Source organism: Emydura macquarii, unplaced genomic scaffold, assembly GCF_026122565.2.
Source record: "Emydura macquarii macquarii isolate MOO-44397 ecotype Brisbane River unplaced genomic scaffold, CSIRO-AGI_Emac_v2 contig_3671, whole genome shotgun sequence".
NCBI lineage: Eukaryota > Metazoa > Chordata > Testudines > Chelidae > Emydura > Emydura macquarii.
This window is the reverse complement of record NW_027133808.1, coordinates 6,915,946-7,355,876: the sequence shown is the minus strand read 5'-3', so window position 1 is coordinate 7,355,876 and position 439,931 is coordinate 6,915,946. Positions and strand designations below refer to the sequence as shown.

At 41.2% G+C, this 439,931-nt stretch overlaps 1 protein-coding gene across 7 annotated transcripts; it reads right to left on the bottom strand.

The window, feature by feature from the left end:
• Nucleotides 1-52,864: 52,864 nt before the first annotated feature.
• Nucleotides 52,865-392,485, bottom strand: DOCK9 (dedicator of cytokinesis 9). Of its 7 annotated transcripts, none has more exons than XM_067536846.1 (54): nucleotides 392,051-392,485; nucleotides 285,473-285,589; nucleotides 278,126-278,215; nucleotides 276,482-276,564; nucleotides 272,599-272,668; nucleotides 265,059-265,154; nucleotides 264,059-264,193; nucleotides 252,775-252,949; nucleotides 251,521-251,585; nucleotides 233,568-233,642; nucleotides 233,335-233,475; nucleotides 232,712-232,915; nucleotides 232,404-232,526; nucleotides 226,413-226,495; nucleotides 225,801-225,923; nucleotides 209,321-209,400; nucleotides 209,053-209,240; nucleotides 208,857-208,922; nucleotides 206,480-206,572; nucleotides 205,792-205,915; nucleotides 205,236-205,357; nucleotides 202,957-203,043; nucleotides 201,608-201,697; nucleotides 197,051-197,166; nucleotides 196,808-196,877; nucleotides 196,560-196,685; nucleotides 196,266-196,337; nucleotides 184,745-184,891; nucleotides 180,970-181,053; nucleotides 180,057-180,168; nucleotides 176,311-176,489; nucleotides 168,818-168,934; nucleotides 167,314-167,434; nucleotides 159,105-159,238; nucleotides 153,302-153,416; nucleotides 151,888-151,954; nucleotides 143,403-143,450; nucleotides 140,925-141,061; nucleotides 112,572-112,687; nucleotides 111,468-111,605; nucleotides 110,742-110,924; nucleotides 104,439-104,552; nucleotides 104,075-104,290; nucleotides 102,303-102,360; nucleotides 100,326-100,432; nucleotides 84,446-84,568; nucleotides 82,874-82,987; nucleotides 82,121-82,156; nucleotides 81,143-81,289; nucleotides 78,337-78,547; nucleotides 68,193-68,383; nucleotides 57,898-57,998; nucleotides 57,549-57,687; nucleotides 52,865-54,245 (listed from the first exon to the last, which is right to left on the bottom strand). In XM_067536846.1, exons 1-54 carry the CDS (start codon nucleotides 392,225-392,227, stop codon nucleotides 54,123-54,125), a joined length of 6,369 nt encoding a protein of 2,122 aa, XP_067392947.1. In that variant the 5' UTR covers nucleotides 392,228-392,485; the 3' UTR covers nucleotides 52,865-54,122. The 7 variants fall into 7 exon arrangements, with proteins under 7 accessions (XP_067392947.1, XP_067392949.1, XP_067392948.1 ...); XM_067536848.1 differs by lacking the exon at nucleotides 140,925-141,061 and adding an exon at nucleotides 140,299-140,342; XM_067536847.1 differs by lacking the exon at nucleotides 82,121-82,156.
• Nucleotides 392,486-439,931: the final 47,446 nt, after the last annotated feature.

The window sequence follows — 439,931 nt, the reverse complement described above, 5'->3', positions numbered from 1 at the left end:
AGGAGGAGGTGTGTGGAAAGGGAACTGGATAGAGACGGAGAGACAGACAAGGGAAGAGGGATTAATAGCAAAGTCAGGGATTCAAATGTGAAAAAATAATCATGGGAGAGAGCGAGAGAGAGAGACCACAAGAAGGAGGGAGAAGCAGAATTACAAAACAAAATCTGACAGACATCGTTTATTGGACCGTCGTCTCTTGGTGGAAAAGACAAACTTTTGAGCTACACAGCGCTTCTCTTCAGGCCTGGAAAAAGTCAGACCTATTTCCATGCGTAAAGAAGAGCTCCATGTATCTTGAAAGCCTGTCTCTTCCACCAACAGAAAGCTATTACTTCACCCATCTAGTCTCTCACATATCCTGGGACTAACACAGCTACAACCACACTGCAAGCAAAATAAAATCTGTCTTGAAGAAACATGAGAGAGAAACAATTTTAGGAGTGGGGGATACAAAATGTAACGATCATGAAGCAAAAATCTGTCTGAATGAAAACATAGATACTGGAAAAATTCAGCAAGAAAATAAGAAAGGACAAAAGGACAAAAGGAAGAACAAATATTGGAGCCTACAAGTAGTCATGGTTTCTTAACTTATTGAAAGTTTGCTGTCAAATGAATGTACATAACACACACACACACACACACACACACACAAAATCTAAATGGCATACTTTAGGCTTCTTTTGTACTATGCTTGTGGCTGGGCACTGGGACTAACTATGATGGGACTAAATTCTGCTTAGAAAATGAAAACATAGTTCCTGTGCCATCAACCTGGCCAGTTTTGAAATTGGAACTAGAAAATATTAAATGTTTATTTGAGTAGAGTATGCTTTAGTTTGACAACAAAAAGTTAACTTTTGATATTCCTTTTGCTAGTCTTATCTTTTAAAAAGTTATTGCTCTGCCTGCCCTTGATTTTATACTTTTGACTCAGCTAATGTGGTCACTGGCATTGCTCAGTCTGAAAGTGCTTAGAGAGTTGGTAACAATCTTTCTAATCTTTCTCTTCTAGCATCTATGTTCACTTTTTAAATCTTAAAGCATAAAGTTTGAATAGTGAAACTAAAGGCCCAATCTGCAATAATCTTAATTCCATGGAATAGTTCCATACTTCACGTGTAGCACTTTTTACTTCAATTAAGTTACTTGTGATGTAAGGTACTATTAAAAATAGTAAGGGTATCACAATCTGGCCATAGGGAGAGACCAATTTCTTATCTTACTACCTAACCTCAGGCTAGAAAGGTAGAGAGATGTTCTTTTTGTCCTAGTATTAATTTATCCTGGATAAACTGGCATCAGGTATTGATGATGATATTTTTTGTTTTGTTTTCCCTAACCTTCTCTTTCCCAAGTGTTAACTACTTTGCTTCTGTACTCTGTTTCCTTTGCTATTAGGCATATATGTATTATGACCAAGATTGTGGGTGCCTCAATTTAGGGGTATCAAATGAGCCACTTAAAAAGGGCTTGATTTTGAGAAAGTGCTGATCTCACAACCTCTGTTTCTTTAAGATGTCTCAGTTTGGCCACTCAAAAACTGAGGTACCCAAAGTCAGTAGTCACTTTTGAAAAGCATGGCCATTAACATTTTTTAACCCTTTTCTCAATTGAAAAATTAAGACTGTTAATTAAGAACATATGAACATAAGTACTTCTTCACACAATGCACAGTCAACCTCTGGAACTCGTTGCCAGGGGATGTTTTGAAAGCCAAAACTATAACAGGATTTAAAAAAAAATTAGATAAGTTCATGGAGGATAGGTCTATCAATGGCTATTAGCCAAGATGGTCAGGGATGCAACCCCATGCTCTGAGTGTCCCTAGCTTCTGACTGCCAGATGTTGGGGATGGATCACTCAATGATTACCTGCTTTATTCATTCACTCTGAAGTACCTGGCATTGGCCACTGTCAGAAGACAAGATACAGGGCTAGATGGACTATTGGTCTGACCCAGTAAGGTAATTCTATGTTCTTATGTTATTCTTATGAAAGATATGCAAAAACATTAAATTAACTCACTTGAAACTACTTCAATTTCCTGGCACTCAAAAATAGTATGGAGTTTGCAGTGGGCTAATGTCTTTGAGTGTTGAGCTGAAGAATAATGAAAATACAGGTTTGTGGCTTCTGATACTTGTGATCTCTAATGACGACAGATCTATAGATACAATTTGCGATTGTGGGTTGCTGCTGCTTCTATAGCCCAGTCTATAAACTGCTAGTTAGTTTTAAGGCAAGGACTCAAGTACTCTGCAGCTCATGGATCTACATTCTGCAATAAGACATTTGTGCAGCAAATCAACATGGAATTCTGTGGGAATGTTGATTAGTAAAGAAATATATGATATCCTGATGTGCGCTGCAAAGTCAAGTACAACTAATGCACAGACATCACCCTACAAGGTAAGAAGGATTTAAAAAAAACAATCATGTTCTTGAGTAGCTAGCAAGAGTGGAACCATTGAACAGTAGTGCTAGCTTGGGAAGCAGGTTGAGGAAACAGCATATGACTACCCTGCCCCTTAAACTCTAAAGGTACTTAGGAGGTTCACAGAAACAGAGCTATTGGAAGATTATGTCCTGCTAGGGTTTCATGAAGGAGGAGACATCTGCCATCTGAAGCTAGTAAGGCCTGCAGGAGTGGGGTTGCTCCCTGGTAGGGTTTATGAACTCTGCATGACAGACACCTTTCCCTCATGCAGAATGGATTTAGTAATTCTTACCTGGCTTTTGAATAAGTTATTCGTTTCTTCCCAGCTACTCAACCAAAGGCAACTTGCCAGGAGCCTAAGGGCTGCTCCCAACTAGCATAAAATAGAGCAGACTGCCATCATTTTTAATATGGTGATTCAGCCTGTGATGAGTACACATCCCAAGCCACTTGGATCAACAGAGTATTGTATGTTGCAAGCTGCAGTAACTACAGAACATACCTCTGTATTAAAGAGGAGTGCAGCTGTGAGCTACAGTAGAAAGCTACCATGTACAGGCCCACCCTTGATTTAATTCAACTGGTTTTGGTGGATTGCTCCATGTGTTTGTGTGGAGGTAACCTACTTGAAAGGCAGCTCTGAACTTTGTCATAGTGTTAATTATCCACCCTATCGTTTGAATGACCTAAACAATCAATCTAGGGCTCTTACAAGCTATTTTATAAAGTTTTGCAGATTAAGAGCTAAAGAATGAATGTATAGTGATGGGGGCGTTTATACTGTGCGCTCCTGGAAAAAGCATTAAAAATAAAAATCCAAATTAATTGAATATAGTCCTGAGGATGTGATCAGTCACTGGCTGCTTCTAATCTAATACAGCAACCAAAACCCATGAGCACTTCAGGTGACCCAGTGTCATGCAACATGCTGAATGAAAAGAAAACATACAGGACTTCTTTCTAATGTGGGTTTGTTGGCTAAGCCAACAGAACAAGTAACCAAGTAAGTGTGATGCCCAAGCCTCTGAAGGCTCACCCACACACAGAAATAATTTACATATTTACCATTTCTGAGCACCTAAACAAAAATAGCATGCAATCAGTAATGCAATTTCTTCTCCAGCCATTAGATATGGCCACTTATTCTTCCATGTGAACAAGGGCGAGGAACAGGAAATACAGAATCCCAGATTATCTGCCTAGATCTAATGTATGGAAAAACAACAACAACAACAAAAAACCCAATAGTTCCTCCGATGATTCTTTCTAATAGTGCAAGGCAACTATGAAAAATGAAAGTGGGAGTTGGTGGAAATCAATTTTCTGTTAATAATTTAAGAGCATTGGGCTAGCTCAGTAGGCCTGGCTGCTGATTGTGTTATCTTTGAACACTGACGACTCATTTTTTCATGTGATCCTTACAGTTGTGGGAATTTATACAATGAATCAAATTCTGCTCTCAGTTACCCAAGTGTAGCTGTGGAGTAATTCTATTGACATCTGTGGAGCTAAGCTAATTTGCCAATTTCAGTGAGAGCAGAATATGGTCTAAAAGTATGGTCCCAACTTGGACCTTTTAACACAGTCTAAGAGGTGTACTGTCTACCAATACTGCTAAAAGTGGTTTTCAATGAAAAAAATTGTGGCAGCAACTCTACTTTGTCCTGCCTTGACCCTGACACCAAGAAAAGCAGTTCACTTTCAAGGTTGTGAGCAGAGTGTCATTTGATATGAGGTAGGATGCAGGGGGAAGAGAATTTCCCTTCTTGCTCCCTGTTGGAGGTTTAGTATAATTTGAGTTGCTTGATTATTATTTTCTAGTTTTAATATATTTTTAGTTGTTTGTTTGGTTATTTTGATTTTTATAGTATGATGTTTTTAGTTGGTAGAAATAAATAGGATTATTGAATAATTTTGTAGATGTTTTAGTTTTTGTATATTATGGTATATAAGAAGATAAAATATAAAATATGTATGGTTGTAGCTGCACATAAATAACCGTGATGGGAACAATAGGTTATTTTTGAATGTTTGGGGGTATATTGTTTTATCGTTAAGGGGTATTTTAAAAATATTTTTATTATTATTAAATGTTTTAATTGTAATTTATAATAAAATAAAATATAATTAAAAATAAAAACAATATAAATAATTAGCATATATAATAATAAATACAAATAATTAAATAAAAGATGTTTATAAAAAAGTATAAAAAAGCACTACTTAAACCAGCAACACCTGACTCCGCGGAAGGAGCTGCCAGTAAGACCAGAAGCCACTGACTCCCTGGTGGGGCCCCTGAAGAAAGCCATTCCTGTATGCAGCCTTCTGAGTAACCGCTTAGCTCTCTAGGCTTAGTGAGTATAATATATTGTAGTTAATTTTAGGTTTTGTATTCAACTAGTATATCTATAAAAAAGACCTTGCAAGTTAAACCTTATTGATCTGCAAATCGGGTGAACCGTGTCTCACTAATATTTACACTAATCACTAGGTGTCCATTAGCAACACTCCCAACTTTTCATAGCTGCTTTCCTGCTGGCACTGCAGTGTCTTCCCTGGGCCTGAGGGGAGGCCTGGGCTGAGCCAGGGTTCCTACTCATTGTGTGGTCAGCGCCGCTCTCTTTGCCCCACCAGCCAGCCATGAAGCAGCAGTGGTGGCCTAGGCCAGAGTCAGTCGAGCCGAACTCCAATCCCTACTATGGGCTGACCATTGGTGAGACACCCCACCTCCCCAGCCCATTACTTTCCCCTACCTCTTGGGATAGGACTGATATGCCAACTCCTTGCCCCCCTCCAGAATGGGACTAGCCTCTAACCCCCTCACAAGCAGCCATAGCCTCAGTGGGGAGACGGTAGCAGTGATGCTGTCACAACTTTGCCCATCCCCCACATTTTTCTGAAATGACTACATATTTTGTTCTTTTGCATGCTAGCACTAAAGAGCAAGAGAACCCAGTGGAACGCAGAGTCAATATGAGATTGGGAAGAGACTTGATGTAACTGTTTTGGACAACATTAGATTTCAAGACTAAAGTATGAATTACTCTTTGTGATTACAAACTGTTAGAAGGTACAGTCTGTGATTTTTGTAAAAGGCTGTGTAGGTTTTAGTTACAAGTTAGTCCTCTCTAAAATGATATCCTGGCACAAACAGCACGTTCAAATGCAGGGGTGGGAATTTTCATTGATGGGTTACTTTAGTTTGTCATTAAATTAGGTGCCATAAAATATCATTCAGTTTTAACATTTATTAAGGTAGTAAGATTGTTCTGTTTTCATGTCTCATCACTGAAAAGAACTTTAGCCTTTCAGAGGGGAGGGGGTTAAGCTGTAAAGCGTTGGCTTTAAAAAAAAAATTGATCAAGGACCGACTCATCTTACGGTGGACCAAGTCAGTCCCCGTATAAATCCATGAGTATTAAAGGAAATGAAGATAGAAGTTAGTAAATTTTTCACTTACAATTTTAGAATATGTGCCATATGCTTTTTAAAGATTCTATAGTTGTTTTATGACTGTTTAACACCCCTCCTTGCCCCAAGCATTTATGGATTTATCCTCACAAAGTGTCATTGTCCCCATTTTATAGATGGGAAACTGAGGAAGAAAGAAATTAAGTGATATGTCCAAGGAAGCCTTACACATAGTAGACACGCTTTCTAGTACAACTGATGCATTTAGCAACGCGTGGGAACATTATTCTGCTGCAGCTCAAAAAGAAGATATAATTGACTCTTCTGTGGTCCTCCATTACTATAAAATGAGTTTGCATTTTGTTCTTTGCAAGACATGCACAAGGTTACCAGTGGTAATTAGCTTGCATAGTTATTAAAAAAGGTTACTATTGCAGCAAATAAGGACCTGAAATAGCAAAATGGAATCTGCTTTGAGGTTTATTTAATGCAATATAGACTAGCTGTAGTAGCCAAGTTTTGTGCAACCCCCTGTGTTACACTTTATGTAAATTGTTTAACAAGTTAATTTGCATAGCTTCAACTAAGTTACATATAACCATATGGTAATGGGGTGTACTTCTTTTTAAGCGTAAGGCTGCATGGTTGACAGGAGCATAGGAATTTGGTATGAACTGTGGAGTTGTGATGATGGATGTTGTGTTTTGGACACTGAAGACTTCTTTGAATTACTCTGGGCAACTGACCCAATTTCAGGGGAAGACTGATGAGTATCCTGAGAAAAACTATATGCCACTTCTGTGGGTCCCTGATGAGAAGGCTCTATGGAAACACCTCTGGCTACAAGAGAGAACCAAGCGAATGTGGCCCTCCTACATATACACTCTGGTTTTAAAAAAATTTGTGTGAATATAGTATTTGTGCAGTCTGGTGAATGAAGCCATGGCTTTATCCACAGGGCAGCAGCAGGGCAAGCTTCCTATACATAATTTCTTGCCAGTGTGCCTCAATCTTGATGTGGAGGGAATTTCTTCTAGAAGTAATGGGCATTTGTTCTCTATGGCCCATGAAGTTCTTGGCCTCTCCAGTAAGTCTGCCAATTCGCAACAAGTGTGGCAATACATATGTGGGAACTAGAACTGAGACCCACTCATCTCATATAGAGGCCACCTAACATCCATTAGATGGGATTTTTAATTCCTGTTGAGTTGGGCTGGATTCATTAACAGGCTCTGTAGAACGTAAGCAGTGTTATCCTAAAGCAACCAGACCCCTAATAAGTGCTAACTTTACACCCCGGGGAATGAGATTCACTTTCTGGAAAGTCACTTTTATTAATCAAATTCTGACCTTTTTTGAACTTGTCCTTTTCAGACAGGTAGAGTCCTCTGGGCTCTGGCCTACTGAGCAAAATCTTCCTCACACTTCTCAGTCTCCTTTAGACAAACCCTATAATAAATATCCTAGCCTGTTCTTAAAAGGGACAGCTATTAGTAACCAACATGAAAAATACTAAAAACACTGCAAATTTATTTTAAATACAATGTTTTGCAATATAAAAGTCATTTCAATAGTTATAATTAGCCGAGGGACCTCATATTAACATATATGGGTTTGGATCCACAACCTTCATATTCACAGCACAAACCTCTTCCACTGCAGCTATAAGAATGAAGGTGGGGGAAGGTACACTGTTAGCCTCTATGAGGATGCTCCCATAAACAGAGAAAACACACACGCTACCATTGAATTACAGAGCTATTCGCGAATTAGCACTAGAATGTTGGGTACCAGGATTCCCGTGTTCTCTCCATAGCCCTGGGAAGAAGAGTATGGTCTAGTAGCTAGAGACAACATTGCCAAGTGTAATGACACTCATGTCTGGGTCATCTGCAGGGGCTGAATCTGGGATCTCTGGATCTGAAATGGGTGAATCATAATTATACCTCCCCTAAGGCGTTAATATTACTTATGAAGTACACAGAAACATTAAGAGCTGTCAGGAGAAGAGCTTGAATTAGAAGTCCTGGGCTCTTGTCTCATAGCTCAGAGCCCTGGGCTACAGGGTATTGTGTGAACAAATCAGTCTGTTTCCCTCCCTACTTGCAGACCCCTCTGCTTGTGCAGGAAAGTGTGAATATCACATGAGATGTGTGACAACCGACAAATCTGACTAGCAAGCTGATAATGGAAATTGATGGGTTATATGCTCCAATAAACAAATGAATTGTTAAAGAATGAAAGGCACTGGCAAATAAATTAGGGAAATAGTTGTAGTGTGCCTGTAAAATGCCACCAAGGGCTGGAACTTTAACTTGTGTGAGGCTTTTGGCTACAGTGCTACATTATTTTGCAGCAGCTGTGAATCTGGCCGCAAGCATCTTCTTGGAGCTTCTCTTTCAGAGCAGCCACAGGGCACAAATCAGAACATTTCTATTTCGATAGCACCGAATCTGAAAAAAGAAATGGAAGCAAATATATTTGCAAATGAGCCATAAAGCTTTCTCTCAGAATTTTCATCATGATGTTATTGCAATCAACTTTAGACTGCTGTGGTACCAGCCCTGAACCTTGGGATGGAGATTAGGGAGACCATATCCCAACCGCCTCTGGTATGTAGGCACGTCAGTTCACTGGAGGTACACTGGAGATTCCTGACAAAGGTATTGCATAAATGAGTGTCACATATTTGATTTTTCATGTGGTTCACACTGTACTTCTGTCACTGCCTCAAAAATTGTCATCCTTTATAAAGGATCCTACTAGGGTACTTCCTCCTGACAAAAATGCGAAATTGTAAGGCCACTTACTATGTAGATTCTTGATTTAGTGAGTGTAGTGGCTGTTTGTGTGGATTAAGATTATTGAAAACATTGTCAAAAGTGCAGTATAAAATGAAAAATCTAAAATCTCCTACAATTATTCACTTCTTTATTTATGTATATAGAATGCGTTCTTCACAATTCTTTACACACCCACAACGGTAAGCAACGAAAACTGCACCTGTAATATTACTTAAAAATATGAAGTGGCATTTGTTTCTCAGGGATCCCAAAAAAAGTACAACATAAAGCAAGTTACGTCACTGTTTATAAACAAGCAGCAATAGGCTTAACTTAATGGGATACAATCAACTTAAAAAAATCACACTTCTATCCAAAAATGTTTCATCTCCTTTTTTTTTTTAAAACAAGTTTCACCCAAGATTATCAAAATTGAAAGATGTTAGAGACTCCTTCCCTCCCCCTCATTTGTTTACTTGATTTGATGGTGTTTTATGTATGGTCATTTTTACTCTTTCCCCTGTACAGTCAATTTAATGCAATGGTACTTTATTAGCACGATAAGATATAAGGCTTGCCAGTGGGGAAAGAGACAGAGACCCCTGCAGGTATCTGTCCGAGGTAGGTAGAAATCTGATAGAAATGAGACTCCACACACTGTGGTTTTATCCTATGTCTGCTTTTCATTAATATCCATTCCTGATATAGAGGCAGGTTGGTGTGTAGCTTGTTGCCATCTTTGCTGTCTGTCCTTTTTCTCCCATGGGTAGGCAGTGTTTCCTCATCAGTTTTTCATAAAAAACCTTTTATAATTCCTGATAATGTGAGAAAATTCTCACATTCTCTTATATTTTGGACATTGGAATAGGAACTGTTTCTCCTTTCTCAGCCTCTCCTCTATCATGCTGATTTACAGTCATTTGTCACTGATTTTGGACTGTCGTTTGTGCATCTCTGTTTTGACCTCTTGGCTTCAGTCACAGGTTTTGTATTTGGTTTAGTTTTCACATTTCCCTTCAGGGAGATGGCTGCTAGTATGCAAGTTTTGTTGCAGGGATCTGTAACAATCTAACTTGTTGCTGTTTTTGATTTGTTCCCCCAATGGCTCATAGGGGCGTTAGGTGCCGGTCTACAATCTTGAGCATGTTTTGCTCAAGTTATCTGCCGTTTTAGCTCATGTTATCTGCCATTTACCGTTATTGAATCCAGAGAAGGGATTTAATTTTTGATCCTCAAGGTCAGTCTAACCTCGAGGCCAACCACCGACTAGGTGGTGGGATGCTGTATGAAGGGACATGGCCAGGCTGGGCTACTTGGAGGAACAAGCAAGGGGCAGGAATGAAAGGCAACTCTGCATTGCTCCCCATGTCTTCAAAGATGCTTTGGGATGCAGAGAGAAAGTATTCTGCAATGGAGGAAGTGTTTGCTGTTTTGGTCGCAATGGCATCAGAAATTGAATGGTCTTTTCTATCTGTTGGTAGTAGGAATCAATCCACTTCTTCTCTGGAGCCATTGTTATCTATTGGGTATTTTCCCTTCAATCACTTTACTTCCAGATGGCAGAATGGGTTGGATTGTACTGTCAAATAGTGTTACTAGAGGACTGTATTTATCTAGTAGTTTGTTTATGGTGTAGGTGCCCTATAATGCATTATCTTGTGATATTTTTATAGCCAGATTGAGGTTCCCTGATGTATTTATTATATATTTATTATGAGATTCAGGTATGCATTATCAGGGGGTGTTCAGTTTTCATATCAGTGTAATAACAGTTTAAAAGGCAAAATATAATAATTTCCCCGTTTGGGTGTGCCTGTCACATAACAATAGAGAAAGAACTGGGGCAGGTATAGTGTCAGAAGCATCTCACTTTAACTCATCTTGTGAAACTGACTAGATTTTAAGTTCGTGTCAGTTTAGTAAAGGAAAAAAATCAGTTAGGAGTTTCAGAAGAGCATTCTCAGGGCAAGAACAGTGGAACTGTCATAATTCAGACTGAACCCAGGGAGTAGCTATGAGCTAATCTATGCCTGATGGAATTCATCCTGTTTTCTGGGCACTTAAACTGCCCCTGCCTCAAAAGTACTCTAATTCTGAATAGTAATTTATTCTGCCATTGAAACGGCACTTTTATTCATTCAGTGCAGCAATAGAATTGTCAATTTAACAATTACATTGTTAGTGAAACCCAAATCCCCTCTTTCTTCAGCCAATCAGTGTTGTTATGCACAGAAACCCTGGTACCGTTCCCTGAAAGGAACAGAGGTACTGGGGAGCCATAGAGCACAGGAGCAGCTGTTGGGAGACCAGGGGAAGAGTTCAGATCTGCAGTCTGGAGCCCTGGATTGGGATTTGCTTTTGGGTTAAACTCTCTTCCCCTCTGCAGCAGTCAGAGGCGGAACAGAAGCCCCAGCAGCTCCCTGTTTCTGTTGAGGGTCAGCAGTAGATTAAGAAGAAGGAAGAGGGGGCTATCTGATGTCTTAGAGCCAGTGAACTTTGGGTAGATTATTAGTATTTCTATTACTGTAGTGCCTAGGAGCGCTAGGCATGGACCAGGAGTAGGACCCCAAGCTGCTAGGTGGTGTACAAACAGAAATGTCAGCATCAACATGGGGAGGGAGTTTAATGTATGCTAAAGATACTAGGTTAACAGCTGACCAAAGATATTAAGAAAAGAGTCCTTGTGATTCAGCCACTCACCTTTCCTGTCTCATCAGTCTCTGTCCCCTACACTCTGGAAATAACACCAGACTTGAACTTTCATTTGTCTGCTTTGCCCCACAAACGTTTCCATGCTGCCACTTACATATCTGGATGCTTTCTCTGAACTAAGCTGTAAGGCTAGTGCCGTGGCACTCTTGGGCTATATCTATACTACAAACTTTGGTTGACATAAAGTGGGTATATCATGCGGCCATGTGTGTACTTGGCTGATTGCGTCAGTACTGTATGCACTCACCTGGAGTACTTGTGTCAATGCAAAGTGCGGTGCACCATGGGTAGGTATGCCATCCAGCACAATGCCTTCAGAGAAGTTTTTGCAATGTGTCGTAGGGTATAAATGAATCATGTAGGGATCTCTGGGAGCTAGGGGTCAAGTTCCCTCCATGCAATTTCCTCCATCCCATCACACTAGCTATATCTGATAATTTTTGCCTTTAAAAAAAAAATCCCACTAACCTGCATGGCACTTTTCACTGTCCACTAGCTCTGACAGAAGCGTGGAGCCTGCACAGCTCTGCACTATTCTCATGAACATTGCAAATACAGGACACATGAACCTCTGGCTTTTGCAGACCCGCAGGAAGTACCACAACAGGAAACATGATGATTTCTTCAAGGACAGATTGTACAGGCAACAGAGAAAAACAATTCAAGGTTGTTGGTGGTGTCCACAGAGCAGCTGCAGATAGTGGAACACTGCTTCTGGACCTGACAAACAAGCATTGATTGGTGGACTCACATTGTACTGCAGGTTTGGGACAACGAGCAGTGGCTGCAAAACTTTTGGATTGAAAAGGCCACATTCCTGGAGCTGCGTGCTGAGCTGGCCCCAGCCCTCCTGTGCAGGAATGCCAGAATGAGAGCTGCTCTGACAGTTGAGAAGCAAGTGGCGGTTGCACTCTGGAAGCTTGCAGCACCAGCCTGCTAAAGGTCAATGGGAAATAATTTTTGAGTTAGAAAATCCACATTGAGGGGCCGTTGTCATGCAAATGTGCAGGGCCATTAATTGTGTCCTGCTATGCAGGCCTCTGACTCTCAGCAACGTGCAGGACATAGTGGCTGAATTTGCAGCAGTGGTGTTCCTGTACTGTGGTAGGGCAACAGATGACATGCATATCCGTATTTTGGCACCAGCCTGCCATGCCACAGAGTACATGGAAGAAAGGGCTACTTTTCTATGGTAATCAAGCACTACGGCTCAATGAGGATGCTTCACCGATATCAGTGTGGACTGGTCAAGGAAGGTGCATGACGCTCACATCTTTGACAACACAGAACTGCTCAGAAACCTGCAAGCAGGGATATTTTTTTTCTGACCAGTGGATTGGTGATATTGAAATATCAGTAGTGATCCTGGGGGACCCAGCCTGCTCCTTGCTCACTGGCTCATGAGGCTGTTCACTGGCCCCCTTTGACAGCACCAAGGAAAGAGTCAGCTACCGGTTCAGCAGGCGGCAGGGGCAGAACAACAGTTGAGTGTGCTTTTGGTAGACTGAAGAGATGCTAGTAATGTTTACTTACCAGATTGATCTCATGAGAAAAATATCCCAGTGGTTATGGTTACCTGTTGTGTCCTGTGAAATATTTGTAAGGAAAAGGAAGAAAAGTTGTTGCTGGGTGGCCCAGACATTAGGGCCATTACAAGAGCTCAATGTGGAGCTATGTGGTTGCCTGAAGCAGTCTGGGCCTGTATGCTGCTAACCTGCTCACTGTAATGGTGCCATCCAAACTCATTGCTGAGTGGTGTGAGAAGGAGCCCTGCAGAGGAAGAAATAAGCCATCCGTCCCTAGACACCTTGGGGAAAGGATTGCAGAACATCTCCAAGGAAGTTTCATTGATATGTCGCAGGAGGCTACAAGGGACATCCCAATGTTCATGAACAAGCTGCTCTGCATGTCCTCCCATAATCCCCTGCCTACCCCTGCAGGGGAATGAGAAGCAGGTGATGACTCTACCTTTGTTTGTTGTTCTGCTACTTCTTCTTTCATGAGAAAAACAATGAAAAGTCGATACCTGTGTTTTGTTAACTTGAGGACGGTCTGGGCGCCATCTTTACATTTAAACGTTGTAAGGAAAAATGCATACACGCACTTACCCAAGGTTCCTTTCCATCCATCAGGCTCAGCTGTGCTTAGCTGACAGGACGGGCTAGAGTGCAGCAGAGTCTCAGATAGCATAGCTGGACCTCCTCTGCTGAATCTTTCCCTTTCACCACTTCCTTGCTGTTTACAGAAGGGGATATCTGTCTCAGGCTTCCCTGAGGTATCTGTGGGGTGGGGACATGGTCTCCAACAAGTAGGGCATGCAGCTCATTGTAAAAGCAGCAGGACTCGGTTTCAGCTCAGATCAGCTGATGCCCTCTCTGGACTTCTGATATGCCTGCTGCAGTTCCTTCACTTTCCAGCAGCACTGCTGTTGAGTCCTGTCATACCGCTTTGCTTGCATTCCCTATGCAATCTCTTTATAGATGTTCACGTTTCTGTGACTGGTCTATAGCGGTGCCTGCACAGCCTCTTCTCCCCGCAGGCCCAGGAGATCCAATGCTCCAGTCTACTCCAGGCAAGACCCCTTTTAATGCATGGAGCCAGCATGTAGGCTGAGCAGTTGTATAACAAAGGAGAGCTGCTAGGTGTGCTTGCCAAGGAGTAGTTTAGAAAAGGCATTTAAAAAAATATGCAGGGATTTTTTTTAGGGGGAAGGTGTTGAGCATTGTGGGACAGTTGCTGGAGGATTGTTAGGGTTGACATAGGTTATGCAGTGTCTACTCACCCAAGGTGTCAACCTCAGTAGGTCAACCAGGGCTCAACACTGTTTGGGGAGGTAGTCTTACTGCATCACCTTAACAGGGCACTTACATCAGCCAGAGGCAAATTTGAATGTAGATACATGCACAGATAAGCTGATGTGAGGCAACCTAATGTTGACCTAATTTTGTAGTGTAGACCAGTCCTTGGCATCTAGCTGGGAATGCTGATTTGTTTAAAGTGACATTCTAAATGGCTGAGTGGGCATCTCTGCTGATGTCATAGCTGTGTCCCTAATGCTGCATTGCTGTGAGCTCATCAGTGAAACACTAAAATAATCCCTTCATCTGTTATGTTAAATGAAGGTCCGTGGAGAAAAATGTTGATCAAGGGAGGGCAAAGTTAAAAAGGCACTATGGGTATTGGATTAAGAATGGCACTTTGATGAGGAGACAGAGAAAGGAGAAAGTGACAATTTTACATTGTCTCCTCCTCTCAAAGTACAAGTGACAGGCTAGTGAGTGCTGTTTCAATGTTCCAAATATAGATTTAATAAAATACAGTCAATCAGACTGGCTAGTGACTGGTGTTGAAAAAGACAGGTGGGTTTCTGGGACTAGTGAGGAAAGAAGGGATGCAAATAGTCCAAGGAACATAAAGAAGAGGATATTAGAAACAGTAAAATACTAATATATATGACATAGTAAAGGTAAAAGAATACTTATAATACTTTGCCCTATGATTTTATCGTTTTACTAGAAATACTTTTCATAATGGAAGGCAGCATTACAAAACCTCCCAAATGTTTTTTTAAATGAAATGTAAAATTAATTAGTTATGTTCTAATACCAATAAGCTATAGTAGGTTGTATTAAATAGGTTATTGGTGCACTTCTTGGTGGTTGCAGGCACTCAGTCTTTGGCCTCAAGGCTCACATTGTATTCAAGAAATGCACTGATACCCAACTAATGTGCAGTCTTTTGTCTTATTATTGTAATAGACTAAGTATGGACTGGGACTCCAGCCACCTGTGTAGTAATCCTGCTTCTGACATTGGTTTGCTATCTAACCTTGTGTAAATCAACCTGTTATGTTAGGCTATGAGTTTCCCAAGATGCAAAATACGCACACATATGTCTACTTCATAGGGATGTTATGAGTCTTAACTCAAGTATTAAGGCCAGTCACTGACAGAGGTAGGACAGAACTAAGGAATGCCTGACTCATAGCCTTGTACTTGTCATTTTAGAACATGGGGGCTCCAATAATGTTACTCTAAAGCATAATCTTCAGTCTGTGGTCTTTTTTGTACTCCAGTGACATTAGTGATCATTGGTGACCTCTTTTCTCTTCTTTTTTTAGTGGGGATATAAAAAAACCAGCTCAGATTAAACCAAAAAAAGTGAGACACCCCCCACCTGCCAGAAGCTAGTATTTTTGCTTCTCTCTCAATACAAATCTTTTTTTGAGTTTTGAACATATTTTTTTAGCTTCTGTGGCTTTGTTTTCTTCCTGTTCACGTGTCTCTTTCTCATTCTGGACCTGAATCTGCATAGTGCTGAGCATCCTCAGCTGTCATTGAAGTCAATGTGAGTTGGAGGTACTCACTACCTTGCAGAATTTGGCCATCTGGTTAGTACAAGACGCACCAAATCACCATCCCAATGGCTATCTTCATCTATATTTCCAACCCAACTTTGTCCTCATGAGACTCCTAGTTGACAGACCTGATGATGTCAGGTAAACATCTGAACTTTTGGGTGTGCCCTACCTTTTGAGGTTCACGTTGAGTTCTTTTTATACAAGGTGCTATTATATTAGTCCAACTATTACCTCAATGCAATACATTGAAACTGGTTTACTGGGCACTGCACCAAGCTCCCTGAGGTTAGCTGAAATATTTTTTAAACTTATGTGAGCAGTGTTGCAAGATGAATTGTTGTTGTTACCTGGACACCACACACTCTCGGGTAACTTTTGGACCTGCTTTTTTGTATTTTGACCAATGTAACACTCTAAACTTGATCACCTTAAAGAATTATTTCAAATTAAGTAATTTTAAGCAGAAATATTGAGATATTTTGATTTGTATTCACATAATTATTTTGTGCCATAGCAAGTAGTGCGGTGTTGGTTGACTGAACTATATATTTCCCATTTAAAATAATTAATGCACACACTGCAAAAAATAATGTTGTTATAAGATATGTGAGCACATTTATAGAAGAGAAAATATGAGTTTGGATGTTATGGATGCTTTGATGGAGTAAGAGATGGAGAAACTGCTATGCAAAACACTATTCACAATACGACATAACATCAAGAAGCTGAAACAGAAATAATAATGGGAATCTTGTAGCTTAAATGCTGGTCATCTGATGCATCTGCTGAGACTATTTCAGTGTCCAGAGATGTATTCCTTAGTTTGGAAAACCTACCATTAGATATCCAAGCACCTGTGATGTCTAGAAGTCAATATTGGCCAACTTGGAAGTTTGGGGACAGGGGTCCCTTCTGAAATTGATTATACCATTCACATACAGATTGTTGTGTTCTTACCATAAAATAAAAAACTTACTTTTTTCCATTTCCTAGAATCTGTACTGTACACCTTCCTTAGAGGGTGTAAATGAAGATTTTAGCAGCAGTAACTTATAGACATTACTTGTTGGTAAATGAAATCACCATACAATGTAAAAGAATGATCTCTAGGCCCCTCTAATGAAATTTCTGGAAAGAAAACTTTGATTTATTTAGATAGGTCTTTTTGGTTGCTTAACAAAACTCTCAGCTGGAGCTGCATTCCCATATCAGTCCCTTTTCAGGACATTTAAGAGATAGGTTCTGCAATTCTCTTGCTTTTAATTAAAGAATGTTATGTGCATGCCTGATTCAACCCCCTTAACCATCTTCTCCTCAAGTTCAGGTTATCTTAAATGAAAACAAAGATTATAGAAATATCAGTGCTAATAATATAATAAAACATGGCTAAATAATACCAGTGCCTTATCTAGTTAAAAAAATAAAATTTGTTGTGGCTCACAGTTGTCTCATTGTCCCAGTACCTGTTTTAAAGCCATAAGTTAGGGACTCAGAGGAATGGCATAAATGGGGAAGTGAAAGGGAAAACATTAGCTATTTGTAATATTAGAATTAGTTACTACATCCTGGAAGAAGACAGAAAAATACAAAGGCACTGTCAATAGCTCTAGCTGCTAAGTCTTCTGGAATGGATATACCATATTTGAGGTGGCTGTTATTACTACATCTATCCAGTGCAAAGTAACTTTTGTTAAGAAAATGGAGAAAAAAGTTGGTACTAATGATTAATGACTGGTACAGAGATATGGTGGAAGTCACAAAAACAAGCACAATGTTCACACTTCATATAAAAATGAGCTGTTGATACCCTTACATTGACTGGGGTGGCAAAATATGCGGAGGAAGCTCAATCTGTGTATGATCCTGCACTAATATTATGAAATGATGATAATGGCATTAGTAAAGACCTTTGGCCAGTGGCAAGAAGACGAGGAAGTTATACCTGTGGAAAATACTTTCCAGAAAGACACCAAAAAGGAAAAAAAATATTTCCCTGTAATTCAGCATTCAAATATATAACTACAGGGATGCTGGAAAATTTTACAATGTTAAAGTGCTTAACAGCCTAATTATTCTATTCTGGATAAGTCTTTATACCGCCTTCATTACAGACGTATCTGAGCACCTGGCAGTAGTGTACTAAGCAACATGCCTAACATCTGTGATTTATTCTCTTTTTTCATACGAATGGACATACCTGGTCAGATCATTGGTCCATCTAGCCCAGTATCCTGTCTTCTGACAGTGATCAGAGATAAAAGCTTCAGAGGGAAAGAACAGAGCAGAGCAATTATCACGTACTCCATCCCTTGTCATCCAGTCCCAGCTTCTGGCAGGCAGAGGCTTAGGGACACCCAAAGCATGGGTTTTCATCTAGATTAATAGCTACTGATGGACCTATCTTCCATGAACTTACCTAATTCTTTTTTGAAACCAGTTATACTTTTGGCCTTCACAGGTGTAATGGGTCCTGGGGGAGTTTGCTCAGACCAGCCTCCAAGAAAACTCTGTTTCCTGCACACATAAGCTTTACCCATCTGGGGAGTGCATTTGTTGATTGATAACAGTCCTCATCCTGGATCTATAACTGTTTTTTTAAATGTACTTGACCCAGGCAATTTAGTGCCTTGATAATAAGGACTGAGACCTTGACCTTGACTTGATATTTTATGGGAAGTGTAGAGAGTGGCTTGATGTGTTCCTGGTGGCGTGTGTTATGAGGGGCACTGCAGCATTTTGTTATAGTTGGAATTTCCTAAGGTGTGAAGGCTTCGTGCACAGGTGTATCACATTGCTGTGGTTCAGAGAGAAGGGGATGAAGTCATGATAACTGAGGCAAGATCATCATCTGCTGAGATGGGACGGAGTCTCCTAGTCAACCAGAGATGGTAAAAGTGTTACTCATAGATGCTGCTATTATGAAAGGGAACTATAGAATTTAATGGGGATGAAACTAGTGAAGGGCTATTAAAATGTATTCTAATAATAAAGGAAGGATGGTGTTAGGATGGCTATGTCTTAAGTTTCTTATATGATCATGGGCACACAATCTCTCTATGCTTCTATTCACCATCTATAAAGCAGGGGTAATAATACTATCTACCTCAATGGGATGTTGCGAGGATAAATTCATTAATGTTTGGAAAGAGCTCAGATATTATGGATAGAGGGGCATTTAAGTAAATAGACCAATTTAAATTCCCTATTTTCATTGATTTGTTGGGACCCAGCTTAGCGTCTCATACACAGAATATGTATTGAAGCATGGCAGATTTTTAAAGACAAGTACTCATTGCCTTTATTATAACATTCATAATTACAGCCAGATTCATTTTTTTCTTAATGGAAGAGTTGATGGAGGCACTGAAGTATGAATCTGAAGAAAAACCACGTAAGATAAAATGTAATGATTCTAAAGTACATGCTGTAAATCTTATCTCCTCTAAGTTGTTATCTGTAGGTCAGGCTTGGAGTGATTTATCAAAGCAAATTAAGTTAAGCAAAACAAGACTGTAAACTAAAAACAATGTTCTCCAATTAATAACTGGAAAAATTATTTCTTCATGACTGAGGCCTTTCAACATATCTCCTCTCAGAAGTTACAGTTTAAATGGGTATTTTCCATACATTTTAAAATACATTCTGTTTGTAAGCCAAGCTCCTGCAGACCTAAAATTGAATGAAAAAATGACAGGTTATTTACAGGGAAAATAGAACATGTTAGACTACCTCCAAAATAATTCTTAAGTCATTTGTACAATGGGCTTCCTTATCCTTCAGAGGTCTTTTAATTGGATGTTGTGATGGGAGTTACAATAAGGTGCTTCCCTCCTTCCATAAATTACTGTTCCTTTCTCTATATATGGTGGTCACAGAGTGAGGGAGAACAGTTCCTTTAGTCTTTAACTAGCTGCTCCTCTGACACAGGCCCTTTGAGAATTGTTACTGTTAGCTAGATAATCTTCATTAGTTCTCAGAGAAAGAAAAGTTACTTACCAATAAACTGGATCTTTGAGCAATTAGAGGGCATGCTCCACCCTGTGCCTTTTTCTTCAGAGTCTTTACTAGAGAACCTGAGTAAGCGGAAGATACTGAAGGATGGCTGAGACATGGTTCCTTATCAATCCTCAGTTTTGAATCTTTCTCTCCAGAACAAGGCATATGTGCAGCTCCAAAGTCAATGCTTTCTAGAGTGTAGTGATTTGATCAATGCTGATGGCACAGGGGCATCCCAAAAATGTGGCTATGTATTGCCATTCCAGTCAAAGAACTAGAGTTAGTGGTACACACTCTTTATTTCTGCCCTTTAATGGAAGAGGGACGGCTGCCTTGTGTTTTTGTTTTGAAAACCTTCCCTTGCTTCTGTGGAGGACTGACAGTAAGCTGAAGGCTTGTTCTACACCTAAAACTTGGGTAGACCTAGCTACATTGCTAGGGGGGTGAAAAAACGAGAGATGTTGTTAAACTGACCCTAATCCCCCCAGTGTAGACACTGCTAGTTCGATGGACAAATTCTTCTGTTGACTGGCTACTGCCTCTTGAAGGGCATGGATTAACTACAGTGGACAAAAAAACTGTGCTGCAGGAAAGAATCTATCTCTGCTTAATGATCCACAAACAGGAACCAGCCACCTGGAACTAGGCGGCTTAGACACCTAAGCTGCTTCTTGTGGGAATGAGTTAGGCATCTGCCTTGCTTAATACAAAGTGGGAGGAAGTGCAAGTGACTCCCACCTTATAGCTTTTTGCCCAGTGGTTCGGGCACTCACCTGGAGGAGGAGCTAAACCTGGGTCTCCCTCATCCCATGCACTTGCTCTAACCACTGGGCTAAAAGTTAGAAGGTGGGTGTCACCACCACTATGACTGGAACCCAGTGTGGTAAGCATGCTCAGAGACCTCCTATCAGATGGGGCCTTCCATATGCTAGGTGGCCTAATGTCCGTCTTCCCCAGGGTTCCCGAATCTTTCTGGGGCTTAGGTTGGAGATAGGCATCTGGAAGCCTAGAGTGGGGTAGCTGTGCACACGCCCCAAGGCCTAAAACTTAGGCACCCAGGGAACTTCTACAGCAGAACGTTAGGTGCTGAGTGAGGTTAGGTGCCTACAGAGTTGTGCAGCAGCCAGGCATGACTGTCGTGGATTGCAGTGGTATGGCGGATAGGGATATATGTGCCTAACGCTGGAGTTTAGGCACCAACATGGTTTTGTGGATGATACCCATAGCCCCTAGGAAAGAATGTGTTTATTCCCTCTCTTCAGAAGGGATGCCTTCTGATTTGCCTGGTCTTTCAGAACTTTGGCCAGGGTTCATTTTCCAAATTCAGTAAGACCCTGGGTTGTTCTGGGTGTCAAATTGGCATAATCTCAAGCAATTAAAGCCCTTCTGCCCACTATATTGTTGATAAGGGAAGAAGAGAGAGCTTGACTGGGTCGAGGGAAGCCTCATTAAGGAATATGATAAAAGCCTGAAGAGCTCCTGCTTTTTTCATGGTTCTTCTGGCGTACCTAATAAACAGCTTTTTCCAGATTTGCTGGTCATGAACCTAAGGCCTCTGTGTAAAAGACAATAGTTTGCAAAAAAAATATGTAAATAGGGATACTGGAAAACTAATAACCAAGCAGCCTGATTACATAGGATTACATTCTGCCACCCACATTTACCTGGAGTAGTAACTTACTCCTTCTATAGGATGGCAAAATGCAGCCCATAGAAAAGCGAAGACTTGTAGCAAATGAAAATGAGTTTAGACACCAAATAAGTCCAGAGCACCGATGGAGTATTTTGGACTTAATTCTTGTTCTGAAGGTTGTTAAAGGCTTCCAGTTTATTTCAGAATACATTGTATTTACCATTGAATTATAAACTTATGTCAACAATCTCTTGTGTGCTTGAAGGTGGCCACATGCATTTTCCATAAAATATGGACATGGAAACATTTTACTCATTGTATGCAGCATATATGCATAACTCAGTGCTGCATGCAGCCTTAAGCATGTTATTACATATGTTGTGCATCACTGGCAGGTCCAAAACTGAGTGAGTGGCGTTGCAACCTGGTGCATGGGGGTTCCTGTGTCAGTCTGGTTTGGCCCAGGTGCCCCCTCATCATGACCAACCCCTCCGTTCCCGTCAAGCCAACACTCCCAATGCCTCAGTTTTCCCATTTGTAAAATATGATTAATATCAACCTTACAGAGATGTTTTTATACTTTATTAAATTATGTTTGTAAAGTGTCTTGAGATTATAAGGCTCTATGCAAGTGTAAAGAATTTAATATATTTCTTTATGCTATTTGCCAGAGACTGTACAATGTCCCTACCTTGGATTATACAGCACCTAGATATTTGATTTAGCACTTCCTGTTTAATTTTTTTGTCACAAGGCTTTAATGGCCTTACACTGATCAGCTTATGTTTATATACAGCTTTTCATCCCAAGAGATCTCAAACTGCTCCACAAGTGCAAGTGAACGAACAATGCACAGGGATAATTTTATCCACAACTGAAATGTAGTCACTGTGGTTAAAACTGTTCACCAGTACACAGCATTATTACCCATCTGTTTAGGTCAGGAAGTGAATAACAACAGGGGGAATTTATGTAGGCACAGCATAATTGCCCAAGTTATTTCTTCCTAACACATGCTTAATTTGGTTTCTAACACAATGATATATGTGTCACAGAGTACCCTATCGTGTGTTGATGTTTTACATGGGTGAGAGAATATAACCAGCAAGGGCAAAATTCTGAACAGTTCAAAGGATGGGTTTTATGCAAATCCACTGTATGCTAAATTATTTTCCAATGATTAAAAAAAAATCCTATGTTGCTTTTAGTAGATTGGAATGGAATTAAACATGTTTGAACAATAACTCCTTTCAAAGCATTTCAAGAGCCAAACAGCATAATGTATTCCAGATTTTTAGTAACGGATGTTTATAAATGCATCTCCAAGAGGAAAAAAGTTCTCACTATGCTACTCAACTCATTCAAGAAACTGGAAAGAAGGGCAATTTGCACAACTAGAAGTTAGGTCAGGTCTGTCCCTCCAAGCTACATGAGTTCCAAGTGAAATCACTCTTCTGCATTATGATGATGCAAGGCTTAAATTCAGAATTGTCTGTTTTAGTAACAGCGTTAAACTGAGATATGCTTTGACTGCCAAACAGTTCAGCATTTCTACCATTTTGGTAAGTGTTCACCCTCCCTTTGAACATTTGGTATTTGTCAGGATTTCATTTGTACCAAAGTCTTGTTTTTACAGCAATGCCAGTTTTCTTCTTCTGCCAGTGTGTGACGACTAACTCTATCCAGGCAGCAAACTCCTATCTGTATTCTTACTTTGTGCAATGCTGGAATGCTGGTTTCATCATCATAGTTTTATAGCAGGGCTGTACTTTCTGATCTCTCTCTTGATAATTTAGGTTATATATTAATTGCTTTTTTCCCCAAGTACAGCAGGTCAATTTTATGACCACAGATCTTATGAATGGTTATATAAATTATTTTTATCCCTTGCACAACAAGGTATTTGAGAAGTTATGCACACTCAGAGCAAGATTATAATAGGCACATTGTATATACATTTGTTACCATTCGTTATTTACACTATCACTGAACAAATACTAAATTAACTTGTGCACCATACTTACTGTACATTTTGAGATGTTCAATTCTATGAACTCCTTAATCCCCAATTAGTTCATAAAATAGGGGATCTACTGCAGAAGCTGTTCATCTTATTTGGCATCTATGAAACCACATCCTAATTCACACTTAGCTACTTTAGTCTCTCTCCTCCTCACTCTCTCTGTAAGAGGAATCCATCCATATTTATTAAAAAAAACCCAAACAACAAGGGTCCTATAGCACCTTAAAGACTAACACATTTCTGTGGGCATAAGCTTTCATGGGCTGCAACCCACTTCTGCAGCCCACAAAAGCTTATGCCCGCAGAAATGTGTTAGTCTTTAAGGTTCTACAGGACCTTCGTTGTTTTTGCTATATACAGACTAACACGGCTACCTCTTTGGAACTTTTCATTCATATTTATGTTGTTAATTATTCCTGCTCATGTTCATGTTTAACCTTATTTCCTTTTTTATAATAAAATCTATATGAGACTCTATACAAGTGTTAGAAAATGTTGCCAAACTGCCCGGTTCCAACCGCCCTTCTTCTGCTTCCTTGGGCATTCCTCTCTGGCTGGAGGCTTTAACCCACTAATGACTCCTGGGTGTGGTTGGCAGCTCCAGTTCAACTGGTAGGTTTTGGTCCTGCTATGGCTGCTGCTTCCTTTCTTCCCTGACTACATAATGAAGACAGTTAGGGTGGCTCCTTCTTGTTTCTAGCTGCTTTTACAGTTCTAGGTGATCAGCCAGCTCTTCACAGGACACAAGCAAGTAGTATACAGACCACAATTTGAGAATCAGTGATCAAGTGGGTCTTTCTCATCTCTCACTGCTATGACTGCTAAGGAGTGCTGAAGTCAGAGTGGTTGATGAATCTAGATATACATTTTTAGGAATTTTTCCGAACATGGAAATAGAATAAAATATAAAGCCATCTACTGAACTTCAGTTTTGACCTGCAGTTAATTCCACTTTAGGCTCTGATCTTGCCTAATCTTGTCAGCTAAACCAGATTTGAGCTAAGTCAATACTTTCATGAGAAACCACCATGAAAATCTAGGAGATGTTGCGGGAAGTGATTCAGTATGCTGCACTCTTATTTCAGTATCAGTTCAGAACCAATGCCCTATTACAGTGTCAGGGGCATTTGTACCATTGGAGATGCTCTATTTTAGATGAGATGTAGGTATTGTGGCTGTGCTGTAGATGTGTCAGAAAGTGGGCAGCAACATTCTGCACACTGGAGTCCGGAAAGCTGAGGAAGCCACAGAGAAGAATGTTGGAAATAGTCCAGGGGAGAGGAGATGAATGTATGGTTAAATATTTCAGTATTGAACACAGAGGCTTAAACAGAGTTGTAGAACTGGTGATAGATTTTCAGAAATAGGAGATACAAAAGAGAGTGATGGTCTGGAGTCAAAGATGACACTAAAATGATAGAGAATAAAGGCAAATAGGATTTCTGTGGTGATGTGTACTATGTGACTAGTGCACTATACATACACTACAGATAAAAGTGGAAGATGCGGAGTTGTGCTTGAGGATGCTCCTTGTCTTACCCAAGCAAAGCCCTTGTGAGGTTATCTGAAGGAAGTTGTGGCAAAGCCATATGTTTACCTGGGTAAGAAAGGCAGAGAGGGTGGACATGGAGGAATCAATTAAAATGTTGTTGAAAGATACACCACATTTGAATATTTTCAGCATAAAAGTAAGGTAAGGTGAAAGGTACAGATAAAAGTTGTTAGCCCTAGTGACCTGGCTAAATTCCAATTTAAGTAATTACAGTACAATCTCCACTGCCATAGTCCAACAGCAGTTTCAATTATCCTTCTCTTTACTCCCTCCCTTAACTGTTGTGTATTGTCGCTGTACATTGTTGCCACATTTTACTTGAAGGCATTGCTCCATTTTGTATCAGGTGAAGTGAGTTTTGTGTGTGTTATACACTGTTTTCAAAGAGATTTGAAATGAAAGGTGCTATTGTAACTGAAACGTATATATCACATCTCTATTCTCTTAATTTTTTGGGTAGTGATTGGAACATCCTTCGCAGCAATTAGATAAATTACTGTAGAAAACTTCTCAGCTATAACAGAGGGAGGAGGGAATACTAAATTAATTATAAAATACGTTTTCAGTCATGTTTACATCAGTGTCTTATGTAATGACTAACTCCCCCCAAAATTATGATTTATTGTGAATTATAAGGATCAGTGGACTTGAAGCCAGGCCTACAGGGCTACCAGCCTCCTTACACTGCCATCCAGCTGCAGCTGTAACCTAGCTGCTTCCTGCAACCCAACAATTTGCAGAGGTTGCACATCATGAGAAGTTCCACCTTCAGTGATCTGACAGTGGTCTTAGTGATCCCTGATTGTTTCCTTGATCCTATATAAGCCCATGGGCAGTACAAGCGTCAAGACAACCATGTGGATTCCTAGCTAGCTGCCATGATCACCCCACTTCTGTGCCTACAAAATCCTGGTATTGACCTTAGCTCCACCTTGGATCTTGATTCCTGATCAACCCCTGGAGCCCCAACACTGACCCTGATTCCTCGTACTGACCTTTGGCCCAATTCCTGACTCCATCTCTGACTCTGACCCCTGGCTTTGATTCCTGGTTCCCAAACTACTGCTGCTAGTCCTGCCTACCTTCACCCAGGATCCTGACAGCTAATTAAGAATTACCCAGGAATCGTGACTTCAGAAGAGAAAAGACAAAAGACCTGAGAGAATAGAAACTCAAAGCCCAATGGCAGAGTTTCTTCAGCCTTTCACAAGAGCGCGTAATGCAACTTGGTGCAGGCAAGTCAGGAAGCCTGTTAACCATACTGTTATAGCTGAAGGTGTAGCTGAAGAGAAACTAGCTTTTTTCCTTTTCTCTAATCTACTTTGAAAGAATGAATTGAAATATAACTACTAAATGTTAAGATACTATATGATTTTGCCAGGTATAGTAGTGTCATGGGGTGCACCACTCACCACTTGTCTGGCACCTCCTCCTGATCACTCTGGGGATTGGCTCTCCAGGTTGATGCCCGTCTGTGGTTGCACAGCATCACTCCATCTCTCTCTACCATAGCAAATATGGTAGGCGTCCAGCTTGGCTTAACAAAGAAGTCTTTGGCGAATTTAAACGCAAAAAAGAAGCTTACAAGAAGTGGAAGCTTGGTCAGATGACTAGGGAGGATTATATAAACACTGCTCGAACGTGCAGGAATGAAATGAGGAAGGCCAAAGCACAATTGGAGTTGCAGCTAGCAAGGGACATGAAGGGGAACAAAAAGGGTTTCTACAGGCATGTTGCCAACAAGAGGAAGATTCGGGAAAGTGTAGGCCCCTTAAAGAAAGAGGGAGGCGACCTAGTGACGGAGGATGTGGAGAAAGCTGAGGTACTCAATGCCTTTTTTGCCTCTGTCTTCACAGACAAGATCAGCTCCCAGACTGCTGTACTGGGTGGCACAGAATGGGAAGGAGGCGAACATCCCGCAGTGCTGAAGGAACAGGTTCGAGACTATTTAGAAGGATTGGACATTCACAAGTCCATGGGGCCGGATGCAATGCACCCGAGGGTGCTGAGGGAGTTGGCTGAGGTGATTTCAGAGCCATTGGCTATTATCTTTGAAAGCTCGTGGCAACAGGGGGAGGTCCCTGAGGACTGGAAAAAAGCAAATATAGTGCCCATCTTCAAAAAAGGGAGGAAAGAGGATCCGGGGAACTACAGACCGTCAGCCTCACCTCAATCCCTGGAAAGATCATGGAGCAGGTCCTTAAGGAATCCATTTTAAGGCACTTGGAAAGAGGAAGGTGATCAGGAACAGTCAACACGGATTCACCAAGGGAAAGTCATGCCTGACCAACCTGATTGCTTTCTATGATGAGGTGACTGGCTCTGTGGATGTAGGGAAGGCGGTGGATGTGATATACCTTGACTTTAGCAAAGCTTTTGATACGGTTTCTCACAGTATTCTTATCAGCAAGTTAAAGAAGTATGGGTTGGATGAAAGGACTATAAAATGGATAGTGAACTGGCTAGAGCATAGGGCTCAACGAGTAGTGATCAATGGCTCCATGTCTAGCTGGCAACCGGTCACAAGCGGAGTTCCCCAGGGGTCGGTCCTGGGGCCGGTTTTGTTCAACATCTTTATTAATGATCTGGAGGATGGGGTAGATTGCACCCTCAGCAAGTTTGCGGACGACACTAAGCTGGGGGGAGTGGTAGATACCCTGCAAGGTAGGGATAGGATACAGAGTGACCTAAACAAACTGGAGGATTGGGCCAAAAGAAATCTAATGAGGTTCAACAAAGAAAAGTGCAGAGTCCTCCACTTAGGAAGAAAGAATCCCATGCACAGCTATAGACTGGGGACCGACGAGCTGGGCAGCAGCTCTGCAGAAAAGGACCTGGGGGTAACGGTGGATAAAAAGCTGGATATGAGTCAGCAGTGTGCCCTGGTTGGCAAGAAGGCCAATGGCATATTGGGCTGCATTAGGAGGGGCATTGCTAGCAGGTCACGGGAAGTGATTATTCCCCTCTATTCGGCATTGGTGAGGCCGCATTTAGAATATTGTGTCCAGTTTTGGGCCCCCCAATACAAAAAGGATGTGGACAAGTTGGAGAGAGTCCAGTGGAGGGCAACAAAAATGATTAGGGGGCTGGAGCACAGGACTTATGAGGAGAGGCTGAGGGAACTGGGCTTGTTTAGTCTGCAAAAGAGAAGAGTGAGGGGGGATTTGATAGCGGCCTTTAACTACCTGAAAGGGGGTTCTAGGGAGGATGGGGCTAGGCTGTTCTCGGTGGTGGCAGATGACAGAACAAGGAGCAACGGTCTCAAGTTGCAGGGAGGGAGGTCTAGGTTGGACATTAGGAAAAAGTTTTTTATTAGGAGGGTGGTGAAGCACTGGAATGGGTTACCTAGGGAGGTGGTGGAAACTCCATCCTTAGAGGTTTTTAAGCTGCGGCTTGACAAAGCCCTGGTTGGGATGATATAGCAGAGGTTAGTCCTGCTTTGAGCAGGGGGTTGGACTAGATGACCTCCTGAGGTCCCTTCCAACTCTAATATTCTATGATTCTATGATTCTCTCTGGTTGGCAGCCCCTCTCTCACACCAGGAACTGCAGCATCCTCTTTGTGACTCAGCCCTTCGGCTCTGTCACTCAGTGATCCTCCCTTCCAGAGTACAGTCTTCCAAAGTCTCTGTCACTCCCACAGTGACCCAGGAAGTCTTCTTGTTAACTGCACTGCCAGTCTATGCCACACCCTTGGTGGCTGGTAGGGGAACCCGGGCCCACCTACTATTCTGGGTTCCAGCCTAGAGACCCTCAACCCAGCATTTCTGGGCTTTCCTATCCCAGCCTTCACTGCTCCTTCCTTGGACTCCTTCCTACCACTCCTGGTTCACCTTCTTGCTCTGGCTCTTCCAGCTCCAAATTCTCCTCCTTCCTCAGGAGTGACTCCCTTTCCCAGCAGCAGCCCCGTCTATTGCCAGCTTCCTGGCTTTATAGACCCTGCCTATTCCTGCCCAGCTGAACAGACTTGCAATCAGTTCCCTGCTCCCTGGCTCTCCCTCCAGGTGCAGCTTGTGAAATTAATTGGACTACCTGGCCACCGTAACCCCTTCCAGTCTTGTGTGGGGTAGACACCCCATCACAAGTAGTTAGTATTAAATACCAGGAACTGAACCAAATACACTATTTCTACAGAAAAGTTTTAAGGGAAGGTTAAATGTTGATACAGCTTTATGTGAGACATTGTAAAAATTAATGACAATGTTTACATTTGGAAAAATTCTGTTGGGAGGGAGGGAGGGAGTTGTGTTCAAATTGATTTCTTTAAAATTAGGATGAAGTTAAGAAGTAAGGATATTGTTTGCAATCAAGCATGTTTGTTACCACAAGTTAGTGAAATACACCTATACTGGAAGATGCAATAATGAAAGGGGTTTAAACCAAATCTGTTATAAGGCACTTGATCACCCAGTTAAATAATCAAAAATGTAATGATTTGATCAATAATGCACTGACACACCTCAGCCATACACATAAATAAGGAGAACAGAAATGAAAGATTTATAGAGCTGTCCTGGTCTGCTGGAGAACAGTGACTATTTTACCGCACAGTGAACTGTTAAAACAAGTATAAAGAGCATCACAGAATCTGGATAGACTTTGCATAAACTATGTAAACTTAAAGAGGATATTTCAGCAGTCAGCAAAGTGCTAATGGAAAAACTGGAACTTGGGCAAGCATAGCTATGTGAAGTTTGCTGGGGAAAGAAACTTGTGGCAGTAGGTTGCTGACTAGAACTAAGTCAGCAGGTATTCAATATATGCCCTAAGATGGCTGTACAAATGGTTATGACCTAACTTGTGTTACATAAACTGGTAAGGCTCAAGATGTTTTGTACAATGAGACTGGAATTCTCCACACCCAGCTGCAAGAATCTAGAAGTGACGTTTCATTTTCTGAGAGGATGATGAGAAGTAACAACTGTTATTTTGGTTGGACATTTCAAATCTGTGTCAGAGGTTTGGATCACCATTTGATTGGTGCACATCAGCTTCTGTGAGAAGAGGAACCATCTTGTAACACCTAGAAGAAATGGAATAAAATGGCTTGACTCCTTCAAAACATCATATTCCAAAAGCTGATGACATCTGGAAGGGAAATGATTGAGACCCTTGGCCAGCTATCTGAGAATCTTTCTGGGTGATATCAAGTACCTATCTTGACTAGACACCTTTAACTAAACCTCTCTCTTTTCCAGCTGTTGAGGTTGCTCGCTAGTACACACCTATACAGTCATGATTGTCATCTGCTTCATCTGTGTTTGCAGTGTCAGCTACTGATGTGAACAGCAACTGTGCTGAAAGCTGAGGCTGAGCAAAGATATGGTGAGATAAGTAATAGATTTTTGTCTTGGGTGATGACCCAAATCAGTCAGTTGACTACTTCTTGAAATGAGGTATCTAATAATTAGTAAGGAAGAGTAAGTGCGTATGTATGTGTATTGAAGATTATCACAGAGTAACAGTATATGCCCTTGTTTTTGTAACAGGTTCCTATCAAGATTGTTGTAATAGGCCTATGTCAAGGCTAGGATTTTTTTTTGTCCCTAAAAATCTCCTTATTGTCTTTAGCCATGCTGGCTATGGATTCTTCCCTTATGTCTATAATTCCTAATTTCTACTTTATACTGATTGCTATTTATTTCCTCCATTTTCCATTTGCTTTTTTATTTCTAAGGTCTTGTCTAATGAGGAGATTCAGGAAAGTTAATCCAAATTAACAAAAACTATTAATTTAAAGTGGACTAGTGATAGAGTGACCAAACAGCTAGTGTGAAAAATTGGGACGAGGGTAGGGGGTAATTGATGCCTTATACAAGACAAAGCCCTGAATATTGGGACTGTCCCTATAAAATTGGGACATCTGGTCACTCTAAATAGTTAATCCACATTAAACCCCTATGTGGACACTCTTATTCAGAAGTGGCCTTAATTTGGATAAGATTAATTCTTAAATGAATTAATTTAAAGCAAATTAAGGCCACTAATTCTAAATAACAGTGTCCTCAAAGGGGTTTAATGTGGTTTAACTAGTCCACTTGAAATTCACAGCTTTAGTTACTTTGGATTAATTTTCCTGAGCATCCAAATGTAGACAACCCCTAACTGCTGCCTTCATTTCAGGATGGGCTTTTAGCCAAAATTGTCCTCTTTCCTGATTGTAGAATCATGTGGAATCAGATAGCTTTTGGCTACCTACTAAACTTTTCTCAAAGAACTTCCAACTTTCATTCTGATTGTGCTCATACTTTTCATCATCTTTGGGAAATTAGCCCCTTTGAAGCACCAAGTTCATTATATATTACTAGTTGGGATTTCTGTGTTCCCACATTGAATGTAATCAAGTCATGATCCCTGGTCCCAACTTCCAGTTCAGTGATTAATTCGTCTTTATCCATCATGACATCCAAAACAAAATTAGCTCATGCTGAGTTCAATATCATTTGTATTAGAAAATTACCATCTATAACTTTTAGAAACTCTAATGATGTTTTACTGCTGGCTGTGTGAGACCTCCAGCATGTATCTCCCAAACTGAAGTCCCACATAACAACAACACTTTTTTTCCCCACATGTTACGGACTGATGCTTAAGGAGCAACTCATCCTGTTCTCTAGTTTGGTTCTCAGTAGTCTATTCCATATCACCTCCTGAGCTTTGTTAGTTAGGATGTTGATCCATATGCATTCATGATAATGTGGTTCTAAGTTATCAATAACTCTAAAACAGGGATAATGGTGTCTTTAACATAGAGTGCCACTCCCACTCCACTTCTTTTACCCATTCTATCTTCCTAAATGGGTTATAACCAGTGACTTTAACATTCCAATCAAATGAATCATTCCAGGTATATACAAATATAACGGTTAAGTGGGAAAGACTCTTAGGTAGGATTCAGTCTATCAAAGTATACGAGTTCAGGTTAGACAGTCAGGAGTGTTACTTAGATCTTGGGGCTAATATAATTTATGTGATGTAGGGTAAAAGGATTGACTACTAAAGATCTATCTTTGAGAACGATTTCTTGGCATGTGAGTACTTGACTAAACTGTTTTAATATCTCAGTTTTGGATTGTTTTCCTCCTGTGTCAAGTAATACCAGAGTTTCTAACTGATTGGCATAAATAAGGTCCTGTTCTGGGGGATTCAATCAAAAATCCATACAAGGTCATCTTCCTAGAATAACTATGGACTAGGAATATTGTTTTCTATTATGGTTGTTTTATGTAATTTTAAAAAGCCTGGATGGTTATACATATTGACCAACTTTTTAAGTTCACATTAGTCCAATCATAGTTCAGTGTCGTTTGCCTTCTTCTACCCTAGACTATTGATTTCTGTTAATGGTGGCTAATAAAACTCTATAAAATTAAATAAATATAACTCCTGAGTCCTTTTCTTAGTTAAGCAATCAATAGCCAAAGAACTCTAAGAAAGATGGCATGGGTAATCAGCTGAGCACTTTTCTTAACTAAGGTTTATTTTATGCGCTACCTTTCTTACTCTTATTTGTGTTTTCTTTAGAATTTCTTATCCATGTTTCCTTTATAATTCAAGTAATTGACAATTTGGTAACTATGATGCTGTTAAAATTGAGCTGAGCCAGATATTGCAGGCAGATTCTGGGCAATTCTTTCCTCTGTTTCAACCTCTAAGTTTGCCAATGAGTCTAAATCCTGATTTATAAAGTCACCTACTATTCAACTGCTGTACTAGCCACTCCTCTTGTTTAAAGACAGAGTTGTTTCAGAGTGTGTGGAAAGAACAGCTGTCCACCAAGGGCTAGAGTGAGATTACAAAAATAGTTTTCAACTTTCATTTGAAATCAGCTCTCTAGATGTGAAAAATTAGTTTATTAACCCACACTACCATTTAATACTGTGAAATGAGATGTTTCAGTAACTGGAAGGGATAGCAAATTCAGGACTTAAGTGGGTATTAAAGAGGTCATAAATAAATCTCTCTTTAAAGTCCCAACAAGCCTTCCAATAAGGTAAATCATCTTATTCATAATTCTAATTTGTTCAGTCTTTAGATTTGTGATTGCAAATACATACATTTTTAGGAACTCAGATACCACAGTGATGAGTGTGGAGAAATGCCTAGATAACTTTATAGCAGACACAAGGAGAATATTTTAGAATACATCCTTTCCACCTTTATTTAGGTGCTTAAATATAGATTTAGGTGTCTAACTTCAGTGGAAGTGGAATATCAAATAAAACATGAGTGTGTGAGAGAGAGATAAATAAAAGCCTCACAGGAACCAAATAATGTTTAAAAAAAATTCACACACTAGTACTTATTCAGCTGCAGTGATGCACAGAGTCAGCTCTACCACATGAGAACTTTCTGTTGTTCTGGAAGATGAAGTGATGTGGGGAGTATATCAGACTCAGTGCAGCATGTAGGGAGAAGACAGGTTGGACAGAAAGGCCTTTTAAATGTAAGAAATGCTGGTTAAATGCATAATGACTTTTCAGTGAACCAAAGGAGGAAAGACCGGTGACAGAAATGCCCCCATCTGCACTGTTCATGTAGGCCTAAACTTAGGAGGGCTGCAGAGGACCTATGAGGTCTTTACCCTCCCCATAATCATGTGACCTTTGGGAAAGAAACTGCAAGGAGGAGCCACCGAGACACTGAAGCTGGCACAACAGCTGCAGAAGCAGTTCAAGAATACTGAAGGACACTGATGATGTGAGATTGTTTTCTGGTTTTCACTCTCAACATTCTCCCCCCATGGTGTTTACTTCAACTCTTCTGCCTCCTCCTTTCCTTTGTCTTTCCATCTAGCTAATGCCCTCCTACCCATAATCCCACAGAAAAGATTTAAATGACAAAACAAAGTCACATAACTAACACGACATTTGCCACCACCACATTGTTCACTCTGCTTGTATGTCTATCCCTTTCCCTGACCGTTTGTCTGTCTTGTCTGTTTAGATTGTAAGGGCAGAGATTGCTTCTTATTTGATGTTTGCACAGTGTCTACCCCATTTGGGGCCCCATTTTCGGTTGGCCACTACATAGGTACTACCATAATAAATATGACAAATAAGAGAGAAAGCAAGAAATATCATTAGGGATGGTGATTCAAAAAAAGCAGCCCAATGTTTTTATGTTTTTGAAAAGTTGAGAAAAGTGACCAAAATACAGTAGTTTCATATTAAAAGGAGGATGCAAAAATGGATAAGAGGTTAATATTTCTTAAGTTTCTTATATGTTCCCATCAAGAAAAAAAGAAAATGCAATCCCTCAAGACCACAATTGCACACTTAAGGATGACACAAAAGACTCAGTCAGGCGAAGAGCTAAAAATCTTTAGAAAAGACAGTTACTTACCTTGTAACTTGTTCTTCAAGATGTATTGCTCATGTCCATTCCATTGCTCGAGCCCCCGTGCACGGTTACCGGAATTTTTTTCCCCTTAGCAGTACCTGTAAGTCTGGCTTCAGCGCCACCTGGAGTCCCTACACCCCCTTCTTGCCATCAACTCCGACAGCGGAGATGAGGGGTGGTTCATGGAATGGACATGAGCAACACATCTTGAAGAACAACAGTTACAAGGTAAGTAACCGTCTTTTCTTCTTCGAGTGCTTGCTCATGTTGATTCCATTGTAGGTGACCCACAAGCAGTATCTTGGAGGTGGGTTTGGAGTTCACAGATGCGCTGACTGTAGCACTGCCCTGCCGAAGCTGGCATTGTCCCTCGCCTGCTGAACTATTGCATAGTGGGATGTAAAGGTGTGCACCGATAACTGTGTAGTGGCTTTGCATATGTCCTGGATGGGCACTTGCGCCAGGAACGCTGCAGAAGAGGCCTGTGCTCTAATAGAGTGAGCTGTGACACTTCTCGGAAGGGGAACCTTCACTTCTCATAGCAGAATCTAATGCAGGAGGTTATCCAAGAGGAGATTCGCTGTAAGGACACAAGTAAGCCCTTCATCCTGTCAGCCACTGCCACGAACAGCTGCGTGGACCTACGGAATGGTTTCATCCTCTCGATGTAGAAGGCCAATGCTCTGCACATCCGCTCATCCTCTGAAGCATGCGGCTTTGGGAAGAACACTGGCAGGAAAACGTCCTGACTAACATGTAATTGTGATACCTATCACTTTGGGCAAAAAGGCCGGGTGGGGCCTCAGCTGGACCTTGTCTTTATAAAAGACCGTGCAAGGTGGCCCTGAGGTAAGTGCCCTAATCTCAGACACCCTCTTAGCTGAGGTAATGGTCAAAAGGAAGGCTACCTTGCACAACAGCAGCAAAAGGGTGCAGGTAGCCAGGGGCTTGAACAGTGCCCCCATAAGCCTGAAAAAAACTAAGTTCAGGTCCCAGGGGGGTAATGGATCCCTAACCTGGGGGTAAAACTTCTCTATCCCCTTGAGAAACCTAATTGAATCAGAGGATGGAAGGCTGAAATGGCAGCCAGATGCACCTTCAATGAGGCCGTGGCTAGACCCTGGAGTGCAGGTGCAGCAGGTAGTCCAACACTGAGTGGATTGAGGCTTGGTAGAGATAGACTGCCTGGGCTGCAGCCCAGCATGTGAATCTCTTCCACTTGGCTAGATATGACAGTCGCTGGAAGGTTTCCTGCTACCCATTAGTATAGCCTGCTTCTGAGATGAGCAAGCATATTCCTCTAGGCTCATCCACTCAACCTCCACGCCGCCAGGTGCAAGGACTCCAGATCCGGGTGCAGGAGCCACCCCTGATCCTGGGAAAGCAGTTTGCACCACCATGGCAGTTCCAGAGGGGGAGCAATAGACAGCTCCAGGAGCATCATGAACCAGTGCTGCCTAGGCCACATGGGTGCTATAAGAATAACATTTGCCTTGTCCCTTTTGATTTTCAACAGGACCCTGTGGATCAACAGAATGGGAGGAAAGGCATACAGCAGCCTCCCCGACCATGTAAGTAGGAAGGCATCTGACAGTGTTCCCTCATCGAGCTCGTGAATGGAGCAGAACTGACTGCACTTCTTGTTGACCTTGGAAGCAAATAGGTCCTCTTGGGGAAACCCCCACTTCCGGAAAATCATATTGGCTACCGACAGGTGGAGAGACCACTCGTGGCAAGGTAAGACTGTCCCACTGAGTTGGTCCGCTGTGGTGTTCTTGATACCTGGGAGGTGAGAAGCCAATAGGTGAATATTGTGCCCTATCACCAGGTTCCACAGACTCACCAACTCCTGACACAGGTCTGGGGAGCGGGCCCTGTCCTGCCTGTTGATAGAATACATTGTGGCAGTGTTGTCCATTAGAACCTGGACCACCTTGCCTTTCAGGAAGGGGAGGGACACTCTGCACACCAAGCGGATCACCCTGAGCTCTCTGATATTTATTTGCAGTTCCTGGTCTTCTCTTGACCAGATCTCCTGAGTGCTGTGGCCCGAGCAGATGTGTGCTCCCCACCCCAAGTCCAATGCGTCCGAGACAGGGTTATTGAGGGGGGCAGATCTGCAAAGGGGATCCCTTTCATCACCGACAGGGGGTCTAGCCACCAGCCCAGGGAGGCTAGGACTTGTGCGGGCACCATGACCACCCTATCCAGGTGGTGCCTTCTCGGGGCATATGCAAGGCCAGCCACAGCTGGAGCGGCCTGAGTCTCAGACATGCGTGACGCAGCACGTAAGTACATGCCGCCATATGCCCCAGTAACTGCAGGCAAGTTCGTGCCATCATAAGAGGAGAGGCTTGTAGGCCCATAATCAGGCTTGACATTGTCTTGAATCGAGACCATAGCAGGAATGCCCTCGCCCATGTAGAATCGAGAATGACCCCAATTAATTCTATCCTCTGCACTGGCATCAGCGTGGATTTTTGCTTGTTCACCAGCAGGCCCACGTAGTGACACATGGCTTGAACTACATCTATACTGGTTTGGACCTGGACCTGCAACCTGTCTCTGATCAGCCAGTCATCCAGGTACAGGTAAATCTGAACCCCTCGACGCCTGAGATACACAGCCACCACCGCCATGCATTTTGTAAATACCCTTGGGGCAGATGACAAGCCAAAAGGGAGGGCTGGTAAACTGGTAGTGGGAAACTCCCACCACAAACCGGAGGAAATGCCTGTGTCTGGGGAATATTGAGATATGAAAATATGCATCCTTCAGGTCTAGGGTGGCATACCAGTCTCCAGGACCAGTCACAAGGAGGGGATGATAGAGGCTAGGGAAACCATGCAGAATTTCAACTTTTTGATGCACCTGTTTTAGCACCCGCAGGTCCAAGGTAGGCCTTAGGCCCCACTTTGCCTTGGCAATGAAGAAGTAGTGGGAATAAAAGCCTCTTCCTCTCATACCCACCGGAACTTTCTCTATAGCTCTGAGCACGAGAAGGTTCTCCACTTCTTGCATAAGGAGTTGCTTGTTAAAGGGGTCCCTGAAGAGGGATGGGGGGTATGTTGAGGGGGGGAAGAAAACTGCAGGGTATAGCCCACTGCAATGGTCCCCAGAACCCAGTGGTCTGAAGTTATATGGGTTCTTGCTGGTAGGAAAGGGGCAAGCCAATTTCGAAATGGCAGGGAAGCAGGATCCTGGTGAGGGACTGGAAGGCTGTCCTCATGTGCACCATCAAAATGGTTGGCGCTGGCCACCAGTGCCAGGATTGGGCCAGCTGGTTGGTTGAGGAGGAAGACGGGCCTGACCTACGCCATCTAAAATTTCTCTCTCTTATCTCCCCTCCGGTAGCTCTCAAAATGCTGGGCATGGTATCTCAGCTGTTGCTGTTGCTGCTGTGGGCGGAACTGCCTCCTTGCAGCCTGTGGCATGTAAAGGCCCAATGAGCGCAGGGTGGCCCTAGAGTCCTTGAACCCGTGGAGTTTGGTGACAGTCTGTTTGGAGAAGAGTTCATTCCCGTTCAGTGGCAGATCCTGTATGGACCCGTTGCATCTTCTGGGACAGACCAGATGGCTGTAACCATGAACAGCGTCGCATGGAGATCATGGAGGCCATCGACCTTGCAGCTGAGTCAGCTTCATCCGATGCTGCTTGCGGGGCAGCCCTGGCCATTGTCTTGCCCTCCTCGAGAAGGGTGGTAAAGTCTGGTGCTTGCTCCTGGGGCAGAGCCACACCAAAATGCTTAAGAAAGTCCCAGAGGTTATAAATTATACCTCCTTAGCAGCACCTGCTGATTCATGATTCTAAATTGCAGGTTTGCCATAGGATAAATTTTCCTCCCAAACAAATCCAATTTTTGGTTGTCTTTGTTTTTGGGGGTTGTGTCAGTTTGGCCTTGCCTATCCCGTTCGTTGGCAGCCGCCACTACCAAGGAACCCGGGGAAGGGTGCATAAACAAGTACAAGAACCCCTTAGTGGGGACGTAGTACTACTTCTCTGCCCTTTTAGAGGTTGGTAGCAAGGAGGATGGCGTCTGCCACAGGGATATGACGACCTTGAGAACACCTTCGTGGATTGGTAGGGTGACCTGGACTGGCGCCGCAGCTGCCAGCACATTGAAGAGGTTGTCCAATGTTTCTAGAAGTTCCTTAACTTCTAGTCCCAAATTTGATGCGACCCTCTTGAGGAGCTCCTGATGGGTGTGGAAGTTGTCCAGAGGAGCTGAAGGCTCTGCCTCGACCACCTTGCCTGGAGAGGAGGAAGATGACTGACCTGGTGCAGGGGATGGTGGCACCCCCCTTGGCTGTTGGGGGACCGCAGCAGATGTCCCCTCCAGTGGGTCCGACTCCACTTCAGAGACCGAGCTGTGAATCTCAGCCGGGAGTGCCAGGGTCACAGACTGTTTCTCCGAGGATTGGAGGGACTAAGGGCCTGTAGTCACAGGGAACCTGAGGGATTCCAAAAAGGCCATTGAGTCAGCCACTGTTCCTGAGGCCATCCTGGAGCAGCCAGGAAGGGGCCTTGGTCCTGATCCCAGGTCGATAGGGCTGGCTAGGGTGGGGTGCTGGTGTTTTACCCGCCCCTGCGGAATCGGACTCGCTCCCTGATGACCAACGATGGCCTGATCCTGACCCCTTTCCTGCTGAGTGGTGCGGAGGAGAGCGGGATCAGTGTCTGGTCTCCTGAGACCTCCAGTGCTCCAGCGACCGCCACCCTGGCGATGGGGAGCAGGACAACGGTGACCAGAGATGGCGTTCCCCAGACTGGTGCTGAGCCAGAGAAGCCCTCTGTCGGGAGAAGGAGCGGGAGTGTCGGTGCAGAGGATCAGTGATGATGCCAAATCTTCTCTGGAGGAGTGTCTCGGTGCCGATGACAGGGTTCTGTGCCGTGAGCACATGGACGAACTCGACGGTGCCGGAGAACATGACTGGTGCCGACTCCTTGGTGGTGATCATCTACTGGACCGCGATTGAGACGGGCGCCGCCCAGCCAAGTCTGTGGTTCTAGGTACCAGTGATTGGGAATGGTGCTGAGACGACGATGCTGAATGCCCTCCGCTGATGGCATTCCCTCTCTGGCGATCTGTTTGGTGACGGGGATTGGAGATTGGTGCCTGGACAGAGGGAACCATCTCCTTGGTGATCTGGCTCATAGGGAGGCACACCGAGGCTCTGGAGAGCTGTGGAGCCATCGAGGGGGTCCCATGGGGGCTTCCCTTTTGACGCCAGTACTGTCTTCTCCTGCTCATCCGGGGCAAAGGAGCCAGAGGCAAAGGCAGTGCCATTACGTCTCTCCCTGCTTGAAATGCCTTCGGCGTCGATGATATCATGAGCTGTGAAGGGCCTCTTCCACTCCCCAGAGTCAGAGAAGGCTTCCTTGAGGGACTGAGGGCTCTAGGCAGTGAGATCTGCTCTTGCAGAATTTGCTTGGCCTAACGGCCCTGCACTCAATCCCACTTCCTTAGCCTTCTTCGGTGTGGGGGAGCGATCTCTCTCTGTGCGCTGTTTCTTCTGCTTCCTCTTTGACAGCGAAGCAGAAGATTGGTTCCAGAGGGGCACTCTGCACTGACAGGGTGCTCGGCACTGAGAGGGAGCAGGACGGTTCTGAAGCTAGTCTTAAGGGCAGCCTCCATCAGTAGGGCCTTTAGATTAATTTCCCGCTCCTTCTGCGTCCTTGGCCTGAACGCCTTGCAGATATGGCACTTGTCCTTCCTATGTGATTCCCCCAAACACTTCAAACAACTATCGTGGGGGTTGCTAGGCAGGAAGGGCTTGCTGCAGGTCTTACAGGGCTTGAAGCCAGGAGATTGGGGCATGCCCCACTGCCAGGCAGAGATCCCTAATGGGACTAAACATTAACTACTAAACTATTTACAACTACTTATCTAGAATACACTAAACTATTTCTTTTTAACAGCTACTTAAGAACACTTAAAATTAAAACGCTAAGAGGCACTTGAACACAGCAATGAACTGTAACTGTCAGTGGCGGAAAAAAAGAACTGAGGGGGCGTAGGGCCAGCGGTGCCTTAGCTACCGCATCATGTGCGCGGCTCCAGGGGATACCGAAGCCAGACCCATGGGTACTGCTAAGGGGAAAAAAATTCCGGTAACCATGCACAGGGGCGTGCACGCACCTACAATGGAATTGACATGAGCAAGCACTCGAAGAACTGAAAAGTATTTAATAACAAACTAAATGAAAAATTAGATTGACAATAGAACAGATATCCAAAAACTATTCTGAACATTGGAATAAAGCAAGCAGACTGCTAAGTACTGAGGCTGAGGAAGACATTGTCCTTCAGAAACCCCCCCCCAGTTTTTTCTACCCAAAATAGAATAAAATAATCAGCGAAGCAGAATAAATAACTCTCTCTTCACTATTATCAAAACGTTTTCAGTGAGCAGAGGGAACTGTGAAATTTCCTGGAACAGCCGCCAAATTGACTGATCTTACTGAATATCAGGCAATAGCTTTTATAAAATACTGAAAACAGAGAGATCATTAAATCTGTTAGAACACACAAAACTCTTAGACTTGATGAGTATGGGGCAGATTTATACAATAGAAATACAGCACTAATTTTAGAACAACTCTGGAACAGGAGAGTAGTGGGGACAAAAAAAACTAACTTGTTTCATGACTGAACTGAATAAGTTTATGGGAGGGGATGGTATGATGAGATTGTCTATAATATAGATTGTCTATAATGGCATATGTCCCAGCTGTGACTACTATTAGCAAATGTTTCCAATGGCCGGAGATAGACTCATAGACTTTAAGATCAGAAGGGACCATTATGATCATAGAATCATAGAGTTGGAAGGGACCTCAGGAGGTCATTTAAGTCCAACCCCCTGCTCAGAGCAGGACTAACCTCAGCTAAATTCATCTAGTCTGAGCTCATGCACAACGCAGGCCAAAGAACCTCACCCACCCACTTCTTTAATAGACCCCTAACCTATGACTGAGTTACTGAAGTCCTCAAATAATGGTTTAAAGACTTCAGGGTACAGAGAATCCACCAGCAATTGACCCGTGCCCCATGCTGCAGAGGAAGGCGAAAAAAACCCAGGGCGTCTGCCAATCTGCCCTGGGGGATAATTCCTTATGACCCCAAATATGTCAATCAGCTAAACCCTGAGCGTGTGGGCAAGACTCACCAGCCAGACAACTGGGAAAGAATTCTCTGTAGTAACTAAGAACCCACCCCATCTAACATCCCTTCACAGGCCATTGGGCAATTATGGGTCGGGGAGGTTCTCTGGCATGTGATGTGCAGGAGGCCAGACTAGGAGACCAGGAGGCAGCAGTTCTCAAACTTTATTGAACTGTGACCCCCTTTTGACAACAAAAATTACTACATGACCCCAGTGCCCTGTGTTACTCTAGAATCAGGGCTGCCATTAGGGCATGGCAAACAGGGTAATTGGTTTTAATTACTTAACTTTTCAGGTCCACAAGGGAACTTGACAAAGGCTGTCCCTTATCCCTAATACACTGTACAGAAACAAAGCTCTAGTTCTTATGATAAAAAGTAATTAATATTTACATATCAGAAATAGAGAGGAGAATAATAAATAAAACTCTTCATAAAGGGGACATTCTACTATACATCACAAAACTAAAAAACTGCTTACTTTTACCCTAAAAGAGCAATTCAGTGTGATGTCTGGCTACAAAGTAAAAAGAATTCAAGACAGAAACCAATGATAAGATGACACATCCTCAGGAATCTAGATCATGAGTATGGAGGACTTCTGATTGCTAAATAATAGTGTACACAATATAATGACCCTGAATGAAAAAAACAACCTCAACTATTTTAACAATTATTAAATTGTCAATTCTATAATTAACCCTAGCAGGTAGAGTAAGAACTATTAAAATCAACACCATAGCAAGATCTCTCTTCCTTTTCTATTTAATATCCAAGATAAACCCAGCAGTCTTATTAACTTATTTGATTTATTTGAAGAAAAAAATAGCAGAATATGAAAGACCCAGAAGGATTAGCACTCCCAAACTTCACCAGATATCCTACAGCCCTATTTAGTAGTTTAAATATGAATACTATGCACAAAACACATTAAAACTGCCCTTCAACAACACAACTGAAATAAATGCTCTATAGATACCACACAGACTAATATACAGGACAAATCTCACCTATTTGGAAAACAAAAAAAGAAACTGGACACGAAAACTATTGTTCCATCATGTAAACATTTCTGATTTCCTAGCTTTTGCTATGGCTTTTCCAACAAAATAATAACTAACCTAGAAGAGTCAGAAAGACAGACTCATCTAGATTAACTATTTCAGATTTTCCAGTTGAAATTATCAGGCAATTTACTCAACAAATTCTACCTTCAAAAATAGGTTTCTCTCTCCTGTAACATTATATTACTACCAGGACAGACTGGGCAGACCTACAACAGCCCATGACATCCAGTCTGAAAATCAATTGCTCGAAACCAGAAAAGACAAATTACTATTCTCTATGCAATTCAGTAGCAGTGAAATACACAAGATAGAGCACCTGTGGGGAGGCAAAACAAAAATCAAACAAACCCCTTTCCCCTCCAAAAAAACCAGAAGCAAAATTTTAGGGTACAAGAAAAGAGAACTCCCGGGCAGATAGCCTTAAAAAATGTATGCCACCAACTCACAATCATGGAGAAAACACCAATGGAAGCCAATCACATGCCTCTTCTATACGTGATAATCATGCTAGAGAAGTATGTAGAAAAGTAAGTTGCCTCACGCACTTTCTGGAACTACCCACATATCAAACATTTTGGTCATAGAAAAACCCCAACAGCCAGCATTTTCTGATCCTTCAAACCTACAAAACATTCAAATGGTATTTTTAAGGAATAGTAATAGCAGAGAAAATCATCACAACACTGATGCAGAAGGAGAAAATCAAGGAATTGCTATTCAATATGGACAAATAAAATGCAAGGAACTTAGAACACATCACAACCGAGGTGAGGTAGACAGGCAGATGTTTGGAGCAAGGCTTGAGCTAATGTATACCAATATTCTTACTTGTATAGAATACTACACAAATGTGTAATTTTCCTCTTACTTGTGTACTTACTTATAACTATTCCTGTAAAACAAGTAATTAAAAAAAGATTATTATATTTGATGAGCAATCTGTATACGTTAAAGAACTGCTTTGCACCTCTTTCTGTGCCACTGCCATCCTAATCTATGCAACCTATCTGAAGAACTGTTCAATTACCTGGAAAAATACATACTGTAATCATGATAATTTATTTGTACTGAGAGAGCACCCACAGATGTGCTAGCCACACAAAACACAGTCTCCACCCTGTAGACCTTACAGCATAGGAGTATTAATGTATAGTTCCTTTGGGACTTCTGGGACAAGAGGTGCTGCAATAAATATACTTTTTGCAAGTTGTTCTTTTGTAACGGAAATAGAACTGGGTCAGCCTAGAAATATTTATGCTACCTCTGGTTCAGACGAGCGTGAGCAGGTTAGAAAAACTGTTTGCTTTATGATAATTGATGGCCTATGAAGATGTTGTGATTAACTGATAATAAATCATAACAAAATGGTATCAAGTCTGGTACCCATTTAAGTAAACATGATGAACAATAGACAGAAATTAAAAAACTGTGACTTGTTTGAGAAAAAATTAAGCAGACAGCTATTTTCAGTACAGTAGGAATGTCTGTTATTAGTACATGCAATCATATTTCATTTCTAAGTTATAAATGAAGTGGATATATCGGACTCCAGCACATCATAGAAAAACTTGTATTACTTGGAGTTATTTTTTAAGGTTTCTGGAAATAAGCATTTTTTTTAGACATTGATGAAGACTTCAAAACATGAAATAAATATAATAAACTTAAATTTTACACAGTCACACCTGTGTTGTATGAGAGAATGCAACACATAACCCTTTGAAAACTGGCTAATTCCTAGATGGATAACACCTGGGAAACAGCTGTTTTGCAAGGGCTGGCAGTATTAGTGCAGGATACTTGTTATCATTATCATTTCCTGAAATAGAAATATAGAGCAGAGGTTCGGACTCTTGGCTGCTTGAAAAATTGTCCTGATGCGAGTTTATGCAAACTCCACTGTTTGGCAACCTACAGGCCGCTGAAAATTGGGGCAGGTCTAAGTATGGAGAACCAGCAGCACTAAATGGACGGGGCTTGGGAGAGAAGGAACTGGCCTGAAGAAAGGAAGGATGTTGCGGATCTATATTAAGGAGGGGGAGGAACCCATTTTTGTTGGGAGAGAGCTTCAGTGAGGATAGAGGAGACTGAGGAGCTGGAAACTAGTATATTCTTTTTCAGTGGCTTATTGTATTGAATGAGAAAACCTACACACTAAGATGTATAAAAAAAGCATTCAACCAAGGGCAAAGAAACTGAAGATGTCCAGATGATATTCAAGAAGTAACACCCTACAACAGTATAATCTTAGCATGTTTAAATATGAAACAAACACAAAAGGGTGTGTTCCTTTACTTAATTGTGTCAGTGAAACTCAACAAAATGAGATCTGGAGAAATAGTTAAGAGATTAACACATGTTTCAATCATGACTGCTGCTAAAGAAGCCTGCTTAAACTGTATACTTTGCTATTTCTCACACACCAGAGGGTAAGCAAAACTTGGTAGACATGATAAAAATGAAATAACATACTTACTCATAGTTCTTTTTCTTTGACATTACATTTTCTTAATGTCTTAGTTGTTACATGGAACAAAATATGTTAATGCAGCATTAGGATTGGGAAATCAAACAAAACTCAGGAAATTCCGAGAGAGAGAGAGAGAGAGAGAGTCACTTCTACAGTTTTGGTTCCAGGTCATAAGCAAAACTAGAAAGGGTGTGCTATCCAGTTATTATTATTATGATTATAGGCAGTGCTGGTAGCACCGCCTATTATTAAGATTGGCAACACTTCCCATTATAAGATTATGTTTTCAGGTGTTTATAAACTTTGCCAAACTTTAACCACTGAAGCTGAAATTTTCCATGGTGGGTGTCTGCCTCAGGCTGATTTTTTTTTTTTTTTTAAATTTCAGCACAACAGTGCAGCCATTTCTGAAACTGAGGCTAGGGAAAATAACATTTCTCAATGTTAAAAAAAAATCTGGTGACCTTGTCATTATAGAAAGCTCAAGTGCCCCCAGACTGTGGAGTAGGGACTTGAAATTTGGCAGGATGTGGCCTTCTGGGTCAAGGATGTATCTTTTGCTGTCCCCATGATAATGTGCCCAAATCTAACCAAGTTATAAACCATTGAAAAATCAATTTGCACATGCTCAGTAGAGTAACTGCTAAAATCTTTGAAGATTGTGTCCTCACCATGCTCAACCCTCTAACAGCTCCTATGTGTGACCAGACTGTGTATGTGCCATCCCCTCACAGCGTCTATATGAAACTAGACAGCATAAGCGCCATCTCCACAGAATGACTAGGCATACTCCAGGGCTAGAGAGGACTTCCTCTGTAATGGCTGCATCTGGATGCTCCAGGCCATGGTGGGTCCCAGAACCGGAACTAAGAAGCTTTGTCCCTCCTGTGTTGTCAATAACCCCTTTGTTGGCCCCCAGGTAGCCTGGAGGAGGAAGCCATCAGATTCAAATGCAAAGGGGAATCGAGCTGGACCTAAGGCACTGCAGAAGAGGGCCAGTGGAGTAGATTGGGACAAGCAGCCTGGGTCAGGGAGCTGTGGAGGGAAATGTAGGGGGAGACAGAGAGACAGCAGGTGTGTGTGTGAGGGAAACTGTGACTGAGGAGTCAGGCAGGGGAGACTGGGATTGGGAATGAGTGGGGTGGATGGAGAAGGGGTTGAGCGAGGAGAGACAATTCTGACAAGGAGTGGACGTGTGGGGGTTGAACTCAGAATGGCTAGGCAAGGAGACTGTGACAAGGAAATGGTGAAGGCAAGGACACTGAGAATGGATGAGAAGCTTGGGGAGGGAGACTGGGACTGGGAGCCAGTGGGCTGGGGAACATGGGGGTGGTGGTGACAGATTGAGAAGTAAAGACGGGAACGGGGACTGTCTGGGCAAGGAGAATGGGGACAAAGAATCAGTCGGTTCGGGTTGGGGGAAGAGAGACTGTCTGGGAATGGAGAAGAGTGGGAGTGAGGAGCAGTCAGAGTAGGATGTACTGGGTAAGGAGAATGAGACTAGCGCCAGAAGCCTGAGGAGAGGGGACTGGGACTAACTGGATGAGAATAGGATTGGGATGAGCAGCCAGTGGTGGGGTAGGGAAAAGATTGGACAAGCACACGTTGGAGGGAACGGGGCAGAAGGGGTCAGGTTTGGGGAGAATGGGATGAAGAGTCTGTGGCCACTAAAGAACTCTCCCACCATTCTTCTGATGTCAGAAAATATCTGTGAAACACTGGCAAGCAGTGCTAAACTTGTGCCAGGGCTGAGCTCTGGTACCTCTAGGCTTGGCAGCTCATAGCCCAGCGTCAGTTATGAAAGTAAAAAAATTGCTTGAGCCTTGGCATCTTTTTTATTACAAATTAAGTATTGCTGGCAAGTGTCTCATTCCCCTCTTCAAAGAGGATAATCACCTAATACTGCTATCAGTTACTTTATTAACTTGAGTGACAGAGGGTGGTGTGGTGGATCTAAAAGTTCCAACACTGCTGGTGAACAAGGTAGGTATCAATATGATGCCACATGATAGAATTTCTGTTTTTTCAGTTTTCTTTTTTAAAAACTTAGGAAATTACACACAAAAACCTATGTTAAAAGAACATTAAGGTTACAACATTGAGCACTCAAAAGTTAGGAATTCAATGGGAGCTGTGTTTGACTACATTAAATATCACATAACGCTAAGCACTCTGAAAAATTCAGTCCTCGGTGTCTCAGATTGGGCACTCAAAATTAGACAATACATTTTAACCTTACTCTATGTGCCTCAGTTCTCCATCTGTGAAATAGAGATAATGAGCCTCTCTTTCCACTGGAGAGTTGTGAAAATAACTTCATTAATGTTTGTAAAACACTCATATACACACTGAACTGTAAGGAGAAAAATATCAAACAGTTGCTCATTAAATGAGCACGGTCAGTTCTGTGCACTGAATGAGGCAGGGATCTTGTGAAAACAACAGCATGTGGTCATGTAATTAGACTATCATAATGCATATGTAAATGGAGGCTGAATTAAGGTTGCACAGGCAAGCTTATTTCTGGCATTTTCTAACCTCTGAGTGCTTGACTTTGCAACCTTAATGTTCTTTTAATGTAATGTCTAATGTGTAATTAAACCAATCAGGGGTCCTGTTGTGCTAGGCACTGCACAAACATATAGGAAAATGACAGTCCTTACCCCAAAGAATTTACAGTATAAAAAAGATAAGATATATTAGGTAGATGAAACAAATAAGCAAGCTGGGGGAAAATGGGCATAAATTGAAAACCAGAATATGCACAATTTAATGTGGGGTAGTAATCACATCTCACTATCTGTCTAATTGTTACCAGACTGAAGTTTACTGTATATTTTATACAAGAAACATTGGGAGCTTTTCCCACTTATAAGAGGCAGCATGGGAGAAAGTGTGAACAGGGTTGTTGGTGAAGGTGAGAAATGAGCATTCAAGGCTGGCATCATCAGCAGAATGAAAGCATGAGATGACCTTTCATTAGGCCTTAGAGTTGAAAAGTAAGATGGGGTTAAAATGGGAAGGGCTTTGAAAATAAAAGCTAGAAATTTGTGTACAATGCAGTGGAACAACTTAACTCGGTGTAGGAATTTAAAGAGGGGGTGACAGACTAACAAGCCAAGAAGATTATTTTAACAGTAGCTATTTTACTTGATGGGATCAGAGATTGCAGGTGTTGAAGCCGCAGAGAAGAAGCTCATGTAGAGGTAGACATGTAGTAAGATGATCGGGGCTTGGATAAGAGTTTTGGCAGTGTGGATAGACAGGAAAGGTTAGGTTCTGAAGACGTTGTTCAGGAAGAAGCAACAAAACCGAGACATGGCCTGGATGTGGATCAAAACAAGATCCAATAGCTGGCAGTTGAGGCTAGACAAATTCAGACTAAAACTAAGGTGCAAAAAACCTATTTTTTTGTTAAAATAGTGAGGGTGATTAAGCACTGGAACAATTTACCAAGGGATTGTGGTAAATTCTCCATCACTGGACATTTTTAAATCAAGATTGGATGTTTTTCTAAAATATATGCTCTAGTTCCAACAGAAATATTTCAGGGAAGTCCTACAGTCTGTGTTACAAAAGAGGTCACACTAGATGATCACAGTGTTCCCTTCTGGCTTTATAATCTACGAATCTATGAAAAGAGAGGGCAGCATCAACGATGCCTGAGCAACAGGGAGGATGGTGGTGATGTCCATTGTGACAGAGGGCGGGAAAGAGAAGCTGACTTGCGAGAAAAGATCAGGAAGCTCAATTTTGGTTAAGTAAAGTTTTAGTTTGTGACTGGACATCCACTAAGAGATTTTAGACAGAGCCTGGTTTGGGTGCAGAGAGCTAGGTTCTGGTAAATCTGTGAGACATCTGGCTGAATATGATAATCAAAGCCATGTTTATGGGTAAGATTCTCAAAGATGAGATGGGGGCCAAGGATGGAGCCTTGTGATACCCAAACTGCAAGAGTGAGAAGACTGAATGAGACACTGAAGGAGCAGAAAGAACCTGAGAGGCAAGAAGAGTACCCAGACAAGGCAGGGTCATGAAAGCCATGGGAGGAGAGGCTTTCAAGAAGAGCATGGTCAACAATGTCAAGGAAGCTGAGGCCCTGATGTTTTGCAAAGAGGAGGTTATTAGAGGCTTTGGTGAGAGCGGTTTTGCTGAAGTGTGGACTCAACAATAAAAAAAAAATTTAAATCCTTATAACTTAAGAAAACTGGACTGGTTTTTCATAAGACAAGCCAAATGTTAAGTTTTTAGCTTCAAGATTTTCTTTGATGAGTTATGCAAAAGCAAACTTTCAATTACAACATCAGAAAACTAAAAGCTAAGACCAAGCATGGAAAGATTCAGCCATGAAGTTCTTCTTTTTTAGAACATTTATTTTTTCTAAATTATTCCAATTTAATTTTTAAAGACACTTATCCAGTTCCCCAAGCATTTGTTGCAATACTTAAAATACATAACCAGAGGACAAACTTAAGTGTATGCTTAGCAAGCAGTCCTTTTTCATTTGCTATGTAAATTTGAAATGATAGAACTGCATAATGACCTAAAAACAAGACCACGGCCAAGATATTCCAAAGTGACTAGCAATGTTGGGTGCCTTATTGGATGTCTGACTTAAAACATCTTAAAGAAGCCTGATTTCTGGAAAGTGGATGCTCAGCACGTTCTGAAAAAGCCAACTATTTTCAACTGCCAAGCACCCCAAAAATGAGGCACCCAAAATCATGTTACTATAATCCAAATAAACATATTCTCCAGTCAAGCTCCTTCAACCTTACACCACCTGACTCATCATTTTTTATGTAGAGTGAAAGAAGGGGATCAGCACAGAAACCGTATCTCAGCCCTAACTAGTGTTTTCCTCCCATGAAAGCCATAACAACAGAGCACTATCTAAATTACAAAATTCAGCATAAGCTCTGGAAACTGATTGGTAAATTCTTGGAATGAGAAAAGGGGCATGATATAGTTTCCATTCAAATTCTAAACCTAATCTTCAAGCGTCCTATTCAGTGTGGATGACTTGCTGATATTTTGGAACTAGATATGTGATGCCAGCTTTGTAAACTGCAGAAATCACTGGGGCATTACTCCAGCAAGGATAAATTTAAATTTCTCTCAGTCTGGTATAAATTTTAGGACCACTCTTTTAAGAACTTTGGGTTAGTTGCCTATGTATATCTGAAACTCTCTGAACTACTCACCTTAATATACGTTATACATAATGAGCTATTAGATTAAAAAAAATGGCCTTACCTGTAAACTTTTCTTTCAAGTAGCACATCTGACCACTATATAACATGTGAGCAGGTCTTCTTCTCCATCAGGAGAGTTGGAGGCAGTTAGAGCCAACTCCCATCTAGTGACACCAGATCCATGACCATGTGCTTCTTAAAACAGCTTGTGTGAATAGCTGTAAAAATAGACTCTAGAACATCCACTTAGCAATCTAGACATTAATTGCTCTGATAATGACAAGCTCTTGATACTTTCAGCTTAACTATACACATTTTATTCTCAAAACCTAGGTTTTACATGCTGCTTTCAGGTTTGTTCTGGTAATACTGACCTTTTCTCAGGCTCCACCTAAAAGGCTGAGACCTGAGGCATGGGGATGTGTCAACATTTGACACAACTCAGCTTTGCTTGTGATGATGGATGGAAATTTGGGGGGTTGCCCTAAATGGCCTTACTAGGAGGAATCCAGATCTGTGCTGATGTGGGCAGCGCTGGCACTAAGCCGTCTTGGCTTACTGCGATTTTAGTCATGAGAGTTTACGGAACCTTGATTACTTCCATAACTGAAAACCCAAAGAAAAGGAAAGCCCTGATGAAATACCACAACTCAGCCATAGTTGTTGGCTTTTGCAGCTCATGGACTGTTGAAAAGTCTGCTCCCTGAGAGTAAAGTACCACTGCCCATTTTCAGTAACATTCCATAAGGGACACTGCACTACTCAATGATTTGGAGATTTTTGGTATATGATTTTTTCCTGATACAGGATTCGAATATTAGGTTGTATATGTGAGTTGCCTGTGGATAGGCACCACGTAAATGAAGCACATTATTTTTATTATTATATATGAAAAAAGTTAGTGCAGTGTGTGTAAAACATACTGGAAAAGGAATTTTATGATGGTTTCTGAGCTGCATTTCAAAGGATGTTTCCCAAAGCTTTATCATCAATAAAGTTAACATACTGTAACAGAAAATTTTAAAAGGTGGTTGAGAGCAACTAATTTTCAGAACATTTCTGTAGGCACATAAGAAAAATCAAATTGTCTTTTAAAGACAGACAAAAAACATTTGGATACTTTGGCTGCTCTTAGAACTGATACTTTAGCCTTTAACAATATATCTTGTGAAAATATTGTTATGCTTGACTAAGGCTGCACCTCTCCTGTCAACCACATGAAAAGTTAAATCACTTTGGTAGCCTGTAGATTCTAATAAAGTTACTTATATCTAGTACAGGTTTAATAAAAAAAATCAAAGAGCAAGTAGAGGTAACATCAGAAAATGTCTATTTCATATATGAATCTCTATCACCTTTCAGGATTTTATAGTTGCCAAGCAAGGAATTTGCCTGTTTTGTTTCTCCTTCTGACTTTAGAGTACATTGTAAATTTAGTTCCTTCTTAACTTTTGGAAATCTTTAACAGTTGCTTGTTCAGGCTCTAGTTTTACAATACTTGTTATAATGTAAATGTATGTTGTTAATTCTTAAGAATGCCCTCAATTGAGTATTAGAAAAGAATGAGCGAGAAAGCTGAAAATTAAATTATTTGTAAAGCTCATCTACACTAAAAGAACACACAGAGGTTCTTTCATACTGAGAGGCTTGAAAAAAAGACCCAAGTTAAAGGATTTTAATGCATCTTTGCCCTATTGTTCAGTATTCAATCCTCCCTTAAAAAAAAAAAAAAGATACACCAAAAATTTAAAAGTCATATAATTAAAAAATGATTACTTTCCCTGTGCAACGTACATCGTAAAAACTAAATTAAAAGGTTTAGTTTACTTCTCACCATTTATGCTCTTTCCTTCCTTTTTTACAGTATAGCCATCTTTGATATTGAGACTAATTAATGTCATTTTTGCTTATAATCAAATTCTAATTAACTTTTTAGTTTTCATACATTGGAGGTTGTGGCATTGTTTGAACTATGAATCCTGCAGGTAATATTATTCTCTTTTTTTCAGTGAAATACATTGAAACATTTTCATTGACAGACTTCCTAAAAATTCTTTTTGAAGGGACATTTTCCCAACATGTAAAATGAGTTTTGAGAGTAGCTACACTTTTATCTATAATAAGGGGTTCCCATGTCCAGAGATGACTGATAGGAAGGTGAAGGACTCAGAAGAGAAAAGACTGTTTTGCTACAGCCTCAGGTATTCACTTGCTACTAACTCTTCCCTTTTTAAAAGTAAAACAAAACCCACTTTTTTTTTTTTTTTTTTGAAGCAAATCCATATCTTTCAGCAATGTAGTTGAAGCAGTGCTATTCAGAGTTTCAACCTAAATATTGCGAGAAACAAAATTCACTATGTATTAGTGATACAAAGCAAAAACATCTCTTAAAATATCATTGGCAAACAATAGCGACCTAGATGTTCACCGCCTAGTAATGAAAATGTCAGCACATCAATGCTGTAAGGAAGAGAAGATTCTTTAAAGTATTGCTTGATGAAAAGTTCTTTTTTTTTGGAGGGGGGTGAAGGGGGGACAATGGCACTGATTTACTGATTATTAAGGGCGGTGTTAGTTATTACTACAAGAAAATGTTGGGTGGGTTCACGAAAGGACAATGCTTCAGTGAGAAGAATTTCTATGGGGATAATAAACTAACAATAATGAACATGTAGGACTATACCACAGGTAATAACTTCACTGTAGAGAAATAATTCTTCTATATTGTATTTATTTGTTATACTTTAATTACAATAATCTGATTCTGTCTGAGTGAATTTTTTTGCGTTCTTGCCCTTAATAGATGAACTGTAAAACAGTAAGACCCAAAACACATTGTAGAGAAATTAGCTACTTTTTTTTTTTTTTTTTAATACAGATGTAGTACAGAATGTTTAATTACAGCAGGACAGTGCTTCCAGTTAAATAAAATTTAAACCTTTATTTCCCCAAATATAAAATTACTAAATTAATGTCTTAAAAGAACAATAATATAGTAAAGGCTTTAAATTACACCACCATTTAACAGAATATGATCACCTATTACGTATTCCATTGCTTTGGCAAAAAGTATGATTTTTTTAAAACAGTGTATAAACCTAACATAGCAAAGACTGTATACATCTTCATATTGCACTTATTTATATACAAGAATAAAACAAACTGTATATAGCGTATACTTGGAATGAGCACAAATATGTAACAATTAAACTTAAAGCAGAAGGCTTCAGAGCTGGTATGACTATTAAAAATTGTTTAGAAATGTAATACATTTATGTACAGAACATATGGACTGTATTAACAAACAATATGTACAAATCAGTTTACTACTACTTACATTTTAGTGTAACTTGGTGCTTGATGTTCATTAATACAGACCTTTGGTTGTACTTAATTGCTTGATCAGCTTTAAGCTCACATACTTTCAATATGACAACAAGGTATAAAATGGAGCACAACAATTTGTCAATGGTACAAAAACTACTATTGTCAGTTCCATTAGATAAAAAAAATTAGTGTCTCTATCTAGCCCAAAATAGTTCTTGAATTTGGAATCAATCTGCATGTGCCATACTTAAAAAGAATACCTGAATATTATATATCCGCAAACTTACATTCCTCAACACCTTTTTGTAATGTGCAATTCATTTTAATAATACTTTCTAAGGAAAAAGAGAAATTAACTATCATAAAAGTTCCCAACACCGACTTCTGCAAAGACATTATGAAAACTTTTAATATTGCCAGCAAAATTTAAAAATATATGTGCACCTTTCTATGTATTTTAGAAGTCTACCACCACTATTGTTTATTCCTGCCTGTCCCGAGATTTAGTGTGCTCAGTGTTTTAGAGTGCTAATTTACATGGCTTGCATATGCCCAATATTTAGCTTTAAAATCATCCTGAGTTTGCAAATGATAAAGCAAATCCATGCATATATTAAGAAAAATTACTTTCTTTTACAAAACAATCACACAACTGAAGAAGAACTGGGAATCCCATGAACTGCTGTGCTTGTCGGAGTTCCACTTATGGCATTGAAAATGTGTAGTGAATTAGGCATAACACTGGTCTTTTCTTCAACAGGAACAATCTTAAACGGAAAATAAACAGAGATATAACTTCATCCAAAGATTGATTGCAGGTACACAAAAATCACTTATAAAATAATTAAATAAGCTCAATAAAACAGTGAGCTATTTTCAAAAGGTACTATTTATCTAGTCGGTTATTTTTCATATTGTCTTCAATTGCACAGAATTTTCTCTTTTGCGGTAGTGAGTATTATTTTAGTGTTGCACTGGGTGCTAATCTTTGCTTCAACATCAGATGATACACCTTTGTAATTAAATGATTACACTTTTCGTGCTGGCTGAGACTCAAATAACAACTCTTTCACAAGTTAACAATGGAAATAACTTCTCATGGAAAAAGGAAGCAATCATCAAATCTCAGCTAGCTAGGAAAAATTTAGAGGGAGACAGGGCAGTTGGCATGATTAAAATGAAAGTTCATTTGCAGACCATTCACTTCTCAGCCAAACATCAAAAAGTTTACTCTTGACTGCTGCCAGAGAAAGAATTATGGACAATTTAATGATAAATAGAAAAAATGATAATACGAAAATTATGTTAATCATTCAAAACCCTTGGTGTGCTTTGCCACTAGGACTGCTCTTCCACCATTCTCCCTCTGAAACTAGATTCCCTTCTTCCTAAAAGGCCAGGAATGTATACCAGGAGTGTGGAACAGCATATTCCTCAGGATGATGCCTATGGATTGACAAAAAAAGCAATCTTACACAGTGAGGAATGGCCACACAGACTCCACAAAATACTTAGGATGTGGGAAAAATATGAAAGAGACCCAAAGTCTGTTCCTAACTTGGGTCAGTTTTGTGCCATGGAACAAAGTGCTCATCCTGTGTTATAGTGGTAAAAGAAATTATACAAAACTAGTCAGAATCTGATATCAGAAACAAAAAACATTACCATCCCGTCTGATCGTGTTTGCAGCAGCACAGGGAAGAAAGAGATACATCTGTTAAGATTAATTTGTATTAAAAAAATACCCCCAAGACCCTTGATATACCATTTAAAGATTCTTGCAATCAATTGTTTAATCACTACACTAATTATTTAAAGCAGTTGATATTAACTTTTTCATTGCCTGTAGAACAAACATTAAATTGCTGAAATGTCCATTGAATTTCTGAACTACAGAAATAAGTTATAGTCATATAAAATTTACATTTTAAAAGAATTCAAAATGAATTCCAGACAAAAGGTTGCCAGTGAATTATAATTTTTAATGACAATTTAAATTTTCTTCCACTATAATTTTATTTCTCAGTGCAGACCTTCAAATGTTGGAATTTAATTTTAAACTTGCAAAGAATTACTCACTTCACTTTTATCTAACCTTTAACTGAATTGACACATTTTCTAATGTATCATATTTGTATAGTAAGAAGATATTGGCATATTATGACAGTCATGTACATTACTGCAGCTTTATTGTAGGTCATGTGTCAGGTTTTAAAATTACAGGAAGGGTACTGTGTAAAGAAATCAATTGTATGCTCATACCCCATCCCTGGTCCTCAAACATCTACATCTGATTACACTCATCTCAACTCAATTTTTTCATATTTCCGCTTAATGCCTCTATAATCCCTCCTCTCTCATGTTGCTGAAATTCTGTTATCTTTAGACTTTTAACTGTAGTGTTTATTTTAGATTCCTCAATCTCCTCCATCCACTTGACCACATTCAAGTTCTCATGTCTTATTATTTCTTCCTATGTAATATCAACATACAGCCTTTTCTCACTATTGCCATTGCTAAAGCGTTTATCCACATCTTTGTCATTTTTCCTATTACTGCAAAGCTCTTCTCTATGGCCTCCCACTTCTCACATATATCTCTTTTATCTTATCCAAAAAATGCTGCTACTCAGTTCACACCTGTCATTCCAGCCATATTAACCCCTTTTTGAACCCCATCCACTGGATTTCCTGCCTTTTATTACATCAGGTTCAAATATTATTAGTCAAACTATCCCATTTTTTATCCACCAAGCACAATCTCATTTCTTCTAAACCTGCTTCTTACAAAGATCTTTCTCATCTAGTCTCTCTCATCTGCACTGTTGTCTCAAGTCTTTTCTGCCTTTGCAGCAGGGAAAAATTTTTTACTCTAGGTTTGGTGTAAGGTCATGTACATTTATTCCAATATGTAAATAATATTTTTATATCTAATTAAGAGAGAATGCACATATACAATTTTTTGTAGAAAAATGCATTCTCTATGCCTACATTATGCTGTGAGACACCATAAAAGTCAGATGTAGTAAATTTTCTTCTTTGAAAGGGCAATATAGAGATGTATGTGAGAGATAGGGTCTTATATTGCACTTGCTATATTCCAAAGCTTCACCATAACATTTTGAACATGTCATAACATGAAGTTAACTAAAGACAATTAAGAAATAAAAAATTTAAAGATGGTACACTGATGTAACAGTTCTACGCATTTAAAATCACATTCCTCTGCAAGAACAAGAACTCAATGAATGTTATTAAATGGAATTCACGCTACAGAGCAGAAAACCCTTTGCAGGGAGGGATGACATTGTGAACAAGACTGCAAGATGCCAATCATAAAACAAAATGAGTACACAATGATTTATGGACAGAGAGATATATTAATTATAGAATTTAACTAAGAAAATCATAGTTCACACATACACAAAATCTTTAGTGCATATAACATTGTCAGAATGAATATTATTTCTGAAGAAAATTTTTAGTTAGATATTATACATAATTACATTATGTATAGTTAGGTTTCTTAAAAGAGAAAAATCTTAGTATTTAAGTATTTTTCATTTATAAGAAATTTTGGCTATAGTCAACAAAAATGTACTCTCTCAGCATGAAAAAGTCAAATCTTAAGCCACCTCCTCTCTACTAAATTATTACTTTGTGGCATTTAACATGTTATCATTTCAGTAAAACTTATGTAGGGTGATGGCCACTTACAGTAACTGCTGTACTTGGTTCCATATAGGCTAGTTACTGCCAGCCAATTAAAAAAAATAATGTATGAGTTTTTGTTGTATCTTTGTTGATTATTAATGATTACTTTTTAAAAAGAACTAAATTATTTCATTTGCATGTGTAAATCTGGGTGAGTATTTACAAATATGATAAATTAGTGACAAAATTAGAGAAAGCCATGCTGTGACCACACTTCAGACAGTTATGATGCAAGAGCAAAACACTGAAAAATATTACTGAATATTTTCCCTGCTGGTAATTAATGGGTGCACATTATAGCACTGTCAACCATATCATGGATGGTGTTACATATAATAATTAGGATTCAATACATACTTGTTCATGCATTATTTCTGAAAGTTCTTTTGCCATTTCTCTGTAGTTAGCCTTCATTTCTTCTTGATATTCTAACTGATCTTCCTTTATAAGTCGTTCATTTATACCCAAAGCATGACCACAAGCCTCAACAAATTGTCTGCAATTGTATAAAAATAGAAAAGAAAAAGAAAAAAAGACAATGTGTATGCAAAATCCAGAGGAGTAATTTCAAATGTTACTTGTTAGTTTTAGAATACTTTGTTAGTCTGGGAAGGTCATTGGTAATGTTAAAGATAATGACTAAAACAAAACTTGCTTAAAACATCAGTCTTTTAAAAGTTATTCTGTGTACTTTCAGACAGTTTACCTGAAAACTTCCTTTAGTAACTTCACTTTATTGTCTGGATATTTTTTGGTGTTTGTGTCATCTAAGAAAGCTCTTGCATATGCTAATGGACCAGCATTAACCTAAAATAAGAAAAAAGAATTTTAAATATAGTCAATTTGTCATATTACCATATTGTTCCAGCTAAATGTTTGGTTAGGTTACTTTGTTCTTTTTAAGTGAATTTATCGTTTGTTGAAAGTACTGAAAAGATAAAATAGGAAACAAAATTCCTCTGTTTATTCAACAAGTAGAACACAGCAATATATTTCCCCATGCTTCCCCCTCAATGTGCTGAATCCTGACCTACAGGGATCATTTGAAGCGTGGCAGGAAAATACAATCTCTGTTAAGACTGACAACAAATAGAAAATTAGTCTTCCTTACCTAAAAAATTGGCTAGGCAGATGGTGAGCTCAGACTACTGCCACTGATCTGGTTATTTATCTCCATTATTAAAAAACAACACTCTGTATCTAAAATTTTGCACACAGTTCGTCTATGCAAAAACATGCTCATATTACTGTTATCCCCTTCTCTCTCCCCATTTTACCCACCTGCTGAGGCTCATCTTAAAGCTTAAGACCGTAAACTCTTTGGGGAAAGCCTGTACAGTTCAAGATCTGGTTAGCGCTTCCAGACAATAATGTAATATGAATAAATATACAGTAATAATAAACCTAAAAACTGCAGGTGAAAATACATCAATGGCACCTTGAAGATTAGTATCCAGATTTTGCTGAACCTTTCTTGTGTCAGGAAAATTGACTCATTTTTAACTCAACCTGTAGGTGTTAAAAAAAGAACTCCCTGATCCTCTTTTAAGTTTATCAGAATCCAATATACATAAAGCATGGAGAGGATCCTCAGGGTCACAGCCATGTATATTGTCTAAGAATAGATATAAATGAGTTCCTAAACTTCTCAGGCTGATTATCATTACTAACTGCTTTTGTGAACACCCAGGAGATGAAGGACAATGTTTTGTATTTGATTTGTAGTATGGATTCCCATAGGTGAAACAGAGGAACTACTACTGGTGGCAGATCATGTATGTAGAAAATCTTGTACCAGTCATGGATGTCAAAAAGTCTCCTAGAGAGATTAGCTTCCATTATTACTGTAAACTCCCAATCCTGAATTTAGTCTTCTTTACTGACCTACTCTGCCTCCAAGATTTAGGACAGCCCAGATTCCTCCATATCAATTGAAGATGTGAAGAAAATGGAGAAGAGCTCCTTTAGACATGAGACGAGCTTTGTTGCTCCTAGGAGATGCTGCAAGATCTTTTTGCATTGCTTGGCATTTCTCGTCATCCTTTGAGGCTGGATGAGAGATCCAATACCCTTGGTCTAAGGTTGACCGAAATTAAAGAAATCTAAGAAGTTCGATATCCAGAACCCCAGACTTATTTCTGGGCAAGGCATGCTCAGTTGCAGCCTCACTTACGTCTTAGACTGGAAGGAGGGACTGGATAGACTTTTTGACCCAGGGTTCCTCATGATGCTCTTTGCCAGAGATCATTCTCTTTAATCTTTGTTGTGAGTAGGAACGAAAGGAAGTTCTGCTCTCTCAGGGGAAACAAACTCATTGGCTTGTCTGTATTATTGTTCATTACCATTTCAAGCTTTTCCCTCAAATGAGAGTCTGCCAGAGAATTCTGAGGCACAGAGAATTTGCTTAGAGTAATTATCCTCTACCGAGAGTTGAAGCCAAAGTTGGTATTCAGCTACAGAATTTGTGGCTATGAAACTATAGCCAGAAATTATTTTCTTTAGCAATGAAACTGATTGTGGGTTTTGCAGATGAGGCTTTTCAGGTTATTGCATTGTGAAATCATGTGCCTTTTGAAAAGTGGTTGCCAGAGTAGTTCGGATGATTAAAAACAAAGCCTTTAAAGTCACTTCCGAGGGTGGCTCAGGTGTGAGGCTTTGGGAAAGAATTCAACTTCTGCAAGAATTCTCACATTCTTAACCACAGATGCATTAATCTTAGGAAGTACATATTCTTGCGTAAAGAATTCTTCAAAGAAGGGCATAGAGTGATGGAAAATTCTGTCTTGTTTATGGATGGAAGATATCTACTTTTGGACTCTGCTTGCTCATTCTCTCTTTTTGAACTAATATTGATGGGGTCCACCATCTTCTTCTCCAAGGACTCAAACACATCTGGAGGAAAAGATTATCTCCTGCTTCTAGGGCTTGAGGTTATCATGGTCTAATAAGCTGAGAGTTATTTAGAGGAGGAGCTAAAACTCAGAAAGAGAAGGATTCTTAGCTTTTTTTCTTCTTTTTTCGGCCTTTTATACATTTTTAGGTTTCTTTTTTTTTTCTTTTTTTTTTTGGGAGGGAGTGCTTTTGTCCCGGTCTTGGGATCAAACCCTTTTTCTAGATGGTGTGCCCTTCTGGATTTTAAACTGTTGCCAGGCTGGTATTTGGGAAGTTCTTGAGAATTGCCCCTTATGTACTAATTATCTCTAAATTCCTGCAGGGGGAGGACCCAACGGTTTCTTGCAATGTGGGCAATTCATTTCATACAAGCCAAATAACAGCTGTCACCTGACAATTTTGCTCATTGTTGTTAGTTTGATTAGAGTTGTGGCTCATATTGAAAGCTATGAAATATTTCAATATTTCAAAAGTTCAATATTTCAAAAGTTCTCCAGTTATTCCTTCTATTTATTTATATACTGATTTGATTTTGTAAAGCACGAGTGCATCATAAAATGTGCTGTATCACATGAATAACATCAAATATAAGTATTGTCTCTGTACAATATAATTGTTGTAGGACTCATCTTTGTGAAGCTTAAATATTTTAACCTGTGAGGACATAGCTACTTTTTCTATGCTAGTGTTTGAAAGCTACATAATTATCATTGCTTGCCATCTAGAAAAAAGAGATGGTCACAGTGAGCAGATCACCAATCTTAGTTTTTTAAATAAAATTTCACAATTTAGTTTAGGTTGAGGCCTCTGATAATTTCTTCTCTTAGTTTTTTGCATACAGAATCTCTCATTCCAAGCTCAAGTAGTTTCCTACGTCAACAATAGAGAAGAAGGCTAGCAATGAGTGCACTGCGATCAACAGAGGCTGCCTGAAAGCATCAGGCTACTGCTGCTTCCAATGGCATCTTGTGTATGTATGTATTTATTGCACATTGGTTGGAGTCATCTTTTTTTTTAACATTGTTTTACAACCTATCAGAATTTTGAAATTTTCACATAATTATAAATAAAACAAAGAAAACAGGGTTACCTACCAATAACTGTTCTTCTTCGAGATGTGTTGCTCATATCCATTCCAATATAGGTGAGTGCACGCCACTGTGCACTGGTTCCCGGAACTTTTTTCCCCTTAGCAGACCCCATAGGGTCAGCCTAGGCGCCCCCTGGAGTACCGTGCTCATGCCGCAATATATGAGGCACCGCCGACCCTGCAGGCCCTCAGTCCCTTCTTTCTGCCGACTCCGACAGTGGGGTAGGAGGGTGGGTGTGGAATGGATATGAGCAACACATCTCAAAGAACAACAGTTACTGGTAAGTAACCCTGTTTTCTACTTTGAGTGATTGCTCATATCCATTCCATTATAGGTGATTAAATAGCCATAGGAGTCAACGGTGAGCTGCTCTCATCAGCACGGCCCTGCCAAACCCCGCGTCCTCTCTCGCCTGCTGCACAATGGCGTAGTGGGACGTAAAGGTGCGGACTGTCGACCAGGTAGCTGCTTTGCAGATGTCCTGCAGGGACACTCATTCCAGGAAGGCTGCCGACGAAGCCTGGGCTCTGGTTGAGTGCGCTGAAACTGCTCCTGGAAGTGGCACCTTGGCCTGCTCGTAGCAGCACCTGATGCAGGTGGTGATCCAGGCGGAGAAGTGCTGGGTGGAGACAGGTGAGCCTTTCATCCAGTCTGCCACTGCCACGAACAGCTGTGTCGACTTCCAGAACAACCGTGTTCACTCGATGTAGTAGGCCAGGGCTTGTCTCACGTCCAGCGAGTGCCATCTCCACTCCTCCTCCGACCTGTGTGGTTTTGGAAAAAACACGGTGAGTAAGATATCCTGGTTATAATGGAACTGGGAGACCACCTTAGGCAGGAAGGCCAGGTGGGGTCTCAATCGCACCTTGTCTTTATAAAAGACGGTGTAGGGGGGCTCTGAGGTTAAAGCTCTTATCTCGGAGACCCTCCTAGCCGATGTAATGGCCACCAGAAAGGCTACCTTCCACGAGAGGACGAGCAGCTGGAATGTAGCCAGGGGCTCGAAAGGGGGTCCCGTTAGTCTGGTGAGGACCAGGTTCAAATCCCAGGGAGGCACTGGGTCACGGACCTGTGAGTACAGCCTCTTCACCCCTTTGAGGAACCTGACTGACATAGGGTGGGAAAATAATGACCTCCCTTCCATCGGCTGGTGGAAGGCTGAGATCGCCGCCAGGTGCACCTTCAGGGAGGCCAGCGCTAAACCCTGGAGCTTCAGGTGGAGCAGATACTCCAGGATCGCCTGTATGGGCGGGCAGCTCAGCGGGATACCCTGGGACTCCGCCCAACAGGTAAACCGTTTCCACTTGGCGCGGTACAATACATGAGTGGAAGATTTTCTGCTGCCCAGCAGAATCTGTTGGACCGCCCTCAGTCAGCCACAAAGTCTCCAGGCCGTCAGGTGGAGGGAGTCCAGGTCCGGGTGCTGCAGGTGACCCTGGTCCTGGGAGAGCAGGTTGTAACGTCTCAGGAGCAGCACTGGCAGGGCGATGGACAGGTCCAGCAACATGCTGAACCAGTGCTGTCTTGGCCAGGCTGGGGTGATCAGTATGACATCCGTTTTGTCCCTCTTGATTTTCAAGAGGACCTTGGGCAGTAGCAGAATGGGGGGAAACGCATACATGAGGGTCCCCGTCCAGTCTATGAGGAATGTGTCGGAGATGGAGCCCGGCTCGCGACCCCGGATCGAGCAGAACCTTGGGCACTTCCTGTTCCAGGACGACATGAACAGGTCCAGTTGGGGAACACCCCACTTGTGGAAGATAAAAGTTATCACCTGCAGGTGTAGCGACCAGTCGTGTTGGGGTAGAAACAACCTGCTGAGGTAGTCTGCCTCGTCGTTCCTGACCACAGGAAGGTGAGAGGCAGATATATGGAAGTTGTGCCTCACCGCAAAGTCCCAAAGTCAAATGGCCTCCTGGCAAAAGGGCTGAGGAGCGTCCTCCCCCTTGCCTGTTCATATAGAACATGGCCGCCGTATTGTCCATGAGGACCTGCACCATTCTGCCCCTCAGGAATCTGAGGAACACTTTGCAGGCCAGCCGGACTGCCCTGAGATCCCTGACGTTGATATGGAGGCTCTTCTCCTCATTCGACCAGAGCCCCTGGGAGCTCAGGTCGGTGCTGATATGGGTCCCCCACCCCACATCTGAAGTGTCCGTAATAAGGGTGACCGATGGTGCCAGATCCCGGAACGGAACCCCTCTCAGTACTTCCCCAGGAATCCTCCACCAGTTCAGGGAGATCAGGACCTGTGGGAGAACCGTGATCACCCTGTTCAAGGAGTGCCTGGGTGGTGCATACACCAAGGCTAACCACGCCTGGAGAGGCCTGAGTTTGAGGCGAGCCAGCCTCACCACATACGTGCAGGCTGCCATATGCCCCAACAGCTGCAGGCAGTGCCTGGCTTTCGTCATGGGGGACCTATATAGTTGTTCGATTATGGCGACCATCGCCTCGAACAGAGGCTGTGTGAGGAAGGCTCTGGCCTGGGTGGCGTCCAGGGTGACCCCAATGAAATCTATGCACTGCACCGGGGTGAGAGTGGACTTCTGCTCGTTTATGAGCAGCCCGAGTCTGGTGCATGTTGCGCAGGTGAGGGTTAGGCTGTTCCGAACATGGGCCGTGGATCTGCCCCGGATCAGCTAGTCGTCCAGGTAGGGGGAGATCTGCACCCCTCTGCGGCGCAGGTGGGCTGCCACCACCGCCATTCACTTCATAAAGACCCTGAGGGCAGACGAGAGGCAAAGGTCAGGGCCGAGAATTGGTAATGGCAGTCAGCCACCATAAACCGGAGGAAGCGCCTGTGTCTGGGAAGGATGAAAATGTGGAAGTACGCGTCCTTTAGATCAAGGGCGGCATACCAATCTCCTGGATCCAGAGCAGGAATAATGGAGGCTAGGGAAACCATGCGAAACCTGAGACACCTGATAAACTTATTCAGTCGTTGAAGATCTAAGATGGGTCTCAGGCCCCCTTTTGCCTTGGGGATGAGGAAATATCTGGAGTAGAATCCGCTCCCTATTTCCTGTGGGGGGACTGCTTCCACAGCCCCAAGGAGGAGGAGGGAATTCACCTCCTGCAAAAGGAGTTGTTCGTGAGAGGGGTCCCTGAAGAGGGACCAGGTGGGGGGGGAATCCGGGGTGAAGGCCATAAACTGAAGGGCATATCCCCTGAGAACTACGCCGAGGACCCAGTGGTCTGATGTAATATTCTGCCACTTGGTGTAGTAGGGTCTGAGCCTTTCCGCAAACGGAAGTAGTGGATCCGAGAGAAGGTATTGGTGCCACCCTCGGGCGCACCATCAAAACTGCCTCGTTGGGCCCTTTAGCGGCTGGGAGGCCGCGGATGACCCTAAGCGGTCGCGGCGCCCAAAGCCCCTATTTCTGTCATGGCCCCTCCAGGGCTGAGATGACCTGGGCAATGGCCTAGGGGGCGGTTGGGCCATTGGGGCTGTGGCCGAGACTGACGCCTCGAGGCCTGGGGTGTGTACAGACCCAGAAAACGGAGCGTAGCCCTGGAGTCCTTTAGGACAGGCAGCTTCTCATCTGTTTTATCGGAGAAAAGGCCTGCCCCATCAAAGGGCAGGTCCTGGATGGATTACTGCACCTCCTGGGACAGCCCAGACAACTGCAGCTACGAACACCGCCGCATGGCAATCGCAGAGGCCATGGCTCTGCTGGCAGTGTCCACCGCGTCACTGGCGGTCTGCAAGGCTGCCCCTGCGACTGTGGTGCCCTCCTCCAGGACCGTTGCAAAGTCCGCCGCCTGGTCCTGGGGCAACCCCTCTATGAACCTGCACATTGAGTTTCAAAGGTTTAGGTTTTACTGACCTAGGAGCGCTTGGTGGTTCGTGATCTGCAACTGTAGGGCCCCGGTGGAATATACCTTGCAGCCAAACAGGTCGAGTTTCTTATTATCTTTGTTTTTAGGCATGGTGCCCTGGCCACCTTGCCTATCTCGTTGGTTGGCCGCGTCAACCACCAGGGTCCCAGGGGTTGGCTGAATGTATAGGAATTCAAACCCCTCGGATGGTACATAGTATTTCTTCTCGGTGTCCTTCGAGGTGGGGACAACCGAGGCAGGGGTTTGCCAGAGAGCCTTGGCCAATTTGAGGACTCTCTCGTGTAGCAGCAGGGCCACATTAGATGGTCTCGCTGACCCAGCTACCCCAAAGAGGGGGTCCTCCTCCTCAGAGAGCTCCTTCATCTCAATATTCAGGTTGCTGGCCACCCTCTTAAGGAGCTCTTGATGGGCCCTGAAGTCAGGGAGGGGTGCCTTATGGTCCCTGGCGGCCGCCTCATCAGGGGAAGAGGAGGAGGATTGCGGAAGGGGCCCCGTGGAGGGTCCTTCCTCAGGGTCCGCATGCCTCCTCCGAGGAATGGCCCTTAGCCGGTTGGCTAGGCAGGGGGTACTGGGTATGCTACTGAAGATGGGACAGATACCGTGCCCTGTCCTGTCTGCACCCCCCATGGGCCCCAGTAAGGCCACTGCCACGGTCCTTGTGGCCAGCCTGGTGCCGGTATCGGTGCTGGCTGTGGTATGTCGGAGTGGGACTTGCCCTTGCGGGACCCTGAGCAGCTAGAGCAGTGCCGACAGTGCCTGCAGCTTCTGCTCGTCTTTGCCGGGGACCTGCCCTGCGACGACCCCAATGAGGTGGAGGAGCGTCGGTGCCGTCGCGAACAGTGCCAATGGGTAGGCATGCAGCTCGACGAGCTGGAGGAAGATGACCTCCGTCTCGGTGCAGAGGACTTCCGGCGTCGCTTCCCTTTTGTGGATTGGGAGCAGTGCCGCCCATGCTGCCTCGGTGCCAAGCCCGACTCTGAAGATCGCAAGTGGTGTCGAGTCACGGTGGTCTGCGCTGTCCGTGCAGGATCCTTCGGCACCGGGATCCGTGCCCGACTCTGCTCCGGGGATCGGGACCAGTGCTGTGGAGGCGAAAGGCTCGGTGCCGGGGGGCGGGAGTGCAAGCTGCGCACACCGCGTGAGGCAGATCTGAATCTGCGCTGCTTCGAACGCGAAGCCTCCGGTGCCGTGAACCTTCCTTGGTGCCGCGGTGAGGAGGAGCTCGATGACTCATAGTCGGAGCTATGAGGGGAGCCAGCACGCTCTACCCTCTCTGGCCATCTGGGGGGAGACTTCGTTCTTGACAGGGATCTCAACCACCCACCTGAGGCACCCAGCACGGGTTTACCTCGGGACACTGGTCCCTGCACCCTCGGCCGAGGGGGGGACGGAGGCGTGGGCATGGCCATCAGGGCGCATGCCGTGTGGAATGCCTCTGGCATCGAAGGTCCTTGTAGGGGTGTTCCCCCACCCCCAGGAGTCGGGGGAGGCTCCCCACGCAGAGATGCAGGCGCTGGAGTGGACTCAACAGGCCATGGCTAGTGCATCTCCCGACTTGATCCTGGCCGCACAGGCGGTGCGGAGGGGGGGGGGGGGGTGTCTTGTCGCTCGGTGCCCTGGAGCTTCCTTTTCTTCGGCACCGGCGACTGGCGGCAACGGGTCGACTCCGGTGCCGGTGGAGCGCTCCGCACCAAGGAGACACTCGGTGCCACGGTGGAATGCGCCGGTTCAGAATCTGGACGGAGCGCTGCTTCCATTAAGACAGCCTTCAGCGGGATCTCTCTCTCTCCTTCTGGGTCCACGGCTTGAAGGCCTTACATATTTTGCACTTGTCCCAACAATGCTGCTCACCCAGGCATTTAAGGCAGCAGCCGTGGGGATCGCTCACAGGCAAGGGTTTGCCGCAAGCGGCACAGGCTTTAAAACCCGACTCTAAGCCCCTAAGGGCGCTTATGTATTCTAATTCTAAACTAACTACACTTAACAACTATTAACTCTAAGTACTTAACTAGTAACAACAACAACAGTTCAAAGGGGAATGCTGCTTGCTAGAAGACAAGAGGCAAGATGTTCCAGTAACTGTCACGGGCGGAAAGAAGGAACTTCGGGCCTGCAGGGTCGGCGGTGCCTCATATACCGCGGCATGAGCGCGGTACTCCAGGGGGCGTCTAGGCCGACCCCACGGGGTCTGCTAGGGGGAAAAAAGTTCCAGGAACCAGTGCACGATGGCGTACACTCACCTATATTGGAATGGATATGAGCAATCACTCAAAGTAGAACTAAAAGATTTAATAGCTAAAGGAATATCTGTTTTACAGATGGACTGTCATCCTCAAAAGCTATAATGATACAAATGAGTGGCTTTGATACAGAATGTGTGTGTGTATATCTAATACACACAAAAGCTATTTTAAAAGGACATCATTTAGGTTTTAAAAACAAGCACTCAAAAGTTAGAAAATGCCAGATTTATGATTGTCAGAGTAAACTTACTTCTGCCCCTCTGAGCATGCATTGTGTCCATTAAATGAGGCTGAGGTCCTGTGTCATAAAACAGTATGCCTGGAAAGTATTAACCAAACCTACACTGCTTGCTACCAACTCCCCCGATAATTCTCTCACAAACTATTTTTTCTCATATAAATGTTCTCTCCACCCATGTTCTATATTTTTAAAAACTTTATACTCATTATCTACTCCAATTTTTATTCTTTTCCTCTCCCTTTTCTGACACTTTTTGGGCTTCTTTTTCCAAAAAGTATCTGACTGGAATTCAAACCCAATAATGATTAAGTTTGAACAGAACATTTGAACCCAACATGAAAGTCATTTTGGAATTAAGCAAAATGAATTAATTTATCCTTGTTATTTGAGAAGCCAGTGTTTTATACCTGTTCAAGCCTCTCACTGTTACCAAAAAGAGCTAAGATTGTCATACAAGTCAGTTATATAGCTTTGGGTGCTTTGTTTAATTCTCAAAAGCTGTTACTGTTTGATATGCAAAATAGTTTAGAACAATGAATGATACATCTCATTTCTTATATGAAATATTCAATAATTTCACATAAAAATAGAAACACTTCGTAAAGATAAAAATGCTGAATGTTCATTTATCATCATTTGTTAGGAAAAGGAATAAATGAGATCTAGTGCACAGATAGGTATACAATCTTACCTGAACACTGACACTTCCCTGTAGCTTTAGCTGCAGTTTGATCATATCTACTTCAGCTGAAGAACAAAGCTGCCTGAGCTCTGCAACCTTCTTACTCATTTCATCAATGGCTACTTCAATTGGATTTAGATCTGTATGGTGCTGATACATTACAGGAATGCGCTTTTTCACATAGGGGAAACAATGTATAGCTAGGAAAAGAAAACAGTTTAAGTAATCAATTTCAGATTATTTTAAACACTTTATATATTGATGGAGTTTTACAAAATTATTCAAAAAAGTTTACTATGCTAGTAATGCTTTTTATCAGTACAACCATACAGCAAACAATCTTTTGTTACATGATACACAAAAAGTGCTGTCAAATGCATAAAGTGAATAAACAGACTGAAAAACACCACAAATATTTATTCTCCAATATCTTTCTGTTATACTAGCCTTCAGTATTGTTTGTTAAAAGTATAAAAAAGTCCAGAGCGTCCTTTTAAAGCATTTTAGTTAATAAAATAAACATATTCCAAATTAAAACTATTAAAATGTTTTGGGTTGGCTTTTCAGAAGTGCTCAGATTGGTATGATTCTGTTACTACTGAAATCAAGAGGGAGAGTGTCAGCCAACTCTGAATTTCTCTGCTTTTGTGGATTATCAAATTCTTAACATTCTTAAATCAGCCTTTTCCAAACTTTTCAAAGGTGCCCCCTTTTCAGGAAAAGGAAGCCAATCACTCCCCATTCAACTCCACCATGTGGTGTTAAAGTTTTACACATTCCAGGGGGATGTGCCCCATACTTCAGGAAATACTGTCTTAAATGATCAAACTCTGCAGCACAGTAACCTATGAATGGCATTTGTAAATACTTTTAAAGTATTTACAGTTTGTTATTTTATATTTGTATTTAACTTTATGTGTTAAGTATTTATTAAGTACTTAAGTTTGTTATAATCCTAATGGAAACAGAGTGCATGAATCAGCATGTAAAATAATCAGGCCCTGACCTTGACATATAAATGAACTAATTAATTGCAAATCAGAAGCAATAAAGAAACCATGTGTTAAATTAAACTTCTTTTGCAAAGGAAGATCATAATTTTAATTTAAAATTAGATATTTTAATTGCTTTAGAGAAATATAAAAATGTAATAATTTGGTAACTATACAATAAAATACCACTTTCCACCAAAGAATATGTTATAAAACAGGATTATAAATTAAACTTGTTAAACTTCTTAGCTAAATTTAAATATATTTTCCTTTAAATGATAAACTGTCCTAGTGGAAAATTACTACTACTATACCATAATCTATTTCTAGCACTGCACTGGAGAATGAAATCCACCAGGATAAAGGTATACCAATATGGCTATTATTTTTTAAAAGCGTGTCTTCATTAGATGTACACATTGTAGCTATGATAAAAGGTTATAATATTTGCTAGCTAATAACCGTCAAGAACTTGATTCATAGTAGTGCTGTGTAACATTTCCTTGTAATCTGCTTCTTAATTCTAAGGGGGCAGAGAGAATGTGAACTAAATTGTGTTTACCACCATGTTAGTTAATGGGATATAATATTTTCCAGTACAGACAAGTTCCAAAGTAGTCCTCCAGTTAAAACAAGGAAGACCAGATTTGTGATTCCTGACTTTACTAAGATAATAACTGAGTAGGAAAAAAGGCACAAATTCAACTTAAAAAAATACTTTGGAGATCACCTTCAAAGAGTCTTCTCAATAGTATAAGTTTTCCAAGGTAAAGTCTTTGACACCAATGTTTTTGCTCTACCAAATGTCAGAGCTGTCTAGGAGACCCTTGACTTTGACCATTGTTGACCCAATGAACTCAGCGCCGGCCTTAGCCATGAGAGTGATGTTGAGGAGCCCTATGATGTCGTCTTTCCATGCTTTTCAGTGTTGACAAATGGTATTAACAACCTCTTCTAACAGATGGAGTTTGAGACAGCCTTCTTACTCCCTTTGAAGTCAAGGTGATAGAGATGGCCTGTGTATTAATCTGCACCGTGACCCTCATCTTGGCACCATACAAAATCATCAGTAACAGCTATTATAACATCTCTTGATCTGCAAAGCTTAAAGATGGTGTTTTTATTGGGATCAGCCAGGGTACAAACTGGAGATGGAGACTGGGAAAAATGGAGTGAGCCAAATCCTGTGTACAATCAACATGAAAAATGAAGAATGAAGGGTTATATAAATGGGGTCAAATGCCAGTACAGCCACAATGCTGCAGAAAAATCTAACTAAAAAGTTAAGAGCTAAAACTACTGGAAAGAGTAAAGGTACTAATAGATGAAAGTGTCAAGGACACTGCTGGATCCTCACTTGCTGCTCTTACGGGAGTTAACTAGAACAAAACAGCAATTGGGAAAGAGTTTCCCCTTTATATCTTCCAATTTAGGATGTGGCATCAAGAGGGTGTGAGCAGACCCACTAGATGCTAATAGCTGAGGTTGGGCAAGCACACAGGCAACTCTAGAAAGAGAATCACTTCTACTTGCTACACTTGTGTAGCTTGAAAACAACTTCAAAAAATTGAAGCTTTTGGATTTTTTCTTTAATCCCGAATCAGGACAAAAATCCAAAAATTTGATTGTTTTTTCATGGAACTGCAAGCCCACAATAATTTGTTAATCTAAAATGAAATATTCTCCCTGGGATCCCAAGGAGCTTGCAAGTCCTGGAACCCTGGGCTGCTGAGGAGCTGGGAAACCAAGCTTCCCAGCAGCTTAAGAATCAGGCTGCCAAGGAGGCAGGAAGGTAAGCAGGAGACCAGGGAAGTTTCTGTCAGAAACCCGCCTGATTTCTATCAAACGTTTCATAGAAATTGATATGTTCCTGAGGAATGTTTTGATTTCAAAGAATTGGAATTTTCTGATGGAAAATTGGTCCACTGGAAAATATCCAGACTGCTCAAGTAGCAAGTTTAACCCCATGCAATAATTTTGGACATGAAGTGAAAAATACTTTAACAACGACATAGGATTTTTAGCAAGTAAACTGAAAATACCCAAACTGTAATACAGCAAAGACATTTGGGATAATGCTCCTACTTTTGATCAAAGCCTGGCAAGATGTTTAATTACCATAAACTGTCAGGACCCAAGGTTTATATTTTATCCAAAAGATAATACTTAAAATTCCACATTTCTATAGTGCCTTCCATATAAAAACCACAAAGCCTTTTGTAAACATTAGTGAATTAAGCCTCCTTACCTCTATACCTGTAAGAGGTAGAGAAGTTTATTATCCTCATTTTAAAAATAATAATGGGAAAGTTAAACAAATGAATGACTTGCCTGAGATCATATTGGAAATTTATGACAGAACAAACCAATTGAACCAAGACTCAGTCCTGCTCTTCCAGTAACATAGATGTCTTTTACAATATCTCGAGGCACTAATTAAGAACCAACCAAGAAGGAAGATTGACATCTGCTGAATCACAATAATTGATTCTTATAGCACATGGGTTTTCCACAGAGGTGTCTTTTATCCAAGATCACAGCCCTAACTGATATGAAAACTAGGCCTAAGAGTTATCCTCATATTCTTATTATTTATGGAATTATCACAAAGGGAGATAAGCACAAAAAAAAAAAAAAAAAAAAAAAAGACTGAGGCATTCTTTATTAAAAACAAAAACATTAATGTGAATGTAAAGGCTATGTGGGATCCTATCCTCCTCCACATTCGTAAACAGCAGTTATTGGAGTGCAAAGGGATTACGTGACAAAATGTACTGCCGGAGGATTAATAAACTCTTACAGAAACATCAGAGGACTTCTTTATTACATTTTAAAATACTATCATGAAATGTATGAATAGTTTGAAAGAAAAGAAGTGTGCTTGATCTACACCTAATCTTTGAGTTTATTTTGCTTTAGTTGCTAACATCAACATTCTTGCAGGAAATCCTTGAAGTGAATTGGGATTCTCCTGACAAAACACAAGAAACAAGGTTACTTACCAGTAACTGTTGTTCTTCGAGATGTGTTGCTCATATCCATTCCAATGTAGGTGTGTGCGCACCCCGTGCACAGATTCCCGGAACTTTTTTCCCTAGCAAGCCCCGCATGGCCAGCCTAGGCGCCCCCTGGAGTGCCGCGCTCATATCGCGGTATAAAGGGCGCTGCTGGCTCCGCGGGTCCCCAGTCCCTTCTTTCTGCCAACTCCGACAGTGGGGACGGGGGGTGGGTTTGGAATGGATATGAGCAACACATCTCGAAGAACAACAGTTACTGGTAAGTAACCTTGTTTTCTATCTTCGAGTGATTGCTCATATGCATTCCAATGTAGGTGATTGAGTAGCCATACCTTGGAGGAGGGTAGGAGTTATTGGTGACCTGCTCTTGACAGCACGGCTCTGCCGAACCCTGCATCTTCCCTCGCCTGTTCCACGATGGTGTAATGCGACGTGAACGTATGGACTGACGACCAGGTCGCTGCCCTGCAGATGTCCTGCAGGGGAACCCGCTCCAGAAAGGCTGCAGAAGAGGCCTGGGCCCTAGTGGAGTGTGCTCTCACCGCACCTGGGAGGGGTACCCCTGCCTGCTCATAGCATGCTTTAATGCAGGCAGTAATCCAATTGGAGATGCGCTGGGTGGAGACAGGTGAGCCCTTCATCCTATCCGCCACAGCTACGAAGAGCTGTGTCGACTTCCGGAAAGATTTGGTCCTCTCGATGTAGAAGGCCAAGGCTCGCCTGACATCCAGCGAATGTCCTCTCCTTTCCTCCTCCGACCCATGGGGTTTTGGAAAGAACACAGGGAGGAAAATGTCCTGGTTACAGTGGAACTGAGACATCACCTTAGGCATAAAAGCCGGGTGAGGTCTCAGCCGAACCTTATCCTTATAAAACACTGTGTAGGGGGGCTCTGAGGTCAACGCCCTTAGTTCGGAGACCCTTCTGGCCGAGGTGATAGCCACCAGGAAGGCTACCTTCCATGATAAAAGGAGAAGGGAGCACGTGGCCAGGGGCTCAAAGGGGTGACCCATTAGCCCGTTGAGGACCAAGTTGAGGTCCCAGGGTGGCACCGGGTCCCGCACCTGAGGGAAAGTCCTCTCCACCCCTTTAAGGAACCTCACCGACATGGGGTGAGAGAATAGGGAGCGGCCCTCCATGGGTTGGTGGAAGGCCGAGATGGCCGCTAGGTGTACCTTGAGGGAGGCCAAAGCCAGGCCCTGCAGTTTAAGCTGCAGTAAGTACTCCAGGATAGCCTGTATAGGTGAGATGTTTGGGTGCAACCCTCTCGCTTCTGCCCACCCCGAAAACCTCCGCCACTTAGCTCTATACGTTACTTGCGTGGACGACTTCCTGCTGCCGAGGAGGACCTGCTGAACCTGAATGGAACAGGCTCTCTCTCCCTCCGTCAGCCACAGAGTCTCCAGGCGGTGAGGTGGAGGGAGTCCAGGTCGGGGTGCAACAATCTCCCATGGTCCTGGGAGATCAGGTCGCATCGTCTGGGTAGCGGAATCGGTTCGGTGATGGAGAGGTCGAGCAGCATGCTGTACCATTGCTGTCTCGGCCACGCTGGGGCGATCAGGATGATGTTCGCCCTGTCCCTCTTGATTTTGAGGAGGACTTGGGGCAGGAGCGGGATGGGGGGAATGCATACATTAAATCCCCTGTCCAGGGAACTAAGAAGGCATCGGACAGAGAGCCCGGCTCGCGACCCCTGAGCGAGCAAAACCTCAGGCATTTCCTGTTCCCCGCTGTAGCGAACAGGTCCAGACGGGGAGTACCCCACCGTTGGAAGATGAAAGCCACTATGTACTGGTGTAAGGACCATTCGTGGTGGGGAGAAAAGGATCTGCTGAGGCGGTCCGCCTCGCTGTTTCGTACCCCCGGGAGGTGAGAGGCAGATAAATGAAACCCGTGCCTCACCGCGAAGTCCCATAGGCGAATAGCTTCCTGGCAGAGTGCCGAGGAGCGTGCCCCTCCCTGCCTGTTCACATAGAACATGGCTGCCGTATTGTCTGTGAGGACTTGGACTACCCTGCCCCTCAGGAATTGGAGGAAGGCCTTGCAGGCCAATCGGACCGCTCTGAGCTCGCGTACGTTGATGTGCAGAGCTCTCTCCTCCGGTGACCACAGCCCTTGGGTGCCCTGGTCGTGAGAAATGTGGGCTCCCCATCCCCGATCGGATGCGTCTGTGATGAGCGTCACAGATGGGGTAAACTCTCTGAAGGGGACGCCCATCATCACTTCCCTCGGGTCCCTCCACCAATCGAGGGACGACAGCACCTGTGGGGGAACCAGGACCATTCTAGTTAGAGAATGCCTGTGCGGTACGTACACCGAAGTCAACCACCTCTGGAGAGGTCTAAGCCTCAATCGTGCCAGTCTTACTACATATGTAGAAGCTGCCATATGTCCCAACAGCTGCAGGCAGTGCCTGGCTGTCATCATGGGGGACAGGTGGAGATCAGATATGATGGCTGCCATCGCCGCAAACCTCGTTTGAGGGAGGAAGGCTCTGGCTTGTACCGCATCCAACCTGGCTCCAATAAACTCTATACATTGCACCAGAATGAGTGTGGACTTTTGCTCATTAACAAGCAACCCCAGTCTAGTGCACAATTTGCGTGTGAGGAGCAGACTATGTCTCACATGAGAACTCGACTTCCCCCTGATCAACCAATCATCCAAGTAGGGGAAGATTTGAACGCCGCTACGGCGCAGGTGGGCTACCACCACGGCCATACATTTAGTAAAAACCCTAGGTGCTGAGGAGAGCCCAAAGGGTAGGGACCGAAATTGATAATGGCGTCCCGCTACCACAAACCTCAAAAACCGCCTATGGCCAGGCAATATTGAGATGTGGAAGTATGCATCCTTCAAGTCAAGGGCGGCATACCAATCCCCTGGGTCAAGGACCGGAATGATTGTGGCGAGTGAGACCATACGAAACTTAATACGCCTAATATACTTATTTAGGCGACGTAGGTCCAGAATGGGTCTAAGGCCTCCCTTCACCTTGGGGATTAAGAAATATTTAGAATAAAATCCCTGGCCCTCTTCGGCCACTGGGACTTCCTCCACCGCCCCCAGCATGAGGAGTGACTTGATCTCCTGTACTAGGAGTTGAACCGAGGCCGGATCCCCAATGGGGGACAGCCTCGGAGGGGTGTTGGGGGGGAAGGCTGTGAGCTGGAGGGTGTACCCCTTGGCAATCACCTCCAGGACCCACCGGTCCATAGTAATGGCTTCCCATTCTATAAGGAAAGGGCGAAGCCTATCTGCAAACTGCCGGTCAAGATCCCAGATAGAAGGAAGAGTACCACCCTCCTGCTCTGGGTCAAAAACGTTTATTAGAATTACCCCCTTTAGCAGGCTCCTGCTGGCCCCCCGCAGAGGACCCCTGGTGGCCTCCTCTGCTGGGACCGCGGTAGCGCTCACGACCCCTCCTCTGCTGGGCGGGTCGAGGAGCCAGCCTGGGCGGGGGTGGTGGTTGCCTCTGGGCCTGAGGTCTGGACTGCTGTCTGGAGGCCTGGGGGTATACAACCCGAGGGACTTCAGGGTGGCCCGAGAGTCCTTGAGTGCGTGGAGTTTGTCGTCTGTCTTCTCAGAAAACAAACCCAGGCCATCAAACGGCAAGTCCTGAATGGCCTGCTGAACCTCTTGGGTGAGGCCAGAAGCCTGAAGCCACGAACAGCGGCGCATCACGACCGCCGAGGCCATCGCTCTACTGGCAGTGATCGCCGCGTCGCTAGCTGACTGTAGCGCAGCGGTAGCCACCGCGGCCCCCTCCTGGAGGATAGTGGAGAAATCCGCCTCCTGGTCGGGGGGCAGCTGGGAGGCAAACCTCTGCATTGAGGCCCACAGGTTCTTATTGTACTTCCCAAACAGGGCCTGGTGGTTGACTACTCTAAACTGCAGCGCCGCAGTAGAGTAGATTTTCCTCCCAAATAAATCCAGCTTACGACCCTCCTTATCCTTGGGAGTGCTACCTTGGTTCCCCTGACAGTCCCTCTGGTTGGCCGCATCGACCACGAGGGAGCTCGGCGCGGGGTGGTTATAGAGGAACTCAAATGGTTCCTTGGGAACATAATACTTCCGTTCCACCCCCTTGGAAGTGGAGGGCAGAGAGGAGGGGGTCTGCCAGAGCTTCTTTGCAATCTTCATGACATTGTCATGTACTGGCAAGGTCGCCCGTGAGGGCCCCACAGAGCTCGAGGGCCCAAAGAGGGGTCCTCCTCCTCAGACATGAGCTTAAACTCCATGCCCAAGTTCTCAGCAGCCCTCTTTAGGAGGTCTTGATGGGCCCTGAAATCAAACAGGGGGCCCTTACGATCCCTGGCTGCTGCCTCATCTGGCGATGAGGAGGAAGAGAAAGGTAAGGGTGCAGTGGAGGGTCCCTCCCCTGGGTCCGAATCCTCCGAACCCTGTTCTTGAGCTTTAGGGGGCGGGGGTACTGGGGGGGCCACCACCGATTGTAGTGACACCGAGCCCTGGGGCATAGGGGCATTCCAGGGCCCCCAATACGGCCACTGCCAAGGCCCCTGGGTCCACCTGGGGGCTTGCACAGAAGGCTGATGCAGCCGCACGGCCTTCTTGTCGCCGGAGCCCCCCGTACGTCGCTTATGTCGCCGACGCGTGGAGCGGTCCGACGAGGACGACGTGGACCGGTGCCGACATCTGCGGTGCCGGCGATACGAGGAGGTCGGGGACGACGATGACGATATAGCAGACCTGCCCCTGCGGCGAGAGGACTTGCGATGCCGCTTACCCCCTCGGGACCGAGAGCGGGGCCGACGATGGCGATGCTGAGGGGAGTCCAGTCGCCCCAATGTCGGTGCCGGGCCCATCGGAGTCTCTGGACCTTTCGAGACGACCGACGGTGACCTGGAGCGGTGCCGGGACGGGCTCCGCACCGAAGAGTGTGAGCCCGAATTCCGGTCCCTGCTGACGTTAGAGCTGGACCCACGGCTCCGGCGACGGACTCGGGACCGCCCACGGTGCCGTGGTGCCGAGTCGCTTGACGACCGAGAGTCGGAGCTCGGAGGGGAGCCGACGCTCTCCACCCTCCGTGACCGTCTGGAAGGAGACTTGGATTGGGAACGTCTCCAACCACCGAGACCACCCAGCGCGGGTTTGCCTCGAGACGCGGGTCCCTTCTCCCTCGGCCGGGGGGGACGGAGGCATAGGCATGGCCATGAGGGCTCATGCCGCAGTAAACGCCTCCGGCGTCGACGGTCCTTGCGGGTGCACTCCCCCACCCCCAGGAGTCTGGGGAGGCAACCCACGCGGAGACCCCGGTGCCGGAGTAGACTCTACGGCCCTTGGCTGGGGCGTCTCCGTACTCCCGCCACCCTGCAAGGGCCGGGGGGAGACCTCCAGTGCGGCCAGGGGCCGTGCCAACTTCTTCGGCCCCTTCGAGACCCGCTGCGGTGCCGAAAGCGGTGCCGGTGGGGGGGCGCTCCGCACCGACGACACACTCGGTGCCGACGGAGACCGGGACGGCTCAGAGGCTGGATGGAGCGTCGACTCCATAAGAATCGCCTTTAGCCTCGCGTCCCGCTCCTTTTGAGTGCGAGGCTTAAAGGACTTGCAGATTCTGCATTTGTCTCGACGGTGTTCTTCTCCAAGGCACCGGAGACAGCGATCATGCGGGTCACTGATAGGAAAGGCTTTAGTGCACAAGACACAGTTCTTAAAGCCTGTGGAGCCCGGCACGACTCCCTTAGAAGGAACCCCGTCCGGGGTTCTAACTTAACACTATAACTACACTAAACTAACTCTATAACAACTATATAACAACAAACTTGAAACCAGTAAATAACTAGGGAATGAGCTACTTGCACGCAGCAAGAGGCGATAGTTCCAGCAACCGTCACAGGCGGAAAGAAGGAACTGGGGACCCGCGGAGCCAGCAGCGCCCTTTATACCGCGACATGAGCGCGGCACTCCAGGGGGCGCCTAGGCTGGCCATGCGGGGCTTGCTAGGGAAAAAGTTCCGGGAATCTGTGCACGGGGCGCGCACACACCTACATTGGAATGCATATGAGCAATCACTCGAATATAGAATGTTATTTACTTACAGAATTCCAAGCACCAAGAGTTAAATACGAACACATAATACAAAAAAGCAGTCCTCTTTAAAAAGAGAAATCAATCATACAATACCTGTCAAAATAGTTCGTCTTTTACACTGTTCTTCCACTCCTCCTTGTCTTTTACCAGATTGAGTAAAAGGCATTTCAAACATAAAACGACGAATATTGTGAGTTCTTTCAAACTCTGTTTTTCTCTCTTGCAATTCTTTTTCTTCAAAATATGGGACTACATGTGTAACTTGTATATATGCATATTTTGAGTCCAAATCCCTGGGATTCACCTTTAGAAAAAAAAAATTAAATTGCAACTATTTAAAATTGAATTTTTAATTTGAAATTGTATAGTTTTTAGGAATTAAATTTGGCGCTGGTCCTGCAAGTAACTACATATGTAAAACTCCTGAGCTCCACTGATTTCAAAACTGAAATACCCTCCTTTATTAACTGAAAAGTTACATGCAGCTACAGCATAACATTAGTACATTTGTCTAGTAACACAATTTTGTGCATTTTTAGAGTACATGGCTGCGGGAAAAAGACATATCCAGAGCAGTCTTAACATAGCAAACGCTTATATTAAATTCCATTAAGAAGCTACATTAACAAAAGATTAAGTTTGCACAATTGAGCACTCAAAAATGAGGAAACACATACTGGTGCACTGTCTCTCTATGGCTGGTACAAGGATAGTCTGGAAGTAAAAAATTATTGTTGTTATATTCTTACTAGTTAAAAATGTTCTTTATAGCATACCATCTTAGAGAGAAATATTATCAAAAGCAAAAAAAAAAAAAGAGGAAAAAATCATGTAGAAAAATTAAAACGAAAACAAAACATCCCAGAAATGTCACTAGAACATGACAAATCAAGTCTGTAAACACTAAAGGTAAAAACAACACTACAAACATTCACTATGTGAAACCTGATATTGAAAAAAATGGGAGTTTTGTTCTGCGGTCAGGATTTCACTTTGTGATTAAGGCACTGGGTTGGGACTCACAAGACCTGGGTTTAAATTACCACCTCTGCCACAAACTGCCTGTGTGACCCTCCATATGTAATTTTATCTATTTATCTATATATCTATTTTACTTGTCATCTGTAAAGTGGTAATAATTATACTTCTGTACTCCAATACAATGGTGATAGGGATCATAAACCCCAGTTACTTCTGACAGCCATTTTTTTGTATAGTATTGTGTCTGTTTTTCCTGAAAGGAAGAGGCCTGCACAGGAAGATAATATGAAAGAAAATGTAATATCTAACTCTTATACAGTGCTTTTTATCTAAACAACTCGATACTTCCCCCTCCTTTGTAAAGTGCTTGATTTCAATATTAGATATGGAAAATGAGGCACAGAAAAGTGAAGAGATATGTCTAAGGTCACCCAATAGCAGAATTGGGACTAGAACTCAAGTTTCCTACGGTCCCAGTCTGGTGACCTACCGCAGTCAGACATACTGTTGGATTCTTTTTTGGAGAAAAGTCTGCAATATTTTCAGACCCCTTCACTGGGGCTTATGGGTAACTGCTTGCTGAGTATGAGACAAAGACAGGAAGACAGACACTTCCCTGAAAACTCTGATTAGATTGCATGATGGAGGCAAAACCTGAGAATAGTCCATAGCTATGAAAAGGATAGGGTATAGACTATTTTTCTCAAACACACATTTTAACTAGTTGTAAGATAAATCCTCATTAGGTTTAAAGCATTTATTTAAGCATATTGGAAAGGTTATGAAGAGTTGGGGATACAGTGTGGATTTATTGCCTTCCATGACCTGTGAAGTTTGGTCCAAGCCTGAGTTTTTATTCCCATTAAACTTCCAGTATGAGTTGGGGCAGCTTCTCCCTCACTTCCACTCTGTTAAGCTGAAAAGTGTTGAATGAACCTTGTGACCTTCCTGTCAGACAGATGCACACAAACAAGCAGGAGAGGTAGGAAGTGGTGACTTAGGAGGGAATTACTGCTGGCTCTGGAGTTTGGTGGTGGGTGAAGCTTAGCTGCTGGTCAAGAGTTCTGAACTAGACGTTGAAGAGACTGAGTTGGGACCTAGAATGGCCTCTTATGTGTGAGATGTCCTTTTCAACATGAGTGGCGTTGTTGCTCTGTTCTGCTTGATCTTCTGCGCTGTGTGCACCATCTTGGGAACTCTCAGCCATTAGGGAAACTATCTCCAGTTGAGTGACAAAGCAGTCAAAGAGCCAATTTGAGAGGCCAATCATATAAAAGAGATTTTGTAGGCAAATTATCAATTTTTACCCCCAGAAAATACTTAGCGAGGCTTGCCAAATGGTGCTCTAGTTCTACTGTACACTAGACTCTGGAAACAGACTTCTATCGAAGTACTAATATTGCCCCATCACTATAGTGTCTGAGAACCTGAGAAAGGGTTTCACAAAAGAGTGGTCTGTATCTCTCACTGCAACAGAATCCATTTGGACTCTACTCCCAAGCTGCAGAAGTGGGGAAAACCCTCTATGAGGCTAATTGAGCATGCACAGGAAGGAGAAGGATCTATGGGAACCTCTGTGGGCAACAAGTACCCAAATGACCTAAAGATAATATGGCAGATTTAAAAATTACTCAATTTTGTCTTAACAGAAAAACCTTATATTGCGATGCGTGACAAAATCTAGGAAATTCAAAATTAAGGAATACTTTTATGAGAGCCATCATGCCCCTTTACCCACTACAGCCAACACTTTATTCAGACATGCATGTTTAAACATATAATGAGGATAGGATAGTGACATTTCAAACTCAGCCTCTTGATTTTCTAGAGATTCACAAAATGAAATGATTAGATTTTGGAACAAACTTGTTTTAGTTTTAAATAACATATCTTGCTTTATACATAAACACAGTCCTACTTTGCCAGAATCCTGGATCATTCTGACGTTTTCTGATCCAAATTTGTCAGAGTAGAGCTTATGTAGTCTCTGGGAAATCTCTGAAAGAGGTGTGAGTTTAGGTTCTTTATAAATATATTCCTTTCCATCTTCATCCTCGAAGAATCCCTGTAAGAAACAAACAACAATTAGAATCCTTAAAGAACAACAAGCAATTGTTAAAACATACAGAGTGGTTTATGTTTTTCAAGGCAAACAAATGTTCAATGTCAGGGTTCAAGCAAAAGTAAAAGTATCTATAAAAAACTAACAAAATAAAATCCAAGTTAAAAAGTTATCCTATGAGGAAAAAAATGAATTATCTACTATAGAATGAGTGCACAGGTAATGGAAGCACACAAAATTACAAACTTATTAAAGGATTGTTGTAATTACGTGATGTGCTAACATTAAGTTTTGGATTCAAAACTGATTTTTCATATTCTTCTAAGGTGTTTTCATCCCTGTTTCACTTGCCAAAAGATCCATTTCCTTGCCAAAAGGGATTATTTGACTCCCCATTGAATGCTGCAGTAACAACTTACAAAGAAGAGTGAAGAACAGTTTTATAAGGGCGTTACATACTGGATTGTACAGAACAATAAAATAAAACCACACCTACTCTCTCATTTAGAACCCCTTTCATTATGTTGAACATAAATATTTGTGTGTTTGCACTAGTTAAACCATCTGTTTTGAAACCGTGGTTGAATCAAATATAGAAGTGAATGGAAGGTGAAACAGGTGACTGCTTTAAAGCAAAAAGCCAAGTCTGAGTTAATGTTTTAAATCAGAAAATAAATATTTCTGTCATAAGATGGAACGGACAAAATAGTGAAAGAAACACAACATACCATGTATAAACACAGGCTACACTGACAAAAATACCCACATCAAACTAAGCTGAAATGCAGTAATTTTTACTGCATTGCTTGCTTTGTAAGCAGGTACTGTAATTACCTCCACATCTCTTTCACTTTCTGTAAACTGGTATTGCTATAAAGTTATAAAAGACAACAAAATAAATTGAAGGTTATATTGCTCAAGGTATTTACAATCTCCCCCATTCCCTAAACAGTCTGTCAGCTATCCAAATGAAATCAGTTAACTAAAAACTGGGTTACACACACACACAAATGTACACAGTATTTGGCTACTGTGCCATATTTTACTGATACAAATACAAATATTACAGGATGTGACATTGTCAAACGTACAGTCAGCCAGAACTTCTGATTTATTTTTTTTTGATAGCATGCAGTGTTGATGTATAGAAAATAGGTGATTTGTTTCTGTAGATGGAACTGACTGTTATTTTTGGAATTGTAATACTAGAATGCATACAGATCTGAAAAGCAAACTTGCAAACCACACTGCAGTACCAAAGATATTGCTCAACAAATTGCTAAGAATTGTTATTATGGAGAACTTACCGCTGCCTTAAGATAGGAACAAAAAGGAAGAAAAAGAAAAGCAGAAATTTTACTGAGGAATATAAGGAAGAATTATACTGGATATGACAAATGTATTAAACCAGACAACATTATTTAAGATGTTTAATCATTTCTACCAGAACAAATCTATCATGCTTTTTATTTTGCAGTATCAATATAGAAATCAAAGGAAGACTGTGAATCAGGATATGTTGCAAAATTTTTAATAGTCTTTTTACTGTATTTTATAGCTGAAAAGGTGATATTAAATCATGCTTACCTGTCCAAAGAATGCTACTCTGAAATAAGTGCCAAGTAGTCTCTTGCCTGTATGCATAACTTCTGTTACTTTGCTGTATGCACGATGAAGTGTGTCATATAGATGAGCTAGTCTCTAAAAAAAATAAATACCCACAGAATTTTGGAAAGGCAGCACTAAAAGCAACTCTTTCTATTTATTTTAAACATAAGAAAGCACTGTATTAAGAAGAAAAGCTCTTTTAGTCACTAACATCAACCTTTTAAGAGAAAATGTATTAACAACAACAAACAACACTACCAACATTTAGGATTTATAGCAGTGGAGTTAAGACACTAAGAGCTAGATTATGTTCCTTCTAGTCCTCACTAAAGGACAGAGCAGAGAAAGAATCATGCCTTATTTCTTCTCTGTTCCCCACTTGTTCAGAGGTGTGTGGATATGTGTGTGGGGGAAGAATAGGGAGAATAAACTGCTACCAACTCATAACAGTAGCAGATTACTAATCTCCATATGGTGGCTCAGTTGTTTTGGCTGGGGCTTGACACTGCCAATGTTAACATAAGAACGGCCATATTGGGTCAGACCAATGATCCATCTAGTCCAGTATTCTGTTCTCCAACAGAGGCCAGTGCCAGACAGAGAATGAACAGAACAGGACAATTATTGAATGATTCATCCCGTCATTCAGTCCCAGCTTCTGGCAGTCAGAATTTAGGGACACCCAGGGTATGTCTACACTGCAATTAAAAACCCATGACTGGCCCCTGCTAGCGGACTTGGGGTGAGTGGTTGTTTAATTGTGGTTTAGATGTTTGGGCTTGGGCTGCACCCGAACTCTGGGACCCTCCCACTAGGCAGTGTCCTAGAACCGGGGCTCCAGCCCACGCCCAAATGTCTACAGTGCAATTAAACAACCACTAATCCCGAGTCTGCTAGCATGGGCCAGTCAGGCATCAAATGAGTACAGTACTTCCCTCAATATTATCGATATTGCATTTTCAATACTATTACAGTAATATAATATCAAATGACTGCTGAATAAAGTTTATGAAAAACAATCCTGAAAGTAAGAATACTAAATTCTAAGATGTGTTAAACATCTGCAACCCCAATTGACTTAAATGGTAGTTAAAGATGCTCAGAATCTTTTTGAAGTTGGACTTATATTTGACACTAGTTTCCAGTTGGATAAAAAATGCTGAGAATAACTTCATTACATTACCTTTTTATCATTATATGTACACACATTCAGGATCATGTATCACCTGCATCTGAGATAGAGTTTCATAAAAAAATCTGTTTTTGAGTATTGATTTTTAATTGGATGCACAGTATAAATGCTAATGATGAAAGGCAAATACAAAAGTATTTAGTTCTTCAAGGTGTACATGAAATAGGACCCGTGCAAGTGAAAGGTCAAACTTTTTTGGTTTTAAATTAAATATGCCAGTTTAAATTTGAACAAATACTTCAATTAAAATTGTTCTGATACTGTATTATTCAGAGATATTTGATACATCATACTGTTATAGATTCAAAAGGCTAGATTGTTGTCAAAGATATATTTAAAAACAGAAGCATATCAAATACCTCAAAATCCCTCCGCTTTTCATAAATGGGAATGATAAGTTTATAGATGTCAGCAATCAGTTCATATCGTTCCGCCTTCCAGAGTCCATCTGCACATTGCTCTAACAATTCCATGAGCACATCCTAGAGTTACATAAAATTAAAATTTAGTTGTTTTGCACTGTTCAGTTGTGTACTATACTAAGGAACTTCTCAAGAAAACACGAGGAAAATGGCAGTTTGTTGAAAAAGATAGACTTCCCCAAACAAAAATATTGGTTTAAAAAAATCCCACACAGTAACAAACACACAAATACGGTTTTGGGTGTGACTATACACACTTTGTATTTTACTATGTATAGCAGTTTGTTTTAGAGAACTTCATGAACTTCAAAGACAACTCAGTGGGAGTACACTGAACAAAAGAACACGCTTGCCTTATATAGCTTTTGTTCTGTGTATGTTTATATGCAGTGATTTGTAATTACTTTTCAGAAGCCATATTATAAAGCAAACGTTCTGTTTCTTAGGTGCTTTTTTATGTTCTGTTTGTGAAAAACATTATTTAATAAAAAGCCAACTGGATACAACACTTACATTTTATTATTTATTTAGTTTCTGCAAAGTACTATACAACTAAGTACATTTTCAGTACAATTACCTGCATTACACTAATAGGTACTCAGAAATATGTACTTATTAATGCATGTTAAGTGAACTTCAATTTGATATACCATGCCTGAAATGAAAAGGTAAATAACAAGAGCAGGAAAAATTTAAGAAACTGAGAAATATGAGGAAGCAGAAAAGGCTACTTTGGCAGATCATTCCCTGCTTTCTTTGTTTTGTTTTGTTTTTTCCAATCCTTTCTTTCTTGCTGCAAGAAGATTAGTTAGAGCAAATAGTATATGCACTTAATTATGGTACCATTTTATACAACATATGTTTTCCTGTTCTATATACCACTATACCTCTTAAGAATTCAGCACAACAAAGAATAAATATTTCATTCCAAAAACCCACTACGGGTTTTTCTGGTCATTAAAATGTTCATTTTCCATACATTTTCTAATGGAATGTTATTACATTAAAAATCATAAGCAAACTTGAACTACCAGACCAATTCTATCAACTTGAGTACTACATGCACATTTGCAATAATACAGTAAAGAGAAATTGGACAGAGTGAAGAGAAAAGCTACTACCGTAGAATGATGAAGGTTTTGTAGGAAATGGACTATGAGGAAAGATTAAGGAAATGTATTGTGTGAAAAATGCAGGCTGTAGTGATTTATGACTGGTAAAGAAGTAAATAAAGAACTTCTACAAAGACAAAAGAGAAACTGTTCCCATAAATTTGCAATGACTGTATTAGAATTAGTGACTTCAAAGGGAAGAAAAAAAAATCAGTTAAAATTAGTATAATGAACAAAGTTTCTTTCAGGATTGGGAGAAAAAGTAAAATATTTTATGTGGCCAAATTAGAAATGGCATTTGTTTTATATGGATTAATAGGGTTACAGACACCAGCAGATTTAAACAAGTATACAAAATTATTACATAAGTAAAATCTTAGCATACTATTAGCTTTGTATACTAGCTTTATTCTTTAGCACAAAATTATGGCCAATGTATTTTATTTCAGTAAGTAGTATTTACATGGAACTATTTTTCATTCTAAGCCGTTTCAATAGGTGTGGTACAATTTGGCAAGTATTTAAAAAATTTTTTTTCATTTGCTTTGTTTGGGCCACCATTTAATGGTTAGAAGTGCTGTGTTAATATTTTGCATGCACTTCAATATAGCAAGTAGATATATTATGAAACTGGTAACTTTTTTTTTTTTTACCATAATTCCCTCTTTCATCCTGTTTTGCTTTTCCATTCCCTTGCTCATCTGTAGACTATTGGAACAGTAGATTATAAAATTTAAAAAGGGAGAGACTAAATTTTCAAATAGTGAGTATATTCTCCTCACCTGGGTCTGATTTATTTTTTATTCCACATTAGGCTCAATTTTGTTTTTTTAAAGTAATTATATAGACTGCATTGTTGGGCCTGATACAGGTCACCATAAGGCATAAAATCATCTTTGCTCCCTTGTTCTCTTTAGCTGTGCCTTTTGGGCTTCGCTTTATTAGAGGAAGAGCACAGAATTGCATAAGAAATTTAACAGGAGTAGGATCAAGACCATAATCTTTTAATTTTCTATATGTAGACATCAGGATACATGATTGTGCAAAAGCTGATTAACAACTCCAGCACTTTAACTGTGTTGCCTTGATGTAGCATATTCTTTCTTCCACCATGTACCAAGGTATGTAATGCCATATTCATGAAGTTCAAGTGCTGCATTTTTTGGGGACAGCATGATGGTGCTGCAGTGTTTATTCCTCTTATAATGTGGCTTAAGGTACCACTGTGTAATGGGAACCTCACTTTTTTTTTTTTTATCTTCTACCTATTTTTATATGATTTGACACTGAACTTGTATATTACTATTTAACTACTTTAATTTGAGGAAATCTGAAGTACTTATTCTTTTTGTGCTTATTAAAACATATACATTTGGGTTATTTTTGTAAGTGTTTTCACATGGTTAAAGTTCTGAGAGATTCCAAATGCACATTTGCAGCTATAACGTAATATCAATTACAGCTAATTTCTATGTATGCATATACTATGCTCACAAACACCTTTGTCCATTTTAATCAATAATAAATATATTTTGTTAAAGCGCATTAATAGATTCCAAAATTACAGTATATGCAGCTCAATTACAGTACGTTACCGTATCACCAGCTCATTATTCTGCAGAGTATGATACTAAAACAGTTGAACTATTATTATTGGTATTATCGTAGCACTTAAGAGCCCCAGTCATGGACCAGGACCTTGTAGTGCCAAGTGCTGCATTGTGACATACATGCTGCTGCTCAAGTAGACAGCTATAGACTGGGGACTGACGAGCTGGGCAGCAGCTCTGCAGAAAAGGACCTGGGGGTAACGGTGGATAAAAAGCTGGATATGAGTCAGCAGTGTGCCCTGGTTGGCAAGAAGGCCAATGGCATATTGGGCTGCATTAGGAGGGGCATTGCTAGCAGGTCACGGGAAGTGATTATTCCCCTCTATTCGGCATTGGTGAGGCCGCATTTAGAATATTGTGTCCAGTTTTGGGCCCCCCAATACAAAAAGGATGTGGACAAGTTGGAGAGAGTCCAGCGGAGGGCAACAAAAATGATTAGGGGGCTGGAGCACAGGACTTATGAGGAGAGGCTGAGGGAACTGGGCTTGTTTAGTCTGCAAAAGAGAAGAGTGAGGGGGGATTTGATAGCGGCCTTTAACTACCTGAAAGGGGGTTCTAGGGAGGATGGGGCTAGGCTGTTCTCGGTGGTGGCAGATGACAGAACAAGGAGCAACGGTCTCAAGTTGCAGGGAGGGAGGTCTAGGTTGGACATTAGGAAAAAGTTTTTACTAGGAGGGTGGTGAAGCACTGGAATGGGTTACCTAGGGAGGTGGTGGAATCTCCATCCTTAGAGGTTTTTAAGCTGCGGCTTGACAAAGCCCTGGTTGGGATGATATAGCAGAGGTTAGTCCTGCTTTGAGCAGGGGGTTGGACTAGATGACCTCCTGAGGTCCCTTCCAACTCTAATATTCTATGATTCTATGATTCTATGATTCTAACTTTCCTTAGAACATCCCTGAACTGACTGTCCATAAGAAAAGGTTACTCACCCCATGCAGTAACTGAGGTTCGTTGAGATGGGTGTCCCTGTGGGTGCTCCACTTCAGGTGAATGTGCATCCCTGAGCCTTTGATTGGAGAATTTCAGCAGCAGTGCTTGTCTGAGTCACACACACACTCTCTCTGTCTCGTGCCGTCATCAGCACTTATCTAACAAGTGCGACCAGACCCCGTTCAATTCCTTCTCTACCATAGAGTCCAAAATTGAACTCTGAAGTAGGAGGCGAGCGGATAGTGGAGCACCCACAGAGACACCCATCTCAAAGAACCTCAGTTACTGCACAGGGTGAGTAATCTTCTCTTCTTCCTTGAGGAGTATCCCTGTAGGTGCTCTACTTCAGGTGACTGTCGAGCAGTACCCCTTGTTGGACAGAAGGGGCTTCAGAGTTGCATGAGTAATTGATGATAACACTTAATTGATGGTAAGACCTAACAGCATGCCTGATCTTAAACCCTGCTTGACTGCATGTTTTGTGAATGTGTGCGTGGATGCTAAGTGGTTATTCTGCCTATGTCCATGATCAGTACACTGCTTAGGAAGTCTACTGAAATTGATAGGGATCTGGTGGCGTGTGTTTGGATCCCACACTGGGGGTTGAAGATCATTCTATTGGCAGCAGAGATGGATACACTCGAAAATCTATTTAGATAGTCTCTATTTATGGTACCTTTACGTTGTTCCACAGTGGAAATAAAAAGCCTTGGTGATTTTCTAAAGGGCTTAGTTCTGTCAAGGTAGAACACTAAGACGTGCCTGTCGTTTAGTATATGTAGTACTGAGTCCTGTGTACTCCCGTGAGGTTTAGAGAAGAATGAGGGAAGATGGATTGGTTGATTTAAATGGAAGGAAGAAGATAATTTAGGTAAAAATTTTGGGTGAGATCTCTGAGTGACCTTGTGCTTGAAAAAGATGGTGTAAGGTGGGTATGCCATGACAGCCTCTAGCTCTCCCATTTAGCAGGCTGACATGATAGTCACTAAGAACACCACCTTCATCGATAGTTGTGTCAGAGAGCATGTTGCTAAAGATTCGAATGGGGGCCCACTGAGACAGTACTAAGTTCAAGTCCTAAGGGGGTAGGTACATGTACTTCAGAGTAGATGTTTCTGATACCCATACGGAAATGTTCGGTGATAGGATGAGTAAATATTGATATCCCGTTCATCTTGTGGTCGAAAGCAGTCAAAGCCAAGAGATGTACTCTGAGTTATGGGATAGTCCAGATGTCTTTAGCCCCAATATGTATTCCAATACCATGGGTAAGGGGGTGGAAACAGACCTGGCTAGTTTATTTTGACACAATGTGTTGAATCTCTTCCATTTAAGCAGGTAAGTATTATGCATGGTTGTCCTTCTGCTGTTTAATAATATGTCCTTCATCTGTTCTGAGCAGGTTAGTTCATCATGATGGACCCACGTAGGAGTCATGCTCTCAGATGAAGCCTTGCCAGGTTCAGGTGGTATCCTGTCTGGCATCCTGTGATAAAAGGTTAGGCATAAGTGGAAAAGTGCAAGGTATGCATACTGCGATCCGCAACAAGTCGGAGTACCAGGTTTGTCTTTGTGCTGAAGAGGGCTATGTGCTGAAGAGGGATGGGGAAAGAGGACAGATGCGGGGAATAGAGATAAATGGTATTGAGTAGCCTGTATGGATTATTTCTAGAACTCATTTCTCTCTATGGTGATGGATTTCCATGCTGAATAGAAAGGGGTCAAACAGTGTCCAAAATGGGGAACGGTCAGTGATGGTGTCAGCATTGAGGAATGAGAGAGGTTGCTCTGGCCCTTGACGAAACCCTCAAAATTGTTGTTTTGCAGAGGGTTGTTGGGATGCCAATAATTGAGGTGGAGCTGGTTGATGCCTTGGAGGTCTCTGTCTGGCGTTGTGTACTGTATTGCCGCTGTTGTTGTCCATATGGGGAAGATCTGCTGTGCTGCAAGGGATAGTATTTAACCTGTTTTTTTCTGGTTGCATGTATATCCCCAGGCTATGAAGGGTTGCCTGAGAGTCCTTCAGGTTGTGGAGGGCCACATCCGTCTTTGGAGCAAAAAACAGCTTCTGGCCATCAAAAGGGAGGTCCTCCACGGTGGATTGTACCTCCCTTGCAACTACACAGGTGGAGCCATGAAGCTTGGCACAGAACTATAGTGGTGTCCGTGAAGCGTGTTGCTTCTGCATCTGCCACATCTAGAGATGACTGTAAGGCAGTTTTGGGTAGGAGATGGCTCTTGGAGATGTTGGCTTTAAATTGGTCCTTTTTGTCTTTTGGTATGTAATAAAATCTGAGAGTTTAGAATAGTTTGTGTGGTCATATTTCACCATCAATGTGGCATAACTGGCAATCTGAAATTGAAGAGTGGCTGATGAAAAGGCTCTGTGGCCAAAAAGATCTAATTGTTTCCACTCTTTGCTGTATGGGGTAGATCTGGATTGTTGTTGTCTACTGTGTTGATTGATGGTGCCAACTAAAGAGTTTGGTGTGAAAATAAAAAGTCCATCCCTTTTGAGAACATGTAATACTTTTTATCCACTCTCTTGCAAGTGGGCTGTATTGTTGCCAGGGGCTGCCATATGCTTTTGGCTGGCTCCATAAGTGGTTTGTTTACTGGTAATGCTATTTTTGACAAAGATGAAGTTTGTAGAATATGCAGTAATTTATGTTACTACTCTGGGACCTCCTCCAGAGGGATCTCTAGGGAATCGGTAATTCTTTTGAATAGCTCCTTGAAATGTTTGAAATCATCAGCAGCTGTAGGTGATCAAGGCATTATAGCCTCGTCTGGGAAAGAGGAGGAAATATTGGCTGGTGGTGTTGTTTCCTGTTACAGGGTCTCCTCCTGCTCCTCAAAGCTTTCCTAAGGGGACTCTGATGGTGCAGCCTCTGAGGGTGGTGGGGGGAGATCTAATTCTCTCCCTACAGGAGCTTGGGGGCATCAAGTACTGTCTCCTGTATGCTGACCAGGGGTCCTAATAGGGCAACTACATAGGGAATGGCATAGGTGGTGGCATCTAGGGGTGTCTATACCATGTCTGGGTGTCAATCCTGTGATGAGATTTAGGCTTTACAGGTGTGCCCAATGCTGCAGTAGTTTGGAAGGGAGAGGAATGATGTGATGAAAAAATACCCTCCTCGTTATCTTCCTCCTCGCTAGAAAATGGAGGGGCCAGAGGTGAAGTGGGTTGACATGGTACCATGCATACTGTGCCGTAGATGAGGAGATGGGCTTCTGTTTGCCTCTCGACTCCGAGCCTGCCCATTTGGGGTCACTGGCTTTCATGGCATGTACAGTACTCAAAGATCCTGGTGCCTTGTATGTACTCAGTCAGAGTGCAGTCAGTACCGAGGATATAGAAAGACTGGAGACCATTTCTTTTTAGTGGCTTTTTAAAGGGGCAAGTTTATGCTCTTTTCCTCACTACCTCTTTGGAGGAGTGAGCCTTCCTCTGTGAAGAGAGTGACATCTCTGGAGATCATTGTCCAGAGGGAGTCTGCTGGCCGGGATTAGATGCCGGGTGCAGAGATTTCTCCATCAGTATAAGTTTGAGAGGTAGGTCTCTGTCCTTCCTGGATGGAGCTTTAAGTTGCTGCAATAAGAACACTTTTGTGAGACATGTGTCTCACCTAAGCACCGGATGCACTGAGAGTGTCCATCCAAGACTGGGATCGCCTCCAGGAAAAGCAATGCTTGAAGCATGGTGAACTAGGCATGGCTTGAACTATGGCGGTCAGCCCTTAGCGTGAACACAAACTATTCTAAGAGGTAGGAAAAATGTATATATTTTTTACAGAAAAAATAAATGGGGAGAAAGGGATATGTAGATCTAACTAGTATACTGAGACTACTCCAAAAGACTATTCTAAGCACTAAACATAACTATCAATTTTCACACTGCTGGGATCTCTCTCTTAGGCCAAGGACAGTTGAGAAGAAATGGAGATTGCGCGTGCTAGATAGGGACTGACAATGGTACAAGACGTGGAGACCCAAACTAGCACTGCTGAAATTATCCAATCAAAATTGCAGGGACACACATTCCTATGAAGTGGAACACCCACAGGGACACTCTTTGAAGAAGAAAGAAGGCAACTGCCTTATTGGACTGAATTCAATAGTGCCAGTATTAAGTATAACCAAGACATTTCTATTCTCTTAATAGGAAAGAGAGTGACTTGAACAGAGGAAAAAATTGGTTTCTAAAGACCACACTAACTTGTTTAGAAGATGTCTTCAATAGCTAGTCATCCAAGCACAAGGAAAACAACTTGATGATCACCAGACTAGTAGTATTAAAGAGTATTAATATTATTTGCAACTGACACTATGCGCTCAGCACTGTACAAGAGATACATACAGTTCCTGGCCCTGAAGATCTTAGAATCTTAAAAGAAGATATGATACACTAGAAAATTCAAACAATGGAACAACAGACACTGCGACTTCATTATTATTTATGAATTCATTACCTGTAATCCAACTGTGCTTTTGGTAAGGTGGAAGAGGATAGTGTTTTTTTGGAAGTTGCAGTGGTGGAACAGAAACATTTGATTATTTTCCCCCCTTATAATCAAATTGTAGATTACACCTTCCAAGACATTCATAAAAGCTTATCACTTGACTACTGCTACATTTATGCTAGACTGGTCTAATTTTTCTCATTTAAATATGTTAAGATTCTCCTCCCCATCTCGCTCTTACATATACACCTAGGTACTTTATAACCCCCTCAGTTCTATCATTTTGTGATAATCTTGTGAACCATAGACTTTGTTAAAGGTTTATTTATTTATGTCCTGGAGATGAAAAGGGTGAAACCACATTCAAAAATGATTGATTAAAAAATAGCGTCACGCCCTAAGTTCAGTTATCACTCAATGTTGCTTGTTTGTGCTTCCAAGATAAAGGAAAGTATTAGAGTTCATACTAATATGTACATTAAAACCACTAGACCACAGAATTTACTGTTATCAAATTCTAACTTCATTTTTACAATCCCATTTCTATTGCTTGTCAGATGCTCAAACTAAACTGGTATCACCACTATACAGTTTATTATATTTACCTGTGAAAAATATAATTATCAGAAACTGCTTACAGTATAAGGGCACTGATTTTTTTAAAACATACCACTATGAAGTCACACTAGGGAAAGAAACTCTGGTCCTTACCTGTAATTTTTCTTCTCTGAAACAGTATGTTTGTTAACCTTGAACAAGTGGGTGGATCTGCTGTCCACCAGGGGACTTGAAGGCATTATGTATGACTTCCAGCAGGAGGCACTAGAACTCATCCACCAACTGTTTCTCAAAACAGTTTACTTGACTAATTACAAGTAAGACCATAGGAGCTGGTTAAAAACAACCAATTCCTTTTGATAATACAAACCCCTCAGTGCTTAACTGCATTATTTTCTTCTCAGAACCTTCCTGTTTCAGAGATTAAAAATTTTTGCTACATGCTCATTTCCTTTTTGTGAAGATCTCCACTAGTTTTTCACATCTGTGTTGTCTCCCTCTGCAGTGGTTCCAGAGGCAGCTGAAGATATTGTTTAGAAAGCAGTCTACTGTGCCACACTTATTCCTGCTGCCATCTGGATGTGTGCTTCCAAAATGATATAAGAAACTTCTTTAAAACAAGATTAATTTCAGCATAAACCTTCTTCTTTAAACTTCAGCTGTGACTTCAATTCCTCTTTGTCTACATAAGGTCTCCAATATGCACTAAGATAAAAACAAACTTACTTTTATTTTTTCCATTTTGGGAAGGACTAGTGAAGATGTTAATCACAGAAAGGAAATTCTCAATAGGTATCAAATTTTTCCATTCTGTTTTTATAACACTTTCACTTGTCCATTGAGATTGGGAAGCAGGTGTTCACCGAGATTCTTAAAGAGGGGAGAAAAAGCAAATGAAAGAAAGACAATCCCACTCTTCTGATGCTACATTCTGTGTAGTGTAGATGCTTGTGCAAAAGAATGAAAAATCTAATGTACAATGTTTTACAAAAGTAAACAGTAATATGTACCTTGCTGCTTTGTAGTTTTGGTCCCCAAAAGAACCAAAGTATCTCTCTGCCCAAGATGCAGTTAAAGATCAGCAGTGTGCTCTGGAATGGAATTGTTGGCTATGGGATTAAACATTTGTTTCCCCTGATTCAGCACTGCACCTATATCCATCCAGAGACTATTTAGATTGACCTGGTATCTCCCCATGAAATGAGAACATTTTGAATTTCTTTTAGATTCTTTTTGTATTAAATGGATATAAATCACTCTCCACATTCCAGGTTGTGCTAAAGTGTTTTCACCTCATGCTTAGAATGCAGACAGAGGGAAGGCAGGATAATTTCCTGAGATGACACACATACATTTACCTTTGTAAAAAATGACAGAGGGGCTTATATAATACAATCTCATTATTGTAAATTGTGCAGTAAAGTTCTTGCATTTAGAGATATGCATGCTCTGAAACCTTCCCTGGTGAAGGATAATGGCCCATAAGAAGTATGTTCTAAGAAAACACATACACACACACACGTTGAAGGCTGTCTTGAAGGGAGTATTAGAGCTTGCAGGAGTATAGTGGAGTCCTATTTTGGAAAAACATATCTGAATGCACTTGTTGCCAAGTTTGCTTCCTTGAAGAATCTGGACCTGATATGGGTGTACTAAAGACTACTGAGATCTTACATATATCACTCTGATCATAGCAGAGCCTGGCTTGCCCAGGATTCTTAGTTGCAGGCTTCTGACCATGTGATCTTGTAGGAAGTCCAGAAAATCTGGGATTTCCAGGTTTTCTTGGATTTAAGCACCAAAAGGGGAATTTGGCTCAAGTTGTTGAGTACACTTTCTAGATGGATAGCCATCTGAATGAAATGCACTTGATTTCTCTGTTAAAAGAAATGTTTTGTCAACATTTCTTTTAATTTTTAGATTGGCAAATTTAGGGATCTGGTATCTGGATATATAGCCTTGGCTGAGGAGCCTGCATCTGACTAGGAATTGACAGAATAACTAAGACTGAAATCAGAGATGACCAAGCCAGTGTGACGAGACTGCCTCCTTAGAGTCTTTTATCTTCTGTAGTGTCTTCCTTATCAGAAGCATGAAAGCAAGCATATGTAAGTGTTTCAAGCAATCACTAATCTGGTAGGAGTGTTTTGGGGAACTGATCAGAGTCCTGGGAGAAATTCCAAATTTTAAGAAAGAATTTCTGCAGGGTCCTCATTTGAAGGTGTGCCCATGGGATAATTCATATGCAAGATTATCATTGTGCTCAGTAACTGAAAACACAGCTGGATGGATATGTTCCTGATTTATATATTTCTGTGTAACAATGATCTATATTTTGAGACTCTTGTATTAGATACCACATTACACAAACTATTTCTATAGAAGGTCCCAGATGTTTTATCATCTAGACAGACGTAGGGAAAATATTTGGATATTAATAACAATTCATGATCAAGACTGTGGATTGTTTATGAGTTTGAAAAGTATGTGCTGCTTTTGTAGTCGCTTGGAGTCCTGTGACAACAAATGGATACCATGAAATCCCAACAGGGATTTTTGTAAATCTTTTTAGTGTTGAGAATAGACTGAATGAAAGTGTCTTGTAATAGAAATTTTGACTCAAAACTGACAGAGAAATCCACCAGGAACTGCAGGATGGGAATACGAAGATATGTTTCTACCACATCTTCTAATGTTATCTCTTGGAGATATTCACACACAACTGAAGGAAGAGTTCAAGATACAGTGTCAATCCTGAAATGGCCCTTATTTTGTTTCTTGAGTTCTAGGACCACTCATTCTTCAAAACGTTACTCTTGAGTTGACTGGCTCCATAGCAGTTTCAGGCGATGTAAGATTGAGAAACAGAGAACAAATTTTGAGAGGAAGTGATTTGCGTTCTTACCTTAACCGTAATGCAATATCTCCACTGCCCATTTGTCTGATATCAAGTATATCGATATGCGAGATGTTAGGTAGGTGTTAAACTAGCTCAAGGTATGGGTGGACATCTAGACTCTGTTTGTGAGTACTGGTGTTTTTTGTTAAAAAGAAAAGTTGTAAGTTTGTCTTGGGTTTCCATTCCAGTAATTTCCCTATTGTATTGAGCAGTCTCTGAGAGAGAATCTGTGTATGTAGGAATGAAATGCCTGATTTTTCTTTTCTTGTACTCCTTTAAAATCTTTGTATGGTCTCTTGTCAAAATACCACAGTTGCATCAATCTGTGGTACCTTCCCATAGATGTTTTAGGATCCTGAAATATAAAAATCTTCATTATTATAATCCTTCTGCTTTATTTGAGTTTTCCTGTTCAGAATGAACCACCACATCAAATGAGGAATTTAACGGGGCATGGCAGTTTTTCCTTTGGTTTTTAGGGTATTTACGCCCTTGTCCTTGGTTTCCTTGGCTGTACATGTAATGTGATGATCAAGATCGTAACAACCTTTCTGCAAAGTACTTTGGTGAAAGAATGACTAGCTCAGTATTAGTCAGAGAAGACTGATGAAAAGGTTTAGCAATGTCTGCAAGCAGCAGAAAAATTTATTACAGCTACCTGGATCTGCCATTGGAAATAGAATATTTGTGTAGCAGAAGGAAGAGGCATGGCTGAGCAGACATGTTGCTTAGCAACAAGTACAGTCAGTTGCTTAATGGAAATGTTATGAGGAATTATAGGTAAAGACCAAGTTCTCTCGCTTTCAAAGGTACATCTGGAAATCCTGTACATGAGGGTCACAAGCACTGTAGCAGTATGTCAGAATAAGGATAGAAGTAGTCAAGCACTATTTTTTAGTTACTAACTTTTTATTAAAAATATCTTTTACTGCCAACAATTCTGTTAATTTTCTTAGGTATTAAAAGAGACATACATGAAAGAGATGGGGATATAGATGACTTGAGGCAGTACAGGTTCTGAGTTACAGCATATATATATATATATTGTATATGTATTTTTTTTCTAAATGTGTTCATTTCACTTGACCCATCTTTCCTCAGATAGTGCAATCAATAGTGGTAATCAATAGAGGCTGCCAGTTGTTCCATTTCTTAATACTTTTACTACTGTTAACCACATATCTGTAGTTGGTATTTGTTTTACCAATCATAGTGATGAAATACAATTACTGGCTGCAGTGAGAAAAATTCTAAAAAGGTAACTCTACTTAGTATCAACAATTCAGGACATTTCCCTAACCATAACAGGAATTTGGAGATATATCCCAGAAATAACTCTTGCATCAGTGCTCTAATCACCATATGAGTTAGAGACAATTCCAGAAGATATAGAGAACATTTCCCCCAGCATTTTGCTGTGAATTTCGTCTTGCAGCACATGTGTAAAAATGTATATAATCATAATTCTCCACTAGTATGCGTTGAGAAAACCAATCTTATACTGTATTTTGAATACATGGGAAATCTACTAATTTCCTGTAATCTTTCTGATTTAGTTAATTTATAAAAGGTAGCTCTTTTAGGGGTATTAACTAATTCCCTTTTTTAGTACGTAACCAGTTAATCTAATTGTCTTTGATCCAATCTAATATAAACCTTAATTGGATTGCACACTAATATAATTAAATTTGGCAAGGCTAGACCTCCTCACGTTGTAATGATATATACTGTACTCTTGGTTTATTCCTGTTCCATGGGAATATTGAGATATGAAGCTGAATTCTGTTAGGATTTGGTGACTCTTAGGACAGAAGAATCCCATGCACAGCTACAGACTGGGGACAGATGAGCTAGGCAGCAGTTCTGCAGAAAAGGACCTGGGGGTAACAGTGGACAAGAAGCTGGATATGAGTCACCAGTGTGCCCTGGTTGCCAAGAAGGCTAATAGCATATTGGGCTGCATAGTAGGAGCATTGCCAGCAAATCGCGGGAAGTGATTATTCCCCTCTATTCGGCATTGGTGAGGCCGCATTTGGAGTATTGTGTCCAGTTTTGAGCCCTCCACTACAAAAAGGATGTGGACAAGTTAGAGAGAGTCCAGAGGAGGGCAACAAAAATGATTAGGGGGCTGGAGCACAAGACTTATGAGGAGAGGATGAGGGAAACTAGGCTTGTTTAGTCTGCAAAAGAGAAGAATGAGGGGGGATTTGATAGCGGCCTTTAACTACCTGAAAGGGGGTTCCAGGGAGGATGGAGCTAGGTTGTTCTCAGTGGTGGCAGATGACAGAACAAGGAGCAACGGTCTCAAGTTGCAGTGGGGGAGGTCTAGGTTGGACATTAGGAAAAAGTTTTTTACTAGGAGGGTGGTGAAGCACTGGAATGGGTTACCTAGGAAGGTGATGGAATCTCCATCTTTAGAGGTTTTTAAGCTGCAGTTTGACAAAACCCTCGCTGGGATGATATAGCTGAGGTTAGTCCTGCTTTGAGCAGGGGGTTGGACTAGATGACCTCCTGACATCCCTTCCAACTCTATGATTCTATGACTCAATGGAAGCAGAAGATTTTTTTGTGGGTGAGTGGATAGGAGTGTTGGAGTGGTGCTAAATAGGGAAGTGTTATAGAAGGGACATTAGTAAAGGATACTAGAGAATTTAGCTATGAGATGAATTAGATTTGGAATGTAGCACAGTTAACTGTTGGTAAGAAATTCTCAAAGAAATCTTCTCATGAACTATAATCAGAAAGAAAATGACTGCTGGATCACTCAGAAGATGCTATGTTTGCCATAAGAGATATCATGAGACACTTTATGGTATAATCAAAGACCCAGAACTTTTGAGCTGAGTGAGTTCTTGTGTGGCATATACATCTGCTGAGTTGCCTATCTTTGGAGAAGGGAAATTTACCTGTACTTATCACTGTATTCTTGGGTGATGTACTTTCCAGTGTGAGAGAGAAATCCTAGGTTTACAATTTTTGGCCTTGTGAGGCATTAGTAGATAAGCCCTGAGTGGACTCTAATTGCTAATTCTTCAGCTCTTTCTCAGTCAACTCCTGAATGTGTGTGACCAAAAGATCTCCCAAATGAGCTAATCCTAAGAATTTTTCAAGGAACAATTCTTTAGTGAAACTGAAGGCTGGGGAATCATTAGGACCCCAGTCACTGATGGATTTTATGCACATACTGGTGAGTGTATAGAAGTATTTTTGTCACTGTCCCCTTGTGAAATAATCACTAAGTATTACTGTCCTAATATTATAGATGGGGGAACTGAGGCAGACAGATTAAATGTGACTCTACTATAACCACATTATAAAATAGCATCTGAGCTAGGATTAGAATACAGGAGTCCCCTGCTCAGTTCACTAAAACTTGCTACCTCATACATTACTGAGGTACTCTGCTTTGAGGCCAGAGACCATAATGGCTGTTCAGTACCTGAGACAGCTTAGTTGGGTCTCATCTGGAAGTGAGCTTGCAGCAACTCTTAGAGCAGGGGTAGTTGTTTATTTTTGTCAAGGTCCAAATTTCTTGATCAATGTATAATCAAATATAGACTCCATGGAAAATAATTTAAACCCCCTCCCCCTCCCCAATAATAATGATAACTACATACAAATATTTTTGCGTCCGTTCTAAAGTGCCTGGAAGTACAGATTTGGACTGTGGTCCACCTATTGACTACCCCTGTCTTTGGGGCAGCTCAGATGGCACTGCCCCCACATCTAAGAACTGGTCAGAGGTTTATCAATCTTTTCTCAGTTGGCAGAAGTGAAAGTACAGATATAGCAAATCAATCTATACCTTCACACCCAATTCAAACATATGATATAAATTAAATAATGTAATCAGACTACTGGTAGACATTACTTAAATATAAGTCTGCCTCTTTGTTGGTGAGGTGGTCAAAATCTTTACTATGATTAGTCATCTGTGTAGTCTGTCAGTTAGCATAGATTTTTACCCCCTGCAACACTCCTTTTTACTTGTTTTATGTTCTTAGTTAATCTCTTTAGGTTATCTTTTTGTTTCCTTTGGGGATTTTGAACTACTAATATTCTGTTACTATTTTTCCAGAAATGTACACCCAGTTATTTAAAGGCTTGTCAGTTCAATTAACCCATTTTATAATTAATTCCAAGAGTGAAATAGACAAACTTGAAAAATCATAAAATTAACACTCTAAAGCAATACTCATTTATATGAGTTGATTTTAATATATATGAATTTTGCTTACTCACTTCATTGAAGTGAACATCTTGCATCCCAACATCCTCCATCATTGAAGCCTCTTCATCTATATTTGGCGTGATTATTCTGAAAGTGGTACAGCCTTGCTTAAACATTCCTATTGTTGAAAAAGAAAAAATATGCACATTACATTCAGTACAATCCAAATATTTTTGTCTGCTCATTAGAGTTATGTTAGGTCACTGTGCACCAGTTTTGATTGGACAGAGAATACAGGCTAATATATCTGAATGCACCTATCATAAAAATGATAAAGAATAATTTGCAAAATGCTCAATGAATTATTTAAACCAACACATATCTTTAATATTTACTTTGGACATGTAAAGAAGTAAAAAACTTCAATATTTCTAGTCTCTTTCCTCCAAAAAATGAAAATGGTCATGGCCAATGTATTAATGGATAAACTTGTATACCCATATTATCTGAATACCCATATTATCTGAATCTGGCTATGAATACCTCCATCATCTTTGTAAAGACACTGAGGACCAAAGACAGGTCAAATGGGAGCATTGGGTACTGATAATGCTTCCTGCATTAAGCAAACCTTAGAAATCTGTGGTAGTATGATCTGATAGGAATATGGAGGAATGCATCCCCCAATCCACTGAAATCAGAAAATCCCCATGGGACAAGAATGACATTGTAGAGGCCAGGGACTATCCATCCAACACTTCATTTTTTTCATCCACTTGTTGAGCCTTTTGAGGCTGAGAATGGCTTAAATTCCCTCCATGCACTTCTGAACAATGAAGAAGATGGAAAAGAAACCTGAGGACCTTTCTTTTGAGGGAATGCCCTCTAATACTCTCATACCTAAAAGATAAAATATCTTGTTCCTGATCAGATTACAGGGTTATCAGAGATGGAGAAGTAGATGAAGAACAGATGGGGTGGAGCCTGTCACTTGAGGGAGTATCTTTGACTCACTTGTCCCTGACCCACTGTCTGTGGTTGATGCAACCCATTCCACCAGGAAATGGGAAATTCTGTCCCTTACACCTTTTCTCTTTTCATAGGAATCTTACAAATTTAACAGGACACCACTGGCTGGGATCTCTGGAGTCTTTCCAGTTATAAGTGATCTTTCCCTTTAGATTGAAAGCAGGAAAAAAACTTGAGAGTGATCAAAAACCCTTTTCCTTTAGACAGCTACTGGTACACAATCTCTAGACAAGTCTTCAAGCATTTCTAAAATTAAGGGGCTCACATAATAAGTCTTCAAGGAAGAGTCCTCAAAAAACCAATACTTGCATTTATTTTGGCCTCTTTTGCCAGTGGTATACAAGTCAGCCTTCCTAACCTGTGTGTGTAACACTTTGTTTGGTGAATAAGAATGCTTACTGCTCTCTGCATGTTAGAATAGAACTTCAGCAATTAGGCTGAATGGGAATGGGGGTTGAGGTAATAGCTGTGGAGACATTTTGTTTTCTGAAAACTTTACTTAGATAGTTTACTAGCTTAAAATCCAAATTCTGCGTTTAGAGTATGTCTATACTGACGGTGGCAAAGTCACCGCCATCAGATCGACCTATCTGGATCGATTGAGCGGTGAGTGAAGACCTGCTCAATTGATCCAGAAGTTGATGCTGATAAACCACCCCCTCAAGTGGCGTAGCGCTGCGTCGACGGGAACACGGTTCCCGTTGGTGCAGTGCATTGAAGACGCTGCGCAGAAGGGAAGCACAGCAGTCGAAGTTACGCAAGCTATTCTGCGTAGCTTGCGTAACTCCCATCAACTGCCGCCGAATCACCAGTTAAATGTAGACCGGGGCTTAGATACACAGATGAAACTTTGACATTCTTGGGAAATGTATGCATGTTTCTAATAACAGATTTTTGCCCTTAATGAGCAATAACTTTCCCAACCCTTCTCTCAGACAAATCAATGTTTTTTGTTAGTCTCAAAGTATAATGAAAATTAAAAAATATTGATGTAATCATGGAGGAGTTTAAATTCATACCTTTGCGTTTGAGATATTCTGCCACCAGTGCTGCTACATGGACATAGCACATTGCCGCCTAAAGCATAATAGAAATAGTAACAATGTCACAAATGGTAATTATAATGAAACTTCTAACACAAATAATTTACATATACAAAAACACATAAATTTTAAAAGCTAGAGGCAGCACAAGTTTTAAAAGCAAGGCAGAAGATACAAGTCCTAATTCTGCAACTATTAACACACAACTCCTATCTAGGTGAACAGAAAATCTGAATGTGCCGTAATTAAGATTGGACCTTTAGATTTTTTATTTAAATACATTTAATAGAAGAAGCAAGCCTCATGTCAACAAGAACTTAATTTAACAGTCAAGAAGCAGAAAATGAATGAGAAATTTCTTAATCTGATAATTTCTTTTCTGGTAATATAATCTCCCAGAATTCTGAGAGGTATGGGTTGTTCCCCTTTGATCTACAGTTCCGCAGGTGGTTTAATGTTATAATGTGCTGGTCACATCCCCTTCACTGGCTTGCCCCCAGATGATTCATTGCAAAGTTGTGTCAAAAACTTAGAAAATATTAAGAACTTAAATGCTAACTGTAAACTATGGACATTAGGCTATCTGGCCTACAAACTGAAAATATAATTACTTGACCAATAGGCCATCCAGAGAGTTTAGAATGGTAAGAGATGCTTCTAGGAGAAAGGAAGTTATTGGGTAAGAAATTTCCCATTCTGCAGTCCAGTATCTCCCATATTTCTGAGATGGATGAGAAGAGTAATGAGCAATGAACATAAACAGGGAATGATAAGAAAGAAAGACTGAGATAGGAAAAGACTCCCCCTGAAATTAAAAGTCAAAATGGCAAGATATTTCTTTCTGGATCACTGCATGAAGCACTTTCCAGCCAAAGGAGGACTCTGCAAGGGATAGAAAGTCTATAGTGTCTTACAGTGTCTACTAAAGATATGAGAGGGCCAGATTGCTGCCCTACAGATTCTTCAGCTCTCTTCTGTCCACAATCTTGACATAGACCTGTGAAGTGTGTTTTGATTCCATCAGGAGTAGGTTCACCTGACGCCTTATATTGGCACATGAGCGTGCAGCACCAGAGGGCACTAGAGCCAGCCCAACGGACACTACAGAGGGAAAAATCTCCAGCAACTGTGCATGCAGGGCACGTACACCTAGCATGGAATGGACATGAGCAAGCACTTGAACATTATTTTGTGTCATTGAAATGAAACATCCAGACACAGCTGGGACACAGTCTATGTGCTGATTAAATATAGTCATTTATATTGATCAAAGAATATCCAATTGTTTTTTCCCAACATGCTAGAAATACATATTTTAGCAATGGAATGTGATATCAGATAACATTTTGTTGTGAAAAAAATCAGTGACATTTTAAATAAATACATTTTCTGCAAACACTCCGAACTAGCAGTGTACAACTAATTTAGAAATTAATTTAAATAGAAACTATTGGGGGGTTTCAGTTACATTAAGGCTATAAAATACTGATAAGTGAGGGGCATTTCTAACTAGAGGTCATGCCTCCTGTAGCTCACGCAGAACACTTCTGCCTTAATACAACATCATACTATGATACTTTAACATATGTATTACACAGAGTCAGTGACCATGGTAACTTACTAACTTTTATGGGCAGCATGGAAAGCTATGACAGCTATTAACACAATGATTATCTAGCATGGGAAATGCTGAAGAAAAACAAGTATTTTCATTAAGCAGCTAAAATATTTTGTTTTTCATTTGCTACCTCTGAAAGATCCCCATTTTTAACATGAATTCTCGCCATGCTGTCCAACCACGTCTTCCTTAGTTCAGGTGTGCTGGCATAAGATTTTGCCAAACTGTACTGAAGATCCACAAGCATTTCTGGATCATTCTCATGCTCCTTCATTTGAGCTGTAGCCATTAAAACCGTACGAATCCGCTTTGTCAAATCTTTTACATCAGAAGAGAATGTAGTATGCTAAAATATATTAAAAATAAGTTTAACCATTTGTATTTTTTAAATTCCTTTTATAATTCAAGTGATAGTTTCCTAAAGTCTTCTAATATTCTATTTTAAAACAAACTCTCTGGAAGCCTTTATGTAATATTAAAAAGTCAGTACTAACCTTAATAAGTCTGTCACTGTTGGCACAGTTGTTTATGATGGAAAGAGATTGCTGAAATCTAGTTCCTCCAATTCCAACAACATCAGCGATCAACTGACTTACTGAAATAATAACCTTGACAAGAAAAAACATCTAGTAAATATATATTTCACTATTCACTCTGCAATTATCCCGAAAAGAGTTTTAGTTCAGAAGGTATGTCTGTATTCTGTTTAACTGACAATTTTTTCTACGATATAACTTAACAGTAAAATGTCAAAAGCTTACAATTAATGACAAATACACAATCTGAACTTACTGCAAATATCTTCTCATAAAGGAAAGTTACTTACTGTGTCGTAACTGGAGTTCTTAGAGGTATGTGGTCCCTATCTGTATTCCACTGTGGGTATGCATACACTCCATAAGCCTGGAGTTGGAGAATTCTTGCAAGCAGTTTTCGCTGGTTGGCACCTAAATCCCTGCTCTCCTTGTACTCTGAACCGAAGGTATTAGGGGCATGGTGGACCAACTGCCTCTCCAGTTCCTTCTCTATTGTGAATCCAGATTTGATCCAAAGCAGAGGGGAAGGAGGGTGGGTAGTGGGATACAGATAGGGACCACACATTTCAAAGAACTTGAGTTATAATAAGGTAAGCAACTCTTCTTTCTTCTTTGAGTATTGATCCCTGTGTGTATTCTACAGTTGCTGACTGAAAAGCAGTACTCAGAGGAAGAAGGTACAAGGATGCAGGTGGTACAGTGCTTGTAGAACCACTGTTCAAAGAAAGTGTCAGCCAAGAAGTCCTGGATCAAGGCATAATATCTTGTCAATGTGTGGATGGAACTCCATGAAGCTGCCCTGCATATATCAAGCAGGGGCACTTCTTGAAGTGATGCTACCGAGTCTGCTTGTGCCCTCATAGAGTGAATCCTTAGCCCATGTGGGGAATGAAGCTCTGTTAACTTATTATAGAGTAGGATACAGCCAGAGATCTACTTAGAGATTCTCTGAGAGGATACAGCTTGTTGTCATACTCATTCTGCTATAGCAGTGAACAGTTTACGTGACTTTCTGATCAGTTTCATTCTCTCCAGGTAAAATGTCAATGCTTGTCACATGTCGAGGGAATGAAGTCTCCTCTCCTTGCTATAGGCATAGGGCTTCAGGAGAACACAGGTTAGTAAATTTACTGGTTTACGTGAAATTTCTAAACAATCTTAGGAATGAATTTTGGGTGTAGTTATAATGAGACTTTGTCCTTATGGAATACTGTGTTTGGTGTATTGGCCATTAGAGATCCAAGTTCACCTATGTTTCTGGCCATGCTGATGGCAGTAAGAAAGGTGACTTTCACTGACAGGTGAGGCATGCAATATATACCTAGCGGTTCAAAGGGTGACTTAGTGAATGCCAAAAAGCATTAAGTTAAGATATCACAAGGGATTGGTTTCTTTACCAGTGGAAAGGTTTTGATCAGACATTTTAAGAACATAAGAACAGCCATATTAGGTCAGACCAATGGTCCACCTAGTCCAATATCCTGTCTTCCAACAGTGGCCAATGCTAGGTCCTTCAGAGGGAACGAACAGAACAGGTAATCATCAAGTGAGTCATCCCGTCACCCATTCCCAGCTTCTAGCAAACAGAAGGTCACTTCAGAGCATGGCTTTGTATCCCTGTCCATCATGGCTAATAGCCATGGATGGACCTATTATCCTCCATGAACTTATCCAGTTCTATTTTGAACCATGTTATAGTCTTGGCCTTCACAACATCCTCTGGCAAAGTGTTCCACAGGTTGACTGTGTGTTGTGTGAAGAAATACTTCTTCTGTTTGTTTTAAGCCTGCTACCTATTAATTTCATTTGGTGACCCCTAGTTCTTGTGTTATGAGGAGTAAATAACACTTCCTTATTTACTTTCTCAAACCAGTCATGATTTTATAGACCTCTTTTATAGACCAATTACTGGGTGAGTAAAGACGTCTGTTGGTAGGTAATGCATTAATTGCCACTAGGTGTGTCTGTAGTAAGCTAAGGGAAAGGCCCATTGTCTTGAGAGTAAGAAGATAGCGGATATTCCTGATATTTTGTACTATATCTCTGGAACTATATGGCTTGGCTGGGCCCAGATAAAAGAACACTTGGCTAGGTAGCAATTCCTGCTGAAGCCTTTTCTACTATTATGAAGAATGGTTTGCATAGCTTCAGAGCACGAACATTCCAGGCTTGAGGATCCAATTCCTAGCAGTGAGATGAAGAGCATCCGGGCTGCGATGCCTTACCCTGCCATTCTCCTTGGTTAAGAGATCTGGCAAGGCTTGAATGCTGATAGAAGACATGGAAACCAGAATTGTATGAACCACTGGGGTTAATGAGGGTAACTTGTGCCCTGCCTAGTCAAATCTCCCATAGAACCAGTTGTAGTAACATGATGGGAGGGAAGGCACAGCTCAAGTATCTGTCAAAGGCTGTATGAGAGCATTGCTTTTGGAATACTGTCCTTGAGCTCTCTTGCAGCAGTGTATGTTGCAATTCCTATTTTCCTGAGAGGCAAACAGGTCCCAAGTGGGAGTTCCCCACTGAGTGAAGATGCTGTTTACCATGGAATCATGGAGTCCTCACTGTCAAGGGAAAAGAAGATGGGGTCTCTGTTTCTTATGCAAACTGATCAATAGAAATGGCTGCAAAAGCCTGAGATTGAAAGTGCCTTTCTAGCAGATGTTTAAATCTTAGAATGTTAAGGGTTAACAAGATAGTTATGGAACCTGGGCGCTAGCAGGGATGGAATGCAGAGAAAGACCTTGTAACTTAGATAAGGAAAGTTGAATATACTGAGCTAGAAAATTCCTAGATAAATAGTTTTTTTTAGTATGTCTGATCATGGAAACTGTGACGTATAAAGACTTGTTTGTGTGAAGCTATAAAAGCCTTTAGATATTTCTGTTAAGGGTCACCCCTTACATTGAAGGGACCACCTTCTTTACGTAAAGAATAAACTTTGACTTTGCTAATCTGTTGTTTGGCTTATTCTGGACTATCCGCTGGGCAATGGACTTGTAAGTAAGGACCCCTGAGTTTGGGTTCTTCCACATCACTCATGATCAGTAGTGCAATGCGTATTGAGGCTGTCTGCTAGTGAATTCTGGGTGCACAGGCAGTACACTGCTAACTGGGTGATATGGTACCAGATACACCATTTCCATAAGTTGACCATTTTTATACTACAAGGCAATGGATCTCATCCCTTCCTGCTTGTTTATATAGAAAATGGTTATGTTGATTGATATTATCAGGACATGTTACAGTTGTATGCGTGGTATGTTTTGCAAACTTCATGTACTGCTCTCAATTCCAGAAGATTTATGTACATTCTGGCTTCCCGAAGTATCCAATGCACTATATGATCATCTATGTGGACTCCCTAGACTATCAGGGAGGCATCTTTAAATTACTGTCTTGGGTGTGGGGGCTAGAAAAGGAACTCTCATGTATACATGTCTAAGTTCCCTCCACCACGTCAGTGAGGCCTTCACCTTGCAGGGGATCATCATGATAGTGTTCATGCTGTGCTTGGTCCATTTATATGCTGTTTGGAGCCAAGCCTAAAGGCAACATAGGTTGAGTCTGGTGAATGATAAATACATGATGCCATATATCCCAAGAGAATGAAGCATATCTGAACGAATGTTTGAGGGCTGTACATAATTCGGTCTATGAGAGCACCAATAGCATTAAATCTGTTTTTGGAGTGGTAGGCTTCCCTGATAAAAAACAAGGTTGCTCCTATAAATTCTATGGTCTGCATTGGAATCAGAGTAAATATCTCCATGTTTACACAGATTCCCAGGAATGCGGGAAGATGGAGCAGTTATGAAGTTGATATTAAGATGGCCAGGAAAGACCTGCCGGTTGAAAGCTAGTAATCCAAGTACAGGAAGATGATGGAGTTGCTTCGTTTGAGCTGAGCTGTTATTATTCAGAACACTTTTGTGAAGACTCTGGGAACTCCTAGCTAACACAAAAGAGAGCACCCTTTATTGACAGTAAGTGAAGGCCCACCATAAAGCTGAGGAATTGTCTGTGGGAGGAGTGAATATCCACATCAAAGTATGCACCTTTCATATTGAGAGCCATGAACCATGTGTCCTTTTCAAGGGATGATATCAATGTCAATGTAATCATGCAAAATTTCAGTTTGTGAATAAAACCATTGAGTTGATGCAAATCAAGAATGGGTGGGTCTCCAGCCTCCTTTCTTCTTGAGAACTAAGAAATAATTTGAATGGAACCCATTTTCCCCACAATGCACAGTCGTGGTGAAAAAGGCTAACAGTATGTTAGGAACTATTAGGAAAAAGATAGAAAATAAGACAAAAGACATCAGAATGCCATTACATAAATCCATAGTACACACACACTTCAATACTGTGGCCAGTTCTGATTGCTCCATCTCAAAAAGGATATAGTGGAACTGGAAAAGGTTCATAGAAGGGCAACAAAGATGATCAAAGGTGTGAAACAGCTTCTATCTGAAGATAGACTAAATAATTAGGGCTGTTCATCTTACAAAAGACGACTACGAAAGGGGGGTATGAAAGAGGTCTATAAAATCATTAATAATGTAGAAAAAGTGAATAGAGAAGTATTATTTACCCTTTCAAACAAAACAAAAACCAAGGGTCACCAGATTAATAAGCAATACATAAAAGAGGAAAGTACTTTTTCATACAATGCACAAATAACCTGTGGAACTCTTTGCCATGGGTTATGATGGCCAAAAGTGTATCTGGGTTCAAAAAGAACTGAATAAATTCATAGAGGATAGGTCCATCAATGGTTATTAGCCAAGAGGGTTGGGGCATAACCCCATGTTCAGGGGTTGATGGTAGATGACCCTAAAACTCTGATTACTAGGATCCAGGAGTAGAAGACAAGGGTGATCTCTCCATAATTGCCCTATTCTGTACAGTCATCCTGAAGCTCTGGGCCACTGTTGGAGACAGGATACTTGGCAAAGTAGACCATGGTCTGACTCAGTATAGCAGTATGGCAGCACTTATGTCCTTCTACGTTGAGAGGGGTAACTTGTTTTATTTGCTCCACACTGGAGATGAGATTCTACCTCTTGAAGGATGATGCCCTCATGAAAGTGTCCATGTAACGGAGATGGGGAAGGGAATTTTGGAAAAGACGGGGAAAGAAACTCAGATCGTATCACAAGAATGGAAGATATCTAGCACCCAACTGCCTGTTATCACACTCCACTGTGGGAAATTTTGCTATTTGTCCCCTGAAGTGGATCTTGGAATGGGGGTGAAGAAGGCATCGATATTGATTTGCACCTCTAGAGTGACTTCTCAAAAATCTCTCTTACTTGTGAGGTGAGGCTGAACAGCTGCAATTGAAGTGGGAGGTACAGAATACCTTGGCCTTTGCATTTTCTCATTTGTGCGTTGGCTCATAAGAGCACTGGTGATGGAAGCGTTGCAGTTTGTAGGCCTAGTTATGGTATTTGCCCTTTGGCACTCGTGGACAGTTTGGTGTTTGGTTTGGAGGAATGATGGAGAAGAGAAGAGAAAAAGAAGGGGAGATCTAGAAAGATGACAGGTGGATTTCGTTTGGGCCTGTCAGTCTTCAGATATAAATTAATCAGACTAAGTTATTTTAACATGATCTTTTAAAGCTGTTTTAGCAATCTAAAAACAAAGGGGGTCACAGTGACACATGATATTGCTAAGGTCATCCACGCTTGTGAGTACAGTGTCACCCCAGCATGTGAGAGCTAAATAAGGTGAAGACACCACCTTAGCCACACTGCAGAGCCACGTTTTTACCCCATTAGTTTTTGTTTGGGCATGGTAGGAAAATCAAGCAGACAGAATCCACACTACTTTGAAAACAATATCTTTGTTTAGCCCATTTAAACACTATGCATTAAAGCAAGGGAGTAGAAAACAGGATGAGATTTAAGAAAAAACATACAGAGCTGCTTCACAACAAATATCTTCTTGCTTGACCTACATAACTCCTGTCCCCTCCACTCAATAATGGTATAGACAACTCAATATTAATTCAAAAATATTTCACCATATTAATTAGTAATGCATATAATTTGTATTTCATAGTTTTTCGACAGCCCCACCCCCCAGGTTCGAGATAGTTAATCAACTGGGTGTCAATTTTAAAAATATACGACATAACCTAAAGATCTGACACATGAAAACAGAACACAGCTTATTATACAACAATTCTTGAACTTAGAAGGGCTATAAATATTAAAGCTGTGAAAGCCAGTGATAAGTAAATAATTATACTAACTTGCAGATGAGTCCTTACAAAAGACTTCTTCCCTGTGTAATCAAAATTATTTCTCATTAAGAAATACAGCAGTTGTGAAGCTTCAGTACGAATTGAGCTGAGTTTGGAATTACAGCATTTCAAAATTTCATAACACAATGCAGCACACATGTCAGCTCTACCTTCATAAAATGCAGAGGGAAACTGAGGAAAGAATGAACCAGAGAAAAATAATCTGTTAAGGCTAACTTCAGTAAAATAAACAAATGTCAAGAGAAAACAGTGCATACATTCTGAGGATGGTGAAGCTATTAAACAATAAATTATAGATTTATAAAGAAAAAAATAGTGCTAGTCACACTTCATGACTTTTTGATAGAAGTCAGTGGATGAAAGGAATTAAAAAAAAATATGTGGATTTTAGTAAAGTATGATATTGTGTCATAAAATGGTACTTGAAAAAGTAATTCAGACTGATTGGATATTAACAGTTACAGAGAATAAAAGTAGCAAAACAGACATAACAAAAGATAAACAATAAAACAAACGTATTGCATTCATTATAGGGGGAAAAGGTGTGTAAAATGGGTCATGGAATCACGAGTTGCAATGCTAAAGTTCTATTTTTCCTTTTAAATCCAATTTCAATTTGAGACAAGATATTATATTACTTGTATAAATAGATAAAATACAGTGGTAACTATAAAAATAATTGAAGATTAACATTTTTATTTTAGAACGACTTACCTTAAAAATTAGTGCCCTTAAAGCAATGAAGACACTTTTTAAAGCTGTTTCAGACTGGTTTTTTTGAAGGAAGCAGAGGTACACATCAAAAACCTTTTTCATCAGTGGATTATGTCCGTGATCAGTCAGTAGCTGGTTCTTAAAATTGATATAGAAAATTCAGGGTTTTCTTTAAATATTTATACTCTACCAAGGAAGTATATAAATTGTGTAAAAAAAAAAATCTTAGCTTCAGCTAAGTCTCAAGGATGTTATTCACAAAACTTTCACATATAGCAGTACTGAAGCATATTAAAAACTATAAGCAAATCTAAACAGTTAATATTCCAATATATTTAGTAATCTGTAGCCAAAGTGATGGATCTATAATAGAATTATAATATGACAGTATGCATATGTTACTGTGGTCTCAAATATTTAATTAGTGACTCAGACATGAAGAGGGTGGACACAAAAACATGACAGAAACCAATCAATCAAAACTAATAAGGCTTTGACTGCAGTGTTTCTTTATCAGTCCCATATGACCCATAAAGGACAGCTATGTCAAAAGGCTAACTACACAGTGAGATTTCTGCAGATGGGTTTGGAGAGGGAAGGTGGGAGGAGGGGGAGGAAAAAAAGCACCCAATGGAATGGTGCTGACCAGTAAGAGGTTTTACTCTCACTCTACCCTGCTTACTGTTGCACTGTTTAGTAAAAATAAACTAAGAACATACATCATTTAAACAGATCTATTTACTAGCAATTTTCTATTTTTGAGTTTAAAACATTTAAGGTCCAGTTCTATAATCCTTAATCAGGCAAAAATCTTGCTGATTTCAGTGGAAGTTACTAGAGACAAATTGCAGGATTACATGACAACTGGCTGAGTTCAAAGCATATTGTTACTACTAGCAAATGAGACTTTATTATACTAACAACAGTAAAGGTTATTAGCTATTGTATGGCATGATTATGAATGACCTGCTTTGACTGTTTTAATACAGATGTTGTTAGTAATATAGCTCAACATGAGAACTCCTTTTTTAGTAATTTTCTAGGGAATAAATATTTAAAATGCCAAAACTCAAATCATCTATCAAAACTATGTTAAGGACAAACCTTAAACGCCATTGTGAATAAAGATAAAGTATCCAGAGTGGTAAGGCAAACTTCAGTGGCAATGTTTGCTTCGAGCAAGGACTGATGAAGAACATCTGCATCTGAATGGCCATAGCCTGTAGAAATTTCAAACAAAATGCTATTTTATAATTATGAATTTTATATTTTAAAATTATGAATTTTAAAACTAATGCTGCTAATTCATGTAGACAAACATTACAAAAGACTTTCTGCAGTAGGGGAAGGTTAAGAAAAATAAGGACTTTGAAAGATGTTTACATTCAATAATTGAGTAATATTTTATAGTTTGTTTTTTTTACACATTTTTCTAGTCAAGATACAATTATATATGTGTACAATATACTGATATGGTATTCATATAATTTAAGACTATAACAAACTGAACTGCAAAGATAAAGTGTTAAAATAGTAGCATTAAATGTATTTAAAATAATGGATTTAAGTAACTGGCAAGATGAAGTTACTCACCTTGTGCAGTAATGATGGTTCTTCGAGATATGTCTCTCTATGGGTGTTCCATTGTAGGTGTGTTTGCATCCCTGCACTGTTGATTGGAGAACTTTAGTTGCGTTGTCTGTTCAGCCACTGCATGCGCTGCTCCTCTCCTGCCACGAAGCTAGCCAGCAGGCATGGGCAAACCCTCCCCAGTTCCTTCTCTACCGCATAGTCAATGACGAGACCTCTGAATTAGAAGGGAGGAAGGTATTTTGTGGAGCACCCATAGGGAAACATCTCGAAGAACCATCGTTACCACACAAGTTGAGTAACTTAGTCTTCTTCGAGTAGTGTCCCTATGGGCGCTCCACTGTAGGTGACTCCTGAGCAGTGCCCACCACTGGAGGTTGGGACTTTGGAGTTGAGTCTGTTATAGATGGTAGTACGGTGGCACTGAATCTGGCATCTGCAGCTGAGTCCCTGAGGATGGCATAATGGTCTATAAAGGTATGTGCAGATGCCCAGATAGCTGCTCTGCAGATTTCCAATATAGGGTTACCCTTGGAGAAGGTGACGAAAGAAGAGATTGATATTGTCAAGCGCGTGTGTGCATATTGAAGACGAGGGTGGTACATTATGCATCTGGTAACAGAGCTTGACACAGTTTGAGACACATTTGGAGAGTCTTTGAGCAGAAATCACTGTACCCTTTGATCTATCTGCAATGGAGAAGAGGAGCCTCAGATTTTCGGAAAGCTCTTGTTCTGTCTAACTAGAAGGCCAAGGCTCTCTTCATGTCAAGCGTATGGAGGCTGGCTTCCCTATTATCCTGATGAGATTTAGATAAAAGATTGGAAGTTGAATAAGCTGGTTTATATGAAAAGTGGAAGTCACCTTGGGAATAAACTGTAGATGTGGTCTAAGGGTGACTTTTCTCAGGGAAGAACACAATGAAGGGGGAATGCACCAACAGGGCTGCTATCTCCCCTATCCTTCTTGCTGAGGTAATGGTGATCAGGAACACCTTCTTCACTGAGAGGTGAGTTAAGGAGCAGGTTGCCATGGGTTCAAATGGTAGTCTAATCAGTCATTTTAACACCAAGTTGAGATCCCATTGAGGAGTGGGAAGTCCAGGTTGGGGAAAGAGGTTCATTATGCCTTTGAGGAACCTCTTCATAATGGGATGGAAGAAGATTGAATATCCTTTCACTGTCGCAATTGCTGCTAGGTGAACCTTTAGCCAGCTGATAGAGAGACCCGATATCTTGAGAGTCAAGACATAGTCCAGGACTGCTGGTAGGGTGGCTGTATTTGGAGCGACACCTTTGTATTGGCACCAGATTTGAGATTGTTTCCATTTTTGTAGATGGGTATAATGAGTAGCTCTTTTCCTACTGTGTAATAACACCTCCTGCACCTCCTCAGTGCATGATGTCTCTACATGTTGGAACCACGAAGGAGCCAGGCTTTGAGCCACAGAATCCATAGGTTGGGATGGAGCATCCATCCCTCGTTCTGCAATAGCAGGCATGGAGTGACTGGAAGAGTCCTCGGTGGACATAGTGCCAGCTGTGACAAGTAAGGGTAACACTTCTGCCTGGGCCAAGTGGGAGCAATCAACATGATGTTTGCTTTCTTTTTTTTTCCCTTTCAACAGGACTTTCGGAATGAGAGGAAATGGGAGAAAAGCATAAAGAAGACCTCTGTCCCATGGGAGGAGAACATCCCCCACGGAGTGTTGCCCAATTTCCGCTCTGGAGCAGTACTGAGGACATTTCTTGTTCTGGTACATAGTGAACAGGTCTATAGTCAGTGTCCCCCAATGATGGACTGTATCTTCTAGGACAACTGAATTTATTTCCCATTTGTGGTCGAACAGGAATTTGCGATTGAGGATGTCCGCAGTCATGTTTTGCACTCCCGGCAAGTATGCCGCTGAAATTATGACATTGCAGTAAATACACCAATCCCATAATTTTAGTGCTTCCATGCACAGGGAGTGTGATATGGCTCTTCCCTGACAGTTTATGTAATACATGCAGGCCACATTGTCCGTCATGACCTTTGTATGTATGTCCTTGATTAGTGGGAGGAAGTAAGCACACGTTTCTGATAGTGCTGAATTCGAGCAGGTTGATATGAAAGCACTTCTTGGATGGTGACCATTTGCCCTGCACAGTGAGACCATTGAGATGCGCACCACATCCTCCACACCACATACATGAGATTCCCATACATACATTCACTGGGTCTTTCCACCAATCCAAGGATTACTTGACCTTGGTGGGCATCGACAGCAGTTTGTTTATGCTGTCTCTGTTCAGCCTGTAAACTGAACTGAAACAGGCCTGGAAGCATCTTATGTATAGTGTGGCATGAACTATGACTGGTATGCCCATGACCATATGCCCCAGGAGCTGCAGGCAGTGTCTGGCTGAAATCTGGGGGCTGGATTGTACTGTCTCTGTCAGCGTGGAAAGGCAGAGGAACCTGTGATGTGGGAGGAGCACCTTCACCTGAATGGAGTCGAGGTCGGCTCCTATGAATTCTAGTCTTTGTACCGGAGTTAATGTTGATTTTTGTGCATTGATTTCAGACCCAGATTCTAGAACAGGTTCAGTGTAGTCTAGTGAATTCCAGAGGGGTAGCTGTGTTAGCTTGTTTTTAGCAAAACAGTGAGAGTCCTGTGGCCCCTTAAAGACTAACAAATTTATTTGGGCATAAGCTTTCGTGGACAGAAACCCACTTCATCAGATGCATGAAGTGGAAACTTCAGTTTCGTAGGTATATATATACACACATGCAAGGATGGGTGAGTTACATCACAGTGGGGAGGGCAAGTGTTAATGAGGTAAATTCAATCACAGGCTGGATGAGGCCATTCAACAACAGTTGATGAGAAGGTATGAATGTCAAAAGAGGGAACACTATTCTTTGTAGACGGCTAGCCACTCCCAGTCTCTATTCAGACCTAGTCTGATAGTGTCAAGTTTGCATATGAGTTCCAGCTCTGCAGTTTTGCACTGGAGTTTGTTTTTGATGGCTTTTTGTTGAAGTACGACAATTTTCTAGTCTGTTACTGAATGTCCAGGGAGATTGAAGTGCTCTCCTACTGGTTTTTGAATGTTACCATTCCTGATGTCTGATTTGTGTCCATTTATTCTTTTGCGTAGAGACAGTCCGGGTTTGGCCAATGTACATGGCAGAGGGACATTGTTGGTACATGATGGTGTATATCACATTAGTAGATGTGCAGGTGAATGAGCTCCTGATGGTGTGGTTGATGTGGTTAGGACCTCTGATGGTGTCACTTGAGTAGATATGTGGGCAGAGTTGGCAATGGGGTTTGTTGCAAGGATACGTTCCTAGTTTAGTGTTTCTACTGTATGGTGTGCAGTTGCTGGTGAGGCTGGGGGGCTATCTGTAAGCAAGGACTGGTCTGCCTCCCAGGGTTTGTGACAGTGAGGGATCGTCTTCCAGGATAGGCTGTAGATCCTTGATGATGTGTTGGAGAGGTTTTAGCTGGGGGCTGTAGGTGATGGCCAATGGCGTTCTGTTGTTTTCCTTGTTAGGTCTGTCCTGTAGTAGGTGACTTCTGGGTACCCGTCTGGCTCTGTCAATCTGTTTCTTCACTTCCCTAGGTGGGTACTGTAGTTTTAAGAATGCTTGATAGAGATCCTGTAAGTGTTTGTTTCTGTCTAAGGGATTGGAGCAAATGCGGTTGTATCTTAGGGCTTGGCTGTAGACAATGGATTGTGTAGTGTGTCCTGGGTGGAAGCTGGAGGCATGTAGGTACGTGTAGTGGTCGGTGGGTTTTCGGTACAAGGTGGTGTTTATGTGGCCATCATTTATTTGCACTGTAGTGTCCACGAAGTGGATTTCTTGTGTGAACTGGTCCAGGCTCAGGTTGATGGTGGGGTGAAAATTGTTGAAATCCCAGTGGAATTCTTCAAGAGACTCTTTTCCGTGGGTTCAAATGATGAAAATGTCATCAATAGAGATGTAGGTAGAGGAAAGGCACTTTGGGATGAGAGTTGAGGAAGCGTTGTTCTAAGTCAGCTATGAAAATGTTGGCATACTGTGGGGCCATGCGGGTACCCATAGCCGTGCTGCTGACTTGAAGGTATAAATCGTCTCCAAATCTGAAATGGTTGGGTGTAAGGACAAAGTCACAAAGTTCAGCTATCAGTTGTGCCATGGCATTATCGGGGATACTGTTCCTGATGGCTAGTAGTCCATCTTTGTGTGGAATGTTGGTGTAGAGAGCTTCTACATCCATAGTGGCCAGGATGGTGTTTTCTGGAACATCACCAATGGATTGTAGTATTCTCAAAAAGTCAGTGGTATCCTGAAGTCAGTTAGGAGTGCTAGTAGCGTAGGGCCTGAGGAGAGAGTCCACATAGCCTGATAACCCTGCTGTAAGAATGCCAATGCCCGAGATGATAGGGCGTCCAGGATTCCCGGGTTTGTGGATTTTGGGTTGCAGATAGAATATCCCTGGTTTGGGTTCTAGGGGTGTAATCTGTGTAAATTTGTTCCTGTGCTTCTTCAGGGAGTTTCATGAGCAGTTGGTGTAGTTTTTTTTTGGTATTCCTGAGTGGGATCAGAGGACAGTGGCCTGTAGAATGTGGTGTTGGAGAGTTGTCTAGCGGCTTCCTGTTCGTAATCCGACCTATTCATGACGACTGTTGCATCTCCTTTGTCAGCCTCTGATTATAATGTCAGAGTTGTTTTTGAGGCTGCGGATGGCGTTGTGTTCTGTATGGCTGAGGCTATGGGGCAAGTGATGCTGCTAGACAATTTCAGCTTGTGCATGTCAGCGGAAGCATTCTATGTAAAAGTCTAGTCTGTGGTTTCGACCATCAGGAGGAGTCCATGCAGAGTTCTTCTTCTTGTAGCATTGGTGGGAAGGTATCTGAGGGTTAGTGTGCTGTTTAGTAGTGTGGTGGAAATACTCCTTAAGTCGGAGATAGCAAAAGTAGGCTTCCAGATCACTGCAGAACTATAACATGTGCGTAGCGGTAGTAAGGCAAAAAGAGAGTCCCTGAGATAGAACAGACTCGTCTGTTGGGTTAAGTGTGCAGTTGGATAGATTTGCAATATTGTTGGGTGAGTTAAAGGTATCACTGTTGTGGTCCATTGTAGCATGTAGGAGTTTAGATAGTTTAGTGTCCTTTTTCTGCTGTAGAGGAGCAGTGTGTGCGTTGTAAATGGTCTGTCTAGTCTTAGTAAAGATAAGCCACGTGCAAGTTTGTGTGGAGGTTTGTTTTTTTATGAGAGTCTCCAGTATTGAGAGCTCTTTCTTGGTCATCTTCTGTTTGCTGTACAGGATGCTGATCAGGTGGTTCCGTAGTTTTTTTTTTTTTTTTTTTTGAGTGTGACACACTCACTCACTATAATCTGTGTAGTATGTCAATCATAATGGATTTTTCACATTCAGTCCATTTGGTATGATGTCTATTTGTTTGCACCTGGAAAGGAAGATGATGTCTGTCTGTATCTGTGCAAGTTTTTGCATGAAGCTGGTAGATTTCCATTTCATTCAGCTAAATTCAGTGCCTTGCATGCTGATGAGTTCTAGAGGAGTAGCCTCTGTAGTAGCCTAGGTAACTCTCTGGGCTTCGGTGAATGAAAGGGCCCTGAGAAGGCAGTTGTCTAGGTAGGATAAATCATAATACCCTGAGAGCATAAGTGGGCCACCACTACTGAAAGGACCTTGGAGAATATCCTGGGGACTGATGTGGGGCTGAAAGGGAGTACTCTGTGGTCTTGGCATGAACCTGAGGTATCATCTGTGACTCGGTATGATGGAAATGCGGAAGTATGCACCTTGTAGATCAAGGGCTGAGAACCAATCTGCTTTCTCTAATGCTGGAGTAATTGTTGATAGAGCAACCATCTTGAACTTCTGCACCTTGATATATCTACTGAGCACACTGAGGTCCGGTATGGGTCTCCAACCTCCGTTTTTCTTTGGTATTAGGAAGTGGCGAGGGTAGAAGCCTCTGCCTCTTAGATGTTTGGGCACAGGTTCTATGGCTCCTACACTGAGGAAATGGCCTAGACTCTCGTGAGAAGGGCCCCTGAAGAGGGACAGGGAAGGGTGTTTGGGAGTGGGAAGGGAAGAAAAATGGATGGCGTATCCATCTTGGATGATCTCTGGCACCCATTTGCCAGAGGTTATCCACTCCCAGGTGCTGCAGAATGCAATAAGATTGTCTCTGAAGGGATGCACTTTCCAGCATAAAATGACGAGAAGAATGTTCTAAGGGCACCTCAACCAACCCGTTAAACTGCCTCTTTGAAGTTGAGTGCTGGGAGAAAGTTGGTTGAGATCCTAAACTAACTATTCGTCTGGGGAACGTAGGCTTCTTTCTCTGTGGCTTGTAAGATCTCTGAGATGAATATTGGGCTGAATATTGAAGGTATTGTGATGAGCAGGGCTTGAATGGTGGCTGAGGGCAGTACTTCCTCTTGTAGGCCAGAGTATAGATCCCGAGGGCTGAAGATTTGCGCTAGAATCCTTCAGTGTGTGAAGGGATGTGTTGGTCATCTAGGCATACAACTTCGTCCCTTCAAATGGAAGATTCTCCATCATAGTTTGGACCTCTTTAGGGAAGCTGGATAAATGAAGCCATGAAGCCTGTCTCATCACAATGGCCATAGAAATCAAGCATGGCGCCATGTCAGCTACATCTATGGGATGCAGCTGGAGGGATGTTTAGGCCATCAGTTGGCCCTTACTGGCTACGGTCTTGAAGCCCTCAAAGCCATGGCTGAAGGAAGGTGTTTCCTTGTTTTGATATGCCACACTAGAGGCGTGGAAGACTTGCTGTCTCTGAGCTTGCCAAGAGTCCCACTATGGCCACTGTGGTGGGTAAGCTGCTCTGTGGTTGGTACCATGGTTGACCAAGCCAGAGGGGCTGTGAATCAGGTGGACAATACTCCTGATGTCCATTGTGAAACTGAGTCCCATATGGCGGGTGAGAAGAGCAGAAGGAAACCACATCCTCTCACTCACTTTCTGACTTTTATGATGAGAAAAGCAGTACTCAGTAGGAAGACATCGGTGACTTCTGGGCTCTGGGTGAACTCGGTCCCAGGGCCCCAGTACTGAGTAGGAGCAAGTCCGGTGCGTTGGACACTGAAAGATCCACTGTGCAACAGAAATCTGGAGATGCGGATGGCATTGACACTGGAAGTGGTTGTCGGTGCTTAGTGTCTTGCACTGAGATGGGGTTGGAGATGCGGAGGGCTTCAATCGGGGCTCACTATTGGGACTCACAGACCTTTTCTTAGAGGCCTTGTGTGAGTGGCTCATCTCTCTGGACTCACCTCCCTTTGAAGTAGAGAGTTGCGATGATAGTTCCTGCTGGGACTCCTGGTGTTGAAGGGCTGATATCATGAGTAGGAGTTTGAGTCTTAGCTCTCGGTCTTTCCTGGATCTGGACTTCAGTTGCTAACACAAGCCACGCCTGTGGAATGTGCTTCTCTCTCAGTGAGCAAACACACTGTAAGTGTCCGTCTGTCACTGGGAAGATTCTTTGCAACTGAGACACTATTTGAAGCCCGGGGAGCTGGGCATACCCCTGTCAATGGGGGGATCCCCTTCACCAGTGTAGGCGGGAGACAAACTCTTTCTTCTTTCTTTTTTTTGGCACAATAAAATACAAACAGTATAATAAAGAAAAATGCTTCAAGGAAAGGTAAAATTAAGAATTCTAAAAGAGTTAACGATCTGTGAACGGACAGCTATAGCTCCGTCTCCAGCTAGGGGCAGTTGAGAAGGAACTCAAGGCAGTTGAGAAGGCAATTGAGGAAGATGGTTCGCCTGTGCATACTTGCTAGCCTTGTGGCAGGAGAGGAGCAGCGCATGCACGGGCCGAATGGACACTGCTACAGAAATTCTCTGATCAGTAGCTCAGGGACACAGACACACCTACAATGGAGCACCCATAGGGATATTACTTGAAGAAGAATACTATGTTAATATATTAAAAAACTAAAAGTACATGGATAGTTGGAGTTAAATTGAGAACAAATATCAGTAATTTAGGGTAAAATTTAGGATATTGCAATTATCTCAAACCCAAGCATTATAAACGCTGAAAATTCAGAGTTAAGGTTAAATGTAAAGACATTTAAACATGTTGAAGCATCAAAATACACAACAGGACACCCACTAATTCTTACTCTGCCCTGTAGTGACGCCAGGCAGTAACCACATTCTTACAGAATAGTTCCAGAGGGGTAGCTGTGTTAGTCTGTATACAGCAAAAACAACGAGAGTTCTGTGGCACTTTAAAGTCTAACAAATTTAATATTTGTAGACATAAGCTTTCAAGAAGAGAGCTGAAATCTCTCGAAAGCTTATGTCTACAAATATTAAATTTGTTAGTCTTTAAAGTGCCACAGAACTCTCGTTGTTTTCACATTCTTACAATTATGTGTATGATTTTGTCAAAGTAAAATTATGAATAACTGTGGGAAAAAAATAATTTCACATTATGGTCAGGGCAACCTTATAGACCTTGCTGACACACATTGACAATTTGGTAGTTTACTTCGTTCAAGTCCTCTTTGAAATGGGACTAGATTAACATGAACTAATGAACTGTTAATTCATGACAGCTGATCAAAACGGCAACAGGATCCATGTAAATGGCAAAATTTCACTGTTACGTGATAATGGTGACCACTGTGACAGAATCTTATCCTTACTTATGATAAACACAATTTACTATTTGTTGGTCTCAGATTAACTGATTTTTAAAAGGTGCATTAAATTCCAAACTTCTCACCCACTGGTGTCACTGTAGGGCAAATATATGGTTGTTTGGGTCTCCTATCTGGTTCTAACTTTCAGGGTCAGATTTACATGCATGTTCTGGCTGCTTTACGCCAATATGGAGAAGCACAAAGCAGGCAGAGCATACTGACCTGTTAACCTAGGTTTACAGCTACTTTGAATCATGAAAGCAGTGGAAAACAAAATATATACTTGTTTATCCTTCCACCTGCCCTCAAAATTTATTTTGGATTCAGAGAAAGTGCTGTAATTTTAAGAAAGATATATTACATTCTTCTTATATAACAAAGAGATTGAATCTCAATTTTAAGTGGCAAAACTCAACTCAACCTCAACTATGGAACTACACAGTAACCAGATTTTAAAATTTGTCAAAGATAAACTGGCTGTTGAAAATTACACTGGTTTTTCCATATTCCATTACACTTACGTAAAATTTGATTAAATCCAAAGAAGTTAATTCTGATTAATACTGCTGTGACAGGTCAGCATCTGGTTTCAATCTGCACGGGTTTCAATCTACACGTTGTTAGATTGTGAATCACAGAGGTGCTTCACTACTCTGTGTCAGCAACTCCTATCAGGACAGACAAACTTACTACATCTATCACATTGCTATCACTCTGTTTACTTATAAAAGATGTTGTGGGAGGTATCAAGTGAAAACTGGTGACACGCTGGTCATTGATATCATTGTGAAATGTACGCATTACACTATATGAGGAATTATGGATAATTATTGATATTATGCTTTGAAGTCTGTAAACAAATACAGGGAGAAACAGATTTTCTTCCAGACAGAAGGGAAGGTAATTATGTCCTCACCTCTAATGTAAATCAAGCATTGTAAAAGCCAAATACAATGGGAGCTGCATTTGCATGTTAGTGAACAGGAAAAGCCAGGTTAACAGAGGGATGTGAAATCAGTATGTGAAGACACAAAAGACTAAAACCACTGGGAGCTATCTTGTTTCCAGAGTCAAAATCATGAATTTTAGGAAAATATAAAGAGAAGCAAAAAGACAACAGAAGATAACAAGATAAAAAAAATTGTTATCATTTCACTGAAGAACACTCTTGGTGAAGGGGAGGGGTTTATGACCATTATGGATCCTGGTTTTGACTGAAGAGCATCAAGCTCTTGAGACAGACTTTGAGGGTGTGAAAACTGCTTTATCCAAAGTATTGTAACTCGCTAAAGTTATGTCTAGTCTCTTAGAAGCATGTTATATTTTTGTTTTATTTGTAATCAATGTTGTTTCAACTATCTTTATTCAGTATCACTAAATCTGTGTTCTTTATAAATAAGCTTTTTCTTGGCTTTATTATAAATTCATCTCAGCGCTGCTACAGTAAGTAAAGTGAGAGTCCTCAGCTGAACCAAACAAGCTTGTGTGTACGCTGTCTCTCTAGAGACAGAGAACATGGTAATTTCTGTTGTGTGTCCAGTGACCGGAGCTGGATGCTACATGGCAATTATCTTCCAGAGAGTTTGGGGTGCACCTAAAGTTAACCTGCAAGGCAAAGTAAAGGCTGGCAGAGCTTCTGAGGAGATTGTTTGGGTGACTAACAGACTGCAGTGATAGCAAGCTGACATCCAGTTTAGCAGAAGCAAGTCTCTCTCTTGCTGAGGCAGGGTGGGTTACAAGATGACTCATAATCCTGAGTAACTGAGAAAGTGCCATAGATATTCTGTGGAAATTTTCTTCAAGTCAAAATAGGTAGAGGAAGGTAGAATTAAAGCGAATACCCAAATGCTTTAGAAATTTAATATATTCACTAAAAAGCATCTAATTTATTTCCAAACTTAATAATAACAAAGGACATACTGAAGGTTCCAAAGAGCCTTGGGGCATAACTTCATCTATGAAAATTATTTTGTTTAGTAAATGACTGGGAAGAAAGAAAATAAATTATAAATGCAGTGTCTTCCTAAGTTCATAGGTGTTCATCTTGACAAAAGGACATCATTACAAATGAACTTGAGCAACTAATTCCCTAAACATAGATGTTACACTCAGCACACCCAGAAATTTAAGAAATGTAATGTATTATCCCTCTGCCTTAGCAAGTGAGCTTTGCTGGAGATTAGACTGTGTGTCAAGCTCCTTGTTACACCAGTATATTCACTTCACCAGCAAACTCCTCGAGATTCTTCCAGTCTTAACCTTGGCTTACAGGTAACAATCAGTGAACCCCAGTTCCCCAGAGATGTCTCTCTGTAATATCCAGTCTCTCTCATTGGACACTCATGGAAATTATTATTAAGTTCACTGAGACAGTGTATACACCAGTCTGTTATGTTAGCAGAAGACTCATTTTATATTTCAATGTAACAGCATCAAGATGTTTTATAGCAAAACTAAGAATAAGTTTATTAACAAAGAACAGAGATTTAGGTCATACTAAATAAGAGAAAACAGACAGGGATGGTTACAAATAAAACAAAACACAACACATTTTTGGTGACTAAAACTTCTTTCTAGCAAGTTACGCATTTGCCAAAATCAGTTTTTCACTTATAGGAAGGTATCAGCAGCTCCTGCCCTTCAGGCCAAGAGGATCAACTTTTATAAGCTCAGAGGATGCTGTTTCCTATGTCCCTTAAGTGATGAATAACTAGAACGTGTTTCTAATCCCCCTTATATTTTCCAAAGTATACTTCCTGGAGGTGCAGACTTGGACCCCCAAGCGAGCTCACTAAGCTCTTTCCTCCATTGCTTGTTAGCTTGATTGCTTTGTTTACCTTATATGTAAATGTGCTTTCATTGTTCTCTATCTGTAACCAAGCCCAGTCAGACAGGTGAATCCACAATCCTTTGTCTAGAGCAGGCTTGGTTTACACACTGGTTTCCAAACACACTTTAAGAACATATTTCTAGCACACATATATAACTCTTTGTGCACAACCCATGCATACATCACACAATGATTTTCAGGATCAGCATGTCACCAGTTCACATGACACCTCACATGTCACCTTTGAGATACATATTATGACAAACAGTATTTTGGGACCTTAGTGTGTTAGGCTTAACATGAGTTACAGTCTGTTGGGCGGGCCCTCTGTCAGTTGGCCTTGAGGAGCTCTAATAGAGTAGATAACATCTTTGATCTATGTATCTATGTGAGACAGAATACACCAAATTTTTTTTTATTAAGACTTCAGAATAATGATGTCAAGATATAGGCTGGGCCAGCTATAGAAAACTGAAAATTATGGAAGAATTATTGAATATCTTCTCAGATTATTTTACTGATTTAAAATTAATTTTAAATTTGATTTGATTGATTTTAAGTATCATACTTCTGGCTCCCAAATGTGTAAAATATTTGGGTTCTATGGTCTCTTATACCCATTAAAGTCCCCTTGAATGCTAGAGAGTGTTAAAATAAGACTATTAAAAGAGCCTATCTTAAATAATTGTATTAACTAGTTTACCCAAAATTCTTTGATCCAGATGCTACACTGTCCCATTCTACCTAGTACACATGAGGAAATTAACCAGATGCTTCTCTCTTTTTCCATTAAATATGGTTAAAACAAAGTTATTAAGCCTATAAACATTATAAATAAAAAAGATTTTTGCTAAGATCAGCGACTGAGAGAGCTCTTTGTATACACACTTATCCAGAAACAGCCATAATCTCTCTTTTTTTGCTGACTTTTAAAAACATTCTCTCTGCCCAAGAATAACATTTCAATACAGTAGATGAGTAGCTCTCCACTTTAAATTCCCATGTGATGGAATAAAGTTCTTGCTCTTTGTTATGCACAAAAAAGAAGACCCAGAAAAACCATAAATCACCCGGATGTAATCTTCATTATTCACTGATCAATGTGATACTTATGTAACATTTGACTGTTCATCCAATAAAGATTCCATTTCTATAATCATACTGCATATGGTTAAGAAACATTTTCAATGCATATATTTGCACTTGTTTACATTTGGCACATTAAATATAAAAGGAGAATAATCAACATTTTTTTAATAGAAGATGTGCTGTTGCCCTCTTTTGTTTTGATTCGCATTCATATAATAGAGAGATGAGTGAACTATAGGACAAAACTGCAGGATGATACAAAATAATTACATCAAAAGGTTCTACTAGTAGAGCACATTTGTAATTTTTAGAAAAAGGTCATATACACAACCACCTCCCTGTTTCTAAAAACCAGTGTATAGAAATATAATACTGTATAAAACATTGTTTATTAATTTATATAATCAAAATCATTGTATAGTAATGATTTTCATAGCAACTCTGCTACATTACATATTCTTTATATTTATGGGATAAATTGTTATATTCCATATAAAAACTACATTAAGAATATTAAGCTTGCACACTAACCAGTCAAAAATCACAACTGCATGATTTCACTTTGCAGAAGCAAATTTAACTATCCTATGATAATTTTGTATTATATGATTACCTACTATTTTACAGAGACTACATGTCTGAGGTAATATCTTTTATTGGACCAACTTCTGTTGGAGAGACAGACAAGGACAGACCTGAAGAAGAGCTCTGTATAGGCTCGAAAACTCGACTCACTCACCAGCAGAAGGTATTACTTCACACACCTTGTCTCTCTAATATCCTCTAACAACACTGCATACTATTTTTACATGAAAACAACTTAATATACTATTTTTATTCAATCATAGGAGAGATGCATCATAATCAAGCTCTCTCCAGTGGGTCTCCTAAGGTTTAAAGTAGAGCTCTTCTTTTGTTCCTCCTCCTGAGGAATATGGGAGGGAAATGCCACTAGGTTCTGATCTAGCATAGCACTTAAGCACATGCTTAAAGTTAAACTGTGTATACATAGCTGAATAGGGGCATTGCTATTAACAATCCTGGGTACTAATCCTATGACAAAATATAGCAGGGGTTCATTGTATGCGCACATCCTAAATTTATAGAGTATTTCCATAACATCCTTTTAAAGTTAGGTTTTTCCATGGACTGTCCTAGGCGTGGGTTTTTTTACTTTTTGTTTTAAAGGAAAAATTGATAAAAAATTCTATAATTTAGAATTATTGGCTACATACATTGGAGCACCTTTCCCACACACCCTCACACACAACTAATGATTTAACCCATGTACTTCTCATTCATGCAAACCTAACAAAACTATACATTCATTATGCAGCTGAGCTAGCCACATGTGCACAGACTCAATGTTCCAATATTTCTTGAGTGTAAGATATTCCAAAAGGATTGGTTTCAAATACTTTAGTTTCAAAAGGAAATAGCTTCCCTTTGGAGAGAAGAGATTCCGCTTTAAGCTATCATTTTGTCTGAAACACAAATATATAAAAACTGGCTACTTACTTTACAGTAACTGGTGTTCTTCATGATGTGTTTGGAATCTTTTGACTAGTAGTGCCCACTGGCTTATGCCTGTGCCCTACCTACCCATGTGTCTCCAATCCTGAGGGCATAAAAGAGACGGAGCGGGGCCAACTGCCTATAATTCCTTTGTAACTAGTATCAGTTTGATTATGGACTCTTAACACAGTTGTAAAGGAGGGCGGGTTGTGGAATACATTTAGACAACACATCTTGAACCGCACCCCACTTACTATACGATAAGTAACCATTTTTATTTCTTCTAGCTTCCACTCTTGGTGACTCCCAAACAGTTACCTCATGCCAAGAGATGGGATATTGGAGTCTCAGTGAAATAATGATTGAAAAAACGCATTACCAAAGCAAGTGCCAGCTCTAGAAGCCTCCATTGTAGCACAGCATTTTGTGAAAATATGACTTGAACTCCAGATGGCAGTTCTACAAATTTCAGAGATGGGTATATTTCTAGAGGAAGTCACAGATGTAGCCTGAGCTCTGGTAGAATAAGCGTTTATCTGAATAGGGGATCCAGTTTAGCTATATGAAAACTGCTTGATACATGCTGTAATCCACTTGGATAGTCTTTGGGAAGAAAATGCTCTCTCTACTTTTTTGACATAGGCAATAAACAACCTCAAGGAGATTCTAAATTATTTTAGTTCTGTCTAAATAAAAAGACAATGGCTCTTCAAACATCTAAAGTGGGTAATTTTCTTTCAGAATTATTGGTATGGGGTCTGGGAAAGAAAACAGGTAAATGAATGGTTAATATTAAATGATTAATAAAATCAGAAACTACTTTAGGGAGAAATCTTAGATGAAGTCAGCTAAGGGATCTCTATGATATATGGTGGATCAGCCATTAAGACTTGAACTTCTCCAATCCTAGGAACAGAAGTAATGGCAATAAACATGAACACGTGGCTAATGATTCACATGGAGGGCCCATCAGAGCTCCTAATACCACATTAAGGTCCCATGACAGAGAAATCCCTTTCCTAACTGGAAGGAAAATCATGTACTAAACCCTTTAAAAATCTAAAAACTTTAGGGTGTGAAAATACTGTGTGATTTTGGATTTCTGGAAACAGACATTTACAGCTGCTTGATGAGCTTTTATAAAACTAATAGAAAGTTCAGTTGATTATGGTGAAAGCATGTAATCCAAAAATGAAAGGGTGTTAAAAAGGTCAGACATGGTGTTGCTGAGTCCAAATGGCAAATCTTTTTCATTTGGCATTATGTGTAGATCTTGTAGAGTCCTTTCTATTATTAAAATATTTTGGACTTCTCTAAGTAAGATCTCTCCACATCAGTTAGGCAGCAAGCATCCAAGCAGTAAGGTGCAGAAATTCTAGTTCTAGGTGAAGTGTGTTGTCTTCGTCTTGAGTGATAAGACCAGAGAAAGGAGACAATGATATTGAAATCCAAACCAATAGTTTTAACTAGTCTTGGAACAGAAAGTCTGAGCCAAGCTGGTGCAGTTACAATCAACAACACTGCATCCTGCTTGAGTTTTCTCAATCTGTGGGTAGGCATCCATAAGGCAATGGGACTATGATATTAAGGAGGAATCTGATAGAGACCTGAGATTCTGTTCTCCTCCCTAGCACAAAATGCCACATTTTGTGTTTACTTCTGTGACAAAGAGGTCTCTGACCAGGTGACCCTGTTCTTGAAAAAATTGTTAATAACTGTATTCTTTATGCACCATTTGTGGTTGGAGGAAAAATTTCTGCTCAACTGATCAGCCCAAATGTTCATTAGGCCTTGAAGATTAGCAGCAGTTACAAACATTTGATGTACTATGGAGCACTCCTATAGTTAGATCACTTAACACAGAGGAGAGAATCTGGTCCCTCATGGCTTGTTTATATAAAACATTGGAATGGTGCTGTCCATCATCATCTGTATGTTCTTGCATCATATTAATGGTAAGAATGCTATATATGCCATACAAATTGCTCTGAACCTAGTTATGTGCAGAAGTGATTCATCCTTGGACCACAGACCCTAAGTCTGATGTTCAAGGTTCAATCTTGAGTGGACACATCCTTCATCAGGGTTAACATGAGTAGAAGACATGAAAATAGGAGAACAGCCTTGCATACATGATTCAGTTCCTTCCACCAGTGAAGAAAAGAATGGGAAATTTCTTATCTTATAATTTCCTTTCTGCTTCAGCATCTCCCACTATTCTGATACATTTGAGCTATCCCCCTCCTGCCCATGGTTTCTGGAGGTGGTTCAAAGCTACAGCATAGCTTGTGCCACCCATGCCACATTCTCCTGCTTGTTGCAGATGATTCATTCCAAAATTGTGAAAAAAACTCTTAGAAAATTATTAGTAACAATAATTTCAGAGAAAACTAATTAACTATGTACAATAGGCCATGCCTACATGGTAACTACCCAAAGAAAATGCTGACCTTTGGCTCTGAAGCCATCCAGGGTGGGTAGAATTGTGGAAGACACTGCTAGCAGAAAGAAAAATTATTGGATAAGAAATTTTCCATTCTGTAGCCCAGCATCTCCCACAATTCTGATATGTATGGGAACTAGAAAGCCATGAACAGGAGTAGGAAAGGATAAAAAAGTGACCAAAAAAACCCAGGAAACGACCCCATGACTACCCATTTTGAATTGCTCAAATGCCCAGGTTATGTCTGGACCACTGCCTGCAGCACCTTCCTGCCAAAGGAGGCCTCTGCAGAGATAGAAATTCCACCTTATAGTGTCTGATAGAGGCGTCAGTTAATGAAAATGTGGCTACTCTGTTGAACTCTGCAGTGGAAGCACAGACTCTTTTGGTCCATGAGGTTGCCATGGATTTTGTAGCATGCCCCTTGATTCCTTCTGGAACAAGTGTGCTAGAACGTGTGTACACCACAGCATTGCATAGCTTGATTTATCTACTAAGGGACACCTTGTATACTCTAAGCCCTTGGTACATCAGGATGAAAAGAAACGAGCAGGGAGCCAGTTCTTCTTGTACATTCTGTATACTTGATGTAAATCTTGAGTGCTCTTCTGACATCTACTATGTCACTGCTTCTTGGTCAGGTAGAATGTAGGAAGTCATAGGCTCAAAGAGATGGGTGGTTATTGCTTTCAAATACCAGTGGTAGGTTCCACTTAAGGAAAATTGGTCTGACTGCTGGTCTGGCCAGTCTGATTGCTCTGAGAAATCTGGACACCTGAGGGTTCTGCCAAAGAGCCTGAGGATCCTATGAGTACCACACTACTTAGGGTTGATATCTGGCTTGCTACAGCTGGGCTGAAGGCCTTATTCACACCTTCCTGAACGAAGCCCAGAGGGGTCAGAATCCCAGGAACCCTTGGATCTGCATTGTGCTCTTGGCACCATGAATTGAACTTAGTCCATATGGAGTAGACTTTCTAGTGTGGAAATTCTCCTGGATGAGAGCAAAGTCCTGATCACTTTGGAAGATAGGCTAAGTGAGGCTAACATTAACAATAGCCAGGCTGTCAGTTGAAGATGATCTATGTCTGGGAGAAGGAACAGGTCTTGGAAAAAAGATGTCTGTTCTCTTCAGAAACTGCAATAATTCTATCAGCTTCAATTCTATCAGATCAGAAAAATCGAGGTCTTTGTGGCTGTTATGGAGCTAGCACTGTCACCCTTGCTTCTTCCTTGCTTTTTTCCTAGGAGAGGGAAGGGTAGGAATGTGTATAGCAGGACTTGTGGCCATCTGTATAACTGAGCATCTGTTTCCTGGGCTTGAGGTCTGCTTTTGGATGAAGAATTTTGGCCATTTTGCATTCTTGCATTTGGCAAACAGGTCAACAGAGGAAAGAGTAAACATCTGAGAGATCAAAGTGAAGACTTTCTGGTTTAGGCATCACTCTGAGTAGTCAACTTTGCACCTGCTGAGCAAGTCTTCAGCTCTCCTTTAGTGCGTATCACCATTAGGGAAGGGAAAGTCTTGCCTGCCCATTGCATTGTCTCCATCGCTTCTGCACATAGAATATACTCCTTTTTCCTCCTTGGTTGTTTATGTATACAACCATGGCTGTCTGGTTAGACCAAGACATGATTGCCCTCTAGGAAGATGTGGAATCTCAGTACAGCTTCATGCTGTGGTTCCTTTCCCCAGAGCTCCAGATACCCTATGTTGTTCTGGATCCCAGAAGTGCTCCCCGTCCTTTCAAATTGGTATCTGTTGTGAAAACCTGTTGGCCCAGAAGGCATGGGGAAGACCCCTGTAGACATTCTCTAGGACTGTCCTTGATCTTAGGGGATCCAGTACCTGGTTGGGAACAAGTACCTGGTCTTGCATTCACTCCAGGGAATGGTCCCATACTTTCAGAAGAAAGGCTTGGAGATACTGGATAGAAGACCTTGCCCAGGTAGCCATGTATGCCCAATGGCTAGAGACACTGAGCTATGGCTGGCCTCATGCATTTGTCGAGTATGGATATCAAATCCTGATTCTTCTGGAATCTGCCTAGTGATGGGTAGATCTCAATCACCAAAGTGTCTATGTCCAGTCCCAGGTGAATTATATTTGTTGAAAGTACCAGAGAGCTTTTCCTAGTGTTATTGCAAAGCCATGCACTCGGAGGTGATCCAGGGCCTGGTTGTGGCACTGCATGATGCAGCCTGTGAACTGTGCCTTGCTGTGACTACAGCCAACTACTTGCGGCTCTGGTAAAGAAGGTGGATAAGAAGGAAGAGTCTTTGACATACTAAAGATTTTGTTGATTTGGAGTAAAATTCATCTAGGTTTCCTTGGAAGCTTTGGCTCCTGATAACCTGGCAGGGGGGAGGGTGGTAACAGTCCCTTCTTGGACACCATTGGTGTTGGTAGCACCCAATGGATTCCTTTGCTGGCTTTGACAGAGAGCTGAGTACTCTCTGCAGTCTCAGCTACTAATTTCTCTAACATTTCCCCCAATAACTCCCACTTGTAAATTTGGATGCACAAGATATCTGTTTAGGATGACTGATGACTATTCATGGATGTAACAGGACATCCTTGTAGCCATCAAGTTGGAATCCACTGCTCATCACAAATCACATTAAGGGTTTGACCAATACAGGTCCCAAGATGTCTCACTCCAAGCAAGAATCACACCCCTAGAAGATGAACTGCTTATTTACAACAAAGTAAATTTTTACTAAATGCATTAAAAACCTTTGGTCTGAACAGCTACCGCTGAGGATTTGAAATTGCTGTGCAATGTGTAATCACTCGTATATTCTATGGGGTCTTGGAAGGAAGTCCCTTTCTGAAGATGTGACTCTGTCTTTAACTGATGGAGCTACTGCTGCACCAACCTTAGAAGTCCCAAAATTTATGAAATTTCATTACATAAACATTTTACTTTAACTAAGTGTCCTCATTTAGATCCTATGATGCCCTCAAAGGAGGCATCAACAGGAAAACATGTATCATAATAATGCTTGAAAGGAAAAATATTTTATTAACGTTAAAAAGTTCCTTGTAGGCCACTGACTGATATCCCATTGTGGAAAAGTTCTATAGGGTTGTTGGTTTCATTTTTGTTTTTTTAATGTGTAGTTTTTCCCCTTCCTGTTGACAGTGGGGAGATTGTACACTATTCATCCTGGTCTGGGAGCAACACATCAGAGGAATGGTACCAGTACACATACCTTGATTGTGAAAACAGCTTGTTAGCTGTTCCTTGGAGCCTGAAAGACAATCCAGTCAAGCCACACCACAGCATTCTTATCAACCATGTTCAAGACATGAAGACCTCCAGGAAGTTGAGTCATTTCGCAGTCCTCAACAATGTGTGTCATAGTTTGTAGCTGCCCATTGACATAGTGGACTGTCTGTAAAACACTACTGAAATTCCACTGCAGCACAAATCCATGTCCAGTATGAAACTGGTTCAGAAGGCTCCACTGTCTTCACGGTAAATCAAACCCGGGTGGATGCTGACTGGGGTCTTAGACAAGGTAATTATCCATCACTTTCTCTGTGAACCATGAAGCTTGCCATGTGTCCTCTCTCGTAAATCCCTCACCCGGTAAACTTATCCACAACGGGCGATGTGAGGGCAGATGACCATGCAGTGGATTAAACAATTCTTTAATTAACAGTAGATGTGGCATATCATGCAATTTTGTCAGGAGCTTTGCTATGCTTCCCTCTCTGTGAACAATGGATGGAGAAATATTGCAGAGAACTGGTAACTATACTAGAGGAATAGATTTATGGGTATGGCTGATGATCAGAAGGCACAATTCTCATTCTGCTGCTTCTTGAAGTCTAAACCCCTTCCCCTGGCAGAGCTAGGGGTCCTTGGGCTGATAACCCTACAGGCACAATTTCCATTGGGCTGCAGTCTGAGGCAGGGCTGCAGGGCAGGGAGGAACAGGCTTCTCTGCATGCCCACACCTGTTGCAGGATGGGGAAGGAGCCATGAGCATCGTATAGAACATTGTGAAGGAGCCTCTCCGTATGAGATAAACCGCAGCAAACACTCACTCAAGAGGAGAAGACAAAGGAGAAGGGGTTTAACCCGATTTTCACCACACTCATTAATAAGAGTAATCACTGCCTTCGGAAGGATACACTTGCTTTTGCCTTTTTAGGAACCGGAGACTCTGGGGTTTGCAGGACTTACCCTGGACCGTCATGAGAATCCTCTGATTCATGGTGCAAGGAAGGGGAGCTATGTAGGAGCCCTGCTTCTCTCCCCAGATTCTAGAACCTTCTATGGGCAGACCAGAAGCCCAGAAAGGGTCTTGTCCTTATGATCCTTTGTTGCCCCAGGACTTACCTCCCTGGGTTGGCTGGATGAAGTCCTCCTCTTCCTCAGAGCCTCTCCCTATTATACTCTGTCTCCTGGTCAGGTTTCCTGTGGTGAAGTCATGGCTACTTGGGAGAGGTTGGGGCCCCAACATGCTAAATCAGAGTCCCGTGCTCTGGCAGACATGGGATTGGCTAGCTGGGTACAGGCTAGACATTTTTATATTCTACCAAGACTGAGGAAACTACCTCATATACAGAGCACCTTTTGGATTTTGCCTGGTGTTTGTGCGGCTCTTCTGCCATGTCTGAAAGGAGGAATGGGAACCTGGTGGGGAGACACTGTAACAGAGGCTCCAGGTGGCTGCAACCACTGTGCAACTCAGATCCCAGACCAGGAGGCGGCGAGACAACTTGATAACAAATAAAAACCCTTTAATTGCCTGAAAAACGGCGAAAAATAAGAAATCTAAAAAAAAAAAAAAAAAAAAACCAAGGGGGGGGTCGGAGGAAAGCAAACCACAACTTGACTGCTGCTGTGGAAGCAGAAGATCTGGCCACAAGCAGAAGAAGGGGGTGTCGCTAGCGCAAGTTGTGATACAGTTTGCAGAACTTCAGAAACTGCAGACAGGAGGGGAATAGCCCACATGTATAAGAATTGTGGGACACGCTGGACTGCAGAAAGGACATATTGAGTAATCATCACCCATGTGCCAACATGATGTCTTTTTAGCATGAAAATGGATTTCAGCCAGCCTTGCATACAGTGAAGATGAAGTCTGACTTGAGGACAGATAATATACATGATGCCATGTGTCCCAGAACTCTGAAGCATCATCTTCCTGATGTATGAGGACTGTTCAATAATTGATTATGATGTGTCATTGTCTCCAATTTGGACTAAGATAAATAAACTGATGCTACATAGGGTCCAGCAGAGCACCTATGCAGTCCATCTTTTGTAATGGGATCAGCTGAAATTTTTCCTGGTTTACTCTAAGCCCTAAATTGGTGAGCAGCAGGAGAATGAATGTTTTCACAGACTTGCTGGTGAGAGGAATGCTGAATCAGCCAATCATGGTGGTAAGAATAAACTAAAATATTTTGCTTTCTTAGAAATGCTGTGACAATGGCCAGACATTTTGTAAATGTTCGTGGGGCTGTTGACACTCCAAATGAATTCTATATTGGAAATGTTGAGATCCAACTATAAAACTCAAGTATTTCCTGTCTGGGGGGGGGGTGGATGAGAAGGGGTGAATGGAAATAAATATCCTGGAGGTTGAGAGCTGTGAACCAAATTTTGTGGATCTAGGAAAGGAATTATTGAGACCACAGTTACTGTGCTGAATTTTAGTCTTCAAATGCATATATTAAATCTATTGAGATTCAGAATAACCCTCCAATCTCTTGTTTTTTGGAATAAGAAAGAAATGAGACTAAAAGCCCTTTCCTCTGAACTGAGGAGGACCTCTTCTATGACTCTGAAAGACAACAAAGAATGAATTTCTTGTTGTAGAATATTCTTATGAAAGGGTTCCCTGAAAAGGGACCAGGATTGTAGGTTGCAGGTAGGGAACTAAATAAAGTAATCAGTCTAGATAATCTCAACGACAGATTGGGTCTGCTGAAATATTGTTCCAGGTTTCCCAATAATAAATGAAACGTGCCCCAAAGGAGTAAGGGAAGAAAAAAGATCCATAACTGTTGGTTTGAAGTTCTCAACATGACCATCAAACTAGCTGCCTATTGGCTGGCAAGGGTCATGAAAAAGTAGGCCTGAAGGCAACACTGTTTCTTCTTAGCAGGTTCAGAAGACTTTAGATAGGCATAGTGAAAGGACAGATGGCTGCCTTCAGTGAGATTGTCTGTTGTTGTTGTTTCTTTCATCTGAGAAGGCAGAGCCCCAACAACTTTAAAATTGCATTAGAGTCTTCTAGGGTGGGTAAGGTGTTATTGTTTTAAAGCTCAATAACACTAATCGCTCAATAGTGTTTTGAATCTCATGCAGGACACCTGAAGATTGTAGCCAAGACACTCACCTCATTGTTACAGCAGTTGCCACTAAACATACTGCAATGTCTGCTGTGTCTATTGCAGCTTGTAGAGGGGTTCTGGAGACTAGTTGTCCATCATTAATCAGAGATTGCAATTATTTTCTGGACTTCTGTGGTACTACATCAAGGACCCTGTTCGAGCAGAGGTTGACATATTTTGCAAGAGCTTGATAATCTGAGATTCTCATTTGAAGACTGGTTGAGGAATAAGCTCTTCCTTCCTAGTAAGTCCAGTCACTTGAACTCCTTTTACTTTGTTGTAAACATGAGGCTTAGTTGTTCAGTATGCTTGTGATTACAAGAGAAGTGGATGCACAGAGAAATAGTCAAATTCTATGAGACCTGGGATAATGGGACCTGGTATCTCTTTCTTTATGATATAGCAGGTATAGTGGCCAGTAAAGTATGTAATATGTACAGAAGCTTGTGAGACTTTCCACTCACCACTTCCACCTGGATCTTTAGTGTCTCTACTAACCTCTTCAGATGCTCCTGAGATGTCTTGTAATCATCTGGGGGTGATGATGAAGACAGTCAGACAAAGAAGAAGACAGAGTACAACAGGAGTGATGAGACTGTCCTTTCTCAGATGTGTGGATTTGCTGCTAAGAGGAAAAACTTAAGGGATGTGTTCTGCATGAGATGTGGAAGACTCAACTGGAGAAAGTGACTGTGGTCTAGAATGTGTATATGTAAACGAAGGACAGCATGAAGCCCAATATGGCCATGAATATAGATGAGATGCAAATTGCACAGGAGACCAAGGAAGTGACATCAGGATGAGTGTGTATTTCTGTGTTCCCTTTCCCAATGATAATGAGCTTGAGCCCTAGTGTCTATCAAAGTGGTTCTTAATTTTCTTTGGCTCAAGAGCCACAGATATAATTTTTACAACCCAGAAGGGCCACCAGTAGCTCTTCCCCCATCCTCCCCGTCCCAGCTGCAGCAGGGAAGCCCTGTGCGCTCCACCTGGGTCCTTAGGCAGTGGCTCCCTTCTGCTGCCAGGGGAATGGGAGATCAATGCTCCCCTCTTTCTGGCTCCAGCAGGGACCCCAGTGCCTAGGGACACAGGCAGAGCGCTTTGCTGTTACAACCAGGGGGAGGGGAGTGCTGATCTCCCGTCCCTTTGGCTGCAACAAAGAGCCTGCACCGGTCTTGTAGCCCCGAGGCAATGTGCTCCACCTGGGTCCTTAGGCAGTGGCTCCCTTCTGCAGCCAGCAGGAGGGGAGCAGCAGGCCACTTTGAAAGACCCCGTGGGCCGTGGAATGGGAACCACTGCTCTATCAGATGAAAAGCAGGCTGGAGAATATGATGGGGAACCCTTTCTAATCTCATTTGAGGAAGATAAGGAAAAAGTAGTCCTCTCCCATATGGGGAGCTGAATTAATAGGAATCCCTGTGTTGGGATACCATTAAAAGAAACTAAACAGAGGCTCTAAAATTAAGATGCTCCTCAAAATGCAACACAAGAAAATTTCTAATGACTATTTTGGTAATGATTCACAAACAAAATTGGACTTTGAATGAAAAAGGCCTTTAAAAATCCGTGTTTAAAGAACATTAGAAATGTTGACAGAAACAGATCATCATGTTTTCCATAACTTCCTCCCAACCCCACAAAACAGATTAAAGGGGTATGTAGATATACACATACAGAATATAATATTAAGATATAAAAATGAAGGATTGCTAATGGTAAGATTGAGAGCTTTGATAGCTATATTTTAATGATTTGTAACTAAGGATAGAGAATGAGTTTAGATGAAGTAGCATGTAGGCCAAGGCCTTGCTGGCATAAGTGTGATTTTGCCAATTCTTCTTTTACATAGAATTGATGATCTGCTTAAAGTGATGTTATTGCTGAGAGAACAAAGGTAAAATGTTATGCTGGAAGTTTTGAAGTCAAAACACACAAACACAAAAACAAGAAGCAGCCTTCCACTGGGAAAACCCAGGAGAGGGTGACAAAACAACATGGCACAAAATCTGAAAAATAGCACAAAACACACAACTTGGATAAACTGAAGCTTGTGCAGGAATAATGTATGGGTTACATAAAAAAAGCAAATGTGTGATGTGCTAAAAGCTGATTGGAGGAAAGTTAAGTAATCTAGAATTTGGAAATGTGTAGAAGACCTAAGAGAACAATGCCCAAATTGGAGAAACACCCAACCAGAAATAGAAGGGTGGAACTGAAGGACCACATCATGAAATCAGAGGAGGCAACAAACATCATCGAAGGTGGAATTACTTCCTGGTGCCCTCGAATGAGGTAAGTTGGGTCCATTTACTTATTTCGTCTTGTCTGCTATTACTGTCTAGCATAAATATACATTCAGATACTATAAGTGTCAATAATTCTGTCTGAAATTGTATAATAAAGGGGAAAATTGATTAAGGATAGATTGGGTGGACTTGTGACACAGCTCCCCAGTACACCCCCCAACACCAGAATCCCTTAACACACCTGAAGAAATTCCCAATATTGATCCTTTAGCAAATCCAAGTACTGATAAAAGGATTCTAACAGACTGTGCTAGCAATGGAGATTCAGAGAAATCCATGCTGTAAATGTTGGTGCCTATGTGGTCAGTACTGAATGCTCCAATTCACAAGTCTTCAGTGCTAAATGATGAGGTACAGAAAATGTTGGTACCAACAAGGTTGGTGCTGAGCTTGCCTGCAGTATGGTCAGTGCTGAGATTTTTAAGGCTCGCCTAGTTTGCAGCGAGCTGAGGTGTGAAGAGGACTAGATCAAAGAGCACTAACTGTTAATGCACATTCACAAGGTCCACACAGAGAGTTAGTCTGTGACAGTCTAGTATGGGGTAGATACACACCCCAGCTTGCCGCAAACTAATTATTCATGTAGACAAGACCCTAGTGATACTACTATAGCGTTTGTATGGCTGCTTGCAGGAAGCTACTCTTTCAACAGTACCAACGCATGTGTACCGAACTGTTTTAGGGCAACAGAGGGATCATGTTTATGCTTAAGCTATCCTTAGTGGTAATTTTCTGAGGAACACCTCTCAATGCCAACTGGTAAGGGGGTTACAAAAATATCCTAAAGTCTGTCTTAAGGCAGAGTTGACAAAAAGGTTTATGTCAGACAAAGCATGTTTATTCATCTGTCTCTTGGTCCGAGTCATTTACATACAAAGCCGGGAGGAGATGTGAAGTCAGCAGGAAGGCAGCATACCAGACAATAAACTACAGGAGGTTGTCCTGACTCTGAGGTACAAAACAATAAACTTTGGGGAATATAAAAGACATCCCTTTATCCTGCACCTAGGAAGTAATCCAGCAGTGCAATTACATTAATGAAAATGGGATCACAACCAGGCTTGGTTGAAATGCTCCAAAGGACAGTTGAGTGAGAAAATTAATTAAATTGGATGTTAGCCTGTTAAATTTAGTCTCTAGGAATTGTTATTATTTTGTTTTATATGTAACCTACAAAATTCATCCTAAACTAAATCCTACTACAAATACTAACTACAGACAAAATTTACAATGGAAAAAACTAGCTAAAATAAGGATGCTGCTAATTATTCTCTCTCTCAGACTATGCTGTAGTTAGAAGGAACAGAGATGGTTGGTCCTGCTTCACCCCTTCTACGTCCTCAGGTGGGCAAATAGGGTGCAGGCATGAGTCAATGGGCACTGCTGTTCAAAAGACTCCACTCTCTGGTGCTGGGGTCACATGTGCACTAAGAGTGGAATATATATATACACAATTACTTGTTGAGCTTTTAAATTTTTCTTATCTTTTGTTAATAAATCTCTTCTATTGCAAAAGAAATGACAAAGATGGAAAGACACCAGTTAAAGAAGGCACAAGGCTAATGCATTTATATTATTGTCTACAGTATGGAACCAGCTTTCTCAAGTTCTCACAGGGATTACATGAGTAAATATTGAAGGATGGATCAATTGTGTCCTTACATTAATGGCAATTAGCTAGGAGGGTTTGTGCACGTCTAAGGGGCAGTTAGGGGAAGTAGATGAGCAAGAACAGTTAATGTATAGTTAACTTGCACAGTACATATAGTTCTACTGTACGCAATTCTGTAAAGTCAACGCATTGCATGAATAAGTACTGTATTTTGTTAGGTTAGCTGACCAGTTTCTTTGATGCTTGAACTGTGGGAAATTGAAAAATGACATGTCAAAAATATTCTGCATCTTGTATAATTCAAAATTTAAAAGCAGCATATTTAAAAAGGCAAATATACAAAACTGTTTTCAATTAAAGCAGTCTTACATGAACTGACTTCAACCTGATTAAGTCTTACCATTGTCTACAGAAATTCCAAGCACACTTGATATCTTTCTTACACTGAAAACACAGAAAAAGTCACTTCATTATTGGAAGATTTTTCACATCCACACAAACTAAATCATGGACTTTAAATTCCTCATAGAAATTTTAAAATTATATTTTTCATCAAGAGATGTCAGAACATGGAGACATGATCAACTAAGTGCATATTATATAAAAAGTATAATCTACATGTTTAATGGGTCGTAAGTGGGTAAAAATAAAACTTTCAATAAAATCAAACCATATAGCTCAAAAGCAAGAAATAAATTCTTTCAGGATGAGCACCACACAATTTAAGTGTTTGTAATTTAAATCAATCCCAGATTAAAATAATTGAGAATTTATTAGTTATGTAATATTTTATGTACCACTTTAAAACATGTAATGCTATAGTTAGCCACGGTCCACATTATGTCATCACTCAGTACTGATTGCTCTGCCACAAAGTGGGAACAAACCAGTGAATTAATTCCACCTAATTGTTTGATCTGAAACAATAATAAAGTCCATGAAGAGCTCTGGTGTGGGTCTGGGACCTGCCTCTGGTGTTGTGGTAATGGATGAGGATGACAACTGTTATGGTGTAATGAAACTTACTGTGGTTAAAAGTGAGAGAGTTATCCAGGCTGCTCAGTTGTTGCAATCTGGCATGCATCATTCCTGTTCTGTTACGGGAAACAGGCAATGTCTGAGATTTTCGATCATGAACTATGGGTCCCAACCCCTCCTGGTTCCTGCAAGATGGGTGAAATGGGATAGAAGCAAAAGTTAGACATGTCAAACTGCAGCAAGACAGGGAGAGTTAGTTAAGCAACTACAGCATAAAAAGTACTAAAGTATGAACTATAATTCAGCCTATTTGTTGTTTTATGTTAGCTAAAACAAAAATAGGCATTTAAAAAAATATAGTGTCAAATTCTTAATTAGAAAACCTCAATGAGTGAAAATAAAAGCACCCAAACTGTAGCTCTTGAAATATTTAATTTACTTCAAAGCTTTTAGCAATGTTAATCTTAGATTATAACTCATTTAGGTGATATTCTGACAAAAATCAGAACTGAAAAATGCACTAATTTATTTTTATTATATAAGTTTTGGGGAAAAGCTAGGAAGAGGTGCAGTGGTAAAACTGGAAAGCACACATGCAATAAGAGCAGATATTAACTTCGACACTAACACCTGTATCTTACCCAAGCAGGAAGGGAGAAGAGCCATACACTTTGTTAAAACTTGTCAGCAATCAAGTGAAGAAAACAGAAAAGCGATTTGTGTTAGCAATCAGTACAGAGAAACTTCCTATTGTGTACCACCACCAGAGCTGATGAGAAATGAAAACTAGTGCTGGAATTACATATCTCCTTGTTCCCTTAACTAAGAGGTCTCACTCACTTAGTGTTATTCTGTGCAGTTTAAGAGAATATGCATTTACTGTGATACAATATGCTTTGGTGTGACATCAATGTTACATATTTAAAAGCTACATTGTTTGTGAAACAGCAATAAACCCACAGACCACCAGAGACTTCTATGGTTTTAACAGTTCGGTGCTTGTTAACATGTGATTATCAAGTGATAATCAAGATCAAGTGATAATTCAATATAATGGAAATGTGGCATGGTATTCTCTATTCAGTCAAAATGTTACAATCCTCTAATTTCATCACAAGTCAATTTAATGCATTTTATAATTAAAAATTTTACTTTTATAGTTATTTTTAAGACTGGAGATTCTTAAGTATGTTAAAGCACAAAGCAGTATAATCATAGCTAAAGCTACAATCTAAATTGAGAAACAGCTATAGATCCATTTTGTCACTGATTTTTTCTGACGTGTTAAAAAAAATATTTTTGGGAGGGGGAGAAGAGAAAGAGACATTGACAAGCTTCTTGTAAGTCCCCAAAATAGCATTCATGTAATAGGTTGGATGAGTATTTCACATTTAAATTAGGATGAAAGTTTATTATTTTCTTTTTATAAGAAACAAATTCCCATATCATTAAGTTTGAAAAAGTTTAGTTTAAAATCTTTCTGATTTGTAGTATGTGCTGTAACTCTTTGGTCCTTCAATTTCCAGTGTTAACTGCTAGTATAGTAGCCTGCATTTAGCCACTGACATTGGGGAAATATAAACGCCAGCACTGTTGGTGAAATCCTGACTCCATTAACATCAATGGCAAAATTCCCATTGACTTCAGTACGGTCAGGATTTCAACCCACAAGTTTAATGATATCACAGTGGCGCCAAAATCATGGTGGTGGATGCAGTATGAAAGACTAAACAGAACAGGTTAACTAACTTACTTCTTTGTTATAACAACTGTTACTCTACACTTTATTTGAGATTTATGCAAATGTGGAAGAAATACTCAAGTATACTGTACAGTTTATGGGCCAGATTCTGACCTCAGATACATGCATTAAACTCCCATTGACTTCCCACTTTTTAACAGACTTCAATGTGAGTGTCACACATGCCTCTGATGGTCGAACTTAGCTCTATGAACTGAAAACTATAAACCTAGAAAACAGAAAAAAATTGTAAAATGGCAACTTACGAAACATATTGCAATAATCAATGTGACTATAGATCTATGCCATACCTCATTTAGATCTATCCTGTCTTTGAAATGTACAATATTATAATTTAAATTTAGTAAAAATACTAGGTAGTAGTGCTTCGAAGAGGATTCAATCAAGACAGTTTCAATGCTTGTCATTATTCAAAATGTGTAATCACAAACTAATATTTGCTACCTCATGAGCATCATTTTTAGAAATAACCCTATTTTTCAAAATATATATATGTCTCTCAAAAGTAAATACCAATTAAATTAATTTCATATAAGCATATTTTGGTATATATATTTCTAATATTCTTAAGCAGCAATAATATTTTCAGATAGCATTCAAAAAAGTGTTGTGCATTCAATTACTCACCTTCAAATTGGTAGGCATCACTGAGTAATAATTTATTTTATAAGAAGTTTTTAATAAACAAGAACTCAATGGATAGTGTACATACTATTTTAATTCTCTCATAGCATAACACCGTAAATTTCAATTCTACACAGTACCTGGCTATGTATCGTTTTCCCATGTACTGGAACTGATGCAAGCACACTCTGCAGAGAACAAATTAGGAATCATTATAACAACATTTAAAAATGGTTTAAATAAAAGTTTATTACAATTATTTAACTATTATTTCTGCATGTCAGTCCTTCTAAGCTCTTTCCCCACAGACCCTTCGGGAAAAAACTCCATTTTAATTGCTCCTGTCCTTAAAGCAGAGCCCTGAAACCTGACCTGAACCTGATGGCTCGGGTTCAGGTCAGGTCAGCAAACAAACTGACTCTCCTGGGCTCAGGTCAGGTTGCCTTTGTTAACCTTCTCCTGACCATGGGGTCGACATGGTGGCAGATGTGTGCCCCTCTGCTGCCATGAAGAGAGTGTGCTGAGGAGTTGCAGTTCCTCTTACTCTGCAGTATACACAGAGCAGCAGGGGGTGGCAGAGGCAGGAGTGGGGCACAGAGCATGCCGAGCTCCCATCACCTGGAATCAAAGCAAAGAGCGCAATATCTTCGCTGGCCCAAGTTAGAATTTCTAATAATGACAAATGGGGAACATCAAGGATGAAAAACAAAAACCAAAGGAAATTATATTCATTGCTGCTTTTTAAACATTGTACCCTAAATAGACTTTATTATTTAGTATTTATATGGTAGTAGTGTTTAGCTGTACCTATCACAAGCAGGGCCCCATTGTATGAGATGATGTCTATACACATGCAAAGTTACAGTCTCTTCCCCAGTGAGCTTACAGTCTAAGAAAAGTGACTTGCAGATGACACGGGGAGAGTAACATAACTAAATGTATACAATTTTATATATAATTTTATTTTTAAATTGTTATTAAAAACTAATATGTCAACAATTCCTATCTGCTTCTTCACTTAGCCATCGTTAATTGGTTCATTTTTTAAAGATTCTGGGGCAGTGGTGAGTCTTGAAAGAGGAAGCTGTTTTTCAGGTTTGATTATAGCTAATGATAACTATCCATCTTAAAAGGCTTGGATTTTTGGTTCAAACCAGCATCTTGGTTTTAAGATGTTTATTGTATGCACGCAGACTTTCTTGAAATTTTGCAATACTACCTTGTTTTAGGTCAAGCAAGAAATACTGTGAGAACAGCCTGTACATGTGGATGTTCCTGCTTTTGGATGAAACAAGGATATATACGGATAAATCAGAAAAAAATTGCAAATGAGAATTTAAGTAAAAACATTTTCAAACTTCAAGAAAATAGTTCAGGTGAATGCTTATATTTGCTCTTATTTTACTTGACCCAGTTGGCACATATCTTGTTATAAGTTATGTCATTTCCATTAATATACAGGACACTTTAAAAGCAACTGTCCATCTTGCTCTCTTAAAACTACTTTGATTTGCTCATTAGAAAACTGCAAATCTGCACCGAAAGCTGGTGTGCAGGTTTATTTGTCATGGCAACAGACATCAGGAAGATGTTACCAGCAATATGTAAGGAGCCAGCCAGGCCCCAGTTAGTAGGAGCAGTTACAGAGGCAGCCAAATCAGGGACTGCTACGTTTGGTAGGAGGTGATAAAAAAAGGGCCCAACCAGGGTCACCCTTTGGACCCAGAAGCATTCAGGTGAGACCCCTCACTCTGGGGAAACTAGGACCCAGGTTGTGCCACTATTCCACCCATATGACCTTGCAGGGAAAAACTGCAGGGAGGAACCAGCTAGAGACGCTAGCTGGTAAGAGCAGAAGCACGGACCTTCGGACATTCACAGAATTTTTTAAAGTTCAGACTGGGCTTTCTGATTGGCTGCTTGCTCCAATCCTTTCCCTCAGAGTCTCTTCACCTCAGCTTCATTCCATACCTGCTCTTTTTCTTTCCTGTTCCTCTCACTCCTTGAACCTTCCATGTCCCCTATCCCTTCACTTTTCTTGGCATTTAACGTATCCTCTCCTAACTAACTCCTCCTCTGAAAAAAAATCCTAGACTATGACATTTGCCATCACCCCATTGTTCACTCTGCTTGTGTGTTATACCTCTTTCCACAGTCCTGTGCCTGTCTTGTTTATTTGGACTGTACCATCTTTGGGGCAGGGACTATCTACTAATCTGTGTTTGTAAAGTGCCTAGTATAATGAAGCCTCATTCTTGGGGGGGGGGGTGTGGTGTGTGTGTGTGTGTGTGTGTGTGTGTGTGTGTGTGTGTGTCCGTGTCCTTAGGCACCACCATAATAAACAAGATTAATATCATAAGGGAAGTGCAATTAGCAATGTGGGAGGTGGGCACAGGGTGTGTGCCATGTTCTCCCCCAGTTCAAGGGGAGTATGGAATCATCCCCAACACTAAGTAAATTAATACCCTGTATAATGGCTAGGGAACTATGTCCCTTCTCCTAATTGCTCCTCTTATACTACAGTTGGGATGGAGGGTTCAGGGAACCTCCTTTGATAATGAGATCAGCATGATCTTTGAGATCCTTTGAGATCAGCATGAGCATTTACTCATAATATAATCCTTAGCTTTATATTAAGTGGCTGTTGGCACAGCACTTCATTGAGAGGCCTTCAACTGCAGAACTCATTTTCTCTGCTAGTTCAACAGTCAACATCTGTTAACTTCCAGAAACTGCTTGACAAGCTCACCTATTTGATCAGGTTTGTGTCTGAGGGTATGTCCTAAAATTTGAGATAACTTTTTTTTGTGGAAGGAAGGGTGGGTTGTTTGACTCCCAATATTAACATTGTGCCAAATATAGGGAAGTTACTTACCTTGTTGTAACTGGAATTCTTCAAGATGTGTGGCTCTTATCGGTATTCCACTGTGGAGAATTCTTGGCGTGCACATCATTGGTCCATGCCTGCGTACCTGCTCTCTTAGTGCTTTGAACCGAAATTATAAGGGCTGGGGTGGAGCAGCTGCTTCTCCAGCCCCTTTTCTACTGCAAATTCAGACATGATCCAAAGCAGAGGGGAAAGAGAGCCCATAGTGGAATGCAGATAGGGATCACACATCTTGAAGAACTCCAGTTTCAATGAGGTAAGTAACCTCTCTTTCTTATTCAAGTGCTAGTCCCTATGTATATTTTATTATTGGTGCATGACAAGCATTACTCATAAAGAAGGGTGTGAAGAGGATGCAGGACATATTGCTTCCCCAAAGCATGCACCTGGATCAGAGCATAATGTCTCGTGAACATGTGGCTAAAACTCCACTTGGCTGCTCTGCAAATGTCAAGCAGGTGAACCTGTTGAAGTGATGCTAATGTGGCCGTTTGCACTCCTGTACAGTGAACCCTTCTTCCATGTGATGGAGAAAGCTATATCAACTGATAACCAAAGAGGATATAGCTAGAGAACCAACAGAGATACTCTGAGAGGATACAGCTTGACCTCAAGACTTGTTCTGCTATGGCAATGAATAATATAGCTGACTTTCTGATTGTTTTTTCTCTGTGGGTTAAATGGCAATGCTTGTCGCACATTGAGGGAATTGTTTCCCTCCTCACTAGAGGCATGGGGCTTCGGAAAGAACACAGATGAGTGAACTGACTGGTTTATGTGAAATTCCTGAAATACCTTAAGAATGAATCTGGGTGTAGTTGTAGCAAGGGCTTTGTCCTTATGGAATATGTGTATGGTGGATCAGCCAAGCTAACCTACACTTCTGGATGAGGTGACAGTGACAAGGAATGAAACCCACATAGACAGGTGAGATATGAGCATATAGTTAGTGGTTGAAAGGGAGGCTAGGTGAGTACTGAAAGTATTAACTTAAGGTCCCAGTGGGAGCTCGGACTCTTTACGGGCAAAAAGGTTGTGATCAGACCCTTCAAGTATCTGGTTGTTAGTGATGGAATAAAAATTGAGTAGCCATCCTATGGTGGGTGACACACACTGACTGCCATCAAGTGGATCTGCAGCATATTAAGGGAGATATCTGTCATCTTGAGAGTAAGAAAATCTAAAATAGTGGGAATTTCTGGAGATAAGCCATTTCTGGGCCCAGAGAGAGAAATGTTTCCACTTGGCTAGATAGCATTTCATGGTGGAATTCTTTTGGCTATTAAAAATGGTTTGCATGGCTTCAGAGCAAGGGCATTGTAGACCTAATGCCCATCCAAATATCATGCCATAAGACGAAGTGCCTCAGAGTTGGGTTGCTTGACCCTAAATCAAGAGATTTGGAAAGGACTTAATGTTAATAGGTGGATGGGATTACATTTGTAGACGACTCGGGAACCAGAACTGCCTGGGCCACTTGGTGGCAATGAGGATGACTCATGACTTGTTGAATTCTTTATAGTACCCGAGGCAGTAGCGGGATGGGAGGGAAGGCATAGTTCAGGTGATCTGACCAAGGCAACAGGACAGCATCACCTATGGAGTGCTTTTCTTGAGCTCCCCAGACTAGCAAATGTTGCATTTCCTGTTTGTCTGGGAGACAAACAGGTACTAAGTGGGGGTTCCCCATTGAATAAATATGTTGTGCACTACTGAATCATATAACTCCCACTTGTGATCAAAATGCCTGCTAAGGCAGTCTGCCAAGGAGCTCTGGATTCCTGGAAAGTACAGAGCTAAAAGGATGATGTCTGACATTATGAGTACATGGTGGAATTGGATGAATGGTAGAAAAGCTTTGCAAGCTTCTCAGACTGCTTGGCATTTCAGAAAATTGATGTGTATTCTGGCTTTTTGGGGTGTCCCAGTGCCCTGAGCTGTGTGACTTCACATGGCTCCCCAGACTATCAGAGAGGCATTCATAATGATTGTCTTATTTGGTGTGGGGGAGAGAAAGTTAACACCAACACAGACTGTTTGGGATCTTTCCAACACGTTAGTGAGGACCAAACACTGGCAGGAATTGTTACTATGGTATTCATACTGTATTTACTTTGTGTATATGCCATTCAGAGCCAAGCCCATATAAGCACATGAAACCATGTGTTCCAGGACAGAGAGGCAAATTCACACTGATGATGACTGCATGGTCATGTCTCACCTGGCGGAGCACTTGTGGGAGGAGAGGCATGGATGGGAAGGCATAATGTAGTTCCAGTGTCCAAGGATGGAGAAGAGTACTCCTCTAACAGCCTTGACTGAAAGCACCTTTAGAGCACAAGAGGAGAAGTTTGTGGTTGGTAGCTATTGTGAAAAGGTCCCAGCATGGTGTGCCCCATCGGCAGAAGTTGGAACAAAGAGTGAAGTTCCCACTTGTGGTTGCAATGAAAGGAGTGGTTAAGAGTGTCCACAAGGTTATCATCTATATCCAGTAGATGGGTTGCATGAAGTGTGACATTGTATCGTAGACACCAATTCCACAGATGAATTGCCTTCAGACAGAGGGTTGGAGATCTGACTCTGCCTTGTTTGTTTATGTATACGACCTATGTCATGCTGTTCGAGAGAAGTTGCACGTCTGTGGCGGACGAGAGGATGAAAAGCATGACAGGCACGGTGGACCGTTCATAATTCTAGGATGTTGATGTGCATCCTTGCTTCTCTGGGGAACCAGAGGCCCTGGGTCATGTGGCCCTCTATGTGAGCGCCCCAGCCCACAAGTGGCATATCTGTGGTGAGGGTGGTGTGGGGCATAGGAAAGTTGAAGGGGGTGCCTGCCATGACCTTGGACAGGTCACACCACCATGAAAGGGAAGTTACCACTGATGGCAGGAGAAGGATTCATTTGTTGAGGTGGTTCTTCTGTGGATCATACACTGAACGAAGCCACAGCTGATGGCATCTCATGTGAAGGTGGGCATGCAGAGTAATGGAGGTGCACACTGCCATATGTCCCAGAAGTGAAAGGCATTGATGGAGGTGTGTGCGGGGATGAAGTTGTAGTTTCATAATGAGGGAGGTGAGTACAATGAAGCGGTCTGTCGGGAGGGAGACCTGTCTCGCAATCAAATCCAAGTGTGCTCTTATAAAGATGAATTCTCTGGTAGGCATTAGGGTAGACTTATCCTCGTTGATACAGATGCCTAGACTGATGAAGAGTTCCCACAGTGTATGGATGGTAATGATGATGTGTTTGTGAGATGATGGCACGAGGAGCCAGTCATCTAGGCATGCCTCCTTCTGGAGAAGGTCATATGAGAACCGGGAGTTGCCCAGATGTCACATATAGGTTGCAACTACTGTGAAGACCTTTGTGAACATGTGAGGGGCGGTGGCAATCCAGAAAGGTAGGACACGGAATTGATAATGGGAATGTCCTACTGTAAAGTGAAGGAATTTGCAGTGGTCAGAATGGATGCCACATGGAAGTACGCATCCTTCATATCGAGAGCCGCGAACCAGGCCCCAATGGAGAGGGAAGGGATGATTTGGGGAAGATGGACCATTTGGAAACAGAACCTGTGGATAAACCGGTTTAATGCTCACAGATCCAGAATGGGGTTGAAGGCCCCTCTCCCACCTCCGTTTTTCAGTATAAGGAAATAGGAGGAATAGAAGCCTGAGCCACAATAGTGGTGCAGAACTCATTGTATGGTGCCTATTTGGAGGAGGGTGCATGCCTCCTTATGGAGAAGGTCATGTTGGGATGGGTCTGCATGGTTCCCATGTGGAGGGTGACGAGGAAGGAAGGTGAAAAACCTCTATGAGGTACCACCGGTGGATGATGTCTAATACCCAATAATCGATAATAATCTTGCTCCAATTTTGTGCAAAGAGAGCAAGATGGCTCTTGAAAACAACTGGAGAGACTGGAGGATCGGGTGGGATATTGAGGTCGGAAAGGCCCAGTTTTGGCAGCAAGTATGGAGTATGGAGCATAGAGGCCCAAAGACTGAAGCATGGCACGAGAGTCTTTGAGTGTAGACTCTCGTCAGTCTTATCACTAAAGTTTCTGATTGTTGAAAGGGAGGTCCTTAAGAGTGGTTTGGACCTCCTTAGGAAAACCAGATGCCTGGAGCCAGGAGTCCCTATGAAGAACCACCATCCCAGAGGCCAAGGACCATGATGATGTACCTGCTGCAGACTGCTGGTTGAAGGAAGACCTTAGCCACTAATTTATCCTTGATGAGGGACTTAAATTCTGCTTGTTTATCCTCCAGGAGTGAGGCTTAAAATTCTGAGTTTAGAGTATGACCTGAAGTCATACTCTGCCAGTATAGCTTGGTAGCTAGCACTGCAGAATTGCAGGCGTGCTGATGAATAAACTTTGCACCTGATCAGGTCAAGTTTTTTGGCCACTCGATCTGGAGGAGTGGTCCTAAAATGTTGTTGTCAGGCACATTCCATTGCCGCTTGTACTAGGAGAGAGTTGGGTGGCAGGTCTGAGAAAAGGAAGTCAGTGCCTTTGGCTGGAACAAAATAGCTCCTGGCAGCTTGTTTAGGTGTTCGGGTGCATGATGCCGGGGCATGCCAGGCCACCTGGGCTGGTTGAAGGAGTGCACTGTGAATAGGGAGCTCAGTGTGTGAGGGACCCATTGTTTGTAGGATGTCAGGAACTTGTCCTGGGGATTTTTACATCCTTAGCTAGAAGATTGAGGGCCATTGCAATCTGATGCAGGAGGTCTTGGTACTGGCCATTATCATGGGGATGAGGAGGAGTAATGAACGCTTCATCCAGGGTCGATGATGCTCCAATTGGAATCGGTGGGTCCGATGCCGATGGGGGCATGATGGTGCATCATGGTTTCTTGTAGACTGAGGAAGGGGCTGTGTAACTGGACAAAGATTGGTGATGAGGGGGTGGTGCTCCGTGACCACGATAGGGGTCCCAGTAGGACTAGGCTTACGGGTCTATTTGTGTTGGTGGTCTGTGCGGGTATCAGAACTACGGCTCTGTGGATGATGTGTATGCTGGTGTGTAACTGAGATTTTGTGGTTGTGGACTATGTGAGCAAGCTGGTGAAAAGGCTGGGCCCAGTTCCGAGGACCATTCAGAGTCTGATGACTGGTCCAGGAAGGATGGTGCTATCGAGGTGAAGCCAATAGGGCCTGTGATGAAGTTCCAGGCTATAGAGTTGGTGTTTGATATAGGAGCAGTGGTTTGTCCACTGGAGATGGAGACTGCACGATCCCGGGCGATCCATGCTGCAGCGGGGAGCTTGCAAGGGGCAGAAGCTGTTCTGCTGTAGGCATGAGAGGAGATAGTTGGCTAGGCATGCGTGGTACCGGGGGCACATTTAATATGATGCCTCCTATATGTTACCCATTTGCTGTATCATTTCTACCTACTGCATCTGAGGAAGTGAGCTGAGGCTCACGAAAGCTTATGCCTGCTGAAATTAAATTTGTTAGTCTTTAAAGTGCCACAGAACTCTCATTGTTCTAGCCTATTTAAGAACTTCAAGTGCCAGAGGTGACAAGTCTCTACCTTAACTCCCCAAAATTAGTGTGGAACTAGCGACACTCTATAATGTTGCATGTAAAATTAACTATGTGGCTTCTAAATTTAGATTGATGATGTAATTCTTTGAATTAATATGAAAAATCTAAATCTACACTGAGAAGTTCAACAAGCAAATTCAAATATAAAATTTTTATGAAAAGCTTAGCAAACTCACTCTGTGATCGTGAAAAAATCCATAAGTTCAGATGTTGAAGCTTTGTTCCAATACGTAAACAAAGCATCTAGAAAATAAAAGATTTAAAAAATAAACAAATCAAGGGAGTTAACAACAACAACATTTATGTCACTGGTTCTCAACTTTGAGGAGATGATGATTCATGCAGGCCAGTAAAGTGTTTTCTGGGAGCAGACAATTGCTACAATTTTCTATAGAATTTTAAATTTTCTTTGAACCTAATCTTGTAATTTCCAAAATAGTCTTTTGAATAACTATTGTTGCAGTACGCTATTGAATTAACTTTTACAGTAGTATTTATTAAATACAGTGTGTAAAATAAAGTATGCAGACAATGGTTTATTGTGTAATTATAAGAAAAATAGAAGACCTTTGAATAATTGAAAAAATACATGCATTTGCATGTTTCATATAAAGTATTTTACACAATGAATTTTATTTGTATATTTAAAAATGTATATATATATTTCAGTCAGTCATAGAGTTTAAGGCCAGAACAACTCACTAAGAGGATATTTTTGTTTTGTTTTACTCTTTCAAATCGCTACATGTAAAATCATATTCAAATAACTATATGAGGTATGGCATGCAAAGAATGTAATAAATATTAAACATATAATTAATATTTCTATTTTCCTTCCTAACACTGTAATAAGTGAGACTATGCAGTATCTGAAACTTTCGAATCACACAGTGTACACATTTTTACCGTTACATAAATCAAATTTGAAATGATCAAAATATGTGCTGAAAGTATCTACTTTTGCCATATTTGGCAGAGTGAACTGATAAAAATTAAACTTGCATACTAGTTCTCATTCCTTTTGACTTAATCAAACCATAGAAATCTGAGAGGTATGGTCATGGAGGAAACCATGTGGGAGGTTTGGGTTGCAGGCAGAAAAATTTTCTGCATCCTTGTTTTATGCCTCACAGAACTATTATTCCCATTTTACAGATGGCAACTGAGGCATAAAACGGCTAAGTGACTTGCCCCAGGTGTCACAGGAAATCTGTGGCACAACAGGGAATTAAATTCAGGTCTCCCACATCCTATGTTAGAGCTTCAAATACTGAACCATTCTTCTCCTCCAATCCCCAGGCAAGTCATATAGTGACATATGCCATGACAAATATTTGTTTACTGAGACCTTCAATTAACCAAACGCTATTGAATGGAATAAGTGATATTTACTAGCTACATGTTTTCAAGTGGGGCTTAATTTTATACTCAAATACAACAAAAAGAAATGTAAAACCATCAACTCATATATATAAGGCTTAACAATACATCACTGCCATTATTGAAAATAGTTTGAGAGGTTGTAGATTTATAAATCAAATTCTCCATCTCATAAACTTAAAAAATTAAACAGAATTGTTGTTTACTTACCATCAGACATGATTTTTAAAATATGAAGGAAACACATGAGCAGACTTTTGATTTCTGTTTGGTCAAATTTGTCACTTCGAACTACAGAACTTCCTAAAGTGCCACTGTGCCGGTTCTGAGAATAAATAGGAGTAAATTTGGGTGAAACATTTTCTTGAACCATTAAAAATTAGCAATTTTGAACTGCCTTTTTAACTCCTATGAAAAGAAGGGGACCTCAGACTGGAGACAAGACTAAAATTTATATAGAGATAAGTTTTAGTAACCCATATAACTATGCACACAAACTATGGAAAATCTTCACCTTCAATGTTGCATTTTCTCTTTTGCATGCTTTCCCCCTCCAGGAGGAAAACTACTTATCAGTAACTGCAATTTATGATTATACATTATACTTGTGGGAAGTGCATGTGCCCTTGGTGTCAAGTTAGAATCCTCTAGAAAAGAGCTGTGATTGTTAAGAGGCATATGCATGCTACCTTGCAGATCCTACGTTCAGAAAAGAGGTCACAAGGAGCTGTGGCCCTGACGCCAGTGATTTCCCCTCTCCCCCCAGATAAAGTCATACATAAGAACTGCAAAGAAAGGGTCATGTGTACCAATACAAGTGTTCTTGGAGAACCAGTTACTGGTAAGTAACCTTCCTTTTTCCATCAACTGCTTGTATAGTCCCCTTATTTGTGGGAAATTAGCTAAAAATAACAACTCTTGAAGGAAGTGTGTCTAAAAAGAACTAAACCAGCACTGATCTTCCAAACTGTGCATCAAGTTTAGTTACCAAATTAAGAAAATAGTATTGTGTATGCATATGAACTACGTTCATGGTAGCAGCTTCACATATCTGCGGGAGAAGCATTTCTTAGACATTCTCCAGAACCAGGTGGAAAGCATTATAACACCTTAAATTATAACACTTTTGCAATTTTACTTTCTAAGGCAATCTGACTAGAGATGATCTTCCCTCCTAGATTAATGCCTATATGCCATAAAAAGATAATCTGAGGGTTTATCTACACTCACAGTGCTACTGTAGTGCTGAGTGAAGATGGTCCTACGCTGACAGCAGAGCTTCTCCTGTCAACGTAAATTCTCCACGTCCCCAAGAGTTAGTAGCTATGTTGATGGGAGAAGACCTTTCATTGACATGGTGCTATCAAGATCAGGGGTTAAAATGGTATAAATACATTGCTCAGGGGTGTGGATTTTCCAGATCCCTGAGTGGCATACTTATACCTACATACATTTGTAGTGTAGACCAAGGCTATGAAACTTAAAGTAAACTCAGTCTTTTCTAAATCAGGTGGTCCCCAAAAAAGGAACAGGGAAGGGAAAAGCATAGCCACCAGGGTTCCTAGTGACCCATAAAACTTACTATTTAGAAGATACAGAAGAGAATGTATTAAATCACTGCTGAATGATCAGCACTGCTTGGCTTTGGGTATCGGTTTAAGATGCTGGTTTTGATCTTTATATTCCTAAATAGATTTGGACCTACCTACCTAAGAGACATCCCTCTCTCCCCGTGTCATACTGCTACAACCAAGATCCACAAAGACACTTGAGCAGCAGCTTCACTGGTACAGACGAATGGATGCGGCTGGCAGGGCATTCTCTGTAATAGCCCCACAGCTTTGGAATTCACTCTCTTTTTTAGTCTGAAATAGACCAAATCCAGTGGTCTTCAGGATATATTATACAATTTATCTTGTTTCCCAAGGATCTGAAGGTGGGGAGGGACTGCACAGGCAGGGAATTTTATTAAAGGAGGAGTGTGATGTTTGTTAAATTGTCTGAATCACTGGTGGTGATACATATTAAATGGTACTGCTGCACTTACGATGTATTTTTAAGTTATTGTATTTCAAAAGGTGCCTGGAATATATGAATAAGATAGTTTTTGCACTTCTATAAATCTAAATAAATAAAAGCATTCAAAGTCATGTTGAGGCACTTGATACAGTTTATTCATTCTTTTAGAAACAGGAAGTCTATATAAAGTGCAAGCACAAGTTTCTTAAAAAGCTCCAGAAGACCTCCATTGAGAGGCAAGAGAGGTTTTGGAAGCTCAAAAAAAAAAAAATTAGATGGAAAAGATCATATTTTCACATGGAACAATGAAGATGGAGCAAATGATTAAGCAGGACTATCTTTATTTTCCTCCTTAGTATTCAAACAGCTTCTCTACCTCCTCAGAGGAAACTAACGTGGCCTCAGGTGTATGATGAGAGATGGTAGACGCTCATTGGATTGTCAAGAAGCAGATGCTACTGAGATCTCAAGTGAAGTAAAGGATTTATTCTTTAGCTGCTTATCTAAGGTGGTTAACTTACATTGGTCAACAAAGCCAAGGGTATTAAGGTCTAATAATAATAAAATGGAGCTTATCCTGCAGAAGAGTGACCCCCAAGGTATAGGGTAAGTCCATGAAGGAAAGATATATGGCTCAGTAGGAAGATCCTGTACAAGGGTTTTTGCTGTGACAGTTTGGGGAAATATATCTGTGTCAAATTATGAATTCCATTGTATTTGCTAACACCATTTATGACTGTAACCTTCATTGTGAATTACAGAATCCTTTTTTGTATCAAAGGTTTGACACCTACTGGACACATTCTATCTCAGAAGCTGTGACAGAGCAATCGAGGGCCATTGACATTGAACAACTCTTCCCTAATGGAGCAATGGGTCATTGACTGTGAACCTATCATCTCTAAGCAGAAGCCAACAAGGGGGCTTGCAGCACATGGGAACACAGGGGATAGAGTTGATTTCAAAAGGAGTTATTTTTTAAGCAAGGGAGGCCATTCCATTGCCAGAAGCAAAATAAGTGACCAGACCAAGCAGGCAGGAAGGACTGCCTAGCGTTAGGATTCAGAACAAAGGATTTACGGGGTAGTGAGGTCAAACCTGGGAACCACATTCAGGAGTTTGTTTCCCACAGATCTGTAACTCTTATGTTTTTGTTTTAAGAGGAAAACATTTGTAGATAAGAAATTCTTTTGCTGAGCCTGTGTGCTTTGTTTACTGCCATATATTCCCTGAAAGGTATAACTAAAACAAGAGCTTCTACAATGAGATAGATTCAGGGAGCAGGAATGTCTCTAAGCAACTGGGAGAGCTGAGGCACTGGGTTTAGGTGGTTGGACTGCATGATACCACTGCCCAAAATAAGTGACAAGACACAAGATCTGCACCTAGAAGTGTGCTTGAGAAACTCACAGCTAGGACCAGTGATCAGTCACTAGCCAGACCCAGGGGACTTAGAAGCTCACAGGTTTCAACAGTTGGATTCAATCACAACTGACTGGTATCTGAACAGAAAATGGGACTAGGGCAGGCTGTGATATTTGCCCACCAGATGACTCAAAAGCAGGAGTTCCCTGGATATGAGAGCCCTCCAAGATGTCAAGCTGTATCCCAGATGACAGTGAAGACAACACTTAGGGTTTTCAGATCTGGGCCTTCTGATGCAAAGAGGACTCCTGATCCAGTGAACTTAGAAGGGCAATGAATCACAGTTCAAATAGTAAAAGAAAGAGAGGAAGAGCCTTCTTAGATGCAAGTAATGGAATAAGGTCAGAACCTAACAATGGAGCCCAAGTCACAGATTTGAAAGGGAAGGTAATTCCAAGAAGGCAGGATGCATACTAGGCAAAATGTTCAGCATCAAGGCATCATTGCCCTGTAGTATCTTCTATAGTTCCAAGCCCTCCCTCACTAGGGAATGCTAACTAGGGAAAAATAAGGGAAAATAGGGAAAAAACTAGGGAAAAAATAAGGATACAGGGACATCACTGCTGAAGTAATAAAAAAGGAACTGGGATGATGCTGAGGCCATGGCTCCTTGTAACCTTAATCTGAATCCAGAAAGCATGCATATCACATTAGCAGTCACTGGTCTATTAGCAAAATCTGATTTGATGCCACAGGAACATACACTTCCCACAAGAAGGGATCTTTGCAGGAAATTTTCAATGGAGAATAAAAAATTGCTCTAACTTTTTGTTAATGAAATCCTTATACAAATGGTGAAAAATTTCAAAGATATATACGGTGCATAAGTGATCTACTAAAAAGTGGATAATTGACCGGACTAAATATTATTTTGGGAAAACATTAACAGCAGCCACAACAAACAAAACATCTAAATAACCTGAACAGGTATACTAGAATGGGATTTTCAAAGGAGCTTAAAAGTCAGGCACCCAAATCCCATTGAATTTCAGTTTGACACTTAACTCCTCTAAATTCCTTTGAAAATTCCAGCCTAAAGATCAACTAATTAGCAGAACACTGCAAATTAAGACATTATCAAAACATTAACTAAATGTTGGGTGACAGTTTTGCCATTTAGCAGCAGAATACACCTATAGAACATGTTTTCAGTTAAAGAATTTTCTTACTTAGTCCATATTTTATATACATATATATTTCCCCAGTCCTATAACTTCAAAAAAAGGAAAACAAAATAATGTTTCGTCTACTTAAAATATGCGCACAGTAAGCTAAAGCCCCAATCCTGCCCATTTAAATTTAAACTTAAATTTAAATTTAAGTATGTGAGTAGCCCCATTGACTTCAGTGGGTCTACTAATGTGTTTAAAGTGAAGCTTGTGCATTTGCATTTGCAGGATTGGGACCTATGTGACATTTTGAAGAACCTTTTTGTGTTGTTTCGGTATTTGATCCATCATATTTACAGCAGGAATACACTGCTGCAAACGTGTGGCAAAACTCTCCTGATCACACTCTTCACCCAGAATCTTAACTATATCAAGCACAAAACCCAAAATACTTCTTGTAACTGAAGAGAGAGATCAACATGCAACATTTTCTCTGGTAAAGCTGGAATTGTCAGAATTGAAAAGTCCACTGTAACACGGCTGTTCTTAGCTGAGCGGGAATTTTCTTCTTCCTCTTCACTAGAGCGCATAGCATGAGCAGAATGCCTTCTGAGAAGTTTCTTCCTCTGCCACACGAAGGCATGTTAGAGTCAAGCGGAAAAAAATTAACATGTTGTGACATGCACAACAGGGTCTAAAAAAATTAAGTGTTAATGTCAGCTACAAACAGACATGCCTGAATACCTCACAGTTACTGCAGTTTCTTGGTTTGTAATTGGCTTAAACTAAAATGATTTAAAACACTCAGACCAATCCAACGGTGTCCCCCACTGGAATGTGGAGAGGAATCATGACAATTTAATTATATCTGTTTCTAAACAGATTTAGTTAAATGATGCACAAATGGTGTGTAGACTAGTCCTTATGCACTTCTGAAAATCCCACTCAAAGTGATTTAGGATCAAATCAATAGGACTTCTACTCCTACGTCACTTAAAGGCTTTTGAAAATTCTACCCTTGATTTTCAGTTCTGCTTTACTGAATGCAAAACTTAACATGTTTCATTTAGTAGATCAGAGTGCCCTTATCCAGCACAGGAAACAGTAACAGCTATTTTCTAAACATCTTTCTTAAATAAAGACCTCTGTTCATGTATTCTACAAAATATTTTGATGATGTATGCAGTGCAAAATAGCAAGTCCACATAATTACTTTTAATTTTGCAATAAAGAAGTTTATGTATATTATCACCATCAAATGAAGTTATTTCATACATACCATGTTTTAATCAATGCTGATATTCAGAATGCAATTCAACTCCCAATGGAGTTAGTGCAAAAAGACTCCCATTGACTCCAATTTGAGTTGGATTGATTTCTTAATATATAGTGGACAGTTTCCTAATGAAATTGAACTACATTTGTTAACATGAAGACATATCCAAAAGCTTATTTTTTACCTTGTCAAGAGAATTGCTCTTGTCACTATGTCTTTCTGGGAGGCTGTTTCCCGAATCTGTACTTATAAGAGAGCCTCTTGAATCAGCATGTTTTACATAATTAACATTTGGAGTTGATGAGGTATATGGGGAAGCTAAATAAAAAAATAAAAGAGACAAATATATATATATATATATAGAGAGAGAGAGAGAGAGAGAAAATACTCTAAAGATTACTAATGGAAGACTAGTTTCACAAAATTAAGTGCAGATTTTTAATAAGTAAAGTCTGTCTTCTTTCAGTAAAATTGATAAAATTTTAATTGCAATGCATTTAAAAGTGAGATTTACTTACCTTATAGTAACGCGTTTTTTGAGATGCCTTTGTCCAAAGAGATCCCACTGTAGGTATGAACAAGCATGGTCTGACCTGGAGTCATTTAGCCAGCAGCATCTGTTGGAGGCTGCACATTCAGCCTGCATGTCCTTACGCCCGCACCCCAAAGGCACAAAGAGGGGGTAGCCCCAAACGTCACTCAGTTCCTTCACCAATACTGAAATCCAGTAGGAGGAAGGTGATCCGTATGGACAAAGGCTTCTCACAGAACTTCATTTACTTTAAAGTAAGTAATCTCTTTCTTCTTTGAGCATTTGTCCACATAGGCTGACTAGCAGTTACCGCTCAGGTAGGTAGGTGACAAGAGTCCTATCTAAATAATGACGGCAAGATAGCCCTGACAAACTGAGCATCTGATTTAGAATCTGTACATATGAAGTAGTGTTTAGTAAAATACATAAGTAGAATGCCAGTAGAACTATAAGACAGGAGCTCCTCTAACATGCTGAGTGAGATTGCTTGAGCCATATGGAGTACACCCTAATTAAAGACGGAAAGGGAAACTTTTTCATGGCACAAGAAACCTTAATACAGAAATTTTTGATGTGGTCTCAGCATAACTCTGTCCTTATAGAAAAAGCACATCAAAGCTTGTCTTCATGTACAGTATAACAGCAGCGCAGCTGGAGTTGCACTGCTGTAGCACTTAAGTGAAAATGCTCCTATGCCAATGGGAAAGCTTCTCCTGTTGGCATAGTGAATCCATCTCTCTGAGAGGCAGCAGCTATGTTGACAGTAGAAGCTCTCCCATCGACGTAGTGCAGTCTATATGGGGGGTTAGGCTGGTATAACTATGTCACTCAGGAGTGTGGATTTTTCATACCCCTCAACGACATAGTTATTCCAATATAGATGTGTAGCATAGACCTTGTCTGTAACTCAGTCAGTCTATGAGCGGAAGTGAAAGCCACTAAAAATTTTGTCTTTATAGAAAAATGTTACAAAGAACATGTTAAAGATTCGAAAGGAGGGTCCATTGAAGACGTTAACACAATATTCAAGCTCCAGGAAAGAAAGGACTCCAACTGGTATAAACAAATGAGTCAGCCCCTTTAAAAACTTGGAAACAGTAGAGTTAACATTTGAAAAAAAATCTGAGTAACTGAGCAATAACCGCCCCCTTCCCCGCACTTTAACAGAACTGATAAATCAGAATGTTTCAAGGATAATAGTCTAAAATAGTTGAGACAGAAGAGTCCTTTAGCTGGATAGTTCTCTGACTAGATCATATTGAAAAATGCCTCCACTTATATATAGACTTATACATACACCTGGCTTGTAGCGGTTTTCCTAGCATGAATCAAGACTTCTTGAATAGCCAATGAGCAGTTCTCCTCAAGCAAAGTCAACCAGCTAGCCTCCATGCTGTCAAGTGCAGAATTTTTGGGTCTGGGTCCAGTACTAGGCTGTGGTTTTAAGAAAGGATATTTGGAGGGACGGGGAACCAAAGACGGACAAACTGAAAGGTGAATTAGATCATGAAACCAAAATTGTTGGGCCCAAATAGGAGCTATTAGTTTCACCTGAGCCTTGTCCTAATGAATTTTCCTGAATACTCTGAGAATTATCAGGTTGAGGAGAAATGAGAAAGGCATACAGCATGTTTTGATCGCACTGAATCAAATGTGCGTGTGCAAGAGACTTTGGACTTATTCCTGCTGGTGAGCAATATATGGGATATTTCTTAACATATGTGGCAAATAGGTCCATTGAGGGAAACCCTTTCCCCCCCTTCCCCCCCAATACTGAAACACTCAATTCAAAATGGAGTATTTTAGCTTCCATTCATTGGAGATGGAGCCTTTCCTGCTCAGATAATCGCTAAATTGTCCTGGATACCAGGTATATGAAATGCTGACAGGTTGATATGATGATGACTACACCATTCCATAACAGAATTGCTTCCCAATAGAGGGGAAGATCTTGCAACCTCCACCTGTTTATATAAAACTTTGCTGTCGTATTGTCTGTTAGGATCTGGACAGTGGTGTTCTGGAGCATGGACAGACACACTTTGCAAGCTAGAAGCTCTTAACTCCAATATGTTTAAGTACAGTTCCTCCTGGGCCTATAGGCTGTGGATCTGAAATTTGCCTAGGGTTGAACATTGCTTAGATGCGTCCTTTAGAGTAGTCTGATGGGGAAGGTGGATGAAAGAACTCACTGGCACACATGAAGGTGAGTCTATCCACCAATGAAAAGATGCCAGCATCTTTGGAAGAATCACTATAGGATGGCAGAGCATGTATGTGACTTGGTGATAAACTGTTCTTAAACACCCCTGAAGGGGGCAAAGGTGCAGCCTTGCATACAGAGTCACAACTTCAACATTTCTGGAAGAAGGAATCAGAGTAGATCAGTGTTAGATTTCTTTGTTAACCTCTCAGTTGCTCTAAAAAAGCTAACATTCATAATAATGTTGCATAATAAATTGCAATCTGCCAGGAGGTAGATTAATACAAATATTTTCAGGACCAGCAAACTTCGATAGTCTGGGACCAGTGAATAGAGAGATTTTTCAATCCATGCGTTAAGTTAGAAAAAGTACTGTTGAACCCATATAAAGGATATCTGTAAGAAGAGCCACCTCAGGAAGGCCAAGTTTACACTAGATTGTGGGGAATCTTGAGGAATGATGTTAGTGAGGTAAGACTTAAGAACAGTTCTAGTTTTCTAATTTAGATTTTTTTTTCCCAAGCAGACTGAAAGAAATAAAACCTTAAAAAGCTATTAAAACTAATACTAACTAAAAATCTAATATTGACTATTTATGATACAACAAGGAAGCAGATTGACACTGTGTAGCTCCATCTCACTGCAACAGGCAGTAAGAAGGAACTGAATGGTGGTCGGGATCTGTCCTTTATTACCCTCCTCCCCAGGAAGAGGGACAGGGTGCATATGCAGCCTCCAACAGACATTTCTAGCTGAAAGATTCTGGTCTTGTATGCATGGGGCACATGCACCTGCAATGGGTTGCATGTGGAAAAATGCTCAAAAAAGTACTTAAGAGATGAATAGTTCTAATGATAATAATATCAATTTAGCATTTTAGGCATTTCACCCATCACTTCAGTGTATAGTTACCAATAAATAAAATAGTGTTTTTTACATAGCATTTCTTATCCTGAAGGATCCCAGCTCACATAACAGATATTCCTTTTATTCATTCCACACCGCGGAATCTCTTAATTCACCACTGAAATGCTAGAGCTGTTTAACAGCAATACAACAAGTCAATTTAGTGAAGGAGCTGATGAAGAGCAAATCCAGTTGCAGGAGGAATTCAGGTAAGTAAAACATGATTTTTCCAAGTCAGAATTTTGACATGACACTGTGATTAATGCTTTTTTCCTTACTTTTCTTTTACAGAGAGAAGAGGCAGTGCTGTTTGTTAAGGACAGGGGTGGTCTACTAAACAGAGGCTATTTTTAAGCAGCAAAAGCCTCAGAAGATATGTCCCCAGCATTGGGGCAAGCACCTGTGATCTGAGAACAGCAAAGCAAGGATACTGGACTTCAGAAAGGTGGATTTCAACCAACTCAGAGAAACAGTAGACAAGGTCCCATAGAAAGACCAATTAGGAAGAAAAGGAGTCGAAGGGGGCTGGCAGTTCCTAAAAGATGTAATACTAAAGGCTCAGCATCAAGCTATTCTGATATAAAGGAAAGATAAGAAGAGCCACGGGAGGCCAATGTGGCTGCACAAGGAACTTTTTAGCTATCTAAAAACCAAAAGGGATATATACAGAATATGGAAGGAGGAGCATATCACCAAGGAAGTATACATGGGAATAGTGTGAGCGTTTTAGGGACAAAATCAGGAAAGCCAAGGCAAAGAATGAATTACAGATTGCAAGAAATGTTAGAGACAACAGGAAGGGGTTCTTCAAATGTGTCAGATAAAAAAGGAAGATCAATGATGGTGTGGGACTTTTGCTCAATGGAGAAGGTAAGCTGGTAATAGAACATGATAGTAAGGCAGAGCTGCTCAATGTCTACTTTGCCTCACTCTTCAAAAAAACAACAACATGTGACTGGACAACTAGAGAAGTTACCATAGACAATAAAGGGGAAGTAATGCAGATCGGAATAAGTAATGAACATATCAGAGATCTTCTGACCAATTGTCTAATTTTGGTCACCAAAGTATAGAAAGGATGTAGAGAAACTGGAAAGGATCCAGATATGAGCAACAAAGATGATCAAAGGGATGGAATGCAAGCTATATGAGCAAAGGCTGAAGGAACTGGGTATGTTTAGTTTGGAAAAGAGGAGGTTAAGGGGAGGATATGATAGCAGTCTTCAGATACTTGAAAGGCTGCCATAAAAAAGATGGAGAAAAGTTGTTGTCTTTTGCCACAGAGGGCAGGACAAGAGGCAATGGGTTAAAACTACAGCAAAGCAGATTTAAGCTCAGGAAAATCTTCCTAATTGTAAGAAGTCGTAGTTATGTTTTTGTACTGCTGATTGGAGAACTTTGTTAGCAGTGTCTGTTGGGCCCACACAGGCACTGTCTCTCCTCGTGCTGTGCCACAAAGCTAGCCAGCACACGTGGGCTAACTGTCCCTAGTTTCTTCTCTAGTACAAAGTCATAAACAAGAACTCTAAAGTAGAGGGTAGGAGGGTGGATTTTGGAGTACTTATAGGGGGACACATCTTGAAGAACCATCGTTACAGCACAAGGTGGGTAATTAATATTTCTTCGAGAAGTGTCCCATTGGGTGCTTCATTGTAAGTGACTATTGAGCAGTACTCCTTCTGAATGGCTGGGACTTTGGAGTTGGGTCAGTTATAGATGACAGTACTACAGTGCCGAAGATGGCATCAGAGGTAGAGTCCCCAGTGATTGCATAGTGTTCAGTGAAGGTATGGACTGACGCTCATGTCGCTGCCCTACAAATCTGAGATAGGGATAGCCTTAAAGAAGGCTACAGATGATGAACTTGATCTCGTGGAATGTGTATAGATCGAGTCTGGAAGGGTCACATTATGAATTTGGTGGCATTGTCTGATGCAATTTGAGACTCACTTAGAGAGTCTTTGGGCTGATATTGCTGAGCGCTTCCAGTCTCTGTGATAGAGCGCTGCCCTAGAATGATGTTAGCCACAAGAGTTTAGAGCATACACCATGATGGAATTGAGTAGCAGGTAGGTGAAAAGGAACTTTGATTCCTTTGCAGGTACATAATATTTCTTGTCTGCCTGCTTGCATGTTGGGGCTGCTGATGCTGGGGTTTGCCACACCATTTTAGCCGTGTCTAAGATGGCCTCGTTGATTGGGAGGGCATTTTTTGAGGATGACAGAGAATGGACGATATTGATGAGCTGGTGGTGCATGCCTTTGACCTCCTCCAGTGGTATGTGGAGGGTATTTGCTACTCTTTTCGCCAGCTCCTGGAACAGACGGAAGTCGTCTGCCATGAATGGCAGAGAAGGCATGACCACTTAATCTGGGGAAGATATGGCTTTGGGTGTTATCTCCTCCTCTGTGTCCCTTTCTTCCTCCTCTATTTCTTGAGGCTCTGAGACCCTTGATGCTGTGGCCAAGGAAGCATATCTGGAGGGTTGTTGGGCGATGCTTGACACTAGGGAGGCAGGCTATCAGTGTGCTGCCCAGGGATCCCAGTATGGCCCCTGTGGTGGCATAGGGCCTGGTGAAGGTGCCCAGGAGTAGCTGTACCAAGAGGGTGGTGGTACCATCCGCTGATACGTTCCTGGATCCTCTTGATAGTGGGTCCCATATGGAGCTTGGGAAGAATACTGTGAGGAATACCTCTAGCTCACTATCTGACACTTGACAGCGGAGGGCATGGCATGATTGAGGGGATATGCCCCGTGGCCAGCAACGGCTTGGTGCCGAGATCTCTGTACCGAGGGGTAACGGCCTAGGCCATCGACCTGATGGAATTCCCCTGGTACCGAACATCCCGGTGTCAGTAGCAATGCTGTGGAGATGGAGACCTCATCAGTACCGACCTCTCCAGGGCTGGGTGAGCTATTATCACTGGCGGTACCAATCAACTCGTGTATTAGGAGCATCTTAGGGTGCTTGCCCTTATCTGTTGATAGCAAAGATTCGATGCCCATGCACAAAATGTCCATGGACCTCTCAGCAGTACTGGATGATCGCCGTGAGTGCCAGATCATGACATTGGTGCCAGCAGTGACAAGAATATTGAGCAAGATGGTGATTGCTTTTGGCTATCCCTGGCCTCGCTGAGGAGACTTCCCGCTCTCTTTTTGAGAGAATCCCCAGCCCTTTTTTTTGACCCACTACCCTTTGAAGTCAAAAGTTGAGGGGAAGACTCATGCTGTCCAGAGGGCTGGGGTTGGACAGCGGTCCCCATAAAGATGATTTTTGGCGAAGCTCTCTGTCCTTGTGGGATCTTGGCTGGAGTTGCTGGCAGAGGGAACCCTTCTGCTGGATGTGGCCCTCGCTGAGGCAGTGGATGCACTGGAAGAGCTTGTCCATGACCAGGATCACCTCACTGCAAGTGTGGCACTTCACGAAGCCCAGAGAATCGGAAGCTCTTGTCTGGGGGGGATTCCCCCACAACCACTGGGGGCTGACAAAAGAAGAAAGTCCAGCCAAATGAACAGTTAGAATGAGGAAAAGAAACAAAAAAAGGGCTTCAAAGGAAGCTAAAATTTAGCAAATGCAAGAGACTTAATGATCCACGAAGGGACAGCTAAGGCCCTGTCTCTAGCCAGGGGTGGTTGAGAAAGAACTGACTATGGTTAGCCTGTGTGCACTGGCTATCCTCATGGTGCAGCATGAGGAGAGACAGTGCATGTTCGGGCCCAACAGACACTGCTACCAATATTCTACAATCAGCAGGGCAGGGATGCAGACACACTTAGATTGGAGCACCATAGGGACACTACTTAAAGAAGAACAGCAAGACAATGGAACAGATTCTGTCAAGATGTTGTGGTAGCTTCTTCACTGGAGGTTTTCAAAAGGAGGCTGGATAGCCATCTGTCTTGGATAGTTTAGATCCAACAACTCCTGCATCTCGGTAGGGAGTTAGACTAGATGACTCTTGTGGTCCCTTCAAATCCTATGATTCTATGAGCCCCAAAATAATCTGAAAATAGCTATGGGGAACCAGATAATTCACCTAAAGCACATAAAATGGGAAAACAATTGTGGGAGCAAACAAGGAGCAATTCATCTACATGATTGTTTTCTAACATTATCTCCTAAAAGGGGATTTGGCACCCAATCCCCAAGAAAAGGCAGGACTCAGCCCTGCTTTCTCTTTTCTCCTCAGCAGCATAAAAAAGAGACAGGCAAGAACTGATTATTTAGATGCCAAAAATTCTGAGTCCATTTAGGCAGAATTCATACTTCCGACAGCTATCTGGCAGTCTCTTGTGAGTTGCTGGGTCTTTGCTTCACTGGTTTGCTGATGGCTTCCTTAAGTTGCTGCTTCCTGAATTAGCAGCAGCAATCTAAATTTAAAGTCTTCAAACTAAACAAGAGGTGGATAAAATCAAAGATGTATCTGAAGATACTTCTACAAATATAAATAAGTTACACTGATTTGACCGAAATATGGCTGTACCAGAATGGATCTATATTCATACACCTTTTTGCCCAGGTTCAGAAACATCCAAATAGAACAACCAGCTGAAGTGATGTCCTTTGCATTCTCACTTTCATGACAAGCAGTTCATTTCAGTTTCATCCAAGAAAGGAGTTCTCATTTACTGGAATGAATAAACCTTTTCATTGTGTATGTTTTCAAAATGTGATGAAAATTAGACAAAGTTTTTAATAAAGAAACAAGAGGAAACTAGTCAGAATTTAAAAAAAAAAATGTATTACCAATGCCAGAGATTACACCAAACAGATCTTTGTGGAGGTTGTTATCCATAGTGTTTCCTGACTTTTGTGGTGTCACTAAAGGATTTGCAGCTGGCATACTAAATGATTCATCTTTTGCACTCTGTTTAGAAAAGAAAAAACCCAAATGATTATAATGTACATTTTGTGACATTGTGAAATTAGTGTGCACATATTACATCTCTCTCTCTTTCAGCAGGAACGCAATATCTGATGTTTTTAAAAGTCAAGGGTGACATCAAATTATATGCCACAGCACATTTAAACAAACATGGGCTATCTAAAGATATCTTTAACATATTAAAATGTTTACTTCAATATTGCCCACAGCTGGATATATTCCTTCTAACATGATTTTATTTAGATTTGCCTTACTTTTGTTAACAACATCCAGAAATTTCTGCTACTGAAAACTAATATAAACTTATCTTTTCTGTTTCACTTGGTAACTTTTTATATGTCATTTGACTGAATTAGATAATAATGAATAAAAGTTTAAAAAATTTCAACATAGGCTGTCTGCTGCGTACCAACAGAGGCACCTGTCTTTGTCTTCATTTTAACAATGACAGCCCCAGTCCTGCTAATATTTATGTATGTGCTTAACTTTATGTAATTGAGTAGCCGCACTGACTTCAAGCATGTTAGGCACATGTGTTAATGTTGGTAGGATCCGGGTGTGTAATATCAAAGATGCAAGCTGTTGTAGTTGGCAGGACAGCTCAAACACTAAAGCACAATTTCTGAATGAAATAGTAGGGAAGTTAATTTTTTTTGTGTATTAAAAATTTAATTGTAAATACTTTTTTTGAAAAGGAAAATTTCTAAAAGATCATGAATTGGGGGCATTTTCATGATTTCCATGCCTTTTCTGAAATCATGATTTACATATGCATATGTAAAAGAGGGCCAAATTAGGATAGCACAGACAAACATAATTCTGGCATTACCTAATTGCAATGTTTGACTTTGTAACCTTAATGTTCTTTTAACACCTTTTGGTATGCAACTGTAAATAGACTGTTGATTTTTTTTTAAACAAGTGAAAACATAAATGTTTCTAAATTCTAACGAACTTTTATGGAAATCTGGAGTGAGCAAAATACAGGAACATGATCACAGTGATTTATAAAAAGCAAATATTAACATAGATAGACACATAGATAAACACAAACCTACACCACTACTTTGTCCTTCTGATATAAATGGTATGTTGAGGTCTTTTCTGCTGTGGTGATCCTTGATGGCATAACAGCCCCTTTGGGTCCATTACAAGTTTATTTTAGTTTGAGCTGCTCTAATTTATGCAGCAGACAGAGCTAGCCTACTGCTGGCCCAGGATTTATGAAGTGCAATGGTGATTTAAGTGCACTCTGGCTGGATCCAACCATCTGGTCCATAGCATTCAGCATGTCATATATACATTATTGAATATATTCTGATAAAAATAACTCAATATCAAATAATAATAAACAGGGTCACTCACGCTGCTGGAAAGATTAACGGGAAAAGGTGACACATCCTTGACATTGATTCGTTGAACATTTTCTACCAGAAGTCCGAACATTGGTAGATACAAAGTGGCTATTCTTGCTTGATGGCTCTGAACAAAGATTCACAGTTCTTGTTAACAAACTAATAATGAAACCAATGATTTAAGAAATAAGGAAACAAACCAATCCATCAATGAGAATGTTTCTTCCAGCATTCATCCCCAAATTACAGAAACCCAATATTGAGTAATAGGAACCATTTGCTAAATCACAGTCTAGAACATGTATTTATTAATATGCAGATATACAATGCTGATCACTAAATATTCATTATTCAAGAATGATATTTAAATGCAATTAAAATTTACAGGTCAAGGAATTTGTTTCTTTACTATTTCAACATGCCATTGAAGAACAAAATGATGTGTTTGAAACTAAATACACAGGAAGACTCAAACTAAAACTATACAAGTTTAAGAAGTCCATCAGAACTGCCATTACAAAATCATGGAGGCTTCCCCATAACACAATACCCTCAACGTTTAGAAAACACCCAGAAACTTCAAAATCATCCAATGTTTACTACAACTGGCAATTCCACTTATATTAGCTAGTGTCCTTCTAATAGATCATGGAAGGACTAACCAAAATTAGTTGACTATTTTAATAAGAGAAGATTACTAACCCTGTGCAATAACTGAGATTCTTCAAGATGTGTCCCCCATGGGTGCTCCACTTCAGATGTTGGCGCATACTCACGTCCTCAGTTGGAGATTTCTATCAGCAGTGCTCATCTGGGTCACACATGCATTGTCCCCATCTCATGACACAGTTGGAGCCTTGCTTGGTGTGCACACGCACCCAGACCCCCTCTGTTCCATCTCTATTGTAAAGTTCTTACTTTGAACTCCAAAGGAGTTTAGGTAATGCAGCACAGGGACACATCTCAAAGAACCTCAATTTCTGCACAAGATGAGTAACCTTCTCATCTTCTTCAAGTAGTGTCCCTGTGGGTGCTCCACTTCAGGTAACTCTAGACCAGTGCCCCTCATTGGACAGAAGGGACTTCAGAGTTACCTGGGTGAACAGATGACAGTACTGTTAGGCCTATCGATGCATCCAATCTGGAAACCTGATCAACGGCATAAAGTTTTGTGAAAGTATGTGCGGAGGCCCAAGTAGCTGTTCTATATATGTCTACAATTGGCACTTTATTAAGGAATGCTATAGATGTAGACAGTACTCTGGTGGAATGTTTTGACCCCTTTGAGGGGCTTGGATGTTCTTTTGTTGGTAACAGAAATCAATGCACCCGGAGATCTATTTCAATAATCTCTGTTTGGAAATGGCTGTGCCTTGAATTGTTTTGCAATGGATACAAAGAGTTTAGAGGATTTTCTGAAGGGTTTTGTTCTGTCTAGATAGAAAGCTAGTGCATGTCTGACATCTAATATATGTAATAATGCATCTTGTGCATTATTGTGAGGTTTTGGGAAGAACGTAGGTAAGTGGATCAGCCAATGTCTATGAAAAGTGAAGTGATTTTTGGTATAAGTTTTGGATGAGGTCTCAGAGTGACTTTGTCCTTGTGAAAAACAGTGTAAGGTGGGTACACCATGAATGCCCTAATTTCTTCCATACAATGGGCTGATGTAATGGCCACTAAAATGCCACCTTTATGGACATGTGCATAAGCAACCATGTTGCTAAGCGCTCGAATGGAGGCGAGGTAATACCTCGCAGGACTAGGTTCAGATCCTATGGAACTGTGGGTGCATGCACTTTAGGGTATATGTTCTGAATACCCATGATGAAGCGTTTAACTGTTGTGTGTGCAACAGTGTGGTGTCATCGATTTTATGGTGGAAGGCATTGATGGCCACCAAGTGAACTTGGATCGAGCTCATTGACAAGCCTGATTTCTTTAAGATGCAGGGGTAATTTGTTTGTCTTGATACCATACGCTGAATCTATGCCATTTTTGAAGGGAAGTCTTTTGCATTATGGATTTTCTGCTATTTAGTAATATGTGCTTAACTTGTTCCGAACAGTTTAGTTCTTCAGGAAGGAACCATGTAGGAGCCAGGCTTTCAGGTGAAGTTTATTTAAATTTGGATGGAGAATCCGACCATTGTCTTGGGACAAAAGGTCATTGCACAGTGGAAAACTGATTAGGGTGCATACTGACATGTGGAGTGGATAAGAATATCACGTTTGTCTAGGCCATGTGGGCTCTATCAATATTACCCTTGCCCTGTCGATGTGTATTTTGTGGGTGACTCTGGATATCATTGGAATGGGTGGGAATGCATAATGGAGGTCTCTGTTCTAACTGAGGAGAAATATATCCCCCATCGATCTGATTCACAGACCTGCATTCGAGTAGAAGTGGGGACACATTTGTGACTCTGTGGATTCGCAAAAAGGTCAATGGTTGGATGACCACATTGTTGAAAAATGTGTTGCAGGATCATATTGTTTAGTTTTCATTCATGATTTTGACAAAACTGTCTGCTGTCGTGTTTTGGCATCCTGGTAGCTGATATACTGCTGTTGTGTTGGATGCACCAATTCAATAGTTTCATCACTTCAGTGCATAGGGATTGGGATTGTGCTCTCGCCTGTTAATTTATATAAAACTTGCATGCAATGTTGTCTGTCATTCCTCTTATCATCCCTGTTTTTTATGAGTGGAAGGAAATGAGTGCATGTGTTGCATACTGCGTGGAGTTCTAACATGTTTATGTGGAGGTGACCATCAGCCCTGGATCATATGATTCCGTAGATGCACCCCCCCTTCCTATTAAGGATGCATCCATGGCAATCATAAGAAAGGATGTTTCCTGTGAGAATGGGATCCCTGCCCACATGTTGGTGGGTTTTGCCCACCACTGTAGATAGTCTTTGACTCTGTTCGGCATGATCAGTTTTTTGTTTAGGTTGTGTTTGCGTGACTTGTAGATGGTAATGAGCCCTCCTGTAGACAGCGCATTTGTAGGTGCGCGTGTTGCACTACAAATGTAGTAGCTGCCATGTGTCCTAAGAGTTGGAGACGTGTGTGCAGTTATGTTCCGGCTGTTCATCACCAATTATATTAAATTGATTATGGTAAGAAACGTGTTCTCCAGTAGCAATGCCCTGGCAGCTAGTGAGTCTAGGTGTGCTCCTATGAATTCCAGTTGTTTTACGGGATTCAAAGTGGACTTTTGTTTGTTTGTTTATTTTTAGTCCTAGTTCTTGAAAGAGCAACATTGTTTGTTGAGTAACTTGAATAGCTTGTGCTTGATTGTGTGCTTTTATCAGACAGTTGTCTAGATAAGGGAATATTATTACCCCCTGCCTGCGTAGATGTGCTGCCACTACAGCAAGCATCTTCGAAAAAACCCTTGATGCTGTGGAAAGGCCGAAGGGTACCATCTTGTATTGATAGTGGTTTTCCCCCCTCGTGACTCTGAGGAATCTTGTGTGTGCTGGGTGGATTGTTACATGGAAATAGGCATCTTGTAGGTCAAGGGCTGAAAATCAGTTCCCCCATTCCAGTGCTGGTTTTATAGTAGATATACCATCCTGAATTATTGTACTTTTACGAACTTGTTGGGTCTTCTGAGATCCATGATGGCTCTCCATCCCCCATTTTTATTTTGGGTCAAAAAGTAATGGGAGTAAAAATCCTTCCCTCTGTGTTGTACATGTTCTACAACACCTAGAATAGATTATGGTTCTCTTATTGTTGTAATAGGTGCTTGTAAGATGGGTCCCTGAAGAGGGCTGGGGAAGAAGGTAGGATGGAGGGGGGATAGAGGTAAATGGGATGGAATACTATACCATTAGAGGGGATGTAATTTTTTTTTATCCATCCTCTTGCAAGCTGGTGGAATGGTTGCTGGTGTTTGCCAGATGATGTTGGCCGGCTCCAATAGTGCTTCATCATTCAGTAAGGCAATTTTTGATGAGAAAGTGGTGTGAAGAATTTGTAACAGCTTGTGGTGAGTGTTTCAGTGATCTCCCTCAAGCGACATTTCCAGATTTTCTGCCACTCTTTTAAAAAGTTCCTGAAACTGCTTGAAGTCATCTGTAGTTGTAGGAGGTATAATTGCCTCATCAGGTGAGGAAGATGAGTTTTGAATTGGAGGTGATGTTTCCTGCTCAATACTTTCCTCCCTTTCTCTAGTAGCCTCTGGAAGTGGCTCAGAAATGGGTGGGATAGATGGTGGTAGATATATGGTTCTGTCTCTATAGGGTTAGGGGGTCTGCTAGGGTTTAAGCAGACGATGTATCCCAGCTGGGCCACTGCATTGGGAAAGATGTGTGTGGCCCAAACCAGGGTGATCCATACCATAATTGTCTATGATGTCTGGTACATGATCTATATTTTGGAGATTTGGGAGTTGGTCTGGCAGGTGAGGAATGTTGGGAGGAGAAGACTCCTTCCTCTCCCTCATCCTTGACTCCACTGGAAAATGGTATGGGAGATAGAGCCTTGTCAGGTGCTATGTGTACTGGGGAGGTACCTATGCCAAACAGCAGCAATTGTGGTGTGGATGTTACATGTATATCTCTTTGATGGCAGTAATGTCATTTTGAGGTGTGCTTTTGTCCCAGTGGCGACATCAATACTCTGATTTTTGTGCTGTTGTTAAGGTCGGTGCTGTCATCATGATTGGTAACATAGTCGAAGTTGTTGCCGAGGTCAGGTCGGCTCCATCACCAGTGTCGGTGCCACTGTCGGCATCAGTGCTGCACTCGGTGCCGAGGTTAATGTTAAGGTAATTGGCTGCAGTTTGACTTGTGAAACTGGTCTCTGTGCTGCCCGTTTCGTTGGTGCTGTAATGGAGGAGTTCTGTTCATTTTTGACTCTCGACTCCACACCAAAATGTTAAGAGTTCTTCGGTGCCGCTGAACAGGTGGTACCTGAGGAACCTGGTGCCTCATATGTTCTTAATCATGGCACCATTAGTATTGCCAAGAAAGATTTTGCTGGTGATCTCTTTTTCTTTGCCGGTTCTCTCTGAGGCAGAGCTGAGGCTCTTTTCCACAGAGATTTTTCTGCAGTTTGAGCTCTTATGGACTCTGACAATGAGATTTCCTGGCCAGGGTCAGAGGTGGGTTTCAACGACTTTCCCATTAAATTGTGTTTGAGTTGGAGATCCCTGTCCCTTCTGATTCTGGACTTTAGGTTCTTGAGTGTGTCCATTTGATGCTGGTATTGCGTCTCTACAGGACGTGCATCTTTTAAATCCTGGTGAACCAGGCATAATAGCAGTTTCCCTAAGGGAAAAAAACTATTCTATGCTATGAGGAAAAAAACCTTTTTTTAAATTGGGTAAATGGGGAAAGATAAGTAACTAAGCAATGTCTAAAATAGTACTATCTAAAGACTATCTAATTGTTAGATAAGCTAAAGGTTGGAACTGCTGAGGGCTCTGTCTCAGACTGCAGACGTTGAGAAAGAACTGAGGGGGTCTGGTCGTGCGTGCACCGAGCAAGGCACCAATAGTGCTGTGAGATGGGAATGATGCATGCACTACCCAGACAAGCACTGCTGATAGAAATCTCCGATTGGGGATGGGAGGACGTGCCAACACCTGAAGTGGAGCACTTACAGGGACACCACACGAAGAAGAGTGGTTAATAGTCATTACAAATGAATTTGTTAAAAAGCAGTTATTTTCAGTAAATATTAGAAAATCTGACTAAACTTGTCTACACTGTATGTAATGTATCTAAATGTAACATGCAGTTATTTTATTAAGTATATTTTACCATAGTTAACAAGTAAAAATACAAATCACCTCATACAATTTTCAGAACCCAATGTTTGTATCAATATCTATCAGCTATATACTATATTGCGGTAGGTACATTTATTCTCTGTTGATACTATATATGCAAATTAACAGTGTTTTCCCATCCATAAAACCTGAAAATGTACTGAGAGACAGCAGGGCCAGAAGCCAGCAGGAGAGTGATTTTTTTTTTTTAAATTTAAAAATTAAGATTTTATTTTAATTCTCTTGAAGCCACCAAGTTTCATTAAATGACAGGTGGGTTTTAATAGATCATAAATTAAATCTGTTAGCACTCACAACATAAATAGACACATTGCGACAGGTGGCAGAGAGGGCTGGGAATTTAGGTGGAAGCCACAAAAATGGCAGCTCCTAACATGGTCACTTTGGTGGCCCTGCCACTAATAAAGCGGCTAATGGAAGACAGTAGGTGACCACCCCTTGGCACCGACTCAGTCATCAGGGGCTAACATCAGGGATCCAGGCCCAGCTCCCAGCCCCCCACTCTAACTACTAGATGCCACTCCCTTCCCAGAGCTGGGATAGAACCCAGGCGTCCTGGCTCCCAGCTCCCCCTGCTCTGACCATTAGACCCCACCCCCTTCCCAGCACCAGGAATAGAACCCAGGAGTTCTGGCTCACAGCCCCCACCTTGCTTGGAGAATGTAACTTTCTATGTCATACTTACACTGTCCCTCTACACAGATAATTCACTCGCATTCTAGGGTGCACACCCGGGTATTTCTGGGATCGGGGGGGTACCAGGAGAAATGGGGGGCAGGGGGAATAGACTGGAGGGGATAAACCCCCCAGCAATACCGACCCCGTTGGATTTGCAGCTGCACACTCACACCGTTTGAGGTACCATTGGTTAACCTCCACACCCCAACACTAGTAAATCCATTAGTGTTATTGTAAAGGGGCAGGGGCCTGGAACAGAGTGTCTGATTTGGGGGGCACAGATTGGGGGGCAGTTCTACCCAAGATTTAAAGGCACCCTAGACCACCTCTGGTGAACCCCAAATCTCACAGACATAAAAGCCCCAGAATGGGAGCCTTGTTCCCTGTGGACTTAATAGGGGTTACTGCAGGTCAATTAGGAGCACCTGAGGCCAATTAAGAGCCAGCCCCAGACCCAATAAAAACCCCTGCTCCAGCCAGACAAGGGAGAGAGGAAGGAAAGCTGGTTGGAGTACTGGAGGAGTGTGGTGGCTGACAGCGAGACCAAAAAGAACCAGGTGAAGAAGAATGCGAGGAGGGAGGCTTCCATGCCAAACCCCAGAAACACAAAGGTTCAGAGGCGTGAGGGAAGAGGACCCTGCCAAAAGGGGAGGAATGGGACTGAGACACTCCCACAGGCAGGAGGAATTGGAAGAGACCCTGCCTAAGAAGAGAGAGGATGGGGAACACCAGAAGCTGAAATTGCAGCTGGAAGCACTGGCAGCAGTGCTTAGCTGCTACTATTACGGCCCCTGGGCTGGGACCTGGAGAAGAGGGTGGATCTGGGTCCCTTCTCCTGCCCCCTTGACCCACCAGGCACTACCAGGATGGCTAATGCCCAGAAATAGGGGCAACAGGTGACACCCTGTCTGTTCACGAGAAAGAAAAGTGCAGGACCCACGATAGCAGAGCAGGCAATTTGCCACAGTACATAAACTTTTTATACTTCCTAATTGTTGAAGTAGCAGTAAACTTACCCTGGAAGTGTATCTGTCATCAAAAGAATGCTTTATCATCAAATTCTTGAGCACACTAATTGCAATCTGCCGGATGTCTCTGAATTCTTGTAATGCATTTCCCACCTCCTTCAGGAGCAGTCCCACTAAGAAGTGATTTTTGCAAAACTCATCTGTTAATGAATAGTCGAGCTGGAGGTCTGAAAGTAGAGTATAAGCTGTAGTTTAGGAAGGGTGCAATTAATATTAATTTGCCAGTTAACATGAGCATGAGCATTCCCTTTTGTTCATGCCAAGTTGCAAAAACAGTTTAGACATGCCTTGTTCAAAAACCCATCAAACTGTATGGCTGTGTCAGGTAGACATTTAGTATATATACTATGTGTTCATTCAACATGTTGGCATTAGACAGTGAAATACTAAATTACCAGAGCTTTAAGTACAATTTTATGAACACCAATAATATTGAATATTAAAAGTGAAGTATTTTAGGTTAATTCACATGGGCAAAAATATCTGAGTTTGGACACCTAAAATTAGACTCCTAAATCCATATTTAGGCATCAATTTACAGTGGTGCTGTGAACCATTTTCAATAGCAGTTGCAGACCCTGAACACCTCTCAGTAATGGGGCTGCTTAGGTTTCTAACTCCTGTTCCCATAACTAGATCTGTGTGGGTGAGCTCTTGTTTGTATGTCTTAAATATGGATTATGGGGCTTAATTTTAGAGATTCATGTTTTAAAATTTGTGACTGGGTGAACTGTATATTTCACACAATGGATTTATTAGGCACCCTAATAAAGGAATTATTGGTAAGGATATACATTTTATTTATTGATATTTTTCAAGTCAGTCAAAATACTTAAGAAAATGTTTAGCCAATATTGAAAACACTTACAGGTAGGCAAAAAGTCTTCTAAATTAAACACATTTTTCTATTCAGTTTAACAACATATGAAAAGAAATAACTACTAAGCATATTTGAAGGATTCACTTAATATATTTTATATTATAATATACATGCACTATGTTATCCTCTGGAATTTTTCATGTCTTATATAATAGTTGTTTAAAAATAATGTATCTTTGCACATTAAATATTGTGTTTAAAATATGTAGCTGCATATAAAATAATTAGTTTAAAACAAAAACTCCCATCATAATAATAAAAACTTTGCATCTGCACTGATATCAAATACCTCAGCAAATTAAAATCTATGGTTATCTATTATAAAATCTATGGTGATCTATTATACTAAGGTATATAGAAACACCAAATGAAATCAAACAATGCTTAAATAAAAGTGTATTTTTCAAATGAGAATAAAATAATCCTATAGCTATCTAATTTATGCTGTAAATGCAGAAAAGCTTCTCCAAGATGTCATATGTTTTGAAAATTGTATTTATACGTATGCACATCAATTTATCAGGTTTTACACTAGGTTATTAATCTAGGGAGCTGTCCTCCTTTAAGATCCCTTAGGTTCATTTTTATTGTTCTGCCTCTAGTCTCTTTAAAAACCCTGCACAGTGCTTAATATTTGTCTTTTTCCTAACTGATATTTTTACCATTTAGTTAACTATGATAACTATCACTCAGCTTTACTCTAAGAATTAATATGGACCAGCGATATCTGTTTAATCAGCAGAGAGGTATGGTTAGGACTGCCTGCCAGCCACTGGGGAAGCAGCACAAAACTGACAGGTACTTTAGGGAAAAGAGCATTCCCCTAATGTAGGCAATTAAAAGGTCTGGTATTGTACCCAAGCTGCAAATAGCTGAAGACACATTGTAATGGATCTGTGGACTTTAGCATGGTAAAGAATTAAAAGAAAATCATTGCAGGTAGGACTTCATCAAAGCTGGGAGTCCTGTAAGAAGGCTGCTGTACCTATTTTGTATTTGACATTCTTAAAAAGTGTCCTGCTTCACTTATCCTACAGCCCCAGCTGAGTCACAGGAACAAAAAATATATGACCTGTGCCCTGTTCTATACAAGAGATGGGGATTTCCAGTTCCACCCCTTCGCATTCCTCATTGTAAGGGAAAGAACATCCTCTGCACATAGAACAGAGCACTAGCAAACATGTTTACTCATTTCTGCAGCTGCCCTGGGTCTATGTGAAAGCACAAAGTTTTGGTAAATTCTCCTAAGGGATGTCATTAAAGAGGAGAGGAGCAAAGCTACAAGGACACACCTACTAAAGGTCTCTCTGCACTGATGATATTTGACAACTCTGCTGTCTGTCCACTGGTTCTGTTTTAGTTCTGCAATTTCAGCAGAATCATGGAAGCAACAGACTAGAATTCCCTTTCAGCAGCAGCACTTTATCCAGTAAATTTTGTTATTCAAGGCATTACTGAGGGCTAAGATGAGGCCAGTGTGGGACATGGAACACCCTGTTGCCTACAGGGAATATGACATCATCTGCAGATGCCCCACTCCAAATCCCAAATTTTATTAAATCACCCTGAAGTGCTTCCCATTAGCGAAATTATGTTTTATCAGGCCAATAAGGTATGATACCGTACATTTGTTGCAAAAAAGTTAATCCATCAAGAATCCATGCACTAGGCATGGCTTCTCAGTAGTTAAGAAGCTTGATGCAACATTTAAATAATCTTAACTGTTCTGGTTACTTCTCACAGCACCTCTTTCTTCATGTGATCCTTGATGACAGTTTAGAACATTTGAATTACTCAAGTTAACAGTCTGTTCTTATATACACACACAACTGGATGGACCTTATTATTAATTATGTGTCTTGTCTCTTTTAAAAATCAGGGCAAATGGTAGATATTTATTGAAAAATAGAACATACAAATGTGAAAAAAGTGAAAAAACTTTATAGAAGAGGCTCACTTAAAGTTCATTCCAGTTCTATAGATACTACCAGTTCTACTGGTATCCCCTCTTAAGTATAACTAATATAACTAGAACCAGTAACATGCAAAGGCCTTGATTCTACCATTGAATACATGTGGGTGGGCCACTGTGTCTGCGCAGAGCCTACTGACTTCAGAGATCCGCTCATATAGATGCAGTGTAAGGACTGGGGCTTAAAACTAGAATGAGGTATGTCAAACGTATGTACAACAATAGTTGATCATTAGAATGATTAATGTTGCAAATCAGCAAAGAACTTGGAAGGTAGGAATCTGAAAGTTTTGTATTCACATCAAACAGTATACTTTTTAAATTTTTTTTATTCCCTACTAGACCTCCTGTTTTTTAAATCATCACTACATTTGAAATTCTAAACCCTTCTTGGCAAGCTGGTTTACTACAAATCCAAGTTAATAATAGAATCTAGTAGTGTCTCCATAACCCACAAATAGAATAGTTGCAGATTACTTATTTTGGCACAAAGTTGTATTTGCTTTTAAATTAGAAAAGTAAAAAATAGAAAAATGTAAAGAAGAGTGAACATCCCATCCCACATCTACCTACAGGAGTGTCATAGGACTCCTCAGTTGGCAAAAGAAAAGCTAAGTCATAAAAAGGAAACAAATTGGAACACACAAAAACAATAAGCTGTAGGTAAGTAATATCTCTTACTTAGATACTTTCAGAGCAATGTTTTGCTAACAAACTACTGCTTTGCGGTTTAATAGAAAAAAGAATTACCACAGAAGGCTTCCATTTAGCAGTTTCACAACTCCTAAAATATACTAATGGTGTCTGTAGGTAACATCTTCCTTCAGATAGACTGTCCTTTTTAAAATGTTAACATTTATATAGTTAAAAATATGGATTTACCTTGATATCTCTGAATTCTGCCTTTTCCAAATGGCATAGGTAGATTCAAAGGGATGTAGTGTTCATGGTTACACACTACACGAAGAAATTCAAATTTGAATTCAAAAAGGGTCTGCAAAAATATTTCAAATATAAATCACAATTTAATAATTTAGTAGATTTTTTTGGTAGCATAGTTAAAGAGGAAACAGATTTCTTAATACTAGGGATTTCTCTCTCTCCTTACCAAAGCTACAATTTTAAGGACTACATGTGCCAGGTCATGCAGACTCAGGAGAGCTCTTCAGCACAATGTAACATTTGAAAGCCAGATCTAATTCTGCATTCAATCCTTACATTTCCTGTTTATCAAGTCTCTGTAGTGTGGCATGCACAGATTTGAGAGTTGTTTGAGATCCTGGAGGAGATCCTATGGACCCCGCTGTCACCCCGCCCCCCCCCCCCCCCCATACCCAATATTTTTTTTTTTTTTTTTTTTTTTTTTTAAGTGAGTGTCTTGATTGCATGGCACATCCAATTAGAAGGATCATAGATTTGTAGGAACATCTTAGAAATCAGAGGGCTCATTTTCAACACTTGTCAATTTGTTCCTTGCAACATTTGTGGTCTTGCCTAAAGTGCTCATTGATGTTTCATCCATTTTCTAGCTAGGGATGCTAAAGAATTGTACCAATTACACTATTCCTCTTTGAAGATAACACAACCCATCTCACATCACTGTGAGGCAAAAACACCTCAGGTCTCTTAGAGGCAAAAAGTAATGCACCTACTGCGCAGAAACGGGACTAATCTGAATAATATACCTAAATATAATTGAAGAGCATTCTGGGATCTCAACACATAATTTGCTATATAGGTGTACCAAAAAGAGAAACATATTTTTGACAATAAAGTTATTAAAGGAATGGAGTACCTTTGGATCTCCTGGAGCAAAGCAGCTGATGTAGTTATTGATTTGCTTGAACACAAAACCCCTATCCATAAAGGTGAAACATCTCTGAAAAAGATAAATTGTAAACCATTTTAAAGCAGTTTCAGATACAAAGTGTTCAGTAAATTAAGTATCCATCTTTTAAAAGTTTATCTTCCAAGAATATTTTTAACTTATACCTTAGTTTGAATATAAAGTCTATTAAAAACAAGCATTGTAAAGTACAAAGTTACTTCATTTTAAAAGGAAAATTTGATAGAGACCTTAACTTGGCTTCCATTTCATAGAGCAACCGTTGACACTCAAAAAAGCAAATATACAATCAGAGTCCAGATTTTGAAATGTGGCATATACAGTAGAGACAGGAAAAGCTTTTAATTACAAATTACTGTTTTCACACTAAGAGGTGTAAAATGATTACTTAAATGACCAAAAGAATATTTTTTTATAGTAATGAATCACAAGCTCATGGATGGATATGTTTGTGTGGTGTCTAGGAGAATGGGGCCCAATCTTGACTGGGGCCTGTGGCTGCTACTGTAATACAAACATTACATAATTTAGATCATCCTGGGTTAATACTACATCACCATTAACAGTAAAACTATTAACAGAACACAAAACACTAAATTTTCAAAGAGATAATTTGGTGTTACATGCCTAAAATTGACCTTAATATGCCTAACTGGGCACACCAATTGTGCTCACATGCATGTTGAAAATATTAACAGAAATGTGAGGGAAAGAACTATAAATTCACCTAAATGAGAGAATGAAAACAAGCAAGCAGGGCTTGGGATATTATGATTTGTTTAGTCATGCATGTGCATATTCAACATAATTAGGTGTGCAACTGGGCACTTGAATTGGATGTGCCATGCAATCAAGACACTCACTTAAAAAAAAAGAAAAGGGGGGGAGGCTAGGTAAATGAAATACATTATATCAAATCTCTCTGTATTTATATGGTCCCCATCACTATAGTAGGTGAGGGCCTCTATCTGTTCTCCACTTCCTACAAACCAAACCTGAGGTTGTCTGATTTTGAAGTCCCTTTGAGAAGGATTTAAAAATATTTTAAAATTTCCTTTTCTGAAGTAAAAAAGCCAAACAGATCACAAATAAGATTCCAACTAACTGTGACAAAACACAAAACAGAAGAATGATAAAATATAATAGACACAATGAAAGTTACTGAATACAGTAAAATCATACCTAAACAAGTAAGGATTCAAATAACACAGAGGAAAAGTGGCCTTCTGAGTCACATACAATTGAATCCAATGCAGCTAAGGACAAACTATCTAACGTGATAAGGGTAAATGTATGGAACTTAATGGAAGTTCATCCTCACTTTTTAGTGCTCATAGTTTTAAGGTAACAAACCTTAGTTTACACCACTGATGCATATTCCCATAAAATTAATGGAATCCTGTTCTTATTGAAATAACCCAAATTCAAGTAAATTGTGAGTAAGAAAGGGATTTTCAAGAGAACAAAGGCTCTTTTCAAATAAACATGATTTTTTAAGTTTCATTAGTTTTATCTGCCTTATTTGTTTTCGGGGGTTTTTTTGTTAGAATTTACTTACTGAATAAAAGAAAAGGAGCTATTGAGATTCTGACTACATAGTGAAAAAGCAGGCACATTATTACTCAACGAACTTAAAGTTAAGCATATGTTTAAATCTTTGTAGGATTGGGGAAATAATTGGATGGCACAACTACGAAAGAATCAAAATCATAATAAGCAATATGGAAGTATGAAACTGCTGGCACAAAAATAAATCCTGCATTTAAAAAAATATATTCTATACACTGTTTTGCTTAGAAGATCTTATTTCTAATTGCAGTGCATATTTAACCTGTTCTTTTATACATCTCTATTTGCACATGTAACCCTCAAGGAGATTACCTAGATTCCTGGGGCTATGTGTGCTGGTAGTTCAGGGAGGGGAAGTCAAGGCAGACTCAGTCTGGCCAGTAACCAAAAGGGATGGAGATGCCCCTCCCAGGGAGCTCAGGAGAGGGGAGAGACCATTTTGAGAGCAGTCTGGAGCCTGGGGAAAAAGGGCAGGACTGGTCATGTGGGGAGCTGGTGAGTCCAGGCCTTCATGCAGGGTTCCCCCTGAGAACTGGCATCAGGGGACTGGAAAGCAAGATCCCTCAGCTTGAGCCCTTCCTGCTCCAAGGGGTTTCCCAGTTTGTACAGTGTTGTTGGGAAAACTTCCCGCGCAGGCTGAGAGAGCCTTCCAGTTTCCTAGGAGGGAGAGTCACCACATGGCAAGCTCTGCTCTGGCTGCTAGTCTAGAGCTGTGGCCTGCTGTGAGTGTGTCAGGGCGCTGGGGTGGGAAAATAATGTTTGAATTTGTGGGATAGTTTTGTAATCTGCGCCTTGAGCACTGCACCCCTTGGTGTTGAGGGGAAATTCTGGAACCAGAAGAGCCTGATGCCTGAAGGAAGAGGATCCCTGCCAGCAGAGACCAGAGTCATCCTGAGGATGTCCTGAGTCATGAACCTGAGGATCATTCCAGGAGCATGTAAGTGAACCATCTTTTAGTTAGTCAGCCAGGGATACTGTCTGGGGAACCCTACTCCCTGAACAGTGAATAAGAATTTTGGGGATTTTAACAATCTGATGCCTATTAAACCTGCAGAGGGACTGACACTTTATTCTAATTGTGAGCCTTTTGGGCTGTGCTGAACCCAGTCAGCCACACTGCTAAACCACTGCCCAGAAGATATTGTGGTCACAGGTAAGCAAGGGCCCCAACAAAGTATGCGTACCAACGGGACATTAATTTTACAATTGTTACATCAGATCATGTGACTGGTGATCCTAAGAATAGTGTTTTACCCTGTTATGTTATATTTATTTCCTGTTTAATATAATGGCTGTGTGGAATATATTGTACGTGTTTGCGTTATTCCTTCAGAGTCTCCAATTATCCGGCAATTAAGTAGGAGTTATCCCGTGGTTAGAATTTTCTTCCCAAGCTGTCCTGGTGACCCTGCCAGGAATGAGCGAGGGGGGTAGAGACACCACCAATTAAATTCATAGGGAAAAATATAAAACAGATGCACCCTGCTGAGTGGGTGGCGGGATCCATAAGAACCCAGGCCTGTCCATCAAAACCTATAAGAAGATTGGCATTAAAGAAGCTACAGGGTGGAGAGGGGCGGTACACACACATAAAAGCATGCTTAAAATGCCTCTGACAGAGTGCAAGGGGTGAGCCTGCACTCTGATTACTTAGATGTTAATTAGCTCCCCTTGAGAAAGCTGATTGGCATAATTAGACAATCAGGCTGGCCAGCTAGATGGGATAAGGAGCCAATTAGTCCATCAACCAAAGGCTGACAAAGAGGCAGGAAGGAAATGCCGAGTGGGGACCGGGGCTAGTTAAACTTAGTTACATGGAGGTCTCAGGGGAGGGAGACCTCTGTTCTCTTCAGGTCCTGGGGAGAAAGTCAAAAAGGCACAGTGGTGCTGTAAATAGACTGTTGCATGTGGATTGTAGTGGAAATGGTGGATGGAACTTAAAATAAAAAGGTTGGGTGAAGGCACAACTATTGGAGTCCAAGCAGTTTCTGAAGGGAAGAAGGTGGGAGAAGAGCCAGGGCCCATTACAATGCCGTATACTATATATGCTGCTGTGTGAGACCTTGCTAAATGAGAACTTTCTTAAAAACCCATGAAAAATAAAATGACTAAAAATAAGCCTAAGCCTAGAGCCTATATTATTGTGGTTACTTACCTTTATAAAGACAGCAAGGCTATGGTTTGCATTTTTTGAAGCCTCTGGATTGTCTCTGTACTTCTGAGTGATGTGTGGCATTAGCATATTAACAAATGTTTCTACTGCATGGTGAAAAGCAGCAGGAAATCTCTGGTTTCGTAGCAACTGGAAGAATAATTTAAAATACACATTTAGAACTTTAAAATTGCAAAGTAACATTGCATACAGCAGACAATGATTTGCTATAGGTAAAGCTATTTCTCAAGTTAATTCAAGAAAGGAGAAAAAAGAGGGAACAACAGGTAAAATTTATATTATGAAATATTCCAGTTTGATGAAAAATCAGAAAGTTATGAAAAATTCAGAAGGTTTTTGCAAACCTTTCCGGATTATGAAAAAGGGCAATTTTGGTTGAGAAAAGTTTTGAACAAAGAATTTCAACCAGCTCTAGTTTCTCTCTATAGAGTTATTTAGAATCCAATTTAGAAAGTCATTTTCTTATTAAGATGACAAAGTATGTAGAAGTAAATGTGGAACTTGAAAGCATTTGGGTGTTTCATCATATAAGCATATTGAAATAGCTTTCATGGCAAAAACAGATTTCCAAGTTTAAAGGCACAGTTAAGGGCAGTAATCTAGAAATCAGTTATTCTAATTCTTTCTTAAGGTATCTATTTACACATATCTTGGTGACCTAGTCACTCCCAATAACTGCCTTGACCAAATACATTTGTTGCTTTGTTTTATGTTCTTCAACTAATTGTCACAGGCAAAAATGTGGCTTTTGTGAAAAAGAAAAAATATTGGAAGATATTCTATCATCCTTTTCAACTCAGGCCTCCCCCATTTGGCTCATCTGTACCAAAGATATCATCACTGGTCATGCAGTCTCCTCCCACATCTTCATAGCTGTATAACCTGGGTTATACCATCTCCAAAATATTTCTCCTTTAAAACACTTCTGTTTTGACTCCACCTTTGATGAAATTCTCATCTATGCCTTCACTTTTTCTTGTGTTGATGTTTGCAATGTCCTGCTCTTTGGCTATATCAGGTCTTAGCCCCCAGACTACAGTACACAAAGATTTTTTTTAATAGCTTTTTTGTATATATCAATAAACATGACCATATTATTTCCATCTTTAGACACCTCTACTGGCTCCCCAATCATTTAAGGATCCAGTTCAAAATGGCATTCCTAGCTTTCCAACCCACCTAACAGATGTTCTCTCAATAGCCCTGAACAAACTTCCTCTTTTTAATACGAGTCTGCTTTATTTCTGATATAAGCTTTCGAGAGACTTCAGCTCTCTTCTTCAGATGCAGTAATACAGAAAATAGGTAACAGAGGCATCTTATAGATATCCAGGTGCATTGAGAACAATGGGGGAGGTGGAGTCCGGTACTTAAGTATACAAATTCTTTGTTCAAAACTTTTCTCAACCAAAAATGCCCTTTTTCATAATCCGGAAAGATTTGCAAAAACCTTCTGAATTTTTCATAACTTTCTGATTTTTCATCAAACTGGAATATTTCATAATATAAATGTTACCTGTTGTTCTTAAGTACCAGACTCCACCTCCCTCATTGTTCTCAATGCACCTGGATATCTATAAGATGCCTCTGTTACCTATTTTCTGTATTACTGCATCTGAAGAAGAGAGCTGAAGTCTCTCGAAAGCTTATGTCTGCAAATATTAAATCTGTTAGTCTTTAAAGTGTCACAGAACTCTCATTGTTTTTGCTGTATACAGACTAACATGGCTACCCCTCTGGATTTATTTCTGATGTTTCCTACAATCTTGCCGCTATTAGTTTGAAACCTTTTTCTGAAGCTTCTTGCAATAAGAACACAAGAATGGCCATACTGGGCCAGACCAATTGTCCATATAGTCGAATATCCTGTCTTCCAACCGTGGCCAATGCCAGATGCTTCAGAGGTGATGAACTGAAAAGGGCAATTATTGAGAGATCCATCCCCTGTCATCCAGTCCCAGCTTCTGGCAGTTAGATATTTAGGAACTATCAGAGCACAGGGTTGCATCCCTAACCATCTTGGTTAATAGCCATTAATGAACACATCCTCCATGAATTTATCTCATTTTTTTAAATCCCAGTTATACTTTTAGCCTTCACAACATCCCCTGGCAATGAGTTCCACAGGCTGACTTGCACTGAGTGAAAAAGTACTTCCTTATGTTTGTTTGCCTATTAATTTAATTGGGTGACCCCTGTTTTATTCACTTTCTCCACACCATTCATGATTTTATAGACCATCATATCCCCTTAGCCATCTCTTTTCTATGATGAACAGTCCCAGTCTTTTCAATCTCTCCCCAGATGGAAGTTGTTCTATGCCCTGAATGATTTTTGTTGCTCTTCTCTGTACCTTTTCCAATTCTACTAAAACTTTTTTGAGATGTAGCCACCAGAACTGCATGCAGTATTCAAGGTGTGGGCATATAATGGATTTATAAGGTGAAACAACCTTCTTGTATCAGTCCACAACCCAGAATTTCATTTCTTTCAACATTTATTATGTAAACAGATCCTTTCTCTGTTTAGCATCTAGCATCTTAATTTCTGTGTTCCTCTATCATTGGCCTTATCACTATCTGCTTTAATATAATCATATTAAACATCTAAACATCATTACACATTTGTTTTCTGTAATTTATAGATTACATACACAAAGTGTTTGTATAAAAATATTATCAAATTAAATGTATTGTTCTGTACTTGGACAGCAGCTAATTATTGTCAGGACCCAGGTATTTTGTGACTGAAAACTTGCTACAAAATTCACCCGCTATTATGTTTCCAGATGAAAGTTGAATACAGGGTTTTATGGGTTTTGATTTGTTTTTTATAGACTTGTGCTTTAAAAATGTTAATGTTTATATACTGCCGTACAATTTAATCCAGTCTGATCTCAATTTAAAAAATAATTACTATTGTAGGAGAAAGTTATAATTAAATTACGGAAATGGGTTTGCATGATAGCATGTTAGTGGTTACTTCAAAGTTTTTAAAGCTGGTATACTATTTTTAGCTTGTGAGTTAGGAAGTGTAATACTGCAGGTTTCGTAACACTGTACTAGGTTTGTTTAATGGAGTGAACACAATCAGCATATTGTAAAATTCTTCAGACTATCACTGAGAGATGCAATGGCAAAACAATTACAGTACAAAATCAGCAAGGTGTGCATATGTTTCCCACTTTCTGAAAAATTTATTCATATGTCCCATAGAAAAAAACCCAAATTTTTTTGGTGCCGAAATATGACATTACACACTTTAAAGGATACTGACTGTATTATCAGATCAGCATATAAATACAACAAAAAAATAAGAACTTTAGTGTCAAAGGTAAATCTATAATGTTTAAGTTTAGTTACTCTAGTTTTACTATCATTTGGTTAGGTTTTCAGCACGTGTGAAGCGATACTGCTTTCTAATTAAATCCAGTGCTCTGTAGTAAAAGCCAACAGCTTTAAATGACACCTAAGAATCCAAGTAATTCTGCTCCTTCTGGGCATACTTTTTAAAGAAATTCCATGACCATTATAACGAATACAAAATGTAAGATGGCAGGAAACCAGACACATTACATTTACAAAACAGAGAAATAATGACAAGCTATCTTCTTGGAATAATCATTAAAATGATAATGAGACACATCAGATCTAGATTAATTTAAATACCTCATTGCCCCTTCTTAAATTATCAAAACAGAACCTCTTTGCAGACGACCTATCATGGAAGGAGAAATCCAGGAAGCCATCAGGACCTTGTAACTAAGGAAAGTCTTAGGTATAGATGACTTTACTGTGTAATTTTACAACTTTGTTCTGAATTAGTAAAATCTTTATCTTTGGTATGTTCCAAGAAATCAATGATGGAGCGCTCCCTCCCATCCTCCAAACGGTATTTATATTTGTACTATTAGATGTGAATAAGTTGCCGGATTCCTGTGCCAACTACAGACCTCTTTCTATAATAAATAGAGACTATAAAATATTGGTGACAGTACATGTCTGAAGATTAGAATTAACAATACTTATAATTATAGAATACTTATACCACCATCCAAATCAGGTGCGCTTTGCACAAAAACAATATGGTAGAACAGAGTTTCATCAGAAAGCGTCTTTGCAAGATGTTTTGGGCTGGAATAACAGTTCAGGTTCAATGAATTTTTGTCGAATCACAAGCAGGTTTCCGCCAGATTCAGTCAGATACTGCTGTGCCTGGGGAGCATATTTCATTTTGGAAACACGTGTTAGTGTTTCCAAATTGGAAACATTTCAGGATTTCTGGTTCATGAGAAATTTCAAAAACTTTGGTTTTGTTCTCATTTGGAACAGAACCGAATGTCAACTCTAAGTTGCCGCACTACGAGCCCACCTCAATACCCACAGAACGAAAGTGGACAGACAAGAACAAACTTGCTCTTCATCTGTTCTATGCAAATATAACTTTTCTTCTAGTATCCAACCGCTGCCTCAATCCCTAAATTATAAAATAATCTTCTTGGTAAAGATGAATATCCAGATAAGACTTCAAACTAGATCAAGACAGAAATGCTTACAATTTCTAGGGCCAGATGTAAGTTTCACTTTGGCTCTTCGGGCTTTAAATTGGCAAATGTGGACTTAAAACATTTAGGACTAGTCTACACAGGGAACTTTTGTCAGCATAGCTATGTGTCTCAGGGTGTGAAAAATCCACACCTCCTAACAGACATAGCTATACCAAACTAACCCCAATGTAAACAGTGGTAGGTTAATCAATGAAAGAATTATTCCATTGACCTAGCTACCGCCTCTCGAGGAGGTGGATTACCGATACCGATGGCAGAATCCTTCCACTGCAAATGAACAGAGGTTGTTCGTAACCCTGAAATGTTCGTAACTTTGAATAAAACGTTACTTACACTTCTACACTTAGCCTACTCCACAGAAGAGAGGGTTACTCACCTTGTAAGTAACTGAGGTTCTTCAAGATGTGTCCCCCTGTGGGTGCTCCACTCTAGGTGTTGGCGCATCCTCATGTCCTTGATTGCAGACTTTTTGTCAGCAGCGGTCATCTGGTTGCACATGCGCTGTCCCTGTCTCGCAGTGCTGTTGGCGCCCTTTCCAGCACACACACAACCTGACCTCCTCTGTTTCTTCTCTACCATGGAGCCCTAACACTTGACTCCGAAGTAGACGGGAGGAGCGGGGTAGTGAAGCACCCACAGGGGGACACATATCAAAGAACCTCAGTTACTGCACAAGGTGAGTAACCCTCTCTTTTTCTTTGAGTAGTGTCCCTGTGGGTTATCCACTCTAGGTGACTCTTGAGCAGTGTCCTCAGTTGACGGAAGGGACTTCAGAGTTATTAGGTTGTATGGAAGAAAGTACTGACAGTCCTATTGCTGCATCATCTCTTGATGCTTGACCTAGGGTGTAATATTTAGTGAAAGTATGGGGCCAAGGCTGAGGTAGCTGCTTTGCAAATTTTTGTGATTGGTATATTGTGCAAGAAGGATATAGCTGTGGAGATAGACCTGGTAGAATGTGTCATGACCCCTTGTGGTGCTGTTACATCTGTTTGTGTGTAACATGTGTGGATGCAGCTCGAGATCCACTTTGAGTGTATTTGTGTGGATATGGCATTGCCTTTGGAGCATTCTGCAATTGATATGAAAAGTTTGGGGGATTTTCTGAATGGTTTTGTTTTTTCTACGTAAAACAGAGTGGCTCATCTGATGTCTAGTGTATGAAAGGCCGCGTCCTGTGCATTGCCTTTGGATTTTAGGTAAAATGTAGGTAAGTGAATGGTTTCACGAAGGTGGAATGCTGATGTGATTTTTGGGGAAGAATTTTGGATGAGGTCTTAGAGTTACTTTATCTTTGTGAAATATGGTGTGTGGGCCGTAAGTGCGCCGAGCTCACCTACAATGTTTTGCCGATGTGATTGTCACTAGGAATGATACTTTCATCAACGTGTATTAGAGTGCATGTTGCTAGGGGTTCAAATGGCGGCTTGATAATGTTTCTTAGGTCTAAATTGTGATCCTATGGTGTTATGGGGGGATCGTATGTCTGGATATACATTCTATATACCAGTCATAAAACGCTTTACAATTGGATGTGCAAAGATTGTCTTATCAGTGTGTTTATGGAAAGTGCTAATGGTTGCTAGGTGTACCTTAAGAGAATTAATTGATAATCATGTTTTTTTTAGATCCAGAATTGGTGCAGCTATTGCGGTGACCTGCCTCTGTTGGCACCATCAGGACAATCTGCGCCATTTTTGAAGGTAAGTCTTTCTTGTGGCAAGTTTCCTGCTATTCAGTAAAATGTGCTTTTACTGGTTCTGAACATGAATTCTGCTTCTTGGAACCAGTTAGGAGCCATGCTATCAGATGCAATTTCTTGAGATCAGGATGAAAGATACGTCCTTTGTCCTGAGATAGTAGATTCTCGAACAACAGATTCTCGGGAGAGAAATTGGTGACCGAACTGACATTTGTATTAGGTAAGTAAACCATGTTTGTCTGGGTCACGCTGGTGCTATCATTACCCTCACTTTGTCTTTGTATATTTTGTGTATGGTTCTGCGTATCACTGGAATGGGTGAGAATGCATAGAGCAGATCTGTACTCCAGTTGAGAAGGAATTCGTCTTCCATTGATCCTTTTCCCAATCCTGCTCTTGAGCAGAAATTGCAGCATTTGCAGTTCAATGTTGTGGCAAATAGATCGATTGTGGGATGACCCCTTTGTTGAAAAATGTTTTACAGGACTTCGTTGTGTAATTCCCACTCATGGTTGTTGGTGAATTGTCCGCTGAGGTTGTTTGTGTTGGTGTTCTGAATACCAGGTAAGTAGGCCGCTGAAATGTGAATGTTGTGACGTATGCACCAGTTCCATAGTTTTATCACTTCTGAACACAAGGAGTTGGATCTTGTGTCTCCTTGTCGATTGATATAGAACATACACGTGATGTTGTCCATCATTATCTTTATAGTTTTGCCTGCTATCAGGGCTAGAAAGTGGAGGCAGGCATTGCAGACTGTGCATAAACTCTAGCAGGTTTGTATGTAATTTTATTTCTTGTAATGACCACCTGTCTTGTACAGTATGTTCCTGTAGGTGTGCTCCCCATCCAATCAGGAATGCATCCATAGTGATCATGATCGAAGGTTTTTCCCGTATGAACGGGATTCCTGTTATTACGTTGCTAGGCTGTGTCCACCATTTCAATGATTATTTGTTCTTTTTTGGCATTAACACTATTTTGTATAGTGAGTGTTTGTGTGGTCTGTATACTGTCGAGAGCCATATTTGTAGGGCTCGCATGTGTAATTGTGCATGTTGCACTACAAAGGTGGTGGCCGCCATATGTCCCAGCATTTGGAGACGTGCGTACATTCAAGGTCAGACATTTTTCTATTATGGATTGAATCTATGGTATTGAATCTGTTTTTTGGTAGAGATGCTCTGGAAGTGAGGGAGTCCACATGCATGCCTATGAACTCTAGTTACTGCATGGATTATAGGGTGGACTTCTTGTCATTTATCATCAACCCTAGCTTCTGGAATAGTGTTCTTGTAATTTGAACTGCTTGGATAGCTTGTATGTGGGTGCATGCCTTTATCAAACAATCGTTCAAATAGGGAAATATGGTGATCTCTGGTGTGCGAAGATGTACTTGCTGTCATAGCAGCCTTTTGGAGAAGACCCTTGGGGCTGTGGAAAGGCTGAAGGATAGCACCGCATATTGGTAGTGGTTGTTTCCTAATGTGAATCTTAAGAATCTTCTGTGCGCCGGGTAAATAGTAATGTGAAAATGTGCATCCTGAAAGTCGAGGGCTGCGAACCAATCCCCCTGTTCCAGTGCCAGTATTATGGTAGAGAGAATGACCATCCTGAATTCAGTACATTTGCAAACTTGTTCAATTTTCTTAGGTCTAAGATTGGTCTCCAACCTCCGGTCTTCTTTTGAGTCAAGAAGTAATGGAAATAGAGGCCTCTGCCTCTGTTGGTGAGGAACGTTTTCTATGGCACCTATTTGGAGTAAGTGTTTGACCTCCTGTTGCAATAGGTGTTCATGAGATGGGTTCCTGAAGGAGGACAGGGAAGGGGTTTGGGTAATAGAAGGCAATAGACATTATCTGATCTGGATATACTAATACCCATTTATCCATTGTTATGTTTGCCCAGTTTTGGTAGAAAGGGCGTAATCGGTGTTTGAATAGGATGGTGGATGTTATGGACTCTGACTCTGGACAAAGGGGGAGGTCAAGCAGACCCTCAACCAAATCCTCAAAATTGTGGTTTTGGAGGGGCAGCCTGGGGTGTTGATGGCTGCTGGTTCATTTGTTGGCGTCACTGGGGTCTTTATTGGGAGTGTGGTTGATCATATCATCTGTGTTGTGAATAGTGTTGATATCTGGAATTGTAAGGCTGGTACCTAAATGGTTTTCTTCTCGTCACAGGTGTGTAAATTCCGAGGGTGCAGTGAGTAGCTTGAGAATCTTTCATAGTATGCATGATCTCACCCGTCTTATCAATGAAGAGCTTCGCCTTATCAAAGGGAAGATCCTTTATGGTTGCCTGTAGTTGCTCGGGAAGAGCTGCAAAATGAAGCCATGATCACCTGCTCATGACAACAGTGGTTGCAACTGTTCTAGCCGGGATGTCCAAGACGTCGAGAGAAGCCTGTAGCGTGGTTCTTGCAACCAATTGTCCTTCTTTTATGACTAAAATTGCTCTTTTCTGTCTTCAGGGATATACTCAATAAATCTGACATTTTTGTGTAGTTATCATGGTTGTAATTTGATAATAATGCCGTGTAAATTGCTACTCTTAATTGTAAGATTGCAGACAAGTATACTTTTCCAAATAGGTCTAGCCTTTTGTCATCTTTATCATGTGGTGTCGACTTACGTCATTGTTTGTTTCTCTTGTTGGCCACTTCTATAACTAATGAATTAGGTGCTGGGTGAGTGAAGAGGAATTTTGTATCCTTAGCAGGGTCGTAATACTTTTTGGTTAGCCCTTTTACAAGTAGGGAGAATGGTGTCTGCCATTTGCCAGATGTTATTTGCTGGCTCCATAAGGGCGCATCGTCCACAGAGAAGGCGAATTTGGAAGAGGCTGAGATTTGTAAGATCCTGAGTAATTTGTGTTGTGATCCAGTAACTTCTTGGAGTGGGATCTTCAAGCTATCAGTCACTCTCTTAAACAGCTCCTGGAACTGCTTAAAATCATCTGCAGTTGTAGGAGCAGGAGGAATTATAGCCTTGTCGGGGGGGAGGAAGATGAGTTGTGTGCAGCTGGTATTGTTTCTTGCTGTACACTCTCATCTCCTTCTTCTGCAGGATCCCTTGGTTCAGGTCCTGTTGTGATAGGTCTATCAGGTGATCTGCTTCTCTGTTTGTGAAAGGTTGATGGTTTACTGTGGGATGTAGAATAAGTAGACCAGGTATACCATTCAGGCCACTGCATGTGGTATGGAACTGGTAGGACAAACCATGGATATGCTGGATGTCTGGGATGTGGTCAGTGTTTGGTTTTCTGCCCCTCTGGGTGATGAATGTTGTGGGGAAAATCTAGCCTCGCCTCCGTATTACTCCTCATCACTGGAGAAGGAGATAGGAGAGATGGGCTCATCCTGGTTAAATTGTATCGGAGATGTCTGTCCCATACAGTGATAGTGGAGAGGATGTTAAAAACTCCTCCATTTGCTCATGGTGTGGATGCTTCTCATGTTTTCACAGTGCCAGTGTCATTGGCTCCACCGTCAATGTCAGTGCCGAGGTCAGCTCCGTACCAGGTTTCGGTGCTGGCACAGTTGTCATTGCCGTTGGCACCACAGATATTATCGGGGCCATTGGGACGACAGATGTTATTGGGGCCATTGGCACCATAAATGCTATCGGTTCTGATGTAGTCAGCTTAGTGGATGATTGTGCTATGCCACTTGTCGGTGCCGAGGTCTGTGACAGTACCCGTATTGTGGTAGTTATCACCATTTTGAGAGTGCCGTCTCAGAACAGGACTGTTTGGATTTGTCTCTCGACTCCTTACTGGAGTGGCAAGAGTCTTTTGGTGCCGCAGTAGCCAGTATATGTGAGGAACATAAAGCCTCTTTGGTACCAAATCCTGTGCCCATTCTGGGTGATCTCCTTCTCTTGGCATGTTCAGTTCAGGTTCAGTTCAGTTCAGTTCAGGTGGAGCTGAATGTCATTTTCTGCCAGCCTTATCTTGTGAAGAGATATTACCCTGTCCAAGGTCAGAAGCAGGTCTAAGTTATCTTTCCATGAGTATACGTTTCAGGCACAGGTCCCTATCACGCCTGGCTCTGGATTTCAGATTTTTGCAGTGGGTACATTTCTGGGCAATGTGTCCCTCACCTAGGCATCTGATGCATTCTGAATGTCTGTCAGATGCTGGCATAGCGTCCCTACAGGAAGCACATCGTTTGAAGCTGGGAGAACCTGGCATGATGTTCCTATTAATTATTGGGAAGATGTGAGGGAAAAAAACTTTTTTAAAAATAAGTAAGGACTGAGGTAAACTAATCTAAACTATGGATAAACTGATTACATTTATCAGGAAAAATGAACTATTAAGGATTTTTAGAACTAGCTCTGAAGAACTGCTGAGGGCTCCGTCTTGGACCGAGGACGGTTGAGAAGGAACTGAGGAGGTTGGGTTGGGCACCCCAAAAAGGGCGCCAATGGTACCACAAGACGGGGATGGTGCATGCACAAACCGGACGAGCACTGCTGACAAAAGTCACTGATAGAGGATGCGCCAACACCTAGAGTGGAGCACCCACAGCGACACTACTCCAAGAAGAAAAAATACATCTGCTAAACTTTACAGGTCCTTCAATCCCTTTTACAACACCTTCAGCTTTATGCACACAATGCCATCTAACACTATATTTTCACTTACACCTCATTAAACTCAGACCACACTCATCTCCCACCTAATTTCTACACAATCTAATGCTGAAATGAGGCACATTAGATCTCTCAAGATAGCATGCATGTCATTCCTTTGATTATACACACAGGGGTCAGGGACAGGGCCTCACACACATCCCCAGAGGGGTATGGTCCCCCCAGTTATTTCATATCACAATTACAACTCTTCCAAGCTGCTCTATCTTATTCCTCTACCATTCATGGAGCTACACTTTACACAGTGAATGCATCTAGAGTGCATGCAAATAATTACCAGCGGCTCTTACCAGCCCCAGAGAGGCAGAGTTAAGGTTGCATGGATTTGTACCTTAACTCTACTTCCTGAATTTCACAAGTTTGAGTTTTGCTGAACTCAGTGTTCTGGAAGGGCACAAACTATTGCCAGACAACCATAACTTTGGGTTAACAAATATTTTTGCCATTTAATTTAAGTATAATTAGTTTTCTTATATGCAATATAAACATATAATAAAAAATGATGAAAGGGGAGACTGTGCTATAAAAGGCTCTTAATTGTCTAACAAACCTTCATGTAAATGTAAGTCTACATACCTTTACTTTAGCGTTTTCGATCAAATGCTGAGCCATTGATTTTATCAGAACTTCAAAGAAAAACCACGAATACTGAAAAGTAAATAAATGACTGCATTATGTAAAACTGTCAAACAAATCTAAGATTTTCAAAATTATATTAGTCTTTTTTCCAGTCAATGATAACCTGGATACAATTAACTATTTACAACATCTGTTAGGAAACTGATGACATATTGTTCCTTAACGGTTCAGTTATGAGGATCTGCTTTATTACAAACAAGAAGGACAAAGTAAAAGATTTTCAACAAATACCTTAAGTAGCTTGTTGCTTGTAAGAAAGTCAGCAGATGGTTTAAGAATTGTTGTCATGGATTTGGTCAGTTCTTCATGTACAGTCTTATATTCAGAAGCAATGTAAGGCTCAGCTTTATAAGCATACTTGGAGGACAAAGGAAACAATGTAACATGTTGAATTTAAATAAATGCAACTGACTATTTTTAATTAAATTATTTTTTAAAGAAATAAAATAGAAATGAACAATTTGCTTTATTTTGTATACCTTGACATATGACCTCAAGTAGCTATCCAATCCTTCTTCGTGGCACTGGGCAACAATATGGATAATAACCCTAAAAAATTTTAAAATAAACATAAAACTAGAGAAGAAAGTTATGTTCTCCTGTAACAAAAATGTGTACTTTGATTACAGATTAGTGCATTTCTGCAGCTTAATACTACACAGAGATCAAACGTGCACAAACCATTAATCATTTAAACGCATTGAACCAGTTAAATTCTTTACCTTGTCACATTAACTGTAACTTCCTCTTGAGTAGTTCTAGTGAGAACTCTAAACAATTGGTTTAGGATAGTAGGCAGGAAAGCTATCATCACATGGCCTTCCATAGCATGAAGGCTCTAAGAGAAGGAAATAGAGAAATAATATTACTTCCTTGAAGTCAAGGCATTTAACTTTATTTTCAAAACTCTTCTACAATCTACTCTGAGAACCACATTCTTAGAAAAAAGAACTTTCCCCTACAAAAGAGGGGGAAAAGGAGGAACTGGAAAGTTACAGACCAATCAGCCTAACTTTGATACCTGGAAAAATACTGGAACAAATTATTAAACAATCAATTTGTTCAAATCTGGAAAATAAGATAATTAATAGCCAACATAGATCCAACCTAATTTCCTTCTTTGACAGGGTTGCTGGCCTACAGGATAAGGGAGAAGCAGTAGGAGAGTGATATATCTGGACTTTAGTAAGGCTTTTGACCCAGTCCCATATGACAATCTCATATGCAAACTAGGGAAATGTGGTCTAGGATAAATTACTATAAAGTGGGTTCAAAACTGGTTAAAAGACTGTACTCAAAGAGTAGTTAACAATGGTTTTCTATCAAACTGGGAGAACATATCAAGTGGAGTCCCACAGTGGTCTTTCCTGGGTCCAATACCATTACATATTTTTGTTCACAGCTTGGATTATGGAGTGGAAAGAATGCTTATAAAGCTTGCAGATTAAACAAACCTGGAAGTGTTGCAAGCACTATGTAGGACAGGATTAGAATTCAAAATGATCTTGATAAATTAGAGAATTGGACTAAAATCAATAAGATAAAATTCAAATGCACTTAGGAAAGAAAAAATCAAATACACAAATACAAAATGGGGAATAATGGCTAGACAGACTACTACAGAAGGGATCTGGGGGTTATAATGGATCACAAATTGAATATGACAACAGTATGATGCTGTTACAAAAAGGTAAATGTCATTCTGAGATGCATTAAAAGGAGTGTTATATGTAAGACATGGGAGGAAACTCTTCCACTCTCCTCGACACTGGTGAAGCCTCAGCTGAAGTACAGTGTCCAGTTTTGGACACCATACTCAAGAAAGAAGTGAACAAATTGGAAAGGGTCCAGAGGAAAGCAACACAAATGATAAGAGGTTTAGAAAATTAGCCCTATAAGGAAAGAATTAAAGAACTAGGCAAGTTTAGTCGAGACAACAGAAGGCTTCTCTAGACTAAAAAGAAGAGGAGGGACATAACAGTCTTCAAATATGTAAAAGGTTATTATAAAGAGAATGATGATCAGCTGTTCTACGGACAAGAAGTAATAGGCTTAATTTGCAGCAAGAGAGATTTAAGTTACGTATTAGGAAAATCTTTTTAACTACAAGGGTAGTTAAAAACTAGAACAGGTTACATAGGGAGGCTGTGGATTCCCTGTCATTAGAAGTTTTAAAAAACAGGTTACACAAACATCTGTAAGGGATGGTGTACGTATACTTCATTTTGCCTGAATGCAGAGGGATGGACTAGAAGACCTCTAGATGTCCCTTCCAGCCCTACATTTCTATGACTCTATCCTTTACACATACTAATTAGCTATATGAAAGACGACTGCATGTAAGGGGGTGGAAAATACTTTTCAATATATTACATTTTAAACTTTGTGAAAATTATAGGGTTATGGTTAGGTAGTGTAGCCATAAAATTAAGATTTGGTTAAATAAAAGGATTTTAGAACTTCTCAGTCATCATTTTTTGCTTCCATGTAGGGTGGATAATCTTCTATGACAAGCATCCCCACATCTATCACATTAAGTTGACAAGCTGAACACTGGACATCTTGCTAGTTCAGTCAAGAACCCAGACGGTTACTTTGGCATTCAGTCTGCACTTGCAGACATATTAATCCAAGCAAATGGCTGTCTATGCAGAAGAATATACATGGCCTCACTTAAGTGCATAGCAAATTTGGTATATCTTCAAATGCAGAGTGTTCAATTACTGTGGAGAGTGAAGTGTTAAAATAATTAAAAATAGCCAATTCTTGGCATGAAGAAAATGTATTTGGAATATGGATGGGACAGGTTAAATCTCCGATGAATATATTAATAGGGCATTTGTTTTTTTAAGTTTGTCAGGTTTTATTTTTAGCGATTTTTGAGTTTTATGTAGATGTTAAAAATTGGAGATTTTCAAGATTTGCTCTTTGTTCATCCTGTAATGAATTATTTATATTTAGACTTGGCTGAATTCAATTTTTTTAAAATAATTTTGAGAGATAATATAAATGTTTATTTTTAATCTTTTTTCCCCCCATTTTTATCAATTTAAATTTTCACAGTTATGGGAACTTGTGGGAGGTCAGACAATAATAAATGACAGCCGACATTGGGATTCAAAATGTTAAAGATTAACCATTAAAATACAAAGTGTCAACATCATATATCAAAATATACAAAGTAAACAGCCTCAAATCAAACTCTAATAAGTTCTCAAGCAGAATTTTTCTTACTTTTGCCATCTGTAAATTTCAATCATCGATGAAATATTGTTTCATTGGTTTGTGTGTAAATGTTGAAATGGACATTTATTGACATTTACCGATAAAAATCTAATCCTTCCAAGGCTATGCATATTATAGATTACTTATTATAGAAGTGTATGCATATTATAGATTACTCATTACAGAAGTGTATACTGTTAATCGCAAGTATTAACTGCGATTAATTGACATCTCTACTCATTATGATTCTGTCAATGTCAATACTAGGATGTCAATACTGTAATGAGCAGGGATGTCAATTAATCGCAGTTAACAATTAACGCATTAATTTTTTTAGGGACGGGGAAGGAGGCATCAGCTTTGAGGGACCTGACTGTGTGCCATCGCCATTGGAGGGTGTGAAGAGAAGAGAAGAGGAAAGAGAAAGAAGCGGCTCTGATCCCAGTTCCAGCAGAGATGTAGGGATCCTGACTCCCTCTTCTCCCCTCCCACCCCCCCACGCTGCGCCCCATTATCCCTGGATGGCCATGCTTCCGGGACTGTCCCCCTTCAAGCCATGCCCCATTGTCACCGACCAGTCACTCGTTGCTGAGACCACCCCCCGCCCTCCCTGTGCTATGTTCCATTGCCCCTGTTAATAACATAGTAAAAGTTAATAACATAGCAAAAACATCCTGATTGGTTAATAACTTAGACTGGTTAATAATTAAATCACACAGGGTTTTAATATCATGTGCTGCAAAGAGGTTGCAGGGGCCACTTGCAGCTTGAGAGCCACAGTCTGAATATCACTGAGTTACTGCATACACATTACCGGGTTTCAGAAATCACCCCCCACCCCCAGTAGTCCACATTACTGATCCATGTAGACAAGCCCTTAGATACAAGAAAACATTTCTGGTTTTTTTTCCTGTCTGTACAAGATAAACACCAATTTAATTTCTTTTGTATTGGGATGTTTTATTGGTGGTTATTGATTAAAACTGAAAATCGGACGCCCAGTATATTAAATATAATAATACTGCTGTGTATTTATTTAGCACTTTATATTTGATGATTTCAAAATAATTTCAGGAAAGAAGGATGGTCTTGTGTGTAATGCACCACACTGGGACACAGAAGAGCTGGCTTCAATTCTCAGCTTTGCCAGACTTTCTGCATGACCTTGGGCAAGTCACATCATCTCTGTGTCTCAGCTCCATCTTTAAAATATGGATAATACTGTTTCCTTTCTGCCACCCTTTCTATGCCTTGCTTATTTAAATTGTAAATTCTTTAGAGCAGGGATAATGTCTTATTGTGTGTATGCACAGTTCCCAGACACAATGAAATCCTAATTTCAGGCGTGACTTCAAGACAGAAAAGTAACAGATGATAAATATCTTACAAACAACCATTAATTTAGCCTTAGTATTTTCTTGTGAAGCAGACAGGCATCTCTGTGAGGCACAAGGAGATTAAAGTGACTTGTACAAGTCACACAGAAAATCTGTAGAAAAGCCAGGAACAGTACTAGCTCTCTGGACTCCAAGTCATATGCGTTAACTACAATACCATTTTTCCGGTCTCCAGAAGCAAGATGTTGAAGCTGATGTGTTGTTAACTTTAATGCAATCACACCAGTGAAAATGCAGATGTATACAGTTTGGCACCTAAATTCATATTTCAGCCTCTTAAAAAGTAGCTTGATTTTCTGAGGTGCTGAGTACTCACAATTATGTCCCTGAAAGCTCCACATACTTATGAAAATAAGTCCACTTACTTAGGGTCCTGTACGTAGATTTAGGTGCCTGTCCTTGGGCATCTATTTTAAAATTTTGGCCAGTTTGTCTAAGTTAGCACTTCTGAGGAACCTTACCTTTTTGTTCAAGCTATATCAATCTTGAGAGAAGGTGACTGAGGTGACTGTGGGCTAAACCTAACCTAACTCCATCACCATTGCCAAAATATCCTTATTTGCAGCCCCACCCTCAACTGATGTGACCATAGTTCTTTTCTTCTGTTCCCCCACTTCCCAATTTTATTAAATCTGTTAAATTACTGCTGTTTTGTACCTTAAGATACTTTACAAGATCAGTTCCTAAGGCCTGGGCTCCAGACTCTGTTTTCTGACAGTACTCAAAAAAATTGTGTAAGTGCTGGTCCTACCAAAAACAAAAGACTCAAAGTTAATAAGTTTATTTCCATAATCAAAAGAGGAACAAAGCAATATTATCTGCATTTTTTAAAAATGTATTTTTTATATTTCCAGTTGGCATTTCCAAGTACCAATATAAAATAGATGTATAACGAACAGTCAAAAACTTCAAAGTGCACTCATTACAGTAATCACCTCTCTTAGTAACACTTAATATATTTTTCAACCACATTAAATGGGTCCATTACTGAACAATCATTGCACAAAAAGGCATGTATATTTCCTTAAAAACAAGTAACGGAGAAAATTTTTACTATAATTGCCCTAATTAAGAGTAATAAGCATGTGCTAGGTCTTCTATTTGATTCTATCAGTGCACAACCCAAAATACTAATCCAAAATATAGCAATCTGCAGATACAAGTATTTGTGAAGACAGCCACATCTAGCGGTGAAAAAGTAACTGCAGTTTTGTTTTGCTTTGAAATGTTAAGTGATTGTTTTTAGTAATCAAAGTTGCCAAGTGAATAGCTGAAACTGAAGTCTTATTTATCTTCAGATCAACATAATAAAGGTACTGCCAGTGCACCTCTCTCACACTACCACGCTTATGTATCTCAAACTGACCTAAAAGAACCAGCGGTAGCTGTGAGAGGATAGATCATGCTTCATGACCATTCAGTACTTAGACTGCCAACAAGCAAGTCAGTTAACACTGTGATGGTTTTAATGTAAACAACTGGAATAGGACTGAGACTGGCACTTTTCACATTTCTGACTGTACTAAAAAAAAATTGTGTAAGAGCTGGTCCTACCAAAAACAAAAGACTCAAAGTTAATAAGTTTATTTCCATAATCAAAAGAGGAACAAAGCAATATTATCTGCATTTTAAAAAAAATGGTTTTTTTATGTTTCCAGTTGGCACTTCCCAGTACCAATATAAAATAGATGTATAACAAACAGTCAAAAACTACAAAATAGCCTTCAGATGATTATGCGCTCTTTGGTCAAAAATGGGGCTGGACTCAAATGTGAACTAATGACTTAGATGAAAGGTTTTGTGTTCTGGATAATCATTTTAAAATCTGCTGCAGCAGTATGTTTTACACATGAACTCTGAGGGAAATTTTCAGAGGCACAAAAAAGAAATTGGTAACCTTTGGTGCATTTCTTTTGTGTGTTTGAAAATCTCCTATGTTGTATTCATACTACAAAGACACACTAAGCATAAAATATTTGTTCTGGTTTAAAGCATTTTAAACTTACCTGTGTATATACAGTAGAAACTAGATGAGTAGAAATTTTTAACAATGGTTTGCCTCCATCTACCCATTTAATTTCAGGACCAGAATGCTGTTTGCACACAAATAAGAAAAATAATACATTATGTCAGCATGCTAACCCAAAATAATAGGAAAGTGATTTGTGTACCATATATACACACATTTCAGAATGTCCTATAAACTGTAAACTTGTACATATTAAGTAAAATTGTGCAGTGAATAAATCTCAATAATTGGAAGGAATGCCACTCAAAATCATTGTGACATATATACAGTTACTCAATTAGAAATGGTTCTTTTTAAAGACAAACTGTCTCACTGTATTGACATCACATGAAAAACTTGCAGATCAATGAACTTTATGGGTTGGTACAGGCTAACTCACTCAGTGGATTTTTCTCGTAAGATATGGGTTTTCTGACTTTACTTTAAGTCTATAAGGACACCTGGACTACAGAAACTCCTCATTTGATTGGCTGTTCTTGAGAAGGACAGTCAAGCAGAGCTGCTGCATGTACTAAGATAGACTGGTCTCTCAGAATGTGTAGCAGCCTGTGTTTCCTTCCCCTCCCATTTATGAAGAACTGGAAATGTTAGAGAAGTACTCAGCCCTCTAAAGTGAAATTGCGTTGGAGAGCTGTTTCCTGCTTGCCCTGAATCTAATCATCCCGGTCCTCCTGATGCTAAGACTTGGGAGGAGAGAGTAAAGAGCTAAGTGCTTTCCTAAAGTTATGGGGAGGGTGGGATAGACATAGCTGGATTATGAAAAGCAAGGCGATGGGAGGGAAATTGAAGAGTAAAAGATTCTAGTGGGAGGACTGGAGACAGAGGAGGAGGAGAAGCAACTTGCCCAATTAATTAATTACCCCTTCTCATCTGAGTTCTGGCTTCTCCCTTCTTACCTCATTCCCCCTCAATGAATTCCCCTTTCACTTTCTGCATATCTCCCCCTGACCCTTCTTCACTGGCATATTTTTATGCAATTTATGTAAAATTATAATCTACAGATTTTGCTTTTATAATGCTGGCAGGTAGGATTTTAGCAACTCCAAGATTCAGTTTATGGAACAAGGGATATTCTTGAGTGAGAGACTTATTGAAAGAGAAGTGCATAGATAACGTGACATTCTAATGTAAGTTAAGAAAAGAACTTTGGATGAATTTGCAAAGCCTTCTTATGTTTATAAAATTTAATTTAAAATATGCCACACACTAGTTGGGAAGTTTTTCATTGGAAAAGATGAAGTGTCTAGATAGACTATTCCAAATCTTGGAATTAGGGGGCATGGATCATCTGTTAGGCATTCTCTTCCTTGAAGAAAATCTTGGCCACCAAACAATCAACGTAAGGACACACATGCATTCCCCGTTCATATATGTGTGGAGCAACAGCAACCGAACAATTTGCATCACTTGCTGAACAAACTCCAATGTTCAAGAGTCTTTTGGTCTGTCTGTTCTGGATTACAAAACTCTAAGGGAATATTTTGGGTGCAACTGGAATATTCTTGAAATGCTGATTACCTTCCCTAATATTATTCTGCTACACACATGTATGTTCCCAGCACATACAGAGCCACCAAAGAGGCTCTAAATAAAAAGCACCAAACTATGGTCATAATAAAAATCATGATAGTTTATTTTTAAGTTACATATACTAAAGATAACTAAACAAAAGGTTACAATGTAACCATTGGATTTTGAAATAAATGGAGGACCATTCAGTGTATCAAGAGAGAATAGATTTGGTATATAGGGAATACTACAGGTGTAGGAATCAATACAGAATAACTGTTTGAGCAGATGTTATTTTCTAATTTTTTTTATGTTATTTGTCTATTATTCTCTGCATACAGATACCATCCAATTTGTCATTATTATAAAAAACTCATCACAATATTTAAAAGCTTCTCAGACACAACAGATAAGGGATAATAGAAAAAAATCGATTGATTTAATAAAAATCTATATGCAAGCAGGTTGATTCGAGTCCTTGTGAAGCAAAATGACAGAATTTTCTCCTATGTATTCTCTAGTGTATTTATTTTTTGCTTCCAAATTAGTTACATCTCTTCTGCAATACATTCTATGTCACACAATCTGTACCTTGTAAGAGTCATAAAATAAATGTTTTGACTGGAAAATAACTAATTAAAATTCTTACTAAGCTTAGAACTGAACATTAGACATTTTTATTTCTTGTATTCTCTTTTGTGAAACACAGAGAAAAAATATTCCTATATACCTATCTAGATACTATACCTTGCCAATTCCAAGTTCCTGAGAGCTAAGATAGCCTGATGGAAGATTAGCTGACACAGGAATGTGCTGCTCATTTGTCACTACTCTCCCATCTTTTAATAGTCGAAGCCAAGAATAGCCAACTACAAGAAATAAGAGGAAAGTAATATTTTATATATCCTATGTATCTTTTAATTAAAGGCCTATATGAGAGCTTCAGTGATCTCTTCTCTATTTATGATAACATATGCATGGTTACATGATTTCTAGGTTACAAAGACCCAACTAGTTGAACAAAGACTACAAACAGTTAAAAATGTTAAAGAAATAATATATTGTCATCTTCAGGTAAGCAATTGTAAAATATTATGATCTGTTTGACACTCAAAAAAATGCATAATTCCTAAAAAATTGAATTTAAAGATAAATATTCTGCATGACAAATCTATTTTTCCACTATAATTAATATTAAAGAATTACCTGCATAAAAGCCACAGGTATGCAGTATACCAGCTAAATGTACTTTGTGAAATCAGCTAACCATTATTGAAAGTAACAAAGGGTAAACAAGCCAAACCTTGTGTTTCAATGATATCTTTCTTTTTGGTACTCCCTTTGCTTGAATTATCACAGCTGACATGGTAAAATGAGAACAACAAATGATGTTTTCCATGTAGCTGTGTGGGCAATTCTATTTTAATCTGAAAGGCATATAAACATAAGCTTCAGTGATTTTTGTGAAGGAAAAGTCTTCAATCATGCAGCAGCATATCATACTAGTTCATGTACAACAAACATGCAGTTGTCCACTCTGACCTGAGAACAACACTGGGTTTCAGGGATATTTGAAGAAAGATTTAAGAAAGCAGTCATGCAATGTGTAGGTTTTACATTAATTATTTAGAAGTAATAGTTAGATAATGACAGAGTCTGATTTAAATGTTTTTTGCAAAGTCAGTATTAAAAAAAATCAAAACTAAATCAAGGCCCAAAAAAGTTTAGTTTGTTTTTCAGAATATAAAAGTGAATCAGTCAATACGTACTACAGACAACACTAGATTTTCAATTACAATTAGAGCTTTAGTTCAATTTAAATTAAATAAAAAGTTATAAAGAAGTTCAGAAATTAAATACATAATACACTTTAATCTCCATCCGCCAAATGGGAACAGCATCTCCATATTGGTTTGTTTTGCTATTTGTGAAACTTATAAAAATACATACTGAAAACCAGTAAAAGTGAAGTTTCAATTAGAATTACTTACCTCATCATAAAACTCTGGGTTTTGATGGTGATGTAAAACGGTGGCAAATGCATTTCTTGTAAATACTGGTCCACCTGGTCTACCATAGATACACTAAGAATCAAGAGGGAAAAAATGGCCTTTTTTCATTCTTAATTTAAAATCCTCCTTGCTATCAAGAGTATAAAGTATTTTATTTTTTCCTACGTATCTCCTTTAAAAAGAATGTTTTGCGATGCACTTTTTTATAGGTCATGGAACATATTAATCAAGTTTCAGCCTCTTTTTAATATCAGCAACATACATTTATATGGAAATACAGTAGATACAGAGCTGAAACTCAGTGTGAAGAAAAATCTTCTCTTGCATTAATATCCTTTGGACTGTGGATTTGGACAAGTGCACTGTATTAAAATAAGCTTGAACAATTGTACTAAAAATAAATATTTTAAAAACAAATTGAAGAAATTTAAAACATGAAGAATGGAAAGCAAAGAAGTGTTCTGGTCAAAGGCTAGGCTCAATTAAAAAGATGTCACTTTATCAGTGATTGTTGTTCTTCAAGAGTATCCTCTGTGCATTCACACTTATGAGATTTGGTATCCCTTGTTGATGGGCTGATGGAGGGTCCCACCAGCTTGGTGAGCACCAAATTTAAATCCCAAGAATGAGATGGTTCTCTCACTGGTGTAAAAAGCTTTAGTAAGTCTGTGTGGGGTTGATATACCCCGCTGCGGGTGTCAGCCCAAGAAGGATAAAAAACAGGGCTTATGGCTCAAGTGGCAAGAGTTCCCTAGACTGTCTCTTGTCCCTAGGATAACGGGGCCCAGCCTCCAGGGTCAATACAACTGTCCCTGGCTTCAGGGCAGCATGGCCCAGCAGCCAGACTCCATGTGGCTGCCCTCAAGCAGCAAAGCGCGCTCCTTGGGGTGGTGACCACACCCAGTGGTTGATACATCCTGTTACAGAGTCCTTTTAGGAATCTGGCTACTGTAAGAGGAGAAAGTATTATTTTTCCCTGTTCTAACTAGTGATGTGCTGAGATAGCAGCCAAGTGCACTTTTACAGAGGCTAATAAGAGTTCCTGGACTTGAGATGTTGTGACACACTGCACCCTATGTACACCCTTATAGTGTGATTTGTGTATCATTCATGTTCGTCCTTACAGTGTAACTGTGTATTGTTTAATGCAAAGTATGTCATGTAAGGTATTTTTGGAATGCTCATGACATGCTGAACATGATTGTTATAGTAGTATGTTTCTTGCATTGTAAAGTGTATGGTTATGAAGCTTTGCTATGTAATATTCCCAAATGTGTATCTCACATGGCTTGAATAGATCCAGGCAAACACTAAAAGCAGAGATAATTCATGCCTCGCTGAGGCATGCATAAAACAACTCAGCTCTTCCAGGAACAATGGAATGACTTAAGTATCTGATAAGGTGATGCCCATTTGACTCAAGTGGAGGAAAAGCCATGTTGAACACTGCAGATCACCTGTCCCCAGGGGGTGCAAGGGGAACCTGTTAAAGGAAGAGACATTGTGGTCTCTGGAACTCTCTTTTACATTCCATCTACAAGACAACTCCAAGCAATTGAAAGACTGTCCACAGGGGGAGGTCCTGGCTGAGGAGGAGTCATCAGCCGTCTGTGGTGAGCATAATTTAACTTTGGAAGGCAACTGGAAGTATTAAGCTTAGTTTAAAATGCAATTTGCCTTTTATTTACTTTTGATTTCTCTGATTTATAATTTTCTGTCTTATCACTTAACATCTTTCTGTACTTAATAAATTTGTTTGTTTTATCTAAAGCAGTGCATGTGTTTTGGGTGTGTGTAGAGACTTCACTTAGAGTATTATTAGAGAGAAGCAGTTAAGGGAGGATTATAATTTTTTTCCCTTTATGGAACTGTTGAATCATCATTTACTGTTAGGCCTGCCTAACACCACAAAACCAGCATTAGGCTGTCTCAGCCAACTTTCTCCCCATTACAGTATGGCAGTCAGTCAGTCAGGCCCAATCACGAAACCAAATGCAATTGAGTCAGTCAGTGTTCTAAAGTTCTGCCCACATAACTTGGGAGATTTTTTATCTTGAGTAGGAGCAAACCACCCCACACCACAACAGGCTTCTTCTGTGGAAACTTCATTCAGGTGAGGATAGGAATAAAAGACCAGTGAGAATACTTTCACCAAGACTGGCCAATAGCAGTGGTTAGTGGCTCTGTCCATTACTCTTCTCAGATGAGCAAATCATCTCCAGGATACTCCAACTGCCTCAGAGAAGGAAGAACAAAGACCCCAACTCTAATCTTTGTGCAGACCTACAGTGTGTTAACTCTAAACCAGTAAATCTTAATATTTTTCATCTATTAGTTACCAAAACCACAGACAAACCTTTAAAGGCAGCGAATCTTCTTCATCCGAATCCTTGAACTCAATGCATACTGCGATATTTCTAGCCTAAAACAATATTCAAATGAAAAACACTTATTCAAAACCATGATCACAGAAACAGAATATATATTTGGTCATTGATAGCTGAATAGAACTGCAGTCGACAACAAGAGTTGAGTATTTTCCTTACACTCACCTTTGCAAATGACTTTTGACTGTCATATTTCAAGTGCTTTGGATAAACATAAAGGTGATTGTTGTAGATGGTGAAAGGCTGAGAATGTTTTGGAATACAGGGAACAAATTCCTCTACTTCAAACGTTACTACTGTCTTGGTATTGTTTTCAAACTGTTTCATGGGAATGTATGATGAGTTAACATAATCTGAAAATATATTAAAAACAATAAAAAATTTGAAGCAAAAAAGCTTATTCAACCATTTAGTAATGCTTATTAATACTTACTTGGAAAATCTGGAGAGACATTATCAATTGTTATGTCTAGATTTCCTAAAATAATTGGCAGCTTGGCCATCTTCTCAGGTCTATAAATAGAAACAACAACAAAGATCAGGCCAAAATCAATCAGAAATACAAAAGAGAAAAAGGCAGTACAGAAAAAGAAACAGGCAATGCAATGTTAAAATAGCTTGAAGGGGCTGATTTAACAAAACCAAACAGAAACATCTGCTGACACATCATGGAAATGTTCAACATTCAGTTTAGGCCAACTCCAGTTAACACACAAATTACTAAGACATATCTGGAAAAGCAGTATCTTTTTTTTAAAAAAAGAATCAGTATGGTTTTGCTTCTTTTTCTTGCCTGGAGTAATTCTTCTGTTCCCCAAATCACAGTTAAGCAGAATCTCAATGCTTGCAAATTCCTGAATTTTGTGAACAAAGAAAATAATGCGTAGCAGAATTTACTTGAGAGTTCTTATCTGAGGAGCATAATTTAGTTTTATTTATATGAAACGTCAAAAAATGTCATTAATGCAGAATTAAGGTTGCCCCTTCAAAATGTGGTGACTACATTTAAACCTCTGAAAAAGCAGAAATACAGGTAAGGTCCACGCTACTCCCGGAATGCAACTTCAACTTTGCCTTCTTTAAGTGATGCCCCAACATTCCAACACACACACATACTTCAGTGGTTCTCAACCTATTTACCATTTTAGGCCACATATGCAGCTATCTGTGTGTTATGTGTGCTACATCCACAAAATATATATACTACAGGTGTGGCCCTGAGGATGTCACATGGGTTGCAGCTGTGCTGTGCGCCATGGGTCGCAGGCTGAGAACCACTGATCTACCCTTTGAGATGCTACAGAACAATTTGACAACACAGCATATAAGCACTGCAGGATGAAGTTGAACACCTTCGGTTTCGTAAGGCAAAACTTGTGTTTAAGTTAAACATAACAAGCAGGAGCATCATACATCTGGCCTAGAACTCAAACACTGAGCCTACTCCATACAAACCAATCTAAGTAACAACCCCTTAACCCTTGCCCAGAGGATTTCTTCTGAGACTAATGGCTTCAAGTTACTCTTCACTAAGTCCTGGAGACTACTGTCACATGTCATCAGATTTCTGACAATCCATACACAATGAAGAAATCCTCGTGCACATCCGTGACGCTTCCCAGGATTGTGAGGCACCTTGCCATCACCTGACCTTAGAGGAAGGAAGTTTTCTTTGGGCCTGCTGTGGGTCAGCTCCCTGAAACCACCAGTCTCTGGCAACGCAAGACTGCCTCCCAGGCCTCCACAAGCCTCGCTTTCTCTGTACAGGTTAGCAATAGGCACACGTGACATTAGCCCTCAAGTCCTCTCAGCATCTGTTCCATTGAACATTCACAGAACTCTCAGATTCACTATTCCTCTTAGGTTTCAAGATTATTCTAGGGTCTCTCTCCCTACTTAACACAGCATCATATTATATATAGTATGTATAGTGAAAACAAGAATAAGTTTATTATCAGAGAACAGAAATTCATATGACTGAAAATGAGAATATTGGAAACAAATGGTTACATATAACCCAAAATCATAACACACTTTCTAAAGCTTAAACTTAACTAACGGTGCATTCCCCTATTTCCTACAAGATAGCTTACCCCAAGTCCTTTTCCCCAGCATTTTCAGCCTATTTCGCTGAGATCCCTTCTCATAATACCAAGCCCACTGAAAGGTTGTCCTCACAGACTGAAGGAATAACTGGAGGTTCATCTGCTTTCCAGATATAGTTTCAAAAGTTCATTTTCTTACCCCTAAAAAGGCTAACTCCTGCTATTTTTATTTTTTCCTCCAGACCCTGATGTCAAATGATTAGCATTTTGTAAATGGATGTCTATTATGAACAATATAATACTTAATTTGCAATGAGCAGCCAGAGTGAGGTAAGTCTCTTTTCCCCTCTGCTGGCCAGGAGTATGTGGATCATCTTTTGGTGACCTGTCTCTACTCAAGTCTAGGAAACTTAATTTTAGTATCTATACATAAGTTTTCACATATTTTTCATACACACGTTGCAATAATTATGACAATCAGTGTGACACAGGCTTTCATTAGAGTCTTTACATGACATTCTTTGTTTGCAGTGTTGTCACAGCCATGTGACAGCCAGGTTATGAAACACACAAAATGGGTGAGGTAATATCTTTTATTTGGTGGACTAGCATGTAGATACCAAACCCAGAGGATTCCTGTGATCCTTAGATATTCCTGTGCCACTGCCAGCTGGCATCAAAAGGTCCTTGGCTCACTATATCTATGGACATAACCTACAAGTTTCAGTGGATCTTATGCACCTGTCTTCATATTGGAGTCACAGCTCTGCTAAACTGCTCCATCCATCGTTCAATACAGCTATCCCTAACCCATTCTCAATACTTCCTCATATCTACTTACTGTAGATTCACTGATTTTAAGGCCAAAAGGGGCCATTAGATCATCTAGGTCGGAGCTCCTGTATAACACAGGCCATACAATTTAAGCCAGTAATTCTTGCACTGAGTCTAGTAACTTGTGTTTGACTAAAGCATATCTTCCAGAAAGACATTAAGTTTTGACCAGAATACTTCGAGATGGATAATCCATTAGTTTCCTTAACAGTTTTTTAACCTTTGCAACAGGTTACTGAACCATTTCCAGAGGTTTCTGCAGCTTCATGGGGAGCAGAGTTCAGGTTGTTTTGTAGGAGTGGTGTATCTTTATCTTTCCTGATTTTCAGAAGTTTACATTTATGTTACCTTAACTCATCATTTCCTGACTTTCAGAGGTTTACATTTAGCCACTTTCCACATTCCTAAAGGGCCTGAGGCACCAATGGGCAATCTTAACTCTGAATCAAAGACGTTATTCAACGTTCAATTTCCTTGTTTTTTTGTTGGTTTTTTTTTTTGTTTTTTTTTTTAAGTTTCTCAGCATCCCCCCATGTACCATAGCTCAGCTCTCCTGCTCCACTGCCTCTGGCTCCTTGGCTATAACTAGCTGGCCACAAAATACATTGACTGCTTGCTTATCCCTTCACTGCCCCTGCATCACCTCCTCATCTCCTTGCTTGCCTAGCTCAGTTCTCCCTCCATAGCCCACTTCCTCAGAAAAGTAGATGTCAGCTTGGATCCTACTGGATGAGGCACTCGAGAGAGACTTCAGCAACACTCCTGCAATGCTATGAGTTTCCCTATCTCCTCAGAACAAGCAAGACTGGGGTAGAAAGGTGATCCAGATGGTCCTTTCCCACTCCCGGAGGCAACATGGGGGAGATGGCGAGTTCCCCGATCAGGGAGCAGTGGAAGAAAAGGCGGCCCAGGAGACCCTTCCCTCAATTTGGGGGAGCATCCATGGGGGATGAGAAAAGGCACAAATGGTTCCAAGTCCCTTTTCCCTCTGACCTCCAAGTATGTCACTGGAGGGAAAGTATCCAACTTTCCCCACTTATGGTTCTTCTCTGTCAGCACTTCGCTACAATGTGTTATTGTATGCTATTAAATGTACTGTAATGTATTCTGTAAGAAGTAATGTTATCTTAGTAGTAATCAAAGTGAAAAGATACCAGTATTTGGTGTGCAATTTATAGATATGCCACTTACTGAAGTGCAAAGGTTCTAATGCAGTTGCTCTGGAGAACAGTAGAATTTTGGAGATAAAGAATGATATTATAAAATTATGAATTCATACAGTAATAAATTCCTAAGTATATACACAAAAAGGAGAAAAAGTTACTCACAGATATTTAACACAGTATTTTTCAGTTTTCTATGAATAAGGGTATCAGAATAAGCGGTAAATGAAACAGTGCACAGTACAAATATTTGAAAAGCGAAAACACTAAGGATGAAGAGAAATTTAGGGTGTTTCAAAAGAATAAGTAGGAATAAGAGGATGTGACATTATTAAAAGGAAAATTAAAGCTGACTATCAAGGAAAATGTCCTGAGAGGGAGACTTCAGGATGCTGCATAATTTCCTAAGAAAGATGTTAAAAAAACAGATTTATTACCACATTTAAAAGTGGACTGAACAAAATACTAGAAAGATGAACTTTAGGGAGCAATTCTTCATTGGCATTAAGACAGACTGGTTCAACAAATAGGTCTTTTCCATTTCTAAGCTCTATGATTTTATTAAGCCAAAAACAAGAAATGCAAACATTTGAAAAAAGTAAACCGAAACGTACTATACAGTAGCCAAATTTCTCAGGGAATTTCCTATAAATCTTGTTTCTAACCTAAAGAGACTATTCCTATATTCAAGCACTGGTGTAGAAACATTTATCAGAATAGAAGGATTGATGGCATGAAGAATTGAAGAAAATGATTAGTGGAGAGGAACCAAGTGCAAGTGTTTCAAGTGTTATCCTGTGCTATGAACCAAATAGCCTACTTTTGGTTCACACAGAAAACTGTTCTGACTGGAGTTTGGGAACCTGACGACTCAGAATCCTAGAGTACAAAATTTCTGTTCCATCTACTTTCTCACTAATACTGCCCCACACACCCACAAAATTCCAGAAAGTCAGGCCATTTTTTGTTCTAGCTTCACATTCAATATTCCCCAAAATATATAACTACAATAATACTGTGCTTTTTCTAAGTGCTGTACAAACATTAATAAAATATTTTAAGTAACTTGCTATAGCACAAATGTTAAATGCTGTAGATAAAGAGGCGTATTGAAATCATTATAGACAAAGAGGAATGCAATGGATAGAAGAACAGAGTGAGATATAATTAATGAAAGAAAAGAGTAGAGACTTATTCTACTGTAACTGTGGTTTTTCAGAATGTGCTGTCCATATTTATTTCACTTCTGGTGACTAGCAAGCAGTGACCACAGACAAGAGAGGGGTACTTGAAGTCTATCTAATTCTAAATAATGATTGCAGGGCAGTTCCGATAAAGGAAGCATCAGATCTGGATGCCTCAACTAAAGAAAAGTGGTGTTCAGTCCACATTTTCACTAAGGTAGCTGTCCTATAGATTTCAGAAATGGGAATGACTCTTAGAAATGCCACAGAGGGTCCCAGAGCCATAGTGGAATGGTCACTAATTTGTGGAGGTGGATCTAAATGAGCTGTACTACAGTAAGTTTGACTATAGTGAGACACCCATTTAGACAGTCTGAGTGGATGGATACAGGCTTACCTTTCAGCCTATCTGCAAAGCTTTGGAGAGTTCCTGAAGGGTCTTCTCCTGTCCAGATAGTAGGAGAGGATCCTAAATTGTTGAAGATGTGAGGTTTTGTTTCCACTTGTTTAGGGTGAGGCTTAGGAAGGTAAATTGAAGATGGATCACTTGGTTCAGATGACAGAAGTCAAACAACTTTAGGCAAAAACTTGGGATGTGGTCTAATGTTAACTTGCCTTTATGGAACTATGTTATGTGGGCCACTCATGAGAGCTTGAATCTCTCATATTTTTCAAGCAGATGTTATGGCTACTAAAGAGACTGTCCTCACAGACAAGCGATATAAAGAACAGGTTGCTAGGAGTTTGACAGGGAGGCTCTCCTCAAGCCTGTTAACATGATACAGAGGTCCCAGGATAGGGGTGTCTGAAACTGGGGAAAACACATGATTGAAACTCCTGAGGCATGGGTGTCAGATGACAGAATGACCTGGAATGTTATCTATTATTTCCAATATAGTAACGTCTAGAAGCACTAGTCATGGACGAGGAACTCATTTTGGTAGACACTGTATGAACACAGAACAAAAGATATTGCCTGCTTCAAAGATCTTTCAATCTAAGAGTAAGACAGGAGACAATAGATGAATACAGACAGGACAATACAAAAAAAAAAACAAACAAACCCCACAAAAAAACCCCAATGAAACAGTACTGATCAGCATGATTTGCAGTGGTCTCAGCACACCAGCAACCTAACCACTGCCACATTTTTTGTAGGATAGGAGGGTTATGAGTAGAAACTGTTGCTAAATGTGCTCTTATGAAGCTGATGGATAGCCCTAAATATTTTATAGCTAACGAATAATCCAGAATGGTAGCAAAAGGGCTTTTTAAGGGAGGCAAGTGTCTTTGTAGTCATCAAATAAAAAATCTCTTTCATTCAGCTGCATAGGTCACTGTACTATAGTGGTTGAGTATTGTCTGCTGAGCTGATCCTCTATAGAGTTTTCCAAGCCTGGAAGATGCAGGAACATAGGTCTGATTTGGTGGTGAATGCACCAGTCCTAGAGACTGACTGCTTCCTGGCAGCATGGTCATGAGTGTGTTCCTTCCTGCTTGTTAATATAATACACTGCTATATTGCTGACTGTCATTACTTAGACCATGGATCCTCGAATTAATGGCAGGAATGCTGTGCATGCTAAGCAAATGGCTCTGAACTCTAGGACATTTATGTGAAGCTACACTTCCTGCAGAGCCTTATGTCCAAAAATGGTCCAGACAAGCTTCCCCATCAAACTACAGAGGTGTCAGTCATCAACATCTTGGTAGGTAGAAGTAATGAGAAGAGTATTCTGATGAACACTTGTAGTGGATCCTTTCAATTTCATGAGCAGAGGACTTCTCATAGTATGGTAACCAGTATATCTATGTGGTACCTGTTGGGTAGATACAATGATTTCATCCATTCATGTAAGGAGTGTAGGTCAAGCCTAGCAAACTGCATCACATAGATGTACAAGGCTACATATTCATAGTCTGAGCTGTGTTCTGACCAATGTTTTTGCGTAAACCTAGAATTGATTGATTAGGTTCAGTATGGTGTGGATCCTCTCCGGTGGAAGCTAAACTTTCACGCCTCTGAACTCTACACTGCTCCTATGAACTCTATGCTTTGATTAGTAGACAGTGTAGATTTTGATGGCTTCCAGACCATGCGGGGTAAAGAGGTCTGGAGTTACTTGGATGGAATAATTAACTTGTGTCGACTATCCCCACATTAGCCAGTCATCGTGATACGGTAGGCTTGTAATTCTGTCTCCTCAGATGAGATCCCTGACTGTTAGGCACTTAGTGAATACTTTGGTAGCTATGGAGAGATGGAAGGAAAGCACTCTGCATTGATAGTATCACTTTCTCACCAGGACTCAGTTTTTTCCTGTGGACGGAATGAACTGCTATTAGAAAGCAGACATCTTGCAATTCTAAAGCCATGATGTCTTGAAGATCTCATGATGGGATTATGGAAACCAGATCACCATCCTGAAATTGAAGTGATGATGAATTTGTTGAAATGACAAAGATTAGAATGGGAAGACAACTCCCTCTCTTCTTTGGGATTAGAAAATTATGTGAATAAACCATCCTGACCTGGGGCTTCCTCTATTACTCCAAGTTCTAGAAGGGAATCTACTACTTTTTTCAGCAGTATTTCTTGACAAGGATTCCTGAAAAGGGGCAGGAAAGGGGGTGAGGGAGGGACTGGAACTGAATACCCCTTCTCTGTAATCTCCAGAATCATTCCAGGTTTCAGGAAAATTTAAAAAAAGCAGTTGCCAAAATATGGGAGTGACGGGAGTACAGATCCAGTAGTTCTAGTGAGCACTCAACAATGGCATCAAACCTGCTGATATGAGGTCAACATGGAGCATGTATTAGAAGAGGAGGCGACAGAGGATCTCCTCCTTTTGAACCTCTGTCTATTCTTCAGAGACTCCAATGCTTTCTGTTGGCAGAGGTTGTAAGAGGAACATGCCTCCTACTTCGAGTAGTTTTGAGATCTATACAGCCTTCTCCCTAGGGTTGGTGTGTATACACTTAGGAAGCAGCTCTAGTCTCTCTCAAAGAATGTAGGGCTTCAGCAGTGTGAGAGTTAAAGAGGTCAGAGCCTTTAAAGGGTATGTCCTTGATGGTGTTGGGACCTCCTTTGGTATCCCTGAAAACTGCAACCATGAAGCTCTGCACATTATTACTGAGGCTGCCATTTAATATGTTGCCATATCAGAGGCATCTAGGATAGTCTGCAGAGATATATGGGCCACTCACTGTCCCTCTACCACCAAGGACATCAGCTCCTCTCTATGTTTTTGTTGTAGCTTTTCTACAAATTATGAAATCCTCCCCAATTTCAGTAATCATATTTAGACAGAAGCACACAGTAATTCTTCCATCTGTAGGCTGGCAGAAAAAAAAGATGGTTACTAACCTTCTATAACTGCTGTTCTTCGAGATGTGTTGCTCATGTCCATTCCAAACTAGAAGTTTGCATGCCACATGCACGGTCTGCTGGAAAGCTTTTCCCCCAGAGTACCCATAGGGTCGGCTGTGGAGCCCCCTGGAGTCATGCCTCCATGACGCTCTATATATGGCCGTACCAACCCTTCCCTCCTCAGTTCCTTCTTGCTGGACAATTCTGACAGTGGGGTAGGTGGGTGGGTTTTGGAATGGACATGAGCAACACATCTCAAAGAACAACAGTTACAGAAGGTTAGTAACCATCTTTTCTTCTTCAAGTGCTTGCTCATGTCGATTCCAAACTAGGTGATTCCCAAGCCATACCACAGGAGGAAGGGTCGGAACTCAAACTCCCACAGACTGCAGGACTGCTCTCCCAAATCTGCATCATCTCTTGCCTGCTGAGTAATAAGCATAGTGTGTCATAAATGTGTGGACCGAGGCTCACGTTGCCATCTTGCAAATGTCCTGGATTGGCACCTGCGCCAGAAATACTGCAGAGGATGCCTGTGCTCTTGTGGAAAGGGCTGTTAACACAGGTGCGGGCACTTTCGTTAGGCCATAACACGCCCTGATACATGATATGATCCAAGACGAGATGTGTTGTGACAAAACTGGCTCCCCTTTCATCCTGTCAGCTACTGACATGAACAGTTGACACGTTTTCCTGAAAGGTCTGGTCCTTTCGATGTAGAAGGCTAAGGCCCTTCTAACATCGAGGGTGTGCAGCCTATGCTCCCTCCCATTGGTGTGTGGCTTTGGGAAGAAGTCTGGAAGGAAAATGTCCTGATTTGAGTGAAAAGAAGAGACCACCTTTCGGAGGAAAACTAGATGGGGATGAAGCTGGACCTTGTCTTTAAAGAAAACCATGTATGGCGGCTCCGAGGTCAGAGCTCTGAGTTCAGATACCCTCCTGGCTAAAGTTATGGCTACCAGAAAGGCTGCCTTCCAGGATAAGTAGAGGAGCGAGCAAGATGCCAGAGGCTCAAACCGAGGCCCCATTAACCTTGAGAGGACAAGGTTCAGGTCCCATTGGGCCACTGGCGAACATGTGGGCGGGAACAGCCTGTCCAATCCCTTCAAGAACTGCTTAATCATGGGGTTAGCGAAAACCGAGCAGCCCGCCTTCCCTGGATGGAAGGCCGAAATAGCCACCAGGTGGACTTTAACCGATGATCCCAATAAGTCTTGCAGCTTCAGGTGAAGCAAATAGTCCAGTATAACTGGGATCAGTGCTGTCAAAGGCGAGATGCCTTTTGTTGCTGTCCACATGGAAAACCATTTCCACTTCGCCAAGTAGGTAGTCCTAGCAGAGGTTTCCTACTACTAAGGAGGACCTCCCTAACCTGGTCTGAACAGACCAGTTCCCTGGGGTTCAACCATGGAGGTTCCACGCCTTGAGGTGCAGCGCATTGATGTTGGGGTGCCGCAGCATGCCCTGGTCCTGGATGAGCAGATCCAGGAGAAGAGATAGAGTGATCAGTGTTGTGACTGAAAGATTGAGCAGTGTTGTAAACCAGTGCTGCTGGGGCCAAGTCGGGGCTATCGGAATTACCATGGCCTTGTCCTGCCGGATCTTCATCAGCACCCTGTGGATAAGCGGAGTTGTCAGAAAAGCGTAGAACAACTGGTCCATCCAAGGGATGAGAAAAGCATCTGCAATGGACGCGGGGCTGTGCCTCTGAAAAGAGCAGAACCTCCTGCACTTTTTGTTGAGTTCTGAGGCAAACAGGTCTACCTGGGGAATGCCCCACCTCTGGAAGACATCGGCCAACACGTCCGGGCGAACTGACTATCATGGGTGAGGAAAGACCTGCTGAGGAAGTCTGTCAATGTGTTCTGGAGTCCCGGGAGATCTGATGCCACTAGGTGGATCGACCGAGCGATGCAGAATTCCCACAGACTGAAGGCTTTCTGGCACAGGGGAAAGGAGTGAATTCCACCGTGTGTGTTTATATAAAACATTGCTCGCATGTTGTCCATCAGAACCAACACCACCTTGCCTTGTAGATCATCCTGAAAGGCTTGGCATGCCCGACACACTGCTCTTAGCTCTCTCATGTTGATGTATGACAGCAGGGCTGTCTGTGTCCACAGGCCCTCCGTCTGGAGATTGCCTAGATGGGCACCTCACCCCAAGTCTGAGACGTCCGTCACCAGACACACGGACAGCTGAGGTGACCGGAAGGGAAGACCGGCACATACTTTTTGGGGCTTGCATGACCAATTCAGGGAATTTAGAACCTCGGGGAGAAAAGACACCACTTTGTCCAGTGCGTCATGCGCAGAGCGATATGCCATTGCTAACCAGGACTGTAGAGGTCTCAATCGCAGCCTCACATGCTGAGCCACGTAAGCACATGCTGCCATGTGCCGCAGCAGTTTTAAGCAGTTTCGTGCTGTGGTGAGGGGATGTCTCTCCAGGTCCCTTATCATATCCCTGATGGCCAAGAACTGAGCTTAGAGAAGGGATGCCCTCACTTGCCACGAGACTAACACCACCCCCGTAAATTCTATTCTCTGCGTGGGGACCAGCATCCATTTTTGCTCGTTGATCATGAGACTGAGGCTGTCGACTGTGGTTCTTAATACCTGTAGATGTGTCTCCACCTGGGCTCTGGTACGTCCCTTGACCAGCCAAGCATACAGATAAGGAAACAACTGAATCCTTTGCTTCCTCAGGAAGGCAGCAACTACTGCAAGACATTTCGTGAACACTCAGGGTGCCGCTGACAGACCGAAAGGCCATACCGTGAACTGCAGGTGCATCTTGCCTACCACGAAGCGAAGAAGCCTTCTATGCCTTGAGACAATGGCTGCATGAAAGTATGCGTCCTTTTAGTTGAGGGCAGCACACCAGTCTCCCGGATCCAGGGAGGGAATGATGGAGGCCAAGGAAACCATGCGGAACCGTAACTTGCTCAAAAACTTGTTCAGGTTTCATAGGTCTAAAATGGAGCGATTTGGCTTTCAGGATTAGAAAGTAACAGGAGTAAAACCCCTTCCCTCTCAGATCATGAGGCACTTCCTCCACTGCCCCCAACCTCAGAAGTGACTGCACTTCCTGAAGAAGCAGTTGCTTGTGAGAGGGGTCCCTGAAGAGGGATTGGGATGGGAGTGGGGGAGTGAGAAGGAGGCATGGAGGAACCTGGAGTGAGTATCCCAATTTACTGTGTGCAGGACCCATTGTTCTGATATAATCTGGGACCAGGCATAGTAAAACTGGGATAAGTGACTGCAAAACAAGAGACGGGTTGGATCCGGGTCTAAAGCTGATGTGCCATCCTCAGGTGCACCCTCAAAAGTTCTTCTTCGGCCCCGAAGACTGCTGTGATTGGCCTTGGTTCTGGCTGGAGGTGTGATGGTTATTCCTGCTGCCATTTTGACCCTCTCTGCAGCTATAGTTCTGTCTCAGTTGGTAGAAATGGAGCGTGGGTTTTGGTTTGAAGGGCTTCCTTTGGGACGCCGATGTTTGCATGCCCAAAGATTTTAGAACGGCCCTTGAGTCCTTCAGGCTCTGCAATTTAGAGTCTGTCTGGGACGAGAATAACTCTGGGCCTTCAAATGGGAGGCCTGGATGGCTGTTTGAACCTCCTGAGGGAGGCCTGAAGCTTGCAGCCACGAGCTTCTCCTCAGGGCCACCCCTGATGATGTGCACAGGTTGCTGCAATCTGCAGCATCCCAGATGACTGGAGCAGAGTCCTGGATACCACTTTGCCCTCTCGAACCATGACCGTGAATTCGGACTTCGACTCTTGTTGCACAGAGTCCTTGAATTTGTCCATTGACACCCAGGAGTTGTAGGCATACCTAATTAAGACTACTTGCTAACTCACGATCCTAAGTTGGAGCCCTCCAGTGGAATACACCTTCCATCCAAAGAGCTCCAACTTTTTGGCGTCTTTGGCCTTCGGCGTGGGCCCCAGCTGACCTTGCCACTCTTTTTCATTAGTGGCAACTACCACCAACGAACCTGGAGTGGGGTGGGTGTAAAAATATTTGTGCCCCTTGGAAGGCAGGAAGTACTTCCTCTCGACCCTTTTAGAAGTAGGGGGTAGAGAGTCGGGGTCTGCCATAAAGTTTTTGTGGTCTCCCTGATGGTCTTGATCAATGGCAGGGCAACCCTGGAAGGGCCTTCCAGGACCAATATGTCCACCATAGCGTCAGTGTCCTCCACTAAGTCCTCAGCCTGAAGGCCCATATTCTGAGCTACAACAAATCAGTGTAAAAGGCACCCCAGATTAGAGAATTAAGGGGACACAGCTGTTCAGCAGTTCAGATTGTACCCTGAGGAATGTCACAAATACAATTTAAAACTGACACAAAAATTATGAAATGATTCTCTGCCTCTGAAACTTGATTAGAAGTCACCAGAACTGCAAAAAAAAACAAACAAACAAAAAACTTGTCTGAAATTTAACCTATTATTGTTAAAAATATCACCTAATAGTACTATAAAAAGAGGTTAAAGAAAAACATCTATTTTTTCAGTTTATTCACTATGTGCATTTGACAGCATTTTGTGTTAATTATTTTCACTGATTCCCAACAGTCAATACCACATCTGCATGGGGCTGTCACAACCAGGACATGGGCTGTCTGACTTAGTGGTCAAAACAGGCATCAGAAATCATGCGGGGTCAGATATCAGGAGGTCAGAGTCTGAGACAGGCCAAAGGACAAACCGAGAGCCAAATAATAGAAGGCAGGCAGAGTCAGGTTACCAGGAGATCAGAACCAGGAGACAAACTTGAGAGCAGAACCGTGAATCGATAACCAGAGTCAGGCCAAGTTGGGGTACCAGGAAGTCAAGCCAGGAGAGCAGGAGCATGAAGCACAAGGCATACAGGCCAGAGCAAAGTAGATCCCAGTTGCATGGACAAAATTCCTGTTCCTGTGCTGGGTTTAAATAGGGGCTATGGATCAATCAGGGCCCCTAGCATTCTGCCAATCAGCTCTCAGGACTGGAATCCTCTGTCTGAATTCAGCTCCTATTTTGACAACAGTTTGCAGATCCCTGGGTGGCAGATCCAAAGAGCCCTGTGAACTAGGGTTTGAGACCCACAGTCTCTGATAGGATCTCTCTGATATGGATTTACATTTGTGTGAGAAATCCTAACAACTGACATGAGAACTCAGGGACGGGGTATTTTGAAAACTCAGATTTTAAGAAAACTCAGATTTTTTGGAGTAGAATGAGAAGAAGCTCAAAGATATGAACATCTCAGGAATGGAGGTTGTTCATAACTCTGAAATGTTTGTAACTCCGAACAAAATATTTTGGTACAGTACCCTGCAGTCAGTGTCTTTCAGCTGACGCTGGGAGAGATCTCTGCAAAGGTGGCACCTGGCAGCACTGCCTGGTTTGCAAGCTGCTCCCTGCCCTATTCCTATTTCTTGCCTTTGGGCTGAACTGGGGGAGACCAGCCCTGCATCCTTGGCACTACAAGCCCCAGCCCACAGCCACATCTCTCCAGGGCTCGCCCTGCTCTGTGCACTGCTCACTGTGTTCCAGAGGAAGCATGTGGCAGGGGGTTGGTGCCAGCCCGCTGCCAGAGCCCCTCCCTTCCCTGCCTCTTGAAATCACAAAGGTGCTGGCAGGACCCAGGAGTGCAGCCATGGGCAAAGCTTGGGCCGCATTGGTACGCAAGCTGTGGCCCTTTAAAACTCCTGCACCGTGCAGCGTGCAGGCAGCAGCTCGGACTCTGGCTTCTGCTCCACGCCAGTATTTTGCTGCAACAGCAGCAGCTCCTGTCCTAGCCAGCAGCAGTTCCTTGTAGCAGCTCGGGCTCAGGCTTGGACTGAGCTTGAAAGCTTGTCCCACTCCTGGGGGTGTGTATGAAAACAGCTTCTCCCTCTCAGCGGGTCAGGGGGGAGTGAAACAGTGCCCTCTGCTTCCAGAAAACAACAGACCACAGGCTACTTCTGTTCTGCACGCTCAAGTCGGGCTTTCTTGGGTTGGCAGCAGAGGCTCACAGCAATGCCTGTGAACCTCAGTGTCTTCATCTCCTACCTGTAAGTGGCTACCACATACATGGCAAGTGGAGTTGAGGAGAGGAAACCCAGATGTGCCAACCTTTAAGATGCAATACAGGCACAGTATAGTATTTGCTTTTTTTTCCCCCTTCCCCTCCGCTGCTGCCTGATTGCTTACGTCTGGTTCCACATGATATTCAGCTGACCAGTCAGTTCGTAATTCTGGTGTTCGTATCTTTGAGGTTCTACTGTAGTACAGTACAGCCAAACACAGCATCAGAAGCTAAGTCATGAATCACCATATAACGTTCAAGAAAGGTGTGTATGGAGGTCCTAGTTGTGACTCTACGTATCTCAGCAATTCGAACATTCTTAAGTATTTCTGCTTCAGTAGCCTGAGATTTCATTGAATGAGATTAGTAGTCCAGAAGGAGGTTGGAGGTCACGAGACTGATAACAAAAGGTAATACAGCCATATATCCATCTACAGAGACTTAGCTTGGAATCTGAAAATCCCTTACATCTTTCTCCAATAGAAACAAACAACGTGGGAGATTTTTCTAAATGGCTTAGTTCATTTCAAGTGAAAGGTTAACGTCCTTCTGACATCAAGTCTGTGTAATACCACATTCTCCTTATCCAGCTTGTTTAGGAAAGAAAACTGGAAGATGAAAACAACACCTTCAGTAAGAATTTGGGATGCGGTCATGCAATGTGCCATTGTTCTTGAAATATACCGTGAAGGGGGAATATGCCATATTAGCCCCTAACTCCAAAACTCTTCAAGCAGAAGTAATGACTAGCAGGAAGGATGTTTTCATAGATAAGTTAAGAAGGGAACAAATCACCATTGGCTCAAAAGGAGGTCTCGTGAGGTATCTAAACACCAAACTAAAGTCTCGAACTGGGGTAGAATGTTTGACTCATGGAAAAAAATTCCCCATCCCCTTAAGTATATCACAGTATATCGTAACATTGAAAAACCTTCAACTGAGAAATGGAAGGCTGAAATGGCTGCCAAATGTATCCTAATGGAATTCAAAGACAAACACGTCTTTTTCAGTTCTAGGATATAATCTAGTTAGTATATCTGACTGTGAAGAGGATGCAGATGAAAGATTTCTTATTCACCTCTCATCCACTTTTGTAGGTAAGTATTATGGTAGACTGCTTCCTACTATGTAAATAACTCTTACTTCTTTAGAAGAGATTGTTTCTAACCCTACGGACCACTGATGAGTCATGCTTTGAGATGAAAACTCCAAGGTCGAGGTGAAAAATTTGACCAGCATCCTGAGAAAAAAGGATGAGGGATGATCTGGAGGATGCCTGGTTGACAAGTAACCAACTGGATGAGGTAAGGAAACCATGTCTGTCTTGACCATGTCAAAACCACCAGAATAAATCTGGCCTTGTCTTTCCTTATCTTGATTAACACACTGGATATTAGAGGAGTTGGAGGAAATGCATACAACAGACTCAATGTCCAACGAAGGAGAAAAACACCTCCCAAGGAGTAGTGGCTCAGTCCACCTCTCGAGCAGATCAGGAAGCACTTCTTTTTCTGGCTGTGGTGAACAGGTCTATCTCCAGCACGCCCCAATACTGAAATATGCAGTAAAGTATAATGGGATTCCAATTTTGGGGGACATGTGACTACCCAAGCCAATGGACATACTGGGAGTGCCCATTGCTCACCAGGGTAGCCTTCCAACATGAAAGGCCATGTTTAGAACCCGGAGAGCCAGGTGTACCCACCAGAAATCTAAAGTTTCCTGCATGGGAAAAAAATGAAAGGACAATGGTCCTTACAACAATTTTTAAAAATAATTTAACTACTACTAACTATTGTTTACTACTACTACTACAACTTATGTAAAACTAAGAAAAAAAATTACAGCTGAGATAAACTCAACTTGGATACTGCTGAGGCTCTGTGTCACACCAAGGCGGTTGAGACGAAACTAAGGATGGTTCATCTGTGCAGCTCTACATCCCACAGTGCAGAGCACAAGGTGGAATACAGTGCATGTATGGGCTGAACAGGCACCGCTACCTAAAATCTCCAACTGAATGGGATTCATGCACATTTGAAGTGGAGCACCAATAGGGACACTATTTGAAAAAGAACTGCAGGTTTGTATTCAGACTACTCCCCTAAACATACCTGGAGAAATTCTGTGCAATATTAGTTCCACATTTTGTGTGTTAAAAACATAGATTTACATATATCATGAGAAAGGAACAGTTTGTTGCTTTCATTTGTGTTGATGAATGATATTAAACTTTTTAAAATTAAGAAATTATACACTCACTTCCTGAAATCTGCTAGCAACTTAAGCATGTCTTCATTTGAGAGTTTATTACTGTCTTGTCTGTAGAGAGCAGAAAATCTTGCATTTTTGTCCAGGGTTCCTGATGCATCTTTAAACAATGTCCTGAAAGTCAAATTCTATCTTTAAAATTTGACAACAAGAGGATACAGTAAAGAAATTACTCACACTGTACCACATTCTATGTGAACCATTTAATATTCTTAGATTTGGAACCAGGTGAGTTTCATCATATTCACAGCTAATGTTTTAATAAACAGAACAAGGACAATTTACTTTCTAGCAAAAGCAAGAAAAAAAATCTTGGTAGTAAAAAAGTTGGAAAAATTAAATGATTTGTATGGTTACGTGTTATGATCATCTATAATACCTGTCGTTCTAAAAAACAGAAATGCAAGTCTTGTCTGCCAAAATCTCTGACTGGAATAAAATGATAATTTAGAAAGGACCACACTGAAATAACCAAGAAAGAACTGATCTCACAAAGAGTAAGTTGAATTTTGACAAATGAGACTTACATTGCTATGTTGTAGGAAACCATGTTAAATAATCAGCTAGAAAAATGTAGCAAGTGACGAGAATTGCATCCCTTACCTAGCTGCCCAGGCAAATGGCATTCTATATTGTCCTAGTCTCTGACATGCCTGCTTAGCATTCTTCAACACTTTCTGTGCAACCTGCAAATGATAAAATATATTATATCTATTTATATATATGAAGTTTAAAGTTTCTAAAATTCAATGTACTCAATATGATGAGTTGAAGGTGCATAAAAATATAAACAAGTCTATGCTCAGACCAATTAGAAAACATTCTTAAAAGATTTTAATATTTATCAATATTACTATATTTATGAGACATGGTAACAAAAATAATAAATAAAACAAGTTCTCTAATAGCTCCGTAGGGTATAAGCAGGGCCTGCCATTCTCTGTAATTCCACAGGTGAAAAGGATCACCTAGCCTTCTATTGCCTCGACATCACATTTTGTTCTGTAAGGAAGCACTATCACTTTAGGCCCACTTGATTTTTCCCTTCTCTCTCCATCTCTTGTACTGACTACATCTCTGTAGTACCTTTAATAATGCCTTCTACTGGATAAACTGCAAAGATTCAGTCAAAGGTCTAGATAGGGAAGGCAGAGTACAAGTGGGCCTGTAGATCACTTCAGACTGGTGAAGAGGTCTCGTGGCTACGCCTCTCTCCTTCCGCCTCTTACTTAGAGAGAACAAATGTTTCTCTCTTTTTCACTGTCAAAATACTCAACAGTATACTTTGTCTGATTCTGTAATAAGGAAACTTATTTTGTGATTTGGATATCTTTTTTCTTTTACTGTTGACATCTCTGCAGTATCTCCCATAGAGAGGAAGGAGGCTTTTTTGGTATTGTTTGTTAATTTGCAAGCATCCAAATGTTTATAATCATTACCGGGCTACAAGAAAATTACAAGTCAGAACAGAATGCAATAGGATTTAATGAAAAGGAGAAACGGGCCTTAAGATCCCACCAAATTCTACAATGCCTTAAAATGCAACATACTAAATGTGGGCATATTGATTAGATAGATATGCACTGGAAAGTTCCAGGTTTCATATGGTGTACGTTCCTACACATATAAAGTTAAGTTAACAGAATGTTAGATTTGCAAAGTCAAGCACTCAGAAGTTAGATGATGACGACAGAATTAACATTGCCTGTGCAATTTAATTTGGCCTTTTTTTTCCTAAATAAAAGTCTCGCCCATCATTCCATATGAAGTCTGTGGCAGAACTGGGAACAGAACCCAACTCTACTGGTCCCAATCCAGTTTCTTTTAGAAACCCTCCTGCTTTATTTATTTTCCATTCTGTGTGTTGAAAATTACTATAATTAATACTATAGCTGCACCTAGGAACCTCAGGCATGGATTAGAACTCCACTGTGCTAAACATTATACAAACGTTGAAAAAAAAAAGACAGACTCTGCCCCAGACAGTGTATAAGACAAGAAACAACAAATGGAAATAGACAAACTAATTTGGAAGTACAAGGAAACAATGAGAAAATACTGGCCAGTATGATAGGCAGTGTTCTCAGCACATTAGCAGCCTAACTTACGTCAAGTTTTTGTAGGCCTCAAAGGCAAAGGAGGATTTTAAGGAGGGTTTTGAAGGGGGATAATGAATTAGTTTTGTGGATGTTTTCAAGGAGAAAATCCCAAGCCTGAGGGGCAGTGTGGGAGAAAGCACAAAGGTGCTTGTTTGAAAGTTTAATGAGTGGGTGATTGAGATGTTGCTTTCCTTTCCCCTCCGTCCTCTTTCCTTCTTTTCCCTCCTTTTATATTACGTTACTTCTCCCCCTTCCCCCGTTCTCTCCTTAATTTGGGAGGAAAAAGTTAAGTAAAATATAAATTTTTTAAAAAGTGGGTGATGGAAGCAGATATCATGGACCAGTTGGAATCAGGATACTGAAATAGAGGTAATAGCTAAGGTGGGCATAGACCTGGAAGGGCCTTGAAAGTGAAAACAAGCAGCTTATATTTGATATGATAGAGAAGAAGGAACCAGTGAAGAGGTCCATAGAGAGGGCTGACATGGTCAAAGCTATAGACTCAGAAAATTATTTTTTATGTAGCATTCTGAATGGTTAGAAGCAGGGCAAGAATGCATTTGTCAAGGCTGGAAACATACTGAAGTAATTAAGATATGAGATGATGAGGGCTTAGATGAGAGTGTGGATGGTCACGGAAGGCTGTATCTTAGACTATGTCTACACAATACATTGCTTTCGGTGACATGTAGTGTACATATAGCTGTACACGTCAGTGAAAGGTTTCAGTTCATATCTGCTGCTAGGGCCTTTTTACTGCAGCAAGGAAAGGGTCTGGCAGGAGGAGGGGAAGCAGAGCCTTTTCTATGCTGCCTCCCCCTGCCAGTCTTTCCTCGAGGCCGAGAAGGGCTCCAGCAGGGAGCTGACAGTCCTTTCCCTACTGCCCCTGCCACTGGAGCCTTTCCCCCTGCCTGCCCCTGCCTAGACAGAGCCTTTTCCCATGGTAGGAGAAGTGGGAAACTAGCAGTCTTTCCCTGTGGCAGGGAGCTGCCTGAGGCTTTCCGTGTTGCCTTGCCCCACCACCTTTGCCTTTTCCTGCAGTGAAGAAGGGCTCGAACAGTGGGGTGCTGCCAGCCATTCCTCACTGCCAGAGCCTGAGCCTTTCTCCTATGACTCCCCCTCTTCAGTGCCTTTCCTCACTGCTGGAGTCTTTCCATGTGATGGGGAAGGGCTCTAGCAGAGGGGAGATGCCAGAGCCTTCCCCAGCTGCCAAAGTCCTTATCTGCAGCAGGGAAGGCTCTGGCAGCAGGGAGCTGGCACAGCCTTTTCTCGCTGCATCACTCTGCCAGAGACTTTTTCTGAGGCAGGGAAAGGCTCTCCCCCAGCTAGGAGGTAGCTGGACACTACATGACTAAAAATTGCAGTACAAGGAGGCATGGCTTGGGTGAGTAGAGAGACGTATATGGTATGTACGCCAGTACACACCCATACCCTTCAGGTGTGCTGTATTCTACTCACTTAAGCCATGCCTCACCATCTACACTACCATTTAAACCCATGATACAGTGGTACCTGAGCACAGATTATGGGCCTAAGTCACATGCATGATTTCACTGTTGTCACATATTTTGTCAATTTTCCACTGCCTCCATAAGAGAGGCTTGCTAGAGGGGCAGCACCAGATGAGGGGGAATCAGGTCTCTGTGAAAGCCAGGAGTTGGAGGAAGCAATATGTGAAAAGGTCTTGAATGATTAAGGCTGTTTTAGAGATAGAGTAGGTGAATGAATGAATCAGGGATCCTTAAAATAAAAGCATGGGGCCATAAAATTTAAGCCTGCATTATTATGAGCACACACAAGGAGCAAGGTTAAATTAAAGTTGCACAGGCAACTTTAATTACAGAATTTCCTAATTTGTGAGTGTTTGACTTTGAACCACAGCTTTCCTTTAACTGAGTTTTGAGAGTGCAATTTCCTACGTTTTTGTTTGTTTAATAAAAACAACAAATCCTATTTGATGGAACAATACTGGCCCCCACATGGGTCATCAGTAAGGCTGGAACCCAGTAGCTTTAGATTTGTAGCACAGACCTCTACCACTTGAACTAAAGTAGTAGCTGGTATCAGTAGTAGGCTGTTATCTTCAGTGGATCACCAACTTGAGAGGGTTACAACACACATATTGCCAGTGGATTATAAAGCCATTTCCAAGACAGCAAAGGAATGTTGACTGAGGTATCCTGAGTTCTAGTGGTTACAGACAGCTCACTCAAGCACATAGATTGGGAACATTCATTGTGACGGGCAGTATGCCTTGGATGAGACTTGCATGTTCGAGACCGGGCTCTTTTCCCAACTCTGCCACTGTGACCTTATGCAACCTCTCAGCTCCCCATCCATAAAATATGGGCAATTACATTTGTATCTTAGGAGACTGGCAAGTATGTGGCCTTGACCAATAAGAAGTCTATGCACTTCATAACCCTTAATATTAGCCAGGGAGAGCTGAGACAATGACTAATGATTTGGCTCCAGCCCAACACACCTTCTCCTAGGCCAAAGAGTCTGCTGGTTTTGTTTTCTCTATCAGGAGGACTAACTATGGGGCAAGGGAGCATGCTCAATGAAGCTCATGTGTAGCAAAGTCTGTGGAAGAATTTATTTTATTTCATTTTGCTGAAAAACATTAAACCTGAGGCAGAGAGCAAGAACAGAAAAATTTCAGCCAAAGAGTTAATTGAAAACAGGGGGTTATAATGGAACACATGGTAGGCAACCCTAACGCCAAATGTTGCTACCGGCTCCGTCTACAATAAAGGACATGATTTTTGCTCTAGTGCTAGGTACCAAATCAAGAGAAAGAATACTGCAGGCCAAATGAAACCTAATTCATGGCCGAGGGCCTTGTAACTAAAGGCCACCAAAAATAAGTTTGTGATTTTTTTGAAGTCTTTTATTGACTATTAATCAAAATATGTTTTAGAAACTGTTTTGCAGAATTATTTACTTTTATTATTTTTATTTGGAGGAAGTTCTGTGGCCTGTGTTATATAGGAGGCCAGACTAGATAATTGCAATGGTCCTTTTCTGGCCTTGGAATCTATGAACAAGCTTAGATTGTAAAGCTGCCCGTTACTAATGACAAAGATTAAAATATTGCTTACAAAACACACAGATAATTTAGTTTGATATATGCTAAAATGGACTAAAATATATAATGCTGATTCAGGTGGATGCAAGAACCTTTATATTAACTGGTAACAGAGATCATTATTTATCTGTAGAGTATTATACTCTGAAGCTTCCCTATTATATTTTGTACTCTTGTTTTGTTACTTCAATTTCTGACAAGCAATACCAACTGAAAAGACAAATAGCAAAAATAGTTTCTCAAATGCTGCATTGCAGAACACAAAATGTGAATGCATACTATCGTCTTCATGATGGAATCTAAATGGACAAAAAATGTTTAATATGTAAATATATAGAGGATTTAAGCCAGTAGAGCAGAGGTCTTCAATCTGTAGGTCACGCCTCCCTACGGGGGCATAGAGCAACGTTTTTTTGGGGGGACGGGTGCACCTGGGCACAGCCCTGCCCCCAAGGGGGACAGGGAGGGAGCACCACCCAGCCCCACTCTGCCCCGGACCTGCCTAGGCGCCTGGCCTTAGACCCCACCCCTTGTCCCCCGCTCCCCGTCTCATCCCCCACCTCCCCAGTGGCTGCAGAGCCCGGACATGGCACTTGCCCCCAGTCTCAGCGTCCAAACCCCATCTTGGCCCACAGCCTCAGTGCCTGGCTTCTGGCCACCAGGGCCCCCTGTGGTCCCCTGGGCCAGCCTTGGCCCCCAGCCCCAACCACAGCTTCCCAACTGTGGCCCAGCTCGCAGCCACAGCCCTGGTGGGTGGCCTCACTCCCCGACCCAGCTGGGGGGTGGTGCCGTGGACAGGGGTAAGGGGAAGTGTGGGGGTCAAAAGTTTGAGGACCACTGCAGTAGAATGATTCTAAAATGGAATAACCGAAAAATGTAAATAAATCACACTGCAGCAAAGAATTCGACTAGGTATACAAAAAATTAAACATAAGGTAACAGATTTGTTCGTGTGTATGAAAAACACATTTATACTTGTGAAACACTGGAGTTTTGCCCATACTTCTGAAAGTTTTGCCCATCCTACATATTCCAAATGCTTCAAAAAAAAAAAAAAAAAAAAAATCAAACTTTAAAGAAATTTTGTAAAATAGTAATCATACAACTTTTATTTTTAATGAACATGGAAAAGACTACAAAAAGCACTGTATACAAAGACATTTTACAGTATACAAGCTAATCTCAACATTTTAAAAGCAATATGTAAAAATTTATCTTTGAGACTTCAAATAAAGCCAATGGGTATCAGACAGTAAATACGAAACTGTGCAACACAAAATTAATCTAAAAGTTTTGGGCATTCCAAAGTGGAACCCAGCTTTTGAGTTGTTAGCTATAACACCACAAATACAGAGTAATTTTGTCTAAGCATTTAACCAACACAATTTTAAAAAGATACAGTACCTTAGAAGAATCTGAACTTTTCATATATGGCTCAGCGCAATGTGTAACACTTCCCTGAAGTACTTTTTCTATCCTTGCCACAAGAAACATATCAGGATGTGGACATGTGATTGAGAATATTGCCTAAAAAAAACAAAATATATATATAGATATAGATATATATATATGTACATATACACACGCACACACACATTTATATATTTACAGTTTCTTTTTTTAATCTATACTCAGTGGAAAAGCTATTTGAAATATGTCAGATAACCCACTGCTCTCGTTCTGAATCAGAACTTTATATTATTTCTCCTTACCTGTTTAGGACACTGCAACATGGACTCATGAATAATATCTTGAACCATGTGTAAGTAATCACCACTGGCATTCATCAACTGCTGTGTCGCATTAGGTATCATGTGCCTCACCGAGATGTGGTTCAAATCAACATGGAAATCTGCTGAGATCTTCCGATTGTTTTTAATATCAAATAATGACAATGTGACAAAAAAAGGTTCTACCTAGACATTAAAAAGTGTGAAAAAAGTTAACACCAGCATCTCCAAAATGTTATCTGCAAATTTTTACTGACATGCAAATGTAAAGAAATATGACTACGGTGCATTAGTTACAAAGAAGAGCCAGCATTCCTTGACTATTGTGTTCATGATGTGAAATACAATGAAGAAATAAAACACTTTCATTAACAGCACAGAAGAGGCACCTACAAAGGCTTTACAAAGGATTCATGATTTCTTTTTCATTTTAATGGATTAATCAGCAGCAAAAATAAAAAATACTTAGCACATTTAACTGCTTCCTAACAGTATCTGAAATTTATTGGTCTGAAGTGCATTGACAACTAATGCTAATATTAAGGGGTTAACTACTATATATCTGATGGTTACATAAAGGTAAAGTATTTACATAAAGAATTTACATTTGTTGTTGGTCCCTCTTCATTTTCGGCAACACAGCTTTGCAGATTGAAAGATAAGTCATTACACTTCACTAGAATCCTTTTCCCAAACTTCTCTTCAAATGGCTTTACTTCTGCTTCAATACCCGAAAAGTCAAGTTTCTTGAAAAAAAGAAAAAAAAAATTAAATCTGTTTCTCATATTACAAGGTACAACATAAAAACATTTATTTATTTATTTTTTAAATGTCAAACCTGTGCATCTGGATCCAAGACAAAAAGTTTAACTCTGCTTTCACTTTTGAATTTGATTTCTGCATCTCTGGTACTCTGCCAAAAATAAGAAAGTCACAGTTTTATATTTATTATTTAAACATTATAATCAAATGAAAGTTGTCTTTAACTTTGTTAATTTTTCTACAATTTTTGTTGTAAGCAATTTCATTTTAATCTACGGGTTTTTTGTCCCATTAAATTGAGCTTTTAAATTTACTGTATAATGCTTAAAGCAGATATACTAAGTATGAACTTGTGGTCCTCCAGCCCTCCTAATACAGCACAGTACATATGTCACAAAGACAGACGTTTTGTATAATTTGAAGCCTTGTATAAGTTTTGACAAAAATTATTAGTACTACGTAGCTCTCATAAAGTAATTTTCATCCTTATATCACTCTAACAAAGGTGCTTTACAAAAATAAAAAATTATCTTTGCATGTAAATTAAAAGTTCAGAACTATACTGAGGCCACAAAATCACTCAGGAAGCCACAGGTTAGCTATATTAAGAAACACAGTCTTAGCTGTCAAAGAAGTTGTTTCCCTGGGGGTGGCAGGAAAAACAAAAACACTATGTATAGCTGAGTATTGACATTTACTCCTTAGAATGACTTATCACTACTATGGAATTTATGGGTTCCTATTCATCAGCCCTAAAACTAAAGCAAGTCAGAATAAAATAGGGTGACCATATAGCAAGTGTGAAATATCAGGACAGGGAGTGGGGAGTAATCAGGGCTTTTTCTTTTATAGGCACCTAATATCGGGACTGTCCCTATAAAATCAGGACATCTGGTCACCCTAGAATAAAATAGCATGTGACAAACAATGATACATTTAGTTTACCTGCATTGTAAGAGAGTTCATTTAAATAGATATTCTACCATTTTTTAAAGTTAGTAGGCAAACATCTCTCAAGAGGTGGGCAAGTGACCACATATAGTAACCAAATTACCTTTGTAGTCAGCTAGTACTTCATAATTGCAGCCATCTGAAAAGGAGCATGTAATCTTAATCCAGGTCTACTTTTTTTTAAAAGTACAGTCTATATTTTAAGAGAGATTATTTTGGGTACCACATCTCAACCTCCTATTTATGATTACACAGACAGCCTCCACTCCCACCCACAATCCCATAATATCCCTTTGACAACCATAGTTTGTGCTTAAATAAATTTTGCATACACTTTTATATTGTGGTAGCACCTATTAACCTCCATCAGACTGGGGCCCCATTATGCTAGGCACTATACAAACATAGAAAATGACAGTCCCTTCTCCAAAGAGCTTACAACCTTAAAAAAAAGAGAGAGGTCATAATAGATGGATGAGACAATCAAAGATGTCTCAATGGGGAATGGGAGAGATGATATAACAAAAATTCAATGTGCATAATTCTTAACTCAGTCGCCATAATCATAACTCATCACCTGCCTGCCCCTTAACAGATGTAATTCCTGTATGTATTACAGAAGAGGTGAGTTTTGAGCAAGGACATGGAAGATAAGTTGATATCTTTGTGGCTTGTGACTTTAACCTTTTTTCTCTACATAAGAGGTGGCATGGAAGAAAGTATGAAGATGCTAATAAGAGAAGCAGACAATCAAGGCTGGTATAACTAGGAAATTAAAGGCATCCAGAGGTGTAGCCGTGTTAGTCTACTCTGTATACAGCAAAAACAACCAGAGTTCTGTAGCACTTTAAAGACTAACAAATTTAATTTCAGCAGGCATAAGCTTTCATGGGCTTCAGCCCACTTCCTCAAATGCAGTTGGTAGAAATAATACAGCAAATATTGGCAACATATATAGGAGGCAACAGACATGTTGCCAATATCTGCTGTATTATTTCTACCAACTGCATTTGAGGAAGTGGGCTGAAGCCCACGAAAGCTTATGCCTGCTGAAATTAAACTTGTTAGTCTTTAAAGTGCTACAGAACTCTCTTTGTTTTTAAAGTAAAGGCAGATGCCAACCTTGCTTTAAGATAGATAGGTAACACAGAGCTAAACACTGTGGAGGGTTTAAAAAGTAATGATACAACTTTTGTGTCTGATGCACTATAAGAGCGGGAACCAATGGAGTGAAGTGAACAGGAGGATGACCTAGTCAGAGATGATATTGTAGCACAAACAGTTTGAATGGAAGGGGTCGAAATTATAGTCACTGAGGCCAAATAAAGATACTGCAATAGTCAAGGTCTGATATGATCACGGCTTGAACAAAAGTTTTGGCACAGAAAGCAGACATTGCACAAGGACATACGGTATAACTTCAATACAACCTGGATGTGAGGATCAAAGAGTCAAAAATGAAGCCAAGGGTCCTTCTTCTCTATCATATCAAACACTTTCAAGGCACTTCATGACCTAACATTTATTCATATTCCTAATTTTCACTTTATTTTATTACAAGTATTTTAGAAAATGGTGAATTATTCGTTGTTTTACTTTTGATTTTTGTCAAGCTTTATTTGGATATAAATGCAAATTCAATAAAAATGCACAAAAACAACATTTTTAATTTTTTAATTAAATAAAAACTACCTTAAATGTGCTCGATATGTAAGAATTTATCATCAGAAATCAAAACATGTTTTGCACTGAAAACTGTTATCAGAAATCAAAATATGTTTTGCACTGAAAACTGTTATCAGAAATCAAAATATGTTTTGCATTTGAAAATTGATTTATTAAACAAAGGATGTATTATCCGTAGTTAATTAATTGAACTGGCTATTTCTGGTCACCCTATCCTTCAAAAGCTGGTTGAATGTTTGACTTTCTTTAAAACCTGGCAAACATATACTGCTTATTATTTTTATATTTAAATTATTTTAATAGATAATAAGTAGCTTAGGCCTTAACAAATTGTTAATTTGAAATTTAGTTTTATTTTAATTTTTTTAAATAAATTTGTATTTACTTTAAATAAAAAAGAAATCTAATTAAAAATATCAATTTTTATCCACTCTGAGGCCAATGAAGATGAAGAAAATGGAGTACCCAGCACTGAAATCTGGCCAGAAACAGTTCATTACAAACCTTGATGAAACCTTATTTCCTTTTTGGGGACGAAAGAAAAAAAAAGGTAACTGTGACTACTTTTGCTTTCCATTTTATCTCTCCTTGTTCTGTTTTTCTCAGTTGGAATGCAGGAAACAGCTCCGTGAGAACAGCCACCTCTCTGCAGACAATCAACAAATATTCTGTAGACCATAGTTTGTGGACCTTTTTTCTATTCCCACTGTAACAGGCTCCTCTAGAAAACATCTTGAGGAAAATAATCAGAAGAAGAGTGACTAACCCTATTTATCTTTCTCTACTTCATGCTCTTAGTACTCATGGAAGGGCTGTACAAACAAACTCAATTGTTCGGCAGTTTTGTTCTGGAAACCTTCCACATATAAAATAATATTGAGAGGGTTTTTTTCTACAGAAAAGAAAAAATAAGGGGTTGGGAAAAGGACACAAACATTTGTACACGAAATGCAGTGAAAAAGGAAAGCACATCAAGTGGAGAAAAAAAATGAAAAGGTGGAAAAGAAACATACTGAGCAGAAATTACAGTAGTGGTGCTATCATTGGCATTCCACATATTTTGCCTACTGGGAGGAATAGCATGTAACACGAAAAATTAGAGATAAGCCACAAAAGTTTGTATTTTGGGAGGCAGTCCAGTGGTTGGGGCACTAGTCTGGGACTTGGGAGACCTGAGTTCTATTTCCTGCTCTGTCACAAACCTTCCAATGTGGCTTTTGGCAAATTATTCAGCTTCTGTGCCTCAGTTTTCCTATCTGTGAAATGGGAAGAGTCCTTAAATTAGATAAATATGAGGGATTTTCAGTATTTAATAGTGATTTAAAACTTTAAATTCTATTTATCTTGACAGGAGGAGTTAACTCTAAGAGGCAAGCTGATCTCTAGATAGATACAGTGCCAGTGTTCTAATGTACAAGTGTTGAAGCGCACAGACTCTGTTACAAAAATGTGTAAACCTAACATTTTCAAGTTTATGCAGCTTGGCACACAACTCCAAAAGACTCATATCTGCACTCCAGAATATTGTACGTTATCATTATTTTTGTACAAAAATACAATCTACCTGTCTATCACATCCTGCATGGCAATGTTTCCATTTCAAAGAAAAAGACAGACAGGAAGCATAAGACTTGGTGCTATGCTATTCTTATTACAGTCCAAGAAGCAGTTAAAGTAAGCCCAAGTGTTTTACATGATGCCCGTCCCTTAGGGTCTTCCTTTAGAGGAAATAGTAGAGAGATCAACATATCAGATATGCTGGCGGCAGATGGATACCATTAGTAACTTGATACAAATGTACAACAGAAGACAGACAGACTCCCAGAAGAGCTGACTACATAGAAGTAATCCAGTCAAAGCACAGTGAGTGCTCTAAGAAGAAGTTACTCAGCATATGCAGTAATGATGGTTCTTCTCCCAACAGTTGCTCCACTGTAGGAGTGTCTGCATCCCTGATCAGAGAACTTTGTTAGCAGTGTCCGTTCAGCCCACACATGCGTTGCTCCTCTCCTCCCAAGAGGCTAGCCAGCACTGCATGGGAGAACCCTCCTCAGTTCCTTCTCTATTGCAGTTATTGACAAGAACTCTTAAGGAGAGGGGTGGAGGATGGGTCATGAAGCACTCATAGGAAGACATCTCAAAGAACCATCGTTACTGCATAAAGTGAGTAACTTCTTGAGTAGGTGACTCCCGAGCAGTAACCCTCACAGGAGGCTGGGGCTTCAGAGTTGAGTCTATTATGGATGATAGCACTGTGGCACTGAACCTGGTGTCTGCGGCAGAATCCACCCAGGATGGCACAGTGCTCTGCAGAGCTATATGCAGATGTTCACATAGCTGCTCTGCCGATTTTTGATACAGCGATACCCTTGGAGAAGGTGATGGATGAGGAGATGGATCCCACAGTATGTGTGTATATTGAAGACGGGGGAGTAACACTGCGAATCTGGTAGCAGAGTTTGATACAGTTTGAGATCTATTTGTAGAGTCTTTGAGCCGAAATCACTGTGCCTTTTCACATATCTCCAATGGAGAGAAAGTATCTCAGAGATTTTCTAAAAACATTTGTCCTGTCCAAATAGAATACCAAGGCTCTCCTCACATCAAGTGTATGGAGGATGGCTTTCCTATTATCCTGAGAAGATCTGGGATAAAAGGTTAGCAAATGAATGAATTGGTTCACACGAAATGCAGAAGTCACCTTGGGAGTGAGCTTTGAATGTGGTTTAAGCAAGACTGTCAGTGAAGAACACTGTGAAGGGGGGATGCTCCATCAGAGCTGCTATCTCCCCTAGCCTTGCCAAGATAATGGTGATCAGGATTGGCCAGAGGTTCAAACTGCAGTCTAGTCATTCCTTTTAGTACTAGGTTGAGATCCCATTGTGAAGTAGGAAGTCTGGGGTGAGGACAGAGGTATGCTATGCCTCTGAGAAACCTCTTTTTTGTAGTCAGGTGGGAGAAAAGTACCCCTTCTACCTGTTGCTGGAAGGTTGCAACTCCTGTCAACTAGACTTTTAGCGAGATAATGGAGAGTCATGATTTCTTGAGAGTCAATTGATAGTCTAGGATTACAGGTAGCGTGGCTGCATCCGGAGTGATGCCTTTGGGCTGGCCAGATCTGAAATCTAGTTCTCTTTTGAAGGTAGGTACAATGGGTAACCAGCTTTCTACGGTGTAACAGCTCTTCCTGTACCTCTTCAGAGTAGGATGTTTCTATAGGCCAAAAATGAATTTGAAGAACAGCTAACCAAAGACTCAAAAAGTAACAAAATTTTGTTTTTAAATACATCAGAAGCAGGAAGCCTACTGAACAACTATTTGGGCCACTGGACAATTGAGATTCTAAAAGAACACTCGTGGAAGATAAAGCTATTGCGGAGAAACTAAATTAATTCTTTGCATTGGTCTTCATGGCTGAGACTGTGAGGGAGATTCCCAAACCTGAGCCATTCTTTTTAGGTGACAAATCTGAGGAACCATCCCAGATTGAGGTGTCATTAGAGGAGGTTTTGAAATAAATTTATAAACTAAATAGTAACAAGTCACCAGGACCAGATGGTATCCGCCCAAAAGTTCTGAAGGAACTCAAATGTGAAATTGGAATACTACTAACTGTGGCATGTAATCTAACATTTAAATCAGCTTCTGCACGAGATGACTGGAGCATAACAAATGTGATGCCAATTTTTAAAAAAGGTTACAGAGGCCAGTATTATTACAGACCAGTAAACCTAACCCTTTAGTACCAGGTAACTTGGTTGAAACTATAGTAAAGAACAGAACAGACACATAGATAAACATAATTTTCTGTGGAAACGTGAACATGGTTTTTGTAAAGGGAAATCATGCCTCATCAATCTATTAGAATACTTTGAGGGGATCAACAAGCATGTGGACAACGGTGATCCAATGGATATATATTGTACTTAGATTTTCAGAAACCCTTTGGCAAGGTTCCTCATCAAAGGCTCTTTAGCAAAGTAAAGAGTAATGGGATAAGATGAAAGTTCTTCTCTTGGACCAGTAACTGGTTAAAAGATAGGAAATACAGGGTAGGAATAAATGGCCAGATTTCAGAATAGAGAGATAAACAGTGGTGTCTCCCTGGGGTCTGTACTGGGACCAGTAATGTTCAACATATTCATATATTCATAAATGATCTGGAAAAAGGGGTAAACAGTGAGATGGCAAAATTGGCAGGTGACACAAACCACTCAAAATAGTTAAGTCCAAAGCAGACTGTGAAGAATTACAAAGGGATCTCTCAAAACTGGGTGAGTGGGCAACAAAATGGCAGATGAAATTCAATGTTGATAAATCAAAAGTAATGCACATTGGAAAACATAATCCCAACTATACATATAAAATGATGGGGTCTAAATTACGGTTACCACTCAAGAAAGAGATCTTGGAGTCATTGTAGGTAGCCCTCTGAAAACATCCACTCAATGTGTAGTGACAGTCAAAAAAGCTAACTGAACGTTGGGAATCATTAGGAAAGGGATAGATAACACTGAAAATTTCATATTGCCTCTTTCTAAATCCATGCTACACTCACATCTTGAATACTGCATTCAGATCTGGTTTCCCTATCTCAAAAAAAAATATTGGAATTGGAAAAGGTATAAAAAAGGGCAATGAAAATGATTAGGGGTATGGAACAGCTTCCATATGAAGAGAGATTAGTAAGACCGGGACTTTTCAGCTTGGAAAAGAGACAACTAAGGTGGGATATGATACAATTCGATAAAATCATGACCAGTGTGGAGAAAGGAAATAAGGAAGTGTTATTTACTCCTTCTCATAACACAAAAACTAGGGGTCACCAAATGAAATTAATAGGCAGGAGATTTAAAATGAACAAAAGGAAGTATTTCTTCACACCACGCACAGTCAACCTATGGAACTCTTTGCCAAAGGATGTTGTGAAGGCCAAGACTATGACGGGGTTCAAAAAACAACTAAGTAAATTCGTGGAGGATAGGTTCATCAATAGCTATTGGCCAGGATGGGCAGGGATTGCTGTTTGCCAGAAAATGGGAAAAGGTGACGGGATGGATCACTTGATGATTACCTGCTCTATTCATTCCCTCTGAAGCACCTGGTATTGGCCACTGTCGGAAGACAGAATACTGGGCTAGAAAGACCATTGGTCTGACCCAGTATAGCTGTTCTTATCTTCTTATAAGGAGAAATTGAGAGAACTAGGCTTGCTTAGTCTGCAGAAGAGAAGAGTGAGAGGGGATTTGATAGTAATGTTCAACTACCTGAACAGAGGTTCCAGGTAGGATGGAACTATGCTGTTCTCAGTGGTAGCAGATGACAGAACAAGAAGAATGGTCTCAAGTTGAAGCTGGGGAGGTGTAGGTTAGATATTAGGAAAACCTTTTTCACTAGGACGACGGTGAAGCACTGGAATGGGTTACCTAGAGAGATGGTGGAATCTCCATCTTTAGATGTTTTTAAGGCCTGGCTTGACAAAGCCCTGACTGGGATGATTTAGTTAGGGTTGGTCCTGCTTTGAGCACGAGGTTGGACTTGATGACTTCCTGAGGTCCCTTCCAACGCTAATCTTCCAATATTCTATGATTATATGCCAGAACCATGAAAGAGCCAGGCTTTGAGGCACAGTTTCCATAGGTTGGGTTGGAGAGCGCACTTCTTTTTCTGTGATAGAAGTTAAGGAGTGATTGGAAGAGTCACTGGTGGACTTAGTGCCAATAAACAATACCCTGTCTGGGACATGTGGGAGCAATCAATATGGAATAATGTCTTTGCCACCAGTTGGCCTTCATTAACAATGGCCTTGAATTACTCCTTGTGTGAATCTGGGAACTGCTCAATGAAGGAATTGACTCTTGAATAGTTCTGGTAATCATATTTTGCCATTAAGCCCACTCAACAGTTCTGCATTGTAAACTGAGGAGCATGTTTTCCTTCCAAAAAGATCCAGCTGCTTCCAGTCCCAGCCATAGGGGATGGATTTGAAATGGTGCTGGCAGCCTTTTGAGTTAACCGTGTCCACTATGATTGGATTGGATGGGAGAAAAGAAACTTTTGACAGCACGTAATATGTTTTGTCAATCGTCTTACATATTGCCGGGACCAATGCAGGGGGTCTGCCATATGATTTTGGCAAGGTCCAATGTGTTTCGTTAATAGGGAGGACTACTCTGGACGAGGCAGAAGTACGTAAAATGTCCACTAGTTTGTGGTGTGACTCAGTCACCTCCTGTAGTGGTATCTGTAGTGCCTCTGCCATCCACAGGGCCACTTCCTCAAATAGTGTAAAGTCAGCTGCCATCAACGGCAGAGGAGGCATCACCGCCTCATCTGGTGATGACAATGAGAAATTAGCCTGAGGGGTAGCTTCTTCCTCAACTTTAGCCTCTTATTCCTCCCTCATCTGTTCAGGGGGTTCAGATGTCTTTGCTGAAGGAAGGTATCTCCTGGCAGGCCACACTAGATCTATGGGAGGCATGTTGTCTTTGAGCCTGCTAAGGATCCCAATAGCACCACTTCAAGGCTGTGAAGGGGCCTGGTGGTTGGTATTGTGGCTGCCCCTATCAGTGAGGCTTTGGATCAGGCTGATGGTATGGTTGCAGTCCATAATGGAATTGGGCACCACATGGAGAGTGAGAAGAATGGTGGGAAACCATATCCTCTTGTTCACTTTCTGACTCAGTGGATGAGAAGGTGGCACACTAAATGAAGTCACTGGTGAGTCAGGAGTTCCAGGTGAACTCTATTGGGGCCCTGGTCCTGAGCAGAGCCAAATCCAGCACATCAGACACTGAAAGGTCAGTCGCGTACCAGAAGTCCAGTGGTACTAAAGGTGTCAGTACTGGTGGTGATTGTCGGTGCCAACATACTTGTACTAAAGGAGTTGGGTGATGTGGACCTGATCAGTGATAGTGTGTTCTTTTGCTGCCTGGAGTGTCACAGGTGGTACCAATGTCAACGTCCATACCACAGGAGCCTTCCCCGGGCAGGTTTTCTATGTTTCTCGTGCCCAGACAATAACAATGGCTTGTGTCTACTGGGTCCTTAGTCAACCCAACATGCTCTGTCAGGGTGGTACCGTGAGAGCCCTGGGTATCAGATTTAGACAGCTCCGGTGCTGTCAGTGCTGATTATACTGATTGAGCCGGAGATTATTTTTGGCTCAATCGGGGCTCACTGTGCAGACTCACAGCCCTTTTCTTAGGGGCCTTAAATGAGTGGCTCATGGATGCCTCCTTGGGCAAACCTCCCTTAGAAGTAGAGGGCTGCCATGAGGTTTGCTGCTGCCCAGGGTCTTTGTGCAGCTCGAAAGGTTGAAGAGCTGCCTCCATGAATAGGAGTTTGCACATCAGTTCTCTAGCCTTTCTGGATCTGTGCTTCAGTTGCTGGCACAAACCACATTTCTGAAGGATGTATTTCTCTCCCAGACAGTGGATGCATGCTGAGTGTCCGTCAGTCAGTGGGATAGATTCCTTGCAACTGAGATGCTTCTTGAAGCACGGGGAGCTGGGCATACCATGTCCAAGGAGGTCTTCAGACAGGGGGTTGAAGAAAGAACCAAGTCCTCTTTTTTTTTTTTTTTGGCAACCGCCAAATAAAAGAAACGGAGTAAAGAAAGAAAATAAGCTTCAAAAGGTAGCTAAGTTTAACAATTTTAAAGAGGTTAACAATCCGCTAACAGACAGCTAAAGCGCTATCACTAGCCAGAGATGGTCAAGAAGGAATTGAGGATGATTTGCCCACGCAGCACTGGTTAGACTGGTGGCAGAGCACAAGGAGGCAGCGCATGTATGGGCTGAATGGACTCTACTACCAAATTTCTCGATCATCAGCGCAAGGATACAGAGACACCTATAGTGGAGTACCACAGGGACAATACTCAAAGAACAAAATGGTACAAAATGTGTGTGTTTGTTTCTCACTAGGAAAAATCTATGCACTAAAAAGAAAATATTAGAGCAAATTTTACAGGTATCATTTATGTAGCAAGAAGAAACTACACTAGGATAGAATGAGTGAGTGAGCTATTTTCTGGAGAAAATATTTTGAGGGAAACAACGTGAAGCAGACCGGATGCATGGAATAACAAACCATCACTGCCCAAAGAAATGAGGAAAATAACATACCAGAAAACAACTAAAACAAATATACAGGCTAAGAAGCCAAAACAACTCCCATCAAAGTTCATGGAAACAAGAAATAGCATTTTCAGCACTAAAATTAGCTTTAATAAGCAGGTGCTAAACAGACTTGAATAAAAGCAAAATCCCAATGTCATCTAGAGAGCTAAACATTCCATTTTTTGTTTTTAGATTTTGTATTCTAAAGAAAGAAAAAAAATACTCATTGTACCATTAAAAGGCCAAGTTTTATATTCATTTTCTAAATTGTCTTCCATATACTAACAAACTTAGTTCCTTTGTGCCTATAGAACTATGTAAAGGAAAATTCTGTATTTAAATGTTGATTGCAAATGATAATACAATTTCATTTTCAGTATCTTAAAAAAATACAAGTGAGCTGGTGTCAAAGCCAACAACTATAGATTTATTTTCTCCTACTATTGACTGTGCTGCACAATAATTTCACTTCAGACTTCATATGTATGAAGCAACTTTCTGCAATATCTGCAAAATGATTCTCAATGTAGCCTACAAAAGTGATGCAGACAAATGACGACAGCAAGACTGGTTTTGAATATTGCCCTGCTAGTTTATTCTGATTGAATTAAGAAAAGCATTCCAATATCACTAGAATGTTTTAGTAATATAAAAAAATTTTTAAAGTGAGTACTAATAAATCAACACAGATGATTTTACTACCTCATTTCTACACAAAATGCTATTAATTTGTAATGTATTCATTCTCTATTTAACACTATTTCCTTACTTATCAGCACCTGAAATGTGTTAATTCTGAACACGGAAGGCTCAAAGTTGCTGCACATCAGAGCAACGTCCAGGTTAAAGATGTCAATTGCTGGCATCTCTAAGGTGGTGCTTCAAATGCCCACCAACTTCCCTGTGAGAATCATCTTCAACTTTGATCCAATTAAACCAAGATGAGAAGACCCTCTTCCACAGTCAGTCTCACCTGTCCCTCACAAGCATATTACCCCAAGCTTAAGATTCTGTCACAGGTATTTTTACTAAAAGTCAGGGACAGGTCACGGGCAATAAACAAAAATTAATGGAAGCCCACAACTTGTCCCTGACTTTTAGTAAAAATACCCTGGGGGAAGAGGAGGGAATAACTGTCAGAGCACTACCGTGGGCTGACCTCCAGCAGCTGCTCCAGCCCCATTGCTGCTCCAGCCTCAGTGGGGCTGACCCAGTCCCTGCAGCTGCTTCAGCCCTGGGGCCGCTACTCCAGCAGCCGTGGGGCTGACAGGTGCTCCAACCCTGTCCCAGAAGACGTCACAGAGGTCCCAGAAAGTCATGGAATGTGTGACTTCCATGACCTCCCAGACAGAATTTTATCTTTACCCATAATGCACCAAATTTGGCTCTGGCCAGAACCTCATGGAGGAACATAACACGTTCAGTGTCCTCTATGCTGTCCAACTGATAGCATGAGAACTAATGAACTACCAACCTTATATAAACTACATGCATAGCACTGGCGGGAGAATTTTCCACATTGTCAGGCTCCTGAGATCTGAAATATATAGGAATCACTGCAACTACTACTAAGCTTCTTTCTGACTATAGAAACAAACTTGTATAAAGCAGACCGGTTAACTGGCTTTAGCATAAAAGTGCTTCAGCACTCATTTGAATGTATTAAATATTAGAGAGCTAAATGTGCCTACATATCAATCTTTAAGCCAGGAGCTATTCTGCTTTCACAAGCAGAAAATGAAGGAGCTCAATAGTGCCTACTGCCCTGAGAACCGATTTTGAGAGCCCCCAAGTTATCTGGCTGCCTCCATCAGCTCTGTGGTAAGGGGAGTTAAGAAGCCATCATTTACCTTTCCTGATCTCCTAACATTTTTTAGGAGAGAAACAACTTTATAATTCAGTTATTTAAGTACATCAGCATGCACTATTTTATTTATATGCTTAAGTGCATAAATCTTTACACAAAAAAGCGCTTATCTGGTTAGGCTATTAGCAAATTAACTCCTATCACAATATACTTTAGGATATTCCCACACACACTTATTTCAATACCCTGCAGAGTTTTTAACTTTTCAAAGACAAGAGACTTGTGGAGTTAGGAACTTCATGGGATAGTAAGAACTAAGGTAGGCAGCCTCCATGACAGAATTATGAGGAACAGCAATATCTAAAGAATTTTTTTTTAAATTTTTCAAAATTAGCTTATGTTAGAGATGCCAACATCTACAAACGAAGACATTTTCAAGTGAGTTTCTAGCTCAAATCAACTACAGATCTACAACTATGCCTCCATAGGTTTGGCCAGCTGGTCAATTGGTTGGTCAAATAATATCAACTGTCTGGTCAACTAACTGCCTATTATTTGACTATGGTCAAATACTGTCATATATTTCAGAAAGAATTCCTGGATATAGGCAGGATATCAATATATCAATCAATCAATATAATTGATTGAATTATGGTGCCATTTGTTAGCAAACCTACTTAAATGTCTTGATTGCTCACTTTACTACATAATAATGCTGCCTGCTGGGGAAAAAGGGGAACAAACTGAGTATTCACCATCTTAACTGGCTGGAGTTGTCTAGAACAAATGTATGTATGTATGTCTTTATTTGCAAACCCTGCCATCAATATACCTGGCAGTGTACAAAGCATATTAAATCAGTTAAAAAGACAGTATCTCTACCCAAAGAGCTTACAGTCTAAACTGACTAAACAAACATACAGAAATTAACTCAGAAGGGAGCGGGGTTCAATCATTAAACCTCCTCCCTCATTAAAGAGAAAATAGAAAGAGCCATTAACCTTCCTGAACAGTTGGCCTGCTGCCTACCTACATAAGTGCACTTAAAAATTACTTTTTTTATATATATAGCGCTGTGTGTTTTATGTTTAATTTCATTTTTCTTTTTTGTAACTGTTCAATCTTGAACAACGTCCACATTTAGATGCTAACCTAACATTGCTAAAAATGGTAATGACTATTCTTTCATGTTTTATAACTTCATTTCACTGTGTTTTACATTTTTCTAAGTTAATATAACTCAGTTAAGTAACTTATTTTTTATAATTGGGCATAAGTATTGTTGTAAGTATTGAGGCCTAGCAGGCTATTTTAACTGTTAGCCTAACTGGTGAAAAGTGGATAGAGTCATGAATTGTTACAATGATCTGTCATATAAAACTATTTTAGAAAAAATGTGAGAAGACAGAAAGCCTGGCTTAATTTAAACAGTAAGGATCTGCTGATGCCACTGATATTAATATTATGACTGGCAAACAAGAGAAGCAGTGGAGCAGAAATCAATGAACCAAAACTGATGTGTTGAAAATTAGGCCTAACTGTGGACAACATAATGAGAGAAGATGGGACTACTCCACCTATTGCCTTTTTGGAGCCCTTAAAAAAGAAGAGATTTTGAGCGGAGAAAAATACTTTCACTATCGCTGACTGCAAAGAAAGAATTGTTGCCGTGATACCAGACCTTGATACTCCAGTAGGGAAGCTGGACTCATTACTACACCAGTGAGGAACCCAGCCTGATAAATGTGAGATCCTGCTCTCTTCCCCTTCCTCATATGCCCCTTTCTGCCCCTGTTCTTCCCCATATTACTCCAGTCCTCTCTTAGCTTTTCACCTAATCTTGAGCCGTACTGCATGGCACCAGCACAATGAGACAAGACTGTCCATCCAGTTCTGCTCAGCCTGAAAAGGACCAGTAAAGAAGAGGGACCTGAGCAGGCCAGTTACATGATGTCATTGACCAGGGACATGAGCTAGGGTCTAGAGAACAGCTGTCGTGGCCACCTGCCATCTCAAACCATCTGCCACAACTGACCAACCACCCTATATCCTCAGAAGACCAACAAAAGGTGTATTTCTCTCATCTTTACTATATTATCTCTTCTTTCCCTACTATGTCTGCATTGTCTATAGCAGGCAAGAGAGCATTCTTCCCAACTCAGAATTGAGCAAAAGAACTCATCTTCCTTCCTTCCTAACCAAGGAGGATTGTTTGACTGAATAAGAAACTTTAACCAATCAATATTCACTGGCTCCATAAAGGGAACTTTGTTAGGTTTTGATTAAGTTTGTTTTGCATAATCAATCAATGCTGTTTGCAGAGTTGTAGCCATGTTGGTCCCAGGATATTAGAGAGACAAGGTGGGTGAGGTAGTATCTTTTATTGGCCAACTTCTGTTGGTGAAGGAGACAAGTTTCAAGCTTATACAGAGTTCTTCTTTAGGTCTGGAAAAGAAATGTCACAGCTAAAATACAATACAGATTGTTTAGCATAAGGAGTTAACATGTCGTAAGAGACCATTTAAGGTGAAAGAGGCAGTAAATACCTCTGAAATCACAGGACAAAGGAGGGTTAGTGAGTTATAGTTTGTTGCAATGAGCTGTAAATCTAGTGTCTTTATTGAGTCCATGATTTCTAGTGCCTACAAAGTTATGAATTTAAGCTCCCAGGCTCATCTTTTGAAGGTGTTGTGCAGGTTTCCTTTAAGGATGAGGACTGAGAAGTCAGATACGGAGTGATTGTTTTGTCGAAGTGTTCGCCCACGGGTGACATGGTGTTTTTGTCTTTTACCATTTTTCTGTGTGAGTTCATTCGAGAGAGTAGTGATTGTCTGGTTTCACCCACATTGTTGCTATTGGGGCTTTTGGTGCACTGGATGAAGTACCCCACATGTTGTGAGGCATGTGTAGGACCCATGGATCTTGAAAGGAGTATTGTAGGGAGTAATGATCATCATAGCAGTAGAGATATGTCTGCAATTTTTGCATCTGTTATGGTTGGGTCTGGTGCCCTTTTGAGTTGGTGGGTCCTAAGCTATGGGGAGCTTGCTTCCGATGATGAGGTTGGAGAGGTTGAGGGGTTACCTGAAAGCCAAAAGAGGGGGTTCGGGAAACATCTTCTTCATGATGTGATCCCCATTGAGTATGGATTGTAACTGTTATTGAAACCCAGTATGGGATTTCAGTGTGGGATGGAAGATGAGAACCAAGAGTGTGTGAATAATGGTTTCCCTCTCCCGTGTTGAGGCAGGTTCTCTCAGGGTATTTGTATGGCCAGTTCTATGATGCGATCGACTTCGCTGGGGGAGGATCCTTCTTTGGTGTAGGTGGCTTTTAATATGTTAAGATGTATATCCTGGACTTTTTCCTCAGAGCATATTCTGTGATATCTGAGTGCCTGTCTGCAGACAACAGATTGCTTGGAATGTTTGGGGTGGTTACTGGATCTGTGAAGGTAGATGTGATGATCCCGTGGGTTTCTTGTATATAGTTGTCTGTAGAGTTGCATTGCTGAAGCTGATTGTGATGTCCAGGAAATTGGTGCTAGCATGAGAGTCTGCTAGAGTTTGATGGATGCATTGTGGTGGTTAAAGTTGTGGTGGAAATCTTTGAGGGAATTTAGGTCATCTGTCTAGAGGATGAAAATTTCATCAGTGTATCTCAATATACGATTGGTTTTGTGGTGCATTTGTCCAGAAATTCTTCCTCAAGGTCACCCATGAAGAAATTGGCATATTGGGAAGACATACTAGTACCCATCGCTGTTCCCATGGTTTGGACAAAGTGTTTGTTGTTGAATGTAAAGTTGTTATGGGTGAGGAGAAATGCATGAGTTTGGCAATATGTTTGGGGCAGATAACTTAGTGTTGTCCATTGTCGTGTAGATATCGGAGGTGGGCTGCGATTCCATCATTGTGAGGGATGTTAATCTATAGGGAGGTGAAATCCAGAGTGGCAAGTATGGTGGTCTGAAGACACTAATGTTGTGAAGTTTCTGGAGAAAGTCGTCTGTGCTCTAAAGGAAACTGGCATTTGTGTGGTGAGTGGTTTGAGGAGGGCTTCTAGGAGTCATGCATTCCATCAGTAAGAGTACCATGGTCAGATCTGATGGAGCTGACTGCATTCCCTTGTTTGTGTATATCAGGAAGCATGTTGAAGGTCCCTAAGGTGGATTTGTGGGGGATGAAGTTGCAGAGTTTCTCTTGGGGTTGTTTCAAGAACAATTTTATATTCTTAAATTCTTGGGTAAATTGTGGTGTGTGGTCTTCTCTGAATTCTTGATAATAAGTGCCATTGGACGGTTGTCAGTTGGCCTTGTTGACCAAATCATCATGGCTGAGGACCACAAGGGCGCCCTCTTTGTCTGCTGATTTAATCATATCTGGTGGTTGGATTTTAGGGACTGAATAGCTGTTCTCTGAGTGTTGGAGAGATTTTGGTGGATGTTGTTTGTTAAGAATTTCAGCCAATTTTTTCCCAAAGAAATCAATGTAATGATCAAGTGTGTGGTTTTGTCCATTGTGAGATGTCCAGACAAATGATTATTTTTTCTTATGACTGTCGGTGAGCATATGATAGTTGTGATGGTATCATCTTTGTTGTGAACGAATTCTTTGAGGAAGAGTCGGTGAAAAAATTCTTCTAGATCTCCACATTAGTACCATATTAGGTTCTTTCTTAGACACCAAAAGTCATGGACTCAATAAAGACATTGGATTTATGGCGTATTATGACAATTTGTAATCCCTTAACCCACCTTTAAACTATGACTGCACAGGTGCTAACTGCCCACTTCACCTTGACTTGTCTCTTGAAACACATTAACGCTTTATATTTAACAATCTGTTCCATCTTGTATGAGCTGTGACACTGTGAATACTCTTCCCAGACTCGAAGAAAAGCCATGTGTAAGTTTGAAAGCTTGTCTCTTTCACCAACAGAAGTTGTTCCAATAAAAGATATTACCTTACCCACTCTCTCTCTCTAATAATCAATCAATTTCAGTTTCAAAGCTCTTTAGCCAATTTTGATTCTTTTCTTTTTGTGTGTTTCAATTAACAAATTTCTAACCTCTAGCATGAATTTTCTAGTGGGTTTGCCATCGTACTTAGCAGCCTGAGATATCTGTATACCAAACCTGAACCTTGTTTAACACTGTTTAATTTTGGACAGTGACTGGCTTATGTTAACACCTTTAACTCTTTGGGGCAATATATTTCATCTAAATTAACACAACAGTTTCTATTTAAGGCTTAGGCTACAGGAGACAAAGTCTCACTCTTCTTTTATTACAGTTGTTATTGTTCTAATAAATTAGTGCTTTAAAATATATGACCATTTTTGACATTATTTGACAATATCTGACCAGTCAATTGACCAACCTTGTCCCTCCATAATTATTAAAATGAGATCTCACTTATTTCATTTCAATCACTGATACAAGCTTTAAAAGAATACACTACCTTGGCAATTTCAGGAATGTAGCTATCTAAACTGGATGAGCTTTCCATTTTGCTTTGTTCATCATCTGCAATTACAAAAAAGAAAATTTTAAAATTAAACAGCTATTGATAACTTGAGGAAAATGCTTCATTTCCAACAACTAGCTTATGACTGTAATTACTATTTCATCAACAACAAGAAATTTTGGTATCAACAAATAAAAAGCTGACAACTGTATGCTATTGCCCACCTTCCCATTTTGATCCAGTGAATAGTCTGTATCTTCTTTTCCCATATGGACATAAAATCCATTACCTAACAATACACACAGGGTTCAATCCTGATTAAAGGAAGGGCTTGTGTACATGGGAAAGTTGCATCAGTGTAACTTCCTTTTTTTTACAGCAGAAACTGCTTTGTGTCCATATATAAGTTGTCTTATATTTTTATCTTGCTATCTAAAACATTGAAGCCAGACTGCTTTCCAATCAACTTAACTATTTTGGATGGAGATATATCAATGTAAGGTCCATGCGGAGGCACTGTCATTCCGATATAACTACACCAATTCAGTTAGTCCTCCCACTGCTATTGCACACTGCACCCGTTCACACTTGAAGCAACCTGTCTGGCTACTTGCACACACTCCACTGCTCACAGGTCAACTGGACTGGATTGGCCCTCTCCCAGGGGCTTAAATGCTGCTTGAGAAGACCCAAAAATTTCTGTTTGTGACTTGCATTTGCTCCAAATGTATCATCACAACTACACTCGGGCTTCCATGCATAAATGGCATGGTGTACCAAGAACCAACTGAGAGGATAATGCAGAAGAGATCATGGAAGTTTAACTTAAATATCACAATCCTCTGAAAATTGCCAAGAATGCACAGACCCTAGAATATCCCTTGTTGCTGTGTATTACCCATGCTTCTAACAGACACAGAGCTGTGCTGTGTAGATACAATACTTTACAAATGCAGTAGCTCAAACCAGTTCATGCACATCAGTGTGCTACTGATTTAGTTATATTGTTTTAATTAAATCAATATAAATTATACTGGTGCAATTTTCTCATATAAACAAGGCTGAAATGGCAAAACTCTCATTGATTCCACAAGAGCAGAATAAAGCCCATGATTTCCACTATTATGGCAAGTGGAAATTATGAGGTCACTAACCACCAACCATGACAAATCCTTACTTTAGAATCTTACCTACACAGATATTGCCCAAATAAATTCATATACAGCCACTAATAACAATATCACCTACCTTCATGAGATTCTCCATTTCTTTTTTCTTGCATTGCAGCTTCAAAGTTTAGTTGGAGAATTTTGTTTAAAGTAGTTACCCATTCCTCCATTTCCAGTTCACTGTCTGCAGCTAGAAGATAACTACTCTTGTCTTGCATCTTGAGTTCAAAAGCAAAACGTCTTACTTTGGTGTTCTACAATAAAAAGACCTTTCCATATTAGCCAAGTTTCTCCACCTCCCCTCTTCCGACAAATAAGGGGAGGAAACAGCCTACCATAAAGTTTTCTGGGGTTCACTTATGATAAAAAATGTATATTGCAACACAAGTGTAATTTTTTTTAAAGTTGCAATGCTTCCTTTTTCTGCTGCTTCATCTTTGTAACGATTTTTATAATGCAGTAACAGTCTAAACACTGAAAGCAATTTAATTTACCTATGCTTTTGTTTTCCACCATCACCCTATTGGTGATTACATTCTAAAAGCAAATGCAAAGTGCAAATAGGTAGCACTAAAAATTCAGTCTACAGGCATTTATTTAAATTGTGTGAAGGTCTAAGTAATAAAATTCTTACAGTAAAAGTTCCCACTTGTATGAGTGTCCTTAGATCAGAGTTCAGAAGTGTGAAACTATCTCACCAACATTATAGGTATCAGAGCCCTCAACACACTGGCAAGTTAAGACTGAGAGGAGTGAGCTGTTATGACTTACTTTTTAATGAGTACTCTCTTTTGTCTGTCCTTTTCAATAGACAATATGTTAGGGAATTAGTCCTGCTTCCTCACTTCCCCTATCCACACAGACACCCTGTTTTGTAATTATAGTAAAGACTTCACATACTCTAAGGCCAGCTTGACATACATTCTACAAAAAGAGCCCTTGATCCTCTGGTGTAGCCAACTGGAAATTCTGTGGCAGCTTAATTTTAATTAAAAATTGGCATTTAATGAATTAAACATGAATATAAGTAATACAATTGCTACAGTAGCCTTGTTTTTTATTTTTATATTAAATTCACTGTCCCCACATATTCAATATATACCACAGATCTTTATACTGATAACATCAAGTGAGAGTTCTTAGAAAGAAAAGCTAGAGGTTTTGGCAGCAGAAAAAGTATGGAGAGGTTACTTTAGTTACTGTACAAGTTAAGTGACCTTTCCTTCTTCAAGTAGTGTCCCTATGAGTGCGCCAATTCAGGATGTGTGCTCACCCATGTACTCTTGATCGAAGAATTTTGTCAGCAGTGTCTGCAGACCCACACCTGTGTCCTAGATATCCTTGTGCTCTGGGGGAAGGAGCTGGACTGTTGTTGGTCCAGTTCATTCTCAACCCTGAATTCCAGTAAAAAGACTCCAAGGCAGAGGGGAAGGAGGGAGGATAGTAGAGAATCCGTAGGGACGCAAATCTCAAAGACACCAGTTACTGTACAAGGTAGGTAAGAAACAATAACTGAGGTTCTTCCAGGTGTGATGTAGACATGTCTTCCACTTAAGTGTGTGTGTGCCCAGTCTACTGGAATCAGAGGCTTTTGCCTACTACCCATAGAGGGGAAGCACTCGCATCTCATGCCTGTAGCCCATCCCTTAGCTCTGTGAGGCGGCACCATCCTGACCCTCCTCAGTTCCTTCACACTGAAAGTCCATGTGAGGAGACTAATATAGAGGGGATGGAAGGTGGATCATGGAATATACATCTGCATCACATCTTTAAGAACCACAGTTACAGTAAGTCATTTTCTTTAAGTAGATGCAGATGTGTATTCCACTTAGGTGACCAATGAGCAGTACCCCAATCTGGACGCAGGACTCAGAGTCTACTGAAATAGGGATCGCAGAATTGCTTTTCCAAGGCCTACAGCCAGTCTGGAAGATGCAGTAATAGCACAATGGTCTCTAAATGTATGGATGGATGACCATGTGGCCCTCCTGCAAATGTCCAGTATGGAAATGTCACTGAGGAACACTACAGATGTTGCTTGCACCCTTGTGGAGTGAGACATCTGCTGAAGAGGTGTAGGCAAAGCTATCTTATTTGCAGCCTTGATACAGGATGTTATCCATCTAGCGATGGTCTGTGCACAGACTGCTTTGCCCCTTCATTTGGTCCGCATATGACACAAACAGGTGAGGTGAAACATAAAACCGTTAAGTCTTGTCTAGATAAGAGGCTAAACATTGCGTCATATCCAGAGTATGGGGGCGCTGTTCTTCCATGGAAGAGTGCAACTTAGGGAAAAACACAGGTAAATACACTGCCTGACTCCAATGAAACTGAGAAACCACCTTGTATAAAAACTTCAGGAGTGGTTGTCATGTCACCTTGATTTTGTATGACTGAGTGTAAAGCAGCTCAGCCACAAGGGCCTGCAACTCATAAACTCTTCTTGCCATAGTGATTGGTTATCAGGAATGCACTTTCGTGAGACAGGATGGGCAGTGGGGCTCGACCAGAGGGCCCATCAGAGCTGCCAGGACCATGTTTTGGTCCCACAGAGGAGCCAGTTTTTGGACAGGAGGATGAAAGAAGAGAAGTCCCTTCAGAAATCTTATCACATTACTAAAAAAAAGACCTCTTGAATCAGGAGAAGGAATGCTGATATTGCTGCCAAATGCACTCTCCATGAACTGAGTGCAAGGCCTGATTTCTGAAGATGCAGCAGGTACTCCAAGATGTCCTTGATGGAAGCCCCTGTTGGTTGAGTTCCGAAAGGCAAGGACCACATCAAGAATCTCTTCCACTTCACTAAGAAGGACGTCCCAGTGGAGGACTTCCTACTGTTCAGCAGGACTTGTTGGACAATCTTCGAGGATTGCTCCTCATCATCATTCAGCCATCTAACAGCTACACTGAAAGTTGTGGGGAGCTGACTGCAGAAGGATGCAACCATGGTCCTGAGCGAGCAGGTCAGGGCGGAGAGGAAGTGGTATGGGAAGTTGAACCGACAGTCCAAGGAGGTCTGAGAACCAACACTGTCTCGGCCACGCTAGAACAATGAGGATGAGTATGGCCTCACCAATCGTGAGCTTAAGGATGACCTGAGGAATAATCAGAATAGGAGAAAAGATATACAGCCGAGATGACTGCCAGCTGCAGTGGAAGGCATAGGAGGGGTAGCCTAGACTTAGGCACCCACCAGGAGCACAACAGGTACATTTTCTGTTTTCCCTTGTCACAAACAGGTTCACTATGAGGATGTTCCACATTGGAAAGACAAGCCGGAGGACACTTGACTTCAGGGACCACGTGTCGGTCAGAGAGAAAACCCTGCTGAGATGGTCCGCAAGTTGATTTTGCACCCTTAGCAAATGGACTGCTACTGGAGTGATGTCTTCTTCAATGCAAAATTGCCACCAGACAGAGTAATTTGGATTATCCTCCCCCATTGCTTGTTCACACTGTACATTGCGGGAGCAGTCCCAGGAGGCACGACATGCATTATGGATGGCCCAAAGTTGCAACACATTGATATGGTGTGAAACTTCCTGTTGCGACCATAGGCCCTGCACCCTCGATGAGTCCAGATACACACTCCAACTTGAAAGGAAGAGTCGGTAACCACTGACCTGGCTGGAGAGGGCTAAGTGAAGGAGACTCCTTGGCACACATTGTGTGTGGACTTCCACCAGCACAAGGAATCTAGGACTGATGGAGGAAGAAGAACCTATCTGTCCAGAGAATGCAAGACAGGGTGGTAAACCACTCTGAACCACATCTGAAGAGGGCAAAGGTGCAACCTGGTGAACTGAACCACCCGTGTGCAAGCAGACATGTGGCCCAACAGGCTCAGATTGTCGTGAATGGCTGAGATTGCAGATTGAGGCAGAGCTGTTGAATTGCCTGGAAGCAGTCGGTCAGCAAGAACACCCTCAACCTTGTGGAATTTAACAGGGCCCCAATGAACTTGATTTTTTTTTTTTTTTTAAGTGGGAGCCAAGGTAGACTCAATGATATTTAAAATGGGTGCCAGATGGTTAAAGACATGCAATATGGTGGCAATGTGGGTGAGAACCTCCATTCTGGACCTACCCTTCAGCAACCAATCATCAAGATACTGGAAGATATGGATTCCATTCTTCCTGAAATATGCCATGATCATCTCCATGCATTTGGTGAAAACCCAGGGGACAGAAGAGAAAGCCGAATGGGAGAACCATATACTGAAAATGGCATTCTCTGACCACCACATGCAGAAACTTCCCGTGGCTTAGCAGAATCACTACATGAAAGCAAGCGTCCTGAAGGTTCAGAGCAGTGATTCAATCATTCTGAGACAGAACAGGAAGGAAAACCAGTAGAGTGACCATGCAAAACTTTACATCCTGATGAAATTGTTGAGGCTACAAAGGTCGAGAATGGGTCTCATCCCACCCTCAGATTTAAATTTCAGGAAGTACTGGGAGTAAAATCTGTGGCCTTGGTGCTCCTGCAGAACTTCCTCCACCGCTTCCAGCCTCAAAAGAGAGGACACAAAAGTTGGAGGTAATTGAAGTAATTCAGTCCCAAACATTGTAAAAATGGGCAAGCCTGTCCCCAAAAGGGAGGGGAATGGAAGAGGTGGAATAACAACTGGCCGGTGCTCTGGACAAGAGTGTCAAAATGTGCACTTGGCCTGTGCCGAGGGGGGGGGCGCCATATGGGCTGTCCACAGCCTAAGACCAACCACTTCCTCTTCTATTTCAACCACTTCTATTTCCTCTTTTTAGGGTAGTCATGTTGTTTTCATGGGAAAGGTTTCAGAAGGAATGCTTCAAGCAATATTGTTGCTGCTGCTACCCCCTTAGTGGCGTCTTTGCATGGATAGCGCGTATACTCCCAGGGACCTCAAGATAGCCCTGGAATTCTTGAAGGAATGCAAAGTGTCATCAGTCTTGTCCGAGAACAAGACTCGACCGTCAAAGAGCAAGTCCTGGATGAATTACTAGATGTCCAGAGTGATCCCAGATGTTTTGCAACCAGGAAGCATTCTTAGTTACTACAGAGACCATAACCCTGGCCAAGGTGTTCGCAATGCTAAGATGCAGGGAAGTTCTGGTGACCAAGCAGACTTCTGCAACAAACGCCAGGAACTCCTCAAGCAAGAACCTGGGTAACTAGTCCTTGAATTTAGCCATGACTGACCAATGAAGGAAATCATACATGGCCAGCAATCTTCTTGATTCACAACCCTCATCTGTAGGGATGATGAGGTATAGATCTTCCTTCCCAGAAGATCCAGCTGCTTGGAGTGTCTATTATTTGGGGTAAACATGAATCTAGCCTGCTCGGCCCTGTCATGTACCACCATAAAGACTAGGGAATTTGGGGCCAGGTGGGAATAGAACCCCTCAAATTTTTGCATTTTGCCAATGGTACTACTGAGACTGGTGTACTCCAGAGCGCTCTCGCTGGCTCAAGGAGCACATCATTGATCAGAAGAGACACTCTCCCAGGAATGACAGGCTGTAAAATGTTCGTGTGCGTGTGCACACTCCTGGAGGAACTCTGCCTGGATGCCCAGGTATATGACTATGCAGTGTAAAAGATACTGGCATGTCTTAAAGTCTTCCAGAATACAAGGGGAGGATGAACCAGGGAGCACAGCATCCTTCAGTGATGAGGATGAAGGTCTCAGCTGAGTCAAAACTGGCTCTCTCTCCCGGGAAGAAGTACCCAGGAGGGAGGACTCCATCAGCTCCACAGTGAAGAAGACCACCAATGCCTGCACTTGTAGCTGATCCAAAGCCACCGTCAACCTGATGGGTGACTTCAACTTTGAACAAGGTGTAGAGCAGGATCTCCACAAACAATGAGTGTTCCACTGAGTCCAAGGCCACCTCTATGGTTATGGAATTGGTGGCTAGTAGAGGCTGGGACAGGTACCTCCGTCCCAGCCACAGGGCACATGCCAACCTTGGAAACCATACTGGTCCACCGGTGGCCACTGGAGCTCATCAGGTGATGTGGTGTGGGAGAATGACAACTTCAACTCAGAATCAGAGCCCCAGGATCTCAATGACATGGGCAGAGTGACTCCCAAGGGAGCCAATAGGCAGTCTGATTCAGCCGTTACCCAGAACGAGGAGGGAATCAGCTCCCCCAGTGAAGGTGGTACAGTCAATACCAAACATACCATTACCATGGGCAGTGTTAGTCCTGGTGCAAACAATGGTACCAGAGCGCCCAAATTCGTTGATGAAGGTGGTGAGAGACTCCAAGGGAGCACTTGTGACGTTGAATGACTGTGGATCACAGCCTCCTGCTGTGCCTCGAGTTCCTCTCCCTGCTGCTGTCTCCCTAGGCTACTGATCCCAGTCCTAGCACCTTCTCTGCTCATCCTCAGAGCCTGCTACCACTCACTCCCAGCAGTAACACTGTCTCAGGTGCCTCTCAGCCTGAGAGAGAGACCGCCTTCCCTTTTTGAGCTCCAGGCAAGTGACTGCTCTGCTCTGCCCTGCAGCTCCTTTTATTTGGGCCTGCTGGCCTTTGATTGGCTGTGCCTCCCAGACTCTCTTCTATTGGCTGTCTCCCACACAGACGCCTTAAAAGGGCTGCTTTTAACCTCTTCTGTGCCAGTGTGGGGCAAACACCCCATCACATGATGGCTGTGAAGAACTATGTCTTATGGGGCAAATGAAAGAGGGAACAGCTCCCCGTAGGTTCAGTGGGTGTTTCCTCAGCTTATTAAGGACTAAATTGAGGTCCCAGGGTGGAGTAGGTTCCTTGACAGGAGGAGGAAGGATGAATAGACTCTTAATAAACCTTGCAGTGGGCAAGTGAGTAAAGACTGAAAAACTCTCAATGGGGAGCTGAGTGGGAGGCTGTGACGGCAGCCAGGTGAACCTTAATTGAGTTCAGTGATAATCTTGTGGTTCTTAAATTCTTATTGCACTAGAGCCATGTTCCGCAACTGGGTATTTAAACAGTACTGCAATACAAATACTAAAATGCATCAAATACATACATCAAATTATTGTGGGCAACAAGGAAAGCAGGATAAGATTAATGGTAATAAAATTGTGCATCTATACAGGGTCACTGTGTGCACAACCTCATGGTCCAAAATAAGATGCAAGTTTTTTTTCTCCAGCTCTCCAAAACTGCAGTTCAACTGAGCTATTAGCTTCTTGATTTCTTCCTAGCTTCTCAGCAAAAGTGGGTTTTGATGAGCGATTTTCATGTTGTTGATATTTTACTGCATGTTTGGAGCAGAAATTAGTGGTTTTTAAAACTAGATACAGTCTTGAAATCCAAATTGCCAGGACAAATTAGCATGGATGAATGACTTGTGCAATTTAATTGATTATAAACTTGCATGAGCCAAAAGTGCAAATCTTAAACTGGTGAACATATATTATGGTCTCACACTAGTGAGACAATAAAGTTGTGTCAAAGAATTTTCTATTTTACACAGTCTATACCACTACTTCACCTTTTTTCTGAACCCTTTTTTATAAACATGTCAAGGGCAATTTCCAAATTTCAGCCACTAATTATTACCTATGGCATGATTTCCAGGGTGTATATTATCTGAATATTGTTTTCAGGAAATTTGGGGAAACTGGAACACCAGAAAAGCCTGATTTTGCCCCTCCCCCCAGTGCATACTTACTGTCCAATGCTGCTGCCTGAGCAGTAATACTGTGACATCAGAGATAATCATTCATTCAGTCAATGCAGTTCATTGGCATATTTGGGAAGTGTCACTATGGCCCTAGTTGTCATGGCAACAGATGACTTTAATAACTGATTTACATCAAACTACACTAACATTATTACATAGAAAGGTCACAGGAGGAACTGTCATGAAAGCATACTGTGTTTTCATAACCTCCTGCTGTGTTCCTTTGTGCTCTTTTAGTAAGTTACACGGTTTCTTTTAAAAGGGTAATTGTTTGCTAATTTCCTCAAAAGGAGTTACATGAAAAGAAGATATACAATTAAAGCGCCTTTTCATATTGTTGATATGCTTCTTACAAATTGAGGGCTATGCTTTTCTTAATATTTACCTTAAAAAAACCCAAAAAATTATAAAAATGAGTCCCTATTCAGTGTTCTGTTACATAACTTAAAATAAATATTATTTAGAAGTTGCAATAAAACTGAAGTTGCAGTAAAAAAACAAGTTTTGTTTGAATACAGTTTAATTACTTCCAACACATTGGTCAGCATGAGACACTGGTAAAATAAGGGGCATCACAAAGATAATGGCTATAAGATATACAGTGAAGACCAAAATAAGGAAGTGCCATATTATTTAAACAGCACATACATAAAATATTTTCAATTTAAAAACTAAGGAAATTCACAAATAAATTTTAACATTAGTTATGTTTGCTCTTGTTAATAAACTGACCATAAAAATTAGGAAATAATTAAAGGATTACAACAGTCAAACATTTGTTAGGAAATGCCAGAATGAATGCTGCACATGCAACCTTAATTCAGCCCCCTTGTGAGTATGCATTGATAGTCTTTAAATACATGATCACTTAAAAAAAAAATACACACAAGACCCCCTGGTTCATTTAGTGTACAGGATGAATTTACTCTGGGGTTCAACTGGAGTAAAGGAGTATGTTATTTGTAAGAACCCTTCAATATGGAGTGAAGGAGCATGTTATTTGTAAAACCCTTCTCTTCGGTTGCAGAAGCTGGAAGGTTTGTAATAAATGAGGCAGGAAACTGCAGAAAGAGAAAGGACAGCCTCATGGGCAGTTAAATGCTATCCTGGAGACTAGGATTCTATCCCTACTTCTGCTACCAAGTTCCTATGTAATGCTGGGCAAAGCATTTACATCATACGTTTCCTAGATAGGCACTTCTGCATGTAATTAAAGACAGTACCAGAATGCGTACCGACAAGAGGGCTGAATTAAGGTTCCAAGGGCAACATTAATTCTGACATTTTTAACTTGAAAGTGCTCATCTTTGCATCCTCTTAATCCTTAACTTTGTATTTTCTAATTATGCTTTAGTTTATTGCTGTCAGCAATCTTAAAGTTTTTTGTTTGTGAGACAAGGATGGGTGAGGTAATATCTTTTATTGGACCACCTTCTGCTGGTGAAAGAGACAAGCTTTCAAGATTACACAGAGCTCTTCTTAAGGTCTGGGAAAGGTATTCAGAGTGTCACATCTAAACAGAAGGTGGAACAGACTTAAGTATAAGGGGTTAACACATGTTGCAAGAGACCACTCAAGGTGAAGTCATAGGTTAAAGTTGGGTTAGTAGGTTGCATATCATTATAATGAGCAATAAAATCCAATGTCTTTACTGAGTTCATGATTTTTAGTGTCTAGCCAAGTGTTTTTTTTCTTATGTTAGTATAACTTATAAGAAAAGTTCACAGGTTCACACCTTTAGGTGCAACAGGGAATGGGGGAAGAAAGCAAGAATGTGCGACTAACCCCCTGGACAATAATGCTGAAGAACTCCACAAGAAATTCCTACACAAGCCTCCTGAACTACAGGCATAGAGGCCCTGGGACAGGATTTCAAGGGAAGATAGTGTAGAACGGGGAAAATTAGAGGCTTCTCAGTCATTCATAAACACAGAGAGGACCTTTGTTGGAAAAGTTCAGGAGGGAGAAGAGGCAGAGGAGAGGAATTTGCTACAGGTCAAGTTTCAGCTTAGTTTGATTTTATGTTTGTTTCTAATGGTCAAAAGCTGTATAATGTTAAATACTAACAGTAATGACTAAAATAGGAAGAAAAACACTGCTCTCATATTTATGAACTATTCCTGTCCTTTGGAATCTAAAGATTGGGATGTTGTTGTTTTTTTAAATTCACTAATTGGGGGGACAGAACAATGCACTCAGATTTTTAGTCACTGGGACCAAAGGTTGAGCAACAGAAGAGTTTGGTTGAGAGGGAAAAGAAACATATCACCTGTTGTGCACCCTTTCCTTTCCTACACTGTGTTTGCTTTTTGCCATTTCCCTGTGCACAATATACATTCATGGTGAAAAATCCAAGACCATCTGTTCCAATTGTGGGCCCAATGTGCCTCCTCCTCCTCTGCCAGTTGCTTCCTACAGAGTATTAGTGCTCCACCATGCTATGAATTATGGAATATTCTAGACTGCACCCCATAATCTACATCACAGTAGCATAAAGAGAATCAGTGAAAGGAACTTGCTGTTTGGGAGGACTGGTGGTGTGTCAGGCCCGGCACTGGCTCCAGTGAGCTAGAATTGATCATCATCTCAGTCAGGGATGCCAAAGAGGCAGGGAAGGGTAGGGAAAAAGTGGAATGAAATGTACAATGCAAAGAGCAATAGGAGGGCAATGTGACCAGATGTTTATCTGCCATGTTCTAGTTAATTCTGAACCAAATTACAGTTTCAATAGATTTAGCCAGGACTAACTTTCTAAACCAAGACAATCTGGTAAATCACTACATCCGATCAACTTGATGCATAAATAAGTGTGTTACAACTACAAGACTTTTCTTGCAAAGTTTACATTAATGATTTATTCAAACATTTTTTGTGCTATCTATTTGAAAAATAATTCAGGTGGAACTTTTTAAGCTTCTATACAAATTTATGCACTAGGGTATAACAAAAAATCAGGGAAGTACATATACAAAAGAATTTATAAATGTTTCCTTTTCCATTAAGGTTACTATGTCCAGATTCAGGAATTAATACAAAGACCCTAAAAACCCAGTTGTCTCCAGGTCTGTTCTGCCTAACAAAACAGATACATGCTGTACTGTAAACATATAACACAACTGCATGAAAACAATCCTTTTCTCTGGCACTTGCTACTAGCAAAATTTTTTTGCCAAAAGAGCTTACTTTATCTCTTTTGCTTCAAACATTTATTTTTAAAAAGGAAAAGGTCAAATGAAAGCAATCAGGAAGTGTGGCTGTGAATATGATGCAACTCCCGCAACTAAAATCCCACACAAGAAGCTATGCAAAACATTTTACAGCCCATATAAGTACACAAAATGGAATAGCATTTAATTTTATGCTTTCATTAATTTTCCATGCTTTCTTCAATTTCTTTGTATGATTCCATTTCCCTTCTTGCTTGCCTCCATGTGTTTCTTTTAAACACATCACATAAATCAGTGACTTTGTCCATTTTCAGAAACACTTGGAAAATTCAAAACACAAACTAAAAAATGCAACTGCTTTTCTTCCTAAAATGTAGCGTACCTGCCCATTTATGTGACTATTTAAAAAGATGAAGTATCTGTTTAATAATTGCATTCCAGGATAATTATGTAGATTTTGAAAAATACAGGTCTAATAAATTCAACATCTACACGCTCAATATGTAAAAAAAAGACAACGCAATTATATTTACCTGTACCACCCCCATACAAGAATCCAAAAATATCGATCCTTTCGGCTCTTTAGATATTTTCTCATCTTTGTAGAAATTGAGATTATATGATCCATCACCAAGCTGGATTAAGTGGAAAAATCTTCTCTTAAATGACTAGTTAAAAAAAAGAAAAACATTGTTAACAGCAGTACTATTAATTTCATATTTCAAAATCCATACTTGCTATAGTAATGTACATCAGTACATGTAGCTTAAAGATGAAACCCTCTTTTTCTTATTAACCTCACACATATTAAAAACATTAAAATACAATTACATCCATTTAATTTTTCAAAAGGAGAAAGCTTCCTTACACTATAAAATGTGGGTGGGAGGGAGCAATTTATCTATCATCTCATGATATTGGTTGTAAGTTTAAAGATATTTAAGTCGGCCCCAGCACTTAAAAACTAAACAATTATAAATGGATGTTTTATAAACAAAAAATGAATGGCAATGGATTTAAGTTTATACTCTGAAGTTACTGTAGAATGTGCATCATTAGAGTTCAATGTTTCTCTCAATTTGATCTGTAAAAATTCTTGTATTGTGGTACTGTGGTACTAATAAAAGCAAGTAGAAAAAAAAATATTTTTAAAAATACAGTAAGCGAATCAGACTCAACACAGAAAAGGGAGATGACCTGAATAAGAAGGTCCCATATTATATGGTGTCTTTTTATATCACAATTACACCTTGTAGTAGTCTGATAGTGACTGTAAAAAAACCCACCTACTTTCTCACAAGATCTGCTTTGTGAATGTCTTCAGGAGTATCTTTTAATTTAGTGAAGAGATGGGTAACATTTTAACTATATTTTGCTACTGTAAGATAAGCAAAAGCTTCCCCTTCTTCACCCTAAGCTTTTTTTTAACAAAAGCAAACTATACACAGTGACTTTACAAAGCAGCAGCATACTGAAATATTACATATCTATAAAGTCATTTTTTGGTGTGACACAGGACATTACTGAACTTACCCTCATAGTTACACTGATTGCACTATTCATGTTGCCTTTGTACAGCCATCCTTGTTTGGTTATCCCACCCTTCTGAGATCCTAGAGATGCTGCATCCTAAAAAAAATTTGCACAAACTGAAATGTCGGTACATAATATGGACATTTAAGAACCTATCCTTTAAAGAAAAAACCTTATTGACTTCAGCACTGAGCTTGATACATTTATGGAGAGGATGGTATGATGAGATTGCCTACAATGGCATGTGGCCCATCTGAGACTGCTAGTAACAAATATCGCTGATGGCCAGAGATGGGACACTAGATAGGAAGGGCTCTCAGTTACTACAGAGAATTCTTTCCCCAAATTATCTGTCTGGTGGGTCTTACCCACATGCTCAGGTTTAAATGATCACCGTATTGGGGTCGGGAAGAAATATTCCCCCTGGTCAGATTGGCAGAGAGCCAGCAGATATTTTGCCTTCCTTTGCAGCATGGACACGGATCATGGGTACAGTTTACACTGGAGTAAATAGTGGACTCTCTGTAACTTGAAGTCTTTAAAATATGTTTTAAGGACTTCAGTAACTCAGCCAGATGTTATGAGTCTAATGCAGGAGTGGGTTAGGTTAGAAGTAGCTTTCCAAGAGCAGGTGGTCAGACTAGATGACCACAATGGGCCCTTCTGATCTTAAAGTCTATGAGCCTATGTAATACCTATGTTCATAATCTGGTGAGTGTTTAATGTCCAACAAATCAAAACTTGAGTGCTGTTTTCCATTAAATTGACAATTTAAAATTTTTACTCCTTCAGCGGACAAAAGAAAAAAAAAATCAGGAGCATATTTACATTAAAAATTTCTCACATATTTGAGGTTTTCATTTTAAGTATTTCTACTGTGAAGATACAGCTTTCACAGTATAAGCTGATGCGATGCTGCCCTTTTAGCCCAACCTTGCAGGAAGCTGTCTCCAACTAAACTGCAGCAGCTGCAAACAGAAACAGATCACTTCCCCTATCATGTTCATTTCATTGAGGTGATAGCTAATTATTTTCATTCCATATTTTTAGTTTATAATATCCATCTAAATGAAAACTCTACTCACAAAACCATACATTTATAACACATTTTATAAATAAAGATATGTTGATTCAAAGTCATAGAGGGTAAAATACTCCTTATCCCACAAAAATCAACTATCTTGTAACTCAAGCACCTCCACACCATTGCCCTCAGAAACAGATTGGATAAATAGATGAGTTTTGCTCTTTACCTTGAAGATCAACAAGTTTGGGATCTTTTGGATCAAAGGAGAAACAGCAAGTTCTAGGACCAAGAGCTGTTGCATTCATTTAGATAGAATAAGAGGGCCAAAGGTGTTGTCATAACCCAGTCACAGTCCAATATTCAACAGTGTTAAACAAGGTCCAGAGTTTGGTATATAGAAAACTCAGTCTGCTTAGTACTATGGCTAACACACCATTAGAAAGTTTTTTAAACCTTTTATTAAAGATAAAGAGAAGAAGGAAAACCAGGTAATACTTTACATTTCAAATGCTTTAAGTAAGGTGTCATGCTGGCTGAATGGGGGAGGGGGCGGGCATTTAGTATATTGTTTGACATCAGTATGTCAAAATCATAGTAATTCATGTAAGATATGCCATGTCAGGTACTGTTAGAAAGGCTATCATGTGCTAAGTATGATTATGATGTTTGTGTGTTGTGTGTGTAATGGAAGTTATGGATATGTTTGATATATCTGTATTTCAAATTGTGCTGTGTCTGTGTCACACCAGACAGGATGGCTGCAGAACAATAGCCTGCTTAATGACCCATTAAGAGATTCACAGGTGCAAAGGGCCCAGGGGGAGAAGCCAGGGATACACCTGATGAGTCACCAGGACTGCTCATGTGACTCTGGACTCCATTTTGGTTCCTGTGAAATTCCACAAGCAGCATGGCAAGGGCCAGAGGACATAAAAGGCAGAAGCCCGGGATCCATTTGGTCTTCAAGTCGGGTTCAGCCTTCAGCCACCTATTTACCTCTGGATCAAATCATTTGCAACCGAAGCTGTGAAACAAAGGACTGAGACTCATCCAGGTACTGTATGTATACCCAAGGGACTATACAAGCCTGCAAACTCCACAATTCTTCTTGAAACCTGATATATATGGACTTTCAAATCATTTGTATGTATCTGATTGCTTTAATCCTTTAACATTTCTCTTATAGTTTGTTTCTTTCTTTTTATAATAGACCTTTATTTTAATTTACTAAAGGATTGGCTGGCAGTGTGGCATTTTCGGTAAGATCCAAACTTATATTGATCTGGTACTGTGGCTGACCCTTTGGGGTCAGAAGAAACCTTTTGGTAAAGAGCATAGTTTAAATAACTGGTCTCTTTACTGGACCTAGTGGCTGATTGGGAGCCGGAGACTGAAATGCAGTAAAGGGGGCTGTGTGTATTTGTGTACTGGCTTCTAGATAACTGGTTTGGGGAATAAGAAGCACAGTTTGTGGTTGGTTGGAAAGTCTCACTTCAGTGTCACCCACCAGCGCCGGGAGAATCTGCTCTCCTTTTACAGCCTGCCCTCACCTTGGCATTTTCAGGTGGCTACTCTGGGCACGGAAGGGTTATATAAGGCTTTCATTTTAACAATCTTTCATGTTTCCTTTCCATTTAACTAAGAGTTTTAGATGAAAAAAATGCTTGTTTGACAGTCGCAGATGGTATCAAGGATGGTCCTTTTGGGTAAAAGAAAGAAAGATAGTGGAAATGGGCTAGAGCAGTGGTTCTCAACCTATTTATCATTGTGGCCGCATCCACACAATATATATGTTACCTGTATGGCCCAAGGGATGTCACATGGGCGACATCTGTGTGCTGATTGGGCTACAGATATTGTTGTTGCTGCTGCTCTTTAAATCTGATCTTATTTCAACCCAAATGATGTTTGGGAATCAGCTGGAGCCAGTAGAAGTGGTGATGTGATCTGGATCCCTCTCTCTGGCCCAGTCTGGTCAGGACATATCTCAGGATTAGAATGACAAAAGCCTAGGGTCCTAGGAAATGGTGCAGTTGGCAGCTAGGATGGTGAAGCTTGCTCCAGTAGCCTCCTTCTGGTCTTCCATATTTTCCCCCCTAAAGGTCTCTTTCTTTAAGGATCCAAACGGGGAATGATGGACAGAATAGCCCATCCCTTCATTATTTTGTTCACCAATTAGGCCTAATATCTGACTCACAATTGGTTAATTTCTGGTTTCACATCTTCTGTTTTTACCAAACATGAATTCAACATAGGTCTTGAATCATACCAAAGTGGCCTTTTTTGGTCTGGACAAATTTAGTCTCTGTCTGGTTCTCTTACAACTTTTTATAACATTCTTTACTGAAAGCAATTTGACCTACTTTCCATCAACATTTGTTATAAATTATTGTAACACCTTACGAACTTTGATATACTTTTTACAATTGAGCTTACAATTAGTGTAAATCTGTAGCCCAATTATCACATCATCATCTTCAACTCTCTATTTTAGAATTTCATACTGTTGCCCATTACCATTGTATCTGAACATCTTTCACATAAAATCAATAGTTAAATCCTTAGTGGACTTCATGAATCCTCTGATTCTTTCCCCTTTTCAGGGTATAGAAACTCTGATTGGGTAGGAATTATTTTTTAAATTTAGTTTAAGATCTAATTTTATTATTGTTTTGGGAAGAGGGAGTGTATGTCAGTGTTGTAAATGTCACTTTTGTTATGCTGGAAAGACTTTGTAGAAGAGAAAGAAAGTTGTGCAGCATTTCCTAAAGATGGTCAAACCATGGATTTACTTACCTTCTCTGGAAATTCATGCTATAGCTGGATTCCCTCCACCAAGGATGAGCTTCCACACACTTTGGAACAATACAGATCAAAGTCCAAGACAGAGGAGCATAGCTACCTTAAGGAGTCATAGATCAAAATACAGTTTTAAACGTAGATGGGGCTTGATCCATTAATTGCTTGGAAGATTATGACCCAGAACTTAAACGAATACCAGAAGTGGACTGGGAAGTTGTGGAGGCACAGGAGACCCAGGAGCATGGGCCTGATTTGTTTTCACAGTGGCCCAAACCAGGGAGGATGCATCTGAGAATGCGTTGCAATTCTTCAAATAGACAAAGCTGGAGGACTGTAAACTTGAGTGTCCCAGGTGACCTCAGCTGTCCCGGTGTAACACAAGAGATGAGGTACCTCAGACACACAGAATCCAAGCTGTAAAAGGCTTTTGGGTTTAAAACCAAAACCTTGAATTGCACCCAGAAATTGATTTTAAAGCAGAACATTCTAAGGATCACAAATGTAACATGCCCCATACAAGCAGCACTGTTAAGTAGGTCACTGCTAGCTGAAGCCTGAGTCGTCTTCAAGTGTAGCACCACACAGGTAATCCATTCCGGTAGGACAAAAGAAGCAATGAATGAATGAGGACTAGGAGTAGTAATTTCCTGCTTCTAGACATGCGAAGAGAGGAGGAAAATACTCTTGGTAACATATTAGGATATCAAGAAGTAACAAACCAGCTATCAAGTGTGCATGGGATGGAGGTTTGTATTGAAATGTTCTCCAGTAGATAATTAACATTGTTTAGCACAAGAGACTAAAATAGAACAATTAATCTTTAAAAGGCACCATTAAAATGCATATTTATTCTGACTAGCAGCAGCCTATACATGTGTCAAGTGCCACAAAAATGTTCACAGAGGGCTGCACAATTAAATCTTAAATCTGTAAACACATAACTGCCAGTCAGTGTGGCTTTATGGAAACTAGAACTTGTCAAATATGTTTCTCCTATGGAACGCCAAGTAGCTTTTAAGGTCCTATAAGTAGGGTACTTCAAAATCGGGCAATTCCCTGCCCATATCTCTGAAAAGTACTGAGATATCTCAACACTAATATGTTATAAATACCTCAATAAGACTAAAAGATACCTGGGGAATACTGTTTCCAACCATAAGCTCCCTCCTTTCCCTGGAATTAAAGGAGAAGGGGTAGCTAAGGGCTTGTCTACATTTGAAATGATACTGCTGCATAGCTGCGTCACTGAAGCACTTCAGTGCAAACACCACCTATGCCAACGGGAAGTATTCTATCATCAGCACAGGTAATCCACCTCCTTGAGGTTTGGTAGCTAGGTCAAAAAAAGAATTCTTCCATCAACCTAGCACTGTCTACACCAGAGGTTATAGGGTCATCTTTACTATGCCAGTTAGGGAGGTGGATTTTTCATACCTCGGAGCAATGCTGCTGGGTTGACCTAACTTTTCAGTGTAGACCAGGTCTAAATCGTGACCTAAGATGACCCTGTTTTTCCAGTTCCAGGCCTCTGTTGAGCTGACTTTGCCAATTCTGCTGAATGGTGTGATGTTTTTGTGGTACAAAACTGAATTATTTTGTGTTCATCTATTCCACTATTGAACAAGAGAGTTTGAACTCAAGTATCCAGAGGTGAAAAGCAAACGCACTTTTACACTGCACCATCTGTTCATTCAAAGGAAGGCAAAATTCCTGGCCAACAGCAAAATGCCTTTGCATTGAAAATTTACTTCCTGTTTCCTACAGATTATAGGATCATTTCCCCATTTGTATTGTTGTTGCATGCTAGGGTTTATGTTTTCAGTCATTTTTCCACAATAAGATCCAAACCCTGCTCCTGAACAGATTATTGTTCCAACAATCACCTATTCCCTAACTTCTTTCCTCACTCACAGTCTGATTTTAAAATTCACCTACATCAAACAGTATTTTCTTTTCAGATTTGATGGAGCTGTTCCTTGTTTGCTCTTCCTTCAATTTTTGCATTATCTGCTAACTTAATAACTTTGTTTTATACATTCTCTGTAAAATGATTTTTAGACATAAAGCAGCTTTTTTTACCTACTAAAAGCCTATTTTACTGTTTGAAAGAAGAAAAACTTCCTGCTCTATTTGATCAGTTTTATCCATGAAGTTGTTTATCTGACACTTTTTTTATGTGCTCACTGAAGTTATTTTTTCTGGATTTCCCCCCACCCCCAATTATTACTGTTTGAAGAAGCATTTATATATAAACAGATATCTTCCATACTGATTGCCATTAGAAATGTTATTACCCTACAGTATTTGAGTTGTGGTATTTTTCCTATACCTGGTTAACTTTATTAGGAGACACTGTCACTACTGCAACAAAGTTTATTTTTTTCTTAGTGGTCTTCACACTCAGGCTATTTCTCCACCTGATTCATTTAATGATATCTAAACAGCTTTTGTGGTGATGACCTATGATGTCAGAAATGCTAGATTGCAGTAATAATAATATTTAGGTCTTTTCTCATCTCAAAGAACTCTAAAAAAATATTATTCCCATTTTACAGATGGGGAATCTTGGGCACAGATAAGTAAAGTGACTTGTCCTAGGTCACACAGCAAGTCAGTGGCAAAGCAGGAATGGAACTTAAATCTTCTGACTTCTCATCCAGTGTCCTATCCTCTGAACCACTCTGCTTGGATTAATGCATCAATCAAGCAGGACAATTAAAGAGAACTGATTCTATTTTACACAAAATTAATTAACTAGTTATGGTGACTATTCTGGAGATTGAAAAGCACTATAAGTATTAAGCATTACTATCAGTGGTAATTATATGATAAGAAATACAAAAATGTGTTAGCTTACTTGAAGGCTTTTGCAGTGGTAGAAGAAAGTTGATGTATTTATGAAACAAGAAGGCATCAGCCTCAACATTCAATCTCTTTGTTCTAAAATATACCACGGTAAAAACTATGTAGCATACACAGACAACAGAAAGAGTTTACGCTGCTTTAAAAACATTTTTTGAAGTTTGAGACCTTTAAACCAGTTGGTACTGCTGAAATCATTGTTCTCAGGGAATAGAGGATTGGAAAGAAAATAAGTAAAAAGGTTTCCGCCATTTTTTATTAGTTTCTGCTTTCTCTGACCTTCTCAGGGCTGGTCTACACACAAACTTACACCAAACTAACTAAATAGTTTTTAATCATATTTTTTGTTATTCTGGTGCAAGGCTATGTGTGGATGTTCTTATATTGGAATAAAATTGTTCTATTCTCACTTTGCTTCAGTTGTAAATTAAACTGAAATGGAACATTTATTCTGAAATGAGTGTCCACACATAGACTTGCATGAAAGCAAACTCTGTGAATTAAAAACAGTTTAGTTATTTAGGTGCAAGTTTGTGTGTAAACCAGCCCTCACCAATTATAATCCCCTCACCTTCAATACAAACCCATGCTTTCTGCTATCAGAATTTCTCCTCCACGGATATGACAGATATTAGGAACACAAGACTGGTTAAAAACCAGCATCCAGTGTACCTATACATTTTTCACTTTCAAACTCCAAACTAAAGTGACTGTCCAATTAAACCTCTATTTTTATTTGATATGAAAATTTATGTGACTATTTTTAATGAAATAATGTTACAGAATAGAAAAACATTAAATTACTGAATAGAAAAAATAGAAAGAATAGAAAGATTAACATCTCCTCACCTCATCTTTATCTGCTTCTTCATCAACTTCATATACATGAACTGGAAGTTTCTCTAGTTTGGTCCCTTTGCTAAAGAAGAAAGAAAATTTAATACTCAGATATTTTGTGATCACTTACATGATCATTCAGTATCCAAGCTTCTATAATTATTCTGAAAGGAAAATATAAATCACACTATTAATAAGCAGTAACTTGTACTCCTTGGTGGAATACAGTTCATCTAAGCCGTTTCCAACTGTTGCATCTTCTGGCCTCTGCACAGACTTCTTACTGGCCTGGGGAAAGCAGCCCTTAGATTGAACTGTGGAGAAGTGAGTGCTCTCCTCCCACTTCACTGCAATTTTTCCTTCTATCCTCCTATCCTGGGAGAGGAGGACTCGAGACAAGCAGGTCCGTCCTTATCTTTGGGATACCGTATTTGAATTTAATTGCTGAATGTATGTTATACCGATTAATCATTTTAGTTTGGGTCAAACAAGAACTACATTTGAGTTTTCACAAGTTCCACTATGTTGTGTTGCAATTTGGGGACAGTCATAGCCTATGTCTACACTTGCCGCCAAATTTGTCGACTTCCTAACTCCTACTTAACTAACTCCTTCTGCAGTATCTTCAGTTCACTGACTGACGGGAAATACACTCCTATCCACGCAGTGTTACTCCATTTGGCAGAGGTGAATTAATAGTGTCGCTTTCCGGGTCAATTGAGCAGGTCTCCACCTCCACTCAATCGATCCAGACAAATCAATCTGACAGCGGTGAATTTGCCACAGTCATTCTAGACATAGCCATAGCCTTTAGTGGATGGGGGTAGAATACATTTATTCAGTTGTTAAGGTCAGGACAGCAGGTGTGGAGGAGTATATTGTGACAGATATGCATGCAATACCTTTAGGGACCATACTGTATTAAATTTATGAATGTTTTATGTACCATTGTGGGCCAAGGACTGTATGCAATTCAATGGGGGGAGGGTTACCTACAGCTCCTCCAGGAACTAAAATCAGTGCAGGGTGATTATTACAGTCCCCAAGATCGTAAACAGCTCCAGAAAAGTACCATTCCCCAGGGTGGGGTTTGCATATATTGGTTCAAGCCAATCCCAGAGTAGAGGCAAGAGACAAAGAATGAACTTCAGTTATAAAGACTGAGTTTAAACATACTCAGGGCCTTTAGGCAGATTGGCTTGTGGGGGAAACTGAAGCCAAAAACTCCAGTCTGGAGTCAGAGGACATGGGTCCCTGTCCAGAAAGAGGTGAAGGCTAAAGGCCTGAAACCTGAACACGCATTCGTAGAGCAAACAATGAAGGGGGGTCAAAGGTGCAGTTACCCCAAAACTGAGATACATATTTTCCAGAATTGTGGGATTCCATGTGCAGCTGGGACTAAGACTGCTGGAGATGAGACTGCCTGAGTCTGTCTCAGAGGCAGCTCTAACCCTCTCTGAGGATGCAGCACAATTTAGCACAAACCACATGTCCAAAGTTAGGAGGGTCATATGGTTTCTAGGGCCAGTCAGAAGTTTTCACCTCAGGATTTGCCAATCAGAAGAACAGAATTCTGGCTAGGCAAAGCAGCTACTGCTACCCTTTGCTGCAAAAGTTCAATTCATTCTCATTCTTCATTTATTTATTTAATACAAAACAACATAAATTTGCAGCCATTGTGCCATAAGCTATCCTTGGTTTGAGTCGCCTTTTTGGAAATCCCCTAGGGAAACCATGCAAGAAACATTCAACAAATTTTCATACAATAGCACTTAATAGAAAAAAAAGGAAGAATAAATTATCTGTCATCTGACAATTCAATTTGTTGCAGGAAAAATAAATAAAGTTTTGAGCACAGATTTAAGAGGTTGGAGGCCTTCAAATTGAAATTATCAATCAATATGAACAATACTAGGGATTAAAAATACCAGTGATGTGAAATATTGTGAAGATGATTATACTGATCACATTTAATTAATTCAAGATTAAATATTTAGGAATGTAATTAAAGGCAACATCTGAAAAAAGACAATGCTAGAAGGAAATGTGATGGGAAGAGAACTAAAAAAGGAAACAGAAAAGCTACCTGGGATACATGAAGAGTGGTTGAAGCCATATAAGTAGGATTAAAAAAAAAAAAGATGAATAAAGTGGATTTGCAGTACAAAACAGGCCTAGACTTGGGAAGAAGGATAATTCTGATACATTATCAGGGCCCATACATAATCATTTGTCCAGAGGCATTAATTTTTAAATTATTTGCTAAATTAAAAGAGGACACTGAGAATTTTGGGCTCAGTTTTGAACTGAACCTTTTTTCTCTTAAAAAAAAACCTTTAGCTCTTATGTTTTCACAGAAAACATTCAAAATTTGAGCCAATTTAGTACTTAGTGAAGCACTCAGTAGACAGTCTTGCCAACAAATAAAAATCACCTGCTAGGGAAACGAATTCTCTTATTCATCTCAATGTGTTAACTCTAAGGTCTAATAGCAAAATTTTAAATGTAAAAAATATTGCATGATTTCACTGATTATTTTAGAGGGAACATTCAGCTCATGCGCTTTTGCACTGTTTTTACCTAGAGCAACAGATAGTGGGACGGAAATGGGAAAGGGCAAAGATGGCTGTTGGTTGGTTATGTCAAGGATTGCAGAGATAGAAGAACTAGCAGTTTATGCCCCACAAAACATAAAATTTAATAAAAATAAAACATTCAAGCCACATCCACCTGTGCCCAAACAATAGAAAGAAAAAGGATCCTTTCAACAATGCCAACAGTAACCCATGAGTGACAAAAACCTGAATCACCTTTCATATCTTCCCATTTGTCATAAGCTTCCCTCTGACAACTTCTACAACTTAGTTGTGGTGTTGGCAATACAAAAAAATCCAAAAAACCTGTGGCATGCTGAAAGTACTGGGTCAGCAAAAAAAATAAGAGTAACAAAATAAACTGTTCAAGTTTTTTATTCATTTTTATAGTTAAAAATGGAGGGTTTTTTATTGAATTATCTACTTGAAGTAACATGTTTCTCAAATAATTCAGCACTGGACCACTTCAGAAAAAGATTCTTGTTGTAGAATTTAGGTGCAGTTTACAGAAGATTATTATTCTCATACGTAGATGACATAGGTATGTGGCCTCATAAGTTAACTGCTTTTAAATGGTTCAGGACCTGTGAGGCATGCAACATCTGTGAGAGCTTCACAAGCAGTATCAGAAAGAGGAATTGATCTCTCTACTTTAAACCTGCATCCCATAAAATATGTGTGTCTACTTCAAAGATGGAAAAAGACAAAATCCTAGTCTTTCATCAATACTTCTTTACTTGAATTGATCTCTCTACTTTAAACCTGCATCCCATAAAATATGTGTGCCTACTTCAAAGATGGAAAAAGACAAAATCCTAGTCTTTCATCAATACTTCTTTACTTGTCTGCCCCCAAACTTGTGCAAAGCTGTCAAAGCTGCCATCAATACTGAAAATACTGTATATTGCCATAGTAGCTTAAATCAACTTTTACCATATTTTAATTATCAATTTTATTTTCATATTTATCAATAATCAAGTTGTTCTTCTGGTTATGCCAAATTACCAAGGGCAGCTTTATTATGATAGTTTTTCAGATAACACTTCAACAACTTTTTTTTTTTAATTTTCAAAGGGCTAAACAAAATTAACCAATATGAATTCCACCCTGAAAATGTCAGGGTACAGTACAGAGTACCAAACATTGGTAGTCTAGATCCGAGGTTCTACATTACATGAAATAACTTTTGTTTGACTTAATATGTCATATATATATCTATATATATATATATATATAGATATATATATATGAAATTTTTCTGCAACTTCAAAATCTATAACAGTACCAGACAATTTACTCACTTTGGAAGCTGTCGAAACTCTCCTGAGTAGTCTTCATATTTATAATTAACAACATGCCAGTCTGAGTTGTAGGTTTTGATGCACTATTTCCACAGAAACAAATGTCAGAATACATCAAGTTAAGTAAGTTTAGATGAAAGCATTACCTAAATACACATAGTGCTCTCCTATATTACAGCTGTTTGTGAAGCATTATATAGTTTTACCTGTGAAGCACTGCAAGTTTGAATTCATTATAAATATTTATTCTGTGAATGTCACATTTTATTTCTTTTGTTAAACATTAAGTGTATCTTACCAGTATGGTCAATGTTCAGATTCAGAAGCTGAACAAATGAAAGCGTGCCTATGTCAAATGAACTATGGCTGGTAGCAAATGTTAAAAGCATAAGGAACTTATAAATCCAGAAAATGATAGACTAGTTGTCGTCTGAAATAAAAACATCCCCTCCAACTTCCTGAGAAGCAAGGAAGCTAACTGTAGGTGGAAACAATATGATAAAATGTCTTCAGTATATTTAGCCTAAAAATATAGACATACTATCAAAATAGCAGGATCAATTTAGTACTTTCTCTCTGGAACAACTAAAATCTAAAGTCACGTTTGTAAGTATTCAATTTTATATTTTTAACCCAACCACAAGAATGTTTTGAATCTGAGCTGCATGCTTGCAGCTGTTGAAAAGCAATTATGTCATTCTGTTCTGGACTAGATCACAGGAAGTATCATTTTACTACACCCTTGTTGCTGTAACAAACAGACCTATTTATCTTGGCTTTAAGAGAAGTAGCATAAAAAACTTTCAAGTATGTTGCAAGAGACAATATTATACAATACTTGAAGCTTTTAAACATCACATGAACACACACGCAAATATATTCCATCATATTTCCAATGCATCTGTATACATACTTAGCAAATACCAAGTCAACATTTACTAGGCAATTATTGTTTAAGTGTGCATAAGTAAGATGTTAAAATTCATGATTTAACTCGTGCATACCACGCTGCCTCCATATATACTCTAGAGTGACATAATCCATACACAAGTCTCATTTGCAAAGCACAAAAGATATAAAGTGAAGACAGACCCAAAATGTTCAGGCCTTGGCGACAAAACACAAAGGAAAGCTTGTCTGCGCCCTGAATTTGTTCCTAAAACAGTACAATTACTGACAATTTTACTGCAATATAAATACTTGAAAACTGGTCTTGCCAGTGATTAATAGAAAGTTTTTTCTGTTCAATAGGTGAAAGGCGTCAGCAATAGAACGAAATTAACCAGACTCTGGTCGGCTCCATAGTTGTTCCCAATGTTATACTGAAGCAGCAACACTAACCAGAAATCCTTGAAATTTCCAACAACCCAAAAGAGCCAAGAAAGGAGACAGGGTAAGAAGTTTCAGACTCCTATTAGCCATATATGATATGAAAGTTTTCTCTCAAGTAAAATCTAGGACATAACCCCTCATTTCCAGCAGCTGAGAAAGGGATCATTGGATTTCTGTCTTTGACCCCATTTGGGGCTCCTCCTATATGCTTTATTAACTAGATGTCGATAAGAGTCTGGTAAATGTTTTCAGCTCTATTGAAATTTAATCTACGAAAGCAAGTAGACAGCTAAACTGTATGCTTGTAGTTACCTCAGTTACAAACAGGCTTTGAGCTTCTTTTTCTGCGTTTTCAGGAACAGTAGAGCATATATATCGACCCTGACGTTTCAATAATGCTGTCTGTTAATGACAAAATTTAGTCTGAGACCTTCAATCAAATAAAAGGCAAGTAAAAGGTAATGAATTCCAGTTCCCATCATTCTGAATTATATTGATAAAATTAGTTGAAGCATGAAAGATAAAATTCCCTGAACAATAAAGCATGTTTATACCAATATACCCCTAAAATGTCCTGAAGCAGTGAAATTGCTAATAAAGTTGATATTTAAAGTATTGTCTCTGGGAATCTGACTTAGTACCAACTAAGATGAATTAGGCGCTTAATGCCTCAGTCGTTTTTTTGGATTCTGCAAATGCAGATACACATTTACATATGATTTCATGGTTTTTTTGAAGTGCTCTCAGTAACCATAACTAGATAAGACTTTTTTTTTTTTTTTTTTAAATGAAAGCTTAGATTCTGGAGAACAAAAAAGCAGAATGAAAGAGGTACTGCTACACTGTATCACCACAGAGCATCTCAAGCTGATCTCTAGTCTCCAACCCTGACTTAAATTCTGAAGTTGAATCTAACCATCCACAGCACCTTTTAAAAAAGAGCAAAGAATCTGTACAAGAATAATATGGCAGACAGAACTGTCTTAAAACCTATATGAAAGAGCAGTATTTGATTTTTTTTATCCATTAGCATTAAGTAATTAAATAAGTGTAGATAGGAATTGATTGATATTGCAATTGTTTAAAGTACAGTATAATTTGCAGCCTGAACATGGGTTGCATTTTTTTGTGTGTTTGTAGTTTTACTGACTTTGTTTAAGTTTTGGTTTTAAAGAAATTGAGAATAATATAAGCCAAATGCAAAGCCCATTGAAAATGTTCCATTTACTTCTGTGGGCTTTGGATCAGTCCCATAGTTCTGGAAGCGTTATAGATGAGACAAATTTTAAGCGGTTTCTAAGAGATGTTAAATGCACCGTGTTAATGCTACAGACATACTGATACAACTATTACAGCCAAAATTTGGACTTTGCAAAAAAACAAAAGAATAGTTTGCAGAACAGCCTAAAACAATTTATTGGGGGGGGAGGGGGGAAAAATATATGTATTTTATACTGGGCTTACATACTGGGTCAAACCAATAGTCTATCTAGCCCAGTAATCTGTCTTCCCACAGTAGCCAGTGTCATATACTTCAGAGGGAATTAACAGAACATGGCAATTATCGAGTGACCCATTCCCTGCCATCCAGTCCCAGTTTCCGGCAATCAGAGGCTTAGGGACATCGAGAGCATGGGGCTGTGTCCCTGACCATCTTGGATAATAGCCATTGATGGACATATCCTCCATAAACTTATCTAATTCTTTTTTTAAGCCAGTGATGCTTTTGGCATCATCCCCTGCCAACGGGTTCCAAAGGTTGACTATGTGTTGTATGATGAAGCACTTCTGTTTATTTAAAACCTGCTGTCCATTAATTCCATTGGGTAATCCCAGTTTCATGGGTTATGTGAAGGGACAAATAACACTTCCTTATTCAGTTTCTCCACACCATTAATGATTTTATAGACTATCATATTCCCCCCCTAGTCATTTTGTTGCTAAACTGAACAGTCCCAGTCTTTTAATCTCTCCTCAGACAGAAGCTGGTCCATACCCTTAATATTTTTGTTGCCTTTCTCTGTACTTTTTCCAATTCTAATATATTGTTGTAGTGATCAGGTGATGTGATGTGTGTATAAGCCCCCCACTGGGGAACCAAGGTTAACAGGCAATTCTTGGCCCAATAGGCCCCATCCAGCCACACCTGCTGGGCATGCTCCCAATTGAAGGAGAGCTCAAAAGGGAGAGGTCCAGGTCAGTCAGACCAAGGGAGCAGTCCTATGCTGTTTCCTCCTGCAGACAGACTGCAGGACCCCCACATTGCCTGGACCAGGCCCCACTGTCAAGCCACCAAAAGCCCCCATGGAGACTGGGAAAAGCAAGGTGTGACTGGTGGGGAAGAGCTCCCAGATAGCTGCCAGGGAGAACCCCCCTACTTGGTGAGTCCATAAGCAGACTCTGCTGTAACTTTGAAGGGGGAGAGGCTGTGGTAGGAAGTGACCCAGAGAGCAGACTTGGGAGATGTCCACCCCAGGCCGCATATCCAACCTGCCTCTCAGGGCACTGGGTTGGAACTCAGTGGAGCAGGGAGGGCCTGGGTTCCCCTACCGCCAGCCCCACAGACTCTCACCAGTGGCTGGCACTGCTGGGCTCAGACACTGAACCCAACAGGCAACCAGAACTGCACACAGTATTCAAGCTGTGGGAGTACCATAGATTTATATTGTGATATTATGATATTTTCTGTCTTATTATCTATCCCTTTCCTAATGGTTACTAACATTGTTAGCTTTTTTTGACCGCCGCTGCACAGTAAGTGGATGTTTTCAGAGAACTATCCATGATAACTCTAAGATCTTTCTTGAGTAGCAACAGCAAATTTAGACCCCATCATTTTGTCATTACAGTTGGGATTATGTTTCTCAAGGTGCATCATTTTGTGTTTATCAACATTGAATTTCATCTATTTTCTTGCCCAGTCACCTGGTTTTGGGAGATCTTTTTGTAACTCTGCAGACAGTTCTGGATTTAAATACTATTAATATTGTAACGTCTGCAAACTTTGCCACCTCCCTGTTAACACCTTTTCCCAGATCATTTATGAATATGTTGAACAGCACTGGTCCCAGTATAGATCTTTGGGGGATCCCACTATTCATCTCTCTCCACTATGAAAACTGACTGTTTATTCCTATCCTTTGTTTCCTATCTTTTAACCTTACTGATCCAGGAGAGGACCTTCCCTCTTATCCCATGACTGTTTACTTTGCTTAAGAGTCTTTAGTGAGGGACTCTGTCCAATGTTTTCTGAAAGTTCAAGTACACTATATCCACTGGATCACCCTTGTCCAGATGTTTGTTGACCCCCATCAAGGAAATCTAATAGATTAATGAGGCATAATTTCCCTTTACAAAATCCATGTTGCCTCTTCCCCAACACATCGTGTTCAACTGTATCTGATAATTCTGTTCTTTATACTATAGTTTCAACCAATTTGCCTGGTCCTGAAGTTCGGTTAACCAGCTTATAATTGCCCTCTGGAATGTCTCTTAAAAATTGGCGTTACATTAGCTATCCTGCAGTCATTTGGTACAGAGGCTGACTTAAGCAATAGGTTACATACCACTAAGTAGTTCTGCAATTCCATATTTGAGTTCCTTCAGAACTCTTGGGTAAATACCATATCTGGTATTTGTGACTTATTACTGTTCAATGTATTAATTTATTCCAAAACCTCCTCTACTGACACCTGTATCTGGGACAATTCCTCAGATTTGTCACTTAAGAATAGCTCAGGTGTGGAATCTCCCTCACAACTCTGCAGTGAAGACTGACACAAAGAATTCATTCACTGCCTTCAAGCAGCATATGACTATCAAGGAAATTAAAGATATACTATCACATTGCAAGAGGCAAATAGAAAAATGGATGGAGTTTTCTATTAAAAGCCAATGAACTCAATTATTTCTTGTATTCGAGTTTAAATTTTTTAAATAAATACAACTGGCATTTAGGAGTTTGCGCCTGGTGGCAGCTATGGGGGGAGGAAGTGGAGTAAGGTATTTTTGAAGTATGAGATCTCATACTAAAAAAAAATCCATTCAGCTTTCATGTTGGTTAAAATTTAACATTAAAAACATTTAAACAAACAGTATTTGAGTACAATACAGATGTATTCAGTCTGACTTTGAGTTCCCAGACATATTAATTTCAAATGACATCACTTTTAATTAAGTCAACCACCACCAACAGGAAGCTCAAATATGGCAATTAAAACTAATTTTCATGATATAGAATAATGATTATCTTATGAATAACTTTCAGATTGCTGGGCAGAGCAAAATGGGTGCAATTTTTCATCAAAAATCTAACTTCATTTTAAACTCCCATTTTACACACAGAGATCAACAATTTAAGGTGGAAAGTGTTGAAAATTATTGCAAATCAGATACATAGTTACAAGTGTTTGTGTGTGTTTGCAGTTATGCTGTAATCTGTTTGAAACTACTTGGAAAATGTCCGTATATTGAAGGTTTGGAATGTGGGCAATATTAAATAAGATTATTAGGTAAATTAGGTAATTTTATTTTATCTGTAATAACTAAACATTTATTATAGGGTACATTAGTCTTTTGCAAGAGACTCAGCACCACTGTAGAGTGGGGATTATATCTAGCAGAAGATGTTTTTCTTCCTACCGAAGACAAGACTAACTACATGTCACATTCTGGCATCTTGGACTCACCAACATGTCTTGCTTATGCACAAAAAAAGTGATGCGATAAGAGACTAAGTTGGATAAATAGGGACAGAATGAGTTGTCTATGGCACTGAAGACTAGGACAAGTTTAAAATGTCATGGCATGGGAAACGGGCAAACTCATGAAAGGATTTTTAAAAATGGATTGTGGAAGGCTACACACAGCCAGAGACATGGTAATTTTAACTGTCACTTCTGGATGAGAGAGATGTGGCTTCTAGCGAGGCGAGAGAAGAGGAAGCTGCAGTGAAGACCACAAGATAATCAGGACACAGAAAAGTTTAATGTCCTGCACAGATCTTCAGGCTAAGGGACCAATATGACAATTCTATTTTAACCTCCACCACGGCATAGCCCTTACAATTTCACCTAGTAATTCTTGCAACAAAGGGAATCATTCTTCCTTACTGCATAAATGAATATCAAACAGTAACTTGTGGTTGAACTAGTGCATCTTTTTTAGAAAGATTCCAAAACTTAATACAAGGAGTCTCAGGGATTATTAATTTACCACTTCTCTTGGTAAGTAGTTCCAGTGGTTGATCATACTGATTGTTAAAGTACGATCTTCCTTCCAATTTAACTCTAACTTACAATTATCACAATCTTTTATCCTTCTCTCTGATAAATTTAGCAGATTGAGCTCATTAACTCTCACTGGAAGACTTTTTTCCAGACCTCTAATCATTTTTGTAGTTCCAATTCTTCAGCATACTTTTTAAAGTGTGGATATTGCAACCGGATGAAATACTCCACAGAGGTTTCACCAATGCTATATTACTTTTGTTTATCACCTCCAACCCTACTCTTAGAAACGTCGTGGAGGAAGAAACAGCAAGCTCCAGATATGGCCTGCATGCAATGGTAGAATGAGAAGGCGGCCAAAAATGACCTCCCCAAGTTACAAGTGTTCATGAAAAGATTAATAGCATTCTTATTAATGCCAAAAGTTGTAAGAGGAGAGGGTTTGGATGAAAAAATAAAGCTTGATTTTTTTCCATGTTAATCTGAAATGTTAAGAGATGCCAAATTTGACTGTAGAAAATAAGTTTATTTTCAGCTATTTGATTGGCAGTTCTTTTCCCTAAATGTAATACAATTAATAGTTTCATATGAAGAGAGAACAGTATTCCATGGCTGGTGACTATACACACTGAAGTAAAATATTTATGTAAAAGCTTCTTATAAAAGACCAAATACTTCAGCATAGAACAACCATAAATCCACTCACAGTACAAAAAAACCTTAGACTGCAGGATCATAATATGGGTGGAGGCTTTTGGAAGTCACCATTCTTTTTCTTTAGTTATGTATATGGTTTTATTTCCAGAAAACATTTATTGAATACTATGCTCTCTACACAAAACTAATGAAATTTAAAGAAAAAAATTATATAGGTGAAACATTATTCATATCTAGGTCTCTGCAATGCCTTTCACTGTAGTACCTGGTTTCTCTTACAAAAGAGAATCTCCATGTACTGTACACAACAATGGCCATAATGCATCAGAACAATGCCCAGTATCCGGTCTTCTGACAGTGGCCCATGCCAGGTATTTCAGAGGGAATGAATAGAACAGGTAATTAAATGATCCATCCCATTGCCCATTCCCAGCTTCTGGCAAACAGTATGGTTTTACATCCCTGCCTATCCTGGCTAATAGCCATTGATGGACCTATCCTCCATGAACTTATCTAGCTCTTTTTTGAACCCTATTATAATCTTGACCTTCACAACATACTCTGGCAAAGAGTTCCACAGGTTGACTGTGCATTGTGTGAAGAAATACTTCCTTTTGTTTGTTTTAAGCCTGCTACCTATTAATTTCATTTGGTGACCCCTAGTTCTTGTGTTATGAGTTTACTTTGTCCACACCAGTCATGATTTTATCGAACTGTATCATATCCCCCCTTAGTCGTCTCTTTTCCAAGCTGAAAAGTCCCAGTCTTATTAATCTCTCTTCATATGGAAGCTGTTCCATACCCCTAACCATTTGTGTTGCCATTTTCTATACCTTTTCCAATTCCAATATATCTTTTTTGAGATGGGGCAACCAGATCTGCACACAGTATTCAAGAAGAGAGTGTACCATGGATTTATACAGAGGCAATATGATATTTTTTGCCTTATTATCTATCCCTTTCCTAATGATTCCCAACATTCTGTTAGCTTTTTTGAGTGCTGCTGTAGTAGATGTTTGCAGAGTACAGATGAGTAGATGTTTGCAGAGAATTCTCCACAGTGACTCCAAGATCTCTTTCTTGAGTGGCAACAGACAATTTAGACCCCTATCATTTTATATGTATAGTTGGGATTATGTTTTCCAGTGTGCATTACTTTGCATTTATCAGTAAAAGCCACAATATTTGGTATTTTTTCTTAAAAGCCTAAACCCCTGGAGCCTCGTGATTAGATGAGAATAACAGCTTTCATCGAAAAAAAGTTTATATCCTTCATTGGTGTGGAGAAAAATCTTGAAAAGGTGACTGTACTGTACCCTAAAGAGTAAAAAACCGGACAGCAAATGACTAACAAATTTTATTTAAGTTACCCTTTTTAAGCCAATCATGATTGTTGGGTCTAGTGGACAGCACCTAATCCAGCAGGTACATGAACAAAATTGAAGGTATGGAAAAGTTTTAAAAAGCAGTAAGGGCTGCCACTGTCTGACCAACTGTCTCAAGCTGGAAGCAAGCTGGCTGAGTTGAAGAAGTGGAACCTTCTATATCTTGAAAGAATGACAGCGTTGGGTCAGTACTTCTTTAAGCTCCACTAGAACAATCAGGCAAAATAGAGACCAAAAAAATTATGACTATTCAAGGACTCAGCTGATAGAAGGATCCTTAGGTTTAGAAATTTAATACTGTACTTAATAGTTTTTCATTCATCTACTACAGTATCTCATGTCTGTAACACTACTAATAAAATTTAGTGAAATAGAAGTTAAATAATTACCTGAAAGTCATCGTAAGGGAAAAGTAACATCTCACGTAATGCATCATTTAAAATTTGTGTTTTCTTCTGAACAATGACATTTTCGTAGTCTATTGGCTCAATTAGCTTTGGTTTTGCCTATAAAATGAACAGAAAAGATACTCAAATACATTGTGAAAAATTACAGTTGTGTTCTCTTTTATTTGTCTAAAATTGCTATATAAAAAGCTACTTGACACATAACTGAGACTTCAGCTAGCATCACAAAAACGTGCAGCATTCAAAAATAGGATTTTTTTAGAAAGAAATTACATTACACAATACAGTTGAAATGAAATGACTGACAGTTACACAAATATACTGAGTTGTGTTAAGAGGTAAGACACAAAAAGTGTCTGGAAAAGTAGAGGAGGACAGAGTAGAAACTAAAGCAACACGCATTGTAGCAATACTCATTTAGGGTATGTTTTCACTGGGCTCTAACCCAGATGTTGCCCTTAACTTGGCTACCAAACACACAAAAACCTCTGCTCTGGCTTTAGTGGTGCTTTAAATCTCATCTAGGTGGCACCATTGGGGGGGTATAGGCTTGAGCCTGAGTTCTGCTTTAACCTGGGCAGCTAACACACCTGCTTTGCTATGTGGACGCAAGCTAATCAACATGGGTGCTGATACTCCTTCAATGTCTATACACAATTTTCCTGGACCATATTTTCTTTCACTGTTCCTACTCCCTTCTTTTGCACTGGAAGACTCCTGCAGTCTAAATACAGCAGTTCAGCATTTAAACCCCACATTGAACACAGCCTGCTACATTTCTACTGTACTTCCACAGTACTTGCAGTGATGCAATATGGGAAGTAAGCCTCCCAGTGCAATGCTAGCTAGTCAGATGCTGACACCAAGGTTCGGGTGGGCCTCTGGATGAGGTAAATTAAGACCCAAAATTTTAATAGATTTACATGAAATCAGACAATCAGACAACACCTGAGTGGATTACTTAATGAGTTTGCTAACTAAGCACACTTCCATATAGGGCCACAGAAATAACATAGCAAAAGAATTCATAAAGCAACCTAGTGTAGGACACTGCAGAGAGACCTGGGATATCGTCCTAGAAGTTCTAGCATCTCACATAGGTAAGTATAGCACTGGTATGAACACAGCCACACATCTGGCAGAAATTAGGACTTTGCAGGGGATGCTCTATCCAGGCTAGGTTAATCCAGATGCCAATCACCCAAGTTAGCATTGCAGTGAAGACATCCCCTTAGAATCACATGTAGCTTGAGGGGCACACATGCAGTTTTTGCCAAGTCCACAGGTTTGGTTAGAGCTACAGACACTTTGCCTAGTAATACAGTATGTCTATTATAGAGAATCTATCTTGAGGGTTTTGTTTTGTTTTTTGAAGTAAGTTAGAATTCAATGTGACCATTAAGTGTTCATAATTAACAGCTTCTCCACATGGAGAAATTGAGCTGCACAGCTATAGCAAAATACTTATTCTGCTATAGTTATGCTCACATAACACATATCCCAGCCCCACCCCATGTAGACACTACACTGGAATAAAGTCATTTTTGTTTCAGAATGGAGCATCCACACAAGAGAGTTATACCAGCATAGCTAGCCTTAGCTATGCCGGTCAATTTCACAATGTAGATAAGCCCTTATTTTTTTATTAGTTTAACTAGGTGTTTTAGGTCAAATGGAGGTTTTTAGAATAATCATGAAGATTAGGCTCTAATAATCAGGGTACTTCCGCATCTGATTCCTACTTGGAAAAGTCTGAATAGTATTAAAACACATGTTAATACTTCATTTACATGAAATCTGTAAATTAGCATCTCTGTTGATGTTAAGTTGTTTCAGTCTGTCTTGCTGAAATGTGAAGAACACTATGCTGTTTATATTTTTAAAAGTCTTCTGTGCTATCAGATAACCTAGAAAATGTTAAATGTCATCTCAGATTCTGGAAAATAATGTTAAATTTGGATTGAGATTTAAGATTTCCTTGCTTTGGTTAAACTGATTTACCATAATATTATAACATACCAACAATGGAGACCTTAATGACAATACCGAAAGCTTTTCTACACCAGCGGACAGCAGACTTTCATTTGCTAGTGCTTACTGCATGTGGTCAGTAATTCACTCCTTGATTAGATCCACTGGGGACAATGGAACTAATCTGGAAATAAACTGCTACTCAGTATCAGTTCAGATCCTAGAATCTGGTTCTTCCTGAAAAATCAGCTGCATAAGATGGGACTCATCTATTTCTCTAATTTTTTTCTTCATCTAATAACCACTTAAAATCCTATATCCTACTATTTACAATACTAAATCTATGAAGTGATTATTTTTGTTAAAAGTGTTTAATCTATTTTTAAAAAGTAAATGTTAATCAATCATGGCAGAAGACATCTTAAAGTTGTTTTTTCTTCCAAGAATGGAGCAGACCAGTCAAATTTTGATAATAAAGCTCTGTACTTGGACGGCTTTATCCAGGAAAGGTTACTAGTGTTCACATGCTTATTATAAATTACTCAGAAATAACTTCAAATCTTCTAATATCTACCACATGGTAACATTCCTGGTAAGTAAATATTAGAATATTGGGGGGAGTTCAAAAGGACAACAAAATGATAAGTTTGGAAAATAAGACTTATTAGGAGAGATTACATGAATTGGGTATATTTAGTCAACAGAAAAAGAAAAAGCAATTATTTATAAATACATTGGAAGGATGCCATAGAAAAGAAAAGCAAATTCTAATATGTTATTTGTACAACACACTATGCTTAGTACAACAAGACCAAAACAATAGGAAAAGATTGCACATGCAGTATAGAAGGGAGATTTTAATTTAAAAATTAGGGGAAATGTTTTAATTATTATATACAATGACCAGTTGAAAATGGGGGATTAGAATCAAAGTATTCACACAGCCTTAACTATAATGGTTGCTCCCTCTCCCACTCTAGCATATGTGCTTACCAAATACTCTGATCCACACAGTGATTACAAAACACTTATGTATAAAAGTGGATTCGAAAAGTAAATTCTAGTTGTGTGTAGGCTGGGTTTGTTACAGTTAAAAGCTCATAATGAAAAATAAATGCTCATAACTCCTGCCAGTGCTGCTGGAGTTAAAATTCTATCCCCTATTTAAGGAGTTAATAGTCTAGCAGTTATGAACCACCTTAAGTTTAAACACAGTGCCAAGTTTAAACCTAAATCCAGGAGTGATTTAAAAACAAAACAAAAAACAACAAGAAGATTTGATTGCTTACTATCGAATTAGACATGGACCAAAAATTTTGGCTTAAGTTAAATATTTGGTGCTCCTCCAGCAAAAAGGAAAGAACATTTTTTTTCCAGTTTTAATTGCATGTGGTAATAAAAGCAAAAAGATGTGACTTCTCTATGTGCCTTTGTTACTGTGACCCTTAATATCCAACAATTACCTATCCTACAGTAAGTGTGGTTCTTTGAGTGACAGTCACTAAGAGTGGAATCTGTGTGGACAAACATCCAGTTGTCTAGTTGCTTCAAGGTAGCTAACAGGAATTCTACTTAAATAATGACTGCAGCACAGTCCTTGTGGAATGAGCTATAACATAGCTACATCCATCTACCCAAGTTAACTGATAACATGTCTTTATACAGCTTGAGACTCACTTGGATAACTTCTGTGGGTATGTGTATACCACAATCTAGGCTATCAGGTGCAAACAGTCTGGGTCTGGCTACAGGATCTGACCATTACTCTGGAAGACTATGTTGGACAGAGAAGATAAGGTGATCAGTGGCTATACTGAAAGTTCCATGGGATCCAAATACCAGAACTGCCTGGCACATACTGGGAATAACAATCATGTTCCCCGCATCCTAATTGGGATTGGTGGAAAGGCATATATCAACCCCAAGGGGATTGGAAGGCATCTGTCATGGAGCCTGAGCCTTGAAACCCAGCTAAAACAGAACGTCAGACACTAGTCGTTCTGGTCTGTTGCAAGCAGATCTACTTTTATAAATCCCCATTTTAAAAAAGTGTTTCACAGAACTGAGTCTTTGAAAGATCATTTATACTTGTCAGAGAATTGCCTGCTGAGCTAATCTACAAAGGTGTTCTAAAGCCCAGAAAGGTGCAGAGCCACCAGTGTGATTTAGTTCTGGAGGAACCAATTCCATAATCATATGGCTTCCTGACAGTGGGGATGATTTTTCTCCCTCTTGCCTGTGCATAATGCATGATGTTGTCAGTCAGCAACATCTGTGAATCCATGAAAAAGCGGTGGGAATGCCTTGCTTGCCAGGCAGATGTCCCTGTGCTCTAGGATGTGTATGTGGAGATGAGCTTTCTGGTGGGACCATAGGCCATGAAACTGAAAGTGATCTAGATGAGCTCCCCAGGCCTGCATGAAGACATCTATTACTAGAGTCCCATAGGCAGAAATGTGAAGAAATGTACTCCATTCCATGTCAGAAAAGGGTCTTTCCACCCAGTTTAATAAGAAGAGGACTTCTTGACCATCATGTCCATGCAGTGGTCTGCTGCATAGATACAGTGATATCAACCACCTTGCATAGAGTGTAGGTAAAGGCTGGCGTGTTTTGACATAAGTGCTTGAAGCCATGAGTCCCAAGAGTCAGACAGTTTTCACTGATGTTCTTAGGTGAACTTGAAGTTGATCAACAAGCCATGTTATTGTTCAGTATCTCTCCTGTGGAAGGTAAAATGTTGCTGACTTGGAGCCTAACAATGCTCCACTGCATGATGATTGCCTGAAATGCCCTGGGGATTCCAGAGGACTGAAGCCATTACAACCTCCTTGTAGCTACTGTAGGGGCCATTGCATATGCTGTATCGTCACATGCGTCCAGTGTAATCTGCAAAGTATAGGCAGTTACTTTTCCCTCTCTCATTATGGATTTCAACTGCTGCTGTTGCTTCTTGAGCAGTTTTTCTATGAATTGAAACACTTTGTCCTAATTTTAAAAAAAAAATCATATTTGATAGATAGCCACTCATCTAGAGACTTGCTGAAGAATACACATTGCAGACAAAGAACTCAACAATTTTTGGGGGTCCTTTTCTCTGTGTGGACTTAGGAGGCCCCTGCTGCTTTGATCTCTTACTTATTGATACCATTATGAGAGAACCCTGTAGGATGCGAGTAGAAATACTTAAACGCTTTAGCTGAGGCCTGTATCTCCGTCTGCTCTTTTTGACATGGCCAGGATGGAGGTGAAGATTTGCCAGATGGCTCTTGCAGGCTCTAGTAGACCCTCATTGAATAGATTTGGCAAGTCTTCCTGTCATGAAGGACAAAGAATGCCTAAGAATTTGGGCAGTTTACCTTGGAACACTTCTGTGTGTTTCCACCATGCATTTAATCAGAGCTAGAAAACCTTAAACTCATCAGGTCACTGTAAGTGAATTCACAGCCTTGTCAGGAAGAATGAGCACATTTCAACAAGGACTGGACGCTGTTCCTCAGGAAAATGATGTTCCCTTTCACTCTTTTCATCCTGCCTCTCAAGAAGATGTGGCTGAACTAACTGGCTCAACTGAGGTGGCTTGATTTGTCTCTCTGGGAAGGGTGATCTAGCCTTTGTGACAATCAATGAAGCAGGCTTCCTGGAATAAAACTGTATACCCCACGGGATCAATAAGGCTGTTGCTGGTATGGGTAGTAGTAATGTGGTGGCAGGCACATGGGCAGTACCAGGTGGGGTGGTCCCACTGAAGCTCAGAGCTCTTTCTACTATTCCTCATGGACTCTGCCCTAAAACCCCTCGATTATTCCCAGTGAGTTACCCAGGGAACGGATGAATCACAATGGGAGATGGTTCTCTGCTCTGTTCAGCAAAAGAAGAGAAAGGAAATATACCTCCTCTCAGGGAGAGGCAGTTCTGTCACGTGTACCCTTTCTTTGCATAAAGGAGGTCAATTCAGAGGATGCCTCTTTAATCTTGCATACCAGTGACTCCAGTGCTGGTGGTTTGACAATCACCTCTCTTCGTTTTCCTAGTAGAGGCAACTCAGGACTGAGCCCTCCAATAAGTCACTTGGCACCATATAAAAGGTTTTGATGACAAGGAAGTCTGTACCAAGGCAGAGGGTACCATGGAGGTAGTCTGTACACAGGTGGAAGTACCACCACTACAATAACAGAGGCACTGATTACCACGGTTCCAGGTGCCAAGGCACTTGGTGCCAGGGCTGGTGCAGAGGGATCAGTACCAAGGTCTGTTTTAGAGGATACCATATGTGCTGCCTTAGACATCAGTTTCAGGATACCAGAATGGGCCTTCAGGCTTATGAGCCTTAGACATATTAGCCCAAGATAAGTCATACAGTTGATGACTCTTCCAAGTCTTGCCAAATGCAAATAAAGGCATCTTGCACCTGGGCTAACTTTGGAGTAGGCTCTTTTCAGCCCTCAGACATCAATGCCCACACAGTTGCAGACAACTGGGACCTCTGAGTAGATGTGGCCCAGGAGTTTGTTGTAGACTCTCAGCTCTCTGGAACAGTGACTGAGACACACTGAACCAATGTCTGAGGCAGCTTGTATTAACATCTCTAGAAGGAAAACTTGCACCTCACTTCCGTCATAATCTTGGAGAAAGAGCAACAAATGGAACATCATTATAGGTCATTTCCTTCTCCAAGGAAAAGTAGGCACCAGGATTGAAAGAAAACAGTGAAATATTTGTTGTGTATATTTACGCGTATTACGTTTTTACCGTTCTCAGAAATATGCATATTTCAAGTATGTATTGACATTAGACAAAAAAAGTTTTCTTTGCCTTCATTAAAGCATGTATGCTAACTAATAGGCTTCCATAATAACTTCTACTGTAAGGCTACATCTACACTTAGAGCTGGGGATGTGAGTCCAAGCTCAAGTTAACATACTTGTGCTAGCTCTCATTGAGCTAGTTACCCCGAGTACAAACCTGCCCAGACCCTGGGGGTACATTCTTGCTGTTTGCCCATGCAGCTGTGGCTAGGCTACTGTTTTTAGAATGCTAGCTCAATAACAGCTAGTGCAAGTATGTCTACTCAAGCTGGGAATACACTCCCAGATCCAAATATAGGCATAGCTAAAGAGTCTTTTAAATATTTTGCAGGATCATCGAACAAGGGAGGTTTATAACATAGTACCAAAAAACAAGATTAGATACCAAAATGTTAGTTAAAAAATCTGTCTAACTAAGAAAGCCACAAAATCATGATTTATGGTTGAAACTGTCATACTTCACCTTCTTGAGTTACACTACCACTGACAATATAGCAATTTAAACTAAGTTTGAATGTCCAAACTTCACAAATAGTAAACTATACCCACAGTAAAATGGCCTTTTAGAAAAAATGGAGGTGAATGTTTTCTAAAAACAGTGTTTAACTACTTTCTAAAACAACACAATTTTAAAGGGTTATATTAAAAGACAAATGAGGGAAGCTGCACCCAGAATCTCTGGATCTGTTTGCCTGTGCACTGGTATATGTAGGATAATTTAGCTATCATGCTAGCACATACAGTATGAGTAGCACTGTGTTTTATAAGCACAGAAAAAGGGAAGTTTCCCACACACCTATTTTCTTCAATGCAGCCAGCCTTTCTTTCAGTCAACCCCTTCTTAACTCTGTTTGCCATACATTTAATCTTCTCCTTAAAATACACTTTTTGCATAAGGCCTATAAACACTAGTCCTTCAATCAAAAGATGTGTAAAAAAAGCTGTAGTACATTTAAAGTAAAGAACACAAGACAAAAACCCTGGCTCTAATAAGAAATCCTTTGCTTGCTATGTTTTATAGACTACAGAGAGGGAGTGGTATTTACTTTGTTGAGATCATTACAAACCATGTACTTCTGACTTCCCAGAAGAATTGCTCATCTAGGATTCTCCCTTTTTGGTCTTGTGCCTCTAGCATGAGATATGAAGGAAAATTTCTAGCTCTTAAGATATTTTGCTCTCTGAGGCAGCTATAGGGTCTCTCTTTGTAGATATTAGCATTGTTTATAACGATTATTAGTGTTCACTGTTATACTCTTTAGTTCTGGATATCCCTGGAGCGATTTGCACTACAAAAATGAAAATCTTGTCTTGTAATTCAGATTTCCCGAAGATATACAAGATTTACATCACACACCCCAACTTCCCCTCAGAGACTGGAGGACTAACTGATGACGTGAGATTTGCTGTGCACAGCCTATAGATAGTCATTTTTCAACTGCAGTTGTTCTGGAATTTACTTCTTGTTGTTGTCTGCATTAACAACAGGAGAAGGAAAGGAGACTTTAATTAATTTAGCATGGAAGATGTTTTGGGCTAACAAAATATTCTAACCTCCTGTAAGAATCTGGCTCAAATGTTCTTAAGTCTCTGAAGTTACAACATGCTCATAGGAGCAGTACTCTTGATCCAGCCTATAGGTACCTCAAACAATAAGTAATAATAATAATAATAGAATAATAATAGTCTTAAAAGGAAGGGGAGTTTTCCTGAATGACTTGCACCTGAGACACAAGATCCAAGAATGAGAATCCTACACTACTGGTAACTTTAAACAATGTAAGCTCTTCAGGGCAGAGATGGTGGATGAAATCCTGGCTCAAATGAAGTCAATGGGAGTTTTGGCACTGACAAAATGGAACCAGGAAACCACCACTCGCCTTCACATTTGTCAATAATGCCCATAGCACATTATAAAAAACTATATTTTTTTTTCTGTGACTTTTCCTGAACTGTCATTCATCTCTCTTTTAAAAGCCACTTGCTAGGCCAGGGAAATTCAGCAGCAGTCAACAAGAGTTACACAAGCTACATAGAGTGGCTTGCGTAACTTATATGGACTTCCTAAATCCTCTTCTGCGCGCCATCTCCACTACATTGCACTAATGGGAAATGTGTACCCATAGATGCAGCGCTACGCTTTTAGGGGAGGTAGTTTTACTAAATTGACTTCTGGATCGATTGAGCTCAATTGATCTGGATAAATCGATCTGATAGCAGCAAATTTGCCGCCGTCAGTGACGACACACCCCTAGATTCAGAAATGCCATATGATCTTAGTAAGAAGAAAGGTTGTTTCATCAACTCAAACCAGATACATATATACAAAAAAGGCAGCATCTCAACTTTGGCATTTATCCACATCAAAAAGTTCACTTTTCTAAGAACCAGAATCTCTCAAGTTCCTTCACTAAAAAACATTTTCCAGTCTACAATTTCGCTTAATAGAAAAGAGACACTAGAGAAGTTGCAGGTGTTGTTGTAAAGGAAATTAGTTATGTTTAAGTATGTTTTTGATTACTATTGCTACTCATTTTTTTTTAGTTTTGGCTAATTTAGTGCTTCGTTACTTCCTGTACATGTGATATATGTGATTTGATACTGCATATATTTGAGCAAAAATAGGTTTCCCTTAACCTGTTTTTTTAATCAAACAAGTTTTAAAAAAAATACTGCAAAGCTTTTTAAAGTTAATCTGATTTATTGTTCGCATCCTATATGCTAACATTTTATATCCACACCTAAAAGAAGTGCTTAGTATACTACTGCAATATGCAATTCAGATGTAAACCACAGACAGAATGGACAGGAAGTAACCGACTTTTTTCATTATATTTTTGGAAAAAACTGTCAGTTATTTTATCAATTTTTTCAATTTAAACTAAAAATCAGAATCCCTAGTTACACCATTTATCTAAGGGGTAGTTTATATTCTATGACAAAGGGAGAGAGCTCTCCCATCATCATAATAAAATCACCTCCACAAGAGGTGGCAGCTAAGCTTCTCCTGCCAGCATAGCATTTCCACACTGGCGATTAGGTCAGTACAACTTAAGTTGCTCAGGGGATGGCTTATGCACACCCCTGAATAACATAAATTATACCAACATAATGGTAATGTGTAGAAGCTCTAAGTCTTGTGTAGTTTGGAATTCTATCTGAAGTAAGTTTGAGTTTCTAGACTCAGTCCTCAATGAACATCAGTCAGATTACAAAGCAACATGCTTTTCTTAAATACAAATGGATGTTTAGTTGATTTAACAAGGGAGTGGTTATCTTTCAGATCTCAAACATTTTGATAAAACAGACAAGATATTCTGCACTATTGTCACACACATTTGAATGTGGATAAACGTCCACTTCCAATATGGCTTATCTTCTTTCCTTCAAATACAAAAAACACAACACTGTATATGAGAAAACGATATCCTGTTACACTCCAAATTCTCTTGTCAGTCTACAGGCTGTTAATAGCAGGGGGATGGACTTGGGCAATATCTTTTTAACCAATCAATACTAAAGAGAGGGGGTACTTTTAGGAGTATCACTACATACCCTAATGTGCATTTTGAGACAGAAGGCAGAAAGAGTCTCCAAATTACAATCTTTCAGAAAAACGAAGTGTGTGAGGTAATGTCTTTTATTGGACCAGCTTCCGTTGGTGAGAGAGCTCACCCACCTTGTCTCTCTAATATCCTGGGGCAGTCACTGTTAGCTACAATGCTGCATATGATCTCCCAAAAACACACAGTGATTCTTTTTTGATGTTAAAGAACAGTTTTTACAGGGGTATCCTGATCTGATCTGCAGTTTTTGTCAGATTTTCAGGGAAATAAGTGATTGTAATTTTAAAAAGCAAAAGCTGTGGTTTAATAAAACAAAATGAAGAGTCACTTGAATTGTCCACATGTAACTAATGATATGCAAATTCTTCACCATATTCATTGTATTGATTGTATGTATTATCCACATTCCCTCCCCTTGTTCTGTTTGTTTTTTAATTTGTGAACCCATGAGGGCAGAGATTGTTTATTTTCTTGTGTTTGTACACCACCCAGCACCGTGGGTCTTCAGACTTGATTAGGGACTTCGGACACTATCAGTATTTACTAATACTCAAAACATAGCAATACTTTCCCAAGAGCTGTATCATGCCCTTGGTTTTTAAGCATTAAAGTTAAAAGATATGACATGGTATGATATTTTTAGTAGATACAAGAACAGTGGCCACACTAATGCCGCTTCAACACTGGAGTCACCATACCAGAGCATTCTTTCCTAAACTCATCCAGGCCTTATAAGATGTCTTCTACCTGGGATTTTTGGGAAATTAAAGCCGACCACAGAAAGAATTTATGGCAGGAATTAAAAGGGATAGTTCCTGCACGAGAGTCCATAAGACTTTTGAAGTTAACCTAAAAGTCTGGCTGAGTAATGTACTAATCTTAATACGAAAAATAGGAGTCAGAATGAGTTATAGAACAAGATAAATCAATAATTTTAAATATATAGATTTTTCTACTATTGTTTTAATGTTGCTGTTTTCCCCATCTCTTTTTCCTCATTCTAGCCACTGCCACCTGAAGACAACATCTCTTCAGAAGAATGCAGCACTTTCATAGGCTATTGCTGCTTATCCAAACAGCAGCAATTGTTGCCATTTAAGATATCCAGACAACTTAAGATCCCCTCTCCAGATGAGAAGAAAACACATATTTGCCTGGTGTGCATGGGATAGGCAACAACTTTGGACTGTATGTGTCTGAGGGGTGGGGAAGGGGAAGACGCGAGCATGTGAACAAACACTAACCAGAACAGAGTGGTGCAATCAGCACCACTGCTGAAGACCAAATAGAGAACCACTCAGCCCAAATCCAGATAGGATTTAGAGAGGAAAATGGCGGTATGGGGCAGCTTTAGGGAGAGGGTCAGAGAAAGGATAGGTGTGTGCGGGGCATTAAACCAGTAACTAATGCTGTCAATTACCTGCTGTCAACAGCTGCGATTAACTGAAAACAAAGTTAACGCTTCCATTTTTTAAAATGGCATCAATCGCATACCTCTGGGCAGGGTGGGAGCCATCGGCTGCAGAGGGACCTGACAGCATCTGGGTCAGGCACAGTAACCCAATACACCATGGGAGGGTGGTAAGAAAAGAGAAGTGGAAATGGCTCCCATCCTGGTTCCAGTGGAGAGGTAGCGATCCTGACCCTAGTGTGCCCCATTGCTCCCAGCTGGCCCCTCACTCCAGGAACTGACACCCACCCCCCCATGCTGTGCCCCATTTCCCCTGGCTAGCCCCTCATCATGCCTCATTGCTATGGCAGGCTCCTCTCCGCACTGTGCCCCATTGCCCCCGTCCACCCACTCGCTCTGGGAAACGACCCCCTCATCTCCCCATGCTGTGCCCTTTCCCCCAGCTGGCTCCTTGCACCAGGGACTGACCACCACCCCTTGTGCCATGTCCCATTGCCCTTGGCTGGCCCCTCACTCTGAGGACCCACCACCACCCCCATTCCTGCACTGTGCCCTATTGTCCCCAGCCGATGCTTTCAACCCATGCCCCATTGCCCCCCTCGCTCCAGGAAGTGACCCCCTTCTCCCCATGCTGGGCCGTATTGCCCCCGGCTAACCCTTTGCTCCAGAGACTGACTCCCCCCTCCACCCTGGGCTGTGCCCCACTGCCCCCAAATTTTTAATCACTTGTGAGCCCTACTAACAACAGAAGGAGAGAGTGAAAAGAGGAAAGACATGAGCACTCATTTAGCACAAAATCTATATCCTGAGAACAAAACTAATAAAACAACCAAAAGACATGAAGAGGAGAAATTCTTTAATTGCCTATACACCGATGCTAGGAGCCTGAGTAACAAACAAGAGGAACTGGAATTGTTCATTTATGAACACAAATTCAAAATGTAGTTGGTATTTCTGAAACCAGTGGGATGATTCGCAAGATTGGAAGGCTAAAATCATTTGTTATAACCTATTTAGGAAGGATCAAGGGGACAAAAACAGAAGGAGAGTGACACTCTATGCAAAAATGCTATTATCTGTTTCTGTGTAACTGAACTCAGAAGAAAATGATCTTGAATTCTTATGGATCAATGTCCTAATAAATAAAGCACAACATTGGGTATTAGCTGGTGTCTGCTACAGATCACCAAATCTCATTGGAGAACAGGATGATCAGCCCCTTACACACTTATCTGTAATGTGTGGGGGAATAAGCTCCATGTTCAGAGAGGAGTTCAATTTGAGTAACACATGCAGGAGGTCTCTTGCTGCTTGTACTAAAACATCCTTGGAATTTTTAAATATTATAGATGACAATTTCCTAACTAAAAATACGTTGCAACCAACCGAGGGGAATTCTACATTAGCCCATGTCTTGACAGATAAAGAGAAACTGAACTAGAACTAGAACATAATTGTAACTTAGATAGAAGTGATCATGCCTTGATCACATTTATAATGTGAAAACAGAATGATGTCCAAACCAGTAATATATATACTTGGTGCTTTAAAAGAACCAATTTCACAAAGCTGAAAACAATTATAAGCCAAATCGGGTGGGAGAAAGAACATAATCAGAAAAATGTGAATAATACTCGGGAATTGTTTAGGAACACTTTACTAGATGCCCAATAAGCAACAATCAAGGAAAGAAGCTTGCTTAAAAAAACAACCTGATTTAGAGTGGAAGTGAAGGCAGTTATAATACGTATCATTTTTTTACATTTTAACAAATGAAAGAAAGGGGAAATTGATAATAATGAATATAAATCAAAAGCTAGTATTTGTAGAAAATTGATAATGGAAGCAAAGGGACACAAAAAGCAATCTAGGGTCAGCAGCGTTAAAGACAATAAGTCTTTAAATAATAATTTTTAAAGTGTATGAGGAACAAAAAGATTCCTGACAATGGTATTGATCCATTATTATATGGAAGTGTTAGAATTATTAATAATAATAATGCAGAAAAGGCAGAAATGTTCAGTAAATATTTCTGTTTTGTATTTAGGAAAAACATGATGATAGTATTCTTTCCATTCCACTAGTATCTCAGGAGAATGTTAAACAGCAGTTACTAAAGAAAGTCATATTTAACTCAGCAGATTCAGATAACTTGCATCCAAGAGTTTTAAAAAAACTGGTTGAGAAGCTTGCTGGACCATTAATGATGATTTTCATTTATTCTTGGAACACTCCAGAAGTTCCAGAAGACTGGAAGAAAGCAAATGTTGTGCCAATATTAAAAAAAAGTAAACAGGATGACAAGTTGTTATAGGCCAGTCAGTCTGATGTCGATCCTGAGCAAGATAATGGAACGGCAGATATAGCACGCATTTAATAAAGAATTAAAGGAGGGCAATATATTTAATGCCAGTCAACATGTGTTTATGGAAAATGGAACCTAACTTGATTTTTTTTAATGAGATTACAAGTTTGGTTGATAAAAGGCAATAGTGTTGATGTAATAGATTTCTGTAAGGCATTTGTCATGGTACTACATTACATTTTGATTTAAAAACCAGAATGCTAGAAAGTCAACATGGCACACATTATATGGATCAAACGCTGGGTGGCTGATGGATTTCAAAATGTAATTGGTAAGGGGGAATCATCATCTAATGAGTGTGTTTCAAGTGGAGTCCTATAGGGGTCAGTTCTTGGCCCTATTCTAACATTTTTATCAGTGACCTAGAAGAAAACATAAAATCATCACTGATATATTTTGAAGATGACACAAAAATTGGGGGAGTGGTAAATAATCAGGAGGACAGGTCACTAATACAAGTAAACGTATGTATCTAGGAACAAAGAATATAGTCCATTACTTACAGAATGGGGGACACTAAATTGTGGAAAGCAGTGACCCTAAAAAAAGATAAGGGGGTGATGGTGGATGATCAGCTGAACATGAGCTCTCAGTGTACCACCTGTGGCTAAAAGGGCTAATGCGATCCTTGGATAAATAAATAGGGAATCTCAAGCAGTTGTACTAAGGTTATTTGACCTCTGTATTCAGCGTTGGTGTGACCACGGCTGGAATATTGTGTCCAGTTCTGGTGTTCACAATTCAAGATGAATGGTGAAAAACTGGAGTGGGTTCAGAAAAAAAGAGTCACAAGATTAATAAAAAGTTTAGAAAACTTGTCTTAGAAAGTTTAGAAAACTCCCATAGTATTTATAAATGGTTACAAAGTTTTTGGTATGCAGGACCAAATTGATCCACCAGTGAAGAAATGCAATCATCTACGCAGCAACTGATAAATGGTGTTCAGCACCACTATGTAACAGATTAGGGCAGAAAAAGCTAACTGAAACTACAAGGATGACATTTATGACAGATATTTTTATATTGAACACATCATATACTAAAAAAAGTTCTGATCTAAAAATTAATATTTGTGAAGCATGTTTAGAGCAATTAGTATTGAAATTATTATGTAAAGCAATTTTTAAAATTAAGAATACTAAACTATAACATTTATGGGTAAAGAAGTATCTTGTTCCACTACAATTTATTACTTACTGATGCCTTTAGATCAATTGCAGTATTTCTAAATATCTGCAGAACACTGTGTTGTTACCCTCTCAAAATATTCATGGGGAAAAAAACCCCATTGTATTCTCCGTGTAACTATACTTGTTATCAACACAGCTTGCACCAGCTGAGTGATATATTGACAGAAAGAAGCACACTTCTGTTTTGTTAATCAAAATATATTTTTATATTTTGCTTGCTGAATAGAACAAAAACTCCAGTTCTAAATAAAGAAGCTAAACATTCCAATGGTGAACAAAAAGCCACATAAAAACATTAGCTCACATTGTCCAGATCAAGAGCTGGACCAAAATTAGAATACACTCCCCATAAATAAAACAAGTTTAAATAATGGCTTTCCTGAATAAAAAATGAAACTAGAGAGGTGGGCTTCTGTTGGTTTATATTTTCTTACTAGTAGACACTTCCTTTGGGAACAGATTAGACTTCCAGTGATATATAAAATGGAACTCCCCCTAATAAAGACACATTAAAAGAATAGTTTCTTACATACGCATGTGCAAAAACATTTTTTTTTAAACTTGGGTGTCTAAATCCATAATTAGGCTGCTTATTTAGTTGATTTAGTTTTCAGAAGTGCTGAATACCCACAGGTGCAGAGCAAATAAAATTGAGGCCACTTATTTAGGTTCTCCAATTGTGGATTTTGGCCGGTCATTTTAAAAGCTTATTTGCTAATAAGCCACACAATTAACACCTTATGGCTCTAACTTGCCAGTACCAGTAGAGCAATAATTTTTCATAACCAAGTATAGTTTACTAGCTTTACAATCTCCTTGCCCAATATCTGAAAAGATTAATTGTTTTAGCTGTAGTGTGTTGGAGGATTTCTTGCAGCTCACTTGCAAAAATACTATGCTTTCTTATGTACTACAAAAATTCCAACATAGACAGCCCACACAACAATACAGAATAAACCCCTTTGTGAAATTCCTCCCTCAGAAAATACACAAATTATTCACTTTTCCTCACTAAGGATTATTTAGCAAGTAAAATTTTAAAAATCCTACAGGTTTAAACTAAGGACACCTGAATACACTAGACTAATCTCAAAAATAATTGAATTAAGACAAATTCTGAAGTCTGTAATAGATAGACTTAAAATATTTAAGGAACAATTTAGAAAACCTCTAAAATGTAAAAACACACCGCCCACTAAAAATACATTTACGGTAGTGTACTGCTTATATATTTCACAAATAACTAAGTTTTTACCTCCATTTAAAGAGGTGTATGACAACTTTAGACCAACTAAATTCAAAAGACATTTAGGTAGTAACAAGCCAGGGAACAAAAAAAATGAATATTTTGCTATCGTTAAACAAAGGAGCCTCATGAAAACCAAAGATGCATAGATAAAACAAACATTTATGAGATCATTGAAAAGAATCAAAGAAAATTAATCTGAAAATGTATATATCCTCATCAACAACAAGTGAATGTTGAAATCTGACTCACTACTGAAACCTAGAAGCATCTCAGAAAGTGACAGAAGTAAAAACAGTAGGGGAAAATATCTCTTATCTACACAGTTCTTACCAGCACTTCTACTGGACTGTCCACTTCTACTTCACATGGAGTTGCATCCCTGTATTGCTGGGGAGACTCGATAACAAGCTCTTTTTTTACACTTCTACTGTTTGCTCTTGCCTGCATTCTTAGCCAGAAAACAGTTAAAAAACCTGAGAAATTCTGTTTTTTGGCATTGAAATAAACAGCATGCCAGCAATTCAGAGAAAACAAAAGCTTTTTCCAGGCACAAGCTGCAGAAAGCACAAACTAGTTTAACTACTAAGCTGCAGTTTGCTAAGTCTGTCATGGGGGAATGCATGACAAACGAAGCCCAGCCTCTAAAGGGTGTACCCTTCCTCTGGGAAAAAAAAGTGGATCCATTTCAGAAACACAAACCAAAAATGGTTCAATACAGAATGTACCTAATTATGATAACTGTGCATAATACTCACAAAATAATTAATAAGCAGTATTTAAGTGAAGTATTTCAGAATAAGATTAAAATGTATTGTAAAACAAAACTTAACATGTTCACTGCAGTTTGAAAACTCTACAGAATAGCAAAATTCCGAGTGTTATTCTTTCCAGATTATTATATTGCTCCATCTTTTGAGATTTTTATTAGCCCAACAGCTAATTAAGTATTATCTCTAGAGGCAATTCTCTCTAGAGCAGGGGTATTTCTACATAATACTGACAACCATTTTCATTCTAGTGTTTCTAAACCAAGATTAAACATAGTTTTTCCTAATTTCATGCTTTCTTCACTATAAAACCTCAAATACTTTGCAAATATGCTAATTAGATTTCAAAGCCTGCTGTCTATTTTTCCTTTAATTCCAAGAGTGCTGTTAGTCTTCTCTCTTCCTTCTATACCATTACTCTTATCCCGCAATCCAGGCCTAATTACCACAATTCATTATCATAACTGGGGATGAAAGATACTTTCCTTCCTCTTCCTGCACCTTTCAGACATCCAACTCTATAAGAAAGCTACTGCTACCTTTGATCCCCTTCCTGTAGGGATGGTCTTTCCACATTTGATTCCTGCATTACTGCCACTCTCAACTCTTTTTCATCTTTGAAACCTTCCCAAATCTCTAAAATCGATCATTGTCAAGCTTCTTTTAATAAAGCACGCTTTTCTCAACTCTGGCATGCCCACTCCATCTTTCAACTTTCTCAGTGAAGCACTGGGAAAAAGCAATCTTCTCTCTCTCCAAACATGTTTTACACAAAATTTACTCACTTTCATTTTGCCTATACCACAGAAATGGCAGTTTTATGTAGTGAATGATCTTTCCTCTGATGAGTGGCTCATTCTCTTATCTCAGTTGTGCAATCAACACTTCATTTTTCTGGACCACACTCCAGATCAATATAAATTTCCTTCTCTAGGTCTTTCTCTATACCAAGATCCCTCCTCTAAATAGTTAAGGGTAATCTTAACACTCTATTCTTCCTCTCATCTTTATTACCAAAACTGCAAATTTTGTACTACAGTTGGAGCTGGTAACACTGCTTTTAGTTAAGGTTGCTCAACACTTTTATCATAAGTCCTAGTTTTCAGTTGCTTATAAAACTTTGCTAAACTTTAACCATTCTGGCTGAAGTTTTCCATGTCTAGTGTACGCTTCGGGCTGAATTTATTTTTGGAAATTTTCAGCAAAAATGGTTTGGCCAGTTCCAAAAAACATTAAACGAAAATGTGGTTTTGTCCATATTATAAGTATGTAGTATTATAAGTATTGTAGTCTTACAATACTAAGTTAAAAAGCTTTAACATCTTCAGGGTTTGGAGCAGGATCTTGAAATTTGGCACAGGGGTTGATTTTGTGTCAATGAATGTTTTGTTTTTTTTTTGTTTGGTTGGTTTTTTGTTTGTTTTGGTTTGCTGTTTTTTGCCCTTCCTGTGAAAAATCATCCAGAGTCAGCCAAGTTATAAGCCTCTGAACATGGCAGCTAAATTCTTAAAAGATTCCAACACTACTGGACATTCTCCAGGCCAGGACAGATAACTTTACCTCAATTGCTTCTCCTGCTGCTGCAAACCAGTGCGCACCAGACACCAGAACTAAGATGATCTGATGATTATGCAATCAGACTGAAAACATTTCCACTGAAAGGTATAGCACTTCCTCACGGACTCCTTTCTACGAATGTTAAGGACAGTCTGAACCACTTCTGAACATGCATTCTCTAGGTTCGATGCCCATTCAAAAACCATCCTTACAGATGGAGAGAAGTTGGATTGAGATGCTTGACTCTGCCTCTGTTCTATGTCAATAGGTCTGGGATGGATGGTCTGCAAGCTGATGTACGGGCGTGTTGACAACTGAAGGAAGCTTGGGAACCAAGAAATGTCTTGCCTACCTGGAAGCAATCAGAATGACCACTGTGCCATCCTGCCTGATCTTTCTCAGAACCAGCTGTAAGAGAGTAATGGGGAGAAAGGCATACATCAACTGACCTGACCAGTGAGGGCATCTCAGAATTATGGCATTTAAGGCCAGATGGAACCACCATATCATCTAGTATGACCTCCTGTATATCACAGGCCACTAACACCACCCAGCACCTGTACACTAAACTCAACCACTGAAACGAGACCGAAGTATTACAGCCCACAAGAGACTAGACTATTAGGTACCACTGGCAGAGATTAGGAGGGACCAAGGTGCACCAATGCTTAAGGCCCCTGCAATAGCAGGGATATTATATACCCACATGATCCTAGAAAGTGACCTGTACCCACACACTGTAGAGGAAGGTAAAAAAAAACACGGTCGCTGTCAACCTGACCCGGGGGAAAATTCTTTCCCAGTCCCACATATGGGGAGATCAGTTAGATCCTGACCATGTGAGCAAGAACCAGACAGCCAAGAACTTAAAAGAGAATGCTCAGTGCCATGGCAGGGCACTGGCCCAATCCATCCAAAGTTCCATCTCCACCCGTGGCATCCCTGATGCTTCACAGGAAAGAGTTTTTTAAACAGAATATACTTGGGGGCTGAAATTCCCTTCCTGACACCTCCAGGTGGCTGGCTGTAACCCTGAAGAATGAGCTTGTGAGGACATAACACAAAGTGAGCCCCAAGGCTGCTGCCCCTTACCATCAAAAGCAACACTGTCGTACAATCACACTTATAAATTTGTCCAGCTCTCTCTCAAAACTATGTCGTTTGCCCCCACAACTCCTACTGTGAGGCTGTTAGAAACCTTCTAAATTCCAGCCTGTATTTGTTTATGGCCAGTTTACACTCCTTTGTTCCTTTGCCAACACTGTCCTTGATATTAAACTGCTCTTCGTACTCCTTCGTACATCTCCCCTCTGATGTGGTTATAGGGAGCAAACATATCCCTCTCTTACCCTTCTTTTTGCTGGACTCAACAAGCCAAGCTCTACCAGTCTTCACATAACATGGGCCCTTCATTCCCCTGATCATCCTACTAGCTCTTTTCTGCATTAGTTCCAGTTTGAATTCATCTTTCTTGAACATGGGTGACCAGAACTGTACACAGTATTCCAAATGAGGTCTTACTAATGCCTTGTACAATGGCATTAATACTTGTCTCTCTCTCTACTGGAAATGTCTCGCCTGATATATTCTAGGATCACATTTGCCTTTTTCACAGATACATCACAATGATGGTTTACTGCCATCTCCTCTGGAGCTTTGACCTTGTACTCTCCTGGAACAGAAAATTCTACATTTTCTGTTTTCACGAGATGCAAAAAGGTCCCATGTCTCCCGGGTGCAAAAAGTGCCACCCACTGATTAAATATGTTCTGTGCTGCAGAATTATGTAACTCCCATTCACACTCTTGGGGAAAACATCTGCTGAGATTGTCTGCCAGTGAGTTGTTCATATCCAGCAGATGAACTGCTGACAGATCTGGTGGCAAATGCACCATTTCCATAACCTGACAGCCTCCATATGGAGAGGGATGGACCTCGCTCCCCCTTAACTTGTTGAAGTTAACTACTAACATGTCTGACATCATATGAACATGTAGTAACTAAATTAGAGGATGAAAATACTTCCAGGCTTTGTGGCTTGCCAGCAGTTCAAGCAGGTTTAGGTGTATTCTGGATTCTAGGGAAGTCCATATCCCTTGTGCTGTATGTTAGTCTAGATCAGGGGTGGGGAATCTTTTTTCTGCGAAGGGCCTGATGGTGGTACGCGGAAGACGGCTGAGTGTCCGCCGCCGAAAAGGGGCAAATGGCGGCAGGGTTTTGGCGGCGGGCACTGCTCCTCCCCCCCACGGAACCCCGCCGCCGCGAAACCGCACCGCCGCCGAATTCCCCCCGGCCGCCGAATTCCCCGCCGCCGCCAGGGCCTGACCAAATGGTCCCACGGGCCGGACCAAATGATTTCGCGAGCCTTATACGGCCTGCGGGCCGGACGTTCTCCACCCCTGGTCTAGATGATCACACTATTCTGACAAGGAAGTGTCCTTGATCAGTGTCGTCTCTGCTGGGAAAGGAGCAAAGAGTCTTCATTCTCCCACCAGGTTAGTAAGGCTTGCACTTTGTGCAGGAGCAAGACTAGCTTGCTTACAATATCTTTACCTGGTGAGTAGCCTCTCAAGAGCTAAGCCTGCACTCAGCAGAAATGAAGCCTTGCAAAGGGGGTTACATGGGTGCAGGAAGCCACATGACTTAGAAAGACGAGACATGAACAGAATGATGTCTGTGGACTCAGTCTGAGTTAAGCAATAAGTTCCTTTGGGGACTGGAATCTGTCCTGGCGAAGATATACTTTGGCCCTCATAGAGTACAGAGTTTCCCTGATAAACTCTGTAGAATGTGTTGGAATCAAAGGAGACTTATCTGATAACATAGCCCCACCAATTGTAGAAGATTGGTAAGGGATGCAGTTGATTTCAATAATTCCAGCCAATCATTGAGGCAGGAGAAATCTGATGACGTGTGGCTCTGAAAGTGAGCTGCCACTATTGATAGAATCTGTGTAAATACTTTCAGTGATGTTGCAAAGCTGAAAGGGTCACCCTGTACTGACTGTGATTCAGTGCGACAGTGTACTTCTAGACCCTTCTGTGGGCAGGGCTGATGTCTATATGGAAGTAGGTATCATCCTTCATATCGATAGTGAACCAATCCTTTCTGTTCAGGGAGGGAATCAGATGCCAGGGTCACCATTCTGAATCTCAATTTGTGGATAAAGACATTTAGTTATTGGAGATCTAATATAGGTCTCCATCCCCCCTTCCTTCTTGGGGATGAGGAAGTATTTAGATTAAAACACATTCACCCAATGTTGAGGAGCTCTAGGACTTCCTGCAGAAGGAGGAAGAGTTCATCTCTTGAATGAGAACCCTCTTGTAAGAGTGGTCCTTGAAGAGGAACAAGAAACAGCGTTTTTAATTGGGGGGAAGGGCGCAAGAGGGCAAGGGAAGGAATTCTATAGTGTAGCTGGACTGAATCATGTTGAAAACCCATCTGTCGGTTATATTCCAGACTTGGGTGAAATGGGCCAGACAGCCTTGGCTCTTGAGTCTCATGGTCAATGGATATGGGATCAAAAGTGGTTCTCACAGCTATCGTAAGTTCCATCAAAAGTATTTCCTAGCAGGAGGCTGAGAATAGAGGGAGGAAGGAGGAACATTATGTTTACTCAGCTGCAGTTTCTCTCTCTTTTGTGGCAGTTTGTAGTCCCTTTGATGTTAGAACGGTTGAGGTGCTAGTCAAGGCCTATATGACTGAGATCTGTGGTATTTTCTCCTCAGTGCTGGGGTGTAGATCCCCTATAAACAAACAAATCACTGCCCTTGGTCCTTTAATGAATGCACTAATTCATCTATTTTCTCACTGAACAGATAAGACCCTTCAAAGGGCAAATGCTCCACTGTGGACTGAACCTCTCTGAGGAATGAAACCACAACACTCAATGCAAAACAACAGCTGTCACCATTGAACGGGAGACTGTGTCCGTTGCAACAACCAAAGCATGTAAGGATGACTTAGCTTTCAGTTTACCTTCTTCAATCAAAGCCTGGAACTGTGCTACAGTAGGAGTTTATATCTGAATTCCAAATGAAACTGTATTTAGACAGTAACATTTGGCAGTTGGTTATATGGAACTTAAGGCTGAATAAAATGAAAAACTCCCTGCCCACAAATTAAAATAGAGTCTGACTTTCTGTACAACATAGACTATAGAATTACACCCAGTTACCCCTCTACTGAGCCCAATAACTTGTGTTTTACATCCAGTCTTGAAGACTTCAAAAGATGGAAACTCCATCACTTCTCTTGGTATAGTTTGTTCCAGTGGTTAATAACCCTAACTGTTAAAAATGTGCATTATTTCTATTTTGAATTTGCCTGGATTTAAACTTCCAGCCATCGGTTCTTGTTATGTCCTTCTCTGCTAAGCCATTCAGTACTTGCTGTTTTCTCCCCATAAAGGAACACATACATTGTAATCAAGTCACTATTCCATTTTCTTTTTGATAAATTAAACAGAGCCCTTTAAATCTCTCACTATAAGGAAGGTTCTCCAGTCCTAAAATAATTTTTATGGCTCTTTGCACTGTCTCCAGTTTTTCAACATCCTTTCAAAAATGTTGACTCCAGAACTGGACACAGTATTCTAGTATCTCTCACGAATGTCATACACACAGGTAAAGTTACCTTCCTACTCTTCTTACTACTCTCCTGTTTGTATATCCAAGAACTGCATTAACTCTTTTTGCCACAGCATTGCACTGGAGATCATGTTGAGTTGCTTGTCTACTATGACACATAAATCCTTTTGAATCACTGCTTTCAAGGATACAGTCACCCATTCTGTAAATATTGCCTGCATTGCTTACTCCTCAATGTACAACCCAGCATTTGGCAGTATTAAAAAAGCACTTTGAATGGGTCCATCTTACCAAGCAATCCAGATCACTCTGTATGATTGCCTTGTCCTCATCATTATTTACAATTTGGTAGCTAGCCTGTCATCAATAAATTTTATCAGCAGCGATATATTAATCTGCCAAATCATTGATGAAAAAAGTTATTAACCTTCCATAACTGTGGTTCTTCAAGATGTGTTGCTCATATAGCTATTCCATGTCAGGTCAGGTGTGTGCGCGCCAGATGCACCAGTGCTGGAGATTTTTTCCTCAGTGGTATCCATAGGGCCAGCTCTAGCACCCTCTGCAGTGGCTCACAAATATGCTAGTATAAAGGGTGTTTCCAGTCCCCCCCATCTCAGTTTTTTCTTGCTGGAACTCTGACATAGGGGAAGGAGGGTAGGTCATGGAATGGACAGGAGCAACACATCTCAAAGAACAACAGTTACAGAAGGTTAGTAACTGTTTTTTCTTCTTCGAGTGTTTGCTGATGTCCATTCCATGTCTGGTAACTCACAAGCAGTACCTCTGGAAATGGGCCAGGAGTTCACAGACTGCTACTTGCAATATCACTCTGCCAAAGCCTGCATCATCCCGGGCCTATTGCATGATGGCATGTGGGACATGAAGGTATGAACCGAAGACCAAGTTGCAGTCCTGCAAATGTCCTATATTGGAACCTGAGCTAAGAAAGCTGCTGACGAAGCCTGTGCTCTTGTTGAATGGGCTGCCAGGGTGGCTGGAGGCATGACCGTTGCCTGCTCGTAACAAGTTCGGATACAGGTGGTCATCCAGGAGGAAATCCTCTGTGATGAGACTGGCAAACCTTTCATTTGCTTGGTGACCGCAATGAAGAGTGCGTGGATTTTTGGAAGAGCTTAGTTCTTTCGGTGTAGAAAGCCAGCGCTCGCCTGACATCCAAGATGTGCAAGCTTCTCTCTTTGCTAGAGCTGTTAAAATTTGGAAAAAAGACTGGCAAGAAGATATCCTGGTTGACATGAAACTGCGATACCACCTTTAGTAAAAATGCGGGGTGAGGGTGCAGCTGAACATTATCTTTGTAAAACATAGTATAGGGAGGCTCCAATGTTAGAGCCTTGATTTTGGAGACTAGCCTCGCCGATGTAATTGCCACCAGAAAGGCAACTTTCCACAACAAGTGAAGAAGTGAATATGGGCTCAAAGGGAGACCCAGTGAGTCTGGACAAAACTAGGTTGAGGTCCCATGGGGGAATGGGTCTCTGACCTGTGGAAAGAGCCTTTCAGGAATCTGGCTGTCATCTCATGGGAGAAGACTGATTTGCCCTAGATATGTGGGTGAAAGCCGAAATGACCACCAGCTGTACCCTAATTGATGATAACGCTACTTGATGTTTCAAGTGAAGTAAGCATGCCAGAATGGAGCGCAACGGTACCTGGGTCGGGGACAGATTTCATTCTGCCACCCAGCAAGAGAAGCATTTCCACTTCGCCAGGAAGTAGCTCTACTATAGGATTTTCTACTTTCCAGCAGGACTTTCTGAACCTGAGTGGAGCAAGCCTGCTCCTCGAGGCTTAATCATGCAGCATCCACACCGTCAGATGTAAGGAGGCGAGGTTCAGATGTAACAGCTGACTGTGATCCTGTAAAATCAAGTCTGGAGGATCTGGGAGTGTACAAGGGGCTGCCACATACATGCTGAACCAGTGTTGATGGGGCATGCTGGAATGATCGTTATGACCCGCACTTGTCCCTCTTTATCTTTATGAGGACTTTGTGGATGAGAGGGATCGGTACAAAGATGTACATTAGGCTCCCAACCACTGCAGAAGAAATGTGTCAGGAAGTGAGCCACTGTTTGGTCCTTGCAGCAAACAGAAACAGTAACATTTCCTGTTCTGGTTGGTTGCGAATAGGTCCACTTGGGGAGTTCCCCACCTTTGGAAGATAACCGTGAGTACCTCTGGGTGCAGGGTCCACTTGTGGCAAGAAGAAAAGGACCTGCTGAGGTGATCTGTCAATGTGTGAAGTGTGAGCAAGGTGTGAGGCTTTGAGGTGGATTGCGTATTGCATGCAGAAGTCCCATGGACGGAGTACCTCTTGGCAGAGGGCTAAGAATCTCACTCCTCCTTGCTTGTTGACATAATCCATTGATGCTGTATTGTCTGTCAACATCTGTACTACCTTTCCTGGGGAAGGAACATGTCGCAGACTAGATGAATTGCTCTGACTTTTGTGTGTAATGTCAGCTCCTCTGCTGACCAGAGATCTTGGGTCCTGAGACTGCCAAGGTGGGCTCTCCACTGTACGTCCGAGACATCCGATACCAAGGACAGCATTTGGCAGGGGGCTGCAAAGGGAACCCCTCTTGCTACGTGGGCAGGGTTTGTCCACTAAGGCAAGTATTCAAGGCAGGATCATAAAGATCATCACTAGCCACATTTGAAGGGGTCTGAGGCACAGTCTTATGTATTGTATCATGTAGGTGCACGCTGCCATGTGACCCAACAGCCTGAGGAAAAACTCACTGTGGTGAGGGGGTGAGCTGTGACCTGAATGCTCAGCTTTGACATTATTCAAAGTCTGGCTTGTGGTAGAAATGCTGTGGCCCAGGGAGAGTAGAGGACTGCCCCGATTAACTCTCTCCTTTGCACAGGTCCTAATGTAGATTTCTGTTCATTTATCAACAGGCCCAATTCTTGGCAGGTAGCCCATAGTACTGTGATACTGTTCAAGATCTGAACTTCCGAGTGACCCTTGATGAGCCACTTATCAAGGCACAGGTAAATTTGTATTCCCAATCTGAGATAGGTCATGATTACGGCCATAAATTTTGTAAACGCTCTTGGTGTGGCTGTCAGATGAGAAGTTGCTTGTGAGAAGGGTCCCTGAAGAGGGACAGGTATGGGGGTGTGAAGAAGGGATTGAAATAAGCGGAAGGATGTACCCCACTGCAATGGTGCTTAGCACCAGTTGATCTGACGTTATAGCCACCTAAGCAGGGAGGTAGGGTAAAAGGCGGTTTGAGAAGAAGGGGAGGTTTGTATCCTGGGTTAAGTCTACTAGACCACCCCTAGACATACCCTCGAAAGGCCTGCCTGCCACCTGGTGGATAGCGGCTTGAGCCTGACTGGGCAATGTCAGCAGGGGGTTGACCTTAACAGCACTTATAGCCCCTGTTGTTCTTGTAGAGCTCACTCCTGACCTGGCCCATGAACCGCTGCAGTTGCTGGGGCGTGAAATGCTTCCTAGAAACAGATGGAGTTTACAGGCCTAAGAAGTGGAGTTTGGTCCTGGAATCCTTTAGTCTGGTGCAGCCTGGCATCCGTTTGGTCAGAGAACAGTGCCGCACTATCAAAGGGGGAGGTCCTGGATGGACTGTTGGACCTCCACAGATAGGTTGGGTGACTGTAGCCATGAGACCCTCCACATAGATAACACTTGTTCTGGTCACTAAGTTGGCTGCATCAGAGGCTGCCTGGAGGGAAGCTCAGGCCACTGATTCACCCTCCTCCAAAATAGCCACAAATTCCTGCTTAGAATCCTGGGGCAAGGAGTCAGTGAACTTGGCCATTAAATGCCATAAATTATAGTCATATCTCCTCAACAGAGCCTGCTGGTTTGATATGTGGAGCTGGAGACTAGCAGTCAAATCTTTCTGCCATAGAGGTCAAGCTTCCTCATGTCTTTGTTCTTGGGGGTTGAGCTTCACTGCCCTTGCCTCTCTCTTTTGTTGGCAGCTGACACCACCAACAATCCTGGGGACGGGTGAGAGAACAGATATTCAAACCCCTTGGCAGGCACATTATATTGTTTCTTGGCCCTTTTAGATGTAAGGGCGGAGAGGATGGGGTTTGCCAAAAGGTCTTGACAAGTTTGACAACTCCCTTGTGGATGGGAAGGGTCATTCTAGAAGGGGCTGCTGTTCCCAAAATGTCAGAGCACATCTGAAGGCTCCTTGAGCTCCTCATCCTCCACGCACAAATCCATGGCTACCCTCTGGACAGAAGGACCCACTACCACCTCATCAGGCAATGATGATTAATAGGTAAGTAAGGGTGGAGTGAGCGACTGTTCTGCTGCAGTTGGGGTAGCCTCTTCCAGGGGTACTGCTGAAGCCTCTGAAGCTTGGTCTGGTTCCTCATCTAAATCTGGGGGAGGGTGCAACACTGTCACTGAGTATCTCTCAGATGTTTCTGATATCAACTGTTGCACCTGCGATCCTGGGGCAAGAGGAAATCCCCAAGGGTTCCAGAGCTGGGCCATTGTGTCGGTGGCCATGAGCTCGGTGGTAAGCCTTGGGGAAAACCTGCAGCCATGGCTGGGTTCACTTGACCCATGGCCAATGTGATCTCCTCCCTCTATGAATCCAAGGGGTCCTCTTCCGAGGAGCATGGAGGCAGGTTCTGGGGAGGACTAGGAGCTCTGAAGGGTGAGGCCATAGCAGAGCCAAGTTCTGGGGAAGATGAGAGGCCCAGCACAGGTCTCGGTTCATTCCCCGCTCCCTGTTTCTCCTTCATAGGGGCCAGAGAATGCCCTCTTCTGGCATGCAGCTTCTTGTGCCGCTTCTTTGGCACCAGGGATGGTCAGCATTGTCGGGATTAATTCAGTGTCAGTGGGGCACTTTGAGTTGATGCCAATGTGCTGGGTGCAGAGTCCAAGTGGCCAGGTGAGAGCAGACTCCATCAGGAGTGCTCTTAACCTGATGTCCTGGTCCTTTTTAGTGTGGGGTCTGATGTTTCTGCAGATCCTGCACTTATCTCAAATGTGGGTCTCATCCAGGCACTATAAAGCAGCTCTGGTGAGGATTGAATTATGAGCATGGGCTTCTTATATGAAGTACATGGTTTGAAGCCCGTGGTCCAGGGCATGCCCCGTCCCTGGATCTATGTCCCCGTGGGACAAACTAACTACTAACTCTAATTAATTAATAGTCTAACAAACTATGTACACTAAATCTACTGAGGAAACCACTGGTAGAATGCTTGCCAAGGTAAGGATGTTCCAGCACTGTCACTGGTGGTAAGAAGGAACTAGTGCCCCTTATACTGGCACCCACTCACGCCATTGCAGCGGATGCTAGAGCCAACCTTACAGATACCACTGAGGGAAAAATTTCTGGCACCAGTGCATGTGGTGTACACACACCTGACCTGACATGGCATGGACATGAGCAAGCATTTGAAGAAGAAACACTGAATAGCATGGGACTAGGACTAATCCCTGCAGAACCTCACTAGAAAAACCTCCATTCAGTGAGGATTCCCGCTGACAACTAGTTTGAGATTGGTCAGTTATCCCATTCTTAAGCCATTTTAGTATGTGCTTTATTGGTAGTGTATAGTGCTAATTTTTTAATAAGAATGTCATTTGGTACTAAGTCAAACACCTTACAAAAGTCTATTACATCTACTCTATTACTATTATTAACTAAATTTGTTACCTCCGCTAAAAAAATCAAATTAATTTTTTTACACGCATGATTTGCCATAAAACCAGGTTGATTGGCATTAATTATATTTCCACCCTTTAATTCTTTGATTGAATCCCATATCAGCTTTTCCATTATTTTGCCCAGACTGAGATCAGGATAACTAGCCTACAACTACTCACATTGTATAGCACATCCTTTTTGAATTCTGGCAGAACATTAGCACTCTTTCAATCTTCTGGGGAATTTTCTCAGTATTCCTGATTTATTACAACTTAATGTCAAGAAGCAAGATCTCAACCAATGCTTGAGTGAAAGTTATCTGTACCTGCTGATTTAAAAACTATTATCTTTAGCAGATGCTGTCCGATATCCTTAGTTACTAATGGACTGGAAAGTAGTTGACCTTCATCTGACAGAAATACATTATTCCACTCTTTTTCCAAATACAAAACAGAAATATGTATTGAACACTTCAGCCTCTTTTACAATTTTATTACCTTTCTCAATTTGTACCGACTAATGGGCCTATCCCATAGTTTTGTTCCTGCTATAAACTCCCTATTGTCCAAAGCCCTGCCCGCTATGGATGTTTCCCTGAAGACTATGCATTATTTTGTACATTTCCTAACTCCTAAATTATATTGTTTATTGCAACTTCCAAGATCATGGATACACAGTGGACTGATTTAAGTTAAAGCAATTTAAATCATCAATTTCAATCATGCTTTTCATTTATACTTTCAAGTTATTTTCCTGAAGAATTCTCATTAGTTGGTAATCTTTAAAACATGTTGATCTGCAACTAAACACAGCCTTTATACCAAATGTGGTTCTTCTTTTTGCGAATCAGGAGAATAGAATAAATCTTATACATTTATTTAAGCAAGTATATAGTTTAACATTTTACTAGATAATTCAATGTTTTACTTGTGACTAAACAGCACTAGCAGGAAGCCCACTCCTGCCAGGAGCAAGTACTAGAGAGGAATCAGTAGTTCCTGGAGCACATCCTGTCCATGACCACGTAATGATTTCCCTAGGCACTGGAAGGATATATTAGTGGTCTCCCTTGTGAGAAATCAGGACAAAGAAAGTTAGAGTGGCAGAAGTGTTAATATTAGGGCAGTCTGGTGGTAAGGCAGGAGAACTCAAATGGACCCAGAAAAGGCCTTAGAAGGCTTTCCATGAAACTGCAGACCAGGAAGCTGGCTCTTCGGAAGTACAAATGCTGGAAGGCAGGGAGCAGGAGTCTGGGCCAGCCAATGGAGTGTTTCTGGTGGGGAACTTAATGGTCTGCCCCTTTAAGAGCCATGACTTTGAGGAAATGAGTCACCACAGGACAGCTGGCATTCAGAGTTATGGGAAAATCCTGAAGACAAAAGTGAAATAATGCCCCAGGAGGTGAGGAGGTTACAGCAGGTCCATATACATAGGCTAGTATACACAGCAGCTCACAAGCAGTTTCCAGTACTGAATTATTCTGTCAACTGTTCATGAGCCTGATAGACTGCTGGAGCTGAACACAAAAATAGCCCAACTGGAAGTAAACTAGACTTGGAAATAAAGTAGTGCTCCCTGTCTGTGGCTGCAAGGAAGAAGCTGGTGACAGTCTTAAAGGAGATAATGAACCATATCAGGATAGGCAACAAGGAGAGTAATCATCCAGCTCCATAATCAGCATGCCCAGATTTGAAAGAAAATTACAAGATCACAGGGTAAGAATGTGGTGCAGGCTAACGTGAGATGATACTTTTAAGAGAAGAAAAATAGAAGTAGCACTGCTTGCTGCTAGAGAAGGAGCTAACTAATCTCTATGCTGAAACTGAAATGCAGACACAGAAGCTTGATTTGGGAAAAAAGGCCAGTGCCAATAGTGAGCTACAGACCTTAAAAGTACAGCCACAGCTGCAGCAAGAGCCAAGTAATCTCCAAAATTTTAGCTTAAGCATTTAATTATACAGAATTTTTAAAATTCTACAAATGCCTCAGGAACCTGGTGGGACAGGAGAAAGTCGAGAAGTGCTTTGTAAGATTGACACTGAATCATTCCTACATTATATAGCTAGCAGGATTCCATATTGTATAGCACAAATAATAATATGAAAGAAATGGAGTGATTGCTATATCTTCAAGTTACTTTTATTTTCACAAAAGCATTTGTAGGAATCAAAACGGTTTCCCATTAAAACTGACTGATTAAAAAGCAAAAGACTATAACAAATGAAAATAGAATTATGCTTTAATTTATTACATCTATCAGGTTTTCTTTAACAGTATATCTGCCAGTTTGCTACCTGCTTCTTGTTTCATCCTGAGAATAGAAAGAATAATTTTCCTGCTTTCTTGAATTTGAATGAAATAGTCCAAATGAATATGTTCTCTAAGCTTACGTAAAAGGAAGATTCTGCAGACAAAAATCTAATTTACCACTTTAACCAACGCTGCCTTTAAGCAACTAGAAAGTGACTTCAGATAGTTCAGTGAGTTGGAGTTTAACTTCAACCACCAACATGCATTTTTGGAACACTTACCAATCCCAAAATATATAATGGCTGACCTCAGAGTTTGAAAAATGTATCAGACACCTAAATAGCCAGAAGTAGACAGGAAAAAAATCAAATGCAGTGCCATGGTGAAAAGCCTAGCCCCTATTCCCTTGCTGGGGAAGGAGAAGGAAGTTGGATTCTATAATAGGGCTGCCCCTGATCTTTTCTGGGGGCTTTATCCTTCATATCAGCCTCTATCTAGTGAGTGTCTGAAATGTGAACAACCAATCATCCCCATTTCATTAGTGTGAGGAGCTTTGTCTTTTTTCTCTCTCTCCAAAAACTACTGAGTATTTCAAGTATGGAGATGGGTGTCCCATTTCCCCAAAATCCACACCAACCACCACCCTCCATCTGCCAGACTACTTGCTGTTGTAAGGAGATATTGAGGAGAGGTCTCTACTACTGCACCCCTTCCCCATTCTCATATTCTACCTTAAGAATAACTCTAGTGCCTACCAGTAAAGCTGCCTACAGCTTTACCATGTGACAGAGGCATTTGTTGTCTACAGTCTCAGTCAACGACAACGACATTGCATCATTTACATTCACTTCACATTTGGAAGATAATCTTTCACAACCATAAAGAGCTAAAAACTTATATTTTTTAAGGCACAAGTTTAAATTCTGCAGAATTGATGGATTAACTTCCCATATTGACAAAGAAAAATTTACCATTCACTTTAATTTTTCATGCTGGTGCATAATTGGTTATGCACTGTTAAACAACCGCTGCTTTCCAATAATGAATTCAAGGAATACTGGTAATGTTCTGTTTATGAAATATTTTGGGACCCAATGTGACCAAGTAATCTATCTATAAAACACTCCTTTAAATTTGTTTAAAAGTTTATAAAATCTTTCACAGTTATTTTTATTATTGGCTCCAAGCTATGTAGCATTTCCACAAACACAGCTTTTGAGGTAATGGATTTATCTTCACTTAAGTGAAATGGTAATTTTGTATCATGTTACATTAACAATACTTGGGAAAATCTCTTTATAATCGCTGAAATATTTTCCTTCCTTTCAGGATAACATTTCAATGGAGATCAACAGATGATGTGTTCCTTCCTATCCTGTTATCCAAATCTCTCATTTGAATACTCACCCATTTCTCACAAATTTAAGAGACCGTCAAGGGAAAGAGAGCTAGGATGCATTTCCAGTGAACCCACATTTATTATATTTCCAATTTACGCACCATCCAAACAAAATGCTGACTTAAAGGAGACAGGTTCTTTCTTGGCTGTAAATCAATCAGGGAGGAATCTGAGAGATTTCATAATCTCAAATTACCTATTACAGATCAGAGAGGCCTAAAGGGGCCAGAAATTCTCCCTGTTTTGTTTAACTTCCACACATAATTAAGCCACTCTGAGCCATACAGTCAAAAGGTCTTATGACCCTCAGGGAATATGGAGAAGAGAAAAAAAAATGTCAGTCCATAACAGAATTACAGCTACTGGAGGCAGAGGACTCATTTCTGGTTCTTATAAAGCAGGCTAAACTGTTTCATGATTAACTCCACCTTGGGGGAGGGGCGCGGGCGAAGAGAAAGAAGAAGAAGATTAAGGTTATTTGGATTCTCTAGCCTTCCCTAAACGTTTGAATTTCTTTTCAATTTTAACCTTCACTCTGATTTTCCTGGGATTTTAATGCTTGTTTTGGAATAATTACAACATCCCTATAATGTACTTTTACCTAGGGTTGAACATTTGAATGGTCCAAAAGTAACTGGTCAATTGACCAGTCAAATGCTGTCAAATGTCAAAAGTGGTCAAATATTTAAAAGCACCAATTTATTGGAACAGTAACACTAACAAAAAAGACTAAGATTTTATGTTATGCAGTAGGTTTAGTCTTAAATACTTATGCCTACTTATAAAGAACTAAGTTATTTAACAGAGTATTTTAATTCAGAAAAATGTGAAACAGTGAAATAACATTCTAAAAAATGAAAGAATAACTATTACCCTTTAGCAGAAATTAAACAAACACATAGTAATGATAAAACAAAAACAGTCATTTTTAAATGCACCTAATGCTACATAGACAGCAGGTCAAGTTTGAACTGTAAATTCTTTGGAACAGGACCGTGTCTTTTAACTTGTTCAATGTGCTTTATAAACCACCATATACACTGATGGACTGGTAAACAAATAAATATACATTTGTCTTAGGAAATTCCAGATTCAAGATGCTTACCTTTCAATTAGTTCATCCTTTTCCCAACAGGTGACATCTTCTATAAACATTGTTCTGACGTAAGACCTTGTACTGACACCATTCTGAGCCAACAAAGGGCAGCTACTAACCCTAGCTTCCACTTGCAAAGATGCTGTTTTCCCTGTTGTACTTTTGAGACTACTTCAACTTCACCTATGTCTTATATTCTATTCTATAGCATCTAGCAGGAGTTAGGCTTTCAACAGAATTTTTCTAATGATTCTGAAGAGCTCCAGCTTACCAAAAGTTTCCCATTATATCCTTAAGATAGCTTGAATCTGTCTGGGATCTGGTTTCTCTGAGTATCTGATCACAAGGACCAAAACGCCATATGCCTGCATGAACAGAATTGAATCTGAATTTTTCACTCACCTTTCTTTCCAGGAAAAAGCCATTAGGCCAGGCCATTTTTAGATTGAGAGCAACCATGCTTGCAACACTGTCCACCCATGTTAGCTCTGCTTGTGAAAGCATATCCAGGCATGAACAGTGTTAGCTGACAGTTCATGTTTATTTTGTTGGCCTGCTGCCATCTGTGTATTAATGCTCAATGGTGGGAGGCTGAGCTAATGGTTTCTCGTGAAGGGCATATAAAATCAGGAGGCCACTCTTCCAGGTAAAAGGTACCCCCACACCACATTAGAAATGCCAAGCCCCTGACCCCCAGTGACAATAGATATTTATCTTCAGTAATGATACTAGGATATATTTTGACTGGCACACACTGGGGAATCTTATAGCCTTAAAATATGTAGGCCAGGGCAGAGAAATATACGCAGAGGGACCAAGAGGCTCCTTGCTGTCTACTGGTTCTTCCACTCCTGGGCTGCTTCCTCACACCATTCCATAGCCATCTGCTGGGGGGCAGATGGTGGTATAGAAGCTGTGGTGATGCATGGCCACCTGCAGAAACAATAACCTGGACATCAGAGCATGATGAACCACAGCAGCAACTAGGAGCAAGAACCAATTCTGTCCCAATTTTTTAGGTGTAACAAGAAACTCCCTTCCCTTTATGATATCTTCCCAAAGTGCATGAGTAGGAATATATAGCAGGCTTTCTAAGCCCAGTTTCACAATATTCAGTGCATTTTTGCCAGATAGTGTATCCTCGGGGGTGGGGGTGGGGTATTTAGTTTGTTTTTTCCAACACATTTTACTATTTGATTCTCAAAGGGCTTGTCTACACTTAAAACACTGCAGTGGCACAGCTGTACCACTGCAGCTGTGCCACTGTAGCGCTTGAGTGAAGACATTGCCAGAAGGGGTTCTCCCGTCGAAGTAGGTATTCCAACTGCCCAAGATGCAGTAGTTAGGTTGACAAGAGAATTCTAGTACTGTCTACAAGGGATTAGGTCGCTATAACTGCATCACTCTTGCGTGTGAGCAACGCAGTTTTATCGACCTAATTTCCTAGGGTAGACCAGACCTAACTCAGTACTTCTAGCCTTCCTCCACTAAGTTTGGAATTTTTCCTTCAGAAAAAGCTCAACAGGGAGTATGCCTCCCTCTGTGGAGACAGAAAAAACTGGAGGCAACATCAAGAGACAGTGCATTCTCCTGCTGCCAGCAAAACTGACAAATACAGTTCTGCCACCAAGCTGCAAATAGACTGAAATACCCATTGTAATGGATGGCTCTGTGAACTTTAGCATGAATATATATCATTTGCTATCTATCCATCAGCAACACAATCAAATATGGATTATGTAAACATAAACAGTCAGATTTCCAGGCCACTGGGATCATCAAATCTGGCCTCCTGTATAAACACAGGTCATAGAACTTCCCCAAAAAGAGAAACCAGAGTATCCCATGAAAGACAACTTTAATGAGCTGGATCTTTTACATATACTATTTTTGAACTGACACAAATAAAGGCATTAAATACATTTGAAAATTAAATTGAAATGACTGTTTGCTGAGAGACCACCTCCCTGTTGGTCTTTTTCCCCCAGCGTGATTTATAAAAATGCTTATTCCACATTGGGAGGTTTATCATCAAACTGCTCTAAAAAAAATCTCTTTTGAATGAGTCTTAACTCAGTATTAAAGCTAGAATGGAGGGGAACGACATTTGGAAACAGTAAAAGTCAAACTATAGAATTGCTAAATTGTAGCACAAGCAAACAGTAGTAAGATATCCACAAACTGAAAGCACCACACACACCCCAATTACACGTTTGTGTTTGAACTCTTCTAAATCTAAAAAACTTCTAAAACTAACTGCGCTTGAACAGACCGCGAATTTCCAGCAGTGGTAATATCAACAGACCCAAACAATATAGTACAAAGTCATCAAAAAGTTCTCCTCGCCTTCCAACTGTTTCAAATTCAACATTAAGTTTATAAAACTAAGCTACAGATCATCTACACATATCTGCCCTAAGTTCCCTTTTTCAATTTTATAATGAAGAGATTTGCTATATTTCTTTTAAAGGTGTTGGTTGAGTTAAACTGTATCAAACATTTCTGATTTCCTCCTAGAGCTATCAAGCATGTGATGTCCAAAAAGTTCTCTCAACACTATTGCTAGAGATATGTAGTAAGGCTCGCTATTATCAGATTCTCTACTGGAGTTGATGCTATTATTTTGTTGAAAACTGTTCACAGACTATTTTAATCATGTTCAGATTACAAGGTTGGGGAGCTAGCATATCAGCCACTCCCCTGGGTGGTATCACTATAATATCCAGTATAATATCCAAACTACAACAGTACCTTCCTGTTAAAAGGGTTACCACTGGTCAGTCCATGATCCCTTTTAGGTGTCTGCATTAGCCAATTATGATGGGGTGTCCATTCCACAGAAGGCAGAGCAGTTTAAGTGACATTCATTAACCTGATAGGCTGCAACTGAGGGAGGGCCAGGGACTGAAAGGCTGATTGAAAAGAGAACACAGATAAAAAAGGAATAGGCAGGGCTGGTATAAAGCCAGGAAGCTGGCAACAGAAATAGGCCTAGTCTGGCTTACTGGGCTGAAGAGCTGGGCTGGTAGGAGATGGAAGATTTTCTGACCTCAAATGAAGTCAATCTAGAAACTCAAGAAGAGTCTATTAGGGAGAACAGATACAAAGTGTTGGGGGGGGGGGGGCAAGGGGGTGTTACTGGCTGGTGAGGAAAGGGGAGGGGGCAAGAAGAGCCAACAAGCAAGCTACATCGCTTCTAGCTGTTGTTACAAAAAATCAGAATAGGGCAAATGCCACACTCTGCTAAAAGTTGGTCGGCCCATGGTCCGGGTGGCCTAAACCATTCCACGGCTTATGAGGTGAAGTGTTAATAAGTAAGCAAGTGACTAATTAGTAAAATGTGAGGAGAAAGCAATCTATCAACAGCTGTACTGATTACATTTAAGGGAGGCACTCCGCCTATGAAAGTAATACAAGGGTTTCTGATATGCAGAACCAAGCCACATATCTCCCCCCACCCTTGAGGGATTATAAGTGCCAAAAGTACCAGCACATAGCAGTTGTTTGTAAAGGGAAAACAACATGCAGTAAATGTGGGACAGAACATTCCTATGAGAACTGTATAGATGGGACCAAGGTCAAATATAGTAACTGCAATGATAATCACAGTCTGGCACAGAGAAAGTGTATTACTGGAAGATGCTAAAGAGATACAAAAGACAAATCATTAACATATTTTATGCAGAAGCTGTAAGGAGACTCTCAAAGCATGAAGTGGTAAAGGAAGAGACAATCAGCACAGGAAAAGGGGGAACTGCAGACAGCCTCATTCTATAAAGAATATGCTGAACACTGCGGAAGGATTAGTCGATGATATATTAGTAATGAAAAAATGTTTACTGTATTTATGATAGAAGTGACGAATTGTACATCACAAACTGGGGAAAAATCAGAAAAAGAAAATGATAGCAAGGGCAGTGGAAAAATACTTGCATATTAGTAACTTGTCAACAGGCTGTATTCATGCAATTTTGAATTAAGTTAATGGTAAAATATAAAACTAGTATTGAGAACTCAATCTTTTGCTGGAATGCGCACAGTCTCATAGCACATGGTCAAGAACTAAAAGAAAATATGCTGGAAATTAAAACTAAACCATGTGTCATATGTATCCAGGAAATCCTGAAAAGTTTGCTTTTAAAATTCTAAGATACATTTCCTTTAGGCAAAATCAAAAACTAGGAAGAGGAGGCACCATTTGTACTTTCAAAAGGGAAAGATTAAAATACACAGCAGTAGAGAATGAAAAAGTAAGCCTAGAGTATAATGCTGTTGAGATCCCAATTCAGAAGAGTAATATTTCCTTAAGGATTTATAATATCTATAACCCATGTGAAAAATTAGAAGTTTGGAGCTACAACAAACACTGAAGAATGCTAAAAGACCATATTATATGTATATGCAGTGACCATTAATCCTCATACATTATGGTGAAGAAAGACAATTGATAAAAATGGTGCACGCTTAGAAAAGTTCATTGATGAAAATAATCTAGTGGTTTTTAACAATAGCACCCCAACAAGATTTAACAGCAGATATTGAAGTAAATGCAACTAGGAAATAGATAAGAAATAGAGTGATCATTTACCTATACTTTTACTTTTCAAAGGCAAGATAAGGTTGAAGGTAATAGAAGCTGCAGGGGGCTGCCACCACCCGTGGTGGCTGGGGGTAGTGGGGGACCCAAGCAGACAGCAGTGGGGTTCCCACCACAGCGGTGGCTCAGAGCCATGGGATCCCGGCTGACGCTGGGGCTCTGCTGTCACCGGGTACCTGCTGCTCACAGTGGCTTGGAGCTGGGGGAGCTGCCGCTGGCATCTGAGAGCTATCCCCACCCACTGGGAGCTCGCTGCCTGTGGCACCTGAGAGCTCCCAGGTCTCTGCAGCCTCCAGAAGCTGACAGTTTCAGCCTGACTGCCCCAGGGCATGGGGTGGAAGTTGAAGAGGATAATTTCAGAGGTCTCTCCGTGACTTCCCTGACCTCCATGACAAAATCTTATCTTCAGTGATGACAGAGAATTTAAATAAGTATGTAACAAAGGAATTAATAGCACAGCCACTGTAGTTATACCTAGGATATCGAAGTACAGTAGAACCTCAGTTAAGAACACCTCAGGAAGGCAGGTTGTTTGTAACTCTGAAATGTTCATAACTGAACAAAACGTTATGGCTGTTCTTTCAAAAGTTTGCAACTCAACATTGACTTAATACAGCTTTGAAACTTTACTATGCAGAGGAGAAATGCTGCTTTTATCCATCTTAACTGAAATGAAACAAGCACAGAAATATTTTCCTTCCCTTGTCAACTTTTTTTTTAAACTTTCCCTTTTTGTTTTAGTAGTACTGTATATTGGTGGGGGGAGGGGGATTTTCCAGTCTTTGCTGCTGCCTGATTGCATACTTCTGGTTATAAATGAGGTGTGTGGTTGACCAGTCAGCTCATAACTCTGAGATTCTACTGTACCCCAAAACTAAAAACTTACTTCCATGGTGGAATAAGAAGGACAAAATGGCAGCTAAAGAAAGCAACAAAGCCTATAAAAAAACAAAAAGAAATAAAATGAATAATGAAGATCTAATGAAGTATAAAAGTAAGGCACTAACACAAAGAATTATTTTTAAAAAAAATCAAAGAAAGAGTTGGAGGAAGTACTGAGAGGCGATAAAGAAAGATACCATGACAAAAATATAGAGGCAAATTAGAAGAATGAATAGAATTCAAACTAGGAGTAACCACATCCCAGGTCTTACTGGGACTGAAATTCCGATCATGAGAAAGCAGAATTTTTAGCAGAAACTTTCCAAGGGGTGAGTTATGATGAAAACCAAAGTGATGTTTTCTATCAGATTAAAAGACAATTCATTGAAGAGAATCATGATCTATTATGTATCTGGGATAAACATGAAGAAACTATACTGAGTTAATGGTTTTGTAAGCAAGAACTTGAAAGCTATTGATATCAGTGATAATACAACCCCAGGTAAAGATAATATATGTAACAATGTTTAAATAGCTCTCTGAAAGCAGTTTGAGGGTTATCTTGGAATAATTTAACACAGTATGGGGAAAAGAAGGGATACTAATAGATTGGAAACATACAGTAGTAATTCCAATATGAAAACCAAGCAAACTATCCACAAAAGTGGATGCCTATAGACCAACTGTCCTCACGTCCTGTCTGAGTAAAATTATGAAGAGACTGGTGAATGAAAGATTGGTTGCCTATTTGAAAAACAATAGCATTGCAGGTAAGGTGCAGAGTGGTTTTAGGAGAGGAAGGTGCATCACTAATCATATTGCTAAATTAGAAACTGAAATACAAAAAAGTATAAGACTCAAGAGTTTCATGATAGCTGTTTTTCCTAGATATTTAATGCTATGGAGGGCAGGCTTATTGTACAAAATAGGTGCACTAGGAATAAGGGGAAGATGCTATGGATGGATTAGAGAATTTCTGAGTAAAAGGACCATGAAGGTCAGAGTTGAGAAATTTATGTTGAATATATATATTAAAAATGGTACACCACAGGGAAGTATTATCAGCCCAACCTTATTTAATATTATGATAAATGGTATCTCAAAAGAAGTAAGTGCCAGGGTAGATGTCACGCTATTCACAGATGACTGTGCTCTGTGGGTTGGGAGCAGTATTGACTGAGATGGCAGAAAAGAGAATCAACAAAGAGTTTCAAGAGACCTCTGACTGGGGAAATGCATGGAGTTTCAAGTACTCCAGAGCTAAAACCAAAAAGATGGATCTTTACACAAAGAAAAGTTACAAAGTAATGTAAAGTGTATCTGTATGGAGATCAAATAGATATAGTTAAAAAGTTCAAATTCTCAGGGGTAATATTTGATACTAAATGACTTTGGAAAGATCATATAAATTATGTTAAAGATAAATGCACAGGAATGTAACCTGCTTAAAAATCTTGCTGGGACTAAGGTGGGGGGGGAGGAAAGGGGGATAAGAAAACATTGCTAATGGTACGCAGATCATTAATCAGACCAGCTATTGACTGCAGCTGCCAACCCTTTGGGTCAGCATCAAAATCAGAGCTTAAAAAAATTAGATTTAATACAAGCCCAGGAGCTACAAATTGCATGCAGCTTTTTAAATTGCATTTATTACACCACCTTGATGTACGCTACGGATAGCTTCTAGTGAAATAACAGTTCCACTCTGAATGAAACTCCTGGACCTAACTTTCTGGGACAAAGATAATGGGAACTGCTATGAGGATTGTTGGGAATTCGATAGGTAAACAATAGCACAATATTAGAATTCAACATGCCATTCAAGTTAAAGTGTAGATGCAGGAGTAAAAAGACAAGGAAACGTTGAATGGAGTCAAACTTTTAGTCATGGGGAAATAAGTTATGGATGGAAAGTCACATGTCCAAATGTGGATTTAGATTTATTATATACACTTAAGGGTAAAAAAAGACAGTAGGTATTAAAAATGAAGTATACCACCATATACAGATGAAAAATGCAGTCAGTTTTGTCAAGAATATACAAATGGGTCCAAAAAAGGAAAAACAGGAGGAAGAAAAGGGATGGCATATTGTATACCAAAATTGGAAATTAGTACATCTAAAAGAGTACTGAGCATGTTGCTGTCATGAGAGCCGAACTAGTAACAATAAGGCATTAAGTTGCATCTGGGATGTACGCCCAAGCAGCAGCGGTCATTTTTTCTGATTCCATCTCAGGCCTTATGACAATAAAAAGGGTGTCACAGTATGCAGAAGTGATTTAATCAATGAAATCATATTTCTAATAACAGAATTAGTACAGATGGGGAATACACTTAGCATTAGCTTGGACCTCAGCACATATTGGGATAATAGGAAATGAAGTAGCAGACAAAGCAGCTAAAAATGCTGTAAGACATGGAAGGACTGACATATAAGATACCCTTGAGTAAACAGGAATTAAAAATTCTACTACAGAAATTTTTAAAAGAAGAATGGCAAAAATATTGGATGAATGAAAAAAAAGAGGAAGACTTTTTTTTTTTTTTTTTAAACTGAGCCTTAGAGTTTAGGATTATGACTTACTTCAGGGCCTACATTGAACAAATGAAGTGCTTCTGTTTAGAGTATTAACTGGCCATTGTGTCTTAAACAAAAATCTTTTTCCAATATATAGACACAAAGATGGACCATATGCATCCTGTAAGTTGGAAGAAAGAATTGGTCATTTTTTATGGGTCTGTAAGGTCTTTGATAAAGAAAGTAAAAAGGTTTTTGAGGAATTCAAACATCTTAAGATAAAAAATACTCTGTTATTTAGTAAAAACATCAGGGAAATACAGTATTATTAAAAAGATGCAGTTATATTACCTGAAAGGCACAGGGCAAAGTGAGAGGATATAAACCATTAACTACTGAGGAACTATAGTCTATGGCAGCTATAGACTATTCAGTCGAGTCTGCTTCATCATAAAAAAGAAAAGAAAGGGCCTGCAGGGGAAGTAGTCTGCAGTCACTCCCTGGGAGAAGAGAGTTTGGGCTGATAAACCCAGAAGGGGGGGGGGGGGGGGGGGTCAATATAAGAGCAGAGAAGGAGGAAGGAGTCCAGGAAACAGCAGACCCATAGCTGTGGACACAGGGTCTCTGGAGTGGAACCCGGAGTAGTGGGCAGGCACAGGTTCCCCTACCAGCCGCTGGGCAGTGGAGTTGAAGATTGCCTGGGAAAGTTGTCCAGTGGGATTTTGATACCCTGGCAGGGGAGGACTGTACAGTGACCTTACCAGAAGGCTGAGTCACAAAGAAGGAGTATCCCGAGTCCCAGGGAAAGTCAGATCATAGGGCAAGGAAAGGGGCATCAGACTTGAGTGGAACTAATCCTCAGACATGGTCACAAGGAGGTGCTGCAGGAGTAACCGTACGGTACCACGTGACACAAAGTTGTTGCAGATGCTCCACTCATAAAAAGCCATGTTGGGAGGAAACAAGCACTTCCTTGCTTTGTCCTCTAAGAAGAGTTACAAGCATTATGCCTCCATGGCCCAGTCGATACCGTTTTGTACAAAAACTTAAGCTATTGTAGTTAGGGAGTGTTAAAAGCCATATAGATACACTAAAGGTGCTTATACTGGTATAGTTTATTCCCCTATATTTCGTTTTTATTATGGTTTTACTTTAATGTTCAGATTTGCTGTACAAGTCACTGAAGCACACACATGGAACTCCATGATGCCAATTGCATATATTCACTTTGCAGAGTAAAGCCATACTTTGGACATCAGGTGTTCACAAATGCCTTCAATTATGGAAGTGACAGTTAATAAAGCACAAGGAAACTTTGATAAGTAGCAAGGATGTGTTTTTTTTCCTAAAGTCCAAATCAAGAACCTGTAACAGTTACAGGCAATTCAGATGGCACAGTGTAGTTTTGTGCTCTTCATTCTGGTTACAGATTCCTATTCCAATTACTATTCAGAGCCTGGGGAATGTCTTGATATACACCTCCTTCCAAAATGTAATGTACTTCAAATACATCTCCAACCTTGGAAATGCCTAGTCAGTCAGCAAAAGTCCCATTGTTAATAGGAGCTGCTGGATTTTGAGGACTTTAAATAGCTCATTTTCATATTTATTTTTTTTTAAATCAAGTGCTTTGAGGCCTGCAAGAAAAAAAAGCAACTGAAATAAGAAAAAAGTTTTAGCTACACTCTTTGAAAAAACAATTTTTACTCTGTATCTTATCTACCTGGAAAGCGTGCATGCATTTCTAGTGCTACGACTTCTCAAAGAGATGGAGGAATCCTAACTGACAAATATTTTTGTGCTTTAAACAAAACAAAAAAAAACCAGTAACAATTCTATCTGAAGTCTCAAAGCACTCAACCAGCATTCTTTATGCTATACCTACCATAAAGGGGTGTCAATTTACAAAGGTAAATTTCTTTGTTAGTTGGGGAAACTGAGGCAGGATTATGAAGTGACTTGTGATTATTACAAAACAAGTCACTGAAAGAGCCAGGAATACAATCTAAATAAACAAATGGCTTGTCTTCATTTATGAGTTAATATGAAGTTTAGCGCAAGGATTGACATTACACTTAGCTATGGAGAAGACAGCTATCCTGAGCACAAATGCTGGGTAGGTAAGCACAAATCACAGGTCACATTAGAACTCAATTTGGTGAAAGCCTAAAATGACTGCAGTGTGTGGAGCAAAGGAATAGATGACAGTAACACAATACTGGGAACACATAACTTTCTGCTTCCATGATTTAAAAGGTTCAGCAAAAAGCAGATTTATTAAATTCTGAATCTCCAAACAATCAGAAGAAGTCAGTGTTTGAGGAGTTTCTTAACTATTTATCTAAAGCATGCTACATACCAATTACTAGCTCACATACAACACAAAACATGCTAATCTTTCAAAAAGTAATACAAAGAAAGCAATTGCCAATTTTATAAATTAAGACTGTAGAGAGCATATCATCTACAGCTTTTAGGAAAAGGTACAGATTGCTTTTAGATTACAGTCATTACTGATTGCTTGAATGTTTGGGCACCATCCAACTCTTTGTATAAACAAGCATCTGCACAAACGGTCAGAATTTCCACTGGTTTAAAGCACACCAGCCTCCAGAGATTAAAATCTAGACAACAACATGAATTTTCTGTAACAGAAGTCAGCACAATCCAAAAGGTAGTTGAGATTTTGGGATAAAATAGACACTAATTCACATCTTATTTAATGTACGTAAAAACTCAAGAAATCTAAACAGAATCATGTTAACTAAAATTAGCCGAAATACTCTATTTTTTGTTACAGGGTGAGAAGTAAAGACTTGTCAAAGATAAAAAATTGATTAATAGGTACCAAAGACCACACTTAAATGTCCTGTTATGAAGGTGAAGAACAGATTGTTAGGGGATGTGGAATGCCAAGGTTAAAAGTGGTTTTAATTTACTCAACCTGAAGAGCTGTCAAGAAGGGCTTGCAACACTGGAATGGAATTAAGTGTCCCAGTTCTGAGCGCTTAACAGAGATCAGACTGATCTTAATGGGATTGCCTTTGATATCTACAAAAGAATTGAGAACTATACCTGCCTGAGCCAGTAAGACCTATGGTAATCATTAAACTGTATCCCCATAGCTTGCCAGGTCCTTTGCCACCAGAGGGAATGATGGAAAGGCATACAAGAGCCCCTTGCTAACACAACCTTTTTTTTTTTTTTTTTTTTTGCTATGAGCTGAAGATGGACAAGCTTTTTGGTACAGATAATTAAAAGGAGATCAGCTCTTAGGGTATGTCTTCACTGATGGTGGCAAATTCGCCACCATCAGATTGATCTATCTGGATTGATTAAGCAGTCAGCAAAGACCTGCTCAATCAATCTGGAAGTCGACGCATTAAAACCACCCCCTCAAGTGGTGCAGCGCAGTGAAGATGCCATGTAGAAGAGGAGTTACTAAGTCGACAGGAGTTATGCAAACTACTCTGCATAGCTTGCGTAACTCCCGTCGACTGCTGCCGAATTTGAAGGTAAGTGTAGACCAGGCCTTAGAGTCCCCCACTGGAGGAAAACCTGGTCTGTTACTTCCTGCTACAGAAACTACTCATAAGGATCTATTGTTACTTAACTTTGGTGTCTGCAGTAGCACTCTCCTTCTGACAGGTATGTGGCACATGGGTTTCCAGACAGAGTGCTTCCTTGCTTATTTATGAAAAACGTGGCAGCCTTTGAATTGAGACCATCACAACCACCTACCCAAATGTCCCCCCCCACAAATACACACACCAAAAAACCCTAAATGAACAATCAACCAACCAGCAAAACAAAACCCCATACCTGAAGCAGAGTTTTTACTCTGAAAAATGGGATGAGCCTGAGACTCTGAAGTACAATAAGAACTTTGCTATTGATTTTAGGTGGAAGGCACTGATAGTGCTATACTGCTGCCCATTATCACAGTGAGATAGGATATCATGTCTCTAAAAATCCTTAGTTCATACAAGACTACTCTTGTAAGAATATTTACATGCAACTGCCCTTGAGCTATGTGAGTATTCCAAAACCACAAGGGAACTGAAGCTATTACCATCCTACCATTTTGCAGTGAGACACAGAGAGCCAAGATGAAGAAATTTTTTTTTCTTATCCTTTTAGTCTACACTTAACAGTAACAAATTAGAGCCTGATTTGGGGATACCATCTTCATTCCATAAAAAAATTCTCAACTCCCTATTGCTATATTTACATTGTGATCTTTCCTCAGATATTCAGCTAATTATGATCTCACTTCCATGTATTATGTATCCTGATTACCTGTACACCAACCTCATTTTTTTTGTAATTTTTTTCTGTTAAGGACTAAGGAGTTGCCTCATTCAACAGTATCCAATAAATACATTACTTAATCAGTCTTTGCAAATGATGCAAACATCCCCATCACAAACTATTTTGACTTACAAATCCCTGCAACTGGGAAAATGAGTTTGACTATAGATTCTCTTCTGAGAGCAAGTACTTAGAACAAAAACATAGTTTAGTGTTTGCAAGCATTGCACAGAGTAAGGATACATAATGGATTAACTGGCCATTTTGAATCTGAAAAATATAATTATATTTTCCTATTAATGTGTTAGTTTTCTCCCTTCAACAAATTAACTTAAAGCTCAATGTGTTTAATTTTAAAAATATTTCTTTACAACTTGAGCACTGAACTGCCGAAAGAACAAAAATAGTGCCTGGTAAACAAAAACCTTCTTCACAGCTGTTTTAAAATTTAGGAAGGAAACCATAGCAATTTTAATTTAAATTTACAAAAACAGATTATTTTCCTGTGTAAATAAAAGCAGACAATAGTTCACAAATGTTTAGTTGCACCTTTGCTTCTATTTTACACTGCCTCCTTTTGTTTTCACAGAACGGAAGTATAGAGCAGTTTAAACTAAATTATACCATTACTTGAGGATGCAGCTGCCAAACAGGAATCTGGTCCATCAAGATTGACTGTGATTTTTATATACTTAAGATATAATCAAAATTTTAAAGGTCACAAACTTCTACTAGGCGTAGTGAATTTGCAAACATTAATTTGAACAGTAAAAACTATTACACTATTTACATTGTAATTTTTTTTTTTAAAACCTCTTACTGATATGGCTTCTTAGGTCAGTCATGGCCAAAATCCTTCATTTAAAAATCAAATGGCATTTACTCCTGTTCAGCAGCTTTTTTTTTTATATTGAATTAAAATTAACCTAATGGCATTCAAATAAGGAGCTTCTCTTCTGCTCCCCAAAAGAGTGGAAGAAAAATATAAGGAGGCTAATTTTTAAATAGTGTTAGTTTTAAAAATACAAAAGCATTTATGAAAAATGTTATTGTACTGAACAGCTATAGCTGTATAGTATAAGTTTTACTCTTTTTTTTTCCCCCCCGACTTTTTTTAGTTTATCCTCTTCTGCATTTTCAGTTTATACACAGATTCCATAAAAATGAATGCATCTCTTTTGACTTAGGCACTGACATTTTTAAAATATGATTGTATGAACAGACTGCATCAGGAAGCCCCCCAATTAACTAATTATATCTTAGCAAGTAAAAACATATTTCCCATGTGTAGGGTCTCCCACCAGTCTTCCCAGTATTTCTGACCAGTCAGCTTGAGACAAAACTCAAACATTAATCAATTAGATATTTTTTAGCAAAAGAAAAGACCAGCTAAAATGTGTAATAACTTCCTGCCAACCACAGCTGTATCAATAAAGTTGTTCAGTAGATCCAAAGTTAAATTTAAAAAAGCAAGATGCCAACAAAGTGCACTTGATTTACTGGTGAAGGGTAAGATTTCAAAACATGCCTATGTAACTTTCAATGGGGCCTGTGCTCCTAAACTCATTTAAATGCTTTAAAAAATCCCACCCAAATTGAGTTGGCATACTCTCTTACTGGGTAGTTTAATCAAAGGCTGAATGGAGAAAAATAAGCATATTAAAAGAGCAGAAAATACGGTATATCAAAGCCAGGAAAGAAATAATGAAATAACTTTATTTCAGCCTTAAAACATATCCCCAAACAAAATAACTTACCTTACAACAGCAGTTCCCAAAATGTGGGTTATGACCTCAGCTAGGGTCACACACTCAGCAGATGGGGTTGTGGTGATCCCTCCTGTGCGGAGGGCATCATTTTGCTTGCAGAGCATGACTTCAAATGTGCAATGCATGCAAGGTCATGATGCATAGAGGACACCATTTTGCCCTACTAACTGGCATTCTCTGCACAGCATGAACTTGCACACACCATACGTATGAGGTCAAACTGTGCAGAGGACACCATTTTGTAGAACAAAATGGCTTCCTCCATGCACTGTGACATCACACGTAGGGTGCAAGCAAAGTCAGTGTGTGGAGGATGACATATTGCTCTTCAAAATGGCATTCTCTGTGCTGTCTGGGGTCCCGGCAGGGAAGACTTCATTAAAATGGGGTCATATCGGCAGAAAGTTTGGGAACCCCTGGCCTTACAAGTTAAAGTTACTCATATGTATTTCCTAACAACACACTTGCTAAAAATCCAGGCAATTTCCACTTAAGCCAAAATTCACCCCATATCAACCTCAACTCACTTATCCTACTACCTAACAAAATTGCCCAAAACTCAGTCTCTTCATCTTTACAAACACACCACAATATGCACTGGTGGTTGAAGGGCTCCCCATAGCACTGCTGCCTAGTGCAATACTTAGTGCCCTGGGAGCACCTTCCACCCCACTTGCTTGGAGCAGATACTCTGGCTCCCCCCCACCCGTGCACAAACACTAATGGAGAACAGCCTTCAAAATACCAATGCCTTGGCAAGGAGACACTGGACTCTCCTGACCAGCCCAAATCCCTAATGCACCCAGGCTCCCTGCCCAACAGATAACTAATCTCCCATTCTCAGCCCTCCACATGCATGTACCCTTCCCACTCCCAAAAGATATGCCCACACACATCTGATTCCTTGATGCATAACAGCACACCATGGATGGGGACTAGCAGGGATGTAGAAAATATGAGACTCTCATATGGGGACTTTGAGGAAGGATGGGCAACTTTGAAGAGCAGAAGAATGATAGTATTATTGGAGTAAGGACCTGATGCACAGGAGTGCTGATAATTCAACTTCATCCGAAGCCCAGTCCCATGATCTGGGTCAGGATGACAAAGGTCACTTACCGTCATTACAAGCAGGCATCAATATATACCAACTTCTGTGGCTATATGTTACATTAATTAATTTTTCTTTATTGAGACATATTAGAATAAGTTACAATGAATTAGAAAAAAATATTACTTTTTCTACAGGAACTGTGGCTCTTCGAGATGATGTTGTCAGTGTGAATTCCATTGTAGATGCACAAATGCATGAGACTGGAGTTTCTTTGCACACTAGTCTCTGAAGAGCTGTGCATATGCCTTGTGCCTTCTCGTGCTCCCATGTGAGGACAAAACGAGTGGGGTGGCCATGACCCTCCCTCAGTTCCCCTGCAATTCAAAGCCCATGTTAGCTGAGGACTCCAAAAAGCAGGCATGGAGGGAGTAGTCAGTGTGGATCCTATGACCCAATATCTACAAGAACCAGTTACATCAGGGTAAGTAACATTTTCTCTGAGCATGGCACTGTAGGTCACTAGCAAACAATGTGCTCCCTGGATGGTAGGAACCAGGAGTTCCAGCCATATCAAATGCAAACTGTCTCTCTCCTTGCTGTCACATCAAAGGCATAATGTTTAACAGAAATCAGAGGAGTTACTCCACAGCCTTACACATCTGAGATTGGAATGTTCCTGAGGCAGGCAGTAGATGCAGCCAGCACCCTAGTGGAGTATGTTGATGTTTGGAGGAAGAGGCTTTCCAGCCAGCTGATAGCAGGTGGAAATGCACTGTGTGCCAGAAATGACTATAAAGAAGCGAGAAGACAGCTAAAAAACCTTGGTCCTATTAAGGTAATACAGCACAGCTTTGCAACATCCAACATATGCAGTTTCCTCTCTCCAAGCATCAAGTGCAGCTTAAGGAACAATCTGGCAAGATTATGAATTAGTTCAAATGAAAGTCCAAGAACACCTTCAGGTGGAACTTTGGGTCTAATCTTACCACCATCTTGTCCCTATGGCTGGACTACCTTATGCATCCTTCCATGAGAGCTTGGAGCTCACTGACTCCATGCTGAAGCAATGGTCACCAAAACTATCTTGATGGTAAAGTGATGTACTAAGCATTTGGTCAGTGGTTCAGAGAAGGAGACATGAGTTGCAGGAGGGCAAAGTTGAAATCCTACGGAGTCTGGTCTGTACTCACAGGGTAAGTATAAAAGAGGTCTTTAAAGAATTGGATGCGAGAAGACAGAGTGTGACTATACCATGATATGCTAATATTGCTGCTAGGTGGAGTTAAATGCCAGTTTAGCAAGTAGTCCAGGATCTTCAGTGTCAGTGCCTATATTGAATCTATTGTTTTGGCCTGTCGATATGGAAAACTTTTTCCATTTGGAGAAGAAAGTCTTCCTGATGGAAGATTTCTTGCTTTGAATAACAATTTTCTGAACCTGCAGGGCCACAGTCTATCGATAGCACTCAACCAGCCAACATCCAAGCCATCAGGCACAACATTTGATTTTGGTTATAGGTTATTATGGGATGACTGGACAGATCAGGAGGTGTAGGGGAGATTGCATGGATCTCAGTAGTATATCTGGTAGCCAAAGCAGTCACAGTCAGTAAGGAGCTAACAGAATGACCACAGCTCTATCCTGTTTGATTTTACATACTGTTCTGGGCATCAGGAAAATCAATGGCATCTAAGAACACCAAAGGAGAGAAACATCTGGTAATAAATCCAAACTCACACCTCCTGTTAAGCAGAATATGCATTTGGTGTGTTATGTGATAAACACGTCTATCACAGCTGGGACTAGTATTTCTGCCTGCTCTGATGAACATCATGGTGCAGATCCTGACAGACTGGTCAGGCCAGTCCAATGGATTCAGCCCCGTGACATTTATATGTAGCTCCAGGTATCCTGAGACCATGTCCCTTCCATCTGCAGATAATGCCGGGACTCTGGCGACTGGTGCCTAACATCCGGTGACTGAAAACAACCCCAATCCATGTTGATGTGATTCTGGGAAACAGTGCTGGGACCCTGGCAACCGCTGTGGGACTGGCGAATGGGGTCCCATGGAAGCGAGGTGCTGAGGTGGAATCAGAGCCGGTTTCACTTTGACTGACCCCCAGCCGGGGCATCAGTTCCTTGGTAACCTGCTCTACCCTCCTGTGGTGTAGGCGGTACCGGCAAGGCCAACAGCTCCTTCACTGCCTAGAATGCCTCAGGTGTAGAAGAGACCAATAAATGGCAATTGCCTCTGCCACTCCCTGGAGTTGGTGGCGGCAGGAGGAATTGGTCTCGATGCCCTTTTTGGCGGAGGCGTTTTTGGGACCAAAACAGTTTTTCCCACGGTGCCCGAGCTCTTCTTAGCTGACTTCAACCCCTTCTCGGCGTGCGCCTTCCTCTTCTTGGGTGCCAGCCATGTTGAACAATGCCATGAGGGCGCTGACACCAGGGGAACACTCCTGGTTGATACCGCCATACTGGGCGCCGAATCCAATCGTGGCTCTGACACCTGTCTGAGTGCCGATTCCATTAGAAGGGCCTTAAGTCTAATGTCCCAGTCCCTCTTGGTTCTAGGGCGAAATCCTTGGCAGACCTTACACTTTTCACGAAGATGTGCCTCTCCCAGACACTTCAAACAACTCTGGTGCAGGTCACTCAATGGCATAGGCTTCTTGCATGAAACACAGGGTTTAAACCCCGGGGATCGGGGCATGCTTCGACCCTCTGTAAACCACCAACAAACCAACTACCAGATAAACTCTTAAACAACAACTATATATATACTAGAAATACAAAAAAACCACTAGGAATACTCGGACTTGCAGGAGCAACAGTGTTCCCAGCACTGTCACGGGCAGTAAGAAGGAACTGAGAAGGAGGGGATGCGGCAGCACCCTATATATGAGCACATACGCGCACCACTGCAGCGGGTGCTAGAGATGGCCTTACAGATACCTCTAGGGGGAAAATGTCCAGCACCGGTCCAGGAACACACACCCCTAATTCTGAATGGACATGAGTAAGCACTCGAAGAAAGCTGGCTTGTCTACTAGCAAGATCCTGGAACTCACCTCCTCAGGGTCTGAGAAGTCCTTCATGGATTGTTCCAGAAAATAGTTTCAACCTCACATCTCATGACTTGTGCAGCTTAACAGAAGAATGGGTACATTGTGAGTCTCTGCTCAGTATTTTTGACACTCCTAGACAGAAGAAACACCTATTGTGTCCCTCTTTTTAAGAGAATTAGTACATCACATGATAGACATAGCTTGAAGACTGCATGTTTTGAGCCCACCATGATAAGGAGCCTTCCACCGGGGGAGGGGGGAGAGGGGGAGGGAGAGACACGGGATGGACACGACACGACACGACAGGCCACTAGAAGCTGGTCCACATAGGTTAAAGTCATCACAGCTGTTAAAAATCAAGGTAATCAGAAGTCCTCGGAGATATTTAGAGGATTTGTCATAAGGTTTAGCAAAAGCTGCAGACACTTGTCAGGTTCTGTTTTGCTGTCACAGCCACCCCACTCTTTATGCCATCATACAGGAGCCCAGAGAGGCACTGGGCACATACACTGATGCAAGAACAATGCCAGTCAAAAAATTCCAATCTCACACATGCGCACCTTCACTGGATTTCACACTGACACGAACTTGAAGAATGAATAGTTACTTTTGGTCTATTTGTAAGTTTTTTTAAATGTGTCCTTTACCTAAGATGTGGAGATAGATTCAACTGACCTATTACAAGTGTCTAGTCGTACAACACAAAGAAACAATCTCTATTTTAAGTGTAAATCAATACAAGCTTAATTATGAGACCCACGAATGCACCACCATAATAAGGTTTTGGCTACGTGAGGGAAGTTTCCCAGCATAACTTTAGCAGAATAATTTGTCTGCTATCTTTATCCCAATATATTTAGCTACTCTGGTATACTCCCCCATGCAGAGACTATTCTGGAATTTAAAAAGTGATATTCAAAAAGAGTGTTTCTGCACAGGAAGTAATTCTAGAACAGCTATAGCGGAATGGCTTATTTCACTATAGCTAGTCAATTTCCCCCATGTAGACAAGCCCTTAGTCTTTCTGACATCTCAGTGTATTCAGAGGCATCAGGGACTCACCAGCATTACTGTCATTAGACTTCATGCTGAAGATGACATTCAGCAATATCTAAAGTTTATACCATTGTTGTGTCAACAGATATATTAAGACATTTGGAGTTGCTTGAGAATTTTATTTTGTGTAAATTAGGTTGGCAGATTTTTTGTTTTTAGTAGATAATCATACCTGAGCCTGCTTTTGAAAAGTTATCTAATTTATCACATTCAGAGTCTAGGCATGCAACCTTTCAGAATCCATGAGATGACATGACCAGTATTCCCTTTCATGTCTAGGGAATCCTGCATATAAAAATTAAGTATAATAGTAGTGTTCACATTAGGATATTTTCCACTGCAGACTAATTAATTGAAATATAATTGAATACTTATTAACCAAGTCCTTTAGAGAGCCATGTTATAGTTTACAAGCTACATTAAAGATCTCTAAAATCTGATCTCAATGCTTTCATTAATAAGCAGCAATTTTAAAGATTAAGTTCAGCACAGGACTGAAAAAATTGAAACTAGCATAGCACCACAGAAAGCAGTTCAAGCATACTGAAAATTACAGATGTCACATTGCTTCCTGCAGTTTTCATTCTGAATATTTTTTCCTGTGCTGATTGGCTGTTTGCTCCAACATAACCTATCCCCTCCTCTCCAACTCCAATACCCTTCTTCCATTTGTATTTACATCTAGCTAATCTTCTCCTAATATAATTCCACTGAAAAGATTTAAATGAAACAAGTGTATAAAAATAGAACTAATGATATTTACTGCCATCACATGGTTCACTCTGCTTCTGTTCTATCCCTTTCCGCTACTATTTGTCTGTCTTATCTATTTAGATTGTAAAGTATTTAGGCAGGTACAGTCTTACTCCCTAACACAATGCCCAGAGAATATGGCATTGTTAAAATTTTTAAAAATGTAATTTAAAATCAGAAATTCCAAATAAAAGATATTGTAGATGATTTTGTTATCAAAGCCCTTGAAGTAACAGTAGCTATGGAAAGACAGAATCCTTAACTCAGGCAAATTACATGCTATATTACAAGGGATAATAGTCCAGGTGCGGAAAGGCATTGAGACACAGGGCTTGTCTTTATTTGGATGGGATTTGAGGGAAAGAACACAATATAGATAAGCCCATAGTTATTAAGAATACCAATACAGAAGAACTTCAAGAAAGAACTGGGTATTAAGGACCTATTTTGGAATATAGGCTATGACATTCCAAGTGCAGGTGGTAGCATGGAAATAGAAACAAATCCAAGATTGGGAGGAGACAAAAGGAGTAACTGGAGTAACAAAGACTGAGATGTGGAGAAGTGTTAGATGAAATGAGAGATGTAGGCAATGGACACATATAAAGAGCTTTAAAGGCAAGGAATTGAGTAAAGTGATTTAATCAGTCCTCTCTGGGTTCTTGAAAAAATAAAAATATATATACAATGGCTTGTTTCCTTGCAGCTTAATATGAGCTGAACAAATTAAAATGTGTGCTTAATGTTTAATGTTTTCATTGAAGGAACTGCATTATGGAAGAAGGCAGGAAGCCCCAAATTGATGAAAATCCACGGTGTGATCTTTAATATTATCTGGGATTCATTTAAAATCCCCTTCACTAAATTATTTGTATCCATTTGGGTATAGAGGCCCTACTGAGATCTTCCTGCAGACCCTGAGCCTTGAGGTAAGACCCAAGGGGAAAGTGGTGTGCTGAAAATACTCTTGACCTAAAGGGAAAAACTGCTGCAGGAGGAAGCAATGCTTGGTGGCAGTTGTCAACCAACAGCTAAAGGACAGAGCTACCCAAGTCAGAGCCAAGAAGCAACAGTTACAACTCCAGATGGGGAATTTTTGCAGAAAGTTTTATTTCAATTATTTAATTTACAAATTAATGGGCTGGTATATGAAGAATACTATAGACTCCCCAGTCTCCTAAAGAAACAAAATGGGATGGTTTGAGTTTCAAACATACATCCTAGAAGACAAGTTACTCTTGAGAAAATAACATCATCCATCTGTTGTGCTACAAGGGGAGTAGAAGAAAAAGAGAATATTGTAAAGTGATGCCTTGCTAAACCCTTGAGGTCCTGCTTACTGCCGGAGCTGTGTGTGGCCAGCCCTACAATTTCTCACCTCAGTGATAGTAACCCACTAGCCTCTCCCTTCCTAACACAGCTCTTAAACATGATTCTTCTCTCAAAAGTAATCTTCAGTTAGGGGATGTGGTACAAATTTTCATTCAACCTGTGATTGAGAGATCCTAGAATTTAAAACTTAACTATTTCTTCTTGCATGAGTTTTGTAAACTAAATTATCTTTGTTGCCGAGTCAGCTGTAACTCTGTTCCTTGTCTAGTCTCACTGAATGCACCCCCTCAGGTGTCAAGCTTCATGCCTTTATCTCTCCTAGAGAAGAATTACTCTTCTCCCACTCTTAGACCAGGCACTTGGCTATTGTATTCTATGTATCAACTATGCTTAACGAGCAGGTCCAACTAGGTTCAGTACCTGGTGTTCTTCCCTTCTGAAATCAGTGGTGTATACAGTTGCCAGACAACCTTCTTAAAGCAGATATGTATTTGGTTTATTTACCAAACACTGGAAGAAAGCATAAAATAAATGAGGATTTTAAAACAAAAGAATCTACAAGCACTTCTCTTACCTAAGGCTTGCCATCCCGATATCTAAATTGGCTAAGCTTCTTCAGACACCCAGTGGGTGTTTGTGAATTAGTCTGCTCTCCCAGAACAGCTTTCCCAAAAGCTACCTCCCTGATTGGGAGGTGTCCTTTTTACCCAGACAGAATTCTTTTGTTCTTGTCAGTTACTGGGTTTTTAACCCTTCTGGACTAAACCAGTACAGTAAGCTTGGTAAGAGATAGAGCCAGACATCTTAAAGCCAATTGTCCTCCCACTATTTCATAACAACCCTGAAGTGTTTACCATTGGATTGTTTAACTTGAGCCACTATTTCCTTCCTGTTTCCTTACAGCCTATTAAATTAAATCAATATATTCATACAGTAAACATCCCAATAACTAGGTCAACATATAGTATTAAAAAATTAGAGCAGCTCAATGTCTGTCAAATAAATATCACCATGATGGCAACAGCAGGCAAGTAAGTTTTGTGCCTAATCTGATCCATTTATATGCCAATTTTGCAAGGCTGAATTAAACCATATAAACTGAAGCCTGGGGCAACTGCAGTTGAAACAAAAAATTACTAAATAAAGCAAAGGAATAAGTGACAATCTGAATGCAATAGAAGAAATTTTCACTCCAGCTCTTAAGTTATGAAAGTTATGAAATGCATTGAATTATTTTTTCTATTTCTCTACTCACATATTTGGATTGACGTAACTAATTTGAGTTACTGCAGGTTAAGGACTTTTGTTTTTATGGGTTTTTAAATTTTGTATTGTTAATACTGATTTTAGTGCAAGACAAACTGATATTTTCCAAGTCAGTGAATAATTTTTTAAAATAATGTTTACTTAATAGTGGAATGAGATGGATGGTTCAAAAATGGCTGACAGTGAGGTTCTGATTGAAGGTTTTTTTTTTAAGGAAGCCATTCTTTTTATGCTAGCTTTTACTTACACACACACGTGCGCACACACAATTACTCTTTGAAAACATACAACATAGACACTTAAGGTAGAAGGTATGTTTTCTAAATTACTCAAGGCATTTGAGAAGAATGATCAAAATTTTCAGCATTAACTCCTATCTTCAGAAAGCCCCTACTACTTGAATCAGATTAAGTCTTTTGTTATAGTAAGATTGTAGGAAGAAAAAAAGGGCCAAGGTGAGTATTAAAAAAAATTAAAAGACTTCTTTAAAAAAAAAATCAAGCATACTGTTGAATTAATTTCTCTAATGCCCTGATGAAAGCATGAGCTTTCCTTAACTGCAACTAGTCTCAATCCAAATACCTAAACAGACACTATAGATTCTCCAACCCAAACTTGTACTCATAAATACCCTTTAAATCTACCCTCAAACTCCCATAGCTCTTTTGTTCAGCTTGTCAGTGACATTAGAAGCTAATACAAGCAGTACATGCAGCCTACAATCATTTAAAATAACCCTACAAATCTACCAAAATCACTCTGTGAACTGGTCAGCAACTGGTGCCCACTTCCACCTCCTCATGCTCCTACACAATAAATCTGATGTGTATGTGCGTCACCAGTCTGGGAGTCTGAAGAAGGTACTCCCATCTTAAAGTCTGTTTCCTATGCATCAGACAACACCTAGAAAGCCTCACCAAAAAACAGAAGACATTTAGAAAGCAATTAGTTCTCCCATAAAGATTTTTCTTCTAGCATACTTCCCCTACCTACCCCTTTCACCAGTTTAATTTACTGTAGTACATTTCCTTTAAAAAACCCACTCCTAATAAGTTCATTTGAAAATGAAAAATTTAAACCTGCATTGGGGTTTTTCTGACATACCAGTAGTCATAAGGTTTCTTTCTTTTTCCAAATATTATAGTCATCTGTCTTGGTCATTTCAAATTAGATTAGTACTTTAAAAGATTTTACTTATAAGACCTAATAGAAGCAAATTGCAGCCTAGGGGCACATGTTAACCCTCTCTAAAGAATCAAAAAGCTTCTTCAAAGCTGTAACAGTACACATTTATAAAACATTTAAGATTTTGGATCTATACCAGTGCGCACACATGTTTAGCGAATGACACATTCCTGCAAGCATTGTCTACAATATTATTAAATTCATTTTATACAGTAGATATTACCTATACATTATCTTGTGGATTTTTAATTTCTCTAATTGAAAACTATGTTAAACAAGTCAGTATTTACCAGAGATGAATGAATCAATAGTCCTGAATCCTCGTTGGTCAAACTGTGTCCTGCATATTCAAGGGCATTATTCTCTCCTTGCTGTTTGCAAATATAAGCACAGTTTCTCTCAAAAACTGTACGAATGCCTTTAAACAGAACCACACTAGTAGTGCAACCCATTCCAAATGTGTTGAATTTTGCATCTCTAGCAATCCTGGCTCCATTTGCAGAATGTCTTCCTTTGCTCCACAGGAATAATTATCCTTTGTACCATCTTCAATAGGTCCAGGATCAAGCACCTTACTAAAATAAAAGCCACCAGCTACTATAATGCAATCCTGTTTAGTTAAACATGAGCCTGCCAAAAATCCAACCTTAGAAAATAAAATAGGAGGCAATAGAAAAACAAAATGAAAGCTCAGCTGTAAAACTCTCTCAAATAGGATGCTTTTACCATATGCTATTACTATATCATACAGCTGAAAAAAAGTATTTCAATGTCAAAAAATAGCTTCTGATTCCTGTTTTTCAAAGATCTTCAGAACATATCCAAGATAAAAAGAAATTGCGAGGATAGTGCTGCAGTTTCTGCTGCCAGCCACAAAGAACCCTCATCTGCTGCAAGAAAGAGCTCTCCCAGAATGCTTAGCACAGAGTTCGTACTAGCAAACACTTCTTTACTTGACCTAAATATGCTTTTTGTTGTTTAATACTGCCCTTCAAAACTGATGAGGAGCAAAAAAAGTCAAGTGAAGAAAATTAGACTACAGTTGCTGTGGAAACACATTACTTGTTACTGTATAAACCTATTTCAAATAAGCCTATGCCTGAACTTATAATAGCATGCTGATAGCGAACCACAAGGGAGCAGAAGACTGACACAGAAATCTTTTTGCTTTCCTTCTCCTTCCTATGAGAAAATGGTTAGTAAGATCCCATTCAACCAGAAAATGACATTTAGTCCTCAACCACTAACAATCAATAATCATGCAAAAAAGAACATGGCCAAATGATTATCTAGTTCAGATTAACATCCACCTCTGGAACAAAAATACAGTATGAAATTTTAAATACATATACAAGATCCTTGGTTACATAACGCATGATATCCACATATAGAGCCCTAACACAACTCATTATGACAGTCAACACGCTCCCATTCCAGAACTTGTTTTGGTGTCTTTATGAATGATAAATGTGCAAATGCCCTTCAATGATACTGAAAATCAGAAGAGATGTTCTTACAGACTTCACCTGTTTTCTGTAATTTTCACTAGTTGAAAATACAGGCTAGTGTATTAGAAATCAAGACAAAACACACATTGAAATGCGGAGTCAATCTCAACATTACTGTATTTGTCAGATTATTTTATGTTAGTCTGTGAAGACAGGACCAATGTTTTTAATTTTGAATTAAAAGCTATGGATCCTATCCTGAAACTGGAGGATAGCCTGTAGTTTTAACAGCTGAGTAAGGCACTGTTGACACTTTTAGCACCAGGAAGGCATGGGAGTTGGTTCTGTATCTCACAGGTAGCTGAGGCTTTTGTTAACACCTGTGTCATAGGAGTAGGGATAGGGCAGGAGGTGCACCAGGAAACAACTCCTCCTTCCTCCTTTGTAGAGGCAATTTAAGTTTAAGGGGACTGAATTCCTTATTCTACATCTCAACTACTAATGGTTTCTACTGCACCCAAACCAAATATCCAAAAATTACTGGCACAATAACTTGATATTTCTGCTAAAAATTGATCCACAGTGAAATAGTTAATGTAGATATGGAAAAATATTCTTCCAGTTTTCCAGCAAGTGACTCAGGCTCTGTTGAGGCCACGTCACCTGACAGATATATATATAAAAAAGTCTAGAGCATTTTCCAATCATGAAGCACTTCAGAAATGGACAAGTATCATGCCCATTTTTAGATGAATTAACTAAGGAACAGAGTAGTTAAATGATGGCCATAGGTCATTGTTTGTCAGGACAGAGCTGGAAACAGATCCCAGGCCACATAACTCCCAGTCCTAAGCCCCATCCCTCATTAGCCACTTTGAAAGGAATGAGTCAATCCAGTTCTGTGGCTTGTACAGTTGGTAAATTCAGGAGAAAAACTATCATGGATAATGGGAACTGCTTTTTAACTGTATTTCCTTACTGCGTTATGGCATTTCTACAGTACAAAGTTAAGTCGACCTAACTATGGAAGCATACACATTACAGTGTTCCTCCCATTGCTGTAACACGCTCACTAGGCCAACTGAGTAAATCCACCTCAACAAGAGACATAAAGTTTAGGTCGACATAGTTCAGGTGACTTACTTGCATTGCCTGTTGGCTATCAGGGTGGCTGACTAGAATGTCAATTTCACTGCTAGTAAGGTCCCTGTTTTGAAATAGGGTGTTGGGAAGTCCAGCTGTAATTCCCAGCAGTGATGACAGGTGTAGCCTCACTGCTCGGCACTGAGAACCCAGGCTCATGGAGCTCTGCAGAGAGTCCGGGCAGCAACTGGGCTCCAGCTGGGAGCTCCGCAGAGAACTAAGCGCGGGGCTCCCCCCCCCCACACACACATGGCCCCTCTTAAGTCAGTGCAAGCACTCCTTGTGAGGACGCGCACCACTGACAGAAGGACGGTAGTGTTGACATGAAAACCGCATTAATTAATGCAGTGGCTGTAAATCGACCAAGCATAGGTCGACTTAATCGTTCTTTAACTGGTGGGTAAGTATGTAGGAACCTCTTAGGAATCTGAATACCATAAGACACAAAACTGAACAAGTGTGTGACACACAGAGGCCATGTCTATACTGACGGTGGCAAATTTGCCGCCACCAGATTGATTTTTCTGGATCAATTGAGCGGTCAGTGTAGACCCACTCAATCAATCAGGAAGTCGATGCTGGTAAACCACCCCCTCAAGTAGCATAGCGCTGCGTCGACAGGAACACAGTGATTCTCTGCGTAGTTTGCGTAACTTCCATCGACTGCCGCCGAATCTCCAGGTAAGTGTAGACCAGGGCAGAGATTGCTGTCAGATGGACTTGAATTGAACTAACTGAAATCCAGATAGTTTCAAATGCTGAATATAGTTCAGGATCTTTGGAATGGGACATTCACTGGACAGAGGTCATGTTGAGCTGCTCAGATTGGAAAATATTTTCCATTTAAAGCAACAATTCCTCCAGATGGAGAGCTTCCTGCTTTGCAGAAGGGTCTCTTGTACTTGTAGGGAGCAGTCCCTATCCATAGTGCTCAAACAGTCATTCAGGCTCTCAGATGCAATGACCTTGAGTCTCGATGTGGTACCTGACATTCTACAATAATTATAATCCAGAAAGTCTAGAAGTGGAATGAGAGGTTGGATCGACAAAAGATCAGTTAGACAGAATTCTCTCAGCCAGTGTAAAGCTACCAGGATTAGAGTGGTGCTGTCCTGTTTGATCTTACATATTGTTCTGGGGAAAAAATCAAGGGAATGCATACAGGAGATCTTTGGTATGAGGAAAGCATCTTTTAGTGAACCTCCCCTGAACAAGAGCTAGACATTTCACGCTGATTTTGGATGCAAACAGACCCAAAGTGAGATTTCCTTACCAACAAAATACTGGATTGATGGAACTTTTTAGACACCATTCATGGTTGGTGATGGATAGTCTGCTCAGGAAGACTGTTGCTGACTCCTGGGAGATGGAAAGCTATTGGGGTTATCCTGTGCTGTAGCAGCATGTCCACAACTGGATGATCAATCTGCACAAGATGACACCTCTTTGGCTTGTTTATATAGTACACAGAAGATGTATTATCTGTTCAGATTTGCATTGTGGAATTCCATAAACTGAAACAGCATGAATGCTAATCCTATCTTGGAGCTACAAGCAACCAGATGTTTATATGGAGAGTCAGGCCCTTTTGAGCAGCAGTCTAGCACTGATGGGACATGTGCTGGGACAGCCATTTACACAGTCATTTGGCATCTTGCTGGGAACACCAATATGAACCAAGCCTTTAATAAATACAGGTGAAGACTGGCAAGCAGAGTCATGGAAGTGCAAGCTGACATTTGACCTAGGTGTCCAAGACAGCTCCACACCATGGTTGCTGAATTCAATCTGAAACTGGTAATAATTAACTGTAAAGGTGGAAATCTATCTTCAGGGAGATATACCTGTGCTGATTTGGAGTTGATCAGACATGAGAATTCGATCATCTGACAGAATTAAACAATTTCTTGTAGTTCATTAGAAGGTGAAGCTAGGTGAATATTTGGAGAACATAGTTCAGGGTTGTAGAAACATGTTGATTGTATTTGCTTCTGATTAGCCAATCATCTAGATGTAGAAAAACCTGGATTCCCTCAGAAGATCGGCTGCCACTAGGGCTAGGCATTTTGTGAAGACTGTGCTCTGGAGAGAAGAAAGGTAAGGCCTTGTACTGACTGATTGGGCCCCACCGCAGATCACAAGTATATCATGGAGGCCATGTGGATGGCAAATGTGGAAGTACACATCCTGCAAGTCAAGAGCCACAAACCAAACTTGAGACTGAAGGAATGGCATGATTAAATCTAGTGTTATCCTGAATCTGAGACTGTATTTGTTTTATCTTCTCAGCTATAGGATAGGATAAAGACCCCCTTTCCTCTTCAGAATAAAAAAATATTCAGGAGATTAAAACTCTTTCCCTATACTCTAGAGGTGCTTTCTCTATGGCTCCTAGGCAAAGCACTGAAGCTTCTTATTTTAGTTGGCTTTCATGAGAAGGGCTCCTGAAGAGGACAGGAACTGGAGGGGGTAGCCATGGGTAACAACTTTTAGCACAGATATGTCAGTTATTGCAGACCTATCCCACTGGAAAGAAAAGAGCAAGGCAACAGCCAAAAGTAGGGATTGGCTCTTGAGAGGTTCTGGTATGTTCTCAATGCTCACGTCAAACTTGCTGCCTAGAAACAGGTGTAGGGAGACTGTCAAGGAAGATAATCATCTCCTCCTGGAGTATCCGGCCTTCTTCCTCTGTGGGTAGTTGGAAGGTCTACTTTGAGAGTAGAAAGGTGCTTTCTGTCTGGGCTGCATTTGGTACCTTAAGGGCTTGTGGTTCAAACCTCATTAGGCATAATGTAGCACTAGAATTCTTGAGGAAATGTAAAGTGTTGTCTGTGGGCTCACAGAAGATTTCTGTTCCCTTGAAAGGCAAATCCCAGTACTCCACTGCATCTCCTTAGGGAGGTCTGAGGCTTGCACAGGGCTTAGTGATTGCATGAACTCGGCAGGGGCCATGGACCTAGCAACTGCGTCTGAGGCATCCATGGCCTCTTGAAAGAACATCTTTGCTGGTCCCCCAAGATATCTCAGCTCCTTTCTCACCTCTTACAGGAACTAGGATACAAAGGGGAACACCTTGGAACACAGTGTATTTAGCAGTGGACCTGGTATAGTTGGTGATTTAAAGCTGCAGTGATGCCAATGAATATGATTTCCCTCCAAACAGGTCCAATTTCTTAGAATCCTTCTCCTTTGGACTACTCTTTGCATGCTTAGCTTTTCATGCATGTCTGAGATTGAGAGTCCAGTGTGGTGTCAGCATAAAATTGTTTGAATCCTTTATGTGGTTCCTGGTAACAATTCTCTGCTTTTAGGCCTGGTGGAGAGAAGCTGGGATATGCCACAAGGTCCTACCTAGGTCCAGGGTGCAGTTGATGTGTAGGCAGATACAGCCAAATATAAAATGTCAGAGCTTCTGGGCTTTTTCATCTATCACTGACATTTCAGCTGTCCTGCACCATTACTAGGACCAAAAATCATACTTTTGTCTGGAGAACACCATAACAGGTCCTTGGGAGGGGAAGGTGGATGCTCCTGAGGGATATGGTAGTAATCCTTCCTCAAATATCTTTTCTCTCTCCTAATGGTGGTCTGACCAAAGAAGCAGATGGAGAACAGGATCATACCCACTTTTTAGGAAAGGAAGACGACTGACTCCTTGAAGCTTAGGATAGAGGATCCCCAATAAGCCCAGCATAGCCATGGCACCACATTATATTTGTATAGCCGGTTCAACTTAGATTGCTCAGGCTATTGCTATGCCTCTGACAGATGTGAGTGGGTCCTAAAGGATAAGGGGGCCCTCTTCTGACCCTAGCCAAGAAGATTCCCTACTGGGCGTAGGTGAAGAGATCTGCCCAGGCTACTGACAAGGAGTCAATGTAGCTGAAGGGAAATGCTGACATCTGATGATATCTCAATGTTGGAAGGTCAGGAATATGTTCCACAGCGGACAGAGTTGTTCATGCCAGGAAGTTGCCTCATGGCAACGCAAATTCCTCTAGTAAAGAGTCAGACAGTTCAGTCAATGATTTGATGGACCATGCTGGTTTGGAGACTGCCAGTGGTATTGACGGCTATGTCAGGTGGTGTCCTGATTTGTGTGGAACTGTGAAACCGCCTTCAGTAGGAAGGTTGGATGAGGGTGAAGTTGGACCTTGTCCTTGAAGTATGTCAAGTAAGGAAGCTCCGATGTGAGAGCCTTGAGTTCAGATACCCTCCTGGCCAAAGTTATGGCCACCAGAAATGCAACCTTCTAGGATAGATAGAGGAGTAAGCATGTTGCTAGGGGCTCAAATGGTGGTCCTATCAATCTTGAGAGCACAAGGTTAAGATCCCATTGGGAAATTGGCTGATGCATTTGAGGATATATCCTTTAAGGAAACACCAGACCACAGGATTGGCAAAGACAAAGGCCTGCAACCCAGAAATGAAATGTCAAGATTGCAGGCAGGTGGACCTTAACTAACAACACCAACAGTCCTTGCTGCTTGAGATGTAACAGATTGTCCAAGATGAAAGGTATTGATGACAGCACTGGCGGAGTACCCTTCTGCATCAATCAGATGGAGAAACTCTTCCACTTAAATAGGTAAAGTAGCCCTGGAGGAAGTTTTTCTGCTGCCAGAGGACCTTTCTGACTGGTTCCAAGCACTCTAGCTCCAGAGGATGCAGCCATGGGGCTTCCATGTTGTGAGATGGAGAGACTAAAGATTGGGGTGACGAAAGCGGCAGTGGTCCTGAGTGATCAGGTCTGAACCTGAGACAGTGATTGGAGCCTTCCACTGATAAGTTGAGGAGCATGGTGTACCAGTGTTGATGTGGCCAGGCTGGAGCTATTAAAATCACGGAGGATCTTTCCTTCCTGATCTTCAGCAGTACCTTGTGAACAAGGGGGTATTCAAGAAAGCGTAGAACAGCTGACCCATCCATGGGATGAGAAATGCATCCGCAACTGAGCCTGGACTGTGTTTCTGGAAGGAGCAGAACTGCAGGCGCTTCTTGTTGTTTTGTCACAAATAAGTCTATGTGGGGAACTCCCCAATGTTGGAAGATGCTGCTCACCCCATCTGGACAAATAGACCACTTGTGGCTGAAAAAGGATCTGCTGAGGCTGTCTGCCAATTTGTTCCGAGCTTCAGGAAGGTAGGATGCCTCTAAGTGTATCGAGTGAGCGATGCAAAAGACCCTCAGTCTGAGGGCTTTATGGCAAGGGGAGAGCAGCATGCTCCACCCTGTATGTTTATATAAAATGTCACTGTTGTATTGTCTGTCATGACCAATGCACACTTTGCCTTCTAGATGGGCTTGGAAGGCCTGACAGGCCGGGCATACCGCTCTTCATTCTCTTACACTGATGTGAAGGGAAATCTCTGCTTGAGACCAATGACCTTGGGTCCTGAGTTCCCCAAGATGAGCTCCACAGCCCATTTCTGAGGTGTCCATGACCAGGCATAGTGATGGGTGAGATGTGGAGAATGGTACTCCTGTGCAAACCGTGTTCAAGTTGAGCTACCAATTTAGCGTTTTGATCACCAATGGAGGGAGTCAGACTAACCCTTTTATGTGGTCTCAAGCCAGATGGTACACTGAGGCTAGGCACACCTGAAGTAGTCTGAGACATAACCTTGCTACCATGTGCCCCAGCTGCTTCAGGCAATTTCGAGCCATGGTGGTGGAGTAACATTTTAAGTCTTCTAGGATGCTGCATATGGATGGGAAATGAGATACTGGAAGGAATGCCTTGGCCTGGCTTGAGTCCAGCACTGTCCTAGTTAATTCTATCCTGAATGGGAGTGAGAGTCAACTTCTGTTCATTGACCAAGAGACCCAACTTGTCGAAGGTTGACCGTATCAGGTTTACATTTGCCTTCACCTGTGCCTTGGTGCATCTCTTGATTTAGACAGTTGTCAGGGTATGGATAGACTTGTACCTTCCATTTCCTTAGGAATGCAGCGACAACTGCCATGCACTTGATGAACACACAAGAGGCTGCAGAGAGGATGAAAGGCAGGACTGTAAACTGATAGTGGGTCCGATTTACAACAAAGCGGAGGAATCTCCTGTGACTTGGAAGGATAGACACAAGAAAGTATGCATCCTTCAAGTTGAGGATGGCATACCAATCCCCTGGATCCAGAGAGGGAATAACTGAGGCCAAAGAGACCATGCAGAATCTCAGCTTCTTCATGAATTTGTTGAGGTTTTGCAGGTCCAAGAAGAGCCTGAGCCCACCTTTGGCTTTCAGGATTAGGAAACATCAGGAATAAAATCCTTGCCCCTGAAGTCCTGAGAAACCTCCTCCACGGCTCCTACCTTTAAGAGTGTCTGCACTTCTAAAACTAAAAGTTGCTTGTGAGAAGGGTCCCTGAGGAGGGACAGGGAGAGTAGGGTTTGGGTAGGAGGGAGGGAAGAGAACTGAAGGGAGTTTCTCAGTTCTACCGTGCATGATCTGACATGATCTGGGCCCATGCACGGTACAAATAGAATAGGTGGTCCAAAAAATAAAGGGGTGAAGGATCCAAGTTTTGAATTGGTGCACCATCCTTGGGGCGCAACCTCAAAAGTTTTGTTTGGGACCAGTGGATTGCCTTCCACCTGGCTGGCAGAAGCTGAGAAGGCATTCTCCTGTAATTTCTGCTCCTCTTATGGTTATAATCCTGCCTGGGCTGGGACTGGTAAAACTAATGTGGGGTTGTGGCCTGAAATGCCTCTTTTGTGGCACTGGAGTATGAAAACCCAGGGACTTCAAGGTAGCACAAGAATGCTTGAGGCTGTGAAGTTTTGAATCTGTCTGTTCAGAGAACAGTGCTTGTCCTTCAAAGGGGGGGGGACTGAATAGTCTATTGAACTCGTGAGGGAGGCCTGAGACTTGTAGCCAGGAACTCCTTCACATGACTACGCCAGATGACATAGCATAGACTGCTTTGTCTGCCACGTCAAGTGCCGCCTTGAGGAAGGCCTTTGCCACAACCTTACCCTCATCTATTAGGGCTGTGAATTCCGACTTGGAATCTGGTGGTATTGACTCCATGAACTTGGACATGGACCCTCATGGGTTGAAATTATACCTACTCAGAACAGTTTGCTGGTTCATGATGTGGAGTTGGAGTCATCCAGTAGAACAAACTTTTCTACCAAAAAGGTTCAACTTTTTTGCATCTTTGCCCTTTGGCGTGTTGACCTTCCCCTCTCAGGCATATTCGCCACAGCTACTATAAATGATCCTGCTGGGGGGGGGGGGAAGGAATTTGTGGTCCTTGGAGGGCACTTTGCTCTTTGCTATAGGACACAAAGTGGCTGGAGTTTGTCATGATTGCATTGTATCACAGATGGTCTTTATTAATGGCAATGAGACCCTGGGGAAACCCATCGGGGATAAGATGTCAACTAGGGGTCTGCACTCTTAGAGACCTCCTCTATTTAGAGCCTCGTGTTCTGTGCCAAGCTTCACAACAGCTCCTGGTGAGCCCTGTCATCATCCACAGTAGGTGCTGCAGCTGAACCTGCTACTGCTTCATCTAGTGATGATAAAGAGGCTTGACTGGCAGAAGGCATTGTTCCTGCCCTTCTGCACTGGTTCCTCGCCTTCAAGTGCTAGGTTTGATGCCCTGCTTGGTGCCAAGTTTGATGTTGGGTTCAGTGCCGGGTCCAGTGCCATGCAGTATCTCCCCAGTTGACTGAGACAGATAGGTTCTGCTCTCAGAAACAAGCGAGAGCAACTACCCAGAGTGTGGCCCCTGAGCCTGGAGGAATGCCCACGGGGTCTAGAATGGCCATTGAGCCAGTATCTGCCATGGGGAGGCCAAGGCATGGAGAGAGGTTGTTCCGCCTCAACCCTCTGGTGACGCCTCCCCAATCAGTGCCAGATATTCCTTGAAGTGTACGACTCTGTCTCAGAGTCAGAGGTATACTGTTCACTTTGTAGGGACCAAGGCAGTGCAATGCTGGACAGTGCCATAGAGCAGTGCCATGGGGAGGGTGACCATGTCATCAAGGCTGGCTTCTCCCTAGACGGTACCGGGTGCTTTTTTTGTTACTGGTGGTTTGGGGTCCGGGACTCAATCCCGCCTAGGAGGAAATGGCAATGCTGGGCTTTCTCTGAGCTCTCTCGCTGCCTCGAAGGTTTCCGGCATGGAGGGGAGCTATAAAGGGAGGTTACTTACTACTACTTCAATGGTCCCTATCTGGATTCCATATGTGGGTGTGCATGAAGGCCATGCGCCAGAACTATTTGAAGTAGTCTCCATCAACCTGTGCACCATGCGTGGTCCACATGGCTGCATCCGACATCTTATGAGGCTGTGCGGGTTGACGCCCCCTCAGTTCCATCTTATCAGCAGGCTTTGAGCCTGTAGCAACGGGGATAGAGGGTAGGATTGGAATCCAGATAGGGACCAAACCTCTCGAAGAACCATCAGTTACAGTAAGTAACCACCTTTCTTCCTCGTGGATTCCATACGTGGATAGTGCATCAAGCAACATTCAATTTGGAGGTGGAAGCGAGGGCACATCGGAAGTAAGTGTTTATAGTAAAGCTCAGCTAAACTGCTGTGTCTGCTGCCACAGAATGCAAAAGGGTGTAATGAATGGTAACTGTGTGGATGAAGGATCACGTTGCTGCTTTACAAATGTTCTGCCATGGGATGTCGGCTAGTAGGGCTAACGTGGCAGCCTGTGCTCGTGTAGAGTGGGCAGTAACACCCAGTGGTGGAGAGACTTGTGAAAGGGAGTAAACACTCCATGATGCAGCTGACATGTTGGGCGGAAGTGACAGCCACCAGGAAAATCACTTTCATTGAGAGGTGGGAGAATGAACAGGAGGCCAGAGGCTCAAAGGGTGGTTTAGTGGGGGCTGAGAGGACAAGGTTGAGGTTCCACGGAGGGATAGGTTTTCTGACCAAGGGGAAGACATTAAGGAAGTCGCGAAGGAATCAAACCATTGTTGGACAGCTAGAGACAGAGTCCATATGTAAGAGAAAAGCACTGATCAACGCCAAGTGCACCTGAACGGAGAAATGGTCAAGGCCTGAACGGTGAAGGTTAAGTAGGTAGTTGAGAATTGTTGGTATGGATGCTGTTTATGGAGTGATGGTTGCGTGCCACCCACTCCATGAAACATCGCCACTTGGCTTGGTAGCATGCTCTGGTGGTGGGGTGTCAGATGTGCGTGAGTACATCACGTACTGGTGTACAGCACATGTTGTCTACTCGCAAGCCCCATCCAAATACCAGGCCTTCAGGTGAAGAGGGTGTGTGTTGGGGTGGCAGATTTGACCCTGTTGTTAGATGAGGAAGTTCAGAAGAGGGGAAAGACATAGTGGTGGGCAGAAGGAAAGGTCTTATTGCTGTGAAGCAATAACGGCGGGTCCAAAAGGGGGCTATGAGTATGAGGGCTGCTCGGTCCCACCTCACCTTGCAGAGTACTTGTGGGAGAAGTAGGATGAGAGAGAAAGCATAACATGGTTCTTGTGTCCATGGGCAGAAGGAGAGCATCCCCCTATGATCACCATCCGATGGCACCACTGGACCAAAAGAGTGGGATTTTGTGGCCCTCACAAAGAGATCCCATTATGGTGAGCCCCATAGCTGTAAGATAGAATGCAGAGTAGGGTTGTGCAGTTCCCACTTGTGGCTGAAGTGAAAGTAGCAGCTGGGGTATCTGCAAGGTCATTGTCTGTTCCTGGTAGATGTGTTGCATGACGTATGATATGGTGTCACAGTCGTACGGTCTCCCAGCAGAGTGCGGGTGACCTGGCGCTGCCTTGTTTATGTAGACAACTAAGGGCATGTTGTCCAAGAGGAGTTGTATGTGATTGGATTGCACAAAGGGAAGAAGCATCTGACAGGCACAATGGACTACACATAGTTCCAGGATGTTGATGTGCATCTATGCTTCTCTAGGAGACCAGAAACCTTGTGCCATATGACCCTGTATGTGGGTGCCTCGGCCTACAAGGGAAGCAGCCGCGGTCAGAGTGGCACATGCGATGGGGGGGTTGAAAAGGGTGCCTGCCATGATCGTGGATAGGTTGCACCACCAAGATAGGGAAGCTAATACCATGGGAGGAAGAAGGACCCATTTGTTGAGGTGGTCCCTTTGTCAGTTGTACACAGAGCAAAGCCATAATTGAAGGCAGTGACGAAGTTGTGTGCATGAGTGGCGTCGATGACCTTTCTGAACATGCAATGGGTGGTGGCAATCCCAAATGGGAGTACACAGAATTGGTAATGGGAGTGTCCGACCGTAAAGTGGAGAAACATGTGCTGGGCAGGATGGATGTCCACACGGAAGTATGAGTCGCTTCTGGGCATAGGTTTCTTACAGGCCTGCATGGTTTAAGCCCAGGGGATTGAGGCATGCCCCAGAACCTGGAAAGGGGGGAAGAGGCGAGGAGACCCCAGTAGGCAGGATCTTAATTACTCTTCCTATACTACTCTACAGTCTATCACAACTAACAATGTTCTTAACTATTTACAGGCAACATTTGAAAGTCCACTAGGGAAGAGCTTACTAGGCAAGAATAAGGTGATGTTCCAGCGACCACCATGGGAGGTCAGAAGGAACTGAAGAGGAAGGGCCACATATATAGCACCATGGGGGCACCAGAGCTGACCCTACAGATACCACTAGGGAAAAACTTTCCAGAGACTGTGCATGTGGCATGCACACACTTACTTGGAATTAACATGAGCAAGCATTTGAAGAAGAACTAAAATATGGGTGTTAATGTTCAATGGCCAGGTTGGAAAGTAAAAATTGAAAAGATAATAAGGGTCAATAAATCTAACTTTGACAAGTCTAAGAAACACTAAGGGGCAGTTTACCATGACTAGTTCTGTCAGGTTGCTGCAGGTAGAAAGAGAGAACCAAGAGACAGTTGAGGCTACTTTGCAAGATACAGGTATGGCTCAACTGACACTGTAATTCAAAAGATTCCAATCTCATGTGCATAACGCCCACCTGTACTTAGAATGTAATCCACACTGACATACTCCAAAAATTAAAATATTAACTCACTGCACATAAGTGATTTTAAATATCAGAACTTATGTCTTAAAGTCATTAGCTATTAAAATTTCAGAAAATTCCATCTTCCATATCCATCTTCCCATATCCTATATTCAATATAGGAGCAAAACTGATTCAGTTTTATTGCATTTTCATTCACTGATATCATGAATCAGGAATTCCCTGTGCATAACTAGTTGTCAATAAAACATGCACCAGCAGCTAAGCGTTGACTGCAGAGTCCAGACGACAAGGGAGTTTAAAAATAACTTCAAGTGCTGCAGGATGATTCTGTATATGTCCATAGCCAATCTAAATTTAAAACAGACTTTCCACATATTAAATGACAGGCACAAAAAAGTAAAACAGTCTTGAGAACATGCTACTTTTATTTCAGAGAATGGTATTTCTAGTCCTAAAGTATGCTCAGTATACTCCATCTAGTGGTTAAGTTATATCAATTTTTTAAGTTTTGTCCTAGCTTTCATGTGTTTATTGTAGGCTCTTCACAGTGAGATAGGATTATTACAACAAAGAGTAACATATTAGAATATACTATACAATCTACAGAATAAATGTGACAATTACAGGACAACAATTCAATCTACATAGAAGCCACAGGAACAAGTCTTGAGTGAGTTATGTTACCTTAGGTAGCCACCAGAATTCCCAAGTGTAAATTAGCCCCAAAATTCTTTTATTGAAAAGGGACATCATAATCTGGAAAAGGAAGTCCACTGTTACCCCAGCACAACTGAGTTGGCAATTTTGCTGACTCTCTAAGATAAAGTATCCAAGCATACTGCCCAGTAAGGTACTTATATTGCTAAAAGACTCAAGTAATATTTTAAAGAAGCCACATAGAGTCAAACCTCAAAATTGTACCAATACTACTTATATTTCTCCCCAACACAGAGCTTTTTTTGAATAATTAAGATTTCTCAAAATAGTTCGTCATTTACCTAAAAACCACAAAATACAGGAAGTAAACTGTTAAAAGAATGGACAACTTATGTCACTTGTACACACCACCTCACTCCTATCTAGCTATAAATACCCAATCCTGCATGATGGTTTAGTCACATCTATTCCATCAAATGTAACAGCAGATGTGCAGGTATAATTAAAACCATGGTGTCCTATTGTACTTACATTTGTGGGAATAATGCTGCATGAAATGAATTTTATGAACAACTGAAATATATGTGATTGTATAGAGGAAAATTAAGTAATTTTAATGGTTTGGTTCTGTGTGATTATTAGAGTCCCTGAATCAGCCCTCATTGTATGTGTGCGTGAGAGAGAAAGAGAGTATGTGTTGGGGATGGGGAGGGGAATTTGCAGTGGTCTTATCTAATTACCTAAAAAGGAAGAAGACCAAATGTTTAGGTGATACCAGCGTAAACGTTAACCTGAGAAGTATGAATGAAATTTGTGGTTGTAGTTAGGCTTTTTGCTGCTGCATTTGAAGGAGTAGATCTTACCAATCTGCATATGCTGTGTGGGGTATTTTTACCTAATAGGAGAGGATGTGTGTAGACACCATTCACACTCTATTGTCTTGACACACTAGTTCCTTCATCAGATGGAATATTAGAGCAGTTCATATGCATGAATGGAGCAACATTAACAATTATCTAAACAGATTTTCATGGCTAACATTCTTGGTTTTTCAAAAAACGGTTTAGGTGTTATACAGTATTGTGGGGTGGACAGGAAATAGTGGTGTTCAGTTGGAAGCTTTGGGAACGAGATGTTTGATGGAGAGAAAGAGGTTTAGAGGGCAGCTTGTGCTTAGGAGTCCAAGTGTATATATATAGTTGGTGGGATAAATAAGCACAAATAAAGTTCAGCCATCAGATACAGGACAGATCTTTAATCCAAACAGTCTGCATATATGTATTACAATGTATTAAAATTCAGTGAAACGGGGGAATGCCTAAAATCAAACACTCTCTCAAGCTTGTATTCTTTAACTGAAATAAAAAATCCTTCACAGTGGCAGTATGTGGAAAGTTTATTGCTATATAGCTGCTAGAACCCAAAACCAGCAACATTAAAACATTTGTCTCCGTGCATAAGAGAAATAGCTTACTGAGAATCTGAATGAGATGGCAATGCTAAAAGAGAATACACGAGGAATTTGGGGAAATGCTTTACCTGAAGAAGTTGTTTAAATTAGTGCCCAGAAGAGTTTTATAGAATATGTGGAGCAGTTTCTTTCTGCAAGCTTTTCATTTTGAAGGAATTCCTTTTCATTTCCATGTATTTCTCAATTTCCCATATTGTGTCTCTGTTTTGTAATTAATCTCATCTTATCATATATTAAGTGCTTTCCCAATTTGCATACATATAATATGTACACATTTAAATAAGGACATTTAAATAAAATTTAGTACACAGCTACAAATACTGCAAGATCAAGCACTCAAGTCAAGAAATTCCAAAGTTCTTCCACTTCCTCTACATTTCCTGTACTTTTTTATACTGCTTGGCAATGCAGCCAAGTTAGAAAATAAGGTTGCTCTGATATAGCTAACAATGTTAGGAGTTTGTTTTCTTTTGGGTTTTTGTTTGGTTGGTTGGTTGGGTTTTTTTTTTTTTTTTTGGGGGGGGGGGGGGGTTGGGTTTTTTTTGTGGGGTGGAGGGAAGGTTTAAACTTAATGTCTGACTTCAAATCTTACCATGGCATTAATTTCAGTGGTTTTGTATTTCCCCTCCCATACGCTCCATCAGTTTATAGCCACCATCACCCATGTTTAGAAATATAGAAAGGAAGAATTGTTACGACCCTAACTCCAATTTTCAATCCCCAACTTAAGAATCCATGTCCTGGCATTTGAGAGGAAGACAGAAGGGGTCTGCTGTATAACGATTATGTACCAGTAACTGCTGGTAACAGTCTCTCTTTTGCGCAGTCACATTTGTGAGATGTAGCATTTCTGGTGTCAAAGATATTCAAAACTTTCACTCTGCCTGCTTTAAGGTGGGAAACAATGAAGATGAGGTCTGCCACATTGTCTTTATAGGCTCTAATATTGCCTCACTAATTGGCAGTGCCACCTAGAAAGTCCTGACATCAATAAAATGCCAGTCACATGATGTGAAAACTCCCTGACCTCCTCAACCTGAATGCCCAACTCTGAACAACTCTGCCCTCTAACAATTCCTGATAAGCTTTAAAATCATCAGGAGGGGCTGAAGTTGCCACTGAAGAAACTGACTTGTCCAGAGAGGACAACGAGGAAAATAAGAGTGGAAGTGGTTGAATCTCTTCCATTGGCTGTTCCTCTGCTTCCAGAGCCTCTTCTTGATGTTCGGTATCAGGCCTGGTACTGGACACTGGAAATAGGTCAACTTGGTCATGGACCTCCCCATCTTACTAGGAAATTCAGGGGTTCCAAAAAGGCCACTGATACAGAGTTGGATCCCAGTGGGCTCCTGGCCACACTTCCCTGGTAGTTTCCCACTGTGGGGTGTGGTGATAGGTGGAGAGGGAGGATCTGTGAAGAGACTGGAGGGTTCTGCTCCAGGGTTGTAAGATATAAGATCAAAACTCCAAGTTCAAGACTCCCCTTTTTCCAACCATGGAGGGGCCCACTTCAGTTGATGGTGGGGACCGGTGCCAAGAACCTGGTGATAATAAAGTTTGTACTGATAGTTGAATAAAGATAGCTTTGTCTCCAACAGTTGCGGTGAGTAAATATTGATGCCATATGGTTCTCTAAGGAGGCTACAGCCAAGCTACTATAGGACATGAGGGAGCTCCCATTCAAGATGGAGTTAGTCTTTCACTTTCAGGCCCGATAATAAAATGTTTCTATAATTATCTAGTAAATAAGAAGCGTGTCAGTCACCATTTTCTAAAATAACTAAAAATTAAGAATCTGAATAAAGGTACATTAAGCTAAATAATTGCTAAAATAAGCGTGTTCACAAGGTACTCTCTTGATTAGGAAAGAGTGCCAAATTTAGTGTAGAGGCTATATTTAGTTGCAAATTGGTATATTTTAATGTATTACAAACCACTGAAAAATCAACTTGTCTTTAGGAAAACAATGCAAAATAAGATTAAAATTGATTATTTAAATCACCAAGCAGGAAACCTTGATTTAAATCATGATTGAAATTGGCTATTTAATGCACCCTGGTTGTAGATGGTGTCCGGTATCCAATAATCAAAAGTGATCCTGCACCAGACACTAAAAGGAAGAAAGACTAGATCTGAAGGCAGATGAGGACTGTGTACACCCCAAGGATCAATCAGTGACCTTAGTAGCTTTAATCTTTTCCAGTGTCTCATCAGTCCTGTCACTAAAGAGGTTCATGCCTTTAAAAAAAAGGAGGTGTTCCATCCTTTTTTGGGATTCAAGAGTGAGGCCAAAGACCTCAACTAAGAATAATTCTGAGAGTCGCATCTATGGCCATAACTCTAGCATGGGTGTCCAAGGCACCAAATGCCAGTCTCAGGAAATGCCTCATGAGTTGGATCCCTGATGACCAGAGTCCTAGCCACTTCCTTTTGCTCCTTAAGTAAGGAATCCAGAATGGGGCTCATAGCATCCCAAAGAACGTAGTTATAACAGAACATAGTGGCTCGATAATTAGACATGTGAAGACCTACCTATTTCACCGAGCTGTTCAGAGGATTGATTAGTGTCAGTACAGTGCTTTGAACAAATTAAATGCTAAGCATCACTATTATTTTCAACTGCTTTAGAGCTCAGAAGTATGATAATGTAAATATTTTAAATGCACAGTGGTACTATTCTATCTGATGCTCTCATGTACTTTTTGGCAGGGTAGAGCAATTTAAAGACATTCGGGTTTTTTAATTCTTTGATTTAAGTAGGTTGAGACTTTGTGAAGCTAGTTTGAAAAATATGTGCTGTTGCAATTTTAGATTAAAATTTATGATGAACTAAGTTAAAAATGCCACAGCTGGTAAATTAGGCTTGATTTTTACAAACGCTATAGGCAAAAAAATTAGTGAAAGGCCCTGATCCTGTAAACACTTAAGTAGATATTTAATTCATGTCAATAGTCCATTAACTTCAATGGGACTTCATGTGCTTCAAGTTAAACATATGCATAAATGTTTGCAGCATCAGCAGCTAATTTAAATCAGTTTATTTTTGTATTCAATCTTAGTTACTTCTAAACAAAATTTCTTTAGTGTTACTAAAAAGTTAAACTTTCAATACATTAACAAAGTGTTTTGTTTTTTTTGGGTTTTTTTTTTTAAAACCACACAAGTCAAATGTTCAAATACTGGAGCCTAAAATAAAGCACTTAAGAGCTCTTGAAAATATTACCTTTAAGTAAATTATGAGCACAGGTCTAGCAAAAGCATTACCAGTTATCTCATTCTGGATAATGTACCCAACCTTGCTTGTATTACTGAGGTATGGCTCAATGCCTCCAACAATCCCACCCTAGCACAGCTAGTCCCTACAGGATACCCCTAAATATTACAAACCAAGGCATATGCCAAAATATATCAGAAAAAAAAATAAGGTGGAGCAGCAGTCCTGCTCCCCACCAGTCTGCCAATCTGCTCTACCCCAGAAACAGACACCTTGAAGTTTTCCAGATACGAGACACAAAAGATAAGAGGAACCTAAAACTCCTATAATTGAACAGGCTCACAGAAGAAAGCCTTATCAACTTACTGGAGGAACTGATGCCCAATATGGCACTGAAATACTTTCAATTCTTCATCCTCAATGACCTCAAACTCCACGCAGAAAATGCAAAGAATACAATAGTACCTGATCTCATGTCTGACATGGAAAGCCATAGGATTCTCCCAGGCTGTATCTGAATTCATATGTACAGTCAGACATGCTGGATCCTACCTTCAAGCCAAGGCATGAACACTGGAGATAGACACTCTTCTGATCTCAAACAGGCAGAGATCAGAGCATCCGAAGCTAGTCCACCTGCAAAAATTCCTGAACCCTCTACCACAACACTAGGAGAATAAGCCACCCAAACACAAGGTCAAAGTGCCAATGAGTGAGTACAATTGAACAAACCACTCAGTCTACTGCCATCAATATCTTGGCCCCAAGCCACACATTCCTCCCACATCAACCAAGATGAGCACCATAGCTCACAGATTAACTACACAAGTAGAAAAAACACCAGTGAGTGGTGAAGAAAAAAACAATCCATTGCCAATAGCACAATAACTCAGACAGGATCAGGCCACTGCAGTAATGGAGTCAAAACAAGCCTATTACTCTGCAACTTACAGTAGAAGCATCAGCAGAAGAGCTATACTGCACTGTGAGCTAGCTAACCTACCCACACTACATAGTCCAAACAACAGATGCAAGTATCTGCTGCTGTGAAGAGGAGTTGATCTCAAAGTATACTAACAACTGAAAGCAAAGAACTGTGAAGAGAAAATCCCACCTCTGACCAGACTGTATTATAAACCCCACAGCCTCTGACTGAGTTTGGCCCTCACACATCTTAAAAGCCCTGAAATACATCCACAATTTATTAAGATAAGCCATACCCCTCATGGCTAGTGAAAGCCAGTCAAAAAACCAACTATGCGCAGTACTAATGGAAATTAATGCCTCCCCTTCAGAGAAGCATACCTACCAACCTCTGAAAAATACTACAGTTTTCTAAATCTTGAAGAAGCTATTACTCAACCCTGAGTACCATCCTAGAAGGAAGAAACCAAATCAGCACCACCACCTCAGTCAACATCCTAAATACTCGCAATCAGGATTCAGACCAGGGCAAAGCACAAAAAGTTCAAGTGGCATTGAAAAGGTGATCTTACAGCCATTTCCACAATCATATTACTGGACATCCATGCAGCTTTCAACACAGTAATATGCTTTTCATCAGTAGATCTCAAAGCTCTTTAGTGTATTTATCCCCACAACACCTTTGTGAGATATAATCCCCTATTTTTATAGATGAGGAACTGAGGCATGGAGAGGCCAAGTGACTTCCCAAGACCACACAGAAGTCTGTGGTGTAGCAGGAAATTGAACCCAGGTCTACTGAATCCTAACTACTGGATAGACCACCCTTTGTTTCCACAGACACAAGATAGCGATAACATAAAATAGAAGCACTACATTCATTCCCCCAGCAGAACTCAGTGATGGGTACCTGCTCCTCCACTCCAAAGGACCTCATCTACAGGGTTCTATACTATTCCCTTTTTAATTATTAGTGGTCCAAGGGGGCTCCCCAAACTGTATTTGATGCATACACAATTAATGTCCTTGTTGGGAAGGGAATTGAGAAAGTTACCTTTCGTTATACATTTTTTGGGTTATAACCACATCAGTCCTGCAAGGACATGAGATGACACTCAGACCTTCCTGTCCATCAAGTGTCTTGCAAGTGGTGTTCTGTATGTGCAACACCAACACATGGTGCAACACTCCAAAGCAGGACCATACCTCCACATCTGGCTTCAATTTTCTCTCAAGTTATAGTGATAGCAAACTCAGACAGGTACACACACTCCAACCTGGAATCGATCAAAGGTCTTATGAGCTCTATCTTCTGATGGGATAAAAGTTTTTTATAGTTAACTAGGATACCCAGCCAGGCAAACAGAGAGCTATTCTAGGCTCATCATCTCCTCTTTCTAGGATCTGTCCCAATCAGCCATTCATCCAGAGAAGGTAAACGTGGATGCCCTGTCTTCACAGGTGCAATGCTGCCACTGCTAGATATTTTGTAAAGACTCTTGATTCTTTAGAAAATCCAAATGGCAGTACCTTGTACTGATACTGAATTGACCCCACTGTAAATCTTAAGTACATCTTGTGGACTGGACAGATGACTATATGGAAGTATATATCCTGCAAATTGAGAGCCATGAACCATTCTTGAGTCTGCAGAAATGGAATGATAAACTCAATGTATGTATTTGCCCAGTCTCCTCAGATCTAGGATAAGATGAAGACCTTCTTCAAAAAGAGGAAATATCTGGAGAAGCCTCTTTCCCTGCATTCCTGAGGTATCTCCTTGCCAAAGCAACAAAACTACTTTTTATATTGTGTGGCAGCCGTCAGCTCCCCTCTAGTGGGTTCCACGCTTCTATTGTCTCTAGTGGGCCAGGGCGTGTCCAGTCACCCCGGCTTCCCTAAGGAGGGGGGTAGGGACCCGGGCCCACCCGCTCTTCCGGGTCCCAGCCCAGGGGCCCTATGAGAGGCAGCTATGTGCTGCTGGCACTGTTTTCCCAGCTGCACTGTCTTCCCCTGGGCTGATTTTCCCCCTCCTTCTGGCTCCTTGAGCCGGATACCTTCAATTGTCCACAGGCCTCTGTACTCTGTTCTGCTCCTCCACTTTAAATCAGCTTTCCGCTCCGCTCCACAGCACAGCACTCCTACTCCTCCTATTTGTGCCCTGACTGTTTGGGGCGGGGAGCTTTTATGAAGCACCTGGCTGGTCCTTCACTGGCCCCAGCTGCCTCTAATTGCCCCCTGATGGTATTTAGTCAGTCCACAGGGAACAGAGCCCTGAGCATTCTCAGGCTCACATACCTTCCTTCCATCACTCTCCTGCTGTCCCCTGCCCTCGCTATCTCACAATTGTCTCTCTTGAAAAGAGTACCTAAAGAGGGATGGGTAAGGGGACAAAGTGTGCAAATGAATAGGTAACAATACATGATGATGTCCAACACCCATTTGTCTGATGTGACAGCGGACCAAGGCACAAAGGGACAAGGCAGCTCCTGAAAGGTGATGACAGGCTTTAGATAGGAGCCACATCACAGCCTGCCACTCCCATGAAACCTGCTGCCTCTGTAATAGTGCTGGGTGTTCAATGGAGAACGACAATGGGAGTCTTCTGGGTCCGAAGTGTCCTACATAAATTGCTCCAGCAGACGTAACTTAAGCTGAGCATCCCTGGACTTGGGGGTCATTGAGGACAATGACTAGCACACCAAGTAACTGTCCAGGATATGGCACCCCCAGGGAGAAAAGTCATCAGATGCATCCCTCAGTGAGGGGAAGGAGTCTGTCAAAAGACAGACATGGTTTGAATCCTCGTTTTGAGTTCACCATTAGGCATGGCAGTTGGCACAAAGCACCTTGCTTCACTGTACAGAGGAGTTTTGGGTTTGGGGTTTTTTTTCAGAACATAAAATTCAAGGAAGTAGCATGATGAAGATTAAATTTTTTCACCAAATTACTGAAAAAACAAATGAGTTTGTAACTTCCAGAAAGTACTGGGTCAGACACTCACTGCATTCTACCTCATGCCACAGGTAGCCTGAAGGAACAAAGGAATGTGGCTGCTACACCCTTTATGTCCTTGCACAGGAGCATGTGTAGCCCTGACAGACACAGCTCCTCAAAAAATCCAATCTCACACGCATGAGGTGCATGCACACCTACAGTCAGATGCACATCTACACTAACACATATTCAAAGAAAAATAGTTCCACTGCACTGACTTACTAGTTTATACAGACAGTATATTCACTAGTAGCACATGGTCATGCAAATATTCTGTTTCAATAAAATTGCATATATTTAGTTACATACATTTACAGATTAGTCCAATATTAAGTAAAAAGTATACAGAGGCAAGCATTAAAGATGATGTAGGCACTTCAACGTTGGCAACAACTAATTGTATTAAATTAACATTAAGTTATTTGCAAGGGATATGTTTTTAACTACACTCTCTTTTAGAATGTAAACAGCAAAATAAGGCACAGAGCTTCACAGATACAAAACCCAACCTCAATACTTAATCTATCATCTAAGAAACAAAAGGTAGAAACAGATAAGAATTTTAAAGATAGCTCCATCAGTTTAAAAATAGCTCTACAGTTTAATTGCTAAACTGGACATAATCCAAGCTAAACAGAAAACAGTTGATACAGAAGTAAAATGGATGCCAGAGACCACCTAACTTGTAGTATTTGGATTTACCTGCAATCTCCCAAGATTAACATTTATTTTCAAGAAAACTGAATGAGGACATGTTCTTCAATCCTAAAGTCAAGAGTTTTTGCGTAAAAGGCAGAATGCCAATTAAGATGGAGACAAAATCTTTTGGGTGTTATGGTGACTGCTGGATAGAAGGCATAGATAATGTTGGTTTGATGACATGATCGTTGATGTACAAACATGGTTTACAAAAGCGATATTCATACATGGTTTGGATGAAGTTTAGATACTGCTCAAGTAGTATATTTTGAAAGGCAAACCACTGGATATTTTAAGTGGTGCTACGCCCTGTTGAAATGTCAACAAAGTTGACACTTTGAAGTTTCTTTTGTAGTGTGCTTTAATATACATTTCTGTGCTTGTATATTCCTATTCTTTGCCTTGAAGGGCAAATAATGTAACTGGCAAAGAACTTCCTTTCATTTATTAATAGTTGTAAATTGGGATTGCACCCAGAGGTCCTAATCTGGATTGGGGCCTCTTTCTATTGGGTGCTCTACTAATACAGAAAAAGAGACTCTCTGCCCTCAAGAGCTTACTTTCTAAAGACACAAACAGAAGAAGGGTAGAGCATATGGATAAACATACAAACAAATAAGTATGGTAAAGAATTAGCACAGCTTTGTTAGTTATATGTATTGCAGTTTTGTCTTTGTTTGTGGTTTTTGGTTTTTTACCATTTTTAGGCTATGTCTACACTGCAGCACTAATTCGAATTACAGAAAGCGATTTATAGAAAGCGCTGCAGATTGTCCACACTACAGTGTTTGTGCTGATTTCTTGCGTCCACACTGGCCAGCCTTAATTCAAATTAGAAAGCACTGCAATGTGGGAAGCTATCCCACAGTGCAACTAACCATAGAGGCTGTTGTGACGAGTATCATCATCCCAGGATGCAGCGCTGCTTCCCCCACCCTCTTCCCCCACCCCCAAACAAACAGGAAAAGGATTTTCATGCTGTTTTTTTACTCCCCCGATCACCATTGCTGCAGGCACATGGAGCCAGCTGAACTATGCTCTCATTTTGACCGTAACAAATACATCGCAGTTTATCCTGGATTACTTTAGAACAGTATGCTGTTTGCCTTTTATGCTCCCCCTAACCCCCCTGTATATTGATTGCCTTTGATTTTGATTCTACAGGTGTCTGTAGAATGTAAGATAAATAACAATAGAGTCAGTTAGTATATTAATATAGTGATACAAATGTTTCCATTTCACTGATGGAAAGCATGATATAATGTATCCACATGTAGCACTGTGAATAAACTCTTAAGAAAGTATCAATTTCCATGATTGGCCACTAAAACAATGTAGCAAAGAATTTCCTCTCACTGCCGGCATTTAAAACACATTCACCACGTGGGGAGGGGGTGGGTGGTGAAATCTTTCAAAGGGACAAACTGCAAAGGGTTTGTTGTGTGTGTGGGAGGGGGTGATCGCAGCTTGGATTTTAAACCCATTCACTGCAGGAAATGAAGATTTAAGTCTTCCCGGGGGAGGGTACTGAAAGGGGGCATCATGGGATACAGTCTGGAGGCCAATTAATTTGAATTAAGTCCCATTGCGTCCACACTCACACTAATGCGAATTAACTGATGTGCTTCAGGCGCTAATCCACTTGCAGAGGTGGTTTTATTAATTTGATTTTAAAGGCTCCTTAATTCGAATTAACAATGTGCAAGTGTAGACGTAAGGGACTTTAATTCGAATTAAGCCACCGGTATAGACCAGGCCTTAGATGAGATTAGAGGAAGGAAGGAAGTACAGAAGGAATAAACAGATTGTCACACATCTAGCCAAACCTGTGTGGCACTTTTCACTGTTCTCCATCTCTAGCACAAGCAAGGGGTCTGCACAGCTCTGTGCTATTCTCATGAATGCAACACATACAGGACCACATGCAGGAAGAACTGCAACAATGGGGGACATGATTTTTTCAAGGACAGGTTGCTAAAGGACACAGCAATAAACAGTCAAGGTTGCTGGTGGAGTTCATTGAGCAGCTGCAGAGAATGCAACACCACTTTTCAGCCCAAGAAACAAGCACTGACTGGTGGGATCAGATCATAATGCATGTTTGGGATGACTAACTGGCTGTAGAATGGATGTAAAAAGCCACCTTTTCATGGGTTTGTGTGCTGAGCTTGCCCCAGTCCTCTAGCATAAGGACATCAGATCAAGAGCTGGGCTGACTGTGGAGAAGCGAGTGGAGTTTGCACTCTGGAAGCTTGCAATGTCGGATTACTACTGGTCAGTGGAAAATCAATTTGGAGTTGGAAAATTCAGTGGGGGTTGTTGTCATTCAAGTGTGTAGAGCCATTAATCGTCTCCTGCTATGCAGGATTGTGACTCTTGGAAATGTGCAAGACACAGTGGATGGATTTGCAGCAGGGGGGTTCCTGAACTGCAGTGGGGCGATAAATGGCACATATATCCCTCATTTGGCACCAGCCCATGTTGTCACAGGGTACAGCAACAGCTAATTTTCTATGGTTACAAAAGTGTTAGTGGATCACCGGGGATGTTTCACAGATATCAGTGTGGGCTGGCATGGGAAGGGGCATGATGCTCACATATCTAAGAACATAAGACTGTTCAAAAAGCTGAGAGCAGGGATATTCTTTTCCAACCAGTGGATTACCATTGGCAATACTGAAATGCCAGTAGTAATCCTGGGAGACCCACTCTTACCCCTTGCTTCCATGGCTCACTGCACACTGGCCACCTTGACAGCACCAAGAAAAGATTCAACAGCTGGCACAGCATGTGCAAAATGACAGTTAAATATGCTTTTGGTAGACTGAAGAGATGGTGTTTACTCACAAAATTACATCCCAGTGAGAAAAATACCCCTGTGGTTATAGCAGCCTGTTGCATGCTACATAATAGCTGTGAGGCAAAGGGGGAAAGTTGTGACTGGGGTGGAGGGAGGAGGAGTTGCTGTCTACTGAGTTTGAACTGCCACATAAAAGGGCCACCAAGAGCTCAATGTGGAGCTATGCAGTTGCAGGAGGCTTTGGAAGAGCACTTTAATGGCCAGCCACATAAATGTGCTGGATTGTACTCTGGCCCTGAAGGTTTGGGAGCTATAAGGAACTGTGTGGTGCTTGTATATTTATAATTATTACTGTGTCTTCACCGACCCTATGAATTATGCAGTACCTGCTATACAATTACACATATGACAGTGTTTTGGTGAACCTATGATTTTTGTGGTGCTGTATACTTACAAGTACTTGGTGCTTTGAGTATTGCTATACATTCTGCAGTACATGTGGTGAACTAATAAAAATGAGTTTATTTTCAAAAAAATAAATTTATTGAGTGAGAAAAACAGTACAAAAAACAATGTGCAAATACAAACGCCTAACAAATTAATGGAATGGAACTTTAAAATTAGAAAGACAGCAAACATTTCTGACCATTTCAGTGATCAAATGCAGTCCATTTTGACTACACATACACTGACCTTTGAGACAAACGGTTGGTGTATGTGAATCTGTGGTTGTCCTTACTGTCCCCCATCACGGAGTGGTAGGGGTAGGGATGCAACCCATGATGTCATATGGAACATTGGGGGATATAGAGAGCTGCCACCATGAAGTTCTACCGGGACTGCAAAGGGTGTCCAGAGTCCATAATTGTTGGAACTAAAAGTCAACTAGATTCTGAAACGTTTGTTTGCTGCCTGAGAAACCCTGTTATGTCCTTATGCATCTCCCTCTTCTTTTCCTGCTGAGATTACTGGGTCTCTCTCCATTTTCTCCTGTCCTCTCTGTCCCTCTCCATGCTGTCTGCCACACTGGCCAGCTAGGCCCTTTGTTCAGTCTACAACACTAGCTCACAAGATCTCGATGAACACATCCTCCTTAGTCTTCTTTCCCTTCCTCATCAGTCAGGCATTTCACAAGTGAGGTGGGAGCACCCCTCAAGGCCGCATCAGCAGCAGCTACAGATAAAACAGACAGATCTATCATTGGATTGACAGTCACCATGGAAAGGGAAAGAAAAGTTTCAAAATTCCCTTTCCTTGTTCCAATGAAAAATTTTAATAAGATATGCTTATTGATACTTCAGCTTTGGAGCGCCTCTGCCCAGCACCGCTCTCCAGTCCCAGCCATGGTGAGTATGGCCTGGTGGGGGTGGGAAGGGCGGGAAAGAGAAGGGCATTAAGGCTATCAGTTGCATAAAACACAGTTTTGGTCCCTATTTCCACTGGTAGGAGTATAGGGCAATGGCACTGATTATTGGGACTATTTTCAACAGGCAGTAGTGATTTTAGCTGATCTCACTCCTGAGGGTAACGAAGGCATGGAGAGCACAGCAGCCGCTGGTATCCCAAAGCTGCTCAGGCTTCTAAGCCACTAGTCTGTTTACTGCAATGGTGCCAGCCAAACTCTTGACGGAGTGACGTGATAAAGTGTCCTGCCACACAGGAAGAAATAAGGCAACCATCCCTCCAAGCCTTCAAGAGAGGATTGCACAGAATCTCCATGAAAGTTTCATTGAGATCTCTCAAAGATCAAAGGAACATCTCTAGGTACATAAACAATGGCCCTTTACCATTTAACTCAACAATACAATGAAAGCAGATACCAACTGTACTTCTGTTTGTTGTACTACTACCTTTTCTCATACAAATAAAACAGTGAACAGGCGACACCACTGTCTTGTTAACTTGGAAAATGGGCTGGTTCCCATCTTTATAATTAAACATAAGGAAAATGCATGCACACACTCACCACAGGTACCTTCTGCTTCATTGCGCTCATTTGTGCTCAGTTGGTGAGACCAGCTAGACTGCGGTAGAGTCTCAAACAAGTCCTGGCATAGCTGAACTATCCCCCACTGTGTCACACCCCTCCTCCTCATTGTTTATGGCAGGGGTCACTGTCTCAGGCTCCTCCGAGGTATCTATGGTAGTCTGCAGTGAGCTGGTAGAGTCTCCAATACACGTGGCATGCAGTTCATTGTAAAGGTGGCAGATAGACTGTTGGACTCCTTGGATTTGTGGTACACCTGCTGCAGTTCCTTTGTTTTCATGTGATGCTGCTGCTGATCCCTGTCATTCTCCTTCACCTGCAGCCCCTTGCAGTCTTCTCTCAGATGTCTATTTCTATGTCTAGTCCATAGCTGTTCTTGTACAGACTCTTCTCCCCCCAGGCCCAGGAGATCAAATGCCTCCTGTCTACTACAGGCAGGAGCCTGTCTAGTGTGTGGAGCCTGCATGGACAGCTGGGCAGTTGCACACAACAAGGAACAGCTGCTAGATATGCTCACCCAGGAGGGGAATCAGGAAAAGGTATTTTAAAAATATGCTAAATGTTTTCAGTGGATGTGGCTTCCAGTCTCGGTAACCCCTGAGCAACAGAGTTCACAACTGTGGCCAGAGCAGTCATTGTCAGGCATTGTGAGACAGATGCCAGAGTACTGTGACTGCTGATACAGGTCATGCAGCATCTTCACTTGCAGCATGTTGACTTCAGTAGGTCGACCATGGCTCAACACCATTTTAGGGAAGAGGTTTTACTGTGTCACTGGCCTTCACATCAGCCAGAGACAAATTTTAATGTACACACATGCACAAACAGGTTGATGACTTATGTCAGCCTAACTTTGTAGCCTGGTCTATACTACAGTGACAGGTTGCTGGGGGGTGAAGGGGAGGATGTAACCTAACAGAAGTGGCCAGAACACTATTTAAAGACTGGATCTTCTTGAACCTGGGTGCTCACTGGCCTTCCATTGGCTGACAACAGCAAGACTAAGCAAGAGGATTGGGATGCAGGAGCTGCTTCAAAAAACCCATCAGGTGATCAGTTCCTTTGTTCTAGCTCCCTCTCAGTCCAAACTGGAAAAACTAGCTCCTGTGGGCTACAGCCAGACTTTTCTTCTAGGAATTGACTCATTTGAATGAAAGACCATCAAGTTACCAACCTTGATAGCATTTCTATTATTAGCCTTTCTTCTAGACATAAGGATTTCTGCCAACGCCTCCCAGATCTAGCAGCACAAGACGAAGGCTACCATGAAAAAGTGAAGTGTTACAGTAGAGGTTACAATCAAAATAGCATTTACAAAACAGGAAGAACTTTGTAGATTGATGTAGCCATACTAATCAATCATAGAAATTACACCAATATCTACACTAGAAGAGTTTACAGGTACAGGTTTATACTAGCAAGTCTTTCCTAGTGCAGACCTGGCCTCAGTATCAGTGACAAGGGACGGGACTGAGCTAGGGAGTAATGGTAGGAAAGAGTGTATGTCACAGTTTATACTTATAAGACAGCATGAACACAAAAGCTGCTGTAAAAAGTAGTGTCACTCTCCAATTGCAAGAGCTAGAAACTTCAGGTACTTACAATCAACTGTGCTTGAGGTGGTTTCATCTGCTGTTGATCCACTGTTTATCTACTTTATTTTGCATTAAGCATTTTAATAAAGTACAGACCTGTGGAAACTAAGAAGGTGGTGGGATTTTTCCCCCCATTTCTGTTAGGTCTTATATTGCTTGCTGTTGCTATTTGAAAGTCAAGTTAAAGTACAGATACTGACACAAGGGTAGTCTCTAGTAATTATTAAGCTATACATTTATGGACCTAAACCTGCACAATTTGTTCATTTAGGAAGCCCAGGGACTGCAACAGGAGAACCGTGAAAACAGCTACAAATCAAAGCGTAAATACACAAAATTAAGAGCCTGTCTTAAACCAAAAATATAGGAAAGTGAGCAAAAGCATGAATTCTTCCATTAACTCAACTCACCGTGCCCACAGGTCTGAGAAATTTTAGATGCTAAATGTGCATTAATACCTAGATGTTTTGTCATGAAGAGCAACCCCGCTGGCATAGAAAGATGTTCTCAAGGGAAGATCCTGTCCCACTGCCTTGTGCTACATCACTAGTGGCCATCATGCTAAGTCTGTGCATGTGCACATGGACTAGCCACATCTCACTGTTAAATATGTTCTGTATAAAGTCTTATCCTTTTAATACCAGAAAGATAATTAAATCCATAGTTTCAAACATGCACTCAACTCTTCCATGGAAGAATCTCAAAGGACCTTTACAGATATCAGTAAGTTAAGCCTCACAACATATCCATGAGATACACAAGTATATACCCCCATTTTACAGATGAAGAAACAGACACAATTAAATGCATGATTTTTCGAAGGAACTGCCCATTCCCATCCATTTAAATTTGAGTTTTAGTTGCTCAGCACCTCAGAGAAGCCAGGCCCTGCAAAACTTGCCCCAGGACAGTCTGTGGCAGAGGTGGGAATAGTATCCAAGTCTCCCAGTCACATGTCTTATTCATAACACTATCCTTCTTCCTCATCAGTATGAAAGTGTAAGTTATGTAATTATACAGATATAGTATGTGGTGAGAGTCATAGGGAGTGCCTTCTCAACCTCTAGATGAGTTATTTCACAAAAATTTAAAGCAAAAGGCGATCTCGTGACATGTGCATTATTTTAGACAGTTTTAACAATGGAAAAACATATTTCCTGACAGACACGTTCAATCTAGGAAAGAAATCTGTACCATTGCCTCCAAATTTGTATTGTTTTCCCCAAATTAAACTGTCCTTAGTATTTACCTGAAATAAGGTTAAAGATCATTAGACCTTGAAGCCTAAACTAAGGTCACAAGGAATTTTATCCACATTTCTACTGTATATGTTTTTAAAACAGGACCATTAGAGAGGGAACAGTTAAATTTCCACCTGAAGCACCAGGTTTTGACCACTATAAACATTCTTGAGCCACTGGTTTGTTCCAGAATTGGTCCAGGTTTGTGCCAGTCTTTTCCCATCCCAATGAACAAAGCATCATCTCCATTCCCTGAACCCAGCTACTTCAGACTTTCAAATCAATACCCACATGCCAAACAAAGAGCCTGCATCAAATATGTTCATAAGTGTACAAGTAAGCTTGCTGCTCTCTGATATTGAGTCAGAGAGTTCCAGTTTTTCCAGTGAGACATTAATAATTTTCCCTTCCATAGTATTTATTTTTGAAATTAAAAATCAATGGACAGATTTTCAAAGATAAACTTATGTAATTTATCACAAACTTATGGCTGCTTTACAGTCATAAGCCCATGATGTGCACATGCAAGTAAGCCATGTGTGCATAAACCTGGTTAGCTATTCATGTGTGTAGACACTAAGCAATGACAAGCAGCTAACCAGTTATACAGCCACACACACACACGCAAGTTAAGCATAGATCTGCTCAATGAAGTGCACCTGACTAATAAACCTGCCCACTTCTGATGCACTATGTAGTATCATCAATAAGACTCTGACAAGCTGGGCATATTGTATTGCACAAGGTTACTGTATAAAACTTTCAGTGTAACTGACCAGATGGGTTAGTCCAACTATTGTTTAATACATGAGAATTTAAATTATTTTAAAATCCTGGAAGTCTATTCTATTCCTCACTGAAAGTTTTATATAGTAAACTTCTGAAATACCCCACACACAGAAAACTCATGCAATGCTATTATATATATAAAAGCCACCTAAATGAAATTTTGAAAACATTAACAAGCTACTAGTCTATATATGTTTTCAATAATGAATAATCCAAAGGTTTCTACAATAATACAAAAGGATGCTGGTCTCTACTAAAGAGTTACCAGAATCTGTTACTGTAGCCTAGCAGCTTCTCAGAACAAAAACATGTTTTTCCTTAACAGATTAGTTCCCTTTTCTAGGCTATTTTTCTTTAAAATTATCTTTCTTTTGGTAGGAATATGAGCTTAGATCTCAACCCTAACCTGAAAGAGGCTCAAGATTCCACTTATCTGGCTCTTCGTCAAGGTAGGGCAATCCCTTAATGCCTTCCATCCTCTCCTCCTCCTAAAAATCCCTATCATAGAAGATATACCGTATTTCCCCATGTATAAGACGCACCTTTTTTTGAAAAATTTGGGGTCTAAAAACTGGGTGCGTCTTATACAGTGGTACTTACTTGTGATGTACCGTAATACATTTATTTTCAAATTTCGGGCCCCAAAATTAAGGTGCGTCTTATACATGGGAGCGTCTTATACATGCGGAAATACCGTATGTATGAAGAGGTCAAATGCTACAACTGCCCATAAAATTAGTCACTTCCATCCAAATTTGATACAAGTTAACCAAGAAAATGGAGAAGAGGTTAATAGTATTTGTCTATATTCCTGTATTCACCGAGTTCTCCATCTTCCAGAACAGTTTATCAGGCAGGGTAAGACTGAGCAGATACCATCATGAAGAATAAACACTTCAACTCTGCAACAGCCACATATCACATGGAACATAAAGAAGTTCTGACACAATTGCTAGATCTTAGAACTCTATGGCTGTCACTAGGACTCCAACCTCCCTCTCCACACACCCTTCCCCCCATGTTTTATACCAGCAATTTTTAAAATCTGGAGTAACACACACTGGTTACTTTGCATTGCTCTAGAGAAGGGTAATGCAGCCAGAGCAGTCTGATGAATTTAGCCCTAAAGTTAATTTCTTTTTTTAAAAGTAATTTAATGTTGATAATAGGTCTTCAAGTCATTAGGAATATCACCCAGTAAAATTCTCATTGGGTCATTTGTTTTGTATTCATGTATGAACTAATTAAAAATACAAAGGAAATCCCCAAATAAGAACTATGTTAAACTAGGACTAAGGTTGCATACATATCAGCCTTTAAAGGTTAAACATATTGAAAGATGTTTAGTTAACCAAAAACCAAATCTCACAAAGTCAGGATATTCAGAATTAGATAAGGGCTGTGTATTATCACACCTTAACACATTTGGATTTCTTTCAAATTTAAGTGTAACCCTGACTTTCCCAGGTTTGTAATGAAGCTAATCCAAAACAAACACACTATGTTTTTATCCTTAGAATACCAAGATGTACACAATTTTAGTTTAACAAAACAAGTAACTCATTCTAAAACCAATTGAAAAATATGTGGAATACATTCAGCATTTGCTTCCTTATTGTTTGCTCGCTTATTAATTTCTCTAGTTTGCAAACAGTTGCCATCATTTTGTGAGAAACAAGATTCTACTTTTTGGGGGGAGAGTGGGAGGGAGGAGAGAAAGTGAGGTACTAGCACATGTCAAAGGCATGTCTGTGCCTTAGCACCCTTGCTGGCTGAGCCTCAGTTTCCCCTCACCATGGTTTTCTCTCTCCTGGGGATTCACATGGTTCAGCCCTCTGGCTGGGTTACTCTCATAATTCAATCCCCTTCTAGGGAAACAAAAGGTTCTTCAGCCCATCCTCTGGGCTGAAGACTTTACGCACGTTTAAGACTTTAAAGACATTTAAGTTCATACAAACGACAATTTTCTTTAATCTTCACAAACATTAAAGTGTTTGTTTATCTTGTCAAGTATCTTGTTGCCAATGGCTGTTTAATAGGAAAACTAAATGTTGTCTATAAGTTTCTTGCAGCCAATTAAGACTGCTTTGGTTACACCTACAAGGTTAAAATTATTATATTCACCAACAAGATGCTTCCTTGTTTGAGCCAATACCTTAAACCATTGGAAATTATTCTTTTTGAGAAGTTAGATTTACTTTTATTCATTTATGCTATACACCTCTTGCACTTCTCCAAAAGTCAATGTCAATCTTTCAAATGAAAAAAGTCTTTTTAAACAGATCTGAGGAACTTTAAACTGAAATCTATTTATTGCTACAGATTTACAATCACAGTAAACTCACTTAAGTCTCCTGATATTGGACTCCTAAATATTAGGTCTCTGATTAAATAGTCAATTTCAATTACCACTTCTTCAGGAAGTGGTAAGTCATTTTCCCTTTCTACTCCTAAATCAATTCACAAAACTCCATTTGCTGGACGGAGGATGTGAAATTAGAACAGGCCTGCTCTCCAGGACTCTTTAGCTGACCCACAGTTATAGAAAGTTCTGGCCAGCTTTAAAAAAAAAAAAACACAAGTCAATGAGGCCTGGGGGAAAGGTTCTGGGATTCTAGCCAGCCAGAGACAGCATTAAAATTTAGAACACTGAGTGAATAAATATATGCACTACTCTAAGTTTTCCAAAGTACCACGCTCATACTGCTTAACAAAAAAAACTTTACTCATGAACAATGGGAACCAGACACCAATTCAAGTTTAACAGGTTAGTGCAGTTAGGCAAATTCATCAAAATAATGAATAACTTTTTCATGGGTCATTTTACTTAAACTTCACAAACCCAAGTTGACAGACTTTGGGTTGTCCAGTCACTTTAGACCTGGTCTACATTACAAGTTATGTCAACTTAAGTTGACTTGTTTCGACCTAGTTGTGCATGTGTCTACACCTAAATTTGTCTCCCCCCATTAACAGCAATGCAACACCAGCACCTCCCTGAAAGATGCAGAGGCACAATCAGCCTACTTACACCAACACAGTACAAGTGTAGACACGTTGTTATGTGAATGGACCCTAACAATCCTCCAGCAGCTGTTCCATAATGCCCGTACTCCTGTCCTGTATGAGGCAGTGGTCACTCCAGTCACAATTTTGAACGTCACTGCCCAAGGATCACAGAAACCAGAAGCCAGCCCCACTTCCCATTCCTACTTAAAACTCCCAGCATACCTCTGACCTGCCTTTTCCTGATTACATACCTTTGTGAACATCCAACCACACTGGTTTCACATACACCGAACTACTAGACATGCTCCTGCCAGGAACAGGAAAGAAATCACAGATCTCCTTGACCTGTGGGGAGAAGAGACTGTGCAAACACAGTTAAGGAACAGATGAAGAAACATATCTACATACAGGGGATGCTGAAATTGGGGCACAACTGGGAAGGGTAGCAGTGCTATGTGAAAGAAACATCAGCAAACATACCAGAAGATGAGGGAGGTGAACAACAAATCTGGGACTGCCAGCAGACCTGTCAGTCCTACAGTAAATTTCAAGCAACACTTGACATGGACCCTACCAGCACCTCATATACAACTGTGGACACTTCACTGGAGCCTGACGCAGAGATTGCTAAAGCCCACAGCCAGAAGGAGGGACATGATGCAGAGGATGACACACAGCACAAGACGAGCTAAGAACTGTTTAAAACTCCACTGGTGTCAAGCCAGCTCCTCCAGGCAAGTGTAGATGAGCCCACTCGTGAAAAGGAAGAGAGCTCAGATAAGAATGTGTGTTATTCCCTTTTTTTTTTTTTTTGGTTAACTTTTTGTTGCCCAAAATCTCCTCTCCCTTCCTCCCCCATGCCCTTCTTTCCATTTAATAGTAGCACCCAGGCCATCTGTTCACTTAGAGAACAATTGCATTGATTTATGCTTGCCTATTTTACTTTTAAAGTGCTAGAAAATAAGTTCAAAAAAATTAGTATATCCAAATTACACAGTCCACAATAGGTCAATGTTCTATGCTTGGATGTAGAGGTGGCATCCAGTTCTCCATTCCTGTTGGCTTGTTTGGCTAGGCACGGGGGGCCCATGCAGTGTATTTTGTTTATTCGAATAGGAATGTCCCTTTTATCCTTTTGATGAAATTTTCATCAAGATACCGTGCAATCTTCTCCCGAACATTTGGGGACGCCAGCCTTGTTTCTTTCCCACAATAGGAGACTTTCTCATCCCATTTTGCAATGAGTTCCTCTGGTACCATTTCTGTAAACAGGCTAGCAGCATACAGGTCTAGGCAGCTTCAGGACAGAGTAGCAGCTGGATTCCCTCTATCTGACCACCACCAGGAGTGAGGTATCAGCCAGATAACCACTTACAGTGAAAATATTGGCAATATTTACCACACTTTCCTATGCTCATACCCAGGGCCACCCACCATCTAAACCTTCCATTTAACAGACCACCACCACCCCTGCCAGATCATGATTACCATGTCTTGAGCTGCACAGTGGTGCTGTAATAAGGTGCTCCAAACCTTAACTGACAACAATTAGCACTTAAAGATATTTAAAGGAATAATGTAATGGAGTTTGGAGACTTATCTTTCCCCTTTCTGTTGTGACTGTAAATCTAATGGCATATCTCTGTTTTAATCAGCAGCCTCTAGTGTAGTGGTCTTGAGATGCCCCCTCTATGCCTACCAAACTGTAAGGTCTGAGGCCTTTTTTTTTGCCTAAGCTTGGGCCTTATTCTTGAGCTAAGAAGTAGAAGCCATATTAGAAGAGACAGCAGACATAAGCTAAATAGCATGTAGTCACATCTCGACAATCCTGAAATTACATCAAAACAATGTAGTATCAGGCTATTAAGAAGCTGATACTGTCCTAACCGATCACCACCAGATAAAGAAACAGATCTTAAAATGCTTAAAGAAAACTTTGTTTGATAGCATTCTGTCTGGCAAGGAATCAACAGTTGTGGTTGTAAAATCTACACTTTATTGTCTTTATGGTTATGGTACCCACTTCTCTGTTGTTTATCTGAATGATTTCTGTCTGGTTCTCTTATTGTTTCTGTCTGTTGCACAACTAAGTGTGAACTATTTAAATCAATTAAGGTAGTGGGATATGATTGGTTAAAGAACTGTTTCGTAATGGACTAGGATTGGTGTTTTGTAGTACTTTACTTTAAAATGATTGGTTAAGGTACAGCTAAGCAGGACCCAAGTTTTAACTATATAAACTGAGATCCAAAAAGAAGTTCTTTGGAACCTAACTCCAGGACACAGCCTCAAAGCTGCCAGACCAACACCCTGCCAACAGTATTTACAGAAGCTGGAATTCACAGATGATCTAAACCTGACTGGCCACCAGGAGAAGTTAGTCTGCCTTATTAAGAGTGGTGAGCATTGTATGCTTAGCATGTGTATTCTGTTTTGGTAATTGTTAGTAAATAGAGAATAAGAATACTACTCTGTAAGGCTCCTTCACTGGTAAAAGATCCTGCAAACCTGCAGAGAATTACACCCAAGCCCCATGAATTGGGACAGGGTGGGCACTTCAATCAACCAAGTTACTCCTGGAGCCTTACGGCCTGGGAATGGGTGATACTGAGTCCTACAGTGTCAATTGGGTATGGCTAGGTGCCTTTACCCCAGAACCCTACAGATTGGAAAAAAGTGGGGGACCCTTAACTGGGTTAGGCCTTAAGCCTTACGGATTGGGGTAAAGGTGGGGCACCCTCGTGAGCAGGTAACAAAACATCTGACCCTGATCAGATGGATGAAGTAGACGACCAGGGACAACATGTTCTGCAAAACTCTCCATTCCTCTACAGTTAGAGGTCATGAACACAGGTCTTGGAGGACTACATGTCTGTGAAAGTAACTGCTTCAGGAGAGGCATAGGGACCAAAAGGCACAGCAGAAAGTGCACCAGAACATCATGGGTTTGCTCACAAAATTAACTCAGATGCTGCAGAGCATTATTGACCTACATACCTAAAAACCCAAGTCACAACAGCCTTTCCAATTCACAGAAAATCCCACTGTTGCTACCCCTTATATCCCACAACAAGTGGCAGTACAGTCTGAACTCTCACCTTTACCACTCAACACCAGAAGAAACAAGAACTACAGCTACACATACAGACATGTGAAAACCATAGGATCAGACACACTGCATTACATGTTTTGTAAAGGGTCATAATATGTTCTTAAATATATAAAAATAAATGTTTCTTGTTCACTTGGGTTTTTAAAGTATGGGTTGCCCTATAGCAGCATTGCTAAAATGTTTTTAACTTGAATATTTGCACTTGAACTTTGTTTCCTGTTTCTTTGTACACAATAGAGCTCTATTTTTGGAAACTCAGTTAATTTATTAGTTTACAGCAAGTACAATTGCCATATTACAGAATTCAAAATGGGAGTCAATAATCCACACATAACAGTGAAGTGTTCCCAGTGATCCGTTAGTATTTACATAACCATGGAAAAGTATTACCTTCTGTTCACGTACTTATTGGGAAGTTGGGGTGATGCCAGAATAGGGTATGTGTTCTATCACATAGTTTGGGAACCCCGTTGCTGCCCATCTATCCACTATTTCCTGCATATTGCCAAGAGTCAGTCCTGTGCAGGAGGATACACTTAACAGCCTTGTATAGTTGGATGACAATAACCCACACCATGGATTTCCAACTCCAAACTGATTGCCCACTGACCAATAGCAATTCAGCATTGCTTCCAGAGCACTTCCAGAGCACAATCATCTTTCTTCTCCAGTCAATGCAGCTTTCATTCTTGTATCACTGTGCTGCAGCAAGCTTTGCACGGAGATCTAAAAATGTGGCCTTTTCACATCCAGAAGTTCTGCAGCCACTGCTAGTCATCCCAAACCTATATTACAATGTGATCCCACCACTCAGTGCTTGTTTCTTAGCCCAGAAGCAGTGATAAATCATGTGGAGCTACTGCCTCAATGCCAGCAGCAGCTTGACTATTTATGTGCTGCCCATCAGCAACCTGTGATGGTGGTTGAATAACTCCTCTTCCTCCTCCTCACATGCCCACTTATAGTAAGACTCATTGGAGAACTGCACATCTTATATTAGCAAGTCATAATTAATTACAGTCATAATTAATTTTTTTAATCACTTGACAGTCTTAACCAGCTATTCTTTTGAATCTACCTCTAGCTGCAGCAGAATTTCCAATCTGATGCACTAGAATACTGCAGAAAGTAGAGGGCTATGCTCTAGAATTAGGTCCAGCTAGCCACAAAGCATTCAAGCCCTTGATCACAGGCAGTCAATAGGTGGCCCATGGTCCTTTTCACCAAACTGCAAGGTGTGCCGGGACTCAGGCCTTCAGCCCCACAAGAGCCAGCCTGGCAGGGCAACATTTAGAGAAGGCTGGGGAGGTCACCTGCCTCTCCTCGCCAACCCCACCTCCCAGAGTTATGAGTCAGCCCCAAGCACTTGCTGGGGCTCCTGCTGTCAGCCCTGCAGGTGCAGGGCTCTGTTTAGGGAGGGTAGGGGGGCACCTGCCACCCTGAATTACCTGTCAGCCCCAGGCACCAGCACCCCCAAGCCCACCAGCTTGCAGTCAGTCACTCCTCTAACTACACTAACCTCCCTCTATGGCACTAAATGCCCACAGCGCACCAGAGTTCCGTGGTCCGGTCAAAAGCTTCTGTCACTCTGGATTTGGCACACGGTCCACCTACTGACTACCCCTGCAATAGGCCCTGGGTATATTGCACAGCACTGTATGTGTTCGTTGAACAGGGGAACTTGATATGTGAAAAAACTTTCTCTGGAGTCTGGACCTTGATCATACCTTTACCAAGAAATGTGGACCTTGACAAAAAAATAGTTGACTACCACACCCTAAATCATAAACCCAGCACTGAATTACTATGCAGTATATAAGAATGGCCATACCAGGTCAGACCAATGGTCCATCTAGCCCAGTATCCCATCTCTGACGGTGGCCAGTGCCAGATGATTCAGAGGGAATGAACAGAACAGGGTAATTTTGAGTAATCCTTCTATTGTTGTCCAGTCTCAGCTTCTGGCAATTAGAGGTTCAGGAACACCCACTGCATGGGGTTGCATCCCTGACCATCTTGGCTAATATTCACTGATGGAACTAAACCTCCAAAAACCTATCTAATTCTTTTTTTAACCTAGTCATAATTTTGGTCTTCAGAACATCCCTTGGCAATGAGTTCTACGGGTTGACTGTGCCCTTTTTGAAGTATTTCCTTATGTTTTTTTTAAAACTACTGCCTAATAATTTCATCGGGTGATCCCCAGTTCTTGTTTTATGTGAATACATAACATTTCCTTGAGGGGTAGCCGTGTTAGTCTGTATACAGCAAAAACAATGAGAGTCCTGTAGCACCTTAAAGACTAACAAATTTCTGCGGGCATAAGCTTTCGTGGGCTGCAACCCACTTCATCAGATGCATGAAGTGGAAACCACAGATAGGAGGTATATATATATATATACATCCAAAGGTGAGAAACATAACAATGGGGAAGGCAAGTGCTAACAAAATCAATACAGTTAGGACAGATGAGGCCTATTCACAACCATTGATTAGAAGGTGAGAATGTATGAACAGTGACAATTACTTCTTGTAATGAGATAACCATTCCAAGCCCCTATTCAGACCCCGTCTGATTATGTCAAGTTTGCATGAGTTCCAGCTCTGCAGTTTCTCACTGACGTCTGTTTTTGAAGTTTTTTTTATACATTTCCTTATTCACCTTCTCCATATGATTAACAATTTTATAGACCTTATCATATCCAACCTTGGTCATCTTTTTTTTAAGCTGAATGGTCCCAGTCTTAAGATGTCCTCGGATGGAAGCTATTCTATATTTCTAATCATTTTTGTTGCCTCTCTCTTCACCTTTTCTAATTCTATCTTTTTTGGGATGGCAACCAGAACTGCACGCAGTATTCAAATTGTTGACATACCAAGGATTTATACAGCAGCATTATGATATTTTCTGTTTTATTATCTATCCCTTTCCTACTGGTTCCTAACATTGTTAGCTTTTTCGACTGCCGCTGCACATTGAGCAGATGTTTTCAGAAAACTATCCATGATGACCCCAAATCTCTTTCTCAAGTGGTAACACCTAATTTAGACCGCATAATTTTATACGTATATTTAGGATTATTTTTTCCAATGTGCAATCCATAGCACTTGCCAACAACTAATTTCATTTACCATTTTGTTGCCTAAATCACCCAGTTTTGTGAGATCCATTAATAACTCTTTGCAGTGAGCTTTGGATTTAACTATCTTGAGTAGCTTTGTAACATCTACAAACTTTGCCTCCTCACTGTTCACCCCCTTTTCCAGATCATTCATGAGTATGTTGAACAGCACAGGTCTGAATACAGATCCTTGTGGGACCCTGATATTTACCTCTTTCCATTATGAAAGCTGACCATTTATTCTTACCTGTTGTTTCCTAACTTTTAACCAGTTACTGATCCAAGAGAGGATCATCCCTCTTATCCCATGGCTCCTTACTTTGCTTAAGAGCCTTTGGTGAGGAACCTTGTCCAAAGTTTTCAGAAAGTCCACATATACTACAGCCACTGAATCATCCTTGTCCACATACTTGTTGACTCAATCAAAGAATTCTAATAAATTGGTGAGGCATGATTGCCCTTTACAGAAGCCACATTGACTCTTTGTTTCAAACATTTTCACATTGTTTCAAACAATTTGCACGACACTGAAGTTAGGCTTACCAGCGTTAGGATCATCTCTGCAAATTTAAAAAAAATAAATGTTACATTAACTGTGCTCCAGTCATCTGGTCTAGAGGCTGATTTAAGCAATAGGTTACATACCATAATCAGTAGTTCTGCAATTTCATATTTGAGTTTCTTCAGAACTCTTGGATGAATACCACCTGGTCCTGCGATATTACTATTCAATGTATCAATTTGTTTCAAAACCACCTATACCAACACCTCAATTTGAAACAGTTACTCAGATTTGTCACCTAAAAAGAATAGCTCAGATGTTAATTTGTGTGTCTTTAGCTAGTTGTTCCTCAAATTCTCTCTTGGCCTGCCTTATACTTCTGTGCTCCTTTCTGTTTTCCTCACTAGGATTTAAGTTGTTAAAGAAAGCCTTTTTGCCTCTAACCGCTTCTTTTACTCTGCTGTTTAGCAGTGGCATTTTTTGGTCCTCTTGCTGTTTTTTTTAATTTGGCAGGTTTTTTAATTTAGGGTATATATTTAGTTTGAACCTCTATTATGATGTTTTTAAATAATCTCCATGCAGTTGGCAGGCATTTCACCCTTGTTACTGTTCCTTTTAATGTCCATTTAGCTAACTTCCTCATTTTTGTGTAGTACCTCTTTTTGAAGTTATATGCTACTGTGGTAGTTTCTTTGACATTTTTCCCCCTTACAAGAATGTTAATTTAATTACATTATGGTCACTATTACTAAGCGGTCAACTAGGCTTACCTCTTGGACCAAATCCTGTGTTTGACTGAGGACTAAATCAAGAATTGCCTCTCCCCTTGTGGGGTCCAGGACAAGCTACTCCAAGAAGCAGTCATTTAACATGTCTAAAAATTCTCTCTCCATCATCCCGTTGATGCCCTACGCCCATTCAACACAAGGATAAATGAAATAATCCATTATTACTGCATTTCCTGCCTTTGCAACCTCTCTAAGCTCCCTGAGCATTTCACAATCACTATCACCATCATGGTCGGATTCTCAGTAGTATATTCTTGCTGCTATTTCTATCCATAGTCTATGGTATAGTTCGATTTATTTAAGTTTTTTACTTTCTTTGACTTTTCTTAACATATAGTGACTCCCCCACCAGTGCGACCTACTCAGTCATTCTCACTCCATCCAAGTTTACGTGATGTCTATTAGATGAGGATAGAGATAGAGTTCCTGGCATTCTAGTTTACACCTTTTAATATTTGGACTTCATCATTTGCATAAGCTCTCATGCATTTTGTCAATATTCAGTTGCTTGCCTTCAAGTAATATATTTAAATGGGACTCATGTTTGAGTATTCCTCAATAGCTCCTACCAGTACTTTATTCCCTGTAAAGAGGATAGGAAAAAGTTGGTAATTTAATAAATTCATCCCTATAGGATGTCTCCGCCAAACCATGTGTTCCTCCATACCTGTCAGCTTTCCCCCAGTCCTCTAGTTTAAAAAATCCTCTACAGTCTTTTCAACTGTACCTACTAGCTGTCTGGTTCAGTTTTGATTTAGGTAAAGGCCGTACTTCCTGTAAAGGCTCCTCCTTTACCAAAAGGTTACCCAGTTCCTAATAAACCTAAAATCCTCCTACCTATATATCTTCTCATCCACATATTAAAGCCTTGCAATTGTACCTGTCTTCCAAGCCCTGAGCATAGAACTAGAAGCATTTCAGAGAATGAGACTATGGAGATCTCTTACCTAGCAGCATAAATTTTGGCCTCCAGGACCTCTCTCCTACTTTTCTCTATGTCACTGGTACTAACATGAACCATGACCACCAGCTCCTCTCCAGCACATAAGTCTGTCTAGGAGGGTCTCATAACAAACTTTTTGGTGGCCTTCGAGTGCGGCCACCAACTCTTGTTGGTGATCATTTTGACAATTTTTCCAAGCCCAAGCCCCGGCACTACCATGCCAGGGCTGAAGTCCAAAGCTGGAGCCCTGCCATCCCTAGGAAAGTGGACTGTGTGGAAACGGAGAGATAGGTTTGGTTTGGTCTCTGATAGGTTTGGTTTGGGATACAGGGGGTCGGCGAGACAGTGATGATTCTGGGGGTTTGCTTAATCAATAAACCCTTTATTTTACAATAAACAATCCTATCCTTATAATAAAACAGTTCTATTTCTATAATAAACAGTTTCACAGCAAGCAATTGCACAGCAAACAGTGATAGCAAAGGGCAGGAGAACTCCGTGCACGAAAGGACAAAATGTGCCACCCAAGACTTTAGCGTTTTGTGATCTCTCCTGGATCATCGCATGGCTGCCAGCATGTGATACTAGGGTGCCCGGTTTTGGAGTTCCCCAAAGAAGTTACAAGACAAACACAACAGAAAACAGTTAATCCATACTCACAAACATTATATACAGGTATACCATGCTGGCCAAATTCAGTTGCCGTTTGCTTTAGATACTGCAGACGGGAGAGAGCCACTGTGAGTGATCAGTTCACAGCGAAGCAGGCTGGGGAAGATGCGTCAGCCCGCCGAGCCGACACGACCAAGAGATACACGGGTGCCGGGTAGATTCAATTCCTCTCTGCCCTCTGCTACCTGGGTTTGAACTTTTATAGTTTCCCACGGTCAGCAGAGGCTAAGCCCCATTGGTTGCTATTTGCTGCATGACCTTCTAAGGTCATGGCTCGGAGTTTAGCCAACCAGGTGCTCCTGATTTCCCGGGCAGGTATGAACCAGCCAACCAGGTGATTACAATTATCCTGGGCAGTTGCTGACCACGCACCAGCAGGTGGGGTCACTTCATTTCCTTATAAGGAGACAGGTACATGCGGCTTGTGCTGCTGAGTCAACCCTCCCTAGGCTGCCTCTTTATCCACGTGGGGGGGGCAGTGCATGTGGTGCTGCAGACGCCACTATGCGATTCAGTCTCCATAGACTGGGAACTCACTGGTCACCTGTGGAGTCCCAAGTTCCTTCCACACGTCTCCAGAGGTGCTGCCCGGAGCCCCCAAGGAGGCTGCGCAATACAAAGCACCAATCCCTGTTGGCAGCGCCAGTAAACATCAAGGCAATAAATCCAGGCACAACAGCTGGGCACTACACAGAGGGGCTGCTGCTTTGCCTTCCCCCTGCCATCTCCACCCCAGAGGTTGTGGTGGCCGCAAAAAAATTTGCCGGTGGCCGCATTTGAGAAACACTGGATGTCTCATGAGATCCGCAACGTTTGCACCAGGCAGGCAACTTACCATGCAGTCCTCCTGGTCATCACAAACCTAACTATATATTTCAGGGGTGGACAAACTATGGCTTGTGAGTCGCATGTGGCTCTTTTATAGTTAAAGTCTGGCTCACGGAGCCCCCTATGTCTCCCTCATTCCCCACCTCCCAGAATGGGGTGGGGAGCTCAGAGTTTCTGCCCTGTGGCAAGGTGGTGGGATTCTTCCCACTGGGGAGAGGGGTCGGGGGTCAGTATGTTTGGCCACCCTGATATATATTTCTAATAATCAAATTCCCTATTACTATTACCTGGCTCTTCATAATAACTGGGGTTCCCCAGGAAGGATAGCCTCATTGTATCCTCTCACAATGACATCACCTGGAAACAGGCTGCCAACTACAGATTGTCTGCCTCCACTCCAGCTTGGTGTTCTCCTTCTCAGAGACTTTCATCCTCCTTATCAGCACGGAGTTTGTCAGAGTGGATACAGGACCATCACATTGTTTCCCTGAAAATTTCATCTATGTACCTGTCTCTCCCTTAGCTCCTCCCATTCAGCCACTCTGGCCTCAGAAGCCCACACTGTATCATGAGCTGCTTGCACTGTATGCACACACATCACCTGCCCACAAGGCAGTTAATTGTAAATATTACATTCAGTGCAATAAACTGTATCACTCCACTCTGCTGCTGGACTTCTACCTGCATTATTTTTACTCTGGAAAAGTTTGTTGGGGGGTTTTGGGTTTGGTTTTTTTGTTTTGTTGGTTTTGGTTTTGGTTTTTTTTGGCCTAAGTTTACTGTTAAATTAGATGTATCTGCTTCTCACATTCCCTCTCTTAACTTCCATGAAAAACTCTTCCAATCGCCTAGGAGCTGGGGTTTTAATCCCTATTATCCCTAAATTAGCCCCACCTCATCAAGGAACCCCAAAGGGTTCGGGATCAAAGTATATCAGGCTAGAGTTAGTGAGCTCTCAGCCTAGCCTAACAGGCTGCTCAGGTCAACACACAGCACCTCCCCTCCCCCAACACACCAAATTATAACCTTTAATAAAGCAAGTATACAAAAAAAATTCTAAATACTGCCTCCTAATAATATACAGTTCTACATATTACCTTTCAACACTGCCTGGCACGCAAATGTTTATTTATGACACCTTGTATGCAAGGTGAAAAGTTTTACCCACTGGTGCTACTCATTAAGAATGCACCAACATCTAAAAAATCTGAACTCACATCCTTCTATGGCTTCTTCTAGGAGATTCCAAATTCACTCCATTTTTAAGATTCACATGCAGATTCTCCAATGAACAGCAAGTTTTTGATGCCTAAAGGGCTATACACTATTTCACATTATACAGACAGATTAGGCCAATTATATACTTCCTTCTGCAGATAGCTTTAAGTTTCACCCTGCCTTTCTAAATATGTTAGAAAGTTTCAGTGGAGAGGAAAAGGCAGAATACAGATTGGAGTGGATATAATATGCAATTGCAGGAGAAGTTGGGACAATAGTCTTATACCACTCACTCCATGGGTGTGAATGTAGAGAAGAAAGTAGATGGGGCAGTAGCTGGAAAGGCAGATGACAGAGTTGGAAGGGGCAAAAGCAGAATTAGAGAAGTTAGGTAGAAGGTGGTCAAATGATCGGTAAAAAGGGATTAAAGGACAGCTGGCAAGAAAAATTGGTGACAGGGAGAAAGATGGATCACAGTAGATACAGTCAGTCTCTGAAAAACACATGGACAGAGAGTTTGATATCTACCAATCTCCTCTCTTCAAAAGTTGAAGGTGGATGCGAAATTCAATGAATAAAAAAACTAATGCTGCTTTACAAGGCATATGGCAGAAATGAAGGAGAAAAAGAACCAATTTGTAAATCAAGGAAAGTCCCATGATTACTGGTCTTTCTCTAGAAGTATTAAACTGCATGGGTAAAAACAAGAACAGAGAAATCAGATGCTACAGTTAATCATAGGTGGGGATTAGCAGGATGGACTTCACAAAAGTAAAAAGGAGAAAAGGAATAAGGAGAAAGGAGAGATTTAACAGAAGAATCAAAAGAGGAGTGGAGGATGAACTTTATTTTGTAAATTAACCAGATGGGGAAGAGCCACAAATATGCTTTGTTTGTTCTTTGTTTTAATTCAAATGCTATTAGACCAGCTGACCATCAAAAAAATATCCTCATTATACCATCAGGATAGCCCCATGCAAAAAAAGAGTCATACTGAGCTGGTATGCCATCATTTATTTGCTGGCCCTAAAAGTTACTGTTTTAAAAAGTTTCTAGCCGTTCCAGTTGCACAGAAGTTTTCTGAACATGCATCAATGCAACGCTGTCTTCTCAGGTTTAAACTTCCTGAAAAAGCAGCTCTACAAGACAGATACACTTTATCCATTCATTTCAACAGCATCATTTATGAAGTTGAAGATAAAATTCAACACCAACTATTTTTCTGTTGATCTTTTCAGCATGAGCAGTCAATGATGCTGGGATTTTGGGAACAACTACCTTTGCATTATGTCACCCTTTCTGCCCTTGTCTTCACTAGAAAAAACAACACATTTTTAACATACATTACTCAATACCTTATTACTCCAAGTATTCTCATTGGATTCAGCGAAACTACCCAAAGGAGCAACCCCTGTGAGTAAGGAATTCAACAGTTTGTTACCTTGGTAGTTACAAAAAAAAACCAACCCAATCAGTTATGTATAAGATGAGTAGATGGGTAATATGATGCTTTTTCAATTGTAAATACTGAAACACTTTACAAAGATAGGTAAGCATTACCATCTCCCCTATTTTAGAACTGGGGAAAAGGAGGCAAAAAGGTTAAGTGACTTAGGGCTTGTTTACACTTATTGCACACAGGTGCAGCAGCGCCAGTGCAGTGCTTAATGAAGATGCTACCTATGCTGATGGGAGAGCTTCTCCCATCGGTGTAGGTCCTCCACCTCCGCAAGTGGCAGTAGCTATGTCGAAGGGACAAGCCCTCCTGTTGATATAGCACGTCTACACCAGAGTTATGTTGGTATAACCGCATTGCTCAGGGGGATGGATCTTCCACACCCCTGAGCGATGTAGCTATCGTGACAAAAATCTGTAGTGTAGAGCACGGTTTAGTGGGGGTTGAGTGGCAGAGCCAAAAACAGCACATAACTCCCCCCCCACTTCCAGTACGATCCGCAGAGCAGTTCCCGAATCCCCACAAGTGCCTGCTGGATTACAACCGCGTCGTTGACACGTCGGGGTTTAATTACGGGGTTAGGAAGAGTTGAGAAAAGAAGGGAAGAGAAACGACCCAGCCTACAGGTCACGGCGGCGAGGACGGCAGGCAGTGTCAGCGGGCGCGGCGCGCACCTCCTTTGGTATCACTTGTTCCGACACACCCACAGGCTTCCTCCACGCAACGCGCCCAGCTACGGCAACGCGCCGTGATGTGACTGGAGGGAAGTTTGCAGCCGCGGCTCCCAGCGCCTGTGCCGGCGGAGAGCTCCCAAGTCCCGGCCTCCCCCGCAGACTGCGCCCCCCGCCCCAGGCTGGACGGGCCATGCACGCACGCAGGGAAACGTCCCCGGCTGGATCTCATCTCGGCCGCGCCGCACCGACTCCTCAGCCCGGGCCAGAGCCGCAGCCCAAGAGGCCGCAGGCGCCCCGCCGCGAGCCAGGAGCAAGCCCGGCGCCGTTACAGCCCGGCGGCTCCCTCCCTCCCTGCCTCCCGCCGCGGGAGTCGGAGCCCTGCTGATGCGGGGAGCTCGGCGGCAGCACCAGGCCCCGGCGGACAGGGCTCCCTGCGGGCGGGTGACCCGCCCGGCTTCCACCCACCCCTGAAGGGATGCGCCCCGGGCCCCTGTGCGGGGAGACCCGGGCATGGTCCGCGCCGGCCCCCGCAGGGCTACGCAGCCGCCCAACGGGAGTGACCGGGGGGGGGGGCATCTCCGGTCCCCGCCCGGCCGGACTCGCACTCACCAGCAACACGGAGCCCCGCACCGCCTCGGAGACGCTCTGCCGCAGCTCGGCCGCCGTGCCCGGCTTGCTGAGCGCCCGGGTGAACTTCCGAGTCTCCGCCGGGGGAACCAGCCCTTGCGACATGGCTGCTGCCGCCGCCGCCGCCGCCGCCGCCTCGCCGCGCTCCCGGCCCCTCATTGCGCCGCGGCCCCCCGCGCCCCCGCAGGCATAGCCCGGCCGTTGGCGGCGAATGTCGCAGCTCGGCTCGGCTGGCGCGCGCGGCTCCGGAGTCCCGATCCTGTCCTGTGTTCTCCTCTCTCAGGTGGCCCCGCCCTCGCTCAATCAATCCATGCTCCCAGCGCGCGCCCCCCTCCCCACCCGAAACACTGAGTCACACGGGGGGGGGCGAGCGAGAGGGGCGCAGCCTCGGCCGCCGATTGGCTCAGCCGAGGTGGCGAAGGGGGTGGGGCAACCGTCAAGCCCCGCCCCCACCTGTTCCCGTGCCACACGTCGGATTGGAGGAGGCTGCGCTACCTGCCCGGCCGCTCCCCCTCGCGCTCTCCGCCCGCCCATTGGGCTCACCAGGGAGCCGAGGACAACATTGGGGCGGGGCCGGCGTCAGCCGGAAATTCCTGCCCGGCGCTGAGCGCATCATTGCGGCCCCGCCGCACAGGGGTTGACTCCGGGGCCGGGGAGCAGCTGATGGCGATTGTGGCGATCGCTGGCGGGGACAGCAGAGCAGGCTCCAGCCCCCTCAGAGCCAGCGTTTCACAAGCCTCCGCGGCCCCTGTCACCCGTCGATGCAGGGCCTATTTCTGCTCCTGGCTCTGCCTTGGGGAAAGGGCCCTCGCCCAGGCACCTGCCCTGGCAGACAACGGCTTTGAACCTCCTAAATTCCCTGAACTCACTGCACCATGCGCTTAAAGGGGTGTCAATTATATGAATGCCAGAGTTACCCACTGGGTGGTTCTACTCACTTTTATGGTGGAGAATTATTTACATCGGAAAATAAGGAGCTATGGTGATCAAATGGTAGAGTTATCTGCACCAAAGGAATTAATTCTACCTCTCTTCTAGTTTTCCTGTAGGTATGAATTTGTGTGGCTCTAAATTTTGGGTCTTTGTCATCCTGGGTAGCTTGCATTTGGGCTTTGGCAGGTTGAGAAACATGCCCTAGGCTGGGCAGGACGTGTCCTTACTGCTGTTGATGGTATCTGCTACATTTGATGTCCACCATAGCAAAGTGAGATGCTCACCACATCCTAGTTGCAGTTGGGCTCAAACCACTGAGACCAGAGCCAAACTTCTCCAAAATTGTAGTCTGTTCAGAGTAGGGGTCTAGTTGCAATGAAGTGTTAATAATGTTGCCAGCACTGCTGGAGAGGAGACAAGTAAACAGCCACAATGTAGATTAGATGCCAACCACAGACACAACTGCAGTGCTTTGCTTCCTTAATGTTGTTTTGTGAATAATTTGTTTTGTGGATAATTTTGATATTGATGTTTACTTAATTTTTAATCAATTTAAATGTTTAACTTAGAAGGGAATTTTAAAAAGTTATTCAAAATAGGACTGCAGCAGTTAAGTTTCATGGCAGATTTGAAAAATCAAGAGTCTTAATTTTTTAAGCAGCAAAATGTATACATGTACATTCTGATAAAACTTCATTCTTTTTTCTAATGTTTTTGCTCTGCCTCTCTATAAAGCTTGAATCAGACTGATAGAAAGTTTAGTTATCTAAGTAAAGTTTACATACATGTATGTTTGCAGGACTGAGACTTTAGTGCCTAACCCTACAAACTCTTTTATGGGTAAAGTAATTTTTTCAGGTGAGTTGTCCCACTGAATTTCCACTGAGGAGCTTTACTCCTATGACTAGTCTTAGTGAACTCAATGGAATTACTCATGCAAATAAAGTTACTTGTGTGAGTAAGTATTTGAAGGATCAGGTTCTTACTAAAGCGTCTTTCACACAAACTATATCTAAAAATGCTTGACAGGAATTAATTTAACACTTCACAAATGGGAAAAACAATTCAATGGTGTAGCAAAGGGAGACAAAAATATTATTTAATCTGAGATTTAAAAACAACTGTAAATTTCTGGGTCACAGAGCATATGTTTGTGCGGCACGTAGTCCAAGTGGTCCCTGTTCTTCATTGGGACCTTTAAAAATACAACTACTAATAATGCTCGGTGTCACTGAGGCAGAAATATTGAGGAAGGCGGCAAGGGTTAAAGGAAGAAAGACAGTACAAATATACAAACATAAGTCAGACTCAAGGTAGTATCAAAGGAAAGGATCTTGGCCCAGTGCTGTAAAGAGACTTAGGAAGTGCAATACCTAACTTTTAGGCACCTAGAAAGTTACCAGAACAGCAACAGGATCCATAAAGTGCTTGAGTTAGGTGCCTTGGTTTCTTATACAATGAATGGGAAGAGATAGGTACCAGACCATGGGATCCACACAAACCAGGATGGTAAGTAGATCCCTGCATAAATTAGCCAGTGGGAGATAAGAGGGGAGTGTCCAAAATGCTGTCTCCTCACAGAGTTAAGCATCTAAATTTGGGCTGCAGTGAAGCAATTATCTCTTCTTGCAATCCACAGCTGGGAACCCCTCTGCTAGAGTAAGACAGTTTAGGCACCTAATTTGCTTTGTATAGGAAACACCAGAGAAGGAGGTGATGCAGGTGCCACCAGCCTTATAACTTTCAGCCCACACACAAACGCATTGAGGTGGGAGTCCCAGAGTCAATTCCCCCCTCTACTTGCTGGGGAGATAGGATCTGAAGAGGCATCTTCCACGACTTAGGGGAGTGTCCTCACCAATGGGCTATTCTAGAGGATACTCTGATGCATGTGTGTGTGTTAGGGGGTACTCCACCTGTCCTGTTGAAGCTGTTCCTCTGGATTGAGTAAATAAATAATTGAGCCAGAGAGTATTTTATATCCTGGTGATGGTTAGGGCATCTATTTGGGAAGTAGAAGACCCAGAGTCCAGCCCCCCTGCTCCAATGACTTTTTATTTAGCAAAAGTGGAAAGAGAGACTGAAGGAGTGCCATATCAGAATATCCCATAGTTCAGTGGTTAGGACACCTTCTGGAGAGGTAGGATACCCCCTGATCAAATCCTCTTCTCCTCATCAGGCAGAGGGGTAAATTGAACTGGGATCTCCTGCACCCTAGCTGAGTACTGTAACCACTAGGCTAAAAGTTATGAGGTTGACAGCCCCAATTCTTCCTCTAGATAGATTTTTTGAATGGGGCCCGAACGACCCAGTGTGCTCAGTACATGCCTACTAGATCAGGTCTCGTGTGTGGGATAGAAGCTCTTCTGTCTATCTTCCCTGGTTTATAAATTGTGCTGGGCTCAGACTGATACCCAGAGCAGCTGCAAGCCCAGAGGCAAGAAAGTAAGGCACAAATGGAGCTTTTACTCTGAAAACATAGGCACTGAGTGAGTTTAGGCACCTACAGGATTAGGAAGCAGTTGAGCAGGGATTTTGTGAGTCACAGTGGCACCTAAAACTGTGGTTTAAGCACCTAAGTACATTTGTGGATCTGGTCCCTTCTTTCTATGTTCCTTGGCATCTTGAAATTTATTAATTCATTCATAAATTTAATGAAATGTACAAATGCTTGAAGCCTGGGCAATAAACAAGAGAAATTAGAAATGCTAATTTATTAAAAGAAATTAGCCATAGTAAGTAGTGGTGAAACATGGTGGGAGGATTCACATAATTGGAATGTTAAAATGACTGGCTGCACCCTGTTTAGGAAGGATAGAGTGGAAAGAAAGGGAGTGGCATTCTAAATCAAAGATACCATTCCTTACTTTGGAGTACTTGACAGTTCAGTCCTGTTCCAGCCGACAAATCACAAGATGGAGTGAGTACTGCTGAGAGTTTGTCATAGACACCACCCAAGTCGGACTAGAGACCAGGATGAGCAGTTTTTTAAAACATATCTATAGTGACTGGAAACTAAAACTGAATTATCATGGGATGTTTCAGTCTAGGGGACCCATGCAGGAGATCTCATGCTGTCACTAGAAATACTTCCCTGGAATTTTTAAAAATTAGAGAATTTTTACACATTATCCAGGGAAATTCTATATTAGACCTTATTCTGACAAATCAAGATGAATTGATTACTGAAATAAAACTTAGTCATTGTATCAGGGTAAGGGATCACGATCTAATGACATTTGTTATAGGTAAACAGAATAAGGTCCCAACCAGCAATATATATACACATGGTACATTCTTTAAGAGGATACATTTCCCAAAGCTGAAAGCAACAAAATAGATCTTTATTTAAAATTATCCTCCCAATGTGAATGATAATTAGGAATTGTTTAAGAAAACCTTACTAGGTGACCCAAAAAAAAAAATCAAAATTCCGCAATGACAAAAGATACTTTTGTCAGTTAAAAATCCATCCTGATTAAGAAGCAAATGCATAAAGCAAATGGGAGAAGGAGGGAAGTTGATAGCAATCAGTATAAATTAGTAGTCATGTAATACAAACAATTGATAAGGCAGGCTAATAGTGCCAATGAAAATTATAGTGAGGATCTCACAAGAATTAGTTATTAACCCAATGTTATTCAGTATCTTTATCAATGAGGAAAATATAAAATCTTTGTTGACAATTTGCAGATGACACAAATTGTCATGGTCACAAATTGTAGTAAATATAAGAACAAGTCAGTTCTACAGAGTGATCTGGAGTTCAGGGTAAACTGGTCTCACTTAAACAACATTTTTAAATGCAGCTAAATTAAGTAATTCATCTAAGAACAAACAATATAAATCACACTTATAGCATGGGGCACTGTATTTTGGAAAGTAGACTCACAAAAGGACCTGGTGTCATGCTGAAATTCTTGGATGTATAAGCTGGGGAATATTGAGTAGAAATAGTGAAGTGTTATTGTTACTATTTATGGCATTACTGAGACCATTACTGGAATATGGTGTCCACTTCTGGTGTCCATACTTTAAAAATAATGTTGACAAAATGGAAAGGGTTCAAAAAAAAAACTACAAGAACCATTCAGGGTCTAGAAAACCTGCCTTATAGTGACAGACTGAAGAAGATCAAGCTATTTAGTTCATGATCAAGTCATCTCTTAACCTTTTATTTGTTAGTCTATAAATACTTATCTGAAGAGAAGATTTCTAATAGCAGAGGGCTCTTTAATCTAGCAGACAAAGGCATAACAAGATCAAGTGGCTGACAACGAAAGATAGACAAATTTAGACTAGAAATAAGGCACGCACTTGTTACTGTGAGGGCAATTAACAGTTGGAATAACTTACTTAGGGATGTAGTGAATTCCCTATCACTTGATGTCTTTAAATGAAGATTGGACATCTTTCTAAAATATGTGCTATAACTCAACCAGAAGTTATGGAGTCAATGAAGGAATCACTTAGTAAAATTGTAAAGCCTGTGCTATGCAAGAAGATCATCATTTAAAAATCTATGAAAAAGGAGAAGGTTGTCTAACCAATGGTCTCCGAACCATAAAAATGGACAGATATAAAGTCACTGTTTGATCAGTGGAAGAGTAAGGAAGCAGTCATTAGGAACGCACAAGGTCCATGAGACAGTCTGGAGGTTTTAAAATCAATGGGCAATTTTGAATTGGATATTAAAACGAATGAACGTGATTGAGGGTGGAAGTGATGTGGTTGCACATCTTTGTATAGATGAAATGGTATGGGAACTGCTTATGCAATTAATTATGTGCAGATAAACACCCAAAGTCAGTGGGGCTCCACATAGGTACAGGGGTCTGCCTGTGGAGCACAAAGGATGTTGTGGAGCTTGGCCTTAGCCTTAGCAGGGATGATTCGTGACAAACATATTCTGAACCTGGAATATTTTTGCAGAATTTATAGGCATCAATTTAACTATGATAAAAAAAATCTTACTACAATCACTGCTTTAGATGCTTGTATGTGTGCGCGTGCGCCTCAAGGCTGGAGCAAAATTATCTCCATTTAAACAGCTCACTGTGGCATATATATGGTGTACTTTTCATAGTAAAATATGCTATTGCCTTCAGTAATGTGCTGGAATAGGTTCACAGGAACCCCTTGTTAAAATTCTTCCATCAACAGAAAGATTTTCCTGCCTTCTGGGGTGCCTCCTCTCTAGTTACTACTAATCTATCCTTTTCTCAAAGATACCATTGTTACAAGAGGCTCTTAAAAATGCTTCTGAATAGCAATTGTTTTTATATTGGACTGTCCCAGAGTGTACCAGTGTTTTATATATCATCATATATATGTTGATAAATTGATTATTTAATCATTGATTCATTCTGGAGCACTCTAATGGCAAAAAATTACTCATCAGGTAAATATATATGAATTTCCCGTGAAGGATATCCCCTGACCTAGAAGCTTTTCTCACCTGCCTATTTCAGATGATTGACACTGAATAGATAGCATGATATATATATATATAATGGATATACTTAGTATATTTTAAAGAAAATAGTATTTCCATCAAGTAAATGTAATACAAGGTTCTTTGTGGTGGTGTCTCCTTCCTTGATTATCGTTATGAGAGAATGTGTGTGGGAGGGGAGGGTGTGTTTGTTTGTTTTTGGTTTTTTTAAAAATACAGGGGAGAAAAAAAAGATTCCTCAGTCACTTACTCTGATCTTTGTGAGAATTCACAACCCTGTAAAGCAGGATGTTTCACATGTTAAGGGGTGGAAGGAATTAATGCAAGTCCCTAATTAAAATACTGGCAGCGCATCATTGTCCTTCATACTATTATTTTTACATGCACACACACTTACATCTACTTCACTAAATGTCATTGGTTTAAATGGTTTAAATGTTATATTGTCACTCTAATAGAATTTTAAGTAAATAAATAGTTAGTAATCTTACTACATATCCAGATACAATTCTAAAAGTTAATTTTTGAATGTAGTTTATAATATTCAGTGCAAGTATGCTAATATTTAAATAAACAAAACAAAATGCTTCTGTAAGGATCTAGTTTCCACTGATGCATTGAATAATTAGAGCTTTTTTCATAAGTGCAGAAGGGTTAACCCTCATGCCCTGGTCAAATTTCAACTGGATAATTATAGTCCATCTATAAATACATTCCAAATATCCTTTTAATGGGATACAGTATAGTTCATTTCCTGTCTTTCCACTAATTCATGAGAGAATTATAGCACTTTTTCAGAATAAGTTTAACTAACATCATAGCCCACATTCATATTTATTTCCTACCTAAATTCCTCCTGCAAGGTTAGGGTAAAAACCGACTCACCTATATATAAAAGCAGAGCCATTAAGTTCTGTAGGGTTATTTATGTAAGGTGAGCAGGATTTGTCCCATAGAACTTTTCTGGTTTAACTAAGGATGTGATTTTAAACCCATTTAGTTAAACTAGTGCAAAATCTTGTATGGATGCTCTGAAATTATTTTAAATCAGACATATTGATTTTGTTTCACTCCGTTCATTTTAAACCTGCCTCATATAATTCTAATTAAACAAAATCAATATAAACTAGGTTTAAATTGAATGAAGAATATCACATTTTATATCAGTTTAAGTAAATCATATTTTAAATCAAATTTAAAGTTCAACTGGTGTGACTTTGAATATAGACAAGGGCTTAATTGGTAAGGTATTTACAGTGTTGTCATGTGCTGTTTAACAGATGTCACATGCCTCAAAGGTGGCTGTGTATTGCAGCTCTGGGAAGAGGAATTTTTTCCACTGAACATCAAGGAGATCTCCAGTCCACAGTTCACCCAAGTGGTTTGGTTGCTAGGGTAGAGCTGCTTTTTCACCTTTTCAAATCCTTGATATCTTTCAATTAAACCTGCAGAATAATTCTGGCATTTTAATACAAAAGATGGTGAGTTTCAACGTGAAATGTAGTCCACACTGGTGAGTGCTGGAAAAATTTGGAATATCATCTCAGGAGCGATGTATGACAAGCGTATGCCACAGACTGAAAGCCTAATTATATAGAACAAGAGTGTCCCCGGCAATGTGCAGAATGGGCAGTAAAGAGATGGCATATTTAGTGCCCACAGGTGTTCAAAATGAGCTGTGTTTGCACAATAAAAAGTTACATGAAGGGTTCCAAAATGAAAGTAATAGGATGGAAGTTCATAATGTGGTCGACAAAATCCAGGAATCATGACTTCGCTGGTTTGGGCACATACAGAGAATGAATGAAGAGGACCCAATACAGATAGCGTGGCAGGAAAGCGACACCGAGGAAAGCCAAGAAAGTGATGGATGGATTGCATCAAAGAAGATGGTTAGCAGATGGACCATAGTGCCACCTCTGGACAAACAAAGATAGTTGATGTTTTCATGATGATGTGACCCCAGCTGATGGGATAAGGAGAAGAAGAAAAATATTTTAATACTTTAATGTCCTAGCTACAGTACTTGTGACTGGAAGAAGTTGCTCCTTCCTCCCAGGTAGTCACAAACCACTAACACAAATCTTGCTGTACTAATATTTATAGGTTTGAGGGTTTTTTCCTCCCTTCAAAGTCTTTTCACAAAATAAAAACAAGTTGTCCAATATCATCTTGTCAGGACCAAAATGGTTCCAAATTTCCATTTTGGGCACTTCCTGGGAGGATCCCTACTTGCAGAAGTTTAATAAATTTTGTATTATCCAATTTATCCACTTAATTATGTAGATCTTTATTATCCTTATAAGATCTCATTATAATTACTCCTATTATCTTTGTTTACTTTCACACGGTTACTTTCCATTTGTATAATTTTGGCCTTTATCCTTTAAAGATTTTATGTATGTGCCTAACTTTCCACAAGAGACTAGTCCTATGGACTTCAAGGGATGTACTCATATATGTAAAGTTAAGTACTCATCAGATTTGCTGGTTTGGAATCTTACTTAGGTTATAAATTGCTCAGGGGAAGAATAGTATAGTTTAAAAATCTCTATTAAGTGCCCATTCAATCAGGTATGCTGCTGCTTACATTTTGAGAGAATATTAATTCATAGTTATTAATCCTTGTAACTGTTTCCAAAAAGGTTGTAGAAAAATTCTCTACTCTTTTACCTTTTTTAATTAGGTTCTTACAAAGAGTCGAGCCTTTTTGTGCTAAGTTCTTGTTTTTAAATATATGGCCAGATCCACAGCAGCTCAAAGCAGCTGGAAAGCTGCCCTAAAGATACCAGTGAAGATTCTCCTAATGGGGGGAATCTTTGAGTGGTATAGAGATGATGTACTTGACTCTAAATAACCTGCTAGCCCCCACCTCAATGTAGAAGACAGCACACCAGTGGTAGATGGAGTGCATGGCACTTTGCCTACTCTCCAGCTGATGCACAGGTCTGTGTGGGACCACTATTGGTAGTGCAATTTAGAGCAGCCTTTAGGATTACAAATCCAGTATCACAGTCTATAGCTGATTATACACTTACAATTTACAGCTTCTACCTTCTTTCATTGGAGCTAGCTAACTTGTTGATATAATTTCATGAAGTCTCCCTCAGATTCACAGGCATTGTGTGTATAGGTTTCAAGGCTTGGCCAGGAAAAAGAGTGACAGTATGTGTGAAAATAAAACAGGAAAAATCAGCACTCTATTGAGATGTAGTAATTGGGCAATGTTTACACTGTATATGTTTCCAGAAGATCATAGCTCTCAGTTCCATGGCAGAATACCGAATTCAGCACAGATGTTTGCTGGCAAGGAAGAACCAAGTTTCTCACATTCAGATTCTAGTTATGTTTCTCCATGAGGAAAGAAGAACATGCTTTGACCTTCAGACACTCTGTGTTTGTACAATGCTTATGACAGAAGGACTCTGACTTAGTTGAGGGCTTATTACCACAAGTAAATGTTTAATAATAATAAACTAATAATAATAAATAAATAATGTAATGATACATGCTTACTATGATTCCCTCCATTCCACTTCAGCTGCTTGTCATTTGTACTAGTTACCTAATTGAGATTGTCATACTCAGAAAATCCACTAGGTATAAAATAATGTATAAAGTATGCTTTTGATATATCTTTATCGTTTGTCCTGGTTGCTAGTTTGCTTTAATTTCTGTCATTTTAAGCTTTGATTGCTGTTTTATCCTCCTGCTATTATTTTGTTGATTCCATATTTAAAAACTGTTTTTGAAATGTTTTAAAAGTCTAATTTTAATTGATTGTATGCTAGTACCCTTCCCCCCAAAAATGCTCTCCAGATATAAAAGGGATTAAGAGCTTTACACTTCCTTTAAAGCAGTGGTTCTCAACCAGGGATATGCATACCAGGAGGTACATCAACTCATCTGAATATTTGCCTAGTTTTACCTCAGCCAACTTAAAAAGCACTAGCGAAGTCAGTGCAAACTAAAATTTCAGACAGACAATGACTTGTATAGGTAATTTTTCAGTAACAGTGTAGTGACACTTTTGTATTTTTAGGTCTGATTTTGTAAGCAAGTAGTTTTTAATTGAGGTGAAACTTGGGGCAAGCAAGACAAATCAGACTCCTGAAAGGTAGTCTGGAAAGGTTCAGAGCCACTGCTTTAAAGCTTTTGTGTAAACTAGCAATGATTTAACAGCCAACAAACAAGGTCCTACATTCTGCAAACCTTACTAATAACAACAAGCCTTATTCACACAACTAACCCTACTGCAATCATTAGAAAATCCCATATGAGTAAGGGCTGGAAGAATGGATCTTGTTTAGGGCCAAATCATGGCCTGGCATCATGCATAGCAGTGCAGTTGGGTAAACAATTTTCACAGAGCCATTACTTTTCCCCCTGCCCCTCATTCATGTTGGGAGAGAATTAGAGTAGGCAGAGCATTGGTTCTGCCACCCCAATGCACCCAACAGAATAGCTATGCCAGCAGGTGCCATGACTGAGCTGAATCTACACGTGGCTCAGTTTACTCCCTCCTTGAAGCAGCGGAAAGACCTGGGGGACAACTGTGACTCTGTGTCATAATCTTCCTCCCCAGCTGCTTTAGAGAAAGCGCAAAAACATACTGTCTCATACACTGAACAGAATGTAATGTCACAATCTAACAGTTATTTACAAAGATTAATAGATAAATTACTGTTAAAAACTCTAGAGCATAGTTTCTCAACCTGTGGTACGCGTACCCCTGTGGGTACGTGAGACACAGGCAGGGGGTATGTGGCAAAAAATCCAGTGAAGGGAGGTGGGCGGCAGCTGCCGACTTCTGGGGGAGGCAGCTGGCAGCTGCCGGCTTCCCGCCCGGTCCCACCTCCTAGCTGGGAGGTAGACAGCAGCCGCCCAGTCCTGGGAAGCTGGGTGGCAGCTGCCAGCTTATTGGGATGCTGGGTGGCAGCCGCTGGCTTGGGCAGCAGCCCCTAGCATTTTAGGAATATGGATGGCAGCCGCCTCTGTCCTGCCTGGTCCCAGCTCCCAAGTGGGAGCCCGGTGGCAACCTCCTGTGCCCTGCAAGTTGGGCTCGCAGCTGAGTGGCTGTCACCCACATCCCAGCTCTGAGCTGAGAGACAGCTTCCTGCATCCTGGCTTGAAGATGGGCAGCAGCTGCCTGCCTCCTGCCCATATCCCCAGGTCCCAATCTGCGCAGAAGCCTCCTCCGCCCTAGCTCAGAACTAATAGCAGCCCATACAACAACTCTCTGCTTACATAACAATTCAATTTTACTTAAAAATCCTTTAATAAAAATTATTATATGAAAAATTCAAAATCCTTTCAAAGCAGTTTGTCAGGTGGTATCATTGCCACTTGGTTTCAAAAGTTTTGTCACTATGTGCTTTATAGCATGTTGAGATTAAATCATGTGAGAAAAATTAGACAAAAAAGAAGGATTATCTCCACTAGTAATCCACTAATAAAAATTTAGGGTCCAAATAACCAAGAATAGAAAAATTGGCAATTTGTTTTTTTCAAGACTTCCTAAAATACCAGAACTAAGGAATAAACAGACAAGAGAGTATACACACCTACACATGTTGCTGTGATTTATGTTAGAGAAGGCAAGATAAAAGAAATATGCCTTACATTTAAAGCAAATCGTGATGAGATTTGTGATGGTCCAGGAAATGTTTATTTCCACAGTATCAGACCAGCCCCTGAGAAATCTGTCTATTGCACAGATGAGCTTTATTCTTACTGTATAAAATTCCATCCTACCAGAGAAATGAAGTTGTTGACCACAGTCTTTATCCCAGCTACAACTATTTTCCAAACTGACAAGTACATTGGACTTTGCATAATTGTAACAGGGTGTGAGTAGCCTTATGCTGATTTACCACTCTGGGCACTTAGTAATTGTTCCCATGTGGGGGCAAAAGAGTGAGATTTGGTTAAGAAGTGAACAATTAATCAATTTACAAGGTGGCTCATCTCATCAGCTGAGGACAGCTAGAAGAGACAGTGGGTATGGGTTAGCTTGGTTATGTAGGCTAGGAGCTCAATGGTTGGTGGCTAAACAGAGTTAGAAAAACAGGCTGAGAGGGAAAGACTGGGAGTTATGTTGGAAAATGAGGGAGAAGAATCAAGGGATGAGGAATGGCTTCAGATTAGGAAGAAGGGGGAAAAAATCTGAAAAAGAGGGAGCAGACAGATTGGAAAAAGAATAAGGAAAAGGATCAACATCTTATAATTATCAAACCATTAGCTGAAGATGTAAAGCTAGGAGATGTTAAGCCTTTGAAACCAGCAGAGGGAATTAGGCTAAGTATTAGAGATATATTAAGAGGTAAAATAATGCAGGGTGGACATTTGTTAGTAGAATGTATGCATAAGTAACAGACTGAGAAACTTTTAAAAACTACAGTTTTAGGGAAAATCAAAGTAATTTGCCAGCCACATAAAGTTATGACAGAAGCAAGTGGGGTTCCACTAGGCATGACTGAGGATGAAATTAAAAGTAGAGGTAAAGACTAAGTGTTGTGTGTTAAGCAACTGATTAAGAGGAGATGGGGAGAACACAACCTGTCTACAACTACTTGAGTGACATTTAAAGGTACAACACTACCTGATATCAACTCTTCTGGGTTAAACCATATATCCTGGGCCCTGTGAGATGTTATAAATGTCAAAGGTCTGGGCATGTGGCAACTGTTCGTAATGAGTTGTGGTAAAGGTGGAGAACACTCCTATGAGACCTGTATGGGGAAAAAACAGAATTAAAAATCCAGCAATTATACAGATAAAATTAGTATAGCACACAAAGGGTATGTAGCAGCAGAATGAGCTATGGAGATACAGAAAATTGAAACTATCCATAAAATATCCTATGCAGAAGCTACCAAAAGATATTCACAGTGGAATATGATGAAGGAAAATGCCAGTGAAGGAAAAGAGCTATTGATACAACAACATGTAGTTTAGCGCAGGAAAGACAATATAAGAGAAACAGATGAAGATGAACTGCTTGCAGTCAGAGAAATGTATAGCATTTATGCTAGAAATGATTAATTGCACTTTACATATATGGAAGAAGAGTGAAAGAATAAAAATTATAACAAAAGCCACAGAAAAGCTTTTGCACATAGGCAATCTCTAGCTAGACTGCATTCATGCAATTTTAAATGAAGGTAATAAAGCAGTTTAAACAACATGGTCCCGACATTTATTTGCTGGAACACACATTGTTTAATAACATAGACTGAAGAATTAAAGAAAACCATTTTTGAAATGGAAAACAAACCTGATGTGATAGGTGCAAAAGAAACATGGTTAGTGAGAGCTTATGCTTTAGATTCCCAGGATATGATGCAATCAGTAGAGCGCTGTGCGGATACAGAATTTATATCCGCATCCGATCCACAAAATTTGTCCATGGATATAAAAATGTATTTGCAGGGCTCTAGCAATCAGCCAGGACAAAGAAATAACAGGAGAAGGTGTGTAGGGGTGGGGTGTGTGTAACATAAATGTACAGAACTTAAGTTTTGAGTACAATACTGTTGAGAGTCCTCTGCAGAGTAACACCTTTATATGAATCTATAATGTTTACAACCCATGTAAAAAAAACCTAGACAATCTAGAATTGGAAGAGTTTGTTAAGGTTGTCAAAGGCCCCTATATTATTTGTGGAGCTGTTGATAGCCATAAAGAATTGAGCTGAAATGGGAAGTGATCACTTCCCTATGCTAATTACATGTCAAGGCCAAGGTAAGGTTGAAAACATTGAAGGAATTCCTACCTGGAGCCTTAGAAAAGCAAATCGGGGTCTTTTTAAGAGTAAGTGTGCTGAGTATGTAAATATCAATTGTGTATGTGATAATCTAGAGCAATTTCATGATAATATAATAAAGGGAGTTGTAGCAGCAGCCAACTTAATAGCTTTATGTAAGATATCAAATAGCCACAAACTCAGAAATCCAGATCCCTGGTGGAATAAAGATCATAAAGCAGCAATTAAAGAATGAAATAATGCATACAAACAAGCAAAAAGTACAATGAATAGCAAGGACTTAATGAACTATAAAAGATATAAAGCCATGGCACAAAGAATTATTCAAAAAGGCAAAGAAAGAGTTGGAGAAAGTATCATGGGAAAATGAACAAAGGTTCCAAGGTTTCAGAGCTATATAAACACATTTTAAAAATGGGATATGGAGTAAAAACAAATTTTATAGTAAATGATAAAGTTGAAAGTTCTAAGTTAGGAAAAGTGGACATATAGCAAGAGTTCCAAAAAGTTAGCAGTAATACAAATGCAAGTATAGAGTTTCCAGAACAATAAAAAATGTTTGCTGAAGAAAATTTTGAGCTCTTACATGGTTAGTAGAATATAAAGATGATGCACTGAATGAAAATTTCAGCATAAAGGAACTCTAAAAAGCTATATACAAAAGTAAAAATACAGCCTCAGGTAAAGACAGCATATGTAAGCTTAAGCACCTGCTGGAAGCGAATTGAGGAGTTTTATTAAAATGTATATAATAATGTATGGGGGAAAAGAATGCTACCAGCAGAATGGAAGCAAGTGGTGGTTATACCAATAGGAAAGCCAGGCAAATTGTGCACAAGATCTGATTCATATAGACCTATTCTCTCACATTGCGAGTGGACAAAATTATGGAAAGAATGATACATGAGAGAGTAGTATCATACTTGGAAAAAAATGAAATTATAAACTGTACAAAGTGATTTCAGGAAAGTAAGATGCACAGTTGATCATATTGTAAGATTAGAAACAAATACAAAATACCACAAGGAACAAAGGGTTTATGATAGCTGTCTTTTTGGACCCTGAATGGGATGGCTTTCGGCATAAACTGTCCGCAACTGAAATAAGGGGGAGAACGTTCTCATAGATAAGAAACTTCTTAAGTTATAGAACAATACAAGTCAGGGTGGGGGTGGCTTTCTTTAATATTTATAAACTTACTAATGGCACTCCACAGAGGAGTGTTATCAGCCCAATCCTTTTAAACATTATGATTAATGATCTCCTGGACAGAATACAGGCAGGAATAGGTATTACTCTATTTGTGGACAACTGCGCTATGTGGGCCAAACAGAGAAGACTCAAAATAGCTGTGGAGAGAATCAAGAGGTACTCATGGGGCTTTCAGAATGTGGAGATACTTGAGGATTTAAGTTCTCACATGCTAAAACAAAGGGAATGAACTTAACGAAAGGGAAGATTGGGGAAGAATGGATATCTCTATACAGAAAAAATACTGCTAGTGAAAATTTTACAGTTTTAGGTGTTATGTTTGGTAACAAATTTCAAACGGTCATATATATGAGATCAAGACTAAAAGTAAAGATATGATGAATCTGCTTTAAAAGTATTGCTGAGAAAAATTGGGGTGCAAATAAGAACGTGTTGATGCTTTTTGGGCATTATTAAGGCCAGACATAGATTATGGGTGACAAGCCTTTAATTCAGCTTCTAAATCAACACTAAAAAAATTAGAGCTCATCCAAGCCCAAGCTCTGCGAATCACGGGGTGCAAGTATTATGACTTCGTTGTGTGTGCAACAAGTGAAATGCCTATAAATTTAAGGATGAAATTGTTACATTTAACTTTTTGGGCAAAGGTTATAGGAACTAGTGAAGATAAGCATACTAAACAAATATATGAGGACCTTTGGGAATTAAGTACGAGAGAAATAATGGGGTGCCACAAACTCCCACATGCTAACAGAGTCAAAAGGTGGGTAAAAGGAAAGGTCTGGAAGACATTAAAATCTTTAGACATGGAAAATCAAACTATAGCTGGACAATTGACTTTCCAGTTATGGATATAGTATTATACGATAAAACAAAGGGAAGGGCAGAACTGTCAAATATAATAACTAAGATTTATGAGTTTATAAATGGCAAATGAGGTCAGTATTGCCAAATCTATACTAAATACAATATACCATATATATTATATACCAAATCTATACAGATCTAAAGATGACAACAGAGGTCTTTTGTATTCCTAAATTTGGAATTAAGAAATCTGAGACTATCCAGTTTTGTGCCAATTATGACAGCCAAATTGTTGGCACTGACCTGGATAAAGGATGTATGCCCAACTCTGACTGGTCTCCTATCTGACTCTTTATTGGGTATAATGGCTATTAGAAAGGGAGCCTTGGAAAGCAGGAATGACTTAATCAATTAAATATAGTTCTTAACTACGGAGATAGTACAATTAGGTATACATATAGTTTAGTGTGGATACTGGCACATGTTGGAATACCAGGCAATGAAACTGCAAATAAAGCAGCAAAAAATACCTTAAAAAAAACAAGAGGTTGATATAAAGATTCCTCTGAGTAAACAGGATATCAAAAGTTTGGTTAAGAGAGAACATTAGAAGGAATGGCAAGAACTATGAACTGAAGAGAGAAAAGGGACAAAGGTTCTATGAATATGTCCTAAACTTGAGGATAATGCTATACTTAATAACTATGAAAGAAGAAGTGAAGTAACTATATTTAGAGTGCTAACAGGTCACTGTGACCTGAATGGTAATATATATTTGCTAAACAAGCAAAAACAAGCAACACATGCAAAGTCTAAGAAACAGTTGAGTATCTGCTGTGACAATGCAGGGAGAATTACACAGAAAAATTCTTTATGAAGAACTGAGATGCCTCAGGGTGAAAGAATATAGTCTGAAAGGACTGGTGAGAATGGGAAAGTGGGGTAGCATTAAAAACATTACTTCATCTTTTTAAGGATACAAGACTGGGTGAGAGACTATACATTTTTGCATAAGCAAAAACTGGTAGATGACGGTCATAGCCTCATGCTGAAACTGCTGCACCATAAAATGACAGGAGAAAGAAAGAAAGAAAGGGGAAAAAAAGGAAAGAGAAGAGGGAGATGGGTAGGCTAGAAAGAAGGGCCAGAGGAGCCCAGGATCTATGGGAGATGAGATTTCTCACGCTGTGCCTCGGGAGAACATAAGTACCTCAAGCTGTGGGGAACTTGTTCAGTTACATTCACACTATAAATAAAGCACTTGATGTTGAACTTGCTATGAGTTCTATTTGCAGAGAGGAATCCAGAGTGAGGGAACCCTGCCCTGCGACAATAATGTTCCAGATTTTTAAGATGCTGTAGGCAGAGAACACAAGATTTGCTGATATATTCCAACTGCTTTATGTCCTTGCAGTGATGCAAAGAAACTGTAATAAATCAGCCATAAACCGCACATTTATGGCTATTTTGTATACCACTGAATCTGGCACAGGGCCTGATTCTTTGCCCCTTGTGTAGTCACTTACTCCTGTGCAAATTGAGTGTAAAATGGTACCAAATTTAAATGTTATTACTTTTACATCCACTTGGTATTTTATTTTGCACTGGCGCAAATGATGACACAAGATGTTAGGCAGTAGAGAATCAAGTCCACAGTTCTTAAAGTTCCATTAACCACAGGGTCATGTTCAAATAACTGGCATAAATTATCTAATAACTGTACAATAGCTCTCTTGCTAGCTCAGCCAACATTCCAGTCATGTTGTTTTTCTCTCACAGTCTTCTTAAATCTTAACCTCAGTAAAAGCATCTGCTGAATTTGTGAAATCACTACTGATCTATGTTTGGGATACAACACTTCTTACATTTTTTTCCTAGCCTTGTCATTTCCTGGTTCTTATTAAAGGATATTTCCATTTCTCTTTCTTCAGACCTTATTTACATATCCAGACTTTTATTATGTTGTAAAGTTTACTTTACTTGCTATTATTTTTTATCTTCTAAATTGTCATAATCTTTTCTGAGAGGTTCCTGTATCTTAATTCTGATCTAATCCCCCCATTTTCTTCTCTGTTAGCTTGTAAGTCTTTTGCTCAAACTTCTTCAGCCTTATTTCTTAGAGCAAACACGGCTTTTATTGTTCTTATCATACATTCTTTCCTGCTTACATTCTTCTTCAGATTACTGACCAGAAGAAGTAACCTGCTTATAAAGTCACTTAGAATTGAAAGGAATGCAAAAAAAGTATGTCTTTAACCTGGTTTATAAAATAGATGTATCTTTTAATAGACTTAATCTGTGAAGATTGGTAGAAAATGCTATGTTAAGTAGATAAACTACACTAGAGTAACACCTCTCCTGGTTCTTGTTTAACAGTACTTAAGGGCTAGGAAAGAACAAATAAATCACACAAATATCAAGGAGCTTAATAGAAAAATATTTAAGCCAATCTGTTAGTAGATCTGTTAGTGGATTTAAATATAAATGGAGCAGCACAAAGGAAATTCTGACTTCCAGTTAACAGTTCTGCTGAAGCAGTCTGAACCTAATAGTTTCCTGGCAACTCATAAACACGGAAACACATGCAGCTTACTAAAAGTCAAGACTTTCAAGACAAACATTTCATTTTGCAGCTAAAATGAACTTGAAGGCTGGATTTAGTCTGTTTATTCAAGTCTATTGCACTTGGTTTTCAAATCATAGAGCTGCAGTGAACCAAGGTGAATGAACGTAGGATTTATGATTATAGGCTTTCAGAAGAGCAAATTCATCAAACAGTAACAAAGTATAATTATGTAACTTTGACATAGCTAGGGTCAACCCCAGCATTTTTTGCCAAGCCTTTGAAAAATTATTGATTCCTGTTCCATTCTACCCTTGCCTCCAAAAAATTAACCAACTCTTGTCTACTATGCTCACATCCCACTTGCAGTAATGAGAATGAACAACACAATTTCCATTTGTTTAAATAAATAGGATAACTAGGTGTCCCAGAAAACTGAGAATGTTGTTTTCAGGGTCTGCTTTTTTCACAAAACTGTTTTATCATCTATTTCATAGATCTCACTGGCTTTTAATGCAACCGTAGCTCCTAATGGTATGTCTAGACAGCCTTTGGAAGCAAGCATCCCAGCCCAGGTGAACAGAGTTGGGCTGCTAATTGTTTAAACAACACCATCCTTAGGCTTCAGAGCCTGAGCTCCAGCCTGAGACACAATTTCAAAGTGCTGTCAATATAGCTATTTTTAGAGTGCTAGTGTGAGCCCTGCTAACCTAACTCTGTTGACCTGGGTTGGGAATCTCACTTCTGTGGGCTGTATAGACATATCCAAAGTGTCTAATTTACTTTTGAAAACTGAACTAAGCCATTTTCAGTTGCTTAGGCCTTACAATAGTGAGCAGAGCAGCACCAAAATATCTTTAAAATCTGGACTGTACATCCCTTGAGAGAAAGATGATAGACTAGATGAATTTTCAGTTCCTATCATAAGCAGCCAAAACTGAAGTTACTGATTTCTGTTGAAGGACAAATGCCAGACTCCTTGTAATCCTCTTTCTACCAAACTCTTCGAGTCCAATGGGAATTTTGGTTTAATAAATAATACAGAATTATGTTTACTTTATTTTAGTAGAACACAATAGAAATTTACATAGGTTTCTAGAGATTGAAAGGCTAATGTGAGATAATGCTGTCATTTTGTAAAGATGCTGATGTAAATTATTCAGTTCATGATTTGATTGACAAAAGATAGCGTATTATATTTCAGTACAACATATTAACAATGCAAATTGGGATGAAATAATCCCCATTTCCAATTTTACATATGTCAGTGTTACTGTCAATGATGTGTCATTAAAATAGTGTTATTTTGGAAGAATGTAGCGCCTGGACCAGTAAGGTGCCAAGCACCCACAACTCCAACTGAAAGCAATGGGAGAAAAGGAGGCTCAGAACTCTCTGGAGAAGCACAGTACCTCACAGGACTGGGCAATAGGATTGTAAGAAATTGTAAGAAATTTAATTCTACATGATTTAAGTTGTTTCCACTTTTTATTATGGACTCGTTAATTAGCTTCTGCATAGTGACAGCAAGTCATAAAAGGACTGTTTAGGTAGAACATTTTTAGATGATAGTAATGACTCTGAGCTACTTACTGCCTTTAAATTTTACACTAAGTAATGGCCTCTGAGGTTGAAATTCTCTCCCCTTCCCACACAAAACACACAACTGCAAGTGGTATGGATTGTATGGATGGTCTTGTACAAGCTTCCAGTCTGGAATGAATTTCACCCTAAATAAGCACTAATTAAGGTATACTTTTGAAAACAAATATCAAGGATGAGGCATACAAAATGTTGACTGAAATGTATCAAAATGTACAGCTCATTTGTGATATTTTCCATACCCTCTCTGTTGTCCAACATGAGGTTCTTCTGCTATACCCAAATGCAGGCTAGTTCAGAGTTGGGTCTTTGGCAAAATGCGCTAGTGGACTCTGTTTGTTCAGTACAATGATAACTAATTTTAAAATCCCCTGACTCAATATTTTAACTTTTATTGAGTGTAGATCATGGATTCCTGAGTCAGGGGATTTTAAAATTAGTTTTCATTGTACTGAAAAAACAGTCTAGTTTCCAATGGATGGGCATCTGCATCACAAACATACCTAGATTCCCTCTAACTGGCACCCTTGCAATTGCAGAAAGATCAAGGATTACTTGCTCATGAGACTGAATTATCCTCTTTCCACAATACATGTTTTTTCCCTGTCAATGAGGAAGTATGTTGATCAGTGCAGTGTGCCTATGTTGTACCCTGTCTGTGGATAAAAAGAGGATTCAGATCTGAACTTTTCTTGAGTAGTAATTTCCCTTGGCACTTTAAAAATGTCTTTAAAAATATGCCATTGACTTCCACAGTTACGTGCACAATTAAATGAAGGCAAAGAAACTCACAAGAATTCTTATATTTTCCCACATAGCATTCAGAAAAACTCTGTGCTGTTTTTGCTCTTTGGGATGCAATGTGTATTTTTAGATTAATTCTTCATTCTTTCATTTAGGGGGAAAATGTAATGTGAACCACATATGGTGAGTAAATGTACATTAATAAAATTCCCTGGAATGGTAATAGATTTTGCAGCAGTTCCGTCATACTAGGCTCTCATGTATAATACACGTATAATACATTTAAATTGTTCAGCTCCATAGAAGGACAGTGGCATATCAGATTGTTTAATACAGATGAGGCTTTTGGCAGATAATCCATCCAATAAAGGATTTTAGAATGATATATCCCAGTTTCTAACAGGTTCTGGTTGTAATAAAAGTATTTAAGACTCTAGCTTATTTTAAGTGTATTTTTTATTAAACTACTTTAAACTAATTTTAAAGCGTATAAAAAGATAATCTATTTTTATAGGGGTTTTGACTATTAAAATATATAAAATATTATATAATATCCTGACAAATCTAGCAAATTCAGCATATTTATTACTATAAAAGTGTTTTAGGGCCAGATTCTGTCAACCTTACCTTACCTCACAATAAGTAGTATTCACTTATTCCCTGAATAGTTCCACTGAAATCAGTGGGACACATTGAACAATAAAGCCCTAATTCTGCAGACTAGTGTATATGCTAAATTTTAAACACCTCATTAGACTCAGTAGGAGTGCTCTTGTGCTGAAGGTTAAGCATGTGTAGAAGGACTGGGGGCTAAGTTATTAATCAGTGTAAATAAAGTTGGCAGAATCAGATCCATAGAAAATTTATATTGTTGTCTCATGTAAACAGCAGGTATAACTACATGACAAATCGACAAAAATATTTTTATGTATACATTTATTGTTCTAAATGTTTATAATTTTGTAAGAGGAATTATTTTCTCTAGGGGAAGTCACCTGTTTTCATACTATATACTGATGTATCTGGAAGGTGGGTCTAATTATATTGGATGTTGATTAAAAATCTGAAGGAAATCCTGTTAGAAGTACAACTGCAGAAAGTTATACCCGACTTCTACTTGCATATATACTTTATGTGACCATAAATTCCTTCAAGATGAATGAACCTTTGCCAGCACCTTTTAATCTGTGTTTTTGTTGAGTTTTTTTTTTTTTTGCTCATCTTCTAACCTTGCCCCTCTCAATAACCTTCATCATTTTTGGCCGTATCACATTGGATGCCAATAATATACTGGTTACTTCTTAGCAGCTCTAATAGTGATTGAACCAATATCATCCTGGCAGGTCAGTTACTTACGTGGTTTCTCTAACTTATTTCCTTTCCTCACGTATCATCAAAGCTGAACATGCACCTTGTCCCTTCCAGATGGGGTTATTGCGTGTACTATACATGAGACTATACTTGAAACATGGCTACTCAGAAGCATGAGTAGTAGTATCTCCTCTAATAATGATGTTGGCCATAGGGAGCACATTACACCAGTGCTTCAAAGATTTCACTGGCTTCCTGTTTGCTCTGATTGCCCTTCAAGGTGTTGAGCTGGATCTTTAAAGCCCTATTGGTGTGGATTCTAGCTATCTGCAATACCATTTCACTCCCTTTGTCCTGACAAGACAGTTGAGATAATCTCACCTGCTTCAGCTGACAGGTGCTTAGATTCCATGGTGATGACAAGTGCTATATTAAAACTAAGTAGTTCACCTAGGGACTAATGGCAGGCCCCCAACTTCGCAATTTTCTTCACCAGTTGGTCCAACAGTATCCAATGGCATGAACTAGACTAAGGAATTGTTCTTCAAGATGTGTTATCTATACAGATTCCACTCTTGGTGCGCATGTACTGCACACCCATGAGATCGGATTGTTTTTGGCCAGCAGTGTCTGTAGGGGCAGTGCCTGTCCCCCTAAGTACTCTCATGCCCCCCCCCCCCAGAGCATAAAGAATGGAGCAGGCCTAACTGTACCTCAGTTCCTTTGCCAATACAGAATCCCATAGGAATAGGACTCCACAGTAGTGGGGGGAAAGGGCAAATTGTGGAATCTGTGTGAACAAGAGAGCTTGAAGAACCTCAGTTACGGTAGGGTAAGTAACCATTCTTTCTTCTTCAAGTGGTTGTCCAAACAGATTCCACTCTTGGTGACTAAACAAGCAGTTATCTACTTGCTTGGAGGGGGTAAGAGGAATCCTTTTTTAAAGAATGACTGCAGAACAGGCCTAAAACTGGCATCTGACTGGGAAACTTCTGCTGAGGAATAGTGTCTTGTAAATATGTGTCTCCAACCCCACATAGCTGCTTTACAGATTTCAGGGATGTTCTTTAAACAGGCAGCAGAGGTTACCTGAACTTTAGTACAACTAGGTGGATGTAACCTGGCTAACTCATACCATGTCCTCATACAGCTGGAGATGCATTTGGACAACCTCTGTAAAGATACAGGTTACCTCTTAACTGTAACATTGAAGGCCACAAATAGTTTAGGCATGTTTCTGAATGTTTGTCCTGTCTAAATAAAAAAGACAGTGTCCATATTATATTGTGTGTGAAGCACTGCTTCCCCTGGGGTTGAGTGAGATTTAGTAAAGAAAACCAGAAGGCAAACAGATTGGTTTAGCTGGAACTCTGAAACAACCTTATTAGAAATTGGGGATGAAGTCTTAGAGTAACCCTCTCCTTATGAACCACTGTACACAGAAGACCCTAGCTCTCCTAGCTGATACAGTGGCCATCAGAAAAGCAGTCTTCACTGTCAGATTCTATAGAGAACAGGTTGCTAAGGGTTCAAAGGTTGGGAGGAGGACCAACAAACCATGCTAATACTATATATACTATATATATATATATATATATATATATATATATAAAAAGGGTTTCAAGAAGGAAAGGATTCCCAAACTGGGAACAAAACACATGTCAAAGTTCAGGGACAAGATGCAACTGTTTTTTCACTCTCAGTCTCTCCTGTTGGCAATTATTCCTTTCCAAGTGACAGGCCTCAGGCTGCACTCCTGCCAAGTGCTAGGCCTCTGTCTGAACTCTTTTCAGCATGGAACTTTGTGGTCCAACCTCTTTAAACTGGATCACCAGGCTCCAACATCCTTTGTTCCCACATTCCTGCCCTGTACTCTAGTTATAGGGCAAGTGGTGCTTTACATCTCCTTGCAGTCCCTCACAATTGCACTGCTTAGGTGACAGGTTTCATTACCTTCGCCTCTTTCTGGGTAGAACCCCATGGAGTTCTACCACTCAGAGTATGTCTACAGTTGTGAGTTGTGGTTGTAGACTTGATAGCATGAGCTAGTAACACATATATCCAGGGTCCCAGCATGCTTCCACAGACTGAGCAGAAGCCCATGCTGCCATATCTACACTGCTATTTTTTTTAGCTGTGCTAGTGTGGGTAAAATTCATACAGCCATCCAACACCTTGACAGATTAAAGGAAACACAATGAAGTCAGTCAGTCAGTGGTGGTTTGCAGTAGTGTGGGGGAAAAGCCCAATGCGTGAGCGGCAGACCTTCCAACAGTGACTACTGGTCCACTCATCAAAAGAAGGTTGGAACACACTGTGCTTCCTGGCCTGCCTATGGACCTAAGCCTGGGCCTTCTGATGACTCTTCGCGATGACTACACCAGCCTTGACCTGTCTTCTCCAGACCGAGGGGTTGTGGGCAGGACTCTACCAGCTGTCAGTGGGAATGCTGAATTTCTTGAGACCCTGCTTGACCTTGTTGGTGTATTGGCGCTTTGGCCTTCCTCTCCATCGGGTAGTTCTTGAGTTGGCCATAGAGCACAACCTTTGGCAGACATCTTGATGCATGTACTCCATATGTCCCAGCCAGCAAAGCCTGCAAGCATCCAGCATAGTCTGCATAGACTGTCTGCCGGTTCTCTCAAAGATCTTGTTGTTAGTGATCCGTTGGTCCCATGTAACTCCAAGGATTTTTCTGAGACAGCAAAGATGGAAGCTGTTCAATCTCCGCTCTTGCCTGGAGTATGTGACTCAGCTTTCACAGGTGTAAAGGAGGGTACTGAGGACACAAACCTGATAAACAGACACCTTTGTATTCAGGGTTAGCAGCTTCTTGTTCCAGACACATGAGGTAAGTTTGCCAAAGGTGACGGAGGCTTTGCTGATTCTTGCATCAAGTTTTGTATCAAGTCTAAGTGAGCTGGTTAAAGTTGAGCCAAAATAGCAGAAGTGATCCCCGTTGTCCAGAGCTTCATTATTGATATGGACGTTAAGTAGGATGTTAGTGCCCTGTGACATGATAACTGTTTTCTTATTACTGATTACCATGCTGAACATGATACATGAATCAGAGAACTTATTAATCATGATCCGCAATTCATCAGGTGAATTAGAGGCGAATGCAGCAGCATCTGCGAAGAACAGATCCTGAATAGTGAGCTGGGTGATATGCCTTTTGCTCTGAAATCGCCCAATGTTAAACAAACTGCCATCCATCCTTGATTCAGTTAGTATGCCAGATTGTTTGTTTCCAAAAGCATACTTATAAAGAATAGAGAAATGCCAAAACTGGTAGACACTAAGATGCAGCCTTGCTTCATGCTAGTATCAATGCTAAACTCAGACGATGCTTCATTTTCATACTGGATAGTTGCCTTCATTCCCTCATGGAACTCCTTAAATAGGGAGAGCACTTTTTATGGACAGCCAATTTTCAACAGGATTTTGTGTATGCCATTCCTGCTAACTGTGTCGAAGTCCTTTTGTAGGTAAATGAATGCTACATAGAGAGGTGCCTGTTATTCACAGCTTTTTTCTTGCAACAAGAGCATTGTGAAGGACATGTCAGTTGTGGAGCATCCAGCTCGGAATCTGCACTGGCTCTTAGCATAAACTCCCTCAGCAAGGACTTGGAGTCCTTTCAGCAGGACCCTTGCAAGCACCTTGCTGACCATGCTGAGCAGAGATATCCCTCAGTAGTTGTTGCAGTGTGCTCTGTCCCCTTTATTTTTGTATAATTATGTTTGCATCTTTCAGATCCTGGGGTATGTGGCTTTCTTCCCAGCAGGCACAGAGAAGTGTGTGGATGTCGCTAACAAGCTTTCTCCTCCTGCCTTTTTGAGCGCTGGAGATATGTGATCATTGCCTGCTGCTTTCCCAGGTGCAATCTCTTTGATAGCTTTCTCTACATCTTTGAGAATTGGTATTTGGTTCAGCTCCTGCATTGTTGGAAGCTGGGGAATGGCAGTTAACGCAGTATCACAGATAGTGGCATCCTTTGAGTAGAGTTCTTTGTTATGCTCTGTCCATCGGTCAAGTTGTTCTTGCCTGTCAATCAGGATGATACCATCTTTCACTTTCAAGTTTGCAGTCTTTTTACAAATTGAACCAAGTGCCTCTTTGATTTCCTCATAAGTACCAAGAAGGCCCCCTCTTTCAAAGCAGGTCTGAATCTTCTTGGACAGATCTTGCCAGTACTCCTGGGCATATTCTCTAGTGGTTTTCTGGACTGCAGCTTTAGCCTCTTTGAACTTAAGAGGTCTGGACTTAGTTGTTAAAGTAAAGTTAGGCGAACTTGCCTTTTCTATGAGTGGGAGCAGCAGATGTTCAGACTTTGCGAACCAGTCAGGTTGTTTTCTCTTTGTTGTTCCAAAGGCATCCTTAGCAATAGCCAGTATCTTATTCTTCAAATTGTCCCACAAGATGTCAGAATCAGGGGAAGCGAGTTGATCATTTTCAGAAACACGCTCAAGCACATGTTGAAACTTTGCACAAGTGTCAGAGTCCTTCATGTTAGTAACCTTGAGGCAAAGTTTGCCTTTTGGCTTTGCATGATGGATCTTTTAAAGATTTAATTGGAGCTTGGCCCTGACAAGGGCATGGTCAGTGTTGCAATCAGCGCTATGCATTGATCAAGCATGCAATACATCGTGAATGTTTCTGCAACAGATCAGGATGAGATCAAGCTGATGCCAGTGTCCAGAGTGGGGATGCATCCATGTGACCTTGCTTCTGCTGCTGCCAGCAAAATAGGTATTCAAGACTTTCAGTCCACAAGAGGCGTAAAGGTCAAAGACATGCTGGCCATTTTAATTAAGGCTACCTGTGCCATGTTGGCAAATGATGTATCCCCAGTCCTTACCCACACAGGCATTGAAATCACCAAGAACGAGTCTGTTCCTTATGGGGACATTCTTGATGATTTGTTCCAGATGAGACTAAAACTCATCTTTTTGCTGTTTAGAGTAGTCAAGTGTTGGTCAGTAGATGGACAGAAAAGTCAGGGTTCCCGAGTTCATATTCACATCCAGCCACATGTTCCTCTCATTAATAAATACTGGAGGGGTACATGCACTAAGGACAGTCTTCTTGACAGCAAATATGACACCGTATATCCTTGTTCATTTTCAGGTTTCCCAGACCAGCAGAAGTGGTAGTTTACTTCATCTAGTGATCCAGTTTCTGAAAGTCTTGTCTCACTGAGGACTGCAATATCAACATGCAGTAGATGCAGTCTTCCAGTTCAAGTCTGGTTACATAGTATGAATATTCCAACAAGCAATGATTAATTTAGAGCCAGGAAATAAAATGTTAGAAGGGAGCTTTTTTAACCCACCTTTTCTAGGCCCTTTCCCAAATTGGGGCCAGCAGGCCAGCCCTAAATAGGGCTGCTTGAACATTTGAGTTGCTGCCGACACCTGGGTCCTTTCCCACCAGATCAAGTGACCATCGAGCACAGACCTTCAATGTGTATGCCTAGATAAAACAAAGAAGGAAGGGGTTGCCATAGGCCCTCCACCTTCTCCCTCAGCAGAGACTATAGAATTCCAAAGGCAAGGCAAAGGTCAAGACAATTGGTATAGGCCTACTGCAGCTTCTAGCTGGATCACCACTCCAAGTTGAAGGAAGCACCCACCTTATCGTGTCCGCAACTGCACTTTTTCTGAATGGGTATGGTCCCAATAATGTGGGTACCGTTGGCCAACAAGATTCTGGCTTATCCACTTTTTCTGGAGACATTTCCTTCACCCAGGAGCTTCCACTAACTCACCCTGGGGCGCTTCCTAAGGGGAGACAGGTTTATAGAGCCACACCTGTCACTTGCCGTTGCGTTGCTAGCTGCACTCTCTATGCATCCGGTGGTGAAGCCTGGAGGGACTGGTCAGACAACAAGGGGCAAAATTAGTGCAGGTATATCTACCTGTGCTACAATCATATCTTAGATTACAGTGTAGACACATTCTTAGACTGGATCCCTGTTAATTACACTATCTGGCAAGGCAAATAGCTTTAGGATTATTTTAATCGAGTTGATCACCTATTATGGTGTTCTTTCTTGAATTACCCAGTCATCAACGTGAAGATAAGGGGACAAGGAATTTTGGTCTATGTGAGCTGCCACTACTGCCAGACACTTAGCGAAAACCTTTGGTGATATAGAAAGACCAAAGGGCAGGACCGTGTACTGATAGTGGATGTTCCTACCAGGAATCTGAAATATTTCCTGTGAGCCAGGTGGTTTGATATATGGAAATAGGAATCTTGCAGGTCAAGAGCCATGAATCAGACCTGAGGAACTAATGATGGGAGTAATGGAGGGATGAGTCACCATCCAGAATTTGAAATGGCAGATAAAGGTGTTGAGACATTGAAGGTTCAGGATGGGTTGCCAATTCCTTTTCTTCTTTGGGAGCAGAAAGGAATAGGAAACCCCCCACCTCACACCCTAAATATCCAAGGGGATGTTCTCTAGTGTCTACTTCTTGCTTTAACAGTCTTTCATGAGAGAGGGCCCTGAAAAAGGATAGGAGAGAGGAGGAGGAGGTGGGAAGGGTTTTAAATGGAATGGGACACCCTTTACTAATCTCTAAAACCCACTGATCAAAGGCAAATCCCAAGACCAAGCTTCTCAAAAATAAAAGAAGCAATTGCCAAAGGGGGACAAGTAGAACAAAAAAAATCCTCTGGGGGTTCTATGAGACTTTTGATATTGATGTCAAACCTGCTGCTTGGTGGAAGCCCTAGACTGTGTGGCAGCATCGGAGGAGACAGGATTGTTTTCAGTGCGGAATCTCTGTCTTGTCCTAAGTGGCTCTGAGGATCTCTGTAGCTGACTGTAAAATTGGACAGAAGAGTGCCATCTAAATGATGACTTGTCACTGCTGCTTTCTCTTTAGGCACACAGTGTCCCAAAGAGCACAGACTCAACCTATGATGAGGTAGATAAATCACATACTGGCCAAAAGGGAGTTAATGAGGGCCTCCAAGCCACACCAGCCTCACCCTGGTACACCTACAGCAGATATCAGGAGTGGAGAGTGGAGTTGAAAAGAGAAGGCTTAGGTCAGGTGGGGGCTAACCAAGAGAGAGAGGAGACCTCTGCTTCTCCATCTGTGAGAGGCCCTGAATAGAAGGTTGAGATCCTGCTAAAGACTTGCTGGATGACCTTCTTTTGAGCTTCTTGTTTTGGGACTCTGGTACCCTAGATGGGGTGGAACTAGAGAGTGTCTTAGCTGTAGGGCTAAAGATCCACAGCGCTGGACCCCCTGAGAAGTGGTGGAGGACCAAGGAGACCCCTTGGGTGAGTAGTAACATGTCAGGCTGGTAGGGGGTGTTGTGGAGACTAACCTTGCAACACTCCCTTAAATCCTTCAGGGAGCAGAAGGCTTCATCTGTCCTGTTGTTGAAAGGTTCATTACCCTCAAATGGGAAGTCCTTGATTGTTGTCTGTTCCTCCCTTCTGATTCTAAAGGACTGAAGCCATGACAACCTCCTGATGGCTATTTCAGTGGTCACCGTGTATGCTGCAGTATCAGATACATCCAGTGTACCCTGCAGGAAAGTATAGGCAGTAATTTGTCATTATGGATTTCAGTTCCTCCTGGTGCTCCTTGAGCAGTTTGGCAGTGAATTGAGATGATTTGTCCGAGGTAAAAAAAGTCCTATTTGCAAGGAGAACCTGACAGTTAGCCACTTTCCTTTGTAGGCTTGCTGATGAATACACTTTGTGGCTGAAGAGGTCCTAGTACAGGGAGTGATAGCATAGTAGGATAACTAAAATCTCTCTATTTTTGCCAACCAGCATAAGCAAGAGAACTGCTAACTATATAAGCAATACTATTATACATAAAGATAAGTAAATTGCACTATGCACAGAGGAAGGGGACACTGCAGGGGTTCTGTCTCACTCTCCTGGGTGATAAGAAGCAACTGAGGGATGGTTGGGGCCGCTCCACCTCTTATGCCCTTAGGTAGGGCCATAGGGCCTCGCCTTCTTCCTTGTCTGGGTGGGCTGCTTGATCCCAGGCCTGGCTTAGGGTTAGGTCCTCTTTCTGTTCTTGGAGGAAATCCCCGTCGACCTTTAGCCCTGCCTGTTCATCCTCCTTGGGTGTCTCTGTCGCAGGCCAATGGTGGTCCCACACCTTAGGTCGATTGGATGGCCCTTCCTCATGAATGGGGGTCTGCTGGTGGCCTAATAAGCCCCTCTTCACTGGTCTCCCCCTTCCTTCCAACTACGGGGTGTCCTCTGCATTCCCGTAAGACTTTGTGGAACCATGGTCAGTTGCACTCTAAGATCATGGGGTATGCCAACCTCGGGGCCAGGCCGACCTGACAGACTCTTTCACACCAGGTAGCCTCTAGCCGTACTGGGCAGTTGGGTGTGGCCATACATCCCCATGGATACATTGTAGGTGGACTATTGCTCCTGCCAAATCTGGGACTTCAACCAGGTCAGTTCGGACAAGTATCTGGCTACCTCCACAGCCAACCAGGGCTGTCACTGGGATCCTGTTTTCCTGTATGGGGATCCAGAATTTATCCAGGCTTCTCTTCCAGATCTGGAGGCCTACCACCCACACCTAACCATAGTTGCAATCAATGAACAGGCAGTCCCATCGGAAATGTCCCTCTTATCTACTCATAATAGTAGTCCTAGGCCCTCCTGGCTGGCAGGTCTGATTTTGGTTGTGCAGTTCCTCCCGGTAGGACTTCTTCCCTCTGTGGAGGGGACTGGCTGGCCGGCTGTCTCCAATCAGGATTTGGGACAGCTGTAGGTGGTCTGGATGGGCATTGAGGGCCTCCTGCCTCAGTTTGGCAGGGACCTTGTTCAGTTGGTCTGTCCTGGTTGCCCGGGATTTCCAGTTTGAGGTCGTGGCTCCGACTCTCCAGCTGCAAAATAATCTTCCATCAATGTGATGGCTTTGGCAAGGTCTCTGGCCGATGTTGCTGTACCCTTTCCTTCTCCCCACCAGGAAGGACTTAGGTAAACTGTTCCAGGGACACCATTTCCACCATTTGGACTCTAGTCTGCTTCTCTGGTTTCAGCCATCACCAACAGTAATCCCAGAGGTACTGGGCTGCTACTCTTGCTCTATCCTGTGGTGGGTACCGTTCATGGCGGAAGCATCAGTGGTGCATCTCTGTGCTGATGCCAGTCTGATCCAAGATGGCCATCTTTCAATGCTTTCTGAGGGTCTAGGTTTCAATAGGCGGACTGGGCCAGTCCAGTAGGGTAGCCCAGTGTTCTGGCAGCCACTGGGCGGCAGTGGTAACCCATTCAAATGTTACAAGGAACACCTCAGGGTCGTTGCTGGGCCCCATATTCATGAGATGCACAGGGAGGCCAGCCAAGACTTTCTCAGCCTCCAATCCACTGGAGTGGGGGATGATGGTCCACCTGGCCAGAGTTGTGCCGCCATGTGCTGGACTAGGCACTCCTGCTACACCTGGTGTTGGGTGGCCAACTCTTGCATTATCTGCTGCTGCTGCTGCTCTTGCTGCCATGCCATTTGGTGATCTGTTGTAGCAGCTGGGTCTGGTCCTGCTGCTGCTGCATCACTTGCTGCTGGCTCTCCAGCTGTCATTTCAGAATTCTGTCCATTTCCATCTTAATCAGGCACAATAGGAAAAAAAAAAACCAGGGGGCGGGGGGTCCATCGTCAGCCTTCCCTTATTCTGAACTTTTAGTAGGTCCCAGTCGCTGCCCACGTTCTCCACCAATTGTTGTGGGGTAGGTGGCCCTTCAGCCCCTTAGGGCAGTATGTTCTTGCGGTCTGAGTCACTAAGGCAGGCCCAGTCTTCAGGGCAGTAAGATCTAGTAGCCCAAAGTCTAAGTAGCGGCCCTTCTTCCCTGGACAATATGGCCCAATGACCAGAGTCAATAGGGCTGTCCCAGGGCTCAGGACGGTGAGGCCCAGTGGCCAAAGTCTAAGCAATGGCTTTTGGCAGCCTAATTCACCTTCTTGGCCATTGACAATGTCCATGGCAAGTTGGCTGGGGTAAGGGGCCCCAGGTCTACCCTTCTTCACCGAGTCCCAACCCAGAGCCCTAGGGAACTGATACCTCACTGCTCATTCTTGATCACCTGTAGCTAAGTCCCATTCCCTGGGTTGCTTCCTACCCCTTCTTCCAACGTGGGGGGTCCCTTGGCAAGTGCTGCCTCACCTGTGTCAGCCTCAGCAGTTGGCTGCGGTTCAGTAGAGATATCAACCTGGCTGGAGTTGGCATCTGGTGACTCTGGCTCTCTCCCAGCAGGAGCTTGCAGCACATGTCTGTTGTCATCGGTGGCCAGCCCAGACTGAGCTGAGCTGCTCCCTCATACTGCAGTTCCAATTGGAGCATGCCCAGCAGGGGTGAGGAGGCAGCCCATAGCATAGAGGCTAACCCTTCTAGCCCAATGTGGGATAGGTATACCCCGTCACACCTGCGCATGGCACTGAGGGATCTGTGTGGAGAAGCCTCTTGTGGAAATTATGGGGCACCAATAGTTTACTCCATACTTCTCAGGTTTGGGGGAAGAGGGGGGTCTCTGGTCAACCAGTAGATTTGCTCATTCTATAGCTCGAAGTGGGGTCACTTCTTTGACCATGGACTTCGCCTACTTCCCTGTCAGGGATGGCCACCTGCTCCCAGGCCTGGTTCAGAGTCTGGTTTTCTCACTGTTCCCATACAAAGTCATCATCTTTAGGAAACCAGCTGAGGCTGAGGCTAATGTGTTGCTGGGCTGTGTAGGACAGGCTCCTGCCCAGTCCAGTCCTGGCGCCCCTTCCGCGGGCCCAGGCTCGGTGGAAGGTCACTGCGCCTTCCTATTTCAACAGGGGAATGTTAGTTTTTGCAGTCTTTCGCCCCGGCCCTCAGGCAGGGCGGGCGAGCAAGGAGTCTTTCACCCCGGTCCTCAGGCAGGGCGGGCGAGCAAGGAGTCTTTCACCCCGGTCCTCAGGCAGGGCGGGCGAGCAAGGAGTCTTTCGCCCCGGCCCTCAGGCAGGGCGGGCGAGCAAGGAGTCTTTCGCCCCGGCCCTCAGGCAGGGCGGGCGAGCAAGGAGTCTTTCGCCCCGGCCCTCAGGCAGGGCGGGCGAGCAAGGAGTCTTTCGCCCCGGCCCTCAGGCAGGGCGGGCGAGCAAGGAGTCTTTCGCCCCGGCCCTCAGGCAGGGCGGGCGAGCAAGGAGTCGTGAGCCCGAGTCAAGTGGACGGTAGACGTTAGTCACTCTTTGGGGGTTGGCAAGGATCGGGGGAAGGGGAGGGGGACGCAGGCCCACCCAACTCCACTGCGTCCCAGCCCAGGGCCCTAGCTGTGGCACGGGTGTTGCCACTCAGTCGGCGGGGCTCCCGCCGCAACACGCCGACAGGGCTTACCCCTATTACAGCCACGCCTCTGGCTGTCCCTGGGCTTCTTCCTCCCTGGGCTCCCCAGTACCTGTGTCAGTCAGTTCCTCCGGGTCGTCGGGGTATACCGCACGGGGTAGCCCAGTCAGTCCCTCTGCGTCCATGGGGGATAGAGTGGGAAGCTCCTCAGCGAGGGGCAGCTCCTCCAGATCACAGGGTGGGGGGTAGGGTTCAGCCTCCGGCAACTCCTCCAGGTCTGGTCCTGCCTCCAGTGGTTGGGCGTCAGGCAGCTCCTCCAAGTCCGGACCGGCTTCTGGGCGGAACTCCCAGCTCTCCAGTTCAGGGGGCTCGTCCCAGCCGCTGCGGGCCTGAGGCTGGGCCCAGCGCTTCGGGCCTGTAGGCCTCGACCAGTCCAGGGGGCCCGGAGCCCAATCCAGGCCTTAGAGGCGGGTCGCCGGGGTCGCCCCAGGGCCCTCAAGGCCGGGAGAGGGTTACCTGAGGCGGAGGCCTGGCACGGTTCAGCCCCTTGCTGCAGCTGGCGAGACAGTACGTCTGTCTCCGCCGGCAGCCTTCTTCCCTCTGAGCTGCAGGGCCTGCTTTTTATGGCTGCCGTCCTAACTAAGGCCCCGCCCCCCTGCTGCCGGGTTGGCCGCCCGGCAGGACCTATTGGGACCCAGCTGCCTGGTTGCCGGGCAGACTGGGCTGCCGGCCGGTCTAGGATCCGATTGGGTGCCTGTGGCCCTTCCTCGGGCCCAGGCTCAGAGGAAGGCCACTGCGCCTTCCTACAGGCTGGCATCCCTGGCTGGCCTGAGGGCCCTTCACTGAGCCTTCCACCTTATCTTGGCCCATCAGCCACCTCATTTTTGGGTCTAGATTGTTCTCAACCAGGGGTCCTTAGTTGCACTATTGTAGGAGTTCCCCAAACCATTGTCAGTCCCACCCCATTATCACTGGGTAGGCCAGACTGTCTGCTAAGCCAACATAGCAAGTCTCTGAGTAGCCTCCCACTTCAAGTTGCACCTGTACTCCGGTCTGATTTTCATTGTTCAACCAATGCCAATACTGTTCCTTCAGATGTTGGGCCACCACCCAGGTCCGGGTTCCCAACAGGTATCTCTCTTTAAGGAATCTTTGGCAGAACATCTCAAGGTTGATATCCAGGTAGTCCAGGATGGCAGCCTTTACCTTGGCATATTCTAATGCTTCTTTGAGGGCCAGGCCCTTATAGGCTGCTTGTGTCAGGCCTATCAAAATACATGGCTAGAAAGGTGACCCAGAGTTGTGGCCACTGGGAGATGGTGGCCACCTGCTCAAAGGTGACCAGGAAGGCTTCTGGGTCATCCCTGGGGCCCATTTTCTTAAGTCTGATAGGAAACCCAGTTGACAGGGTGTCTCAGGAGGGCCTAAACATCACAATGTTAGATGTGCCCCTGATAGCTGCAGTAGTGTCACCACTTGCTGAATCAGGATTCCTGCCATGCCTGATGTTGGGCCTCCAGGTCTTCAAGTAGCTGTTATTGCTGCTGCACTGCTGGGCAGCTTGCTGTGGCTGCTGAGCCAGGATCTGATGTAATACCTGGCCCTGTTGTTGATGTTACTGGTTCTCCTGCATCCATTTCAGCAGCTTTTCAGTTTCCATAGATATGTGTAGATCACTTCAGTGAGTCTACTAGTGGTCCTTTTAACAGGGCCTGGGCATTATCCGTATTCTCCACCATGTGTCGGGGGGTTGGGTGTTTGGTGTCAGTATTGGCCTGTGGCAGGGGTCCATGGCCAGGAGCAGGGGAACCCGGGCCCTCCCTGCTCCACCAGGGCCCAATGAAACAATAATTCAAAATATTTGGCTTAGGGTGCAGGTGCCCCTATGCTTGCTTCTCGGGCTACTTCCTATCCTGACTTTAGTTCCTCTGCTGGCATCACTGGTTTGCTTCCGAGTTCCCCAGAGTCCTCTCTAGTCACAATCTATATGGTCTTCCTCTGTGTTGGGGATCATCATTGCCATCCTCCAAGGTTGAAGTTCCTGTGGCAGCTTGGCAGTGGGGCCTGGTCCCAGCTGCCTGTGGCCCCAGCAACTTCTTGGCAGGACCCTGCACCACATTCCTCTTCGGTCCACCTACACTGAGCTGAGCTGTTCCCTTTTGAGCTCAGGCTCCATTGTGACCATGCCCAGTAGGGGCAGCTGGGCATGGCTTTTTGGGCCCATAGCTGCCTTTAATCCTTACCTCCCAGTTTGGAGCTTGTACAGTCCATCACCAGGATACTCCTTATATCTCTCATTTTTCAACCTGATTTTTTTCCCCCTCTTCAAATTGCACCTTACTCCATCTTCCTATGATGCTCTCTCTTATTTCAATACTCCTTTTTCTAGAGATCAGCAGGAGTTTCTGCAAGTCTCTCCTTTTTGGGTATTAAGTCTTACACTAACCTAATTATATTTTACCATCATTGTATCCCAAGAGTTCTTCTCAAACACAGATTGTGTTGCCTTGCTTTGTCTTCATTTGTTTTATCATTCTTTTGGTTATTTTCATACTGCACAATGGGAACAACACTATGTCACTCTCAATTTATCCTTGAGGCTGATAAATTATTGCACTAAGATCTCCATACATTTGCTGAAAGTAACTCCTACAGGTGATAATTTCTTATCAATGTGCTGGTAAATTATCTATTCCTTTGCCTCCTGGCTGTAATGAAGGTTTTCACTTAGCCGTGTATGTATCAACATTACATTATGGACCATTTTGCTTGTGAGATGCATGCTTCCTTTAGCAAACTCCTCAAAAGATATATTCACTTTTTGGACTTTAAATAGCCATTCTGCACAGAGAAAGCTTGCAAGTGTTTGAAGCTCAGTAGGGAGGAAGCTGTTGTTGGAGGCAGATGTGTCTTCCTGGAGGCCAGACCCAGCAGCTGTGTGGAGCAACCGTCCCACTGAGCAGAGCATCCAAAACCTGCCCAGATTGCTGGGCCCTAGTGATTGGGTGGGGCTGCCAAGCCCTAGTGATTAGGTGGGGCTGCCAGGCCCTTGCAGCTGGAACAAGCCACCCGAGACTCCTGAGTGGGAAATACCCCTTGAGGCCAGCCCTGACCTGGAGGAGCTGCCTGATGCTGGGGACCTCCAGGAGTTGATTGAACCCTGTGGACTGGAGGAACCCCTGTGACCTGGAGGAGCTGCCCTCCACTGACGATGCAGAGGAGTTCCTGGACCTGCCGCTGGTCGATGGTGAAAGACTTGTGGAACTGCCGCTTGCCTTCTACCCTAGCGACCCAGAAGGAAACTGCTTCCTGCAGGTACCCGGGGACAGGGTGGGAGGAAGTGGCCCAGGGACAGCCGACTAGCAAGCAGCTGAGTCAGGGGAGAAACCCCATCAGCATGTTGTGGCTGGAGTCCCGCTGATCAGTGGCAAACGGCTTTGCCACTGATAGGCCCTGGACTGGGACACAGTAGAGTCGGGTGGGCCTGTGTCCCCCTTCCCCCTTCCCTAACCACCCCGGGAGGGAGTGCTACTCTCTGCTTTTGGGAGACAGAGGATCCTGAGTTCTACTGGCCCCACCTGCCTAAAAAGCTGGGGTCCCAGACTATTTTTCCAGACCCACCTGTGGGAAGGCTGGCGGCTGCTGACTGCCCAACCAGCCCTGCTCGGATTGCGGGCCAGGGACTGCAAACTGCTTTGCCTGCCCCGCCCTGCCTGAGGGCCGGGGGCACCTGACCCCTTGCTAGCACGCCCTGCTGGGGCCGGGGCTAAAGACTTGTAAATGGGCACTGTTTATTCCCCTAAAGAAAGGCGCTGTGGCCTTCCTCGGAGCCCGGGCCTGCAGAAGGGTCGCAACACCTCGGCCGGATCATGCCACTGGCCTACAAGGTATTTATTAAAAGGAAATTCCATACTTAGCTCTGATCATCCTTCCAAACATTTAAGAAAGTCAAGGAGGAAAATTTTTAAAAAAGCCAGTAGTATAGACCTATACAAACACCATTCCCAATAAACCATATATATTACAGCACTTCAGTAACTAAAGGAATCTTAACACAAATGCATTTGCACAAATTTACTTGCGAGAGAATGGAAATACTGATATTTTGGATTTCAGTAGCTTTCATTTTCACAAGAGTTAAAACACCAAGGCTGGTATTTTTACTCAAGTTAAATGATTTTTCTTTAATCTGTGAATTCTATCCAGTTCTTGGCAGTTTGTGTTCCAACAGCTGTTAAGTTGGACTTTTCTGACTTGTCTAATTTGCAAGTTTTTAAGGCATCTTTGAATATCTTGGCTTAAAGACTACATTTAAATTTATTGTTTAACATGCAGACAGGAGAATGATAGCATGTATCCTCTTGAATCCTCCAGGATTCTTCAACCCCATATTAATTTACATACACAAGAGGCCGATGCATGGCACCTATTGAGACTCTGAGACTGGGGGGTAAAACTCTGCCCACAGCTACAGGCCTTCCCCTCAGCCTAAAGGGAGGAGCTACGAAACCCAGGTCTCAAATGATTTCAGGGGACAACAAACTAAAAAATCAGGGACAGGCGTGAAGGTCATGGGGACAAAACCAAGGATCCAGAGGGGGACACTGAGCAGAGGAAGTCCTGGTAAAAGATTGGCAGCTTAGAGAGGTCTTGCTGGAGACCCTTTGGATGGAGGTAGATGAGCTGCTGGTCATATCAGAGCCTGTGGAGGAAGATTTGCAGCAGCGCACTCCACCCTGGATTATCTGCACCATAAACGAGTCTCTGCAGGGCCTGGAGGCAGAAGATGTGGACCTGACTGAAGCAGAAATACATGGCAGCTGAAAAAGGAGCAGTTGCAGTATATGAATGATTTAGCAACCCGTTGGGTGGTGCTGGTAACACTTCCAGTTTGGTTAGGTTAACTGTCATGTGAAACATAAGATTATTAGGAAACTATTAAGAGGTGCAGGAAAGTCCTGATTTGGTAAAGGGTATTGTAATTCGGAAGCCTAAGCAGCACCTTGCCCCTATTTTCCCCTTCTGCAGGGCTCCTTAAGAAAGCCGCACACAGGTTCTCATTCAATCACAGCTCTTCTGGGAGTCTGGTTTCCTTATTTACAAAGTTCCAAAAAGCAAACACAAACATAACTTCTACCCAGGCTTAATCTGGTCACAGTCCCTCTCACAGGTACTGTCTCAGCAGGGACATCTTTCTGAGCCCCATCATCCTTCTTCTGACACCTATGCAAGAGACCCTCTCTCCCTGCATCTCCCCCTTCTAGCTCTACCCTCACTGAACTCCCTCTGGCCCTTGATAGCCTAGGTGCAGCCCTGCCCCTTAACTGGATCAACTGAGAGCACCTGCTCTAGCCTAGGGGAACTGGACCTGTTTCAATTACTGGAAGTCGCCCTGTCACACCCTGTGATAAGTACAGAAAGCAAGAGAACTTTTGTGTGGGACAGAGGAAACTGATTGAAAGGATGGGCCATCACATTCACTCTGGCATAGTCTGGTAATGCTTGCTTGAGTCATCAGTGACTGTCAAAGATAGATGACACAATCTGCAGGATTAGTTGATGTATTGTTCTGACCCCACTAAGCACTGAAGCTCACTTCCCTTTTCTTGCAAAGATGTAATTTCTGATCTCGAGTATCAATAATAAACTATTTTAATAGCTTACTGTTCTTGAGACTAAGGCAGGCGGTGGGATCTAGCTCCTCTTTGCCATAGACTTTCAGGATCCAAGGAACTTGGAGACCATACTCTCAGCATCTTCCACAACTCCACAAGTAAGTGTGATGATGTCTATCAGCTCTTCTCTATCCCCTGCAGGAGATGTTGCCCTTACATCTCCCTGGTGAAGGAAAACCTACTTAGACCTGACTGCCAACAAGACTTAGTCTTCCAGAAGCCCAGAAGAGACAGGAGGAGATACTGACCAACCGGGAGCTAGCAGGCTACTTAAGATGGTGTGCCTACTTGGGACACTGTGGAGATGGACTGGGACAAGAAAGCTTCACCTCACCTCACTGCTAGCCCAGAATTCCAGGGCCACGTCACGGCCTTGCCTTCAAGTACTGCAATGAAGTGCTTGCCTTTGAATTTTGTTTGCTTGTTTAAAAAGAGCCAAATTCTAAGTTTTCCTATCTTTAGCTAACAGTTGAGAGACTGACACTGAGATTACAGCATGGGCCACCCTTCCCCAAGCAGGCAGCCACAACTTGTGGAGTCAAAGAATGATTGAACCCTCAAAGGGCTATGGAGCAGCCCCATCTGTGACAACTTGGTTCCAAGAGTGAAATCAACGTCCCATTTCTGTAAAGGGGAACCATGGAGGAGGCTGTTTGACTCTTGGTTTAGCAGGCCCGGGAAGTGGCACAGCAGCTTTCTCTGGAAGCACAACAGGAGGGGGGGCCCAGCAGCCACAGCAGATGTGCTCCTCGAGCTACTACAGCAGCAACAGTGGTTCCAGGAGGTGATGTTCAAGGAGATCACTGGCCACACTGACTCCGAAGTGATGCCTTTGGCACCAGGTATAACCCTTTCCAAATTAGGACTTGCTGATGATCTTCAGGCATACCTCATTATGTTTGAGTGGATGACTCTTGCTGCTCAATTAGAGAAGACTGCCTGAGATGTACGATTAACTCCTTTTCTGTCCATGGAAGCTCTGATGGCTCACTGGGCCTTAGATGATGAAGATACAAAGGACTCTGATACCCTGAAAGCTGCCATCCTTGACTAACTAAAAGCATCACCACAGACTTACAGGCACCAGTTTCGAACAGAAATTCTCTCACCTGGGGCACAACCCCAGGCGATGACCTGGGCCATTGCCCAGCAACTAAAGGACTGAGCCACCCGCAGGCTTCAGTCATTGTCCTGCTCTCTAGCTGAGATGTAGAGTCTGTGTTGTTCTAACTGTATCAAGAGGTCTTGCCAGTCAACATTCAAACCTTGGTATGCTGACACAACCACAGCACACTGACAGCTGCCATTCAATTCACTGAGGATTTTATGTCTGCAGGCTGGCCCGGCCAGTATGAGCGATATAGGCCAAGTGAAGTTTAGGTCACAGAATCTCTACCTCCACTGAATCTACCTATGGTACCAGGAAAGGACCAAAAGGTTCTCAGAAGTCCTAGAACCATGTGTGCCCTGTTGGTGGACTACAGATGGCATCCCACAACACCGCCATGAGAGTAGTCAGATGAGTGTGCAGAGTTGTGCCTGAGAGCAGGTCAGAGAGCTTCCCCTAATCCAATGGTCATCTGTCTCCACTGTGGAAAGCTGGGGGATGTCAGCCACTTGTGCCTCCTTGTGGAGTGTGATCTCCTGGAGTGTGGCTTCGTAGAGTGCTGGGGCCTCTTTGGCAGAACAGATGAGAACTGTCTGTTGCCAAACATTTGTAGATTCAGTAGTCCTCAATGTTTGGGGCTAATGGACTCAGGATATTCCCAAAGCCTTGTCTGGGAGATCCTAATGGATCCTGGAGATCCATGGGAGTGTAAACCTCAGGATTGGGCCTCATACTGATGTATTGGAAAAGGTATGTCATATTGCAAAGGTACAGAATTTATATAATCTTGCAGTGTGTTCTAATTGTAGTTGTGCATTATGCTAGATCCTCAGCTGGTGTAAATGAGTGCCGCTTCAGTGAGGTCAATGGAACTGCATCCATTTACATCAACTGAGGATCTGGCCCATTATCTTTGTGTATAATATATCACTACATTAGCATTTCAAATAAGTTCTAGAAATAGTACTTAAATGACACCATTTAAAGTGTGGTTCCACTCGGAAAAGTAATTATGTAAAAACGGTACCATCTTATTCAACAAATCTTCTTGTCATAGCTGTTTTACTTTAATGACAAAAATAAGTCTACTATTTTTAACTCAGGTTAGCATTGCAGAGTCAACACTGCTAAGAGCTGGATTCTATTCCTTCTTGTACGTCAACAGAATTGTTTGCTAAATTCCAGTCAGATGTACCTGTGCCAATTTCCCAAAGCATTGAAGACATTGGTGTTACAGAGGGGCCATTTAGGTATAACTGGAAGTCAGTGGGGATGCCTTGATGTAACCAGCTTAATTTGGCTTGTGGAATTTCTATTACTGTTGATGACCTATGAGAAGAGCTCAAATTGAGATTGCAGTCCTAGTAGTTAGAAAAAAATTACTTGTAAACTACGCATATTTGATCTCAAAATCATAGAGCTAGTAAACCTGGAACCTCAGAATCCCTTTTTTAGAATAAGTCTTCAGAATAAAATCATACTTTGAAGGGAGGGGAGAGATAAACAAGAGCTCAGATCTTACACAACCAGCAGCAATAAAGATCTCCTTGGGAGCAGCAGCTGTGGAGACAAGGGTTGGCCTGAATTAACTTTATTGGTGGTGGTGGGTGGCCTGACCTGAACTAATTGTAGTGGGTGGCAGTGAGGCAGGCTGGCCTGAATTAACTGTACTGTGAAGAAGGAGTAATCATGGCAGGGGCCATTTCTCCACCTGTTACTCCAAGAAACCCAACTAGTGACTCTAAGCTCAAAACAACCTGGGCAGGTTCCTCACCAAAGCTGTCCTCATCTGTAACAGGCTACAAAGCTGATTTATTTAAATCATACTGAGAAGATATCCATAATCAGGGTTTATATATTGACAAAAAAACAAAAACACCCCTAAAACTAATCTGTTGTAGTGTAACACAGAAAAAAGAACGGTTACTTACCTTGTAACTGTTGTTCTTCAAGATGTGTTGCTCATGTCCATTCCTAATTTAGGTGTGTGCGCACGTGCCACCTGCACCAGTGCTGGAATTCTTTTCCCCTAGTGGTACTCGTAGAGGCCGGTTCTAGCGCCCCCTGCAGCGGCACACACATGCATCCACATATAAGTGCTGCTGGCTCCCCCTCCTTCTCAGTTCCTTTTTGCCGGAACTCCGACTGAGGGGACGGAGGGTGGGTTGTGGAATGGACATGAGCAACACATCTCAAAGAACATCAGTTACAAGGTAAATAACCATTCTTTCTTCAAGTGCTTGCTCATGTCCATTCCCAATTTTAGGTGACTCACCAGCAGTGTCCCTGATGGTGGGCAGGAGTTCATGGATATGACTCTTGAAGCACCGCTCTGCCAAAGCCAGCATTGTCGCGAGCTTGCTGTGTCAAGGCATAGTGGGATGCGAAGGTATGTACCGATGACCAGGTAGCTGCTCTGCAGATGGCCTGTATTGGGACATGCGCTTGAAAAGCTGCAGATGATGCCTGTGCCCTCGTTGAGTGGGCTGTTAAAGACACTGGAGGCGTGACTCCGGCCTGCTCATAACAAGCCCAGATACAGACTGTGATCCACGCTGAGATCTGCTGTGAGGACACCTGCAGTCCTTTCATTCGATCCACAACCGTGATGAAGAGTTGCGTTGAGTGATGAAAAGGTTTGGTTCTGTCAATATAAAACCCCAGAGCCTGTCTCACATCGAGGGTATGCAGACGCCTCTCTTCACTGGAGTTGTGAAGCTTGGGACAGAACACTGGCAGGAATATGTCCTGGTTAAGGTGAAAATGAGAGACTACCTTAGGCAAAAAGGCCAGGTTCGGGCGTAGTTGGACCCTTGTCCTTATAAAACACAGTGTAGGTGGGCTCTGAGGTTAATGTCCTGATCTCTAAAACTCACCTTGCGGATGTAATAGCTACCAGGAATGTGACCTTCCAGGATAGGTGCATAAGGAAACACAAGGCTGGAGGCTCAAAGGGAGACCCAGTGAGGCTACGGAGGACCAAATTCAGATCCCACTGGAGAGAAGGATATCACATTGGTGGAGAAAGCCTTTCTAATCCCTTAAGAAATCTGGCCGTCATTTTATGCAAGAAAATTGTACTACCCTCAACCAGAAGGTGGAAACCAGATATGGCCACTACATGGACCTTAATGGATGGGAAGGCCAATCCCACCTGCTTTAAGTGGAGCAGGTAGTCCAAGACTGTTGGGATTGATTGAAGAAATACCTAGCTCAGTCACCCAGAAGGTGAAGTGTTTCTGCTAAGCTCTGTTAACTGATCTGGTGCACAGCTTTCTGCTCTCTAAAAGCATCCATTGGAGTTGGGTTGAGCAGGCCTCCTCCCTACTCAGCCATAGAGCATCCATGCTGTCAGGTATAGGAAGGCCAGCTCCAAATGGAGCAGGCGACCTTGATCTTGGGACAAGATGCATTGCCTGGACCCTGCCAGCTCTAACAGCATCCTGAACCAATGTTGTCGGGGCCATGCTGGGGCCACTAGGATGACCTGTGCTTTGTGAATTAAAGGTATTGGTGGAAAGACATACATAAGGCTACCTGACCAGGAGAGGAGAGAAAGGCATCGGTCATGGAGCCTTTGAGCCCTTGACGGGAACAGAACTGACTGAAATTTTCTGTTGTCTCTGGTGGCAAAGAGGTCCACTTGGGGATTGCCCCACATTTGGAACGTGCAAGCCACCACCTCTGGGTGAGAGCAAAAGGACTGGCTGAGGCAGTCTGCTAAAGAGTTGTTTATCCCTAGGAGATGGACTGCTTCCAGGTGAATGCTGTGACTGATACAAAAGTCCCATAAACATATGGCCTCCTTGCACAGGGCTGAAAACCAGGCCCCACCCTGTCTGATATAGTATACAGAGGCCGTATTGTCCGTGAGTACCTGCACTACCTTGGAGAGATGCTGCAGGAAAACTGTGCAGGTTAGGCAAATTGCCCTGAGTTCCCGGATGTTGATGTGCAACGCCAATTCCCTTGTTGTCCACATGCCCTGGATTCTTAGGGGACCTAAGTGAGCTCCCCATCCCAAGTCTGAGGCATCTGAGATCAGTGATACTGATGGCTGGGGCGCATTCCCATGGGTACCTGGTGAGGTCTTGTCTACCATGTCAGAGAGGTAAGTATTTGCAGAGGTAGTATCCTATCCAGGTGATGTGTGGCTAGTGAGTATACCGATGCCAGCCACATGTGGAGGGGTCTGAGGTGCAGTCTGGCATGTCGAACCACGTAGGTGTAGGCTGCCATGTGGTCTAAGAGGTTATGGCATACCCTCACCGTGGTGAGATGGTGGGCTGAAATGTGAGCTATAATCTCTGACATTGCCAGGATCCTTTCCCCTGGAAGAAATGCTTTGGCCTTGGTAGAGTCCAGGACCACCCAATAAACTCTATCCTTTGCACAGGGACTAATGTTGATTTATGCTCATTAGGAGGCCCAGCACTTGACAAGCGTTCCGGATAGTCACGATGCTGGCCTGGACTTGAGACCTTGACCTGCCCTTGATGAGCCAAGGAAACCCCTGCACCCCTCTCCTCCGGAGGTAGGCCGCCACCACCAACATGCATTTGGTGAAGACACTCAGTGAGGTTGAGACTCCAAATGGAAACACCGTGTATTGGTAATGGTGATCTCCTACAATAAACCACAGGAACCTTCTGTGACCTGGGAAGATCGAGATGTGAAAACAAGTGTCCTTTAAATCGAGGGCAGTGTACCAATCGCAAGGATCCAGTGAAGGAATAATAGTGGCTAGGGAAACAATATGAAACTTTAGCCTTCTGAGGTACTTGTTGAGGCGCCTTAAGTCCATGATGGGCCTCGGTCCTCCCTTTGCTTTTGGAATCAGGAAGTAAGGGGAATTAAATTCTTGTCACCTTAGGTCCTGGGGAACTTCTTCCATTGCACTCACCTGTAAGAGGGCTTGCACCTCCTGAGCGAGGAATTGCTCATGAGAGGGGTCCCTGAAGAGGGATGGGAAAGGAGGGTGGGAAGGCAGGAGTGAGGCAAACTGGAGGCTGTAACCAGTAGCTACCATGCTGAGCACTCATCGGTCTGATGTTATGGTAGCCTAGGCTGGGAGAAAAGGGGCTACATGAGAAGAGAACAGTGGGGGGTTGGATCTGTGGGTAAAACTGGTAGGTCACCCTCGGATGTACCTTCAAAAGGCCTACTTTCTGCCTCAGTTATGGCAGCTGGAGCCCAGTTGAGGGGTGGCAGACGACAAGCAGCTCTGGTGCCTTTTATATCCCCTATTATTTCTCCAATAGGAGTCACTGTGGGAATGGCCTCCAAACCACTGGCTATGCTTGAAGTGCCTCCTGGATGACAACGGTATATATAGGCCAAGGGACCATAGGGTCACCTTCGAATCCTTCATGCCATGCAGCCTAGAGTCTGTTCAGCAAAGAGGGCCGTGCCATAAAAAAAAGACATCTTGGATCGATTGTTGGACCTCTGATGGAAGACCCAAGGACTGCAGCCATGAAGCCCTTCTTACCACCACCAATGTCATGGTCCTGGCTGCAGAGTCCACTGCATCGGAGGCTGCTTGCAGAGGTGCCCTGGCTACCATTCTCCCTTCCTCCAAGATAGCTTTGAACCCTTATTTAGAGTGGGGGGGACAATGTATCCATGAACTTTTCTAGTGACTGCCGGATATTAAAATGGTACCTGCCCAGCAGCGCTTGTTGGTTCGCCACTTGTAGCTGTAGGTTGCCGTGGAATAAATTCTTCATCCAAGTAAGTCCAGTCTTTTAGCTTCTTTATTTTTGGGTGTCGAGCTCACTTTACCCTGTCTGTCCCTCTCATTGGCAGCAGTGACTACCAGCGATCCCAGGGAGGGGTGGTGTATAGGTATAGTATTTCCTCTCCACCCTCTTTGACATGGGGGGCAAGGAGGGTGGGGTTTGCCACAGTGCTTTGGCAAGTTTAACCACCCCTTCATGAACAGGGAGGGCCACTGTACTGGGTGCTCATCCACAGGCTCATCCAGTTGCTCTGTTTTGAGGCCCAGATTAGATGCCACCCTTTTTAAACAGATTTTGATGGAACCTGAAGTCATCCAGTGGCACTGCTGAAGAAGGTCCTGCTACTGCCTCATCCAGCAATGACCAGGAAGAGGCTGGTAGCTGAGGTGGGGGAGGAGGCCGCTGCTCTGGCTGGGATGATCCCCCCGACTCGAGGTAGGTGAATCTTCCTGGTCAGATTCTGTATCCAGGTGTGGCGCTGCACTCTGAGGAATAGAGGCCCTCGGTACCAAGGCCCCTCTTCCGGAACTGGCCTGCGGGATCCCAGAGGGAAACCCCCAGCAGTAAGACCATGGCCCGGGCCACTGTCCTTGCAGCCACCCCCCCATTAATGGCATTGTTGGGAAGCCAGGTGCTGGGGGAGAGGCCTGCCTTGTCTGAGTGACTTCCTCACTTTCCAGGGATGAGGCACCACTGTGTGATGGCCAAGACGGTGCCAACTCTGAGTATCTCCTGGTGCCATATGGAGCGTGGTGGTGCTCTGGGCCAAATGGCACGGAGAGCGCGAGTGTTGGTCATGACGGGACATGCTCTTGTCCTTAGGTTTCTTGTACAAACTACGGGAGCAGAGTCAAGTTGCCGGGGAAGTGCACTGGGAGTCCGGCGACCCACAGCATCAGCGGCACACATATTGCCCAGAGGGCTTTCATTACTTGAAAGGCTTCTGAGGTCGATGGCACCACCAGGTACTGAGGTCCTTTACTACTACCGAGAATCAGTGGGGGGCCTATTGCCAAGGTCTAAGCTCGCAGTGGCAAGGGACCCCTCAGAGGTGGAGAAGATTGGCAGCCCGACGCGAGTCTCACCTGGTTCCCCTTAGTCTTATCCATTGGTGAGCATCCTCGCTCGGTGCATGTCTTCTTGGACCTCTCTTTCATTACTGGGGATGGTGATCGGTGCCGAGAGAACAAAGAGTGCCCAGAGGGGCACTGCATGCAGAGGTTAGCGGGCTTGGTGCAGAGTCTGATCTGCCTGGCTCTGATGCCGGTCTAAGTGCTGACTCCATAAGGATGGCCTTAAGCTGAATGTCCCAGTTTTTTAGTCTGTGGACAAAAAACTTTTGCAGATTTTGCACTTCTCCCGGATGTGAGCTTCCCGTAGATGCTTTAGGCAATTTAGATGCAGGGGTTGTTCCTTGGCATAGGCTTCTTACATGAAACCAAGGGTTTAAATCCTGGGAAAAGGGGCATCCCCCAACCCTGGGACTCTAGCAACTACAATACTGTGACTAACTACTGATAACAATTAATTATATACACTAGAATAACAATGAAAACAAACCAGTAGGTTTAGTGAGAGAACTTGCAAAACAAGAGATGTTCCAGCACCATGACTAGCGGCAAGAAGGAACTAAGAGGGAGGGGAAG

Bases quoted from the DNA above. Each gene is read 5' to 3' on its own strand.
- DOCK9 (XM_067536846.1), bottom strand. From the start codon at position 392,227: ATGAGGGGCCGGGAGCGCGGCGAGGCGGCGGCGGCGGCGGCGGCGGCA. The intron at 167,435-168,817 runs GTGAGTGACCCT...TTTTCTAAACAG, and splicing joins CCGTTAATCTTTCCAGCAGC to AGTGCAAAAGATGAATCATT. The intron at 57,999-68,192 runs GTAAGATTGTAT...TTCTTATTTTAG, and splicing joins AGGGAAGTGTCAGTGTTCAG to GTTAATGCTGGTCCATTAGC.